Genomic DNA, 537,772 nt, shown 5'->3' with positions numbered 1-537,772 from the left:
GAATAATCGCATTTTAATTTTATTTACTGTGTCAATACTAGACTATTTAATCAAGGGTTTTATTCTTGTTGGGATGTTTGAAATAGACTAGGCATACTAATTGAACTTATTATAAGATAATTATTGTTATTAGACTTATGATTTAAGGTTTCAAGATTGTGGTAGAGAGAAACAATATCATAGTTTGTTTCAATACCATTCACCTAATAAAGGGATCAAATTAATTTAAGTTACGATATGCTTTCAGTGCAATGGCAAATAGCCGCTTTAACCTAAATAAAAAACAATTAAAAATAACATAAAACAAACCGATGAAGGAAACTAAAATAAGTTGATGTGTTCCGAAATAGAGACGAAGAAAGCAAATAATAATGTATTTAGGATGAGTGTAGGACCTAAAGTAAAGTGCAGCCTATGCCTAAACTTATAATTAGCTACACCCTAAAACAAACATCCATAGTAAATTTTATTTTTTATACTTAAGTTTATTACTTTATTTAGTTTACTTTAGTTAATTACTTAAGTTAAGGTACTTTGCAATCACTAAGATTAAGCAAGACATAACCTCAATCTCAATTTCTCAAGAACGGAGTTGACAGTTTACCTCAGTGTCTCGAAATATGGCAGATTGAGATTAGCTTTTAGCTTAGCTGTCAGATTTTAGAGTAAGAAGAGGTTAAATCGAAGTCCGCAAGAACTCTGCATTGTGATTGGTTCAAAATGACGTCATCTGAATTTTTGACGGTCGTATGCTCTACATTTCCACCACGAGTCTCTCAACTAGTGATTCCCAACTCGCTTCCCAACTGTTGGGTTTCAAAAATACCAAATCATGTTGTTGGTTGAGTTGAGTGCTGACGATTGACTCAACTGTCAACCATTTCAAAAATAGGGCCCCTGAAATGGTTGACAGTTGAGTCAATCGTCAGCACTCAACTCAACCAACAACATGATTTGGTATTTTTGAAACCCAACAGTTGGGAAGAGAGTTGGGAATCACTAGTTGAGAGACTCGTGGTGGAAATGTAGAGCATACGACCGTCAAAAATTCAGATGACGTCATTTTGAACCAATCACAATGCAGAGTTCTTGCGGACTTCGATTTAACCTCTTCTTACTCTAAAATCTGGCAGCTAAATCTCAATCTGCCATATTTCGAGACACTGAGGTAAACTGTCAACTCCGTTCTTGAGAGATTGAATTGAGATTGAGGTTATGTCTTGCTTAAGGGGATTCGCCACTGAAAATAGGTAAAAATCATGAAAAATTGTAAAAATATTTTTTTACATTTCTTTGTACATTGGACCCTATTACATCCAAAAAGTATGATATAATCCATGTATGAATGTTATTATATATTATAACCAAGGGGTTTCGCTCTTTACGATAGCTACAAGATCATAGGACACCTTCTTATTCAAACGCTGTTATCCGCAACATTGAAATTTCACGTTTTTCAATACAAAATTTGATATATCTTGAGAGCCACTAAAGGTACATTGTTGAAATTTTTACTACTTATTCTAGACAGTATTAGGAAAATATTTTGGTAGAATTAGGTATCTAAGTTAATTAGGTACTGAACAATAAAGTTTTTTTCAAACTAATTTTTTTTTCTGAAGAAAAATTATATTTAATGTGTCACAGCAAAAAAAGTATCTGAGATATTATTATGAATCTACCTAAATTTTAAGTTTAGATAACTGTCTTTAAAAACACCAAACTTATCAAAATCCATAAAGAACTCTCTTCAGAATATAGATTTTTAAAACCCCTTACAAATTGATCGAAAAACCTCTATTTTATTTTTTTACCGCCTATAGTTTATATTTAGAAGTAAACCAAAATTTGTCCATTTTTTGTTAAACTATACCCTACTAGAAAAAAACATAGTTTAACGACTTTCCTTATTAAATAAAAAAATGCACCCTTTTCAGTGGCGAATCCCCTTAATCTTAGTGATTGCAAAGTACCTTAACTTAAGTAATAAACTAAAGTAAACTAAATAAAGTAGCCTAATAAACTTAAGTATAAAAAATAAAATTTACTATGGATGTTTGTTTTAGGGTGTAGCTAATTATAACTTTAGGCATAGGCTGCACTTTACTTTAGGTCCTACACTCATCCTAAATACATTATTATTTGCTTTCTTCGTCTCTATTTTGGAACACATCACCTTATTTTAGTTTCCTTCGTCGGTTTGTTTTATGTTATTTTTAATTGTTTTTTATTTAGGTTAAAGCGGCTATTTGCCATTGCACTGGAAGCATATCGTAACTTAAATTAATTCGATCCCTTTATTAGGTGAATGGTATTGAAACAAACTATGATATTGTTTCTCTCTACCACAATCTTTAATACCTTAAATCATAGGTCTAATAACAATAATTATCTTATAATAAGTTCAATTAGTACGCCTAGTCTATTTCAAACATTCCAACAAGAATAAAACCCTTGATTAAATAGTCTAGTATTGACACAGTAAATAAAATTAAAATGCGATTATTCTACAGAAAACAATCGCATAATTGGGTGCTAATCACTGAGCTAAAATTATAACTGGAGGTAGCACTGCCATGGCAGAAGTCTGTCAAAAGCGTGTCGCTGATTTTGTTAGGTTGGTATAGCAGCGAGTTTTCTTATCATAGCAATAACATGGCTTCTATAACTAGGTTGGTATAGCAGTGAGTTTTCTTATCCAATAACATGGCTTCTTATAACTCACACCTCACGCAAGGCGGCTGGCGACACGCATCTTTGACATTCAGTGCTACCTCCAGTTAGAATTATAGCTCAGTGGAACACCATTACGACTACGATCCGTTGGACAGACGGATGGTAGACGGACCGAAGATCCCAGGGTTAAATTTGACCTGAGAATTGTTTACCTGTTTTGGCAAGCCTTGACCGAAGATCCCAGCACTAATGCGGGGTCGAGCGGGGACCATCAGTCAAGCCTTGCTCTTGGTATCTTCATCGAGTTTGATGAGGGTTGACAAGTTTCCGTGTTCCGTCGAGCAACAGGTACACTAGTTGTAAATTGGTTCTTGACCGTTGGAAGGTAAAATCAATAAATAAATATTAATAGGTAAATAAAGAGGTCCCTTTTCTTAAATGCGATTTTAACGACATGCTTCGGTAAAACAATTATTTTAATGGAAACTACTGGGAGTTAAGACAAAAATTGGGTTTGCCTCCTAAGAGGACATTATAAGCTTTCTTTTGATAGCAAATCCGTTTCTAAAATATGAAAAACTGGTTTTATGCGTATTTGAAACTTTCAAAATGGTTTTTCTCAAAATGACCCTTATCAATAACAAAATTTCAAAGTCCTACAACTTTAACAAATAAAATCGTAGATGCATGGGACTTGTCCCAAGTGATTCGGAATTTAATAAGGAATTTTAATACAGGGTTTCCATAAAATAATTGTGTGGTTTTAACATCCTGTAAAACTGTTATAAGACAGTAGACCTAAACTAGTGCAACTACCCCATCAGCTGATTTGACAGTTAGAGACGATAGGGGCGGAAACGACGTAGTATAGCGGATTTGAGCTGACGTCATAATGAGGATGATCATATGATGTTCAAGGTCATTTGTTTGTGTTTTAAAAAAAGGAAGCTATCCTACACTTATAGTGTAGGATAGCTTCCTTGTTTTGTTTATTTGTATAAAACATGAGGAATGACAATAACTTACATACTATCTATCTATATATTAATAGGCAAGCATGTTTCTTTAAAACCTTTTTTCGCAGCTCGTGTGCGTCGTAGGGAAAATCTATACATACTGTTAGAAAGATATTTTCCTCTAGGTGTGCAGAATCTTATTATAAATTAAAATAGGCTCAAAGATAAGCACAAAAAATGAATTTGAAATTAACAAAAAATTAACATGGGCTTTATGGGTTGCCATGATGGTGACGAAATAACAACGAAATATAAACAGAAAATCAAAACAAATTCCAATCACATGTTTTATTTACAAAGTGGGGTTAAAAATAGAGAAGTATGTAAAGTGCAATTGGATTTTTTTAGCTAGAAGTGGTTAAGCTGTGGTGGAATATCTTTGAAGATGGACCTTTTTAATACGATCATGTGTTCATACGTGTCAAATCAAAACAAACAAACTGGCATAATGTATTCTTGGAATTTGACATACTTAATCTACTTTAATAAAATCACTTAGTCATTAGCTAATCATTAGAGAATATTATCCAAATCAACCAATGAATAAATTGTTATTTCATTATTGCCTTCAAATTAAGTGATGGTTAATTGCTTTGAAAATAATTAAATTACATATTTATGGTCGAGTTTCGACCACTGGACGACCTCTAGTTACAATTAATAAGGAAAACATGTGCGAACGTACGTATCTAGAGTGAGCGTCTGCTAAAGTGTAAAACGAATGAGTTTATTGGTGGCCTTTATAAAGGCCATTTTGTGTAGCTCGGCGACGCTTGTGTATTTGGATGTTTACTTCTTCAACTCCTCTATTGTATTATGGAGCTCTTTCCATCTTGCCATGTCTGCATTGTGCTCGGCCCATTCGATGTTGTCTCGAGGCTGAGCGCACCAAACACGATCAAATTTGTGTCGAATCTCTTTCTCCTCCTCCTGCAGTTGAAGTAGTTTTTCCTTTCGTTTTCGCTCCTGCTCTTCTGCCTCGATGCATGCTTGGTGTAGGTCAGAGTCTTCAATATCGCTTGTCCACTGTTGTTGTTGTTGTTGTTGTTGTTGTAGGTTGGCCATCTTGTGCAAAGTAAGCGAGAAAGGTTGAGTTGACTGGTGAAGAGCTGGATGCGAAGTGACTGTTGCGTGTAAAGAAGTGCAGGTCCCTGACGAAGTGGGCGGAGCTAAAGCAGTAGGGGTGGGGGAAAGTAGTAGAGGTGGGGGAGAGCATCACGAGGGCATCATTCCATCCGTTTTAAAAGTATTTTGATTCTACGTCCCTTGTCTTGTGAGTGATGTTTCAGTTTTTCTTGATACGTTTTACAATTACATTGACAATAGGAGAAAGATTCACATTTTTTACAAGCCATTCCATCTACTTGACATTCAGGTGTTTTGAAACACTTAAGATTACAACAATAGTATTTTAAATCGTATTCCGATTTGTGATCAAAAGATGAATTGGAATTACACTGTGACATGTTGCTCGACTGAATTCTAAAACAAGAATGAAAAGCAATGTGTTGTGAGCTGCTATTTATAGTGCAAGAGTCAGCAGCTCTCATGCATCTGCCACAAGTTAGTCTACATTTTTCCATAGTAGGTTAACCATTTGTGTTAGATCGTGTATGTAATTTTGATGCTTGTCTTGATATGTTTTACACCTACATTTGCAATAGCCAACAGACTCACATTTTTTACAAGCTTTTCCATCAACTTTACTTTCAGGCTTTCTAAAACATTTTAAATTACAACAATAGTTATCCAAATCGTATTTGGATTTGTAAACAAAAGGTAAATTGTATTTACGCTGTGACATGATGCTCGGTGAATTGTTGAAACAAGACTGAGAGCAACTGCGTGTAAGACCTGTTATTTATAGTAAAAAGTTCAAGGTCATTTGTTTGAATTTTAAAAAAAGAAACAACATATCAGCATATAGAATTAATTATATGCTGATATTTTGTTTCCTCTTTTAATTTTTTTATTTATTTTTTTAATGACAAAAACATTTAACAAACATATGTACATAGATGGTTATTTACAGAAAAAAACTTAAAACTAACATTGATGGGTGATGTGTAGAGATAGTTCAGTGGAATTGTTTCCGCAAACTCCGTGTGATACCAAATAGAGGGATCCTGGTTGAATACCTCGCAGGTCTTCGTTTTGTAGTTGCTTCACAAATCGTCTTGGAAGATAAACTTGAAATTTCGGTTCATCACCTGGTGAAAACGGTGCCTCGCTCAGTGATGCTAAAATTGCGTCTCCATGTGAAGTTTCTGTCTTCTTCAGCTCGTGAACGATGTAGTGTTTGTGTTCCTTCAATTCGTGACATTTCTTAGTACTTAGAATGGTGGATTTGGACTGGGTGTTGAACTGATCCACCAAAGACTGGAGAAACTGTTGTGAAGCCATTTTCTTGATTAGGACTACCCTGTGAGATGTTGCCTCTGCGATGTCTGGAGTAATACTGATGAGGATCCTGAGACTGTCCACTGTATTTATAGCACACGTTCCCCCCTCCACCGCTATTTCCTTCGTAATACTTCCACTGTTGCTGTTTGAATTTATTTTTGTCCCAATAGTGAAGAACTAGAAAATTAGCTAATCGGTATGCGTTTTGTAGTGCACATTGTGTTACTGTGCTATAAGAGTGATCTGTTAAAGTACAAATAGGTCCATAATTAATTTGATGATCCTTGTCCATTTTTATGTCGAAAACATCGTGATATGTGTATTGTTGTATCCATTGTCTTTTTTCCAATCCTCTTGTATAAATATGGGAAAACTTGTTAGAAAAATGATACATGATATTGTTCAAGTGCTTATAGCTTATCAATCCTTCGTTCCACTGAATATGGTGAAAATGTTTAGTTATCCATTTGTTTGTTCTTCTTGCTTTGTCATTCAATTGGTTTACTGAAAATGGAGCTTCAAATATAAACGGGTATACGACATGTGTAATCAAATCTAAAATCACTAATTCTTTTATCACTAATTCATCTTTGTTATCACGAAATGCTTGAAATTCTATTACACAGGGTTTTATATCCATAATGTTTAACCCTATCTACACACCACCACGTATAGTGTTCAACTGAATTCACACCGCGCCTTGGTCACTCTTTTATACTGTTTTTCTTTAATTACACTTCTTGGGTTGCTGGTTCTTCTTGGTTTATAGTTTCATATTCTTCAACAGCTTCTATCGCTTCTTCATCAATTGATTCGAAGTTCCTTAACTGTCTCCACATACCAACTTCATGAGGCAATCTATTAAAAATAGATGTATCCACGTGTCCGTATAATATGGTGCTTTCCGGTTGTTTTTCTAGTGTATCAATTAAATACTCCTTGATGATTGAACTTGAGAATACAAGTTGTTTCATATATCTAGAGATAGGAGACGTTGCATGCATTAAAATGTAGAATTCTTCACGTGAGAGTAAAATTTTACTTTCATGTTGAGTTAAATCTCTAAATCGTACTTGTAGTGTTCCACGATTCTTTACTATGTCAATTTCATTGTCAGAATCCAAAAGTCGAATATTAGTTTTCCTTCCGCAAACATTAGTATTTAAGTAACATTCAATTAGATTTAAATGTTTTAGAAAAGATTCCCATGCCGTTTCAGAAAATATAACCATTTTTGTACCATGCTGCAAGATTACTGTAGGTGTATATTCCGATGATTTCATTAGTCCAGCTGTTACACTTTTACCCAAACATAGTGAGATAGGATAGTAAATGCGTAGGAAAACTTCTTTCAAAATATTAATTGGGATTGTATCTTCATCTTTCCGCTTCCTCTTAGTGCCATTTTTTTTTAGTTTTTTCTTCTTTGTCCTCCTTGTTTTCTTTGTCTTCTTGTTTTCGAAACTTTAAAAATTCTTCTATTTCATTGACGATTTCTTGATGGTTTTTGATCCAATAATGCTGCTTCCTCTGCATCGTTTTGTACGACTGATGGAGAACTCATTTTACTCATGATGTAGTGTAGGATGTTACCCATTCAACGAACGAGCAAAGACTGATTGGTGGTATGCGAAGCTCCTCCTTTTATAGCCGACTGGTGGTTGTGGTGAAACTCATTTACAACACTGTTTTGACTAATCCCGTCAATGGTGTGTACGTTACAATTTTATCATGCAAAATTAAACAATATGCAGATGTTGCATCAGGAACGTTCTCTTCAAACTCTATTTCTATTTTTATATCCACACTTGATGACTTTACAGATTCGTTTCGTTTTGAACAATCTATTACAATTATTGGAGCTTTTGATTCGTACTGCTCGGGAGACAGTATCGGGGTGTTTGTTTTCCCGTAGTATGAACTTTGGAATCTAGCGTACATATCATACAAAACAGTGTACCTCTTCTTAGTGAAAGAAATATTAAAGTTGTCGTAAGGGAAAAATTGTGAATTAAGAAACACTTTACAATTTGTTAGTTTGCAATGATCGAAATGGCCGGCATTAGCTAGTATATTATTCCTTTTTTTTGTTTGTAGTGCAAATATTACATATCTTGCTTTTTCCAAATGAGTAGATGTTTTTACAGTCCATGTATGTCTTTGTGTTTTAGGTAAAACTGGATATTCATGAAATTCCCAACTTCTGAATGGTATTACAATATCTCTATCTGATTTCAGTTGTCTCAACAGTGTTATTCTATGTTCGTCATTTAATCGCACATGTGGTACTCTCCAAACTATTTTGTCCAAAGTTAAATTCCAGTCTAAATTTGCATCAGTGGTTCCAACTGCTGCGCAAATAGTATCCTTATCATTTGATGATCTTAATAACACTAATTCCTGTTTCACATTTATTATTACTCTTCTGTAATCTTCAGCAAAGCCTAGAAATAATTTCAATGGTATGTAGAAATCAAAGTTCCCTGCAGAATCAGGGGTGATTGTGTCGTTATCGGGTGCAACCCATCCTCCAATTCTTAACAAATTCTTCTCGTTTTGTGTCAAAGATGCTAATCCTTTTAATGTGCTTGTTAAACCTACTTTCTTTGTAGAATCCACAGTTACTCCAGATATTTCATATCTAATTTCATCAAATAAAAATGCCATTGGATTATTGATAAAAGGAACGGTGGTTCCAGCTGTTCCATCTTTTTTTGTTACTTTTCCTTCAATATATAGATAACTTTCGCACGGAAGAGTATAAATATCCTGTTGTTGTATAGGAATTCTAATTTCATCATTATTATTCAATTTTGACGAAGCGTAGGGGTTGTGCGTGTGATACTCCTTTTCCCATAAAGTCTCGTCGAATGTCGGTCCTTGTGCTATATCCAGTATTTCCATTTTCAATGAGTTTTAATCCAATATCCTGTAAAAACTGAATGTTTTCAGTAGTTAATCCTTTTGCAGATGATGAGCTAGTTAGGTGTTTACCCGACAACTCTCTCTTCTTGAATGACAATCCCATGGTTTAGGTTGATGCTTTTATGTGAATCCTGATCGTAATACGTTCTTCTCTGAAGTCTATGAGGTTTCCGTCTTGATCTAGTATGTTCAACACGATGTCTGAAACCACACTGGTGTTTAAGGGAAGGTACACCAAGTTTTGTGGCTTTTCCACAATCTTAAAACCTGGGGCGACTGTTGGATAGAATGTGTGCAATATATGACTATTTTCTCCATCTCTGTATGATCCTTGAATTATGTTACATGTAATGTCTATAGTATTAACTCTCAGTATTGTTACAGTTTTATCACCGGAATAGGTCTTTTTAGGTTCTAGTATTGGAGTTTGTTCAGAAAATCCCAATAATCCTCCAATTGAATGTTTTTGAGTAAAATCAATATAATATGAAGAAGTTATTTCAGCTTTCATGGTATTGTTATTCCCTGTTATTGTTATATATTCTTTTTCTGATTCCTTTTGAGCAAGTTCGTTTCGTTCTTCGTTTTTCATTTGTTTTTGTATAAATTCGTTAATATGGTCTATTTCGTAAGATCCTGTCGGTAAACTAATTTCTTTCATTGGTGTTAATTCTCCCAAATTATTTTTGCTTTTGTAATAGTGTAATTTGTTATTGACTCCTTCAGAAATATTTGGAATAGAATTGTATGTTGTTAAATCCAATAATGCAGCTTCCCATAATCTTCCTTTTTGCAATCGTAGAGCTGGAAATAGAATACTGCGCAGAGTTGATGAAGTGCCGGTCAATGAGACCGTATAGGAAGACATCTTAAAGTTGACTAACGCTTCTAGCTAAAAAATCTAAACATAAGTGTCCGCAAATTGTTGTATTGTCAATTTGTTCTCTGTTATAGTTGTAAAATACTTGTTTTGCTGTGCGAAAGTAACGTTGAAGCTCTTTAGGTGGTGGCATATTACCGTAACTATCGAAATAATAAATAATTCGATCAAGTTTTTTATAACATATCCAATGAGTGCCAGGACCTTCACTGTTTTCTAAATTAACTATTCCAGTCTCATTTTTCCATATTTTACCGGGCAATGCATCTTTCATAAACACTCCTCTAAAAAATGGTATTTTCATACAAGAAGCGTATATAATTAATTCTTTATTTGTCAACTCTTTGTTTGGAATTAGTATTTGTTTTTTCTTGTTTAATACACACGGTATGGTCTTAAGTATAATCCTCCTCCTTTTTTTATCATTGACCATATTGTTGGTTTCTTGTTTTTTTTATTTTGATTATTCCTTCTTTTCCTTTTAATACTACCTCCTTGCTTTTTAACCGTTCGTTTTCGGCCTTTCCTCCTCTTTCCTCCTCCAAACGTAGTTTTTGTCTTCATTGCTGCTGTTACTGCCAAAGCTGCTGCTTTTTCACCAAAAATTGCGTCACTAGATTTTACTCTTTGCCAAGCCTTTTCAGCAAGCGCTCTATCCGCTATGGATCTATTTTTTGTATCTGCAAACTTTGAATATGCTATATCGTGCTGTTTGCAAGCTTGATCTAGTTTATTTATTCCAGAATCTCCTCTTTCCAGACGTTTTTTCAATTTTGTTCCAGGTCCACAGTATTGATATCCTCCAGGCAAATGCAGTTCTACTGGTAGTAAATCTATTGTTTTGTTAACAATTGCTCCAATTGGTTTAGATAATAGAGAAACTGCTGATGATGTCAATCCTCTTCCTCTCTTCAAGCTCTCTATATCACGACTGATGTGCTTAACCTTTAACATCTCTATTTATAGGGGAATGTACCCACATCGGCTTCACTCCTCAAGTGTTTGACAATGAATGTTTCATTTACGAATTGATTTCTTATTATGTACCTTTATCAATCCATATTATACTTTTTGTATTTTCATCTTCTTTGTTATATTTTGAATATGTTGTATCATTACGTCATGTGTGTACTTCTTCATTTTGTTCATCTTTTATTAACACTTGCTTTTTTATATTATCTTTCATCTAATCCAAAGTCACCGCTTCGTGAGGTAAAACTGCATTGTAAACATTTTTCTAATGGTGAAATCTTTCTACAGGTTTAGTTCTAAGCATCTTTGTTCTGCTAGACATAAAATATTGCTTCATAATAACCCTATCAATCCATTGATCTCTTTGATCTGGATGGATTTGTTATGTCCTGGATGTGCTGGTATCATATTGTGAAAATCAAACATTACAGTACCCAAAAGTCTAGCAAGATAGTTTACATTGACAGCATTATCCATTTGTTGTGGATCTTCAAGATTTGTAATTCTTTTATTATTACATGTGTATATTTCTTCATTTTGTTCATCTTTTATTATACACTGGCTTTTTATATGATCTTTCATCTGATCCAAAGTTACCGCTTCGTGAGGTAAAACTGCATTATGAACATTTGCTAATGGTAAGTTTTTACAATCAAAAGTGGTGGTCTTTATATTATTATGTTTATATTCATCGGTTATTACAGGAACTTGTTTAAAAACTACCACATCTTCATTATTTACTCCACCTTTTACATTAGTTATCTTTTTGTTCTCAGCATGCCAATTTCCATTCTTTTGTAACATGATTTGACTTACAGTGGCAGCATCTGTTGGTTTTAATCCTTCTTTAACCTTATGTAATATTTTACCTTTGCAATCAATTTGTTCATTATCGTGAATAATACAATTATCTTTAACATATTTGAGGTTAACTGCATCCGAATCTTCTTTAGGGTATCCTATATCATTTATAACAAAGTTATAAAAAGAGAATCTATCTTCTTTTCTTTCAGGGATTATAGAATGTAAATATCCTTTATTGACTGAATCTTGACTATCGACAGGATCAGCTAAGTTTGTAACTCTTCTGTTTTTAACATCGTAAACTTCATTATTAACTTGTAAAGTATTTGACAGTTTTGAAAGTAAATACTCTTTGGTGACGGAATCGGAGTTTTCTATTGGTTCACCAACATTTGTTATTCTATGAGACTTAGCATTATAAGAGTCGTTTTGAAGTTGTAAGCTCAACAATTTTTCACTTTTTAAAGTTTTCAAATTTATTGCATCATTATCATCTTCTGGATCTTTTACAAATTTCAATCGTTTGCTGCTTATGTTATAATCGCCTTCAGCTGTTAATGGTAAACTATATCTTTTACCATTGGATTTTGGTTTTTCTCCAAAATTGGAATACCTTCCAAACTTGTCCACGCTCATGATTCAACTGAGTTCCCTCGATTCTTGTCCTCCTTTTATATGCGATGATTAAGCAATAATCCTTCGATTTCGTAGTTCATCGATTAAAGCTACCCATTCATTGTCCAATCCGGTATGACCGGCTTCCATGGCTTCATGTAATAATCTCATTCGATCAACCAGCTTATTGACATCATTATAATATATTATGTTGGTATTGTATAGACTTTTTAATAATCCTTTCCCTGAAGATGTAGGTTCGTTGGTTCTTGGTCTTTTGTGTAACTCATTTAATTCAGCTGTAGATATAGCTCTTCTTTTAAGTTGAGATTTTTTCACTTGTGTTGGAAAAAGATCAGCTATGACACTTGTGTATTTTATTGATCGATTTCGATAAATGGGCAAATCTTTGGAATACTGCTTTTTATGTGCATTTGTATCATTTAGTATATTTTTAAACACTGATAGGTCTTTTTTGGTATATTTACCAGGTTTGTTTTTAAAAATAAGTTCAAACAGTCCTGTTGTACCTTTATATTTTTGGTTACCAATAAGGATGTTATCGTTTTCATCAATATCCAAATTACTGTCTCCAATCATAATACCATTGTCTTCTAGTCTAGCTCCATAAATATGATATCTTCGATTAGCCTGTGTTGAATGTAACATCTTTAATAAATATTTTCTGCCCAAATTCCCTTTGAATGCTATGTTTGTGCTTAATGTACTTAAATTTGTAGGATTAGTAGATCCTTCTTCTTGACCTGCAGAAAATCCTTCTTTTTCTCTTGAATCTTCAGTTTCTTCAGTTTCTTCTGTTTCTTCACTTTCTTCACTTTCACCACTTTCTTCAGTTGATTGAAATTGTTTGTATTGTTCAAAATCTCTTGATTCTTTTTCATACTTAGAAATCGGTAGAATAGCATCTCCTTCGAAAGGTTTTTCAATATTCTTAACTAATCTGTTTAAAGGATCAGTAACGGGTTTAAACGTTGATTCTATAAACTTTTCTCTTTCGCTTATACCTAACTTCAGAGCTCTGTTTTTATGTCTAATAGAATCACTAAGTGATTTTATTTCTTTTAAGAGCTTTTCTTGACTTGCCATGTTTACAGTATGAAGTGTTGATATGAAATAGTGATATTTAGTGAAGCAGAACGTATTTATCAAACCCTATTCTATATCGTCCGTCTTTTATGGCTTGTTCTTTCATAATGACCAAAAATCCATACTTTTCTGCCCATGCTTTTCCACAAATTTGTTTAAACTTATCAAATGACATATCAGCATTTACATGATCGTTATATACGTGTTTCAGGTTGGTTTCATCTTGTTTGAACAAAATTATATCATTTGCATTATCTCTGATAAGTTGCTTTGGAATTTTACTGTATGTTTGTCCTATATATATGCTGTCGATATTATTATGTCTTCCCATGGCGGAATAGTTCCTAATAGAATCATGATTTTCACATGAAACGTCATCAAATAGAAATACTGAATATGGTTTAGCTTGGTTTGGTTGCAAAACTTTATCACTGGCGTTAAATTTATAAAAGTTAACACCTGACACCTGCGATATGATTTTATCCAACAATTGATACTTTGGCTGATGTAGTGACTTTGAAAATATGTATAAGTTATTAAATCTCAATCCTTTAGGATTTGTAATCAAATTAAATACGACATTTGTTTTTCCACAGTTCGAAGGACCACTTATAATACATCTGACTGTGTTTGGAAGTAAACTACCATGTTTGCCAGTGTTGATTGTGTCGTTATCAACAGTGTAATCATCGATATTACTAATGTTGAATTGATCTTTATGATGAACAATCTCCATCTTATTCAAAATCCAATGGTACAATGAGCTGTTCCCGTTAAATTAGGTCTTTTATAGGTATCCAAGAATCTTCTGTTTTGTTAAAACCTAGCCATCGTACTTTAACTTGGTCTTTTTTCCTTTGTAACACTTTTTCAACAAGATATACATCACCTACTGTAGATTTCAATAGTTCATGTCCGTAGAACGCACCTTGTAACAAATTGCTTTTATTATCCTTTAATATGTATGTTTCTGGTATAGTTGGTTGCACTTTGTATATGGTAAATACTTCATTTGTCCAATTAGGTAGATATTTTTTAGTAAATATCGTTTTATACTTACTTATTCGAACTTTATCATTTACATTGAATTTTCTAGGCTTCTTTATTTCAACTTTAGGTTTTGTATTGTGCTTTATTCTTTTTAATACAAGTTTAGCATTTTTCTTGTTTACTTCATTTGGCGTCATCCCAATAGTTCTGTGAAACCTGTTGTTGTAATCACTTATTAACTTTGGTAAAATATCAATCCATGAGTAGGTTCCTCTGTTTGAAAACATTTTATACATCGCTCCTTTTAACGTTCTATTAAATCTTTCAATTATAGCAGCTTTTTTTTCAGATTTGGTTGAGTAGTGGTTTATGTTGTATTTTTTCATTAACTCTGAAAAACTTTTATTGAAGTATTCTTTGCCGTCATCAGTTTGTAAATGTTTCATTTTGTTTTTATCTCTCTTTATAGCGATTTCCATGGCTTGTGTTACGCTTTTACCAGTTTTATCCTTTAATGGTAATGCATCTGCAACTTTGGTAAAACAGTTAATCACTGTAAGTATATAATGATGTCCTTTATTTATTTTACTATATGGCCGCATTTCAATCAAATCTGCTTGATACAAATCATTTATTCCTTTTACAGTTGTATTTCTTCTTGGAAAGTTTACTCTTGCAGGTTTGTGTAGCTCATTTACAATGTTTTCTTTAAAAGCCATTATGTTGTGTTTTCACTGTCAATTTTGGCAAAGTAATGATTTTCATTTTGTCTTAAATCTCCTTATATAGGTCAAGGTCATTCAAACCTTGTGTAAAAAAGGAGGAACACAGCGGACAATGCTGTGTTCCCCCAATTTTACGGAAAGGAGAAAGGATAAGTGGTGTAGGACGATGAAAAGGTAATTAGTCGATAGGGTTAAGGGAATAGTGACCAAATGGAAGTGTGTGGATCCGGTCTGGTAGGATGTGTCGTTTGTCATCGTTGCAGGAGAGCGCCTTCTTAACTTCTGTCACGCTGTACAGTTGATGATTATAACTCCTTATTGTGTTGAAGTTTGCAGTTATAACTTTGTTTTCATACAACACTTGCTTGTAGTCTTCAAAAAGTACATTTTTCTTCAAATACAAATTCTTTACACCTTTTGCCTTTTTAATAATGTTGTCATCATGTAGTTTCACAGCCTACAATTTTGATATTAGTGCTACGATTTCTTCAAGTAACACTCCGTTAGCCTCATCTTTAAATTTCCCCAATACTTTCTTGTTTCTATCTTGATCGTAGTTTGGATGATCTTTAGGATAGTCAGAAAAATCAAATTCATCTTTATATACAAATGTGCGAAGATCTTTATACATATCTTGAGTAATTATCTTGTAAATAAAAGCATCTGTATCCATGTAAGTTATAACTATGTTCTCTCTTCCATAATGTGCAACCATCTTGTTGTAGTGAAAATCGTACATGTGCGTTTTTGATATATCTAATATTGACATTCCTATATACAAAGGTCGATCCATTTTTATACTAGTTTTCTTCATAGATACGGCAACAAGGTTTTCATTAATGATTACTGATGATCCAAAGTTGGGTTTCTGTACAAGTTTTTCCAATTTCCTAGCATCTGTTACAAGTTTTACATTTTTGTGTTTACTTTTATTTTCCAGAGTTTTACCGAATATCGCATTGTTCATTAATTTAAAAAAGTCCTTCTGGAAGGCTGACGTTGCTGCTGCTCTTCTTGTAGTGTTGGAATCGATGTAGGGTTTCAGCCAGCAAGATCGAGAAAATTCCAAAACTCTGTGTACTTTGGTTAGACGAAGACCTAATTCAAGTGCTTGATGTACAATCCAAAAGTGCGCTACATATCTTTGCTTATGATTTAAATTCATAATTAATTTAGGATGTTTTCCAGTTGGTGAAATTTCAGTTTTTGGTAAAAGAGGAAGATCGTAGTGAAGGTCGTGTAGATGTTCTGGGTACTCGAAATCGCAGTCTAATATATATCCTGTGTCACCATGTTTTGGAATTTGAACAATATCTCCAATTGACTCTGGGTCTATCCTTTTAAGTTATCATATGGAAGGGGGTTGGACATTGCCCATCCATACAAATTGTTTGCATCAAAATACCCAAGATAAACTGATGGCTCTTGCTGGTTGTAAATTGGCAGGTCTTTATTGTTGGCTTTTACATGTCTTACAACGCTTTGAGTCAATCCTCCTCTGACACCGGACTCAACCATCAGCACCATATCAATATCTGTTAACAGTTGAAGTTTGCAATTGGTTTCTTTTAACATCGCCTGCCAAGCTAATCCTGGAGAGGTGTAAGAATGAAGAGGGTCTAATCCGTATGCTTCTAAACAGGTGTTTCTGAATTCCTCCATCACATCACAAAGCAAAGTAACACCGAGTTTAACATAAAAATCTGAATAATCCCCTAATGTTTCCATATCAAGTTCGTTCCAAACTCTGCATGCATGTTGGTAATCTTCTGGTGATATTTCTGAATTGTTCAGCTTGTTGGTAAAGGCTTCTGGTGGAGGAAGTGATGTCTCGTCAAATCTGTGCAATCCATCGATGTAATCATAGGGGAAGACTCCTTTTCGAAGAACTAAATCCAATTTGTTGTTTTCTACTATTTTACTTGTTTCTGTTAAATTTTCTCTTGTCAAATTTTCTGATAGTTTCATAAGACTAGAAGGCATAAATCTGTAGGAGTCAAGAAATCTGAGTTTCATTTTACCAACCATTTTTGAAAAACTAATAAACCGTTCCATCGTTACGGCTAATACATCAATTTTACCATTGTCCCTTCCTAATTCAGGTATTATAAAATGTCCATCATAGCCGCTTAAGTTGTGCATTACAATTGGAATATAGTTAGGAATTTTATAGTTTAAGTTACAAGCGTTACACGCAGCACCTCTGTAGCTTCCAGTCAGATGGTCGTGGTCATGCACTTTATGATTATCCGCTGTAAATGATTTCTTGCACAGATAACATGAAGTTGATAAATCGTATTCTTGAACTTCAACGGGTGACATAGGTGTCATAGGTTTTACCTGTGCATACATTGCCTCTACTTTTTCAGCTATATAGTAAAGCTCGTCAACAAAGTGTTTAGCTGCATCTTCACCACGATACACTTTTGGTTCAGCTGTCAGTCCATAATCTTGTAAATATTCTTCGGAAAGCGTTGACTTGATGAGTAGACAAAAACTGTTGGGTGAATGTAGTTGGTACTTGTTTCTTCTTGATGTGTCGTCCTCTTGATGTTCCAACGGTAGTAGAGTAGATTCAAAATCGGCATACACGACAATAGGAATTCTATATTGCTGATATACATTATTAAACTGTACAAATGATCTATCAGCTGGTGGTAGGTTAATCTTAACTTCTTCATTTCCATTGCATAACCTTTTATGTTCCAACAACCATTCGGACCCTCCATTTCTCAAAGATTTGTTCACATGACAGAAACATCTTTTACAAATTGTCTTACATCCTCTATACTTTGAAGTTTGTGAAATAACAAGTTTTTTAAAGTTCTTAATATATACATAGTGCGATATTTCACCTTTGGTGATTAATAACAAGTCTGTGTGATTCATTAGTTCTTGTGCACTTATACGTAGTGGATATACATTGTTTGATGAATCTAAACCATATATATTTACAGAAGCAGTTGGGTTCTTTTTTACAAACTTGGTGATATCTTTGATTTTTACAGGGTAGCTCATTCCTTGAAAATTATAATTGTGCTGCACTTCTTCATATTCTCTTCCTACCCTTTGTGGATTATTATTTTTGACATATTTCACCAACATTGAATATTTAAAACATTCAGTATCATCATTTTGTATATTTATACATGATTTAGTGTCTGCAATTTTCTTGGGTAGAGGAATATAGCTACTTCCTCTCATTCCATATCCATGTTTATGTACTCTTACATCCAAACCTGATATGCTCAATACAGTCCATCCTGATCCTCTGCCTTCATGTTCTTGCAATTTTGTCAAAAGTTCTTCAAAACATTCATCTACAATTGATTCAATATCTGAGGCAAACATAATGGTTCTGTTTTTTGTTAAAAATCCCCTAGGTGATGTTTCATTTTGCATGTTGATAAATATAACATCCAGCAATAGTCCAAACTTTAAAAAATTTAATCTTTGTAATTCATTTTGTAGCGTTTCAATTACTAGTCCTTTTGCACTAAACATAAATTCTTCTAGTTTTAATGTAGCATTGTCAATTTTAAAATGTGTTACCACTTTTCCCGGTAGAGCATGAGCGTGTAGTTCCACATTTGTTGGAGATGCATCAGTTGAAGGTGAAGTTGGGGGTTTGGGTGCATAATGAATAACACTTGGTCTTGAAGTTGATGGTTGCGGTTCTTCTTCTCCTGGATTTCTTGAAGTAGATGGTTTTGGTTCTTCTGTTCCTGGATTTCCTGATGTAGATGGTTTGGGTACTTCTTCTTCTCCTTGTCCTATTTTATACAATTCTTCAATCAAGTCTTGATATCCTTCCAATTCCTCTTTATTTGTAGGATGATCGACTATTTCATGAAGTACAAGATCTATTTCATCCTCAAATGCGGCTTGACAAATGGCGCAGCGTTGCATGGAAGTAGATGGTTTTGGTTCTTCTTCTCTTTGATCTCTTGAAGTGGATGGTTTGGGTTCTTCTTCTTCTCCTTGTCCTATTTTATTCAATTCTTCAATCAAGTCTTGATATCCTTCCAATTCCTCTTCATTTGTAGGATGATCGACTATTTCATGAAGTAGAAGATCTATCTCATCCTCGAATGTGGCTTGACAAATGGTGCAGCGTAGCATGTTGTAGATGTTCTCTATTCAAGAAGCAGCAACATACTGATGAAAGGTATGAACATCCACCTCTATTTATACCATTCCCTCCCCTCTTTATCCCCTCTACTACTATTTAATTAATGACATCACCCCATTCCCTAATTTTTTTATAATCTAACGTAAATACAGGCTATTCTCCAACTTTGAAACATATTTATAGAAAAACGAGGTATTTTATTTTTTACTAACTATTCCTGTTTAGTAGGTCAAGGTCATTGCAGGATAATAAAAAAATGCGTGAACAATTCATTTAACTCTGAAACACGTTTTTAAACATGTTATACCAGAACTAAATAAATTGGTCAGACATTTTTTTATTCAAAATTTGGAAAAAAGTTATTTACTGTTCAAAACTTGGAAAAGCCCCAATTTACTGTGTTATAGTCTTGGAAATTGAAGATTTCCAAGACAAACCCAACCTACCCAGTTCCCCTTTTGTATTTGTTAGTACTCTTCGTCAATTTCCCTATCCAATAACTCCATCATGTCCGACAGAATCCGCTCTTCCATTTCACCATTCATTAATTGGATCATATCCGACAGCATTTTTTCATCATCATCATCTTCTATTAATTTTTCAACGTGGTTATCAATTATAGTACTAGCTTCTTTCATTTCTCCCACAGTCCTCATTCTTGCTTCTTCAACTTCCTTTTCTAAGAATCTTATTCTCTCAATTGCTAAATTTATAATTTGAAGTTTAGATTTTCCTTTTTCAGCTTTGAGTACGGTTCTCAATACCTCAAATGTTTCGTTTAGCTTCAGTACCCTCATTCTTTCTCTTTCATTATGTCTAATCTTTTTTTTATCCATCTTCACTAAACTTGCGTTTGCGAGTTCCAAAAATAAGAATGTTTAATGCGGGATATCAAACCTCTTTTATACCTACATATAGTGGTGGGGGTAGACCGCTCCCCACTTTACTTTATAGTAGTGGGGGAAATGGGTAACATTTTCCCTTATTGTTGAACCATGGAATTTTTAAACTCTTTAAGTAGGTCAAGGTCATTGTACAATAATAAAAAAATGTGTGAACAATTTATTTAACCCAGCAACATGTTTTTTTACACATGATGTACCAGAATTAAACAAATTGCTCAGACATTTTTCTCAAAATTTTGAAAAAGCTGATTTACTATGTTTTTGGAATTTTATGATTACAGTATCAGGTTTTAAAAGAAATCAAAAATATTTCAAAGATTCAAATTTAGAAATAGAAAATTTACTGTATTTGTTTTGGAAATTGATGATTTGCAAAACAAACTCCCAACCCACCCTCTCATTTTAATTTTTGTACACTATCAGAGTCAGAGTCAGAGTCTGAGTCAGAGTCAGAGTCAAACAATCGTCTTCTACTTCTAAACATTGCACTAAACATTATATGACTTGTTGTAGGTGTTTCCCTTAGCTCAACAAGTTTCTCCGACTATACCATCTCTTCAGTAGATGATGAATCTTCAACAAGTAGAAAACTTCTATCTTCTTCATCTAACTCTTCATCAGTCAATACTTCCAAATTTTCGTCACCATCCGATTCCAACTCTTCTTCGGATAAAGATTCTTCCTCCAAGTCTATGTCTTCTTCCTCTGAACCAGCTTCAAAAACAATGTTTTCCAATAAGGTTTTTAAAAAAGAAGTTGTCGGGAAAATATTGTCCACAGGAGACATAATGTACAAGAGTGGTAAATCTGAAGTAACTGATTGTACCTCAGCAAACATGTTATATAGACAAACCCCCACCATTCACCTTTACCCCCACCCTTAACCTTTACTCCATTTTGTTTTTAGTTATTGCGGTCTGGTTTTATGTAGAATGTGGCAGTCACAATATACCCTTTTTCTAACATTTCCACTAGCCTTCGAATTATTTTATTAAATCGTACATCAGTTAATTCTAGTTTCAACCCGTTTGCTTCTGAGTTCCAGATGTTTCTCTCTTCCTTCCACAAAGTAAAATGACATGTCACACTATGATTTAAATATTTTTCTAAACTTCCCCTGAATGCAAATGCTTCTTGAAGGTTTTTTAAGTTTCTTTTAATTATTATTGTAGCTGGGGAATTCATAGTTAAACTTGCCTCTGCTAGCTCCAATCTAAGAATGAATCATGTGCAATATCAAGCGTATTTTATACCTTTATGTACTGGTGGGGGTAAAGGGGGGTGGGGTTAAACAAATCACCTTAGTAGTGGTAGAAATTGATATTATCATTATTTTAAAATTTTGCAGAAATTTCTAAGTTTAAGAAGTGGGTCAAGGTCATTGCAAGATAATAAAAAAAATGTGTGAACAATTCATTTAATTCTGCAGCATGTTTTTACACATGATGTATCAGAATTAAACAAATTGCTCACACATTTTTTTTAAGAATTTGGAAAAATTGAATTTACTGTGTTATCTTTGGTAATGTAAAATGTTAAAAGGAAAAAATTTACCGTGTCTTTTTGATCTTGGAAATTGAAGATTTCCAAGACAATCTTCCTTTAGCATCCCGGATAAGGTAGTCAGTTCTTTTCGGATGTTCAGGGTTTACAACATCTCTTGGTAATCTAATTGAAAAATGCTCTCCTGTATCGTTACGTTTTATAATGATGTTATTAAACCATACACATCTGACAAAGAAATATTTCGTACACCTTTTCATCCTTCTTACCCGGATTGCTTTGGGAAGTTCTTTAATTTTATTGGAAGACTCTGTGGTTTTATTGTGTTTTGAATGAATGGAGCACATATCACTATTCAAAACACAAACCTTTTCACAGTGTTCCCCCTTACTAGCACCCTTTTTAAAAACATATCGACACTTAGAGAGGGTGTGTGCAAATTTTCTTCTCCTGTCAGCAATTAATTGTTTACACTTATCTGAAGGAGAAGTGTGAAGGTGGTCAAAGGATTTGGAAGTGGCTGGTAGGGAGTCTTTTAGAGGAGATATGATGGGTGGTGGAATAGTGAATTGTAAAGGTGGAGTTGTCAAGGGAGAAATACATGGTGTAGAAGTTGGAGGTGGAGATGAAGTTCTAGTGGCAGTAGGTGTTGATAGAATATCAGCAACAGTGCAGTCAGAGGACGAGGAAGAGCTTGTAGATGAATCAGATGAGGTTGACTCAGAAGAAGATGAACAAGACGAACTTGATTGTGAAGATGAAGATGAAGATAATATTTCAATCAGTGGAGGAGATTGATCACCAATGGCTCGGAAGGCGTATTGTTCTTCTGCTCCAGGACTTGCACCTTCTGACTGCAGTATTTCTCGAAGAACCGATTTTGGATCTGACGCATGCGATGAAATTAAAATAGACCGAGGAAGAGACTTTGAAGATGAAGAAACTACTTTCGAGGGTCTAGTGGGAATTCTAAGGTAAGCCATGATAACAAATGAAACAGTGAATAATAGTTTGAGCTGACTCAGCTAGCTAGGACTACTCCAGATCATGGAATGATGATTGCCTGCAAAGCAAACCTCCTTTTATAGCAAAACTCAAGTGGAGGGGGGAAGCTTGTGGGTGGAGGGGGAAGCTTGTGGTTGGAGGGGAAATTTTGTGTCCGTTGGTGTTAACTTAAAAGAACTGTTCTCGGTTCCCAATAATGTATGTACAGGAAGCTTTCTAAGTCCTGTAAGTAGGTCAAGGTCATTTCAAAATAATGCCAAAAGGAGAGATGGAGCAAAAATGAGCTCCATCTCTCCTTTTGTTGTAGTGGGGAAACTTAGTGTTTGTTTTATTTTCGTTTTTGTGTGTAAGTCTGAATTGGCTAAAGACCAATGTTACAGTCTTTTTGATCAGAGGCAGCGCAGCCGAAGGACTGTCCTCGTGGTATTGATCAAAGACTCATTAGCAATAGCCGGAGCAGCGCAGTCATCGAACTGTCCCCATAAAAAAAATGTGTGTATGTCAAAGAGAACTCTATGTCATAAATTTATTATTCGTTTCATGTTTTTGTTTTGTGTGAACGTTTTCAACTTACTAATGTCACTTAGAACTTTGTAACATATAATGATCAACTCAAATTGAAAAAATAAAAATTACTAATAGGGACTTAATTATTTTGATACCTGAAATGGAACATCACATAATTAAGAAATACAACACCCTTACCAAAGATACAAATACGCAAAACACCCTCAAAACTACAAGCCAACAAATACTACAATCAACATGCTTCTAATATAACTACTAGGTGACAAGAACCTTAGGTTAGAGTGGTACCGACTCTAAACTAAGGTTCTCGTCTATAGCCAGTTTACCCATCCGATCAGCTTCATCGGTTGTGCAAGACTGGCAAACATCCGACTGCTCACAGCCCTTTTATACGCTCGGGTTGAGTAGTGGGGGTAGAACAACGCTGCACCTGCTTATGTGAATTAATTAGTGATTGTCCAAGCTAGAACACACACCCGGTTGGATTCAAACATATACAAGCCAGATCCACTACTACCGTTTTCTGTTTTTCCAAAGTCCTGTAAGTAGGTCAAGGTCATTTCAAAATAATACCAAAAGGAGAGATGGAGCAAAAGTTTGCTCCATCTCTCCTTTTGTTGTAGCGGGGGGGCTTAGTGCTTGTTTTTATTTTTGTGTTTGTGTGTAAGTCTGAATTGGCTAAAGACCAATGTTACAGTCTTTTTGATCAGAGGCAGCGCAGCCGAAGGACTGTCCTCGTGGTATTGATCAAAGACTCATTAGCAATAGCCGGAGCAGCGCAGTCGACGAACTGTCCCCATAAAGATGTTTGTGTGTGTCAAACTTGCTCTATCTCTGAAATTTAAAATTTAATTTAACCAAATGCAGAATGGTATGCAGGTCGTAGGAACTTTCAACCAATTACAAAATGGTCAACTTAAATTTTAAATATAGAATATGTACAGTCACGAGAAAGTGTTCATTGCTAGCTGACATGAGTAAACTACCAATGACAACAAAACATTTAAAATTTAATTCAACCAAATGCAGAATAGTATGCAGGCCGTTGGACCTTTCAACTAATTACAAAATGGTCAACTTAAATTTTAAATATAGAATATTTACAGTCACAAAAGAGTGTTCATTGTAATAGGGGGACTTCTTAATCCTTTGTTAGCTGAAATATCACATGATTAAAATACAACACTCTGCACAATTCAAGTACCAAAGACACGATGCACTCCTTAAAGTAAAACCATCTAAGCTACAAGCTAAAACCAACATGCAGCACATGCTATTGACTAAAACATTAAGTTAGATTGGCCAAATCTAACGAAAGGTTTTAATCAGAAGTCAGTCAGTCTGCTCACAACCAGTCAGCTGAACCAGTTGGGAGAGACTGACTACAGTCCGTTCGCTGCCGCTACTTTTATGCGCGAGTCGGTTGGGAGGGGGGCCAGTTGGGAGGTTTACCCTGCTTCGCGGGTAAATTTCCCTACTGTCGGGTAATTCTACTTACTAAGTAAGGAAGTCGCCAACATCATATCATTCAGTGTCGAACCTTCAACGGAGACTGTTCACATATGCTAGCTCTGTTCTGATGTTAACTATGGACAAGCCAAGTAAAATCACACAAGATAAACTAGAGAGAATAAAAGAAAATTTAAAGAAATCTACTACTACTAAAACCAAAAATTTTCGCAAGTCAATGTCACTACGTCTAAAGTTTCAAAAGCAAATTAAATTACCACTACATTGGAATGCATCAGGATCAAATTATTCTAATCAATTATCACCCGAAGCCATATGTCAAGAAATGAAGCTTCCTCAACTAGTGAGTCCAATAGAAACAGAAAAAGTTACATTTAAATACCTGTTACAAAACAAACATTATCAATTAGTAGAACAAAGACACAATGCAAATGGCAAAACATTTATTTTCTTTTATGACAACAAGTTTTTAGAGGTTTGCTTTCCGATACAATTAAATATACCAAACCCGCCCTCCTACGTTGGAGATGGTAAACTAATTTATTTGATTCACACAAGTCAGGACACATGGAATTGGGTATAATTCACGTACAAAACAAATCAGTCTTTCTAAAGACTATATAAGACCCTATATAAAAATATTGTGCGCAGAACACCCTATATACCACTACTGATGTTTTTTTAAAGATATATGAGCAATATTTAATTTAACTATATAAAACCCTATATCAAAAATATTGTGCGCAGAACACTCCTTATACCACTACTGATGTGTTTTTAAGATATATATAAGCAATATTTAATTTTACTATATAAAACCCTATAACAAAAATATTGTGCGCAGAACACCCCTTATACCACTACTGATGTGTTTTTAAAGATATTTAGACCAAGATATTTAGATGTAAAGACCAATATTTAATTTTACTTTATTTTACATTACTATCGGCAAAACTGTTTTTTAGGAGGTCTAACATAAGATATAAATTATAAATTTAGTTTAAAAATACCTCATTGATGGACACGACCAATGACGGCTAATGGATAGGCACGGCGAGGCGGTTGGTTGGTGGTAGGGTCTACACTGGATACAGCTGTTGTGTCACATAGTTCGAGACATACGCAAGCACAACACATTTCACTTGTTAAAATATAGACGGTACAGACACAAGCGAACTCAACGTGTAGTGTTATATTCCAACACAACATTCCACTATATTACGACTGTAACACGGCAAGCGGTAAACACATACGGCACATACAGAAACTAGCAAACACCAAGCGTACTGTGTTATTCAACGCGGGTACCAGGCACTGAATGAGACTCAAAGCTGCCGTGTTCGCAAACGAACGGGACGACCGTGTACTCAAGGCCGCTTACGTAAGACTTTCTAAACTGTCCCAGATTAACGACGGTGGTCACCGCGCCTCGGTTTTCACCATACTGTGCTGTTAAATGTTTCCATCAACAATATGATTTTAACTATTTTTTGTTTATTGACTAAATGTAATCTGTGTTTTGGGTTAAAACGTTGGTGTTGATGTTGGTTGATATGCCTTATACATATAAGACAATAATTGCAAACGAACAAGTGTTAGCTATTTAAACACATTACTGTACAGACAGCTGTTTCATCCCCTATCCATTACCTCCTGCTCCTACCACCTGTATCCTGGTACCACCTGCTTGCTGCACTTTTGACAACATACGCTAATTTGTATACAAAACGGCTCAAATCCGCTATACTACGTCGTTTCCGCCCCTATCGTCTCTAACTGTCAAATCAGCTGATGGGGTAGTTGCACTAGTTTAGGTCTACTTAAGACAAATTAAATGACTTCTGTTGGTATCCCTGTATATAGTAGCTCAAACAGTTGTTCACATTTGTTAAAACAGCTGTTTTGATTGTTGTACTATTCAAAACACTTCTTAATCGATAAGTTGAGTTTTTTCGACCAACATGTTTTCAGATCAGGAAAAAGCTAAGTGTGTATTGTTATAAAGTGAGTTAAAGTCAGTGACTTTAATGCAACGGGCATTTCGAAGAACATTCAATAAAGCTCCGCCTCATAAAAACAACATTAATCGTTGGAGTAAGCAATTCATAAACACTGGGTCAGTTAAAAAGCAAAGTAGACCTGGTAGACCACCAATATCGAACCAGACAGTTGAAGACATCAGACTATCTTGTGTTAGAAGTCCAAAGAAATCCATCCCTCGCCGTAGTCTTGAATTAGGAATACCCACCTGTAAGTACTCTTAACAAAGTTTTACACAAAAGACTCCATCTTCATGCCTACAAAATTCAACTTCTTCAAAAAATAAAAACAACAGATTTGATAAAAATGAGCAGGATTCGCTACATTTATGTTGAACCAAATGGCAGAAAATGAATCATTTTTGAATGAAGTAGTTTTTTCAGATGAAGCCACATTTCACATCAGTGGTTGTGTTAATAGGCACAACGTAAGAATTTGGGGAGCTCAGCATTCTCATGAAACCTTTGAAAAGGAAAGAGACTCACCAAAAATAAACGTTTGGTGCGGCCTGTCCAGAGAAGAAGTAATTGGGCCATTTTTCTTCGCTAAAAAAACTATCAATGGAAATTTTTACTTGGACACGTTAGAAAACTTATTGTTTTCCTCAACTTGACAACATGGAAAATGCAAGAAGCCTTTATTTTCAGCAGGATGGAGCACCTCCACATTATAAAACAATTGTTCGAGATGCTTTAGATGTTAAGTTCCCGAACAGGTGGATTGGAAGAGACGGTCCTATAGCATGGCCCCCCAGGAGCCCGGACCTGACTCCATGCGACTTTTTTCTTTGGGGTAATGTAAAGAACCCCAAATCACCTAATTTTTTAAATATATGCTCAAAAAAATTGCAGTTTGGACCACCTAAGGGAAAGAATCATTGATGCAGTTTCAATGGTGACAAAAGAAATGTTGCAAAATGTGTGGGCTGAAGTAGATTATCGTTTGGACGTCTGCAGGACTAGGAATGGTGGCCATGTTGAGCTTTATTAGATATGTATAAAATCTTTTTAATGTAAGGAATCAAATAAAATAAATAGTTTTTTGTACCTCTTCTCGTTATCTATTTATTTCATAATTAAACCGCACCATTATTTTATGGAAACCCTGTATAAGGGTGAGTTTTAATGAGTCCCCCCCTACTTTTTTCTACATTTCTTAAGATATCAACTCCGGACCACATCAGATCATTGTAGAGTAGTAACATAGACTAACCAACACAAGTAGACTTCTCATCCCATTGTAAATTTTGAAGCACGTTTTTCGTGTCTAGTTCATGTACGTGACACAAAGGCGCTAGTGTCGATGAAACTTTGTTTCCATTATTTTAGGGTTAATTTCTTGATTTGTGCTTTACTGTTTGGTTATATAACTAGGGGACAAGTTATTGTTTATGATTAGATCGTATTATTTGGTTAAACGAGGTTTTAATTGGCTATAATGACGGGAAACAAATTGTAAACAAAACACGACCTCTACATAAACCGTACATGAACTAACAATAAAATTGTCTTCAGCTGTTCCATAAGGATGAGAAATCCACTAAGGGAGTATGTTTTATCTATGGTAGTAAGTACTTCATTTTGACTGGGTATAAATTTTTGGCCACCATCTTGGATCCGCCATATTGGATACAAAGTTTGTTTTTCAAATGCAAAGGTAGAATTGTGACCCATCGTTTCAAACTATATTTTTACGCTGAACACGATGCTGCAATCCGTTTTTAAGATCTTGATCCATTCTAAAGTTATAAGAACTTTATAGCTTATTTTTAGCACATTTTAACATTGTGCAGTTACAAACTAAAACTATAATCGCAAAATAGAGCTAGATAAAGATAAGTATACACCACCAGTCATTGTCAACCTATTTTCACTTGATTATGAGGGATGTATTTTTTCGGCTGCCATCTTGGATTCGCCATTTTGAAATTAGATAAATTATTTTAAATATGAAGGTGGTGTTTGGTGTTGTGACCCGTCATTTTTAATTACTTTTTTATGATGAACTCAATGCTGCAATCCGTTTTTTGTTATCAAGCTTCCTTAATGATATATTACAACTATTTTATTTAAAATGTCAATAGTTCAAAAATAAAACATGAAAATGAAAAATGAAATGCACCATTGAGTTCAGCATAAAAAGTAATTTAAAATGATGGGTCACAACACCACCTTCATATCAAAAATAATTTATGTAATTTCAAAATGGCGGATCCAAGATGGGGGCTGAAAAAAATACATTGTCACAACCAAGTGAAAATAGGTTGACGATGACTGGTGGTGTATACTTGTCTTTATCTAGCACTATTTTGCAATTATGGTCTTAGTTTGTAACTGCACAATGTTAAAATTGGCTAAAAATAAAGTTTTTAAAAAATACTCATATTTTTAGAACGGGTCAAGATTTTTTTAAACGGATTGCAGCATCGTATTCAGCGTAAAAATCTAGTTTGAAACGATGGGTCACAACCATACCTTTACATTTGAAAAAAAATTACGCCACACTACATTATTTTGAAGAACTTCCCACGCAAGGATTTAGTCCAGAAAACAGCTGTTTATCGCAAGCTTATTCAAATGGGGTTTCATTGCGTACTACTGTACTGCAATGAGTTTTACCGGACCCCAATCAGCTGATTATACTGTATTTAGGGGGCAATGAGTGGTTATAAACAAAAACATAACTTCTCTTAGAGGTGGTTACTAGTGATTTTTAGTACTTTAGTTGGTGGAAATATATAAGGATTTGTACGGATTTAGTAGTATGGCGTAAACTATCGTACGTAACTCGTCCAAAATGTGTGTACCGGACTCGTATGGTAATCCCGTACTCGACTAAAACTCACCCTGTATATGTATATATCCTATATGTATAAAACTCAAAATCGAAAATTCCCGACAAGAGGTCGCTATTCGCTTTCCACATGACAAAAAATATTGAATTAGTCAAACAAACATAGTGCATGCATATAGTATGTCCTGTGTACAATATCTGTGCCACCCATTTTCTTTCATCCGGATGCGAAAATAGAAATTTCTGCTGTGAAATAATTGAAAATAAACTCAGCCCCCTATTTAACCAACCAATACGTTGGGCAGAAAAAGAAAAAAGGAATAGACCAAAACCAAGCCTATCCTTAATAATAATACAAAACCAAATGGCCGTCTAAGTTTGTGAAGCTTGAGTAGGCCTAGTTGTTATGAGTTTTGTTTATTATGAAATGTATGTTGGAGTTTACATGTGTTTTCTGTGCAAGTGGAATGTTTTCTTAAAACTTTTATTTTAACTAACGTGTTTAGAATAAACTTTTGGAATAAATGGTTCTGCTCGTTTCAGTTTCATCGTTATTTATTTTGATGCAAGTATTCGTTTTATCGTTATATTTAAGTTGCTGTCAATATTTGGCCCATGTTAAGGTGAGAAACTAATAATAATCTTTCAGGGAGCTTTATTTCTGAATATTAGTTAGTAGTTTAAGCTACTTTAATACACATTCAATTAAGGCCGTTTGCAAAGAGGATCCAATAGGCTATAGGGACTTTCAATAGGCTAAACTCTGCTCTTGGCCATATTAGGCCTTTTGTCAATCTAGAAAATTTATTCACACTCAATGTTTACAACATGCCTCAAAGCTAATGAAGATTTTAACATTTTCTCTCGCGCAGTTATCTTTAGCCCAGGATTAGATTAGGGCTAGGGGTATTTCTTTTGTAAGTTAAAATAAATTCCCTTGCAAATAGCCTAGGGCCTATATTGTCGCCAATTAGGTTAGTCCTATTGGTAACAGTGCAATAATAACCAGTGCTCGATTTGCAGGGAAATGGCACAGCAGTAAGTTGTAACCTCTCAACAATTATTTGAGGGTGGATTGGAAGGGGGTTGTGTCATAATTCCCGGGTAATTTACACTTCCGGCACCTTATTTTTTTTACAAATTGAGCACTGATAACTTATTAACTAAGTTAGGGCCTAGCATTACTTAATAACATTGACAAGCAGCCCTGTTGATTTCATCAGCTTAACCCTTTGGGGAAGGAATTAATGCGCTGCCTGCAGTTCCCTCTGTCGGCAATTAACTTAATAAAAATTACCGAATTTGTAGACTTTTAAGTTACTCTTAATTTTGTTATAGAGAGAAAACTGTAACTTAAATTGGGTTATGTCGGAGATGGTGACCAAGAGAACCATAGAAACTATATTTTTACCTGAAAACAATGGTGCGAAACTTTTCTGCTGTCTCAAAAACTTAAGTAGGCCTAAATACTTAAACTACGATAGTTTGAATATTATTACTGTAATGCCTTGTCTGCTAGTCTCTGTTGTCATTACTGTTAAGTGTTAATTGATTAACACAAACATAAACAATTGAAAGGATCATCTAGGCAAGAAGAAGAAACCTAAGATGACAAACATTAAGTTTCTACAAAGAGGCAAAGAGGTAGAGACATTGATCAATTCAACTGAACATTGATTATGAACTTAGGCCTAATCAGTTTAGACATGTGAGGTAACTTAGATATGTTTGGATTCGTGACTCTATTAAGGGTTTTGAAGTTAGGTTAGATTAGGAAGGTAAAGCTTAAGTTATAATGAATGGAGTTAGTTGTTGATTTATGTTAATTTGTCTCCAGACTGTATTTGCACTTTGTAAAATAGTGCTATAGGCTAAACACAATAAATAATATTTACTTAGCCTAAGTTAAGTTATTTACTTTAAAATGGCATATAATCGATCAATACATGTGACTTGGGCTATTATCTTTGATTTTACAGAGTAAACATTGATATGTGTCTAAATCAAAGTGCCTAATATAACATTAAATTTAAAATTCAAACGATCGTAGTTTATTCAGTTTTTGTGACAGCAGAACATTTTTTGCACCATTGTTTTCAGGTAAAAATCTAGTTTCTAATGACAAATACCTAACTATGGTTCTCGTGGTCACTATCTCCGACATAATTAAACCTAAAATTGTTACCGGTACTTTTAATTGGTACCGGTAATTGAATAGTCAAAGTGTAAAATAAAAAAATAAATATTAAATTAGGCTATAAATATTATAAAATTGAAAATTTTAAAAACAATTTTTTTAAAGTTAGCCTAAGTTAACTTGATTTACAAATTCCAAGATCAATCCAGACACAAAATGACACAATGTTATAAAGTTTTTAATTGATTCCCTACGTAGAAAAATCACAAATTGTTTACTTTTATAAGTAACTAGCTGGCCTGATAGACGTCGTCCTATCCTATTGTGGTTTTTTGTCAAATGCTCGTTCATTTTCAAGATGAGCTCGTTCGCATCGCTCAGTCACATCCTGGTTGAAGTTCGTTTGCTACGCTTACTCACCTTTAGATTGGAGCTCGTTCGCTGCACTCACTTGCCTTCAAGTTAAGCTCGTTCGCTACGCTAACTCACCTCCAGGTTGAAGTTTGTTCGCTACGCTCACTCACCTTTTGGTTGCAAATTAGCTGTTGTCATAAATTAAAAAAATAATAGGGCTGCACCCTGTTGGTAAACATATTTAACTTGTTAATGCTATTGAACATCACAGAATAAAATTGTTTAGTTGAACCAGCTGATAAGATTCTTTAATTCCATTCAAATATAAGTAGTCTTAAGGTTAACATGGGAAACTCTAGAGCCACTGGGGTGGAGCCCTTTTGACGGATATGCACCAAACTTCACACAAACCATCCTTGAATAATGCTTACTAATGCCTGAATGTTTCATTACAATCTGTCAAGCCGTTTCGGAGTCCATAACGTTCAAATATATATATACAAACTTCCTCTTTTATAAATATAAATAGGTAACATAGAAACAAATTTTTTTACCTTACCGAAGCTGATTTTGGGTGATATCTGGTTTCCATGCCTACACAACCTGTTTTGTTATTCACAAAAATCAATGAGTAAATATCAATACAAGAAGCAATAGCCTATATTTATAAATATAATTATAAAAATAAGAAGAAACATAATGGGGGAAAATAATAATAATTAAATAACTAGTGGCGCTGCGTAGCGGTGACACTAGCAGCACTCGTACCTAACTCAGTCGCCGGGCCAATGGGTTAACCCAGGCCCCACTTTGGGTGAAAATTTACGACACCCAACATAGGTGTACCCTAAGCACTTCCTGAAGTGTAAAATTGTGTAAAGTTTAGTGTATGTTAAGGTTATTAACTCAACCATTTTTGAAATGATTACGTTTAAAACCTCATTATTTCGATAGCACAAAAAGAGTCTATGTCATATTATACATCATTTTAAAGGTATTTAATAGACAAACATTTTGGCGAAAATAGAAATGAATGATCTTTTTCCGCTTCAAAATGGCGGCAGTTTATTTGGAAAAAATCAATATGTTTTTAATACTCTTTGTTTCCTATACAATGCACTACTTTACTTAGCCCTTTTCCGGTTGAATTTTCTTACTCATTATGAAATTAGCTTTACTGTGATACTAGTGTACCTGTTGCTCGAATTCGAGCAATTGCGAAGCATTACAGGCGTTATTTTAAAATAATTTCCGATGACTTTACAAGAGTCAACTCAAAGATTATGGAAATACTCAAGATGTACACAACAGTTAGATATAATTAAAATTGTTTCTAAATATCTTATCTTTTTTCAAAAGCTGACCTTGTTTTTAGTGTTTTCTACAAATGCTTCCCACTCATAGCCGCATTAGGTTGTCTATATTAACGATTATAAATGAAAAAATAAATATATTTCTATTTCTTCTACTGTACTTGGTTGTGTTCTATGACTTTCCTGTTTCCATTGTTTGCAAATCGGCTCTTTCAATTATTGCTCGAGAAATGTAGCACAGTGGTTATTCAGTTTTATTTTTAGTATATCAAATTGTCCATAATTTCTCGCTTTTTTCCATTGTAATTTAAAAAATGACACTAACCAAGTATCGTCTACTACAGATGCAATACGCCAAAAAATATCGTCTACATGCAATCTCCAAGAAGTGGTAAAAAAGACAGAAACCAACCCATACAATAGATATATAAGTTAACTCCATAAGAAATAATTTTAAGAGTTACTGTGATATTAGGATTTTCCACTGATTTGGTAAAAAGAACATTATATTGCAAAACATAACACGATTCAGAAGAAAATCTATTTTAAAATCAGCAAAAATATTGCAAATACTTCATTTTGACAAATTTAGTAAATCACAATTTAAATACTAACAGCTGTTTCAGTAAAAAGTAGTGTAAATGTATGCATATGGTCGTGATGTAAACAAATCTGCTGAGGGGACTTTAAAGGCCTCTGGGGCAGAGCCCCAAGGGAATTTACCACGTTTCTCATTTGATGGCTCATCTACAGACCATGAACTTTCTATAGAGACCTCTACCGAGTTTCTACGCCCAGCCTTTCTCTGAAATTAGCTGTGACAAAAACCCGTTTTCCCCCATAAGAATAACATGGGATGGGAATTTAAAGGCCACTGGGGCAGAGCTCCAAGGGAATTTACCACGTTTCTCTTTTGATGGCTCACCTACAGACCAAGCCTTTCTTTAGACACCTCAACCGAGTTTCTACGCCCAGCCATTTTCTCAAATTAGCTGTCACAAAGAGAAACAGTTTCAAATTAATATATAGATGCTACAAGTAACGGCTTTTTTAAAGAATAAGAATTAAAAAAAAAAATGATTTTTGAAAATTTGCAAATGCCCATTGATTAAAATTTTTAATAGCAACATATGTCAATAGGCAGATCATTTTATAGGTTTCATAATCCCTAACAACTTTGTAAATTTACACTTACTTCGTATCTTTTAGTTTTTGTGTAAACAACAAAAAACCTAATTTCCTCATATCAAATTCTGAATGTTATTTCCATGTTTAATGCAGTTATACTGCATTAAACTGCCCCGCTGTGTTATGCATTTAATATTAGTTTTTTCTTCCAAAATTCTACCAAATTTGATCAAACTCTTACTAATATTATAAATGTGAAAGTTTGTGTGTTTGTTTGTTTGAAGTGAATGAATGAATGAATGAATGAATGAATGAATGAATGAATGAATGAATGAATGAATGAATGAATGAATGAATGAATGAATGAATTATATCTTTATTCCAACAAATTATTTACAGAAATTTGTACACAAATCATATTTAAAGGAGAAAAACATAAGTGAATTTAAAGAATAACATAAAATTAACCTTTGCATTACATATATGTTTACAAAGCGTACATGTTTGTAAAGAATAAGCCGACATGGGCAGCGAGCCTGTGCGTCGACTGCAGTTGCATCCAAACATTACATTATTTATCAAAACAAAATCTAAATAAATAAATAAATAACAGAAGATATGATGAGGTGAAGATATGGTCTAAATGGAGTTACAAGAGCAAACCATGTGAAAAAAAACTAGTGGCATAATTAAGTTTAAATAAAAAATAATATAACTACGGTACTACGGTTTTCAAAGTGTGTCTAGAGGGGGGTGGGGCGGGCGGTGGAGAACGAGTCGTCAGAGTACAATGGTCAGGTCGCATGTCGTGTCAGGAGCGTCTGTGTCTGTAATCAGCTGTGATGATAAGCTCAGCCTCGTCCCTGCCTAGACCAAGTAACCACTCATTGACACGGCGTTTGAATATGTTTAAAGTGGGCGAGTCAAAGAGATTAACGCTTTGAAAATTGTTTTGCAAGTTACGAAATAGAACGTGTGCAATATAAAATGAGTTGGTTGATGAAAATGATTTGTATAGTTGTAGTGATGAAATTCCAATTCGGGTAGAATATCTAGTATTATGTGTATGGGAAATTATGGAGAAAATGTTGTTATAATTTTTAAAAATATGACTTAGAACATTTTTTATGAAAAGTTGTCTGATCGTTAAAACTGACACATCCTTAAAGAGAGTGTCAGATGGGTAACGCTTGCACTTCCCAAAACCAATTTTTAATATTAACTTTTGTGTTATGTTTAATGGCTCTAAAATACTTTTAGAACAACCCCCCCAGCTTATGATTCCGAAGGATAAAAGTGATTGAACAAAAGCATAGTACATTAATTTCATTTCACTTTCATTTAGAAACTGATTCAGCTGACCGATAGCATAGATATATTTTCTAATTTTGCTGTTTAAATATTGAATATGACTAGACCACTTAAGACGGTAATCAAAGACCACTCCTAAATATTTGAATGACTCTACTTTTTCAATAGATTCGCATGTACAGTTGGCGTCGAGGTAATCACCACAGGTGTGAATAACAAGATTTTCTAGATTGTAATCAGATTTTAAACTTAAAGAAATTGGCATAAACTTAGTTTTTGATGAATTTAAAGAGAGAATATTCTGGTTTAACCATAACTTGGTTTCCATTAGGTCGTGCAAAGCTTTGTTGCGAGCCTCAGGCCAAGTTTTTCCGCTGTTCAAAATTAAAGTGTCATCAGCAAATAAGAAAAGTTTACCAAAAATATTAAGTTTTGAAATATTATTTATATATATTAAAAATAAAACAGGCCCAAGTGTACTGCCTTGAACCACACCATAGTTAACATGTTCAATATTACTGTTGGTGTTAAGAATTGATACAAGTTGAGATCTTTGAGACAGATAACTTTTAAACCATTGAAGAGCGTTACCCCTTACGCCAACTGCTTCTAATTTGGAAAAAAGCTTAGATCGATCAACTGAATCAAATGCCTTTTTAAGATCTAAAAATATTAATATCGGATGTTCATTATCTGAAATTGCCGAATTTAAGACCCTATTAATGTCAAAAAGTGCATCTGAAATGTTTTTGTCCAAGCGAAACCCATACTGACAATCACTCAAAATGTTGTTTGCTTGAAGAAATGTAACTAATTGATCTTTTACTATTCTCTCAATTAACTTAGCAAATACACTCAAAATAGATATTGGTCTGTAATTATTCATATTGGCAAATTCATTTGATTTATAAAGAGGAAAAACTTTGGCAAGTTTCAAACATTTAGGAAATCTACCGGATGAAATGCTTAAATTTACTATATGTAAGAGTGCTTTTTTAAACAAATGGAAATTGGCTTTCAGGACTTCGGCTGAGATACCATCGTAGCCAGGTGCTGACCCACCGCGTAGACTGTAAATGTATCGTTTCAGTTCGGATTCAGTGATTGTGTGAAGTGTAAATGTGCAATCATGGGCAAAGTCAATGTCATTCACAACTGGGTCCCCACTTGAGTCGATAGAGGTTGCTAAATTAGAGCCTACAGAGGAGAAAAAATCGTTGAAGTCATTTGCAACTCTTTGAACATTAGGCTGGAGATATCTGGTCCGCTGGAACAAACTTATCAATAGGAAAGGAATCTTTTTTACATTTTCTGCCAGATATTTCATTAATTATGCCCCAGAACATTTTAGGGTTGTTGCCAGTCAAGTGTAGTTTATTTCTATAATAATTTCTTTTTGTCAGCTTCAAAGAAAAGCTTAAACTATTTTTGATTTCTCGGTATCGAGTAATAAGTTCGTTATTAAAAGGCTGCTTTTTGACTTGTTTACTTAATTTATCTCTTACTCTTATTTGATGTATTAAGTCTGACGTTATCCACGGTTTTAACTTTTTGAAACGAGATTTCTTGTTATAAGCCAACTTACTAGCCGCAGCAACAGAATTAGAGATGATTCTGGTAAAATGTTCGGAACAGAAATCAACATTGTCATGACAAGAGGTTATGGGATCCCAGTTGGAATGCGTGAGGAAGTGTGTGAGTAGTGCGTGGTCCAAGTGTGTGCGTGGCGGTGGGTCATAGTGACAGTTCGGTGTCCCCAATGTGATAGTGATCCCGGTGCTGTAGTGGTCGGTAACATTAGTCTGTAACACAGCCGACTGTACACTCTCCAAGTCTTTGTATTTGATAAATATGTGGTCAAGGCAAGTTGCTGTGTTTTGAGTCACTCGTGTAGGTTTGTCAATGCATTGTGTAAATCCAGATCCAGTTAAAATATTTAAGTACCTATGTGAGAGAACATTCATGTTTAGTATGTCAATGTTAGCGTCTCCAAGATAAATAACCATGTGATCTTTATTGATATTAAATAAGTAAACTTCAAGGTCATGTAGGAACATTTCAACATTACAATCAAAGGTTTTGTAAATTGCTAATAGATTGAAGTGTTTGTTGAATAGAGAAAATTGTAATGAAATGCCGTAAACGTCCCCAATGGTAATTTCAGTAGCCGTAGCAGACAAATGTTTGTTTATGTAAACAATAACCCCATCGTTCTGATTGCGATAAGTAGAAGTGTGATAAAGGTCAAAGCCCTCCAAGGTAGCCACCCCCTCCCCTCCACAGCCAGCATTCTGTAAAAACAATTATGTCAATTCCTGAAATACAATTATTGAGATATAAACACATTTCATCAAAGTTTTTCTTGTAACTCCTGATATTTGAGTGAAATATACTAATAGAGCTGTCACCAACATTACGCTTGTAAAATGCAGAATATTCATCAGTAGAATTAAGGTTTAAACAGTTTAGTTTTTCATGAAATAAATTGTTATCATCGCCATCTGCGTGCATGACAACTGTCACAGTGCCTGCTGCCAGTCCCGACCTATGACTATTGTTGTGTGCTATTGTTAACATTGGAGAGAAAAATAAATAAAGAATGCATAATTTACATAAACATAAAATTACAATCAATGGCTAATAAGTAAATGATTGTTTATCTTAACTAGCAGAATTTTATAAATACATAAATGAAAAGGTAGCCTATATGAATAATAAATATTTCTTTAAATAAAATATAAAATATTTAGGTTAGCATCAACTAGCAAATTTTATTATATCTCTAGTAAAAATACGAATACTGTAATAGTATTGAGAATTTCACTTAAATGAATAAATATGCTGTCCAACATAACTAGCAATTTTTATATAATACTAATAATAAGAAATAAAAATAAAACTATTGATATTTTTCTAGACGTGAAATAAATATTTTGGTTTGTGTTCGCTAGCAATAAAAATACAAACCTAATATAAAAATAATAAGAATTAGTGCATTTTTTTCTGAAATAAATAAAAATTGCTTAAGTATATACGAAATAGATTTAGCTAGCAAATATTATAATAAAATAAATAATAAATTAAATGGACCATTATTCCTTTGTGTATTGAGTCATGCAACAATAATCATGCAATTTAAGGGTAATGGAGAACAGAGTGATGCGGTAATAGATTATCGTGGTATTAGACTGAATAAAATAAATAAATAGCTATATAAAAAATATAATAAAATAGATGGATAAAAGTCAATTACATGCATAAATACCTAATTTAAGTTTCTACGAATACCTAAGATACATTATTTGTCGAAGACGTCCAGTTCATGCTGTGCAGTGATCCTGATGGCATCGTCGTGTTCCTTGGGTTTGATGAGTATTTTCCCATTGGTGTAGCCGGCCTTGTGGATCTTCCCCTCACGCTGCATCCTTCTAGCTCGACCCAGGAGAGTTTTATTATGTATGGTCAGATGATCGTTGATGTAGACATCACTTGGCACAAGACGTCCGTTGATATCTGTAGCATTTAGATTTTTCTTTTTTCTCGCAGCGATGAGCCACATCTCTTTGGTGCTCCTAGAAACAAACTGCGCAATGATAGGCGCGAACGTGTGATTTTTAGAGTACTGGCGCAGTCGATGGGCGATGGAAACATCCTCTCTCTTGAAGTTGACTCCAAGGGCAGCGGCAATGTGTTGCAGAATGTCGTATACATTTTCGTTTGTAGTCGTAGGTATACCCAGGACCTCGATGTTGGCGCAGCGTGAATGCTGGTCAGCGTCGTTCTGACTAAGCTGCAGCGCGCGGACCTGCTCGACAAGCATGTCGTTTGCTTTTTCCAACTCACTGCAGCGTTCCTGTAAAGCTGACTGGTTTAGCTCCAAAGAAGAGACTTTGTTGTTAAATGTGTGTAGTTCTGTAGTTAAATTGTCAATTTTAGACATCACACCTCCTACAACAGAGTCGGTGTGCATTTGGATTTCTGTTTTAAATGAGTTTAGTATTTCTATCATAGTGTTTTTATCCAAAGCTGAACTCACGCTTGTCTGTAGGGAAGCAGATGAACCTGACGCAGATGTACACTTTTCACACTTCCACTGTTTAATTTTAGACTTTGTAAAGTTTTGATGTGATCCAAACTGCGTGCACGCTGGATGATATCCCGTCTTGCACTCAACACATTTCACTGACAAGTCACTCTGCACAACGTCACCTCCACACTGTCCACACGTAGACACCATAATAGTTTATAAATAACAACAATGAGGTTCAATCACGCATAAACCACTGGACGGATAGGGCTGAAAATTGGCATAATATAGGTCACATTCCCGATCAACATATAGGCATATTCTTATCTCATAAATCCTTTCGGGCTCCGCCCCAGTGGCTCTGTAGTTTCCCATGTTAACCTTATGAGTATTCATATTTAAAGAGAATTAAAGCATATAGTAAGCTGTTTCAACTAAAAAGGTTGGTTCTATGATATGGAAAAGCATTAAAAAGTTATCAGATTTACCAACAGGGTTCAGCACTATAGGGTTCAGCACTATATTTTTTTGGTTTTATAAAAACAGCTAATTTGAGCTAAGCAGTAACAAAAAACTGTGATTCGCAATGAGAACTGTCAAAGTAGGCTTGTTTACAGTTATGTTAATGTTTTTCATTTTATGAATAATTTGTGATATTTTGCGAATTGTTGATAATTTATTATTCTCTATTGTTTAGGTGAAGTGGTAGAACATTATGGCTATGGTAGATGTGTAGTAGAATACCGGTACTGTAAATCTAAAAAAGCAAATTTTATCAAACTGTGTCCTCCCTTATTGCAAACGCAAAGCTTGAGTATAACTGCAATAAGCATTTTATACTTAACTAGCTGTAACCCGCGGGCTTTGCCAGATGATCTCGTTCGCATGGATCAATCACGTCCTGGTTGAAGTTCGTTCGCTACGCTCACTCACCTTTAGGTTGGAGCTCGTTCGCTACGCTCACTCACCTTTAGGTTGGAGCTCGTTCGCTGCGCTCACTTGCCTTCAGGTTAGCTCATTCACTACGCTAACTCGCCTCCAGGTTGAAGTTTGTTCGCTACCCTCACTCACCTTTTGGTTGCAAATTAGCTGATGTCATAAATGTAAAAGAAATAATAGTGTTGCACCCTGTTGGTAATCCTTGTAACTTTAATGCCATTGAACATCATAGAACAGAACCAACTTGTTTAATTGAAAAAGCTGTTAAGATTCATTAATTACTTTTAAATATGAAAGATCACAAGGTTAACATGGGAAACTCCAGAGCCACTGGGGCGGAGCCCGAAAGCCCGATCAGAATAAAAACTACTTAGTTTTCCTATTTAATGCCCAAAGAATCGGTGTACCGAATTTCAGCCTCCTAGGTAAATGGGAAGTGGCAGAATTAGTGATGAGTCAGCGAGGGCTTTGCCTTTTTTTATATATTTAGATACATTTTCTGGTATGTTTAGGGCTACTAATATAATAAAAATTAAAAACATAGTTAACAAAGTACCCTTAATCAAATGAAATCGGTCAAAATAAAAATGATTATTTAAAAAGGCCACTTTGTTAAGCCCCCCATACATGGAAAAGCATGTTGGCGAACATGCTCGGCGTTGTCAACAGACGGACGAGCATGCTCGCGAACTTGCTGATCGCTCGGTAGCGGTTCTTAACCCTATTCTTGCTTCTCTTGTGCGCTGTGACCATGTGTTATGTACTTCGATGGCTGTGACAGTCAAGTTGTGTGTATTTATTTATTTAATATTTAATTAGTTTATTTGGATTAAATTTAAATGGATGCCAAATGCTGTTGTGGCTATTTGCGGTGGTGCAGTTTGATTTGAAGAGGATAGCAAAAGTAAGCCACAAAAAATATGGTGTAAAAATTGGCTCAAAAATAGAAGACGGTTCAGCCATATGTCCCTTCTAAGAGAACTATTAAAATTCCATCGCTGTGCAAAAATATATCTCGTAGTTTTGCTTATTTTAGCCTTCTTTAGAATTATTTAATTGTGACAAATTGCTACACAGAATTGATTGTACACATTTTTGTAATAATATACAAATTTTAATTGATGAACCCTCTATTTTGGAACAAACACAAATAAATATTTATTTAGCTTCTGTAAACATTGATTCTAAATCTATTACTGTAACTGGAATACATCAAGAGTATCAACACCATGATGATTACAAGTGCAATCTGTCTATTGCGGCTACTTTAATGGCGGTAACGAAGTAATCTTTTTGAATCGGAACGGTTACTTTGTAATGAGTCCACGAGTGTAACTGGAATCATGGTTAGCGGCTACATTGATGGAATCATTTAGCCTATCTCTATCCACTGTGGGTGAGTTGCAGCGGCGAACATGCTCTCAAACATATTGGTCGTCCCCACAGACGGGCGAGCATGTTCGTGTGTCGGGCTCAACAGGTCCGACGAGCCGAGAGCCGAGCCCAGCATGCTCGCTGCGATGGATCCCACACACATCCAACCTTGGATCCCACACACGGGCGAGCATGTTCCTCACCAACACCGTCACAAGCATGCTCGCGAACATGCTTGCCCGTGTATGGGGGGCTTTAACTATGTTTTTAATTTTGTATAAATATTAAATATTATAAATATTAGCCTATATATATATATATATATATGTATGAATTTGAACGTATGGTGTTTTTGGTTTCTAGGGACCTCAAAACGAAAAAGCATATCGGTTCAGGGTCCAGGTCTTATCATGAGTACTACGGTAGTAGCTTATTCCCTATATGGGAAATTCGCTAAAAAGCGATCAATGGGGTCATGATTAATTACCGCTTTGCATGGCTTCTGGGTGGGATCCTTTGGATACGCCCTGATACTTAGGCCTACTTAGGGGACATTGGTGTTATAGTGTAAAAACCATGGCCACCCAGAATGTCACTCCAAATCACAAGGTGACTTTGGGTCAATGCTAGGCCTCCCTCGACAACACCAAGAACTCTTTTTTACAAAATAAATTATTGCATCATAAACTGCACACTTTTTTATCAAAGTAGCCATAAAGAAAGAATTTTTTGACCGACCGAGACAAAAAATATTTCAAGAAGAATAAAAGCTGGGCCCAAAGTCACCTCATTTGACTATACATATAAACATCCAGCGTAAAATTCTGCAAAATTTAAATAGACCTAGCTTAATGTGTGATTTGGAACTTTAAAAAATTCATGTTGATTTTCCAATTTTTAGTACTCTTATTTGACTTTTCCGGGGGAAATGGCAGTCTTATAGACAATTTTAAGGAAATATTTTAGTGAAAGTCCAAACAGTCAAATGGACATTTGCTTAGTCTGCAGGTTTGCTGGGGCGAATGTATTTCTACTTGTGTACTTAAGACTTCTTATATTTTCAGATGTAATGCTGAATATTCTGCTTTGGATTCTATAAAGTTAGTATCTGACAATCTATCTGAAAGAGTGAAACTTGATTGTGCAAATAACTATGAACTATGTGAAAATAAAGATGGTGTTCTCATAGCTAATAAAATAAAAAGTGAAGTTATTGAGGTCTCAAGTGAAACAATAGTAAATGGCTGTTCATCTTTGAAGTCTCCTGAGGTTAAGGGTCAGAAGACACTATACCAAGACAGTGGCAAAGGGAATAGTATGACTGATATGAGCTTGAACAGTAACTTAATGTTTAGAAGTATGTTTTTCATGAATGATGAAGCTACACGACATTTTTTGGCACCACCTTTGCCCCCAGTACAGCCATGTGATATGCAAGCAGATTACAACTTCCAGAAGAAGTTGATATCTCAAGTATCAGGTTCCAGCACTCCAGGATCATCATCAGTCACTACGAGCAGTACAAAGTAAGTTGAACAAAATTTATGTGGGTACAGTTCTGCCGAGAACCTGTGACATAAGATCGGTTTAAATACCAATAGCCTATATCGTATTGATTTTTATTCGGTTTGATATATATTGTTTCTACAATATATTTTTGTTTAATGTAGGCCTAACCATCGAATTGAGTTATGATCAGTTTTAATATTGATGATTAATAAATGAAACCATGGACAAAAGGAATGAAATAAATCGTCAGCAGTGCTGCGGTTAGCATATGTTCTGGCGTCCCCTGCTAGGAGCGCCATGTAGTTACGGCGCAAACCGCTGCAGCGCCAAGCGCTAGCGACCGTTGCCATGACAACTTGGTAGTTAAAAACCAGTGTTGCCAATATTGGAGTCCCGGACTCTAGGGGATTGGAGTTTGCTGACTTAATTAATACTAAGGAATAACTTCTTTAAATGCCTTATTTAATAGTAAAATAATTATTAAAACATAAATTTGTTATTTTTTTGTTTGGTTTCATTTAAAGTTTTGCTTTATTCATACATAGTTTTAGGAAGAGGGAAGTTCAAAATATAATTAACCTTATTACGTAGGTCTTTACCTATGCCTTACTTTAATCATCTTTGGTTCCTTAACATGGAACATTTCTGTTAAATAATTTATAAATGTTTTGCAGAAAAATGTTTTATTGTTTCTGAATGGTAAATAATGCAGTAAAATAGACTATTACTTTTCCTGAAATTTACCAGGGGTTTTGGCTAAATATTCTGGGAAATTAAGAAGAATTTTGTGGGATTTGGTCAGTCACTACGGAGAATTACTTCTTTCGCTGTGGTCCGGATTCATAGCCTACAGGATGAAGAATCCATGACCAATTTGTGTATGGTCTGTGTCTGGGATCTCTCAAAAAGTAACTAACTAACCTTTCTAGGTGAGAAGTACCTAAGTCATATTAAACAAACAGTACCTTTACACCTAGGCCCTCTTTCATAAAAGGTGACAGGTATATTAGACTATCTACAATTCTACAAATTTGTGTTTCATATATGTTTTAAAATTGACAATTTTATTTCAAATATTTTTTACAAATATGTCAATGTCTTGACAAGTTTGTCAGATTTGTGTTTCATAAAACATGTAGTGTGAAAGGTGATTTTTGACAAATTTTCGAGAAATATGTTGACAATTATGTTGATAAAACCAAGGCCCCACTAGGTTAAAATTAAATTGATTTTACAATACAAATTTTTTGTTAAATTTTTTTGAATAAAATTGACATTTAAGGGTTCTGTGTATGTCAAGCCATTGTGTTTAGTAGTATGAATGTAAACTGTAACGAGGTGTTAGCCCGTCCTACGTACGGGCTGTGTAGGCCTATAATTCAGAACAGCTAGTTTACACGTATAAAGACAAATTTTATTGCAGCCTACAGTATAAAGAGTAATTATCAATTGAGAAGTTTATAGGCCTAGTCAATGATATCACCTTCCATCGCATACCTGCCTCTTCCATAATCAATATAATCACAATACAATTACTCATACTATACACAATTTCCAGTAGGTCTGAATTGAAACTCCCTAAAATAAAACAAAAACATCCAAATAAAATTTACAGTACACATAATTATAACGTTGGTGTCCTGACATCATTAAACGAATCGTCTACACACATCTTTATGTCAATTTCACTGCATCAATTGCTAAATAAATAAGTGTAAACAAAGAGAAGTAAACACAACAACATATTAGTTTATTTTGTAAACAGCTGAGTCAAAAATAAAATAATATTCATTTGAACAAAAGGACTGGTCACATGTTGAAGGAATTTAAAAAGTAAAAACGCTTGTAAAGCTAGTGACGTAATTAATTGTCTATGTTTATTATCCATTCCGTTATCAGTTCTAATATCCTTGATAATTAAACCACTCTCATTGAATCAATGTACATCGTAATTCCCCATATTCATTTATTTAAACTATAAAATATTCAGCGCCTCCAAACGTAACCACAACTAAACACACGCCAAACAACTTTTTAGATTTCATAAAAAGATGGCTAGTCTAATTGCAGTATCCTACGTCAATGATAACGCTGTGTTCAATCTATGTCATTCATCTGTATATCGTTGGATAACACCCGTCTGAGGTTGTGGTGGTAATTTAAAATCGTATTCCTGAGGATTCTTGATCTCCATCTTTATGACATCAATATTTCCGGGCCTAATCCAAACAGTTCAAGCATTCAAAAACATTGATTGTAAACAAAAAGCTACCAAGATAAATTAAAACATGTAAAAATGTTTTATGATTTTCTTATCCTTTCCAAAAAAGTTGAGCAGTAAAATAATTTGCATATCTTTTTTTTAACTTGTGTACAGAGCCTCGACTTGTTCACATCAATGGTGTTACTTATCTCGCTGGTCTACTAATCTTAATTATTTCCTATAATCAATGACAAAATCAGAGTAAATAACCTCATAGTTCTATAGGGCATTTTAATAACTAACCAGCTGTTAGTTAAAACAAATTATATTGCACTAAAACAAACCGAAGATTACAAAGATTACTTAAAAAAATAATTTGAACATCCTAGTATTTTACTATGTATATTTAAATAATCCGTCATCCTCTTATCGAAGGATTGAACGTATCAATGATTAGCATTACACATAGTATAAATAAGTCAACCCTTAATTTAGGAAATTGACAGGAAAGCAGGCTTACCTTTAAATAAGTCCATAGAGACACATAAAACATCACAAAATTAAAAGTAGAAATGTTTGTGGTCACTGACCACTTTTTCAACCACTGGAGATTGGAGAAAATTTTGAAATTTTTTGAAAATTTTAAAAAATTTGAAATTTTCTCCAATCTCCAGTGGTTGAAAAAGTGGTCAGTGACCACGAAAATTTCTACTTTTAATTTTGTGATGTTTTATGTGTCTCTATGGACTTATTTAAAGGTAAGCCTGCTTTCCTGTCAATTTCCTTAATAATTCCTGGCAAATGCCCTATCTTTTTATAAGATAAGTCAACCCTTAGTATGTCTTTTAATTTGATCCAAATGCTGAATTTGTGTTACAAACGCTGAATGTTTACAGCTGTTATGTTAAGCAAATTATATTATACCAAAAGCTAGTTTAGAATCTTAGTGTCGGCTGCTAGACTTTTCAAAAATTAAAACTTAATTATCTAAAAAACTGAAACCCTAAACTAAAATTATGGCTTCGACATTCCCTAGTTCTCAAAATTATCTTTCTTTCAACACAAAAATCATATAAATCCGTCAAGTGGTTGATTCAGAATCGTGAAATAAAAAACCCCTGTTTCGTTTTAATATTATAGATATTAAAGATAAATTATTTTCAGTTCAATTCAATTCAATTCATTTGATTTATTCATGTCATAAACCAGTTTATAAAAAGACTAGCTGTAACCCGCGGGCTTTGCCCCGTTTAACTTCTTAATTTTCAAGATGATCTCGTTCGCATGGCTCAATCACGTCCTGGTTGAAGTTCGTTCGCTACGCTCACTCACCTTTAGGTTGGAGCTCGTTCGCTGCGCTCACTTGCCTTCAGGTTAGCTCGTTCGCTACGCTAACTCGCCTCCAGGTTGAATCCAAAAGCCCGGCAAAGAGCCAAAATGAGACTTAAAAATACAATGAAACAAAAGGACAGTTGGCGTTATAGTGCAGTAGAAATAATTGAAAATATAGCTTAAGGTGGAACTAATTGCAACACAAATGATTCTTGCTGTGAATGGTAGGTAGTATGCTTCTAATCAACATACTATAAATATACATCCGTACTGTGGCGCAAAATACGTTTTTTTTTTGCCGCCATCTTGAAAAAAGGGTATCAAATTATAGGATATTTAATGCTGAAAAATGATATAATAGTGGTTAGAAGCACTATTTATAAATACGATCGTAGTACAAAATACCCCCGCCGCAGCAAACCTGCAGACTAAACGAATTTCCATTTGTCTTAATTGATTTTCAATTAAATCTAATAATTGAGTTTTAAAATCTTTGTACAACTAAATCTAGAGTTCTACTGGACCGATTTTATTAACTAATAGGTCGTTGGAAAGCTTAATTCGTGTAGATTTTCAAATAATTATGAAAGTTTGATTTTTTTAAGATTTACTAGGTGAAACCCGTCAACATCGACAGTTAGTCTACTATTGAGGTTGCAAGCAAAATCTTTTGACTATAAATCGATGTTAAATAACTCCATTTTTAAACAATTTTGGTTGTTTGTGATTTAAAGCAGTGTGCTTTAGGTACGTCCGATCTTAATAATGAATAATTCCAATGGAAGCTGGTATTTCACTGAAGGTTTTTAGATAACAACATATGGGATAATGTAACATCTTGAATACATATTTAATTAAAGTAAAAATTTAAAAAATCCAATTTAAATTTTGTTGTAGATTAATACATTTGATAGATTAATGATGATGCTTGAAGCCAAATATGTGCTTGCATAGCTTTGAGACCGAAATTATCAAAATCGGTCGGGTAGAAGAGTTAAACGAACTAAAAAAACACATTTAAGTCACATAAGTAATGTACAGGGAGGCAGTTTGTGCATGACTCAAAATATACGTCAAAATGAATGCCGATGCTTGATGGCAAATCTGTGGTGCATCCATACCTTTAGTTTTAAAGCCGGATTTACACTATGTAGAAAAACCTGCTACATATATAACTTTTGCTATAGCCTATAACATTGTTATTTAACTTTTGCTATATAACATTGCTATATAACTTTTGCTGTATGAAAAATTTACAGACAATTTTAGTGATTCTGGTGCTTGTGCTATAATGCTATGTAGCACAACCTCATTCGCATTCCGTATCGAAATGTGCGCTGAAGAGACTTGTTCGTGGCAACTATCGCGGTGATCTTGGAAGTCAGAGAGAGAGAGAGACGGAAGTAAAGATCAACATAAAAAGATAAAATCATTTTTAGAAACTCTATACTGTGAATCTTGGTGACGTTCTGTTCTCTAATATTTGATTGTTTTCATGTTATCTCAAAAATGAGTCAGCATAATAGTTCTTTATTGGTTTGTGGTAGACGTTTAACATCGCTAATAAAGATGAAGGCGCTTATTAGACAATAGACACTAGACAATAGACAAAGCTTTATTGTACATAACGCCTGATACAATAATTACAAAAGTAATTCCCAAGCTGGTACATGGTCAATTTATATCTAGGTTCCTTAATCTAATTATACCCTGACAAGAGTAAAAACTATTACAATTTATCTTTAAAAAACGTCTGAATTTTGTAATACGCTTTTTGGCTCAAAGTCTCTTTCAGTTTATATGTAAAATTTGATTTTGATAAAGTTCTGTATGAATTAGGTAAATGATTGTAGATTTTTAATCCCATGTAAAGAGGCCCAGTTTCAAATTTTGTGTGCGAGTGTTTGGGATATTGAAAAGTTTTGTTATTATTTCTCGTTTGATAGTTATGATTTATCTTATATTTTTCAAAAAAAAAGGATTTGCATGAACATACTTTGCTATTTCAAATATATAAAGAGAAGGTAATGTTAAAATGGAATGTTTTTTGAAAAAAGGTTTACAGCTTTTTTTAGACTTCTGGTGAAAAATAGTTCTGAGAATTGACTTTTGGCAAGTGAACACTTTCTTGGCCTCTGCAGAGTTACCCCATAGAGTGACGCCATAAGCCAGCAAAGAATGAACATACGCATGATATACTGTCAAGCAGACTTCTAGCGGCGTGACCTTGGATAGTACACTTAGTGAATACCTTGTTGACCTTAATTTTTTATTTAGATGATGAATGTGATCAGACCAACTTAATTTTGAGTCTAAATTTAGACCTAAAAACTTAACAATTTTTGTATTACTGATTGTGGTGTCTGTAACTCTGTTTCTGAGTTTAAATTGAAGAATGTTAGTTTTACATTCATTTAATTTCAGGCCATGGCTCTCAAACCATTCATTGATTTGTTTAATTGTGCTGTCAAAAGTTAATTGTTAATTTAAGTTCACTTAGTGTTTTTCTTTTTAAAAGAGCAGTTGTGTCATCGGCATACAAAGTGAAAGCACAGGAATTTGTGGAAAGGCAATGAGGCAAGTCATTAATAAATATAATAAATAATAAAGGCCCAAGTATGGAACCTTGGGGAACACCATATGTAACGCTGGCCCAGTTAGAATAATATTTTATTGATTTTTTTATTACTATTGTGCGCTGCTTTCGATTGAATAGGTATGATCGTAATAATTCTAGTGCCATTCCCTCCAAGCCAATATTCTTCAATTTGATCAGCAGCAACCTGTGGTCCACACAGTCAAAAGCCCTGGATAAGTCACAGAAAACTCCTGCAGTCAACTGTGACTGATCCAGAGCTTCAAGGACACTACTAATATAAGTAAAAAGAGCATTATGTGTGCTTAGATTTCTTCTAAAACCAAACTGCTCTTGACACAGTTTTGAGTTACATTCCAGGTAATTTGCAATTCTAAGATGAATAATTTTTTCAAACATTTTAGATACATTACTGAGTAAAGAAATTGGTCTGTAATTTTGACTATTATTATGTGTGCCTTTTTTTAAAATTGGTCTGATTTCAGACAATATTAGCAAGTCTGGAAATTCACCCTCACTAAATGATTGATTGATGAGTCTAGCTATAATATCAGAAATAATGTCAGCAGTCCATTTCAATAATTTAGTAATAATTTAAATTAAATACCATAAATAATAATTTAAATTTAAATAATAATTTAAATTACCACCACAACCTCAGCCGGGTTTTTTACAAAGATAAACAGATGGATGACATAGACTGAACACAACGTCAACATTGACCTAGGATACTGCAGTTAGACAAACCATCCTTTTATGAAATCGTGTTCAGTTGTGGTTATGTTTGGGGGCGCCTATATCAGCGCCCCCAAACGTGAAAATATCACTTTTATTTCAACTATGAATATATTGTAGTTTAAATTAACTAATATGGGAAATTACGATGTACATTTATTCAATGAGGGTGGGTAATTATCAAGGATAGAACTGATAACGGTATGGATAATAAACATTGAAAATTACGTCATTAGCTTTACTAGCGTGTTTACTTTTTATATTCCTGCTACATGTGACCAGTTCTTTTTTTTCAAATGAATGTTATTTGAACCAAACACTGTTTCAAAACAAACTGTTATTGTTTTTACTTTTCTTTGTTCACGCTTGCAATTAATGCAGTGAAATTGATATAAAGGATAGGTGTGACGATTAGTTTTGATGTTAGGACACCAAAGTTAAATTATGTGTACTGTGAATTTTATTGGATATTATCGTTTTATTTTAGGTTGTTTCTATTCAGACCTACTACAACTAAGTTACTATACACAATTTCCAGTTATTGTGGTGATAATAATTATGGAAGAGGCAGGTATGCTATGGAAGGTGGTATCGTTGACTAGGTCTATACACATCTCAATTGACTATTACTCGCTCTACTGTAGGCTACTTATAATTAGGGGTGTGCGAGTACTCGAAACGTTCGAGTAGTTATTCGAGTAGTAAACTACTCGAACTCGGCTCGATGCTTTTAAAACTACTCGAGTTTTAATCGAGTAGTAATAGTTTTGGAGAAGGAGTATATAAACTGCATTTTGTTTTTGTATTAAACAGATTTTCGTACCAATATTAGTAAGAAAATAACACATTATCTTTATGGAGTTTTATTCCTAACCCCTTTTCGTCATTCACCTATTCATCAACAATTGATACTGATACTGAAGGTCTAACGTCTAACGCATTGCGATTCACGGAAGAAGATGACTACAGTAGATACGGCTACAAATCCTACACACATAGAATTATTCAATTTTCAAGGTAAGTACCCATTTTTAGTTTAGTTTATTAATTACTCTTGAAATAACTTAATTTTAAACCACTTTTACTTTATCAAAAATTGATTAAAAACTCATAAAGTGTATTATACTTAAGGAACTACTTTTTCATTGAAAACGTCATGACATGGAGAACAGACGACGGTCGACGAAACGAAAGGCAAAACTACAGAAGAGTGACGACGCTTGGTTTTATCCACTGAGCTAAAAATATAACTGGAGGCACTGCCATGGCAGAAGTCTGTCAAAAGCGTGTCGCTGATTTTGTTAGGTTGGTATAGCAGTGAGTTTTTTTTATCCAATAACATGGCTTCTATAACTAGGTTGGTATAGAAGTGAGTTTTCTTATCCAATAACATGGCTTCTTATAACTCACACCTCACGCAAACATGGCGGCTGGCGACACGCATCTTTGACATTCAGTGCTACCTCCAGTTAGAATTATAGCTCAGTGGTTTTTTCCAAGGACAAAAAAGTTGGTTATTTTTGTGACGCGATTTGTTATAAAGGACATTCATTATACCTGTTTATGGATCAGCTGAAGAAAATGGTACTGTATTGTTAGTTCTGTCCGGTGCACTGTAGAGGTTGTGTTTGGTTTACAATTTGTTTCTTCTTATATTTGTCATTTAAAACCTCGTTTAACCAAATAAAACTATCTAATCATCAACAATAACTCATCCCCTAAACAGTAAAGCACAAATAATAAACCTTAACCCTAGAATCATTAAAATAAAGTTTCGTCAGCACTAGCGCCCAGTGTCACTGGACATGAACTAGATACAAAAAAAGCTTCCAAATTTACAATGGGAAGAGAAGTCTACTTGTGTCGGTTAGTCTATGGCAGTAACCTTTACTTTTTATTTTTATGTTAATAAACAAACGAGGTTTTAGGTACCCGTCAAATATTATACATCTATTATAATATTCATATCACTATCTATAATAGTTAACATAACCTTTAATGGAAACGAAAAGTAACAACAGTTTATGGATATTTGCTTGTTATAAAACATATACTTCAATTGAATGGATAAACTTCCTCTTTGTCCTTTGTCGTCTGTGGACTCCCTCTGGACTGTAACCGACTGACTGAAGTGATTTAAAAAAAATCAGTCTGCGCCAGCAGGCAGCCTGTTTTGTTTTATTTCATGTTCTTCTCAATACTAATACTATTCATTCACATTTCAAACTCATAACGAAATGCCGGTCCCCTGTAAATTAGTTAAGTTAAAGTGTCTTGTGTTATTCTGACTGTGTTAGCTTTAGTTTCTAGGATTTTAGATAGGACATTGTGATATATTACTGTTGAAATATGGAGGAATTTGATGTGGACGACCCTTCCCCGCTACCGAGTACAAGTAGTACTAGTACTAGGCCTAGTAATAGTAATAGGCCTACTTCCGACTCAAGCCTAGGCCTAGGCCGAACTAAACGTCAGATTGCTGTCGTTTGGAAATATTTCCAAAGAAGTGGCTTGAATCCTGCTGAAGGTAAATGTAATAAGTGTGGTGATGTTTTAAAGCTCAAAACTGGCTCGACCACTTCGATGATAAGACATTTAGAGGGGAAGCACCCTGATATCTACAAAGAGTACATTAATGAGCAAAAGCAATCCGAAAACAAAAAGTTGACAAAACAGCCGAAACTTTCCTATTTTAAGCAACCTAAGATTAATGATCTATTGACTAGTGGGGAAAAGTGGCCACCACATCACCCAAAGGCAAAATTAATAACGAATTCCATCACTAGGTGGATGGCAAAAAGTCTACATCCTTATAGCCTTGTGCAGGAGGAAGGCTTTGTTGATCTAATGAAGTTAGTTGAGCCTAAATATAAGGTTCCATGCAGAACAACATTTTCGCGGAGCTTGATTCCAGAACTTTATTTATCAACAAAAAACAGAGTTGAGGAAGACATAAAAACTAATTTGGAAAAGGGTTTAAATTCTGTGGCCATTTCTTCAGATTTGTGGACATCGTCTGCCAATGATTCGTTTTTATCAGTAAACGCTCACTTTGTTGATGACAGCTTCAGTCTAAAGACTCACTGTTTGGCTAATGCGCACTTTGAAGACGAGCACAATGGAAGGAACATTGCCGGAAAATTAAAACAAATTGTTGAACAACAATATGGACTCAGGCCTCAAACAGTTCGTATATTCGGTTTGACTGACAACGCCTCAAACATGGTCTCTGCTATGACACTCGTTGAAGATTGGACCCACTTCAGATGCTTTGCCCATACCTTACAGCTAGCATTAAATGATGCCAAGAAAGATGTGACTGGCATGTTAAAGATGCTCTCCAAGGCCAGAGCTATAGTCGGCCACTATAAACACAGTTCAACTGCCCAATCAAGACTAAATAAACTGCAACTGCAATTGGGACTGCAACCCCTCCATTTAGTACAGGACTGTGAAACTCGCTGGAACAGTGAGTTTCACATGCTGTCGCGGTTGATTGAATTAAAACAACCTCTCTCAGCAGATTTGGCAAATGTTGAAAAAATTGAAAATTTAAACTCAAATGAGTGGGAATTAGCTGAGGGGTATGTAATTATTCTCAAACCTCTGGAGAGTGCCACTACTGCAGCCTCTAGCAGTGCTCTTCCTACCCTGTCTTCAGTCTTGCCCATCCTCGATGGGATAAAAGCTGTTCTGAGAAACTACATTCAGGCTGGTAAGAAAGGACTGATGTTTGCTAGAGCCCTTGAAAAATCTATTAAGTCAAGATTTCCTGATGGACAATATTTAATGAAAAAAGAATATGTATTGGCAATGACCATTGATCCCCGGTATAAGACAGTGATCCTTGACGATGAACATAAAAGAGTAGCAAAAGACTTGCTTCAAAATGAAGCTGTCAGGCAACTAGAAAAATTAAAACAAAAAGAGTCTATGTCCAGTTCATCTACAGCAGCTACAGGGGAGGAAAGCTGTGAAACCCAGAAAGGTTTGTTTTAGTAATTTTGATTACTTTATTCTGTTTTGGCCTATACAAATATTATTTCAAATACAATAAAATTAAACTTTAATATAATTTTGACAATTAAATTTTTTTAACTAGTACGATTTAACTTTTACCACTTAAATGCATTAAGCGAAAAACATTGTATTACAATTACAATACACAATGTAGGCCTAATTAAATTTTGTTTCAATTAGGTTTAGCTATTTATTATTATTGTTATTTCACTTAAAGGATTTATTATTTACTGATAAAATATCGGACCTAAAATGACTTCCACTCAGTATTAAGAAAGTTTCTGAAAGAGTAACTTATGTTTGGAGACCTATTGTGCACATATTTCATTTAGCTTTAATAAATGTTATTTTAGTTTGATAGGCCTATCTTTTTTTAGGTACCCAGGACCAGGACCAGGACCAGACTTTTTCTTTATGGCATCACTTCCAAAGCCGGTCCGGAACACCAACATGCGTAGTAACATCAGTAGCCATATCAAATCAAGTTGATGCTTTTCTATCTTCTCCCACAATAGACTTAAAGGAAGATCCATGCAAGTGGTGGAAGATGAATGCTTGCATGTATTCCTTCTTGGCACCTATAGCCAAAATGTACTTGGGTGTACCAGCGACTGAGGTTGAGAGTGAGCGAGTTTTTTCCAGTGCCGGAAACGTAGTAAGTGAACGGCGTCGCAGATTGAAACAAGAACATATAAGTGAACTAGTGTTTTTGCACCACAACATCTAACTTAGTTACCAATGTTACCACAACTTACTTAAATTTGTTATTTTATAGCCTTAGATGTTTTTTACGTGAGGCTAACTACATTTACCTAAACTTCCAGTGCAATTATCTTTTTTGTAATTCAAAGTAGGCCCATTATATTTACCTATATTAAGTTTATTTGACTCTTTATGATTATTGATTCTAAGTCTTTGTTGTTTGCTTAGGCCTAAATGGCTACAATATCTTATTTCTTGTTCCTAATAGTGCAATTAGTTTTTTTTTTGTAATTCAAAGTAGGCCCATTATATTTGCCTATATTAAGTTTATTTGACTCTTTATGATTATTGATTCTAAGTCTTTGTTGTTTGCTTAGGCCTAAATGGCTACAATATCTTATTTCTTGTTCCTAATAGTGCAATGAATTTTTTTGTAATTCAAAGTAGGCCCATTATATTTGCCTATATTAAGTTTATTTGACTCTTTATGATTATTGATTCTAAGTCTTTGTTGTTTGCTTAGGCCTAAATGGCTACAATATCTTATCTCTTGTTCCTAATAGTGCAATTAGTTTTTTTTTGTAATTCAAAGTAGGCCCATTATATTTGCCTATATTAAGTTTATTTGACTCTTTATGATTATTGATTCTAAGTCTTTGTTGTTTGCTTAGGCCTAAATGGCTACAATATCTTATCTCTTGTTCCTAATAGTGCAATTAGTTTTTTTTGTAATTCAAAGTAGGCCCATTATATTTGCCTATATTAAGTTTATTTGACTCTTTATGATTATTGATTCTAAGTCTTTGTTGTTTGCTTAGGCCTAAATGGCTACAATATCTTATCTCTTGTTCCTAATAGTGCAATTAGTTTTTTTTGTAATTCAAAGTAGGCCCATTATATTTGCCTATATTAAGTTTATTTGACTCTTTATGATTATTGATTCTAAGTCTTTGTTGTTTGCTTAGGCCTAAATGGCTACAATATCTTACTTCTTGTTCCTAATAGTGCAATTAGTTTTTTTTTTGTAATTCAAAGTAGGCCTATTATATTTGCCTTTATTAAGTTGTTTTGACTCTATAAATATTGATTCCAAGTTTTTGTTGTTTGTTTAGGCCTATATGGCTACAATATCTTATTTCTCTTTACTAATACATGAACTGTCTTATTTAGGAACAACTTACCTTACATTGAGAGGATACACCAACTTTGTTCATTTTTCTCTTCAATTTAAAAATGTTAAGGCTTATTGCAGAAATTGGTCTACTGGTTTTAGCGCATTAACTTAAGATTTATCTGGACCACAATTCAAATCAAAGTTAAGCTAATTGATTCTGTTCTCGTCCCATGTTATTAATTAGGGTCTATTAAGGTTTAGGTGTTGAAGAACTACAATATGTATACTTTTTAGATATTGACTTGTACTTGTAGGGTGTATAAAATGTATTAACTCAAATTGAGTTATATTCTCTTTTTCTTTTTTCATTAATGTCAAATTCATTTTCATAATTTTACTCAACCAGTATTTATCATGTTGTTTTGGGTAGCCTACAAAATATTCCAATCAAGCCTAATATTGACTGGATATTAAATAACTGGAACTTATTTTGTCATTAAAGTCACTATTATTTGGCCTTATGAATCACTGTTATTGATTGCTAGATAATAGATATTGATATTATGAAAAGAAAGACTGTTTTACACTGTAAACAACTGTGTTCAAGTGTGTGTAACATAAATGTAGGCCAATACATTTATATTAAATGTAGACGTGTACATTGTTTTATTACATGTATTTTCTGGTTTAATTCTTATTTCATTTAATCCATTACAGTACTTTTATTAATGCTATATAGTTCTCCATAGATATCTTATTGATATGGTATGGTAGGATGGATAGGATTAAAAATGCATATATATTAGAAAATATGTAGGTGAGGTTAGGTTCACACAAATCTGTCATGTAATAGGTTAACGTAAATGTGTACTGTTCTAAATAGAATTGGATACAAAAATCAGGTAAAAAAAATAAAGAAAACAAAATTATTACTTAACATTTGGGGTATAGGACAACTTTATTTTATGAAAATGGACCTAATGCATTGCTTTTATTAAGTAAAATCACACTAAACAGGTACCTAGTAACTATATATATACTTACCAGTTGTTTTGAACATTGTTTTTAAGTGCTTGAATGAATTCAGCACTTACGTAATTACTCGCTCGAAATTACTCGATACTCGAAAAAATAACTAAATACTCGACTCGACTCGACTCGAACTAAAAAATCACTACTCGCACACCCCTACTTATAATCAGATTGCGTCTGTGCGAATCTGTTGCAAATCTCACTTCAACGCTTTTCACATCGTAAAAATTGCAGAATTGCTGTTTTATTGTAAAATTATCGGATTTAAAATTCATATCGTATAGGCCTATGATGAAATAAAAACATATTTGGTCACACAAAATTTGTTTACGAGAGGATTTTTCACATTAAAACTGCATGAAACTTTGTCTTTATATGTGTAAATTAGCTGATCTGAATTGTAAACGTTTTTATGACTACTGAATTCCCGTACGTAGGACGGGCTAACACCTCGTATTACTTTAATAACATTTGAGAAGTTTTGTTAAGTGTAAGCAGTGTGAGGAATGTTTTATTACTATAAAAAGTCAAAACAAGTAACTATTTTATAAAAATTAATATTGCTTTTATTTGATGATTTATTTTATTTTAGGATAAGTTGAACTCTATCCTAACTGATATCACTATGTTTTCTAATCGTAGGCATTTTTAATAAGCTAGGCAAGATTAATAAAAAAATGTTATACTGATGTTTTTTAATAAAATATTGTAAATATTCTTGCCTATTATCATTATTTTTGTATTTAAACAGTCATCTAACAATGTTACGAAATCAGGTAAAAATTTTGAACGTGTATTTCCCGTTGTGTATGAGAAGGGAAATCCGTCTCGATCTCGTCTCGAAATTTTATGAGAAATAAAAAATCTCGTCTCGTCTCGAACTAAAAATCCAATCTCGTCCATCCCTATTGTAAACCTTGAAAGATGTACTGTGACGCAAAATTCTAAGGGGGGAATAAACTAATATTCACCTAAGTCAGGCTAGGCCTACCCCTAGAACTGGCCACACTCAAATTTCTTCCCCGGAGTGCTCAGAAGGAGCCGAGAAAAATCCAGGGGTCAATACGAAGTTGTCACGGCTTTGACTGATCAATTTATTTAAATTTTATCGAAGGCTCAGAGCTCTAGAAGCGCTCAGGAAATTCTGCAGACGCTCAGTGGGAGCTATATCATCCCAGCCTTCGTAATAGTGTTTTAGAAATTTTGCCTAACTTTTGAATGACTCTGTAGGGCCGACGAGTATTCAATCTTAAGCCAGTGTGATTCAATTACTCATAATAAACTTTAAAATAATTAACTAAAGGCCTAGGTAAATAATATAAAATCGAATATAATGTAAAAGCAATTCCTACAGAGTCGTTGGGGCCTAATTAATATAATTGGACGGATAATTTGACGTGAGATGATTTAAAATAAACATTAATTTACATAGCTGATTGTTCAAATCAGCCTGCTCCCAAGACTTGGTTCTTTCACCCGCCAAAGACGGGGTTTAGAACTTAGACGACAAGTCTCGGGGTATTAAAACGTCGAATCGATTAAAATAATTTAAGTAATAATTCGTTAAGCGGATGAAACAAATGTAATTTCGTGGACAATTAATTTAAACGGAACGAAAGATATCCTCCGCTAGTCACTGACCGGCAGGAACTGGCGGGTCGACAAATATAATCGAACTTAAAACGGGTGAAAATAAGTGGCAGACGAGTATACGTATGTCAAAATAAAACGAAAATAAAATGAACGTTAGAAAGTCTAACAACGAAGTTAGCTAACCTGAATCAATAACGTAGAATCGTATGGCGTGATCGTAATTTCGCAAGAGCTCCTCGTGAACAAGTCGACGGTTGAACAGCGAATAAAAACTTGTCCGGCTCAAATCCCGATTTCCTCGGCCGCGGCTCAAGCGCTGCGGTGGCGATTTCGGAAACTAGCCAAAAGCTGATCGGGGATTCGCCTGTTGAGCCGGTCTAGTTGTCGTCTGTCGTTGGTCAACAAACACCAGCTTAAGGTTATGTTGACGTGGTCGGTGATAAATACTTGTAAAATCGGTCGGTTTAACTTTATTATGTGAAACGGAGTGCTATTATGAATAAATATATCGTTGTGGGTGTGTTTGTGTACTTCACTGTTATTAAAAGTAGGCCTACGTTCTTTGGCCCATAGCCCAAGCTATGGCCAACACATAGGCCTAGGAGTAGGATGTTGTGGGTAAAAATCGGGTAAGTTATGGTGTTTGTTGACTATCAATACGTTTTTTTACCCCCCTTAAAATTTGGTACCTCACAGTACTAAAACTTTTGTTCGAACCATATTTGCGAATTATTTCTATTTAAAAGTAAACATAGAGAAAAACAAAATTTTGCACTCTGAAACAAAGCTTTTAACGAAGTTTAAATTTTATATCTCCCTAAGTATTGGTTTTAGAAAAATGTTGTAAATACAAAAGTTGTAGGAAAACTAACCAGAAATAAATCAAAACAAATTGCAGCTCGATAGCTTACATAGCATTCGAGTTATGATCAATTAAGTAAAACACTGCAATTTCTTAGTTTGGAGTGGGGTGGGGGGGAAAGCTCAAGGGGTAGAAGTGGGGACTTTTGGGAAAATAAACCTCTCATGTGGTTCTATCACATATAAAAAATCCAGCTTTTTACCATTTAGTTGCGATAAAAAAAAATTATTGACTGGGCTAAAAATAGGTTACACAACCAATAACTTGATTCTTTTTTACTTGTGGGTGTATTTTGAGTTTGCAGTTATGAAAGCACCAAGCCAAGTAACTTAAGCACTTTAATTAAAGAGCATTGTTCTTACCCAGACCAATTTCAGTCATGAGCAACTATATTATATGTTGTTTTAAGTAAGGCTACATCTTTTAATAGGTTACACATTCACTATGGGAAATTTTGACGAGGGTAATCTTCCTGGAGGTAACTTCAAGAATAAAATCGTAGTATTCATATGGAAGTGCTTTTGTGGTTAAAATATTGTTTTTTTAGTGTTTATTTTTTAAAGTGTTTTCTTCAAGCAGCATTTTATGACCCTCAAAATATGCTACATAGGCCTATTGGTTTGATATGATAAAAAGTTTTGTTAAATGTGTTTAAAAAAAAAAATTAAATAACTACCCTATAACATACTTTAACACTTATTAATTCACTAAATAAAATACACATACAGCTAGAAAATGGCTGGACTGCTTCTCTTCTAAGGCTTTATTATTACTGTATTTAATTTTTTACGTTGAGCCAATATATAACACGATGAATTTGTTTTCTAAATTCATATGTAATTTTGCGGGGCATTGAGCCGCACAGGTTCACTAGTAAATAATAAAAGTACAAAATTCAACATACATAACAAGAGTAAATCTATAACAACACAAAGCTGTGCAAAACAACAAAACTAAATCATTAAGGTTAAGAACAGGTGAAAAAAGGGGTTTGCTGAGGGTAATTTACAAGAGGCGAGAGGAAGGAATATACAGAGAGAAGCACCTTGTACCGGAAATTCTGGCTTAGCTTTTCACTGATCAGGATTATAACTTTGTACAAACACATTCAATTTTTTCTTGAACTCTGCTTGGCTCACTTTTTGTGTTCTTAGACCAATTATCAATTATCAATTATCAATCATTAAGATGGGGACACCTAAATCTCTTTGACTCTTTATTGACTAAATCCACTTGTGCTGCATTTCCCAATTGCATCGAAAGAGGAATCGTACTGTGGTACAGGTATGAAGTCGGGTAATGCTGTCTGGTGAAAAGATGCTGCGGTCGAGTTCCTTGAGGTATGTGAAAGTCCAATTTTGTGAGAATTTCAGGACATTCCACCATTACTGATGGAAATTTATTAGAGACAATTTTAACTTTCTTTATCAAATTCTCAATAAGTTATGAGTTCAAGTGATAGTAGAAGTAATGATAGTGACTCTAAGGCAGTGATGTTGGAGAAGAGGTAATTAGATTAAAAAGGGGTTTCAAACAAAGGATAAACATCCACAATCCTTTCCCACAAAATTTTTCTAAAAAGGATGTCTTTATTCTCTTTTATTAGCTTTAAAACATTGTTATCTTGTCATCAGACATCTCACACTGGAGTATGTTGGGTTATCCTGAACAACAACAATAAACAACCATTAAATGTAAAAGTAGCTAATTCATGACATGTTAAAAGATAAATAAAACATGTGACAATTTGCAATTTTTAAATTGTCACCTGTCGGAATTGTCATTCCTGTCACCTTTTATGAAACGGGGCGCTTATTCATCATAAGACTATCTTCTTTATAATTGTAGTAAACCGAAGCTTGATATAAATTTCTCATGTTCTTTTGATATTTCTCTATTTCTTCAGCACTGGTAACATCAGTGTGTCTTCGGCCAACATTAACACAAGTGGACAAAGCACGACAGGTACCAACACGACCAATCCTGGTAACCAACAGACGACAGTGAGTGTAGGTTCAGCTACATCTCCTGTGGACAACAAACTCAACATAACTCTGCCTAAACAGAGACCTCACACCTGTGAGGAGTGTGGCAAAACATTCTTGATGAAGCATCATTTGCTCACTCACATGCGGGTAGTGAGTAATCATTTTATTGATCTATTTTAGTTATAAATAACTAGTTAACTATAAATTAACAAGAGGATCTACCCACAAATTCACGGATGTACAGAAGCCACCATTAAATTAACTTTGACTTTATATTTAATTTAAAGGGCCCAAGTTCAAGAAATCGTCATCAGAAGAAATGTTAAAAGCAGCAGAACCTTCATACCTTACGTTCTGAGGTGGCCGAGGTGGTTACTTTTGTACCTGAACTTGCCGCTCTCTTTCACGACGTCCTGTTAAAGATCGGTGACAACCTCTTGGAACGACCAACCGACATGTTTTGTTAATCTCATATTCATGGATTAATCAAACCCGAAAAGAGTCTTCAATTAATGTTTTTCAAATAATCTAATTACTTAAATGCTCAAAATTTACCAAAAATTCCTTGTTTCAAATTGAGTGGTAACATTGTAGACTGCTGTTTGTCCCAGGTACACACTGGTGAAAGGCCATATGTATGTCCTGAGTGCAACAAGAGCTTTGCACTAAAGCATTGTCTCAGCACTCATCTGCTGCTACATACAGCCGAACGCCCTTACAAGTGCAACGAGTGCAACAAGAGCTTCACACTTAAACATCATCTGGTGAGTGTTGCATAACCCTATATCCTCATCTAATCCATTGACATAATCATATTTTATTTGCACATAACATTCTTTACATGTGTTACATACAGAATAGGTGCATTGTCAGAGTTACAATTATAAGGATATAATACCCCCGCCGCAGCAAACCTGCAGACTTAGCGAATTTCCATCTGCCTGATTGGATTTAAACTAAAATGTCTCCTTAAAAATATCACATTTATTGAGCGGAGCGAGCGAAGCTCTTATACGTCGACTTTTATGCATTTCGTAATACGCAAACTCCTCCTAGACGGCTGAATCAATCGTTTTCAAATTTTGGATGGTGGTAAAGACCATATCGGTGAGTGCCAACATCTATATGGCGTTAAAAATAACTCTCAGGAATCCGCCCCACTGGGTCTCAAAGTTTCAATGTAATCCTTATGGAAGCAGTATTTGACACATAAACAAAGACATATGATCAGCTGTTGACTTGTGAATGCAGTAGATAAATAAATAGCTGATAGCATTATTCCACAGATATTAGAACATAAACGGTGGTATGGATCATAAAATAATCAAATGACGACACTAGCTTGAGGTCCGCGACGTAGGAAGTGTTAAAGGAAGTAAAGTACTAAAGGTGAACAGTCTGGAGTGTGCAAACTGTTTATGACGATTAGATTTAGGTATCTGCATTCCAAAAATTATCAGGGAAGGGAGGAAAACGAGTCCACGACGTAGGAAGTGATGAAGGAAGTAGTCAAGGCAAGCTGTCCGGAGTGTGGGAACTGCTTATGACCATTATATTAAGGTATCGGCAATCATAAAATGCTATGGAGGGGAGAGAAACAGGTCCGTGGCGTAGGAAGTGGCGAAGGAAGTAGTAAGGAGAGCATTCCGGAGTGTTGGAACTGTTTATGACGATTAGATTAAGGTATCTGCAATCATAAAATGTTATGGGAAGGGAGCAAAACGGGTCCGCGACGTAGGAAGTGATGAAGGAAGTAGTCAAGGCAAGCTGTCCGGAGTGTGGGAACTGCTTATGACCATTATATTAAGGTATTTGCAATCCTATGATGCTATGGGAAGAGAGGGAAACATGTCCCCGATGTAGGGAGGAAAACGGGTCCGCGACGTAGGAAGTGATGAAGGAAGTAGTCAAGGAAAGCTGTCCGGAGTGTGGGAACTGCTTATGATCATTATATTAAGGTATTTGCAATCCTATGATGCTATGAGAAGGGAGGGAAACATGTCCGTCACGTAGGAAGTGGTGAAGGAAGTAGTAAAGAAGAGCAGTCCGGAGTGTGGGAACTGTTTATGACGATTAGATGAAGATATCTGCAATCATAAAATGCTATGGGAAGGGAGGATAACGGGTCCGCGACGTAGGAAGTGATGAAGGAAGTAGTCAAGGCAAGCTGTCCGGAGTGTATGAACTGTTTATGACAATTAGATTAAGGTATCTACAATCAAAAAAATCTATGGAAAGGGACGGAAACAGTTCCGTGGCGTAGGAAATGGCGAAGGAAGTAGTCAAGGCGAGCAGTCCGGAGTGTTGGAACTGTTTATGACGATTAGATTGAGGTATCTGCAATCATAAAATGCTATGGGAAGGGAGGGAAACAGTTCCGTGGCGTAGGAAGTTGCGAAGGAAGTAGGAAAGGCGATCTTTCCGGAGTGTTGGAACTGTTTATGACGATTAGATTGAGGTATCTGCAATCATAAAATGCTATGGGATGGGAGGAAAAAGGGTCCGCGACGTAGGAAGTGATGAAGGAAGTAGTCAAGGCAAGCTGTTCAGAGTGTGGGATCTGCTTATGACCATTACATTAAGGTATCTGCAATCATAAAATGCTATGGAAAGGGAAAAAAACAGGTCCGTGGCGTAGGAAGTGGCGAAGGAAGTAGTAAAGGCGAGCAGTCCGGAGTGTTGGCACTGTTTATGACGATTAGATTAAGGTATCTGCTTTGACTTTAAAAGACCTGCAATCATAAAATGCTATAGGAAGGGAGGAAAACGGGTCCGCGACGTAGGAAGTGATGAAGGAAGTAGTCAAGGCAAGCTGTCCGGAGTGTGGGAACTGCTTATGACCATTATATTAAGGTATTTGCAATCCTATAATGCTATGGGAAGGGAGGGAAACATGTCCGTCACGTAGGAAGTGGTGAAGTAAGTAGTTAAAGCCAGCAGTCGGGAGTGTGGGAACTGTTTATGACGATTAGATTAAGGTATCTGCAATCATAAAATGCTGTGGGAAGGAAGGAAAACAGGTCCACGATGTAGGAAGTGGTGAAGGGGGGTAGTCAAGGCAAGCTGTCCGGAGTGTGGGAACTGTTTATGACGATTAGATTAAGGTATCTGCAATCCTATGATGCTATGGGAAGGGAGGGAAACAGGTCCGTCACGTAGGAAGTGGTGAAGGAAGTAGTAAAGGCGAACAGTCCGGAGTGTGGGAACTGTTTATGACGATTAGATGAAGATATCTGCAATCATAAAATGCTATGGGAAGGGAGGATAACGGGTCCGCGACGTACGAAGTGATGAAGGAAGTAGTCAATGCAAGCTGTCCGGAGTATAGGAACTGTTTATGACAATTAGATTAAGGTATCTGTAATCATAAAATGCTATGGGAAGGGAGAGAAAAGGTCCGAGACGTATGAAGCGGTGAAGGAATTAGTAAGGTGAGCAGTGTGGAGTGTGGGAACTGGAAACCGTTTGTAGCTGTTAAATTAATGAATCTGCAATGCTGAAATGCTATGAGAAGGGATGGAAGCATCCCCACGACATAGAAAATGGTGAAAGAAGTAGTAAAGGCTAGCAGTGCGGAGTGTGGGGAATGTTTGTGGTAATTAGATTAACGTATCTAAAATACTAAATTGCTATGGAAAGTGATGAAAACAGGTCCACGATGTAGAAAAAGGATTAGAAAGTATTAAATTATGAGCATAGTGTGAAAACCGTCTGTGGCAGTTAGATTGATGTATCTTTAATCCAAAAATGCTATGAGAAGGGAAGGAAACAAGTCTATGACGTAGGAAATGGTGAAGGAAGTGGTAAGGCTTGCAGTGCAGATTGTGGGAACTGTCTTTGGCAATTACATTAATATATCTGCAATCCTAAAATGTTATGGGAAGAGAGGGAAATAGGTCCACGACGTAGGGGGTGGTGAAGGAAGTAGTAAAGGTGAGCGTGTTGAGTGTGGGAATGGATTAATGTATCTGCAAAGCTAAAACGCTATGGGAAGAGACTGTAGACTATAGGTTAAAATAATTTCGAAGCACGAATCGATACATATTTCGATACATGCAATAGTTTATAATAGAAATTTACATCTGAGTTGACAACAGCTGATTTTTACTCCATAGAGAATAAAAACAAATTTTACTCCATAGAGGATAAACACTTTTTTTACTTCCTAAAGAGTAAAATTGCTACTTTAGACCCGCAACGCATGCATTAAAAACGACTGGTATTACTGCAGTATGACCAAAACAATATAATATAAACCCTTGATGACTCCGCTCAATTTTGTGGATGCCTCTGCGAACGCCACCTAGTTCCCTATTTTAACAGAATTAGTTTAATGAGTACTTAGGTTTGCTGCAACAGGGAGGGTAAAAAAGTTTTTTTTAATGTAAAATATTAAAAGGTACTGTGGTTTAGTAAGAAATTAATGTATTTTCCAAATTTGATCAAAATATGCTCATAAACAAGCAAACTACAACAGTTGACTTATTCTCCATAAGAATAACATGGGAATTTTAAAATTACAATTATTTTGAATTTTCTCCGTAACAATTAGGCGCATAATAACGCTTCAATATACTAAATTATTTGTTTTTTTAAGCTCTACAAAATGGTTTAGAAACAAATTGTGAAATTTTGTGTTTTTAGGGTCAAAAATGGGAAAAACCTATTTTTACCCCCCATAAACCCCCGTTCCCATAGTCCGATCATGCTGGTTCACGAACTCATTCAAGTTTATCCCGCCTTACACCTTCAAACCAAATTTTATCAAAATCGGACAAAAATTACTCAAGTTATCGTGCGGATGGACACATATATATATATATATATATATATATATATATTAAAATTAAAACATATATAACAAAGTACCCTTTTAGTAATTATTTTATTTTTCATGACGACATGTTTCGGAACTAAGTCCATTGTCAAGTCATTTTTACCATAACCTCATTCTTTAAACTAACAAAATTAAAAATATAATCATATGTAAAAATAATAAAATATGTTAACTAAATCTTAATACATTTTGGTATTAATTTTTTTCATTATACTATATGAATGTTTTTCTTTCTTTCCTTATTTTTTCAATTTTATCGTAGATAGGTTGGTTTAATTTTGGAATCATTGTGTTGAGTATGTTGTTAAAATTTTTAAAGAATGAGGTTATGGTAAAAATGACTTGACAATGGACTTAGTTCCGAAACATGTCGTCATGAAAAATAAAATAATTACTAAAAGGGTACTTTGTTATATATGTTTTAATTTTATTATATTAGTAGCCCTAAAAATGCAAGAAAATAATATATATATATATATATATATATATCTATATATAGATATATAAAAATTTGAACGAATGGTGTTTTTGGCCTCTGGGGACATCAAAATGAAAAAGTAAATCGGTCCCGGGCTTAGGTCTTACCATGAGACCTACGGTAATAGCTACTTCCCTATAGGGAAATTCGCTAAAAAATAAAATAGTAATCGAGATAATAATATAAATTAACAAAATTGAATGATAAAACTAATAAACTATTCTAAACTAAAGGGGTATTGTAAAAATGTGCAATTAAATAAAAGGCTCTGTCAATTAAGAGTTCACCTATTTTATCTTTAAAATTATTTTCATTTAACAATTTATAGATTGCATGCAGCACATTTTACAGCCTCAGCCCAGCATATAGTGGACTTTTTTCATAAAGGGTCAAATGGTGCCTTGGAAATCTAAAAATGTTTTCATTTCGAGTATTATATCTATGGTTGATTTGAATTGATTCTGGGAAGTTGTTTTTAGCTGAATGAATGTAGTTTAGTGATTCCAAAATGTACGGTCCTGTTAGGGTGTGGATTTTTAAATTTCGTAAAAGGTTTTTGCATGAACTACGTGGATGAGAGCAGGTCATAATACGGATAATGCGTTTTTGTAGCCTGAATATTGATTTGACTCCGGTAGCCTGACCCCATAAGATTATACCATACCTCAATACTGATTCTACATAAGCATGATAAACCATTTTCAGAGTTTCTTTAGGAACACAGTCCCTTAAGTGCAGAAATACAATTGACATGGATCTAAGTTTACTTTTTAATTGATTCAGATGTACATCCCATTTTAGTGATTCATCTATGTAAACACCTAGAAATTTATGAGAAGTTGCCAATTTAAGGGATTCAATTTTATTACCATTATTTCTGACGAAAAATTTTATTGTTTGCGTTTTTTCAAGATTAAGTTTTAATCCATTGTTCAAGAACCAACCCTCCATGTCATGAACCACATTTTCAAGAGAAGATAGCATTTCAGAAGTACTATTATTTTTTATCAAGGCTGTTGTATCATCTGCAAAAAGAATTAGTTCCTGATTAATAGCTTTAGGGAGGTCATTAATGTAAATTAGAAAGAATAGAGGACCTAAGATTGAACCTTGGGGCACACCTGCCAATAGGTTTTCCCATGGCGAATAGTACTTGATCTTATCCAGTGTTATTACAGTTCTTTGTTTTCTATTAGAAAGGTAAGAACTCAATAGAGAGTGACAACTTCCCCAATACCATAATCACTCAGCTTGAGCTGAAGGACTGAGTGATCAACACAGTCAAAAGCTTTGGACAGGTCACAGAAAACACCAGCTGTAGCCTGAGACCCGTCCAAAGCCTGGTTAACCTCATTTATAAACTGTGTTAGTGCATAACCCGTGCTTAAATTTTTCCTGAATCCAAATTGTTTGTTATAAAATAGATGATTGCTTTCAAAATAACTAACCAATCTCAAATTTATGACCTTTTCAAATATTTTAGAAAAATTACTCAATACAGAAATTGGACGGTAATTGTTAATATCCGATTTAAGGCTCTTTTTAAATATTGGTGAGATTTGGGAAAGTTTTAGTTTATCCGGAAAAATTCCATGTATTAAACACTGGTTAATAATTTGAGATAAAGGTTCGGCAATGACATTAACAGTGGCTTTTATCAATTTAATTGGGATCTCATCCCAGCCAACGGATGATTTGTTTTTTAGTGACAGAACAATCTTTTTGATTTCCTCCACATTAGTTAGCCTGAGGCTGCACAAGGATATCCCATTATCATTACAGATATGTTTCACTGAAGCATGGACTCCATTGACAGTAGCCTTTTGAACATTTAAGTTACTTACTGTATTCGAAAAAAAATTGTTAAAAACTTTATCAATACTTCCAGGATTACCAAGCTCATAACCATTTGTATCTTTCAAAACTATTCTTTCTTTTGGTTTTTGGTTTGTATTCCAAGCTCTTGATTTACAATTTGCCAAGCTGCCTTAGTTTTGTTTTCTGATGTTTTTATAAAACTGCTATTCGCTAGTAATTTTGCTTTTTTTACAACTTTGTTAAATATGTTTTTATAATGCTTAACATATGTAATAAACTGTTGGTCATTACTGAGCTTGGCTTGCATGTGCAATTGTCGTTTTTTTTTTTACTTGAAATTTGTATACCTTGAGTAATCCAGTTTACAGAGAAAGACTTGGTTTTAGAATTATTACTATTATTTTTAAGAAACTTTGGAGGAAATATAGAATTAAAAGTCAAAAGAAAATCACTTAAAAAGTTACTAAAGTTTTCATTTGGGTTCAGGACTGGATCAAATGTAAAATTAATATTTTGGTTTAAATATGTACAAAATTCATCAATTTTTCTATTTGAAATTATTCTTTTGGTATATGAACTTGTATTATTATTACCAGTAGTCAATATATTCTTATATTGCCCAGGGAGGCTCAGAAATATGGCGTTATGGTCAGATAAACCTAAATCATTATTCAATTTGTGGTCTACTTTATACATTTTTTTTGTAATCATGTTATCTATACAAGTAAATGAATTGGCAGTTATTCTAGTTGGCTCATTAAACTGCAAACAGAAACCATTACATTCGACAATTTCCTTAAACCTACTTGTGATTGCATCATCTTTTAAAATGTTTATATTAAAATCCCCTGTTATAAAAACATTTTTCCTTTTGGTTTTTTTTTGTAAACTAACAAGTAACTTTTCAAGTTTGTCCAAAAACAATTTACTTGAATTATAATTTGGCACTGTATAAATGGAAAAAAATACTGAATTGAAATCTACAAGTTCGATAGCGGAACATTCAAAAATAAAATCTTCATTTAAATAAGAAAACTCCTGTACAGTTAAGTATTTACAATTATTATCAACTAATATACCTGAACCACCCCTTAGACCACTATTTCTGACATAAGAGTCGGCCCTTCTAAAATTATCTATTGTGTTGAGTAAAGAAATAGAATCATTATCCAACCAAAGTTCATTCAATGACATGACTTTAATATTTAATTTGGACTGTGATAAAAATAAATTGAGCTCTGATTAGTAGAATTTAACCCTTGACAATAATTGTAGTGCATTACTAAATTAAATTTACTGTAAGTATCACTGTTTTTTTATGAATCTGAGCTAATATTTCTCTGAGCTTTACTGTTGAGATAGTAAAATTTGTCTAGAACTAGTTTAGCAGGCATTTGGTCTTTGTCAGGATATCTTAGTTTAAAGACAAATGTAAGCTATTATATAAGGAGGAATCTACATCTATCACTGGATTGCTCTCACCACTTGACACAACACATTTACTCTGCTTTTTGGCACTTGACACTGATGGTTTCCTCTTCAACACCTCATTGTAGTTGAGATGACCAGGAACCGTTCGGTAGCCTGTGGAGCCAACATCAGGAACTTCTATTGCAGAGGGATGTTGTTGTGTTGAGGGATGCTGATCTGGTGATGACTGCTGTTGAGGGCTACTAGGTGGTGATTGTAGCATTGTAGCTGAAGTTGAAATTGTTGTTGTGAAATCATTTCTCTTGATTGTGATACTTTTTGTAATTCTTGTTGAAGTTTGAGGGTGAATTGGGGATGGGAGAGTCCATGATGGAGAACACGCTGAGCTCCTGGTTGCATGTTGGTGACAACTATGACCAGTAAACCGGTGATATCATGAAACTCGCTTATCTTCATGGCAAAATGCTCAATCTGCACAAGATCTCGGACACATCCCATTGGGGAGCAGATTAGCACTCTGAAGCTCTTGGTTTTAATATTGTCTGTCAGATCTTTGAAAGCAGAGTTATAAGCATCCAGCGTGGGTTTGCTATTGAAGTGTTCTTTGGTTATAAGGCTGTATACCGTTGCTTGTTTAGGATTGGTCCTTTGGCATGTCAAAAAGTTTGTTAGGCAATCTTTTAAGTCAGGCTTCCCAAATAAAATAAAAGGGTTTCCTCAAAGCCACGGCCACACCCGCATCATTCTTCTTGGGTGATGGAAGTCGCCGGAGATGGTATGGGCGAAGGCTACAGAATTACACATATGAATCAATATTTCTCATGGATTGGTAACTACTTAACTGTAGTAAAACACAATCACACATCTATGATTCTCTCCATCCTCAATATTTTGATAGTTTGGATTCAATGCCGATTTCAAAATTGCACCAACATCGAATATTTTTGATCAAACAATTTTCACTATTTGGCCTCTGTGATTACTTTAAAATCCCAAGATTCCCTTCGCTAGATTGTAAACTTACTCTAAAAGACGGAAACGAAAATTCCCCAATACCATATTTTGGGTCTTCCAACATCAGAGAATCTCATTTTAAAATTTGACATAGTGTCCACCGATAAGGAGACCCGGGAATTATGCGTGAATTTTGAATTCCTACCGGGAGTTTTCAATTTACCCCAATCCCTCATGACAACGATGACGTTTCCGTGACCGCTAGAGACGATGATGATGTCCTCACGCCCATGGGAGATGGTCAATATTTTGCCGCAATCGTGGGAGACGATAACGATGTCTACACAACCGCAGGAAATATCAGAATGTTGCTGCAATTGAGGGAGACGATGATGACATCCATACGACAGCGAGAGATGATAATTATGACTACACTGGTGTTATGGATGATCAGAATTTGGCCACGATCGTGGAAGACAATGTTTATGTCCACATTACCACCCCGATAATTAACATTTTACCATGATCGCAGAAAATGTTCATGAGACTGCAGAAGACGATTATGACGTCTAAAATGTAGCCCCGGGATATTTTCATGGTTTTGCCATAATCGCGGATGATAATGACGATGTTACACAACCGCTGGAAATGATTATAATTATGCCACGATCACAGAATACGATTTTAATTGTTGACAGTTATGATGTTTTTGTTACCGTTGAGCGATATTTTGCCACGACCACAGAAGACAGTGGTGACGTTTCCCACGGCTGTCCCAGTGACGGTTCCGTAACTGAAGAAGACACTCAGGATTTTGCAGTGATCGTGGAAGAAGGTGATGATTTCTTTATGACAGCGGTAGATGATCTCGATATTACCTCGAGTTTAGATTGATAGACAATTTCAGGATGGCACACCTCTAGCAATAAAGTTTTCTATTGATATTTTTTTGTAATATAGCCTAATTTACCTTTGATATGATTTATTTAATGTGTTTAGAAGGGTTTAAAACTTAAATTGGCTAGTTAGAATGTTCTCATTGCTGCATTAATTTTTTCTGTAGGCTACTTGAAAAATAACCCATAACTCCAAAATACAAAATAAATTATGGAAGTACATAAAGACAGGGGTTAGTGTAGTAATCCAAACAGAAATTTGGTAAAATTTTAAAAATGGTTTAAATTGATTTTTAGCGAATTTCCCTATAGGGAAGTAGCTATTACCGTAGGTGGCATGGTAAGACCTAGACCTGGGACCGATTTACTTTTTCATTTTGATGTCCCCAGAGGCCAAAAACACCATTCGTTCAAATTTTTATATATGTATAGATTTATATATATATATATACGTCCGTGATTTTGTCCGATTTTGATGAAATTTGGTTTAAAGGTGTAAAGCGGAATAAACTTGAATGAGTTCGCGAACCAGCACGATCGGACCATGGGAACGGGGCTTTACGGGGGGTTTAATGGGGTAAAAATTGGTTTTTCTCACTTTTGACCCTCAAAACACAAAATTTCCCAATTCCCCTTTAGATCTTTTTAAAGAGCTTAAAAAAACTAATAATTTAGTATATAAAAGTATTTTTGTTCGATTATTATTAACCAAAAAAATTTAAAAAATTGTAAATTTAAAATTCCCATGTTATTCTTACGGAGAATATTGTCAAATGTTGTAGTTTGCTTGTTTATGGATATATTTTGATCAAACTTGGCAAATTTATTTATTTTGTACTAAGCTATCAATACTTTACTCAAAAACACACTTTATTAGTTTCTTTGTAGCAGCAATCCTAGGTACTCGTTAAACCTAATGTTATTAAAATATATTTAACTGAAAATCAATTCAGACAAATGGAAATTTGCTTAGTCGGCAGGTTTGCTGCGGCGGGGGTATTCAGGTTTTGGTATGGAGAATCGATCAATTTTGATATTGATAAATTACTTTTTTTTGATAAGTTATTCATAAATTGCAGGTTTAAGAATTAGTTTTTTCAAAGTAATATTTAAAAATTGCATTCTTGTGTCTAGAAAAATTACATTAATCACTAATATAATTAATTTTGATCTTTTAACTGAGTAAGCTTTTCTTATTAGGCTAACTAAAATAGCAAACTGTGTTAGCCCTAAGCATTGCAGGGGTTGGCGTGATAAAACGTGCTGGAAAGTTTGGTATAAAAAGTATGACCTGAACTACCTGGAATTACTCGTGAATTTTTTCTGGTAGGCCTGGTGGACACCCTGTTTGAGTAGGGACCTTGAAATCAAATCTAAAAATACCCTATGAGGATCTGTATATAAGATACTTAAGTTTAGATTTTGCTACAAAATTCATTAACAAAGTACAGTACTCTTGCGTTATTTCCAGGTGAGCCATGAGCGTGTCCACACCAGGGATCGACCGTTTGAGTGTACTGAGTGTGGACAGCGGTTTCCTCAGAAGAGGCATCTTTCAACACATATCAAGTTCCATTCTGGAGAAAGGCCATTCTCATGTCAGGTATATTAAATTAGCCTATATAGTGTGAGTTTTAATTTGATTAGTACAACTATAGTACCTCTAGTGGGGGAGCAAACTGGTCTAGTGGTTAGAGCGTGGGACTTTTTGGTCCCTGAGGTCCCGGGTTCAAATCCCGCCAAATCACCAATGGATTTTATCTAAGTGATAGCATAGACTAAGCAACACAAGTAGACTCCTCGTCCCATTGTAAATTTTGAAGCTTGTTTTTCGTGTCTAGTTCATGTACATCAACACTGATCGCTGGGGCAGACGAAATTTTGTTTCTATTATTTTAGGGTTATTTTCATGATTTGTGCTTTACCATTTGGTTATATAACTAGGAGGCCAGTTATTGTTAATGATTATATTGTTTTACTTAATTAAATGAGGCTTTAAATGACTGAAATAACAAGAAACAAATTGTAAACAAAACACGACCCCTTCAGTTGGACGTTGTAATATTTCATTTAATTCATTCATTTTTTTTAGCATGAAGTTTCTTAATATGTTAACTTTTGTTCATACACGTTTGTTATTAGTCATTCCTCAGAAAGGCTGGCCTAGTATTCATTTTCCTAATTTATACAATTTCATTAATCTGTTCAATTAATCATTAATAATATTCTTTCCATAGCCTATATATATATATGTATATATAATTTTTTTTACAAAACCCAAAACTTGTTTATTTATTAAATTTGTAAGAGAATTGCAATACATCAAAATTTCTTATAATATCATTTCAAAATCCTATATATAATACGAGTAAAGTTTGAATACTTGTTACTTCGATCTGGGAATCGGCTCATGAAAAACGTTTATATTTACGTTACGGAATAACTAAGTTCTGTGTCAAAAATAAGTTTTAGACCAGTGGTATAGCCAGGAAAAATCTATTTTCGCCATAATATGAGTACAAACTTTTGAAAATTTAACATGGGCCTTATGAGAAATCATTCCGTCATTATTGTCATTTGTTTACAGTTTACATCATTTTAAGACATAACTCGACGTTCTGTACCCACGGGCACCTCAGCTTGCGCATGCGCAGAAAGCTCTTGAAGCACTTTCCGAGGTTACTGTTGTATTCTGATGTGTATTAGCTTCTGACTTACAATCTTGTCAACTTTGCCGACTCGACTTTGCTCCAGTTCATCAAATCGTTTCATGTATAAGAATTTGTATTACATTATACAACTTTCCAGAGTAATGAGTTTCTAATCCATTAATATATTATTCTCAGCTTTATTACTGTTTATTTAATACTTTTACCAATATAAACGAGCGATATATCTTATTTTTTATATTTTTAATGGTTTTATTAATAATTATCATCACTAAATTACTCTTTTCGTTGGTTGCTGTGTCGTGTCGTTGTCAATAATGTCGTCTTAAGGTCGATTCACACACAGTTACGGAACGTCACAGTCCAGTCACTTCAGGCACGTCACAGTTAACAAAAATATCCTTTAATGGAGTTTCTATTGCGCTGTCTACACTTATCCGTTGCAGTCGGGTCAGTCGCTCTACCAGCATCCGTCAGTTAATTTCAGATTTCTTTCCACCGATACTTTTATATTGTTCGGACGCCTGACAGACCGGTAATAGTGTTATTGTTGTTTAAATGGTTGTATTTATATTTTGAGTACAGTTTGTAACAATCAACAAGATGGACAATGAAAACTTGATAGAATGTAGGTTTATAATTTAAAACTTTCGACTGTAAATTACTGTGAATTTTAGAGACGGAAGACTGACTGAAACCAACTGACGGACTGTTGACTGAGAAATTGCGGATGCAACTGAGACTGAACTGTTACTGGACTGTAACGGAACTGTGACTGAACTGATATGTGTGAATCGACCTTAAAGGTCGATTCACACACATCAGTCACGACACGTTGCAGTCCAGTCACTTCAGGCACGTCACAGTTAACAAAACTATTCTTTAATGGATTTTATATAGCGCTATCTACACTCACCCATTGCAGTTCCGTTAGTAGCTCTGCAGGCGTCCGTCAGTCAATTTCAGATTTCTTTTCACCGATATTTTTGGATTGTTCGGACGACTGTTGGAACTGTTTGAGGTTAGAAAAAAGTGTTATTGTTATTTAAATGGTTGTGTTTATATTTTGAGTACTGTTTGTAACAATCAACAAGATGGACAATGATAATTTGATAGAATATAGGTTTATAATTTAAAAAATTGGACTGTAAATTACTGTAAATATTAGGTAAAATTAATTGACTGAGAAATTGTGGATGCAACTGAGACTGAACTGTAACTGGACTGTAACGGAACTGTGACTGAACTGATATGTGTGAATCGACCTTGATTCTGACTGATGTCAGATGTTACACTGAATCGGTTACAGGGATAATAATTAATTGTAACTAGAGGTGTGCGGATAGTGAAATTTCATTTCGGATCGGATTCGGATTGGATAGTTGAGGCTCGGTTCGGATCGGATCGGATATTGGGAGGCTCGGATTCGGATAGTTCGGCGCGGTTAATAATAAGCTGCATATGTATTTTTAACCTATAAAACAATGTAAAGCTGTGTAAATAAACTTAAATGACGATTTTGAACTATAGAATTTCAAATTAGCCAAGTCCACAGTTTTCTCTCTCTTGAAAATCACAATTCACAACATTTATTTTCAAAAGTTGGTTGCTTGAATTAAGTACACTAGCAGCCAAAATCTTCATACAACACCTTAGCTCAGCAGGACTGATGTCAAACGTTTGGGCTTGTTTACTTGAGGTTATGTTTTATCTTGATTCCTGGTTCTCACAAGCCAAGGAGTTCGATCTCAAGTTTTCACATTGTATTTCCTTACGTTTTTGGAACGGATTATTGGCCTTAAGTGGCATTTTGCGGGTTTGCCAAGTTTAGAAAACATCACTAATGCACTAAGATGGGCTCTAGCTCACGATTTGATGTTGGGCAATTAAATTAGACTTTATAACTGTGTAAAAGGTGTGTATCCCTGAATTTATAAATTGCATTCTACACTTATTCACTGCCAAACATAATTCAGTAGAACCTTGATGAACCGAGAATTACACTAGCCTACATAACTTCATTACCCCAAGTAAAATACCAAGATAATTTTTATAATCTCACTCAGTGGGGAACCCAATACCACAAATCAATATTTTAAATGAATACAAATATTTGGTAATAATTGTTTTATTAATATTCCCCTTGAAATTTCAATTAATTTGGTGTAAAATTTGACAAAAATCGGCCATTTTGACCGATTATTAATACAGTACCGAATACCAATAAAGTAGTCCATTCATTGGTAATTAAATAATAGGTAAAAATTAACCGATTTTCGTCAAGTTTTACCCCCCTGCTGTGCGCTATGTCACAAAAGCTGATAACGACATGGGTGATTAGTAACCATGGCAACTTGTTGAATGCGTGATGAAGGGAAATCCAAGAAATAGAAGAACAAAGAGAAAGAATAACGACATTGTTATCTTTATACCCTTTTTACAATTTCCGTTATTGTTATCTTTATGTAAGATTTTATGATTTTGTTTTATAGGTTTATAAAATAATTCTTTTTAACTACGGGAATATCAATTTATGATTAGGGGTCTGCGGTGCACCGAAAAAGTCGGTACGGTACAAGCTTAATTACCGTCATCGGTTCGGTACAGCATTTTACACGGTACAAATTTGGTTCGGTACAGCCTAATTATAATAATAAATTACTTTCAGTTTACTATCGTAGTCAACGACAGTTGGTTCCCGAGCACATAAAAGTCTTATCAGATGTTTGTTTACGATCTTCATAATTTATTACTAGGGTGATGATGCGATAAAAACCCCATTATCAATTCCAAATCCATTAACATTTTATCACGACAATCGTTGTTGTATTCAAGTACTTCCAAGAACTGTTTAGTTTTATCACTTTATTTCTTTACGACTTTCTCCAATTCTATTTTATCATAAAAATAATAGTTTTATGATGACTGATAAACGTTATCTCTAACTCAAGTTTTTATTTTCGTAGATATTCAATTTGCCGCTGGCCATTGCCTACTGCCATAAAACTGTTTATGGCTACACATTAAACTTGTAACTAATCTACAATCTTATTTTATTAGTTAAAATATTTGTTATAGATAGTTTAATTTCAACATCAAAATACAATATTGCACAATCGTGATATTTCATTGACCTTTATTATGCATCCGGTATTGCTGTTTCAGAAGTGAAGCACGTTGATAAATTATAAATTGATATTCCCGTAGTTAAAAATAATTATTTTATAAACCTATAAAACAAAATCATAAAATCTTACATAAAGATAACAATAACGGAAATCGTAAAAAGGGTATAAAGATAACAACGTCATTCTTTCTCTTTGTTCTTCTATTTCTTGGGTTTCCCTTAATCACGCATTCAACAAGTTGCCATGGTTACTAATCACCCATGTCGTTATCAGCTTTTGTGACATAGCGCACAGCAGGGGGGTAAAACTTGACAAAAATCGGTTAATTTTTACCTATTATTTAATTACCAATGAATGTACTACTTTATTGGTATTTGGTACTGTATTAATAATCGGTCAAAATGGCCGATTCTTGTCAAATTATTGCACCAAATTTATTGAAATTTCAAGGTGAATATTAATAAAACAATTATTACCAAATATTTGTATTCATTTAAAAGATTGATTTGTGGTATTTGGTTCCCCACTGAGTGCAGCCGAGCGGCACTAATGAGGGTCGGACCTTCTTGGGGGTGAACAATAGACGGCTTATCAGACCCTCCCCTCCCCCGTGGTCTGGAGAAAGCTTGTAAACAAACTATTGCACAAGCATGACTTGACATTGGGCTGCTTCAACTATAATTTTGTCAAATGAACTGTGATGTTTCAAAATCAAAAACAATAATTTGGGACCATACTGCTTAACAATAATGGACTGCAATTATATTGTTGAACTGAACATACAATCCATTTTTAACAACCTAAGATTATACGTAGATATTTTATCTTTCTATTGACAACCCCACAAGCATAGTTGTTATTGTTTGCATAATTTTTCTTTTCGTTATTCAAGCCTTTTTAGTTTCCTATATTTTTGTGTTGTGTTGAAGGTACTTTATGCAATCTAAATCTTATGAACTAGATAGTTATTTTGCTACCCTCATTGTAACCTAATCAATTTATCATTATATATAGGCCCTCCTAAATAATTAGGTCTAGGCCTGGGTCTTTTGATTCTTTGGAAGAGCTTTAAAATATACTAAGAAATTGGATTGAGCCTAAGATAAACTAATGATTGATATGATTGATATTGTGGATGTTAACTTTATAAATGAAAAGACAATAATCTTACTCTGTGATAATCCAAATTTTAGTTTCAGAAAAAAAATTTTCAAGTGTTGTATCCATCTTATAACTAGTTTTGAAGCTGATACAAAAATATTCTCTTTGCCATTACTTCATCATAACCTCTAGTGAACAGCTGGCAACTACACTGTCATCGTACTGAATGCTTTTAGGCCTATATGTTTAAAAACATTTTTAAAACAACTAGACATTGTGTTGGTTGGAAATAATTGACCAGTTGTGTTAAATTATCTTGTCAATAAATGTTTCAAACATGTTTGTTCCTAAAAACCCTTATCATATTTTTAAAACCACTTTTATCATGGCTATTCAAAGTATCTCAGAGTAAAATAGGTAAAGCCTTTATCTTAACTGTAAATTAACCCGGGTAAATTTAAAATTCCCATGTTATTCTTATGGAGAATAAGTAAACTGTTGTAGTTTGCTTGTTTATAAACATATTTTGCCCAAATTTGGAAAATGTTTTTATTTCTTACTAACTATTAACATTTTACATAAAAAACACTTTTACCCTCCCTGTTGCAGCAAACCTAAGTATGTTTTAAACTGATTCTATTTAAATAGGGAATAAATGTGATAATTTTAAGGAGACATTTTAGTGTAAATCCATTCAGGGAAATGGAAATTCGCTTAGTCTGCAGGTTTGCTGCGGCGGGGGGAATTAATAATGTGTGGTACAGTAATTGTTAGAAAACCATGAATGTAGGATACTATCCATTTTCATAGTTATGTCAATGTATTAAAGTTAAAAATAATGGTTTAAATACAGTTCTGAGCAGAAAACCGCAAAAATACGGGTAGCCGCGTACCGTACCGATTTTGTACCGAGAACCGAGGTACAAAATATTGTACCGTACCGAACCGTACCGACCTTAAATTTTCTGTACCGCAGACCCCTATTTATGATTTATCAACGTACTTCTCTTCTGAAACAGCAATACCGGATGCATAATAAAGGTCAATGATCTAAAATATCACGATTGTGCAATATTGTATTTTGATGTTGAAATTAAAATCACGACAAAAGTTTGTATATATCCATGGTCCCTATAGTTTAATCATTCAATATGTACACAATCAATGCTAAATAATCGTGGTTATTTCTAACTTTATTTTTTATTAATCAAAGTTTCTACACAGTAAGACAATCCAAAGTCAAACCGAGCAATGAATACCCAAAAAACAACGTATCTTGTCCTGTGATTGGAATACCACTCGCCGGCCAGTCCTTTAGGTTTAGGGAAGTAGTGCAAGTCTATATATAGCTTCAAGGTCTTCTTACCCACCCCTTCCCCCTCCGGTCCTACTTGACTCACTACCCGCGCTCCTTTCGAGGTCATTGCCCAACCCCTCCCACCCTTCTATTGTGTTGCCTTTCTATTGTTTCTATTCTGACTTTTTTCGGGAAACATTAAATCTATTGTTTACGTAACATCACAGTAGTAGGCTAGATTTTTCTACTATGAAACAGTACTGTAAAAAAACCATTACGCAGCGCCCCTAGTATCAGGAGCGAGACAAGCACGAGTTGACTTTCATTTGACCATGGTAGTTCTTTTCTGCTTTATGTCTGTTCGTTTCAGACGAAACTAATCGTAAAGCAAAACAGCTGATAACTAGTGATGTGACGAGTCGGGTACTTTCCTGACTCAAGTGGCTCGACTCGCCAACTGCCGTGAACTCGAGTTACGAGTCGAGTCAGACTCAACTCGAAACTCGACCCGTAACCAATGCAACATGGGAGTCCGTAACGACTCGGAGTCAACCAATAGGGTTATAGTTTTGCAAGTCGGCCTACTCGGTAGCGGCCAATAGCGTATCAGCTTTACGAGTCGAGTCGACTCGACTCGAGACGTTCCGAGTTCGTGTAAGTTCGGCATTCTCCGTACGAGTTCTATTATACAATTTGAACTAACACATATCCCGCCAGACTCGCACTCGGCCAATAGGGTTTCAGTTATACGAGTCAACTCAACTCGTGTTCCGCCAATAGCGTTGAATCTATGCGAGTCGACTCGTAAAGCTCTGACGCTATTGGCCGAAAGCGAGTCAACTCGTTACGTCCCGAGTTCATAAAGGTTCGGCTTTCTCCGTATGAGTTCGGTTTCTTGCCTCGCTTTGAGGCTGTGAGCCAATAGCGTTTAAGTTTTGCGAGTCGGACTCGTTACGTTACGAGTTCGTGTAGCTTCGACAATCTCCGTACGAGTTCGTACCAACTCGAGTTGTGAATGAGATGACTCGAGTTGACTCGACTCGGGTCTTGAATCGAGTCAACTCGACTCGCCAACTCAACTCGTCACATCACTACCGATAACGACTAAACTAGTTATCAGTATTGCATCATACGGCTTCTTTGCCGTTTGCTGTTAGGTCGTTGGAAACGTATTGCTGTAATTTTGTCCTGGGAAACTAATGGTGGCTATGGAGATTTAGTTTTCTGTCCAAAAAGTCAAAATATATTGTCTATCCGAAAAACATAGACATAGACATAGACTTTATTTGCACAAAACATTCCATACATGTCATAACATTTAGAATAGGTGCATTGTCAAAATTAAATCCATACATAAAATATTTAAAATTAAAACTTTTAACTTAAAACTAAACACTTAAAAAAAAAATTTCTAAATTGTAGTTCTGTAAAAATCTTCAATTAAGTAAAAAGCCTTGTCAATAAGAAAATGATCTATTGTATCTTTAAATTTGGTTTTGCTTAGTGACTTATAGCATGGCGGAAGCACATTGTACAATCTCAGCCCAGCGTACAATGGAGATTTTTCATATAGGGTCAAACGGTGTCTGGGGAGTCTAAATATATTTTCATTTCGGGTTTCATACCTGTGATTAAAATGTATTGTTTCTGGTAGCTCATTTTTAACTGAATGTATGTAATTTAATAATTCTAGTATATACAACCCCGTTAATGTATGAATTCTTAAATTTTGAAAATGTTTCTTACAAGAACTGCGTGGATGAGAGTTGGTAATAATACGAATAATACGTTTTTGTAACCTGAATAAAGTTTTAATACCAGTAGCTTGACCCCATAAAATTATGCCATATCTTAACACTGACTCCACATAAGCATGATAAACTACTTTAAGTGTCTCAATAGAAACACAGTCCCTTAAATGTATGAATAAAGATGATATCGACCTAATTTTGTTACGTAAATAATTCAAATGTGAATCCCATTTAACTGCGTCATCTACGTAAACCCCTAAGAATTTATGAGCTTCAACTAAATTAAAGGAACAGTTTTCCATAATTTCGGAAAAACTGTCGGAAAAAACAGGATATAATATATAACAGGATATAATATATAATATATTAAACAGGATATAATATATTAAACAGGATATAATTTTATAACAGGATATAAAAAGTCGGATATATAACGGATAGTGTTTATCACGGGTATTATGTAACTGTAAATTAAATTAAATAGCTAGCCATCATCCAGGTTGGGAACCGGAGATTCTGTGTGTATCAAGTTGTACTTGAATTTTGATTACCAGGAAAAGACCGTGAATCAGTGTTGTACAGGACTGGAAAACTTATCTTTCTATATAAATAAAATTAGAGTTTTATAAGTCACCTCAATTTAGGGAATTTATTATTGCCGGAATATAGCGTTCGTAACCTCTGCTTAACGAATTGTCAGCGTCTTTCTCTTGATTTAACGACCCCCTTTTCCTCCCGTTTGAAACATCACAGCTCCTTTGATGAAAATGAAATGGAAACAACGCTTGCGCCAACAATTGTCTGCTCAGTCTGTCTGCTGTGCGCTATATTACATCAGATTTCAGATACAACAGCTGGGGAATCAAGGCTCTGATTGGGCAACGAGTAGGCCTAAATATGGCGACTTGTTGAATTTGTGTATGAATTGAAGAGAAACCTAATAAATGACAGAAGAACAAAGAAAAAGAATAACGAGATTGTTCTCGTTACATTCTTTTTTTAAGAGTATTTTTACTTTCTCTAAATATAATTTTACACTTTTTTATTACTTATCTATCAATTCCTATGTTGTGATACAGCACCTACCGGTAGCCTTTCCTTATATCATGAGCAGTAGCTTATAACACTTTCTAAGGTTTAATATTTACGTTATTTATAGCAATGCAGTGTTTGGCTAGTTATTAGTTGAGTTTGAGTTAGCTATATTTTTAAACGTTGCCGTTTGTGCAACTGAACCAAGATAAATAATTTGAAATGTCATAATTGCACAATAATAATCAATGATTGTGCAATATTGAATTTCGTTTATAAAAATGCAAATCATGACGTTAATGGCTGTTTACAGCGTTTTTAATTTTGTTTGGTTTGTCATCTGTTTTTATTCTATATGGGATTAACTGTATTTTTCATTCTCCCCCCCCCCCTCCACTACTAGGTCAGGTAATCGAGTATCTACACAATAGTGTAAAGTATTGTAGCCTATGCTACTTGATAGACAATAGACAATAGACAAAGCTTTATTGTACATAACGCCTGATACAATAATTACAAAAGTAATTCCCAAGCTGGTACATGGTCAATTTATATCTAGGTTCCTTAATCTAATTATACCCTGACAAGAGTAAAAACTATTACAATTTATCTTTAAAAACGTCTGAATTTTGTAATACGCTTTTTGGCTCAAAGTCTCTTTCAGTTTATATGTAAAATTTGATTTTGATAAAGTTCTGTATGAATTAGGTAAATGATTGTAGATTTTTAATCCCATGTAAAGAGGCCCAGTTTCAAATTTTGTGTGCGAATGTTTGGGATATTGAAAAGTTTTATTATTATTTCTCGTTTGATAGTTATGATTTATTTTATATTTTTCAAAAAAGAAAGGATTTGCATGAACATACTTTGCTATTTCAAATATATAAAGAGAAGATAATGTTAAAATGGAATGTTTTTTGAAAAAAGGTTTACAGCTTTTTTTAGACTTCTGGTGAAAAATAGTTCTGAGATTTGATTTTTGGCAAGTGAACACTTTCTTGGCCTCTGCAGAGTTACCCCATAGAGTGACGCCATAAGCCAGCAAAGAATGAACATATGCATGATATACTGTCAAGCAGACTTCTAGCAGCGTGACCTTGGATAGTACACTTAGTGAATACCTTGTTGACCTTAATTTTTTATTTAGATGATGAATGTGATCAGACCAACTTAATTTTGAGTCTAAATTTAGACCTAAAAACTTAACAATTTTTGTATTACTGATTGTGGTGTCTGTAACTCTGTTTCTGAGTTTAAATTGAAGAATGTTAGTTTTACATTCATTTAATTTCAGGCCATGGCTCTCAAACCATTCATTGATTTGTTTAATTGTGCTGTCAAAAGTTAATTTAAGTTCACTTAGTGTTTTTCTTTTTAAAAGAGCAGTTGTGTCATCGGCATACAAAGTGAAAGCACAGGAATTTGTGGAAAGGCAATTAGGCAAGTCATTAATAAATATAATAAATAATAAAGGCCCAAGTATGGAACCTTGGGGAACACCATATGTAACGCTGGCCCAGTTAGAATAATATTTTATTGATTTTTTTATTACTATTGTACGCTGCTTTCGATTGAATAGGTATGATCGTAATAATTCTAGTGCCATTCCCTCCAATCCAATATTCTTCAATTTGATCAGCAGCAACCTGTGGTCCACACAGTCAAAAGCCCTGGATAAGTCACAGAAAACTCCTGCAGTCAACTGTGACTGATCCAGAGCTTTAAGGACACTACTAATATAAGTAAAAAGAGCATTATGTGTGCTTAGATTTCTTCTAAAACCAAACTGCTCTTGACACAGTTTTGAGTTACATTCCAGGTAATTTGCAATTCTAAGATGAATAATTTTTTCAAAAATTTTAGATACATTACTGAGTAAAGAAATTGGTCTGTAATTTTGACTATTTTTATGTGTGCCTTTTTTAAAAATTGGTCTGAATTGATTGTATTTTAATGAGCTTTATGTCAACAAAGCGTTCTGTGCTGAGTCGCGGTGTAGCTGGACGTGTCTGTAGTCTGTACCACTCGTTTTCTTTATCTATCTCAGCAGTTGAGCTATTCCGTGCCCTCCCTCTTAGATCTCACGTCTGTCTAATCTTGAATAATAACTTCCTACACTAATCCTAAACCATCCTAAAATCCTATTTTAACTAATTGAATAAAATAATAATTATTGGCATTAATTAATCCACTTTCTATCTGGTGACTTGTAAAATATTTTTGATTGTCGTCACGTTGAACACTGTTGCAATTAACTTTAGCCACCCCCCCTCCCATTTGAATTTTTGCAACCCCCCCCCCCCAAAATTTCAACTACGCAGTCTGCGTCACAACCCCCCCTTGTGGGCACCCCAGGAATTGATACTTACTGTGAATGATTGAAACTTGAAACTAACTAACTGAAACATCACTACATTAAAAAGAAAAAGTTAGGTAATTTTATCCCGTAGAGAAGTCATGGCTCATAGTGTCAGGTAATAGCTAATAAAAACATTAAATACTATACCAACGGGCCTCTACTATACTAGATGTTACTAGATGATCTAAGGATCATCTTCCCATAGATGTATAGTACATTATCCTATATATAATACGAGTAAAGTTTGAATAATTGTCCACTCGATCTGGGAATCGGCCCTAACAAAAACGTTTATATTTACGGAATAACTAAGTTCTGTGTCAAAAATAAGTTCTAGACCAGTGGTATAGCCAGGAAAAATCTATTTTCGCCATAATATGAGTACAAACTTTTGAAAATTTAAAATGGGCCTTATGAGAAAACATTCCGCCATTATTGTCATTTTGTTTACATTTTATGACATAACGTGACGTTCTGTACCCACGGGCACCTCAGCTTGCGCATGCACAAAAAGCTCTTGAAGCACTTTCCGAGGTCCAGGTGACTGACTGTTACTTCTGAATCTGATGTGTATTGATTCATTGATTGGCTTCTGACATACAATTTTGCCAACTTGTGACAGAGAGAAAGAGAACGACTCGACTTTGCTCCAGTTCATTAAATCGTTTGATGTATAAGAATTTGTATTATATTATAAAACTTTAGAGAGTAATGAGTTTCTAATCCATGAAAAAACTATTCTTATATTAGCCTCAGCCTCAGCTTTATTACTGTTTATTTAATACTTTTGCCAATATAAACGAGCAATATATCTTATTTTTTATTTTTTTAATGGTTTTAATAATAATTGTCATCACTAAATTACTCTTTTCGTTGGTTGTCGTGTCGTGTCGTTGTCAATAATGTCGTCTGATTCTGACTGATGTTACACTGAGAACAGGTGTGAGAAAGGATAGGATAAGCAGGCTTACCTTAAAAAATGTAGGCATCCCACTTCATTCACTACAGAACACAGAAGGACACAAACAAAAGAAAAATAAACACTGGATATTTCGAGGCCACTGGCCCCTTTCTCAACATGGAGAGTCACATTGGATATTAATTAAGAGTCTTTCACTGGTAAGGAAACAGTGTTGCCAACACACTATGAATTTACAAATGAATATTTACAGGTTATGAGTCATTGATTTTATTTACACTTAGTCTAAGCCTGCTTTTTAGGTGTGGAAGGGGAAAGGAAAATGTTAGGCCTATCTGAGATTGAGGTTTTGGGGGCTCCCTGAATTTAGTGAACCATTGATAAGAGAGTTCCCATCTCCTTAGTTGTGATGGGTTACAGGTGGGAGGGAAAGATCTTATTATTTTTGAATTGAAACAACTGTTTAAATCTTGCATATTGTGGCTGGTAGCATGAATAGGCACTGGTTTTTCTGGATGGTTGTTTTTTATGTCTGTCCTATGATTGTTCATTCTTGTTCTAAAACTGGTGGTGGCAAGTCCAATGTATTGAGATGGGCAATGGTTGCATTGAAGTTGATATACAACATTTTTCGTGGAGCATGTATTGTGTCCTTTAATTTTGAAGGTTTCTCCTGTTGATGTGCTTGTAAATGTTGTGCTGGGCCTATTAATGTGGCAGGTTTTGCATCTTGCCATGTCACATGGGAATGAGCCTTCTATGGGTTTATCTTGGTCTTTGTTAGGTTTTGATTGTTTAGGGTGAACTAACAACTTTTTTAAATTGGCTGGTTGTCGGAATGTAGTTGTGGGAGGTTTTTCCAAGAAGTCTTTGGTGTGTGGGGATGCTCTGAGGATTTTGAAACCGTCTTTTAAAATTGTGTTTAAGGATTGGAGGCCGTGGTGGTAGGTCGTGATAAGCTGCAGGTTTTGTTGGGAGTTTCTTTTTTGAGTAGGCCTAACGTTGGTGGTTTCTGATTGAGCAAGACGGATCTCCAACCAGATTGGCCGGATAACCTCTTTTAGTAAGGGAGTTTTTCATTCTGCTATTGAACTTTTCCAGTTCTATGTCAGAGGAACAAATTCTTTTGGCTCTCATGGCTTGGATGTAAGGAATTGAACGTTTAGTGTTGGTAGGATGGCAGCTATTGAAGTGAAGGTATTGCAGGTGGTTGGTTGGCTTAATATGAATTCCAGTTTCGATGACACCATTTTGTAATTTTAAATTTACATCCAGGAAAGTGATTTCTGCGGTGGACGTGGTGTGGGTGAATTGGAGGGGACTGAAATTGGAGAGGTCATTCAGAAATTTAGTCAGATCCTCCTCTGAATTTGTCCAGATCATGAAGATATCGTCAATGAAACGAAACCAGCAGGTGGGTTGGGTTTTTTGTGTTTTCAGGAATGATTGTTCAAGGCGGCCCATGAATAATTTGGCATATGATGGGGCCATTCTAGTGCCCATTGCAGTACCCTTTATTTGTAGGAAATTTGTGCCTTCAAATTGAAAGTTATTTTTTTCTAGGATAAATTTGGCCAAATTAACTAAAAAAGCTGTACTTGGAGACGTATTGTTAGGCCTTTAGTCCATTAAATGTTCTATAGCAGCTAGGCCATGTACATGAGGGATGTTTGTGTATAGTGAGGTGACGTCTATTGTTACCAATATGGTATATGGTGGTAGAGGGGTGGTTATTGAAGATAGGCGGTCCAGAAACCAACAATCTAACAAAAGAAGAAAGAAGAGCTCTGCAGTCCTTACAGAAAAATGAAACTATAATGATTCTCCCGGCCAATAAAGGATCAACAACAGTAGTTATGGATAAAAAAGACTACCAAACAGAAGCCTATAAACAACTAGCTGATAAGAGTGTTTACAAACCATTGCAAGAAGATCCTACCGACAAATTCCACACTGAACTAACCACTTGTCTAAGCAAAGAAGCACCCAACCAAAATATCTCTCCGGAATCATTAAATCTACTAATAAACCAAAGTCCCACCACTCCACAGTTTTACATCCTCCCTAAGATTCATAAAAACATTACACCTCCTCCAGGACGCCCAATAGAAGCCAGATACAACTCAGCAACGGAACGCATCTCAGCCTACGTAGATTCTTATCTTCAGCCACATGTCATTAGCCTACCCTCTCATATTAAGGACACAAACCACTTTCTGGACCGCCTATCATCAATAACCACCCCTCTACCACCAAATACCATATTGGTAACAATAGACGTCACCTCACTATACACAAACATCCCTCATGTACATGGCCTAGCTGCTATAGAACATTTCCTGGACCAAAGGCCTAACAATACGTCTCCGAGTACAGCTTTTTTAGTTAATTTAGCCAAATTTATCCTAGAAAAAAATAACTTTCAATTTGAAGGCACAAATTTCCTACAAATAAAGGGTACTGCAATGGGCACTAGAATGGCCCCATCATATGCCAATTTATTCATGGGCCGCCTTGAACAATCATTCCTGAAAACACAAAAAACCCAACCCACCTGCTGGTTTCGTTTCATTGACGATATCTTCATGATCTGGACAAATTCAGAGGAGGATCTGACTAAATTTCTGAATGACCTCTCCAATTTCAGTCCCCTCCAATTCACCCACACCACGTCCACCGCAGAAATCACTTTCCTGGATGTAAATTTAAAATTACAAAATGGTGTCATCGAAACTGGAATTCATATTAAGCCAACCAACCACCTGCAATACCTTCACTTCAATAGCTGCCATCCTACCAACACTAAACGTTCAATTCCTTACAGCCAAGCCATGAGAGCCAAAAGAATTTGTTCCTCTGACATAGAACTGGAAAAGTTCAATAGCAGAATGAAAAACTCCCTTACTAAAAGAGGTTATCCGGCCAATCTGGTTGGAGATCCGTCTTGCTCAATCAGAAACCACCAACGTTAGGCCTACTCAAAAAAGAAACTCCCAACAAAACCTGCAGCTTATCACGACCTACCACCACGGCCTCCAATCCTTAAACACAATTTTAAAAGACGGTTTCAAAATCCTCAGAGCATCCCCACACACCAAAGACTTCTTGGAAAAACCTCCCACAACTACATTCCGACAACCAGCCAATTTAAAAAAGTTGTTAGTTCACCCTAAACAATCAAAACCTAACAAAGACCAAGATAAACCCATAGAAGGCTCATTCCCATGTGACATGGCAAGATGCAAAACCTGCCACATTAATAGGCCCAGCACAACATTTACAAGCATATCAACAGGAGAAACCTTCAAAATTAAAGGACACAATACATGCTCCACGAAAAATGTTGTATATCAACTTCAATGCAACCATTGCCCATCTCAATACATTGGACTTGCCACCACCAGTTTTAGAACAAGAATGAACAATCATAGGACAGACATAAAAAACAACCATCCAGAAAAGCCAGTGCCTATTCATGCTACCAGCCACAATATGCAAGATTTAAACAGTTGTTTCAATTCAAAAATAATAAGATCTTTCCCTCCCACCTGTAACCCATCACAACTAAGGAGATGGGAACTCTCTTATCAATGGTTCACTAAATTCAGGGAGCCCCCAAAACCTCAATCTCAGATAGGCCTAACATTTTCCTTTCCCCTTCCACACCTAAAAAGCAGGCTTAGACTAAGTGTAAATAAAATCAATGACTCATAACCTGTAAATATTCATTTGTAAATTCATAGTGTGTTGGCAACATTGTTTCCTTACCAGTGAAAGACTCTTAATTAATATCCAATGTGACTCTCCATGTTGAGAAAGGGGCCAGTGGCCTCGAAATATCCAGTGTTTATTTTTCTTTTGTTTGTGTCCTTCTGTGTTCTGTAGTGAATGAAGTGGGATGCCTACATTTTTTAAGGTAAGCCTGCTTATCCTATCCTTTCTCACACGTATTCTCAGGCAATTAGCCCTTTCTCTCCAAACCTGATGTTACACTGAATCGGTCATAGCGAAAATAATTAATTGTAACCTAACTTACTACTAGCACTAACTAAGAGTGTTGCAATTAGCAGTGTGGGATGATTGCACTGGATAATTTAGCTATCTATTTCAGAAAAATAAAATTTTAAATAGATCAAACACTAGGATTTGTTCTAAAGTTTAAGCCTTGTTGAGATGGATCCTTTCAGGTTGTCCTTGCCTGAACAACTGGGTTAGTAACTTAGCTTGACTTGGTTGTTCATCCATGTTTTGTTTATTCACACTAATCAATGGCTACTAGCATTGACTATATAACACTACTAGATTGAAGACTATGCGGGAGGACGCGTGAACAGGAAATTTCTACAATGTACTGTGTTGTGCACGGTGGATGCACGTAGTACTGACCCCTCTACTTAGATCGCAGCACCATCACCACGAAGTTCATGGAACCGTCGCCTGGCGCGCTGCAGTTGCTGCCAACTGGACTGGACTGAGCTTAGCGGCGGACTAGACTAGACTAAACTGTTGGACTAGACTCGGCGATGCGGAGTATACGATTGCCCGCGCTCGCGATGATGTACTCGGCGGCGGCGGCGCAGCTGTGTGAATGCGATGTAGGTCATTGCTCTGCTCCTGATGTAGTAGGCTACTGCTGCGCGCGCGATACCGCGTTTTGTTTACGCATTTGCACGTCCGTATGCTTGGTACGGTACGAATTTATTCAAGAGGTTATAGCAAATCTTTGACAACTTATTTTTAATTTCTCCCCCTATTAGTTAGTACATGGATAAAGTATTGTTTACCCCAAAATTTTCGAGTACTGTATGAGTTTTGAGTGGGTATATCCACTGAATTGATGTCTGAAATCACCGAACGATTTTGAAAAAATAGTACTGTAGTATGTTGTAACCCTTTAAATTCAGAACAAAATAGTATAACTCCAATTTCTGTAAAAATTACGGTTAAAATTCCATTGTAAATTATGGTATTTCAACAAAATATCCCTTAATACAAGAAAAAATCGTAATTTCTAAAGAAAACCCCTGTTTTGATTGAATTAAGTACTCGTATGTGATAATCCTTTTTATTCTTAACTACATCTAGTGCAGCCCCATATTCCGGTAAAAACTACGGTTCAAAAGTTCTTGAAACTTATGTTATTTTCCCATAAAACTATGACAAAACCGAGAAATGGATTTAAAAAAAAAAATTAATTCTGATTGAAATTCTTCTGTGATCGTCCTTATAATTCTAAAGCAAATAGTGCAAAATGTATTCATTATAAAAATTGTCATCGTAAAAATCTTTAAAATTAACAAAGCTTAGTGAAGGTTAGTAATTTCTTTACTCCAAACAAATAATCGAAAGATAAATTTAATTAACAGAAAAATGATTTCTTATTTGCTTATGTACAGTACAAAGAAAACTTGTTGAGTCCAAACTGTTGTTTGGATCTCCCAGACTGTAAAAACACCCCCGCTGCATAGTCAATGCCCACAGGGACGTGACCGCGAGGATATCTCGGCTTTTGTAAGCTGGGGTACGGTGAAAGTTTACGATCCCTCGTTTATGACCCTATGATTTAGCAAATGAAGACCCCACATCGGCAGCTACAGACAACCCAATATATAAAAATATAAAACACCCTGGTCAAAAATTTGGTTCTGCTGTATAGAAATAAATGCTTGTTTAATGCGTTAAAAGAAAATATACTCCTGCATACGCTGGGGTTCTCGTTATCTGGTTTGAAAAATAATGTGACAAATCTGCATTGCAAAATAATTCAGGCATTTTGCATTACACTTTTTACAAAGTGATGTGATACTTAAATTGAAATAGTGGTAAATGAAATTAAATAAATTGTGTAAAAATAATATTTATTACGTATAACCATGAATATAATTAGTGTAAATAGTAATGAAAAAGTATAAATAATAGCATGCACAAAGAACAAAGCACATATCTACAGTTACTAAAAGCAAAAAAATAGTGAATCAACGATTGAATAATTTACATCGAGAATATAGTTTATATTGTAGACAATTTTTTTATATTTTAGGCACTGAGGAGGTTATTTGAATTGGCTCATAATTTTTAAATAATTATATTAAAAATACTATGCATTTGTGTTTATTTAATGAAATTAAATGTGTTACCTAAAGTAAAATATGTGAATTAATTTTTAAATAAAGCCCATAAAGTTTAATACGTATACTGTAACACATCTGAAAGATAACTGAGACTTATAAAAAACAAAAAAAAACAAAAAAAAACAAATACAGGTCTTGCCGCGGTAAGAAAACGTAAAGTACAAATTATTAGATGTGCTTAGATGTGTGTTACTAAAACTTTAAAAGTAAACAAATTTTACTTAATAGCGTAGTTTTTCAAAGTGCATTCATATAGAGATATAGTACGATATAAGTTGTATTTCAATATAATATTACTAGAAGAAACATTATCAACACAAGTATTGTTAATTGGCCACAATCACATAACATATATATATAAATATATGTATATAGTACTGTTTTAACCCATTAAGTCACGAATAATACAAATGTAACAACTATAATACTAAGCCTTATCTAACGGGCCAGCTTTGAAATAAGAATTTGGTTAAGAACTCAAATAATTTTAACTTAACCTCCAAACAATATTGAAACTTTAGCAATAATGTACTTTACCAATGAAATAAATAGATTTATGCTTAAGCGTTTATACTCAAAATTGCTGAAATAGTAATAATTAAAATAGTTAAACCTATTAATGAAAGAGTAATAACATTCAAAACAATCAGGAGCAACCATTAAAATACTTTTTGCAAAACAATTTAAGAAAAAACGTTTTAACGTGGTAACAACGTTTGTCATTTTTTGTAAATACAAACGAAACGACCAAGTAACGGTCAATTCAATAAATGTCAATTCTATCTCTGAAATCACCAAACAAAGGATATTGTTTAGGTAATGAACTTCAATTATGTATGAAACACACTTGTGATATAATAAATCACCATGTTGGGGGTGAAGGTCGTTTCGGATTTTTAATTGTTTGTAATATATTCCCACTGGTTTTTATTATTTATTTTTTCCCATTGATTTGTGAACATTTATAAACATCTAGTATTATAAAAGGCTGTGTATTTTGAAGGCTATTTCAATTATACGTTAAGCAGTGTAAATTTGATATCACAATATCAAAATCGTCCAAAAAACAGAGACTTTGTACAGTTCCCTACTGGTTTCGTAAACAAATATTCACAAGACTATTGTTACACCATTATTATTATTATTTGAACTTCATCAATGTTTCTTGTGTTTTGGGATACTCAACGTTTCTGGAGTTGGATCAACTCCTACCGTTTAAAGTAATAATAGTTAACAATTAGTTTGCAGTATTTCTTTAAGTCCAAATAATAATAGTAACATGTTTTAGAACCAAATTAATTATGATATTTTCCCCACTACTCAGTTTTAATAGACTTTCCACGTACGAAATTTGTCCAAGTACCGGTAAGGGTAGTTAATAAACCTAAAAAACGTTCATAGGTCTTCATATTGACTACATCGGTTTAACATTTTTAGCGTTGCAAAAATGGATGTGATATAGTGGAGACAGACTGACTCTCACCACCACGTTTTATAATACTGTAGTATAGATACATATTTTTTAATGAGAAAGGATGGAGTTCTGGTCTCTGGGGACATCGAAACGAAAAAGTAAATCGATCACAGGCTGAGCCCCTATGGCGTGAGATGTTCCAAAATTATCCTCATTGTTTACTTTTGAATTTGTATATAAGTTGAATGTTAATAAACCATGTGTTATGTATCCAAATACCTAGGCCTACTATTAGCTAAATTAATACCTCTAAATTATCACATGTGTTTACATGCAGTAAAAGGGCAAAAGGTTCCACATATTGTAAATTTCCATATTTCACATTCTCATCAAACACTGTCATTTATTTAATAAGCTAAATTTATAATCACTGGAAGTTATTTATACAGTTTGAATTATTTTACAAAATTATTTTTCTCTTTCACTTTCAAAAATGTAATTAAAATACTCTTCATATAATACCAACCAATCATAAAAGTAACAGTGAATAGTGACATCAAGAAACCAGTGAACTAATTGTTGAAACAGATGTATGAAATTGAACATCAAGAATCAAGATTTTTCAATTGAGAATAAGTAATGAAGAAGCAAGACAGGAAGATTATTAAAAACTTTTAATTGGTGATTTAACTTTACAGTATTTAAAATATCAAGATTTTTCTCAATTATTTAATACATATCATTTTTACCTCAAGAAATATATTTGTGGAGAAGACTACCATAAACTTTTGGGTGAGATCAAACTGAACTTGTACTTTGCTAAATACTCACATTCCAAAATTTCTATTGGCTTTTGCCGTTTTGAACTTTTACCTAAATTGTAATTTTACTAAATTCAAAATTTGAACTTTCTTCTTTCAAAAGTGTAAATTGAACTGTACATAACTTGTGATGAACATTAGGCTTATGCCTATCCAACATCACATAAGCCTACTTTAAGCCGGCACATTCCTAGAACCCTGAGATTAAGAGTTTCATCTAAATTTATAACCCTACTTATTTGTACAATTTGACTAATAAAAGGTTTATATGTATTCATCATTGTAAACCCTGGACATTTATTTATTACTTATTTACCAAACAAAGGTTAAAGAACTTTACAGGCGATAGTTGATTATAAATATAAAATTGGCTGATAACGGAACTAAAGGACGTGTAACAGTTATATCACACTTCTAAATTAAAACTGAGGCTTACCATAGGCCTATCAAATATTTAACCCCGTTTTACAGCAGCAATGTCTCATATTACTGACACATCAACTGCTGCCTGTTTCCCTATAGCAGACAGATGTTGTAAATCATAGTGTAGCCAAGGGGTTGTCGGGTATTGTGTGAAGGCAATGCCCTTATACCCGAACTGAACGAACGCTCTGCCACCCCCCATGTTCTGTCATTTCACTTTCTCTTTTTCTCTGAGCACATTTTGCAGTTTTTATTTGCTTTGGGCGTTTTGTGTGGTCGTTATTTCAAGCTCGTTCACTAGTTTCAAAATGTTAGGTGGATGTATTCTACTATACTTAATAGATTAAAATTTCATTGTGATATGTGGATAAATCAATTTATTAATTTATTGATAAAATATCACACTTTCTTAATTCCAATTAAATATTTGATTATAAATTCTTACAACAAAACATTTACAACATGACGGGTTTGATTACGCAAATTTGTATTTAAGTTATTCTCATCGGCGTTTTAAATTTGATTTGATAGGAAATTGACACATATCTACAGGACATCTTTTTTATCAATCAAATTCACTAACCACTAAAATATCACGATAAATATAAGGATACGAGTCCCTTTCTAATATCTCAGATTCTTAGCGAAGCAGTTAAATTAATGATCAGTCGCGCTTCACTTCTAACAACACGAATTCGAGGCGAGCGGGAAGCGGATGTGCAGTTCCGGCAAGTCACGTGGGCGCGGGTAGCATGGCTCAGCTGTCGGCTGTCTGTACATTGCGTCGTAACAGCAGACAGCACCATGTTTTCATTGCCCGCCACATCGTGGCAGCACCTACTGGTCGGTGACGTCAGCGCTATGATCGCCCCTTCCCGCCAGAGTGTGCTGATTGCTTGTTCACAACCAAATGCATGGGGCTTTCAATCTAGTAGTGTTATATAGTCAATGCTACTAGATTAGAAATGCCATATTCTGCTATGTTTTAAAACCAATATCCATAGGCCTTAAGCCCTAATTTTTGTTTTAAGTACTGGCACTGGGTACATCATTAGGTAACTCGGTAAGGTTGCTTTTTATAAATGGATCATTTCATGAATCACTAATACCCTATATCTAGGTGTGTTCAGTACATAATGAAACTCTAAAAAAAGTACTAATCCTAACCCAAATAAAATATAGGTAGCTTTAAGCCTACAGAGGATGAGTGTTTATATTACTTCTCTGTGGTGTAAGTTATGTATGCCTTAAGATGGCTATAAGTTTAGGACTGGATATTAAATAAACTCCCAATTAACTTATAGGCCTAACCTATTATTTGTCAGTGTCAATAAAATAGTGCAATTAGGCCTTTATCGAGGACAGCCAAACTTGGATATACAACCATGTTTATACCTAAGATTCCTTTTTGGTACTCACCAACATGGATCAACCCGGGAAACGTTTACCCCTTAGTCGAGCTAGACCTAACCTATGTGGCTTAGCTACAAAACTTTACTTAAATAGGTTATACGTTTTCAAACTGAGCTAAGTTTGGCAAATTGATATGATATAACATATCCCAAGTTAAAGCATGCGTCGCATGTCATAAAATGATGCAAACCGACAAATGTCACCAGCTCGAAATTTCTCTGGAGAGTGGAGGCTATCTATTGTATTTTAAGCATTATAGCCTATGTTTCTGTACCCAAGACTGTGATGATTTTGAAAAGTGTGTAGGGATTGGTCTCCTAAACTGCCTAAAAAGTTTTAAAATGTTTGTGTTGCAGCGTGTCGTGTGTCGACAAATGTTACAAAACGACAAACGTCAACAATTGAATTTGCTCTGGAAGCTATCTATCCTTAACACGTTCAGTGCGGAATACCTTCAAACAGGCGCTCGATAATGGCGGCGAGGCCCGGGCGAAGCCCCGCAGCGCAACTGAATCGGTGAACGCAATTGGCATTCAAATATTTCAGTCTGACGAATAAAAAAAGAGCAGCGGTGATTGTGCTGTGTTAGCCCGAGAGTGGACGTAGTTCACTGAAACACCCAAAGGTAGCAGCACTGCCTGGATTCGTAGCCAGTGTCTTTGTAAAGTGGCTCGAAAAGAGAAAATTGCCGGAACCGGGACAAAAGTATTGCTAGACGGGATTTTACGGGTAATTTTAGTACCAACCTACACCAGACTAAAGCTACATAATCTAAGCTACAGGCTGGCAACGATTATAACGTTCCCCGGCAATGGCTGAGCTCACACTAAACTAATGTGGAGAGAGTGGCATGACGTCAGCTTTAGCTGATGTCCGCCACCAGTGCTAGTGTCGGACATCATCTATTGATGATGCCCGCACTCAACGTGTTAAGCATTATAGCCTATATTATCTTAGTCCAGGAGCTGAGGGGGTTTGAGCATGCATGAAAGTAGTACGCAATGTTATTGCTGATTATTGTAATATGGACTGTGGTGATCAAAATTACGTATGTCGCCTATTTCAAAAGTGGTCGATAAGGTGGGGGGGAGGGGGCAAACATGGCGGTTTGCGCTATGCGTTAAAACGCTGATAGTTCGAAAACGGTAAAAGATAGAACATCGGTTAAAACGTCGTTGGAATTCTAAATATGTGGACAACAATAATAGTTATTGGGTCCGAGGTCGTATCTCTATAAATAAACAAGTTATTGTATAAAATATGTAAAAATGGACTTTTCGTGTAGTTTTTTTAACCGAAAGTAGAATTAATTTGTGAGTGTCGCAAAGAAGTAATATCAAATATCTTTGCTGATAGTTGTAATATGGACTGTGGTGATAAAAAATACGCATGTCGCCTACTTTTCAGGTGGTCGAGAACTTGGGGGGAGGGGGGCAAAGATGGCGGAACGCGCTATGCATCGAGACGACTGTAGCTCGAGAACGGTACGAGATAGGACATCGGTTAAAACATAGTTTTAATCCAAAAAATATTACCAATAGAAAATGTCATTGGGTAAAAAGTTGTATCTTAACTAATAAAAAAGTTATAACAATAATAAGTTTAACAAAATCTACATCGTACAGCTATTTTTTCGAAAATCGTATGGATTGTTGATAAATAATAGTGTAATTCCTTAATTACTCGGCTATATATTAACTAGATGCATTTTCTTATAAGAAAAAAATATATTATTACGAATACATTTGGTTTAAAATGTAAAACACGGCCTCCAAACTACGTATAATACTTTGGGGTTTCGCCGCAATCAAATGCATAATACAGATTACCACTACAAATCCAATTTTAATTATTATAAAGTTGTAGGTTATTATAATATGATTATGTAACAGATTCTTATTCAGTTATGCCAGTTATTCAGTTCTTATTAACAGTTGTGCCGATATCAGCAACACTGCGCAGCAATTATGACGCAACCTATCGGACGAACCCCAAGGCGTTGGGAGGCCGTGTTTTACATTTTAAACCAAATGTATTCGTAATAATATATTTTTTTTCTTATAAGAAAATGCATCTAGTTAATATATAGCCGAGTAATTAAGGAATTACACTATTATTTATCGACAATCCATACGATTTTCGAAAAAAATAGCTGTACGATGTAGATTTTGTTAAGCTTATTATTGTTATAACTTTTTTATTAGTTAAGATACAACTTTTTACCCAATGACCTTTTCTATTGGTAATATGTTTTGGATTAAAACTACGTTTTAACCGATGTCCTATCTCGTACCGTTCTCGAGCTACAGTCGTCTCGATGCATAGCGCGTTCCGCCATCTTTGCCCCCCTCCCCCCAAGTTCTCGACCACCTGAAAAGTAGGCGACATGTGTATTTTTTATCACCACAGCCCATATTACAACTATCAGAAAAGATATTTTATATTACTTCTTTGCGACACTCACAAATTAATTCTACTTTCGGTTAAAAAAACTACACGAAAAGTCCATTTTTACATATTTTATACAATAACTTGTTTATTTATAGAGATACGACCTCGGACCCAATAACCATTATTGTTGTCCACATATTTAGAATTCCAAAGACGTTTTAACCGATGTTCTATCTTTTACCGTTTTCGAACTATCAGCGTTTTAACGCATAGCGCAAACCGCCATGTTTGCCCCCTCCCCCCCACCTTATCGACCACTTTTGAAATAGGCGACATACATAATTTTGATCACCACAGTCCATATTACAATAATCAGCAATAACATTGCGTACTACTTTCATGCATGCTCAAACCCCCTCAGCTCCTGGACTATCTGTAGGCATACACAAGAGTGCGATGACTTTAAGTGTAAAGGGTTTTTCTCCTAAACTAGGCTAGGCTACCTACATTTTTGTGTAAATAGGCCTAAGTAATACAACTAAACCAAGCCAAAACAAAAACTAAATAACATGAAATATTTGTCAATGGAAACCCCAATCAAGGGTTGCAAAAGATTCTTCAAGGTTAAAACTACTCATTATCCAATCCTAAAGTGTCTTTGTATAGATAAAATAAATACTTAACTCTTGATTTGATGTCAATCAATATTTTCATTAATTATGCCATATACACCGTAACAGTGTTGTTATTAGGACAATTTGTTCTATGAAAGCGTGTTACATAAGTTATTTTAAATTAAAGCTTAAATTTATTATTATTTATTCTTTAATGTATAGTTTCCCGAGCAAAGCTCGGTGCCCAGGTACTGTATGTTTTATTTGGGCAGGGCCAACAACTGTTTTTTGTCTTGTACCTGTATCACTTTGTCCTTCCAGGTTTGTGGAGAGTCATTCTCAAGAGAGGAACACTTGGTGATGCACTCGAGGTTCCACGGAGGTCTCAGCCCCTACAACTGTCCTGACTGCGGGGCCGGGTTCTTGCGCAAGTTTGAGCTGGTGAATCACGAGCGACAGCACGGCCGCAACCCTGAGTCCTGCCCCCAGTGTGGCAAAGAGTTTCTGCAGAAACGCACTCTGCTGGTGCATATGCGCTCCTGCAATGGCAGTGGACCTGTCAATCAGCAGTCCTTCTCACCCACCAGGTGAACAATGAGAACATTGCCTGTGTTTTAGATTAACACTCATTTCTCCTTTGATCTGTTACTAAACAAATCAGATATTAAAAGCAATAATAATATTTTTCAGATTCAATGAGAGTGGTTCCCCTCCTAGATTTACTGATAGCTCTCCAACAAGATTTAACGATGGAATTAACCAGCGGTTTCCAAACAATAGTAATTCTTCTCCGAGATACTCTGAAAACAGCAGTAGCCAGTTCAGGTTCCCTGAGGGCCAGATCAGGTTTAACAATGATAACACACCCTCACCTTCTACTGTACCTTCAATGCAAGCCCCAAAAGACAAAGTTTGCAAGTAAGTGTTAATATTTAGTTAACCTGTTAAATTAATTACAACCTTATAGGTAAAATTAACGTTTTACTCATAATAATAGCTTAGTCAGTAAACATCTATACAAGTTTAAAGCCAACGTAGACATTATATTTTTTGAAATTAGTACCTACTCCAAACATAACATCCACTTAAGTTTGAGCTTTAAGCAGGAATCAATTGATTTTCGGGAGGGGGTTTGGAAGAAACACATGCAATATCATTGCAATTTGGAAAATTCAAAGTGTTAGTCATAGAGAGTGTAAAACTACTCTTTTTACTTTTTGTTAAAATAATAATAACAACAAAACTCAATGTTGAACAAATACCATATGTGGAAAGGTAGCGAAAAACCTTGTATTAACAGTAGAGTCTCGATTATCTGACCTAAATCCGTGGCAAGGTCGGATAGGATAAGTGAATAGATTGTGAGCGTTGGATATGCTGAAAATTTTATTGTGTTATGATCGCGGGAGATGTTCAAGATGGTGCCATGGCCACAAGACATTTTGAAGAAGCGCCGTTCTCGCGGAATATCTTGACAATCGTGTGGCGAATGTGGGACATGTTGAGGATGGTGACGTGATCGTGAAATCTATTAACACTCACGCTGTGACCGCAGGATGTGTTGACAATCGCACCGTGAGCATGGGATATGTTGACAATGGTTCTGTGATCAGAGAGATGTTCAAGGTGGCGCTTCGACTGCGGGGCGTATACAATCACATCTCGAGCGTGGAACATGTTGTCGTGATCGTGGGAGATGTTTGAGGTGACCCCATAACAGATGATTGCCCATGAAGGTCGGATAACCGATACTCTACTGTACCATTATGAAATAAATTCAGGCATTCAGTAAATGGCTTCGTTACTATGTTTAATTTTATGTTTCATCTTGAACTCTTGAGTTGAATGAATTTATGATGAGGGAGTTTTATTTTTTTCAGGGAGTGTGGGGAAACTTTTGCAAGTGTTGAAGGACTTGCTCTACACTTACGTTTACACTTTGGGGATCACAGTTTCCTAGCTGACATTTGTAGTTTAGCTGCGTCTTTGAAACAAACTGCAGTCAATGTTGTAACCAGTCTTAAGAAGACACATATTTGTAGCGACTGTGGCCGTGGATTTACTCAAAGACATGGTCTGTTCCAACACAGACAACGACACGCCAACGGAAGTTGCAAAGAAAAACCCTTTGCATGTGAAAAGTGTGGTAAGAGTTTTGCGCAGAAAAATCACCTCATGCTTCATGAGAGACAACATATGGATTTACCATCAAGAAGTACAAAAAACAATCAAAAAAGCCTCCAGCGCAGGTCAGATAGTGTGGAGCAGATGGATACATCTAGTAACTCTGGACAACAGATAGAGCAGAATCATCAGGGAGAGAGAACCACACAGAGCTCAGACATTATAATGCAGAATCACTCTGATCATCAGAGGGTCGATATGTTAAATATGCACTCGTCAAAGCCATCCGATGGCACTTCACAAAACGAGAAGGGAAACATTATGATGATGCAGACCAACCATTCCGATCTCCAAAGAGACTTGTTGAACCGACACAGTTCAGAATCTTCGAGCGACAGGAATTCACAGATGCATCAAGATCTTATAAATAGGCATACTTCTGACTCGACTGATAGTACCTTACAACCTGACCATCAGCGAGAACTGTTAAACAGACATCCTTCAGAATCTTCAGCAGAGAGGAGTATGCAGATGCAGCAGGCTCATGCGGATAGTCATCTGATCAGCCGACACAGTAACAATCCAGTGCCATTAATAAGGATGCACAACCGAGTGAGTCAGAGTGGGTTACAACAAGGCTCTAGCAGTCGGTCAATGATAACTCACCACCATCACATGGGTGGAGCTCAGAGCTCAGAGCAAATCATGCCTTGTCTGCACCCCGTGCCTAGTAAACAGTATTAGCCATAGCTTAGTACTTGTCATTCTAAGCAATAAAAAAGTAGTTAAAATAGAGTGTACATTAAAGTATTGTTGCATCATGAAAAAGAATTGTTAAAAATCCATATCGTAACAAAATAAGTACGGGACTGATTGCTCTAAAGTCACAATTCCTGTTTTAACCCTTTGAACTCTATTGATTATTTAATGATTTGACTATACCTATTTTAATAATGTTTCACCTCATATAATCAACTATAAAATCCAAATTATTTCAAAACAAGAGAATGGTAGACTCACACACACAAAACAAGGGTAGTAAAATGTAAGATTTGAGGCAACTCGCAAAAAATTCACCCATCCTGTAAACTTCTATCTTCTATCCAATCCGCTGTTTATTTTAGGTGGGTGTCTCTTCCCACCAAGCTCTGCCACAATATACTGTGTTGTCAGAGAGAACCCTTAGATTGCTCAGCCTGTGATCTGACCCTTTAGTGTTGTATAGGCCAACCATAATGGTCTACCGAAATCCCAAGCTTAGTAGTTACGGACTAGCTTGCACTGATGAAAGTACAAGTTTGGTTATGTTAGTCTTGGGTCCCATAATATATCATAGGATAGCGTTCAAATGGTTAACCAACAAACCTAGTTTGTTCTCTTCCATAGTATGTGGGTAGTGGGGAGTGGAAGATAAAATCAGAACTTCCTCTGGCAGCTTTAAACAGCCAATAATTTGGAATGTATAATTTAAATTATAATTGTCTAATGTCATTAGACTCATGTAGTCATTGAACACCCAAAGTCATTTAAACAGCACATTCTTATATATTTTTGTAAAAACAGATACAACATGGCAAGTGCAAATGTACCTAACTAGTTATTAAAATGATTAATCTGATGATGGTTCTCAGAATAATTTCGATTGAACCAGTGGGTTTGTTTGTAAGTTTTGTCGCTTAAAAAATCAATATTTTTTAGAGTTTTAATACCTTGAAAAGTTGCTAAATTATAAGACCAAAACAGGAAAAAATAAAAAAAGATCGGTTGTTATGTTCCGGTTGTGCATGTGCTCTAAAGTTTGAAAAAAAAAATTAAGATTTTTATTTTTTTTATTTTTAATATGTAATACAGTACCTAGTTGAAAATATCATCTACAAGACTAAGGAATTTAAATTTAAATTATGGTATTGTATGTTACGATCTTCTGGTCGTGCATCAACTGCAAATATTGCAAAAGTCAAGAAAAATGTCATTTTGTACTAGTCTTATTTAAAATATAATTATTATGAATATCAAAATGTAATACTGAAAATCTGTGTGTACACATTCAGATAGTAACTTAAAAATCCAACTGAAAACGTCCGAATTGATCTTCCAGTTGCACATAGCAATACAATAATTCACTTGAGCGCGGAACTGTTTGGTCAGTGACCCACACGACGTCATGTGATAAGTTTCCGAAATTGAAAAACAGGATGGTGATGATAATGTATCCTTGTGCTCACCCTTCTAAAATTGACGATTCTAGTGACAGCATAATAGAGAGTAGGCTATTTTCAATACTCTAAAAATTACTCTCTAATGAGCCAACTATTTTTTGTGGCAAAACAAGTACAAATAATGCATTACTAATTCCTATATATGAAACTATGGCCCATTTTTACCCCATAAACCCCTGTTCCCATAGTCTGATCATGCTGGTTTTTCTAATTTGTTTATTGTAGGTTTACACATTTATACCAAATTTCATCAAAATCAGATAATTTTTTTATATAATAGTCTAAACAGGAGATTTTCATTAACACAAGCAATAAGTATGATTGAGATTTTGTAAGCGTATGTAACTTTTTTTACATTAGATTGTTAGACCCACATTATTCTCCACCAAGTATTCTTGTCCTGTTGTGAAGCACAGCAGAACAACTTAGTTCATTAATTTAAAGCCCAATGATCAGGGACAGCCGGGTCCAGTTTCAAACCATCAAAAAGCTACTGACTTTACTCAGGATTGTACCGGCAACCTTTTGATTGTTAGGCAAGGTCTAAAACCACTCTGTCTACAGTGTAGGCCTATGTGAAAATTATTGTGAAACAACAACTCGGCAATTTGTGAACCCAGAGGTTGTCAAGTTATACAGAACAATAAAATTTTTAATAGGTTTTAAATCGAATACATAACAGACTACTTTTTACTTTGGAGAAAGTATTTGTTTCGTCAAAATTTTTGAGTTTTGAGTGGATATATCCATTTTGGGCCCCCCTGAACCCAAAAAAGTGGTTTTCGAAGTGTGTGTGTCTGTATGTGTGGATGTGTACAGAGCTACAGACCACACCCGTAGTCCGATTTTGATGAAATTTGCTATGTAGGTACTAGTCAATGGTATCTCCATGTGTTTTTTTTTCATTTTTTTTATTTTAGCAAATTTCACATATAGGGAATAAGCTATTACCGTAGGTCTCATGGTAAGACCTAGACGCAGGACCGATTTACTTTTTCGTTTTGAGATCCCCAGAGGCCAAAAACACCCTCCGTTCAAATTCGTATATATTTATATACATGTGACCATTAGCGAGATAACTCAAGCAAAAATGATCCGATTTTAATCAAAATTTGGTACTAACATGTAAACTTAGTTTATTTGAATGAGTTAGCAAACCAGCATGATTGGACTATGGGAATGGGGGTTTTATGGGGTAAAAATTGGATTTCCCATTTTTGACATTGAAAATCAAAATTTCACAATTTCCAAACCATTTTGTAGGGCTTAAAAAAAGAAAAAAAATTTAATTCAAAATTCCCACATTTTTCTTATGGAGAATAAAAAAACTTTTGTAGTTTGCTGGTTTATGGATGTATTTTAATCAAATTTGGCAATTTTGTTTATTTCATACTTATGTTTATATTTTCACATATTGAGTGAGTAAATGATCTTCAAAGAAATTTTGAATATACTAAATGTTCTGAAAAAAGCCTCTGTACATCCTGTTCGCTGTTGACTCTCGAATTACCGGGTGTTGAGTTAGTGGGGTTTTACTGAACAGGTTTTTAGGATAAAAAGTATTATTAGTATAAGCAGGTCATGTTGATCATGTAGAGATAATAAAAATAACAGTCAATCATAATATTTTGAATTGAGTTGTACAGCCATAATTAAACTAGTTTTAGATACTATTTTATTATATCACTAAAAATAAAAAATAAATTGAACCTATAAAAAGGCTGCTTTGGCCTTTTTAGTAAACAAGATTAGTAAAACAATTAAATTGTTATAAGTTTATGAGACCACTAATTGTAAAACTTGAACTTTTCATAAGATGTTGAAAAATTGGGTCATTTTAAAAAGTTGAATAGTGCTACTGATTGGCCAAAACTTCTGTGCGGGTCGCTACTAGCCACACTAAAACATACAGGTTATTGGCACTGCTAGAGGTAGGAGTGAGTGAGTCATGATAAAGGTAGCAAGACACAAATGTTTTCACAAAAGTATCCCCTCGCCAAGACTTGACCAGATCTGACCACACTCACATAAATTTTGGCCAAACTGTCCTGGAAAATTTGCTATCTCTACATTAACTTAGGCTTTTTTAAATGACAAATTATAACCAATGAAGTTCATATCGACTTAACTGTAATTTTAATGACACACTTCAAACAATATTATTATTACTCTTACTATGACATTTTAAGAGCCCTTGGATGTTAGCGACCATCGTGGATACTTACAAACAGCTGCTGAAGAGTTATTAATCATTAAAAAATAAACACCAAAGTGATCATAGTTTATATCTAGGACACTGTAAGATTATAAATTTTCTTTGTAGTTTTGAATTTTCTTCCAAGGGAGTCCATTAAAGCTGACAGAAATCTTGGATTTGCCTGCCATAAGAGCAATGTTAATTTTGTTAATTTCAAACAGCCACTAAAGAGGTATTCACTATCTCAACATGTTTTTTTAAACACAAGAGTGATTGTAATTTAAATATCTAGTGCACTGTGGGATAAGAATGTTCTTTTCAGTTTTTTTAATTGTTTTATGTGTTGAAACATCTAACGTCTAGGCTCCAAGGACTCTTTAGACAATATTGCCAGCTAAGCAATTAGTGTCACAGATTTTGCTGGTAAAGGGAGGAGAAACTCCCCTGAGTTTCCTAAGTTTGTGGTAGAATTAAATGTTCTACCTACTGTATGAAATAATAGGTTGTACTGTACATCTAATTATGAAACAAATATAAAACTAAATAACTTCTTGATCAGCATTGTACGTGTTATTAAATTTACGGAAAGTAAATAAAGATACGTCTTATAACACTTAAAACATATATTTACGCTTATACTGTTACTCACAAGACGGTAAATATACAAAAGATGGTAAGTGGTGATCGATTTCGATTGGACACTCCAATCATCATCAGGCCCAATAGGCGAATGGATTCGCATTGGAATGGATTACAAGATTCGCCTATTGGGTCTGATGATGATTGGAGTGTCCAATCGAAATCGATCACCACTTACCATCTTTTGTATATTTACCGTCTTGTGAGTAACAGTATAAGCGTAAATATATGTTTTAAGTGTTATAAGACCTATCTTTATTTACTTTCCGTAAATATAAAACTATCAACATAAAACATGTCAAACTCAAAATATAAAATATTAGTGAACCAAGATGAACAAACAGTTCTGTACAACTCTTATTAATGCTATGATAGTTTAATATTCTAATTTAAGATGAAACGCTAAATAGAAGCTATAATTTTAAAAATGATGTAAATTTGCTGAAAGTTTATATGCAACGGATCACACAAAGATAGTGTTGACGACACAAGTAAAAAATTAAGGCAGGAGCCTTAAAAACTTGTCTTTACCAATACTCTCTCTGTTCCTTTTTTCGGGGAATAGGTACTGCTATACAGCAATATAGCAGCATTCTTACCATAAGTACGGTTTCAGGTGCAAGTAGACAAAATGTTGCATATTTTGAGCAATACTGAATGTATTGAAACAGTTGACTTACAGCATTGAAATCAAAACAAATAAAATTTAATCTTGAGTTATTTTTATTATCAGTGAATGGTAATCAATAAAAAGTTTTGCTCACATACTATTTCTTCAGCAACGTTTCTTTGATTTAGGTGGTAAAAGAATATTACTAAGCGTTTGAGCACATCACTTGTATATTTCACTAGAATTGTCTGACTATTTCAATAAAACCTGCTACTGTTGGTTAGCAAATCATTTACAGTAGTTCCAATTTTTAGGTTAAGGAATAAATGTGTGAGTTTCCAGCGGAAGTCAGCAGGTCAACAATTGAATTGGTAATGACAAGATGAACAGCTGGAATTTGAGGCATTACAATTAATTTGACTTCTTACCTCTCAATCCTTGAACCCCGATTGTTCCTTTACTTTATCACACCAGTGCTGTAAAGTAAGAAAAAATGGAGCACAGTGAATCTTTTTAGTTATAAAAATTTGAATTGAAAAGGCTACTTTAAAAACTGAGTTCTTGTGTAGGAATAAATTGGTAGATCCCTCAAGCTATAGGCCAGGATTTCTAAACACTTGATAATGCTTCGTTTTCTTTCCTTACACATATACTAGTTATTTACTGAAAGTAAATTAAAAAATATGTATAATAACACTTGACACATACATACTAACTTGCAAGACGGTAAATATAAATATAAAAGTCAAAAAGTTCCCGGAATGAATTTCTTTAGACACTTAGCACGATCGCCAGCGGCAAATTCGCCTTGCAGTAGTTGGTATGACTCCTGGGGAAGGCATATCGGTAGTGGGGGTATAGCTGACGAGCCATAGTGCAGCATAGGTAAGCGCTCTTCGTGTTCCTGCAAGTCTACATTGTCGGTTACTGTCTGTTGTGTACCTACTTGTAATTCAAGCTTTTACAAAAGAGGTGATGAAGAAAAGTCAAGTTTATGAGTGGCACAAACGGATTCGTGAAAGCATTGACAATGACCCTCGTAGCCTTCAACATCACATCAGTCAATGTGTCAATGACGTAAACATTGAGCGAGTAAGAACAATTTCCATGACATTTGATGTACATTTATCTCATGGATGTGTTCACACACTCCTTCAGGATCATTTGAACATGCATCGAATTTGTTCGTGAATGGTTCCAAAAATGCTGTCTCCTGAACACAAAGAACCTCGAATGTTGATGGCTGGTGATATGGCCAATGCAGGTCAAAACTTTTTGAATTAAATTTTGACTGGTGACAAAACATGTTGTCATCTCTACGACCCTCTACTAAGTTTGTGCCACTCAGTTTGTGGTACACGACCGACAGTAACTGACAAAGTAGACTTGCAGGTACACGAAAAGCGCTTACCAATGCTGCACTACGGCTTGTCAGCTATAGCCCAACTACTGATATGCCCTCCCCAGGAGTCGTACTATCTACTGCAAAGAAAATTTGCCACTGGCGATCGCGCTAAATATCATTACGGGAACTTTTTCTGTAGTAGTATATACAGGGTGTTTTTTTTTAAAACTTGCATCTTTATTTATGTAAAAACCGCAATAGAAAGAAATATGCAGTTTGCGGGAATCATCTATTGACGTAGGGGACCCAATTTTTTTAAATAGCAAGGTACCCCTTGTGACATATCAAATAAAAGAGCATGAAAAAAGAAAATGTTTGATGAAAAAAATTGAGAATCGGTTCATAAGTTTGTGAGATATTCCTCCCCCCCCTCCCCGGAACTAAATTTTTTTAAATAGTAAGGTACCCCTTGTGACATATCAAATGAAAGAGCATGAGAAAAGAAAATGTTTGGTGTAATTTATTTTTCATTTGATATGTCACAAGGGGTGCTACCTTGCTATTAAAAAAAAAGTTATGGGAAGGGGAAAAGGGGGGGGATTATCTCACTAATTCATGAGCCGATTTTCAATTTTTTTTCACAAAACCTTTTTTTTCATGCTCTTTCATTTGATATGTCACAAGGGGTACCTTGCTATTAAAAAAGAATTATGTTCCGTGGAGGGAGGAGGGGAATATCTCACAAATTTATGAACCGATTTTCAATTTTTTTTCATTTAACATTTTCTTTTTTCATGCTCTTTCATTTGATATATTACATAGAGTACCTTGCTATTTAAAAAAAATTTAGTTGGGGGCAGGGGGGAATGGAAATGTAACTTTGAATTCAAAAAAATTGGGCCCCCTACGTCAATAGATGATTCCCACAAACTGCATATTTCTATCTATTGCGGTTTTTACATAAATAAAGATGCAAGTTAAAAAAAAAACACCCTGTAGATATTTGCGATTGGACATTCCAATCATCATCAGACCCAATTTACGTATTTCTGATTTACTTTCTGTAAATGTTATGTAACATGTACAATGCTGATAAAAAGAAATATTTTATCATAAAGGGTGCGCCAAAAAAACCTGACGGTTTCTGTTTTGTAATAAGTCAGCTGTTATACTAGCTAGAGACCTCATTGTTGTAGTGAACGATTGCTTATGTTATGCCATTTTTAGGTTATGTTTGGTAAAACATCACGTCAAAAGAAAGTTACTGTCTAGTGTGGTGCAGTGTGGTGTGGCACTGTTTGGAGTCATCGGACCATATGTTTTTGAGGACGAAAGTGGGAACACCCCCCTGTCACTGTGAACTCGGAACGCTATTTGGAAATACTGAGGGGGTTTTTGGTTCCACAACTGCGGATGTTATGAGGGATAGACATGACTAACACGTGGTTCCAACAGGACGGCGCAACTTGTCATACAGCCAATTATTCAATGTCAGTTTTGCGTGAACTCTTTGCCGGTAAAGTGATCTCTTGGTTTGGTGATGTGCTGTGGTCAGCTCGATCCCCAGACTTAATTTTGTGTGACTGTTGGCTGTGGGGATACTTAAAAAGCAAAATGTTTGTTTCGAAATTTCAAACCATCCCTGAACTCAAGCAGTGTATCAGGGAAGAGATTGCTTCTATTCATCAGGCGAAGGTGACTGCAAATATGCAAAAAAATGGGATGCCTGTGTTTAGCAGAAGGCGATATAAACTGAGTGATATAATTTTTCATAAATGAAAATGGCATAGTAGTGTGTACAATATAACGTTATTTAATACATGAAATTGTAGTTTGTTCTTGAGTTATTTAGTATTAAAAACCGTCAGGGTATTTCGGCGCACCCTTTACTTGTTCAACAATTTGAATATAAAATACAGTATTAGAAGATGTTACTTCTGCTAAATTACCTTATTATAGTAATAATATGATTTTTTTTTAAACAGGCAAGGACCTGTGATTGTTAAATCAACATTTTAAATACTTTTTCAGCTTCATAAATCTTCAGCTGACCCTGTGAAAGTTTTTTTCAGATAATTCTATTTTATTGTGTTATGTGATTTCTAAAATCTAACGAATTTATAATAATCATATTTAGTAATATTTATTAGTTATTTTAGAATCATTATAGTTATAAATAATTAGTTGTAAATAATTAGTTTTGTACATTTAATTGGAAACATTCAAAAATCACTAGTGAAAAGATGATAGTCCAAAACCAATTGCTGTTCAGAGTAACCACTTTATTAATGAAGATTCATTAATGATAAAAAAAACATATTTTGTAAAATGAATCAATGCTTGTATGTTTCTTTTTTATATTCACTCATTCACTGAGTGTTTTTTATAGAGCTTTTTGTACATATATAAATGTAAGTGTACAAGTCAATCACGTTTTGTAATCACTGTTAGAATCAAACCCTTTGTCTCACTAATCCTCTATTTATATGTCCTGATTAATTTGTTGTGGTGAATGTTAATTAATCTATTGTACATAGCAAAAAGCTTTAATTTAAACATTTGTTTTACAAAATGTTTGACTCAATGGCTATTAAATCTCAAGTTCTTTTTTAATTTCTGCCTTTTTACCCTCCTAAATAAAATATTTATAAAATACTCACCCCCGCCACAGCACAGAAAACGTACTACTATAACCCAGAATGCCAACCGCATGGTAAAAAGCATTAAGTGTTTTGAGAGAGCTTTGCCTGTCAATCCGTAGGCAGCGCCACCAGCGTTGCTATGCTATTGCATGGCAACGCTGGTGGCGCTGCCTACGGATTGACGGCAAAGCTCTCTCAAAACGCTTAATGCTTTTTACCATGCGGTTGGCATTCTGGGTTATAGTAATAAGTTTTCTGTGGCCACAGCAAACCTGCCTGCTAAGTAAATTTCAAATTGATTGGCTCTTTATTACTAAAATATATCTTTTAAAATGTAAGATTTATTTCTTGTTTAAATAAAATTAGGTTTAAGGAATGCCTATGTTTGCTGCCACAGGGAAGCTAATACGGCGTGTTTTTAGTGAACTGCAGACCTGAATATAAAGCTGGATACCAGAATATAAGTCTAGCTTAGTGGAGGTTCCAAGAGGGCCAAAGCCCCCCCCCCCCCCTCCACTCAAAACTGGACCCTAAAATATAAATTAAACATACATTTTGTCATTAAAATGTAACAAGAGGTTATTGTACTTTGTTCATCACTGTGTTAAAAATAGCAAAAGTCCCAAATGGCTTAAAAAATAGCAAATTAAATTACAAATACTCAAATTTATAGTGAAGTTCTCGACTTTAAGCCCTGACTATTTTTACCGAAAATTGCGCCCCTAGGGTAGTTCACTTGTGCTTTTATAATAAATTGAGTTTGAAAACTTTTTTACAATAATTTTAAAGGCCTCTTTCTTTCATGCCACCGCAATATTGCGAAGCATATTTTCATGAGGTTTTCCTGGTTTTGGTATAACATTTAATTGAGCTTTCTTAAATTGATTTGGTATGTGGCCAGTCTCAATATAGAATTAAAGAGAAATGTAATAAAAATAATTCCCCACCTCGGCAGTTCTTTTAACATTTTCCCAGTGATAGAATCGTAACCAGGAGATTTTGTCGGATTAAGCGATTTGTCAATGGTTGCCTCAATTTATGTAGGTCTGAATTTTTCTAGAGAAAAGTCAAGTTGAAGTTCATGGAGAGGCCTAGAACTCTATTATTTCTACATGCTTGAACCTCTCGCACACTGGAGAAGCAAAGAAACAAAACGCTTCAAGCAATTTGTTGTGCAACGTTTTGCTTCATGCGAAATGCTAGGTCAGTGTGCGCCCAGCCTTAAATTGTGCTAAATATCGTGCAGATCACTTCAGCCGTTCAGCTAGGAGGAGTATTTGTAAAACAAAAGCAGTAGTGTAGCAAGAGGTTCGCTTCGCTCCGCTCAATAAATACCATATAATGCATGGTTCGAGCTAGTGACGTCATTTGTTCATGTTTATGATCCACACGTTTATGTTCTCTAACATCCTTGATAACAGTTACAATTAATAATTCCTTAAAAGTCATCAGCTGATGCCTTTGTTTTTGTGTCAAATACTGCTTCCAGAAAGATTACATTAAAACTTTGAGGGCCCATGAGGCAGATTCCTTGGAGAATTTGTATCATATGCTAGCACTAACAGATATGGTCTTTATTACCATGCAAAATTTGAGAATGATTTGAAATAAACCTCTAAATATGGTGTTATTCTAATCTTATCTTAGTTTATCTAAATATATGAAAGGCAAAGCCCTCACTGACTGACTCACTCACTCATTCACTCACTCACTCACTCACTCATCACTAATTCTCCCACTTTTTTTCCCATTTACCTAGGAGGCTGAAATTTGGTACACCGATTCTTTGGGCATTAAATAGGAAAACTAAGTAGTTTTTATTCTGATCGGGCTCTCGGGCTCCTCCCCAGTGGCTCTAGAGTTTCCCATGTTAACCTTATGATTTTTCATATTTAAAAGGAATTTCTTAACAGCTGTTTCAATTAAACAAGTTGGTTCTGTTCTATGATGTTCAATAGCATTAAAGATACAAGGATTACCAACAGGGTGCAGCACTATTATTTTTTTAATTTATGACTACAGCCAATTTGCAGCCAAAAGGTGAGTGAGTGTAGCGAACGAACTTCAACCTAAAGGTGAGTGAGCGTAGCGAGCGAACTTCAACCAGGACGTGATTGAGCCATGCGAACGAGCTCACTTGGGAAGTTAAACGGAGCAAAGCCCGCGGGTACAGCTAGTACAATAATAATTATGAGGACAGAGGTTTTAAAGTACAAGGTTTAATGGTATATAAATGGTTGAAATAAGGCTACAAAGATTCTTCAGGGGTGGGGATTCGTGCAGACTGAATCAAAAGATTTCGTTGATGCCTAATTTAAATTTTCAATAAGTACGGTAAGTTATAAATTAAATAATCTTTTAGAAACAATAAATAGGAAGGATTTTGATTTTAGTGAATGGAGGTAAGTTGGGTCCAAATGGATGCTTGAAGCAATATAAATATAAATAGCAATATAAAGTGTTATGCTTGATAGTCTGAGTTAATAACTTAATAAATGGAATTTCCTCACCAATCTTCTATAATAATAATTTTCTTCTTAATAATGCAGGCCTAAATTCTTCTTTCTTCAGTTAACTTGATTTGGATATTTTGCCAATACTTTATTTTATAATTTCACAATTTATTTCACAACTAATAGTTTAAAAACTGTATGTTCTTCTTGGATGGGAGTATTTCATTTGGTCCAACAGTTTAAAACAGTTCGTTTGGTCCAACACTCTAATACGAGTTCGTTTTGGTCCAACAGTATGAACTATATTGCGTCCCTCACATTGAAGGCGTTCAAATAATCGCCGTCACGTCGTCAACCCTACCTTCCGAGGCCTATTTGTTGTTTTGTGTTATGTTTCTATATAATTGATATGTTTGCATTTATATACACGTACATATATTTATTTATACTAGAGGTCGTCCAGTGGTCGAAACTCGACCAAAAATATTTAATGTACAGACTTCTTTATTTTCATCCCACACTGTGAATAAAACATGTGGTTGGAGTTTCTTCCATTTGTTTTGATTTTCTGTTTATATTTCATTGTTATTTCGTCACCAGCATGGCAACCCATTAAATCCATGTAAATTTTTTCAAAATTTTAAATTCATTTTTTGTGCTTATTTTTGAGCCTATTTTAATTTAAGGGATTCTGCACATCTACAGGTAAATATCTTTCCAACATTATGCGTAGATTTTCCCTGCGATGCAAACAAGCTGAGAAAAAAGGTTTTAAAGAAATGTTTCAAATGCTATGCATTTAATAATTTAATCATCTGTTAGTTCAAAAAATGTGATTCAATTAATGTAAATAAACTAGTGACAAAATAAGGCTCATTTTTCATCTTACATTTATTTAACTATTTATTTCAATATATAAACTTACAATACATAACACTTGCCTATTAATATATAGACGAGAGCACGCCCCGTGGTCGAAAAATCGACCAAAAGTATGTTTTGTGCAAACTTCTCTATTTTCACCCCACACTGTAAATAAAACATGTGATTGGAATGCCTTCCATTTGTTTTCATTTTCTGTTTATATTTTGTTGTTATTTCGTCATCACCATAGCAACCCATAAGACCCATGCTAATTTTTTAAAATTTCAAATTCATTTTTTGTGCTTATTTTTGAGCCTATTTTAATTTATAAAGGGATTCTGCACACCTACAGGAAAATAGCTTTCTAACGGTATGCGTAGATTTTCCCTACGATACACACGAGCTGAGAAAAAAGGTTTTAAAGAAACATGCTTGCCTATTAATATATAGATAGATAGATGTTTGCATTTATATACACGTACATATACATATATTTATTTATATATGATGTACTTGTGTCCTGTTTACTTTTTATCCCCAGTCAATTTTAAAACAACGCGTTTTAATTCCCTAGATTTGTGGATAAAAATTTTTTTTAACATAGTTTTATTTACAATCTGTTTTGCATTAAACAATAAGTAAATATGATGGCATTTTTAACAATAAAATAAAAATTGGAATGCATGAGTTAGCAGCTAAACAGCTTTAGCACTAACAAAAAAAAAAAAAAAAAACGAAGAAAATAAATTTCAGAGCTGCTGTACAAATCGAGTCTGAAGGTCTATTTTTAGTCTGTAGACATGTTGACTGTTGTCTAGGAGGTTGAGGGCCAAATGGTTCGGATGATACTCAAGCTTTGAGATGTATTTTTTACTGCAGCTCGTAACTTCTTCAGTAACAAATGGAATTTTGCAATCATTGTGAATGGTGACGTTGGATACATACCAAGGGCTTTCAGGATGGTTCTTAGTAACTTTGACTGAAATCTTTGTAATATATCCAAGTTTGATTTTGAAGCTGTTCCCCACAAAGAAATGCCATATGTCCAAATTGGTTTGGGGACAACCTTGTAAAGCAATAATTTATTTTCTATTGACAGTTTTGAATTTTTATTCATGAGCCAGGCCATTTGTCGAAACTTTGAATTTAGATGTTGCCGTTTGTTCCAAATATGGCTTCGCCAGGTAAGTTTTCTGTCGAGGTGGATGCCCAAATTTTAGCGAATTTCCCATATAGGGAATAAGCTATTACCGTAGGTCTCATGGTAAGACCTAGACCCGGGACCGATTTACTTTTTCGTTTTGAGGTCCCCAGAGGCCAAAAACACCATCCGTTCAAATTCATATGTATATATATATTTTAACATTGTGCTTGTACAAACTAAGACCATAATCTCAAAATAGTGCTAGATAGAGATAAGTATACACTACTTATTTGAAATAATTTATCACATTTCAAAATGGCGGATCCAAGATGGCGGCCAAAAAAATACATAATTCATAACCAAGTGGAAATAGGTTGGCTATGACTGGTAGTGTATACTTATCTCTATCTAGCACTATTTTGAGATTATGGTCTTAGTTTGTACAAGCACAATGTTAAATTTGGCTAAAAATAAAGTTTTAAAAAGGCCTCATAACTTTAGAATGAATAAGGATTTTTTTAAACGGTTTGCGGCATTGTAATCAGGGTAAAAATATAGTTCGAAATAATGGGTCACAACCCCACCTTTACATTTGAAAAAAATATTTTGCATCCAATATGGCGGCCGGAAATGACCACCTTGTCAAAATAAAGTACTTACTACCCAACAATGTTTGGAAGTGGTCTGGGATTGATATTTGAAAAAATGTAGAAAAAAGTTGGGGGGGGGGACAATTAAAACTCACCCTGTATAGATTACTTAAAGTATGATACTGTTGTTTGATAGTTGGTCACATAATTTAAAAAAATGTATAGGTAGTAAAAGTGTTTGTATTTTAGTATTTGTAACATAACAGTCCATTCTTAAAATCGTTTCAGTTATTGGAACGGTCACTCATAAACGATAAAAACAATATGATTAATTACATTGAGGTATACACCTCTATTGTGAAAATTATTACACGATAAAGTAATGTACAAATTTCAACGACCTATGAATAAGGTTCATATAACCCCAATAACTAGTTTATATCAAGACACATTTCATGAAAAGATTTATAACTTTTGCAAATGTATAACTTAGAATTAACAAAATTGCCTATTTTTGTCTTTGAATAAGTCAAAACTTTATTGATTTTATGAACTTTGGAGAAACATTCGTGATCTGTAAAAAAAGCATCTCTGAAAATTTTTAAATAAGAAATTCATATTAGCTATGAACTAAAACAAACTTTATGAATATGATTATATGAGTGGTTACAACAAAGATAGAACCATTCCCTGAGTATATAACTGGTTATAGCTATTAGAGAACCATTCCCTGAGCTTATGAGTGGTTACAGATAAAAGAGAACCGTTCCCTAAGTTTATGATTGGTTCCAGATAAAAGAAAACCATTCCCTGAGTTGATGATTGGTTAACAAAGAGAGGTGAGGACCATTAACTTATTATATTGCGGTTACAGCTAAGATAGAACCATTTCCCTTAGGATATGAGTGGTTACAACGACGAGTGAACCATTTACACATTATAAGAATGGTTAAAACTAAGAGTGGACCATTCACTGAGTCGGTGAATGGTTACAAGCTACAGCAAAGAGTGGTCAATTCACTGATAGTAGGCCTATATGAGAAGATGGTATATGAGCTACAAGTATACGAGGGTATATGAGTTTACTCGATACATTGTAGTAAAGACTAAATTAGCAGTGCGAAGTGTGGGATCTGTTATGACGATTAGATTGAGGTAGATTTCCCATCCTTATGGAACAGCTGAAGCCAATTTTATTGTTAGTTCTGTCCGGTTTTCTGTAGATGTCGTGCTTTGTTTACAATTTGTTTCTTCTTATTTCAGTAATTTAAAACCTCGTTTAACCAAATAATACTATTTAATCATAAACGATAACTCGTTCACTATATTACCGTACTATATTACTATATTACTGTCGTTGGCTATATAACCAAACAGTGAGACACAAATAATGAGAAACTAACCCTAAAATAATACAAACAAATTGTAAAAAAAAAACACGACATCTACAGAAAACCAGACAGAACTAACAATAAAAGTGGCTTCAGCTGTTCCATAGCAATCCTAAAATGCTATGGGAAGGGAGGAAAATAGGTCCGAGACGTAGGAAGTGGTGAAGGAAGTAGTAAAGGCTGGCATCGTAGAGTAGGGGAATGATTTTCCCCGAGCAAAGCTCGGTCCCCAGGTACTATATATTTATATATGTGTCCGTTAGCGCGATAACTCGAGCAAAATTGATCCGATTTTGATGAAATTTGGTACAAACGTGTAAACCTACATTTATTCGAACGAGTTCGCGAACCAGCATAATCGGACCTTGGGATCAGGGGTTTATGGAGGGTTTTATGGGGTAAAAATGGGTTTTTCTCATTTTTTACCCTAAAAATTTCAAAATTTCTAAATTTCTCTCTAGACCATTTTGAAGAGCTTAAAAAAACAAATAATTTAGTATATTGAAGTGTTTTTGAATGTTCATTGACTACGGAGAAAATTAAAAAAATTGTAAATTTAAAATTCCCATGTTATTTTTATGGAGAATAAATAAACTGTTGTAGTTTGCTTGTTAATGGATATATTTTAATCAAATTTGGCAATTTGGTTTATTTCATACTAAGCTATCAATATTTCAATTGAAAAAACACACCTCAACATCTTCTCCGTAGCAGCAAACCTAACTACTCACTAAAATTAATGTTATTTAAATATAGTCCAGGCGCTAAACGGGTTGAGTATGCACTGAAAGTCTGACAAAATTTGACTTTTGATTATTGTTGGGGACATCTAGTAGATGAAAAAAATCGATGATGTCGCATTTCTAGGGTGGTCACAACTCGGGGGGGAGGGGGGGAAGTTGCGCGGGTCATCGGTTTGCGTTTCTGCGTCTAACTCACAAACGGTTTATGATAGAAAGGTGGTTTAAGCGTCTATAAACGCCTAAATATATTGTCTTTCAAAAAGGTTATTACAACCTTTCTTCTATCTCTTATACTTTAGGCGCTAATCAACATTTATTGAAAAAAATAAAATTTAAAAATACTTTTAAATGAAATATCGGAAATATTGCGCTTGTTTAGGGCATGTTACAAACTATTTATGGTTATAAAAACTAACAAGTAGTACAACAACACCAAGTTTACAGAAATCTGTGCAAAAACAACAGAGCTACGTTGATTTCAGTAAGAGTAAACGTGGAAAATTCGTAGTATCGAGGCGCGCATGGATGGTACGTAGCCCACAGTCAATATAGGTTTGATGTTGTAAGTAACTATGGGAAAGCTGAATTTTCTTTGCTGTTAGACTATGTTGAGATTATCATTTTCATTTTCATCATCATTTTCCCGAAAGTCAACACTCCTCCCCCCTTGTGCTTTCCTCTAACCCCCTTTTTAGATAAATTTACAGCCTCTTAGCAATTAAGCTATAACTTTAAAACGGGTAAGGATAATAATGCAATCTTTTATTAATCATTTTGCGTTACGATAATCTACAAAAAGAATTATTGGATAATTAAATAATTAAAAAGAATTATTACAGATTTCTGAAGAAGAAGGAGAAGAAAATGTGTTCATTGTAATAAAATATCAATACAGTGTTTTTTATTTAAATGCAAAGAACAATGGTCAAAGACCGTCTGTTTTGTGTTAGACACACTGATTTTGAAATATTTTAAAATAGTTTAAAAAAATTCCATGAATCACATACAATTATTCATAAAATAAACTGATTTCAACTACAGAATATACACAAATAGCACTACATACTAATAAAGATCAGATAACAATTGAATGAATAATGAAAATTTAAATGTAGCCTACTGAGAATCTGAATTTTTCCAACAACAAACAGTTAATAATAAAAAATAATAGTTAATAATAAAAATTCAAAAAAACTCATATTCATTTAAATATAACTTGTTGGACCAAAATTAACGTATCTTTTTTTTAAATTGAACATTCTGCTATAAAAGGGAACACGTTTCATCCCGGTTGAGATTACATAGTGAACATACATAAATTTTATTTTCCATATAGAGTTAACTTTTATTAGACAACCCCCTTTATTTGTAAAAAATGTTTTTAGAGATGGTTACAAATAAAAAAATATATCCACCATTTTCCAATATGGCCAACAACTTTGTTATTTCTTATGGAATACGCTGTATTTTAGTATTCTTTTAGAATTTAAAAGCTATTTTTTTATTCGTGACATTTTTTCTCTAAACCTACCCCATTTAGGAGTTACAGCGTGTTATATCTAAAAGAAAGGCTTGTGGTGTACATTCGGCATCCTGTAGCTCATAAACGAGTAAGTTGAGAGAGAAAGTGCAAAGAATAAATAAGTCATATATAAGTAAGTCCTTGTTCAAAAAAAAATATAAAATACGTTGAAAAATACTAATTTTGTTGTTTTAAAAATGGCCACCATTTTCAAAAATGGTAGCTTACTTTGATATTGGAACAATTTATTTTATGGTGTTTTTTAAATGTAAATGTGATTTGAAAACTTGTTTATTCTTTGTATTTTCGCTCTTAAACTTACTCGTTTATGAGCTACAGGATGCAGGATGTACTCACAAACCATTTCTTCTTCGATGTAACTCCTAAACAAGTAGCTTTAGAGAAAAATGTCAAGAATAAAAAGGTTTTAAAATTGTGCGTTTACATTCTAAAACAATCATAAAATACAGGGTATTCCATAGGACTAACAAAGTTGTCAGCCATATTGGAAAATGGCAAACATATTTTTAAAATTCGAAACCACTAAAAACATATTAAAATAAAGGGTAGTGTCCCATAAGAAGTTAACTCTAAATCTCATAATTAAAAAGTTATCTATTGGTTCACTTTAGGTGAGACACCCTGTAGGGTGTCCCGGAACTCTTTACCAGTATTTTAGGGCATTGTTCCTGGGTAGTTAACATACCTAAATGTCATATTTAAATTGTCCGGAAGTCCTTAGTTACTAACACAGCCTCCATTTTGTTTTTTAAGTTATTAATTTTTTTCTTAGGAATGGTTAAACATACGAAATTGAAACTTTGCACAAACATTTATGACAACTAGACAAAGCTACCAAATAATTATGACGATTTTAAAAATTCATAAAACAAAATGGCGGCCATTTTAAATTTTGTTTCTTAAATAACTCGAAAACCATTGATTTTACAAAAACTTTACAAAATATAAATTTTTTAAGGCAATTCTATTACAAAATCGATTGACACCTTAATTTTGAAGATTGGACAAGTATTAACTGAGATATGGTAGTTTTAGTGATACGTGACGGCTTTCAGCATGCGCTGCAACTAACCTACCATATCTCTGGTAATACTTGTCCAATCTTCAAAATTAAGGTGTCAATCGATTTGTAATAAAATTGCCTTAAAAAAGTTATTCTTGTAAAGTTTTTGTAAAATCAACGGCTTTTGAGCTATGCACCCCAAATTTTGTATCACACATTTTGTTGTGCGACCTCGTATAAAAAATCTAAAAAGAATAGTAACATAAATTAATCCGTAAAAATTACTTTTTTATGTTTTATGATATTTTTTAACTATGAATATTTAGGATACCATGGTAAATACACTTTTTGTAGAATATCGCAACGCAAAATGATTAATAAAAGATTGCGTTATTATCCTTACCCGTTTTAAAGTTATAGCTTAATTTCTAAGAGACTGTAAATTTATCTAAAAGGGGGGGGGGGAGGAAAGCACAAAGGGGTAGGAGTGGGGACTTTTGGGAAAATACTCATCTCAACATGGTCTAACAGCAAAGAAAAATTCAGCTTTCCCATAGTTACTTACAACATCAAACCTATATTGACTGTGGGCTACGTCCATGCGCGCCTCGGTACTACTACGAATTTTCCACGTTTACTCTTACTGAAATCAACGTAGCTCTGTTGTTTTTGCACAGATTTCTGTAAACTTGGTGTTGTTGTACTACTTGTTAGTTTTTATAACCATAAATAGTTTGTAACATGCCCTAAACAAGCGCAATATTTCCGATATTTCATTTAAAAGTATTTTTAAAATTTACTTTTTCAATAAATGTTGATTAGCGCCTAAAGTATAAGAGATAGAAGAAAGGTTGTAATAACCTTTTTGAAAGACAATATATTTAGGCGTTTATAGACGCTTAAACCACCTTTCTACCATAAACCGTTTGTGAGTTAGACGTGGAAACGTAAACCGATGACCCGCGCAACTTCCCCCCCTCCCCCCCGAGTTGTGACCACCCTAGAAATGCGACATCATCGATTTTTTTCATCTACTAGATGTCCCCAACAATAATCAAAAGTCAAATTTTGTCAGACTTTCAGTGCATACTCAACCCGTTTAGCGCCTGGACTAATAGGAAATAAATCTGAAAATTTATAGGGAATATTTTAAAATAAATCAAGCCGGGTAAATGGAAATTTGCTTAGTATGCAGGTTTGCTGCGACGGGGGTATTTTACTTCATTGTGGTGAGGCAGAAGTACGTTGTTTAAGTGGACTGGGGGGACAGTTAGCTGTTCTGGTGGTGAATGTTATGTGTGCAGACTTGCTTTCGTGTGTGGATAAACATTGAGTTTGCATTTAATGTTAAACAGATGTTTTTTTTAATTTATCTATATAATAAATTCAATCTATGTTTGTTGTGTGTTTGTCATGGTATTTGTAACAATCATGTAGTTAATAATACAAATATATAAAGTGAATTTCTCATTTAGGATATATTATCCTATTTGTAAAACTTCCCAAAATGTTATGTTTACTCCCCATGAGAACCAAGAATAAATTATTGAAAAGAATAGAGTTTGTATTTGTTGTGGCTTATTGTCAATGGTATTATCTTAACCATTAACTCGATCTATAGCCTATATATAATTGAGGAGGTATGTATTTTTATAACAGTGTATTAATAGTGATTAATAAGTGAATAAATAAAACATAGAAAGTCGGCATGTTTAAAGCAAAAATTGTACAATATTAATATTATTATTGTATACGACGGTGGATATTTCAACGCCTTCAATGTGAGGTACGCAATAGTTTATACTGTTGGACCAAACGAACTCGTATTAAGGCCCCGTATATAGGGTACGATACGAGCGGCATGAGCGGCGCCGCTCTGACATCGGGTCTCATTAGGTAGACCTACCTTAGTAGTTGTGTGTAAATTTGTTGAGGGTGGCTACGATACGTCTGAGCGGTAAGCGGCACCGCTCAGCGCCGCTCATGGTTGCAAATCGAAACCGATTTTCGCAAAAACGCCGCTTGCCGCTCAGGTGAGTCATGCTTCAGTTCGGCCTAAAATGACAGGGAAACAGCAGCAAACATGCGATACGGGTCGATACGTGAGGGGCAGTCCAGGGAATGTTTGTCAAATGACCAGCACGGAAGTTTTAAAACATTTCAGTCGCCAGAAAAAAATGTGACCAAGCTTGGTAAAAACTAGTTGGGGTTAAGGTTTTTCTAAAAACTAAGTTTTTATTTAAAGGCAAACAATTGTCAGATAACAACGATAGTTACAATACATCTTGCAGGTAAGCGTAGTTTACCATTTTCGACTAAACTGACTCATAAAACTTGGTAAATTTGATGAGCGTTAAAAATTTGCCGCTTGTATCGTAACCACCACCGCCGTTTACGTGCCGCTCAGGTTACTGCTCACCGCTTGCCGCTCACCGCTCGCCGCTCGTATTGTAACCGAGGCCTTAAGTGTTAGATAAAACGATTTTGGACCAAACGAAGGAGTTTTTAACTGTTGGACCAAACGATTTTGGACCAGACGAACGGCAATATAATCGTTGGACCAAACGATTTTGGACCATTTGAAGATGATCCTCTTGGATGCCTTAACTGCACTGTCACTATTCATTGTTGTAAATCATTTCAAGTTATGGGGTTCACATAAATAAAAACATGGTTGAAATTTACTTGTAATCTTGAACCGAGATGCACTGTATTTTAAATGGAGTAATTGTTTTGAATAATAATTTTGGAAAAGCATTGAATACATTTTGATTATAAATTATATATGTTGAGACAGTATGGTTTTAATAATATTAACAACTAGCTGTACCCGCGGGCTTTGCCCCGTTTTCCCTTTGCCCCGTTTTACTTCATAAGTGAGCTCTTTCGCATGGCTCAATCACGTCCTGGTTGAAGTTCGTTCGCTACGCTCACTCACCTTTAGGTTAGAGCTCGTTCGCTGCGCTCACTTGCCTTCAGGTTAGCTCGTTCGCAACGCTAACTCGCCTCCAGGATGAAGTTCGTTCGCTACGCTCACTTACCTTTTGGTTGCAAATTAGCTGTTGTCATAGATAAAAAAAAAAATAATTAGTGCTGCACCCTGTTGGTAAACCTTGTAAGTTTTTAATGCTTTTGCATATCATAGAATCAACTTTTTAGTTGAAACAGCTGACTAAATTATTTAATTCCCTTTTAATATGAATACTCATAAGGTTGACATGAGGAACTATAGAGCCACTGGGGCGGAGCCCGAAAGGATTTTTGAGATAAGAATATGCCTATATGTTAATCGGGAATGTGAGCTATCATCATACCAAATTTCAGCAAAATCCGTCCTGTGGTTAATGCGTTCACTTGTCACAAACATACATCCAAACTTTCTCATTTATAATATTAGTAGGATATGTTAATCGGGAATGTGAGCTATCATCATACCAAATTTCAGCAAAATCCGTCCAGTGTTTAATGCGTTCACTTGTCACAAACATACATCCATACATACATCCAAACTTTCTCATTTATAATATTAGTAGGATGAACATGAATAAATATTAAAAAGATAACACGATTTAGTTTGGAATTTAATTAAGGACTATATATTTATAAACATTGAATTTTGAGTCATTAAAGATTGCTCAACCGTCTAGGAGGAGTTTGCGTATTACAAAATGCATAAGAGTCAACGTATTTGAGATTCACTCGTTCCGCTCAAAAATCTAGAATTTTAATAAGATTAGATACGGCCTATCCTACGTACGGGAATCGAGTAGTCCATTAAAACTGTATATAGTGTGTCTATTAATTCAAGCATAGTTTAAGCAGGTTCACAATTTATTGTAAAGAAAAAGCTGAAGATCAATTAAAACATTATTTTCCCAAACTTTCCTCAAAAGTTCGAATAGTATAGTATATTTCATTACTAGGACCGAAAGTGGAATTTTCCGTCACGCGCTCAAGTTAATGTGTGAGGCGAAGCCGAACACAAGGAACATCAATTTCACGTGCGAGGCAAAGCAGAGTATGTAAGAGCTATTATTTTCACGTACAAGGCGAATCCGAGGACGGGAATAATGGAGCAAGTGCCGGATAATAACTTTCGGTACGAGTTATGAACGATACTTTTCATCACGACGCAAAAATACACAAACACAGAATAGCAGACCTCAGTAACATAACAACTATTTTATTTCTCAATTAATTTGATTGAACATCAAAATAAAATTTTCTAAAAGGAAACCTACGTATATTTCTCAATACATTGTTGTTTAAATCTATCTTCTATATAAATAAAATTACAGTTTTGTCTGTACATTGCTTAGAATCATGCAGTTTTTGGTTATTTTTACGTTTCATAGCCTAAGAAAGCCGAAACGAGTCTTATCTCAATTTCTGTCTGTTTGTCTGTTTGTCCATTCTGTGGTTCCGTCTGTAACGCCAAACTGTCATTTTACGCGGCCTACTCCTAGAAAACTAGAGTACCGATCAAGGTTCTAATCATTTCTCTGTATTTACTGGAATGGTGAGAGTGTCTTTGGCTATAGAAACATGGCCTCGATTCTTTGAAAACAAAATAACGAACCATCAAAAACCCAATTTTGTTCGATTGTTGTCAAATTTTATCCCAATGTTTACTATTACTTTTATGAAATAACGATCAGCTGTTTGGATCAGCTCTCCCTTTTAGCTGTCACTGATATGTTTACATTAAAAGTTGTTTACAAACACCGCAACCATTCCCGATGACGTTTTGTTAGCACATCCAAACCACCAAACCAAGTGAGATTAAAAACGGGCCTTACTTAACCGGTTTAATTAATCGCAAGTGCAACGATTGTTCTTGAGTTTTGATAACCGGGGAAAATACTTCGAATCAGTGTTGTATTAGTGCTGGGAAACTTACATTTTTTTAATCATCGTCACCAATAGCTTACAAAAAAGGTTTCCACTCATTGACGGCGCTTCAATGACAGTTAGTTGTGTAAAGTGCAAAGTAACAAATCACAACTGCAGTGGGTGATCGTGGATGTTGCTGCGATCTTGGAAGATCTTTCTGATTTCACTGTGATCGTAACAGAGGTTTAACTTACAGATGTAGCTAAACTCGCTTTTCCAATGTGTCACTTTGGTTTCTACTTACAGTACTTACATTTCGACAACAATATCGGTACTTTTCCTTCTTAAGAAAAACTACAAACGTCCAAAACCCCAGATTTGTGCGTTTTTTGTCACATTTCCTCCGAATATTTGCTAGATATATGTACCGATTATCATTTAGAGATTACGTAGCTTTTTAAATAAGAAACCTTTGTTCGGATAAAGGTGGTTTCTTTCAAACTTTCATTAATATGTTAACATTAAAAGTTGCTTACAAAACCATAGTGATTGTTTAAAGCTTTACATTGTTAACGTTATATGTTACATGTTTTGTGGCCTGTGTATTTATTTATTTGCCAACGGATTAACACCTATAATACAGTTTGATTAGAAGGACAGTTTGAATTGTTTGCAAGTACTATAGTTCTTTTCTTAAATGTAAACGGTGGTTTTTGGTACTGCTGCTTTTCCTTAGAACCGGTGGTAGTATTGAGAATCATTTTTACGTACAAACACAGAAACACATCACTATTTACTATAGTTAGGCCTATCGTTAGTGCTGCACCTTATTTCTTATTAAATTTAATTGATGTCTTACTGTATAATTTTTGCATTTTCTGTCTGGACTCCAACATGTTAGTTTATGCTATGAAAATGATCAAACATTAGTGAAAGATTTTTTTTAGCAAACCATAATGAATTTTTAAAGCTTGGCGTTGATAAAGTATCAATGTTTTGTGGACTGTGTATTTATTTACTTATTTATATATTTGCCAACGGATTTACACACCAATTTTACTATGAGTATGCTATCATCAAAATAAAATAAAATAAAATTTTCTAAAAGGAAACCTACGTATATTTCTCAATACATTTTGTTTAAATATCAATAATTTACAAATAAAAATACTTTTTAAGAATAATAGATAATAGACAATAATTTATAAATGTGTTGAAAGAATAAATACTTGTAAGATTTAAAACGTAAAATGTGGAGCGCATGCTAATTTACAATTAACTTCACCTATTGAACTATTATGATCTACTGCATGCGTCACACGTTTTTCGTTTTAAATCTTACAAGTATTTATTCCCTCAACATATTTATAAATTATTGTCTACTTTTTAGTGCGTTTAAAAACGTAGCATTCTTAAAAAGTATTTTTATTTATAAATTATTTTCTACTTTTTAGTCTTTAATGTGGTTAGTATATTTCGTACCTAGGGCCGAAAATGAGGTTTTGCCGGCTCGAGATAGTTTTTAAGTTCGAGACGAAGTCGAGAACTTAAATCGATCGAGAGCTGCAAAACCATTTCTGCCCGTGGTACGAACGCTATTTTTCACCACACTATACCCTATTACCACTATTCACCACTATAATAATGCACACTCATAATCAACACAACTACAACATTAAGGTTATGTAAAGAAATAATTTGAGGAATCAGCAAAAATAAAAATAAATAGTTGCTAGGCAACGGCGACAATAACACAATTCTATTGCAATGCTATGGATTTTGATTGTGTATTTAAAATGCATTAATGTTTTAAGTAAGTAAGCGGACAGCTGATTTTGCGGTCCCGGCCTGTAAAAACCTGCTCGGTCCCCAAATTTCGATGACAGCTGGCATGGCCAGCAAAACGTAACTTTCAGCCACCAATTAACGTATGTAATACAGCCAAAAACATCATAGTGTGGTGAAAAATCTATTTTATATGGCCTGTTAATACATAGCCAAAACCTTATCTAACAAAAAACCACTAAGTGGTAACACTTTCCCCGCCAAGTCAGCAATCCAAAAAAGATAATAAATCATTACTTTTTCCGCCAAGAAAAACAATGTAATGTATGTAAGTTTGGCAACTTGGCGGCAGACTTTTGCTTGGTTTTTTTCATTAAAGTTACGTTCGTGGATAATTTCACAAATCAACTTCTCTAATTAATTAGTCCAACTAAGTATAATAGTTTCGAGGTAATCAGTAAATATAAAACCATCACTATTATGATTTTATGAAATGTGGCACAAATAAGGTCAAATTTTGTAAAATAAGCTCTCACCTAGCAATGTACTAATGGGAGAGATACTTGCTCAATGAAACTAGTTTTATGGTATTTTTTAAAGTGATCGAGCAAAAGTCTGCCCCCAAGTTGCCAAACTTACATACATTACATTGTTTTTCTTGGCGGAAAAAGTAATGATTTATTATCTTTTTTGGATTGCTGACTTGGCGGGGAAAGTGTTACCACTTAGTGGTTTTTTGTTAGATTTTATTTATTTTTGTAAAAAATTAACAGTTAAAATAAAAATCCTCTTTTCTCTGATATAGACCACGGCACAACTACATCTAATTTAATTTCAATAATATTGTTTGTGTAGAACTAAATTCTACATTTTTTGTCTTATCTGTTTTAAACCGATTAAAAACTTTTTGACACACGTACCAAAATTTCTATTTAACAAACCCCCTGGGCTTAAACTCAGTTTCAAATTTCATCAATGGTCATCTTTAACAACATAAACTGCGTTGGTGTTACATAAGTGTTCTGATAATTAGACTAGGATTATACTAGGATGCTGGCGTCCGAGAGGCTAGCGTCCCACTTCGAGCCGAAAATTACGCGATTTGTGTTGGGATGCTAGCCTCTCGGACTGCCATTATTTTATTTCAATGTTTTGTCACTTTTTGTTTATATCTATTTAAATAACAATAGGTTTAACGAGTACCCAGGTTTGCTGCTTTAAGGAGGCTAATAAAGTGTGTTTTTAGTCAAATATTAATAGCTTAGTATAAAACAAATTGGCCAAGTTTGATCAAAATATACCCACACACAAGCAAATTCCAACAGTTAACAATATTTCATATAAGAATAACATAGGAATTTTTAATTTACACTTTTTAGATTTTTTTCCGTAACTAATAACCGTACAAAAACACCTTAATACACTAAAATTATTTGTTTTTAAGCTCAAAACCCCAAAATGAACGCAAAAGACAGTCAAATTTTATGTTGTATGGCACAGACACTGTTTTGTTGTTATTGATAGCTCTTGCATCTAAGAACCATGTAATTTTTTTATTCAAACCGTTAACTGGACAATTGCGTAATACTTTATTACACTAATACAGCATTTCTAAATCATCAGTTTATAGGTATAAATAATTAGACCAGTTGTGTTCTATAACAAATTCCAACAATAGAAAATCCAAGTATTTGCTGCAACCCGAGTATACTCGCGGATCCGCGCCGCGAGCGCCCTTGTACCCGACGCCGCTTCCCGTTTTCGGACCGATTCTGTCAACTGGCTGCAGTTAAAATATATAAAACCGATATCATTTTAAAGACTGAAAAATACGCCAACTTTTTTATCTAAAACATTTTTCTCTGTCTTCTCTCGTTTCAATACAAATCAATCAACCCAGCTGGGAGGCACAAAATCGAGCGTCCGGTGGCTTTTTTAGCATCCGATGCTGGCATCCCTAGTATAATCGCCCCCATTTGATTTAATGCCCCGCGTCCGGGATGCTGGCGTCCGAGAGGCTAGCGTCCCACCTCGACCCGAAAAATGACGCGATTTGTGTTGGAATGCTAGCCTCTCGCACTGCCATTTAATTTCAATGTTTAGTCACTTTTTGTTTAGATCTATTTAAATAACATTATGTTTAACGAGTACCAAGGTTTGATGTTTTAAGGGGGCAAATAAAGTGTGCTTTTAGTAAAATACTGTATTATTAGCTTCGCATAAAACAAATTGGCCAAGTATAATCAAAATATATCCATACACAAGCAAATTCCAACACTTAATAACATTTTCTATAAGAATAACATGGCAATTTTTAATATTCTTTTTTTAAATTTTCTCCATAACTAATAACAGTACAAAAACACTTAAATATATACACTAAATTGTTTGTTTTAAGCTCATTAAAATTGTCCAAAGAGAAATTGAGAATTTTTCAGTTTTATGGGTCAAAAATGACAGACTCCCTTTTTAAGCACACAAAACCCCGTTCCCCAGGCTTTTCATGCTGGTTCGCGATCTCATTAAAGTTTATCCCACCCTTCACCTTAAAACGAAATTTCTTCAAAATAGGACAAAAGTTACTCCAGTTATCGCGTTTACAGACATAATATTTAAATCTATACGAACGGATGGTGTTTTTGGCCTCTGGGGACATCAAAATGAAAATGTAAATCGGTCCCGGGCCTAGGTCTTACCATGCCACCTACGGCAATAGCTTCGAGCGTCCGGTGGCTTTTTTTAGCATCCGACGCCTAGCATCCATAGTATAATCGCCCCCATTTGATTTAATGCCCCGCTAGCGTCCCGGACGCTGGCCTCTCGGACGCCAGCGTCCTAGTATAATCCTAGCCTTAAACCCGTACATCTAAAGACTAGTGTAAATTTAGCCTTTATTAGAGAAGTAAAACGTAATCAAACAGTTAAGATTAGGTTTAGGATTAGGTATCCTATCCTAATCCTAATTAGGTTTAGGTTAAGATTAGGTAACAGATTAGGTTTGATAGAAATAGCAAGGCACAACAAATAATATTGAATAACTCATTTATCCTAAATTTACATCTCACTTTTTAATTGCTTGTTTAACCCCATGTGGAAAAAAATTTTCTGGGCCAGTAAAAAAATTTTCTGGCCCAGGTTCTGGGCACTTCCAAAATTGGCAAGAACTGGCCAGTACTGGCCAGAACCTGGGAAGTACTGGGCCAGAACCTGGGCAGTACTGGCCAGAACCTGGGCATTACTGGGCCAGAACCTGGGCAGTACTGGGCCAGAACCTGGGCAGTACTGGGCCAGAACCTGGGTAGTACTGGGCCAGAACCTGGGAAGGACTGGACCAGAACCTGGGCATTACTGGACCAGAACCTGGGCAGTACTGGGCCAGAACCTGGCCAATACTGGACCAGTATCTGGATCATACAGTAGTGAGAATTGAACCAATATGGAAGATGAATTAATAAGACACCTTTAGCAATAAACAATTTGTATTTGAAAATTACATATGCTAAAATACAAATTATGTTAACAAAAATCAAGGTTAGGTAATAAATTATTTTTTTGCAAAATTACAATAAAAGTTGTATGAAAAAGTAAAATCACCAAAAAGAATACTATATTGATAATACCCTACAATACTAAATTTAATTTTATATTGAAAATGTAAAAAATTAAACAATCAAAATATCCAATGAATCTAATTTGTCGGGGTTATAATTATTAATCAAATTAATAATGTCAGATTTATAGTATTAACACAATGGTCTTTAGAATATAAATGTAGTAGGCTACAGTAGTTGTCATAAAGTTTTTTTTTACCTGAAACAGACAAGTTACAACTATAAAAAATGGTGAGCTGATGTAAGTATATTTGTATCTCCAGAGCTCAGCTTGGCCTTTATGTTGGGTTGTCTTTAAGTTTGGGCTAATTCGCTTTCAATGTACATGTGCAGACTTGAACAACTCCATTATTTTTAATGTATAGCCGCATAAGCTGCGCAGTTCCTAATGCGGGCTAGGCTATATTTATATTGAATAGAAATGAGATTGTACATATCTCAATAATCGAATTAAAACTTGATTTTGTAAAATAACCTGGCAATAGGCCTACACAATTTAGAATCAATATAGGACCTAATAGGTAATCTAGTTTTATCCCAATTCAGGTTAACTTAAGCGGCCATCTTAAAATTTTACTGTAATAGGCTACGTAACTTATATAAGTATAATGAAAAATCATTTCAAAGGCCATAAATAAAGTTAAATAGGTAGGCCTACTTAAATACTCAGTTATAGGGACTTAAAATAAAAAGACTCAAAAAAAATGTTATAGCCTATCTTTCTTGTTACCGTACTTTTTTCATGTTGGCACTTCCAAGGGTGCAGTTCCGTAGAGAACCTACTATATTCTGTAGTTATATTGTATCGGATGAGTTTGCTTTCATGTAAATATCCATTGTAACAATTGTATCAATATTGTTGTTTCAAGAAGACTTTTTCCACACATTCTGCGGCGGTTAGGTTGTTTTAGTTTAGTTTATGATAGTAGCAATCAAAGTAAAATTGTTGGTAGGTATTAGAGTTGATATTACTTTGGTTTGTTTAACAGATTACAATCACAAAGACATCAATTTGTAGGCCTATTCATATAGTTTTTTAATAAGTTTCATAAACTAAACTATGTAGGTAACCTAACCTAAACGCCATAACTTACTGTAAACGAAAATCAATATTGAAATTCAATATTTATATCGATTGAAACATGTTAATCGATAGTTAGGCCTAAGTTATATCGAAGTAGACTATTTTAATATTTAATCCGTTAATGTAACCCATCATGGGTTCTCTGCCTTAGGCCTACCTTAGCACTTAAGCTAAGACCTATTTATCATATTATTTACATAATCAGGGCTAACTTAGTAGGCTTCTTATTATAAAATACAACAGCAAACATAACCAAACATCAAGTTAAGTTAAGTTAGTCCGGCCTAAGATAACTTACTTAACGAAACAATCTGTGAATAAAAATAGCCGCCCATTCAAATGAAAAACAATGTTTTTGTGTAGGCTCTAACTTATTCATTAGGTAGTTTTGCATTTTGATGTTTAAGCCTAAGTTACTTTTGATCTAGGCATAAGTTAAGTAGGCGGGTACAGTTTCTTAACTGGGCTATGCTAATATTGATTGAAACTATCGTTTCGATCAGTAAGCCTTCATGCGATTTTTTCACCATCAGCAAGTTTGGTTGGTTAGGTTAGGTCATGATAGTTTAATTATAAAATAGGCCAAGATATATTTCAAAATCGATTATTAATCAATATTTTCCATTTGATAGTTTCAATCGGAAACTGTACCCAAATGTAGCCCCAAACAGAACCTACGCTGAACAAAAGTTAGGCTACCGGTACTAAAAATTGACTTAATTGCAATCGAATCTCATCATTAATTTACAAATCCAATCAAGGTTTGCTTTACTTGTAGGCCTAGTCATAGGCCTAGGCTATCAAGGCCTAAACTTACCGTACCGTACACAATTTGTGAGATCAAATAATGAAGTAACATACTGACTAAATACTTCACAACTCCAAATTTAACACTTCAATGAGTAGAAAATCGTTAAAATTGGAACTAGGCGTTGGCTAGTTTATTTTGTTGCACTGAAATAGGTAGGCCTAAGTTAAAGTTTACCTAGGCCTATACTAGGTACTGGACACATAAAAACTAAACCTAACAGCCACCTCAACATTAAGGCATATTATGAGTTTAATATGACAACTTAATAATATGACACTTATGCAAACCTGTGGTGCATTACTTACAACTTTTTGCTAAAATGAGGCCTGTGAACTCAGTTGTCTATAAACCTGATGGTTTGCCAAGTTCGACCTGATTCTTTGTCGATAATCCATTCTGATTCCACACGAATAGATATTTTTCACAGCAAATTAGGTAGAACGTTGTTCTACGATTAATATTAAGATATAACTAAGACAAGAACACCTTAGTTAGAAATTAACTGTTAATAAAGATGTCGAGACCAAAACTGAACTGACCAACTGACAGGTTGAGATTGAGATTTGAGGTTAGTTAGTAACAACTCCGCTCCGCTCCGGCGTGCGTCACGTTGGATTGGATCGGATTTGATTTTGGAATGGAATGGAACTCGTACAAAAAAAATAGTTATCTTCGTCTTTGCTCTTCTCACTTCTGTCTTGTCCTCGTCTTAATTATTGTCCTCTTGTGTTAGATTTTTGTTGGCGATGCGTTGAGCTTAAAAAAACGTTAAATTGTGTATTCGTATTCATTGATGGTCAAAGGTCAAAGCCATTGCCAAACCCAAACCTTCAATTGGACTAACTGGACTGGATCCAAATCTAGAGAGGTTTAAAACCATGGTGGGGGGGGGGGGGGGGGGAGCGAGTTCAAGTTGAGTCGATATTATTGATGGTAACAGTTTTTACCCTTGAAAATTATCTAAACATGTAGGCCTATAAATTTTGTCTTGCTCTAAACTTAATTTTTCAATAAATATAGGTTTAACTAATTGACTAGTTTTTACTTCAAATATCTGTATTTTATTACCTTAACCTCGGTTCCTTTATTTACATACTGTACTCTGTCAAGATTGATTATTGGTCTAGAATCTACAAGTACTAGCCAGTTACTGGTAAGTTCTGGCCAGTACTGGCAAGTTCTGGCCAGTACTGGTGAGTTCTGGCCAGTACTGGTGAGTTCTGGCCAGTACTGGCCGGTTCTGGTCCAGGTTCTAACCAGTACTGGCCAGGACCTGGACATTACTGGCCAGAACCTGGACATTACTGGCCAGAACCTGGGAAGTACTGGCCAGAACCTGGGCAGTACTGGCCAGAACCTGGGAAGTACTGGGCCAGAACCTGGGCAGTACTGGCCAGAACCTGGGCAGTACTGGCCAGAACCTGGGCAGTACTGGACAGAACCTGGGTATTACTGGCCAGTACTGTAGCAGTACTGGCCAGTACTGTACCAGTACTGGCCAGAACCTGGGCCAGAATTATATTTCTACATGGGACATACGTAGAGTGATTTTCCCGATTGTTTTATTTGTTTTGGTGTATCAAAACATAAAACCAACCTTAGTACTAGTACTAAGTTTCAAGTTCCTCGGTTTCATATGTTTTGATAAGTAGTTTTAAACTGTTAAAAATGACGAGCTGCTGTACCAGTGTACCATCGGTACACTGCATTTTTCAATGGACAGTATCGGGGAATGTCACTGCTCTAAGTAATTTTATATAGTAAGTAGTTCAAATCATTCAGTATACCTGAAAAAATACTTTATAAAAGTTTTAAAATAATTTTTCAGCTGTTCCTAAGAATCTATATATAAAGCCAAAAGTACCCATGAACTTTTGAGAAAACTACAAGTCACACCCCCATAAACCATATACTTAAAATGTTCGTCATGACGAGAAACCTTGCGCAAAATTGTCCATTATTTCGTAAATTGCCCTATAAGGTCGTAATTGCTTTTCAAAGGGAACACAGCTGTTATTATTTGTTTGTATTACCATTACTGTATTCTGTTTTGTTTATTTCATCGTAACTTAACCAATCAATAGTTTTATTAATACTAATGTAGTAAAACGGGGTGGAGCCCGTGGGTAACAGCTAGTTTCTCTAACATTTAAATTGATTGAGATTTAATCACAGCTGGTCCTTTTGTTTTGATTTTATTCTTATGTTATTTAAATGGGCCAAAATCGTACTATTAGGGCTTGCCAAGAGTTTATGGGTCAATGCACCGACTTGAGACCCTCAAAAGGCACATCTACACGTTAAGGGCTTTCAAACAACATAAAGAACATTAAAATTGAATTTGTCACGTCATGTATATACACTGCAGCAGCTGTGTACCGCTGAGGGACTTGGCGGGGCGGCTGTAATCAGATGTTTTATCTTTACTTTAAATTCCTTGTGTTATATTTCTAGAATATCTCAGAACCAGAACTTGTACCTCTTTACCTCTGCTCTTCAAACTGTCAAATTTAAGTTTTTACAGCTGACTTAAATTAATTGATTTATTTACATTCTGCCCAAGGGAAATATGAAAATTAAGTTTTATAATATTGCATTGTCATCCATTTGTGAGCTATGTTTCAAGTTTCAAGTCTCTAGCTCATCGGGAACTTTGTTTAAAATTGATATCAAAATTTGTAGGAAATCGAGCTAATGAAAACAAGCCCATGGGGCGTAGCCCAAGGGAAATATAAAATTAAATGATATAATATTGCATTGTAATCCATTTGTGAGCTATGTTTCAAGTTTCAAGTCTCTAGCTCATCGGGAAGTATCAAAATTTGCAATAAAGCGAGTAAATAAAAACAAGCCCATGGGGCGTAGCCCAAGGGAAATATGAAAATTAAATGATATAATATTGCATTGTTTTCCATTTGTGAGCTATGTTTCAAGTTTCAAGTCTCCAGCTCATCAGGAAGTTAGTATAAAATTGATTGCAATGTTTGTACCGGACAAGAAAGCGAGCTAATAAAAACGTTTTAAAATAAAATAAAAGAATAAAACAACTTTGAACAATACATACAGCTGATTCAAATCATTAAATTAAACCATAACACTAGCGCGCGTAGTGAATAAATAGAGAACTAATTGAGAGCGAGGGAAAGTAAATTTAGAGCGAGGGAAAATCAGCTGATCGATTTTCCCTCGCCCTAAATTAGAGCTTGGGAAACGACTACATACTTTCATTGATGTCAGCTGTTATCGAAAGTAGTTACTTTCGTTACGGAGTGATGGAAAAATAATTTTCATAAGCTTTCTCTTTTGAAGATTTGTGGAGCTTCGGTTCGTATACAGATTATAGAATTTTACTTATTGTATCCTATAATAAACATTGAGATATAGATTACTAGCTGTACCCGCGGGCTTTGCCTCGTTTTACTTCATAAGTGAGCTCGTTCGCATGGCTCAATCACGTCCTGGTTGAAGTTCGTTCGCTACGCTCACTCACCTTTAGAATGGAGCTCGTTCGCTGCGGTCACTTGCCTTCAGGTTAGCTCGTTCGCTACGCTAACTCGCCTCCAGGTTGAAGTTTGTTCGCTACGCTCACTCAGCTGTACCCGCGGGCTTTGCCCCATTTTACTTCATAAGTGAGCTCGTTTGCATGGCTCAATCACGTCCTGGTTGAAGTTCGTTCGCTACGCTAACTCGCCTCCAGGATGAAGTTCGTTCGCTACGCTCACTCACCTTTTGGTTGCAAATTAGCTGTTGTCATAGATAAAAAAAAAAATAATAGTGCTGCACCCTGTTGGTAATCCTTGTAAGTTTTTAATGTTTTTGCATATCATAGAATCAACTTTTTAGTTGAAACAGCTGACTAAATTATTTAATTCCCTTTTTAAACTAGGTGGCGTTCACAGAGGCATCCACAAAATTGAGCGGAGTCATCAAGGGTTCATATTATATTGTTTTTGCCATACTGCAGAAAAACAGTCGTTTTTAATGCATGCGTTGCAGGTATCTAAGTAGCTTTTTTAATCATAAGGGAGTAAAAATCAATTTTAGCCTCTGTAAAAAGATGAAGATATTAAACAGAAGAAATTGATTATGAACCTTTATTTGGTATGAAAAACAATGAACTGAGATGTTTACAAATATTGTAAACGAACATATGTTAAATACAATTCTTTTAACATTCTCCCGCACCAAAAGAAAAAGAGAGCATCAGCTTGCAGATGATATTGGTAGACGACACAACTTTACAATCGGTCTTTTTAATATCCCAGTAGCGGTTTGAAGTGTCACAACTCGAGTTATCTTGTCTTGTCCGGGGTGAACGCCAATCACTCTAGCCAAAGGCCACTTTGATGGGGGATATTTTTCATCGATAATGAGAACAATTGATCCGATTTCCACCGGTGTTGATGGAGATCTCCATTTGTACATTGTTTGCATTTTTTGTAGGTTCTCTTTGGACCATCTTTTCCAAAAGCTTTGTTTCATTTGTTGCAATAACTGCCACCGTGATAGTCGATTTTGTGGCACTCCTTTTAGATCTGGTTCTGGAACAGCAGATAAAGCACCACCAACCAGAAAATGAGCTGGTGTTAACGTTGTTAAGTCATCTGGATCTTCAGTCAATTTGCACAATGGTCTTGAATTTAATACTCCTTCTATCTGGATGAGAACTGTAAGAAACTCTTCATACGTTAATATGTGGTCACCTGCAACTCTCTTTAGATGATATTTAACAGACTTCACTCCAGCTTCCCTGTGACCACCAAAGTGAGGAGCAGAAGGAGGGTTAAATTTCCATAGGGTTCCGTCCTTAGATGACAGATCTCTTAATTTGTTTGATTCTGATGTTGAAGCTGTGAAAAGGCGGTTTAGTTCACTGTCTGAACCGACAAATGTTGTTCCACAATCACTAGTGATAGTTGCACATATCCCTCGACGAGCAGTAAATCTTTTATATGCAGCGATAAAAGCTTCTGAGGAATAATCTGTGACTAGTTCAAGATGAATTGCTGAAGAGGAAGAACATATGAACAATACTATGTATCCTTTGTATGTTTTCGCTGCTCTTCCATGCCAAGTTTTAATAATGAAAGGTCCAGCATAATCAACTCCTGAATGTAGAAATGGACGTGAAGGGGTGACTCTTGATGGGGCAACTGTCCCATGAGCTGTTGAGCTTGTTCACTTCTATATCTAGCACAAATAACACAGCGTGATAATTCTTTCTTTACAGTCGGACGGCCTCCAAGAATCCAAAAGCGCTGTCTTACTTTTGATAGAGTGTTGGTAGTTCCACTGTGAAGTGTGCGAATATGAGCATCGTTGATGATTAGTTTTGATAAGAGGGAATCTTTTGGGAGAATGAAAGGATGTTTTGTATCATACTCAATAGATGCATTTTGAAGCCTTCCGCCATCTCTGATGAGTTTGTCATGATCAAAAAATGGATTGAAGTTGTAAAGTTTACTGGACTGATGTACAGGCTTGTTAATTTTTAGCAGTTTAAATTCTTCTATGAATGCTTTGTTTTGGATAAACCCTGTCCAGAATAAGAGAGAATCATTCAACTCTTTTGGAGTTAAGTATGGAGTATACGCAGTATCATGATTCCCTTTGAGACGATTTATAAACCGTTTACACCGTTAGAGCCATGATGTAATACGCAATTGTTTATTAAGATCAGAGTAGCGACTCAGTAACTCAGGTTCAGAGTACGAACAAACTACATTTGAGGACTTCTGCCGTTTAAGTTCAGATACTGCTTCCTTAGCAGGTTCATGAGAAGTTGTGGGCCATTTTGTAGAGTCTTCTGCAAGCCAAGAGGGACCTGACCACCATAACGTATGTGTTTTGAGGGCTTTAGGGCATAATCCACGAGAAGCACAGTCAGCTGGATTATCTTTGCCGGGAACGAATCTCCATTGAGCTGATGGTTCTAGTTCCTGAATAGTAGTAACTCTATTACAAACAAAGTCTTTCCACTTAAATGGTTGATTTTGGATCCACGTGAGAGCCACACGAGAATCTGTCCATAACCACAATGGTGCAGATTCAATACTTAACACTTTTTTGACATAGTGGGCAAGACGTACCAACAATAGTGCTGTTGTCAGCTCCAGTCTGGGGATGCTCATTCTTTTAAGTGGAGCAACTTTAGTTTTTGAACAGACTATGTTTGTTACATTTTGTGAACAAGAAATCACTTTGATGTACATAACAGCGGCCATTGCAAATTGTGATGCATCTGAAAAACCATGGAGCTCGATCCTCTTTGACTTTGTAACTCCTAAGAATCTGGGAATTGATATTTTAGGTAGGTCTTGAAGTTCATTTTCAAATATTTGCCATTGTTTCAATAAGGACGGGGGAAGAATTTCATCCCAGTTTAGATTCATGAGCCATAGCTGTTGCATAAATATTTTAGCTTTAAGAACTACAGGTGAGATGAGACCTAGGGGATCGAATAGCTTAGCAATAGTTGATAGAACATTTCTTTTATTGGCTATTTCTAGAGGATGAATATCCTGCTGAAACTGGAAATTATCATGTGATGGTTGCCAGATTAAGCCCAAGGTACGTACCTTGAGAGATTCTTTGATATTGACTGATGTTTCTTTTATATGGCACTCAGTAGATATAGAAGCTAACGTTGAGGGATCGTTACTTATCCATTTTTGTAGAGGAAAGCAGCCTGCCATGCAGAGGTTATTAACCTGTTTCACAACTTCTTGACATTCTTCAATTGTGTCAGCACCTGCAAAGATGTCGTCACCATATCTACCTTTTGAGAGGACTGAAGCTCCCAAAGGATACTGACTGCCGTGATCAATGACTAGTTGTTCCATTGTCCTTAAAGCTAAAAATGGAGCACATGATAATCCATATGTTACAGTTTTCAGTTGATAGGTACAAAGTTGTTCCTCTTCATACCAAAGGATTCGTTGTAAATCCCAGTCATCAGGATGTACGGCTATTTGTCGATACATTTTTTCAATGTCAGATGAGAATACACATTTGAACTGTCTAAACCATATTAGGACGTTGTGATAATATTTTTATGCATATGAACTGTTATTATTCCTTATTTAATTTATGTATTTCTTTATTGTCTCACAGTTGTTCTTTGTTTACTATTTACATTTTGTATTTGTATGTTACAAATCTTACTTGACTTCAGAGTTTATTAAAACCTATCCTTAGGTCAATTTATAATGAGTTTTATTTGCACTTCAATTTAATAAACTCTTTTCACAAGTCATGGACAAACTCCTCAAGCCTGACCGATTTGATGTAGAGCCAGAAAGTGATGGTGCAGAAGAACAATGGCTGCATTGGTGCCAGACTTTTACTAACTTCCTAGAGGAATGTGACTCTGAGATGTTCCAAAATTATCCTCATTGTTTACTTTTGAATTTGTATATAAGTTGAATGTTAATAAACCATGTGTTATGTATCCAAATACCTAGGCCTACTATTAGCTAAATTTCATACCTCTAAATTATCACATGTGTTTACATGCAGTAAAAGGGCAAAAGGTTCCACCTATTGTAAATTTCCATATTTCACATTCTCATCAAAAACTGTCATTTATTTAATAAGCTAAATTTATAATCACTGGAAGTTATTTATACAGTTTGAATTATTTTACAAAATTATTCTTCTCTTTCACTTTCAAAAATATAATTAAAATACTCTTCATATAATACCAACCAATCATAAAAGTAACAGTGAATAGTGACATCAAGAAACCAGTGATCTAATTGTTGAAACAGATGTATGAAATTGAACATCAAGAATCAAGATTTTTCAATTGAGAATAAGTAATGAAGAAGCAAGACAGGAAGATTATTTAAAACTTTTAATTGGTGATTTAACTTTACAGTATTTAAAATATCAAGATTTTTCTCAATTATTTAATACATATCATTTTACCTCAAGAAATATATTTGTGGAGAAGATTACCATAAACTTTTGGGTGAGATCAAACTGAACTTGTACTTTGCTAAATACTCACATTCCAAAATTTCTATTGGCTTTTGCCGTTTTGAACTTTTACCTAAATTGTAATTTTACTAAATTCAAAATTTGAACTTTCTTCTATTCAAAAGTGTAAATTGAACTGTACATAACTTGTGATGAACATTAGGCTTATGCCTATACAACATCACATAAGCCTACTTTAAGCCGGCACATTCCTAGTACCCTGAGATTAAGAGTTTCATCTAAATTTATAACCCTACTTATTTGTACCATTTGACTAATAAAAGGTTTATATGTATTCATAACCTAGGACATTTATTTACCAAATAAAAGATATAAGAACTTTACATTGGCGCCTGCAACGTGTGGCAAAAAAGTAGCTTATGTGATATTATCCAATACAAAATAACTTCCAAACCTATCTCGATGTAATAGGCCTAAGTTATGACAACCTAAATTCTAAGCATAAGAATAACTAACCTTGTGTGCACATCCATAACCATATATCATTCACAACACCTCATCCATATATTGAACTATTATTATTGATCACTATTATACGATATTATGGAAGATAAAGCATATAATTTAAGAAATAGGTCTACTACAACCAACAATGATACTAGCAACCAAGATGCCGTAAGCAACACCGTACATTCTAGTCAAGCAACTCTAACCAACGAAACACATTCAAATACACTAATAACTATAGACACTACAAATAATGTTGAAACAAGTAACAATTATCATCATATTTTATTTGGAGGAATCCCAGAATCAATTATTTTTCATGGTCTGGAAAGCGATAGAAATCCATTAGAAACAGACGTTATTGAGGTTAACGACAGTGTAGGTTCTATCTAATCCTAAGATCAAGATGGCGGATCTGGATCGTCAGACAGAAAAAGGCAGTATGACGTCACGTGACAAAATGTGTACTATTCCAAGCGACCAGAACGACGAAACAGCTGATCTGCAGTTGAATGAACCAAACAAAACTGGCTCACTGACCAATCCAATGAATGAGTCACACCAGCCGATCGGCAACACTAATGATTCAAACATCCTAACACAAATTACATATTTGTTTCGTGAACTGAAACAAGACATAAATCTAGTAAATCAAAATATGAACACAATCAAACAAGACAGTGATATACGCTTAAATGATCTCAAAAATGAACTCAACCAAAATATTAGTTTGATGCGAGATAACCTTCAAAAGGATATTAAATCCATAGAAAATAATGTAAATGCTATCTCTCACGACATAACTAATCTCAAATCAGATGTTCAAACCGTAAAGTCTGAAATTGAAGCTATCCACAATACCTTATCTGTACACTCACTCAAAATAAATACTATTGAAATGAATGTTGACAAAAAGATCGAAATTAAATCTCAAGAAATCCGTAATGAATTAAATACTAAAATTGAGACTAATAAGATCACTATTGATCAAAATATTGCTACTTTGAGCAATAACCTAACCCGAAATTTTGATTCTAAATTGCAACAACAGATAAATATATGCCAAAGTAACCTAAAACAACAAAATGACGATTTAGTTACTAAAATCGAAGGACAGAACGAGAACTTGGTCAAACTAAATTCAATAACAGACAACCATAGTTATCGAATTAATAACATGGAACAACAGATTTCCAAATCAACTAGTACAATAACGCCTCTTTATGTTACTTGTCCGGGAACTAACAGAAATTACCTAGACATTAACCCACCTAAATTTCACGGAAAGACACAAAATCCAAAAGAATTTTTGAGTAAGCTTAAACGTTTTTACGAACGGAATGTTGACAATCAGAAATCAAACGATGAGTCTGAACATTTATTGGATGTCATTGAACAATGTCTTGACCACCACGCATCTAAATGGTTTGAGTTGGTCAAATATCAAATAAAAAATTGGACCGATTTTGAGGCAATGTTTTTGAACAAATATTGGAGTCACGAGGTTCAACGTGGTATCAAGCAAAGAATTGATGTTGAAAAGTATCGACAGGATGGCAGACTATCAAGAGCCGAATATTTTATAGAGAAAGTCTTGACACTAAGATCGATAACACCTCCTTTGACCGACGAAGAAATCGTTGTAATCCTGTCCGACCATTTTTCGGAATTAGTACAAGATGCCAGACGAGTCCAGAATGTCACCACGGTACACGAGTTTGAGCTGCTATTACAACGAGAGGACCTCAAAGACGCTCACCAACGGACCATGACTTCAAAGTCCAACCGATATGAACCATCACACCCACGTACTCACAATTACAGTAACCAACAGGGTAATCGTAACCACTACCAGCCGAACAGACAGCCAAACAGCCCACCTCACCCGAACCAGCAGTACAACCATGGCTCTTACAACCAGTCTTCGAGGGGATACAGTCAACCACAGAACTACAGCAGTGGACAACAGAACATCTACAGGAAAGATCATAATTCCAGAGGAAGAGGAAACTACAACTCCCAGAGACCAAACAACAATACCAACTCACCACACCGTGAAGAACGTCAGTACCCGTCTCAAGAACAGTCCCAAGTATGTTCTGCAATTATAGACAAAAGCAACCCTACTACCGGAACTACCAATTATATAAATCCAAATCATCAGGCTTTAAACTAGAAAGCACTGATGAACCAAAGGCCCAGAATCAACTTTTCTTTGTTTCACCTTGTTCATTACTATGTTTTCTCTTATTCAGAAGATACAACTTGTTAATTTTAAGTATTTTCCTGTTCAAATATTAATGTTTTCTATGATAATTTTGTTCACATTATTCGAAATCTAGTACCTATTGGATACTCAAATACCAGATTTCTGAGGGGATATTTGAGATGTTCCAAAATTATCCTCATTGTTTACTTTTGAATTTGTATATAAGTTGAATGTTAATAAACCATGTGTTATGTATCCAAATACCTAGGCCTACTATTAGCTAAATTTCATACCTCTAAATTATCACATGTGTTTACATGCAGTAAAAGGGCAAAAGGTTCCACCTATTGTAAATTTCCATATTTCACATTCTCATCAAAAACTGTCATTTATTTAATAAGCTAAATTTATAATCACTGGAAGTTATTTATACAGTTTGAATTATTTTACAAAATTATTCTTCTCTTTCACTTTCAAAAATATAATTAAAATACTCTTCATATAATACCAACCAATCATAAAAGTAACAGTGAATAGTGACATCAAGAAACCAGTGATCTAATTGTTGAAACAGATGTATGAAATTGAACATCAAGAATCAAGATTTTTCAATTGAGAATAAGTAATGAAGAAGCAAGACAGGAAGATTATTTAAAACTTTTAATTGGTGATTTAACTTTACAGTATTTAAAATATCAAGATTTTTCTCAATTATTTAATACATATCATTTTACCTCAAGAAATATATTTGTGGAGAAGATTACCATAAACTTTTGGGTGAGATCAAACTGAACTTGTACTTTGCTAAATACTCACATTCCAAAATTTCTATTGGCTTTTGCCGTTTTGAACTTTTACCTAAATTGTAATTTTACTAAATTCAAAATTTAAACTTTCTTCTATTCAAAAGTGTAAATTGAACTGTACATAACTTGTGATGAACATTAGGCTTATGCCTATACAACATCACATAAGCCTACTTTAAGCCGGCACATTCCTAGTACCCTGAGATTAAGAGTTTCATCTAAATTTATAACCCTACTTATTTGTACCATTTGACTAATAAAAGGTTTATATGTATTCATAACCTAGGACATTTATTTACCAAATAAAAGATATAAGAACTTTACAACTCTAATCATTGACTATATTTATATAGTCAATGCTCTAATGCAACAAATGAAAAGGTAAAATTACGTTTACTTGTTAATCACATTAGTCCATCTGTCTACAAATACATCTCTGGAGCTACAAAATTTGATGAAGCTATAGCTATTTTAAAAGAACTCTATATCCGTCCTAAGAATGAGATTTATTCCAGACATCTTCTAGCAACTCATTTTCAGAAGTCAGGGGAATCAGTCGACCAATATTTACAAGCTTTGAAAGATTTAAGTAAACCTAGTAATTTTTCCCAAGTTTCTGCTGAACAAAATAAAAATGACTATATTCGTGATGCATTTATCAGAGGTTTGATTTCCCCAGTTATCCGACAAAGACTTCTAGAAAATAAAACATTAACTTTGAATGAGGCTTTTGAGAAAGCTAGAGTTTTTGAATTAGCTCAGTATCAATCAGAATCTTACAACAAGCAACATTCTCAATTAAATTGCATGCAACATATTCTACTACTTCAGAACCAGAATCTGTCAAAAGTAACATGTCCTCAAATAATGCAGAGGAAACTTGTTTATCAGCCACTTCCTGGAAATGTTATTTCTGTGGTTCCAGTAAAAAACATACTAGAAGTGAATGTCCTGCTGCAAATCATATTTGTCATTCTTGTGGCAAGAAAGGACATTTCATGAAGGTTTGTAATTCAGGAAGTAATTCATTACCTCCTCCAAAACTTGACTCTAAAAAAAACTTTCAGCAAAAATCCAGCTACATGTGCAGCTGCACCTAAATCTTTATCTAAGTCTACCATTACGATTGAAGTAAATGGGATTAAAACTGATGCCTTAGTTGATACTGGTAGTTCGGAAACATTTATTAGTAAATCTCTAGTAGAAAAGAGGGGAATAACAATCTTTCCAACCACCGTTAGTGTCACTATGGCTTCTACTTCTTATCAACCAGTTACAGCTGGCTACAGTCTTGTTGATTTGACGATCCAAGGTCATAATTACATCAAAACTAAACTCCTTGTTTTAGACGGCTTATGCGCTGATGTTGTCTTAGGACATGACATTTTCAAGGAACACTCAAGCGTTGAAGTTTCACTTGGGGGTAAGAAACCTACGCTGAAGGTGTGCGGACTTACAGCAGCAAAGGTTGTACCCGTCCACTTGTCTTCAAACTTAACTCTTGACTGTAGACCTATTGCAGTTAAATCACGACGTTATTCAGAAGAAGATTCGAAATTCATAAAAGAAGAAACTGAACGCTTGTTGAAAGAGGGTATCATTGAACCAAGCACTTCACCTTGGAGAGCACAAGTACTTGTAGTTAAAGGTGAAACAAAAAAGAAGCGAATGTGCATTGATTATTCCCAAAACAATAAATCGATTCACTCAACTTGACGCCTACCCACTTCCGAGAGTTGAAGATGTCGTTAACAAAGTTTCAAAGTTCAGTGTTTTTAGCACTACTTGACCTTAAGAGTGCTTACCATCAAATACAAATTGAAAATGAAGAACGAATATATACAGCATTTGAAGCCTGTGGACGCCTTTACCAATTTTGCAGAATTCCTTTTGGTGTTACGAATGGCACCTCCTGTTTCCAAAGAGAAATTGATTCGATCATACAAAAAGGACTTGAATGTACTGTAGCTTACCTGGACGATGTGACAGTTGGAGGGAGGAATAAAGATGACGTTTTTTGATGTAGCCAAGAAGTACAACTTAACTCTGAACATGGAAAAATGCTCTTTTGCACAAGACAAAATCCATCTGTTAGGATATGTAATAACAAAGAACGAAATCCGTCCTGATCCAGACCGTCTTCAGCCGCTCTTGAAACTACCACTTCCTCATGATGTCCAATCATTGCGTCGAACCATGGGCATGTTCGCTCATTATTCTGACTTTATTAAGGGGTTTTCAGAGAAGATTCAGCCCCTTTCATCGACTAAAATTTTTCCATTATCAGAAGAAGCAATTAACTCCTTCAATGAATTGAAAAATGAAATAGTAAGTGCAACTAAAGCCCCAATCCAAAATGACATACCATTTACAGTTGAGACCGATGCATCTGAGTTTGCAATCGGCTCAACCTTGTCACAAGCAGGACGTCCAGTAGCTTTTTATTCAAAAACATTATCAAAATCTGAAAAGAACCATTCTTCTATTGAAAAAGAAGCTCAAGCAATCGTAGAATCTCTAAAGAAGTGGAGACACTATCTTATTGGCCGCCCATTCCTACTCATTACAGACCAAAGATCAGTTTCTTTCATGTTTGACAATAAAAGATTTGGAAAAATAAAGAATGAAAAGATACAGCGTTGGCGTTTAGAACTGTCTTGTTTCAAGTATGATATAGTATATCAACCAGGCAAGGAAAATGGAGTTGCAGACACCATGTCACGATTGTGTGGAACGATTTGTGGTCGTCCAAACTTAAATGATATCCACACGAGTCTGTGTCACCCTGGAGTGACAAGATTCTACCACTGGATTAGATCGAAAAACTTACCTTTTTCACTGGAAGAAGTTTGTCGTACGACAGCTCAATGTCGAATTTGTGCTGAACTTAAGCCTAGGTTTTGTAAATATGAAGGTACGTTAATCAAAGCTACAGCACCTTTTGAGCGACTGAACTTGGACTTTAAAGGACCAATTCCAAGTGCTACACAAAATAAATACATATTAACTGTTGTAGACGAGTATTCACGATATCCATTTGCTTTCCCCTGTAGAGACATGACTTCCAGTACCGTGATTGAGAAACTGAAAGAAATTTTTACAATTTTTGGTATGCCTTCATTCATTCATTCAGACCGAGGAACGTCATTAATGTCAGACGAATTAAAGTCTTTCTTACAAACTCATGGTGTTGCGTCAAGCCACTCTTCTGCTTATAATCCTAGAGGGAATGGCCAAGTAGAGAGATTCAATGGTACTATATGGAAGACTGTTATGCTTGCTCTCAGAACCCAAGACCTACCCGTAAAGTATTGGGAATCAGTTCTTCCTGAAGCACTTCATTCAATAAGATCATTATTATGTACATCAACCAATACAACACCTCATGAACTGATGTTAAAGCACCCCAGAAGATCGTATTATCGAGGTTCACTTCCAAGCTGGCTGTCACAACCCGGCCCAGTGCTGTTGAGAAAGCACAACAGATCCAGCAAGTATGACTCGCTTGTAGAAGAGGTAGAACTTATTCAAGCAAATCCAGGTTATGCTCATGTGAAACTCCCAAATGGACAAGAGAAGACAGTATCCATAAGAGATCTGGCCCCAGCACCTGGACAATCATCTTTAGAAACAGACTACCAATTGCCAGAAACAGATGGAAATGAACAAGTTATTCAAGAACCGGAGGTTTCATTTGATCAAGAACAAGAGGTAAATGATTCTAGTGGGACATTAAGTGACACGAATGTACCAGTTGAACATGCAAACAGTTCTTGCGAAGACTCAAGTTCAGTGCCTTCCAAAACGCATCCACAGCGTGGTACGGCAAAGACCTTACTATCTAAAAGACTACGTCTCGTTTTAGGGTGGGAAGAATGTAATAATATTTTTATACATATGAACTGTTATTATTCCTTATTTAATTCATGAATTTATTTATTGTCTCACAGTTGTTCTTTGTTTACTATTTACATTTTGTATTTGTATGTTACAAATCTTACTTGACTTCAGAGTTTATTAAAACCTATCCTTAGGTCAATTAATAATGAGTTTTATTTGCACTTCAGAAACTATGAATAAAATACGTTCAAAGGCATCTGGTATCGATGGCATATCAATTAATATGTTAAAAGGTGTTAGCCCTTATTGTCTCTCAGCAATAACTCATCTGATTAATGTGTTACTAGAAACTGGAGTTTTCCCTGATTGTTGCAAGCAAAGCATTGTGATTCCACTCCCAAAGTGCTATAATCCAACTACGAGCAGCCACTTCCGCCCAATATCAATTCTGCCTGCCTGTACGAAAATCTTAGAGAAAATTGTTGTGGAACAGTTGGTAAGTTACCTGGAGGAGTCGGACATACTTTTAGAATCACAGTCGGGTTTCCGTAGAGGGTTCAGCACCTGCACTGCTCTTCTCAATATGACTGATGAGCTTCTTCAGGCCAAGGACCAAGGGTTGCACAGCTTTATGGCGTCACTTGATTATTCAAATGCTTTCGACTCTGTTCATCACGACATGCTCATATCAAAGCTCCGGTTTCTAAAATTCCACGAGAGTACACTCAAATGGTTTTCCTCATATCTTTGCCACCGATCCCAGGTGACTAAGGTGAATGGTAGGTGCTCTGAGTTGATTCAAAGAGAGGTAGGGGTCCCTCAGGGAACTTGTCTGGGTCCAATACTTTTCATATTGTATACCCATGACCTTGATAGCATTCTGAAATTCTCTACTTTACATTCCTACGCTGATGATTGTCAACTATTTCTTTCCCACACCCCTTTTGATTTTCATGAAGCAGTCAATCTCATCAACACTTTTTTTCGTGCTCAAGCTTGCTTTCTTCGTGTAGGCTCTCTAAATGGTTAATCATTGCTGATTTACTCATCATGTACGCTTCTTGTCCAATTCTATAATGATCTTCAATGATGTACATGCTGTCCTTCAGAACTTCTGGTTTTGACTCATATATCCTTTCATGATCACGTTCAAATTTCATCCATGTTGATTCCAAAACTTCCAGTCTTGTCTTAACTTCTGATTTATTCAAAGATGTAGAATCTGCATTGTTTTTCATACCAAATAAAGGTTCATAATCAATTTCTTCTGTTTAATATCTTCATCTTTTTACAGCCTCTATGAAGTAAAAATCAGCTGTTGTCAACTCAGTTGTAAATTTCGATTGTAAACGATTGCATGTATCGAAAATATGTATGGATTCGTGCTTCGTAATCATTTCAACATACAGTCTACAGTCTCTTCCCGTAGCATTTTAGCATTGCGGATATATTAATCCATTCCCACACTCAACACTGCTCACCTTTACTACTTCCTTCACCACTTCCTACGTCGTGGACCTGTTTCCCTCTCTTCCCATGACATTTTAGGATTGCAGATAGTTGAATGTAATTGCCAAAGACAGTTCCCACACTCTGCACTGCTAGCCTTACTACTTCATTCACCGTTTCCTACGTCATAGACCCGTTTCCTTCCTTTCTCATAGCATTTAAGTATTACAGAAACATTTATCTAACGTCCCAAACGGTTCCCCCACTCTGCACTGCCAGCCTTACTTCCATCACCACTTCATACGTCGTGGGGCCTGTTTCCTTCCCTTCTCAAAGCATTTTAGGATTGAAGATAAATTAATTTAACTGCCACAGACGGATCTCACACTATAATCATACTTAAATACTTCCTAACATGAATACTTCCTATAAATAATTCCTTTAATACTTCCTAAGCCACTTCCTACGTCATGGACCTGTATTCATCACTTTCCATAGCATTTTAGTATTTTTGATTGCTTAATCTAATTGCCACAAACATTCCCACACTCCGTACGGCTAGCCTTCACTACTTCTTTCACCATTTCCTATGCAGTGGGCATGCTTCCATCCCTTCTCATAACATTTCAGCATTGCAGATACATTAAAACTGCTACAAACGGTTTCCAGTTCCCAAAATCCACACCGCTCACCTTACTACTTGTTTCACCTCTTCCTGCGTCGCGGACCTGTTTCCCTCTCTTCCCACAGCATTTTAAGACTGTATATACCTTAATATAATCGTTATAAACAGTTCCCACACTCCGGACTACTTGCCTTTACTACTTCATTCACCACTTCCTACGTCCCGGACCTGTTTCCCTCCCTTCCCATTGCATTTTAGGATTGCAAATACCTTAATCTAATCGTCATAAACAGTTTCCACACTCCGGACAGCTCGCCTTGACTACTTCCTTCACCACTTCCTACGTCGCGGACCTGTTTCCCTCATTTTCCATTGCATTTTAAGATTGCAGATACCTTAATCTAATAGTCATAAACAGATCCCACACTCCAAAAAACTCGCCTTTACTACTTCCTTTACCACTTCCTACATCGCGGACCTGTTTTCCTCCCTTCCCATAGCATTATAAGATTGTAGACACCTTAATCTAATCATCATAAACAGTTTCCACACTCCAGAATGCTCGCCTTGACTAGGGTACTTCCTCCACCACTTCCTACATCGCGGACCTGTTTTCCTCCCTTCCCATAGCGGGTGTAGGCACATGGACCAGGCTGTAATCCTCTTAATCACGGTCGGTTGACCTGTCAGTTCTAGGTTGGTGTAGAATGCTTCCGCATCATACCGTGCATAGCCGAACTGTTAGCGGCAAAATGTTAGCTCTATCGCCGTCGCTGTCAAAACGTATCGTTTGTAGGTTATGGTTAAATTTTAATTTAATTTAACTGTCATAACCTAACCAAACGAACCAAACTTGCTGATAATGAAAAATCAAATTATGATTTACTAATCAAAAAATAGTTCTGTTCATAAAATAAAACTACAAATGCCTAAAATTCATTTTTATATTTTTAAAATTATAAAATCAAACTATCATAACCTAACCAAACCAACCAAACTTGCTGATAATGACAAAATCTAATAAAGGTCTAAACTAATCGAAAAGTAGTTCTGATCATAAATGCCTTAAATTCGAACAAAAGATGTACAGTTAAGAAGTAATCACATTCTAAGCGTAATCTTTGACAAAAAGTTAACGCCTCCTGTGGGATTCGGAATTCTCGATTCCCCACCCCTCCTCCGGTGACCACTACCCTCAGGCCATAAATCAGGGGATTAACCCAAACAAAGATCTGGGCCGCTGTCCGTCTCCCTCCCATAGCATTTTAGGATTGTAGATACCTTAATCTAATCGTCATAAACAGTTTCCACACTCCGGACAGCTCGCCTTGACTACTTCCTTCACCACTTCCTACGTCGCGGACCTGTTTCACTCCCTTCCCATAGCATTTTAGGATTGCAGATACCTTAATCTAATCGTCACAAACAGTTTCCACACTCCAGACAGCTCGCCTTGACTACTTCCTTCACCACTTCCTACGTCGCGGACCTGTTTCCCTCCCTTCCCATAGCATTTTAGGATTGCAGATACCTTAATCTAATCGTCACAAACAGTTTCCACACTCCGGACAGCTCGCCTTCACTACTTCCTTCAACACTTCTTACGTCGCGGACCTGTTTTCCTCCCTTCCCATAGAAATTTAGGAATGCAGATACAGTATCTTATTCTAATCGTCATAAACAGTTTCCACACTCCAGACTGCTCACCTTTACTACTTCCTTCACTAAATACTTACTTCGCCACTTGATTCGTCACGTCGTCATTTGATTATATTTATGATCCATACCGTTTCTGTTCTAATATCTGTGGAATAATGCTATTAGCTATTTCTTTATCTACTGCATTCAAAAGTCAACAGCTGATCATATGTCTTTGTTTATGTGTCAAATACTGCTTCCATAAGGATTACATTGAAACTTTGAGACCCAGTGGGGCGGATTCCTGAGAGACTTTTTTAACCCCATATAGATGTTGACACTCACTGATATGGTCTTTATCACCATGCAAAATTTGAAAACGATTGATTCAGCCGTCTAGGAGGAGTTTGCGTATTACGAAATGCATAAGAGTAAGGTTAACATGGGGAACTATAGAGCCACTGGGGCGGAGCCCGAAAGGATTTTTGAGATAAGAATATGCCTATACAGGGTTGGGCAAATGTGTGGATACCCCTAGTTAACTTTTTAACGCGTTGCAATATGAAAACCAAACTCGGCACATATTTACAACATTAAGAAATTGCACTTTTTCATCAAAGTTACAACTTTGCCCAAGCCATTTTGCCCAAGCATTTTGGGGGCAGCACCAAATTTTCAAATGTAAACACCTATCATGTGACCCATCATTTTAAAGGGTTTATCAAGGGAAATTGAACGGCGCAAACCAGAGGTCAATATCGCACGCCTAATCAAAATGGCAGCCATTTTAATTATTTAAGATGAGCAATCATGATAAAGTCTAGACACCCCCAGTTAACTTTAAAAATTAAATATTTTAATACTGACCAAAGGTGAATTCTCTTTTTTCATAAAGGTATGCTGAGCTTAGTTTTCCTGCTATAACCTGTTAAATAATTAATAGGGGATATTCCAAAATGACTGCCATTTTGATTAGGGGTGCGATATTGACTTCTAGTTTGCGCTATTTAATTTGTCTTGAGAAACCATTTAAAATGAGGGGTCACATGATAGGTGTTAAAAATTTGGGGCTGCCCCCAAAATACCCCATTTTGGGGGCCGGGTACAAGTTCTAACTTTAATGAAAAAGTGCATTTTTTATTTTGTAAACATGTGCCGAGTTTGGTTTTCCCACTGCCACACGTTATAAAGTTAACTGGGGGTGTCCAAACTTTATCATGATTGCTCATGTTAAATTAAAATGGCTGCCATTTTGATTAGGCGTGCGATATTGACCTCTGGTTTGCGCCATTCAATTTCTCTTAATAAACCCTTTAAAATGAGGGGTCACATGATAGGTGTTTACATTAGAAAATTTGGGGCTGCTCCCAAAATACCCCATTTTGGGGGCTGGGGCAAAGCTGTAACTTTGATGAAAAAGTGCAATTTCTTATGTTGCAAATATGTGTCGAGTTAGGTTTTCCTATTGCAACGCGTTAAAAAGTTAACTAGGGGTATCCAGACATTTGCCCAACCCTGTATGTTAATCGGGAATGTGAGCTATCATCATGCCAAATTTCAGCAAAATCTGTCCAGTGGTTAATGCGTTCACTTGTCAAAAACATACATCCATACATACATCCATACATCCAAACTTTCTCATTTATAATATTAGTAGGATGTTAATCGGGAATGTGAGCTATCATCATGCCAAATTTCAGCAAAATCTGTCCAGTGGTTAATGCGTTCACTTGTCACAAACATACATCCATACATACATCCAAACTTTCTCATTTATAATATTAGTAGGATAACTGGAGTCACCACTCTCTGGTTAAACATTAGAGAAAAACGTGCCACTGTTTTTGCTGGTTTGTTTTCGGCGTTTCGTGTTGTTAGGTTGGCCGTGTGATCGGTTGGTGGGATGCTGTCATCTATATCGATGGATGCTGTCCAATTCCAATTCATTATAACCTAACCATACCATTCCTTATTTGAGGTTATGCCTATCCGTTATTTCAAGGACTTATATCAAAAACTTATTTAAGTTATTGCACGTTAAAACCTGTGCATTTAAAGTTATTTTGAAAGATTACAAATTGTTTTTGATAGTAAATAAATAGGCTACTACTAACTTATTTACCTCTTTTCAAGCTATGTGGTGAAAATAGGCTAGTCAAGTTTCCTGGTTTGGAGATATTGATTTAGTCTTGGGTTTAGCCCTATGGCATTTTATAAAGAACGTCCATCGGTTTATGTACTATTCTATGGAAAAGTACCGATATCAAGGATCGTCGTCGAAAAGGTTGTTTATGAATAAATAGGTAGACGTACGTACCCAAGAGATGGGCTATCGGCCTATTGCTGGCTGTATGGTCCAGCCATTGCTTCACACGGTGAGTAGAAACAGAAAGTGACACATTGGAAAAGCGAGTTTGGCATCATCCGTAAACCTCTGTTACAATCACCCACTGCAATTGTGATCTTTTACTTTACACTTTACACAACCACCATTGAAGCGCCGTCAATGAGTGGAAACCTTGTTTGTAAGCTATTGGCGACGATCATTATTAAATTTAAGTTTCCCAGCCTTATACAACACTGATTCAAGGTCTTCTTTCTGGTTATCAAAACTAAAGAACAATATTATACACAAAGAATCTCTGGTTCCTGACCTGGATGATGGCTAGTTATTTAATTTCATTTACAGTTACACTATTACAATATATTATTGCAATTGCGAATAATTGGTTGAGATTTGCTTTCAAAACGTGATCGATAATTGTTGCGGTATTTTTAAACAACATTTGTAAACATATCAATGACAGCTATAAAAAAATCTTGATCCCGAACAGCTGTTCATGTCTGGTTTTTTTGTTATTGTTCAATTGTACTAAAAATTAGAGATACAAATAAGAAAAAATGTTTTATTTGAATATTAAGCGAGATATGGAGCTTGAAAGTAGTATTTTTTTCATCTTTGGTAGGCCTACCAATTCACAGGGAGAATGGTTAATGCGATTCTCGCTAAAATTGGCATTCAGGTGTGGAAAAATAAGATAATACTAACTAGCTATTATTAACAAAAATACCCTCCCCGCAGCAAACCTGCCGTCCAAGCGAATTTCCATTTGGCTGAATTGATTTTCAATTGATCTATTTAAATAACATTAGGTTTAACGAGTACTTAGGTTTGCTGCTACAAGGAAACTAATAAAGTGTGTGTTTTTAAGTAAAAATAATTATTGCTTAGTATAAAATGAATATATTTGCCAAGTTTGATCAAAAGATATCCATAAACAAGCAAACTACAACATTTTACAATATTCTCCATAAGAATAACATGGGAATTTTTAATTTACCATTTTTTTTTAGTTTTCTCCGTAACCAATAACCGTACAAAAACACTTTGATATACTGAATTGTTTGTTTTTTAAAGCTCTTTAAGAAGGTTTAGAGAAAAATTGGAAAATTTTGTGTTTTGAGGGTCAAAAGTGAGAAAAACCAATTTTTACCCCATAAAACCCTGTTCCCATGGTCCGATCATGCTGGATCGCGAACTCATTCAAGTTTATCCCGCCTTACACCTTTAAACCAAATTTCATCAAAATCGGATAAAAATTACTCAAGTTATCGTGTTCACGGACATATATATATATATATATATATATATATATATATATATATATATACATATATAAAAATTTGAACGAATGGTGTTTTTGGCCTCTGGGGACACCAAAATGAAAAAGTAAATCGGTCCCGGGCCTAAGTCTTACCATGAGACCTACGGTAATAGCTACTTCCCTATAGGGAAATTCGCTAAAACTAAACCCTAAACTAAATATTATGGCTTCGACATTCCCTAGTTCTCAAAATTATCTTTTTTTCAACACAAAAATCATAAAAATCCGTCAAGTGGTTGATTCAGAATCATGAAATAAAAAAAACCTGTCACGTTTTAATATACAGTGTGTAAATTAAGTATGGAAACAAATCTGTATTTTTAAAACCGAAATAGATGGAAATATTCTATTTGTGGCAATAATAGTTAACAAAGATTCCGCAATTTTTCACATGAAAAATATTTTTTTACCCCCCTAACAGGGTTGGTGGCAGGGGGTGACTTATTTTTTTCAAATAGCAACCCCTATTGAGTTACCCCTCATTTTGAAGGGTTTGTCAAAAGAAACACAATGACGCAATACCGAGGTGAATATCTCACTCCTAGCTAACATGGCGGATATTCCAAAATGGGCTTTTTTTTACAAAAATTAAATTTTTCATTACCCACCATTTAGGCTAGGGGTGAAATATCTACCTCGGGTTTGCGTCATTCTTTTTCTTTTAACAAACCCTTCAAAATGAGGGGTCACTCAATAGGGGTTGTTGTTGAAAAAATAAGTCACTCCCACTCCCTACCCTGTTAAAGGGGTTGAAAAAATATTGTTGATTAAAAAAATTGCGGAACCTATGTCAACAATCAATTCCACAAACAGAATATTTCTATCTATTTCGGTTTTAAAAATACAGATTTCTTTCCATTATTTGTGAAATTGGTGCTTTTCACGTACAATAAATCAAATTTTGGAATATCCGCCATTTGGGCTAGGAGTGAGATATTCACCTCGGATTTGCGTCATTGTGTTTCTTTTGACAAACTCTTCAAAATGAGGGGTCACTCAATAGGGGTTGCTATTTGAAAAAAATAAGTCACCCCCTACCACCTACCCTGTTAGGGGGGTAAAAAAATATTTTTCATGTGAAAAGTTGCGGAATCTTTGTTAACTATTATTGCCACAAATAGAATATTTCTATCTATTTCGGTTTTAAAAATACAGATTTGTTTCCATACTTAATTTACACACTGTATAGGATGATGATGATGTTTTGTCTGATCGGATTTGTTATCCTATACTCTAATACGAGCAATGTTTGCTTGTATGTATGTATGTATGTATGTATGTATGCTTGCTTGCACAAAGATCTCGAAAACGGTTCCGACGATTTTCTTCAAATGTTGTAAATAGTTTAATTCTGGCCTAAAAACGAGTTTACTGCAGTTAGAACTGCCAACAAAAATCTAATTACGTAGAAAAATGAAACTGAAAATCACATTTTTTTAACATTAGTCTTATGGGTTGCTAGGTAACCTTGTTGGCTGAATTAAATAACAAGGATAAGTAAACAAAAGACTTGAAGTTGTAGCATGTGTTCATAATAAGCCAACTGCCCACAGTATACTAGCAAATTACAAATACAGTACAAAAGGAAAAACATCATTTAGCAAAGATTATACTGAAGATTACTCGATACATTGTAGTCAAGGTTAGCAGTGAGAAGTCTGGGATCTGTTTATGACGATTAGATAAGGGTATGGGCAATCCTAAAATGCTATGGAAAGGAAGGGAAACAGGTCCGTGACGTAGGAAGTGGTGAAGGAAGTAGTCAAGGCGAGCTGTCCGGAGTGTGGGAACTGTTTATGACGATTAGATAAGGGTATGGGCAATCCTAAAATGCTATGGGATGGGAGGGAAACAGGTCCGTGACATAGGAAGTGGTGAAGGAAGTAGTCAAGGCGAGTAGTCCGGAGCGTGGGAACTGTTCATGACGATTAGATAAGGGTATGGGCAATCCTAAAATGCTATGGGAAGGGAGGGAAACAGGTCCGTGACGAAGGAAGGTGTTAAGGAAGTAGTCAAGGCGAGCTGTCCGGAGTGTGGGAACTGTTTATGATGATTGCATAAGGATATGGGCAATCCTAAAATGCTATGGGAAGGGAGGGAAACAGGTCCGTGACGTAGGAAGTGATGAAGGAAGTAGTAAAGGCGAGCAGTCCGGAGTGTGGGGACTGTTTATTACGATAAGATCAGGGTATCTGCAATCCTAAAATGCTATGGGAAGGGAGGGAAACAGGTCCACGACGTAGGAAGTGGTGAAGGAAATAGTCAATGCGAGTAGTCCGGAGTGTGGGAACTGTTTATGACGATTAGATTAAGGTATCTGCAATCCTAAAATGCTATGGGAAGGAAGGAAAACAGGTCCGCGACGTAGGAAGGTGTTAAGGAAGTAGTCAAGGCGAGTTGTCCGGTGTGTGGGAACTGTTTATGACGATTAGATAAAGGTATGGGCAATCCTAAAATGCTATGGGAAGGGAGGGAAACAGGTCCGTGACGTAAGAAGTGGTGAAGGAAGTAGTCAAGGCGAGCTGTCCGGAGCGTGGGAACTGTTCATGACGATTAGATAAGGGTATGGGCAATCCTAAAATGCTATGGGAAGGGAGGGAAACAGGTCCGTGACGAAGGAAGGTGTTAAGGAAGTAGTCAAGGCGAGTAGCCGGAGTGTGGGAACTGTTTATGACGATTAGATTAAGGTTTCTACAATCCTAAAATGCTATGGGAAGGGAGGAAAACAGGTCCGCGACGTAGGAAGTGGTGAAGGATGTAGTCAAAGGCGAGCTGTCCGGAGTGTGGGAATTGTTTATGACGATTAGATTAAGGTATCTATAATCCTAAAATTCTATTGGAAGGGAGGGAAACAGGTCCGTGACGAAGGAAGGTGTTAAGGAAGTAGTCAAGGCGAGTAGCCGGAGTGTTGGAACTGTTTATGATGATTAGATTAAAGTATTTGCAATCCAAAAATGCTATGGAAAGGGAGGAAAACAGGTCCGCGACGTAGGAAGTGGCGAAGGAAGTAGTCAAGGCGAGTAGTCCGGAGTGTGGGAACTGTTTATGACGATTAGATTAAGGTTTCTACAATCCTAAAATGCTATGGGAAGGGAGGAAAACAGGTCCGCGACGTAGGAAGTGGCGAAGGAAGTAGTCAAGGCGAGCTGTCCGTAGTGTGGGAACGGTTTATGACGATTAGATTAAGGTATCTACAATTCTGAAATGCTATGGGAAGGGAGGGAAACAGGTCAATTACGTAGGAAATGGTGTAGGACGTAGTAAAGACGAGCTGTCCGGAGTGTGGGAACTGTTAATAACGATTAGATTAAGGTATCTACAATCCTAAAGTCCTATGGAAATGGAGGGAAACAGGTCCATGACGTAGGAAATGGTGTAGGACGTAGTAAAGACGAGCCGTGTGGAGTTTGGGAATGGATCTATGTGTCTCCAATACAGTACTAAGACTGCTTTCAGAGTGGACTAATGATTTTCCCCGAGCAAAGCAAACTACAATTCACACTTTAAACTGAAACAAGAGGTTCTACCCGTGAATTCACGGGTGAACAGAAACCACCATTAAATTAGTTTAATCAACTTTGACTTTATATTTCATTTAAAGGGCCCAAGTTCGAGAAACTTTCATGTGAAAGGATGTTAAAGGCAGTGGAACCTTCATACCTTACGTCCTAAGGTTGGCCGAGGTTGTACCTGTACACGCAGCTCTCTTTCACGACATCTTTAATACTTTTCAATGAAATTGCGATCTGTTAAAGATCGGTGACAACCTCTTGGAACGAACAACATACATGGTTTGTTAATCTCATAGTCATCATGGTTCGAACACCTTTAGTTACTCACTTGTAACAAACAGCTATAAATAGCTTCACTGCCCATTCACCGCGACTCTTTTAAGAACGTGAAAGTAAATAAAAAAATAAGTAAACAAAAATGTAAGCAAACAATAGTTATTTGTGCAACTAGTGAGAAAAGTGAGCAATTGACTCACTCGAGAGAAATCCTTACTCACGAGCCGTAGGCGAGTGAGGAATGGTTTCTCGAGTGAGGCAATTGTACTTTGAACTCGAGTTGCACATTATACTTTTCCTACTGTTACCATAGAACAAATAAATTTGTGAAGAAACATAACCTATTTTACACAGAAGTGAACTTTTAATAAAACATTTAATGTGAAGAGACAAATACAACAGTACAACAGCTGACCAGCTGATTTACAGCCAGTGCTGCCAACGCATTTAGCGCGCATATGACGTTGCCTGCATGTTACGCGCTCACTATTTCGTGCCTTCACGTTGCAAATCTGGAGTGAGACAAAGTAATTAGAGTGAGACAATGTTAACATTGTCTCACTGATGAGCGAATTGGCCACTTTGCTTTCTCAAATCAGTGAGAGAACATGTACATTGTTAGGTAACTGTAGGAAAACTATATTGTCGATTGCATGGCCAGCTGTTGTTCACTAAATTAATCAAATAATAACTTCCAAAACATGCAAGGCGTAGCCTTTTGAAAATCAGCCTGTGGGGCAGAGCCCTTAGGGAGTTCGTCCATATCAATACTTTTCGGCAAAATCTACACACTCTAAGCTTGTATCACTGTAATAATATAATATACTGTTGTATGGATAATATTTTTGTACTATTGAGTGGATGGATTCTTGTAAACAAGCCTTGAAATCATATTAAGTGAGACTAATTCGTCAACGTTTGTGATTTATGAAAGCTATAGTAACAATAGGCGGATGGTGGCCCCACCTTCTGCAGTAGCCTATCTATAAAAGCTATAATGTATATACAAAACTATAATATCTATAACTAATATTATGATGGTCAATTTATACATATCCACTGTTTTTGTATCTTGAACTGAGGTGACACATATGTCGTCAAATCGTCGTTAAAATTGGTTAAAAACTGTTTAAATATACAACTTTTAGCACGGTGTTTGTAACTAAACTATAGCCTAAACTTAGATTTAAATCCATCTAATACCTGCTCTTGCTCTGGAGTACTCTGGGGCTCAGGTCCTTCTTGGAAGTACCGTACCTAATCCTATTCATAGTTTTTGGCCAGCTTGCTGTGTCAAACACCCCATATCACCCCTTCCCTACTTCCCTCTTACCCACAAAATCTTTTCAATTTACCTATAGGGAATCTTTTGGGGACAGCAGACTCAGAGCTACCCACGTTCCCTATTGTTTGTTGCGGAGGGTAAGTTTCTCATAATCACCCCAGGCCGAAAGTCCTACACTCCGGCTTTCTTAGGCTATGAAACGTAAAAATAACCAAAAACTGCATGATTCTAAGCAATGTACAGACAAAACTGTAATTTTATTTATTACCCTTGTGGTAATTGAGCAATGATTATACTGAAGCTTACTCGATACATTGTAGTAAAGTTAGCTGTGCGGAGTGTGGGATCTGTTATGACGATTAGATTAAGGTAGATTTCCCATCCTTATGGAACAGCTGAAGCCAATTTTATTGTTAGTTCTGTCCGGTTTTCTGTAGATGTCGTGCTTTGTTTACAATTTTTTTCTTGTTATTTCAGTAATTTAAAACCTCGTTTAACCAAATAAACCAGACAGAACTAACAATAAAAGTGGCTTCAGCTGTTCCATAAGGATAAGGTATATGCAATCCTAAAATGCTATGGGAAGGTAAGGAAACAGGTCCGCGACGAAGGAAGTGGTAAAGGAAATAGTAGTAAAGGTGAGCGGTCCGGAGTGTGGGAACTGTTTATGACGATTCGATTAAGGTACAGTATATACAATCTTAAAATGCTATGGGAAGGGAGGGAAACAGAGGTCCGCGACGTAGGAAGTTTGAAGGAAAGGAAGTAGTAATGGCGAGTAGCCCGGAGTGTGGTAACTGTTTATGACGCTTAGATTAAGGTATCTGCAATCCTAAAATGCTATGGGATGGGAGGGAAACAGGTCCGCGACGTAGGAAGTGGTGAAGGAAGTAGTAAAGGTGAGCGGTCCGGAGTGTGGGAACTATTTATGACGATTAGATTAAGGTATCTACAATCCTAAAATGCTATGGGAAGGGAGGGAAACAGGTCCGCAACGTATGAAGTGGTGAAGGAAGTAGTAAAGGGGAGCAGTCCGGAGTGTGGGAGCTGTTAATGACGATTAGATTAAGGTATCTACAGTTTTAAAATGCTATGGGAAGGGAGGAAAACAGAGGTCCGTGACGTAGGAAGTGGTGAAAGAAGTAGTCAAGGCGAGTAGTCCGGAGTGTGGTAACTGTTTATGACGATTAGATTAAGGTATCTGCAATCCTAAAATGCTATGGGATGGGAGGGAAGCAGGTCCGCGACGAAGGAAGAGGTGAAGGAAGTAGTAAAGGCGAGCAGTGTGGAGTCTGGGAACTGGAAACCAATTGTAATAGTTAGATTTATGTATCTGCAATTGAAATACTGAAATGCTATGAGAAGGGATGGAAACATGTCCATGACGTAGGAAATGGGATTCGCGGACCAAGGAGCGCACAATACCTCCTCTAATGGGAGGTCATAAATAAAAACCGTAGGGGTAGGACCGAGGAGCGCAGAGGTACCTTGCGCTCCTCGGTCCTACGCGAGCAAAGAACTAATCCCCTACTTATACGGATTAAAAGAGACAATGGCTGGTCGACCCTGCGAGTAAATCCATTAGTCACGCCTCACTGAATACACCACTTAAAAATTAAAGTGTAATGAGTAATTTTGAAACATTAACATTAAGATACTGTATTAAGTATTCGAAGTAGTTATCTTAAAAACAATTTGTTTTTGTCCGACGTTAATCAGCGCATTTTAAATACAGACACACTGCATATTTTAAGTGCAGTTTAATACAAATTAAATGTTTAGTACTAAGTAGTGCGGAACTAAATATGCATTATTTTATTATGATTAAAATCATATTAGATTATGTGAGACGGTTAAACTTGCTCTCTGAGAATTATTATCAAATGATGTACAGTATTTTGTTTTGCAGGTATAGTTTGTATAATTTTAAAATAGCTTTGAAGGCATGACGACTATTGCTTAAACATGCATGGTTCTACGTAATTTGTCTTGATCCTCTCTCTACCGGTGATTCACCCTTCGTCCTACGGAAACACGTGGAATTTTCTCTCGTGGTTGAGTTATGATATTGAATGACTCAATTCTAGTACCGGACGTTCGTACTATTTAGGAGCAATGCATACCATTCTTGAAACTTATTCTTAAGAACAACATATTATGTTGTGCATTTCCGGCTTAGATGGGTGAGGAGCTTATTGCTGAAAGTGATATTTTTGCCAAATGACAATGTGCCTGGGCTAAATTTACTTCAAAAAGTAGTGTATTTTTACATAGGCTTTGTTTAAATTTAAAAATACTTTTTGTATAAGAATAACTTAGGTTTTTCTGAAAGTATATTGTCGTAGTAGTATATTATTGGAAATATCTGAAAGTAAATCGATTGTTTTGTTTCGATTAGTTTTTAACCGTAATATTGCCGACATAAAATGTTATCTAATGAAAACCTTTACCCTTAAGTTCCTATAATTATTTATTCCTAACTTATTAGTCAAGCACAAATAATCAGAATTTACTAGGCTATTTCCAAAGTAATGGTTTAAGAATACTTTAGGTAGATGTTATAGACTCATAATTACTACATATATTTTAATGATAAATTCAAATAACAATAACCAGCACGTACTCTGGACGGATAAAAAAGAGTAAACTATAATACAAATTAAGACTGGTTTTAATTCAAGTAGTGTTACCAGTTACGAAGTAAATTATTAATGAAAGATATAATTGAATAATTTATGAAGAAAATAATTATAATAATACTTTTGAGACTAGAATCAAATAAGAGAATTATAAATCTTAAATTATCGTAGTTTTTTCTGTGCTGTAGGTTGAAATACATTAGAGGTAAGTAACCTGCCTGCTCTACTTGCCTCGCGTAAACGCGGCTTTAGACTGTGTATTGATCACTCATGGGTTGATATTTAAATTGTCGTTTCGACAGTACAAATTGGTGATTTTTTCTCACTTGTATTAGAACAATAACACAATATGTCTCATTGTTAATTGAGGAACAAACTATGAATTTATTACTAGGAAAGGTGAACGTACTACCTGTTGTAAATTGTAGTCGTAGGCATCTGGTACAAACTATTCGACCTATTGTTTGGTCCAAAACATAAACAGTCAATACTTGGAAATGTAAAGGAATTATGAGTGAACAGCGTACATGGAGGTCCCGTTAATCCCCTACGTTACTCCGAATGGATTTCATTTGCAATTTCTTAGATTTCCCTTTCACGACAGCCCATTCCAGTTTTTGGGGTGTCGGGTCACTCGGGTCAGTTCACCCGAGTAATTGACCTTCAATTTCAACTTAAATTTTGCTTTTATTTTATGTGGCAATCGCAAAATAGAAATTCTTTAACACACATAAAACTAGGGTACTACTAATGATTAGACTATTTTTCCGAAATCACAAAAGTGGTTTTAATTTATTTCACTTAGTTAGTCGTCGCTTTAGACTTAGGCGTATGAAATATTTTTATACAAGACAATCATAATACTAAACGTGTTGATTAGTTTTAACAAATTAAAAAATATTAAATCAATTAATTTATTTCCTATATTACAGAACACTGTATAGGCCTACAATTATAATATTTGTTGAAACATTAAAACTGGTCTTTATTCAAGTACTGTTACTAGTTGCAAAGTAAATTGATTTATAATAAAAAATACACTGATGATTCTAGAATCAAATAACAAATATTGTATCTGCCAGCTGTTCTTTAACAAAAATATTTTAAATTTCTTGTATTTTCAATTTGAAGCGGAAGTTGGTTGTAAAGTTTAGGACCCAAGTATTGATATAAATGACGAAAAGATTGTGTACCTATTTACTTTGGGTGATTTGATATATTATTTATCTTCAAAGCTTCATGCACTGTAAGGATAATTAGGAATTACACTTTCTCTGTTTACGCTCCGGTTAAAGATCTATCTCAAAACCTTACAAATAAAAATATGTTGGACGAGTAAAATGCATAACTTCTGGTGCAATCGAAAAGAGATAGTTCGTTTAGATTTTTTCACATGTTTTCTACCTCTGCACGTTTTGAAATGATATTGGACAAGTTTTCTTCAAAGCTTATACCGTCTTTGGCAAACGTCACTAGGTACCAATAATGTGACGAAATAATACGTCGTATGAAAACAAATTCTGATCGAATTAGTGAAATGTTCTTCAAGCAAACTTTCACTTACATCTTTTACGTTATAAGTAACTTACAATCAGTGGCGATGGACTTTACATATTCGTTACCAGTGGAGGTTCCTAAAGAAAGTGCTATTGTCTGTTAATGGTAACAGTACAATTAATTGGTACATTAACTAGCTCATGTCACAGACTCAAGGGTAAAAATAATTCATTGTGGCCAAGAAATCCGAATCAGAGTGCACTATTAATCAGCCTCAACAATGTAATATTGGCTATTGCGATTTTTTTCGGCAAAGTAACAATCACTGTTTAATCTAAATAATGCGAACAGATGATTTCGGGGTAAAATTATCAAACTTATATATCCAGCCAGAAAAAAGTTATTTTTGAAAAAAACATCGAACCGTAGGCCTAAAGTTTAGACATTTTTAGGCCCTACAAACATTAGTAACAATGAATTAAGTTGTTTGACGTTGTGACATGTTCCTATTTAGACATTGTGGCGGACAATGTTTAGCAATTCAACAAACGTGTTGTACATGGTGAAAAACACCAATGATGATTCGAAAACTAAAAGAAAGTAATACAAATTGAGTTTAAATTAGGGGGTTGATTCGAGTTGGAATACCCTTAAAATTATATGGAATATGATATATGCTACCATATAAAGTGTTGGCTGTGTAAATATTTAAAATTTTCCCTTTTGTGATTTGATTTTATCACTGTTGGCATAACAAAAGTAAAGTTTACCTCCTAAGAAATATGAATTGAATTGAGAATGGTCCATTTTGTATTTTTGTAAAAAGATATATATGTGTCCAAATAGTACACAATTTTCCTCATAAAAACACCATTTTGACACAAATACAATAAACATAGTCAAATTCGACTCTTGCCGTCGTGTCTGAAAAACTACAAAGTAACTTATATTGTTAATTAGGATAAAATAGGCGCTGCACGGGTATAGTTTGTTTATGCTAGTCAATACGATATTTATGAAATATCAAGTTACTACTTGCTTTTTTGTAATCTATTTATAATTGTATTGTTATGGTACAGGTATTGGTATGAAAAGCGCGTACAAGGGCGCATGGAAAGGGTGGGGGGGGGGGTCACGTAACCGAACTAGCCAAAACTCTGAGAATATATCTATGATTCATCCCCCTCCTACCCCTTCCTCTAAAAATTGTTTTCCTTAAGGTTATCCCATTGCCATTTAATATACTTTCAATGTATATTAAAAGTATACTTTCAATGGATAAGATAGGATTTGTATCATAAAGAAGATATGGTTTCTGCCCGTTTAAATTACCTATAAAACTAAGATGTAAAATTCAGGTTTGTTTTCTATCAATGATGGGTAAATGTTGAAAGCAGTTAATTGTATTCAAATGGATATATATTATAAAAAATGTGTATTTAATAACCAGGGGGCCCATTGCAAACTTGCACATTTTAATAGGGTTCAACACATTTTCGAAGGTAAAACATGTAATCTTTGGTAAAACTAACGATGCAATACCCCTTTATTTTTAAATATTATGTTTGTTTAAAGCAGTCATTAAAAGTGAATACACCTACTAATTTTCAATCAATTCCATTGATTTATTTTAGATCCACACCATGAAGACTAAAGTCACCTACCTTATTTTTATTAACTGCTTTATAAACAAAATCTAAATGTGGTTCAATATTCAACTGAAGGATCAGGTTTTATATTGCAATTTAAATTCGAAAGTGGCCTGGTAATTTGTTGATACAACATTAGTTTGGTAATAAGTTGCACTGTAAAAATATTCTGGAATCAATGGCGTAGTCAGTGAGGCGTGACTAATGGGATTTACTCACAGGGTCGACCTAAGCATTGTCTTGTTCAACCCTCGTAAGTAGGGGATTAGTTTCTTGCCCGGGTAGGACCAAGGAGCGCGAGCACCTCTGCGCTCCTTGGTCCTACCCCCGACGAATTCTTCAGCCAAGGGGTTGACAGTTTTACGACTTGCGCTCCTCTGTCCGTTTCCCAGGAAATGGTGAAGGAAGTAGTAAAGTCTGGCATCGCAGAGTGGGGGAATGATTTTCCCCGAGCAAAGCTCGGTTCCCAGGTACTGTACAGTAATACGAGTAATCCGTGTTCAATATATGCTCAATTGTATTAAACTAGTGGCTTGTAGGGGCAATTGCCCCTATAAATATATTCTGGTAATTATTTTGTACAAATTATTAGTCTCATGGGTTACCCTACCTTGAATTATCGTTTAACATTTTTGTATATTATAACTTGTATAACATAACTGCATAATGCATTTTGATATCTGCTTTGTTTAGAATAAAAATTCCAAAGGACTGTTCATGTGGTGTGTTTATAATACAAACTTTCTAATCATAATACAACTAACGAACATTTTCAATAATAATCTTCATGACTATAGATTAAATATACAGTAGGTCTACCTATATAAATTTCTTTAGATATAGACAAATTCACTTCGATAAAACACATAGTGATAATGTCATCCTCCAAATTGTAAAATGCTATAATTCTATAACAAAATCTCTTAAAACAACATTTTTTTTATAGTATCCATTTTGGTAGATTCTTTGGTCTTAATTTGGTTCTAGTACTATTTTAACATCATCTGGCCGTTTTTTAAAAATAATTTATTTTACAATGGCATTCAACTGTTTAATGCACTGCCCACTCCCCTGAAGATAGAAAATAGTGTGGACAAATTTAGGAAAGTGGTTCTTTTGTCACGCTGTTGTTACAGTGTTGAAGACTTTTTAAGAAGAAGAGAACAATGATCTTTAGTTTTTAGATTTTATGTATAAGAAAATAGTTTCTTGATTTGTTTAAGAGAAATTTGTGTTGACACTATTATGCAGTTTGTAACAACTGTCAAAAATAAAGATGTTTGAGTTTACCCGACTAAAAGCAACATTATAAAGTTGACCATGGGTAAACACGGTTTTTTCTTCAAATAAATGCCAACTTTTGTGAAGGTTTGGCCTTGCGCTTGTAGTAATAGCGAAAGCTAATCGCAATGGGAATTGAATCCTTGTAAACTTAAACGGCATATTAGGATCCGTAGATATTAGTTTTATTTTTGGCATGAAAAACATGTTCCCTTTGTCTACTCCAGTAATTACTTTCTAACTTTACACTTTTTCAGAAATACCTTACACAACCAATCGTACTCCATTAACTAATTCAGACCCTTAAAGTTGGGAAAAAGTATATTTCAGTTTGAAAATATAGTAGGCCTATTACATACCATATGCTTTAAATAAAGTTAAACCACATGTTTTAAAGTAAACAAAGCAGACATGACCTAGATTCCCATGCTATATAAGTGTGAATTATTTTATTCCGTGACAACCTTGGTGCATAATTAAGAAAAATGAATAATTTCCCCCAAAATTTCATGCCCATAGACCTTTAAAATGAGTCCTCTCCCAGCTTTCTACGGCCTCCCGTTCGCTCACAATTTCATTGTAGTATTTTGGGCTTACGGAATTAGATATATAGATTGTTCTTTTTGACTTTGTATTTAGCAGTTTGCTTGATACAAATAACTGTCATAATTATTTTGTTTACTTTTTCGTAGGATTATCTACTTTTCTAAATTACGATTACCGGTATGTAAGGCTATTCAAATATTCAATATTATTTTAAAAGAGTATCTTTATATCAGATGTCAGTCATGTTGAATTGCATTGATGAGCATTTGGTAAGTGATTTGTTTCATCATTAGTGGTGTGACCTCGGTGCATCACCTCCCTTTAATCATTGCAAACTGCAACTAACTGCAACACATTCTTTTTACACATTATTTCAGTCATCATCTATGCTTTGTATGATCGTCATTTCATTGAAAAGTATTAAAGTATGGACCAGATTCGGCTCACATCATCCACAAAGCTCGTCTTTGTTTGTTTCTGTTTCTGCGAATGAAACACAAAGGAAAGCAAAGTACTGATTGCTCAGCTGGCTAGTGGCTAGGAACAGCTGACGTGACGACAGACGAGACGTACAGTAGATCGAAACATCGGCTGTATGTTGGCGTGGTGTGGTGGGGGCTGCGCACACCAGCTGCGCACCAGTATAAGTCAGTTCTGTTCTGTTTCTGTTACTCTACTCAGTCAGTTCAGTGGTGATGGTGGAGTGGTCTGTCGACTGCTAGCACGTAGCAGACGATCATTGTTGTTGACCGTGTGGCGTAGTGACTTTGGACTTTTCGAAGATTCAGACGCTGAGTTCGTGGTTAAAACATCGTGTTAGACATCAAAAACCCGTGTATAGGGTACTCCGTTCGTCTTCATGATATGGAGGTTAGTTTTTATACAACAAATTTGCTTACTACATTTTACATTTTCTTTCTTTGTTTTTGTCCCTTATTTGGTATGTTGTTTCTAGTTTAACACATTAACATTGCTTCCGAGCTGTATTTACGGTGTTTGTTTGGCACGAATGTATATTGATTTTCACTTTGACGGCTTGACCTAGAACTTGCAGCGTAGTTTCTTTGTGAGGTTTCATTAATGTCACAATCATCAATGACGGGTTGCACGATTAGTAAAGTGTTAAGCGTTGAACAAATCAGGATCCTGTATGATTGCTACTGTCTTTGCCAATTACGCGAATTCTTAGGGAATGTTATAGTTTTCTTTGTCTGACGAGTCCATGTTTTGCTCGTCAGCTGTGTGGAGAAGTGGTGGGGGAACCTCTCTTGACAACAACAGGGCCTGACAACAGTGTATGTATACTGCATCTTTCCTTTTTGTAAAATGGTAATTTGACTTATTAACTATTGACTGAGGCTTAAAGGCTGCCTTTAAAATTAACTAAAATATTTTAATCATATGACAAATCGGATCAATATTTTAAAACCAACCACTTTATTAATGACTAGCAACAACAGAGCTCGTTGTGGTTAAATACAACGGTCTCTAGTAAAATAATGGTTATCGGTTATGAAATCCATACACCACTTTACTCACTAATTTTAATGGTTCAGATTAAGCACATAACATTAGAATGACACACTTAACATAAGGAACACACTTTAAACCCAAATTCAAATTGTTAGCAACAACATTCAATCAAAGAATAATCAATTAAATAACAATATACGAATAAGCTGTTCAATTAATTAACACATGTTTTGTATGATTAGATTATGCATAATGGTAAACCAATTATTACCATCTATAAAATTTATTGGTTTTTCTTTTCCGAGTCGGGTTAGCTCTTCTACCTGACCGATTTTCATAATTTTGGCCTTAAACTAAAGGTATGGACGCACCACAGGTTTGCCATCAAGCATCGGCATTTATTTTGTCGTATATTTCGAGTTATGCACAAACTGCCTCCCTGTACATTTTTTATGGGAGTTAAATTTGTTTTTTTCGAGTTCGTTTGGCTCTTCTACCCGACCGATTTTCTTAATTTTGGTCTTAAAATAAAGCTATGCTGCTATGCAAGCACATATTTGTCATCAAGTATCATCATTAATTTATCTAATGTATTACTCGACAAAAAATAGAAATTTAATTTTTTTTTACTTCAATTAAAGTGTATTTCAGCAGTTCTAATTACATAACCCTATATGTTTTGGTCTGAAAACCTTTAGTGAAATACCAGCATTACCAGCTTTCATTTCAGCTATTGATTATAAAGATCGGACTACCTAAAGCAAACTGCAGAATCATGAATCAAGAATAATTATAATCGTGTTAGTACTTATCTGCAATCAATTACGTAACTCTATTTTTATTTAAGTTATTTTATATGCCTTGGTCTTAAAATACTTCTAGAAATAAAGGTTTTCATTTGAGATATTGATAGTTTCAATCAGTTAAGTTCAAGATACTGTATCGCTCAATCAGAAAACATAAATTTGGATATGGAATTTAGTTTTAGACATATATACTCAATTCTAATTACGCTAACCACTTTGCCGTTCTCCAAAAGATATTCCAAAAGCAGGTTGACCTAAGAACCTTCAGTGAAATACCAGCGTCCATTTGAATGATTGATTATTAAGATCAGACGTACCTACCTAAATAAAGCACACTGCTAAATCACGAACAACCCAAATTGTTAAACAAATTTAGTTATTTATCATCGATTTATAGTCAAACGATCTTGCGTGCAACCTCAGCATTAACTGTCAACTTTGACGGGTTTCACCTAGTAAATCTAACAAATCAAACTTTCATAATTATTAGCAAATCTACACTAATTACACTTTCCAATGACCTAGGGCCTATTAATTATTAAAATCGGTTAAGTAGATCTTTAGATTTAATTGTACAAAGTTTAACAACTTTTTTGAAATGGTGAGGAAATCGACCAAAGTGGAAGGTGATATTATGATAGAGGATAAAATATCCTACAAATTACTGTCTTGATTTCTTGAAAATAAATAAAGGCAGCCTAAAGTTGGCTACAAACATAAACTTGGAGAAAAAAAGTGTTTTAAATGCATTATTGTTTATTTTTATTTTTTCACCTCAAATATGTAATAAAATCAAACTTTCATAATTATTACGAATTAGGCTTTCCAACGACCCTTTAAGTAAGAACATCGGTCCGGTAGAAGTCTAGATTTAGTTGTACAAAGTTTAACAAAAATACATCTAATTCAGTATTTTCCCACTACCTACCATAAATTTGGAGGTCACTTAGCTTATTGCCAATAACTTTAAAATGGAGGGAAAATCGACCAAAGTGGATGTGGTATTCTGAAAGAGAATAAAATTTACTACAAATAACTACTATGCATTTCTTGAAAATACTAAATAAAGGCAGACAAAAGCTGGCTACAAATAGAAACTTGAAAACAGAAACTTGAAAAAAGCAGTTTTTAATGTATTTTTGTTATTTTAATTTTTTTACCACAAATATTTAATAAAATCACACTTTCAAATCTACATACATAAATTTCAATAGGCTTTCCAATGACCCATTAATTAACAAAATCGGTCTAGTAGAAGTCTAGATTTAGTTGTACAAAGTTAAACAAAACTATCCCTAACTCAGTATTTTCTCATTCCCTACTATAATTTCGGAGGTTGCTTAGCTTTTTTGCAAATAACTTTTAAATGGTGAGGAAATCGACCAGAGTGGAAGGTGTAGGTGATATTCTGAAAGAAAATAAAATTTCCTACAAATTGATACCATACACTTCTTGGAAATACTCAAAAAAGGCAGCCAAAAGTAGCACACAAATAAAAAGTGTGAAAACACCTGGGTATTCGACCCTATGATTTATTTATAATAATAATTTTCAAATGTATTTAAATTGAAAATTGTTTTCTTATTTTTTTTATGCTGTGGTTACCGACTATAAACTTCACTTACATATTTTAACCACTAAATGTGACCTAATGATCCCATATAATTATAAAATAATCAAAATTCATAAAATAGAGCTCGTTGGGTGACTAATCCAAAGATTTATAATGGTATTTCCTACGTTTTCCAATAGGTAAAAGAAAATGATGAATTTTGAGCGTGCTCTAGCTCTAGCGTCAGTTTGGAACATCGTAGAAATAAAGTTAATATACGTATATTGTAGGGAATTTAGTGTACTTTAATTTAGTAAATGACAGTTATTGAAAAAAAATACTCCGTTTGTGAATTATATGCAAAAAAGTAAAACAAAGTACAGTATTTTATTAGTTTTTTGCGATTTCTGAAGTTAGCTCACCTCTGGCGAGGTGGAAAAGTTTAAAATCGGATTCAGCGTCAAAAAATACATAAGAAACCACTGAGAAAAAAACTTCGGGAATTTTTTCCTGAAAACATCATCTTTTTTCCTCATATGCTTGGACTAAGTATAACTCTAGATTTAGTTGTACAAAGATTTTTAAAACTGAATTATATATAGAATAGATGGTTACAATTAGTGTATTTTGAATTATTTCCACTTTTCTTAAACAAAAGTAGACTAAATAACATTTTTAACTCATATAGGCCTACACATTCGACTAAACAATGCAGTTAAATACTTAAACCCCATAAGTTTACTTAGGAAAATGTTATCTTATAAAAAAAAACCAGTACTCTTGGCACCCTCATCGCAATAATTACCAAGTACTCTTACAATTGAGCTAACATAACATAACATAGATTAAAAATATGGTGACCAGATACTATGCGAAAATTGTTATGATCAAGGATAGATGTGTAACATGCAGTAATATTATTTCCCATTATTTTCTTAGCTTAATGGAAGTATTTTAACATTAAAATAATAATTATAGCCTATATGGAGGTAAGGTTTTTTAATATAAAATTACTTCTTTGTCAAAGCTGACTCAAAGATAGTAAGTTAACTGTTAATTATAGGAGTAGTTCTTTGACTTTTATTTTAGGGGTGTTGTGTGTACCGATTAGGCCTACCACCATTGAATATAGTGTTATATTCAATGTTATCACTCATCAATAGTTTGTAGGATACATACACTGATTATTTTCGTAAGCTTCAACTCATTATTGGCCACTATTGTATACAACCATTGTCGATTACAGTAGAACCACAGAAAACATACTACTATAACTACTATAAGATAAGGTTATAGTAGTACAACCATTGTCGATTACAGTAGAACCACAGAAAACATACTACTATAACTACTATAAGATAAGGTTATAGTAGTATGTTTTCTGTGGTAGAACCTTGATAACAAGACTCTCATGGGGATTGTAAAATAAGACTTGTTATCAAGGTTGACTTCTTATCGAGGTTTGTAATAACATGTGATTAGGGGTAAAATAATGTTAAAGGGATTTGAAAATGACACTTGTTATCAAGGGCGACTTGTTATCGAGGGTCTTCTTATCAAGGTTCCACTGTATTATTATTATTTTCATGATGTGTCCTTTATTTACACAATTATATTTGTGTGTCTCTTCAAAGGAAGAAGGTACACAAATTAATATGAATCAAAAATAACCGTCCGCATTTGATTGATTTAACTGAGTCGTTTATAAAGACAACCTCTATGACCTAAGACACAAGACCAACGATCACCTAAGACGCACTTAATTTGGACAAAGACATTGAACTGTACTAGATTATCAATGCCAATCACTCTTACTCATCACAATTTCGTAATTTTATCAAGGGTGATTTAAGCAGAAATGTGAGAACCATCTCACGAGATCTCTCAGGGTCAGAATGAGAACCCTGCCATCTCATTATATATGTGAGGAGAAAGTAAGGATTTGATTTATTAACAAAGTTTGTCATGTAAACATTAAAACAGAACTGACGTGTCTTTAAAGATTATGTGTTTATAAAGAAATTCAACTTTTATCAAATCTGTACAATTTAAAAATTATATACTAAGTAGAAGGATCCAACATGCTGTGTGTGAAAATGACTGATGAAGTTATGATCGACGCTCATATTTGACTGGACTTATGCTTAATATTTTATAAATTTGAAAATCAGCTGTATTTTAATTGTATAATTTTGGCAGTTGATTTATGTTGACTTTTTGTAAGTTTTCTAGAATAAAAACAATGATGAAAATGTTACATTTAAAAAAGAATTGATTTTTTCTGTGATTTAGTTCGAACGGTGTAATTTCCACAAAGGTTGAACCGTACAATGTTTAATTGTTTCTAAGCTTGATTTGTTTCAGTAATTAAAACAATTGAGAACAATTCTAATTTTATTATAACTAGAAGAATTGTAAAACATGGCGACCGTGACAGGATAAGAAATGATCGAAATAAATCGACTTAAGAAACAGAGAACGGTAATTCGGAGATCGTTTACAACTCTTTGGCAAAGTATCTTGGACAGATTGAATTCCAACGACCATGATTACCCTGAAATCGAAGCAAGTATGAAACTATTAGAGAAAAAGAACGACCAACTTAATGAACTCAATGATAAGCTACTGGAAAAACTTCTCGAATCAGACTGTCCGGAGGAGCAACTCACCGAAGAACTCAGCGGATCGGATGAGTATTTAAATAAGTTCTTTCTGATAAAAGCTAAATTTGACAGTTTGACTTTGAAATCTAATGAGGATGTAGCTTCAAGTTGTAGTAAATCATGTTCAAGTAAACCGAATACCTCAAAAGCTAGAATAAAACTTCCTAAAATCGAGTTTGTTAAATTTGATGGAAATTTGAAAAATTGGCTACACTTTTGGAGCCAATTCCAAAAGATTCATTTAGACTCTGAACTTAAAGATGAAGATAAATTTCAATATCTTATTCAAGCTACTGAACCCAAATCTAGGGCTAGGGAAATAGTCATTAGTTTTCCACCTATAGCTGACAATTACCCCAAAGTAATTGAATGTCTGAAGTCTAGGTTTGGGAGAGAAGACTTACAAACGGAAATCTATGTTAGGGAACTTTTGAAAATAACTTTTCAAAACTCTATTGAAAAGATTCCCATTTCAACTTTGTATGATAGGATTGAAACTCAACTTAGAGCTTTAGATACTTTGGGTGTAACTACTGAAAAGTGTGCAGCCTTACTGTACCCCTTAGTTGAGTCATGTCTCTCTGAGGAACGTCTTAGGGCATGGCAAAGATCACTTTGTAGTTCGGGGGATAAACCTATAGATCTTAAAACAAAGTTAGAATCCCTTGTTCTCTTTCTAAAAGGTGAAGTTGAATCAGAAGAAAGAATAAGATTAGCTATGGATGGCTTTGAATCTTGTCAGTCGGTAAGTCAGCATAGGAGCGGTTCTATTAGGAATAAATCAAATTTGACACAAAGTACGGGTAAATCAGTAGGAAGACCAAACTTAAATTCACCTAGTACAACTAATGACTCTAGAATTCCATCCGCTTCAGACTTAGTTGATGTACCGTCTAAATCAACTCTGAAATGTATATTTTGTGAAGGTTCACATGGTAGTGAGAATTGCTTTAGTGCTAGAAAACTCTCCTATGATGAAAAGTCAAATATTTTGAAGAAAAGGGGATTTTGCTATTTATGTTTGAAACCAAAACATCTAGCCAAATATTGCAAAGCCAAATTGAAATGCAACATTTGCGGTGGACGACATGTCCCTTTAATGTGTAGGCAGGGAGTTAAGCAAGATGACAGTGGCAATAAAGTCTCTGAAGCCCAAGTTGAAAATTCATTATCTGCTAATACCAGATCAGAGGTCTTATTGCAAACGCTAAGTGTATGCATCAAAAGCGATGATAAGGTTAAGTTTGTGCGAGCGCTAATTGACACAGGATCGCAGCGATCCTATATATCTCAGAATCTTGCAAAAGAAATGAAGTATAAAGCCATTCGAAAAGAGAGGCTACAACATTCACTGTTCGGTGGGGTTAGTAGTGAAGTTGAAGAACACACTTGTTATAGAGTCAGAGTTAGTAACCCAGAGACCAACTACGCTTGCAATTTTGAAGTTCTAGATAAAATAAAAATATGCAATGCTTTACCAGTTGCGGGACTGGGGAATTGGATGAAGGAGTTACAGGAGTTAGGAGTAACAATTTCTGATACTCATTCAGGGCCAATTGATATTTTGATTGGTGCAGATGTCGCTGGAAAACTTTTAATGGATGAGCGAATAATTTTGAGTTCAGGTCTCGTTGCAGTAAGAACCTTGTTAGGATGGACCTTGTTAGGAAAGACTCCATCTACAGCAGTGGTATCTACAGACTCACCTAACGTCATGACTACTCATACAATGTTGCTGAAGGACAAAACAATCTCACAGCTATGGGAATTAGATGTCATCGGAATTGAAGATCCGAATTCAAGGAAGAACAAGATTGAAGAAGAAGTTGAAGCTACAGAGTTTTTCAACAAATCTGTTCAGATCAATGATGACGGACGTTATGAGGTGCCTTTACTTTGGAGAGAAGGCCATCCACCCTTGCCGACCAATGTCAACATAGCGGTCAAGAGACTTGAATCAACAGTGAAAAAACTCCAGGAAAAGAAAACATATGATGTTTATGATGCCACGTTCAAAGAATGGGAACAAGAAGGTATAATTGAAGAAGTCCCATACACCGCTGACTTTGGTAAGTTGGGACATTATTTGCCTCATCGGCCCGTCTACAAGGAAAACAGTACAACAAAGGTAAGACCTGTCTTTGATGCATCCGCTAAGGAGTATAATCAACCTTCATTGAATGACTGTCTCAGTAAGGGATCTAATTTGATTGAATTAATTCCTTCCATTCTGTTTCGCTTCAGATTAAAAGAAATAGGTGTCATTTCTGACATTAAGAAAGCTTTTTTGCAAATCAGTTTGTCTAAGTCCGATAGAGATTTCCTAAGATTTTTGTGGTATGATGATGATGGAAACCTCAAAATTTATAGACACAAAAGAGTAGTTTTTGGTGTGACCTGCAGTCCATTTTTACTGGCAGCTACTATTAACTATCATTTAAGTTTTGCTATAAGGGGAAATGGATATTCCAAGCCTTATGTCGAACAGCTCGTGCATAGTTTCTATGTCGACAATTGTGTAACAAGTGTGAGCTCTGAAAGTGAACTGAATGATTTCATTTCCCAAGCAACTAGTTTATTTTTAGATGGGAAATTTGAACTTAGAGGGTGGGAGTTTACTGACAAAACTCTCTCACCTACTACTCAACCTGTTGGTGTATTAGGTATGCTGTGGGACAAGAGAACTGACGTGCTTAAACTTAATGTTGATTTTCTCAAATCAGTTGACTTGCAAGTAGTTACAAAGCGTAAAATGCTTTCTATTACTCACAAAGTTTATGATGTTGTTGGGATTTCTTCCCCAGTAACACTGCTCCCTAAGATTCTATTGCAAAGGACTTGGTCCATGAAATTCAAATGGGATCAAGAGGTTTCAGATGACATAAGATGTGACTTTCTGAAATGGTACAAAGATCTGGGATATTTAAATGAGATTAACATACCTCGTTTTTTCGCTGGGGAGGATGGTACTTTTAGTTTGCATATATTTTGTGACGCTAGTAAATTCGCATATGCTACTGTCGCATTTCTAAGGACTGAGGTCAATGGATCAGTCAATCTTCATTTCGTAGCAGCAAAGTCACGAGTAGCACCAGTGAAAGACCTATCAATCCCTCGACTGGAACTATTAGCAGCCACAATTGGAGCCAGAATTGGAAGGTCAATCTTCGATAGCCTTAATATCTCTGATTTAGAAACACATTTTTGGAGCGATTCAACCACAGTCATATCTTGGATTCAACGAGAAGACAATTGGGCTACTTTTGTTTGGAATAGATGTCAAGAAATAAGGTCATTATCTTGTAAAGACTCTTGGAGGTATGTACCTGGAAACCTAAACCCCGCTGATGTAGCTAGTAGAGGATGCTCAGCTAAGGATCTAGTTGATTGTAAATGGTGGGAGGGCCCTCAGTGGCTAAGACAGCCTCCAGAAGAATGGCCAAAAGTTAAAATGATTTACAACGACGAAGAAATCCACAGTGAAAAGAAGAAAGGAATCGTATCAGTTTGTACGAATGCTGAAGAAACTAAGTCAGGCTGGTATTATAAATACTTCAGCAATTTTGAAAAGATCGTGCGTATGGTAGCATGGATAAATAGATTTTATAATAATTGCCGTAGAAGTGAAAAAGTAAATGGTTCCTTAACCCTGGAAGAAATAGAAAAAGCTGAAGCCAATGTTTGGAAACTAGTCCAGAAAGAGAGTTTTTGTGGGCTGAAAGATGCTAAACTTGCAACTTTATGTCCTTTTGAAGATAAAAATGGTTTGATTCGTGTAAAGTCGAAGCTTACTGACAGAAAAGACCACGAAAACTTCAGGACACCAATAGTACTACCATCGAAACATCCTGTTGTGCAAATTTTAATACGCTCTAAGCATATCAAGGCTTGTCACGCAGGAGTTCAGTATTTATTAAGCATTTTGCGTGAAGACTATTGGATATTAAGTGGGGGAAAAACAGTAAAATCTGTAGTATCGTCTTGTGTGAAGTGTCTAAGATACAAAGGGAAAAGTCTACAAACTGGGCCCATTGGTCTTCCAGAAGACAGAGTAAAAGATGCTGCAGTATTTCAAATTAGTGGTGTCGATTTTGCAGGACCAATATATTTGCGAAATGGTCAGAAGGCTTGGATATGTCTGTTTACCTGTGCTGTTTATCGCGCAGTTCATTTAGAACTAGTTTCAAGTTTGTCAACTAAAGCATTTCTACAGGCTTTGAGAAGATTCATAGCTAGAAGAGGCAGACCCGCAATTGTATACAGCGACAATGCGACCAACTTTGTTGGCGCAAACAATGTCTTTACACAAATTGACTGGGATAAAATCCAGGAGTACAGTTCGGTCCAGCGAATTAAATGGAAATTCAATCCCCCTTCTTCACCTTGGTGGGGTGGCTGGTGGGAGAGATTGATAGGAATGATGAAGCAACTTCTTCGAAAATGTTTGGGCAACTCAAGTTTAACTTATGAAGAATTCCAGACTATCCTTTGTGACTGTGAATCAGTTTTAAATGCACGTCCCCTCACATACATCTCTAACGAAGTGAATGACTTGATACCTTTGACTCCAGCAATGTTCTTGACTGACATTAAAGAAACTGGAACACCTGATGTGGACAAAATTAATCACGGAGAGTTGAACCGCAGGGTCCGGTACTGCCAAAAGTTAAAAGAAGATCTGAGAAAGAGATTTCGGAGCGAGTATTTGGGAGCACTAATGATGAAGTCGAAAAGGTCAACAAGGGACATACAAGCTGGAGAAGTTGTCATTGTGGAGACGGACGACAAAAGACGTCTAAATTGGCCTTTGGCAGTCGTAAAAGAACTCATACCGGGTAGAGATGGTAAAATTCGTCTCGCAAAACTCAAGACGAATTCAGGAATAATTTTGCGGACTATCCAAAAAATTTACCCTCTTGAAATACAAAATTGTGAGAAAGAAGAGTTCCTGCTAAATGAAAAAATTAAGAACAAAACGAAGAAGGATAATAAAGTGATAGATAAGAAAACTGTGACTAGAAGTGGACGGATGGTTAAACAACCAAAACGGTTTCTCCAATAAAAACCTTGTGTTGAGGAACAAGTTACCTTACGTTCCTCAAGGTGGGAGTATGTGAAAATGACTGATGAAGTTATGATCGACGCTCATATTTGACTGGACTTATGCTTAATATTTTATAAATTTGAAAATCAGCTGTATTTTAATTGTATAATTTTGGCAGTTGATTTATGTTGACTTTTTGTAAGTTTTCTAGAATAAAAACAATGATGAAAATGTTACATTTAAAAAAGAATTGATTTTTTCTGTGATTTAGTTCGAACGGTGTAATTTCCACAAAGGTTGAACCGTACAATGTTTAATTGTTTCTAAGCTTGATTTGTTTCAGTAATTAAAACAATTGAGAACAATTCTAATTTTATTATAACTAGAAGAATTGTAAAACTGTGATATTCTTTGAAGCCAAAGACGAGAGATTATGTACAATTAGAATTAAGGGTAGGTTTAAAAACTTATCTGTGATAAGCTTCTATGCTCCGACCGAAGATGCAGAAAATGAAGAAAAAGACAAATTATGCAAAAACTGCAGAACAGATTCCAAGTTTTTGAAGAGGAAGAAACTGAAGAAAATGTAGAAAATCAGTGGAACAGATTGAAAAATTCTATTCAAGAATGTGCCCTAAAAGTGTGTGGACAGAAGAAAAAGAAGAAGAAAAAACCCTGGTTTAATGAGGACTGTAGAGATGCGGTCCACAAAAGAAAAGCAGCGAAAGGAAAGTGGTTAAACCAACAAAACTTAAATAACAAAGAAAATTATATCAAGCAAATAGAGAAACAGTCAAGATTCTTAGAAAGAAAAAAACGTGACTGGATTAACAGCCTGATAGAAAAAGCGGAACAAGACAGAACAGCCAACAACAGCAGAGACTTCTACAGGTCAGTACGCTACTTCAAGAAGGGGTTTACACCCAGCACATTTGGGATCACCGACAAAGATGGAAACATAATAATAAATAAAGAAGAATGTTTAGATAGATGGCGAGAATACTTTATGGAGTTACTAAATGGAGACTTCCAAGAAACAAACGAAGAGCCTGTTAAATATGAAAATGTACAGCCATTTGTTCCAGAACCCACTTTAGAAGAAATAAAAAAACCCAATAAAAAGCATGAAAAATAATAAAGCTCCGGGAATAGACGGAATAACCATAGAATTACTAAAAGCAGGAGGAGACGGACTAAGCAGACAAATACATAAACTTATTCTAAAGATTTGGGAACAGGAGACAATTCCAAAGGACTTGCAAGAGGCTATCATAATCCCAATATTTAAAAAAGGAGACAAGCGTAATTGTAACAGTTATAGAGGAATTTCATTGTTAGCAAGCACCTACAAAGTACTCTCAAAAGTAATACAGAGGAGACTAGAAGAGTATGTGGAAACAATCATTGGAGAACACCAGGCTGGTTTTAGGAGAGGAAAATCAACGATAGATCAAATCTTTATTCTAAAAGAATCAATTGCCAAACATTGGGAATATAACCAAAATTTCTTCTGCTTATTTGTGGATTTCGCCAAAGCATACGACAGCCTCAACAGGCAACGTATATGGGAAATAATGGAAAGTTTTGGGATACCGGAAAAACTAACAAGGTTGTCCAGTTTAAGTGTAGCTAACTCAAGATGTAACTACAAAGATGTTGTAAGATGTTGACTCAAAGACTAAGTAGGGAGGACCCAAGAAGACCTTAGGGAAAATGATTTTCTGGAAGTTGGAAGCCACAGATTTAGAAGAGTAGATACATTTACATACCTGGGTACCGTAATATCAGGACAAAGCAGAGAAGATGTAGAAGTACAGAATAGACTAAATGCAGCAAACAAAAGTCTCTATGCCTACAATAAATTAATGAGCTCAAAATTATTATCCCACGCAACAAAACTACGTCTGTACAAAACAATAATCCGACCAGTAATTTTATATGGCTCAGAGACTTGGATCCTGAACAAAAAAGAAGAAAGAAAAATAATAGTTTTTGAAAATAAAGTATTGAGAAAATTTTTTGGCCCAACGCTAGAAAATGGAGAGTGGAGGAAGAGGCACAACCAAGAAGTAAGAGAAATGTACAAAAATGCAGACATCATCGGAGAAATAAGAAGTAGGAGACTAAAATTGGCAGGATACATACTAAGAAGAGAAGAAGAGTCAAACCTGAAGAACATTCTGAGGGGAACACTAGAGGGACGAAGACCCAGGGGACGAAAAAAGACTAAATGGTGGAACCAGGTGCAACTAGACATGAGGCGGCTGGGAATTGGAGAGGAGGATGCTGAAGAAAGAGACGGAGGAGGCGCTGTGTTGCTGAGGCCAAGTACCGACTGGGGTACAAATGGCCAGGGCAGTAAGTAAGTAAGTATACTATCACAAAAAAAGAGTTATACAGGAAAAACAATGGAAGACCTTTAGAGAAATAATTTATATTAGCTAAGAAAATACAAAAGTTATTGACGTGTGCAGTTTATCAACGCATCAAGCATAATCTTCGAATCGCGGGTTTTTACTACTGGTAGGTGCCCACGACCACAGATAACAGAAACCCTCCACGACGTAGCCAGTTTTACCATCCCTCGTGTATAGCCACTTACTACTCTGGCAATTGCCCACGACGTAGCCAGTTTTACCATCACCTGTGTAGCCACTTTCTACACTGTCTTTTTCCACACGACGTAGCCAGTTTTACCTTCCCCTGTGTAGCCACTTTCTACCCTGGCAATTGCCCACGACGTAGCCAGTTTTACCATTCCCAATGTAGCCACTTTCTACCCTGTAGTTTGTCCAGTCAGTTTTACTATCCCTTGTGTAGCCACTTTCTACACTGTCAATTGCCCACAACGTAGCCAGTTTTACCATCCCCTGTGTAGCCACTTTTACACTGCCAATTTCCCACGTCGTAGCCAGTTTTACCATCCCCTGTGTAGCCACTTTCTACCCTGTCGTTTGTCCACGACGTAGCCAGTTTTACCACCCCTTTTGTAGCCACTTTCTACACTGTCAACTGCCCACGACGTAGCCAGTTTTACCATCCCCTGTGTAGCCACTTTCTACCCTGTCAGTTGCCCGCGACGTAGCCAGTTTTACCACCCCTTGTGTAGCCACTTTCTACACTGTCAATTGCCCACGACGTAGCCAGTTTTACCATTCTCAATGTAGCCACTTTCTACCCTGTAGTTTGTCCAGCCAGTTTTACTATCCCTTGTGTAGCCACTTTCTACACTGTCAATTGCCCACGACGTAGCCAGTTTTACCATCCCCTGTGTAGCCACTTTCTACACTGTCAATTGCCCACGACGTAGCCAGTTTTACCATACCCTGTGTAGCCACTTTCTACCCTGTCAATTGCCCGCGACGTAGCCAGTTTTACCACCCCTTGTGTAGCCACTTTCTACCCTGCCAATTGCCCGTGAAGTAGCCAGTTTTACTACCCCTTGTGTAGCCACTTTCTACCCTGTCAATTGCCCGCGACGTAGCCAGTTTTACCACCCCTTGTGTAGCCACTTTCTACCCTGTCAATTGCCCACGACGTATCCAGTTTTACCATGCCCCGACCCCCGGTACCACGTTTCCACCCTGTCCAGTGTCTATGCCACGGTCGGTCAGTGTCCCAGATTGGGTCACTCAACTCGTGAGGCAGGTCGAAAACCTCCTTTGTTCTCTTTCCTCCTCTTTTTGCCATCTCCGCTGCTGCCGTAGTCAGTCGTGCCCTACTCCCCGCCCCCTCACGGCTGCTCTCTATATCCCTCCATTCCTCTTCCTCCGACGCCGCTTCTCTGTGGGATGCCAGGATATCCGGACCACCTTTAGTATGATGGGGATTGGGGATTCTACCTTGTAACTGGCTGGGTAGCTGAGTGGTAAACAGTCCTCGCCCAACAATAAAAATGTAGCCAGTTCGATAATGAGAAAAGTCAATAGCTTTTTGATGGTTCGAAACCGGAACCAGCTATTCCTTTTTATTGGGCTTTAAACAATCGATACTGACTGATGAATCAGCTGATCTTAGTCAGTAACAAAGCTACACAGACCATCTCACAACATTCTACATTTATCCTTTACTCATATTTGGGTTAAAATATGCACCTAGGTGGCGTCCCCATCTCAAACACTGTAATAGAAAATAGATAATTAAAACCCCACATTTTATTTATCTGAATAGCCTACGACTACTAAATTATAAGAACGGCGTTGTGCATTTACGAATGATGTTGTTCCTAGGGGGTTGGCGTGTGTTGAATGTTGTAACATAGATTAACATAATAATAAATCGGTTTATTGTTCAACGATGACAAGTCTCTTACATCGATAGAGTTATTATACATCGATGGTCTCTTACTGTACATTTTTAAATTCAGACCAGTAAATTTGTTTTACTTAAAGCAGCAATTGCTTATTCAAAAGAGTCGTTGCATTTCTAATACAGTGGGTTTATCAGCGAGTAGCTGTATAGTAACTTCACACAATCATACTGTGTTCTCAACAAAATCCAAATGAATCAACAATAATCATGTAGTCACCATTATAACAAAATAGTAATGCTCTCGTCCCGACGTCCCCTCTTCCCTGCCGTGCTTAGCGTGTCTTTGAATGCAACTTATACATTTATCAGTTGTTCAGTTGTTGTTGTGTCATACTTGTAGCCAGCCTACCAGTGTAGTCTACCAACCATACATACACGTAAAAAAGTATACCGTTCAGCTCGCCTTGCGGCCCCCCGGGCCCCGAGTACGATACGAGTGACGAGCGGCGCGAGCGCACCGCTCAGACATCGGGTATCATTTAATTGCGTGCAAATTTTTTGAGGGTGTCCACGATACGTCTGAGCGGCGGGCGGCGGTACGCTCATGGTCCCAAGTCAAAACCGATTTTCTCAAAAAGCCGCTCGTCGCTCAGATGAATCGTGCTTCAGTTCAGCCTAAAATGACAGAGGAACAGCAGCAAACGTGCGATACTTGAAGTGCAGTCCAGGGAATGTTTGTGGAATTACCAGCACGGAGGTGGGTTCAGTCACCAGAAAAGTATGGGACGAATTAAGGGCTAAGTTTTATTTCTAAAAACTAAGTTGTTCTTTAAATGCGAACAGCTGTCAGATAGCAACAATAGTTGCAATACGTCTTGCGGGTAAGCACAGTTTGCCATTTTTGACTATACTGACTCATAAAACCGGGGAAATTTGACGAGCGTTATAAATGTGCCGCCTGTATCGATCGTAGCCACCAAAAAGAATGCCGCTTTAGGCCGGGGCCACACGAGGCGGATCATCCTCGCGGACGGTCCGCGCGGATGATCGCGTGGTCCAACAACACATTGAATCAAATGAGAGTGGCCACATAACACGGGGCGATCCTAAGCCGCCTGGGCGGATGGTGTCGTGCTTCGAGCGCCGAGTGGCGTGAGCGCCGCGGCTTAATTAGTGGTGCGAGCGCCGAAGCCATAAATCTTGTAAGGGTCTGCTCAATGAAGCAGAAGTGACGAGGTTAACGCGAGCCTCTGTGGTAGGGCTTATTCTAACTCCGCGCGGTGGTCACTTCGGGTTCCCCGCGGCACAATGTCCAAGTTCGGAGAGCCAGCTGTTATGTTAGGTTTGGTTAGGTTAGGTTAGGTTAGGTTAGGTTAGGTTAGGTTTAGGATAGGTTAGTTTAGATTAGGTTAGGTTAGGTTAGGTTAGGTTAGGTTAGATTAGGTTAGGTTAGGTTAGGTTAGGTTAGGTTAATATTAAACGTTTATGCTATTATAATTAGGTACAAGAACGCTCTAAACACTAAGTTTTAAAAAAGGTTTTAAAGCTATACGGCACAATTTATCTACAACATGGATAATTTGACGATTATAAGTGTACAGTATACTTGATTAGCGCTGTCAAATCTGTCACAACGTAGCAGGTAGTCCGCGCGGCGCTCGCGCCACTCGGCGCTCGGACTACTCGGCGCTCGCGCTACGTAACCGGGCGGATTGTCCGCGCCATGTCGCGGATTGTCCGCGCGATCATAAGCCGCGTTGGAGGGGATGACACACGTAGTCTTATGAGAGTGGCCACACGATACGGATTGTCCGCGCGGTTGGAGCTCATTTTCAAGCATTAGTAGTTGTTTTTTTTTTTTTAGTTTGTGCTTATGCGTTTCGGTTTATAGGTGTAAAATGTTCGATACAGACAAATTAATAGAGCTTGTTAAAGACAAACCATGACTGTGGGATTTCTCATGTTGTATTTCATGTTGTACATTTCTCATGAGTGTATCTTCCTTAGTTATATGCGGTCGAAGCAATTGAAGTACCTCGTAAAACGATGCTATCTACATGCGATAGTAACCAAAAAACTTCCGAACTATGGTTTCGCATGTGCTCGTAAAAAGTTCGGAACGCAAATGGTTTATCGGTCATGAAAGGATGGACCCAATGATTTCGGTTAACCTAAAGGCCCGTTCACACGGGGCGAGTTTACAAGCTACACGCTAGCGTGTAAGAAGCCGGCGAGTTGGCGAGTGTGCTTGTATTCGTTCATACGGAGCTTGTCCACTCGCCAACTCGCAGACGTGTAGAAAGACGCCGGCGAGTCGGCAAGTGCGCTTGTAGTCGTTCACACGATGCTTTTTCCACTCGCTCAGTCGCTGGCTTGAACCAAATCCTCCAACATCTTTGAGTAACAAGCGCACAAGCACAAGCAACTGTGTTCACACTGGGCTACTTTACACGCCTACTCGCTCAAAAGCTGGCGAGTTGGCGTGTAAAGTAGCGGTGGTGTCAACTTTTTTCAGAGCTTTTTTACAAGCAGCTTTTGAGCGAGTACGTCGTTCACACTGAGCTTTTTTACTAGCTGCGTGTAAAAAAGCCGGCGTGTAGCTTGTAAACTCGCCCCGTGTGAACGGGGCTTTAGGCTCTAGCTCACCACACGCTTCTAATGCACAAACTAACATGTGTTTCGTCCATTACTACAACGAGAACAAGTGAATTAAACCATGTTCTAATCTAGGCTGGGAAACCTCAACCGGAAGCGGTTCATCCGCTCCGTGTGGCCACGATCATAAGCCGCGCGGACGATCCGCCACGTGTGGCCCCGGCCTTACGTGCCGCTCAGGTTGCCGCTTGCCGCTCGTAACGTACCCGAAGCCAACTGTGCTATGATCTGGGGAAACACGATTGCTATCTGCGTGAAAATCTTGGAAAACGTTGTAGTGCAATTTATTCTTTTTCACCACACTATGATGTTTTTGGCTGTATTACATACGTTAATTGGTGGCTGAAAGTTACGTTTTGCTGGCCATGCCAGCTGTCGCCAATTTGGGGACCGAGCAGGTTTTTACAGGCCGGGGCCGCAAAATCAGCTGTCCGCTTACTTACTTAAAACATGAATGCGTTTTAAATACACAATCAAAATCCATTGCATTGCAATATAGAATTGTGTTATTGTCACCGTTGCCTAGCAACTATTTATTTTTATTTTTGCTGATTCCTCAAATTATTTCTTCACATAACCTTAAAGTTGTAGTTGTGTTGACGATCAGTGTGCATTATTATAGTGGTGAATAGTGGTAATAGGGTATAGTGTGGTGAAAAATAGCGTTCGTACCACGGACCGAAATGGTTTTGCAGCTCTCGATCGATTTAAGTTCTCGACTTCGTCTCGAACTTAAAAACTATCTCGAGCCGGCAAAACCTCATTTTCGGCCCTAGGTACGAAATATACTATTAATGTTTGGTTTTTGTGCATTTCAATATTTGACGTCTTTTACATTAACAATAAATTTACGATACTGTTTCCGATTAGGGGTTGTTTCATAACGTACGCTATTTCTCTTAGTTGCGACTTATATAGACAGTTTTATATAAACGCGGGCGTTTGTCGTAAAGTAAATATTCACTTGTGTAGCGTCTACGACTGTGATCAGCTGTTTCGAGCCAACCCAGCTGGGCCTCTGACAGAACAGGTTATACACGTGCACACGGGACATTCAACCACGCAGCAGTCAGCACGCAGAACAACAAAGAGATACTCTCCTCTCATGCTCTCACACTCACAGTACACCACCAATGCGCAATGCGGAACATACTTAACTGTCCTATTTATTTTTTTCTAAATATTTCATACATTATTTAATACTATTATAAAACACAGTCAAACTTGTTTAGCCGAAGTAGTTAATGTTTTGTTTTACTTCAATGCAGGATTCGATTTCAAAAGAATTTGATAATATTTCAATTTATTTGTTTCCAAATTGAATTGTGTGGTATTTTATTGAATTATATCTCCTAACATCATTACAAGAAGTAAGAAAATAAAAATCGGACCGCTAATAACGAAATTACTTTTAATTTCATACAGTCGCTTATGATGTTCAGTACAAGTATTGTGCAAGGCGAAAACAAAAATTACGTTTCATTTATGCTAGGCCTAATTATGTTAATTAATATTATTAATAAAAGTTGCGTACGCATAGGTATTGTTCCATGTATTAATATTAGCATTCAATATATATATATTACGTTTTATGTACGGATATTCATATTTTTTATAAGAAGTAGGCCCCAGGTACGATACGAGCGGCGAGCGGCATGAGCGGCGCCGCTCTGACATCGGGTCTCATATACTAGGTAGGCCCATCGATGTATAATAACTCTACATAGTTATTATACATCGAGTTATTATACATCGATGGGTAGGCCTACCTTTAGTAGTTGCGTGTAAATTTGTTGAGGGTGGCCATACGTCTGATACGTCTGAGCGGCGAGCGGCGGTAAGACCCTGTACACATGGGAGCGTTGCAACGCGCGTTACGTGTCGCGCGTTGCAACGCGCGTCCTAGAAACACAGCAATCAAATGAGTGCGTACACATGCAGCGCCAGTGCTTCGGCCAACGCGCGTTGCAACGCGCGCCTCAGAGGTTCATCGTGCAACGCGCGCTAGCAGCGCGCCTCGAGTAACGAAGGTTCTAATGTGACCGTAAACATGTGAGCGTTGTAACGCGCGTTTTGGAGTAGAGGGGAGTAGGTTTTATGCATGTTTACTGTATGTACTTCTATATACAAAACCTTATGGTAGTCATGATGTTCTCTTCTGTTGATATCCATTCCCTAACAATGCTCTCACAAGGTGCTAGACAGCCTTTAACTTTAGTTAGATGAAGCAATTAGCATGCTTTAGTATTTAAAAGCTGACGTTCATATCCTCGATTAGGTTACAACGTAAAAAAGAAAAAACATTCAAGGTAAACTTTCTTGTAAAAAGTGTTCTTAGGGAATTTTCCTCGACACAATTACCCGGGACCGCTTTACTTTTTTCATTTTGATGTCCACAAAGGCAAAAAAATCATTAATTTAATATTTTATAGTTAAAATATTAAATGAAGCTGCAACGAGGGTATTTTGATTTTGTTTTTTCTTTTATATCTATAGTACAACTCCCTTACAAAAAAGTGAGTAAAAACTACCTTTTCGATTTTCATGGCTATGCCGAGACATGCCATGAGACAAAATTGCTCAAACGCGCGTTGCAACGCTGTCATGTGTACGCAAAGGCTTATCTGAAGCGCGTTACAACGCGCGTTGCAACGCTTCCATGTGTACGTAGCCTAAGCGGCTCCGCTCAGCGCCGCTCATGGTTCCAAGTCAAACCCGATTTTCGCGAAAACGCCGCTCGCCGCTCAGGTGAGTCATGCTTCAGTTCGGCCTAAAATGACAGGGAAACAGCAGCAAAAATCCGATAAGGGTCGATACGTGAGGTGCAGTCCAGGGAATGTTTGTGAAATGACTAGCACGGAAGTTTTAAAACACTTCAGTCACCAGAAAAGTGTGGGACCAAGTTAAGGTTAAGGGTTTTCTAAAAACTAAGTTTTTCTTTAAAGGCAAACAATTGTCAGATAGCAACAATAGTTTAAACACGTCTGCAGGTAAGTATAGTTTACCATTTTCGACTAAACTGACTCATAAATCTGGGGAAATTTGATGAGCGTTATAAATGTGCCCCTTGTATCGCAGCCACCCCCGCCGCTTACGTGCCGCTCAGGTTGCCGTTCGCCGCTTTCCGCTCACCGCTCGCCGCTCGTATCGTACCCGAGGCCGTATGATTGTCGCACTAACTCCAGTTATCTCGGAGTTATAACTCTGCATTTTCCTTGTTTAAAGATTTTGGTCAATGTCAATAGCTGATAACTTAGTTAGAGAATGTTTAGCTGTACCATTGATTTATAGTAGAGATGATTTAACAGTTTTCGAAACCAAATCCATCCTCTCGCCATACAGGTTGGATGTTTTGCAGAAGCTCCTTTACGACGAACTCCAGTAACATTTTTTGTTGTAAAATGTAAGATAAATTCCCATCATAGTGTATCCGTAGCGTGTATTAAATTGGAATGTATAGCCGATTAAATACTTGAGTAGCTTTTTCAATACTGCAATTAATTATAAGTTATGGTGAAAGGAGCATCATGCCAAAGCGCAGCTAAGCTAAACCCGCTAGGTAGTGATATGGTTTAAGTCGTTATTATATTGAATTCCACTTTCCGCTTTACCATCTACATAATATGTAGTGTGTGTGCACTTTGCAGCGGTCCTAAGCTGTTGGCCTATATTCGCTCTATTTCAGTGCAGATGTGTTGGGTATTCGACCGTAAACCCGTTGCATCACAAGCTGGGGACTGACTCCACTCCAGTGCTGGAAATACCTTGGAGTTATTCCGGATACTGGTTGAGAGTCCCTTGCAGAGCGAGAACGACTAACTAATCTGTTTCATATGACGGATTTCTGTGGGTTTTACACCATAATAGAATTATATTCGCGTAACAACTCGTGACCACACTTTTGGAGTCAAAATTTAACCGGTTTCTTATTTACCTTCTTAGGACTAAGTCTAAGTTTTGCTTTTCTAGCAAGTAACATATTTCGTGCTATACGAAAAATAACTTTGATTCTTGTGTTTATTGAAATAATGTTATAATAGTTGTTGTGTTGGTTTCTAGTTTCAGTTATGTAAAAAATCATAGGCTATTAAATTGTTAAAATACAATTTAACTAACAAGCACCAGGGTGATATTTGACCAAAGAGAAATTTCACTTTTATTTGTCTGAAGCTCAAATTAACTCAATTAAGATGTTCATTGGGGGTACACAAGCTGACATTGCCAAACAGGTGAGGGGCTTGAGTTACATTTGTGATATGTACTAGCTGAGTGTACAGGAGGGGGTAGCGGATTTTTATCCCCCTGGAATTTTACCCCCTGGGCAAACGTGACGTCACAAACCAGGGGGTAAAATTCCGGCCGCGAACTTTTGAGTTTCGCGACATCAGCTCGACGGATTAAACGCGGAATTAAACATATATTTTCACGGTTGTGAATTTAATCAGAACACATCAAATTATAAAAACCTAGAGTGTACGGCCCGGATTTTTACCCACGGAATTTTGCCCCCGGATTGTTACCCCCCGGAATTTTACCCCCTGGCCGATTTTATAAATTGAATGATAGATTTTCTTATTTCTGTTTTTAATTAATTGTAAACATTTCATTATTAAGTAGCCTATATTAATTTATTTGTAACATTAACTAATCGAACAAGTTTTTAATTTTAATTTTGAGATTCTGGTATTAGGATTCGATGTTTGAAGCCAACAGTTGGTTAATATGACGTATAAACAATCAACTGAATGATAATAATTGTTTTGAACATTTCTTTACAGAATAAATAAATAAAGATAGGCTTTACATAGGGTTTACAATTAATTTAAAACAGAAATAAGAAAATCATTCAATTTATCAAATCGGCCAGGGGGTAAAATTCCGGGTACGAACAAACTTTTGGCCACTCAGGTTACTACGTCATAGTGACGTCAGTTTTGCCCAGGGGGTAAAATTCCAGGGGGGATAAAATTCCGGCGACCCCGGAGGAAAACTCAATTCGAAAAGGACAAAATGTTAAGTTTCATTGCAACCCAGTTAAATATATAACTTCACAGTGCGTAAGTGCATGCCAAACACAATTTTAATTCTTTTAGATAAAACGGCAAGCCTTTTCAGCTCGAAGTTATTATTTTGTTACACTCGTATATTTGGGTGTTTTACTTAATTCCTTTCTTAATACAGTAAAGAAAGTTTTTCAATATGACTTATTAATTTTCAATGATTGTAATTAGTTGAGAATTGTTTTACTATTTAAGCCAAACTAATTTATATACAGTTCTCATATTCATTTCAACATAATTTGTAAGGCTTCAAATTAAAACAGTTTTGGAAATATTTTTGGCAATTTTACAAAATCAATTTTTGTTACGAAAAAAAAACAAGGCAATATAGAACGATTACTTCTTTCATTTATGTGTATTATGTTAATTCAATCGTGCTTAAAGCCTGATTAGTCATTATTGTCTCGTCAGAAAGAGGGGGAGAGAGAGAGAGTGAGAGAGAGAGAATGAATGGTGCCAATAGTACGGCTCTGCTCGCCTGCATTCATAAAATGACAAAACTATAAGTTCAGCGCGACCACAGCCGTGAAATGTTCCAGTTTTAATACGACCCTAATTGGTTAGAAGCTACGCCACTACTCCGAGGCTATTCATTTCATGAACACAGCGAGTAGTGAGAAAAATCCTTTTCAACATTTTACCGCATTTGAGTTATACTTATGCACGTTTTGTCCATTGAGTAAACTTCTAAAAGTAAATTAGCTGAATTTCTTCGTCCTGGATATTTCTGAGGCTCCAAATCACAATTTAATATTGTGTGTTAAGACTCCTCAAAATGTATTGCAAATAAGTAAAATCAGCTGTTCACTTGGACAATCTAATGAGTTATTTTAGACAATTTCTACAAAAAGATACAATATATGCTGGGTTATACTGGGTCAAATGTTACTGATATATGTAACTACTAGCTGTACCCGCGGGCTTCGCCCCGTTTAACTTCATAAGTATGCGCATGGCTCATTCACGTCCTGGTTGAAGTTCGTTCGCTACGCTCACTCACCTTTAGTTTGGAGCTCGTTCGCTGCGCTCACTTTCCTTCAGGTTAGCTCGTTCGCTACGCTAACTCGCCTCAAGGTTGAAGTTCGTTCGCTACGCTCACTCACCTTTTGGTTGGAAATTAGCTGTTGTCATAAATAAAAAAAAATTAATAGTGCTGCACCCTGTTGGTAATCCTTGTAACTTTTATGCTGTTGAACATCATAGAACAGAACCAACTTGTTTAATTGAGACAGCTGTTAAGATTCATTAATTCCTTTTAAATATGAAAAATCATAAGATTAACATGGGGAACTACAGAGCCACTGGGGCGGAGCCCGAAAGGGTTTTTGAGATAAGAATATGCTTTAATGTTAATCGGGAATGTGAGCTATCAGCATGCCAAATTTCAGCCCAATCCGTCCAGTAGTTTATGCGTGATTGAGCAACACACACAAACATACACACAAACTCACAAACTTTCAGATTTATAATATTAGTAAGATTTAATAAACAAATAACATATGTATGAACTGACTTTAATTATTTTCCTCAGTTAATGGTGGGAAGAAATTAGCGTAATGGTTTTATGCACTCTGTTGAAAGGTAAATGTTCGTAATTTAAAAGATTGGTGCCAAATAGGGTTGACATTTGATACTTGTTTTCGTGTGCGAGTAAGCACCAAACTAACATTCTAATTTACACCAATTAGTGAATGATAAGTTACGTAAGTTAATCAAATTCAATCAAAACATCCTGTGTTTGTTTTCATCCCCGGGCGTCAGTCAGGGTGGAAGTTTGGGGGGGGGGGGTGGCTGGGGGGGACTTACCTTGTTGTCGAGCGGGCAATGTTGCGATGACGTCACTGATCGAACTGTTGAGGACAATTGCGCATGCGTCACTGACTGCATCGCAACCAGCTGTTAGCTACAGGTGTCTCGTCAAAACGGAAAAAGAAGAAATCGCCTTCATTTACTAAAGGCTACGGCCACATGGGCGTTTTTCACGCAAGAAAACAGCGTGAAAATACGCGAGAAATATGATCAGCATGAAACGTAATGAGGTATGCCACACGCAGTGTGTTTTCCCGCAGTAGTGGGTGCCTATTTGTTTCAACGCTACTCTAATTTTTCACGTGTTTTCACGCTGCGTTTGTGCGTGAAAAAACGCCCGTGTGGCCGCAGCCTAAGAATTACTATCATTGTTGTTGCTAGTTACGCAAATGCTCATAACGTTTTAACACCCTACAGTCCTACAGTACTTAAAATATACTATGCAAGTCTTAAACACATTACACCAAAAATTCCTTGAAGTTATATTTTAGGCCATTTCTGTTCTTGGTGACATGTAAACTTCGGTTATCTTAATATAAATGTCAATACATTTGATCTATTTACATTACTTTTTACAGAAACTACATCTATAGGCCTTCCCAAACAACTAATATCTGGTTAAAATCTTCTTATTTTTATTTCTGGAATTTTCAATACTAAATTTGTATCTATATAGGTTACTTTTTACAGTACTACTAAATATCTATAGGCCAAAAACGTCTAAAAAATGTTGTTTACATTTTTCTAATATTTAGTTATGGTATTTTAACGGGTTTCGTTCATTCAGTGGCCGGCGAAGCGTGGCGTTGGCTTTAAAATTACAAGGAAGTTAACTTAACAATAAATACGTCATAGTAATTAACACTGTTCTATTGTAAAGACCTTCTTTAATGGGTTCAATGTCGTTATACATATGATAAAGACGGGATCTAAACCCAAACATGTCTAATCTATTTATACTAGAGGTCATCCAGTGGTCGAAAACTCGACCAAAAATATGTAATGTACAGACTTCTCTATTTTCACCCCAAGCTGTAAATAAAACATGTGATTGAAATTTCTTCCATTTGTTTGTATTTTCTGTTTATATTTCGTTGTTTTTCAGTCACCAGCTTAGCAACCCATAAGGCCAATGTAATTGGTTTTTAATTTATTTTTTTTGTGTTATTTTTTGAGCCTATTTTATTTTTAAAGGGATTCTACACATCTACAGGAAAATACATTTCTAACAGTATGCATGGTTTTTCTCGCGATGCACTCGAGCTGAGATAAAAGGTTTTTTATAAACATGCTTGCCTATTAATAGATAGATATATGTATATATATATTACTACTTGAGTAATGTGAACAATTTTATCGCTATTAAAAATTACTAAACTAAATGGTGTTGCCATGCAGGCTACTTTATCATTGATGAAAATAATCATGAGCAACTTTATGCGACTATGGGTCGGGAACATCGAGTTGTATTATTTTTACAGTACTTTGATGGTCGAGATCCATTTGTAGAAAAACGCTAAAAAGCAAGGCCAGCTTCTGAAAAATGATAAAATGTTTTCAAGAAATTTGGATTTCATCGGATTGTTATGAACAGTTGAAAGTTGACAATTGTTCGATTTCGAGCAGCAGGTACACTAGTTAGGCAAATTTCCCATATGGGAAATAAGTTATTACCGTATGTCACATCGTAAGACCTATACACGGGACCGATTTACTTTTTCGTTTCGATGTCCCCAGAGGCCAAAACACTATCCGTTCAAACAAGTTGGAGTTGTTATGTTGAATTTGAGTTGCAAGTGCCCAAAGTGTTATTGTACTTTCTCATGTGAGTTGAGTTTGATATACATAATGCGGACTTTAATTAATACGCCGCGATTTGACGCTGCTAACGACAACAGTTATACTCACACTTGAACTATTTTACAATTTAAAATGGTAAAATAAAATGTCAGCTATATTAAAGTTTTAAAATATAACTTAGTGTATAACTACCACCGGTATTCTATACACCACTATTGAATATAAAACTAGAGCAAAACTATATAAGTTGAAAATACAACATTTGATTTAAGATATAGGCCTGTTAGTTTTTGGTACATAATTGCAAAACAACTTGCTCTGAGAATGGTTCAAATGGCGTTTACGTTGAAAATAGCTCGTCGTACAATCCTATTTCATATGTTTTTTCGTTAGTTTGTTGAGATCTTGTTCAAGGAGTGAGTGCCAAAATACAATTTACGAGGGTAATACATTCCGACCGTTCTCACTCCTCTTTATTGGCAATAAAACAGCTTATTTACATCACAACAAACTGAGAACTATCAGCTGTGCAAATCTACAGGGTTTTCCTATCAGGGATTTCTCCGAAAATACTTAAAAGGTAAATGCACCAGAAGCTGACAGTTTGAGTTTCTTTACATCATTATATTGTGGTCTCTTAAAAATATGTGCACATAATTGCATTGTTAGAAGAACATATGTTTATTCTTGATTTGTTTACAAACAAATCAGTGAAATTTAGCCCATACTCGCTGAATGGTGGTGGTTTGAAAGCGACCCTGTCTGTACACATCACATTTAGTCGATTCCCTTAATGAAATTGTTAAGAAGATAAGTTTGGTTTTTTGTCATTTCGCTAAATTTCTTAAATAGTATTAATGATTAGGCTCATTATTTTTATCAATTATACCTTTGTTGACAATTTCATGATAAAATTGGGGTGTTAGAGGTTTTGGATTTAAAATTATATCAATGTCAGGCTTTGGTACACAAAAGCCTTACAAGTTCCACTAGCTGACAGGGGATATTTGCTACTTGCACAATATTAAATTGGGTTTACCTATCGAAATTTGCATGCTATATCATACATTTTAATTTTTTAATTAATATATGCCAAATTATCTTAAACAATTTTATTTTTTAAAAATATATATAAAGTACATATATTTTTTAATGTAAATATTTTTTTATTTTAAAATATGTAAATAAATTTTCTTAATAACGTTTTACATGATTTTATAATTTAATTATTAAGTTAGATTTTATTCGTCTTATAAATTATAAAACCCCTAGGTTTAGCAGCTATATATCATAGATGAAGTAACATAATAGTGCATTTTTATAGTTCCAGTGTCAGCTACTGGGACAACTGACAGTCAGCTACTGGTACAAGCACTTTTTTCACTGTCAGCCACTGGAACACGTACAAAGGTTGAATTAAGTTTAAAAATTTTATAAAATATATTTAAAAACCTCTTTTTGTATGACAAATTTGAAAACTACACTAAATTTAGAATCATATAAAATCCGTAATATCTCTTTAGTTCCTATTTATTCAGAACCACGGATTATTAAGTGCGTATAGTTTCTTATACTGTCAGCTACTGGTGCGTTTACCTTATCCCTTATCAGTTGATATCTCTAAATACTTAAATGTTTAGTTCTACGAGGTATAACGTGGTAGACTATAATCTTTCACATTGGATTGATTACACATTAGGGATTCCCTAAAGTATAATTTGGTTTGTTGTTTTTGTCAGTAAAAAACTAATTAAGAATAAAATAAGAGAAAAAAAACCACTAAGATTTAGAAGCCCTGTAGTAAAACCTTTAAATGCACTCTTAATGAATGCTAGTTGACAAAATATTATGTTTAAATATTTTCCGTAATTTGCTTAAGCAACTTGATGGTAGCTGAATAAACTATGCTAATGTAGTCTTTATTCATCTGTTCATGGCTTGAGCAAAGAATTTTGACGATGGTCGCTTTTATGGTACCCGGAGAGAGTTTATAAATTGACCATACGATAAGTTTTCTAGTCTTGTATAATATTCTTAATTTACTCGCCCTCTTCTTTAATCTGCAACTGTCAATATAAAAATATGTACACTAAGAAGTTAATAGAATAATTGATGCTTAATAATTATCATGCCTTAAAGTTTGAAGTTTAACCGTGAGCTATGTTTTTGGAAATGATGTTAAAAGTAGTGGATTCCTACTATGCAATCATATTGTATCGTAACAAAAACGTTAGTGTAATATATGTAATTTAACATATAATTTACTCTACAATGAATTGTGTTCAACGCAGAAATAACTAGTCTCTAGTAATTTGTATTATTTTCTGCATTGAATATTTTTCTGCATCATTTATATCACCGTCGGGTTTACATAGATTTATTACGTATTAAATAAAGTAAAGATCATTCACTGTAGTTCACAAACTCTGCATACTTGTACAAATGCTTGAATTCATGCTCTGTGGATAATGTTGACGTTACCGATTGAAGGGGCTCGGACGTAGGTCGTCACTGTTAACGACGGCGCGCTGACGACGTTACATTATGAAACTGAAACGTCGTGGTAATGACTGGGGGCTGGGATATCGTTGCTGTTTGTTTAATATAGTCCCACGTTTTTTTAATGAGTAAAATTAATTATTTTTGTTGAAACACTTTCGAACTGTTATTTTGGTTATTCTAGGAAACAAACCACGAATGTCACAATCATAGAATCTATAGAGTCGTACTCTCGATAATAGGAGGGGTCACTACTCACTATATCGGACAAACTTTTAACCTCTTTTGGCTCAAACTGTTTCACCCCTATTGCATACATGGAACCAATATGATCACAATAAAATCAGTGCTCAGCCTAATATCAAGCTAAAGGATTCTACAAGTATGCTCTTAAAAAGTGAATTCTTACCAAACATACGTGTTATAATGGACTAATATTGGCCTTTGTTTTTCAGATGCTGGTTGGACGAGGTGTTGAAAAGCATTACTTCATGACCCTGCAGCGCATCAGTTGAAGGCAGTAAGTTATCTTAATAGAAATTTTACCCAATTTTAAAATGTATTTCGAATTAAGTATTTTATTTTATAACTTTGTTATTCACTGCCAGGACGTGGTTGTGCCAGAGACTCTACACAAGGGGAACCTCTGAGCGCGGGTTATAGACATACAGCACTGTACTACTGTAGTCGGCATCAGACCACATCACGTAAACACGAACAAATCGCTCTGTTAATCTTATAAACGTGTTTAAAGCTCAATATATTATATTCTTTTTAGATCGAACTAAGAACATTCTTGTGAGAAAACTTCACCGTAAACTCGTTAAAGAAATTATTAATATCAGCTGAGAAGTTAAGAAGGAGTTTCGTTTTAAAAACTGTCTGTGTATTAAATAAGTAGGGATTAGGTCCTACACCTTTTCCATTGTATCCCACATTTATATTTATGAGTTATAAGGTGTAGGATTAATTTCACCATTCCTGTCTGACGCAATAATTGATAAAGTTATAAATACTTCCAACACGGCGTGGGCGTACACAGGTCCCCCGCTATATCTTTTTAGCCTTTGTATCTGTTTTGTTATGAATGTTCCTGTATGTAATACTAGCTGTGTACCCGTTCTACGCACGGGGATCTTATAATATTCAGTTGAAACCTTCTTATATAAAGAACAGCAGTTGGTTTGCATATTTTAAGATATGCTGGCCAAACTATTATACATAGCTTCATTTTATGTTGTTTTTTGTTGTTCCGGATCGGTATGACAATCAATAAAAGGTTAAATTACCTCTGTGTCTGCCGGTCGATCCTATAACGGTAGGCTTACTTTTATTTTTACTATCTGATCTCGTTTGCATGGCTCAATCACGTCCTGGTTGAAGTTCGTTCGCTACGCTCACTCACCTGTATGTTGGAGCTCGTTCGCTGCGCTCACTTTCCTTCAGGTTAGCTCGTTCGCTACGCTCACTTGCCTTCAGGTTAGCTCGTTCGCTACGCTCACTCGCCTCCAGGTTGCAAATTAGCTGTTGTCATAAATGTAAAAGAAATAATAGTGCTAGTGCTGCACCCTGTTGGTAATCCTTGTAACTTTAATGCTATTGAACATCACAGAACAGAACCAACTTGTTTAATTGAAACAGCTGTTAAGATTCAATAATTTCATTTCTCATAAGGTTAACATGGGCTTCCAGAAATTCCACGTCAAAAATCGACAAAAACTTGATTTTCAAGGGTTTACTGTTAAATATCTAACTGTCTCATATTCGATGAAATACGTCTAAAACCATCTCATATATGTATAGTATTTGGAAAATAAGTTTCAGGCGGGACAGTGCTATAGTTATTGAGGAGTAGTTGTAATAAAGTGCGTATTTTAGCGTTACCAAGAGAATGACAGATAGACAGACAGACAGACAGACAGACAGAAATTGAGATAAGGTTTGATTCGGTTTCTCTGACCTATGAAATGTAAAAATAACCAAAAAGTTCATTATTCTAAGCAATGTACAGACAAAACTCTAATTTTATTTATATAGATAGCTGTGTACCCGTTCTACGCACGGGGATCTTATAATATTCAGTTGAAACCTTCTTATATAAAGAACAGCAGTTGGTTTGCATATTTTAAGATATGCTGGCCAAACTATTATACATAGCTTCATTTTATGTTGTTTTTTGTTGTTCCGGATCGGTATGACAATCAATAAAAGGTTAAATTACCTCTGTGTCTGCCGGTCGATCCTATAACGGTAGGCTTACTTTTATTTTTACTATCTGATCTCGTTTGCATGGCTCAATCACGTCCTGGTTGAAGTTCGTTCGCTACGCTCACTCACCTGTATGTTGGAGCTCGTTCGCTGCGCTCACTTTCCTTCAGGTTAGCTCGTTCGCTACGCTCACTTGCCTTCAGGTTAGCTCGTTCGCTACGCTCACTCGCCTCCAGGTTGCAAATTAGCTGTTGTCATAAATGTAAAAGAAATAATAGTGCTAGTGCTGCACCCTGTTGGTAATCCTTGTAACTTTAATGCTATTGAACATCACAGAACAGAACCAACTTGTTTAATTGAAACAGCTGTTAAGATTCAATAATTTCATTTCTCATAAGGTTAACATGGGCTTCCAGAAATTCCACGTCAAAAATCGACAAAAACTTGATTTTCAAGGGTTTACTGTTAAATATCTAACTGTCTCATATTCGATGAAATACGTCTCAAAACCATCTCATATATGTATAGTATTTGGAAAATAAGTTTCAGGCGGGACAGTGCTATAGTTATTGAGGAGTAGTTGTAATAAAGTGCGTATTTTAGCGTTACCAAGAGAATGACAGATAGACAGACAGACAGACAGACAGACAGACAGACAGAAATTGAGATAAGGTTTGATTCGGTTTCTCTGACCTATGAAATGTAAAAATAACCAAAAAGTTCATTATTCTAAGCAATGTACAGACAAAACTCTAATTTTATTTATATAGATTAACCAAACTTAACCATATACTGTAACTCACTGTAAGAGTTTATTTTTGTCAGAATGAAACACCTAAGTACAGCGTATATAACTACTCTATGTGAAGTATGGAGGGTTGATGAACCCCAGACAATCAATATGACATTGACAACTACGTGACTGAAGACTTGACGATCGTCATAGACCTTGGACATTTTACTTTCAACATTGTTCATTTTTTTTATCCACATATTTATTAGTTTAGAGTTAGAAATATCAACCACATATCACAGAAAATTCTGTAATTATAGTCCTATTTGATTTTGATTTTGGATAAACTTACCAGCAAATTCATGTGAACACCTCTTTTCTATTGCTGTGGTCACTTTGTTTATACAATATCAACCAAAAAAGTTATTTGTGTAACTATTGTGCGAAGTGGCACTTTGCGCTCGTGAAACACATTTTATTTCTCCTACAGTTACTATAAAGCATGTAAGTAATTAGTCTTTCAAACACTATACAACACGTTTTTAGTTAAGGTTAATTCAAAATGTTGAGCGAAATGGGAAACACTGCACCAGCTAATCGTAGTCGTAGTATCTTTAGTGTTCTAACTTATTTTCAACCGTACGCGTACTATGTGTCTTGTAAAAGTACACTGTTTTGTGTTGTTTGGTTGGAATACTAGAGTGCGGCAAACACTCAACCAACAAACACTTTATAATGGTTAACACCTAAACAATTAATTTAGTATATCGAAGTGTTCTCGTAACGTTTTTAATTACGAAGAAAATTCAAAAATTAAATTTCCCATGATATATTTTGATCAAACTTGGCAAATGTATTTATTTTATACTTAGCTATTAATATTTTACTAAAAAAATAACTATTACCCTCCCTGTACAGTAGCAGCAAACCTATGTACTCCTTAAACATTTGTTATTGACAATGAAATCAGGCAAATGGAAATTCACTTAGTTTGCATGTTTGCTGCAGCGGGGGTATTTTAATTTATGGTTCTTACACCAATTTGCTTTTGCCAACATACTAAGCTGAATTGCACGAAGAAACGCAACATAGAAAAAAGATTGAATCTTTGGTAAATAAATTTTGGATACATGTACACTATTGTAATTCCTTCTTCTTCTTTTTTGTTAGAGAGTGGTCCAAACCCTTGTCCTGTTGGCCTAGTGATAAAGGACATGGGGAGGCCTATGGTAACGATCTCGCTTGGAATCGAACCACCAGCCTTCAGATTTGAAGGTACTACTATTTGGGTTATTCGTTCAACTAATGCTAACAAAAGAGAATAAACCAACCGCTTCATTTTAAAACGGCTCACTTATAAACAAATATGCAAAGAAGAATTAATGAAAAATCAAACCCTCGAGTAACATGGATTGTAAATACGTCAAACAATCTTGTCTTGGTATAAGTGACAGCATTGACAGCGTAGTTTAATCAGTAGTTAAATACAAGGGGTGTTGCAGCCTGCTGCGCGTGCGGAGTTGCTTAATATTGCGGCATTCCCCTTCACCAAGGCCTCATTACAGTAACCTTAGCGGCTTACTACAGTCATACAGTGTGAGTGTAATGTGTACACAAAATACCTAACCTCAAACTCAACACTAGCAAGTGCTCAAGGCCACATTCGGAGCAGATCTTCCTGGATCCATACTTTTATCTGAAGTACTGCGTATTTTGCTTTGTATTGTTATCGTGATAAAAGGCAATTCTCTCGTTCTTGAGGTGTCCCTAAACATATTTGAAATGAATGATAGTTTAAATTAGACAACGATATGTCAGAGAACAGGGAAGAGGAGGTCGGTGTAATTTGGTTGCCCGGTCCAAGTGTAGCCATAGAGTTAATTAATTAGTTTATTAATTGGTGAACGGTTTGGTGGTTAACACCGATCACCAATCGATTACACTGCTCTGACTGGGTAAAAAGGAGAGTGTTATGAATTTTGACAGTTCTTGAGGCTGTTTTCCTTAATCTATTTACTTTAGTGTGTAGTCACTAACCTACCTACAGTACTTATTTTGTAGATATATGATTTATTCTACTGAAATAATTTATACGATGCATTTAATAATGATGTTATCATACAGTCTTTATACCATTTATTATTTGGATTATTGTGCAATATTTTGATGTGCATGAGAAATATACTCATCCATATAATAAATGGGTGTCATAATAAACTAAACATTTAGCTGGTGCACAGCGTAGAGTGTATAGGGTGCACTAGGGTAAGTCCCCTTATTTTCTCAAGGGCGTTGATATAATGTATCCGTGTAGGCCTGTAATTAAAAAAAAATACTTCAATAATTTTCCTCTTTACTACCTGAGTATTATAAGCGTAATATGTCATAACATGATTATCGAATAATATTAGTGTAGGTATAGACAATGTGACAATGTCTCTGTTATGGTATTTACACAGTATTGATCTTTATTTCCTTGAGGGTTATGACACTGTAGGTACAATAACAATTTATTCTTCGGTGGAAAGTTGTTTTGTGGTTGTCAGGGAACGGTGCAAGTACGAGTCTAGTTACTAGCATCAAGTTGACAAATGAAATCGTAGTTATTTAATTACTCAATTAAAGATGACGAACTTGGCCTATAATCAATCTGGAGAATAGCCGAACCTGTAATATCATTGATCTTCTGTTATAGTTCCTTTAAATCTGAGCCACCTGCAAGTATAGGTAATAGGTAGATAAGTAATTGAGACTTGCAGTGTTAGTGTTGACTGCGCCAGTGCAGCTGCAGCGTTATGCAAGTTAACTTTCACACGAGCAGACGACTGTTGCGTGTTGGGTAACGCGCAACTCCTCCAGGCGCAGATAACTAAACCCTTCAACTTTGTCGCTCCCTGCATACAACGTCCAGGTTTTCCATACTCTGACATCTTTGTATACAATAGCCTAGTTCTAGTACACTCAAACTCATCACGCACGCTGTGACGCATGGAGATCGATTTACCGCCAAATACCACATCTCGCGCGCTTTTCCCACTTTCACTGGTCCTTGGCGGGGAAACTGTAGCAAACAATAGCGGCGGTGTTATTGTGTCTTGGAAACCGTTATAGAACCAGTGTTGTGTTTGTAGGCTATAACTAGGCGAATGCGGCATTAGAGTAGAACTGAGGTAATAGTGGTAAGGTTGTATTTCAAGGACAGAGATTTTTACCTTTTGTTCCATTGTTTTTCTTAAGAAATATGTAATGATGTTGCAGTTTTTACGGCATAAGAATTGAAAAATTCACAGTCCAGCATTTTTTATAAACCTCTGGTAATTACGTGAAGAGTACTAATGGCAACAAGCTACATTTTAACTTAATACCAATGTATGTCTATTGAATGGTATATTTTAAATAGGTCTATAATATATAGGCTATGCACAATTTAACAATAATATACCTAACCAAAGTCACTTTAGTTAAACCTTACACGAAAGCAAAACTGCGGGATGACGCATTGTGTCTAAACTGTCATAAAGATAGAAGTGTAGTGCTAAGTCATCAACATCGCATTGTTGTGTTTGTTGTCTCATAACGCAAAGGACTTTTCTGTCATCAACCGCAATGAAATCCAAGTCATCCAATCCAACACATGACTGATTTGAGGTAAATATGTGATTCGAGTGAAAGGGTGATATATATTGTAATACAATAATAATGTATGATAGCCAAAACAAAACATTCAACACAAATGCGTCTGCATTGTTTTGCTTTATAATACTCGTATACAAAAGAATTCAGAATCTAATACGCTACATGAAATTTTGTCGGTTGAACTCCTCCGCCATTTCTTAACCGATTTTTTCCATTGACGTCTCATTGGAAAGAGCGTGTCGCGTAGATTTGCAAACTGGCATTTGAAAAAGTCCCTTGGGCTCTGCCCCAGTGGCTTTAAAAGTTCCCATGTTATCCTTACGAAGAACATAATTGTTTACATTTTGATCAGCTGTATAATTTAATTGCTGGTATATTTATTTTTCAATTCAACGAAACGCAATGGGTTCATTTACTGATTTTGTTGAAATTAAATATTCACTACTTTAATATACAATATAAAAAATCGAGAAAGCCTGGGCAATTTGATATATTTTTCCTCCTATATAATGAAGAACACCTACAATATGAAGATTCCTACAAACAATGAACAAGGATGTTAGCCGAAGTGTTACTATTTTGTAGGAAACACGGACTTGACTTTATGATGATTGGCAAAGGAAAAAACTCTAAGGCCGAATTAAACTGGTACGGCAAGGACATTAAATATATATTTTCATAAAAGTCAAGTGATTTTAAAATAATATGACTATATCCAAGAAATCTTAAAAAAAACTCATTGAAGGATTTGCATTATTCACATTTAAGGGAAACAAAACCCATCTGAACAACATTAGGACTTTCAATTCTGAATTTTTTCAGGTAAATTTAACCATTGAGTATACACGTATATAATTGAGTATACGTGTATACTCAATGATATAGCTTACGTTATAACAGTAACTAGCCAAATTATTGCCAATTGAAGCAAATACAATTGTGATAGAGAGGTGAGAGGTTATGCAGAAAATCAGGCAGTTCTTAAGTAATGTTAACAAAATGTTATCGCTATAAAAAAATGACTGAAAATTGTAAACGTACTGGCGACAATGGGTAGTACCATAGATAAAACACTCTTTTATCTATGGTAGTACCATGCAGACTACATTATCATTGACGAAGATCATCATGGACAACCTAATGTGGCTTTAAGTGAATACACTAAAAAACAAAATAATCTTTTAAAAATTAATATAATATTTACGAGAAATGTTGATTGTATGGAACTGTTAGGTAAGTAATCTATGATTTGAGTCTAAAACTCATCGGAAATTATGACTTTTATTAGTTTTTTAAATAAGTTATTTGTTTTTAAATAACTACTTTACTTCTTTGCAATTGCTTGATTTCGAGCAACATGTACACTAGTACATACTTATTAATTCAAAGAACAAAACAACTTAGCATTATAAAAAAAAAACACTTAAAATTGCACGTAATATGCTAGCCAAAATTCAAAGGAGAGGGGGGGGGGGGTCCGGAGATCAACGAAGCGGTGATATAGTAACTCGGCTCCGTCCTTATTATGATTTATCTCATGTTGGTTTTTTTAACCCGTTCAGTTAATTTCAAGAATAAAAATATATGAAATATTCTCCCTAAAATTTCGATAAAATATGCTGCCTGTAAGCTATTTTTTATGAACCATTGATCGCACTCTGAAATTGCTTGTGTGTAGATATAGTATATATAGACGTAAAACAACACATTTTAAGTGGTTTAAGTGCATGTTTCAAACTAATAAATGCGTGACAAACTCCTCCATAGCCAAAAGACTATTTTTTCTGTGTCTCATCACATCGCTATGAATCAGTCTTCTGTAGATTTTTTGAAATTGGATTACACTCATAACTCTACCACATTAAGGCACGTCCACAGACACAACAGATTATCAATATGAATTCAAATCTCTGTTAATTCGATACGCGTGAAGAGAGCAGCAGTAATAAATAATTAATCAGCTGTACGCAAATCAGGTGATCTCAATCAGCTGGCGCACCGCGCTCGTTGTAATCCGACTTCCGGTTTGTCGGATCCGTGTCTGTTTGCATAATAGAAATAGGACCTTGAAAGCCCACTCGATACTATTCTATAGTAATGTTTAATCCTCCTAGAGTACAACTTGCAGCTGATTTGCGCATATTTAAAAGTATACTCCTGTAGCAGCAAACCTGCAGACTGAGCAAATTTATATTTACCTGATTGCTTACTCATTAATATATTTCTTTTAAAATGCCAGATTTATTTGCCATTAAAATAGCATTAGGTTTGCTGCTACATGGAAGGTAATACAGTAAATAACATATGTTTAGTGAAATGGCATAACTTACTAAAAATTGAAAACATAAAATTGTGTAAAATTTGATCACTTTAAATACGAAAACCACAAAAGGTTACTTATTCTCCATAATAATAACTTGGGAATTTTAAATTTATAGTGGTTTTTATTTTCTCCATAACCATTAACTGGACAACACCGCTTCAGTAAACAAAAAAAGTGTTTTTCAAGCTCTACAAAATGGTTTGCACAGAAATTGCAAAATTTTAATTTATGTTTTAATGGTCAAAAATCTGAAAACCCGATTTTCATCCCTCTAAAACTCTATTCCACGCTGCTTTATTGTGGAGTCGGTCGAATAAATCTAGGTCTATACATTTGTTAACAAAATTCAATTCGGACGATTTATAGGCTACTCGAGTTATCGCTAACAGACTCAAATGAACAAATACATATAGACTATATATGCATGGATTTGAACGGATGTTTTTTTTTGCCTGTGGGGATCTCAAAACAAAAAAGTAAATCGGTCTTTGGTGTAGGTCCATGAGACCTACCGTAATAGTTATCCTAAATGGGTAGTTCGCTAATAGCAGTTTTACTCCTGATTCAGTGTTATGTTTAGGCGATTCCTATTTCTGATGTACAATTTGTGTTGCTTAGTCTATGGTACAATACACTTTCACGATCTTTAAATCAGTGTTGAGGTCAGTTTCAGTCGCGAAGGAAGCACGATTTCGTGCAGCCCGGGGAAAGTTCGCCAGGAAATTGCGAAAATTGTCCCGAGACTTCTTTTTCGTTCAGTTCCTGATAGCCAATTTTATGGGTTTGTTTCCATTTTGTAGTGCTCTATTGCTTTATTTCAGGAAATAAATGTTTGGTTCAGTGGGTCAATACATGTACAGTGTACATAAAGTAGAAATAAGACCACATAAAAACTAGCTACTGTACTTCGCATTCCATTTAGTTCACATCCTCTAATGTTTTCCAGCTCTTTTACCAACCAATGGAACCTACAATAATGGAACTAGTACAGTAAAAACTATCATATTTTATCAGTTTTTAATCGCAAGCCTATATCTAGAAAACTGTGATAGATACTGAATTTAACATCGAGTTATGCTGTCCAGTAGACCTGCGAAGTTGTCATAACTGCAGAATTACGTTAATAGCCTTCAGACGTCCCAGGTTTTGGCAACTGGAACCACAATTCAAAACTAATTATTTGCGTATTTAAAATGGCTTTTAGTTGTAGCGTAAAGAAGTGGAAATATTCAGTTTCGTTCCTCTGTGGTAGTAGGTCTTTACTTCTCTAGGTAGTTTGGGGGAGGATATTTTCATGTCATTAGTAGATACTTGTCAGGTTGTCACATTTTTCTTAGGTGAACCTACAATATGTTAAAGTGATTGTTCTTTGTTCGTCAACAAAGTGCAATTTTGGAGATGCATTAAAGCGATACACCCGTCGCGTGGTAAAAGCCGTAAAAGGTAGTGGCGGAAAATGAAATTACAGAGGACTGTTTAAGCGGGCTCTCACGCACGTCGGGTTTGACTTTCATAGTTATCCACTACAGTCTCGCACGTCCTTCCATTACTGCATTTACAATGACCTTTTGTTAGCATGTAAAATTGGCATTATTGATTTTGTCTATTATCAAACAAGTTAGTGTATTTAAGTAACTAAGTTAGCATCTTTGACATATAACAAGATATTGTGATAATGCATATTTTGATTGGAGGTTGGCCTGAGTCGCTGCTAGTCTAGTATATATATATAGTGTATGTATAGTATATATATAGTGGTTGGCACGGGCTCCAGGCAAGACAACCATAGCTCATTGGGCACAGATTGATGATAATGTTGTTGCAAACTGAGGGTTCGGAGTTCATATTTATACCAATAAAGTAAACGTGACTTTCTCTACACTTCACCACTTTCAACAAAAAAACAAAAAATTAATTTAGTAGTTTGGTTTGACATTTGTTTTTTTATCAATGATGCTAGGTATAGTATTAAATGATTGTTATTTCATAGAAAACAATTTACAAAACGGAACCGCAAGCTGATGATTTAGATTTTTTACTAAAACTAATGGTGCATTAATTTAATAGTGTTCTAACAATATACGACACAGGTGATTCTTGTATAACATTATCATTAGTTTTGTCAGTTCCATTTAAGGAATGTTGAATAATGTTTTTTCGGGTCAGTGACATCATTTTTTTTATTTACGATCCATACTGTGTCTGTTCAAGTATTCGTGGTAAAACCTCACTAACTCGACACCCGGTAACTCGACCGTCAACAGCTGACAGGGCAAAAGTCTAGCTGGCTTTGTCTTGCTGTTGTCACTTGTCAAGTTTTAATTGATGAATATTTTACATTTATTTGAAGATTGCTTACTCAGTACGTAAAAATACTAGTGTAAGTAATAAATTAACAATAAATAATAAATAAAACTAATTAAAAATTAGTCTGTTGTACTGGAAAACTCAACAACTCCCAAAATCGACAAACTCTGGGTCCACAGATTGTCGAGTTAGACTGAGTTAGTTTTGCTGAATCACGTTCTTTATTGTGTGATAAAACATATATTACCATGCACTAGGATTATGCCCGAGTTCTAGCTTGAAATATTCTTGACGTTTTTATAACAACCAATTTAAACATTTTTCAAAACTATATTAGATACAACAAGCAGCAAGTAGAGTACAGGCACTATGATGCTGTTAGTTTGCTGATATTGTTAGTTTATGCAAAAGCCATCGGTCAACAAAGCTGTTTACGATTGCTGGAGTTTTGTCTTTAACCGCCACTAATAGCCTCATTTTGGCACGAGTTAAATATTTAATTTTTAGCTAAAATTTAATACTCTTAATGAAGAGACTACGTTGAAAATAGTTTTTAGGTCAATACACACACACACACACACACACACACACACACACACACACACACACACACACACACACTACAGTATGTATTGATTTTTGGATAGCTATAGCAAACGTGCACAATCGTTTTATAATTGTAAAAAAGAAAGAATTGTTATAGATTGTTAAAAGTGAAAAAAGTGATGTGACTTACCTAATATTGAAGAAAGGAACAATAGACATTATGATGATTTAGGCTGCCAGACAGCTATTCTGTACTAAACATATTGTATTTTTTTCCCGCCCGAACCCTGCGTGGTTCATGGGAGTATTTGTATTTACATCTTATGCAGAAAATAAAGATTTTTGAACTGTGTGAACTGTGAACTGTGATTCTATAACGATTGGTGCCTTGAACCACCACGACTAATTACCTAGTTCAGGTGCCTTCAACCGCCTAAGCCATTTTTTTGTTGTTAAGTAATCTTGGAGATTAGTTTTTATATGTAATTATCGAATTATCAGACATTTACCTCAATAACGAGACTACGTGGACAATAGTTTTGAAGCCAAACACATGTAATGATGTAATGGGTTTAATCCAAAGTAATGTGTTCCCCTCCTGTGTTGGTGTCTTCCTTTGAACTTGCCCAGGTGTTCTTTAATATCTGTTGTACGCTGTTGTACAGCGTGTCACAATAATGTGTGTGTGTGTGTGTGTGTGTGGTGGCCAGCTGCTGGACGACCGTGAACCTCTACTAACACTACCACACATCAACACACACACACACTAGTATGCATTATGTAGATGGACAAAGCCGCTGTTGTGTGTGGCTAAACTATCAGACAACACACACGCGTCTGGCTCTCCAGAGTTGATCACAGTTCCAGCACATAGTCTTGGCATAAATGGAATAATATGATACTTCGTCTATGGTTAAAAGTCAATAACTTGTTAAAACTTGTACCAGTAATATTTAGTGCATATATGAGCTTACTGTGTGTTCCTCACATAAACTATTTGAAAACATCATATAAAAAATGTGTTTCCAGAACCTAAAGTGAAATTTCACTACAGTACATAGACGAATCGTGTTTTACAGTTGTTTTCATTCAAGGGCACTAAACCAGATTAATGTGCAAATAAATTACTGTACATTAAAAATGACGAAGACATGTTATGGTATAACACTTAGAGCACCGAGGTGTTGTGCACCTAATTTATTATATTTAACCTATGTTGCACTAATTTTTCTTATTATTATTGTTAACCTCAAATGTTAATTTTCGTAAAATAAAACTGTACTTTGGCGCGTAAGCTGAGTGCAACTTGCCTTGGTGTTTTTAACATATTGTATTTTTATACAGACCTCGCACTCTCAATGCTCGAGATTCCAACTGGTTAACACACATTCACAACTGATTATTATCACAATAATAATTATTGTGAACCTCTATACAAAGTTTGCATGGTGGCAGAAGTAGAACAGTGTGGCTATAGTGGCTGGGATGTGCGACGTGCGCGACACAGCCAAGATTACATACGTATTCGTACAATAGTGGTAGAGCGCTGTCCATCCCGCCAACCACAATGAACGCTAAGCTTTTAAGTTAATGATAATACCCGTGGTTTCAGTGACTTAGCTCCATTTTTGTTTCAAGAAAAAAATATAGGGCTCTTAAACGAGGAAACTAGATCTAAAAACAACAACGAATTATGATTCAAGTTTAATTTTTATATATCAATACAGTTTTATACAGAATGAGCCTGATGTAAATTTCCAAATACATCATGATGTCATTTATAGAATGCAATTGTATTATAATACTCTCAATTAGTAAATTTTGATACTAATGGTGCTGTACTCATTAGAGAGGACTTGTCGTAATAATAAATCAGGTTACAAAGAAAGATTATTTATCTATTCAAAATAAAGTAAACGTTTAAATTTAAAATATTTTTAAAATTCTTGAGTTAACAAATTACATAATGTAATAAAATATCGCTTAATCGAATTACTAATTTAGCATTACTAGTGGCTTGTAGGTACATAAGTCCCTAAAAAGCTCAAATGTAAAACAACTTTTTGCAATACCGGTATTTAAACAAACTCAGAATAACATTATCTATGTGTCAGAATAGGCATCCCTACACCATATCTTTTGTGTAAAAACCAGTTTGTTGTTCTTCTTTGTTTGCTTTTGTTGAATGTTATTTTCAATAAATAATTTGAATCACTCCAGTGGTTTAACATGAAAAGGCAGCAAACATATCATTGTTTGTAAATAAATACTGGTTTACTAAGGTAGCTTTGGTCTTGTGGTTAATGAGGATAAATAAAAGCTTCCCTTTTTGGAATTTTAAAAATTCATTGGAGGTTCGCCTTCAGATGAATTGAAGACGCCTGCAATTTCATCTGCAGTAGGCTTATTATACCTACGACGATCCATATTTATCCTGTCTACAAACCTAAGTTCTAATTCACTGTCACCTTGTACAACCATTTCTTCCGAAGCTCTTTTGTAAATTTGTGCAAATGGATTTTCTAATAGAATTTCAGCTAGTTTTGACAATATTTCAGGTTTTAAGTAACTATTTTTTCGACGCCTTTGACGAATTTCTGTTGCTGTTGATGTGTCAATAATGTACAATTGGCCATACACGGGGTCTTCATCATGTTGAGGCAGCAAATCTGAGATTGAACGATAAATCTGTCCTTGAATTTTGAAACAGTATGGTCCTTTTCCTGGAATATCTTTCTTACTGGCTGAAAAATAAGCAAAAGCCATCGCACTGTTGCATTGTCGAATGAATTTATACAGTTGTGGGCTCTCTTCAAACAAACTTTTAAGTTCTACATTAGTTTTTGACTGAGGAAGGTTAATAAGTCCGTTATGGCAACATGTCATAAAATGATTATTCGTTAGTTCTTCTCTAAAATGAAGAGCACTACATTGAATGCACTCTTGGTCCAGTAATCCTGCATCATGGATCTTTACATTTCTCTCGTCTACCATGGGTCTCCTAAAAAGGGGTTGTAACATATCTTGATTAAGTTCGTCATTATCTACTCTTGCTCTCCTACGCGCACTGTCATTCCTATGAACAGTTCCCCGCCTTTGTGGTATTCCCCTGGCGTTCATATTAATTACAGTACTTATAATGAAAAGAATATATATCCAGCAGCCTACATACCAAAACATCTTGAATCCCTGGTGATTTTATAAAAGTAAGATCGAATATGATTACTCTACGTTGTATATTCACTGCACTAAAAAAAGTTACTTACGAAGTAATGCAAATACACCACTTTAGAACCAATAACATTTATAGGTTTTTTGTTGTTGTATATATTTACACAACCTTAATCTTAAAATGTGTAGAAATATAAAGAAAACAACATCATTTAAAATAAACTTGAACATATGATTTAAAAATAAAAACAAAACAGAAGTTAGATTTAATTTCGACTCTTTGATTATTTATACAGAATATTTATTCTATGTCGTTTATTGCTTTAACACGACAATAAAGTAAAAGCATGAAAAAATGAAACTTGAGTATATGATTTATGATTTATGAGTTTATGATTTAAATATAAACAAAGAATGCAGACGTTTTTCCGACTAATCTTCAATATTTCAGTTTTATTATAGTATACATTTCATAGTTGACTGGCTAAAAGTAAACCAAATGCGTGTATTGATCACTGTTTTCAAATCTGTGGCACAGCTGTTTTAATTTCAAAAGATGTAAACAAATTAAACCCCATGTTGTTTTAATGGGAAAAGTTTTATTCTGTTGCGAATTTATGGTAAAAAAAATAAGAAAAATGAATAGTTTTCCCTCAAAATTCACGTCAAGACCTTTAAAATAAGACCCCTCCCATCCTTCTACGGCCATCCAGTCACTCACAATTTCTTTACAAAAATTTGACTTACGGAATTATATATATAGATGATACTTAGTTGTTTGTGCTCTACCAATACTTGAAGTCGGTAGCAGTTTGACCTTGACCTTCCGTGTGCTTTAGTCATAGTTCTGTCCCGGTATTGACTTGGCCTCTCCTCTCTATACACCGTGAGTGACTGAGTCGTCCATGTATAGGTTGTCTGTGAAGCTTCCATTGAGCTACAAATATTCTTTAATATTTTCAACACTGAATTAATGAAATATAATGTCGAGATCACGATTAATTCCAATAGTACAAGAGTTATTTAGTTTTGAAAAATTATAGTTGTGTTGGCACTCATTAGTCAACTCCTTCATTACTACAATCAATAAAGCCACGGTTATTCTCAATACATTTCTTAAGAAAATGTATATTTCACAAATTACGTTAATTTGTACATAGGCTACTTGTCTCTTGTACGAAAAACTGCACTTTAAATGGTTTCACGGTAATAACGTGATTCTTTTATACTATCACTCCATAGTTTTATTATATAAAAAGGACATAATTTAATCGCTCAAGGGTGCGCTCTACCTGTCCGCCGCGCGCTAATGCAAGATTAGGATCGCCGTCACTGTCGGCTCATTCGGCTTAGTTTTTAACCGATTAAAGATTGTTACTTTATTGATTTAATATTTTTGTAGGCTTGTACGGTGATAATTTTGTGGTAACTTGCCCCCCATGCCTATATAATATTTAGTTTGGATATAAAATCTTGCAATAAATAAATTACTTGCAGTTAACAATGTTTTATTCTCAATGTTTACTGTGTAGGTAACTAATAAACATGTTTAAACATAGATCAATCGATGTGAATGTTTGTCGAGCCCACATTCATGGCTAGTGATAGGGCGAGTCTAGTTGTATGAGGCCAAGTAGGAATATCTCATTCAGAAGTTTTAATATTTAAAATTAAGTATTATGCTATTCTGAAACAGTAATAATGTTTTTCTCTGAACGTATCTTCCAACTACTTTGTATTCTGTTTGCTTGCATTTCATACTGTGTTATTGTAACCTTCTTCCCATCAAACTGATACATACATACATTTTGCCCTCAGACAACTATTTATTTATTCAATATCTATGTAATTTGTATATATTTTAGTGCGATGGATTGAACGCAAAGCTTAAGGTTTTTTTAAACGGCTAGCATCTACATTTTTAAATAAAGCAACATCTTAAGCGAGGAACTAAATTGAGTTCAATAACGTTCATTAACCTAATAAGTTTTTTAACCTGTAAATTATTAATATGAAATTGGAATCAAAGTTTAGATGTATTTTCATAAAATAAATGAGTCGATGGAAGTGTTGTGGGGCCCTATATATAGTATGTATTTTAACACATTTTTTATACAATAGTAATAACTACAGATTTTCGTAAACATGGACATATAGAGAATATATTTCTGATTTTTCTACGACACGGACTCTCCAAGAGTGAAGTATATGTTTTATTTATGAGATTATTGCAACAAGGCTATGGCGATGAGATAATAAATATAGAAGACCATATCGTTATATCAAATTTGACACCTTTAAAATTTAAAATATTACTTCTAAGGAATCGGCAGTTACAGATAAGTTACACAAAAAGTGTTGGTAATAATGTATTAAAAAAACATTATAAAATAAGAATAATTTAATTGTTTTTATATTCACCAAGTGATTGCCTCGAAGCTGTCTGTTTTGTGCAGCTAGCTGAGAAGTTACAAGAGGGCTTGCTTGAGCATTGAGTCGGGCGTGACGTCAGACAACTGCGTCATTCATTGATTGCCTCGAAGCTGTCTGTTTTGTGCAGCTAGCTGAGAAGTTACAAGAGGGCTTGAGCATTGAGTCGGGCGTGACGTCAGACAACTGCGTCATTCATTGATTGCCCCGAGCCACAACTTTTCGGCTGATTGACTTTTTTGTTTTGCCGCTTGATTAAGTTTGGCTTCTTAATTAGTTTCTAAATTTAGTGTCAACAAAGTTGTCTTGCTCGATAATTTTGTTTGACAGGCCTGAAGCTAAGTTAGAAAGAATTAATTATATGCTGTCCCATCTTCATTATAAGAAAGAGATTGGTGATCTTGTTGTATATAACCAATGAATACACAAACTATAGTTTGTGTATTCATTGATATAACACTCGCAATTTGGCCGCCGTGCAGTTGGATCACTCAACTACACAGGAAGTAACTGAACTGTTGATTTGTTACACTACTGTTTTGTTCTACCGCAGCAGTCTACTCTCGTATGTAGCTGAGTTGCTGGAACGCTAGGACCTTATTGTATGAAACATGTTCATGTTATAATAACACAAACACGCGACAATAGCGTTGATGCGAGTGCTTACTAAATTAAATTAAAAAAATACATTGTCATTTGATGCAGTTATTACCTTTGAATAACAGAATAATGATCAAGTTAAAGTTATAAAACTAGCAAACTTAAATTAGCAGATTAGGCTGTAAGCAGTCGGTTGTTGAAGTTATAATTAGATTGCCCGTGAACGGTTTGCAATAACGCCCGCTATCTCCGGTAAAAACTGAACTTTGTGTAGTTCTGGACATAATTATTATAACATAATTAAAAAGGGTTTCCACCATATTTAGAGTAAATCGGGAAAATCGTTACAATTTGCTGAAATACTTATATTCTTATACAATTTAACAGACAATAGTAAAATATAAATACATAATATTACAATATATTACAATTACAATAGGCAATGATATTTAGAGTATCGATAACCTACTCCAACACGTGTGGCAACAACTAAGTACCGGAACTGCATTGTATGGAGTGAAAAAAGAGATAGGCGTAGTATATCATTGTAGAGCGTTCTGTTTACAACAGCATAAACTGATGACAACATTACTGTAACACACCTTTAGCTAAGCTGGAGATAGCCTATTAAAGTGGCGTTTGTTTCAAGGTCGAGCTTTTGACTGATACGAGAATTCTTATCAAGAGGGGGCGTGGTTAGGCCGGTTTTATGCACCGCGACAGTCGCGTGTCGCTTGTCGCGGCGCGACTCAAGTTCTATTGAGTTAAATGGGAGCATTTATGCACCGCGACAGCGACAAACTGCCGCGGAGCGACTCTAAATACCCGCGACAGGTTTTAGAATCGCAGCTTCAAAAAATGTGTCGCGCGCGGTTCAAGTTCTATTGGATCAAATGGGCACGTTTATGCACCGCGACAGTCGCGGCGCGACAGTAGTATTTTTCATACTCCACGTGGTATATTCTCCATATACTTGTATTGATTAATGTTAATAATTAGTATATAAATGAGTTCTTTACTCTTTATTTGTAATATAAATTACATCATTATATTGTGTAATGACATTTTTAAGAGGGTTGACCCAATTCCAACTGTAAATTGTATGTGTTGTTTAAATAACTGGGGTTTTGTCATTAACGTGTACAACACGACAGGGTCTATATTTAAACAACTTAATAATCACTTCTACATCAAAACACAACACACAACATTAGATTGAGAACAGACTGATTTCTTTAATTCCCCCACCACCGGATGTGAGTTTACGCGACAAAAAAGTGTCGCTGTCGCGTGACATTTTTGTCAGCCGCAAGACGTGGCGCGACTCGCGACTCGCGACTGTCGTGGTGCATAAAACCAGCCTTACTGACAAGCCCCAATATTAATCCACAACCTCTAGAGAGCACAATATTTCCTGGGGCTTAAAACTGCAGCTCTTGCCTTATCAATTAAATTATTACTGTGGTGATTTCGATTGTAGAAAAAAACTAAAATGGCAAATTTGTACAAGAAAGTAAACCCAATAAAAAAGCGTCGCCACGTCACCGAAAACGACAGTAAAAATTGTTTTAAAAGGTTGTTTTGCTGTTTATACTCAGTGGCTAAGAATAAAACAACAACTATACTAAGAAGTGAGAAATGTGAGAGTTGTAGTATAATACTAGGGATAGTCTGTATTGAGAAACTGTTGAATAAATTGGCTTCTTCTAAAAAGCAATCGTTGCATATTTCACGTATATTGTAGGCCTATAATGTCAACAGTAGTTCAAGACCAATGTTTGAAACAATTTGTTTTTGGGCCAGTAGGTTATTGTATTATTTATTTTTAATAGCCTATAAATGTGCAAAATAGCTTTGTAGATGTCCAATAGATTATATAAATTATGTAATAACCAATATCAACAACAAGCAATAATAATTGGATTATGTAAAAATAAATATCCCCGTCGCCACAGCAATTTAAATTTGCTGATTGGATTTCCACTAGAATATTTCCTTAAAGATATTAAATTTATTATGGTTTGAAAAGAAACATCAACATTTAATGTATTGAGTGTCAAATGGATAAATGCAAACCTTAAACCCCATAAATCCTATAGTTCATATAGCCCGATAAAATATCACGCTGGTTGGTGAACTCGGTCAAATAAACTTAAGGTTCACACGTTTGTACAAAGTTACAACAAAATCGAATAATTTTTACTCGATTTATTGTGCTAACGGACACAAAGGTGAGTGAGCGTAGCGAACAAACTTCAACCAGGACGTGATTGAGCGGGGACGCGGAAAGGTCGCCCCCGGAAACATCACCCCCCTACGTCATATTGACGTCAGAGACCGGGGGGTGATGTTTCCGGCCGCGGACACTCAATTTCAGTTGCAGCATGCACTCGTCGATATGACGAGTTATTTTTGAGTTTGCGTATTAATTAGATAATTATATTCACTTATCATATACAATTACCAGATTTTCTAATTAGAATTGATGTTAACCGGATACGTTAACCCCGATCGTTTTCAAAATGCACACCCCGGAAAGGTCCCCCCCTGCCATGATCTCCCCCGGTATACCTGCTGTAGGGCTTGGGCTCGTGACTCGAGCCAGCTATTGTTCACAAGGGTAGAGACTGTCCCATATTACCACCGCTCGACTGAACTCGCAAGAATGGGAAGGATTTGGTATTATTACGCAAATGTTGTGGATATTAAGATAAATACAAATTAACACTTTGATATTGTGCTTTCTCTAGACATTTCTCCTTAATTTTATACATCAAATGATGTATAAATTACATATAGTTTTTTATCCGTCAACGTATAAAATGTATTTGAAACACGTGGAAATGAAATAAAATGTTTATAGTAATAGTGACAACTAAGTAAGGAATCAACTCGTATTAATATGATCATGCTTCAACCACTCAACATCATAATACAGTCAGTACACACTTGACAAACATATTTTCACATTTCCTAATTCTTAAATTGTAAACATTGAGCAATAAATGCTGTATATAATTTTTATACATTTAAATAATTGTCTGGATTTTATGGTAAAATAAATGTATTGAGAATATTCCTGATTTGATATTGGTGAAGGACTCTTTCCCGTAAAAAGAATTTAGAAAGTAAATATTGGTTAGTTTCTTCGGCAATAAACAGGAAAAAGCTCACACTGTTTACGTTTGCGTTGACAGAGAAGCAAGCAACAGTGTCACATTCACTTTATTTCATGATTTCACACTGCTGATATTAAATAACTAAATTGACATTGAAGTAGTACAGTTATTCCATGAACGGTCGCCCATTGTTTTGAAAGTTACACATTTAAATCTACCTGTAGTTCGCAGAATATTAATACGTATAACTTAAAAGTTTGCAAGAGAACATAATCCTAAGTATAGTATCCACTATTCTCAGAGTATTGATTTATGGAATTCGTCTGTAATTTGCAGACTATTAATTCGTAGAGTACAACTGTATTTATAGCGGGAAGTATTTTTTGTAAAATAGCTTAGACTTCCCCACTTCAGGTATCCCTCCCAAGAATACCTGAGACAAATACGTTTGTTTAACATAGTTAAGGAAAAGTTTAGTTAGTTATTTACTAAAGTCAGTTTCATCTTTTTACCATAATTCGTACATTAACATAATTCATAACTATCAGTGTTATCTAGCCTACGTACTTAATTAATTTGGAAGGGTGTGAATTTGTGAACAGAACGCCTCATGAGTTTTAAACAGATTTTGAAAATGTTAATGTAATTTGTAAAAAGTATACTCTGAAGTTGCACTAACAATAAAATCAGCTCAAAATATGGTAGGGGATTTTCCCCAGTGTTTTCTAGAGACCTGCTACACCGGTTCACATTTGTATAACCCTCGAAATTTTGGTATATCGATATAGACTACACACATTCTACAAACATGACATAACTTTCATGGCATAAACTTTAGGCCTACTTACACAGATTTGATTTAAGACAAATCTTGATTTTACCCAAGGGTAGAAGTATTAGAGATGTATAGTTCAAATCTACAGATTTCCTGAATACGAAGATCCGTTACGGTAGGAAAAAACTACATTTAAAATTGAAACAGTATGCGGGCAAACACCGACGATCAATATTTAAGTAAACTACTTGTAACATAAAAACGTCAATGACAGTTTGAAACCAGCTGTTAGTTAAAACAGCACTGAAACGACTTTAAATTATTACTGTCGGCTGCTAGACTAAAAAAAATAAACTTACAAAAATGAAATCATGGCATTGACATTCCCTTCCTTAGAAAATTATCTTTATTTCAACACAAAAATCACGAAATCGCGAAAGTGGTTGATTCAGAATCCTGAAATGAAAAGAAAACTCTGTCACGTTTAAAAATATAATATATCACAATTAATTGCACACTCTAGTGGAAATCGATGAAACCCACCCATATGAATTCTTGCTTATCCGTTTACTTTTCCACTCTTTGCGTTTTTGTACATGCCAAGTCAAGTCTTAAAACATTACATTTAAAACAATTGTATTAAATCTTCCATAAATTACAAGAAACAGTGACTCATCCATTTTCCCCGATTCCGAATATTTGTGCGCAATCTTGGCGACTTATGTTCAGTCTCCAGCATTTTGGAGGTGTTCGCAATTCAGACACACCAGTTCCCGTAGTCCGATTATGCTGGTTCACGAACTCGTTCTAATAAACTTAGGCTTACACGTTTGTAACAAATCTCATCAAACTCGCAGCGTTGTTGCCCGAGTTACCGCGCTCACGGTCACATATACAAGGTGTATTTATAAAGTCCCGCATGGGCTTAATATTTTCAAAACGGCAATAGATAAATCAATAAGATTTGGTACATAAACACCACACGTAAAAACAACGTTTTAAAGACTGTCAGTTTTCTGTCATATAATGGGGACATCCAGCAAGGAGTCAGAAGGAAATCTTAAATAAGAGCATAGGTTGATATTTACAGATAACAGTAGGCATATTCTACAACTTAGTAAAACGTTATTTTTTGTATTAAAGCCATTTTTCATTTAGGACACAAATGATTTTTCTTTTTGCTTTCTTTATTTGTTGTGCTCTTGGTCTTTAATGTTTACCAGGTTTTAATTGATTTATTTGTTGCCAAAAACAATTTAAGAAAATATATTTAATTATTTACTTACATTATTTTTTACATAGTTAAAATGACTAAGTATTTGATTTGATAATTTGAAATATTATCAACATATTTTTCAACCTTTTCCCATATAAGAAGGTGTCCAAACACTACCAAATAGGTAAAGGTACTACAGTAGCAAAATGTGTATTTATAAAAAGAAATAAAAATAAGAATAAGAAACGAAACACACAAATTTAAAGTGCGTAACACAAAAAATTTATCTTTAAATGCTTTTTTCTTCTTTTTGTGCTCTTGATTTTGATATATTTTATTGTTTTAAAATATATTGTAAATGAAGTTTGTACCGGTACTGTATAAATTCCTTGACACTTTGTAGAATATTCAATTGTTATTCAGTTATACTATTTTAGTACTATTTTTATACTTTTTAGTTAGTATTTTTGTATTTTCTTTCCATAATTGAAATGTATAGGCCTAATAGACGATTTAGTACTCACTGTGTGTATTTATTTCTCAATTTAAGTACCTGTCTTCCAAACTTTGTTACAAAATCCTAAATTTGTGTTAGCGAATTTCCCCTATAGGGAATAAGCTATTACCGTAGTACTCATGGTGAGACCTGGACCCGGGACCGATTTACTTTTTCATTTTGAGGTCCCTAGATGCCAAAAACACCATCCGTTCAAATTCATAAATTTGATGAAATTTGGTACAAGTGTGTAAACCTACGTTTATTCGAACGAGTTCGCGAACCAGCATGATCGAACCAAGGGAACGGGGGTTTTATGGGGTAAAAATTGGGTTTTCCCATTTTTGACACTAAAAACTTAAAATTTAGCAATTTCTTTATAAACCATTTTGTAGAGCTTGAAAAACAAATAATTTAGTATATTGAAGCGTTAATTATGCGCCTAATGGTTACGGAGAAAATTCAAAAAATCTGTAAATTTAAAATTTCCATGTTATACTTAGAATAAGTAAACTGTTGTAGTTTGCTTGTTTATATACATATTTTAATCAAATTTGGAAAATGCATTCATTTCATACTAAACTATTATCATTTTACAAAAAAAAACACCTTTTTACCCTCCCTGTTGCAGCAAACCTAAGTACTCGTTAAACTTTGATGGTTCAAAACTGGACCCAGCTGTTCCTGATCATTGGGCTTTAAATAAATGGTCCTGGCTAATGAAACAGCTGATCTTAGTCAGTAACAAAGCTACACAGATCATCTCACACCATTCTACACTCATATTTGGGTTAAAATACGCACCTAGGTGGCGTCCCCATATCAATTGATATTGATATATATTGAACTAATGTTATTTAAATAGGGAATGAATGTGATATTTTTACAGAGACATTTTAGCGTAAATCCAATCAGGCAAGTGGAAATTCGCTTAGTCTACAGGTTTGCTGTGTCGGGGGTATTTTAAATTATAATTGGCACTTTGTGATACATTAATTGGAGTATATACGAATGTTACTATCGTTTAAGCGATGTAATACAAGTTTACAGCTCAACATTTCAAATTTTGATTACATATTAAAAATTTGAACTCACGTATATTTCCCTCTTAGTAATTATGAAACATAATTTTACAAACTTCAGTAGCAAAAATGTTTTCTAAACATATAGCCTACATCTTATAACAAAACTAATTTATTGGTATATCAACACTGATTGCAAGTCCTCTTTTCGATTTAAAGTGATTCTGATATTTTAATTATACTATCATTATATTTTGACTCTATTCCAGTGATATGAAACTAGCCTAGGCTGTTTCTGAATTAAGGTACTTTTTGGCATAACCTTTAGAATAATATCATTTACATATTTGTAATTACTAACAATTAATTATTTCGATAAGTTTAAGGGATTAATCCCCTAAAAGATATTATTATGTTTATTCTTATTTAATAATCTGTTTCTAATTTTCAAATTATTAATTAAATCGGGGCCAAACCTAAAGCAATGCGATTAATTTTTAATACATTTAGAAATTATTCTATTTTTAACAAATGTGTTGCTTAACAATTACCATAGGGTGTAAGGTAAGTTTACTGATGTTGATAAGTATAACTACCATTTAATGCAACAGAAAAAATATATACTTTACGCATTATCGTTGGTTATGAATTAAGTATAAAAGAATAATTTTTTAAAGTGAATCTTTGCTCGCATTATTTAGTTGTCTTAGAAGTTCATACACATCTAAATCTACTGATTGATATTCCACCACAGCGTCTGCAATTTTCATCTGTGGAAAAGCTGTTGTCCAAGCGACAATAATAATGAACGAGCGGCCGACCCTCAGACTTGGGAGGACGGGCAGCAGGTAGGCTGCCGAGCAGCCCAGAGCCCTACTAGGGGTAGCGTTTCAGGGGGGGACGATTCCGGGGTGTACATAGGGGATGCCTTGCCGGGGAAGACCTTTCCGTTTCTACTTGTTTGAATTAAAATTAATAACATAATTAGTTCATATCAACTAGATTTTGATAAATTACTTGTCAAGCCCTTGGGGGGGGACGATTCCGGTCGTGGACATAGATTTTATACCAGCTGGTTGTCTGGTTTCGTGACGTCACGTTTAGCCTGGGGGGTGATGTTTCCGGGGGCGACCATTCCGGCGACCCGATTGAGCCATGCGAACGAGATAATCTTGAAAATTAAGAAGTTAAATGGGGCAAAGCCCGCGGGTTACAGCTTGTATGTATATACTGTAAATTGAACAAATGGTGTTTTGGCCTCTAGGAACCTCAAAATTAAAAAAAAGTAAATCAGTCCTGGGTCTTATCGTGGAAATGTGGTGGAATCACATTTAGGTCTTACTACATTACTACTTGTAGGTCTTACCATGAGACTTGAGGTCTCATAATGGGGATTCGCTAAAATGTGTACGTAAATTTACTGACATTAATGGTTGTTGTTTGTAACAGTATGCAATAATTACTCGTAACATGCAAAAACCAAGACAACCAGGCAAATATTTTTATATTATAATATTTAACTATTATAGGTATTATAACTATTATAATCGTCATAGAAACACGTGCACAATTTGACTTTTGATATTATATTTTTATTTGTTCCAATTTTTGTGACCGGTTCTACAGAACACTATTTTCAATGCAATGCTGGTGCGAGGTGTGATATTGAAATAACCTCTACGACAGTTACAATCACTTACAAAACACAACTGTATCTACTACTGTACGTTTCATAACCTGTGTCAGGTGTAAGTGGTTCATAGCCTTGCCCGTGTACCATGTACGCCTGGGTGCTAGGGCACATACCGGGCGCTATTTTGGGCGCCCTTCACCGCCCGTTGGACGTTCGCCATCCGAATATCGAGATAACCGTTTATTTATGTGCCCACTTCACAGATAAATTCAAGTTTACCCCATCTTACCTAATATAAAAATGGTGTTTTACATTGTGTAACATTTTGTGCACAACTAATTTGTGGAAGAAGATAAAAGTTTTGAATTGAATTGGTCAAAATGATTTATTTTCAAACCCCCAAAATATCACTATATTATCAGTCTACGAGTCTCGTATGAAAAAATACATCACTAAACTTTTCATATTGAAAAAGGTTATGCCAAATATAAAATTCTTAAGTTAGATTTCTTATCTTCTCATTTCAATCATGAGGGTTTAAACGTCTCGTAAACTGCATACGAATTATTAATTGCTTAATTCAATCCCGCATCAGTGCCACCGCTGTTTAAAGCAAAGATAGTAGATTTGAGAGACCAGAGACAAAGAACATGACAGTGTATTTACGTTCATAAATTCCTTAATTAATTACTGTGGTGATGCCCACAATCATTCTCTGTCAAACATACTGATAGCTTCAATATTCTTGATTGTATTGATTTATTGTATAAGTTCTCGTAGCTTGGACATTGTGTTCTATCAGATTAATTAAACACGCATTATTGTTGTTAGTGTATAGAGGTATCGTTTTACAGAATTTACTCTACTTAGATTTTAACAGAATAAATATTGCATTATGGAAGAGTACAGCCCCCTCTCGCGGAACAAGGGAGATGTCCGCGGAACAAAAGCGATATTTCGGCCGGTCCCGAAATCTACCTGCTGACTACTGAACCCCGGAACAAAAGTGATGTGAAGAAATCAGCCTACAACCGCGGTACTAAAGTGATACAGCCGAATTCTTTGGTTTCATCGCTGAGGAAAATCAAATCAAACTTAAGTTCCCCGTACTGCTGAAATATCACATAAAAAATATTTAATACCCCCGTCGCAGCAAACTTGCATACTAAGCGAATTTCCATTCACCAGGCTCGATTTCTACTAAAATATTCCCTATAAATTTTCAGATTTATTTCCTTTTTAAATAACATTAATTTTAGTGAGTAGTTAGGTTTGCTGCTACGGGAAAGATGTTGAGGTGTGTTTTTTCAATTGAAATATTGATAGCTTAGTATGAAATAAGCCAAATTGCCAAATTTGATTAAAATATATCCATAAACAAGCAAACTAGAACAGTTTATTTATTCTCCATAAGAATAACATGGGAATTTTAAATTTACAATTTCTTTAATTTTCTCCGTAGTCAATGAACATTCAAAAAAACTTCAATATACTAAATTATTTGTTTTTTTAAGCTCTTCAAAATGGTCTAGAGAGAAATTTAGAAATTTAAAGTTTTTAGGGTCAAAAATGAGAAAAACCCATTTTTACCCCATAAAACCCCCCATAAACCCCTGATCCCATGGTCCGATTATGCTGGTTTGCGAACTCGTTCGAATAAATGTAGGTTTACACGTTTGTACCAAATTTCATCAAAATCGGATCAATTTTGCTCGAGTTATCGCGCTAACGGACACATATATAAATATATATATATATATATATATATATAAATATATATATATATATATATGAATTTGAACGGATGGTGTTTTTGGCCTCTGGGGACCTCAAAACGAAAAAGTAAATCGGTCCCGGGTCTAGGTCTTACCATGAGACCTACGGTAATAGCTTATTCCCTATATGGGAAATTCGCTAAAAAGTTAAAAAATGCACTAAATTTAGTTTTTGTTACACTTTTTTATAATAGACTAAATTTATATTTGTTTATACATAAAAATAAATATGACCAATCTATATATATAAAATCCAATGTATGTTTGTATATTTGTATGTTTGTATATTTGTATGTTTGTATATTTGTATGTTTGTCCTTTATGGACTCCAAAACCGCTCGACAGATTGTAATGAAACTTTCAGGCATTATTAAGCATTATTCAAGGATGGTTTGTGTGAAGTTTGGTGCAGATTCGTCAATAGGGCTCCGCCCCAGTGGCTCTGGAGTTTCCCATGTTAACCTTATGAGTACTCATATTTAAAGAATCTTAACAGCTGGTGCAACTAAACAATTTGATTCTGTGATGTTCAATAGCATTAAAAAGTTAATAGGTTTACCAACAGGGTGCAGCACTATATTTATTTTTAATTTATGAGAACAGCTAATTTGCAATCAAAAGGTGAGTGAGCGTAGCGAACGAACTTCAACCTGGAGGCGAGTTAGCGTAGCGAACGAGCTAACCTGAAGGCAAGTGAGCGCAGCGAACGAGCTCCAACCTAAAGGTGAGTGAGCGTAGCGAACGAACTTCAACCAGGACGTGATTGAGCCATGCAAACGAGCTCATCTTGAAAATGAACGAGCATGTGACATAAAACCACAATAGGACAGGACGACGTCTGTCGGGCCAGCTAGTAAATTTATAAAGTTGAATATCTGATATGTTTCGAATGTTTCACAATGTTTATCGTTTAACACAGAGAAAACACCATTGTAGATAAGAGTTGTAAAGTCGATTAGTTTATCAGGCTAGTTGCTACATTTCAATCAGAACAGCCGTTAACAAGTGTGATAATGATTGCAAACTAACTGACGCTGTTTAAAAACAACGGTTGTTTGTTCGGGTTGTTTGTTTACCAACAACCACTAGTGGTCGCGAGGCTACTGTACGCGCTAAAAATAGTTGGCAATCAAAACAAAGCTGGGCTACTGTGTCGGTGTGACCGAGGAAACGAGTGGTAATCATGATATTACTAAAATCTCCATAAGAAGGTTGTGTGTACTGATAACAAACAGACACATATTTCTAGTAGACGTTAGCGAGAATACAACTGTGTTTGTTGGATACATTATAAATTCCAAAAGATAAGTACAGTATGTCAGTATATGAGATAAATAGGTTAATCACAAAGGTATGCATAGCTCTTATAACCATCAACCTACACACTGGTGGATTGGCTTCACATCTCACTCCAAAACCACAATCCATGCATCACTCTGGTGGTAAAAAAACCTGGATATATTCAAGCATTTAAGGAGTGCTTTTCAATATCTATAGCTACCAAAATGTTATTCGCAATGGGGAATACAGTTATGTATATTAGTACTAGTTAACATGCTGACGTTAAGTACCCATTATAATAAGACCAATATTAAAGTGTTTCATTTCCAAATGTTTCTGACTTCAATGACATATCGACGCGGACAGTTTAAAGAATAATCCCATATAGTATAATTTATCAGGGATTATTATTTTTTGGATGTTAGTAAGGATCGATACAGTTTAAAGGTGTGGTGAGATAAGGATAGATGATAATGCGGCTTGCTGGTAGCCTGCGTGGACTGAATATTAATAGAATACTTTTACAACTTTTATGTTTTGTTCAAATGTGTTCAAAGGCACATCAAAGTATTTTGAAATAGTATTATCCCAGTACACATAATAATGTAAATTAGTCAACCAATTTTACTCACCCCCTCATGGAGAAAATATTGTTTTCGCAAAATTTCGAGTTTTATTTTAGTGTCGATATGTCCGTTTTGAGCCCCCCTGAACCCAAAAAGTGTTTTTTTCGAAAAGATGTCTGTCCATGTGTTTGGATGTGTACCGAGCTACAGACCACACCGGTAGTCCGATTTTGGTCAAATTTGGTATGTAGGTACTGTACTAATCCATGGTATCTCCAGGTATTTTTTCATTGTTTTGAAATTTGTGGTTTTAATGATGGTTAAAAAAACCATAAAATAATGGAAAAAAATCGAATTTTCTCGACAATGGCCCGAATGATTTTGATAAAAATTTAGTATTTTAAAGTCCTTAACATTCAAAATGGTGAAACTCCCATTCCTGTAAAAATTACGGTTCAAAATGTAATGCAACTTTTGTGATTTTACCTATTGAATATCATAGTTTCTCTCATCCCTTACCCATGACAAAGGTGGTTGACAAGCTAATGGGAGAGAGCACGTGTCAGATTGCTGATAACATTTATTTAAGCCTGTATATGAGTTGCTTGTTCTTAGTTGCCATTTTTGTCAGTTCATGTAACTCAATTACAACGTAATCGTGTAAACGTCGTTACGGTTTACGCCTCATGTTGTTACAATTCACTTATGCTGGTGATTCGAACATTTCACTGTTCTTTCTTTTCTTTTTTGAATGAAAAGAGACGAATTTTCTATTTAAAACTAATCTATTTCCAATCCGGTAAAGAGCGGTTGGTTTACCGTCGTGTCTGCATTCTTAACGCTATTCCTGGTGACAGAGACATCTTCAGCACATCGTAAACCTTGAGCCTGACAACGGCAGTAAAACCAATGAATACTCCCGCCGCAGCAAACCTGCAGACTAAGTGAATTTCCATTTGCCTAATTTAAATTTCAATTAAATCTATTCAAATAACATTAGGTTTAACGAGTACCTAGGATTGCTGCCTACATGGAGGGTAATAAAGTGTGTTAGTAAAATATTAATAGTTTAGTATGAAATAAATATATTTTCCAAGTTTGGTACAAATAAATCCATAAACAAGCAAACTAAAACCTCCAAAAGAATTATGGGAATTTTTAATTTACAATTTTCTCCGTAACCAATAATCATACAAAAACACTTCAATATACTAAATTTTTTTCAATCTCTTTAAAATGGTTTAGAGAAAATTTGGGAAATTTTATATTTTGAGGGTCAAAAACGAGAAAAACCTATTTTTACCCCATAAATCCCCCCATAAAATACAAAATTTCATCGAAATCGGATCATTTTTGCTCGAGTTATTGGCTAACGGACATACCTACCTATGGAAAATAAACACGCGAAAGTTATTGAAAAATATAAATGATCACAAATTATACCTAATAACTTATCGTTTTTAGACTATAACTTTTGTTTTTGCTTTTAGGTAAGTGTGCAAGCTGTTGACTGAATGCTGATGGTGAGATAACGTTATTGTTTACCTACTAGATCACTAGTAGCAAAATAGTCCTTATAAACAGAATGACTTCATAGGAATAAACTGTGGTTAGTAATTAACACGTGGAGCTGTAATGGAAATAAGTTGTAACTTATTTAAAATTTCGTTGGAAAAGTTTATTTCGAGGGATCAGTAGCCTTTTAATCTCCTCTTTGAATTTAGTTGTGTTGTAACCTATTATTGATAGCGCATACGTACTTTTATTCATTGCGGCAAATTGCGCATTTTAATAAGATGCAAAACTTGTTTCCAAGACAAAACGAAAAACGCCCTTTACATTTCAAAGATTACGTATGTTCTGGATGGATTCAGGTGACTGAAACTACTAATTCACAGAAAAATCTTTTATTCATTGATTGCATATCTACAGTTACGGTTCAAAAGTTATTGTAAATTCTGTGATTTCCCCTATAAAATATCATAGTTACTCATTGAAACGTCAAACACCCAACTGAAGGATCAGCTGGATCAACTGAGGATCATCTTAACATTTGAATCCGGAAGTTTTCCAGCATCACTGGATCTTTGAGCGATAGTTTTTATTAATCGCTAGGTGGCGAAGCCCTAAAGAAAATTGCGTTTTTTAATTACCAATCGTCCCTCCGCAAGACCATAAGATTTAGACAATAGAGATCGATGGATTTAGAATGATTTAGAACACCTCGATCTTAAAAATCGGTTTGTTAGACCGGATATCGGATTAAGATGGGATCTTAACCCTTATATTGTTTTATATACATAGACGATAAATACACAACTTTCCAGTTATTCCGAGTTGTATATACATTCCTCGTTGTGTAATTTATATTTATAATTATTTATAAAATATCCACGACAGTAGCAAATTTCCTAATGAACTGTATCCTGTATTTTCGCATTTAATACATAGTTCTGCTGTGTCCTCATTTTTTAATGAGGTAGAAATCTTCAGTCATAACAATTATTGTCACGCGTATCAAGGGAACCCCTTTACTTAGGGACTTGACTAATGGAGACAACATGTTGCGTTCTAACAGCAACCCATGTTCTCCTAACAGCATTATACGTGGGGAGGATATTTCTTGCCATATTTTTAATTCAGATCATATATTTTTCACTTTTATATGCGCTTTTATTTATATATGTTTAATGGCATAACAGTCAGTAAGAGTGATCCATAGCAGTGGTGGATCCAAATGAAAAAAAAAAAACTATATCTCTAATATTTTATATACTGGTAAATAATGTACACGATTCTCTCAAATTTCTACATATAATTCAAGAAAAATTGATTAAAATGATTCAATGAACCTTCCTCAGATGCAAAACCTTTCAACTATCAGTTTTTTTTTTCTCTAGGGTAGAGAGGTGTAATTATTATTGGTGATGGCATATGATCGCCGATCGGTCGTGTGGGCGTGGGCGAAGTTTCATGCAAAGAACTTAGTCGACTATTGTGGTATTAACAGCGTGATAAACAGATATACAAAGAAATAAATAGGACGAGAGGGAGGTTGACTAGTTTAAAACAAACACGTGAGGCAGAAGTTATTGCTGAGTGCCTCTGTGATGGGAAGAGATCTTCTACAATCAGTACTCTATTGTTTTATAATTTTGATCTAGAATTGTCGCCCTGTCTGTAGTCTACCTATTATTATCCTGGCTTCATAATATGTATCTCTACCCAACATTGCTTTCTTTTACAGTCGTTTCGCCAGTCACGTTTCGGATCTTAAGGCACGTTATAACGTTAACGTCGTGGCTCGAACTCACAATCGGCACGGAACGCTAAACGGAGCGTGAACGACAACATTGCCGTGAAACTAGGGACGGGAGCGTAAAACGTGTCGTTGATTAGGTCAATTAAGCAACAACAACTCGTATGCAGTTCTTAATGTATACATTTGAAATTTTCATGATACACAGTATGGTTAAAGAACAAAATGGCTTCGAATAAATTTCATCTAGGTTATAACTTTTCTTAACCACTCTGTTTACGTACAAAAGTTTCACTTTAACTGAAGTGCGAGGAAAACTGGTCAAAACCAGTTTGAAGAGTATTTTTAAGACAACTAATAAAAAGCAAACCTCAGGTAAAGAAAAACTTATAGAGCGCGTATTAATATGAGTTTGTTATACCAGGTGTTGTTTATAAAACAACTAGCAGCGCCTTGCAACGGGGTCAGTATGCAAAAGCGACAATGTTGGTTCTTTGAAAATGCCTGAAAAATGGTTTCACTCCTACCATTTAATTTAGAAACGAAATTGAAATGTATTACTTAGCTTGATAACAGTAATAGTACGTTTTTGTTAACTCAGACTGTGAATACTTATTTAGCCTACCTAGGATACAAAACCAATGATAGATTTTAAGGTATAATAAAATAACATGTTTAATGGTGTGTACAGTTCTGTAAACGAAAATCTATCACAATAGTTCCAAACCTGTCAATAGTGTGATTTTCTAACATATTTTAGTGAAATTATAATCAGGAAAGTTGAAATTCGCTTAGTCTGAAGGTTTGCTGCCGCAGGGGTATAAAATTACTGTTTACACAAAAATATATCTAAAAAATAATTCTCATAAAAGTCAGGATTAGAGTCTAAGTTGATACGGCAATGATCATAGAATCTCAATTCTTTCCTATAGGCCTATCCATGAATAATTTCTTTTACAATGAATTATTCCCTGTAAAATATTATTACAACTTCACAAATATTAGAAGAGACTCATAAATATAGATCATAAACATAAACAATTGACGTAACTGAATGAATCCTACACTAATGCCATTAACATTGACTGTTCCATTTGAGTAATGTTAAATAATATTTACATTCGGGCGAGTGACATAATTTATTTATGTTCATGATCCATACAGTTGCTGTTCTAATATTCGTGCAGTAGCTGTGTGGAATTGTGAAATCAAAATTTATTTGACACTTAGTTCTGCTTGTTTACATTTTTCAACTTTGTAGGTTTGTTCTTTGTTACCATGGATACCATCAATCAATGTACTTTTATATCTCTCACCTCAGATTTTTGAAAGCCCACGGGGCAGAGCCCTAAGTCAATATCGAAGCGGGGATAGTTCTTGTATCCTTGGAGCTTTAGCTTCATTTGTGAGCAATTTGAGCCCAGTCGTTTCAGTAGTTTTTGAGTTTATCTCATACGAACACACAGACAGACACCACCTCTTCTTTATAAGAGTAATATGATAATGTAGTTTTATATATTCCAAAATGAAGTTCAAAGTAATGAACTCGTACAGTTTTTGTAACAGTTAAACCACAGACACTGGGTTCGCTTTGTTACAAAATAGACTAGTGAAGACTTGAGAAAACATAAATTTAGTAACAATCCCAAACTTGTAGGGTGAATAGACAAACATCCTATGGCCTTGCTATATGACGAGAATTAAGGGAATGAATAAATAAAATCGTTACAAAAATCCAAGTAAATATTAGTGTATCATTCAAGGACGAGTTGCGATAAACACGACATAGAAAAAGTTGGATAAGGAATGTTATTTCAATCAGTATTAGGAAAACTTGAGCAATATTGTCCTTTAGCGGTTTAAGACCTTTGAGTTCATGCTTGAAGTTATCTTCTTCTGTTTATTCTCCCAGGGAGGTTATAAAGTAGGTCAAGTGATGGAAGTTGTGGGGTTGCTTTGTTCAGTGTTTGATTTCTTGCTTCCTTGGATCTGATTTTAATTAGATCTGTTTTTGAGCTCAATAAATTGTAGGCCTATATACTTTTAACGACTGTATAACGTATGCATCCCAGCACTTTACAATTGTTTTCTGGCTTTAATTTGTCGTAAATACGCAACATAATCATAGTGGTCCATTAATGGATCCTGCCAGTTCACAGTTGAAAAATAGTGGTCCATTTTTGGACCGTTGCCAGATAGAGGGTTGGCATGCCAGAAAAATATTATTTAAAATTGTAGGAACGGTATGTACAAAATGTATATTATATTTCTAGATAATTTTTTTTTCCTTTCGGACAAAAAAACTGGAATCGTCAATCAATTGTAGCTTTTTTTAAAATATAATTTAAGTATTATCTGAATTGTTCACACAACATAGTATAGTATCAATACATATTTCGGAGCACTACTTTCAGACTACTTTTTGGAACAATTACACGAGCTACTGCCTTTAGTTCACGACTATAAAACAATCGTCGGAATATGCTACTACTGAAATTTGATATCTTACACCAATAATAATCTACTGAAAAAACTTTAGAATACAAAATTTGAAAATAAAATACAATAATACACAATTGGTTCAGAGAATTTTAGCATTGGCTATTATCAACTATTTTAGTATTGAGCATTAATACAGTGTATGGTTAACAAAACTTATTCATTTCGTGATCGTGGATAAAGATTCAGATGACATTCCAGTATGAATATTTATCTTGAATTATTGAACATTCTGATAACCAACCCGTAACCGGGTTTAACCTCAACTGCCTATACAACTAAGTCATACTATAATAAGAGTCACTGATACATTTAAACTATACGAACTTCGTCGTTACAAACATTCACACATACATTACAGCAGTAAACTCTATAATGAGTGCTATGCGAGTTGGTAAAAAAATCGTGTCGGCGTCTTTATACAGTATTGACGTGTTATTTTGTGGGGGTTTTGAGAAATGTATTTCTCTAACGGTAGTGTGTTGGGTTTAAATCGTTATTTAAGTATCATTATTTAAAACATCATGTATCAACTGAAATGTGTTCTGCCGTTATTGAGTGATGTTGCTCTATTTGTTGCATTGAAGTTGATCCCAAATGTTATTATATATAAAAATAAATTATACATAGAAAAACATACTTAGCAACATCTAAGTAATCTTGTTAAGTTTAGCTGAAATGTGTTCTGCCGTTATTGAGTGATGTTGCTTTATTTGTTGCATTGAAGTTGATCCCAAAGACAATAATGTTTGGGCTATTAATTAACAGCTGTGTCTAAGGAATGTCGGCCTTAGTCACTAACAAGACTACAAGATCGCGCCACTCATCCTACACTCATCTCCATTCATACTTGGCTTAAAATACCTACATTGTATGGTCGCCATTTCATAAGAAAGTATAAAGTATAAAAGTATCATTTTAAACCCATTATAAAGCTATCCCAGTCGACTGGAAATTCTCAGGTTAATAGGTATAAGACAACAACCGTTATACTAGAATGATGCAGCACGATTTGAAAGCGATTCGCGTATCTTTTCTCAACGATATAATATTTCTTCATCTATTTTGTATAACTAATTACATAATGCCTGCCTACCTTTTCGTTGGATACAATTGTGTTTCTGTAGACTTATACATAAGTTCTATGTTCTAGGTTCTGTGCTCTATCTCAGGCCCGTTTCAAGAAACATGAGACATAAACAAAATTGTCTTTATTTTGTGCATTTCGTAAAAAGCATAGCAGTGTCGGTTAGGTTTAGCATTATATGATTTAATTAATTAAACGTTAAAAACTCGTTTGAAACTAACTATAGGCTGCATCACCTTATATTAGGATGGATTTTTTTAAATGTCACATACTGCTACGTAAGCGAAATTCTTTATACTATTCAGTATTAGAATACATAGTATCGAAAACACTTGATATAATATCGAAATATCCTTTTGGTAAATTTTGATTGAAAAGTGAAATTGTAATTTGGTCATGCAGTATTCAAACAATTGTACACATTATAAAAATTCTATTTCAAAGGTTGGCAGATATTTTGCTGACTTAATACAGTACTGTACTTCTTAAGATATTAATCGGCCTGGAAAATAGTGGTATAGAGCTCGATTTTAAGTCACTTCGCTTGAATTTAATTGAGTTTGAGATCCAATTTCAGCAAGAGCTTGTGACATGAAATTAAATCAATCATTGCATAAGGAAAATAACTGTTGTTATTAAAGTGACATATCCATCATCAACGATGTGGAAAATTAATTATAAGCTATTAATATTAATGGGTGGAAGTTTCCGGCCGAGCAGTCAGCGATTATCACGCGTCTATCTGGCTAACTGACCCAACTCGGAGCTATCTCTCGAGGACGTGCAGAATACACTATACAGTACAGTGTTCCCTGTAGAGGGTAAATACATTGTTAGAAACTGCAATATTTACATGGGGTGATGACGTTCGTCCCTATGGCCGAGAACATACCAAAACAGTGCAACAGCAAATCAACTCAGTCAACTGGAGGTTGTTTTAGGTTTACACCGCGTGTACAAGAGAAACTCAAGTGGCAAGTTGTGCAGTCACTTGTACCGATGTCTTCGTCCGAGTAGGAGACAGTTCTTCAATATGTGCATAACAAAACGTTACAAAGACGGTATAGTGTGCATTCATAATGGCAGCAATGTAAACAGAAGTCGGTGGCATGCCTAACAAGAATGAGCAAGCCTAAAGTTCAATGAAATGTTGAGCATCTGCGCAACTAGCGTCTGTATCGTTAATCGTGGCACGTGTTAAATCCTCGCATTGAAGCTTTTATATAGTTCAATTAAATCCCCTTACTTTTATTCTGCCTTGCACGTTGTGTAGCTGACATAGGTTTGCAGAAACTGTCGTGGGATTGGGCGGTGACATTTTAGTTGGAGTTTCATTCTCAAGAACACTGTATGCTGAAGTGAAAATGTTTGTTTTTTTAGGACATATTCTCCAAGCAACAAGTCCTTGAAAACTGTAAACATACACGTGCACTCGCGTCTTGAACCTCCTTATCCGCGGTATTGATGTAGTTTTGTGCTATATTGTGATGCTGGGATTGGGATTACTGATATGGATATTTCTGTTGCAATATATCTATGTCTGCAGGAGCTAGGTGAAGTAGGGGAGTTATGTTATACTTACCTACACTGATAATGCTATCCACATTTGTTGTCAAGTGTTTTCTGCTATATCCGTAGTATCGGCAGCTATTTTCCTCAGATAGCTCGTACTTGGCCTTTTGGAGACACTTTGTAGTATATGTTTAACATGAATATATATACATTAAAGTAACAGCACCTATGTTTGATTTTTTCATTTGTTTACCTCTGGACATTTGGACCATAATATATTATACTTCATGCCAGTTTCGTCTTCGTCATACATATTTCGATATCAATAACATACTACTTTACATATTTAATACGTATACATGATTACATTTCTAGTTTGTGCGAGATACCCGCCTAAAGGTAACATGTACCTAATCGCATGTTACAGGCCCAGATCACTTTAATCTATGCAATACGATCAGGTCCAGTGATCACGATGAAAGTCAGGGGGAGTGGCAGTAAATGGAACAGCCAAACAGCTGACCTAATGCTGACGGCAACAATGCTTTAAACACATACAGTAACATATAACCATGATGCAAGTCATACATAAGAATGACAGAGATCTAAACGTGGCTATTGGAGATAACATTCAACCTATGAATAAGTTTATAGTTTACAGTACTGACGTCGACGTGGTTAGCTCAGTAGGATCTACGAGATGCTGATGATCGCCTTTTAAATTTTCAAAGAATGTCAGGATCTTGGAAGCACCTGAAATTAAAAGTGGGTAGTGCATCTCGTCATAAAAACACATTTCATTTAAGATTTTACGCTGCAATTCGTCAGTTGCACTATTTCAAATAGATGATCATCTTCTCCATGAAGATGTGTGTACTGAGATGTTAAACGCCCAAGGAAACCCTGTTTGTAAAAGGCCAGCGCCGGCCGTTGCCATCAGAAATTTTATGAAAATAACTAGCAGTACCCGGCTTTGCCCCGTTTAACTTCATAAGTATTCGTATGCCTCAATCACGTCCTAGTTGAAGTTCGTTCGCTACGCTCACTCACCTTTTGGTTGCAAATTAGCTGTTGTCATAAATAAAAAAAAAAAAATAATAGTGCTGCACCCTGTTGGTAATCCTTTTAACTTTAATGCTATTGAACATTATAGATCAGAACCAACTTTTTTAATTGAAACAGCTGTTAAGATTCATTAATTCCTTTCAAATATGAAAATCATAAGGCTAACATGGGAAACTCCAGAGCCACTGGGGCGGAGTCCGAAAGCCCGATCAGAATAAAAACTACTTAGTTTTCCTATTTAATGCCCAAAGAATCGGTGTACCGAATTTCAGCCTCCTAGGTAAATGGGAAGTGGGAGAATTAGTGGTGAGTGAGTGAGTGAGTGAGTGAGTGAGTGAGTCAGTGAGGGCTTTGCCTTTTATATATTTCGGAAAATGCATTATCGTACTGTATAAACCAGATGACGTGCATTTGCTGAGTGATATCATTGACTATACACCTCTACCCACACACACCTTAGAGGTGTATAGTCAATGGTGATATCCCAGATAGTCTACTGTTTACCCTCAAATGACGTTCCAATACTTATATTTCACTGCATAGTTGGAATTCACTGAGTAGTTTGTACAGTTAGGGGACTAGAGCCATTCACTGGGACAGTCTTTGAACTGCGTGCACCAACTTGGCTTCTGTCCAGCCATTGTAATGTAGTGTCCCTGTGTCAAGACCGCACAACGCACTTGTAAACAAAAACATTCATGAATGTCGCACGAAACTGCCGAGATTATCGAGATTATTCGTCCTTGATTCTTAAAAGTTTAAAACTAAGTTTTTGATTTGTTATCGGCTGTCTTGTTTCGAATTTCCAATCGTCAATATCCATTAGTATGAAGACTAGACAGGATAAGTAAACAAAAACCAATCAACCTCGTGCAAAAGTGTAGGTGAGAATATAATTCTGTTTATAATTGGGTTTATTTTCCTGCCGTCTCTACGTTTAGTGATCATTGTGTAATGTTTTAGTCCGGAGCCGACAATTTCGGTGTTTGATAGTTTGTTACCTTGAGCCTGGACGCCACCAGACGACCTTGATGAATGATGTGAGGCTGAGGAGCCGTGCTGTGTCCTGGGCACTCACACTCAGCGCGGTTGTTGAACCCACACTACACGGTCTGCCGCACAAAATGTATCCTTGGATGTTGAGGCATTATAGCGGACTTTAAATTACTATTAGTAAAAAATAAAATTCACAACGTTTTATGATCTGGAATATGATCCTGTAATCAAGTGCATCACCAAAAATGAGCTTCAATCAGAGGAGTGTTGGAAATTTAGCAATTCAGTTTCTAGGAGTAAATCAGAGCAACATGCCGCTCGTTTTGCGATTAGATGTTATTGCCTTTACAGTAATAAATCGTAACAGTATACACCATAAATCATAAGTTTGTGAAGGCTATTTACTAAGGAATTGCCCTGCTAAATTTGTAGAATAGCCTAATATAACACCTAGGTTTTATATTTTGAACTGTTAAGTAATGATGTTTATAAAAACGTAACCTAAGTTTTGTTCTGTAAAACTTAAATCAAGTGGTCCGTAAATTGGTAATTCAGCGAGGGTCCCCAAAACATAAACATCTCTGGTTTAGTGTCATATATGCTGGATAACTTAAAATATACACTACATAAACTGAAAGCTTGTATTGATACATTTTTAGATAGTGGATTAAGGATCATTAAATAATTTTATCATGCTGATAACCGATAAAATTTTTCAAACACTTGCTTGAATCAATAAAATGTATATTTATTATAGTATCGTTTAGCACAAGTATTTACTGTCATGGAAGCTATGAAGTATATGTTGCAAACCAAGATGTTTTGTTTGTAACTCCATTTTAAGTTCAATATACTGTCATACACAGATGAGTGTATATCATGTGTTTTTATATGTTTTTGACCGGGATAAAGAATAAATTACAAAATAACGTTCATAATCGCCGAATTGTATGTAAAATGTGATATTTTTCTCTTCAAAGAGCAAATGTTTTTGTCTAACATTGTGTAATTTCAGCAATGTTTAAGTAAACAACAAATAATCTTTCTGTGTTATCAATTGTGTTATCAACTCGTTATGCAATCATAACATTCTATTGTTCTCGTTGTTTAGCCACGATGAAATGAGGTTTCGCGTTGTATTTACATGAATGTCATGGCCTCTCCTTGAACCACAACAACTGCGCGCCAAACTCAAGTCCTCACTTATCATCCAGATCAGCTATTTCACAGCTGTTCACGCGAGGAAATGATAACTCTTGTTCTGTGAATGTTATTTGCTCTATCTTCGAGGACTGAGGAGCTTTATGTTTTAGACATTATTTTCGTGCCCTATATACATATTTATTCGACTTCTCAACTACTCCGCAAATATCCGTATTGTGTATCCGGCGTGAAAGTCCTGACTTATTTTGGAAATGATACATTTTATATCCTTTATTTTCAGTTTACCCTTGTCATTCAAACCTGTCTCTAAATTAACTTAGCCCAATAAGAGTCTAAACTTTCACCTTTTTAATACAACTTTTATTGAATATACAAACTAATTAATTACCTGTACTGAAAAAAATCTTGTGAATATCTGTGAAAAATGAACATTTATCAGATTAATCTAGAAAATCGAATGCAATCATATTGTCTAGCGTCTCGAATTCGGTGTGAGAGTGATTGAGTCGATCTCTATCATATCCAAAATTAGTTGGAAGTAATTGAACAACTTATTTTAAAATGTTTGCGAATTTCCGTGGTTTAAACACTAAAAAAAAGATACAACCAACCGCGCAGACTTTACTCAACTTTGATTACGAAAAATTGGATGTAAACCTAAGGCAAAATACAAAGAGTTAGCGAAAGAGAACAGTTAGCAGACCTATTTAGGATCGGCAAAGTTTGAATGCAAGTTGACGTAGGTGTGTGTGATAGCAAGGCAGCAGATTGTTGATCAGCTGCATTGTGCAGACGCTGACAGCGCAGCTGCGTCGCTACTGTTATCACTACTGATAACACAGACAGCCAGTCCGCGTGGCGTCGCTTGCTACAAACAGCTGACTCGCTGACTGTACTCAGATAGCTCAGTACTAGACCGGCCTCCGCTCCGCGCTGACTATACACGTTCTATCTTTCACTCAGTGTTTGTTCTTCATCCGTGGATATACATTGGTGTTGGTGTAGTTAAGCGATACTGGTAAGCAAATGTGATAAACCCTGTTTATTTTTTGTGATATTGTATTCTTCTGATAAATTGAGATTATGCATCAAACTTTTTTGGGGATATGTGGTTCATTATAAATTATGAGATATCATTTTATCCTTATGCAATCTAGTTATCAATTGTCGGCTGTGAGGAAGTGGAGAGACTTATTGCAACGATACACAAGTGTTTCAATATCTTAAACTACATCATAGTACCAATATAGTATTCAAATTCATCGTGTGCTTTTGTGTGTTTTAGGTATGTTTCCCGATCAAAACTAAGCTCAGTGTACCAGCAAAAGGTAAAGGAGTTTGAAAGTTGGGATTAAAAAATTAAATTGTATGCTTTAATTTAGCAAAATCCATTTTAGTACAGTAACACAATATCATAGATTTAAAACTACTTTTACAACTTGAATATCAATACAGTATTTATTTTTGTAATAAATAAGAAGTATAATACTATGTTTGGCTATGTACAGTAATTTTCTTTACTGATTATAGTACTAGTCTAGTACTGTATTATAATCACTAGTACTGTACTCTGTAAATCACGTCATGCTAAAGTTATTTCACGATATGAACAGTATATTTATACTTTTCTGCTTTATAATTTATCAATAGTAGAGTCAAATTGATAACTGGACTATATTTTAAATCACAAATTTAATACGTTCAACCAACTGTAGGCGGACACATGAAAAACAGTCAAATTAGCCAATCTTGAATAATGGCAGAGAAACATTTTATTAACTCCCCCCTACGCTGGTGTAGTGGTGTGTGGTATACCAGTACCAATAAGTTCGAAAGTTTAATAGTGGTTTGCTTTTGTAGTTACATCAGGACAGTTGTCTTTATTCATGATGAACCCATTTTGTGAATTTGCTTGTCAGTGATACTGTCGTTAAAAAATGTCGTTTGATTTAGATTGTTACGGAAAGAGCTGCATGATATTGTATCATAGATTTAACCTTTAAGCTTTCTATGCTAAGGTATGATAGAAAATTACGTTCAAATGTAATTTGTTGGATCAATACTGAATTGATAATAGGTTTCTCCTAAAAATTACACTTTACAAAAAAATGCGAATGGGTTAAAATGTTGATCCAAGCTTTGAAGAATGTCATGTTTTTTTTACTTGGGTATTGACTTATTACAGAGTTGTAACTTTAAGAGAATTTCCCATAATAGGTAATAAGCTATTGCCTCAGGTCTTATACCTGGACCCGGGACCGATTTACCTTTTAGTTTTAAGATCCACAGAGGCCAAAACACCAGCGTTCAAATTCAATATTCAGTATAATTATATATATTTATGTCCTTTCTTTAGCTTGATACTTCTGCTAACGTGTAAACCTACATTAGTTAGAACTAATTCGCGAACCTGCATGATAAAACTATGGGAACGGTGGTTTATTGGGAGTTTTATGTTGTAAAAATTATGTTTTCTCATTTTGACCCTCAAAACATAACTTTTGCAAATTTTCTCTTAACCATTTTAAAGAGCTTAAAAACAAATAATACAGTATGGTGAAGTGTTTTTGTACGGTTATTAGTTACGCAGAAAATTATAAAATTTAAAATTGCCATATTATTCTTATGAAGAAAAAGTAAACTGTTTGTAGTTTGCTTGTTTGGATATTATATTTTAAATTAAACTTGGTAAATTTATTTATTTAACACTAAAGGTAATTTTTACAACAAAAACGCACTTTATTATCCTCTTCGCGACAAACCTAGGTACAGTACTCGTTAAACCTAAAATGTTGTTTAAATAGATTTAAGTGAAAATACATTCAGGCTAATGGAAATTCGCTTAGTCTGCAGGTTATCTCGACTGAAAATTAATTTAGATTCGATTAGTAAACCTTCATTCATTTTTTTCACTATCAGCAAGTTTGGATTGGTTAGGTTAGGTTAGGTTGTAACAGTTTCATTAGGTTATAACAGTTTCATTTCATCCCTAAAATAATTAGTTCATCTTCTCAGTCAATCTTTCCACCCAACCCGCCGCACCATGGTCACTGATACCTGGCCGGCACTCGCCCCGCCAAGCCTCAGGCAGTGAAATGACCCTTGTCAAAGTGTTGAGGCAAACGACACTCGGTCCTGCACTAGTTTTAAATCACGACGATTTCAGTGAATTAGGAAAACCCCTTAAGGAGTCATTTGTCAGCCAACAAGCCCAGCATCATGTTCTGTGTTGAACTTTGCGTTACGAGGTGCATTTATTTTTTACTACTTTATAGCTTTGCATTAACTAAGAAGATTAGTTAGATTATAGTTAATGTTTGCTGGCTGGCTTCTAAATAACTAATTGGAGTCATTAGCCAAGAAAGTATCGAGGTCAAGGCCCAAGGATTAACTGCAATTGCGAATAAACGTGTTCAAATATAACAATGTTAATTAAATTATTTCAAGCGAATTCTGGAAAGGTACTATTAACAAATAATACAAATTAAGTAGTCTCTGATGATATTTAAGACTGTGTGTAGTATACTCCTTTCATCTATGGTAGGCTACTCATATATGGTAGTACCACATCTTATGAGTAGCAGACAAAACACGTTCCTACCTCCTGTCTAGACGTAACATTTTGTATATAAAAAACATTTTTGTCATATTATTATTACTTATTTTGTCCTTAATTTATTATCCAACATAAATTGTAAATCTACATGCGTAATTCAATACCAAGCGTTATGGCCAACGTTTCGGTTGTACCTTGGTAAAATAAGGATGAGATAAATCACTGTGAGAAAATCCTCCGGTGTCTGTAGTAAGCCATTGATTTATGATATTCATATATTATGTTTGTGAGGCATACCTGAAAAGAGTAAATTAAACCCGAATTTTCATGTGAGTACATTACTTTGCGACACAATGATCTAAATAGTTCCTAACAAAAATAAAGTATAAAGTCATACATCCTGTATGTACCCCGTCTAGAGGATCACACGGTGGTGTATTAAACATTCCTGCTACAACATTGTCTACCCCATTGTCACCGAGCCAACATATTATTCCATAGTCAACATCGAAGAGCTGATTATAATCAATTTTGAAACCAAAAGACTTTAATGAACATAATTAAGTATATTTAAAATTGCTTTTACTTGGGAATTGGCATTTTAAACTATTGTCTCTCACCTTCGTATACAGTACTGACACAATGTTATTCTCAGGAATTATAATCAACCAGGAAAGTAACTATAAAAACGGCATGTACCCATAGCCTCAAATGGATATTATCAGCATAGATTATGTGAGAATAGCGTTGAGCGTGCTATCATAGACACCACACATACATAAACTGACATAAATCACACGATTGAATACACCGATATTGTACTGAAATCGGTCATCGGTCACTAATTGTATGTACTCTAACGCTTCGATATCTTGGTTGGTGTTGATAACAAAGGAAATTAATCGGAATGTCTGGCCAACCGTTAAGGGAGTGTTGTGAAACACCATGATTAAACATGATATTGATGTTTATAACCATAGAGTTAGCCTAATACCGAAATTCCAACGTGTTATTGCTCAGATATATTATGAAAGGACATATAAAATAAAATGTTATGGTGGAGAGTAGGTTTATCGTGAACATACAGCAACGAGGGATTAGTGTTGATGAAGCCAGATTGTTCTGTCTGCGTTATTGTTTTTTTTTGTGTTAGCTGGTTTAATCACCTAACTATGATGACAATTTCCTCCCGCAAATTCACCATTCTATCCCATCTCAATGTTGATGTTGCACTAGATCGGGGAGCTACCTCAACTGTCCTCATTTCTTATTTGTTCTACAATGTAACCCAATTTCAACTCGGTCACCCTGACTTTATGTTGAATACTTTGACCCGATTTCACAGATGAGCTGTAATGCTTTTAGATATAAACTGTGCCACCGCTGTGAGAGTGAGGGTATTGGGATAGTTTAAATTGCAAAAGTTAAAACGGAGCAGTTCGTAGAACTGGGGAACATAGTATGTGTAATTTAATTTCATACATCGCACAACTTGGTTAATACTGTTAATACGGTTCGATGAAATGGCGAACATACATAGTAGGTACTGTATTTTAAGCCAAGTATGAATGGAGATGAGTGTAGGATGAGTGGCGCGATCTTGATCTTGTAGTCTTGTTAGTGACTAAGGCCGACATTCCTTAGACACAGCTGTTAATTAATAGCCCATACAGCTGATACAGCTAATAGCAGTATGGAATTATAGCAGTACTTGGCTATAAACTTTAAAATTTATTTGTTTTCAGTTAGAAATGACATGAAAAGGAACGGTGAAACGTAACCAGCAAAGAAAGTGAGTTGATACACTACTAAACAAACATCAGAACAAACACACAGGTTGTTGTTAGTACTAGTAAATGTTTAGACATTTACTAATCAAAATAAAAACACATTTATTACAATGCATAAAATATCAATCATAAAAGCTAATGCTCGTACATTTACGGCCTACTTGATTGATATTGAAAACATGTATTGGCCGTATTATTCCCTGAGCAGTTGTTTTTACAAGATGAGTATAGTCTGCTAATTGAGCTGAGGATTTGTCTGTACCTCCCAGCTCTAGGCCCATGTGTATCCTGCACACGTCACACGTAACGTTAACGGACCTGCTGATCAACCAAAGTCAACTCAAGGACGTGACAGCCAACACCTTAACTACATCTGAATTTAACTGTCGATCACCATCGCGTTGTTATCAGACAAAGTCGACTCAAGGACGTGAGAGCTAATCCCTTATCTACATCTGCAGTTACCTGTCGATCAGACGGCCGCAAGCTATCACCATCGCGTTATCAGACAAAGTCAACTCAAGGAAGTGAGAGCTAACCCCTTATCTACATCTGCAGTTACCTGTTGAACAGACGGCCGCAAGCTATCGCCATCGCGTTATCAGTCAAACAGTCAAAGTCAACTCAAGGACGACGAACGTGAGGGTAAACACCTTATCTACATCTGCAGTTACCTGTCGATCAGACGGCCGCAAGCTATCACCATCGTGTTATCAGACAAAGTCAACTCAAGGACGTGAGAGCTAACCCCTTATCTACATCTGCAGTTACCTGTCGAACAGACGGCCGCAAGCCATCACCATCGCGTTATCAGTCAAACAGTCAAAGTCAACTCAAGGACGAAGGACGTGAGGGTAAACACCTTATCTACATCTGCAGTTACTTGTTGATCAGACGGCCGCAAGCTATCACCATCGCGTTATCAGTCAATGTGAACTCAAGGACGTGAAAGCTAACCCCTTAACTACATCTGAAGTTACCTGTCGATCAGACGGCCGTAAGCTATCACCATCGCGTTATCAGTCAAAGTCAACTCAAGGACGTGAGAGCTAACCCGTTATATACAGCTGCAGTTACCTGTCGATCAGACGGCCGCAAGCTATCGCCATCACGTTATCAGTCAACGTTAACTCGAGTACGTGAAAGCTAACCGCTAACCCCTTATTTATATCTGCGTTTAACTATAGATCAGACCGCCGCAAGCTTTTGCCGATATGTCTGTAGCTCAAGGACATTGCCTAGAGAGCGACTTATCTATACTGACCGCTGCGCGTGTATTTTTGGCGCGGAAGCGTCAGTCAAGGTTCCTCAATAAGTCAAGGTTGCGCGATATTTGTCTGTTTATTTTTGCAAGATGCGCATTGCCCCCTCTACATAAGTGTCAAAGGCCATCTCGAGTTGCTATTGGACTTGATTTACGTTTGTTTGTGTTACCAAAGATATTTCTGTATACAGCGAACGTTTTGTGGCCAACACATTTAAAGCGTGGTTTGTTGGTTGTTAATAGGAGAGCCATGGAGAGCGCATATAACAAATAGTACACTGGTTGTTGACGTATAGTACTCATGAAGTACGAGTAAAATTCATTGAAGGAATTCCGTACCGTACAGATTGTTTTTAATGCACTAATTGAAAATTGTGTGACAATTATTGGTTATTCATTTGTTTACATTATGCCCATAGTAATCATAATGGTAATCAATAATAATAATACTATTCAAGTTCAAATTTGACGTTGTCATAGTCTTCTCTTTCCATTTTGTCATTGTTTGCGAAGACCCAGTCCAAGTATTACAGGGTTCAAATCAATCTATTTTATATATCATGCATTTCATTTCTACAATTGACTAGACTTGTTTGTGCATATGCACTATGCAGGTTGGTTTCTCGCAGACATCAGCCCGCCTTGTACTAGTCCAATTTTATTACTGTAGCGACTGGCACCCCACACCCCACTTCTTCTCAAGCTCCTGCTCCTCTTCGGGTCTATACTTGATAACTGTGTACCAGTCACGTGCAAGTCAGTTTGTAGTATTTGTTATCAGTGTCCCGTTCTTTCCTTATCATTAGTTGCTTCCGGTTAGCGCAACGTCTGTTTGTCGAGTTTATTTGGATTTTGTAATCAGTTATTTGTCTATTTCGTCACTTCATGATGTGCTGTGAAAAAACCAAGAATACGTCTGAATGAGCTTAGGCTTCCTGTTAAAGGGTCAAGTAAGATGTCTCTCAAAAGCGGTCAATTTAGAATATTTTAAGTAGTACCCACCACCCAAAATAACCTATTTAAAAACTATGATTGTAGCTGCAATTTTATTCAAAAATTTAGTTGTATTGTGTAAAACATTTAGTAAGTGTTTCAGTTCTGTTCTAACATAAATACACGGATTGAACACATTCAGATTGTATACATTCAAAGGTTTTGGGATTTTTAATGTACATAAATAAATGTATCCATTTTTTTATCCAACTTTTTAAATTTTTATCGAATCGTTTTATTGCCATCAGAGACCCTGAAATATCAATTTGTCATAGTACTCGTACCGTGCACTACTCATGTAGGCTACTCAATTTACAACTGTAATTGAAACATTAAAATTGCTTAGCCTATTATTGCTATTCAAAAATTAGTTGCAACTGATTAACGGAGGAAGAGTTCGTAATATAAAAGTGAACTCAACATGTCCCTATGGAGCATCCTTGACTTGATCCACCAAACGTTGCCCCCCCCGCAGAATATCACATACCTATTACTTTCATCCCTCTGTGGTTTTAAATTGACTTCTCTCAGCAATGGTTCGTTAAAGGAACAGACGTTATTGCTTTTTTATGGCATTTGAAAACCTCTCTTCCACAGAATACACTTTGTGTCAGCTAATTCATCATTTTTACATGATATATAGACGTTTAAACTCAATCTGTTTTAGATCTAGAAAACTTACTGTAGCAAACGTACAAATTTGCTATGGTTCAATAACAAATATATTACAAATGGTTTGCAAGCTGCTACAATCCCTTCGATAAGACCAATGATAGGAATGAGACCAAATATCTTGAGAGCAAAAGTAACAGATAATTTTCGGGGAGCACTAACAAGCCATGGCTATCCACAGATTTTCCAGCTTTTTCATATTTCCTGCGAGAGGAAATGGTCATTACTTTTGGTTTAACTTTGGCGAATCATATTTACAATAGCTCGCGTTTAGAGTCTTGCCAGTATCTAAACAAATAAAACATTTTGAAAATGTAGTGAACATTTTTTTAATTGCAGGTGATAGTGGCGTTTATATGTAGCACGGGCCTTATGTCCGTTAATTCAGGGTTTAAATCCAGTAGATTACATAGATACAAGAAAATCTGTGGACCAGTTTTCAATTGAAAAATCTCGGTGTATTGCAAATTGTGGAATTTTTTATTTGATTTATATATATACGTACTTATCTATTTAAAAATAAAATACTCACGACAATATTTTGGACATTTATTTTGTAGTTTAATACATAAGTAGGTACTTATGTACCTAATATTATTCGCTGAAACCCATTATTTGTTTGCTAGGTTTTCTCTTCATAATATACAAACTTATGAATATATGTTAGTAATTGGTTGGTAAAACAATTGTGACTGAAAAGCAACTGAACCAAATTTAACAAACTTGTGTTAAAGATCGCAGTCGGAGAATATTAAGTAAAATATCTGCGCGAGGCTATCTTTTGTAATATAAGCTTAACTTGAAAATTGCAACACTTGCTTCTTCTTTTTATGTGTTCACTTGGGAAGCAAATTTACTTTGAATTTAATTTCGTTGAATCAGATGTTACCAACTACTTCAAGTTAATTCCTTATTCGTAGTTATAGGCTACACTTTGCACGGTAACTTGCAGACGTGTTTAGCCGTGCTCTCTCATCCTCGGCTAATCTTATCCATAAATAATTCTATTAATTTCAATCCACAGCTTTAGAATGTAACAAAATGCAATTTATATTTTTTATGAATATTAATATGAAAACCACTACACATCGAAACTTACACACATTGACAATCCCTTAACATTCTAATTTTTTTTCAAAAGACACTCACAGTACAATGACATTGAACTTTTCAACTCACTTCCACTTTCTCTTACGCTAGAACCAAAACCTTATAAAATAAAAAATAAAAAAATAAACTTAAAACCGTTTTGGTCAATTTAACCCATATACCTTTTACAGCATCCAGGAATTCTTAACTCACATCAGCTATAGGAATGATATTGTAAATAATAATTTATAAGACTTCGCTATTATTTATAAGTGTTATCAAAGCCATTTTATAAATCTCTGTATATATTTGTAAGTCACACAAAGGCATGTTTTATGAATATTATGACTTGGCTAGTGCAACTTGAACTTTTTTGTTAGTTCTGGCTTAATAAAATATTTTATTTTATTTTATTTGATTAAAATTGCTAAACTAATGTTTTTTTTTTATTTCATAGAAAACGATTCATTGTTTTCTTCTAATATTGAGCGTCTGCACAATGATGTACACAATATGCCGTACATCACTAAAATATCCTTCTATGGGTGAGGCAGGTGTGTTGTCTTTTTTAAAAAGTAGGCCTACGTAATTTGTGTATCTAATCAATGTGGAATGTAAATGTTGTGTTAGCACAGGTGAACTCCCAAGTACGGTAATAGGCAATGGTGATACTCTGATACGCATTACAATTATCAGCTGATTCTTTCACTCTATCCGGTGAAATTATGTAACGAATCACAGTCTCTCTTCTAATATAAGGCCACTGCGAGACAGTTTGGCAACGCCGCAGTCTCGGCCTACCGAAACAGCTGTTGCGCTAATTCACAATGGAGGAGCGTCTGCTCAAAATTTACACAGTTAATTAATTGTTATAACTGTTATTCGCATGGCAATGCGCCGCGCCGGCCGGTGCGAAGTTGCACTTACCAACGTATTTTCCTTGTATTTAAAGAGGGTATGAATGAATTCAATTTCTTTCCTGTTTGCACAGACCAATTTGAAAAGAAACAAGACGGATTGTGTATCCTAATGTCTTCCAATTTCTGAAATAGGTAGGTTAACGTGATGATCAATAATTATCAACAATAATATAAGGTATTATATCCTACTATACTAATTAGAGGTTCTCCTCTTTATTTTGAGTACTAGAGGGGACCGATCATTGCTCGTGGTGTGTAATTTGTAAAATATGTTATGTGCAATTTTAATGGTATTATAAAATACAGTCTAAAATATATAGTAAAAAGAAATACATAATGAATTTTATCATGCTCACGGATTGGTACTTGGTACTATTTTCATAAATGTAGGGTAGGCCGGTAGGCCTACTATAAAAGTGGGGCTGAGTAGCCTAGATATTTAATTTTGAAATAGTTGTTCTTATGTCACTAAAACTTTTTAATTTTAACGCTGTTGTGACATAAATTCAGTGTCATTGACCTTGCTCGGTTATCTGACTGTGGCGTGTCATATCGATGCTATATTGTCTTCGTAGCATGACTGTCCAAGTCACTCACCACTTACGCATGTGTCGTTGTTATTACTTACTGGTTACTTGGTTACTACAACCCAGCGAGCACTTTGGTCTTTAGTGCTCGCTGCTACAACCACAGAGAATAGACCCGGGATGGTCTATCGTGCTACAACCAACATGACTGATGACTGACAATAGCGGCCAGCGGGCAATAGCAATAGCGTACCATAGATCAAATACTCCCGCCGCAGGAAATCTGCAGACTTAGGCCCCTCGCCCACTATACGATTTCGGTCGTACGACACTGTGTCGGAACGACAACATTTCCGCAGTGAACCATTGGATCTTATGAGAGCTCGCCCACTGTACGATAATCTCACGACTACGATAAACTGTCGTGAAGCAGTCGTCCACTGCCACTGTGATACACGACTGTCGTACGACTGTCTAACTCGCAGTGGCGTGTACGATCAAATGGGCGCTCGCCCACTATACGATTTTTATCGTATGTCGTGCGTTCTGTAGTCTTATATACTGTAGGCCTATACTTTTTGCAATTAACTCATACTTCGTCATTATTATAGTTGTTATATCACTTTGCGTATTTCTTATCGTGAATAAATATTTTTTACAATTCATGCATACTTTTTTATTATAATGTTTGATATATCACTTGGTCTTATTTTTCAACCATTATTTTGCGTAATTTTGATATTCCTATTTATTTTTTACAATTTGTTTATATTTTTCTTTATATTATGTCTAAATATTGCATCACTTATGAGTAAATATACCAAAATAATTATTGAAACAATGCTAGTTTGGCTATTATTTATTATTGTATAATCTTAATTATTAATTATATTGTGTAAAAAAGTTTCACTAAAACCTATAAATATAATTTTTTGTAGATTATATTGATAAAATTAAATCTATTTAAAAACTAATCCAAAACAATTTAACATACATACTTTTTACCAGACTATCCCAAAACCCTATGATAGTTATGGTAAATTTAAAAACTTGTAAAATGCATGGACTAATATAATTTGCAAATTTCTTTAAATACATTAACTTAAAAAATAATTTACACATAAAAATAAATGTTTCTTTAATGCTGTAGGCCTACATTGGCCACTATCGCCACAGCAGCCACATTGCAACAACACGTAACGGAATCATTGTTTTACTATTTGATACAGAACTACTGTTTTAAGATATTGCGCAATACACCCACACCTCACTCTTCCAGGGCTACCGAGTAACTGGCCATTTATCCGACAAAGTGTCGTAAAGTGGGCGAGGACCACACAGATGATAAGAATATCGTACGACACAGTGTCGTACGACCGAAATCGTATAGTGGGCGAGAGGCCTTAGCGAATTTCCATTTACCTGGCTGGATTTCTAATAAAACATTCCCTTAAAATGTTCAGATTTATTTCATATTTAAATAGTCTAACATTAATTTTTATAGTCCAGGATCTGAAGGGAGTTGAGTATGTACGGAAAGCCTGGCCCAATTTTATTTCTGATTGTTGTTATAAGCACTATATCTTTGAGAGTCTCCTTCTTGATGCAATTAGTTTTCCCTTCAAGAGCTTGTTAAGTGTGGCTCAGCATGGTTTTATGCAGGGTAGATCTACAAACACTAATCTTCTTATTTTGCAACATCACATAATCACAGCATATTCATCCAAGGAGCAACTAGATTGTATCTATATTGACTTTAGTAAAGCATTCGACTGCATCAGCCACGACCATCTTTTGGCAAAATTAAAAGGGTATGGCATAGTCGGAAGCCTTTTGCGATGGTTTGAATCATATCTTAAAGACCGCACCTTAGCTGTCAAGTTTACAGGAGCCAAGTCAATTCCTTTCCCTGCGGTTTCTGGAGTCCCCCAGGGTTCTCATCTGGGTCCATTTCTTTTCAATATATTTGTTAACGATGTTGTGGATAGTATCGACTCTCAGTGCTTGCTGTTTGCTGACGATATCAAGGTTTTCAAATGTATAAAATCTCAGGCAGACTGTTCCACCCTTCAACAATGTTTGCACTCAATCGACAATTGGTGCCTGGATAACCACATGGAAATCAATGTTTCAAAGTCTGCAGTGGTATCTTATCACCGTACCGAGCAGCGTATTGACTTCTACTACACGATGAATAATGCCATCCTGCCACGGAAGAGTGCCATACGAGACCTAGGAGTTTTAATGTCATACGATTTAAACCCAGACCTGCACATAAATACAATCTGCAATAAAGCCTCTAAAGCTCTAGGTTTTGTCATTAGATGTGGTAGATACGGACTTGATGTTAATGCTCTGAGAACTCTTTACATGACTCAGGTTAGGCCTGTGCTGGAATATGGCAGCTTGATATGGAATCCACATCAAATCAGCCACATATCAAGAGTAGAAAAAATTCAGAATCGCTTTCTTCGCTCTATTGGCGTCAAGTTGGGCCATGAATTCTATACAGTGCCGATTGAAGATATTCGCATCGATATGGGCCTTCCTCGACTGAGTGACCGTAGACAATCTGCAGACCTGTCTTTCCTCTGGAAGTTGTTGAACGGCGAAGTTGATGCTCCAGAAATACTTCGCCTAATTAATTTCCACGTTCCTCGACACTTCAGGCACATTCAACTCTTCAACAAAGCTTCTTTTTCTACAAACTACGCCTTCCACAGTACAATTCCACGGCTCCACAGAATTGGAAATCAAGCATGCCAACATGTTGACGTGTTCACCTGCAAACTGAGAGCCATAAAAAATATAATAGTTTAAGTTGTTATTGTTATTGTTTTTTGTTGATGAGAAATTGTCCTGAGATCACTGTCCGGAATTTGCTACCTGTTTGTTGTTTGCACATTCAGATAAATTTGTATTGCACTGTTAAAATTTTTCACTTAGTTTACGTCACTGTTATTAATTGTTGTCATTTTTTTTTCTTTTTTTGTCTTGTCTGTCAAATATATTATACTTTTGCTTGTTATTGTTATTATATTGAAATATTTATCAATTGTTATCTAGTTTTGGTAATCGTATTTTTCTCTAAAAATGTTTATGCTTGTTAACTAGGAGTTATAATACGCATGATCCAATTTTTGTTAAAGCATTTTTGGACAATCCTGTTGGTGTCATTTTTTCATGTTAGCAATCTTTTTTTTCAGCAAGATGAATCTGAATCTGACTTATATATATTTATAAATATTTTATTGTATTGCCCTTATGTATTATCGATTGTAAAAATGGTGTTTACCGTATGATAAATAAATAAATAAATAAATAAACAATAAACTATAGTGATAAAGAAAGCTGTCGCCCCCCAGCGCGGTCGACATCCCCTGTGGGAGGGGAGAATATGGCGGGGGGGCGCTGTTTACTAAAACGCTTATAACTTTACTCGAGAACCATTTTAGATAGAACATTGAAATAAATGCCAACTTACTCATAAAAGTATCACATTCTAAAAAGGTTGTTATGTTTAAATCCGCATCTGGGTTAGTTTTTTTTTGTAATAACATAGTGTTATATTATACTGAAACTAATATCTTCAATAAACAGTGGGTTAAAAAAGTCCCAGAACGGGTTGATATTTTTTAAACCAACATAGATACTGTGGTACAATTTTGTATCTAGAAATCTAGATATTTAACATAAAACCTACCTTTTTAACCAACTATCAATTTTCCTCCAGGGGGAAGGCCCACAAGGAGTAAGAGGGAAATCTTTAGCCTATGTCCCACGGAGCGTTGCGCGGCGCTCCACGCGACGGTGAAAATGCGCGGGCTGGAGCGTATGTGCGCGTTTAGGTCCGCGCAAGACCTGTCCCACGGCGCGTGTCGCGCCGCGACACACGCCGTCTACAGGCCGTAGTGGATAGTGTACCTCTGAAACCTCCGTGCTACACTATATTTGTAAAGATCTGTGTGATTTAATGATGAGTGATTCGGAAAGTGACGGTGAATTAGCGTGCGCCGCAGCTTGTTATCTATTGTTGAGTGGTGAATATTTGAAGTTGAAATTGATTTCAAAGAAAAAATAGAGGCGTTGGTGGATGGATGCATACAACAAAAGTTTCGCACCAACAATTGCTGAATAACTGCAAGTTCAACGTGACACCTGTTCACCCGGTGGAAAAACGTCTCGTACTGGCTCAGGGCGTCCACGCTCCAACCCGCGCCTTTGATGTTTACCGACAACTCACGGGAACGGACGCGCAACCCCGCTCCGCGCCACTCTGGCGCGTAGCACCACGCGCTTACCCTGTCCCACGGCGCAAGGTTTGGCACGCCTCGCGCCTTGCGCGCCGCGCAACGCTCCGTGGGACATAGGCTTTTAATGTAAGCACAGGTTGATGGGAAACGGACAGAGGAGCGCAAGTCGTAAAACTGTCAACCCCTTGGCTGAAGAATTCGTCGGGGGTAGGACCAAGGAGCGCAGAGGTGCTCGCGCTCCTTGGTCCTACCCGGGCAAGAAACTAATCCCCTACTTACGAGGGTTGAACAAGACAATGCTTAGGTCGACCCTGTGAGTAAATCCCATTAGTCACGCCTCACTGACTACGCCATTGATTCCAGAATATTTTTACAGTGCAACTTATTACCAAACTAATGTTGTATCAACAAATTACCAGGCCACTTTCGAATTTAAATTGCAATATAAAACCTGATCCTTCAGTTGAATATTGAACCACATTTAGATTTTGTTTATAAAGCAGTTAATAAAAATAAGGTAGGTGACTTTAGTCTTCATGGTGTGGATCTAAAATAAATCAATGGAATTGATTGAAAATTAGTAGGTGTATTCACTTTTAATGACTGCTTTAAACAAACATAATATTTAAAAATAAAGGGGTATTGCATCGTTAGTTTTACCAAAGATTACATGTTTTACCTTCGAAAATGTGTTGAACCCTATTAAAATGTGCAAGTTTGCAATGGGCCCCCTGGTTATTAAAATTAAACACACATTTTTTATAATATATATCCATTTGAATACAATTAACTGCTTTCAACATTTACCCATCATTGATAGAAAACAAACCTGAATTTTACATCTTAGTTTTATAGGTAATTTAAACGGGCAGAAACCATATCTTCTTTATGATACAAATCCTATCTTATCCATTGAAAGTATACTTTTAATATACATTGAAAGTATATTAAATGGCAATGGGATAACCTTAAGGAAAACAATTTTTAGAGGAAGGGGTAGGAGGGGGATGAATCATAGATATATTCTCAGAGTTTTGGCTAGTTCGGTTACGTGACCCCCCCCCCACCCTTTCCATGCGCCCTTGTACGCGCTTTTCATACCAATACCTGTACCATAACAATACAATTATAAATAGATTACAAAAAAGCAAGTAGTCATAAGTCATAAGTCATAAGTCATAAGTTCTTTATTCCAGAATTACAAAATTACATTGCATTGGAATAGTCAAGTTTATAATGAAATGTACAAAAGATAAAATATAAAAAAACTCTACTAACTAAAACAATGTGACCTTCTAGTAATCTAACAAGACAGAAATCACTGACTACATGACAGTGGAAAAATCGCGGACTCTGTAGCAAGCATTTTCAGCCAAAATTTGTTTGATATTTTAACAACCAAAAGTAGTAACTTGATATTTCATAAATAATATCATATTGACTAGCATAAACAAACTATACCCGTGCAGCGCCTATTTTATCCTAATTAACAATATAAGTTACTTTGTAGTTTTTCAGACACGACGGCAAGAGTCGAATTTGACTATGTTTATTGTATTTGTGTCAAAATGGTGTTTTTATGAGGAAAATTGTGTACTATTTGGACACATATATATCTTTTTACAAAAATACAAAATGGACCATTCTCAATTCAATTCATATTTCTTAGGAGGTAAACTTTACTTTTGTTATGCCAACAGTGATAAAATCAAATCACAAAAGGGAAAATTTTAAATATTTACACAGCCAACACTTTATATGGTAGCATATATCATATTCCATATAATTTTAAGGGTATTCCAACTCGAATCAACCCCCTAATTTAAACTCAATTTGTATTACTTTCTTTTAGTTTTCGAATCATCATTGGTGTTTTTCACCATGTACAACACGTTTGTTGAATTGCTAAACATTGTCCGCCACAATGTCTAAATAGGAACATGTCACAACGTCAAACAACTTAATTCATTGTTACTAATGTTTGTAGGGCCTAAAAATGTCTAAACTTTAGGCCTACGGTTCGATGTTTTTTTCAAAAATAACTTTTTTCTGGCTGGATATATAAGTTTGATAATTTTACCCCGAAATCATCTGTTCGCATTATTTAGATTAAACAGTGATTGCTACTTTGCCGAAAAAAATCGCAATAGCCAATATTACATTGTTGAGGCTGATTAATAGTGCACTCTGATTCGGATTTCTTGGCCACAATGAATTATTTTTACCCTTGAGTCTGTGACATGAGCTAGTTAATGTACCAATTAATTGTACTGTTACCATTAACAGACAATAGCACTTTCTTTAGGAACCTCCACTGGTAACGAATTTGTAAAGTCCATCGCCACTGATTGTAAGTTACTTATAACGTAAAGATGTAAGTGAAAGTTTGCTTGAAGAACATTTCACTAATTCGATCAGAATTTGTTTTCATACGACGTATTATTTCGTCACATTATTGGTACCTAGTGACGTTTGCCAAAGACGGTACAAGCTTTGAAGAAAACTTGTCCAATATCATTTCAAAACGTGCAGAGGTAGAAAACATGTGAAAAAATCTAAACGAACTATCTCTTTTCGATTGCACCAGAAGTTATGCATTTTACTCGTCCAACATATTTTTATTTGTAAGGTTTTGAGATAGATCTTTAACCGGAGCGTAAACAGAGAAAGTGTAATTCCTAATTATCCTTACAGTGCATGAAGCTTTGAAGATAAATAATATATCAAATCACCCAAAGTAAATAGGTACACAATCTTTTCGTCATTTATATCAATACTTGGGTCCTAAACTTTACAACCAACTTCCGCTTCAAATTGAAAATACAAGAAATTTAAAATATTTTTGTTAAAGAACAGCTGGCAGATACAATATTTGTTATTTGATTCTAGAATCATCAGTGTATTTTTTATTATAAATCAATTTACTTTGCAACTAGTAACAGTACTTGAATAAAGACCAGTTTTAATGTTTCAACAAATATTATAATTGTAGGCCTATACAGTGTTCTGTAATATAGGAAATAAATTAATTGATTTAATATTTTTTAATTTGTTAAAACTAATCAACACGTTTAGTATTATGATTGTCTTGTATAAAAATATTTCATACGCCTAAGTCTAAAGCGACGACTAACTAAGTGAAATAAATTAAAACCACTTTTGTGATTTCGGAAAAATAGTCTAATCATTAGTAGTACCCTAGTTTTATGTGTGTTAAAGAATTTCTATTTTGCGATTGCCACATAAAATAAAAGCAAAATTTAAGTTGAAATTGAAGGTCAATTACTCGGGTGAACTGACCCGAGTGACCCGACACCCCAAAAACTGGAATGGGCTGTCGTGAAAGGGAAATCTAAGAAATTGCAAATGAAATCCATTCGGAGTAACGTAGGGGATTAACGGGACCTCCATGTACGCTGTTCACTCATAATTCCTTTACATTTCCAAGTATTGACTGTTTATGTTTTGGACCAAACAATAGGTCGAATAGTTTGTACCAGATGCCTACGACTACAATTTACAACAGGTAGTACGTTCACCTTTCCTAGTAATAAATTCATAGTTTGTTCCTCAATTAACAATGAGACATATTGTGTTATTGTTCTAATACAAGTGAGAAAAAATCACCAATTTGTACTGTCGAAACGACAATTTAAATATCAACCCATGAGTGATCAATACACAGTCTAAAGCCGCGTTTACGCGAGGCAAGTAGAGCAGGCAGGTTACTTACCTCTAATGTATTTCAACCTACAGCACAGAAAAAACTACGATAATTTAAGATTTATAATTCTCTTATTTGATTCTAGTCTCAAAAGTATTATTATAATTATTTTCTTCATAAATTATTCAATTATATCTTTCATTAATAATTTACTTCGTAACTGGTAACACTACTTGAATTAAAACCAGTCTTAATTTGTATTATAGTTTACTCTTTTTTATCCGTCCAGAGTACGTGCTGGTTATTGTTATTTGAATTTATCATTAAAATATATGTAGTAATTATGAGTCTATAACATCTACCTAAAGTATTCTTAAACCATTACTTTGGAAATAGCCTAGTAAATTCTGATTATTTGTGCTTGACTAATAAGTTAGGAATAAATAATTATAGGAACTTAAGGGTAAAGGTTTTCATTAGATAACATTTTATGTCGGCAATATTACGGTTAAAAACTAATCGAAACAAAACAATCGATTTACTTTCAGATATTTCCAATAATATACTACTACGACAATATACTTTCAGAAAAACCTAAGTTATTCTTATACAAAAAGTATTTTTAAATTTAAACAAAGCCTATGTAAAAATACACTACTTTTTGAAGTAAATTTAGCCCAGGCACATTGTCATTTGGCAAAAATATCACTTTCAGCAATAAGCTCCTCACCCATCTAAGCCGGAAATGCACAACATAATATGTTGTTCTTAAGAATAAGTTTCAAGAATGGTATGCATTGCTCCTAAATAGTACGAACGTCCGGTACTAGAATTGAGTCATTCAATATCATAACTCAACCACGAGAGAAAATTCCACGTGTTTCCGTAGGACGAAGGGTGAATCACCGGTAGAGAGAGGATCAAGACAAATTACGTAGAACCATGCATGTTTAAGCAATAGTCGTCATGCCTTCAAAGCTATTTTAAAATTATACAAACTATACCTGCAAAACAAAATACTGTACATCATTTGATAATAATTCTCAGAGAGCAAGTTTAACCGTCTCACATAATCTAATATGATTTTAATCATAATAAAATAATGCATATTTAGTTCCGCACTACTTAGTACTAAACATTTAATTTGTATTAAACTGCACTTAAAATATGCAGTATGTCTGTATTTAAAATGGGCTGATTAACGTCGGACAAAAACAAATTGTTTTTAAGATAACTACTTCGAATACTTAATACAGTATCTTAATGTTAATGTTTCAAAATTACTCATTACACTTTAATTTTTAAGTGGTGTATTCAGTGAGGCGTGACTAATGGATTTACTCGCAGGGTCGACCAGCCATTGTCTCTTTTAATCCGTATAAGTAGGGGATTAGTTCTTTGCTCGCGTAGGACCGAGGAGCGCAAGGTACCTCTGCGCTCCTCGGTCCTACCCCTACGGTTTTTATTTATGACCTCCCATTAGAGGAGGTATTGTGCGCTCCTTGGTCCGCGAATCCAGGTTGATATGCCCCTGACGCCCCCGCCATATTCCCCCTCCCCCAGGGGATGTCGACCACGTTGGGGGGGGGGTGACAACATGCGTTTTCATTATCACTATAGTGCCTATAACAACAATCGGAAATAAAATTGCATCAGGCTTTCCATGAATACTCAACCCCCTTCAGATCCTGGACTATTTAGTGAGTACAACCACAGAAAACATATTACTATAACAAGGTGCGTCCACACTTGACGAACAATGTTCACTAGATGGCTGGGGACCTCAAAACAAAAAAGTAAATCGATTCCATGAGACTTACGGTAATAGCTTATTCCTTATATGGGAACATACTAACATCCTCCCTCAGTAAATTTCTCATCCTTGTGGATCAGCTGATTACAATTTTACTGTCGCATTGTTGTTTATTGTTGTAGTACACTGTAGAGGTTGTGTTTTGTTTACAATTTTGTTCTTGTTATTTTCAGTTACCCTATATAAAACCTCGTTTCACAAAATAAAACGATGTAAATAATAAACAATAACTCGTCCCCTAGTTGTATAACCAAACAGTAAGCCACAAATCATGAAATTGACCCTAAAATAATAGAAACACTATTTAATTTACATCAACCGTTTAAAGTGATAAGGGAGGAGTTGCACCAGGCAAGAAGATGGTAGTGCCATCCGCAAATCAGAGGGCCATACCGTTGAGTTCGAGGTCATTTATGGCGACAAGGAACATTACAGGCCCCATAATCGAGCCTTGGGGAATACTGCATGGGCTATACATTCATGGCCTGAGATTTTGCACCACTTAGGCCTAAAGAAAAAACTTGATTTTCTACTTCCAATATAGGATTTCAAGTGTGCACGGCAACACCACCTACACCATAACGTTCAAGCTTGTCTAATAGGATTTTGTGGGAGAATCAGTCAAATGCCTTGCTCAGATCGCAGAGTGTTGAGTGTCAAAAGACAATGTATCTGAAGATTCAAAAGCATTATGCACTCTGCTTAGAAGTTCGGCCACCGCAGTCACTGTAGATTTATTACGCCTGAATCCATGTTGGAGATCCGAGAATAGGTTGTTTGTTTCAATAAAAGTTACAAGTTGATTTTTAATGATGGTTTCTTAAGTTTTCTTAGTTTTGATATAAGTATAGTCAAACTTACAGGTATTAAGAATAAAGTATAGACTTCACCTATACTTTAACCTATTTAGCTGAGATAAACTGTTGACAATGCGTACTAAGTTATGTAGGCCTATGGCATGAAAATATGGTTATGGGAGAAATAGTAGCTTTACCATGATAAACTAACCTAACCGCTCAACCTGACCGCTAGCAGTCTATATAGCAGAGCAGGTGAAGATGTTCCAGGCGTGCTTTCTCCATTGCTACTAAATTCTTGTATTGCCAATCTTTAATTTCATCATATTTTGTTGCCAGGTGTATGAACCGGCAGTGTATTGCAGATCATGTGCCTGCTGAAATGTGAAGACGTTTCAGACGTACTTGCCCACTGGCAGTTCTAGGAGCTTGTCAAATGGGGGCTAACAGGGGTACTCACACCGAGAGGGAGGTCCAGGGGTCCTCCACAGACAAATTGTTTATATACTGTCAGAAAACCTCCGTAACATTTTTATGACAAAAAGTATAGCTAAATTTATATGCGGTAGGCCTATTTAGGTTCCAATAAGGAGGCTTTAAAGAGCCCTTATACCCCCTCCTGGAAATGCCACTGCTTGCCCCAGTGCTATGAAATTTCTCGTATTGCCTATGTTATCATCATATTTTGTTCCCAGGTGTATGAGCCGGCAGTCTGTATGGCAGAGCATGCGCCATGGTGAAGACGTTTCAGGCGTACTTGCCCCATTGCCACAGAACTTACTCTTGTATTCACTGTCGAGCTCATCTCGCAAACCACGACGAGCTCATCTCGAAAGTAAGTTGTATCAATTTTACCTTCTAAAAATTCAGAATAAGTTCAACAAACATTATCAACTAGAGTATAACCGTAAGCCAACAGCAAAAGTTCCTTATTCACTATACACGCCATCCATTAAAACTTAATCAGTGTTTTAGATATGATGATATATAACCAAAACAGATATGAATATACAATGGTAATTTTTCAAGTAAGGGCCGTTTTTTGAAGTGGGTCACGCATTTACTGGCATCATTGGTAAACAGAATGGTGCCATTTGCAGTTCTGTAGCTGATGTGTATGCTTCGCTGTGTGGTTTGAAAATTTTGAAAATTATTTAATCTCTAACTGCATGCAAGATTTGATCAGTGATACCTTTTTTGACCACAATAAACAATTCTGTGGCCGACATTTATCACCATACTAGCTGTACCCGCGGGCTTTGCCCCGTTTAACTTCATAAGTGAGCTCATTCGCATGCCTCAATCACGTCCTGGTTGAAGTTCGTTCGCTACGCTCACTCATTTTTAGGTTGGAGCTTGTTTGCTGCGCTCACTGGCCTTCAGGTTAGCTCGTTCGCTATGCTAACTCACCTCCAAGTTAAAGTTCGTTCGCTACGCTTACTCACCTTTTGGTTGGAAATTAGCTGTTGTCATAAATGTAAAAGAAATAAACATGCTGCACCCTGTTGGTAATCCTTAACTTTAATGCTATTGAACATCATAGAACAGAACCAACTTGTTTAATTGAAACAGCTGCTAAGATTCATTAATTCCATTTAAATATGAGTACTCATAAGGTTATAATGGGAAACTCCAGAGCCACTGGGGCGGAGCCCGAGAGTCCGATCAGAATAAAAACAGCTTAGTTTTCCTATTTAATGCCTAAAGAATCAGTGTACCAAATTTCAGCCTCCTAGGTAAATGGGAAGTAAGAGAATTAGTGATGAGTGAGTGAGTCAGTGAGGGCTTTGCCTTTTATATATATAGACTAGCTGTACCCTCGGGCTTTGCCCCGTTTAACTTCATAAGTATTCGCATGGCTCAATCACGTCCTGGTTGAAGTTCGTTCGCTACGTTCACTCACCTTTAGGTTGGAGCTCGTTCGCTGCGCTCACTTGCCTTCAGGTTAGCTCGTTCGCTACGCTATCTCGCCTCCAGGTTGAAGTTCGTTCGCTACGCTCACTCACCTTTTGGTTGCAAATTAGCTGTTGTCATAAATATAAAAAAAAATGATAGTGCTGCACCCTGTTGGTAATCCTTGTAACTTGAATGCTATTGAACATCATAGAATAGAACTAACTTGTTTAATTGAAACAGCTGTTAAGATTCATTAATTCCTTTTAAATATGAAAAATCATAAGGTTAACATGGGAAACTCCAGAGCCACTGGGGCGGAGCCCAAGAGTCCGATCAGAATAAAAACTACTTAGTTTTCCTATTTAATGCCTAAAGAATCAGTGTACCAAATTTCAGCCTCCTAGGTAAATGGGAAGTGGGAGAATTAGTGATGAGTGAGTCAGTGAGTCAGTGAGGGCTTTGCCTTTTATATATTTAGATGACTGAAGGTTATGACCCTAATGACAGAAGTGAGAGTAAAGTTCAAAAATGGGTTAGGACTTGTACCTAAACATCACCATGAAAACCTTTATCCCTAGTCGTCTTTTGTGAGAAGTCTACCATTCCCCAAAAACATAATTCTTTCCAAAATGTACATTTTCATTGCAATTTTAAAAATCCCTCGTAACCCATTTCTGCTCTTAACCTTCAATTATTAAAAATCAATCATTACATTAGGGATATAAACTTACTTAAAAAACAACCCTCGTAATTTCTTGTGATCAGAAGTTTTGTGACACAAAACAATATTTTTATTTAATCAATCCATGTTTTATATTTTACCTAAAAATTTAAAAGAATCATTCTATAATAATATAAAATGTAATTTTAGCTGTCATTTATGCTATAAATTGGTGTAAAATACCTGCATTTATGCGATCTTGTGTTGTAGCTGAGTTGCTACCGGTTTCAACTCACATTGGAGTCATCTTCAGGCGGTTATAAGATGTCTTCTCGCTTCATTCGAAGGTCGTCAAATGGATAATAAATAAACAAAACACAAACACGTACACGGACATAAAAACGAACATTTAAAGCTGTAAAAATACTGAAAACGGTAGGCCTCCGGGACACGACACGACGTGATCGGGCGAAAGTTATGTCTAGACATAACTTTCGCCCGATCACGTCGTGTCGTGTCCCGGAGGCCTACCGTTTTCAGTATTTTTACAGCTTTAAATGTTCGTTTTTATGTCCGTGTACGTGTTTGTGTTTTGTTTATTTATTATCCATTTGACGACCTTCGAATGAAGCGAGAAGACATCTTATAACCGCCTGAAGATGACTCCAATGTGAGTTGAAACCGGTAGCAACTCAGCTACAACACAAGATCGCATAAATGCAGGTATTTTACACCAATTTATAGTATTTAAATGTGATCAGGAGGCTAAAATTCAATATAATGATGTCATTTATGATTTTAGCGAATTTCCCATATAGGGAATAAGCTATTACCGTAGTACTCATGGTAAGACCTGGACGCGGGACCGATTTTTTTTTTCGTTTTGAGGTCCCTAGAGGCCAAAATCACCATTCGTTCAAATTCATATATATATATATATATATTTATATATTTATATACATACCTATATATATATATATATGTGTCCTTTAGCACGATAACTCAAGCAAAAATGATCCGATTTTGATGAAATTTGGTACAAATGTTTAAACCTACGTTTATTCGAACGAGTTCGCGATCCAGCATGATCGGATCATGGGAACGGGGGTTTATGGGGGGTTTTATGGGGGAAAAATAGGTTTTTCCCATTTTTGACCCAAAAAACATAAAATTTTGCAATTTCTTTCTAAACCATTTTGTAGAGCTTAAAAAAACAAATAATTTAGTATATTGAAGCGCTATTATGCGCCTAATGGTTACGGAGAAAATTCAAAAAAATTGTAAATTTAAAATTCCCATGTTATTCGTATGGAGAATAAATAAACTGTTGTAGTTTGCTTGTTTATGAACATATTTTGATCAAATTTGGAAAATGTTTTTATTTCTTACTAACTATTAACATTAAAAAAAAAACAGTTTTACCCTCCCTGATGCAGCAAACCTAAGTACTTGTTAAACTAATTCTATTTAAATCGGGAATAAATGTTATATTTTTAAGTAGACATTTCAGTGTACATCCAATCAGTCAAATGGAAAATCTTTAAGTCTGCAGGTTTGCTGCGGCGGGGGTATTAATTTAATTTAGCTGACACATATGCATTTCACAATACTGAACCTAAATTATTGACCTTAACTTCAACAACTTAACTTGTATGATAGAGATCCAGTCTAGAAAACAATGCACCATATCAAAACAACTCACTGGGAACTTTTATCACCATGCGAAAGACAAACACTTGGCTAAAAAACAAGCACTCTGATAATAGGACAATCATTTTATTAAGTAGATATTAGATAATAAGTAAACTGCATAATAGTTTGGTAAATAAACCACTAGATTGAAGAAGTGGTGTTGGCATTAAATATTTATCTTTTGTTGAATTAATTAACATGTGTACATGTTGCTCAAACTCAAGCAATTGCAAAGTATTACAGAAGTTATTTCAAAGCGAAGAACAGTCATATTTACAATGAGTTTAAAAGAGTCAACTCAAAGATTACCGGTGTGTAACTCATGGAAATATTCTAGGTGGCGCTGATTCGGGTGTTCGCTTAACTCTGAAAAATTCCTAGAACCGGCCCTGACTACCTCAGTAAAAAAATTCCTGGAATGAATTTCTGTAGACATTTAGCGTGATCGCCCGTGGGAAATTCGCCTAGCAGTAATTGTACAACTCCCTGGGAGGGCATTTCGGTAGTGGAGGTATAGCCGACGAGCCATAGTCTAACATTAGAAAGCGCTTTTCGTGTACCTGCAAGTCTACATTGTTGGTTTCTATTATTCGTTTACCTGCATTGAAAAATGGCATTTCACGAACAACGTGCGGTATGAGTGCCACAAACGGTTTCGTGAAGGCTGTGAAAGCATTGACAATGACCCTCCTAGTGGACGTCCTTCAACAGCAGTCAATGACGTAAACATTGAGCGAGTGTACGATAAGTTGTGCGTGGAAATCGGAATTAACAATCAATTAAATTTTAGGCCTACTCGCTAGACTACGGCTCATCAGCTATACCCCTACTGAAAAAATGCCCTCCACAGGAGTCGTTCCAACTACTGCAAGGCGGGAAATTCATTCTGGGAATTTTTTTACTGCTATATATGTATGCATCTCGCAATCCAGAGGAAGAATTTTGTCTAAATTTTAGAATTAGGGACTTATAGCCCTAAAAACGTGATTGGTGACAGCCACTAGTAAAAATAAAAAAAAAATTAACATTGGCCTTATGGGTTGCTAAGTAACTATGTTGGTTGGACAAAATAACAAGGAAAAAGTAAACAAAAGACTTGTCTCGTGTGTTTATATGAAGCCATCCACAGTATACTAGCGAATCACAAAATCCAGTCAGAGGAAAAAACATCATTTAACTAAGGAGTATTATTGTAGTTGAATGTTGTACTATGTTAAGACAGTAAATACCTTATTAATTATCACTGTATTGATCTCGGGAACAACTCATTACAGAGTTGGTTATTATTTCAGCGATCAAATGTCTATATTTGTAATAAAAATTTGTTTCTGTAAATTATAAAACGTCTGTTTGTTTTAACGACTAAACTCAATTGGAATTGACGTCAACCGAACCCCCGTACTTAGTTTAAAATCAGATAAAATTATTCCCAGTGTGTAGGCCCTATCATTTTACACTGTTATATTGTAAAAGGAACTGTCATCTGTCATCGACTAAGCGAAATGCCATTTGTCACAATCTTCTACTGATGAAAAGCACAAAAGATTCCAATGAGTGATGTGGTTGCTGTAGCCTAGAAGTGACAGGCCTTTGTTGGCTGTCGGAAGATACAACATAACCATTGAAAACAATATGTTTATTTTGAAAAAATATTTAATATGGTAAGAATAAAGGTAATCATAGGCTACCGGTACTTTGGTATTATATCGACCTCACCTAATAATTTATACCTAACCTAAGGGTGGACTATGTTTTAGGTTGGGTTAGGAAGATTATGTTATCTAAACTAATTAAAATCTTATATGGAAGTCGATTTATCGGTGTGGTCAGTATAATACCAAAGTACCAGGCTACTCAGCAGTACTACCCCTTAAACCTTTTTTTTTAATTTTATTGTGAAGTTATCAGCCGAGTACTATAATACAGTATATACTTGATGATGAACTTTTTGTCTGTATAAAGAAATACTGATTGTTTTATAAACTACAGTATAAAAGAAGTGGGATTAATCTCATAACATCCAATTTACAAGTAGGGTGAGTGCAAGCACCAGTGAATGACCGTTTTGTTAAAAAATTGCATATTATGCGTTCCGTTTTGCCTAGTCTTCACAAAAGGTCTTATAAGTTACTTTGGAGCCTGATTGTAAAATACACCCAGTCACTGGTTCAAAAAGAAAGTGTCAATCACTTTTTTCTAACGTACCATAAACAAAATTAAGTGTTCCAACTAGTTTATCTTCAATCTTTCGACTATTTAGGGTCTTACACAAACATGGTTATTATGGTTGTAATTTGTCATGGTTCTTTGATTATTGATTGAAAGTGCAATATATTGCAATTTACAGTAGGCCTATAAATAATGTTAAAGCACAATTCTGTACTCGTTTTAGGATCATTTCAAATATCAAACCTAAATATCATCCAACGATTTCAGTCAAAAGTTTTCAGATTCATCCTGCAAGCCCCTTGGTATGTAAATAATAATATACTTCAAAAGGACAGTGGAATTCCGACAGTTGAAGAGGAAATAAAAAAATTTAGTGTAAAATATCTTAAAAAGCTTGAAAATCACCCTAACCACCTGGCTCTAAAACCTCTTGGACAATAGTACCGCTACATACAGACTGAAAAGAACTCATGTTTTAGACCTCAGCTCACGTTTTGTTTGGATAATTTAATTTTCTTTTTGCTATTTTTTTCATTTGAAATATTTTTAAGTTAGATCTGGCAATGGATAGAGATTAACTAAAAGTTGCATTAATAATTGTTATTGTATTTGCTAAATGTTCAAAAAACTGAACAGATTGTAAATAAAATTGTGATAAAAAAATTAGGATCAAAATCCTAACCAACAATTATTTCAGACCCTGGTTATTTACTGGATTGCACAACTTTGGGTGGATCAATTATTGACTTTCAAAAAAACCTTGAATTTGACATCCTGTAACATAGTAAATTTAGATAAAGTTTGTTTGAAAACAATGTTTTCTGATGGATTAAGTGATTTAAGAAACACAAAATCTCATCAAAACATGTGGGTGAACATACCTAATTTATTAAGTTTTATCATTAGGAAATACACAGGAAAATATGGACAAGACATTAAAAATATTCTCACACTTAAAGCTCAATAGTCTATTTTCCCATGTCGGATACTAAAGGAAACTCAAGCCTCAACGTCATTCACTGGTGCACTCACCCTATGTCTAGCCTATAGTGATAGAATTTTCTACCAGAACATTTTCATACATTTGAGTAATTAGTCTTTAGTTTACCATCTCAACGTCATTGATTTTGGACATTATCCATTCCATTAGTTTGATTATTACACAGATGATTATTACACTAAGAAACATTAGTGCATTTGGTAACATTCATATTTGACTGCTCTATAACAAACAATTTATGTATACCCCCCCCCTCATCCTCCCTTAAAGATGTGCTGAGGTCCCAAGAGGCTTTGATGCTTTGTGGATTATTGTGCACCCTAGCTAGGGTTGTGGCATTGGAATGTATTTATAAACTAGTTTGAATTGTGAAAGTAATAACACAGCTATATTTTCTAAAACTAACAAGATAAAAATACTTTGTACAAAGCAAATGAGTGATATAGAAATTTTACCTTTTGAACATGCAACTACTGAAAATTGAGCATAATTCGCCAAGCCATTTGACATTGAGGACAAAGGTCCCTTAATAGCTTCACAAAAGACCTGTTGTTGTCAGGGAGGGTCCCATACAGGGAGTGGACATATACAGTAAATAAATTGCTTTGTTTTCTGCAGTAGGTATATCCCATAGTATATATCCCCATTCAAATTTCTTGGTGCAGATTTCATATATTATGTATCGGATTGATTAGATCACGAAAGTGTTTTTTTTTTTTTTTTTTTTTTTTTTTTTTTTAACTTTATTTAATTTACAATCTGTTCAAGTTGAACAATAAGCAAATGATATATATAGTAATACAAAAATAACTTGAAGAACATGAGCTAGTGATTGACCACCGTCAACACTAGCAAACAAAGAGAATTTTGATAACACTTAGCCGAATCTGAATGGTAGGTCCAATATCGTATGTCGCTTCAGTCTGTAAATGGTGTTGTGATTGTCCAATAAATTAAGTGCAAGATGATTTGAATGATTTTCCAATTTTATAATGTATTTTTCACTATATTTTGTAATTTCTTCTTTTACCGTTCGAATTTGAAGATCATTGTGAAGTGTTCTGTTGGTAACAAACCAAGGAGCGTTTACAATTTTACGTAATAATTTTGATTGGTAACGTTGAATAATTTCAATGTTTGAGGTACTTGCTGATCCCCAAAGCTGAATACCATAAGTCCAAATTGGTTTTAAAACTGTTTTGTACAGTAACAATTTATTTTGTGTACTGAGTTTTGATTTAGATCCAAGAAGCCAATTAAGTTTGGTTGTTTTTAAATTTAGATGTTGCCTTTTAGTCCAGATATGTGCCTTCCAATTAAGCTTTGCATCTAAGTGCATGCCCAAGTATTTTATTTCCGTTACTTGAGGGAGGTGAATATTGTTCATGGATACTGGAGGACATGTAGATCACGAAAGTGTGAGAACTTTTTGATACCCAATTAAAGGCTTGATTATACGGTGTAGTGTGCATGATGATAGTAGTAGTGGCTGCTGGTCTGTGAGCAAGACATCAATCTCTGAAATAGCGAGAGCCACTTCCAAATTATCTGCTATGAAACTGTCTCTGTTGTCTCGAGTGATTAATTTCTGATTATGATATGCAAAGTTTGATTTGTTAACTATTAATTTTTATGAACTGTAGGCTACTTGCTGTAGAAATAGTATATTTCATTATTTTACGAGTAGTGTACTGCGAAAGTGTTATTTTCCGATGCACACTCAAGTTCCATGTGTGATGCAAAGCTATGAACACTGGTACACCTAATTTCATGTGCGAGGCGAAACCGGGACAAGAATTTGAGAGCGAGTTTCACTTACAAGACGCAGCCGAAAACGGAAGTTATTGGAGCAAGTGACGGAAAATTATTTTATTTACAAGGTATGAACAATACTTTTCATCACAACGCAATCTCACATAGAATAATAGACCTCAGTCAGATCAAAACTGTAATATTTCCTAATAAACATTATATAACAAAATAAATCAAATGGGTAAAAGAAATCCTTCTTGACAATGTAAACATTCAAGGTTAATGTCCATTGTGCAGTGAAAACACACTATGCTAAAAATACAACAAAACTAGCTTATGTCAATTTTTGTTTACATTTACATCGATGAATGGTAATAACAGCTAAATTTTGAATATAAGAATAAATTGTAAATAAATACTAGCAAGAGGTTGGCAAATAAAAAACTGATCTAAAGGAAAGGAAAATTGAATTCAGAGCAAAGAAAAATCAGCTACCGGTAATTGTTTTTCCATTGCTTTAAATGAGAGCTTGGTAAACAACACAGAGAATTGAGGTACATAAAAACAACATGCTATGGTACAATCTTATGCTTTCAGCTGTAAATAAAAAACCGTTGTGCCGGAAATATACTTGAGATAAGCTAGAGGAAGAGCCTGAGTGGAGAGCACAGTGTGAAATTCTTCTCACACAGGGCATAGGGTGTTACTCCTATATGGGAAACTTGCTATAATGAAAGAAGCGGGCTATATATTTCGGAATTGTGCTAGATCTTAAAACCAACTCATCCGAGAGGTTAATGTAGGAATATGGGAACACTCAGCACTACTCAGCACTAACTCTTTGTAACTGAGCCTTTACAAAACTAACATAACACTTTACTTTTTACTTAAAACTACTTCTGAGTCTTACAAAACATCATCAAAACAGTAGTTATTTGTTCAACCCAGGAACGTGCTGTAGATGTCAATCGTCAGTTCTGAACTATTTCTACTACTTGTTTATAAACAGTTTCAAGTTTATTTGCAGAATAGAAACAGTTTCAAGTTTATTTGCAGAAAGTTTCTGTGTCAAAGACATTTCACTGTTGGCAGTCTTGCACTGTTTAAAATATAATCATAGTGCATTTTTTAGACTGTCACAATTGTTTTTACCAGTTATCCAAAAGTACTTGTAGCTTAAAGAATATAGTTTCATCGATGTTATACTTATATAGCATGGTATGAGTTCCTACCGGTTTTTTAATTTTTTGTTACTAGCAAATTTTACTGCTATTTATTAGTAGTTTTGTGCTTATGGTAAATTATCAGTCTAATATCAAGATATGAGTTTGTATATCGCAAGAGCAAGAAAATAAAGGATGACATGATAACTTTACAGACTTGTGGCTTGTGGGCTATAAACCAAAGTTATTGCTGTCGATACTGTGTGTAGGGTAGGATTTGGGTCAGGGAGTTAAGATAGGTACTCTCATTGATTCCATTGCTTTCAGTACTGAATATTAAACCCTGGATCCTGGATCCAGCCACACAATAGGCCATTTTACTATTAGTCTCCAATATAAATAACACCATAGGTTAACTTGTAGAAATATAATATAAATAACACCATGCGCTTAAAGTGGAAAAAAATAATATATTTGTAATAACATGTTTAATGTAAACAGAGCTGACGTTTTTAAATCCCAATGCATTTAAAATGGAAGATTTTCTTTTTGTTATTTCTCATTTTCTGGTAAATCTTTAGATAATCTGCTATTTTTCCCGACTCCTTGGGGCCAAGACCTTTAATTTGAGCCCTCCCAATAAAATTTAGCGAGCTGTCAAACTATCACAATTTTTATTTTAAAAATTGCTTACAGAATAATATAGATATTCATTGTAGCACATGTTTGTTTTTTTTTTTAAAGAGGTTAGCGACATTAAAGTACCTATTATATTGTAGATTGTCTGTATTGGCGGCCTTTTTTAACCTTGCATTTGCCCATCCACATAGACTAACCGCCCGTGCGTGGATCGTTTACAGCAAAGTAAGGAGTGAGCCGGTACAGTACAAAGGTGAACTGTACTGATAAAATGTTTTCGGCAGTGACCAGGATCCGAACCCATGACATCGCTGCCATGGGCCCGAAGTCCGCAACGCTACCGACTAAGCCACCGACTCACTAGTTGCAACTAATATATTAACAGAAATTAAATTATCCAGCTGTTCATAATGTAAACAATTATGTTCTTCATAAGGATAACATGGTAACTTTAAAAGCCTCTGAGGTGGAGCCCAAAGGACTTTTTCAAAAATGTAAGGCCAGTTTGCAAATCTACACACCTAGACGAACATTTTGGTATATATATCGTGTGGGGTTGAATCTTCAAACAATAAAGCCTTATTGTTCACAAAGTTTCATGTAGCCTATAGATAATATAGATATAAGAATATAGATAGATAGATATTCATTCCTGTTACTGGGAAGCAGCTTATAGACTTCGATAGCCTACACCTAGGGACCTAGAAGATTTGAGCTATTTCTAGTTGGATAATGATGTTGTTACCTATATACAGTTTGTACCAACTTAAATTTGCCTTAAAATTTCAGAGCGAATAATGAAACGCTGGGTTAGTCAAATATTTTTAAACCAATGAATGTTATAATACCCCTGCCGCAGCAGTTGGCTTTATTTGTTACATTGTTGTGTTTTTTTGTATCTTGTTATTACGATTGCACTCTTCTTAAGTTTATAGAAAGGGGCAAATGAATAAATAGATAAAAAATCACATTAATTAAATCTTGAGTATTTTGAATTATATCATTAGTTAACATGTGTTTTGAGACTGTTTATTTTGCTGGAACTAAGGATGTCCTATGTGGTATTACCTTGACCTTGTAGGTCCCTTAGTCTGTGAGGGGTCTAGTAGTCAAGAGGTCAAGTGCAAGTGGAGGTCATTGTTTGAGTGCAACACTGCACAGTCACTAACTAGCTCACAAGTCTTGGGCAATAGCGCTGTGATATGCACAGACTGCAACATGCATAAAAACACTGCCTTTTACAGTATTCTAAGGTTTTGTTTTGAAAAACTTTGTAACTGTGATGTAATTGGCCTAGAGGCTGTTGTAGCATTATTTAATTAAATAAATAAATAATGATTTGTACTAAGAAAAATACAATGAAAGTGATTTTGCCCAAGGGAACTTGTCGAAGGAAGTTGTTACAACCAAAAAGCCTTAAAAAGATAAAAAACCAAATTGGTTTACAATACCGTTTTTATTATATAACTTCATTGTTTGACCAGAATTTAAAAAAAAACACACACAATGCAGCTATTATTTATTGTTAGTCTCGTCATTCGTAAAGAAGTCTTCTCTTCTCAATCACTTTTGTAACTATCTTCCTTTAGTTCCGTATCCTTCAAAGCCACTCCTGCTTCTTTGTATCTGATACACAATAACTTTTTGAAACGCAGACCACGGTCTCACCAATGAACTGGCCTCCCGCATAAGTTAGGCTGCTTTTGTACTTTTATTGTGCTGAATTGAATTGTGATTCGCCACCATATCAGGGGGATTATTACGGACACACGCCAGCTTTGTCTATGGAAGGAGATGTCATTGCTCTCTGCTCTCTTTGTCTTCCATCCTGGAACAAAAGTGAAAGAAGACTTAACATTTATCTTGAGCTATGTACCTTAGTATTCTAATCTTTTAGTTCATATTAATTTTTTATACCGAGCCATGGCTCGGCCCCTCAGTTCTAAGCTATTAACGTACCGTAGATCATGGTAAGTCTTAGACCCAGGATCATGTCCCCAGAGAGACAAAAAATATTCGTTGAAATTGTTGGGTGAGATTTTTAAATATTTATAAAGCTTATTTCCCCAAAAAATTACAAAACGTGTTGATTTATTCACTGTGAACTGTATTTCCTATTGAAACAGGTAGTGATTATTATAACACCTACTGAAACAATATTTTATAGTAAAGTCAAAGTCTCCACTATTCGTGTTTACAAATTAATGTTTTTAAATATAGAGCTATACGATGTCATGCTGTTAATATTGAAAAGGCAAATCCCAATACAAATTAACACATTGTTAAAACATAACAAATTCATGTGGTCCTACTATGAGATCTACACTAATAGCTTTTTCCCTATACGGAAAATCCGCTTAAAATATAGAAATCTTCAAGTTCTTGAATGGTTCTCCTTGTAGAGGAAACTTGTAGATGGGAAACGAGTTAATAGAAGTTGTTTGTAAATTGAGCAACAACAGCAACATCTACTTAACTATAGATCAAATTAATTAACCAATGAAATGCATGAGAATGTATTAGCAAATTTCCCTATAGCCATAGTGATAGTCCATCATCAACACAATTGATTTAATATAAATATATTAAATATTCATTACATACATATTATATTGGTCTCATGGTAAATCTTGGGCCTGGGACCGATTTACTTTTTCATTTTAATGTCCCCAGAGGCCAAAAACACCATTCGGTCAAATTTATACATATATAATTATAAGTGTCCATGAACAACTTGAGTAATCTTTGTCAGATTTTGGTCAAATTCGGCTTGAAGGTGTAAGGCGGGATAAACTTGAATGAACGGGAACCAGCATGATCGGACTATGGGAACAGGGTTTTACGGGGAGTTTTATGGGGTAAAAAATGGTTTTTCTCCTTTTTGACCCTCAAAACACAAAATTTTCCAATTTATCTCTAGACTTTTTCAAAGAGCTTAAAAAACAAATAACTTAGTATATCAAAGTGTTTTTGTACGGTTATTGGTAAAGGATAAAGGATAAAAATTATAAATTTAAAATTCCCATGTTATTCTTATGGAGAATATTGTAAAAATGTTGTAGTTTGCTTGTTTATGGATTTGATCAAACTTGGTAAATTGATTTATTTTATACTAAGCTATTAATATTTTACTATAAAACACACTTTATTAGTTTCCCTGTAGCAGCTTACCAAGGTACTCGTTAAACCTAATGTTTTTTTAAAAATAGATTCAATTGAAAATCAATTCAGGCAGATGGAAATTTGCTTAGTCGGCAGATTTGCTGTGGCGGGGGTGCTTTTTTATATCTGGCAACAAGATATATCATGATAAGCTGATATGGCACAGTAGGGAGGGAGGGAGGGATAGGCTATGGTCCATGGAGCATCACAGGACATGGATACTGTTATCTGAGAAGACAGATTCTGTGTCTGAGTATCAGATAGTGTTGTGCTCACTCAGCTTTTGTGCTGAACTTCTATTCAAATTATAATTGCTAAATTTAAAAATTGTACACTTTTACTGTTCTATACTTGAATTTCAACAAAAGATTTAAAAAGAAAATTCATTATTAGTAGGTTAAACTATATATTTTAGTTGGTGTAATAATATTTATACAAAATCTAGCCCTTCTCACACTCTACTACAAATCCAACTATTCACATCTATACCTATCTAAAATTTCTTGAATTATATTTTTCAGTGCATCTCCTGGTAGTTTTGCAACCTCTTTTAATGATTTTGATGTATTTGATGGATTTTTTAAACATAGAATTAATTGTTTCTGCCAGTCTTTAACAAAATATTAGCCTGTAATGATTTGTCTTGGACTTCACTCAGGTTTCAGTTTGTAGATTACAACAAAATACTGAGTCCAATGAATCGGCACAAGTTCCTAAAGTGTTATTTTGTGTTATTGAAGAATGAAGGATGCACTATAAAGCTGCACTCTTATTAACCTGAGGGGCTTCTTTCTGTTTATGCAACACCCTTACCTTCTATCTTCCGTTTTTCCACAATCACATTATTTTACAATGCATTGTTTTAAATTAATGAAGTAGGGTGAAGAGGTATATTTAGTAGTTTAATTGTACCTTCAAGATAAATATTAATTTCTGTTGAAAAGTATGTTATATTTCTATTAAAATTTCTTGATTTAGCATTAAGTTTCTGGGCTATGTGTTTACTTCTAGAGTATTTTCTCTTTTTCCATGAAATTGTAATATGAATATCAAACTTCTATGTCAAAATAAACCTTCTGGTTTAGCGAAGTGCCATTATTATTGGCTTATGAATAATATGCCATAATATTATTTGTAAGTTAATGATGGGAATATAAAAACCACTTATATCATGAGTTAGTTAGATCCACACCACCCTGAAAAAAAACTAAAAGACTTTTATTAAATTTAATTAAAGCTTTAAAAGAATGTTTATGTAGTTAGTTGAAAAGTGAAATACAGTATCCTAATTTACATTTAAAAAATCTTGCATTTCAATCAGTGGCGTAGCAAGGTTGGGGGCGCCCTGGAGCAGAAATTGCCTAACTGCCCCCTCTCCCAAACACCAAACATTACAGTAGGCCTACAGATATACTAGGTGTGCAATGCAGTTGTCTGCTTGCAATATTGAGCGGAGCAAGCATATTAATAAAAACTTTTTTAAGTCAATGCTACGTCTGTTATACACAATAATTGGGATGTCTACTTACTGTATCCAAAGTCAATGCTAAATCTAGTTCACGTAAATGAGACGACTCCTGGCCGAAACCTTATTCAATGGTACATTTGGAATGTCTACTTGCAGAACCCAAAGGTAATGCTTCATTTGTTCATACGTAAAGGGGATGTATACTTACAGTATCCAAATTCAATGGTCATTTTGGTTCACGTAAATAAGATGTCTCTTTGCAGTATCCAGTGTCAATGGTGCATTTATATCACGTAAACGGGATGTCTAGTCCACTTGCAGTATCCAAAGTCAATGGTACAATTGGTTTACGTAAATGAGATGTCTACTCTCAGTATCTAAAGTCAATGGTCTTTCGGTTCTCATAAATTAAATGTCTACTTGAATTATCTAATGCCAATGGCACATTTGGTTCAAGTAAATGGAATGTCTACTTGCAGTATTCAAAGTCAATGGTACATTTGGTTCACATAAAAGAGATTTCTCCTCACCGAATCCTAATTCAATGGTACGTATGGTTCACATAAATATTGCAATGTCTACTAGCAGGACCCAAAGGTGCTACATCTGTTATATGTAAAGGGTATGTCTTCTTACAGTATCCAAAGTCAATGGTTCATCCAGTTCTCATAAATTAAATGTCTACTTGAAGTATCTAATGTCAATGGCACATTTGGTTCACGTAAATGAGATGTAGAATATGGTTTACTTTACTTTGCCTAAAATGATCCTGTTTTAGTCGTCAAACACGACAGCTGTTTCGTGCTACAATGAGCACATCTTCAAAGTGAAGAAACCAAGAAGAAATTCTTCACTTTGAAGATGTGCTCATTGTAGCACGAAACAGCTGTCGTGTTTGACGACTAAAACAGGATCATTTTAGGCAAGGTAAAGTAAACCATATTCTGCTAATTTTAATGATCCAGAGGCTATCCATCATGTAAATGAGATGTCTACTTGCAGTATCAAAGTCAACAGTTCATCTGGTTTACATAAATTAAATGTCTACTTGCAGTATCCAAAGTCAATGTCCAGGGCCGGATTTCCCAATAGGCCCGGTAGGCCCGGGCCTATGGGCGCGAGCGCCCAGAGGGCGCAAGGCCGAGAGGAATTTTTTTTTAATATCTAAAAATACCCCCGCCGCAGCAAACCTGCAGACTAAGCGAATTTCCATTAACCTGATTGGATTTACACTAAAATGCCTTCATGAAAATAGCACATTTATTTCCTATTTAAATAAAATTAGTTTAACGAGTACTTAGGTTTGCTGCAACAGGGAGGGTAAAAAAGATTTTTTGTATAAAATGATAATAGTTTAGTAAGAAATAAAAGTATTTTCCAAAATCAATCAAAATATTTTCATAAACAAGCAAACTACAACAGTTGACTTATTCTCCATAAGAATAACATGGGAATTTTAAAATTAAAATTTTTTTGAATTTTCTCCGTAACAATTAAGCGCATAATAACGCTTCAATGTACTAAATTATTTGTTTTTTTAAGCTCTACAAAATGGTTTAAAAAGAAATTGTGAAATTTTTTGTTTTTAGGGTCAAAAATGGGAAAACCCTATTTTTACCCCATAAAACCCCCCATAAACCCCCGTTCCCATAGTCCGATCATGCTGGTTCGCGAACTCGTTCAAGTCTATCCCGCCTTACACCTTCAAACCAAATTTTATCAAAATCGGACAAAAATTACTCAAGTTATGGACACATATATATATATATATATCTCTATATATAGATATATAAAAATTTGAACGAATGGTGTTTTTGGCCTCTGGGGACATCAAAATGAAAAAGTAAATCGGTCCCGGGCTTAGGTCTTACCATGAGACCTACGGTAATAGCTACTTCCCTATAGGGAAATTCGCTAATAAAAATAAATAGTCAAGTTGTTAAAGAAAAACTCTAGCTAATAAAGCATTCTGATTCTGAAGTTCATAGGAAGAAATAATTGTTAGAAGATTTAAACTATTTTTCAGAATTACGCATCAATTTCGTTACAACATTGGTAACGAACATTGGTAACGAACATTGGTACGGGAGTAGGTTGTAGGGATGTTGACGAGCGCCCGAGCGGTATGCATCGTGTTGCCACTGCACTGCCACTAGCTGGCCTTGCACTACTGATCTGAGTGATTAGGGGTGCATGCGTGCTAGACACTGTTACACCAAACACAAAAAACAAATAACTCACAAAACAAAAGTTATTGACTAATCTTTTGATTAGTTTACAACAATCTGCAAGATCAAGTTAAAATATATAATACGTTGCATTGTATATTTAAAAAAAATATTTATTTATCTTTAAAATTAACGAAAAAATATTAATCTCAGTTTGCAAAAAGATTTCAACAAACTCAATACCCTCCAAAGCACCATTAATCCTGTAATTTTCTCCTCAGACCTAAGGATCGATATGGTTGGCCGGAATATTGCTCTGTTTTGCTTTGGAAATATAACCTAGATGCAGTACTACCATAGATTAAATATAACTCAAGTCGACTTCCTATCACATTGTAAATTCAATTTTTTTTCATGTCTAGTTCACGTTGGTGACACTGGACGTTAGTTTTGACGTTGTTTCTATTATTTTAGGGTTAGTTCTATGATGTGTGTTTTAATTTCTTGTAATATTACCAGGAGTGTCTTAAAAGTGTTTAAGACGGCATTTTGTTAAGGCTAAACGAGTCAATTCTTCAAAAAACTTGCAATGATAAAATTCCGACGAGGAGTGGTAAGTTATTCAAGCAATTAACTTAGGCCTATGGGTATGTTATCTGTGACCAGACTAGGGGGCGGAAAATTATTTGGGCCTAGGGGCGCCAAAATGCTAAATCCGACCCTGTCAATGTCTCTGTTTCTTGTAAATGGGATATCTATACTTCCAGTATCTAAAGTCGATAATTGCTGTATCCAAAGTTAATGATATATTTGGTTTACATAATTTGGAATCCCTCTTGCAGTATTCAAAGTAAATTGTTCATCTGGTTCGCGTAAATGAAAAATGTCTCCTTGTAATATCAAAAGATAATGGTTCATAATCCTTATTGGTTATACATTTTGTAGCAAATAATGCTCAACGTTATCAATCTGATTGTTCTTCCCTTTTGTTCTCTACTTTGCAATGTGCTAGTTAAAATGATTTATTAATAAACATATGTTACAACTCTTGTTAACATTTTTATTGTTATCTTGCAAATGCTGTCATGGCAACCAATTAACCCATAAGGCCCATGTTAAATTTCTAAAAGTTAAATTCACATAGGGAAAAGCCCTGTGGGCCGATTTGTACCATTTCAGATTTATACCTTCCCATGGTTGGTTACTATGACTGTGCTAAATTTTGTGCAGATCGTTTCAACCGTTCAGGAGGAGTATTTGTAAAACAAAAGCAGGAGTGTTGTATAAGAGCTTCGCTTCGATCTGCTCGATAATATATTGTTGCAGGCTTATGGGATCTAGATAATAAAACGATGGCGATTTCACAATAACTATTTATTAACACTAATATTCTTTAAATACAGTAATTATAAGCAATCACCTAACTAACCTAGCTAAGCCTATCTAGTTTCTAAATTACAGTGGAACCTTGATAAGAAGACCCTCGATAGCAAAGTCACCCTTGATAACAAGTGTAATTTAAAACCCCTTAAAATTATTTTACCCCTAATCTCATGTTATTAAAAACTTCGATAAGAAGTCAACCTTGATAACAAGTCTTATTTTACAATCCCCATGAGAGTCTTGTTATCAAGGTTCTACTGTGCAATATTTCTACTTACATTAATTAATTGCAGCTAAGTTACAGGGTTTATCACTTAAAACAACAACGCTTTGCTCTACTCTGTTACTAACTGTCACTGTCACTGTTACTAACTGTCACTGACACACGTAGATATATAATCTGACTGACACTGGTCTGTCTCTGTCACTTACACTGACTACCGAGCGTCGCATATAATATAGCAGGGGCTGCAGACTCTACTCACCAACCGCTGAAACTTTTTAAAATTTTAATTAATTTTTTTTTAAACCAAAAGCAGTTTTCTTTATTAAATGGAAATTTAACAGAAAAATTGCTTGGTCTTAATTTTTATTAGTGGTAATTTTTACCCTTCTCTGTTTCAGTCCTTTCAAGGGAGTCAAGGGAGAGCTTATCTCTTCAATAGTGTGTAAGTAAATCACATGTTTATCTTATAATTCTATATGTACAGAATATTACAGGATGTATGTACAGGTGCTTCGTCATAAATAAAATTGTCCTTATACAAGTCGCTTCTTTCATTCTAGGTTATACATACATTTAAAAATTGTTAACTATGTAAAAATATAGACTATGTTTATAAATACTAAGTAATAAAATTCAACAGTTTAATATACTAAAAGAAAAATTGAACAGCAATTGTAACAGAGGATAAAACTAGGCTTACAACTATTTAACATGGTCTTAATTAACATTTGAGTATCCAGGTTTTAAAGCTGATTTTTTCCCAGCCAGTGCTATAGTAAGTAGGGACCCAAGACTATCTTATCATATTTCAAAATCATTCAAAAAGTTGTCAACTTTGTAATAGGCCTTTCTAATCAACAAGCTTTCAACCTTCTCTGAAAATTGTGTTGGGTTGAGGGTATATTGACTATATTGACCAGACTCATAAATTTTACAAGTCCTATAAATCATTTTATAGTAAATTGAATAGAATAACTTATTGTTGCATCATTTTATTTGAAGGGTAAAGCTCTTCTGATTTGATATATTGAATGTAAATTTAAAAATATTATATTGATGATCCTAATTATGGTTGTTAATGTTGCAGAGTCAACGTAGGTTGCGGACCTGCAGAAGAGAGAGTGTTGCTCACAGGTCTACATGCAGTCGCTGACATCTACTGCGAATGCTGTAAGACTACTCTCGGCTGGAAATATGTAAGTATGCTGCTCTCATCAGTAACATGTAACATACAGGTTGCTGAAAAACAGATTAAGCGGTCCGACTCACATAGTACTCTGGCTGTAGAGGGTGAAGCCGTACACTATGGTCTTGTTTTCATCAGCCTCTCATACCGTTTCAGGCGTCATCATGATTTAAACTGGATAACATCAAGGTTATGGTGTGTGTGCATTTTGTTAAACAAAATGTTAGAGATTTGTAACACAAAAAGCTTTTTGTTGGAAGTTTTGTATTCCTTGCAACAATGCTGTTCCTAATGCAAACACAATCAATACAACTGTGGGTGAAAAAGAGGGTCCGTACGAGTAATGTTATTACATTAGGATTGTTTTGTAGAATATTGACAAGAATTTTAAAATTGTCGTTCCGTTTTAATCCATTTAAAATTATGATGGCCCAAGAATCAAAAGAATGAAATTATGACAAATCCATAATCTTTTGCCACCAAATGTTTTGGGAGTAATATGTGCAAGCGTTTGACAAACATCTTGGTAACTGCTCAATTTCTGCTCTGAACAACTCAACACTTTCCGCTGTTGTTAAAAAGTTTTATCGCTTAATTCCAACTTTCTAACCAAATATTTTTTGTTTGGACTAGGAACAGGGTCTTTGCGTGGAACAAATACCCCCAGCACAAAGCTCTTTAGGTTGCAATCACCGACATGTTACTTTTTTAAATAGTCTCACACAGCATAACCTCAACGCTGTCCAGTCCAAATTGTGATGCCGACTGAAACATTGTGAGTGGCTGATGGAAACAAGACCAATAGTGTCCGCATTCACCCTCTATAGGCCTAGCTGGAGTACTGTGAGAGTCAAACTGCTTCGTCTTTTTTTCTCATAGTGTAAATAAAGAGCCTAGATAAAATAACGATCATTGATTCCATCATTGTATCACTACTAGAAATTAGAGGTTTATACATGTGGGAGAGGTTCAGGGGACTTGTTTGCCTGTCTTTATCTCTAAAGCTTTCCAGTTCTATAAAAATGTATAAAACATTTTATACTGATACTTTGTATGTATGTAAATGGCTGAAATCTAATTGAGGGACAGGCCTAGATCTAACACGCCAGACTGTTGAATTTACACATAGGCCTACTGTTAATGTGGTAGATCTGACCAATGAATTTTGCTAACAGGAGACAGCACTGTAGTTGGAGGATTCAAAGTTGGCCTTGGTTAAGTCTTGATTGCAACTCATGAGGAGTTGACCTGTTTGTGGCAGAGCTTAGCGGGGAGGATCCACAATTGGGTGGATTTTCTGATCAGAGATTTTGCTACATTTGACTTGTTCTAACTATGTGTTTATCCACAGAGAACTTGTCTTGTAAATCTGTAATTTGTGTTCATACAATGAAAAAAAACATGTAATGAAGAAGCGCTGGGGTTCAAAGGGTCAAAAGCTTTGAGGTTTTATGTTTACAGTAGGAAACTTAACAGTTTGATGAGGTTAAATATTACCTCGGGTCGGGAAAAAAAGTCGACCTTCGGGACTATGGCCAAATATTGGTTAAATATAAAATTTATTTGGAAAGTAAACAGGGCAAACCCGTAAGCACAAAAATAAACTGAAAATAGCCCTTGGTCACAGAGAAATTGTGAGCGTCTCCTGCAGTTGTGGTGAAATTGTGGACATCTTCTGTTATTGGGGAGACATCTTCAACGTTTCCTGCGGTCCAGAGAAATAGAAAATATCTTTCTTGGATGCGAAGACATTATCTTCATCTTCCGCAATTGTGGCAATATCATGAACAACTCTTGCCGTCGGTGAGAAATTGTGGATATCTTTCCTCGATGAGATCTCATCATCGTCTTCATCGATCATGGCATAATCGTGATTTTCGATTGTGCAATCTTCGCAGATGCTTTCGGCAACCACAATGATAAAAGTTCAACTCAAAATTTAAGTCCCCTATCAGATTGGTAATATTCATTTTTAAATTTAAAAAAATGCCCTTAAGGCTTCCAGGCTGGGGCTTCGGCAACCACCGCTAGAGAGAACAAAAATTTTAAAGAAACTACAGCTAAACTTTTATTCCCGTTAATTATTTTGATTGAACTCATTCATTTTAAATGCTGGTATGAAAAAACAAAACCTGTATAGTATTTTTCGTTACACTACTCTTGTTTTATTGTTCTTCCCAGCTCCCATGCATGGATTTAGTCTGAAAAACATCTTTCTGCCGTGAAATAGGAATTCATTACTTACTAACGTTCAGTAATTTTGCTGGACATTAGCTGATTATAATTTTTTTACCTATTGACAACCTCATATATTTCGTAATTATATATAATCATCAACGTGACAAAATTTACACTAAACTCAAATATTCTAAAGACAAAACAGGGTTGGTACGGTGAGGAAAAACCTGGAAAACTCAGGAAATTACGAAAAAATTCTGGAATTTCTTCTGAAAGACTACCTTTTTACAGAGATGCAACATTTTGCTCTAAACATGTTTTTGTCAGGGTGATGACTAATAGCAAAAATAACGACTTAAGCACTGATGCACATTTTTACATCGATAGTTAGTTTTAGGTACAGGGGAGGAATCGATATGTATATAGTTTGAAACAAGTTTTGTATTTGGAAGTGATTAAACAAGTTAAATATTTACATTTTTTCTAAAATTTCTTGATTTAGATTTGTCAATATCGACTTGCGGTATACCTGGAAAAATAATAACTAGTGTACATGTTGCTCTAAATCAAGCAATTGCAAATAAATAAAGTGGTTACCGTATTTAAAAACAAATAACTTATTTTTAAAAACGAATAAAAGTCATAATTTCCGATGTGTTTAAAACACTCAACTCATAGATACCGTACCTAACAGTTCCATATAATTAACTTTCCTGTAAATATTTTATCATTTTTCAAAAGCTGATCTGGTTGTTTAGTGTATTCTACAAATTAATGTTTCCTACTTATAGCCGCATTAGGTTGTCCATGTTGATGATCTTTGTCAATGATAATGTAATAATCTGCATGGTACTACCCATTGTCGCCAGTACGTTTACAAATTTCAGTAATTTTTTTATAGTGATAACATTTTGTTTACATTACTTAAGAACTGCCTGATTCTCTGCATAGCCTCTCTGTCACAATTTTATTTGCTTCATTTGGCTAGTTACTGTTATAAAAAAAATTATATTTACCTAAAAAAATGCTGAATTGAAAGGCCTAATGTTGTTCTGATGGTTTTTTGTTTCTCTTAAATGTGAATAATGCCAATCCTTCAATGACAGTTTTGTTAAGGTTTCTTGGATGTAGTCATATTCTTTTAAAATCACTTGACTTAAAAATTGTCCAGGATTTCTCGATTTTTTACATTGTAAAATTGAAATACTGTAGTAAATATTTAATTTCAACAAAATTAGTAAATGTACCCAATGCCTTTCATTGAATTGAAAAATAAATAACAGCAATTAAATTATACAGCTGATCAAAATGTAAACAATTACGTTCTTCATAAGGATAACATGGAAACTTTCAAAGCTACTGGGGCAGAGCCCAAGGGACATTTCAAACATGTATGGCCAGTTTGCAAATCTACACGACACGCTCTTTCCAATGAGATAACAATGGATAAAATCGGTTAAGAAATGGCGGAGGAGTTAAACCGACAAAGTTTCATGTAGCGTATTAATTATATAGATATCAGTCTGAAAAACCTGGAAAAGCCAGGGATTTTTTTTTTCTAAATTTAGTACCAACCCTGTAAAATCACAAAAGAATTTGAAATTGAGTAGTCAAGTATTTTAATACAGTGAGTAGTTAATACAAAAACATAACCTCTCAAAGTAGTGAAGCCCTTAAGTCGTTAGGACATAAAATGAATTTTGAACGTTTTCTTATAGGGTCGAGTTATTTTGGGAGAAAAATACTGTGCAAAAGCATTTTCCCGAAACATGTTTGGAAACATCTATTTTCTGAAGTAGTAACGTATACTATTTCAGTTTTCACTTTGTTAGTAAACAAAATTTCTTTCTCTTTTACCTCGCCCGTCCACATAAGCCACAGAGGCCTGTGTGTGGATTGCATCAAGCAAAGCAAGAGGTGAGACGATTATAGTACAAGGGCAACTGTACTGATAAAAAGTAGTGGCAGGTACCAGGATCCAAACTCACTACAACTTGGGTTCGAAAAATGGATTTAAAAAATGGGTTTAAAATGGAATCCATGACCCAGTTTAAGTTTTTTTACCTTGTTTAAAAAAAAAAAAAACACACTGGAAAGGAATACTATGTCTGGTGCAGACTTTCTTGTACCTGCTTGGTTTTTTTTTTTAAATCATAGTCAACTTTTTATGTAATAATGAAGTGATGAAGTTTAACTAAAAATATATATTCAGTCTTGATTCATATTTTTCTCTATCCAAAGATAGGTGGTTGTGTACCCTCTGGAGCAAATAGAAAGCCATAAAACTTTATGTTGCCTGTCCCTATGGGATTTCTGGGATTATAGCCTACTTCCTCAGCCTGTTTTATTGATATGCTTAATTTGATTGCAGGAACATGCATTTGAATCAAGCCAGAAATACAAGGAGGGCAAATATATCATCGAATTGGCCCACATGATAAAAGAGAACGGGTGGGACAACTAGCGGCGCGCAACGCGCTCGTCACCGCGCACCTCACCCGTCTCATGTCCTCCCTCCCCCGTGACTGGTCACACGCGCAAATGCCTGTGTTTCTACTGACTGTTAATGCAGGGTTCTGTGGAAATGTTTAAGCTTTAAATGTCCATATATCGTCGACTCGTGTAATAGTGAGTGCTTAAGTGGGAAGTTGTTGTTTCAATGTGGATTCTGTGTTCAAGAAGGTTTATTTATAATGACGGTAACATTTAGTTTTATTCTAGATTATTTGGTTTAATTTTGTTCCTTGTACATTACGAGTCGACAGGTTGGTCTTTAAATTGAAAGCATGTGAACGGTATTTAATAATTTAGGGGTAGAATGTTAAGACTGTGATAAAATACTGTGTTTCATACATTAGGGCTCCTTTTTGACTTCAATAAAATAAAGGGTACAACATTTTTTTAAATCAAGAAGACATTTTCATTTTTATTATGTTGTGTTTTTGAAATCCTTAACAAATTTTCTGATTCAAAACTTATTTTAATCTTTATCCTTTTTCATACATTTAGTTTCTTGTTGACCATTTAAGATGTTGTCCGCCCCTATACATAATTCCCCAAACATGTGATGGGGAACATCACTACAGGTCATAACACATTCAGCATGGCGTAGTAGGCAAGGCCTACTGTTATAAATCCATGTCTGTTGCTTCAAAGTTGTTTTTGATTTGCTTTAAACACCAGCGCCGCCCTGTCTGTGTTAAATACTTACAACCTGTTATTGTTAATGTACAATGCAAATATGGCTGTTTTATACTTGGAATTTATTTAGTCAAAATAACAGATATTCTTTGTAAAATGATCATTGTTCAAATCAATTTTAGCTCAAGGCAGTGTGCTCACTCGCCCTTAGGTTACTTTCATATTATGTGTTGTTTGCAAAGTGGAATGTATAATTAAGCTCTTTATTGTAGTATTATTACTACTCCAAGGTCGTCATCATGATATGTATATAATACGGATAACTTTTGATTTTATCATAAAGTTAACTTATTTGATTTTTAGCCGTAAAAGATACAATATCTTGATACACTCATCTTTGATTTTACTTTCATGAATATAGATACAAATGCTATAAATCAAAACTGTAGGTTTAGTTTATTTTTTTCATATAACCCTACTTAAATTTAATTTTTAAGTTTATTATATTATATAATTTGATTACATTACTTGCTTCAGGTTTAATCATTTTCATGTTTTGTTTAAGCTGGGTTCTATTATTTTTCGTTTGTAAATTTTCTTATGCACATGTTTTTATAAGTCTAACTTACTCAAGATGTTTGAGTCCTGAGAATCAAACTTCAAAAGTCTGATTGCATGTATCTGAAAACTCTTGTTCGTTCTCCCAAGTTTAACATAATTGTTATCGCATCAAATTATATATAGTTGTTATAATAACCAAGCATTAAGCAAAATTATTTAAAATATTTTAATTTTTTTATATACCGTCATGAGGTTTAACTTGACATGTTTCATTACAATAGTCTTTTATACAAAACCTGTAAAAACTGTTATCAAGCAGATTCAACACACATTTATTTTAAAAAAACTATCAAAGAAACAATCTGTCATAATTTTTATAAGGAATATCACATTGATTTTAGTGTTGTTAAAATAGTAACTATAAAATCTTTTGTGTCTTTGAGAGAGATTCAATGTAAATAAATCTGTCTCAACTAAAATACGTGTGAAACTGATGGTCCCAGACCTTAAGGCTTAAAAGTCGTTGGCCATCAAATGGCATAATTGTACCCCTTACATTTAGTCTCTCTTGTGATATACAGGCAATAATACATAACAAACTCGACTATTTCAGACCTGCACATATAAAGTTTCAAACTTTTAGTGCATTTAACTTTTCTGAAATTGACTTGTTTGCAACACAAATATGAATATTTCCATTTTACATTAAAATTGACAATATCTATTGTATGTACCGTGTTATAAATACTTAATTCGTAATTCGTACATGTAACTAAGTTTCCATTGAGTGTTAAATGTTACTATGTAACTGAGGGACTTTGACCAGTCACGATGTGTGAGGTGTGCCGCTATTGTAAGGACTCTCTTGTGGACTTGTGATACTCTGATCTCAATTCTGGTGTGGCGTAAGCAGCAGTAGTTTTTTTCCGATGTAGTTTTTCCATGTCGGTCACATAATTTTTCATTTATGTAAAAGGCCTAACAGACATTATATCTTTACTCGATTTTAAGTTTCAAAGTTGATAAAACTGTAAGTGTTATCCTTACATTTGTATATTGTATAAATCTCACAACGTTTTGCCAGTTATCAGGAAGCTGCCAGTGGTGATGTTCCCTGGTAGGCATGACCACTGACATTTCTTCCCCTTATTGTACATAGTTAGATCGTTCATCCCTATATATTTTTATATCAAATCAATTTGTGCTGACACATCGCCCCCCAATGTGTGTATTACAAAACTGTACTTATAGTTGAAATTTTTTACCCGATTTAGTTTTTATACTTTCTTCTCGTGTGTTAGTTTGATTCGGCAAATCCATTCTAGTCTGAGTTGTATATAGGTTTAGTTCGCACGTCAAAAGTTATTGGCTTTTGCATTTCTTATGTTTTGATATTTGTAATCTTTGATTTTTTTTTACTATATAAAAACATAAAAAACAAAAAAAATAGTTGTACGAATGTCAGTATTTTTGTAACAAACTAATATAAATGAGCGCAAGGGTCAGCAATTTCAACGAATTTCACTTCCCATCTGTGAGGAGCCAGAGTATGTGTAAGATGGTGCCTGAAATGTTATATCGGAGGACCAAATCTGTGTGGTTGCCAGTTGTTTTCACTATTACTAGATTACTCTGTGGTTGAGCTTCATATTAAAACCATTAAGACTAAAGAACAAAACATCCACTCTACACCTCTAGGACCTCCATTGTGTGCTTAAATCCCAGCAGAGCTTGCTTAGAGATTATACTTTACGGCAATGCTACAAGTGTTTCATTCACCTTTGTACCTCTGATTAGGAAATTAAATAAAGTTGTATAGTTTGCTATAAATGTACTTTAAAATGAGCAGTTTTAGAAAAATTCCCTAAAGGAGGTAGCTATTATCGTAGGTGGCACGGTAAGACTTAGACCCAGGACCGATATACTTTTTAATTTAATTTGTCATTTAATGTTCTCTGTCATATCAATCCATTTAAAAAAAGTCCAGTTCCTGTCGAACCACCTGCTTCGAGAGGAACTGGACATTTTTTAACAGATTGTATACGTGTGAGAGGGGAAGGTTGTCATCCACAAATTTGAAAAAAAAATTGCCAATCTAGAACGCCTAGCTCTAGCTAGTAGCTAGATTAATTATCCGTTTAATTTAAGCTGTAAGTTAACAGTTTACTGCCTCAAGAAAAAATTGAAAAACTCAAATTTATATTGATGATTTTGCCCTTGCAATTATGTAATCGACACATCGATGGTTGATAGTTACCATCAAATGATTGATACTTATGTTACCATCGATGGTTGACCTATCGATGCACTTCCCAATTTAACAACACCTACAATTCTGATGAAGAAGTTATTTAGTATGATATTTTTACTTAATTATTTAACAGCCTTTTAATAGTTTGTCAAATTGAACGCAAAAAATAAGATAATATATAAAGATAATTTATACAAATTAAAATTAAAATATAAAACAAGACAAGCTTAAATTGATATTGATGATTTTGCCCTGGAAAAATCAATGTTTTCGCAACTTGATGTAATTGGCACATCGATGGTTGATACCTGATGTTACCAATTACCATCGATGATTGATACTTTATGTTACCATCGATGGTTGACCTATCGATGCTCATCCCAATTTTACAACACCTACAATTATTCCGATCAAGAAATTATTATTTTAGTCAATGATGTTTTTACTTCATTATTTAATAGCCTTTTTATAGTTTGTAAAATTTAACGCAAAAAATAAAGACATATGAATGAATGATACAAAAATTTGAAGCCCGCTCTCGGCAGAGAGATAATTGTACCCATTTTACTCTTTCCTTGTGTCCCTGGGCCCATATAATAAAGGGTCTCTGCTCTAGGCACAAGCTGTGTCTCACTTGCTAGATTTGAATCTGTACCAAAACAACTAAAAATACCCCTGCCACAGCAAACCTGCTGACTAAGCCAATTTCAACTTGTCTGATTACATTTTTGCTAAAATATATTTCCATTAATAAGACTTATATTTAAATAATATTAGATTTGACGAGTGCTTAGGTTTGCTGCTATGGGGAAGGTAAAAGGTGTTTTTGACCATACATAAATTTTCAAGTTTCAATATTATTGAATTTAAATAAACATACTAGAGATGCTTAATACAAATAAATAGCATACTGTTGAGTAAAATTGAGTAGTTGTCTTTTAAAACCCTTTATCCTTTAAACGTCTTTCATACTATCAGAGTTAACAAATTGAATTAAAATGCGTTAAGATTTTGACTTTTAAATTACCACTGACGTTAAACGACACATTTAAAGTAGTCAGGAAAAGAAAATAACTAATTCTAACATTTATTTACTAGTTGTTATTTACAAATAAATAACATCTTATAATTCCTAAATATCACACATAGTTCTAAGTAAAATTTCAACATGTTGCATATTGCTACAACACAATGTACAAGTATCGATGTCTAAGAGTGAACTTGTCATAACGTAGGTTTGACAACAAAAGGTAGAGTGAGGGGAAGGGACTCTGATACAACAGCTGCTTGCACTTTGGTCTCTTCCTCTTTCCTGGAAAGTATTAAAAAATGTATAAGTTTTTATAATGCAGGCAAAATAACTTGTTAATGCATTGTTAGTAAACAACAAAAATAATTAAGTTAATAAGCTTGTTTTTTTTTAATAAAGCAACATAATGCAGCTGATTTATTGTCATTAATTATAATGTTTATGTGATTAACATTCTTTTTTCCACAGCCTCTCTATTAGTTTGAATCAATAGAAATGATTCTGGTTCAGGTGTTGTCTCCCGCCTACTATCAGTTATATTTCAAATTTTTGTCTTTTAAATGTTTATATTTTTAATTTCCATGTGTGTGTTAAGTGTATTGTTCATATTGACACCTCCAAATGAAGTGACAAGACATTCAGTACTAGCATAGACATAATAAATATAGACTGTCAAAGGAAGGCTCCGGCACCCACCGCTAGGAGTACCATGTAGTTACGGCGCACACCACTGCAGGCGATTAGCACAGGAGCCGCTGCAGCGGTGTGCGCCTTAACTACACGGCAAACCTAGCAGTGGACACCAGAACTTATGCTAACCGCAGCACAGCTGACGGTCTAAATTTATTCTATTTGTCTATGGTACTAAGCTGAAGATTACTTTCTTTTATAATTAGAAAATAGTTGCCCTATTGAAATATTCTGGATTGGACAAATTCAGATACAATATCTGAATATCTGTACCGGGTATATAGACCAGATGGTTTAAAAAATTGGAACCGGCTATCCTTGATCATTAGGCTTTTTAACTATAGGAGCAACTGGTCTTGTCCTGTAACAAAGCTAAACACCTAATTCTTTACTCATCCATCGTTCATATTTGGGTAAAAATACACAAAGGTGCATCCCCATCTAAATTAGTAATAAAGAAAAACAGTAAAATAAATTAATAGAGGTGTGCGAGCCTGAGGATCGAGCCGAATTTTGAGTTGAATTTTTTTGTTTAAGTAGGCCAACATAAATTTATTTTGAAACAAGAACTAAGTTTACAATAGATGAAAACAATAATTCATTTTATATAATTAAAAAACCATGTGTACTGAAAATAAGTGTGGTCAAATACAAATAATAAATATATCTATTCCAACGATAAATAAATAACTTATTAATATTTTTATTTGAAATAAATATTGCATTTCACATTAGCATACAAATTATTATTTGAAAAATATGTTAGTATAGTACAGTAGAACCTCTTTAATCCGAACCCCTGTAATCCGAACGTCCACTAATCAGAACGCCTCATACTGAACTGTACTCTAAACACAGTACAGTAGTTATTTATTGTATACGTTGTGTTTGTAATTGTTTCTATTGAAATTTACATTACTGTTAATTGACGATGTTTACTACTGTATTAAATAAACACTGTATTTTACTTTATAAAGCATTTTTCACTGTTCCTGTAACAATTAAGAGCCATTTTAGCCACATTATAGCTATTGTTAAGTAAAATCAACAACATGTTCTGTAATCCGAACTACCCCCGGTCCCAGTTCGGATTAAAGAGATTCTACTGTAGTTTAAGACACAATTGCGTAAACATAGTGTCGTTAACACTATTTACGCGAGTTGCATACACTACTTTACCTACAACAGTGTTTTAATTACTAAAAATAACTACTCATAACTCCTAAGAGAGGTTGTGTTTTCGTTTATTACCTCTCATTGCCGCTGACAGTGATGCAACGAAACATGTGCCAAACACTAATTGCACCACTCAACAATTAAATTAGCCTGAACAGCTGATTAGTTGAAGTTCGAATCATTACTTAACTATTACTTGCAATGCTAGCTTCTTTCTTTTTTTGGTTTGTCCAGAGTCTGATTTTTACTCACTATTGTATGGCACTATTTATTAATATTATTACATGTCTTGCTATTATGATTTGAATGCATCTTGTTTCTCTTTCAGTATTATTATTATTATGCCTTTCGCACATTACCTGATATTCTCTTGCATATCTTTTTGTAATGCTAGCTTCTTTTGTTCATAGTCCACCTGTTACTAATTTTGTATGTTCTATTTAATGCATCTTGTGTTCACCTATTGTATTATTTAGTATTTATTATTGCTTGTTATCTCCCACATGTAATGGTATTATTGTACAATGGCTTCTGCCGTGAATAAACAAATTGAATTAAATAGAATTACAATTTGACTTATTCTCTCTCAATCTTTGAACCTCATTGGTCCGTTACCAGTGTTGTTGTTCAACCTCTATGGTTATTTAATTATTATTTAACCATATGTTTTTATTTACTTTCTTTAATAATATTTTCTTGTATTTGTGTCTTGATTAAAAACAGTTTAGTTTCCAAACAAAAACACTCAACATTTAAGTAAATCAAACATTTCTCCAAATAAATCAAACAATAGTCAATACTTTAAGCCAATTAATGTCAATAACAGCCTGTCCAATGTCGAAAAGAGATGTTTTTGGTGTGGCTCGACAGTTTTACACAAAAGATTCAACTGTCCAGCTAAACAATACACATGTGGGTTTTGTAAAAAAGTCGGTCATTTCCCAAATGTTTGCAAATCAAACAAAGTCAGTCAAATTGAATATGATGATTCTCCCCTTGAAAACCCCACCGAAAATTTTTGCTCTCAGTACATAGACCCTCAAATTGGCTCTGTTGACAAAACCGTACGTGATGATCCATGGTCTGTAGTGTTCAATATGAACGACAGTGATGATGTTCTTTTCAAAATTGATACAGGAGCAGACGTAAGGATTTTGCCTTCCGACTTTAAATTGAACAAGAATATCAAACTGAATCCCACATCCAAAACATTTAGTGGCGCAAATGGTCAAGCTTTGTCAATTTTGGGAACTGCTACAGTCAAACTATCACATAATCACAAAACATGTTATGAGACTATATATGTTTCTAAGGGCACTTCCCAGCCTAGGGGGCTTCTAGGTAAACCTGCAATAAAAAATTTGCAGTTACTTGCTCGAATCAATGAAATACAGCCATCCTGTAATGACTGGTATAACAGACACCCTAAATTATTTGAAAAAAAAAAAAAAATTGTTTGAAGGCTTAGGTTCTATTGATGTCAAATACAAAGTAGAACTGAAAAATAACGCCAATCCATTTGCATTCAACACACCTCGTCGGATTCCTCTTCCTCTTTGGGAATCTACTAAAGAAGAGCTTGAAAGAATGGTGTCAATGGGGGTGATTGCTGAGGTACACCATGCCACAGACTGGTGCTCTCCAATGGTTGTTGTACCAAAGAAGCACTCTAACAAAGTTCGCATCTGTGTGGATCTTACTAAATTAAACAGATGCGTCAGACGAAGATACTATCCTATTCAACCCATTGACATAACACTTGCCCAAATCTCAGAAGCAAAATGCTACTCTAAATTTGATGCTAATAATGGATTCTGGCAGATCACATTGGACGAAGAATCCCAAGATTTGACAACGTTTCTGACACCGTTTGGACGCTTTAAATTTCTGGAACTACCCTTTGGAATAACATCTGCCCCAGAAGTATTCCAGGAATGCGTGAATCGAACCCTTAAAGGTCAAATGAATGCACTTGCGCACATGGACGATATAATTGTTTGGGGGAAAACTCAAGAAGAACATGACTATTTCTTAGAAGAAGTACTTACCAAACTTGAACGTGCAGGCTTCACCTTAAAACAGAGACAAATGTTTGTTTTCTCAAACCTCCTTAACCTACTGTACTTAGGTCACCATCTATCCGAATCAGGAATCAAAGTCGATGAGACCAAAGTCGAAGCTATAAGACAAATGGCACCTCCAACAGATATTTTGGATGTACAAAGGTTACTTGGCATGGTTAACTTTATTGGCAAATGCATACCTAACAAAAGTTTAATGCTATGTCAGCCAAGTTTAGTGTTTGTTTCTGTCTTGTTAGTTCTTCAGATCTACGGATAGTGTTAATAGCTGTGTTAAGTTTCAAATTCTGGTTCAAGTTGAAGACGATCACTTAGTGATTCGTCCTGAATACCAATAATCAAAACCATCAGAATCATCTCCTCCTCAATCTGACCCCAACCACAGTTTATTGCATGATTGTGAAGGTCTGTGATAAAGTTCTCAATCGGTATGGAACCCTGTTTAAGTTTTAGAAACCTAGCCCGTTCAAAAATTAAGTTCTTTTTGGAAGGAAATTATCGTCAAACTTATTTAGAACAACTTTGTAATTAGATTTGTCATTGTCATTTAACCTGAATGGGTTAAGTATATCCTCTCCCTTTTCCCCCATACAGTAGATATACTAAAACCCATTACCGACCTTCTAAGTAGAAAAAACGAATGGTGTTGGGGGTTTGAACAACAGAAAGCATTCAATGAACTGAAAGAATAATTAGCATCTCCACCTCAACTAGCATTCTATGGCAAGGATAAACCAACTATGATTTCTGCTGACGCTTCTACACAAGGCTTGGGTGGAGTACTTTTACAACAACAAACAGATGGAAATTGGAAACCGATCTCTTATATTTCACGTACTCTGAGCGAAACTGAACAAAACTACTCTAACATTGAACGAGAAGCTCTATCTTTAACATGGAGCTGTGACAAGTTTAAAGACTATATTGTGGGCAAGCTCATCATGTTGGAAACAGATCACAAACCTATGGTAAGTATTTTGACTACTAAAGAGATCAATGATATGACACCCCGTCTTCAAAGGCGCAGACTTCGTCTGATGAGATATTCCTACAATGTTACATATACTCCTGGCAAACATTTAGCAACTGCTGATTGTCTATCAAGAAGCCCTGTAGCAACTAATGAGAATTATGATTTGGATGAGGAAGTTGAACTGGCCATCCACACAGTAACAAGAAACATTGCCTATGTAACTGACATGGTTCTTGATAGAATTTCCTCGGCCCAGCGGGCTAGTTCAGAACTCAGGTTAATTAAATCTTACTGCTCAACTGAATGGCCTGATAAAACCAAGATTCCCGATAATCTTAAGCCATACTTCACAGTTCGGGATGAAATATCTTCTTGTGACGGACTGTTGCTTAGAGGAGAACGTCTCATAATCCCGGAAACTCTTAGACAAGAAATGTTGACAAGAATACACACAGGTCACCTAGGAATTACTAAATGTCGACTTAGGGCCAACAATAGTATGTGGTGGCCGGGAATGTCACTTGATTAGGGGTGTGCGAATACTCGAATCTTCGAGCTTTTTGGTCGAGCTTTTCATTATTCGGCTCGGCTCGAGACGAATCAACTCTGTAGAATCTCAACTGGTAGAATCAACTCTGGGAATTTCTCTGGTAGTACCAGAGTGATTCCCGAAGAATATCGACAGAAGATGAACATCCTAAATTCTAAAGCGCCCGTGATGAAAGGGATCCCAAAAATACACAAGAAGAATGTACCCATCAGACCATTAGTTAACTTTAAATGTGCTCCTACCTACAATGTTTCAATATTGTTAGCAAGTAAGCTCAGCAATGATTTAGAATTAGAATATGTATACAATGTAAAGAATAGTTATGAATTTGTTGAACGTGTAAAGAACATAGATATAGATTCGAATAGTAGGCTAGTCTCATTTGATATCGCAAATCTGTACACAAACATACCTGTATCAGAAACTGTAGATCTTGTTAAATGTAGGCTTTTGCAGAATAGTTTAGACGATGAATATGTCAATCAGATTGTAAAATTGCTTGTGACTGTTTTGAAGCAAAATTATTTTAGATTTAACAATAGATTTTACGAACAAACAGATGGTTTAGCTATGGGAAGTCCACTTTCGGCAATTTTGTCAGAAATATTTTTACAGCACCAGGAAAAAGAAATGTTAATGAATTTAAGAAAGAATCATGATGTAAAACTGTATGTTAGATATGTAGACGACATTCTTGTTATCTTCAGACAATCCCAGGAGCAGGAGCATGAAACGATGATGCAGACACTAAACAGCCACCACCCAAACCTCACCTTTACCAACGAGTTTGAAGAAAACAAAAAGATCAACTTCCTGGACCTCACATTAGAGAGAAAAGACAGCAAGATAGAGTTTGACATCTACAGGAAACCTACGCAAACGGACACTACAATCAACAACAAGTCTATCCATCCGACAATCCACAAGACCGCAGCCTTTAGATCTATGCTGTACCGAGCCTATAAGATCCCACTTAGCCAAGCCAATAGGAAAAAAGAACTGGACACCATTAAGAAGATCGCCCAAGTGAATGGATTTCGAACCAAGACGATAGAGGACATCGCAAGGAAGACGAGGAGAAAAATCGATAGACAGAATACACTAAACAGCAGAACAACATTAGAAGAGATAAAAGAGGAAAGCACCAGATATATCACATTTAGCTACACGGGGACTACAACACAAAGGACTGCTAACAGATTCAAGAAATACGGAGTTTCAATAGCCTACAGGACTCAGAACACCATGAGTAAAATACTGCATCCAAAAATAGAAGATTGTAACAAATTTGACACTTCGGGCATCTATAAAATCAATTGTAACGATTGTGATAGCTTCTACATTGGACAGACTGTGAACTTCGTAAACCGCTTCAAAAACCACATATCTGCGTGGAGGAACAACAAACCGGAAAGATCAAATGTCGCACAACACCTGTTACAAAATGGGCACTCACTAGGAAAAATGGAGGATAGTCTAGATATTTTAAAGAATTGTAAGAAAGGATATGTAATGAATGCTTGGGAGGAATTGTATATTTATAAGGAAAAATGTAAAGATAGAAATAAGTTGATTAATGAACAAATACATTTTGATTCCAGTTGTACTTATAAAAATGTATTGGCCGGTGCTTCCGGTAGCCAATAGGGTATAAGTAGGGACGCCATTCAAGATTCTTGTCATTCGCCTATTGGGTCTGATGATGATTGGAGTGTCCAATCGAAATCGATCACCACTTACCATCGTTTTTGTATATTTACCGTCTTGTGAGTAACAGTATAAGCGTAAATATATGTTTTAAGTGTTAAAAGACGTTTCTTTTATTTACTTTCCGTAAATTTAATAACACGTACAATGCTGATCAAGAAGTTATTTATTTTTTAATACAAAATAGAATTAAATATTCATAGTAGTAGTTACAATATACATAATAATGTAATCGTCTTGCTAGTTGTTTTGTCGTCATTCAAGGTCGCGTTGCTGTTCTGTTATGAAAGACAATCTGATTGTCTCAGTCTGCACTGCATATCAGGCATTCAATTATCCTTTTATTTCTTGCATCTTAATTTAGTTCAGTTCAGTTCTTATCATGATTATCTACTATTTGATGTCTTGACAATTCTCAATGTTTTTAAACATATTAAAATAACATTGTGTTTATTTAAAAATTGACTGAACATTATTATTATGCACTTTTTTAAGAAAAAAAGTTTAATAATTTAGATAAGGTGACGCTAGAAAAAGCTCGGCTCGAAAAAGCTCGAGCTCGAAAATTTTTGAAAAAGCTCGGCTCGGCTCGAGGTTGAAAATCACTATTCGCACACCCCTACACTTGATATTGAAAAATATGTTAATGATTGTCCAAAATGTACAAAACATAGAACACAACATCATGAACCCCTTTTACCAAGCGAGCTTCCATCTCGTCCTTGGGAAAAGGTAGCGATAGATCTCTTCAAACTCGAAGGAACATGGTTCGTAGTAATCACTGACTGTTTTTCCCGTTATTTCGAAATAGCTACATTAAAAAACCTGTCAACTGCTGAAATAATCGAGAAATTCAAATCTGTATTTTGCCGTCACGGTATACCAATTGAGCTACGATCTGATTGTGGCACACAGTTTGCTACCAGATACACTGGTCTTGAAAACACTGAATTCAAAAAGTCCGCTCAAAGCTATAACTTTAAACTTGTGACGAGCAGCCCAATCTACCACCAAAGTAACGGAACAGCTGAAGCTGCAGTCAAAATAGCAAAAAGTGTACTAAAGAAAAACAAAGAAGATCCGTATTTAGCTATCCTGACTTATTGCAATACACCCCTATCCACAAATGGATACAGTCCTGCTCAACTAATATACAATAGATCATTAAGAGATAACCTGCCTGTTTTACCCAAACAACTTGAAATCAAACCCAATCTCTCTCAACTAAAGGAAAAAGAAGATACTTACAGAGCATCTTACAAGAGAAACTACGATAGACGCTACGCTACAAGAGAACTTCCATCGCTGCATGTAGGTCAAAAAGTATGGGTCCAAGACTTAAAAAGAGAGGGGATTATTATCAGCTTAGGACAAGAACCAAGGTCATACTGGGTTAAGACAGGAAACACTACGTTGAGAAGGAATCGACACCACCTTTTGCCTTACAAAGGTAATACAAGCAAACAGAGCAATCCAATTCCTTTATCCATCAAAGATACTCTGCCATTTACTACTGTTACTCAAACCAACTCGTCCCTATCAAATACTACTGAAAAAGCAACTACTACTCCATCTAGAACCCCCCTAAGAGTACAGTAAATCTTTTTCACGATCAACAATTCCCAATCAAGAAGCTGCAATTAAAAAATCATCAAGAGGCAGAATTATAAGACCAACCAAACGATTTCCTGAATAAACTTTGAAAAAAAAAAACTCAAAGGGAAAGATGTTCAACCTCTATGGTTATTTAATTATTATTGAACCATATGTTTTTTTTTACTTTCTTTAATAATATTGTCTTGTATTTGTGTCTTGATTAAAAACAGTTTAGTTTCTTTTGATCTTTTAATTTTTATCTGAATAAGAAATAGAGCAGTTGTTATGACTATAACTACGCTGTTATGAAAGTAAACGATGCTGTTATGTGAAACTTTTCAATTCTAAGAACTGAACTGAAACGGCTACTTTATAAAACGGTCGTAGGTAAAATATTTTGCGATCAAGAAAAATATCTCCAGTGAGTTACACATGCACCTGTATAGTATTTACATAAGAAGGGTTTACAAATTTTATATTTAAGTATTGGAGGAATGGTTTTCTTCCAACTAATTTTTAACGACATAACCCTTTTATAACTATCGAGAGTTTTAAAGCATGTCTGAATCGGTTACCTTACCTGTAAAAAAATCAGTTCACACCTAATCATAAGTTGGGTGTAGCCTATTAAGCACTTATCTCAATCTCATCATGACATATAAATGCATATTACTACACCTCGCGGCCAAAGCCTGAACATAACCCGTGGTCAGAGAAAATTTCAAATTTGTCATGGTCTCCCGCGGTTGCAGCAAAATCGAGTTTATCACAGGCAGTCACGATAAAATTATTGTCTTCCGCGATATCATGAACATCTCAAGCGGCTTTGTGGACATCATCATCGTCACACCTCCCATGATTATATTTATTACATCCTGAATATCATACATGGTCGTTTAAACATCATCATTGTCTTCTGCGATTGTAACAAAAAACTGGATATCACCCGGGGTCGTGTAGACCGTCTCCCGATGATAGACATAATCTTTGTTCTCTGTGATACCGGCAAAATCTTAGACATCTGTAGTCGAGTAGACATTATCATAATCTTTTCCCGCGACCACAGACACATCATCATCAACTCATGCGATCGCGGCCAAATACCTAACATCTCCCGCAGTCGTTTGAAATCGCCTTCTGCGATCGTGGCCAAATCCTGGATTATCTCAAGGGTTACGGCATCATTGGGATTATCGTTCACAATCACAGAAACATTTTGATCATCTCCCACTGTGATCATGGCAACGACTAGGTTATCTCACGCAATTATGGTATCATCTTCCTTAGGTAAAATGCGTAAGTAGTGAATTTATTCAGTGTAATGGTAAGTTCATGCTGGATTTTTTAAAAATAACTTCAGATTTAAAATAAAGCACTTCTACAAGGGATGGACTGAGAATGTAATACTCACTTTGTGTACCAGTGTTTCTTGGTAAACAGCAAAAGCAGCATCAAAACTGGCAGTTGTATCAGTGAAAAGTGGAAAAGCTTGCGAGAACTAGAACTGTCTGACTTGCGATGGAACCTCCAAGCTGCTCACACAATACAAATATTTACAATTTTATACTTGCAATAAGGTGTTGACATAAATATGTGGTTAGTAAGGAGTACAACTACTGATTCCAAATCATATTAGCGAATTTCCCTATAGGGAAGTAGCTATTACCGTAGGTCTCATGGTAAGACTTAGGCCCGGGACCGATTTACTTTTTCATTTTAATGTCCCCAGAGGCCAAAAACACCATTCGTTCAAATTTTTATATATGTATATATATATATATATATATATATAGGTATATATATAGATTTATATATATATATATGTGTCCGTGAACACGATAACTTGAGTAATTTTTATCCGATTTTGATGAAATTTGGTTTGAAGGTGTAAGGCGGGATAAACTTGAATGAGTTCGCGATCCAGCATGATCGGACCATGGGAACAGGGTTTTATAGGGGGTTTTATGGGGTAAAAATGGGTTTTTCTCACTTTTTACCCTCAAAACACAAAATTTCCCAATTTTTCTCTAAACCTTCTTAAAGAGCTTAAAAAAACAAACAATTCAGTATATCAAAGTGTTTTTGTACGGTTATTGGTTACGGAGAAAACTAAAAAAATGGTAAATTTAAAATTCCCATGTTATTCTTATGGAGAATATTGTAAAATGTTGAAGTTTGCTTGTTTATGGATATATTTTGATCAAAGTTGGCAAATTTATTTATTTTATAGTAAGCTATCAATATTTTACTAAAAACACACTACTTTATTAGTTTCCTTGTAGCAGCAAACCTAGGTACTCGTTAAACCTAATAATGTTATTTAAATAGATCAATTGAAAATCAATTCGGACAAATGGAAATTCGCTTAGACGGCAGGTTTGCTGCGGCGGGGGTATACAATTTTGTTAGTGTAATAGCCTCCGGACTAACAATTAATATTAAAATAAATTCCTGCTTTATGATATCTCTAAAAATAGCTTTCAGCATCTAGTTTCAGCAACAAGTTGATGCTATCTTCAGAATGTACAAGAACATACTATTGTAGTCATTCTCTTCCAAACGTCTGCCAGTAAAAAAAAAACCCAACACAAAACTATCATGGTTGGAACACAAATCACATAGTAACACACAACTTGCTAACATTTTAAAACTAGGTAATTAACTTCTGCCAGTTACATACGACAAAATTAGCTGGTTTTCAAATTTTTTACATATTTGACGTATTGATTCATTTGTATTTGACTTCCATCGATGGGCTGTTTCAAGTTTTTAAAATTCACGGTCTTCTGAAGACGATTACTAAAATAGTATGTTCTTGTACAGCTTTAAGATGTCACCAACTTGGTGTACTAGTTTTTAGCCAACTAGTTTCTGGAAGCAAATTTAAGGATTATTATAAACCACATACTTCCACCATTTAGTAACATGTTGGTTTTACAGAATAAGGAATGCGACATGACATACTAGTATGGGTGTGAATAAAGTGTATTTAAACTGAGTGAGTGGAAAGTATAGGACATTTAAAACACAAACTTCCTAAATGAGAATTAGTGGATTTAAGATTTGAGGCCTTGGCTTTGAGGCTTTAACCGACATAAACTGAACAGGTGTCATTAGTGGTTGTCTAATATATTTTTGTCACTAACATACTGGTACAAACCATTTACGTAACACAATTAATTTAATTACTAGATTATGATTAAAATAAATTCAATTCAATTTATTACTAGAGATGTGCGGTTTTTAGCATTGAATATATATCATACAATGGATATATGCTTAATTGGCGTTACAACCCCTAGTAACAGGAAACTAACACAAATTGACTTTCATTTGAACTTGGTAGATTTTTTTCGCTTTATTTCTGTTTCATTTGATTTGATTTGATCTTTGAGCTCACAAATATTTTAGGCTAGGCAAAAGTAAAACCCGTGGGTAAGAAAATAAATACAAAGTTGAAATTTTCTATCTAGCAATACTTTGATAGTTAATAGCTTGGATTAAATCTTTTCTTATGTCTAATATGTTGATTGGGTTTAAAAATAACTACCAAGTTTCTGACACATCGTAATGCAGTAACATAGGTTATACAGCGTAGCCTATCGATCATTACTAGTGTACCTGTTGCTCGAATTCGAGCAATTGCTAAGTATTACAGGCATTAAAACGAAGGTATTAGGTATTATGTATTAAAACGAATAACAGCCATAATTTCTTATGACATCAAAGATTCGACTCAAGGAATATAGTAATACTTAAGATGTACATAACATATCGATATTTCTAGGTGTTTACATAGATGAACCACTAAAATGGGATGTACATCTGAATCAATTAAAAAGTAAACTTAGATCCATGTCAATTGTATTTCTGCACTTAAGGGACTGTGTTCCTAAAGAAACTCTGAAAATGGTTTATCATGCTTATGTAGAATCAGTATTGAGGTATGGTATAATCTTATGGGGTCAGGCTACCGGAGTCAAATCAATATTCAGGCTACAAAAACGCATTATCCGTATTATGACCAGCTCTCATCCACGTAGTTCATGCAAAAACCTTTTTCGAAATTTAAAAATCCACACCCTAACAGGACTGTACATTTTGGAATCACTAAACTACATTCATTCAGCTAAAAACGACCTCCCAGAATCAATTCAAATCAACCATAGATATAATACTCGAAATGAAAACATTTTTAGATTTCCAAGGCACCATTTGACCCTTTATGAAAAAAGTCCACTATATGCTGGGCTGAGGCTGTACAATGTGCTGCCTGCAAACTATAAATTGTTAAATGAAAATAATTTTAAAGATAAAATAGGTGAACTCTTAATTGACAGAGCCTTTAATTTAGGCCTAATTGCAGATTTTCACAATACCCCTTTAGTTTAGAATAGTTTTATCATTAAATTTTGTTAATTTATATTATTATCTTGATTACTATTTTATTTTTTATATCCTGATAATTTTAACTCTGACAATGCACCTATTCTGTATGTAACACATGTAAAGAATGTTATGTGCAAAGAAAATATGTCTGTGTCTATGTCTATAATCAACATTCCTTGTAAATCTTTAATTTCCATTTCTTCTCCTTGGTGGTGTTCTATGAATTTCCTATGTTTCCATAGTTTGCAAATCGGCTCTTTCAATGATTGCTAAGAGTTGCAGCACAGTGTTAATTCAGTTTGCTTTTTAGTATATCAAATTATCCAGGCTCTCGCTATTTTCCATTGTAATATTTACGCCAACCCAAATTCAAATAGTAAATATTTCATTTCAACCAAGTCAGTAAATATTTGTAGCAAAATGTTAAATTAGCAAACTTATTGACTGTTAACGATTAACATATGTTCTTGTTCTCACTATTAATTTCTGATAACAGCTGGAGTTTCACAACAATGTTTGTTTCCCATGTTAATCTTATGGATAAATACAAAACTTTAAAGGGCCCCAGGGCCCCACTCTCTAATTATTTCCCTAAAAAGAAAGTTGCCTGCACAACTTCACGTCACACTCTTTCCAATGACACCAAAAACATGTCAATCGGTTCAGTAGTTTCAGAGGAGTAATTGTCACAAAAAACCAGATTGCGTATTAAATAAGTATAGATTACAATGTCAATGTTTGATTGTTGATTTTATTACTTTTCATGGTGACGACACTCATATTATGAATTTTTGGTTTTTATTTATTTTGTCAGTCATAGAAATTGCTCACCAACCACTGTTTTTGGTGGACGTAGTATTGGAATTACGTCCAGGGAAACTAATGATGAATTGATGATTATGAAGGTTTTGTTTCCAGTCCAAAACATATTATAGTCTATCCGAAAAATTTGTTTATCAGATTGTGACAGATATAAAAGTTGGGCTCGGGTTGGAATTCAACTAGATTTTTTAGGATATCCACACACTTCTAGTTATACAGTAGAACCTCGATTATCCGGATTGGGGAGGGGAGGGGGGGGAAGGAGACCATGGATAAACTGAAAACCACGGTTAATACAACATAATAATATTCATTATAAAATGCCTTTATTTAAAATGGTCTTCAGTCAAAACTGGTTTTCAAGACAACTTGTATATTTTACACAATAATTACAAACAGAAGGTGAAACTAAACTATTTTTAATTTGACCTTAAATGAATTACATGACAGACTTTTCATATTTCTTGGGAGGGTATTGTATGCCTGGGATCCAAATTATAAGAACCCCTTTTTACCTATCTCACGCCGCACTCTCGACATTTCAAGCAAGCCGTCCTGCCAAGTACAGCATTTCCTAGCTGATGTTCGAGGCATAAGTTTCATTTTCAAATAGGGAGGCAAATTAGAAGGCAGTGTCTTGTGAACAATCAAAACAGTTTGTAGAAAACATTGTTTTTTTCCAAAGAGAGCTCCTTAGCCTGTTTGCGATAGGTAGATATATGATCAAACTTCTTCAGATTGAAGACAAACCTTAGGGCTCGGTTTTGCAACCTCCTAAGAAGAACTCTACAGTCATGAGTAAGAAATTCACCAAATGATGGAAGTGCTTTGTGAATTAATTATAGGGAAGACTTTTGATTTGATCAATTCTAGCTTAGCAGTTTCAGATAGTATCCATTTCATCGGTGTAAATCTATTTGAAACTCTCTGACACATGTAACTAACATGTGGGCGAAAATTAAGTTGAGAATCAATTCTGATGTCTAACACCTTAACAGAATCAGACACCAAAAGAATTTGACCGTCCAGCTCTACCTTTCCAACAAGACTATGTTAAGGCCCAATCCATACATTACCTAACCACAACTACACACACATACATACACATACTATACATCTACACCTTAACACTACAAACTAAGTAAAGAGGAAAAGGGATTTTGCAATATCTCAACATACTCACTACAAAAAGCTTACGTTTTACTCACCAAGCAGCAGGAAATACAAGTTGAGAGGTAAAGAAGCATAGGCAAACCATTGGTTAGTCATATCCAGTAGTGACGCTGACACAGACAATGGCACTAAGAGAGCTGTGTACCGGAGAGCAGTTCTGCGACACAAGCCTGGACAGTATAAAAAAAACATTTTCAATAAGTCTTGAACGTTTTAGATTAGGGAGCGTCTACTATAGTTAGATGTATAAGTAGAATTATTGTAAATTTAAATAATCTAAGAAATATATAGGTTTAGCTAGGTCTATCTGATTGATTTCATTTTTGTAATTTAAGCATATAAGTGTTAATAAATCTTTACCGTAAAATTGCCATAGTTCCATTGTTAAATACAGTACTTGTAAGCCCGCAAAAATCCATTTAAAATTTGAACAAAATACTAAAAATTCAGGAACAATCAATTCAGATTATATTAAAATTAAATTATAATGAATCGGTAAAACTCTTTTTTTCTAAAATTGGTATCATGACTGTATATGCAATGTACATTTATGAAACTATAATTTCTGTAAAAAACCGTCAGGACCAACTTCATTTTGTTGGAGATACTCATAATTATAATACAAGATTCAGGAATAGAATTGGCATTGACAAACATAAACTTGGATTTTATGAAAAAAAGCCAATGTATATGGGGTCAAAATTTTATAATATGTTACCAAAAGCCATTAAATCTGAGAAAAATATTAATAAATTCAAATATCAACTAAAAAAATATCTTATTGATTTAACATTATATTCTTTCTCCGAATTCCCATGTAAAAATGATGTGTAAAGAAAGTTTTTAGTTCAGTTTTTCTTTTCATGCATATAACTATATCTTTTGTTTTGACAGCCCTAGTATTAACCAATCTTAGTTATAATGTATCTTAGTATTAATTAATATTGACACCATTCTATGTACAGAGTACTAATATTGAATAAAGATTTTATTGATTGATTGATTGAAATAATAAGTCATTCATTACTTAAGAACTTTGGTTGGTTTACCCGTACACAAAAGGTGATTGAAATTAACCTATGTAGCTCTTGTGGAGAAACCTTAAAGTAACTAATTAAGGAACATGCCTTCAAAAAATCATTGAACATGCCACTAAACAAATAAGTAGGGATGGACGGGTCCCGAAATTTTCGGGAAAAAAATATTCCTGATTATCGGGACGGAATTTGGTCCAATCGTCGGCGATTTTGCCGCTTCCCGAGTGCCGATGACGCCGCTATTGCGAGCAATAGGTCTGCAAACGCAGGAGACGAAGTCATTTCGACGATTGCGCCGTGACCGCGGAGTCATAACGACGATCGCGCCGTGACCGCGATTATTGGACCTACGATCGCACCGTGACCGCGAGTCATAACGACGATCGCGCTGTGACCGCGGAGTCATAACGACGACAGGGTGTCTACCAGATTTCTCAAATGGAATTCCCGACTTTTTCCCGATTTTTCATTACCATTTTTATATAAATCCAAAAACCAATATATATTATATGGACCAAAAACTCGGTCCATTCTCAATGTTACTACACCTTTTTCCGTCTCGCGGTCACGGTACCTTCGTCAACATATGTTGTCACTCGCGACGCAGCGAAATCACTGACAATCGAAACAAATCACATGCCGAGAAAATCCCTTATTAAATGTAGGGGGTGTGTGAAGCAGCAAAACATTTCAATTCAAAGCAACGATTCGATTTAAAAAAATGTTGATGTAACTCGATTTGAAGCAACATGGAATTTTTCTATTCATACTTGTCAGTGGAGTGAAGTATCTGTTTTCAATCATACATTAGAAGAACCAGAATATCTGGAAATGTCAGTGAGCTTCTTTTAAACTCATCGAAAATTATGACTGTTATTACTGTAGTTTTAAAATAACTTCTTTATAATACCGGTACTGGACAATTGCTCGATTTCAAGCAACAGGTACACTAGTTTTATTTTATTGATTTTATAAATAAAGATATGTTTGGGTGTAAACAAATAAAAACCTTTGTAAGATTTAAATACTGAATCTTTCAATTGGTTTACATTGATAAAAAAAGAGGATAGCATCAGAACTACAAATAACTTCTTGTATGGCGAAGCAATGTCTCAGTGTATGCCATGTACTTGGATGGCAATAACCTGTATGGTGAAGCAATATCAAGGTGTATGCCATATACTTGGATTTTTTTTTTCCTAGGACGCTAGGCCTGAGCCAGGGATTGTTTTTCACATTACTTCAGGCTAGACTTAGGGGTTGCGGCATTATCACTTGGATAAAATCCATTGGTGACTTGGCGGGGATCGAACCCGGGACCTCAGGGACTGAAGTCCCGTGTTCTAACCACTACACCAGCTCGCTCCCCCAAGTCCAATTCTTTACTTTACTTTCTGTTCTTGGATTGCAATAACCTGTATGGCGAAGCAATGTCTCAGTGTATGCCATGTGTACTTGGATGGTAATAACCTGTATGGCGAAGCAATGTCTCAGTGTATGTCATGTACTTGGATGGCAATAACCTGTATGGCGAAGCAATGTCTCAGTGTATGCCATGTACTTGGATGGCAATAACCTGTATGCTAAGAAATGTCTCAGTGTATGCCATGTACTTGGATGGTAATAACCTGTATGGCTAAGAAATGTCTCAGTGTATGCCATGTACTTGGATGGCAATAACTTGTATGCTAAGAAATGTCTCAGTGTATGCCATGTACTTGGATGGTAATAACCTGTATGGCGAAGCAATGTCTCAGTGTATGCCATGTACTTGGATGGCAATAACCTGTATGCTAAGAAATGTCTCAGTGTATGCCATGTACTTGGATGGCAATAACCTGTATGCTAAGAAATGTCTCAGTGTATGCCATGTACTTGGATGGCAATAACCTGTATGGCGAAGCAATGTCTCAGTGTATGCCATGTACTTGGATGGTAATAACTTGTATGGCTAAGCAATATCTCAGTGAATAACTTATATAATTAATGTCAATCATCTGAATAATGTCAATAAGTTATATGGATACTGATAGTCAAAGTAACAGTATCAATGTAACAGTCAACTACGTATATGGATACTGATTCAATGACGTATATAGATACTGGCTCAATAACTTATGGATACTGATTCAAAAACGTATTTAGATACTGATTCAAAAACGTGTTTGGATACTGATTCAATAACGTATGGATACTGATTCAATAACGTATGGATACTGATTCAAATACGTATTTGGATACTGATTCAAAAACTTATTTGGATACTGATTAAATAACGTATATAGATACTGACTCAAAATGTATGGATACTGATTCAAAAACGCATTTGGATACTGATTCAATAATGTATATAGATACTGACTCAAAAATGTATGGATACTGATTCAATACCGTACATAGATACTGATTCAATAACGTATGGATGCTGATTCAAAAACGTTTTTGGATACTGATTCAATAACGTATGGATACTGATTCAAAAACGTATTTGGATACTGATTCAATAACGTATATAGATATTGATTCAATATCTTATGGATACGGATTCAACAACGTATATGGATACTGATTCAAAAACATATATGGATACTGATTCAATAGCGTATATAGATACTGATTCCATAACGTATGGACGCTGATTCAAAAACGTTTTGGATACGGATTCAATAACGTATATGGATACTGATTCAATAACGTATATGGATACTCATTCAAAAACGTAAATGGATACTGAATGCCCATGATTCAAATCATTATTTTGATCATCACTGAATCAAATTGGAATTCCGATGCATTTTCGATTCATCCCACACCCCTCAAATGTAATCCCGTCCCAATGATCAAGAATATAAGATCCAGAACATTTTTTTAAAGTTTTGGAACCCGTTCATCCCTAATTTTGAAAGGTTAGATTATTCCCGACTTTCGGACGAAATTCATGACTTTTTCACGACTTTTCCCAACCTTTCAAAATCCCCAACTTTAACCTGAATTTCCCGGAATTCCCGACTGGTAGATACCCTGGACGATCACGCCGTGACCACGATTCATGGACCGACGATCGCACTGTGACCACAAGTCATAACAACGATCGCGCCGTGACCGCGGAGTCATACCGATGATCGCGCCGTGACCGTGAGTCATACTGACGATCATGCCGTGACCGCGAATCACCCCGTGACCGCGTGTCATACCGACGATCACCCCGTGACCGCGGTCATTTTGACGATCGCACCGTGACCGCCAGTCATTTCGACCGCGAGTCACAAGTTTCTATAGGTACCTGTAAATTGTTACCCATTTTTTGGTTTTTTTATAGATCAGTGCCACAAACGGTAAAAATTGATTTTGTATGTCTTTTTGTAACTGCAATAGGCCCTACTCAAGTCTTTTTTTATGCACAGGAAAAAATTCCGTCACGTCCCGTTCCAAAAATCGGGAAGGAAATAAAAATCCCGTCCCGAACTAAAAATTAAATCCCGTCCATCTCTACAAATAAGTAAAGTCTGGATAATAAACTCACCTGGATTTGTGACAGACATCATCCTGTAGCCAGCTCTGGAGTAGTCAGGTCTCAGGTTCCAGGAGAGAGCGTTGAAGTGTGGGAACTGCCAAGCATACAGCAACCCCGCTAGGACCCAAGCTCCTGGCTCCAGGGCTCCAGAACATGCGGCCCATCCCATCAGTGGGGGCAGCGCTCCAACTAGAACAACACAGACAGACCATTAGACAAACATACAGGAGATCTGCTGTGACCCATGCTCCAGGTCCCATGCTCTCAGAACATGCAGCCCATCCCATTAGTTAGGGGGGGAGGGGGCAGCGCTCCAACTAGGAACAAATAGAAGGATTTTGAAACAGTTGTACTTTTGAGCCATTAATCCTACCCAGACTGGCACACATTTGTAAAATTAAAAATATGTATCTTAATTTCAGGCACTTTTTTTATACATTTCCACTTCCAATAAACATAACAGATGACTCCTTAGTCTATCTACAACATGTCTTTACAGTAGGGGCGAGCATCAATAGTCAATATTTTCGCAACACAGATGCGCAACACGCAATGTTTTGTCGAACATCTCTGTTTTTTGCCTACTATCAAAGTATTAATCAGTATGTTATTACATAACTGAATTGTATACGTTTTAAAGAAAATTTCACATAAACAAACACAGAGCACCCTCTCTCCTTTCTTTTGAGGTTATGGTTATGATGCGTAAACTTACTGTGCAACCCAATCTCGAGGTCTCGTATCGCGCCAGGGTAATCATAGCGGACGAGACCTATAGATTTCGTAACGCACTATTGGATTAATGCACAAAAATATAAAACGCAGCAAACGTGTTAAAACCTGTGTCCTCCAAGGAAAAAGATTCTAAAATACTTTGATGCCACAAGGACTGTTAGAAAAAGTAACAGTGTATTTCAGCTTATATAGATTTGTATCATATACCTTATTATATTGACTTACTACTTTACTAATTGAATGGATCCATTCATACAAGAAGAAAGTTCAATCTTATTTTGTGCAAAATCACACAAGTACCCCTAATAATCAATTAAGACCGATATTTTCATCTTGCAAATGTGAAAGAAACTACCAATCTAGAATGTCCCGTTAATAGCTAGATTAATTAGCTGAGGCAAAAAGCAAACAGAAAACTCACAATGAAAAAAAAATGCTTATCGATGATTTTGCCTTAAAAACATTGATGTTTTTGCGACGATCTTATCGTTGCATTGTTGGTTAACACCGATGTTACCATCGAAGGTTCACCTATCGAATACATCAAGAATAAAAAAGGGGCTTTGTTATTTATCAAACAAATTTTTTTTTAAACATAAAATATGGTAAATTTGAACAATATTTGATCTAAAATGATGTTTGATACGTTTAAGGACACAGCGCTTCTACAGAGGACTGAAAAGTAGCATCGTAGTAGCGCAAACCATTTGGTTACTGAACGCTAAATAGCAATCAGCGGACATTTATCTGCTTCTCGTATGCAGCATCCACAACCATTATGGGTTTGGATATATTTGTCAACCGTGGGGGAAAAATTAAATATTTTATAGACTTTTCTCTGTATCAAATTCCTGTCTTGAATGGTAGTCAAGTATTATATCCACTATGAATATGTATATCTAGAAATGTAAAATATCTAAAGCTATAAAATATTTTATTAAAATCTTTTAGGCATTCACTTACCGACAGATCCGACCCATGTGTTGAGGATACTTATCCTCTTGAGTGGTGTGTAGACTGATGTGTAAAGTACGAGGTTTGTAATCCCAAGCATAGTGGTCAATGGGTTGACGCCAACATAGAGCAAAGCTACTCCTGTAGTAGCACACACTGATGCAAACCCCAACGCATGGATTGGGCTACACAAATCAATTTAAGTCTTTGAGTGGCACAACAAGAAGATACTTCATTTTTAAAACACATTTCTAATTATTGAAAAGATAGCTACAATCACTCCTAAATTCCTATAGTATACAACATAAATGTCTTGTTTTAAATGCTCTAAGAACTGAACACATTCAATCAACATATCATGTTTAGTGTTATCACTTGTAGTAGGTACTTAATTGAATAAAAACTGAGGAGGTTAATAAACATTCATTATAACTTAGCATTTTAAAACTGTTAAGAATTGAACTCTAACTGGAAACTGAATATAAACATTGTAAATAACAAGTAAATATAATACCCCCGCTGCAGCAAACCTGCCAACTAAGCGAATTTCCATTTACCTGGATTGATTTTCAATTAATCTATTAAATTAACATTTATGTAACGAGTACCTAGGTTAGCTGCTACAGGTAAACTAATGAAGTGTGTTTTTTATTAAAATATCAACAATAGCTTAGTATGAAATGAATAAATCCGCCAAGTTTGATCAAAATACAAACAAGCCAACTACAACATATTATAATATTATCCATAAGAATAACATGGGAATTTTAAATTAACAATTTTTTGAATTTTCTCCGTAACCAATCACCGTACAAAAACACTTCTATATACTAAATTATTTGTTTTTTTAAGCTCTTTAAAAAGATCTGGAGAAAAATTGATAAATTTTGTCTTTTAAGGGAAAAATGAGAAAAACCCATTTTCACCCCATAAAACCCCCTGTTAAACCCCGTTCCCATGGTCCGATCATGCTAGTTCGTGAACTCATTCAAGTTTATCCCGCCTTACACTTCAAACCAAATTTTATCAAAATTGGACAAAAAATCTCAAGTTATCCATCTATAGATAGATGGACATATATATATACATATATAAACATTTGAATGAATGGTGTTTTTGGCCTCTGGGGACATCAAAATGAAAAAGTAAATCGGTCCCGGGCCTAGGTCTTACCATGAGACCTACGGTAATAGCTACTACCCTATAGGGAAATTCACTAAAAGCTGTTTTAGCAGGTTAGGAAAAAAAATACATGAATTATTGAAATATATTTAGCTATATTTAGCCCATATGTTTCCTTGACTTAGCTAACTCATCTAAAAGTTACAAACTTTTTAACTATAGTTCGGCCGCTTAGAAAATGACCTGCGCGCTAATGCTAAACCAATGCTGGAGGAGGTCGTTTTCTAAGCGGCCGACCTATAATCACAGATTTAATTAATTTTAATTTTAATTAATCAAAGTTGGATGGGCCACACTCTAAGACGACCAAATGATAACATCAGCAAACAAGCTTTAGAGTGGAATCCCCAAGGAAGCAGAAAGCAGTGAAGACCAAAGATAACTTGGAGGAGATAGAGGAGGAAGGCAGGAACTGGAGAGAAGTAAAGCAGCTGGCCCAGAACCGTGTACGGTGGAGAGCTTTTGTTGCGGCCCTACGTCCCCCACGGTAATACAGGAACTAAGCCATGAAGTAAGTCAGACTCACAAGTTTTGATTACCCACGTTTTCCTATACATAAATTTAATTGGTTTTACAAACATGTATATTATTCTAAAACATTAATCCCAAAAGAGTGTTAAACCCATTGAGGGTTTTATTTTTAGGAAGACATAAAACCTAAATCACAATTTTTATTTATTTTCTTAGTGGCAAGAACTAAAAAATGAATTAAAAGTTACAGTACTTGATTTGTAGTCTTAGCTCTTGCTGACATTTTTGTTTTTTCTCCAATGTATTTACCTTGGTGTGTGGCATCTTCAGAATATTGGAGTGTTCTTTTTACATTATATACACAGATTTATGCAATACAACGTTAAATAAAAAGGTTAAAATACCTGAGTGTCCCCTTGTGGTACAAGTTTTCGATCACAGGCGACAATCAGGTATTTTAACCATTTTATTTAATTGTCAAATAATTGGTCTGGAATCATCACAACAAAAAATTAAATACAACGTTCGTCGAGTTTGTAATACAGCATCTTCGGTAAGGTGCGGAGGGACACTGAGACTCAAAGAACATTGTACCTAATAAATCTTTATATAGTGTTTGTAATGCAAAACAAAAACACTGTACAATCTCCCTAAAGATGCCACACACCGTGGGAAATAGGAAGTAGATTTCTGCATACGCTTACCTGCAATTCTTCTCTTACATGTTGAATAGGCCTAATTTTTGTTTAATCTTGAAGTATTTTATTTATAAAGGTTCAACTAGTAAAAAAATGGGCCTCAACACAGGGTAGTAAGATACAGAGGATACATTCAATGATTCACTTAAGTGGCTTTAAGTGGTCTAGCACCTGTTGTCGCCGGTCTCTAAAGCATATTCTATTTATCGTCCCCTTCTGATCTCCTTTTCCCTCGCGGCATCACGTGCAAAAAATGTGATATGGCCATCGTTATTCGGGCTCCTTCCTTGCTAAAAGTACATTTCTGCTCCACCATGCCAGAGCTAAAGCTCACCATTGTCTCATAAGCTTGTATCCTCTGTATCTTATTTCTCTGTGGCTTCATTGACCGAAAATGAGCTATAAGCCCTACACTGAAAGTAAAGTTATATGATTGTTGTTAATCTGTTCTATAAACTAGATTGTTGTTGGTAATAAAATAATCTATAATAAGTACAGTAGACTCCCTCTTATCCGGACTCCTCGGGACTAAGGCCAGTCCGGAAAACGGGTTTTCCGGTTAAACCGACATCCCAAAAACTCGTTCCAACGGACTGTTTACTGTTAATTTCTACTTAAATTTAGGAGAGCGTTGTATTAAGACACGTGATTACTGGTCTCAAATCTTTCCGACGAGAACAGACGTATCAGTACTGCCCACTTCCTGCCGATCTAGTCCGGTTGAACCAATGTGCTGATAAAAACTGTCCGGTTAAAGAGATGTTATTTCCGCCGAGTGTAGTCCGGTTAAACCGATGTCCGGTTAAAATATGTACGGATAAGAGGGAGTCTACTGTATGCCAAGCCATTACCATTCAATTATAAAAATAAGAAAACTTGGTAAGGAAACCCCTTAACCCTTTGGGTCCCAAGCATTGTGTTAATTTTGTATCAGAGGTGACCCAGACCACTAGTTGTGTTGTCACACCAGATGACCCAGTTACTCTATGCACACTATACCCCAGAATCCCAAGCCATTTTCAGCTGTTTTGTACTATTATCAAATAAATATTCATAACTCACCTTAGAAAGCAGCTAGAGTTATAATTTTTTTTATCTTTTAGCTAATAGAATCTTCTTTAACAATGATAAGTAAAATTTTAAAAATATATGAATAAATATATATATATATACAATTTTATGTATGAACGGCCTAATATTTTCTCTAATTTTCATTTTGTAACCCATAAAAAGAATGTTAACTGTATCTTTTTTCCTATAAGTTTATTATTTTATTAAATAGCACTGAATAAAGAACATATTGTGAAAGTTTTAGCAAAAAATAATAATAAATAAGCATTTTTTTTATAAAAATAAAATACGTTACTTTTTTGCCGAAATCGACATATAATAAAAAAAACTCATAAAGTAATTATAAAACCCAATTTTATTAAATATTTACCACATACTACAGAAATACTTTTACAATAACATTTCTACATGCATTTATAAGCCTGGATCTATTTACAGTAATTAAAAATAAGTATCATGCAAGAAATAAAAAGGTAAAATGAAGTCTCTCACCTATTTTAAACACTGAGAAGCTACTGAGAAGAACAGTGAGAAGAATGTGAAAGCAGTTCATTATATGCACATTTTTCTTATGTTATAATGTTTTCTGTTAATCAATTGAAATAAAACATTTGGAAATAACACATTTAGAGCTAAAACTATTTACATATTTACATTTTTTATGGAACGGCTCATATATTTACATTTGTGTCGAGGAAGACAGTCCACCCATTTCACCAATTTTAGACACTGAGAAGCTACTGAGAAGAATGTGAAAGCAGTTCATTTTATGCACATATCTCTTACAGGTTATAATGTTTTCTGTTAAAAAATTGAAATAAAACGTTTAGCGCTAAAACTATTTACATATTTACATTTTTCTTGAACGGCTCATCTATTTACATTTGTGTCGAGGAAGACAGTCCAAGTGACATCCACGCCTACAATTAACACAAATTGTTTTTGACCTTCTTCTTTTACCCATGGGGTCATTTTTCCCACTGCTCACACAACAATTGCTTTCCTTATTCCCTTCTAGTTTTTCTAATCCAAATTTCCTGTTGGGTGAAAATCCATTGCCGCCCCCTCTATTTTCAGCAACCGGAGCTTTTACTAAAAACCATTCATTTGCCAACTCCTCAATGATGGATACCTGGAAGTGAAGTCTGGAGAGGGGTCTGTCTGTATTCAACTTATACAGGACATATGCATTCAAGACCATTCTACCAAAAATATTAAAAATTACCTTTTTGAAATGCTTCATACACCTACGCTCATCCAGATAGGTGTAGAGCATCTGGTCTGTCCCGTCTATACCTCCCATCCCATGCACTCCCATCCACTTAATTAACAGTTTTCCTCCTCTTTTCACTGTGTAACGCACACTCTTTGCTCGGGCATTGGATGATAGTAAAATGAATTGAGTTTTGTTGGTTGCCTTTTCACGAAAGGCCATGAATAAGAAAGGTCCTTTACGAACGTAAACTCTTTTGCCAACAGGGAACTTGCCTAATAGCTTTTTAGGGATACAAAAATCTAGTTAATTTTTTTGAAGTGAAGAAATTATCAAGGTATAGATGGTATCCTTTGTTTAGGAAATTTCCCATCTCTAACAACTTTTTAACAACCAAGTAGCCCTGCCCTAGACGCTGAATTTCTTCTCTATTGTCTTCATATTTGGCTCCTTTATAACAGTAAAATTTTAAACAGTAGTTGGTCAAAGCATCACAAAGCACCCACAATTTTATCCCCCATCTGTGATGTTTTTTTTTTTTTTTGGAAGATACTGTGTGAGAGCGACTCACTTTTTGGTGCCAACTAGTGACTCGTCCACAGACAACTTTTGGTGAGGTATGTAGTAATGATGGAAAAGGCGGTTCGCATGATCTATCAGAGGTTGAAATTGTCCACAGGGGTTGTAATTTGGGGAATCAAGTGGTGCTAGAGCGGTTGAGTCTGTTAGATGGAAAAATTTCAAAATGGCTTGGAATCAATTTCGCCTAAGTACTTTACCAAACCAATCACATTTTTGAGAGGAAGAAGTGTACCAGTAACTTCGTATTGAGGGTTTTCTAATGATGCCCATGTTGAGTACAATAGCTATGAAAGCTTTCATTTCTCCTAGACTAACCTGGACCCAATCTTTCATGCGGTTTCTTACAGCAGGATTATTTCTGAAAAACTGCCCAGCATATCTGTTTGTTTCAGTTACTAAGGTATTTAGTAGATTTACAGTAAAAAAAAGGTTGAAATACTCAATGGGCTTTGAATTCCTAGGTGGGCAATGTTTAGGACCGGGTAATTCTGAGAATCCAAAGTTGTGGTTGTATTCAGGGTCATCGTCGGAGTCAAGCTCCTCCCATTCGCTGCTTTCTGGGCTTTCCGGTTGTTTTTTTGATTTTGATTTGGGATTTGTAGGCCTATTACATCTAGTTTTATTGTTTTGGTTCTTCTTCTGTCTACCGGTAGGCCTATTGTTTAGGGTCCTCGACACAACATGAGACCTCCCTGTAGAAGTGCTTGGCTCATCAATAGGTAGGCCTACAGGATCATCAGGATCTAGAATATTATCTTCACTGTTTGACGTAGAACAGGTTTGGTTTACACTTACATCACATTCAGTCCTATCCTGCATTAGAGGGCTGTCACTGTCACTACTGGTATCAGACATCAAGTTTCTTCCATTTTGCCTAAAGTTGGATAAAAAACTATATCTGTTAGGGGTAAGTCCATCTTTACCACTAGGGTCGTAGTCGGGATCTTCATCAGTGTCGTCTACGTCCTCACTTGAAGAAGAAGAAATATCTAATAGTGAATCATCACTTTCATTTCCATCAATAAATGTTACACCGGACTCCAGTATATTTGAAATAAGTGTTCGTTCACTTTCAGGGGAATGTTTTCTTTTTGATTTTTTCTCACTCATTTTGATTGGCTGTAAGTTTTAACTAGGCCTGTTTTTATACTAATTTTTAGATACATACAACTTTATATAGGCATATAGGATAATTATAAGTAACTATCTATAAGTATAAAAGAGGATGTTTGTATATATATATATATATTTGTTTGGCAGTGATAAACTCAGACACCGCTGAACCGATTGCCACGAAACTTGGTACATACGTGTAGAATTTCATGGAATAGGTTTATACACCATCAATTTCGTGATCCGTCCAATCGGCTCCGCCCCAGTGGCTCTGGAGTTTCCCATGTTAACCTTATGAGAAATGGAATTAATGAATCTTAACAGCTGTTTCAATTAAACAAGTTGGTTCTGTTCTATGATGTTCAATAGTATTAAAGTTACAAGGATTACCAACAGGGTGCAGCACTATTATTTCTTTTACATTTATGACAACAGCTAAATTGCAACCAAAAGGTGAGTGAGCATAGCGAACGAATTTCAACCTGGAGGCGAGTTAGCGTAGTGAACGAGCTAACCTGAAGGCAAGTGAGCGCAGCGAACGAGCTCCAACCTAAAGGTGAGTGAGCGTAATGAACGAGCTCCAACCTAAAGGTGAGTGAGCGTATCGAACGAACTTCAACCAGGACGTGATTGAGCCATGCGAACGAGATCATCTTGAAAATTAAGAAGTTAAACGGGGCAAAGCCCGCGGGTTACAGCTAGTACTTCATAAAAAGTTCTCTCATGATAAATGAAGGACAGAGATCTCAAGTTAGGCCTAGGCATACCCTAGTTAAACGGTAAGATAGGCAGCCTAATTTAGTTAATTCACACTAAAAACAAGTTCATGCACATGCAAATGGAAAAGTGTTAATCAATGAAAAGTAAGGAATAGAGTATTAGTTTGGAGTAATAAGAGCTTTTAAAAAGAAATAATACAACAGAGGACAGAGAAGTCAGGTTAGTCCTAGATCAAATGTTCAAACAAAGCTTCTAATACTCAAGACATAATCAGTGCAAATTGAAAAACTTTCTGTAAGTACACAATCTATTTTAGCAACAATAGTTTATATAGAAACTCATTTTACTTCATTTCATAATAAAATTCACTAAACAAACTCACGAATAACAACAAACAACATTTAGTACTTCACAGTGAATGTCAACAACGTCGAGTTAATGTTTTGATGCGCAACAGCTGTACAGACAGACCGGTCAACGCCACGCAAATTTTGTCGTTCTTCTTACTCTCAAGCTCTATATAAAGTATGTTTTGAGCGTGTTGTTGAATTTACTTGCTTAGAGAATTTAATTTGCTCTCGTTTGATATATCTTTCGGTGGAATAGCTTTATAAATAATTTTGTAGTAGTAGATTTACGAAAAGCCGATGACATCGGCACTTGGGTTTTTTCGCATACATACATAGTGCCGATGACATCGGCACCCGGGCTTTTTCGATCGTAACGGCAATGCCAATGTGATCGGCACTCGGGTCTTTTCAGATAAAACTGAAGTGCCGATGTGATCGGCACTTGGGACCCAAAGGGTTAAAATGTAGTGTTAGTTTTCTAATGAATAATCACTTAAAATCACTGTAGTTATAGAAGTAGCATTACATAATAAACATTTGCACTCACGTCAGATGACCCCTGACTAGTATTCTGTTTCTTGTGCGTGCCATCTGGGCGTCAAACGGCACCTCGTGGTATTGATTGATGGAATTAGCAGCACAAGAGAGCAGTCCAGTGCCGACGGAACAGAGAGCAAATGTGCTAGGGTCGAAGGGTGCTGGAGCCATAGCATAGCCCGCCATTGATGTTAGTACAACTAGTGCTGCAACACACATGATGAATTATACAATAACTAGGTGAAACTCGTCAAAATCAAGGGTTACTTTCAAGGCTTACACTAATTCATCTAACTGCGATTAATAGCGTGAAATTATACAAATTTTGAGCATTTAGCATTGTTTAATGAGTAATAAGTGTAAACACAATAATGACTATTGGCACTATTGAGTTAGTTACAAAACATGGTTGCTCATTCAATGAATGAAATATTTGCCATATTGTGCGTCATCGGAGTTATTATTACTACGTTAACTGGTTTCTCTTCTTTTGGAAACCGTATCGTATTAAAATCGTTTTAAGGATCTTTTGTGGTAAACATTTCTGCTATTTCATCAGTGTAGTGCAGATTAAATCTATGCTTTTATTTGAGGAAAAATATCTGTTTGTTGAGAAGGCAAGTTTAAGTTCTGACTTCAAAGAAAGGTTCACCCTTAAGCTGTGTAAGTTTTATTTTTCCTTCATCATGTCGTTTATCATACTGCACTTCTGTGCCAATGAATAACCATCTAACATATTTTTGAAAAATTGGTTGTGGGGATACAAAAAAAAAATTGGAATTCCTTGACATGCGGAATGTGGATGTCAGTTGTCTCAGCATTATCAATTACATAAGGTTGTCAATATAATCTATCTTCGTAATGTAAGGTGTAGTGGAAAACACTTGTAGTGAAACTGGCTTTTATTCTTGAACTGTTAAGGGTCTCGTTCTCGTTCATATGGTCGTGCGGCTTCATTGGCAACAAATAATGTAAGCTGCATTTATAAAAATCTAATCCTGTAAATTAGCTGTTATGTAAATAGTGACGTTTACATGCTTTGTTGTTAATCAACGTATCTTATAAAGGATGATGAAATCTATTTTAAAAGGAACATTACCTTTCTGTCATGCATGACAGTAGCTGCTTAAATGGTAATTACTCTTTGTGTTATTTTTTTACAGTCAAAGTGTTATGTTACTTTTAAAAGTCTCACAAGCAAGTGGACCACGGTCTGTAATAGGCCACTGCAAATCATCTATCAAGATAAGTACTATTTGAGGCTAGGTTTCTGTGTTTGGATGTTATTAGACATGATAAGATCACAATGAACTTCTTCTCCAGATGAATATTCTGTTGGTTAAGAAAAATATAAACCGAATTATAAATGTCACAATCCAAGCACATTAAAATGGCTGTGGCCTTTCGTAGTATCACTTTTAAGCATTTTTTATGTAGCTATCAGGGTAAGCTACATATATATATTTTTTTTTTGCTGCTGCTGCTCGTTGCACTTTGAGAATATTTTTTAGAGGTAAACTAGTTGTTTCCAGTTAATAATCTTACTAATAGGCTGAAAGTTTGTGTGTTTGTTTGAAGTTCAATCACGCATAAACCACTGGACGGATTGGGCTGAAATTTAGCATGATGATACCTCGCATTCCTGATTAACATATAGGCATATTCTTATCTCAAAAATCCTTTCGGGATCCGCCCCAGTGGCTCTGTAGTTCCCCATGTTAACCTTATGAGTATTCATATTTAAAGGGAATTAAAGAATTTAGTCAGCTGTTTCGACTAAAAAAGTTGGTTCTATGATATACAAAAGCATTTAGGCTAAGATTTACCAACAGGGTGTAGCACTACAATTTTTTGCATTTGTGTAAACAGCTAATTTGATCCAAGCAGCAACAAAAAACTGTGATACGCAATGAGAACTGTCAAAGTAGGATTGTTTACAGTTATTTTATGTTTTTAATGTCATGAATAATTTTTGATTTTTTGTGAATTCGTTATAATTTATTTTTCTTTATTGTTTAGGTGAAGTGGTAGAACATTATGGCTATGGTAGATGTGTAATACCATTAGTATATACAGTAGACTCTCGCTCATCCAGATTACAAAAAATCCGGACTATCGAGAGTCGAGCAAATACACAATACTGTACTGTATATAGCCGTTTTTTCAATTTAGTTCCAGGTCCACAGTAATGATATCCGGGCATATGCACTTCCACCGGTAATAATCTTTACGGCTGAATTTTGTTCCAGGTCCACAGTAATGATAGCCCGGGCGTATGCACTTCCACCGGTAATAATTGTTTCGGCCGAATTTTGTTCCAGGTCTACAGTAATGATAGCCCGGGCATATGCACTTCCACCGGTATAATTTTTTCGTCCGAGTTTTGTTCCAGGTCTACAGTAATGATAGCCCGGGCATATGCACTTCCACGAGTAATAATTTTTACTGCTGTGTTATCCGATTTTTTTCATTATTCAAGGTAGTCTCGGTCCCGTTTCGCTTGGATAATCGGACTTCTACTGTACTGTGCCGCTAAAAAAAAATCACGATTGCCGATCCGGACTACCGGGAGTCCGGACAAGGCCGATCCGGATGAGCGAGAGTCTACTGTACCGTCAATTTAAAGAAGCAAATTTTATCAAACTGTGTCCTCTACCATTGCAAACGCAAAGCTTGAGTATAACCGCTATAAGCATTTTAAACTTATATATGCCAACCCCGTACGAAGGACGGGTACTCTGCTAGTATTAACTATATTTCAATATCATTGATTAAACTAATTTAAATAATCTTTTAACATTTAACTTATCACAAAAAAAATAAATAAAAACTTTGAAGAGCTAAACTTTTGATTACAATAAATAAAAATGTTAAGCTCGATACTGTTTTAATAAAGGTTCTAACAGAGTAGGCTTACAGAATACTGACTGACAGACCAGTTAAAATTGTCATCTTACTTTTAAATGTTAAATGAGAAACTCTTCCCATACTATGTTTTTTGTTAACACTCTAACATCTTTAGCCAGATGACTTTGGTTTCGTCGTTCTTTAACCAGTTAACCAGCAGGGCTCTGGGATATAAAGACCAACTTTTTCAAGTGTCTGTCCTCGGCAAAAGCGATTCAACATGGGAACTGTCAAGTTTGAATTTTAGGGGAAAATTTCCTTCTGATGGTTCTAAACTTAAATGGGGCAGTAACACTCATTTTCCAGCCGAACTTCCAGTAATAATTTCAAGATTTAGGACTTTTTTTATTTATCTCTTTACCATTAATCTGGTTCCATTAACCAGTCCTTTTTGTGGATTTAAATTCCTTAGTAAAATTACAATTACACCTTTTTAAAGGCATAATTTGTGAGGAGGTAAACCACTTGGTACTAATGTGTGAATAAATTGATATGGTACGGTAAGTGTAACTGGTCTCCCTCTTCTTGAATCAGAGTGTCCACTGAGTAGTAAACTCGACTGTCATAATTTAGTTGGTCAACTATTTTATTATTTATTTCGTCACAATGTTCATTCTTTGGTGAAAGTATCACATGATTTTTTTTTTCAAGCATCTGCAGAGAATCCTTCACTGAAGATTTTGTCAATGATATTTTCATTCACAATATAATTGTGGTGGAAGCCGTATCAATGAATCACCAAGATCATTATGATAGCTCTCATGGCCATTTCCTATTCGTAAAAGATATTCAGCAAATATTGATTCGCTTGGATTAGCTCTCATGTTTTTAGCAAGTGATTTTTTTTTACATTGGCCATAAAGGTGATCCATACATTTAATCAGTCATCATTGTATATGAAAGTAAATTGACAAATAAACAGAAAAGGTAAATATTAAAATGACATAATAGGAGCAAACTGCACATATCCAACTTCCGTGGGATTTTTTGTGAAGGGAAGTTGTGACTATATGGAATCTCTTTATTATATGTCACATAATGGTGTAGTACCGGGTGTTTACCTACAAATTGTGCTGTTTGGTTTTTATGACGTCGTGAATCCAAGATGGCCGCCATGTGTGACATCTATTAATTAAATTAATAATAACTCTTTCCAGAGTGAAATAATCAGATTTTAATTTACACTATTGAATTCAGCTCAAAAAAGCAAACAATTTGGTATCTTGAGTCATTTCTCTATGTCCATTGGTTACCGAGATATTGCACGCAGTAAACACAGAACATTGTCCCCATGTTATCCTTATGGGGAAAAAATAAAATTGTACATCTCGCTTATTTCTTAGCCCATCTGAATAAAAAATGGTATGTGGATTCATATAGTAGAGATCACTCTGAATATGGCCTAAAATCCCCCATTTTGACATTTCCGTGGCAGCAAACCGGCATAGTCACTTCCCATGTTATTCTTATGGTCAATATTTTTACATGCTTGTTTATGAACATACGTTGAGTAATGTTAGTGTGTGGCTCCATTTTAATTATTTATTGAAGCATTTGCAATTCCCAGAGTAAACAGGTTTGCTGATACAGGGGTATTTTAGCTATAAACAAATCTCACAAATTACAGGTAGAAAATAAAATAGACTATAGCCTAGTTGTGTGTCATATGTAATTTCATGGGATTTTGAATTAAGCAATTAGCAATTGTATGATTGGTGGCGATAGATAGGTAATGACATGTAGGATCGTGTGCTACCGAGTATTTTTTTCTGAAAGTGTGGCCAAGCCGTTGTTTTCGGCCGCCATCTTAGATCCGCCATATTGGATATTAATAAAATTATTTAATGCCATGTTAGTGTTGTGGCACATCATTATGAACTAGATTTTCACCCTTATTTCAATGCTGAAAACAGTTTATAAATATAGTTTTTCGTTTGGAAGATATGTTCAAATGAAAATTCTCCCCCATACATTTCTTACAGACGTTTCTTACTTTGAACAGTTTAAAGATTATTTTTCTTATATCTCCAGTTCTTATTAACGCTTGCAGTTCGGTCTAGTCTAAAAATATTCAGTGATGTATGAGCTTTCATTTGAGCTATTGATTATCAAATTCGGACGAGTTAGAGTCGAGCTACGAACCCTAACACAATATTAAATTTAACTTATTGTTATTACAAATCAGTTGTTATTAAAAGGTTTATATCTCGAGTTGTTAATACGTCACTAAGTTCTTTCTGAACTCAAATTACTCGGTAAATGTTTGGTTTTAGATTTTATTAATTACTAAATGAAATCTGACTATTTTAAAATAGTCATGAACCTTTATTTAACATTAAATTATTTTTTTGTCAAAATTATTCTTTAGTTTAAGACATACAGCGCTGGTCATCAGTGTTACAATTTTTAGACGTCAAATCAAATCAAATCATTTCATTGGGCCAAAGTAACAATGATACAGTTTGCATTAGCCAAGTCAATACAAATATACTATACTATACATCAATTACTAATTCTAATATTTACAATAATAATTACAAACTAGTGTACATGTTGTTCGAATTCGAGCAATTGCAAAGTATTACAGGACATATTTCAAAACGAATAACAGTCATATTTACAATGAGTTTAAAAGAATCAACTCAAAGATTACCGGTGTGTAACTCAGACCATGTTTATCTTCGTTATTGATAAACCTAAAGCATTCCGGCCGGTTTTCTCCTTCTCAAAATGCCTCGCTGTACAGGCAAAACAGGTCATTGATAGAGGGCCAATTGAGAACGAAAAGTCGTTTTGGGGTAGTGTTAGGGGGCATTTGTAACCTAATAGTTGAGATTGTCCATAGTCAGGTGCTGACTCTGATGAGTTAAGCCTATTATGCGCCACTGTTCTATAGCTGCGGTCGTTATCACCATTACGCCTCCAGGAGTGTCTATATTTGGTTATCGTCGCGTCGGAGGCATTTAAAAGAAAAAAACAACAAATTAACAAATTATAGCTACACAAAACAACGATAAATGCACAAATTTAAGTTAAAATCATGCTAACACGATCCGTCATAGCTACACAAAACAACAATATATACACAAATTTAAGATACAACCATACTAACACGATCCGTCTTTGGGGTTATGTTTATACAAACTCAAATAGTAAATAAATGTACTCAATGCGTTTCATTGAATTGAAAATTAAATAACAGCAATTAAATTATACAGCTGATCAAAATGTAAACAATTATGTTCTTCATAAGGATAACATGGGAACTTTCAAAGCCACTGGGGCAGAGCCCAAGGGACCTTTAAAAAAATGTTTGCAAATCTACGCAACACGCTCTTTCCAAAGAGACGTCAATGGATAAAATCTGTTAAGAAATGACGGATGAGTTCAACCGACAAAGTTTCATGTAGCGTATTAATTATATAGACTATTGTACATGTTGCTCGAATTCGAGCAATTGCAAAGTATTACAGGAGTTATTTCAAAACGAATAATAGTCATATTTGAGTGAAAATTTAAAAACTTACGTTTTCAGGAAAAGCACTTTGCAAATTTTTTTCCCCTTTTTTCAACACTTTTATTATTATTTTTATTTTATTAACATTTGAAGTTTCATAAAATGTCCATGGTAATGCAATATCTTTGGTAGTTTTCTTTTTAAAGAGCATCTTCAGTAGAAAAACACAAAATCCTGTCACGACCATAACGGACGTTTAAATGAATATTAAAAATAGTTAATATTATTTTTATAACTATGTTTTGCTATAAACTAATTTACTTTTATGACCATTAAACAATAAAAAGGTCACTGAGCTTTTGGTATATTTGGTCTTTCTAGAAAAAAATAAAAAACTCAAAAAATTGAAAAAAAGCCAATAAAATCTTTTTAAGTTTGTATAACTCCGAAAAAACTTACCTAAGACCCGAAAAATCGTTATGTTTGTATAGAGGTGTGCTTCTTTTGTGTATAAAACATTGAAATATGACGATATTTTAATTTTTGAAATTTTTATGATAGAAATCATAAACGTGATGGTCAGGGACAAGCGGTACAGTCGTGAATTGTCTGGAATAATCTAAATCTTTTTAAACAATCCTTCAATTATCCTGTTAGTTATAATAAAACTATGTGTTTCAATTGAACTAAACTGTTCAATTTACAATTATATTAAAGTTATTGTCACGACCAAACACACTATAATCCATAAGGCTGGATTGGTCGTGAAAAAACCGCGATGGTCGTGAAACTTTGGTTGTGAAATTACGTGTTATTTGGCTCTGTTCTGGCGGTAGCCCTGCACCTCATGTTCGAGGATACAAAGTGGACTTCTAGGTTAATCTAGCAATTGAAATATCTTATAAACAAAAATTAACACCATGTCTACTTCATCGAATGACTACGTACGGTCATGGACACATCAAAATTTCAAAAAAACACAATCTTTCCTTTATTAATCTTGCAACTCCTCCTTTCAACTCAAAAAGACCGGCACTACAATCCTGACGTACACCCCAAACTAGTCTCTAAAACTCAAAGATTACCGGTATGTAACTCAGACCATGTTTATCTTCAAACCTAAAGCATTCCGGCCAGTTTTCTCCTTCTCAAAATGCCTCGCTGTACAGGCAACACAGGTCATTGATAGAGGGCCAATTGAGAACGAAAAGTCGTTTTGGGGTAGTATTAGGGCGCATTTGTAACCTAATAGTTGAGATTGTCCAGGGTCAGGTGCTGACTGTGATGAGTTAAGCATATTACTCGCCACTATTCTGTAGCTGCGGTTTTTATCACGATTACGCCTCCTGTCTATGTTTCGTTGTCGCCTTGTCCTCCGCATTTAAAAGGAAAAAAAAACAACAACTAAACAAATTATAGCTACACAAAACAACGATAAATGCACAAATTTAAGTTACAATCATGCTAACACAATCCGTCATAGTGACACAAAACAACAATAAATACACAAATTTAAGATACAACCATATACTAACACAATCCGTCTTGGGGGTTATGTTTATACAAACTCAAATAGTAAATAAGTACTCAATGCGTTTCATTGAATTTAAAAATAAATAACAGGAATTAAATTATACAGCTGATCAAAATATAAACAATTATGTTCTTCATAAGGATAACATGGGAACTTCCAAAGCCAATGTTTTCAAAAATGGAAGGCCAGTTTGCAAATCTACGCAACACGCTCTTTTCAATGAGACGTCAATGGATCAAATCGGTTAAGAAATGGCGGAGGAGTTCAACCAACAAAGTTTCATGTAGCGTATTAATTATATAGATTAGAGCTTTCAAAACATTTCAGGAATTCTTGGACGCTATAACAGGTTATACTTAGCAATTTATGTTTTAATTGTTTTATGAATTTTGAAAGGCTTGGTTCCAACTTAAGGGATAATGGAAGTGAGTTGAAAAGCTTTATGCCAATGTACAATGTGTGTTTTTTGAAAAAAGAAGTTTTGTGTTTAGGAATTGGCAAGTTAAATGAATTGCACAAAGTGTATTGATTTTTAGTAGAGAAGTCAAATTCAGGAAAGTTTTGTTTCAAAAAGGTCAAAGTTTCTAGAATGTAGATGGAGGGAAAAGTCCAGTTTTTTTAATTAAAAAAGTACTCTCTGCAGGATTGACGCTTACGCAAAGAGGAAATAGTTCTCACAGCCATCTTTTGGATTTTGAAAATAAATTTGGTTTGTTTGCTCTCATATCCCCAAATTGCAACAGCATATGCTAGATGAGGATAAATGAGACCATAATAAGCCGTCAGCAGCACATCTAGATTTTCATTGTTTCTGAGATTGTGTAAAACAAAAATTCCAGAACTGAGTTTACTTGAAATGTGTTTGACATGGCTGCAAAAACTAAGTCTCTCGTCCAAGATCAACCCTAAAAAATTTACATTTGCAGTTGGGTGGACCTCAGTCTTGTCCAGGAGGAGACTAAGCCCAACATCTCGGCTCTTATTTAAATGGAAATTTATAAGCTGAGTTTTTCCAGTGTTAATTTTTAGTAAGTTGTTGTCAAACCATTGAATTAAATTATTTGTTTCAGAAAAAGATAATTGTTCCAGATTGTACAAAGTGGAGCTAGATAAGGAAAGGGAGGTATCGTCAGCAAATAGTGATAATTTTGAGGATGTGGTGCAGGAGGGGATGTTGTTGATAAAAAGGAGAAAAAGGACAGGCCCCAGAACGGAGCCCTGTGGTACACCTCTCACAATGGATTTCTCAGCAGAGGGATAGGTTCTCATGCAACCAGCCTCATCTATTGCCCTTTCAACAAAATTTTCATTTCAACAAATTGGCTCCTGCCGCAAAGATACGGTTCAACCCAGTCCAGAGCCAGTCCTCTCAACCCCACTTCATTCATTCTATTGAGCAGCAAACCATAGTCAACCATATCAAAGGCTTTACTTAAATCGAAGAAGACACCAGCCGAATAATTACCTTTGTCTAGTTCTCGTATCACCTCAGTTATAAAGTTATACATTGCTGATGTGGTGGATTTACCTTTTAAGAATCCATGTAGGTTTTAGAAAATTATTTTATATTTTTCTAGAAAATTCCACATCCTGTTTAGCATGATCTTTTCAAATACCTTAGAAAAGGCAGATACAACGGTTATTGGCCTGTAACTACTGCAAAGTTTAGGGTCCCCCTTTTTGAATATTGGTCTTATTACAGACACCTTAAGTGCTTCGGGAAATGAACCACTCAAAAATGAAACATTAACTAAATGGCATAATGGCTTTGTTATGTAAGCTGCAACCTTTTTTAATAAGAAGGGTGATATATCATCATTGTGGAACCTCTTAGTCTTATTTGCTTCATCACACATCATTTACTTTGTACTTACACCAAACAAATGTTGTAACCCTGATGATCAGCCCTGTATGTCTTTAACTGCTTTAACCAAAGACAAATTTCAAAATAAAAATAATTATTAATGTTAAATAAAGGCCCATGACTTATTTTCAAATAGTCAGATTTCATTTAGTTATTAATACAATTTAAAACCAAACATTTACTTAGTAATTTGAGACCAGAATGAACATATTGACATATTAACAACCCGAGATAGTAGTCTTTTAATAAAAACTGATTTGTAAAAAGTTAAATTTATGTTGGGGTTCATAGCTCGAATCTAACTCGTCCGATTTTCGATTTTAATGATCAATAACTTAAATGAAAGCCCATACATCACTGAATATTTTTAGACTAGAACAAACTGCAAGCGATAATAAGAACTGGAGATATGAGAAAAATAATCTTAAAAAATGTTCAAAGTACGAAACGTCTGTAAGTAATGTATGGGGGGAGTTTTCATTTCAATATATCTTCCAAACAAAAAACGATATTTAAAAATGGTTTTCAGAATTGGAATCAGTGTAAACATCTAGTTTATAATGATGTGTCACAACACTATCATTACATTTAAAAAATGTATTAATATCCAATATGGTGGATCCAAGACGGCGGCCAAAACACCAGCTAGGCCACACTTTCAGACAAAACACCTGGTAGAACACGATTCTATATGTCATTACCTATCTATCGCCACCAATCATACAATTGCTTAATTCAAAATCCCACAAAATGACATATAGCCACAATTATAGTATTTTTTATTTTCTACCTGTAATTTGTGAGATTTGTTTATAGCTAAAATACCCCCGTAGCAGCAGACCTGTATACTCAGCGAATTTCAAATGCTTCAATAAATAATTGAAATGGAACCACACATCATCATTTCTCAACGTATGTTCATAAACAAGCATGCTAAAATATTGACCATATGAATAACATGGGAAGTGAGTATGCAGGCTTGCTGCCACGGAAATGTCAATATGGGGGATTTTAGGGCACATTCAAGGTAATCTCTACTATATGAATCCACATACCATTTTTTATTCAGATATGTTAAGAAATAAGCGAGATATACAATTTTATTTTTTCCCCATAAGGATAACATGGGGACAATGTTCTGTGTTTACCGCGTGCAATATCTCGGTAACCAATGGACATAGAGCAATGATTCAAGATACCAAATTGTTTGCTTTTTCGAGCTGAATTCAATGGTGTAAATTAAAATCCGATTATTTTACTCTGGAAAGAGTTATTATTAATTTAATTAATAGATGTCACACATGGCGGCCATCTTGGATTCACAACGTCATAAAAACCAAACAGCGCGATTTGAAGGTAAACACCCGGTACTACACCAATATGTGACATATAATAAAGAGATTCCACTTAGTCACAACTTCCCTTCACAAAAAATCCCACGGAATACAGTTTCATGTTTTTAAAAGGAAATGAATCATATGTTTGATAAACTTAACTAAATTTTCAGTTATATTTAAAAATATATGGAAACTTTAAAGTCCAGTGGGGTGAAGCACATTGAACTGAGCGTGACAAAAATTATTGCATTACTTCTGCAGATAATTCCCTTTAATTTAACACATCAATCATCAAAATCGGTTAATAAATCAAAGAGTTTTGCTGTGCACAAGAAATTCCTTACGGAATTAGAATAATAGATTCAATGGTTTTTGTTGCTGAGTAGCGCTAGTAAACATGCACAACCCTTTTTGTTAGTTTAATAACATTCAAAGGCTCTCTAAGAGTTCAACTGCTTATTTGTATACATATGTATATATTATGTTTCACTATGCTGAATAAATATATCAAAGAAACATCTCTGAAAACTCTGCAGTTTTTTTTTATATAAATTAATTTTTGCCTATATTACATTAAATTTATAAATTCTCTTGGGGTAAAGTAAAGTTACTTAGTTCTTTATTAATGTTATGAAAAATTGATTTATCAAGGTTCTAAATTAACTCACAAGTAAGCCGAGACTTGGAAAGCTTCAAGTAATGTTTGGGTAGACTTTGCCAATCAAGGACGACTGGTATCCACTTGTCACATGTATCTGGCTCTGGCGATGTTGTAGTGGTGGTGGTGTTGGGAACTGCACGTGGAGGTTGTGTCGTCTGCTGAGGAACCACTGCTGCCACATGTACCACTGTCGTCTTGTCATGGGACAGCTTTGGAACAGTGGCTGTCTTTGTAGACTGCTGAAATTAAATATACACTTGAAGACACACTAATCAAACTAACTAAGGAACAACAAGTGCCAAATGTGTGTCAAATTGGCCGAGCCGTTTAGCCACTCAAAGTTTAGTAGCTTTTCAAAGTGTTTGGGACATTTTCACCAACATGGCCAAAAAGTTGATTATTTGATCAATTTCCTGCTTACTCCTAAACGACGCATGCTATAAGAATAATACACCTGTAGTTAGTTTGAAGAACACAAAATTCTGCGTAGAATGTTTATTTAAAATTCTTCAATACCGGCAATTGATTGTAAAAGTTGAGTAATTTAACAAAATTTGGTAACAACGTAGATTCTGTCCTTTAAATGGATTATGAATTATTAGATAGTAGTTTATTCTATGGTAATCATCCAGACGTTAATACAATAAGGTGAAGAGAGTAAAACCTTCTATGTACGGTAAAATTTTAAATCTAATATTGTTATCTGAGGTTAGAAAAATTCTAGGATTCTTCCAGACCTACCATTTATACGATCTCATCCCTGGACACTCCAAAATGATATTAAGCGATTCTAACATATAATAAGATATACAACAAGAAAGATTTTATTTAATGTAACGAAATGTTATTTTTTGGCTTAAAAACCAAAGATGATATAGGGAAAGATGTACATAGTCTTACTATGTATTTCGCCTATTTTGAGAACACGATTGGGAGTTTTCCAGTTCACCATATAATTTCTCATCATTGGAATCTTAAGAATAAGGATTCATTTCTTGCTCTTACTTGTCACAAATGATGACATTCGGTATATGCTACCACCGTTTGCGTCAGATATTGCATTGAGATAATCGTGCCCCTTGCAAGTCTTTCAGACAATAGTGCGTTATATCCCTGCATTTCAAAAGAAGCAAGATAATGTAAACCTTGTTTTACATGTACACGATAATCTAGATAGGTAGACGGAGTTGAGAAGTTCTTGTCGAACCGGTGGATTAGCCGTAGTGATGCGAGTTAACCTATTGGTGTTAATTTTCCATACCCATCTCTCTGGATTAAGTACACTTTTAAATGAGCTGAAAATAAATGTTAAGCTACCTATAATTTGTCAAAGGTTCAGTTTCCAGAAATTTTACCAACCAATACCCCCGCTACAGCAAACCTGCCGTCTAAGCGAATTTCCATTTGCCTGAATTGATTTTCAGTTAATCTATTTAAATAACATCCAGGTTTGCTGCTACAAGAGTGTGTTTTTTTGTAAAATATTAATAGCTTAGTATAAAATAAATAAATAAATAAGTTTGATCAAAATATATCCTTAAAAGAGCAAACTACAACAGTTCCTTTATTTAATCTCCATAAGAATAACATGGGATTTATAAATTTACGATTTTTTGAATAATCTCAGAAACCGTTAGGCATAGAACAACTCTTCAATATAAGAAATGATTTATTGTTTAAGCTCTACAAAATGGTTTGGAAATAAATCATGAAATTTTGCGCTTTTATGATCAAAAATGGGAAAAATACATTTTTTCCCCATAAAACCCTCCAATAAACCCTGTTACCATTGTCCGATCATGCTGGTTCGCTAACTCATTCAAGTTTATCCCGTCTTACACCTTTGAGCCACATTTCATCAAAATCAGACAAAAATTACTCAAGTTATCGCGTTCACAGACATATATATATAAATAACAATATAGGTATATAAATATATACAGTATATATATGGTAGCCTATATCTATATATATATAAAAGGCAAAGCCCTCACTGACTGACTGACTGACTCACTCACTCACTCATCACTAATTCTCCCACTTCCCACTTACCTAGGAGGCTGAAATTTGGCACACTGATTCTTTAGGCATTAAATAGGAAAACTAAGTGGTTTTTATTCTGATCGGACTCTCGGGCTCCGCCCCAGTGGCTCTGGAGTTTCCCATGTTAACCTAATGAGTACTCATATTTAAATGGAATTAATGAATCATAACAGCTGTTTCAATTAAACAAGTCGGTTCTGTTATATGATGTTCAATAGCATTAAAGTTACAAGGATTACCAACAGAGTGCAGCACTATTATTTTTTTAAATATTTAACAACAGCTTATTTGAAACCAAAAGGTGAGTGAGCGTAGCGAACGAACTTCAACCCGGAGGCGAGGTAGCGTAGCGAACAAGCTAACCTGAAGGCAAGTGAGCGTAGCGAACGAGCTGCAACCGTAAAAGCGAGTGAGCGTAGCGAACGAACTTCAACCAGGACGTGTGAGCGCAGCGAACGAGCTCCAACCTAAAGGTGAGTGAGCGTAGCGAACGAACTTCAACCAGGATGTGATTGAGCCATGCGAACGAGCTCACGTATGAAGTTAAACGGGGCAAAGCCCGCGGGTACAGCTAGTAGATATTAATTATGAAAATATTAAAAATGATTATATCTATTTTTATATATAGATATACATATAAATATATAAAATTTTGTACGAAAAGTGTTTTTGGCCTCTAGGGACATCAAAATGAAAAAGTAAATCGGTCTCGGGCCTAGGTCTTACCGTGTCACCTCCAGTAATAAAAAAAAAGTATTAATTAGCTACTGTACTTCCCTAGGCTATAGGGAAATTCGCTAAAACGGGGTTATAACTTAAAGCAACAAAAACCAAGGTTGGATGTTGTGGCATACCTCAAAACATGAAAAAATCAGTCTAGTTTGAAAATACAAGCTTAATTTATGTAGTAAAAGGCATGACTTACTCGTATAATGGGATGAATAAACAATTTGATATTATGTAGGGGGGAATGACTGCAATTATTGAGTCTCTGCCATGACTTTACAATGTAAAACATTGTTCATTCACTGGTTCTGTATTTATCCCATGCTGAAACATAAAACATCAACAGTTTAAATTATCTTTAAAAAAATATTGACAATAAATTTGGTTAGGCTACATCGTAATCCAGCATTTTTAAAGAAACAATTGGACTGATAAGGACAAATTGAAGATTGTTTCTACAACTAATAAGTTAGGGGCCTTAGTTAACTGATGTTTTCTGAAGATTTTTCAGGATGGTTCACACTGTTCAGGAAACATCAGTGTTTTCCGTCCTTTCTAATAAACTGGCTTTTGTAGATGCGATTACCAAGCATTGAACGTATGAATGAAAATACTTAATTGAGACAAACAGTTAACCTACTTGCATTGGCCTAACTCATTACAATCAACTTAAAATAACTAAATTAAGTTACTGATCGTAGATGTATCAAAAGTACAAGGCTATACACTAAAACATAAGTTAGAGCATATTACTTAGCCTATTGGTGTGTGTTTAATGAACTGAGTTTGTGGCGACAATTAACTTAAGGAGGCAAGGGGTTTTTGCTCCCTTTTTTTAGAGGGATAGGACCTATGTTGGTAGATAATGATTTATTCTATTCAGGAACAGATAGCATACATAGGCCTACTAGAATGTAACTTAACAAGAACAGAGCTTTGACCATAATGGTACCATAGGGAGAGTGAAGAAAAATGCTAGGGCACTGTTCTGCAGAGAACCTACGATATATTAACTTATGGGATAAAATATTAGTTTGATATTGTATAGGTCTATACATATTATTGTAAAAATAGTGTAAGGTAACCAAGTGAAATAAATAAATAAAAACATGGTATCAGATCGTTTTCACATGATATAACTTATTAGGCCTAAACTTACCTTATAATCGATTGTAGCATAAATATGAACATTAGCACTTAGTAAGCATTATTAGGGTCTTTTAAGAAGAATCTTTTACACCGTACTGTGGCTGTTGGATAAGTTAGTTATTTTCAGCATAGTTTTGTTTATGATAGGCTAACTATGAAAGTAGATAAAAAAGGTTTTTTTTAAATAGACAAAAAAGGTAAGTCAACATTTGTAAAAACCAAATTTGATAAGTTGTGTAGGCTACTTTTTTAAAAATATAAGTTAAACGGACAGTTTGTAAGGGTCCTCTTTTTCATGAGCTCATAAAAAGGTTAGACCTGACCTAAGTTATATTTTGTAGCCTAAATGGTAGGCCTATCTTGTATGTCATTATTGTAACCTAACCTACACGCAGCAGCAATTAAAGTGGAAGGCGGCCCTGTTCTTGAATTACCGGTAAGCATACCCTTAACTTAACAATAACCGAGAAAATAAACATTCAACACACATGGAATGAAATAGGGACTACTTTGATTGATCAAGATAATACTGTACTATAGGCTATATTGTAAGTTCTCTGTGGAACTGGGGTACAGTTTCTTAACTGTGCTACGCTAGCCTACTTTTGATTCGATTAGTAATCCTTCATTAGATAAGTTATTTTAAATTATCAGCAAGTTTGGTTAGATGATAATAGTTTTAAGTTAAAATTATTACATAATTGATATGCTTAACCCATTGGCGCCTACTTACAAGTGCCGCTCTTGTCACCGCTACGCAGCACCACTAACTTAGTTATTTAATTATTATTATTTTCCCCCTTTTTGTTTTCCTTAGTTTTATAACTTAATATTTATAAATATCTTGCTTCTTGATTTGCTTATTATGTAACTCATTTGTTTTATTTAAAAACAAACAATTTTGTGTTGCCATGGAAACCAGATACAGTAGAACCTCGATAACAACACTCTCATGGGAAATATTAAATAAGACTTGTTATCAAGGTTGACTTCTTATTGCGGTTTGTAATAACATGTGATTATAGTATTAGCAAAACGGGAGTGCCGATGGAGACCAGGTCAAGTCTATTTAAATAGGCTTGGAATTTGTAAATCAAGTACCGTAGGCTATACTTACAAAAAATTGTTTTTAATTGTTTTTATTTTTATAATTGTTAGCCTAACTTATAGCCTAATTTTTTTTATAGTTTTACACTTTTGATCCAATTAAGTTAGGTCTACCACTTTTCTGTAAGTTAAGACAATTTTACTGTGAACAAAATGGTGAAAGAATTATTAATTTATTAAGTTTACCTAAGGTTTTCTTTCCATAGCAATTAGGCTACTTAGAGTAAAAGTCTACAAATTTGGTAAAATTAATTGCCAACAGAGGGTGCTGCATTCAGCGCATTAAGTTAATTCCTTCCCAATGGGTTAAGTTTTACTAATCAAATCGATGGCTGCACTTTACTTGACGTCCTACAATCATTCGATTGTTTTTTCGATTCGATATTTTCATTCGATATATCGTTTGGTTAGTTAGATTAGGTTAACCTTACCTAACTAACCAAACGATATATCGAATGAAGCTATCGATTAATCGATATATCGATCAATATTTTCATTCGAATGAGTGTAGGACGTCAAGTAAAGTGCAACCAAATCGATATTTTCATTCGATGATAGCGTAGCTCAGTTAAGAAACTGTACCCCGGAACTGTACCTAAATTCAATTGTCATACCTAAAGTTTAAAATTAAACTTGATTAGGCCTAGTTCACATAAGCAGATAGATTGGAGATTACCGAGTAGGATTAACTGTAGGTACCTAACTGTAAACAGTAGGCTACAATATTTCTAATGCTTCTAACCTGTATATGAGTAAAGTTGAGGGATTCATGTTAGCAAAATAGAGTGTAATATAATATAGGCTAGGCCTAGATACCCGCCTGGTAAAAATAGGAAATGGTGAGTAATAACAAAGCAACGAAGGTCACATGTAACTAAAAATTACAAGCAAATGAAACCACCACAAACACTTAATTATTACAGTTAAATGTTCAAATAAAGACTATTTAAATCACCAACTTTAAGTCATTCCTTATAAATACAACATCAACATGACATTCAGCCCAGCAGCCGACCAAACAGATTACAGAAAAAACATCAGCAGTCAGCACAGCAGGAGCAAGGAGCAGACTACTACACACGTGCGTGAATGTGAAATAACGTTTGGCTCAGTGTTTCCATCCGCAAGAAAAAAATATCCCTGGGCCAACGTCAAAAAATCCCTAGTTATCCCTAGTCCGTGTTCTAATAATCCCTCCAATTATCCCTCTATATCAAATCTAGATAACTTATTATTTTTGCAGCAATACCAATGGATATCATGTATAGCCACCTAAAAATATGGTAACTGGTGATATTATTCTTCAATATCCCATATTATTTATAAAGTAGGCCTAATACTATATAAAAACATTTTTGTACCATTAAAACCACGGCCATCTTTAACTCCAGGCAGGCCGCGGCCTGGTAGAATTGGCAACGTTGCAAGTACCGTAGTATTGTTTAGCGCCAGACGTCCCATAAGTTAACATGGAAATAAAACATAATATAGAATCGAAAACCAAAACAATATAAATTGAAAATCTATTTCTGTACATTCAATGTGGAGTCGACATTTTCATAGCTCAGTAACCAAGCTTTCGTATTCTTAAAAAAATACATAAATAAATATCATTAGCTTAGCGTTCTCCAAACAAACACCTTTTACAACACTATACTTGCAACGTTGCCACTTCGAAGGCCACGGCCTCCGGTCTGGAATTAAAGGTAGCCGTGATTAAAAACTGTCTATGTGGTACAAAACAAGATTAATTAACTAAAAAATTAAACAAATAGTTATTTTTTAAATTTTATAAACTAATAATTTTTATTTATAAGTATTTAGGCCTACAATTGTTTCAAAAATATTACTCAAGTGTCCAAATTTCAAACTTAATAGTACGGTATTTTTCAAACATGGCCACCATGCCTTGGTGAAAAGGTTACACCAAGTTACTTACTAACCAAAGAACATCACAGACATCACAGAAATCACCGGCAAACAAAATGAAAACGAAAACAAACATTCGACATTGACACAGGACTAAGAAACAAATAAATACAGTAATCTAGATCCGCCATTCCATTCCACCGACCAACTCCAACTTTGCTTGTTTCGTGCAGTGTTGGCTGTTACTCTTCCCCTTGAGTGTTCCGACTTTGAAACTTGAAACACTACCTACAACCATAGACTAACCGTTTGTTTTATCTATGCTACAATAATCGATTTGTTACCAAAACCTAGGGAAAAGTATTTTTATCAATGTGTTATCAATACCTTGCAAAATGAGCCAAAATAGGTCCTTAACGTTGTTGAAATACAGCCATAATGTATTATTTTATCAATATTTCAATTTTATAATGTCAAAGGCCTGAAACTGAAATCCCTAGAAAATCTCAAAAATCCTTCAATTTCGCTGATTATCCCTAGTTATCCCTCAATCCCTTTTCAATCCCTCGAAGGCCCTAAATATCCCTAGAAAGGGATTTTTATCCCTCAAATGGAAACACTGGTTTGGCTGGTTCTTGTTCCTTTCGTTTCGTCCTCTACTGTTTTAAGATCACAGAGCATAGAATTACGATCTACTCCAGCTTCAGCCAAGTCCATCTCTCTAAACTCCTAACCACTCGCATTCGCTCACTCGCTTAAACACTGTGACGGCACATCCGTTTCAATCGCGGATTACTCCTCTCATACTGCGCATTAGTGCGCATGCGTGAGTAAACCGTTCCGTGGAACTGTGACATATATCAGATATCAGATTTATCTGCTACAACGTGTACAGTCTCACTCACACAGTACAATGAATTGAATATAGCACGGTTGTTCCTTTACTTTTACCAACTAGTCTGCGCTTTGTTTTTACTTTAGTATACTTTCTGGTTCTTGCTTATATGTTGGTTTATTATTTTAGGATCTCATGTGCAAGTCCACCCCCTCACTTCACGGTAATTTTAATATTGACTTACTATCCTAAATTGCTGCCTTTTGGTTTGAAAGAATCTTACTGCATTTTAGATCACCACACCATGTTCTGAGTCAGCTATATCACCATTAAAGTACTATATCTGTGATATCACAATAAAAAATTATGGATCTAGGTATCAATAAAAACTTGAAAGTAACATACTTTAAAGCTAGAAACATAATTTGTAAATTAAACTTGAATATTAATAGATTATTAGGCGTATACCAAGCTAGCCTAGACCTATCTCAAAATATCTACACTAATATTATGTTAGTTATGCCAGTTAAATATTTACAAATTATTGATACTTATTTTATAGTTTGTGCTGAAACTAAGTACTTGATCGCTCGACACTTCATGTTCGGGTCAGGCCTGCATAAAGTTAAAAACTCTTGTTTAACAAATGTAGTGACATTGACTGTAATGGAATAAAGCGTTTGGAATAATAAAAGGAATGTGAGAAGTTAAGTTAGGTTCCTTTATTTTGTAAATTTGTAACACAGAGGACAGAGATGAAGTTGGCCTGATCTAACGGACGGTTTCAGTCTAGCTGTCAATGTTAATTTCAGAATACATATATACGTATATGTTTACCATTTTACTGCATCTAAGTTATCTTCTTATGTATCCAAATGGCCGCGAGTGGAATTGGATTGGATTGGATTTTCAATATTACCTTAACTGTGTCATCATCAATGTACTAATATGGGTTGGTTAGGTTAAAAGTAGAAATAAAAATGTATAGAAATTTTACAACTAAGGAAAATAATAACCTAAATTCCACATTATGGTATCTAGTATATAGGATCTATATAGGTGAACCCTGTTTTTTCCTTACACCATGAGTGAACCCTAGTTGAGTGAGTTGGCGTTGGCTTTGTTTGACTGGGAGAACAAAGTGAGGTTAACCGGTTGCAGTATCCGTTCCTTCCATCGTCATCGAACGCGTGTCACTTGTTACAGCTCCCATAGTCCCATGGAACAGTTTGTTTGCGCATGCGCATTGGAGAGGAGTAATCCGCGATTGAAACGGATGTGTGACGGCCCTTAGTCACTTGCACCATAGATTAAACTATGGGTCATGGGCAAAGAAAATAGAACCTATAGGTTCTATCATAGATAAAACATACTCCCTTAGTAGATTTCTCATCCTTATGGAACAGCTGAAGACAATTTTATTGTTAGTTCATGTACGGTTTATGTAGAGGTCGTGTTTTGTTTACAATTCGTTTCCCGTTATTACAGCCATTTAAAACCTCGTTTAACCAAATAATACGATCTAATCATAAACAATAACTTGTCCCCTAGTTATATAACCAAACAGTAAAGCACAAATCAAGAAATTAACCCTATAATAATGGAAACAAAGTTTCATCGACACTAGCGCCTTTGTGTCACGTACATGAACTAGACACGAAAAACGTGCTTCAAAATTTACAATGGGATGAGAAGTCTACTTGTGTTGGTTAGTCTATGGTTCTATTTTCTTTGGTCATGGGAGTTAATCCAGCGTTTAATCTATGCTTGCGCCGAACCGCAAACCGACTGACTGATCAGCTGATGATTTTTCTGACTAGAAACCATTACCAACCTAACATTTTGATCAGTTTACCTAAAATACCTACATTACATTGGAGCGCGTCAAGAAGCCACCACCAGTATGTTTGGTTTAATCTATGGCCTAAATGGCCATGGCCCCACGCAGACACACGTCAAACAACCCGCCACTGCTTGGGTAGATCGTATCTTTTTCTATTTTGGGGATGATGTATGCTGCTCCGGTTCCATTAGTGGTTTTGGATCCATCAGTTAATATTTTGCATGATTTCTTGTGTGTTGTCCCTAATATTTCATTTGCCATCTGTTGATAAATAAACTGTATCAGCAATTTGATATATTCTTTCTCCAATTTAGCTTGTCAACAACCTTTATTATGGGTAAGCGATGAGAGTAACTACGATATTTAATAGGTAAGGTATTTATTCCGTATAGGTGCCTCTAAGCGAATTTTTAATTTTGATATCGTTTAATAATCCTGTAAAAATTACGGTTCAAAAGTTAATGCAAATTCGTTTGGAGGCACCTATACGGAATAATTACCCATAGTGGGAGTCATGGGTGCCAAGTTTCTTGGTTACAATTTTGTAATCCAGGCCCCACGGGTTGGAATCGACATCGTCCCTTAATGTCTCCCAGTGTTTACTCCGATTGATGCACGCCAGTTGCAGGATGAACCACCGGCGTTCTTCGTAGGATGGCTCCGTTGAATTTTGCAATGTCCAGTTTTTTAATGTTCCATCGAACGGGTACCTACTTGACGAAATGCGGCTACTTGTCTCTGATGACCATCCAGAACGTCAAAAACTATGTTCTGGTGGTCACTGGCCGTGTAATCCTCCAGGACTCTCCAGGCTCTGATCCTTGGCAAAAGGGACTCAGATGCCAGGGTAATGTCTGGGATCGTCCCCCGCATCAAAGGGCGGCGGAAAGTTGGTGTGTTGCCCTCGTTGACGACAACGAGTCCGGCTCTGGCAGCAAAGTCCAGAATATACTTGCCACGGGAGTTGGTGAGGGTCATTCCCCACTCGACAGCCCTAGCATTAAAGTAGTCCCCACCCACGACAACATGTCCGGTGGCTCTCTTCCAGGCGGTCTATCTTCTCACGAAAGTCACAGACGGCCTCGTTGGGAGTAAGGTGGACTGAAATAAGTGACATCCCTGTTCCGAACCCAAACAAAACCTCGGCCGCACGGGGTGAGTCTGGCCACATTCACTCTCATGTCCCCACATCTTATGCAGCACAAAAGCACACACACACACGCAGATATCACTTTGAAACCCACTTTTTTTGGGTAAAACGAATATATCTACTCAAAACTAAAACTCGGACATTTTTACAAAAACAATACTTTCTCCATATACTATATATAGGGGGAGAAAGTAACAATTGGGTTTGTCTCTTTTTTTATTGCTGGAATGAATTTAAGGTGTCATTGATGTGGACTGGTAGTATTGGTGGTTTCCCAATCAGTACATTTTCCAGTTCATTCTCTCTTTTTAATCGGTTTGGGTAAAAGTTTTTTATCGTTGAATTGACTTCAATATATAAAGGGATTCTTTTGCGTCTACAGTATGAGTTTATTTTTGTTAGAAGATCAAAATAAAGGAATTTGTGTCTATTTCTGTTATTGTGTACAGTGGCGTAGATAGACTCTTGTCATGGGGGGGATACCGGGGGGTCTGGGGGGTATGGAATACCCCCCTGCAAGCAAGGGGGGTCCGGGGAATCCTCCCCCGGAAAATTTGAGAAAAATAACTTCACTAAACACTATTTTTAAGCGTTTAGGAAGTGAAATCTGGTGTTAATACTTAATACATTTTATGCAATTTTGTTGCAACTTTTCGCTTTAATTGCAGGTGGACTAGTTTTTTTATTACATTTATTTTTAAAGTACTTAGGCTAGGCTTTTCGTTATATGATAACATTTAACGTTATGTTTCTCTCCTTTAACACTGAATATTTTGATTAATATGTTTACGCCACACGCCCACACAACACTATTTTGATGAAATTCCCACGCAAGGATTTAGTCCAGAAAACATCTGTTTGCCGCCAGCTTAATCAAATGGGGTTTCATTGCGTACTACTGTACTGTAATGAGTTTTACCGGTCACCAATCAGCTGATTATACACTGTATTTGAGTGGCAATGAGTGTTTATAAACAAAAACATAACCTCTCTTAGAGATTACGACTATTGTGTTTTAGTCCCTTAGTTGGTGGTCATATATAAAGATTTGTAAAGATTTAGTAGTATGGCGTAAACTATCGTACGTAACTCGTCCAAAATGTGTTTGCCGAACTCGCATGGTAATCCCGTACTCGACCTCGTCTCGCACGGGAACGACCACACTCGTCCGGTATACACCTATTTTCAGGACTAGTAACGTAATATACTATAACGGGACTTGTCCTATTAAAAATTTTTATTTCAAAGGCGAGTAATAAAATCACTTAACTTCGTTGTTCCATTGCCACACCAGCTAACGCCTCCAAATTTTCGTTTCGGGACGAAAAACCCGATCAGTTTACTTCACAGACACTCAGAACACTCATGAGACACCACGGAATACGAAAATCATAAAAACCACTGAGCTAAAATTATAACTGGAGGTAGCACTGCCATGGCAGAAGTCTGTCAAAAGCGTGTCGCTGATTTTGTTAGGTTGGTATAGCATCGGGTTTTCTTATCATAGCGCAATAACATGGCTTCTTATAACTAGGTTGGTATAGCAGTGAGTTTTTTTGTCATAGCAATAACATGGCTTCTTATGACACCCGCCTCACGCAAACATGGCGGCTGGCTACACGCATCTTTGACATTCAGTGCTACCTCCAGTTAGAATTATAGCTCAGTGATAAAAACACACTGGCACAATAATTAACACCAGACGACAGAACAAGCGTAGTGTGGGAGACGGGGTTAGGGTTAGAGGAGGAGGGTGTCGATGGGCGGTTGAACGCGGAACGTCCGGTGACTCACGTCTGTTTGGCGCGCAAATATCCCAACCCACCACTGCTACCGGCTACCGGAATGTAGTTTATCTGTTTCAATTTATTCATTGATAATGAAAGTATACGTACAAACAAACAAGCTTAGTACAATAGGCATGACATTTGATTAACTATTTTATTGCTCACGTTACAACGATTAATTTCAGGTAGGTGTAAAAGGTGAAGTGGTGGCGGAAGGGAGAGGGGCGGATAGGCTGTTGACCTTCCGTGACTTGTGTCTGTACTCTGTTTCGCGCGCAAAAACCATACTACTTTCACTGGCATTGCAGTTTATTTACGATTTATTGATATTGAAAGTATACTTACGAAAAACAAGCTTATTACAATAGAAGTAAAATTAAAAAGATTCACTATTTCATTGCATACGTTAAAACATTATTTTTTTAATGTTATTACATTTTTTTTACCCATTATAGGTTGAAGGGGGGGATATATCCCCCTGATCCCCCCCCCCCGTATCTACGCCACTGATTGTGTGGTCAGTGAGTGTTTTATAAATAATTCTTTCCGTGAGATTGTTGCGTCTAATTTGAGTCGATTCAATTGCTGCTTCGTTCTGTAGTGCTATGATTGGTTTCGATTTAAAGGCTCCTAAACTTTAAATCCTTAATGCCTGATTTTGGATTTTTCAATTTTGTTTAGAATTTGTTTGGGGCACTGATCAAATAGGAAGGAACAATACTCCCATTTTGGTCTGATCAAGCCCTTGTATATCTTCAGTGCAAACTGTGGATCAACTCCTTTTCTTCTGCATGTTATCATTTTCAATATATTGCCGTCTTTCTCGCATTGCTTTGTTATGTTATTTATGTGGTCATAGAATTTGTATTTATTGTCAATTGTAATACCCTATAAGGGTCGCCATAGATCTTGACCGATGAATCGGCACTACTATATCCTACAAGTTTTCAACAAGCTATCGTCGGACTGGCTGTTATTGAACCGCCACGAGTTTTATGGCCGTCCCGAGATACTTGAACTGCCACGCGGGTTCTGCAGGTAGCGAGGGAACTTTTTGAAATATTTATCCCTCCAGTTTCCCACTAAGACTAGGAGTCAAGATTCAAGGCTACTGCGAGCAAAAAACTATGTACTTCATAGTACAGAAACTCAATGTTAAGTATTAAGGATTTCGTTTTCTCATAGTTACTTCCTATTTTTTTTTTTTTTTTTTTTTTTTTTTTTTTTAACATACTACGTGTTTATTATATTTAATTTGTGTGCCAACATAAAAAAAACTTCAATGATGTTTATACGTTTATACGTCAGTATATATTCTATACTAACTCTAAAGTTCTGTAATTTATCACCCTTAATATAATATTGAAGATACATAAGCTGTTAGATTTGTTTTGGTTTTAGTTTGTTTGTTTACTTTTACTTGAGTTAACATTTTGATTCTCCCATAGATTTTTTCATTTCAGGGAAATGACCTACGTTTTTCTTATAATGTGGGATAGTGTTAAAACTTTTGAATTTTGTTTTAATAATTGTTTAATTATTATTTCAGCACTGTATATTTTAAAAACACAGCAATTGATGTTGTAGAGAAATGTTGCATATATCCTACTCTATAATACTTATAATACTAGCTATGTCTGTTTGTTTGTCTGTCTGTTATATATACTGTACCTCAAAATCCAGCGGAAGGATTTTGACTAATTTTGGAATTAGGGACTTATAGCCCTAAAACCGTGATTGGTGACAGCCACTACGTTAAGAAAATTCGTATTTTACTACACAACTAATTTGAAAATTCATAAATTTAATATTAACGTTATGAGTAATTAATGCTAGTTTGCGCAATTTTAAGCGAAAATGTTCAACATCGTTAACAAAAACATAAAAATATAATTTGAAATATATAAACGGTATGATTTTTCCACTGTTTCTACAAAAGTATATTCATAAAACTATTCTCATGCGCTTTTGAATACCGGGTTCAGAGCCTAGGTTGAGACAGCTACGGATTTTTGATTGGCTATCCATCATTGCCTTCTTTATCACATAATAGGCACACTTTCAATCGAAAATTTATCACATTCATCACGCATTACAAATAAGCTATTAACTCTTATTTAGAATTTTTCAATTATATAAAACTGCCCAACAGAATATTAAATAGTACCAATATTTACATTGCCCGTTGTTTTTTAAGTGAACTGTCACCATATCGGCTAAGAAGCTCTGATATAAAACCAGGTTAATTTGAATCCATTACAGAATGTGCTGTCATTATACATTCTAGAACTCAATTATTGGTAATTTGACCGAATTCGTTTGTACGTTAATTCAGGTCTTTGTGTTAGCCTCATTTTGGACCTGAAATTCCAGCCCGTACATCGAAATTTTTGTGAACACTTAAGTAATTTGTACAGGGGGTAAAACTCCAACTAAGCTACACAAATAGTTTTTCTTGAAGGGGGGTTGAAATTCCAGGCCGTACATAGCCATTTCTCTGAAATCTTAGAAATATGTAAAGGGGGTAATCTTCCGGCAACCCGAAGAATTCACGCATAGTAGACGGCGTGGTATTCGGTATATGCCTAGATTTGTACATAACTGTTAACATAAGCATGCAGTAAGTAGGTAAATTTTGTTTTCGCGTAAATCCTCAACATACAATTTGCATCTTTACTATAACGAATTATTTATTGATAACAAGCTTATATCAACTATGGGATGTTCAACTTTGATATTTTTATATTTATACCAGGCTTGTTTAATTCTTGGCTCTAAGATATATACCAACAATAAACCAACTAAAATATACAGGGTGAATTTTAAATGAGTTCCCCCCCTACTTTTTCCTACATTTCTTAAGATATCAACTTCGGACCACGTCAGATCATTCTATTGTAGTAAGTACTTCATTTTGACTGGATAAACATTTTTGGCCGCCATCTTGGATCCGCCATATTGGATATAAATTTTTTTTTCAAATGTAAAGGTAGGGTTGTGACCCATTGTTTCAAACTAGAATTTTACGCTGATTACAATGCCGCAATTAGTTTTAAAAAATCTTGATCCGTTCTAAAGTTATGAGGACTTTTTATAACTTTATTTTTAGCCCATTTTAACATTGTGCATTTACAAACTAAGACCATAATCTCAAAATAGTGCTATATAAAGATAAGTATACACCACCATTTATTGTCGACCTATTATCACTTGGTTATGACGGATGTATTTTTTTGGCCGCCATCTTGGATCTGCCATTTTGAAATGTGATAAATTAATTTAAATATGAAGGTGGTATTGTGACCCATCATTTCAGACTACTTTTTTATGCTGAATTAAATGCCGCAATCCGTTTTTGTTTCTCAGGCTTTCTTGATGAAATATTAAAATTATCTTACTTAAATTTCCAATATTTCAAAAAACAAATATGAAAATGCAAAACGGATTGTGGCATTGAATTCAGCATAAAAAAGTAGTCTGAAATGATGGGTCACAACACCACCTTCATATTTAAATTAATTTATCACATTTCAAAATGGCAGATCCAAGATGGCGGCCAAAAAAATACATCCGTCATAACCAAGTGATAATAGGTCGACAATAAATGGTGGTGTATACTTATCTTTATCTAGCACTATTTTGAGATTATGGTCTTAGTTTGTAAATGCACAATGTTAAAATGGGCTAAAAATAAAGTTATAAAAAGTCCTCATAACTTTAGAACGGATCAAGATTTTTTAAAACTAATTGCGGCATTGTAATCAGCGTAAAATTCTAGTTTGAAACAATGGGCCACAACCCTACCTTTACATTTGAAAAAAAAAATTTTGTATCCAATATGGTGGATCCAAGATGGCGGCCAAAAATGTTTATCCAGTCAAAATGAAGTACTTACTACACTACAATGATCTTACGTGGTCCGAAGTTGATATCTTAAGAAATGTAGAAAAAAGTAGTGGGGGAACTCATTTAAAATTCACCCTGTATAACAAACCAGTTATTTTCCAGGACTCCATGACCTAATGCACAAAACTGATACAAAACTTTCGATAAGATAGCTGTTTTTAATAAATTGTACAACCATGTTAAGAACTAATTATGACAACTTAAAAATATTTCAAAGGTATCTGTAATAGCTATTTACCTTACAAGTGTAGTAAGAGCGTTTTTACGTCACGCAGGTGAATGTTGTGCAACGAGCGGAAGCGAGTTGCATAATTTACCGAAGTGATGTAAACACGCTCTTGCGTAAAGTGTAACGTACAAGATTTTACCTGACCCGACAATATACAAGAGGTTACGAGCAATATTTTTCATTATCCATTTCACTCATCGTCTAACAGTAACGTTCATTTACAAACAAAAGCTAGGTAAGGAAAATTCTTCAAAACATAACAATAAAATTCAAGCGCACAGCTGATTTCTAGCGTTGAACGTCGTTGGCTCCATAGAGGTACATTTTTTAAGTTAAGCACTCAATGTTATTTAAATGGGTTTCATTACATCACCGAGTGAGTTTTTTTTCAACTTTACATCACTCGAGAAGTAACGAAGTTATATACATCACGCTTGGGATAGGGAAGTTTAACATGGCGGGTTAGGTAAATGTATTAAAGGAACCATGTTATGATTTACATTTACTGCAATTCTCAAGTCCACAATTGTATCCACATTGCCCGTCAGTTGTAAAAATAATCACAGTTCAAAGTCTGTGATATATTTGACGTATAGTTGATAAGGGTGAAACAGATTTTTCCTACAGTCACCCAACAAAGTTGGCTTCCTTGCACTGTTTATAGTACAGAAAGCTGGTAATTGCTGCATTTACTTACTTTGTCACACGCTTTATACTTTGTCGTACGGTTCATGATTTGGCGCACATCGTGATTCTAACCAAACAACACAAAACAGCGTGGTTTTGTTATGCACGTAATCTGGGTACGCTTGGAAATAGGTTGGCTACACTTAAATACAGGGTGACCGTTAAGTCTTAGGACGACTTTATAACTTTTAAACGACAAACGATATCACAACCACATTTGGTATACCGTTACTGGAAATTGTAAGCTACTTTTCTGTGTACATGGTGGTCGGATATCACCTTTGGGGTACGGCCCGTCGGGGGTCAGAAGAAAATCTTTAATGACAGCCTAGGTCTACTTCAACTGAAAACAATGCCGCAAACCGCACTTTTATTCTGCGCTAATTATATACTTATTCTGCTAAAATAAAGGTTTATTCTGCGCAAAATGGCAGATGTTCAAAGATTTTCAAAATTAGCCCATTTCTTTAAATTAAAACACTTTTTTAAATCTTTAATTAACTGTCATTATTTAACGGATGGTCCTTTTGAAGTACGGTTTGCGGCATTGTATTCTACTAATAAATACCTTTAATTTGATGTGCATATCAACCCATGCTTCCATTCAAGATTTACTTCCGACTCCTTGTGGGCCGTCGCCCTGAAGAGTTATTTGGATCACTGAATGTGAAGTTATGGGGATCATTTTAAAGAGAATTTTAAGTAAAGAAGAATGCCGCAAACCATACTTCAAAAGGACCATCCGTTAAAAAATGACAGTTGTTTAAAGATTTAAAAAAGTGTTTTAATTTAAAGAAATTGGCTAATTTTGAAAATCTTTGAACATCTGTCATTTTGCGCAGGATCAACCTTTTGAAGTGCAGTTTGCGGCATTGTTTTCAGTTGAAGTAGACCTTTAAAATGATGTACAACTCAACATAGGCTGTCATTAAAGATTTTCTTCTGACCCCCGACGGGCCGTCCCCCAAAGGTGATATCCGACCACCATGTACACAGAAAAGTAGCTTACAATTTCCAGTAACGGTATACCAAATGTGGTTGTGATATCGTTTGTCGTTTAAAAGTTATAAAGTCGTCCTAAGACTTAACGGTCACCCTGTATAATAATACTATGATAACTGTGTACTATGATAGCCTGTACTAATAACTACAGTTTGTTGCTTGAATTATTATTGTTCCTTATATCTTAACTCTTATTCCATACTATATCTAAGTGGGATAATGGAGGGATAAATATTTCAAAAAGTTCCCTCGCTACCTGCAGAACCCGCGTGGCAGTTCAAGTATCTCTGGACGGTCATAAAACTCGTGGCGGTTCAATATTCCCCGTCGGACTAGTTGGAAGGGTCGGGTCATAAAGCCACCTATTGTCCACCATTAGGGCGGCTCGACCCTCATTAGTGCCGCTCGGTCGCACTCAGTAAGGAATCTAATACCATAAAATAATTCTCTCAAGGAATAAAAATAGTTGAAAATAATTGTGATATTGAGATTTACCTTGAAATTTCGAGTATTTTTATGTAAAATTTGGAGTAAATCGGCCAATTTTCACATATTAATTTTTTCCAAAAGGGGTGTTTAACCAATAGTTGTCGAGTAGAGTCAAAATTTGCAAGAAGTAACTTGAAATTTAAAGACGATAAAATGATTATTTTCAATTGTTTTTATTCCTCGATTGAATTTTTATTCCTTGATTCGATTGACTAAGACGTCGTGCTGACTACGGCTCAGAGAAGCGTGTAGCCTATACGATTGTAAGGTTTTATAACGATTAAACATTATTTATCATGGATAAATTTCAATTGATTATGCCATTTTTATATTTATATATTTATCGGATTTGGATGTTTTAAAGTGATCACTGCCCTAAAGCTAACATAATTTGTTTGAAATTGGTATTGTAATATATCTAAATATTATACAGAAAAATCGGTTTAAATGTTATTTTTGGAGTTTATATAGGTGCGTTCGAGCCCAATTTAATACAACTCAAGTATTAGTACGTACAGTAATATCTCATTATAAAAAACGGTCATGGCGTAAAAAATTGACAAAAAAACAAGTACAATAACAATGCTAATAACATCAATATGGTCATTACTTACAACAATTTCCGGACTTCAAATTTACAATGGCATTCAGGTCAGCGTGATACGGAGGCAGACGAAGAACCGTATGACCACTGTCATTCCCCTCTAAGATTTCGTCTAGACTGTATCTCGTTGGTGGTTTATTTTGCTGGATTAGGTTGAGAAGCTCTGCCTTAAACATTGTTGGTGTGAAATCTATGTTGTGTTGAGTCAACCATGTTAAAGTGTTAAAGTTAAAGTGTAAAAACCCAGAGGTTGGGGCAGATTCCCCGATTCCCGAAAGGGTGACATGAGTCATAAACAAGCATCTGGCAACAAACACATTTCTCGATAAAGGAAAGAGAAAGCAAACCTCCTGCAACGTGTTTCCCTCTTACAAACCCCAAAACGCGACAATAAAAAGGTTTTACAAAAACACAAGTTCATTTCAGATCACTAGACTAATAATTCGTTTCTTTTAGACACCATGTTTCTCGTTCATACGATCGATTGATAGTCCAATTTATTTTGAGCGGGAGTTTTCATGACAAGATAACAAAGTTAAAAAGGTTTACACAATTTACGAGAAAATAGATCATAATGTTATATTTCTGAACACCACTTACCATCTTTTTTGTATTTTTGTCGTCTTGTGAGTAACAGTATAAGCGTAAATATATGTTTTAAGTGTTATAAGACGTATCTTTTATTTACTTTCCGTATATATATATTGTAATAATCGTATGGTTTTTAAATAACTCATATGTTTTGAAATCACAGATTTTTTAACTTTTTTATGATATAAATTTAACAAACTGTGTACAAATTTGAAACTTTGTAATATAACATTTGACAATACTTTCTTAAATTTGATAGGGTTCTCGTAAAAATTGAACGAACCGTTTTGAATGTGTGGGTGTGATACCGTAAACTCGAGTCTACACTATTTTTTCACGGGCAGTAGTTGTAGGAAACCTATGTTTTCAGGAAAGTACCCGCACTCCTCCCCGCGCCCATCCCATCGCCCGCCAATCCATCGGTCAAGATCTATGGCGACCCTTATAGTAATTTAATTTGATCTTCCATTGGGATTTGACATCCATTCATTAAGCTTGGAATTTCTTTTTATTTTTTCTAGATATTATGATAGTCTTAAAATTTTCTACATTGATTTCCAAAAAACATTTCAGTTAGTTAATGTGAGATATTTGTTAGGGCTATCTGCATATACTCAGTAGCTTGTGTTGCATTTTTGTTTGATGCATATACAGCGTCATCGTCTGCATATTGTAATGATATGACTCCATCAGGTAAACAATTATTTACCTAACCCACCATGTTAAACTTCCCTATTCCAAGCGTGATGTATACAACTTCTTTACTCCACGAGTGACGTAAAGTTGAAAAAACTCACTCGGTGAGGTAATGAAACCCATTAAAATAACATCGAGTGCTTAACTTAAAAAATATACCTCTGTTTAGTACTAGCAGTTTAGCAAATTTAAACTTACTAACAAAAATCTTTATGTTTGTTACAGATAAACATGAAAAACTATTAACCCAGGCAACCACAAGGTGATAAAAGGGTATTAAATTCAGAAGTTTGTGTACAATTGACTAGGTACATGGTGTTAAAAAAAAGGGGGGCCATTTTTTTGACACTTCAATCATCAAAATCGGTCCAAAATTGAGGGAGGATTTCTGTTCACAAAAATCGGCTTAGCGTATTATATATATAGAAAATAGATAGATAGATAAGATTAAAATATATTTATTAAAAGATTGTAAATTAAACATAGTGTTAAAAAACCAAAACAATATAAATTTGAATTTGATTTCTGTACATTTAAAATGGAGTCAACATTTTCATATCCCAGTAACCAAGCTTTGTATTCTTAAAAAATATGCAAATATTTTTAGAATTACTATTCATCCCTGAAAGCTTAGAGAAGATTCATCCAGACTATGGTCTTACTGAATCGATGTCCCAATGTAAGTAATAAAAGTTCAAGCATATTTGAAATGTTTGTGTAATCTATACGGCTACACATTTTTATTCAATGTTAATTATATCAAAGATTTATCATTGTTAGTCAACATTGCTCAGGTTTTAGTTTGTTGTTCTTGTTGTCAAGTTCTTTCTATTAAAGTAGTAATCTTAGGCCCCATTGCATGTTTGGCTTGACCCTTAGTTATAGTAACATTGAGTAAGTATAAAAAAATAATTTTAAATTGGTTTGTTTGGACCGTTGGAAGCAAAATAAAATAAATAATAAATAAAATAAAATATACGATAATTAGGTAGATCAGGAGAGACTGTACAGGTGGAACTGAACTGTAGGATTTAATTTATAAACGATTGTATTGTACCTCCACCTCTATCGTTATTTGATTTTATATAACTAATAATAATATTAGTTATAAACCAGTTCAGGGGCAATTCCACATCTTATGATGTCATAACTATATGATTTTATATAACTAATGTAATCAGGAATAAACTTAATTCAACTTGTGTGATTTTACCTATTAAATATCATATAGACAGGCTAATGGGAGAAAATATGCGTCAGATTACTGATACTGTTTATTTAATTTGAATTCATCCACAAATTTTGAATAATAACTCTTGTTTAATGCTCAATTAGTTTTGGTTAGTTTGTAGAGGTATATTAAACACTGTACTGTACAACAATAGTCACAAAACTGTGTTGGTATATTCTCTTTACAAAAATTGAAAAAAATATGGTTTATAACACATATTGCAAAATTTATGATTAAATCATCACAGGAAAAGCTTAATATTTTAGTAGAGCAGTTGTCTGTGGGGTCCATTAAGAGGCAACTCTGACTCCCAAACATGCATTCTCTGAGGGTAGGGAAGTCCTTCCTCCATTTTAGGAGGGTTTTTAAGCCTCAGAAACTGAAGATGACCCTGGGCCATTGGTTGCCATGTATCACTAGTTTCAGAAAGTGATGGTGTTCTGAAAATAGTATTATTCACATTAACTTAGTGGCATATTAACACAAGTACTCACCTTAAAAATCAATCAATTTAAAAATGCAGTAAAATGGCATTATATTTCTTAATTGTTAGGTTTTTATACCTTTAAAAATCAACCTCCTTATAAGTCAGTGGTGTAGCCCGTATTTTCCTTTTGGGGGGGCCAAAACCGGGAGGGTATGAAATACCCTCCAGGATGAAGGGGCGGTTCAGAGTCTCCCCAAAATTTTGGTATTTTTTTGTTGGTAATTTTGGTAGGTTCTAAAATGGACTTTATAACTCCTCTGAAGGCTCTAAATTAGAGAATAGACTTGGTTACCTTTAGTTCAGAAATATTTATGGACAAGGGACAAGTAACCAAAACATTATTACTATTCAATTTGTATACACTGATTTAAACGTTTATTTTGAATGCAAATATATATTGAGGTAACAACTGTATTATCTACATTCCTAAAGAAGGCCAAGTAAAGAAGTAATATACATAACCGATACAGTTTAACCGTTTCTTAATAGTTAAAAAAAAAATTTTGAATGTATTGGTATACCACTTCAACCCTTATCTTTATGTCCTTCCATAAAGTGTTTTTGAGGGAACGGGTTGTTTTTTAAGTAAAGATAATATAATACAGCCAATAAAAAAATTCTAACTAGCCAATACCCTTCTAAACACATAAAATAACTACCATATAAAAAGCAAATAATGACATAACAAAAAAATTGTATTATAACTAGAGGTGTACCAGCCTGAGATTTTTGATCAAGCCAAACTGGAGGTAATATCGTAATGTTCGTAATCGTAATGTAAAAATATCGTAATAGCGATACATTATCGTAATGTTCTGGAATCACAGCAAAATCTTGAATATCCTCCTCAGGCATGGAAACACCATCATCGTCTCTCGCAATCACAAAAACCTTATCGAAGTCCCCACGATCACGGTAAAATCACGAACATCCCCGGTCTCCCACAGTCATGTGGAAATTATCCTAGTCTTCTGCTATTGCGGCAAAATTCTTATAATCTCCTACGGCCTTGTCGAGATCATCTTTCATTTCCCGCGGTCATAGAAACAATACCGTAGTCTTGCAAGATCACGGGAAAAGCAGTAATTTTTCGATCACGCAATCTTTGCAAAAGTATCTATCTGATATCGGTACCGGAATCAACTTTTGGGGTAGCGGATTTCTACCCCCGGATATTTACCCCCATGAAAAAACGACTACGTCATTTTGACGTCACAAGGGGCGGGGCCTATACACGGTCGAGACACTGCCCGCGACTGGAAATCTACCCCCGGACATATACCCCCAGACATCTACCCCTGGACATCTACCCCTGGACATCTACCCCCGGAAATCTACCCCCCGTGGTCAACTCTGCCACGTATCGGCCAATATTCATTGTTGTAATTGATTTTATTAATTGCTTTATGTAAAGCAACGGCTCTTCGGTTAATCATTACCCTCTAATATCTGGTATTTAAGCATGTGATATGTCATTGCCTTGATTAACATTATCTATCATTTTCTTCCTAATGAAATAAGCTGAAACAGCCCTTTTTCACCCGAACTACTTCACCGATTTTTATGATTGAGGTGTAATTTTAAATCTTAAGATCCAGCGCAACGCAAAATGGTAATTAAAACGATATTTCGATAAAGGGCTTCAAAAGTTTTACCCTTAAGCATTTGATTTATTTCCAAACAGTCATTTAAATGGTTGACCAACTTTCACCTTCACATACAGTAACAGCTAACGGCGCATGCATGAGCGCAGATTGTGAAATTTAATATATATCATTGAAGGAGGTTATTTTCTGATTACTAGAGGTAAAAATACATTGCAATTAAATGTTGATAAAAAGCCTGCCACTGGTTGATCAATATATTAATTAATTATTTAATTATCAATTCCTCTCTAGTAATAGGAAGTAGCCTAATCCCATGGTCTGACTTGATGGCTTTATAGATTTCAATCTCTTCAATGCTATTTAAAAAACTTCCTTTTCTTGGCCAGAGACTCGTGTAATTAAGGTTTTATTTATTAGATGGTCGATGAATGTTGATTTTGAATCTGATTTTTTACTGGATGGGATGGGTTCTTTATATCTTATATGAAATAAACGAGTTGTTTGGCCTATGTAATATTTTTCACAGTCATCGCACTGGAGCTTGTAAACCCCAGTTTTGTCCTCCTTCCTGATTGTTTGTTTATTATTATTTTCCTTTAGCATTGAGCTCAGTTTGTTGTTTGCTTTAAAATGAAACTGTGACATTATTTTTTGCCATTTTCTTCTAAGGACGAATCTTATTGAGACTGTTGTTCATTAGGTTGAGCTGTCTGATAGTAACCCGACTAACCCGACATAAAAATTTAAAACCCAGACCAATCCACCCACCCTTGAAAATGTTTTGAAAAAATAAATAATAATAAAATAATAATAATAAATAATAAGGAAAATAATAATAAACAAACAACCAGGAAGGAGGCTGTAACTGGGGTTTACAAGCTCCCCCAGTGCAATGGCTGTGAAAAATATTACATAGGCCAAACAACTGGTTTATTTCATATTATATATAAGAAACCCATCCCATCCAGTAAAAAATCAGATTCAAAATCAACCTTCGCCAACCATCTAATAAATGAAACCATAATTACATGAGTTTTGAGAAGAATTTAAAAGTACTGCATTTCTGCCCAAGAAAAGGAAGTTTTTTAAATAGTATTGAAGAGTTTGAAATCTATAAAGCCATCAAGTCAGAGCCCCAAAAACTTTTAAATGAACAAACCTTGTTTAAATCGAACATAATATACGACGTGGCGATTTGCACCTACAATAAATGAAAGGCAAAAATACAATCGGCATTGTTCTGGTAACGGGAGGGGGCAGCAAGGTCAGCCACAACCCCAGTCATGGCAAAACGTTTGCCCGTGTCCTGTGTCGTGTGTGGAACTAGTTCCCGAATTTATAATAATCGTCTGTCAATATGTCTCGTGTTTTATTTATTTAAGTGTTAGTGTTTTTGTGTGTTTCTAAAACTCGACGATCTTGCAAGAATGACAACAAAGAGCCTGATGATAAGGTTATAACCTTGAAACCAGTTGCTCAATACAACAAATTTAGGATCATGACAGAAACAGGTAATCTTACCATTTTAATATCCAAGAAGTATTCCTGGACCAAAGAACATCAAAATATATCAAAAATTTTGGGGGGCCCTGAGGACCTTCCCCCTGGATTACCCTACTGGTGTAAGTCCTTTTTCATAACTCTTTTTGTTTGAAACTAACTCTTGAGTTTTGAAAATAATTTGGTAACTTGCAAACTTATGAAAATTAATCAAATCTTTATTGTAAAAAATTAAAATAAAATATTTCTATGGCCTATGTCATAACAAACTTATATTTAATACCTTAATTGTTATTTTTTAATACCCTGGAAGTAACCTACAGGTCTTCCATGTCAATGGTAAAACAGTTCAAATATTGACATCATACATTGCCTAACCTGTTCACAATTCAACTATAATTGGTTGGTTAACCCTGTTAAACAAAAACTTATCGACCAATACTAGTTAATCTCATACCCACAACTGATATTACAAACACATATTTCACATTATGGTCCATATGGCATTGATGGTGTCTTGATTTATTAATCAATCACTGATAATTATTGATCTGTAGTACCGTATATCGAGAAATTCAATTTTAAACTACAGTTAAAATCTTTTAATATGCCCTAACTTGGTCTCAAACGTAGTTACTATGTAATTTGAAGTAGTCAACTACATTACTATGAAAAGTATAAACATATTTTCTATATGTTTACAAGAGAGATGAGAGCAAGTCATACTAGACTCACCCAGTCTTAGCAAAGTCTGTGTAGATGGATGTCAAGGTACGGACCATGTAAGCTTCAGGATCTGTCTGATTGAAAAGTGGTGATCTGTTTGCACTGAAGAAGAGGTACAACAAGTCATCGTGGTGTCCTACTCCTGGGAAATATAACGATACATTTTATGTAACATTTGTAGACTATTTTGATACTTGATTTTCTCTAGAATTAAATCAAAATTTATAAGCAATACAAATAATATTAGCTCCTCAAACCTGCTGACTTAGCAAATTTCCATTTTTTGACCCGATTTTCTCTGAAATATACCATTAAACATGTTAGATTATTTGTTTATGTTTGATGGAGTGTTTCGTCTTGGTGACGTTTGAGTACACTGGTGTCAACTCAATGTTTCACTCTTATTTAAGGGTAGATTTTACAATTTGTATGCACTTTTGTATAGTTAACATAATTTGGACAGCTGTATTCAGGGAAATGTCTATCATAATAAATTAAAATTCCACCAAAACTTTAATAATAAAAGCCAAAATTAGTTGTACATAAAACATGAGTTTCCTATATATTGCTTTTACAATCAAAATAAACTATACCAAAATATGGCTTGGTCCCCTGATACAAACCCTCCAACAAGTTAATTACAACAGTTTACTTATTCTCCATGAGATTAACATGGGAATTTTAAATTTATAGTTTTTAAAATTTTCTCTCTGACTGTTAGATGTACAACGCCATTCAGTGTATTAAATTATTTGTTTTTTTTTCTCTACAAAATGGTTTGGAAATAAACTAAGAAATGTTATATTTTGAGGTTCAAAAATAGGAAAACCCAATTTCTACCCCATAACACCTGTTCCCATAGTCCTATCATGCTGGTTTGCCAACTCAACTTGTTCCAATAAACGAAGGTTTACCGGTTTGTATAGAATTTCATCACAGTCGGATTATTTTTCATAAGTTATCATGCTAATGGACATCATATGAATTTGAACATATAATGTTCAAACAATGTTGTAAGATAATTTACAATGTTGAGGTGTTACGATAATAGCTTAACTATTATATCTGAAATTTGCATAAAGGGGTAGAGTAGTTAATAATTAACCAGAGTAATCAGTAACAGCAACAGGCTTGCCTTATGAGTATATTGGATGGATATCAATACTGATATATTTATATAAATAAATAATGAGATTGTACGTTTGTATGTCCAACTTAGGGGTGCATTTGCAAAAGACTATTCCAACTTTTATTCCCACTGTTTCAGAAGGCCAGGACCGTAGCTTTGCAATTTTTGTCTCATCGCGGCCTTCTATTAGAGAAAACTATGGTTCTACCAAGAGGTAGCTACAATGCATCTTTTCTTCTATGATTGATTTTGAACACTGCAAGTAGGCTTCAAATCCTAAAGTAAAAGCTTGTACCTTTTTTGGGTTTCATGCCTGCTTATGATGGAAAGACTTGATGTTGGCAAAATTTTACTGTTATCTTGTGACTTGCACTTGACATAACAAATTTTACATTGTGATAAATTTAGTATTTTTGTTATGCTACACAGCATTTAAAATTAAACTCATCAAGAATATAAGCATGACTTACCATAAGGAATGTTGGTGCCTAATTTGTATCTATAACTATATCTTCCATCAAAATCAAACAAATAGAAGTAAACTGGTGCTGAACTTTTTTCTGCTATAAGTTTCCCAGCTTGGTAAACAGAGAAGATTATCAATGAATCAGCATACAGCTGTGGACAGATTACAGAGTAAACACAGAGAAGGAAGATGCTTATGGGATGACAGTGCACTTTCAACTTTGGTATGTTGTGTCAGAAATATACTTGTGATAAGCAAAGACGAGCCCAAACGGAGAGCACTGTGCAGAAATTCCTATCGCACAGGGAATAGGTTCCTCACTCACTGTGAGCGTTGTAGTACATGATGGCGAGGGTTGGGTGTTGAAAATTGCCCTAGACACCAGAACTAACTTCAGACACCACTTAAGTGTACCATATTAAATGTATCCTTTGTACTTTACATCTCTGTAGAGTGGATAAAGGAGTTAAGCCTCATTGAAAAAAAACCTTTTTAGTTCACAATAATCTGATCAATAAACAGTGTCATCAAACTGACACATACTTTCTTTCATTAGCTTGTCAACAAATCTTATAATGGGTACAAACGGTTGGAGTAACTGTGATATTTAATAACAAAATTACAAAAATTACAATAACTTTTGAGCTGTAATTTTTACGGAAATGGGGGTTGTACAGTTTCTCAACCTCCTCAGACCCATAGGAAAACTGAGAATTTTATTTTTGTAATTTTTGTGTATATTTAAAGGAAATAAATAAAGTAAACAAGAAAAAATTTTTTTGGAATTTTTTTTTTATTAGAAATGTACAAAACAGCATGTAACCTATTGGTTACATCGGAACTCGACCAAACTCATTTTTTTACACACGTAAATCTTTAACTTAGGAACCTGGTCATTATAACTCATGAAACAGTTTAAAACAGTTCCTATTAGAATTTAGACATAAGAAAACATTGCAGGTGCTGCATTTAATGCGACATTTAGGACTGTCACATCCTGGGAACCGACATCTAGAAGGCTTCACATCTGGAGGAATTTCCGGTAGATGCTGAACCTTGCTCTTCCGGACAGCATCTGTTGGCAAAGGAGTTTTCCTTCCCGAGGAAGAGGTTAGAGGCTGTGGATCATCCTCAATCTCCTCATCGTCCACTGGTTCTTCAGTTTCTGACGCCAGCAGGTGTTGAGCCACATCAAAACGAAAGTCGAAAAAATCAAACCTGTCTCTTCGAGGAGTTCCAGCTTGTTGATCGGCTCTTCTTCTCTCAATCCACCCAGCTGCCAGAGAGAAATCAATCAGATGGCTAATTAGCCTAGTGGTCCATTTTTTCGTCCTAGCAGCAATTCTATAATAGGATATCATCCTATCTAGAAGGTCGACGCCACCCATGCATTCATTGTATTTCTTTATTATGTAAGGTCTTTCGACTTGTACATACCTTTTTTCCTTCTTGCACCACCGTCGACAAACATCTTTTGGCTCGCAGCCATGTATGCTCGATGTCAATAGCACCGGTTTGTTGTCGAACCATTTGACGATGGCTATTTGTCCATCATCTCGAACTATTTGGCACATATAGCCTCGACCACCTCCCCTCACCTCAGCGTCAGAGTACATTTCTCTGTTTTCTGGCATTCTGTCATTTATAAGTGTGCCAGTACCTTGAAAACCCCTGATGTGAAGTTCATCAAGTAGTTGTATAGAGGTAAAATACCTGTCCATAAAAATTGAAGTACCTTGCGGAAGATTCTTTGACAGCCTTACAATAATTTTACCCCCTATATCTAAACCAGGATAGTTCAGTTCAGTTTCGTGCAAAATACTATCTCCTTTGCCCTCGTATAGGAAAAAATCCAGTGGCAGCCCGTCTGGAGCACATACAACCAAGTTTTTTAGGCCACAGGGGTTAGGTTTTCCTTTTATGTGCTGCCTCATTTGTGTGTGACCCCAGAAAGGCACCATTTGCTCATCCATCGATACCTCGTTGGGTCGAGGGTTCAACAAACAGCTAGCTCTGACACTGTCAATTACTGGAGACACTTTCCAATACTTGTTTCTTGCCTTTTCTTCATCGCTTACGTTAGTGTAATCACGACACCTTATGTGATTTCTTATAAGAAAGTACTTATTTCTCGGCATGGCATCACTAATTTGCGGAATCCTTGTTCGAGAGGCCCAGTACATCTTTATCCTGGGATATTTCAAGTACGACATCATTATTGTGATACCAAAGAACTTCTTCATGTCTGTAGTTGTGATTTGTATTTCTTTACCAGTGGAAGAAATTATATTTTCATTAGTTGCTGTAGCAATTTGACATAGTATATCATCAGGTATGTACTTTTGAAAAAGATCTAATGGCGACGACATGTTATATTCAGGATTATGGCCTCCAAAATAAGGTGCAGGTGGCAAAGGGTAAAAGTTGTTGCTTACCTCCCATTTACCATTAGTTGGCAACGGTTCCATTGCCCTCAACGTTTGTTCACGTGGGTTTGGTCGAATTGACTTACGACGCTCTGCTCTTGGTTTTTTTGTCTTAGTGGGTAGGCCTACCTTAGCCCGTTTCCGACTGGAAACTCTAGATGGTGCTGGGCATCTTTTAGATTTATTCAAATTTTCACCAGAAGGCCCAGGGACTGGCCCTACAGATTGAGTCGGTTGAAAACACAGAGGTGTGTTACCTTCATTGGTTGGTGTTACCTCGGTTGGTGTCAAACCATCAGCTTCGTCAACATGAGGTTGTTCCACGATGACTTCATCAGGTTCGTCAACAGCTTCTTCAAGAAGGTCTTGGTCCTCTTCAATTCCAAGTAAGATATCGATTCTCGGAGGTGCAGAAACTTCAATTGATCTTCCATCATCGTCGTCTGATAGGTCTTCGACGTCTGTTAGCTCGCTAAAGTCGTAGTTGTCGCAAAACTCCTCTAAAACCCCTGTAAAATAAAAATATATTACTAATAGGATAAAAGCATACACATAAACAAACACACACACACACTCACACACACAAAAATCAGACATAACACATGACAAAAATCCATAATAATAATATTACATGTAAAGATGCCCGAAACATAGAGTTCCAACGTAACCAATCGGTTACAACAAACTTTCAGGGCCATTACTGCTGACTAAATAAATATTTATTCTTTGTTTGACAGTTCCTATTTCACAACCATATGTTTAAGATTATTGTAATTTTTGTTGAAAGATTTACACATACTAAAAACAATAATAATAATTTACTTACTTTGAGTAGAACTGGGATAAGCCTGAAACTCGCGATCCGCCATCTTTCATTCTGTAAAATGAACTGAAGATGATGAAATAATGAAATATAAAAATTCCCAGTATGTGCTGCAACCTAGCGGAGACAGCGGGAACTACTTGCAGTCATCTAACTCTAACAGAACATTGTACAGATTTCGCTAAATATTGTAACCTATAGGTTACGTGGGAACTGAGGAGGCTTTAGAGTTAAAAGGACTATAACATAATAAATTTAAATCAAAATTGTTTGAGTAGTTTTTGTAAAAATTCGATTTCACTGAATCTGAATTGTTATGGAGAAATAAGCACCAATAAAATCAAAATTTCTAAAAAATAAAAAAAAACCACCTGGAAATACTATAGATTAGGTACTAAAAGGATTAATAACACGAATACTGGAACAGACCCAGTATGGATCATATAGTCCAGTGAATAGAGGTACCTATGTTAACTTACAAACAGTCGGGTAAGTCAAACTTTTTTATAAGTTCTCTAGGATGGTAAGTAGGTGTTTAAAATTAAAAATAGACAATTTTCCCCCCTCCTATATCGGTAGGTTTCTCCGCCGCCATATTGAAAATTTGAAAAAAATCTGTACTTTCTAGAGATTTTCGCCTATATCTCCATTTTGGTGCGTTTTAGCGAAAGATATGTAATGTCAATGTTGTAGACATTTAAATTTCCTATAACATAAGTATAACAATTTGGTTCTAAGACTTATGGATGTACAAAAATATTACAATTTTTGTACAATAAAACGTCAAGTTTTTTGTTATTTTGACAAATCTCTATTAGTCCAAGCAAATTAAAAAAGCTGACACAGGGAATGTTTAAAATAATTGCAAGAAAAAACGTTTTATGGTTTTATTTTGTAGTGTTGGGTCTGTAGAGAAGTAAAAGTTGAATATTAAAAGTTGCCAAAAATCGGTCTACAGAAAACCTCCTAAAATCACAATTAAAAATTACGACTTTTCCAACATTGGACAAATTTGAAAAAAATATTCCACATGCATATTTTATTCAAAATTTTTTGAGATATTGACTTGGGATGACCACCCAAGTTTATTGAAACATTCATTTACATTTACATTACTTCATTTACATAGGGAACTCATCTTTGGCCGCCATCTTGGATCCGGCATATTGAATATAAATAAAAAAAAATTAAATGTAATGATAACGTTGTGACACATCATTATAAACTAGATTTTCACGCTGATTTTAATGCCGAAATCTGTTTTTAAATATCTGTTTACGTTTTGAAGATTTATTCAAACGAAAACTCTCCCCCATACATTTCTTTTGGACGTTTCGTACATTGAAGATTTTTATAGATTATTTTTCTTGTATCTCCAGTTCTTATCAACGCTTGCAGTTCAGTCTAGCCTTTAAATATTCTGTGATGTAAGGGCTTTCATTTGACCTATTGATAATTCAAATCGAACGAGTTAGCAACGAGATACAATTCCCAAAACAATATGAAATTTAACTTTTTTTAAATTTTTATCCCGCATTGTTAATACATCACCAAGTTCTTTGTGGTATCAAATTACTCATTTATTGTTTTGATTAAATTTTATTAATCATTTAATAAAATCTGGCAAATTTAAAATGAGCAGAATGCCTTCATTTAACATAAAATTATTGTTATTTTGAAATTTGTCTTTAATTAAATACTTATATCCCCAATTATAAATAACTCCAAAAACTCTTTATGGTCATAAATAATTCGTCAAAGTATTGACTTTTATTTTAGCTAAAGATTACTTATTGATTGTTATTTATAATTGGGTATATATGTCTTAAGCCAAAGACAAGTTTCTAAATAAAAATAATTTAATGTTAAATGAAGGTCCACGACTCCCTTTAGATTAGTCAGATTTTATAAAATTAAAAGATAGATTAGTGATTAATAAAATTAAAAGCAAAACTTTACTAAGTACATTAGTGATTCAAAATCAGAAAGAACTTGGTGACGTATTAACAACTCGAGATATAAATCTTTTAATAAAAAAAGATTTCTAAAAAGTTAAATTTAATATTAGTTTCTTTGAGGATTGTAGCTCGTTGCTAACTCGTTCGATTTGAATTATCAATAGGTAAAATGAAAGCCCTTACATCACAGAATATTTAAAGGCTAGACTGAACTGCAAGCGTTGATAAGAACTGGAGACATAGGAAAAATAATCTTTAAAAATCTCCAAAGTACGAAACGTCCAAAAGAAATGTATGGGGGAGAGTTTTCGTTTGAATATATCTTCAAAACGTAAACATATATTTAAAAACAGATTTCGGCATTAAAATCAGCGTGAAAATCTAGTTTATAATGATGTGTCACAACGTTATCATTACATTTAGTTTTTTAAATTCATATCCAATATGCTGGATCCAAGGTGGCGGCCACAAATGAGTTCCCTATGTAAAATAAGTACTAACCACCCAATAAACTTGGGCTGTCATCCCAAGTCAATATCTCAAAAAAATTTGAATAAAATATGCATGTGGTAGAAAGTACTGATTTTTTCAATTTTTCAATATGGCGGCACGGATGGGGGAGAATTGTGCATTTTTAATTTTAAACACCCTACTTACCATCCTAGACAACATATAAAATATTTAGACTTACCGGACCGTTTGTAAGTTAACCCCTCTATTTTCGTCTCTATTTACTTGACTAATAATCATAATCTACAAATGATGTAACTGTCCCGAAAATAAACATAATTTAACATTGCTGCATTAACTGTCTAAATCATTATGTTAATGCTATTAGTATAGGAATTGGGTCAGCAACGTCATTTGTTTATGTTTATGATCTATATCGGTTCTGTTCAAGTATTCGTGATTATTATACCCAAATAACCTATTTCATCAACATTATTGGAGCACAGGTGTGGTCAGTCTGTACACATTCACAGAATCATACAGGCACACACACACATTAAATGTTTTTTTACTTTTTGGAGTTTTTGGGGAAAAACGGATATTTCCACTCAAACTCTAAAATTTTGACGAAAACAATACTTTCTCCATATGAAGGGAGAGCAATACTATTTATAGGGGGAGGAAGTAAAAGGGAAGCTTCAATCTTTAGTCTTTTTGGTGAAAATTAAAGAAGCAAATTTTTTATAGTTTTTGGACTTAAACCAAACGCAACTTCCCAGATTATAGAGGCGGATCCGCTAGCATTTTGTGCATGTCCGCTTAATTATTAATTATATATAAAGCTTATAATTATAGCCTACCCATTATAAGTGGATATATCCGCCTATAATTTTGGCTCCGTGTAAGGTAGGCGGATATATGGAAAAAATATTTTGGACAAAAGTGCTGCATAGGTAAACTATTTACAACTTTCTATAAAATACAGATGCATAAAAGATATTTTTCAGTTTTTTTAAAATTAATTTTGCATACATATAAAGTTTTAGGCCGTCCAGGAAAGGGTAAAGTTCTTAAATCATACAAATTTTAAGAATACTGGAGTTTTGATTGCTTAGTAGCTTTTTTTTTGTACTGAAAATTTATTTGGTAGCTATTTTAATTGTGTTATATTACAATTAATATTTAACAGTATACTTAACCTCCCCCAGTTCCTTCTCACTGTGGTTCCCAATTGGCTGATTATGGAAGTAGAAGTCTTTGAAAGCATCACTGATATGTTTAGACACTATACGAGGTTGCCTCGGATAGTGAAACTCCCATGGTGCAATATCATCAAACTCTGTATTAATACGATGTACATACGTCTCGTTGGTTAGCAAGTCTGAAATACAATTTATAAAGAAAGGTAACATTTTAGTGCTTATAATAAAAAATAGCAAAAAAAAAAACAGCAAACCTGCTTAATCTGCAGGTTTGCTTTTTTTCCACTATTAGTGAGTTCTTATTTCCCTAATTTGATTATCAATTTTAATGACATTAGGTTTCATGAGTACCTAGGTTTGCTGCTACAGTGAGATTAATAAAGTGAGTTTTTATTAATAGCTTAATTTAAAATAAATAAATTTGCGACGTTTCATTAAAATATAATCACAAACATGCAAACTACAACAGTTTATGTACTCTCCGTAAAAATAACATAGGAGTTTTAAATTTACAATGTTTTGAATTTTCTCCGTAACCAATAACCTTATAAAAACACTTCAATTATTCACTAAATTATTTGTTTGATTAAGATCTTCAAAATAGTTTAGAGAAAAATTTGGGAATTTCATGTTTTGAGGGTCAAAAATGAGGGTCAAACATAAGAAAACCCAATTTTTACCCCTTAAATCACCCCAAAAACCCCGTTGCCATGGTCCGACCATGCTGGTTTGCGAACTTGTTTGAAGAAACGTAGGTTTAACAAGGACAATACAAATAAAATAAAATAAAATAATTATATATTGGCCTTGTTGAACTTAATTATATAAATTTAATTATACACTTCATTATTTTATCCTTTGATAATTTTGACTGAACTTTTATGAAAGTTGGCATGATGGCATGTTTGTAATGGTAGAAGATACCAATTTTTTATGCGAACTAGCATGATCGGACTATGGGAACAAGGGTTTATGGGGGGTTTTATGGGATGAAAATTGGTTTTTTCTCATTTTGGACCAAAAAACATAAGATTTAGCAATTTCTTTCCAAACCATATTGTGGAGCTTAAAAAAACCAAATAATTTAGTATATTGAAGTGTCATTATGTGCCAAAATGTTACCGAGAAAAAAAACAATTAAAAATTAAAATTCCCACGTTATTCTTATGGAGAATAAGTAAACTGTTGTATTTTGCTTGTTTGTGAACATATTTTGATCAAATTTGGAAAATTTATTCATTTCATACTAAACTATTAAGCTATGTTTCATAAAAAAAACACGTTTTTACCCTCCCTGTTGCAGCAAATCTAACAACTCGTTCAACAAAAATGCTATTTAAATGGGGAATAAATGTGATATTTTTAAGGAGATATTTTATAGTAAATCCAATCAGGCAAATGGAAACTCGCTTGGTCGGCAGGTTTGCTGCAGCGGGTTATTATAAGGTAATTGGTTACGGAGAAAATTCAAAACATTGTAAATTTAAAATTTCCCATCTCTTACGGCCGCCATCTTGACGATGTCATTACAGAGACCGAGGTCCTTAAAAATTGGTGTCTGGTCAGTTTTAGGTTCAGAAACTTGTATACTATAACCAGCTAAAATTGCAGCCTCCCCGCTAGAACTGAAATATTCTGCCACTATATGCAACTATACAACCCCACTAATATATTTTTCCCCATCAAACATATGATACAGGTATGTATAGTTTTTGTTTATTTGTTTTTTGTCAAACTAGGTAATTTTGATGAGCAGGACAAACTAAAGTACAATCGTAATTAAATTACTTCGTACCCCAATTACACAATTTAGTTACATAACATTGGTGACAACATGTACTTATTACAAACATGACTATATAGGCAGTAACTCTAATACATACATTGTGCTCTCCAGTTAAACTCATCTCTTGTAAAACCGGTTATAAGTGGCACTTGAGTGAACTGCTTGGTTCTTATCAATTCAATCGGATCTTCTGTCAGGAAGGAGTTATTTCCTTTGTGCTTCTCTACAACCGGTGCAAATAAGGAAAATGGAGGCTGCAGGGTATCCTGTAAAGATAAACATCAGATTCACTTAGTAGTTGTGTTTAAATATGATTATACATTATGCTTAAGTTAAGTGGTATGAGATTAGAATATCCAGAAAATGTTGTTTCCAGCTATTTGCACATAGGGGTGAGGAGCTCGGCAGGCCGCGAAAAGGTATAATTAGTTTTAAGTTTGAGCCATTGAACAATCCAAGACACGTGAGTCATGCGTATGTTCAAATGCACATCATGCGGACCAAAGGGAAGAGGACGGAGTCGGTGCCTAGTGATCACTCAGAGAAGGAACAATGAACATGGCTGGGTACAGTTCGGCCAAAGGTTCTGTGTGCGCGACCAGATATGGTTGGGTCTACGCGAGGGAGTTGGTGGGGGTACTTTTGTGAAAACATTTGTGTCTTGCTAGTCACTCACCCCAACCCCCAGCACTGCCAATAATCGGTACCCGTAAGTTTTAGTTTGAATAGTAGTGACCCGTCCGCGCGCATAGAAGTTTTGGCCAAACTGTAACCTGTGTGGGATGGGGGTAAGACCCTGGTGAGGTATAGGTTAATTAGTATTATTCTAAATGTTCACTATTATTCATTTCAGCTACAATTATTTAAGATGTCCTGTTTGTATTTCAAATGTCAGTATTTCATATATCAAATATTGAACTAAATTGTGTTGGCAAAATTTTGTCTGTTAGCTAACACCTTGGATAATGATTGATAAATCCATAGTAAATTGTTAATGTTTCCCTACCACTGGAAATGATTACATTGCCATTCATCCAGTAAACAGTACGCAAAATAGTTCATTGCTGCTCTATCAGCCCGTTTGTTAAATCAGCTGATTTCACACACCAACTATATAGCCACGGATCCGGTAGGCTAGTTAATCGGTAAGCAAATAACATATAACCTTAAAATACAAACATAATCTAAATTACATTTTATATACATCTAAAAAGTTAATCTGTGAGTGTTGTTATAAGTTAGTTGGTAGGAAAAATCTTGTGTGTATCAAAGCACAAACAGTCATTGCCGCTCTCAAATTTAGCCTATTGCCAGTTTTTGAGAGGCAATGACGTACTTTGCGCTCTTAATACACAAAATAGCTATTAAAGTTAATGTTTAAGCTCATCAAAGCTGGCCCATTGGGCCTGAGATTCATGGTAACATGACCATTATTTCCTGCGATCACGGAAGCGTAATTGTTCTCGATCACGGCGAAAACGTGATCTTAAAGAATGCATTTTGTGACAGCCAAAACATTGCAATTGTAATCCTCTGGTATAATAATAAGTTCAGAGCCCGTTTCCAGTCAGAATGGTAATTTAAGCCCATTCATATACAGTCTATATGACCACAGGAGTAAATGGCAAAGTGAGACTCAAACCTGAGATTGCCTATATATGTTTATTATCTGATTCCCTAATGCCTATGTTGTTATTAAAAAATAATCAATTGGTGTATATAATTGAGCGAAGCTCTTATACGTCGACTCTTATGCATTTCGTAATACGCAAACTCCTCCTAGACGGCTGAATCAATCGTTTTCAAATTTTGCATGGTGATAAAGACCATATCGGTGAGTGCCAACATCTATATGGTGTTAAAAAAGTCTCTCAGGAATCCGCCCCACTGGGTCTCAAAGTTTCAATGTAACCTTTATGGAGGCAGTATTTGACACATAAACAAAGACATATGATCAGCTGTTGACTTTTGAATGCAGTAGATAAAGAAATAGCTGATAGCATTATTCCACAGAGAACAGAAACGGTATGGATCATAAATATAATCAAATGACGACACTAGCTTGAGGTCCGTGGCGTATGATGTGGTGAAGGAAGTAGTAAAGGTGAGTAGTCTGGAGTGTGGAAACTGTTAATGACGATAAGATTAAGGTATCTGCAATCCTAAAATGCTATGGGAAGGGAGGAAAACAGGTCCGCGACGTAGGAAGTGGCGATGGAAGTTGTCAAGGCGAGATGTCCGGAGTGTGGGAACTGTTTATGACGATTAGATTAAGTTATCTGCAATCCTAAAATGCTATGGGAAGGGAGGAAAACAGGTCCGCGACGTAGGAAGTGGCGAAGGAAGTAGTAAAGGCGAGCAGTCTGGAGTGTGGAAACTGTTAATGACGATTAGATTAAGGTATCTACATTCATAAATGCTATGGGAAGGGAGGAAAACAGGTCCGCGACGTAGGAAGTGGTGAAGGAAGTAGTAAAGGCGAGCAGTCTGGAGTGTGGAAACTGTATATGACGATTAGATTAAGATATCTGCATTCCTAAAATTCTATGGGAAGAGAGGAAAACAGGTCCGCGACGTAGGAAGTGGTGAAGGAAGTAGTAAAGGCGAGATGTTCGGAGTGTGGGAACTGTTTATGACGATTAGATTAAGGTACTGTATCTGCAATCCTAAATTACGGAAAGGGGGGGAAACAGGTTCGTGACGTAGGAAGTGGTGAAAGAAGTAGTAAGGTGAGCAGTGTGGAGTGTTGGAACTGGAAACCGTTTCAGCAGTTTTAATGTATCTGCAATGCTGAAATACTATGAGAAGGGATGGAATCATGCCCTCGACAAAGGAAATGGTGAAAAAAGTAGTAAAGGCTAGCAGTACGGAGTGGGGGAGTGTTTGTGGCAATCAGATTAACGTATCTAAAATACTAAAATGCTATGTAAAGTGATGAATACAGGTCCACGACATAGGAAGTGGCTTAGGAAGTAGTAAAGTATGAGCATCAGCATAGTGTGAGATCCGTCTGTGGCAGTTAGATTAATGTATCTTCAATAGGTACTAAAATGAAAATGCTATGAAAAGGGAACGAAACAGGCCCCACGACGTAGGAAGTGGTGAAGGAAGTAGTAAAGGCTGGCAGTGCAGAGTGGGGGAACCGTTTGGGCTGTTAGATAAATGAATCTGTAATACTTAAATGCTATGACTGCTATGAGAAAGGAAGGAAACAGGTCTATGACGTAGTAAATGGTAGTAAGGCTAGCAGTGCAGAGTGTGGGGACAGTCTTTGGCAATTACATTAATGTATCTGCAATCCTAAAATGCTATGGGAAGAGAGGGAAACAGGTCCACGACGTAGGATGTGGTGAAGGAAGTAGTAAAGGTGAGCAATGTGTTGAGTTTGGGAATGGATTAATGTATCTGCAATGCTAAAATGCTCCAGTAAGAGACTGTAGACTGTATGTTAAAATGATTACGAATCAAAATCGATACATATTTTCGGCAATCGTTTACAATCGAAATTTACAAACTGAGTTGACAACAGCTGATTTTTACTCCATAGATGCTTAAAACGATTTTTACTCCCTAAATATAAAAAATGCTACTTTAGACTCGCAACGCATGCATTAAAAACTACTGTTTTTACTACAGTATGAGAAAAACAATATAATATGAACCCTTGATTACTCCGCTCAATTTTGTGGATGTCTCTGCGAACACCACCTAGTATACTAGCTGTACCCGCGGGCTTTGCCCCGTTTAACTTCGTAAGTAAGCACGTTTCCCATGTTCAATAACGTCCTGGTTGAAGTTCGTTCGCTACGCTCACTCACCTTTAGGTTGGAGCTCGTTTGCTGCGCTCACTTGCCTTCAGGTTAGCTCGTTCGCTACGCTCACTCACCTTTTGGTTGCAAATTAGCTGTTGTCACAAATAAAAAAAAAATAATAATGCTGCACCCTGTTGGTAATCCTTGTAACTTTAATGCTATTGAACATCATAGAACAGAACCAACTTGTTTAATTGAAACAGCTGTTAAGATTCAATTCCATTTAAATGTGAGTACTCATAAGGTTAACATGGGAAACTCCAGAGTCACTGGGGCGGAGCCCGAGAGTCCTATCAGAATAAAAACAACTTAGTTTTTCTATTTAATGCCTAAAGAATCAGTGTACCAAATTTCAGCCCCCTAGGTAAATGGGAAGTAAGAGAATTAGTGATGAGTGAGTGAGTGAGTGAGAGTCAGTCAGTGAGGGCTTTGCCTTATATATATATATATATATATAATATATATATAGATTAGTGACTTATTGGGGGTAAAAGTCTAAAGTAAAAATCTGAGTTGTCTTAGTTTTTCTTCATACTTTATAGACTGCAAAATTCTTCTTAAAATAACTTTGATGACGTGTACTTATTTTGCAGCCTCACTCTGTCTTAGACAAAAACTAGGCACTTCAACAAAAACAAATCAGTTAAAAGCTGAAATTTCGTAATTTTCCATGATGTTCTTGTGGAGTGTTTTAAATTTTGTCTCAGTCAACTATTAGCAAAACTATCTTTACCTTGAAAAAATGGGTTGCGAATTATGAATACAGTAGGTTCACCTCCCATTGGGAACTAGTCAAACTGCAATTATTTTTCTTTGAAACATTTGTGTCTCATAAACAGAGAGTGTCAAAGTCATGGAATAGAAAAAATATATTTTTTGCAAGGAATATGTTCAAAATTTTGCTGTGATAAAGTCTAGAAATTTCTTATGTTGAGAAAATTATTTATTTATTTTTAATCAAATAAATAGTTAGTAGTTCAATCCAAGGGAGAAGCATGACCTAATTTTTTGTATGATGTCAAACAGTTAGATTTTCAACAAGTTACCCATATTTTTGAGGTTGCTGCAATAATATCGTTTGCAGGTAGTCTTTGTATACACTCTTGAATCTGCTGGGAGTTCCCGATGGGACAGTTGAGCAGTTTGGCAAACCTTCTTGAGAGAGGAATGGGATATCTGTTTAGTACTGCTGGAGTGGTAGCACTGCAGCTAGAGGAAATGGCTCGATGAAACAAACCTGCAGCAAAGAAAATGTTTATCCCTACTGTGGGAAGAAGTGAGAAGTGTAGTTAATAATATTATACTAGATAAATCATAATATAGCACTGTGTGGCAGTACGGATTAAGCATTTCATTTTGCTTGGTATTAAAACAGTGGAGGGGGCTAGATGCAGAAACTGGTCTTGTCAGGGAGTCACATGGTTTATTGGCCCCCAGGGTGGGATGTTGTCAGGTGCCTCTCCTCCCCCTGAACACACAATGAGTGATGCTCGTAGCGGGTCTGAGACATCATCTATTGCGGAGGCGGAGACAACATTATCGTCCTCCACATTCGCAGCGAAATCCTCAATATGTTAAGATAATATAGCCACTTTCCTCAAATACCTTAAAATCAAGATTATCTCCAGTAGCTGTAGCCCATGGATATCATCATCGTCATGGGTGATCGCGGCAAAATCCTGAATGGAAATGTACCGTAGTCACCGTCCTCGAAATTGCAGCAAAACCAAGAATATCTCTCGGTAGTGTGAAAACCATAATTTTCTTCCTGGATTGCATGAAGAATCAGAATATTTTCAGCAGTAACAGAAATGTAGCCATTGGCCTCCGCAGTCGCTACAAAAATGAGCTTATCTCCGTCGGTTGTGTAGACATCATTATTGTCCTCTATGATTTTGGCCAAATATAGGTCATCCCCCACAGTCTTGGAAACATGACCATTGTTTTCCGCGATCACAGAAACGCTATTGTTCTCGATCACGGCGAAAGCGTGATCTTAAAGGACGCATTTATTTACAGACAGCCAAAACCGCCAAAACATTGCAATTTTAGTAAAAGCTTGGCTCAAGATAGATTTTCTGACTTGGTAATTGATCTCTCAAACTTGCCAAAAATCAAGCTGCTCGCACACCTCTACGTTATGTACTTCTAACATATTTTTTCAAATTGTTGTGCTACTTTTGCCGGGACACCTGGGGTGTCCTTATAAGCCGCCACTTCTGATGGTCCCCCTGCCCAAGGCGCCCAGTGCGATAGCTCTTCTTTGCCTGTTTTTAACACCAGACAACGACACTGTTCCTATTGCTAACACCATATGATTGTGGGTAAAAAAGCTGGAAAGAAGTGGCAGGACTTTTAAAACTGGAAAACACAAATGACAATTTATTAGTGAGAACAATGGAAAATGTTGATTTGGTCAGAGTAGCAGTTGAATAGTCGCCAAGAGGGTTGTTGGGAGGCATGCATTAAAAAAATAAGATCGAAGTTAAAAACAAATTCTTAAATTATAATTTGCGTTTTCGTCCATATCAAATTGTGACGGGCTGATAATAAAAAAGAATCAGATTAAAAGCAAAAACTCTTGTGTCAAAAGACTCTCCGCTAGTAATTTACTTGGGAACGTCTTGGTGAATTGCTGCGCTGACCAACTGAAAAACTCAAAAACTGCTGTTGTTGTCAGTGCTTTTCAGAGTTAAGAGTGCTACGATTTTCTTCTATCTTTGTAACCCACGATCGGTTTGTTAATGCACTAGGAACAGGGTAGTTTCATGGGATAATAAACCATCGGCAAAAAGCCATTTGTGGCACGATCATTAAGTTGTTGTTTTAGAAGATATGCACAAACCAAACAGCACATCCTTAGTGCTTTTTGGTACATACCAAGGTGGTGCCTGAAATGGAATGACTGGTTGATGACAGCCCAACATTGTCTGCATTCCCTATCACAGCCTGGAGTACTATGGGAGTCAATCTGATTAATTCTAAGTCAACTCTATCAAACCTTAGGTTTCTATTTAATATCTAGACACAGTTGTTTGACACAATTCAGGGTCTCCATACAAAGTGCAGTTTACCTACCTCTAGAGAGAGGCGAGAGCATGTGCAGTTACACACTGCCTCCACCAGCGCTGTAGCCAAACAATGTTACCGAGTCAGGGTCTCCATACAAAGTACAGTTTACCTACCTCTAGAGAGAGGCGAGAGCATGTGCAGTTGCACACTGCCTGCACCAGGGCTGTAGCCAAACAATGTTACCGAGTCAGGGTCTCCATACAAAGTGCAGTTTACCTACCTCTAGAGAGAGGCGAGAGCATGTGCAGTTGCACACTGCCTGCACCAGGGCTGTAGCCAAACAATGTTACCGAGTCAGGGTCTCCATACAAAGTACAGTTTACCTACCTCTAGAGAGAGGTGAGAGCATGTGCAGTTGCACACTGCCTGCACCAGCGCTGTAGCCAAACAATGTCACTGAGTCAGGGTCTCCTCCAAAATGCTTAATGTTCTCTTTTACCCATCTGTGGGAAAATACAATGAATGTTGTTAGCTATTACAATATAATCTTAAACAATGTCATTGTTCAGTTTGATATAGTAGATTTAAACTATAAATAGAACTAGAAAATCCAATCCTATGTTTTTACTAGGGAGAGGAGGGAATGTTATTTTTGTAACTTGTGCCACTTTGCTCTTGAGTTACACATTACAGTATATTTTTCCTACAGTTACTATAAAGCTAATAAATAATTCGTTTTTCTAACACTAAACAACAAGTTTTAGGTTAGGTAAAATCCAAGCGTTACACGAAAATAGAATGTTAACACAAAACAACTGTTAAGTCGTAGTAACAAAATTCAAAATTATGTGAAACGCTTCACCAGCTTGTGATGATGTGGTGTAGTATGAGTGTAAATGAAGATACCTGGGCCCTATATATCTTCCTCTAACCACTGCCAAATCACGCACATTTCCTGTCGAAACCCAACTCTATTGCAAGGAATTAATTTAGCTCGTCAAAGTGCACAATATTACCTTAGCTGCCTATCACAGCCAGCTTTTATGTTCATAATGTATCTAATTATAATATAATGAACAGAGAAATATATATATATGGACTTATTCTAATTCGTGAAAAAGGTTACTAGACTTAGCAAATGTGAATTCTAATTTACGATATTAATTGCCAGACCACGACCCTTCGAGAACCTAATAAACTACATGATTGAATTACTTTTTGCCCCAACCTACACCCTTTCCCCAACCCCTACTTCTATTAGCTAGACATCTTAGGCTACAGTCTACTTATCCGATCAGATGTACAGCTCCAGGCGCTCGACACTACACTGAACTCGTCTCTTGGTTCGCTGCGCGTGCCTACCCGGGTCGACTGCGCGCGCATCGTGGTCACGTGACTTGCGCTATTGTAGCGGTCCGCTACATCCTCCCCCCGGTGGGGTTGTTTTTTTTTTTTCTTTTCCTAGTTTTGGGGTGATTTTGGGGTTTGGGAAAGATGAAGGACGAAGAAATTTTTTTTTTTTTTTTTTTTTTTTTTTTTTTTGTGCTCGCCGTGAGATTGTGTCGTTGTGACATCGGTGTCGGTGTGGGAATGTTCCAACAGTTTTCTGCACTCCTTTTGGTTTGACTCATTTGAGGTTATAATGTGTGTCGGTCTTGCTTATAAACTATTAACTATTTTTTTTTTTCTAAACTAAAGGTGACTATGGTTTTGAATGAATTTCTTATAACTATGTTTGGTGGGATTGCTTAATCTAAACCTGCTCTAAAAAAATGTGGGCGGGCGTATATCAGTGATAGATTTAATTAAGTTCGGTTGAGAAAGATCTGTTGGTTGATGAAGTTGGATATATGATTGATGATGATGAATTTGGGAATGTTGTCGAAATAGTGAGGGTTGATGAAATTTGATGGTTGTATTGAATTCTGGTAATTGCTGGTAAATTTGGAAGGTTGCTGAAGTTTGATGAGTTTCTTGAAGTTGAGTATTTGGAAGAATGAAGTTGTGTAAACTGAAGAATGAAGCTGGAGTAGTGTTCTGAAGTTCTTGAAGGTATACTGTTGTGATGTGATGTGACGTAATTTCGTAATTAGCTCTTGAGCCCTTACTAAATTCGGGGCGCTAATTATATCGCTGGACGCCTCTTAATGGTGGATGAAATGCGTTGGGTTTTGAAGTTGATATGAGGTTGATGATACGTTTACTCAGATGTGAATTTGGAGATTGTTTTGATTGAAGATTAATTATTTTGATGTTAGTTATCACTGATATATTCCCTAAATATTCGGTAAAAATTGATCGCGACTACTCTACTTAAGTTTACTATTGATACTTATGATCTAAATGAATTTACTAATAATAAGAAATTGTTCTACTTAATTTAAAAAAAGGAATTTAATTTACTGAGTATAAAAGGGAAAAAATCTAATGTTTATCTACTTAAATGCTATGGATTTGATTGACTGGGAGATATATTACTAAGTTTCTGTTGATTTACTAATAATAAATTAATTAACTAGTGTGACACACATTATACACTCTTTCAGTTTGGATGCTATTCATGGTTGAATGGAGTTTCGAAAATCTGTTGGTTGATGTAAGGAATGATAGTGTTATTGTAAGTGTATATTCATTCGAAGCTCCTCTAGTGCCAATTATCAAGAATTATGCACAGAGGTATTAAATAATAATTATTTATTTCACCGACGGCTTAGCACAATTTAATTTTTTAAACAAATATTGTTTTAATATTTTCCTTCAATGTGAAGGATTGATCGGTGCTTGGTTTGATTATTTATATAGGGCGGAAGTAGAGGTTTGAATGGAACAGATGTTTGTACTGATAACGACGGTGTTATCTCGTGCCTGGCGCTTGCTATTGTCTGTTTCCTACTAGTCCATTTCCTTCTCTGTCGCTCAGCAACATAAATATATTTATCTATATTTTTGTATTTTATTTTAACGCATGCAAGTGTATAACACATAATAAACATTTAAATTACCCTTTATAAATATATAATACATAAACTCTTCTTCTACGCTCAGAATTCTGCTTGTTATTTACAAACATATGGATTGTCGTGTGCGCTGTTATCTACTTTGATAACGATTGTATTACGCCTAAATACCATATATCTTATTTTAATATACGTGGATGACTTTACTTACTTAATACTTTTTATGTAATGTTGTATTTACCTTTGCGATTCAATTGCTTATATTAACACAGAAATACTTAATTTTACTTAATTCTACTTAGCCTAATTGCCATAGTTTAAGTCTAGCTTGGTCTGTAGTCAGTTGTCTGTATCGTTCCAGTGTTGTCATTTTTCAGTCCAGTACTTTTAGTGAGTGTTTGTTGTCATAAGTAAACTGTCGGCTGCACTATTCATATGACAGTTGCAATCTGTCATAAGAATGTGTTATGGCGAACGATTCCCGTCATAGCCAATTTGAGCAAATTAAAAATAAAAAATTACTTAAAAAAAATTAGTCGTTTGCTCAGATTGTAAGTTTTAAGGGGATTGAAAAAGTTGTTGATTACTGGGGTCTGGAAATGCATATATTAAGTACAAACACTATGACGTGTTTCGCTGCCAACTTGCCACGTGTTGTCGCTTCCGGCTTTCCGGCCAAGCGGTGCATCGAGAGGTGTAGCCGCACCCTCTGTGAAGGTACGGCTTAGACTCAACTCCCAACACCCTATCAGCCGGGGCCGGAGTTGTATTGTGTACCGTATTGTTGAGAAGTATTGTTGCGAAGTATTGTTGTAGTCAGTTACTCGAGATTTCTTGCTAGATGTTCACTTATAACTAATTAAACTAGGCTAAGGTTCTATTGTGCACTCTGACGACGTTTATTTAATAAATTGGTTGAAAAAATCGTTTCAATTGTGAAATGTGGGCTTTTGTCACAATCTTACCTGTTGAGGGGTTTACCAGCTTTACTGACACTGGTGATGAGAAACTGTCAATCACGCACGGTTTTGACCAGGCGTATTGGAGTTTATAATTGACGTTGTCTATTGCTTTGGACTGTGGGTGCATTTTATACATTACCCAATCGCCTACTTTGTAAGGATTGGGTTGACGACCGCTGTTATAATATTGTGTGCGTTTTTCTCTTGCCTTCCGTAGGTTATCAAGTGCATGTTGCCAGCGATTGTCTGTGGTTGGTTGAGGTTCTTCCCCAATTTTGAATTTTGATTTTTTGGTCGTGGCCTGTAAACTACACTGATGTGCACTTTGACTCCTAATTTTTTGCTTTCCGTAATAAAAATATTCATCAAACACTCATTCGGCCTGTCGTCGAGGTATATTTAGTTTAATTACTGCCCTTCAGACTTGATGTCGAACTCGTGAGTGATTACATAAATGCATTTAAATATATTCATCAACTTGGTTTAGTAAAATATTAATAAAAAACATCAAGGTTCTCCTAATTCTACTTTGAAATTAAAACATTCTCATTAAAATTGATTTTTAAATTTTCCTTGGAAATAAAATAAATTGAATGATATTGATTCACATTTCATGACGTGCCTAGCTATGCATGCTCGTGCGTTCCAGGCCGCCACGTGGTGCCGACCTGTAACCTGTCGATTTCCTGTCTGAACAAAGCACCTGGCTGGTCTGAGACACGTTTTAATCTATTCTATTTCTGTTAAAATTGCATTTTTGGCCGGATCTTGACGCTCTGCTACCACTATGTGATGATGTGGTGTAGTATGAGTGTAAATGAAGATACCTGGGCCCTATATATCTTCCTCTAACCACTGCCAAATCACGCACATTTCCTGTCGAAACCCAACTCTATTGCAAGGAATTAATTTAGCTCGTCAAAGTGCACAATATTACCTTAGCTGCCTATCACAGCCAGCTTTTATGTTCATAATGTATCTAATTATAATATAATGAACAGAGAAATATATATATATGGACTTATTCTAATTCGTGAAAAAGGTTACTAGACTTAGCAAATGTGAATTCTAATTTACGATATTAATTGCCAGACCACGACCCTTCGAGAACCTAATAAACTACATGATTGAATTACTTTTTGCCCCAACCTACACCCTTTCCCCAACCCCTACTTCTATTAGCTAGACATCTTAGGCTACAGTCTACTTATCCGATCAGATGTACAGCTCCAGGCGCTCGACACTACACTGAACTCGTCTCTTGGTTCGCTGCGCGTGCCTACCCGGGTCGACTGCGCGCGCATCGTGGTCACGTGACTTGCGCTATTGTAGCGGTCCGCTACAAGCTGATTGTAGTCGTAGTATCTTTAAGTGCTGCCAACTTATTTCCAAGCGTACCTAATGAAAGCACACTGTTTTGTGTTGTTTGGTTGGAATACTGGAATGTAGCACATAAAAATGAGCTCAGGAAAAAAATTAGTGTGGCAAAAGTAAGTAAATGCAGCAATTAGCTACTTATGGTGCTATAATCAGTGCAAGGAAGTCTGCTTTAACAAAGGACAATCCCAGGGCTTTGTGTTGGTCAAAAAATAAGTAGAAAAACTCCTGAAATGGGGTTGAAAGAAGAAGAGTAAAATAAAAGACAAAATGTTTTGAGGGCCAAATTAAAGAGAAGAATCCCTAGCTTTTGAAAAAATTTGGGAGCATTGAGTGAGGAATCTTCCAACCCCTGTTAGTCACTTGTTACCACAAGCGGGAAACGCTAGGGTCCTATTATATCCCGGGAAACCACACAAGGAAAAGACCAATCCCATGTTTTTAAATTATAGACAGTTTTAGAATCAAAACTAACGTAGATGACTTAAAAGCCTCTGACAGAGTGTGCTCCTATTTAATTACCGATTTCTGCTATACAGGGTGAACAACTTAGCTGTGCCACCAATGGTATCTCAGAAACTATTAGATTTTGAGAAAACATTAATGGGGAACTTATTTTCTTATGTCATTCAAAACTGTGTGTTCAGTACTTATTTTAAAGTCCCTAGACTGGTCCCTACCCTACCCGACATTATCAACGGGGAGTCGTCCCCACTCCGACCACTGGAGACGCTCCTCACTAGCATTGCCGATGTCCCTACCTATACCACAAATCATATTATTTGGACTTTCAATCACATTGTAATTACAGTTTTAACTTCATTTTATGTTAATCTTAAATTCCTAATACACCTGTCATTTTAACTTCACCAGTGTTAGTCATTTCCTTTGTTGCTGCCTTCGCACCATTGGTCTACACCGCTTCCATCCCCTGGACTACCCACTACCTTGAACGAGACGTCATCCACCTTCGAGACCTCCGACAAGGTAACGGTAGCACCAGAATTAATTTGTTAGGTTCAAACCGCCTTACGGCTAAAGACCGTACATTATAAATTAGACTTTTTATAAAATGGCCACCATTTTCCAATAGTATTCCACAGCAGCACAAACTCTATTGAATGATAGTTGTCTGGCGTACGATCTGACTTTAGATCGGGTTTTTGGTGCTTCTTTTTGAACGCAGAAGGTGTTGTTCTAATGTTAGTTACCACCGCATGATTGTGGTACGCGACGGAACTTCTTCTCCACTTCGCCTTGCCCCTAATTAAAAGAATGCATAGAACTGTTGCTAAGTTGCAATGACTGAATCATTACTTTTTAAATACCACTCGATAACAAATGCAAGTAGCTCAGGCCACCTCTGCTCTATGACTGCAGATAGCAGTGTGTAGGCTTTCCAATAAGACTAACCCCACCCCTCTCAGACGACTTATCGCAGGTCAAAGGGCTGCAGAAAATAAATCGCTTTTTTGCCGCAAACTTTATATTGATTTGGATGAATATTGTATATTTCCTTAATTTACCGGTATATTTAAAATTTGTTATGTTTCATTTCATATTTTATCTTAATAAGAGTTTTATAAGATGTAAAATTTCAACTACTTTTTTCAGTTAGAATAATAAGCTACTTTGACTTAACTTAATACACCCGCCACAGCAAACCTGGAGACTAAGCGAATTTCCATTTGCCTGAATTGATTTTAAATTAATAACATTTGGTTTAACGATTACCTAGGTTTGCTGCTACAGGGAGGCTAATAAATTGTGTTGTTTGATAAAATATTAGTAGCTTAGTATAAAATAAACAAATTTGCTAAGTTTGATCAAAATATTTCCATAAACAAGCAAACTACAACATTTTACAATATTCTCCCTAAGAGGGAATTATAAATTAGCAATTTTTGGAATTTTCTTTGTAGACAGTAACCGTACAAAAACACCTTGATATAATAAATTATTTGTTTTTCAAGCTCTTTCAAATGGTCCAGAGAGAAATTGTGAAATTTTGTATTTTAAGGGTCAAAAATGAGGAAAACCTATTTTTACCCCATACAATTCCGGTAAAACCCTGTTCCCATGGTCCGGTCATGCTGGATCGCGAACTCATTCAAGTTCATCCCGCCACCTTTAAACAAAATTTAATCAAAATTGGACAAAAATTACTCAATTTATCGCGTTCACGGACATATATATATATAATTATGATAAGTATATAATTATAATTATTATATAATATGTACAATAATACGGTATGTATAATTATATATAATAAAATATATAATAAAAAATTTCAACGAACAGTGTTTTTGGCCTCTAGGGCCATCAAAATGAAAAAGTATATCGGTCCCGGCTCCAGGTCTTACCGTACCACCTATGGTAACAGCTACTTGCCCATAGGGAAATTCGTTAAAAGAAATTAATAAATGTAAATTACTTCATAACAAGAAGCTGATCCTTAAGACCGAAGTTTCCTGGGATTACTTCATCGCCAGTGCTGTAGAATCCTGCAGAATCACAAAAATATTATGTTATTGTATTCGAGAGTTAACAAAAATTAAACTAAACAAAGATAAATTTAAATTCAGTTGTAAACATGTTCACATTTTGTTGAAATGTACCTTAACTAGTTAAAGAATCCAACATAAAACCTAAAGTTATTTTAGAAGCTTAACGATTTCAAGCAATCATTGATGTTTGAGCTCCACCATATTGATTGAATTTTCATTGATCACATGAGGTTTAGCAAATAATTTGCTGTTATAGGCATCAAAGTAATTCTACTAATCCTAGTAAGTAAAATTTAATATATTTGTACTAAGAACCCTTACGATTCTTTAACATGGTAGGAATATTAGATGTTATAGAATAGTAGGCCTAAACTGTACTATATAGTTAACACAATTCTTTCTTGTTACTTAATTATAATAGAGAATGAATTATATAAATGATTCCATTTCTATATATGAATCTTTCAATAAACTAAAATGCATACAAATTAAGAGAAAGAGTACTGGTGAACGTGATAGTGGCTTACCTAGTGGTCCCAGTCTATAATTAGAAGACACTAGAACAATATCCTTGTCTAAGAGGTATTGAGGTCCTGTGTAGTTGTTGTTGCCGGTCCCCCCAACAAACCCTCCAGGGTGGAAATATATCATCACTGGTTGCTTTCCTCTCAACTTAAATGAAAAATGGTAAAAAGTTATTTTTAATTTTTTTGGCAGAGCGAGGTAATTGTAGTGTTGTTTCTTTTGAGAGCTAAACAACTTAAAAATCAACATCATTGACTTTGTGGATAATACTGTTAGAAGCACACATCCCATGTATACATGGACCAACTTAGCATGTTTTTTTAGTTAAATAGCCTATAAAACCATAGACTAACCAACACAAGTAGACTTCTCATTCCATTGTACATTTTGAAGCTCGTTTTTTGTGTCTAATTCATGTTGGTGACACTGATTGCTAGTGTTGACTAAATTTTGTTTATATTATTTTAGGGTTATTTCATGATTTGTTTCTTATGCGAAAAGAATAAGAATATATTTATTTCCAAAATTACAAATCAGAGATTACAATCGTGGCTTAAAACAAATGTACAAAGGAAAAAAAATCAATCAAGATTCAAGTTCATCAATCGAGATCAATCAAGCTATTACAAGCATATAGCTTGTTATATCAAGCAAAAACTCAGAGAATAAAGAAACCCATAAACAATGTTGACTTGCATGATAGTTTAGTTTTAAAGAGGAAACTCATGGAAGACAGCATCTTTACAAAGAAATAAGAGACATTTTGTCTAAAAAAGTATCCTAATTTTGCTTTGCATTCTTTACTTTCATCAGCAAAGGGTTGGGCATCCATACTATTTTAAGTGCTTCTGGCTGTTGTTTTACTCACAGTCTTGGTGTGGACGTTGAGGAAGAGGCAGTCCTCAGATGAGGGCAGCTCAGCTGGCAATCCAGGCTGTAGACAGAGAGGTCCGTCTTCCATTGCATCCTTTATTTGGGGCCAGGGTCTCACTGGTACAGGGTCCTGACAGTTTGGTAAAACATTAAAATTAGTCTACGCTGAAAATATTTATCTGCTCTTTTTTAGTAGTGTGGCCTACAATCTATAATCTTGATTTTTAATAACTTCTTGTAAAAAATTGCAGAGAAAATGATTAACCCAAGTTTCAAAAAAACAAATAGACTATTAAACTCTTATAAAAAATATAAAGTATAAAACATAAATACCCCTGCCGCTCAAAGCTGCAGACTAAGCAAATTTCCATTTGCCTGGTTGGATTTTCACTAAAATATCTCCTTAAAAATGTCATGAACTTTTGAACGATGGACCAAAGACTTAGGAGGCAATACAAAATGAAGGATGGCGTAGTGCAGTGAATGAAGAACTAAACTGTCTACACAGAAACAAAACTTGGGATTTGGTTGAAGCTCCTAAAGACGCTAAAATCATTGATTCTCGGTGGATTTTTCGGTAAAAATCTGTTAATGGCAACCTAGTTAAGAAAGCTCGGCTTGTTGCTTGCGGATTTCTTCAGGGTGAGATGTCATGTGAAGAAATATTCGCTCCGGTAGCACGCATGATTACAGTAAGAATTTGACTTTAAATTTTGGTTGTGCATAGTTTGTTTTTTTGTCAATTAGATCTAAAGTGTGCATTTCTTCATGGAAATCTAACCAACAATTATGAAAACTTACCTTACAAACAACTATTAGGAAGTTAAAGTTTAATATATCTCATGTTAGGTACAAGACCAGATCTGAGTTACTCTGTTCTGTTACGTACTTCAGCACCTTTCAAAACTGTTATGACATAGGACATTGATTGGAAGAACTTAAAGAGTATTGTGAGGTACTTAATTGGAACCAAGGATTTGACGCTGACCTATTACAAAAATAGCAAAACCGAAAAACTCATTGAATGCTACTGCGATGCAGATTTTGCTAATAGTATTGAAGTAGGAAGAGTATCAGTGGTTATATGTTTAAAATATTTTGCAACACAGTGGATTGGAAAACTAAGAAACAACCAAAAGTGGCTCTTTCCACTTGCGAAGCGGAATATATTGCCTTGGCTACATGTGCAACGGAGTGTGTGTTCATAACAAGATTATTATCAGAAATACTACTTAAGGTTCAAATAATTCCGGTTGTTATTTGGGAAGATAACCAGTCTTGCATAAAAATAGCTAAGACACTTGAAGCTAAGAGATCCAAACATATTGATGTGCGATTCCATTATACAGGGTGTCCTGTAAGTAAACAGCCAAACTCCGGGAAATGGTTCTATGGGTAAAAATAAAGAGAAAATAAAAAATAACATTTTTTCTCAAAATCGCTTCGTTAAAAAGATATCAGCCATTTTGTAATTATACATAAACATTTTTATTTTTGAAATTTTTCAACCGATCTTTATGAAATTTGGTATGTAGGTTAAGGTAAAAAAGACCAATGTTAGGGGAAAAATAATCTTGATTCAACTTAAAATTTCAAAATGGCGGCCATTTTTTTACTTAAATTACTCAAAAACGGCTAATGTTATGAAAAAATGTCATGAACACTTTTATCATTGAGTATAAACATAACATGTTCGTTTAAAGGTATAAGGTGGGATAAACTTGAATGAGTTTGCAAACTAGCATGATCGGACCATGAGAACAGGGTTAGGGGTTCTATTGGGTAAAAAATGGTTTTTATAATTTTTAACCCTCAAAAATAAAAATTTCCTAATTTATCTCTAAACCTTTTTTAAGAAATAAAAAACAATTAGTACATCAAAGTAATTTTTTACGGTTATTAGTGACGGAGAAAATTAAAAAAAGTTTTAATTTTAAATTTCCATGTTATTATTATGGAGAATATTATAACATGTTGTAGTTTGCTTGTTTATAGATATATTTTGATAAAACTTGGCAAATTGTTTTATTTTATACTAAGCTAAGCTATTAATATTTTCCTAAAAAACACACTTTATAGTTTCCTTGTAGCAGCAAACCTGAATGGTTTGACCCCCGTACTATGAATGAGACAAGATATCTAAAGCTGTTAAGAGAGAATAACTACATCAGAGAGTTGGCTGCCCGGATCAATAATGTTTACGTGGTCGATCTCTCACATCTTCAAAAATTCCATTTTAGTGGGCTACATATTAATCGGAGAGGAAAGTCTGAACTGGCATACACGACCATCAATATCCTCAATACCATTTTTGGACCACAGAGTAATGACTCATTTCATGGTGTTGGCAACCAAATTCAAGTCAGTGATGTACATATGAGGAGTGTAATTTCAAGAAAAGGCAATCTACAAACGAAAATTTAAAAAAACAAGATTAATGTCATTGAAGCTAGCATGTGGGATGTAATTAATGCAAACAAAATTACATCCCAAATCAAATCAAAATTACATCCCCCCTACTACAGCATTTGCCCATACCATTTTGAGTGACCTCCAACACCACAAACATATGTCTGCTGGGGTAGCAGTCGTATTTCGAAAGATAATTGGTCGGCCAAAACAGACAGACTACATCAACACAAGATTAATATGCCAGACTGAACCAAGTGGTGCTACAGTGTACGGTCTAGTTACAAAAGAAGAATACAAAGGAAAGCCAACTGAATCAACTTTTATGATGAGGCTTTTGAACAGCTAATTGAAAATTTCAAAACAAAAAACTGAATACTCTAATATGCTCTGCCATGGGTTGTGTTCGAGACTTAATACCTATTAATCACTTTGTAAAAAACATTACAACACTGCACAAAATTACAAATGCTACAATATGTGTGGTGTCGTATGACCAACCAGCTGCTCAGCGGAAATTATGGCGTGGACTCTCACAATCTGAGTTTTTAGAGGAGATGAAAAAAACTATTGATAGAAGCAGCCATGAAGTGGCTTCTCCAGCAGTTCAACCTGACACCTGTGAACAGCCTGTAATACCTGAGATGACAAGTAATCCACAGCAGCCCTCGAATGCTACACCGAACACTGATGTCTCATCCAGCACCACTACCTCTACCCTGCCACTGACGCCTGCTGCTGACTCCCCAACACCTGTGCTGGTTCCTGGTCATCTGCAGTTTAGTGAGGTGGTGAAGTGTTCAGTGGAAAAGCAGAGCAGTGTGAATGTGCCCCAGTTTCTAGCAGCCTCCAAACCAACATCTATTTTAAATATCCCAAATCCCGCATCACAGAGAGAGCCCAAATCAACCCGACCTTTAAAATCACAGATTCCTTAGTCACCTCCACCAAGATAATTGCACCTCTTTCTATTCTGCACCATAACACCACAACACTTACCATCTCGCCTTGATCTTCTAGAAATTTTTCTTAACGAAATAAATCGAGATATTATTGCACTCAGTGAGCATAAGATGACAAAAGAGGAAATAGAATTACTTAACATATGTAATTACACAACAGCATCCTACTTCTCTAGAAGATTGGGGCGAGGTGGTGGTGTAATAATCCTAACCCACAAAAATATAAATCACAAATGTATTGATTTACCTTCTACTCAACCACTTTTAATGGAAAAAAGAGTGTGAATATTGTTTGTCTGAGATCAGTACTCACAACTTTACTTTTTTGTTTGGATGTATTTATAGGTCTCCTAACTACTTGAACTTGGACCAATTTGTTGATAATCTGGAAACTCTCTTAAACATACTGTGTAAAAAATTATAATTGCTGGTGACTTTAACATAGATGTTTTGAAGAAAGATGATAATTATAATAAATTTATTAATATTTTAACAATAAATGGAATGAGATATACAGTTGATTTTCCGACCCGAGTAACAGAACATTCAAAAACTGCAATTGACAATTTTATTACAAATATAGATCTTCACAATTTACAAGTAACTGGGTTAATTACGCACACCTCAGACCATGATGGTCAATTGATGAAACTGAGAATCACTGACCACAAAAAGCCAAAGCCAATAAGAAAACAAGTGAGAAAATTTAATGAAAAAAATACAGAACGTTTTCTTAGAGGTTTAAGGTCTGAGTCCTGGTCTCAGATTTTCAATCTATTGTTGAGATGAAGTATAATGTATTTTGTAACAGATTTAAGTATAATTTTGAGGTAAATTATCCTAAACTTTATGTAACAGAAAATTTTTGTAAACCAAAGAAGTGGGTTAATGATGTATTAAAATTAAAACAATCTGAAATAGTTGATTTGGAATCTCAATTCAGAATGCTTAAAGAAAATAACATTAAGATACAGATTAAGGAAAAGAAAAAAGAACTAAAGAGAGAGATTATCAACAATAAAAAAACATACTTTGAGGAAAAAATTTTGAACTCTAGAAATAAGGTGAAAACTACCTGGAACTTAATTAACACTGAAGTAGGTAAATTATCAAAGTCAAATGTAAACATAAAATTGTTTTATGAAGGTAAATTTTTGACAGATTCTGTAAATATTTGTGAAACTTTTAATACTTTTTTTGTCAATGCTGTAGAAAGTCTTATAGTTCCTAGAACTACCACAGTGTCTCCTGCAAACAATCATTTTATGACTCAGTTTAATACAACTTTTAAATTTGTTACAGTTTCGGAGAGAGATATAAAAAAAACAGTATTATCATTTGAAAATTAACCTTCATCAGGTAATTCAGTTTCATCCCATGTCAGTTTCAGGCAAACCCCTCTTAAATAAAGACATTTTTCATTTAATTTAATTTCATTTCATTTCATGAATTTACCTATTCAAGTAGGCCTAATTCAATATTCATAATGTAATAACTACTACAAACTTATAAAGAATTGTATTATATATAAAAAAAATTAATTAATTTTTTACATATTTTAATATAGGTACTTTAACAACTTCATTTCATTTTCTATTAAAAAATTTAAACATCATAGGCTGTTATTTAAACATGATCGATAAAACCTATTCATCTAGTATATATTAAAATTAAATGCAAGCAAATTTAAAAACGCCCAAAAAAGGGATACAACCCATTAATTAAGATTAAACATAAATAATCAAACAAATTAAACATTTGTTTCAAAATTGTTGAAACTTGTTTTTTTAAGAACAACACAAACAATTGTTAAATAGTATTGTAAACATTTTAAACATTGTTTTAAAATTGTTTATAAAAAAACTAAGTTATTAAGTTACTAAGTTGTTATAATAAAACAATTTTAAAATTGTTGTAAAATAGTTAAGGCTTAAAACTTATTTTTTAAACTGCTAAAAACTGATTGTTTAACAATTTTGAAATTGTTGTAAAATAGTTACAACTTGTATTAAAACTTATTTTTTTAACAAAAAAAAAACTAATTACTAAACAATTTTAAAATTGTTTCAAACTTATATTAAAATTGTTGCAATATGGAGTTAAAATCAAAATGTTTTAAATTGTTGTACAACAATTGTAATACGACTTTTGACAATTTTTAACAATTTTTTTGCCTATTGGACTGTCAAATTATCTTGAATCAAACATGTTATTGGATAACCAACAACATGGTTTCAGGCCAAACAAATCAACAATAACAGCTGGTATTGAATTTGTTGAATCCATCATCGAATCTATTGATAGGGGTGAAAAAGTTGTAGGCATTTTCTTGGACTTGTCCCGGGCGTTTGACAGTGTTGAACACTGCAAATTAATTGAAGTCCTTAGCTATCTTGGCGTAAAATTTACCGAACTGGCATGGTTTCGCTCATACCTCTCACAGAGAAAACAATTTGTAGAAATAGAATATTTTAAAGATCATTCAAGATATTTGTATAAAGCCTCGTTCACACGGTGCAGGTTTACAAGCTATCCACCAGCGTGTAAGAAGCCGGTGAGTTGGCGAGTGTGCTTGTATTCGTTCACACGGAGCTTGTCCACTCGCCAACTCGCAGACGTGTAGAAAGATGCCGGCGAGTCGGCGAGTGCACTTTTAGTCGTTCACACGATGCTTTTTCCACTCGCTCAGTAGTTAGCTTGAACCGAATCCTCCGACATCTTTGAATAACATGCGCACAAGCACAAACAACTGTGTTCACACTGGGCTACTTTACACGCCTACTCGCTCAAAAGCTGGCGAGTTGGCGTGTAAAGTAGCGGCAGCGTCAACTTATTCCAGAGCGATTTTACTAGCAGCTTTTGAGCGAGTACGTCGTTCACACTGAGCTATTTTACTAGATGCGTGTAAAAAAGCTTGCATGTAGCTTGTAAACTCGCCCCGTGTGAACGGGGCTTAAGGAAAAATTTGCCTCTCGTCCATTACCAGTGCGGTACGGTGTCCCTCAGGGATCTATTTTGTACCCTTTACTGTTTCTATGTTACCTGAAGGGTTTACCTGAATTGACATGGGACAGAAATAATAAAGTGTGTCTTTATGCGGACAACACTAATGTCATTGTTTCTGCTAACACAGTAGAAAATGTTGAAATGTCATCTTTAATTGGCTTATCTTTATTAATAAAAGACTTTTTAAATAATAAAAATCTTCTTTTAAATTCTACTAAATCAAATTTTGTGTCATTTTCAACTAAGAGAGCGAGAAATGGGACAAGTCCAACAATTTTCATTGAAAAATGAAATCTTGAATCATGTAAATGAAACTAAATTCTTGGGTCTAATTATAGACAAACATTTATCATGGGACAACCATATTGAACATGTTATAAATAAAACATCTAGTGGCATACACACTTTAAGGAAAATGGTCCACTGGTGTAATCTAAAAACCATGAAATCTATTTACTTCGCCCTAATTCATTCTCTTATTGCCTATACGGTATTAGTATATATGGATCAACAACAAAAAAGAACATGGACAAAATTCTCATTCAACAAAAACGTGCATTAAGAATAATGTTTCATCTGAAACGAAAAGTTTCAGTGAAACATATTTTCAAAGGTTTAAAAATATTTACAGTAATCGGCTTATACATTTATGAAAAAATAAAATTTACATTACTCAACAATAACATTTCAATTAGCAACACAACCCATTCGTATAACACAAGAGCTCATCGTTGACCTTATGTTATATTTACCTTATGTGTGACTCTATTCTTTGTAAATGTTACAAGAAACAGAATAAAGATGACATTGAATTGAATAGGTACTCGTTAAACCTAATATATTTAAATAGATTTTTAAATCAATTAAGACGAATGGAAATTAGCTGCGGTAGGGGTATTTTGTTTACATTTTATTTGCTGATGTCAAAACAAACTATTCAATTTATATTACTAGTTAACCGCCCGTGCTCTGCCACGGGAATATTGTCAGCAATAAAAGAAATAATAATTAACAAATACTGTTTATCTTTGTATTTTATTTAGGGGTTGTTTAATTTTTTTACATGAAATAGAACTGATAGTTTGCCTGTATAAGCTATTTTATGTTAATGAAACCGATATATTATTTTAACCAAATGAATGTTTTATATTAATTCGAGTTTCATTTGAAAAATAAATAGTGTACAAACTGGGCAATGCTGATAATCTAATAAGCAGCCATTTATGCTATTTAGATAATTTGCTCAAGTATATTCCTATATTCGTAGTTTTTTTTTTTTTTTTTTTTTTTTTTTTTTTTTTATTACATTTGTTGTATGGAATAAAGATAGTCACTTAGCCTACATGTAAATCACGCATCAGCAGTTGGTCGCGTTTCACGAATCTTTAACCCATACTGTGAGTAAAAGCTGTGTTTACGTCGTATATATAAAGTTGGGCATACTTTGTTCAATGTTAGAGGGTATTAACGGTCCAATTTGATGGAAAAGGAGTCGTGGATTTCAAAGCTATGTAGACTACCACTACCAGAAAGATGTTGATTCAAGTGAGACTTAGAACTGGCCATTTCTAATGCAGATTTGTATTATATTTTACTCAAATAGTTTTTTGTCTCTTTTGACCCTGAATACTTTTTTTATAGTCGCTGTTGATAAGATTTTCCATAAACTCAAAATGTTGATAAGGAGTTCATTTTACCTTCACCTTGTGACAACATAAGGAAATAATATTTGTGTCCCAGTTAGTCTGTTCTCACTCAAAATTCATAGATTTGCAGTACTGACAAATCCAATCTAACGACCCCAATTCAAAAAAATTGGTATTTTTTAGAAGGGACTTCCAGAGCACATTTAACACCATCACTGCTCTTTACCTTTTTAGTTCGGTGGTTCTCTAGATGTTTTTTTTCGTTCTGTATGTCTCTTTACGCCCGGTTAATGATTACCTTTTCTTTTTCTTTTTGTACTTTTCACATCCTGGGGTTAATGATAAAGTTGGATAACGCCCGAGTCAACATTGCCATATTAAACATCAAGTCAGATACTTCTTCGCCATAACCGAAATCGTAAGTCACAGTTTCTCAACCAACTTCCCTGTGTAGGCCTACTCGAAAAAATATAGTTAGGGTATCGTTCACTGATAAATTGTAGTTCCAAATATCCCAGCGTTCTCGCCATCTCGAAAAGATAAAATTTGGACGTCGAACACTGATCTTGAGTAAGATTAATCACTTACGATAAAATGTTTGTATGTTTACCAATCATTAGCAATTATCTGTACAACTTGCAAGCGGATTTCCCTATGATTGTTCTGGTGGCTATAGAGAATAAATTACATTGATCAAAACAATAAGTTTCCGTCCCCTACTATGGGTATTATTTCACATTCCATACTCAAACTTAAACTCAATTACCACTTTCCTTCAGATCACTTTGCAGGAAAACTAAAACATTTTTGTGTCCCAATTAGTCTGTTCTGACTCAAAATTCATAGATTTGAAGTAGTGACAAAGCCAATCTAACGACCCCAATTCAAAAGAGTTGATATTTTTTGTAGGGAGCACATTTAACACCAACACTGCTCTTTACCTTTTTAGTTCAATGGTTCTCTACATTTTTTCCGTTCGGTATGTCTCTTTACACCCGGTTAATTAATCTTTTCTTTTTTTGTACTTTTCACACCCTGCGGTTAATGATAAAGTTTTATAACACTATAATGACCCGAGTCAACATTGCCATTAAACATCAAGTCACATACTTCTTCACCAGAACCAATGGTAAGTCACAGTTTCTCAAGCAACTTCCCTGTGTAGCCTACTTGAAAAAAATCACTGATATATTGTAGTTAAAACCACGTATCCTAGCGTACTCGCCATCTCGAGAAGGTAGAGTTTGGTACCACTGAACGTCTAACACTGATCTTGAGTAAGATTCGTCACCTACTATTAAATGTTTGTATGTTTCCCACTCATTAGCAATTATATGTACAACTTGCAAGCGGATTTCCCCATGATTATTGTGGTGGCCGTAGAGAATAAATTATATTGATCAAAACAATAAGTTTCCGTTCCCTACTATGGGTATTATTTCACATTCCATACTCAAACTTAAACTCAATTACCACTTTCCTTCAGATCACTTTGCAGGAAAACTAAAACATTTCAAAAATAAGTTAACAAATACACTTTCCTTGATCAAAATCGTGTGTTTATAAACAGAAACTCCAAGTTTAATAATTGCATACTGAAAGTGAGGTTATAAAAATAATAACAAATGTCTGAAAAACATTAAACAGCTGACGAATAATTTATAAACTGTGTATTAATATTCTTCAATAAGAATTGTCCTTTAAAGGGCTGTAGGTCGTAGCCCTTAGAAAAAACTTAAATTCTAAGGAAGTTCGGCAAATCTACACACTATCCCCTTTAATTTGAGGCATAAATCTTGTAGATCGGTCCAGTAGTTACTGAGAAAACAGTGTTACAACTGTGTATTAAATATATAGATTTTATCTTTGCAATGATCCTTTTTCCACAGCCTCTTCAAAAAGCTCCAATATAATTTAAATTAATGTAAAGGGTCATTTTAGCTCGTAGGGAAGTCACGGCTTCAGCAGTAGTAATAAAACACAAAGCTATGTTGAGGAAAAACAACTAGAAAGTTAATAAAAATCAAATTTCTACAAAAAATATATATTCAGATGTAAACAATTTATTTTAGCGAATTTCCCATACACAGAATAAGCTATTACCATAGTACTAATGGTAAGACCTGGATCCAGGACCGTTTTAATTTTTCCGTTTTGAGGTCCCTAGAGGCCAAAAACACCATCCATTCAAATTAATATATATATATACTGTATATATTTATGTGTCCGTATATGTGTCCGCGCGATAACTCAAGCAAAAATGATCCGATTTTAATTAAATTTGGTGCAAATGTGTAAAACTACGTTTATTCAAAAGAGTTCCCGAACCACCATTATCGGACCATGGGAACAGGTTTTTATGGGGGCCTTATGGAGTAAAAATGGAATTTTCCCATTTTTGACCCTAAAATAAAAAAAAATTTATCTGTTTTTTAGAGCTCAAAAAAAGAAATAATTTACCGGTAGTATATTGAAGCGCTGTTGTATGCCTAACGGTCACGTAGAAAATAAAAAAATATTTTAATTTAAAATTCCCGTGTTATTCTTAATATTTTTTATGGAGAAAATGAAAACTGTTGTAGTTTACTTGTTTATGGATATACATTGATAAAATTTGGCAAATTTATTTATTTCATCCTATACTATTGACGTATGGTCCAAAAACAAAAAATTACCTTCTCCGTAGCAGCAAACCTAAGCACTCGTTAAATCTAATGTTACTTAAATTGGGAATAAATATGTCTTATTATGGAAATATTTGAGTTTGAGTTTTTTGCCGAAGCAATCTTGACACCTACAAGCATTGGTCCACCCGATGTAGATTAGAGTAAAAATATAATCAGACAAGAGGAAATTCGCTTAGTCGGCAGGTTTGCTGCGGTGGGGGTATTAAGTTATTTTGACAGAAGTACTGTAATTTTTAAAAATAAATAACAATTTAAGACAAAATTACCTTTAGTCGGTTACTTCCAGTTGGGGGTTCAGCAAATCGCACTCCAATAAATGATAATATCGGTTTCCCAGTCCAAGATTTTACTATTTTCCCCCTAAGCTTCCCTTGAGCCGTGTGAACGATAGGCGCATGTTGAGCAAATGCGGCAACAATGGAAACAAATAAAAACACTAACAAAACCAAAAGTGTCTTCATCCTTCCTGTATTGACAGACTTCTGTTTTGAAGCGCAGTAGAGTTTGCAATTTATATTCTGGTCTTATCACATCTGCAAACTCGTTAAACGAGATTTACTGTTCTTAGAATGGTTACAACCAACCTGGGCCATCCCGAGTATAATGGACTGTTGCCATTTCCTCATTGAGTGAGGTTAAGTGTTCAAATGTTCTTGGTAAACCCCAATGGTTAGTATGCAACAATGCAACAGACAAGACCTGTGATTATGTGGATTGTTTATCCAGAGGTCACTGATTGTCACAGTTAGATACTAATCATGTAAGTGAAAACAATACAGAAAGATGGAGAAGTGGTGTTATTTGGTTGGAAATAAACCATGTGTATTTACTTTTTATTGATTGTGTGACACAATAAATTGTAAAAAAATATACCAACAAGTTGTTTTGCCCGTCGTTCGCAACGGGGCAAGGATACTTAGTAGAATAACGTGGGTCTCTACAAAAAAAAAAAAAAAAAAAAAAAAAAATGCCTTTGACACAGCAAACCTGCAGACTAAGCGAATTTCCATTTACCTGATTGGATTTACACTAAAATATCTCCCTAAAATATTACATTTTATTCCCTATTTAAATAGCATTAGTTTAACGAGTACTTAGGTTTTCTGCAACAGGAAGTGTTAAAAAGTGTTCTTTTGTAACATTTTAATATGTAGTTTTGTATGCAATAAATGCATTTCAAAATTTAATAAAAATATGTTCATAAACAAGCAAACTACAACAGTTTATACTTATTCTCCATAAAAACAACATGGGGATTTTAAATTCAGAATTTTTTTAAAATTTCTTTGTAACCATTAAGCGCATAATAGCGCTTCAATATACTGTACTAAATAATTTGTTTTTTAAGCTCTACCGAATTGGAAAGAAATTGTGAACCTTTATGTTTTTAGGGTAAAAAATGGGAAAAACCAATTTTCATCCCATAAAACCCCGTTCCCATCATGCTTTTTCGCGTGCTCGTTCAAATAAATGTAGGTTTACACATTTATACCAAGTTTCATCAAAATCGGAGCATTTGTTATCGTGCTAACGGACACATGTATATGAATTTGAACGGATGTTGTTTTTGGCCTCTAGGGACCTCAAAACGAAAAAGTAAATCGGTCCCAGATCCAGGTCTTACCATGAGTACTACGGGGAAGGTATGGGGGTTTAGAGAGTGGGATAACCTTTTGCGCCGTTCCGGCCAAACCTCGCATGCGGGGTTGGTCCGGCAGATTGGCCACACTTAAACTTCAACTCTCACTTGTTAGGTGCGGAGAGCAACCTTCTGACACTGGGTGTTGGTCCACCTACAGAACCAAGTGAAGGAGGCCCTAGACTAACGTGTAATGTGATCCGTGCTGAGAGTCTCGTGGCACTGTGGGCCTAATGTCTTAATTAATGGAGCCTTCTGGGAACCAGGGGGAACCCAGTCGTATGTACCCCTTACCTCTCTACTCGGGTCACTGGAAAGGTGGACCTTAGATACCCGGTATTCGAGGGAACAATGTAGACGATCTGACCCCAATGAATGAGGAAGGTGTACTGAAATCTGGCCCTGGGTACCAGTCTTGCGATAATCGCGCAGCGACTGAAGCTCAGAACCTCAAAAGAGTGCAGTTCACTCCTAGCAATGGCGGGTGCTAAAGCTAGCTGCGCTCCAAAGCTGTTTTTTAGAATGGAAGACGATCAAAAGTTAATTCACAATGAAACAAAACAAAATGTAATATGAAAAAAGAAACTTTGCATTGTCATTGCGCAAATGGTTGTCCGTTCTTGGAACAGTCAAGACCTCGTCTTTTAACTCCTCACTGAGGAGATACTTTAAAAGGTTGCATCGCGCACTCATGAGTTCACTATTGTGAGCGCTGGTATTCAACTAACTATGAAAAATTGCGCGGCCACCCAAAACCAATCGTTCTAAGAAAAACTGCTGCCGCAACAGCGATAGTAGCTGAGCAATAATCTCTGTGTGGCTATCGTTACAGTCGTTTCAAGCAAAATGGTCCTTTAAAGAAATGTTAAAAGCGAGTTTGGTACACTTGATTACAAATGATAGTGAATACAATTTGATAATTAGACACAAATTTAATACCTAACTCATTGGAATCTCAACTCAAAAACAAACAATAATAAAAATAAAATAAAAACAATTAAGAACAGCTGATAAAGAAAAAGGTTTTACAGTAACTCTTTTTTAACACAGCATTGTTGTTAGAAAAGTTATTGTTGAATCTCTTTGAACAGACATAGAAATTAATCATACTTTGAAAATTGGGATTAGAGTTTAAGTTAGTATATAAGCGTTAAAATTAGTGTACACAATTTTAAATCACACCAAACGTTATTTTTTTAATGATCATTAAAATGAGGGATCACAACATGGTTCTTTACATTTTAAAATTTTGAGTTGTCCCCTATCTACCCTAAAAGGGGGAGGGGGCAACATTTTGATTTCTTGCAAAAGGCTAGAAAAGTCATCATATTATCATAAGTTGAAGTTGCAAGATTTTATCGTAAGCCGTTTAGTTTATTTTTGGGTGTGTTAAGACTTTTAGCGAATTTCCCTTATAGGGAATAAGCTATTACCGTAGTCCTCATGGTAAGACCTGGACCCGGGACCGATTTACTTTTTCGTTTTGAGGTACCTAGAGACCAAAAACACCATTCGTTCAAATTCATATATATATATATATTTATATATGTGTCCGTTAGCGCAATAAGAAAATAACTTGAGCAAAAATCATCCGATTTTGATGAAATTTGGTACAAAAGTGTAAATCTACGTTTATTCGAACGAGTTCGCGAACCAGCATGATCAGACTATGGGAACAGAGGTTTATAGGGGGTTTTATGGGGCAAAAATTGGTTTTTCCCATTTTTGACCCTAAAAACTTAAAATTTAGCATTTTCTTTCCAAACCATTTTGTAGAGCTTTAAAAAACAAATAATTTAGTATATTGAAGCCTTATTATGCGCCAAATGGTTATGGAGAAAATTCCCAAAAACTGTAAATTAAAAATTCCCATGTTATTCTTATGGAGAATAAGTAAACTGTTGTAGTTTGCTTGTTTATACTAAACTATTAACATTTTACAAAAAAAACACCTTTTTACCCTCCCTGTTGCAACAAACGTAAGTACTCGTTAAACTAATGTTATTTAAATAGCGAATAAATGTGATATCTTTAAGGAGACATTTTAGTGTAAATCCAATCGGGCAAATGGAAATTTGCTTAGTCTGCAGGTTTGCTGCGGCGGGGTATTTTAACACTCTGTATATATAGATTTACTTATCTATATAATTAATACGCTACATGAAACTTTGTCGGTTTAACTCCTCCCCGCCATTTCTTAACCGATTTTATCCATTGACGTCTCATTGGAAAGAGCGTGTGGCGTAGATTTTCAAACTGATCTTATATTTTTTTAAAGCCCCTCGGGCTCTGCCCCAGTGGCTGTTAAAGTTCCCATGTTATCCTTATGAAGAACATAATTGTTTACATTTTGATCAGCTGTATAAATAATTCAATTGCTTTTATTTATTTTTCAAATCAATGAAACGCATTGGAATTTGATATATTTTACCAAATTAAAAAAAAATGAATTGACATAGTACTATATTTCTTAAGAAATCATTGAAAGAACCGATTTGTTAACCATGGAAACATAGCAAGGTTTCCGCCACCAAGTAGAAGAAATATAGAGATTTAAAAAAAATTACCACACACCTACAGCTACCTACTTTGTATGGTCGCCATTTAATAAGAATAAAGTATAAATATGAAGATTCCCACAAATAACGTACAAGGATGTTGGCCAAAGTGCTACTATTTTGTAGGAAACATGGGCATGATGATTGGCAAAGGAAACCCATCTAAGTCTGAATTAAACTGGTACAACAAGGACATTAATCATTTAATAAATATATGTTTTAATAAAAAGTCAAGTGATTTTAAAAGAATGTGACTAGATCCAAGAAACCTTAATAAAACTCCCATTGAAGAATTCGCATTATTCACATTTAAGGGAAACAAAAAACCATCTGAACGGCGTTAGGTCTTTCAATTCTGCATTTTTTCAGGTAAATATAATTTACGATATAACAGTAACCAGCCAAATGAATGCCAATTGATGCAAATAAAATTACGACAGAGAGGTTATGCAGAAAATCAGGTAGTTCTTAGTCGTGTAAACAAAATGTTATCGCTAAAAAAAATCTACTGAAATTTGTAAACGTACTGGTGACAATGGGTGGTACCATGCAGACTACATTATCATTGAGGAAGATCAACATGGAAAACCTAATACGGCTATAAGTGGGAAACATTTAAAAACCAGATCAGCTTTTGAAAAATGGTAAAATATTTACAAGAAATGTTGATTATATGGAACTGTTAGGTACATAATCTATGAGTTGAATCTTTTAAACTTATCGGGAATTATGATGACTTTAATTTTTTTTTTATAACTACGTACGTCTTTGCAATTGCTTGATTTCGAGCAACGTATACACTAGTGCTAAATTATTGCAAATATGGTACCGGTACTCACAAAACGCTTGTAATTGAGATGGAATATAAAAAAGTACTAAATTACCTTAAGGGATATACAAAAACCCGCCCTTATTGTTTTGTCTTCACTCTATCACCCTAATGACGGGATAGTTTGTTGAATGATAACCTAATAAAACCTGACGTCATTAAGAGTACAGTACCTATTAACTTTCTCATCAGGCTCAACAAAAACTATATTTGCCAAAGATACATGTAATATTGATTTTTAAGATGATTAAAAAATTGGTTATCATAAATTTAAAAAAAATAATTTTTAAAGCTTTTTTTGCTTTAGTTTTTTTATAAATGATAAATGATTTGTATATTATATGAAATGATTTATGTATACGGGTCAAATTTTAAATTAAAGTTTTCCTTCAACTAACCCATAACACGCTTTACAAATCAATCATGATTAACTCATAACAGTTTAATAGTACACTTATTACAGTTATTATCTTAAATATACATTTAACAACAAACTTGGTTCTGCTTTAGCTTAATATTTTAACTGCAACACTTATCTTAAAACCCTTGACATTGATCAGGAAAGCGGATACAAGTTGGGAAATCAGTCCTGGTCATGATAACATTGCTATCCATGACAGTGAAAAGATAAAAATATTTTTCTCAAGGTCACTGAACCTATAAGGATTTATCAAAGATGTAGGAGAAATATTCCATTGAAAAATCTGAATAATGAGATTGTTTTCTTGGGTTTTGACCTGATTTGATAATAAAACTAGTTTGCCATTGGAGGTTTCCACATCTTTTATTTTGTTTACACTTATAGATTTAACTAAACTGATTTAAAAATAATAATGGAGTATCATATTCACGTTCAATATAGTTAAAATATGATCACAGAAAGAACTTAAAGACTATGATAAAAGTATCAAAAAAATTTTTTTGGTCCTAATAAAACTTTCGGTAGGTTTGTTATGCATGCTTTATTTATATTTTTGTATTTATGGTAAAGAAATTACGTTTGAATTTTCTGTATAATTTAAATGCTATCTCCCCCCACAGACTGTTTGTATAGCTTTTTTGCTTTTAAAGAATTTCATGGGTGTGGGGGGAGTATCCCCATAGTATAATCCCGTAAAAAGTATGTGATTGAAAAAACCCAAAATAAGTAACACGAAGGTATTTATTGCTAACAAAATCTCTTGCGTTTTCAAATTAGATAATTTACTCTGGAAATTCTTTTACATGTAATTTCTAAGTGCTCTTGCCAATTTCAAATCAATTTGGAAACCTAATAACTTTACTGACTTTAATTGATTGTAAAGTGGGGGATATACTCAAGAGAATTTTCTTTGTTTTTTCCTTATTACAAATCATATTATTTGAAGAAAACCAATCTGCTGATGTTATTGATTCATTAGTAATTAAATCAAGCTCATAGCTCATGAATATCTCTATGTGTTGCAATCAAAGTTGTGTCATCAGCATATACAACAGTGTCTACATCAACATTCCTCGGCAGGTCATTTATCTAGATTAAAAACAAGAAGGGTTCCAAAACTGACCCTGTGCAGCCCTGTGGAACAACTACTTCAACCAATCTGACTGATTGCCTCCACAGATACATGCATTCTATTGATTAAATAAAATTTCAATATTGATTAAATAAAATAAAGTTTCACTGTAATACTAAAAAATTCAAGTTTTTTGAATAAAATATCAAAAGGTAGAGTCAAAAAGTTTTAGGAGATCAAATAAAGTTAATGAAACAGTTTTTTATGTTTTCAAATACGTTTAAATTTATTCATTTTTTATTTGTTTATTAATCGCAAATGAATTTCTATTGCCTTGGTAATAACAAAAATAAGAAAAGTGTAAATATAAACATTTAAGATTCAATGAGCCGTTCAGTTGTTTACAATTGGCAAAAGTCACTAAAACTAACAAAAACTGAGTGCATTTCCTCTTGACTCACAATCAACAAGTATTCTTTACTCTCCATTGTAAATTAGTGCTACAGCTTTTTCGGTTTGCCTGGATAGCAATGTTGCTACTTTTGTCTTGCCGCAGCCTTGTATTAGAGGAGGCTGTGCTTGTAATACAAATTAGTTATCAGCTGTTTGATATTGTGAACATTTTTATTTGTTTATATTTGGATAATCTTTATTGATTCTTGTTGTCATGGAGAAAATAATATTTACTAGTGAGTATTATTGTTCTAATGTGAAATGAATGTTAGTTTGTTAAAGCATTAAATATCTTTTACCTAACCCGCCATGTTAAACTTCCCTATCCCAAGCGTGATGTATATAACTTCGTTACTTCTCGAGTGATGTAAAGTTGAAAAAAAAACTCACTCGGTAATGTAATGAAACCGATTTAAATAACATTGAGTGCTTAACTTAAAAAATATACCTCTATGGAGCCAACGACGTTCAACGCTAGAAATCAGCTGTGCGCTTGAATTTTATTGTTATGTTTTGAAGAATTTTCCTAACCTAGCTTTTGTTTGTAAATGAACGTTACTGTTAGAAGATGAGTGAAATGGATAATGAAAAATATTGTTCGTAACCTCCTGTATACTGTTGGGTCAGGTAAAATCTTGTACGTTACACGTTACGCAAGAGCGTGTTTACATCACTTCGGTAAATTATGCAACTCGCTTCCGCTCGTTGCACAACATTCACCTGCGTGATGTAAAAACGCTCTTACTACACTTGTAAGGTAAATAGCTATTATTTAACTCTCATTTGTCAATTTCAATCACTGATCAATTCTTGTATCTTTGCCATCAAACACATGTGGTTATATTTAGTAGACATTGGCACACTCAAATGTTTCCATTGCACTGTTTAAAGTAAATACAGTAATAAGACTGCATAATAGCCTATTTAGATAAACATATTGATTTTATAATAGCAGTTATATTTAAAACTGCTTATTCTTGTAGTTATTTTAATTCCCAATCACATAAGATAAATATTATTTGTTATAACCTAATTTAGATTATTTAAATAAAATCTGTAAAATACTACCGGCCTACTTATTCCAAATACTTATTTTCAAATAGCTTGTAATACTTTCTCTGTACTACTTGATGAGTTTTGGTCATCATCGGAATTTTTATCCTTTAATAATTGTTTATTTATCTTTTATCCTTTGTACTGTGCTTAGGTCGTATATTGACTTGATTTTAAAAATATGCTATGATTCTTTTTGCTTTAGCGAATTTCCCTATAGGGAAGTAGTCTATTACCGTAGGTGGCACGGTAAGACCCAGGACCTGGGACCGATTTACTTTTTCTGTCCCCAGAGGCCAAAAACACCATTTGTTCAATTTTTCATATATATATATATATATATATATGTATTATTTTCTTGCATGTTATATATATATATATATATGTCCGTAAACATGATAACTTGAGTAATTTTTGTCCGATTTTGATGAAATTTGCTTTAAAGGTGAAAGGCGGGATAAACTTGAATGAGCTTGCTAACCAGCATAATCGGACCATGGGAATGGGGTTTTACAGGAGATTTTATGGGGTAAAAATTGGTTTTCCCATTCTAGGCCCTCAAAACACAAAATTACCCAGTTTCTCTCTAGGCCTTTTTAAAGAGATTAAAAAACAAATAATATAACTATGAAAGTGTTTTTGTACGGTTATTGGTAAAGGAGAAAAAAAATATAAATTAAAAATTCCCATGTTATTCTTACTCTCGAGATTATTGTAAAATGTTGTAGTTTGCTTGTTTATGGATATATTTTGATCAAACTTAGCAAATTTATTTATTTTATACTAAGCTATTATTATTTTACAAAAAAGAAACAAAAACACTTGATTAGTTTCCTTGTAGCAGCAAACCTAGGTACTCGTTAAACCTATAATGTTACTTAAGTTGATTTAATTCAAATCAATTCAGACAAATAGAAATTCACTTAGTCAGCAGGTTTGCTGCGGCAGGGGTATATTGTTGTTATTTTGTAGCCATGGCAACCCGTAAGACCAATATTAAAGTTTAAAAACTAAAGTGAGCTGGACGACACATCACTTTTTGGCAACCCGCCGCCATCTTAGTTAGTTTTTATGAAAAAGTAGTATTTATTATATGTGACACAATCCATTCCGACTTTGTTGGTCACCGATGCAGTATTCAAGTATCAAGTAAGTAAGTTACTTTTAAATTGCAGTATTTAGGCATTATCAAAAATAGAAATAGTTTTGCCTCAAACCTTCATAACATTTGTTGATACAATCTTGGTAAGTTTGGCTAAAATATGTTTAGCCATTAATGAGTCATAGTGTTAGAAAGTTTGCATTGCCGATCCCAAAGACCTTCGCTTCGCTCTGCTCAATTATACTTTTTTTCCTAAACTTTCCTCAACGAGGAGGTTTACTTTGCTTTGTTATGTGTTGTACACAGTAGATGGAACAATGGTGAAGTAATATTACAGCACTGGCCTTATCCGTGTTGTGTGAATCAATGTTTACCGCAAATAATTAAAATTACATTCTCTGTGTTTATTTTTATGGAACTTTTCCTTCAACTTGCATTAAATATTTGATGTTTACCAGTTAGTCAGCTTCGATCTTGTTCAAATACTGGCTATTCCCAAACTAAGAAGTTCCACGGTCTTTGACATTTAGATAATATTGTAAGTAAATTATTATTGTTACATTGTACAGTGACTCAATACTGAGTAACATGTCAATAAGCAGTGCGTTTGCTGTTATTTTACAAATAAAAAGTAACAAGTAAATTTAATGTTGTTAAACCGTCTAAGGATTACAAAATAGTGTAAAACATATAACAATTTAATGATAATATTGATATTAAAATTACAAACAACTCATTAAGCTAACTATTATGAAAAAAAAAAATGTTATGAGAACTATTCACTACCAAAAGGGTACTGTAAAGTAGAAACAAGATCACAGTTTGTACTACAGTAGGGTATCCTCTTGCCAAATCGGCTCAATGTCTCTAAAACTGAGAAATTCAAAAATATAATTTAAACAATCTATATATAATAATATATACAAACAATTATTGGGTTTTCTTTTCCGAGTCGGTTTGTCTCTTCTATCCGACCAATTTGCATAATTTTGGTCTTGAACTAAAGGTATGCACGCACAGATTTGCCATCAAGCATCGGCATTTGTTTATCTGACGTATATATTTTGAGTTATGCACAAAAGAACTTCCTTCCTTTACATTTCTTATGGAGTAAAATTTGGTTGTTCTTTTATGAGTTCGTTTGGCTCTTCTACCCGACTAGTTTTCATAATTTTGGTCTTAAATTAAAGGTATGCACGCACAACTATGCCATCAAGCATCATCATTAATTTATCTAATGTATTACTCAACGGAAAAACATAAATTTGATTGTTTTGCGAATTCTTACCTAAATTAAAGTTGTATACTACACTAGTTCTACTTCAATTGTCCTATATGTTTTGGTCTAAGAACCTTTAGTGAAATTCCAGCTCGGACATACCTGAAACAAACTGCTGAATCACAAATCAACAATAATTATAATTATTTTAGGACTTATCTGCAATCAACGATACATAACTCCATTTTTTTAGTCATTTTATATGTCTTGCTCTTAAAATACTCCTAGAAATAAAGGCTTTCATTAATTATTTAATTCATTCATTAACTTTCATTAATTCATTAATCCAAGGATTGATTAATTTTCAAGAGTTTGCAAATGAGCAAGATCGGGTAAAGTGAACAGGGTGTTATAAAGTAATTGTAAAAAATGAGGTTTTCAAATTTTTACCCTTAAAACATATGATTGCCAAATTTTAACTGCAGACATCATATATGTGGTACATATAGGTGAATTCCTCACAAGATCCACATCAGACTTGACAAATTAACAGGATTCAAACCCTGGATCTACTGTTTCCTCACTTTGGAGGAATCAACATACATGTCAAGCGCCTCTAGGTTGCAGTCATGACAGGCATAGTCTCCAGCCACTTAATCAAGTTATGCTTGCAAATAAGTTGTAAAAGAAAGCTTGGTTTTTTACTCATAAAGCCTAATATATTGGGTTTTTAGTTTTTATAACAAAAACTAAAAATAATGGATCAAGAAAATTGGAAATCCTATACACAGTCGAACCTCTATAAGACAAATTTCAAGGGTTGGGGGGAAATTCGTACTATTGAGGTATTCTTAAAAAGAGTTTCGTTTTATCGAGGTTTAATACTGCCTTTATTCATCTTATAGAGGCGTCTCCTCTGCATAGGCACGAGCCAAACAATGACTAAGGAAGGAAGAGGAATGGGTGGGGGTCTCAACTTTCATCTTGAGACAAGCTTCGGTTTGTTTTGAAAACATACTATGGAGATTAAGATCACGAGAAATTTGTCTTATAGAGGTCGCATTTGTCTTATAGAGGTTATGTGCTAAGGATATTCGTTTTATAGAGGTTAATCAGTCCTAGCCCATGTTACAAATAAATTTGTCTCATGAAGGTTTTTAACCTAATTACAATTAAATGTATTTAATTAACATTAGGCTTTATGAGTACCTAGGCTTGCTGCTACATGGAGGGTAAAAAGTGTGTTTTTTTAGTAAAATATTAATAACTTAAATAAATTTACGAAGTTTGATCTAAATATATCCATAAACAAGCAAGCTACATTTTAAAATATTATCCATAATAACATGGGCATTTTAAAAAAACAATTTTTTGAATTTTCTCCCTAACCAATAAGTGTAAAAAAACACTTTGATATACTAAATTATTTGTTTTTTATGTATTTTTTAAGCTCTTTAAAAAGGTCTGGAGAGAAATTGGGAAATTTTGTGTTTAGAGGGTCAAAAATTAGAAAAACCAATTTTTACTGCATAAAACTCCCCGTAAAACCCTGTTCCCATAGTCCGATCATGCTGGTTTGCGAATTCATTTAAGTTTATCCCACCTTACACCTTCAAACCAAATTTCATCATAATCGGACAAAAATTACTCAAGTTATCGTGTCCACACACACACATACATATATATAAATTTGAACAAATGGTGCCTCTGGAGACATCAAAATGAAAAATAAATTCATCGACTGTAAAATAAATTAAAGTATTGTGGATTGCCAGGCAAAAATTTCCATCATGATATTGAAATTGCACTGAAACTTCAATTATAAAAGCCAGAATTAGTTCCCTTTATATTTGTTCAAAAAATTTAAATAAACTATACCAATACCGTACCGAGCCATGGCTCGGTCCCCCGGTACTAAATGGGTCCCGTAAGTAAACAGCGCAACTCCGGGAAATGGTTTTATGGGTCAAAATAAAGAGAAAATCACGAATAACACTTTTTCCAAAATCGCTTTGTTAACCCGATATCTACCATTTTGTTTTTTCACATTTAAAGTTTTTCAGTCGATCATTATGAATCTTGGTGTGTATGTTAAGGTGGAAGAGACCCATGTTAGGGAAAAAATCATCTTGATTTAGCTTATGATTTTAAAATGGTGGCCATTTTATTTTTTTTAAACTTAAATGACTACAAAATGGCTGATTTTATGATAAAATATCAAGAACACTTTTTTTAGTTATACCAAGTTAAAAAAGATTGAATAAGAAATAGCTGAAATATTACAATTTTTAGTTCTAAAATGGGGCAAACCTGACTAGCTCAACCTTTTTCTACCCCATTTTAAATGTGAAAAAAAATGGCAGATAGAAAGAATAGAAAAAAAGAATAGAAAGAAGCGATTTTGGAAAAAAATGTTATTCTTGCTTTTCTCTTTATTTTGACGCATAGAACCATTTCCCGGAATTCGGCTGTTTACTTACGGGACACCATGTATAAAGTGGTCAATGTTGTCCCAAAAAGTTTGTAATTACAACTGTCAGTAACCATAGGAAACTAAAAAGATCTTTTTGACAAATTTGTATACCTTTTATAGTGGAAAGAAATAAATTTAATTTTTACTTAACAAAACCCTTGTACCCAATACAACCTGTTTCCCATTTAAAGGAAGGAAAATTCTTTCTAATAAACAAGTGATAATCTGAAACCCCTCAATATAGCAAAGATAGTGATATCACTCAAGGAGTAAAGTCTGGTGATGTATAGATGAACGTGACCTCGGTAGTGATAAGAGATAACGGCAGACAGCTGGTCAGTCAGTGAGTAACTCTCAGGTCAGACATGGCTAATGTCACAGTGGCACCTGTTGTCGTACCACCAGTGGCACCTGTGCCTACTGAGGATGCTATCTCAGCTGGTGAGTTATCATCAACATCAAAATTTGCATAGGTACTTTAATGTATAATCAATCAAATTTGTTTGCTCTTACAATATTGAGTTCATTGTTTGGACAGTTAATTTTAATGAATACCAGCTGCTGTACCCATGCTTTGCAACGATCTTCTTTGCAACTATGATTTTTTTAGTAAAAAAATGGTGACAGCTGGTCCATATAGATCCATATTTCTACTTCAGTATCCAATAGTCAATGGCTAAACATTGTAAAATTTCTTGTCCTGCCATGGAGACCAATCAATTTTTAATTTTGAAAACCTCACCTCAAAACTTAGAATGTATGTCAGATAGTCTCTGTAAATTAATTCAACATTCAAACTAAAGACAAATAATAATAGCTATTTACCTTACAAGTGTAGTAAGAGGGTTTTTACACCACGCAGGTGAATGTTGTGCAACGAGCGGAAGCGAGTTGCATAATTTACCGAAGTGATGTAAACACGCTCTTGCGTAACGTGTAACGTACAAGATTTTACCTGACCCGACAATATACAATAGGTTACGAACAATATTTTTCATTATCCATTTCACTCATCTTCTAACAGTAACATTCATTTACAAACAAAAGCTAGGTTAGGAAAATTCTTCAAAACATAACAATAAAATTCAAGCGCACAGCTGATTTCTAGCGTTGAACGTCGTTGGCTCCATAGAGGTATATTTTTTAAGTTAAGCACTCAATGTTATTTAAATCGGTTTCATTACATTACCGAGTGAGTTTTTTTTTCAACTTTACATCACTCGAGAAGTAACGAAGTTATATACATCACGCTTGGGATAGGGAAGTTTAACATGGCGGGTTAGGTAAAAGATATTTAATGCTTTAACAAACTAACATTCATTTCACATTAGAACAATAATACTCACTAGTAAATATTATTTTCTCCATGACAACAAGAATCAATAAAGATTATCCAAATATAAACAAATAAAAATGTTCACAATATCAAACAGCTGATAACTAATTTGTATTACAAGCACAGCCTCCTCTAATACAAGGCTGCGGCAAGACAAAAGTGGCAACATTGCTATCCAGGCAAACCGAAAAAGCTGTAGCACTAATTTACAATGGAGAGTAAAGAATACTTGTTGATTGTGAGTCAAGAGGAAATGCACTCAGTTTTTGTTAGTTTTAGTGACTTTTGCCAATTGTAAACAACTGAACGGCTCATTGAATCTTAAATGTTTATATTTACACTTTTCTTATTTTTGTTATTACCAAGGCAATAGAAATTCATTTGCGATTAATAAACAAATAAAAAATGAATAAATTTAAACGTATTTGAAAACATAAAAAACTGTTTCATTAACTTTATTTGATCTCCTAAAACTTTTTGACTCTACCTTTTGATATTTTATTCAAAAAACTTGAATTTTTTAGTATTACAGTGAAACTTTATTTTATTTAATCAATATTGAAATTTTATTTAATCAATAGAATGCATGTATCTGTGGAGGCAATCAGTCAGATTGGTTGAAGTAGTTGTTCCACAGGGCTGCACAGGGTCAGTTTTGGAACCCTTCTTGTTTTTAATCTAGATAAATGACCTGCCGAGGAATGTTGATGTAGACACTGTTGTATATGCTGATGACACAACTTTGATTGCAACACATAGAGATATTCATGAGCTATGAGCTTGATTTAATTACTAATGAATCAATAACATCAGCAAATTGGTTTTCTTCAAATAATATGATTTGTAATAAGGAAAAAACAAAGAAAATTCTCTTGAGTATATCCCCCACTTTACAATCAATTAAAGTCAGCAGTAAAGTTATTAGGTTTCCAAATTGATTTGAAATTGGCAAGAGCACTTAGAAATTACATGTAAAAGAATTTCCAGAGTAAATTATCTAATTTGAAAACGCAAGAGATTTTGTTAGCAATAAATACCTTCGTGTTACTTATTTTGGGTTTTTTCAATCACATACTTTTTACGGGATTATACTATGGGGATACTCCCCCCACACCCATAAAATTCTTTAAAAGCAAAAAAGCTATACAAACAGTCTGTGGGGGGAGATAGCATCATCCCTGTGGATAGCTGTCAAATTTTTTTGTAAACCTTAAAATTATGACCGTAGTAAATTTGTATATTTTTAACGTACTCCTCTACTCTAAAGCTAATCTTTATCAATTCACCTGTAGAGAGAGTATACATTCTTACAATACAAGAGGCAAATCCACTCTAGATATCCCTGCCCATAGATTGGCCAAAAAATATAATTGTCATAAAAAATGACATTTGGTTTTTTTTTTTAAATTAGGTTTGGCAGCAAAACTGGTTCCTTTCAATAGGTTTAAGTCCAAAATGTTTGAGTGGATGATCAACAATCTATATTATTTTGTAACAGAGTATTTAATGTCTAATGTTTAACATGGATTTTTAATTTAGAACCCACTATTTTTCTAGTTCTAGTCTTTATTTCTGTTGACTTTGTCAATTACAACAAAACTCTTGATTCTTGATACTAGTGCCGCGGCCTCGTATAAGAGGAGGCTATGTCAAGGTGCGTAGCCCGAGGAAAACTGAGGGAATGAATAGGTCTAAGACATTCCTAGATATGTGGACCATATTTGTGCTTAGTTTTGGCTACATCAGTTTAGTATTTTAGTCATGACAGCCACTCAGACAAACAGAGAACAGACAGACACCACCTAAATTTTATAATAGTATATAGATGAACATTTCAAACAAAAAGTGTAATATTAAATGTTGATTCTCGACCTGTGTGTATGAGGCCAGACCAAGCTTTTTTAATGGTCATCAGTCGTTCCTATGGAAATTCTAAGATAAAAAAAATAGCCCATCTATCGATGAACGTGTCTCTAAGAATCATTCAAATCAATTGATCAGTAATATACGGGCTACTATTACATGTTCTGTGAAAATTTTACAAAATTAAGTAAAAAACAACACAAAATATTAAAGTTATGTAAGTATAGTTTTCAAATTCTATCAAGCTTATTTTTATGACCACCATGGGAATCGCAGGAACTTTCTTCAGAGGGACAACCTTTTATTTTGTTTCATGGGTAAATATTTCTAGGAACATTACAATTTTCAAATTGAATTGAGGTGTCATCAGTATGAATAATTTCACCAGTATATTTTCTTCTAATTAAAAAAATTAAAAACGTATCATAACATAGTTAAAACCTACAAGCAAGATGTCCTATCAAAGAAAGAAAGAATGAGAGCTCAAAAGTATGTTTGCTAACGCCAGCGGTTTTTAAAAATAAACCTGATGATAATGTAAATCACTTTTATCATTACAGTATTATCTAATTATTCAGTTTCATGACGTCAAACCCATACAATTGTTGTTGTTTGGAAATTTGCGGTCAAACAAATTTGATTTTGTTATCTTTCTTGCAATGGATGATAAAAATTCTGTAATTATAACAATGTTTATAAAAATTGAAATCATTTAAACGTTGAACGCAGCAAACTTTTTAACGAGCTGGTACTTCCGTATTTTTCTAACCATTTGATCTCTATGAGAGAATTAGGCCTATGGAAATCAAACTGATTCAATCTCCTAAAATAAAAATTCCAGTCCCCGAATCCATTGTCCAGCAATAGCACCACTCTAAATATTGAAGAAGGTCCATATCAAGTTACTGAGGGTTATCATCCCTCCAGGAGATCATTCTCTGGGGCTTTGCACTCTCAAATTAAATTTACCTTCTAAACTCCCACTTTCACTTGCTATACTTAGTTTCCGAAATTATTGATTGTGCTAGAAAGATATTTTAACACTTTTAAACTCTAATGTACTGGTTGTCCCAAAAAGAATTGATCAAAAGTAAGTAAGTTGACATAAATACTTTATAACTAAAGATAAAAAAGTTAACTTTTTATAAATTTTTTTCCTTAACATCAAAAGTTTGTCCTACCATTGTTACACCACCTAACCTTCTCCAATTATCATGTTCTCCGATCATCATGTTTTAGTCGAAGAAAGTCAAGTCAATGTTTCAGCTTTCATACATTTGAGCATTGTGGCACATTTCATTAGATAGGTATTTTCCAAATGCTTCCTTTATCTTTGCTTTAAGTTCATCCTATGTTTGAGAACGGTGAGCGATATCATTGAATATGTCAATGACGATATCCAAACTTGATGTTTCACAAACCCTAAGGAATGAAATTCACACCACAGATTTTATCTCTATACTAGCTGGCCCGACAGACGTCCTGTCCTAATTTGGTTTTATGTCAAATGCTCATTCATTTTCAAGATAAGCTCGTTCGCATGGCTCAATCACGTCCTGGTTGAAGCTCGTTCGCTACGCTCACTCACCTTTAGGTTGGAGCTCGTTCGCTGCGCTCACTTGCCTTCAGGTTAGCTCATTCGCTACGCTAACTCGCCTCCAGGTTGAAGTTCGTTCGCTACGCTCACTCACCTTTCGTTTGCAAATTAGCTGTTGCCATAAATTTAAAAAAATAATAGTGCTGCACCCTGTTGGTAAACCTATTACATTTTTAATGCTATTGAACATCACAGAATCAAATTGTTTAGTTGAACCAGCTGTTAAGATTCTTTAATTCCATTTAAATATGAGTGAGTACTCATAAGTTTAACATGGGAAACTCCAGAGCCACTGGGGTGGAGCCCTTTTGACGAATCTGCAACAAACTTCACACAAACCATCCTTGAATAATGCTTAAAAATACCTGAAAGTTTCATTACAATCTGTCGAGCGGTTTCGGAGTCCATAAAGGACAAACAAACAAACATACATTGGATTTTATATCCTACTAATCCTACTAATATTATAAATGAGAAAGTTTGGATGTATGGATGGATGTATGGATGTATGTTTGTGACAAGTGAACGCGAAAAATACTGGTCGGATTGGGCTGAAATTTGGCATGATGATAGCTCACATTCCCGATTAACATATAGGCATATTCTTATTTCAAAAATCCTTTCGGGCTCCGCCCCAGTGGCTCTGGAGTTTCCCATGTTAACCTTATGAGAAATGGAATTATTGAATCTTAACAGCTGTTTCAATTAAACAAGTTGGTTCTGTTCTATGATGTTCAATAGCATTAAAGTTACAAGGATTACCAAAAGGGTGCAGCACTATTATTTCTTTTACATTTATGACAACAGCTAATTTGCAACCAAAAGGTGAGTGAGCGTAGCGAACGAACTTCAACCTGGAGGCGAGTTAGCGTAGCGAACGAGCTAACCTGAAGGCAAGTGAGCGCAGCGAACGAGCTCCAACCTAAAGGTGAGTGAGCGTAGCGAACAAACTTTAACCAGGACGTGATTGAGCCATGCGAACGAGATAATCTTGAAAATTAAGAAGTTAAACGGGGCAAAGCAGCCCGCGGGTTACAGCTAGTATATATATAAATCAAAAACTGTAATTACATATTTCAAACTTAATGTTTTGGAAATTAAAACAGGTTAACAATGGAACAGCTGATTAGCCCTACTGTTATTGTACTGAAGGGTACCAAAAAATACTTAAAGATGTAAGCTTTAAAACTAGCCATAGTTTGCTTTTCTACGACCCTTGGTAACTCGTATCTTAAGCTGTAGATTTGATTCATTCTTTTTGGGACACCATTTGATTGTTCTTTGGGGTGTATTATTGTACAAGGTTGTAGGGTAGGCATTGTAGACTTTACAGTTGTAAAAACTACTCAAGCTATGCTGCGGGATAAAAGCTAGGGTACTGTACAATACAAGATAAGGATTAAACAAGTTAAAATAATAGGAAATCAGTTAAAATAAAATACTTGACTCAATAGAAATGAATCCAAGATCAATAATTGTAATTAAAAATTGAATAAATACAATGATAGAAGATGAAATTAAGGTAAATTTGAAGATGAGAGTTGTGAACAAAGAAGAAATATTTGACAACAACTGAATTAGAAGAACAATATATAGAAGTTCTTAAGAAGATTATTAATGTATACTATGTAAATGCAGCATGTTATGTGATGTCTCTTCACATTCGAGAGGTCTGAGTGATTATCAGATTTTCCATTCTGAGGTAAAAGTTTGTATGGTTGCTTTCCTCACTTAAGAGAATGTCGGAATGGTATCCTCAACGCCAGGCAGAGTAGACTCTGTTTTACTAAACTTTCTTGGTTTATCAAGCCCCCCGTGGTTAAATAAATACTGTATCTATTTTTACAATCTTATTTTACTGTTTTTCTAATCTTCAAAAAATTATAAGATAAGTTGTTATAAATTCATTTCAGGACGTCAGCTGATAGACACAGCTACAACCTTTAAATATTCTTTAAACAATTTTCAAAATTTTTATATGGCCCTTTCAGTGGAGAAAAAAATTTTATTGGAAGTTTCCATTTTAAACCGTTAAATATGGCTATTTAGTTGTTCTATTGTAAATTAAATATCATTGAACTTTACTTGCTGCAATATGAACGCGGTCATTAAAAAAATTTTGAAACATCGGTAGCAGATAACCCACTTTATTTGATAACTTTACCAATGAACTTAGTAATAAGTTTATCAAAGTTGAAGTTTGTAATACATTTATTACCTAAAGTCATATTGTATTGTTATTGTGTCATCAGTAACGTATAATTATTTTTTTAGAATAAAGTTGTGGCAAAGTAAAAATATAAAATTTGTCATTGCTTAACTACTTTGCAAAGTTAGCAAATTCAATATTTTCTATTACTGAAATTTATACCTGACTTTTTGGCAAAAGGAAAATTTCTTCAAAAATCAAAAGTTTACTTTGGTTTGGTTTGAAATGTAAGTGTCCCTTGAATCTTTCTTGCACTAATAGTCACGTGGTTGTGATATCACAGTTTGCAGAAGCAGATATCAGTGTGAGAGTTGCCTTGCATCACCTCCTTTGTCAGCTATCTTCCTTGTTTGATATGCGTTGTCCCTGTTGTTTGCTGTAAGGTTATCAGTTAAGTCACGTGGCTCAGTTTATGGTGTTTTCATATTAGGGCTTAGTAGGTAGGCCTACAGAGAATATGGACTTACTGTGTTATTGAAAAAGGTGTCTTGGTTAGGCAAAAGTAAAACTACGCTTGCAGAATGTTAATGCAATGACATTTTTAAAAAAGAAATGGCACTTTATTTCATTTAACTTTTCTAATAAAAATATCTGTGTATGTATCTACCCTCACAATTGAATAAAAATTGTTAGATGTTTTTACTTTTATTTTATTATATTCAGTCAAATGAAAAATGTTGAGGTTTATAGATAATGGACTACCGTACCATTGATTTAAATAAAATACTGATAACAGTATTTTAAATTTAAGTTGAAATTACGCTTATAAAATAAGTTTTTAAACTAACTCTGCTGCTAACTCTCTTAACTCTGCTATCATGTAATAAACTTATCATTCTTGCCTCAAAAAATCTTTGTCCATTATTAATTTTATTAACATCTGACAAAGCCATTTTGGGTAGTTGAGATTATTTAAGAGGAATTATGTTACTAAAGAAAAATACCCCCGCCGCAGCAAACCTGCAGACTAAGCGAATTTCAACTTGTCTGATTACATTTTTACTAAAATATTTCCATAAATTAGACATATTATTCCCTATTTAAATAACATTAGATTTAACAAGTGCTTAGGTTTGCTGCTACGGGGAAGGTAAAAAGTGTTTTTTGACCATACATCAATAGTATAGGATGAAATAAATAAATTTGCCAAATTTTATCAATTTATGCCCATAAACAAGTAAACTACAACAATTTTCATTTTCCATATAAGAATAACATGGGAATTTTTAATTACACTATTTTTGAATTTTCTCCGTGACCGTTAGGCATACAACAGCGTTTCAATATACTAAATTATTTATTTTTTTAAGATCTACAAAACGTTTTAGAAAGAAATCGCAAAATTTTTTGTTTTTAGGTTAAAAAATGGGAAAAACCCATTTTTACCCCATAAAACCCCCCATAATCCCCCATTCCCATGGTCCGATTATGCTGGATCGCGAACTCGTTCGAATAAACGTAGGTTTACACGTTTGTACCAAATTTCACCAAAATCGGATCATTTTTGCTCGAGTTATCGCGCTAACGGACACATATATATATATGAATTTGAACGGATGGTGTTTTTGGCCTCTAGGGACCTCAAAATGAAAAATTAGATCGGTCTCGGGTCCAGGTCTTACCATGAGTACTACGGTAATAGCTTATTCCCTATATGGGAAATTCGCTAACAAGGTTTAGAGATTTTTATTCTGCCATTAGGCATACAAAGATGATGTATTTAGAAATTGTCAGTTATGGAATTTAAATAAATATGAAACTAAATAATATGACCCAAAGGGTAAACAGTGTGCAAATTATTCTTGTTGGAAGAGTTAAAAGGTTGAATATCTGTTCCTTCACAGCTCTAAAACACTATAAATTATCCTCTAAATTTAGTTTTTAACTAATGTGTCAGTGTGTCTTCGATATAATCTCTTTGTCAGTGTTAGTGTATCATGAAGTTGTCTTGTTTCGGCTGTGCCAAGTTATCCCGTGTATTTATAAGACAACTAATCGGGCTCACTGCATAACCTTCATGTCCATAACAACATTGTATTAACTTTTACGTTTGTTACAGCAATACCTAGTGCACTCCCAGTATTACCTGCAGGACAACTGTCGGTGTATGACATCATCTCTATGTCGGTGTTGGCAGGAATGTTCCTCACATTTTGCATTTTTATGGTTCTTGGACTTTACTGCGAAAGAAGAAAAAGGTAAGAACTCTATATTAGATCTAAAGAATTATTAAATAATATTGATTTTTGTTGTTTATCCAAGCCGTTGGTACTGTTTACAGGTTTCGTAAGCAAACAGCCCAAACCCTGGTCTAGTCGCTACTTACCATCAACCTTTTGTTGATGGCAACAGGGTCCAGAACCAATCTCCGTTAAATATTAAAATGAAACTTATTGAACATATAACATTGGGGTCTATATTGCATTTACTCCTTCAGTCAAATTAATTTTTGATTTGTTAGGTTAGGGTTGGGTGATAGAATCAAATATATTTTTGCCATTATTTTTTTGCTGACAGAAAGTGGGGTAAATCTATAATTAAAAACTGAGTTTGTGTGCTCTTTATTACTATTTCTTACTTATATATATTATTAGTTATATGTAGTTAAAAAGAATTACTAATATAAAAAATACCGTAATATCTTAGTAAAAACAATACAGATTTCAAAATAATTTTTTAAAGGTTCTAACATGTTTTATCGAAGCTTATTTTCATTTTCTACACTTTCCAGGAAAAGGTACAACCCATATGAGTGGAATACCAGTTCAACACCCTTCGCAGTTCCTTGGTATCTCTATCAAATGAAGCCTTTTGGTGAGTCTTCACAGGAAAAAGACTCTCTGCTATCCAACAGCAGACATACAACCATCAACATGTACACGTCAAAAAACAAAGCTGACTCCAAGTACCCCAAAATAAAACGCAAGTTTCCGTATTTTGTGACAATACCCGAAGAAGAAGAGAATGATCAGGACACATATAGGTTACAAGGGAAAATGTTTCCCAAATCATTCCCACATTTCTAATGTAAATAGCCTCTGTACAGTTTTGTGATAAATTATTATTCCTGTGTCGTTCTTTGTGCGCGTTGTATTATTTGAGTTGTAGTGTTTTTAGAAATAAAATTGTGTTTATTTTTATACAGTGATGGTGGTAGTTTTCAAGGCATTTTTTATTACATCCATAGTCCAATTATGAAAAAAAAACAAAGTTAAAAATTTGTGATTAAATGACCTTTTAAATGGATAGCAAACTTTACTGAAACCTACTGAATGCGTAATTTTGAATTGAGAATGATTTAACAAATGATGAATTTTGTTCCATACCATCAACCTTTTGTATAATCATTATACAATCTAAATTTATCAAATAGAAAATAAAATTGGCATGCATAATATACTTAATTTTCTTCTAACAGAAGTACAGGATTTTTTTATTAAAACACAACCCAAATTAAAAGTAGTTTTACTGTAAGTTGATATCCCTGTTTTCTTTAATTATTTGTCTATCAGCTGATATGCATTGTTGCATAGTTATCTATGAGGTTTAGTGATACTGTGTACAAAGAATTTACTGCAAAAAAGACTCAACATGGCGGTTTTAAAGGTCAACGAGTATCTTATACTGTAGAATAATATGTTAAAAGTAAACTTTTGGTTTTATGCCAAGAGAGGTTCAATAAAAAATTTTCAGGTATAATTTTTAATCTAGAGTTTTCAGTTACGCTGGAATCAATTAACTCATTTAAGAGCCATATTGTGCAAAAAAATTTAAGACTATTCAACAAAAAATTGTTTTTTGTGTCGAATTTGTTACCAACAGGAAACGCAAACGGTTTAAAAAACGATCGTCTCTGCATCGTCTCGTTCATGAAAAAATTATCATCGGCGACAAAATCTTGAATATCTCCAGCAGTCGTGAGGTCACCTCCCACGGTCATGTAAACAACATGACGGTCATCCATAATCGTGGCAAAATCCTGGACATCTCCCGCTGTTATGTAGACATTATCGTAGTTCCCCGCGGTCACGGAAACGTCATCATGGATCGCGGCAAAATCAGGAAAATCTTCCGCGGCCGTTTAGACGTCATCATTCCCATCTTTCGTGGCCACAGAAACGTGGTTGTCGTCTTCCACGATTGCGGCAAAATCAGGAATATTTCACGCTGCCGTGTAGATGTCATCGTCGTCTCCCGCGGTCACAGAAATGTCTCAGATAAGGCGTCAACTAAATAATTCAAAATTAAATTGAAGCAGTACCTCATCAACAAAGCTATTTATTCTTTTGATGAGTTATACAAAGTAATGTTAATTTTTGCATTGTTAATTCTAAGAAACCTTTGTTTTTCAATACCCGTATTTGACACCATTTCTGTATGTATTCTATGCTACAAATATATTTCCTGTGGCCGTGTAGACATCGTAGTCTTATCCCGAGAGTCACGGAAACGTCATCATATCCATGGTAGAACCTACATACCAAATTTCATCAAAATCAGACCACAGGTGTAGTCCCTAGCTCTGTACACATCCAGACACACAAACACACACACACACAGACATCACTTCGAAAACCACTTTTTTGGGTCCAGGGGGACCCAAAACGAATATATCCACTCAAAACTCAAACTCGAAAATTTTGACGAAAACAATACTTTCTCCATTAGGGGGAGAAAGTAAAAATGTGGTTCGGATTCCACTATAAACTGTAGGTCCCTTAGTTGCCATTAGCTGTATGGGCTATTAATTAACAGCTGTGTCTAAGGAATGTCGGCCTTAGCCACAAACAAGACTACAAGATTGCGCCACTCATCCTACACTCATCTCCATTCATACTTGACTTGAAATACCTACTTTGTATGGTCACCATTTAATAGGAAAGTATTTAAAGTATTTAAAGATACAGTGTGAATGCTTCACATGGGTCGGCTAGAGCTTCCGTGTAAGTCCAACATGATTATTATATTATAAGATGGATAATTAATTTTTAAATGAATCATTTATTTTAAAACCATTGTAAGACTTAAATGTAAAGATAAAAATAAACAAATCTTCTTCTATACATTTGTTGTTGTTAAAGACATTGTATACATTCTATGAAAATGACTATATTTCAGTACGGAGACCAGAAAGATTGATACCATCTTTGATTTCTCGTGTTTGTTTTCTATGAACAACATGTACATAAGATAAAATACATGACAGAAGCAAACGATTTTACATCATTCTCGTTGTAATTATTGAACTGGGTTCTCTTGTTCTTATAATGTTGATGTTGATAACATGTAAAAAAATCGCATGAGATAAAAATTATTTTTTGTTTTTAAATAAAAGTACAAGGATGTTTTAAGTTTTAGTAGAGAACATAACCATTACTCTATCTATACAGTATTGAAATTTGGCTCATTTAATGACTGAAAACTACTATAATAATAATATGTTTTTGTTTATTTTCCCGTTAAGATAATATATAGATAATTTTTGAGTCTGGCTAAATACAAGCCTAAACAAATATTTGTACTTAGTGAAAGCAATGCTCATTTCATATTTAAAAGCAGCTATATAATTTAATTGTTTGCTATTTACAAGTAAAATAGTTAACATGTAATTTTACAACTCCCATCTCTAAAAGCTGATTCACTCAGATGTCAATTGAGGACGACGAAAATATCAAAGTTTGGATGTTATGGGTAGAATTTAGATTGCAAACATGAAGATCTTACTTGTTAAGCCTCAACTAAACAATGTAATGGAAGTTCAACAGCGTCAGTTAATTAGATAATTACTAAAGTAAGTGGACATATGACATTAAGTTGAATATTTGTATCATAACATAATAATATACAGGGTGATCAACTCAAGGAGGCCACCATTGGGATATTGGAAACGGTAAGAATTAGAGAAAACTTTAAGTAGGGGACATTCCTTAATTTTTTGTGGAAGTTCAAAATATGAATTTAGTTTTTTTGAAATTCAGCCGCCATTCTGCAATAAGGCGGCCGACTTTGAAATTTCTTAGGGAACACGCATATTTTATCATATTTTTTGTTTTCGGACAGAACATGCAATTCAAAACCTTTTTTATTCAAGACATTTTTTCCATAAACCCACTCGTTTAGGAGTTACACCTATGAAAAAATTACTTCCTGTGTACATTTGGCATCATGTAGCTCCTAAACGAGTATGTTTAGAGCGAAAATGGGACGAGTAAATAAGTCTTAAAATTGTATCTACATTCCAAAAAGACAGTTTTCCTGTTTTCAAGTTTACTGCCATTTTGGAAAACGGCCGCCATTTTTGAAATAATAGAATACATATTTTGTACGTATTTCATGGTCTTTATGGAATGTGGATGCAATTTTAAGACTTATTTACTCTTCCCATTTTCGCTATAAACCTACTCGTTTAGGAGCTAAATGATGCAAAATGTACACCGGAAGTCATTTTCTTATTGGCTGTAACTCCTAAACTAGTGGATTTATGGAAAAAATGTCTAGAATAAAAAAGTTTCTAAATTGCATGTTCTATCCCAAAACATGATAAAATATAGGGTGTTCCTTAAGAATTTTCAAAGTTGGCCGCCATATTGGAAAATGGCGGCTGAATTTCAACAAAGTAGATAAATTCATATTTTTAACTTCTACAAAAATTAAAGGAAAATCCCCCATTTAAAGTATTCTCCAATTCCTACTGTTTCCGATATCCCAATGGTGGCCTCCTTAAATTAATCACCCTTTATACACAAAATTTTATAAAATTTCAAAATGTCACATTGAGATGAAAGGCAAAAAAGTGCACTCATTATGAAATCATAATATATTTTACTATAAAATATTCAAACAAATTGAGCAAATCATGGAATGTTTCGTTACGTGATGACGGTGGCTAGATTAGAGGGAAGATAAGTAGTTAGGCTCTTCCGAGGACCATGGCTAGCAGTGCCATGCGGACGTAGAGTCCACACTCTGCCTGTCTGAAGTAGGCAGCCCTGGGGTCCGAGTCCAGCTCAACACTAATCTCAAACACCCTAGGTAGAGGATGCATCACCACCATCTTGCGTTTGGCCTTGGTCAACAGCTGAGGAGTCACCACGTACTGGCCACAAGCCTACATGAAGGATTAGATTACATATTACCTACACTTTAGTCTTGTAGTGATGTGTCGATACCAAAATTGATCGATTGTCAATACTTATACCGATTCCTGAAAGATCGATTCTCGATACAGATACCATTTTTAAAATTATTTTACCAAATTTTCTGAATGGATTGGTTATACTTCACCGCCAGCGGTTGTGTGTTCTTTGCTCTCTGGGATCACTGAAAAATTTTAAATATCTTGCTCAATTACAGAAACAAATTAGGGAAACATCACTGTCTTTTTTGGCTCTGGAAAAATAATGAACATCTCCCAAAGCCGTTTAGACATCATCATCAACTCCTACGGTCACAGAAATGTCATCGTCATCCTGTGTGATCACGGCAAAATTATTTAACATCACCTGAGGCCGTGTAGACATCATCATCATCTTCCGTGATCGTGACAAACTCATGAACATCTCCCGCGGCCGTATGGACTTCACCATTGTCTTTCGGGGTCACAGAAACTTCATCGTCGTCGTCCGCGATCACGGCAAAATCACGATGGTTTCCAGCGGCCGTGTAGACATCATCTTCTTCTCTTGCAGCTCATGGAAATGTCATAATCATCTCTCACGGTCAAGGAAACGTCATCATCGTCACCTGAGGCCGTGAAGACATCATCATCGTCTTCCGCGATCGCAGAAAACTCATGAACATCTTCCGCGCCCGTGTAGACGTTATCATCGTCTCTACTGGACATGGAAATGTATTTGTTGTCGTCCGCGATCACGGGAAAATCAAGTACATGTTCCGCGGCCGTGTAGAGATCATAAACATCTTCTTCACCGGTGTAGACGCTGTCATCATCATCTTTCGTAATCTCAGAAACTTCATCGTCGTTGTTCGAGATCGTGGCAAAATCATGAACATCTTCCGCGCCGGTATGGTTGTCATCATTATCGTCTTTCACGGTCACAGAAACTTCATTGTTGTCTTCCGCGATCGCGGCAAAATAATGAACATTTCCCGTGCCTGTGTAGACGTCATCATCATCTCCCGCGGTCACAGCAATAGTGGTAATTTTCTGATCACACGGGTGTAACAGGTATCCATATCGGAATCAACTTTTGACGATCGATTCTCAAAATCAATTCCAACAATTCTATTCTATATATCAAGTATTTGGTGGTATATAGAATCGGTATCGAGAATCGACACATTTACTGCAACTAACTTCAATACTATCAACATCAACACAATTAATATTAAATATGAGAATTTTTTTGTGAAAACACTGAGAGACAGACACTTAAAAACAGGCAGGTAATAAATGAGACAAATCAAATTTATCAAACATAGTTAACCATCAAATTCACTTAATTCGTCAGCCATTATGATAGAATACAACTGGAACCTGGAGTAGCATATGGTATAATAATTCTACCTTCCACAAGAACTAGCCATTTAAAACCGAGTAGAACCAAACCAGGGTTGTCAGCAGAATCTATAAACAAAATTCACACATTTTTCCCCGTTTTCCTGGCTAAAAAGTACGAAATTCCCGGCGACTAATATAGGCTACTTATAAGGAAAGCCCAATAAAAGTTGTAAAAACAAATTAAAACAATGTTGGTAAATAAATAAAAACCCACATTCGTTTATTAAGGCATCGATTCGAAGCAATACAGCATTTTTCTCTAATCGAGTTGCATCGATTATAATAATCGAAATATATTTGAGTTTTGAATTTTTTTAAATATTTTTGAATGGTAATTTTTTTACCCACAAATAAAAAAGTTAAATTTTTACAAAAACGGCTCAAACGATTTTGATTTAAATTTAGATTTTTTGTTATGGCCCTTTTACTCTAAACAAAATGGTACAACCCCCTATTATGCCGTAAAAATTGTGGTTCAAAGGTTATTGCAGCTTTTGTGAATTCCTCCATAAAATATCACAGTGACCCCCATTGCTTGCCCATGACGAGGGATGTTGACAAGCTAACGGGAGAAAGTATGTGGCGTTCCTTTTTAACATGGAAACTGTTACCTTTTAAATAATTTAAACTTTAAACCTAGTTTCCATGTAAGGAAAGCTCCCAGAAAACATACCCAATAAGTTAAATATCAATCATTATGGCATTACCTTATCATACTCTTCGTGAGAGGAGAACCGTTCTCTCTGTATCCTGGTCATATAGAGGACATCGGTGTCAGGAAGGACCTCCTCCAATGTCCTGTACTCCTGCTGAGAGATGCCCTTGGAGGCTACGTACTCAATGACGTGATCAGGCATGCCCAGACCTGCAGGGCTCACATACTGCAGCTGTACGTTGTAGTGGGTCAGTAGTCTGCAACACAGCAAACAGTTTAGGCGCACTTATTTACTGTACTGTTTACATTGTTTAAGTATAAACAGATTAGTAATAATAATGCAATGCAGTGACAATATTAAATGGATTAAGGTCTTTGAATTAAATAATTTGTATATACCATAAGCTTACCCCTTAATACAATGTTGGGTTCAAGATACAAATCAAGGTGTTCTTTTCTTGGTTTCAAGAACTACATGTAATAAACTAATGTAAAATTGAAACCTATTTGTATCATTATCTCTTCAGGGAACTGAAATAATATGAAAGGTTGAACATATCAAATAATTGGCACATTATCCATTAATAATGGGCGGATCCAAGAAAATGTCGGTTCCGGATCCGGATCTTGAAAAATTCGGATCCGGATCCAAAGATACACACTGTCATAAGGGCGGGTTAAAAAAAACGTAATTAACAGAATGCCAATTTAAATCATACTGTTTAAAATTAAATCGATAATGTTTAAAGGTTAATATATCTTATACACTGAGACATGGCCTTGCCATATAAGTTATTTGCATCAAAAGACAAACACTGACTCATGGCCTTGCCATTTAAGTTATTTGCATCAAGAGGCAAACATCGAGACATGGCCTAGCCATAAAAGTTATTTGCATCTAGAGACAAACATCGAGACATGGCCTAGCCATATAAGTTATTTGCATCTAGATACAAACATCGAGACATGGCCTAGCCATACAAGTTATTTGCATCAAGAGGCAAACATCGAGACATGGCCTAGCCATAAAAGTTATTTGCATCTAGAGACAAACATCGAGACATGGCCTAGCCATATAAGTTATTTGCATCTAGAGACAAACATCGAGACATGGCTTAGCCATATAAGTTATTTGCATCTAGAGACAAACATCGAGACATGGCCTAGCCATACAAGTTATTTGCATCTAGAGACAAACATCGAGACATGGCCTAGCCATATAAGTTATTTGCATCTAGAGACAAACATCGAGACATGGCCTTGCCATATAAGTTATTTGCATCTAGAGACAAACATCGAGACATGGCCTAGCCATATAAGTTATTTGCATCTGAGACAAACATCGAGACATGGCCTTGCCATAAAAGTTATTTGCATCTAGAGACAAACATCGAGACATGGCCTAGCCATATAAGTTATTTGCATCTAGAGACAAACATTGAGACATGGCCTAGCCATATAAGTTATTTGCATCTAGAGACAAACATCGAGACATGGCCTAGCCATATAAGTTATTTGCATCTGAGACAAACATCGAGACATGGCCTAGCCATATAAGTTATTTGCATCTGAGACAAACATCGAGACATGGCCTTGCCATACAAGTTATTTGCATCTAGAGACAAACATCGAAACATGGCCTAGCCATATAAGTTATTTGCATCTAGAGACAAACATCGAGACATTTGCATCTAGAAACAAACATCGAGACATGGCCTAACCATATAAGTTATTTGCATCTGAGACAAACATCGAGACATGGCCTAGCCATATAAGTTATTTGCATCTGAGACAAACATCGAGACATGGCCTTGCCATACAAGTTATTTGCATCTAGAGACAAACATCGAGACATGGCCTAGCCATATAAGTTATTTGCATCTAGAGACAAACACTGAGTCATGGCCTAGCCATATAAGTTATTTGCATCTAGAGACAAACACTGAGTCATGGCCTTGCCATATAAGTTATTTGCTTCTAGAGACAAACATCGAGACGTGGCCTTGCCATATAAGTTATTTTCATCTAGAGACAAACACTGAGTCATGGCCTTGCCATGTAAGTTATTTGCATCTAGAGACAAACATTGAGACATGGCCTAGCCATATAAGTTGTTTGCATCAAGAGACAAACACTCGGGGGAAAAACGGTCTTGTACATGGATACAGACAGCTTTGTGTTAGTAAAAAAATCGGGGTTGTACAGTGATACAGACTGCTTTGTGTTGGTAAAAAAATCGTGGTTGTACAGAGATACAAACTGCTTTGTGTTAGTAAACAAATCGGGGGAAAATCGGTCTCTTACATGGATACAGATAGCTTTATTTTAGTAAACAAATCGGAGTTGTACAGTGATACAGACAGCTTTATTTTAGTAAACAAATCGGGGTCGTACAGTGATACAGACAGCTTTATTTTAGTAAACAAATCGGGTTTGTACAGTGATACAGACAGCTTTATGTTAGTAAAAAATTCGGGGTTGTACAGTGATACAGACAGCTTTATGTTAGTAAACAAATCGGGGTTGTACAGTGATCCAGACAGCTTTCTGTTAATAAAATAATCGGGGTTGTACAGTGATACAGACTGCTTTGTGTTGGTAAAAAAATCGGGGTTGTACAGTGATACATACAGCTTTGTGTTAGGAAAAAAATTTGAAAAAATCGGATCCATCAAAACCGGATCCAGCCTAAGATCCGGAATTTTTCGGATCCGATCCGGTGCCGGTTCTAGCTTGGATCCGGCGGATCCGGTAGTCCGATATCCAGATCCGACCATCACTATTATCCATGTTTATTTCGTTAATGGCACCTTGGATTTTATCGGGGAGATAAATAATTTTCAATTAGACATATTTCGCTTAAGGGTTCAGTAGAATGTCCAATCTAGCCTTTTTCAGGAGAGCGAGCTGGTCTTGTGGTAGATCACGTGACTGGTCCACGAGATCCCAGGCTCAAATCCCACCAACTACCAATGGATTTCGCCTCAGTGATACTGACATAACCTCTAGTCCTAGCTTGAAGTAAAGTAATGTAAAAAACAATCACGAGCCAGAGCTTGGTAAAAAATAATATCCTGCCATTCATACCCCTTACAGACTTGGTCTACCTGGCCAGTGAGTGGACGGTGCGACCATGTTTGAGGTCTCCCACCATAGTGATGGTCAGCCCGTTCACTGTTCCTATCTCCTCTCTGATAGTGAACACATCCAACAACGCCTGCGTTGGATGTTCTCCCACTCCGTCCCCAGCATTTACCAATGGTTTGCGACAGTGTTGTGCAGCCCTCTGCAATGAAATATCAATTGCCACATTTTACGGCTTTCTAACATCATTATTGAGCGGAGCAAAGCAAAGGTTTTTGGGATCAACTTCAATGCAATCTTAACACATAATCTCCATAATGGCTGAAAATATTTTAACCAAACTTACCAAGGTTGTTTTGTCAAATATTTGGATGGTTTATTAGACAAAATCAATTTCAATTTTTGATAATGCCTATATCATTAAAAGTAACTCAAAGTTTTTAAATATTAACATTGGCCTTATGGGTTGCTATGAAGGTTACAAAATAACGACGTATATGTAAAAAAAAAGAATCCTAACAAAAGAATCATTTATGTAAAAATCAAGCCACGACCTAAACACAGAACAAAGGAAAAAGTTTGGATGATGACCACTGATCAATTAATACAGAGAAAGTCTTAAGTTTACATTTAAGTCACAATTTGGAAACGACCACTGATCGAGTAGGTACATCATTGTTTATTTAGGGGTGATAGATCGGTTAGGTAGGTGGTTGTACTACCTTAGGTACAGTATTTTACATTTGATTTACGTGGCTAAAAAAGGTTATAAAACATAACATTTATCTTAAACAGTCCGTCGGTGAATCACATGCATGGATCCATCTCATAAATAGCAAACTTAAACAGGTCCACGACGTATGAAGTGGTGAAGGAAATAGTAAAGGCGAGCAGTACGGAGTGTGGGAACCGTTAGTTAGATAATTGTATCTAAAACACTAAAATGCTATATGGGAAGGGAGGGAAACAGGTCCATGACGTAGGAAGATTTTAATTACTAACCATAATTTTTATATATAAAGTGAAAGCAAAGTTAATATCTCATATTTAAGCAAATAAAGCTTTGCATGAGGTTCTTTTTGGCATAAATGATAAAATCCTTATAAATTTCTTCTGAATTTTGAAGCGGCCTTAGAAAAAAAGTTGCCCCCCATAATTCAATCCCATATTGCAAGACAGAAAAGAACATTGCATAGTATACTGTGAGTTTAGTTTTTAAATCTATTTTATTTCTCAGAACGTAGCCTACATTTGAAAGCAAGCAGTATTTAATTTACCAACTACCATTATTATGTATGTTTTCAATGTTAGCCCAAAAATTTTGCATTTTTAGTAAAGGATATAAATATTATTATCATAAGATGGTTCAACAGTGTAATTTTGCCTATTCTGAATTGTTTGAAAAGACATCACCTGTGTTTTAGAATTATTAAGTTTTAACCCTGGCTGTAAACCAATCAGATAAATTAAGAATAGAAAGACTGAGTTCTTGTTCTCAAAATTAAAGATACAAGCAGCCATTTTGTTATGAGACAGGATAGGATATGCAATATTTTTTAGGGTAAATACAAAATAACTTATTTTTAGAAACATCCTGTAGAGTTTAGCGTATTGTTCCAATCATCAAGCGTGGGGGTGGAAATGCAGAGATTCCTATAAAGCGGCGGTTAAGCTGACGTGCTCTCAAAACAAGGTCGGTTAAAGCAAACTGTAATATTTTACAAGGACATATAGGAACTGTAAAATTAGAACTATTGGTAACATCACTGACTTCTGGATATTGAAATGTACATCTCATCAATGTAAACTAGCTGTAGCCTATTTTTTGTGTTAAAATCAAAAGAATATAGTTGGACGAGTCACTCACTGAGTGCACTACAGACTTTGGTAGACACAGATCTCTTATATTTTGTTCTATGTGACATAAAATATGTTACAGTTTACAAACAGTCCACCTAGCTGTTTAAAAGGTTTACTCACAGCTACAGCACCAGGTTGTGGATGCCTCAACACAATGACGTCTGCATATCCTGCCATCACTGCCACAGTGTCTGGGGAGAGAAATGTCACATATAGTCTCACTCATACAGAGCATTCTTTCAACATTTTTACTTTTACTTAATCCCCCTATAGGCCAACCATAGTATATGGAGAAAGTATTGTTTTCGTCAAGTAGTACTCCCATCACTTACCCATGATAAAAGGTTGTTGACAAGCGAATGGGAGAACGTATATGTCAGATTGCTGGTACCGTTTATTTAATAGGGTCAATATAATGGTTGTATAAGTTATACTTGGTTACTCATACTCTTAGCAATATGGGAGTGCCCCTGAACACCAGGTAAAATACTGTACATGTTCAGGGGCCATATTGCTAAGGGTATAGGAATGTTTTACAATAAAATCTTAAATGTATTCACCATTCTCATTTTAACTTAAGTAAATTTAATGCATTTTTGTTTCCGTTATTTACATTTTAGGCTAGCAATTGATGCAATTTACATTTTGAGAGTAGACCTATGTTAATTTATGTAACGCTACAAGTAGTAGGAGTGATCATTTGAGTGAAGGCTCAGTGGCAGATTAACACTATTTTGTGGGTGGGGGCAGAACCGGGGAACTGTCTAAAAAATACCTTGAAAAACTAGTAGTTTTAGACTCACAATTGTGTAAAATCCAGGCTGGCCAAAGACCGAGAATACCCCAAATTAATTTTGGGGTAAATTAATAACCCTATTAGCGCATGAATAAAAACGACTGTTACAACATTATGAACATTGTCCAATTCGAAATCAAGAACATCTTAAATGGTCGCAGTACATTAGTGAACAATATTTGCAGTCATGGCAAAATCATGAACGTCTTCCGCAGTCACGGTAAAATCGAGAATATCTTCCATTCATGGCAAAATTGAGAACACCATCTGCAGTCACGGCAAAATCAAGAACATCTTCTGCAGTAACAGTATAACCTAAAAAATCATCTACAGCCATGGTGAAATCGTGGCCATTCTCTGCAGTCACCTCAAAACCATGAACATCTTCCAAAATACGAACAATAAATAAACATTACAAAAACATCGGTACTGGGAATACACGATACGCACGGAGGGCAGGTCTAGAATTTTTTATTTATTGTTCGTATTTTTGTTTGTGTGTAATTAAATGTGTGACATTGATAGATTTTAACTTCAACGACTTCCTCTGGAACGAAATTTGATGTCCTTGACAGCCAGATGAAGTTCCCATCGGGAACGAAACTGCAGTAGCTATATAGGCTACAAACGATCACTTTGACAGTATAAGGTATTTGAACCATTATTTATTATTAAACTATGTACAAAATGGACAAAAACAAAAGAATTAATAATAAATGCAAGATTATCATCAAAAGTGATTATAATTAACACAATTCATGTTTATTGCTGCAACCAAGTACACCAATTTTCGAGTAGGCATGTTTGTTATGAGGTCTTTTTCTTGTACACTGACCAAAAGATTTACTACCATATGGTATGAAATTTAGATTCAATGTGGCTGGAGACAAAACAGCAGAAACAAAATAATTAATTCACCGCATGGTTATCAGCAAAAGTGATTTTCAAATTAGTTGAGCTCACCCTCCAGGGTCTCCCCCTTCTTGACAGAAGAGCTGGTCTCATCTATCTGCACCACTCGACCGCCCAGTCTCTGCATGGCTGCATTGAAACTGCTGCTAGTGCGAGTGCTCACCTCGTAGAATATGGACGCCATTACCTTACCCTGTATACATGGATAGTATTGGCATTACAGTTTTTGTTTCATAGACAGTTTTTCAATAAAGCAGAGCTATCATTATCTAGCCTAAGCCAGCCCCAGCAAGGCGAATAAGGGAAAAGATTGGATAAAACAGTAAGTAATGAAAAACACTGAAAAAACGTTTTTAATTGTATTTAAACATTGTAACTATGTTAATACATGTTTAATAACTATTTAAATATTACTAAATAAAAAATCCATAGAGCTTCTGAACTGACAAAGCAATAAATACACACCACAGTAAAAACACATTTACTGAAACAGTAAATGATAAACCAAGCACAGGTCACACACTAAGACTAAGATGAGAGGAATATCATAGAGGTATACAGGTATAAGGATTTGACAAACTGCTTGGTATGTAGCATGCAAAAACAAATGTAAAGTACAGTCACATGCAGACACCTAAAGTAAGTTCTGTGGGTTCTGATTACAGTCTTGGGCGGCAGAAAAGGTTGTCTTGAGCAATATCTAGTCTACGGCCAAGCTTCGCAGAAATAACAAGCAAACTTATAATACTCAATCGCACAGGGCGAGTCGGTTAACGTGGAAGGTCAGATAACATATGAATGGTTAATTGAGAATCTATTTCAATATTTTAAATAATATTTTTGTAGGTAAGTTACTTAGGCCCGATTTCACCAAATTCTCGCTAACGACGGTTTAGTTAAACTTCGGTTAAAACTAACCGATGATTTAAACCACAGTTAAGGAAATCTGATTTTACCAACGAAAACGCGTCAAAACTAACGCTGGTTTTATAAACGAGAGTTTAGAGTAAAATCCAGGTAGCGGTGGCAGTGAACTGTCATAATACCGGGCTGTTACGGGAGCAAGTAAACATAACCTAGAAAATAAATCAGTGTTTATGAGGTAGTGAAATGAAAACAAAACTGGAGAGTGGCTTACAGGAATACAATAGATTCTGAACAAAATAACAACAGAAAGCAAGAATAAATACCAAAACAATTAACATAAGTAAATAAAGGCAAAGCAATGTTGATCAAACATATTCGATAAGGATGGACGAAATTGAATTTTTAGTTCGAGACGAGACGAGATTTTTTATTTCTCATAAAATTTCAAGACGAGATCGAGACGGGATTTCCCTTCTCATACACAACGGGAAATGCACGTTCAAAATTTTTACCTGATTTTGTAACATTGTTAGATGACTGTTTAAATACAAAAATAATGATAATAGGCAAGAATATTTACAATCTTTTATTAAAAAACATCAGCATAACATTTTTTTATTAATCACGCCTAACTTATTAAAAATGCCTACGATTAGGAAACATAGTGATATCAGTTAGGATAGAGTTCAACTTATCCTAAAATAAAATAAATCATAAAATAAAAGCAATACCTATTAATTTTTATAAAATAGTTACTTGTTTTGACTTTTTATAGTAAATAAGAATGCCTTCGCAAAGGAAACGCAACTACAACACGCTCCTGTATTGCGGGTATTGCATTGACTTTCCGCAGGGGTTTTTAATATTTTTTTTTTTTTTTTTTTTTTTTTTTAATTCTCGTCTCAATAAAAATCTCGGCCAAAAAGAAATCTCGTCTCGTGTAACGAGATTTAAAATTTCCCGAAAATTTCCCGAAATTTCGAGATTTGAACATCTCTAATATTCGAGGAACAAATTGGTTGAGTTTTGCGGTCGAGTCAAGACTCAAAATCCAACTTTTTACAGGGATGTTAAATGTTCTGTTTGTTCACTAACCAGTTTGGTACATTTGAAGTAATGAAAAAAAACTGGGGTCAAAAGAATTACAAGAACGAGACACAATAAAGATAACTCAAAAAATACTATTTTATATAAAGTACTAGCACAATAATGACAATTTAGGTTTAGATTTTGCATTAGTTACGTCTGACCGAACACAAAACAATTGTTTGAACGTTGGGTTAGGGTTGCCCAAAGCCAGGAGAAGGAAAAGGGAGCCTATTTTTCGAACAATGAAATAATAAATTTGATAATGTTGGTAGAAGAGCCGGGATAAAAGAGAACGGCTCTTGATCACCAACCAGTTCAATACGATCGCTAGTCGCTGATCACAGTTATACGCCTTAACTAAAAACCTTGTGGGATAACCTAAAGCAATGCACTATGTGGGATAGCCTGAATACAAACCACTGATTTCCTAAAGAAAAAGGCTAAACGTTTTGATAGTTCATATCTAATAATAAAATTAATTTCATCTTTGTTATTAAAATCATTAACCCTTTCTCTTAATCCACCTAGTTCGGCGAACAACATAGGATACTCTTCATTGCCATCACTTACTTTTAAAAGCTAATTCGTACCGTATTCTCTTCTACCATTTTGCCTTTCCATATAAACTTTAAATTTAAAGCCAGCTGATATTTACTTAACGAAGGATTAAAGAAGTTAACCGGTCAAAATTCGGCAGTTAATTATCTAACGACGGTTTAGTCTAAACTAGCTCTAACGGCGGGTGGTGAAATCCGATTTCGTCAGTTAAGAGTTAACTGCAGTTAGAGCATGGTTTAACGGCGGTTTAAGTGCTTGGTGAAATCGGGCCTTAGATTGAAGGGTCCTTGTAAATGTCGAACAATCAAGTTTTTTGAATTTCAAATTGAAATGTTTATGATGCTCAATGAGCATATAGCCATGTACATTGTACACATCTAAATGTGGTCTAACAAGAGCTATTTAGAAACCTCTTTAGCAGTTACACCAAACCTTGAGTATGTGGTCCAAGGGACGATCTTTCAACACGTACACCCTCATGGTCTGGGCCAGGTTGAATATGTCGTTCAGTTGCTCTTTGCTGAACATGTCCACGCTGAGCACATGTTGACCTTGGAGACCATGGGAGGAGGGGTGAGGATGAGGAGTTCCCACAGGGGGAATAGGGGTGGGAGAGACAGGCCGTAGCAGCAGTTGGTGCTCTGTCAGACGAGCCATCCCTTCTGTTTTCTCTGTTTTTCCGTAACTTTCTGCCAACACAATCATCATAACTAATTTAGAATATTTATAAGTACCGTACAGTAATGTGTTTTGAAACATAATTTCTTGTGTAGCGCACATGAAACACCGTAAGCATATTTTAGTTACTGTACTTAAGTTGTTTTTTGATAGTGCTTTATTGTTATTTATTAACCATTGTGAAATTGCACAAACAGCTAATTCCTGATATTAATGAGATCTATAATCTAATTATGGAGGAGTGGGTTTTGTTGTAAATAGAAGAATAGCTGAAAGTGTGATAAGCTTTACACCAAAGAATGAAAGAATATGCAATATTAGATTGAGAGGAAGATTCAAGAATATTTCACTGTTAAGTATATATGCACCAACAGAAGACTCTGATGATGAAGAGAAAGATTTCTTTTATGAAAATTTAGAAGAGGAATACAATAAGTTACCAAACTATGATGTCAAGTTAGTTATTGGGGATGCAAATGCAAAAGTGGGAAAAGAAGATATTTGGAAAGAAGTTGCAGGAAGTAATAGTTTACATGAAGAGACAAATGAAAATGGACTAAGACTGGTCACGTTTGCAAGCGCAGTGGACATGAAGGTACAATGTTTCAAAGAAAAGACATTTATAAAGCAACCTGGATGTCACCAGGCGGAAAAACCGAAAATCAGATCGATCATGTCCTGGTGGACAGCAGACACATCAGCAGTGTTACAAATATAAGAAGTGTCAGGGGAGCCGAATATGGAACAGACCATTACATGGTACTTATAAAAGTAAGGCAAAGAATAGACACTAAAAGAAGGGGAGTTGTAAGAAAAGAAATATTAGCAACAGAAAAACTAAAACTGAAGGAAATTAAAGAAGAGTTCAAAATTAAACTAGAAAATAGATTTGAAGCTCTAGATAGAGAAGAAGAGAGAAGAAAAGTACAAGAAGATGTCGCAGAACAGGTACAAGAACAAGAAATAATAGAATCAAAATGGAAGAAGATTCAAGATAGTGTGAAAGAAGTAGTGAAAGAAGTGTGTGGAAAAAGAGTAAAGAAAGTGAGAAATCCATGGTTTACAGAAGAGTGTCAGAAAATGATAACCGAGAGGAAGAAACTAAAAAAATTGTGGCTTCAAAACAGAAATGGGGAAGAAGACGAACTAAGGGTAAGGAATTTTGAAGAGCTAAGACAAAAATATCAGGAAGCAAACAGAATCACCAAACAAACGCTTAGAAGATGTAAAAGAGATTACTTAAATGAAAAACTCAGAAAAGCAGAAGAAGATAGAACAGCCAATAATACTAGAGACTTTTATAGAACTATAAGATTCTTCAAAGGAGGATTTAAAGCGAGAACATTTGGCATAATGGATGAAGAAGGAAAAGTTACCACAGAAAAGGAGAAAACACTAAGAATATGGAAAGACTATTTTGATGACCTGCTAAACTGCGAGAATACTGTCGTTAATACTCCCGATGAAGATACAACATTCTATCATGTACAGCCTCATATAGACCCACCATCGTTAGAAGAGGTGAAAATGGCAATCAAAGAATTAAAATGCAACAAAGCTCCAGGCGAAGATGGGATCACAGCAGAAGTAATCAAGAGCGGAGGAAGCATATTGGAAAATGAAATCCACAACCTAATCACAACTATATGGCAAAAAGAAAAGATACCTACTGAATGGAAAACGGCAACAATCATTCCTATACACAAGAAGGGGGACAAACAAAACTGCAAGAACTACAGAGGAATTTCTTTATTAAATAATACATATAAAATAAAAATACTTTCAAAAATCCTTGTCGCAAGACTAAACCCCTATGTAGAAACGCTAATTGAAGAACAACAAACTGGATTTATGAAAGGGAGGTCCACGATAGAGCAGATTTTTATTCTAAAGCAGGCAATTTCAAAATATTGGGAGTTCAACAAGAATGTTAGCGCAATATTTATAGATTTCAAAAAAGCATACGACAGCATAGACAGAATCAGCTTGTGGAAAAGTTTAAAAAAGCATGGTTTGCCAGACAAATTAATTAAACTAACAGAAATGTGTATGAAAGACTCAAAAGCCAAAGTGAGAGTGGAAGGAGATCTATCTGAGGAGTTTTCCATCAACACGGGTGTAAGACAAGGAGATGGCATATCTCCCATACTATTCAACTTAGCACTGGAAGAAGCCCTGCAGAAAACAAAAGAACTAGGATTGGGTGTTAAGCTTGGAGTAGACCTAAACATTTTAGCATTTGCTGATGATGTAGTCATTTTGTCAGAAACAGTTGAAAACTTGGTAAGTTTGGCAGAAGTACTTATCACAGAAGCTAACAAAATAGGATTGCAAGTAAATGTAGAAAAAACTAAAATCATTAACTTTGGAAGACAAGCAAACAATAGAAACAGAAACATACAGATAAAGAACTTAACTATAAATTGTACAGAAAGTTTCAAATATTTAGGAGTAACTGTAAATAGTAGAAACTCAGAAGACGAAGACATACTAACTAAGTTATCAAATGCCAATAAGTGTTGGGGAGCCTGCAAGAAGTTGATCTCATCTAAAGTATTATCTCACAGAACCAAAATACAGGTTAAGGGTGTAGCATAGAGCACAAGGGCCTAGATTTTTTAGGATTTTTTGAGAGGATAGCAGGCTTACCTGAATGGGAAAGAGTCCAAACTGGCACAGGACAGGATGGTTTCCTGTGCCAGTTTGGACTCTTTCCCATTCAGGTAAGCCTGCTATCCTCTCAAAAAATCCTAAAGAACCAAAATACAGTTATATAAAACAATAATTCAACCTATTCTGTTATATGGTAGTGAAACATGGGTATTGTCCAAGAAAAATGAAAACCGACTCGTAGTTTTTGAAAATAAAGTACTGAGAAGAATATTTGGTCCAGTACAGGAGGGACAAATGTGGAGAATGAGGAAAAATAGAGAGTTAAGATCACTATACACCGACCCAGATATTGTTGCAATAGTTAAAGGAAGAAGGTTAAGTTGGATAGGGCATGTGCTAAGAAGAGAGAAAGGAACAAGACTGTATGAAGTTTGGAGAGCCACACCTGGAGGTAAACGTCCATTGGGAAGGCCGAAATTGAGATGGACTGACCAAGTATTGAACGACATCAGGACAATGGGTGCAAGTGTCAACTTGGCAGAGGACAGAGAAGGGTGGAAGAGGCTGGTACACGAGGCGAAGAATCAACTGAGATTTGTGGGGCCACGGCAGTAAGTAAGTAAGTATAATCTAATCTCGTCTCGATCTAGTTTCAAATTATGATGAGAAAAAAGAATCTCTTCTCGAGCTCATCTCGAACTTAAAATCCAGTCTCGTCCATCCCTAAGTTATTGTATTAATTCTAATATCATGTACGTCATTGCATTAGCTGATAGGGACTAGGGATTAGTGAAATACAACACAGTAATTTTAATTTAGATCATTACCTATATGCAAAGGTGGTACATAAAGGTCCTCTGATTCAAGTAGTTCCGAGAAGTCAGTTTTAGTTGTGTGAGTGTGGACATCTAGAGAGCTGCCAGCTCTACTCAGCGCAGTCAATTTAGATGTCTTCCCAGGCTTCCATGTATCCATGTCTCTAACATCTAGACCATAGCCTGATGGTACCAGCACCTAACACAAACAAAGTAGTCAGAGATACTCCTGCAAAACTACTGATAATCTAGGAGATAACTGACAGTAAGACATTACCTGGCCTTCAACATAGGCAACTTCCTTCCTGAGAACAACCCGGTGGACTTGACCTTTGACCTTCATGCCAGCGAAGGGTGTCCACTGGGACTTGCTGAAGGGCATGGCTTCTGGAATGGTCCACTCTGCATCCATGTCAACCTGCAAAATAGGATTTGTTAAATGGTAGGTTAAACAAATATAGGCATTAAGCAAGAGTTTTCCAGAGTGGAAAAGAATGAAAATTGAAATATAATAGTATTATGGTTGCTTCCTTTGCTTTGAATATGATAAGTCCTTGGACAGACAGTCATAAAGTAGGTACTAGTAATAAAAGTAAATTATCTGTGTAGAAAGGCTTTCAACTTGTGGCAGTTAAAGTCTGTTGATCAGATACAATGAATCTTCTGGCAGTGGAAATATGTAAACCTAGAGAAGGCCAATTTTTATTAGAGCTGTTTGCATCTCAAAGCCTGACTTGGAAAGTAAGTCTTTTTAACCTAAACCTTTTTATTGAGCAATTTTAGTATCAAACTAAACTCAATCTTCCATTATACATTTCCTCCTAAAAATTATCTCTAGAAAAGCTATTGGACAAAATTAAGCAAATGCCACGTAGCTGAATGATTGCAGTGTTGAATATTTTAACTGTTAAAAACTATTTAGGGGATATTATCATAATAATAATAATATAATCATAATAATATTATAAATGAAAAAGTTTGTGTGTTGTTTGTTTGTGACTCAATCACTTAACTACTGGTCGGATTAGGTTAAATAGCTCATATTTTCTGATATAGTCCTATTCTTATCTAAAAAATCCTTTTGGGCTCGGCCCCAGTGGCTCTAAAGTTTCCCATGTTAACCTTATGAGTATTCATATTTAAAAGGAATCATAGCATCTTGACAGCTGTTTAAACTTAACAAGTTGGTTTTATGATGTACAATAGCATTAAAAAGTTACAAGGTTTACCAATAGCCACAAAGGGAGGGAACGTTAAAGAGAATAATTATTATGTTCTAGGGATTTGCTGTTGGAAAAGTTATTGGACAAGTATTTTTCATAATATTAACATACTCAAAACTTTCACATCTATAATATAATTCCTTCCATTCAAGTCTTTTACTTGATCAGTAATCCACAAAAAGTATTAACAGTCTACTCGGTTTATACATAAAAAAAAAAACAAACACAATACATTTTTATAAACATAACATAAACATAGCTGTAAACAATACTACTTGGACAGTTATCACTGTGTATCACATATTTTTTTGCTTGTTTTTTCAAATTAGCTGTTTTCATAAATTCAAACTAACAATTAACAGTGCTGCACCCTGTTGGTAACTCTTGTAACTTTTTAATGCTATTTAACATCAGCGAACCAACTTAGTTTAGTTGAAGCAGCTCTCAATATTCGTTAGTTTCTTATAATAAATGAATACTCATAAGGTTAACATGGGAAACTCCAGAGGTACTGGGGCGGAGTCCGAAAGGAGTTTTGACATAAGAATAGGCCTATATGTTAATTGGGAATGTGAGCTATCATGTAGCCAAATTTCAGTCCAATCCGTATGCCTGTCTATCTGTAGGTATGTCTGGGTGGTGGCTCTCACGACTAAAATACTAAATCATTAATAAACAGATTTACCTTTGAAAATCAGCTCCTAGTAGTGTAACAAAGTATAGTGACAAAGGTAACTCTATTTATTAATGAATTCTCTTTAGCGTTGTCTTCCCGTTGCAAAGCACGAGTATGGTGGCTAGTTTGTAAAATAATTATGGTATTATGAGTTGGTTTTTTGGTGAATTGATATTTTTCAAACCACAAACCATGCAACTGATATTGAATTTTGAGGGTTGTTGAAATGCAAGTACAGTCAAGTACTTGATATAGCTGTATTGTCCCAAATTCTAGGGTCATAGTTTTATAACAAACATTTTCTAGAGTAAATGTGTTGAAGTGGATGTGCAATTATAATTAATTACAACAACAATGATAGTAACTATATTAGCTTACCTGTGCATGTGAATTGTGAACAAATAACAGCATTTCTAATATCAAATTTTATTTTTAACTAGATAGTCTTAACAATAAAACAATTATTAAAACTATAATTATTTATAATCTATTCAAACCTCATAGTTACCTCAACATAAGTATGGGGCTGCTCAGGCAGGTGGAATATGCGACGAGGATTACGATGAAGTTTGTTGATCAGGTCCTGAGGAATCATAATGAACATTGTAATTGTAATAAGGGTTAAGCAGGAATTCCACGCTTTATACTTAACTAAACTCAACTAAAAGTAGTATTATACTTAGAACAAAGCGAGAGTATTTGCAATACCATTCACTTTTAATGAAACGTAATAGATAGAAATGTTTAAAAACTGATAAAAAAACTGAACAATTATCACAAATTAGTAACAGTTATTTAAAAATCTGTAGACAGAAAAAACATTTCTCAACCAAAACCATTTTAACTGTAATAAAAATGAACGTGTATTGTTTATGGTTATAGTATATTTATTGTACAATTTTTCAGTATTATCAACACTATGATTACAGTAGAAAGTCAGGCAGAATAAATCATCAACCAACACCGCCCTGATTAGCTTTACTGAATCTTTAATTAGCCTAAATCAATACATAAAAAAACATAGTAGCTGGAATTTTTATGGACCTGTCTAAAGCTTTAAACAGTACACGGCACCTAAAAATCTACTTTTTGAAGGAATTATCAGTTTTAAGTTTTCTGTCCTATCATGGGGAGTCAACAGGAAATCTGAAATGTAAGCATAGGTTGATATGCACATCAAACTAAAGGTCTTTGTCAGTAAAATAGAATGCTGCAAACCCAAACTCAAACGGAAAACTGATTAAAAAAATTACAGCTTTCAAAGATTCCTTGAATTTGCAATGCTACCATGATCTCCTCAGGGGGTGGGCGCTAGTATTCGGAAGAAACTGATAAACGTAAGCATAGATCAATATGCACATAAAATTAAAGGTCTTTATTAGTAACATACAATGCCACAAGTATGAGCTCAATAGAACTGAGTAAAAAATTGCAGCCTTCCAAAGTCTTTATTCTGCCATTTTGGATCTTTGAATGGCTGCCATTTTTGACTCAGTTGTTCTAATGAGCTCAAATTTGCAGCGTTGTATTTTACTAATAAAGTCCTTTTTTTATTTGCATATAAACCTATGCTTACGTTTAAAATTACCTTCTGACTCAATGCGTGTCCACATGATATGACAGAAAACTTAATAGTTTCTTCAAAAAGTAGATTTTAGGTGTCATGTTGATGTACCAAATCTTATTCATTAATCTGTTATCGTTCAGAGTATATTAAACCCGTGGACTTAATGTTCAGCCAGTATATTAGGTTACTGTGTCCATTGAATGTGTCATATACTTTGCCAAAGAAATAAAGCATGTTTACTGTCCAAAAAAACTTCCCCCTCTTTTATTTTGGTTGGGAAAGGTTCTATTGTTATTCTAATAATGTGCAACATTAAAATAAAACCAAATCAGACAGGATATGGTGGTCAATCACCTCGATGGTCAGTTTGCCCTCATTGACTGCAGTCAGCAGCAGAGGCAGCATAGTCTCCAGTCCAGGGAACCCAGGAGGAGCCTTCTCTCCCAGCTTCTCCTCTAGAGTGTGAGGAGCTGCAAACAACAACAACTGTTTAATAAAGCAATACTGTACCTATCTATCATTTCACGCAAATAAGAAAGGCTTTGGGTCTTTGTTCATTGACAAGACAAAAATACATCACTGTTAAATGTAATATAAGTGGGAACACATGATCTTGTTCTTGTTCTGGCTCAATTTATTTCTAATAAATATTGGTTTAAATACATTATACTGTCAAAGTAATCCTTTGTAGTCTATATAGGCTACTGCAGTTTCATTCCCGATGGGAACTTCATCAGGTTGTCAAGGACATCAAATTTCATTCCAGAGGTATTCGTTGAAGTTAAAATCCATCGATGTCACACATTTAATTACACACAAACGAAAAGTCAAACAATAAATAAACATTACAAAAACACCGGTACCGGGAAACACAATTCGCACAGAAGGCAGGTCTAGACCCCGAGGTCATCGTCTAGAGCTGCCCTCCGTGCGAATCATGTTTCCTGGTACCGACGATTTGTAATGTTTATTTATTGTTCGCCTTTTTGTTTGTGTGTAATTAAACGTGTGACATCCATAGGCCTAGATTTTAACTTCAACAATTTCATCTGGAACGAAATTTGATGTCCTTGACAGCCTGATGAACAATATTTAAACAGATTTCACAATGCCCTTATCTCGAATAAAAAGTACATTTTTAAGTTAAGTTATCTGCAGTGTAACTATATTTGTAAACACCACTCTTATTTACGCCAAAAAGATTATTTATGTGATTTTGACGTTTAAGTGGGCCATGAGTCCACTCTGTGTTCTACAACTTGTGCATATGGTCCTTTTCAGCCTACAGGTTAGAGAGTTATCGACCTGTTACAGCTACTTGTGATATTAATGTTGTAGTCAGTGAGGTTATGGTGTTGTTGTATTGGATTGGGTTGGTTTGAAAGATTGGTGATGCTTGAAGAGTTATTAAGTATGGTTGGGAGAACTGCTGGAGCATTTCTGTGATTTGAACACAGTCAAGGTATATCCAGGGTGTCTAGTTTATTTCCATTTTAAAATTCAAGACTAATTCCAGATTTTTTAAGACTAATTACAGGCTAGTTTTTTTCAACAAAAATAGGGAGTGTCGATACCAATTTGTATAGTCTAATCAAATTTTCTAAATAATTTGGTTTTACTACACACACCCCCTCTTTAAGTCATAAAGTATTATTAAGATAATGTTTTAAAGTATAAGACAAAATGCAGCAATGAAAAATTCTTAGGGTTTTTTTTATCATGAAATCTTCCGTAGACAAGGAGACATCATCATTGGCTCCTGCGGTCACGAAAACGTCATCGTCGTCTCCCGCAGTCACGGAAACGTTATTGTCGTCTCCAGCAATTCTGGAAACGTGTAAACATCATCATCGTCTTGTGAAATTTCCCGACTTTTATATCAAAATAAAGACTAAATCCAAACTTTTCAAGACCATTTTGAAATTCAAAACTAATTCCCGACTTTCCCATTTTTCCCAACTACTAGACACCCTGTATATCTGAAACAGGTAGTTAAGGAAGTCTCGTAGTAGCGGTATGTAATGAGTGGCATAGGGGTCGCTAGTAGACTAAATTGTAAAATTACTTCAGGTCATCAAACCCAATTAATAGATTTATTGGTACTATCAGCCCCTGAAGTGAGTGACATCTCTTTATGAACACTCTGTATGGGATAGCAGAGTCCATAATGTGTATGGAAGACTGACCATGATCAGTAGCAAAACAGTCGATGATGTCCAAGTTGTCCCAGAGAGCTTGTCTGTCCTCCTCAGTGACTAGGATGGGTCTGACCTGGGACTTCCGATCGCCCAGATGTTCTACAGCAGTGTTGGTAAGGAACAGATGGTGAGGGCACACCTCACATGTCACAGGCAAACCCTGCACCACAATAGGCGAATGGATGTAGACCAAGTAATTCAAGCTAATACTCAAAGTCAAAAAGCTATGTAAGTTAAAGCTATGTATAAAGTCAAAATCTACTGTCTAATCTACTGAGTAATATTAATTTAAAACATGGTAGAGATTAAAATTACTTAACCAAGAAAAAAAATGTCTAAACAACCAAAGTTAACTGTATCTGATAAGGAGTTTTTAAATATACATTACATTAGTGCGGACATTTTCTTTCACAATTAGTAAAAAAACTAAGTTTTCAGAACATTTATTTTTTATTAATCATGATAGGAAATGTCAGAAATAATCACTTAAATAACACTAATCCTCCAATACACGTGCATTCATTTCTGGAAACGCTCTTTTATATACCTAATACAGTTCATATAGCATCAACATTTCAAATAATACAAATATAGGTAAATAGATATAGATAGATTGAAATAAATTATAAATTGAAAATGTCCTGTTGAAAACCAATCAGTCAAACGCTGGCCTGTTCGTCATCACTCCTAAAAGGTTTGTGTCAAGAAAAAAAATACTGTTAAGTTAATATAAAGGCTTAACCAATTTTACTCTGAGAAATTCTAAATGATAAAGTGGTTTTAAAATTAGGATAAGAATTTTTATGAATAAACAAACATGTTTGAAGCATTAATTTGACAAGATAATTTCACACAACTAGTAAATTATTTCCAACCAACACATGTCTAGCTTTTTTTAACTTTTAAAAACATGTCAAAGATTTCAGTATGACGACTATGTAGTTTGCCAGCTGTTCACATTCAACAGACGACAATGAAAAGCTGGAGGTTATGATGAAGTAATGGCAAAGAGAATCTTTTTTATGAGCTTCAAAACTAATTATAAGATGGATTCACTCTTGGAAAGTCTATTCTGAAACTAAAATTTGGATTAGCACAGAGTAAGACTATTGTCTTTTCATTTGCAAAGTTAACATCCACACATAACAATCATTAATTTATCTCAGGCTCAATCAAATTTTCTTAGTATATTTTAAAGCTCTTGCTAAAAATCAAAAGACCTAGGCCTAGACCTAATTATTTAGGAGGGTGTATAAAAATTAAGTGAGGTTAACAATGAGGGTAGCAAAATCACTATCATCATTTTAGTTCATAAGATTTAGATTGCAAAATAAAATATTAAGATTATTAAGTTTGCAAAATGTAGGGATGGACGGGATTGAATTTTTAGTTCGGGACGGGATTTTTATTTCCTTCCCGATTTTCGGGACGGGACGGGATGGGATTTTTTCCTGTGCATAAAAAGAAAGTCTTGAGTATTGCAGTTACCAAAAAAGACAAACAAAATCAATTTTTACCGTTTGTGGCACTATCTATAAAAACCAAAAAAATTGCTTGGTTACAACAATTTACAGGTACCTATAGAAAGTAGGTGTCAACACTGTATTTTCTATCAACGAGCATATTGTACCTTTTCCTTGGCTGCTCTAATGATCTGTATCTCCTCTTTGCGAGCTACGTGGCACACATGGATGGGCCGGGAGTGTAGGGAGGCAAGCAACAGTACAGCAGCCGTAGTCTGACCTTCAGCATGGACACACAGGGGCGACCGCCGCGGCCAGTTGTCAAAGTGCTACACAAGCCAAAACAGTCATCACACTCATTATCATTGTCAGTTGAATGGATACGGTGCTTACCTATAATCAAAAGGTTGCCATTTAGATCCAGAGACCATTTGGCAATTGGTTTGTAGTTCAAAACTCGACCCACCTGTCCTTAACCATTTAACTTTCAATTAATTTAATGATCATGACTATACAACCTTTACAACCAGACTGGTGATGTGTAGTCATCAACAAGGCTATCGTCTCATTAATTCAACACTTTTAATTCACTCATTTTCACCTTAAAATATGTATCCTGGTGTGTGAGCATTGTATTCATTGATAGTGATGAATTTTAAAATCACCAACAGTACTATGATGGAAAGTAAGGAAGAGAAGTCTCTAGTTACTCTGTATTTTGGTAGTTTTTACACAATAACTATGGTCTTCTCAGGTATTTTTATGGCAACAATATATAATATCACTATTTTAGAAAGGGACTATTACCTTAATGATGTCCTTCCGAAGTTGACACAATAAAAAAATTTGTGTTCAATGTCAGTCAAAGTTTATACTCAGGTCTTTACCCATCACATTATATCACACACATCACATCTTTTATGTAGAGTTTTGACATTTTCCAGGAAAAAAAACTGTAGTGTTTAAAACTTATAGCTACTCCCACAATCTGATCTCATTAGTTTAGTTTAGTTTAGTTCTGATCTCATCACTTTAGTTTGAAACCATTGAAATCAATTAATTATAACCTACCTTCAATGTTTTAAAATCTTATTTTACAAAACTAACTTAATATGTACTATTTTTCAGTGGCTGAATAAGATTACCTTGATCCAATCAGTCAAGTCATTCAGCCTAAGTGTGTTGAATGTCTCATTTAGGTACATCTTGAGTCCAGCGGCCTGCAATTCAGAGTTAAAATTTCAGTATATTCACCAGTCAACAGATACATAAAATTTACAAGATGATCATTCACAAACTTTTGACACAAAAATGAACAAACTTTGAAATAAACATTTAACAACACTTCTCGTTACCTTTTGTTGTTGTTGTTGTGTTTTGTGTTGATATGTTCAATTTGAAATGTACATTAAAACTAGGGATGGCCGAGATTGGATTTTTAGTTCGAGACGAGACGAGATTTTTTATTTCTCATAAAATTTCGAGACGAGATCGAGACGGGATTTCCCTTCTCATATACAACGGGAAATGCACGTTCGGAATTTTTACCTGATTTTGTAACATTGTTAGATGACTGTTTAAATACAAAAATACAGTAGAACTCCAATTATCCGAACTCCAATTAACCGAATCTCCAATTATCCGAATCGCTTATTTCAACAATTTTAAAAACGTAAAGCTACAGTAATATGTTTTGCAAAATATCAAAGAATTGTTATTAAACACATTTAGCCAATTTTGGACTTTGATGGAACACTATTGACTTAATAACATGTATAGAACACTTGTACTATGAGCATTGTAAACTGTAAAAATGTTCTGATTTAAATTATTATTAATTAAAAGTTCACTTAGTACCGAAAATGAGGATTTTTCTTTAAAATTCCCGGAATTCCGGTAAAACTCCAATTATCCGAATTTTTGATTATCCGAATGGGGTCTGGTCCCTATTGATTCGGATAATCGGAGTTCTACTGTAATGATAATATGCAAGAATATTAACAATCTTTTATTAAAAAACATCAGCATACAATTTTTTTATTAATCACGCCCAACTTATTAAAAATGCCTACGATTAGGAAATATAGTGATATCAGTTAGGATAGAGTTCAACTTATCCTAAAATAAAATAAATCATAAAATAAAATATTAATTTTTATAAAATAGTTACTTGTTTTGACTTTTTTATAGTAATAAAACATTCCTCACACTGCTAACTTCTCTAATGTTATTAAAATAATTAAAGTAATATTTACATTTGAAGAATTAATTAAATAAGAACACCTTCGCAAAGGAAACGCAACTACAACACGCTCCTGTATTGCGGGTATTGCATTGACTTTCTGCAGGCGTTTTTAATTTTTTTTTTTTTTTTTTTTTTTTTAATTCTCGTCTCGATAAAAATCTCAGCCAAAAAGAAATCTCGTCTCGTGTAACGAGATTTAAAATTTCCCGGAAATTTCCCGAAATTTCGAGACTTGACCATCCCTAATTAAAACTTATTTACAGAATCTTATCATATAAATTTTTCTCCAATTATCAGCCAGATTGAAATCACTAGTTCTTTTAAGTATAAGAGGGATAAATTTTATAGGGATGGGCGAGTAGTGTTTTTTTGAGTCGAGTCGAGTCGAGTCGAGTAATTAGCCCTAATACTTGAGTATCGAGTCGAGTAGTTCACGAGAAAATCAACAATTTTATTTTACATATATTCCATCTTCATTTTTACGAACAAAGCATTTCTCAATCCACCAAAAATAGACCTGGTTAAAAACTTTTATACCACCATATAAAAACACAATATGTATGTGTATCAAACTTATATTTTGGTGTTAAAGGTTTACTATTAACTGCAAAAAAAATTGCAAAAATATGGAACTAAGTGTTTATTTTATAATAGGCCTACTGTGTAAATGTTTGAATTTGACTAAGTAAAGCATGAGATCTAATAAAGTTTCCTCTAATTTATAAATAGGCTTATAAGTAGCCTATTAATCTAAGTCATTTCTCAGTTTTTGTATTTATTTGAAATTCCATGAAATTGTCTTAGTTAACTCATTAGTTTATAATTTTTTTTTAATTACGTACCTAGCCTACATCTTGGTCTACAAATACTTTTTGTAAGGTAAGTTTTTTCCCCCAAGTGAGTAAAAACTAACTTCCTATATAATGACATTTTCTCACTAATTATATATCTTCAAAATTTGTTTAACTACGAAAAAGTCACCAAGTCTAGCTGAAAACATAATCATAAATGAGGATATTTTTGAAATACAGAATAACTAATCAAAAAAAAAAATTAACTTTTATTTCTCAACTTTTTTTCCTTGAAAATGTCAACAGTTTTTCACTTATTTTTAATAAAGATTATCACTTATAATTGTTTTAAAGAAGTCCAGATGTGTGAACTTGAAGAGCAGACAAGAGACATACGTCACTGCTACAAAAACTCTTCTCTACTGTGAATGAATGAACTATTGTGTGAAGCCCCACCCACCGTCTAACGGGACATGGGGGAGGAAAAGAGAAAGTTTGGCAGAATTTGCCCTTGTTCTAAAGCCTGGTTCACATGCCCTCCCTCACCCTCGGCCTCAGTGGCTTGCAGATTTCCATTACACAAGAGTGTTAAATTATTTTGAATTACTGTAAATGTTTGAATTTGACTATGATGAGATCTAATAAAGTTTCCTCTAATTTATAAATAGGCTTAATTTTTTAAGTATTAATCTATGTCATTTGTCAGTTTTTGTATTTCTTTTTAAAAGCAATTGCAGTTATACATTAAAAAAATTACAAACATCTTGGCCTACAAATACATTTTGTTAGGAGAGTCTTTTCTCTAGTGAGTAAAAACGATCGTGGTCAAGGAATGAACTGTGCTAAAACAGCACATTGTCAATGTTTACAAAAGTATTTTGACTGAAACCCTGGTATTTTTTAAAGACATTGCGATTGCATAATAGCCTATGTCGACGTCTGTGGAGAAAAGTATGGCAATAGACAGGTTTTGGTTTTACTTTTAGCCTACAATAAAGATTATGTTTTGGGACTAAAATCTTCAAAAGACCAAAAGAGTGCTTTTAACAAACATTTCATAGTTTTATTTAGTAACAAAAGTGTTTGACTATGTTCCCGATTATACCAAGACTGCCAAGAACAAGGTTCGGCTGTTCGGCAGAGTGGATTCACTGTGAACCGGCCTGCCTGGCCCTTATGCACGACGTCACTATAACCTCCATGTAGGGGTGTCAACAATGGACCGGAACAATCGAAGTTTTGAACCTGTCTGTAACCTAGTTTTTTATACTTAAATACTCATTATTTATAAACAAACACGTCCAACATATCGGATCTCGAATCACGATATTTATCGATACCCTTTCCACCCACAATAAAACATTAAACGATGTCAAAGCAATCGTCATTTGCTCCATTGAAACACGAAAGTCGATTGGCTGACATGGTAGTGCACTGACGCCTCCTGACCAATGAGAACTGTTGTTACATACTTTTATTGTCAACATTCACCAATCGTTTTAACATTACAAAATCGACACGGACTAAGGCTTATAATATTTTTCAATAAATACATTATGTTATAGTAGCACTTAAAACTTCACTAAACTCTTTAATCAGGTAGATAGTACAGATCAAAATATGGATCTACTTTTTGGCGCAATATAAAGCAAGCCTAACCATACGACGATGTTAAAGTTTAATGGTTGAATATAATTTTTCTAATGATGCGTATAATGCAGGGATTATTAAACTGAAAATTTTGACGTGTTTAGGTTATTTATTTTGTACTAAAAATAAAAATAATAGGCTACATCTAAATGTCTGACTTATTGATACAGACATTGTTTAGTATAATTGATTTCGTGTTGGCAGGACATTCGCGCGCCGGTTGTCTCTTGAGTTGAGTCTGACATCTTGAAATGTAGATTCGTAGATTGTGTTGTGCAATGCTGAAGCTAAGTCACCGGCACCGTCGCTGTTTTGAACTAGATAGTTTCTAAGTTGGCTATGAAAATTGTTAACCGTGATGACAAAACTAATACTGTAGCTATACAGTAAATAAATGTTAAAATAAAATATTTATCCCTGTCGGATGTCGGTATCATCGGAATCGACTTTTGACAATCGAGTCTTGGTACCGATACCAATGTCCAAGTATCAGTGGTATCGATGACGATAATCGAATTATCCCGTTTTACTAGTAGAGCTGTATCGTGACGTAATCGATGCATCGGGATTTTGATGCATGCTGGATCGAATCGGGATTCGATGCATCGCACTCGCACACCTACACCTCACACCACTGCCTTTCACCCAGTGTCAGCTCAGCTGTCGGCGACCCAGTGTCCGCTCAGCTGTCGGCGCTGTCGCTGTCAGTGAAATGGATGACGCAAGCGATGTCTAGGTTGCCGATTATTAGTAGGCCTAGTATGTCAATATTTAAAGGGGTTAAGGGATTAATTAAAACTCATACATTTTCCTTTCTTACTATTTTTATTTGTCAAATATCAATGAAAATAACGAAATCGGCTTAACGTCTACTACTCGACTCGAGTCACGAGTATCTTTAACTACTCGACTCGACTGTCGAGTATTGCCAACTACTCGAGTAATTACTCGACAGTCGAGTACTCGCCCACCCCTAAATTTTAACTACTTTTTTTGTTTTTTCATCCGTCAATTGATAGATTTGTATGGTTTGTTGAACAGTACCTGAGAGGCCAGTTCGGGTATGCGGTTGTAGTTGTCAACTGTGGCTCCCAGGAAGATGGCGTAGTCACAGTGAGCCTTGGCCGCAGCCAACTCTTTGGCCAGTGTGAACGTCTCCTCGTCCACGATGGCTGGTATAGTGTTAGGCATGGCACACACCATCGTGATACCTCCAGCCAGGGCAGCAGCCGTGCCTGTCAATCAGTGATATTAAACTGTTAAGTAAAGAAATCTTAGAAAAAAAGAAGTCAACATTCTAGGGATAAGTACAGACTTTTTGATACTTGCCAATTCTATTATGGACTGGTCGGAGCAGTATTTGACACCACAGGACTTCATTCCACCTGGACTATAATACTACAGTAGAACCTCTTTAATCCGAACCCCTGTAATCCGAACGTCCACTAATCCGAACGCCTCATTGCTGTACTCTATACACAGAACAGTAGTTTTTTATTGAATACTGTATTTATTTATATACGCACCGTAATTATTTCAATTGTAATGTACAGTACTGTTTATTCCCTATGTTTACTACTGTATTAAATAAACACTGTATTTTACTTTATAAAGCATTTTTCACTTTTCCCTAGCTATTGTTATGTAAAAACAACAATATCTTCTGTAATCCGAATTATTCAATAGTCTGAACTACCGCTGGTCCCAATTAGTTCGGATGAAAGAGGTTCTACTGTATTAAATTTGGTAGACAAATAACAGGAAATTATTAATAACTAGCAACAGAAACTAACTTCTGCACGTTGTGGTCAAATACAACGGTCTCTAGGAAAATAATGGTTATGAAATCCATACGCCACTAAACTCACTAATAATTAATGGTACAGATTAAGCACATAACTTTAGAAACACGCACATAACATAAGAAACACACTTTAATCACAAATGCAAATAGTTGTGAACAACAACATGTAAACAAAGAAAAAAAATTAAATCACAATATAACAATCAGCTGTTAAATTATTAACACAGGTTTTATATGATCAGATGATGCATACACTGCCGTAAATCTAAAAAAATCAATAATCATATGCAAATCTACATGGATGAAGCTTTTTATTGACCTATTAATTCATACAATTAGTCCAGTTGAACTGTAAATTTAGTCGTACAAAATTTAACAAAATTCAAATTAGGCTTTCCAACAAAACATTAATTAAGAAAATCGATCCAGTAGAACTGTAGATTTAGTTGTACAAAGTTTAAAAAAATATCTCTTACTCAGTATTTTCTCACCACTATTAATGCAGCGTTTTCTTAGCTTTTTTGCAAATAACTTTTAAATGGTCAGGAAATCAACCAAAGTGGAACGTGATATTCTGAAAGAGAATAAAATTGTATACAAATTACTCTTAGGCAATTCTTGAATATACTCAATAAAGGCAGCCAAAAGTTGGTTCCAAATAAAAAAAATGTGAATAGCACCGTTTTCAATGCATTTCTTGTGGAAAACTTTTTTTTTTTAATTTTCACCACAAATAAAAAAAAATCATAATTATTTGAAAATCTACACTAATTATCAACATCCGTCGAGTAGAACTGTAGATTTAGATTTAGTTGTACAAAGATTAAAAAAAAACTAAATTATTATATAAGTAGATTAAGTAAGCAAGTGATGAGTTGGTTGTGTAACAGACTACGAATCCAAGGCCGGTATGTCGTGGATTCACGTCACGGTGTCTTCACTAATATTTACCAGCATAGTTTATTCTTACATTGTATCAGCTCAGAGCTCACTCCTTGCTTTGCTTTATACGTTCCATGTAATGTATTTTAAATAATAAATAAATTGACTTGAAGAAAAATCACATTATAATGAAATCAGGGATCCAACACACAAAAAAATAATTAAAAGGTGACTATTAATAACACATAAGTTAAGTTGACTTTTTTACATATGACAAGTAGTTAATAGTTACTGACTTGAATGAAATACAATCTATTAGTATTAGAGTAAGCCTATGTACCAGAGGCAAAGTCCTCCTTGTGAGTGGCGCCAGGCTCTCTGAGGTGGACGTGGACGTCTATTAGACCTGGCAGCTTAACCATGCGGTGGGAGGACAGACAGTCTGTGTGTGTCTTCATGCGAGGCTCCTTACTGATCTTCAGCATTGCCTGTACACCGCACAACATACTAATCTCAATCTCCCATTGTATATCATGGTGTCTACTAAACCTGGTTTGAAAAATTCAAGGAGTTTTCCAGGAGAATTCAAGACAAATTCCTGAATTTTAAGGAGCTACTATCGGAACCCGTTTAACTAATCGCAACCAGCTAATAAATGAAAATGATTATTATTAGGCTATTATTATTATTAATAATGATTATTATTATTTGAAACAAAACATTTTCAAAGAATAATATTTTATACAACATAATAAAACAGTATAACTGGTAGGTAAGGCGACACCAGTTATCATCTCCCGCGATTGTGGGAATATCAGTGAGCATATCTTGCAGTATCTTCAACATCAGCGACAAAACGTCACACCGTCAACGATCACGGCAACACCCGTATTCATATTTTGCGGTTTGGGCGACACCGATAACCGTCTCTCGCGATCGCGGCAATTCCCGTAGGCATATCTTGCGGTTTCAGCAACACCGATAATCGCCTACCGCGATCGCGGCAATAGCCGTGAGGAAATCTCGCGGGTTCGGCGACACCGATAATCGTCTCCCGTGATCGCGGCAACACCCGTGGGCATATCTCGTGGTTTCGGCGACACCGATAATCGTCTCTCGCGATCGCGGCAATACCCGTGTTGAGCATATCTTGCGGTTTTAGCAACACCGATAATCGTTTCCCGCGATCGCGGCAACACCCGTAGGCATCTCACGCGTCTCTCGCGATTGCAGCAATACTCGTGAGAATATCTTGCGGTTTCGGCAACACCGATAATCGTCTCCCGCGATCGCGGCAAAACCCGTGAGCATATCTTGCGGCTTTAGCAACACCGATAATCGTCTCCCGCGATCGCGGCAATACCCGTGCGCATATCTTGCGGTTTTAGCAACACCGATGATCGTTTCCCGCGATCGCGGCAACATCCCCGTAGGCATCTCACGTGGTTTCGGCGACACCGATAATCGTCTCTCGCGATCGCGGCAATACCCGTGAGCATATCTTGCGGTTTCGGCAACACCGATAATCGTCTCCCGCGATCGCGGCAATACCCGTGAGCATATCTTGCGGCTTTAGCAACACCGATAATCGTCTCCCGCGATCGCGGCAATACCCGTGCGCATATCGCGGCAACGCCCGTAGGCATCTCACGTGGTTTCGGCGACACCGATAATCGTCTCTCGCGATCGCGGCAATACCCGTGAGCATATCTTGCGGTTTCGGCAACACCGATAATCGTCTCCCGCGATCGCGGCAATACCCGTGAGCATATCTTGCGGTTTTAGCAACACCGATAATCGTTTCCCGCGATCGCGGCAACACCCGTAGGCATCTCACGTGGTTTCGGCGACACCGATAATCGTCTCTCGCGATCGCGGCAATACCCGTAGGCATCTCACGTGGTTTCGGCGACACCGATAATCGTCTCTGGCGATCGCGGCAATACCCGTGAGCATATCTTGCGGTTTTAGCAACACCGATAATCGTTTCCCGCGATCGCGGCAACACCCGTAGGCATCTCACGTGGTTTCGGCGACACCGATAATCGTCTCTCGCGATCGCGGCAATACCCGTGAGCATATCTTGCGGTTTCGGCAACACCGATAATCGTCTCCCGCGATCGCGGCAATACCCGTGAGCATATCTTGCGGCTTTAGCAACACCGATAATCGTCTCCCGCGATCGCGGCAATACCCGTGCGCATATCGCGGCAACGCCCGTAGGCATCTCACGTGGTTTCGGCGACACCGATAATCGTCTCTCGCGATCGCGGCAATACCCGTGAGCATATCTTGCGGTTTCGGCAACACCGATAATCGTCTCCCGCGATCGCGGCAATACCCGTGAGCATATCTTGCGGTTTTAGCAACACCGATAATCGTTTCCCGCGATCGCGGCAACACCCGTAGGCATCTCGCGTGGTTTCGGCGACACCGATAATCGTCTCCCGCGATCGCGGAAATACCCGTGAGCATATCTTGCGGGTTTAGCAACACCGATAATCGTTTCCCGCGATCGCGGCAACACCCGTAGGCTTCTCATGTGGTTTCGGCGACACCGATAATCGTCTCTCGCGATCGCGGCAATACCCGTAGGCATCTCACGTGGTTTCGGCGACACCGATAATCGTCTCTGGCGATCGCGGCAATACCCGTGAGCATATCTTGCGGTTTTAGCAACACCGATAATCGTTTCCCGCGATCGCGGCAACACCCGTAGGCATCTCACGTGGTTTCGGCGACACCGATAATCGTCTCCCGCAATCGCGGCAATACCCGTGAGCATATCTTGCGGTTTCGGCAACACCGATAATCGTTTCCCGCGATCGTGGCAACAAAAGCGGTAGTGTTTCGGTTAGGCGACGATTCCGATGACTGGGCTCCGGATTCCCGGAGGTTTGGGTGGATTCCTGGAGTTTTCCAGGACATTTCAAGGTAAGATAAAATTCCCGGAGGTTTCCCGGTTTTCCCGAATTTCCCGGAGAGTAGACACCATGTATATGTAATGTAATATGCCAGGTGTGTTGTGTGGCCAGCTATTTCACTTAGGCCCTAACAAATCAAATCAAATTTGAAATAAAATAATATTAATGTGCAATGTGCAAATAAACGTACAAGCTCAAAAACTTTTTAAGAAAATCAATATAACGAAGATATGTTACTTAACAAACACTGCAACTGTGATGGACTATAAACTCCTCAAATATGAAATAATGCGAAGAATAACAACTCTAAACATAATAATAATAGGTTAAATACCTTGTATACGTCCTCAATCCAAGTCGTCTTTTATAATGACTATAGTTTCGGGGCCAACAGCCCCATTGTCAAATTTTCTGTCTTGTTAATTACTGTTTATAGCATTGGTCACGTTGAAGTACACACATACACATACACTGACACACGAAACATTTATATTTACACGTAACATTGAAAAATTATACTTTTTGGCCGGCCTAAACAAAAGTGATTACATCATTGTGCGGACCGGTACACTGACTCAGTGTAAAAAGTATAATTTTTCAATGTTACGTGTAAATATAAATGTTTCGTGTGTCAGTGTATGTGTATATGTGTACTTCAACGTGACCAATGCTATAAACAGTAATTAACAAGACAGAAAATTTGACAATGGGGCTGTTGGCCCCAAAACTATAGTCATTATAAAAGACGACTTGGATTGAGGACGTATACAAGGTATTTAACCTATTATTATTATTATTATTCAATCCAGGAGGCAAACATGGATAAACTCTAAACAACAAAAGCAACAACTAAAAATTACAAGTATTTTATAAAAAAACTAGGTATTTTAACACATTGTTCATAAGCTTTTCATTTTGTAATTATTTTAAATACAAGATTTTTTTATCTACAGAAAATCATTAGCTATCAAGTAGGTACGACAAATAAAATATTAAAAATAAAAGTAATTTTCAATTAACAAAGCTAAAACAAGTGTTAAAAAAATATACTGTTTGGTTAGCATAACTGACCTACTGAGCTAGTTTCTTGCCTATTACTTAAAAGAAGACTAGGCATTAACACACATTGTGGGTAGCATCTGTTATCTAAATTAGACACTATATTAGTAGTCAGTAAGATAAGTACCAGAGTCTAGACAGGCCTTAGGCTTTATTTTCTACTTATCCATGATTTGCAGCAAAACTATTGTGAGTTTGATAATCAATCAAGAAAAAAACTACTGAGCCTGTTGAGGTTAAATTTTGTAACAATGTAGTCAATTAATTTTAGAGCGTATATTAACCCCCCCTTAAAAAATCAATTAGTTTTTGTGGTCCATCTTTGAATTTATAAATCTTTAACTTAAATCCAGCACACTGTTCCAAGTAAATTTTATTGTTAAAGCCTATAAAAATAATATACTTAGTTTCTTATTGCTCATGTGCACTTAGTAAAATGAAATTAAATTATTAATGTGACATTGAGTAGATGACACAGTGATGCGTAATCTATAGATTTTATCAATTGATATAATTTGCATTTAATATGAGAAAATAAATATTCTGTAAAAAAAAATCAAAATAAACACAATGCGTGAGAGGTGCTTTACAATGTAAACTAACCTCTACTAGCAGCTTGGCACACTTGACATCAGTCACTAGAGGCACGGAGTACTCGACTGCGAGTCGTCGAGTCTTGTAGCCGTATGTCATGAATGATGACACTCTCTGATTGCCAGAGTTACGCATGGGTAGGTTTATTACAAGATCAAAGTCTCTGCGGGCAAGGAAGTCATTCAAGTTGTTCAACTCCCCTGTCGTCGTGCTTTCACCAATGTTTTCAAACGTCCAATGAGCTGATTCCACCTGAAAGTATATAGATGGTTAAAAATAATGATACACTAGCATATAATTTTTAGGATAGGGCAAATGAGAAATATGACAAAAATGTATCCAATCTATGTCTGATACGAGTTCTGCGTAGACTATGTTGTTCTATGAAAACAATATTACTCATTTGATACAAGTAAAAGATGAGGATAGAATTGACTATAGTAAAATATAATTGCAACCGAGATCTCATTGTCCAGAATCATTTTCAAAAGTGAGGTGATCAAGGCCGGTTCCAGTTTTTAAACCTTCCAAAATGTATTTGAACTCAGAATCGAACAAGCTACCTTCAGCTTACAAGGGGAGCACTCCAACCACTTGACTACAGAATATAAAATAAAATAATAATTTATTTTTATAATTGTACACTCTTTATGATGAAAACGCAGGTATTATACAAGGTATAAAACCTTTTCCTTCTAGCAGTAATGATTTTGTTGGTTTATAAGCGTTTGAAAAAGGACCAGGTACAAATCCAGTGTAAAAAGTTTGGATTACCAATTTGTGCTGTAGCTAGTCTACCTGTACTCCATGTTCATTGTAGAAGTCAGCAGTTCCCATGCTGCCATACAACTTGAAACCCATCTTGTGAAGGGCTCGTACACTGGGGAGCAGTTCCATCTTGTGCTGTCAAACAAAAACATTCTTATGATAAACCAACTCGAGTATTTTATTTAGAAACCATCTTAAATCAACTGGATGGTTTTAATTTTTGTTCATGTTAAGAAATAAAAACTACTTTAACCAAAGAATTTTTCACAACCCAAGTATTTGATCAGCTGTTATAAAAATGTACTTTGATTATATAAAGCAGTATTTTGCAATTGTATAGTCCCAAATTAAAAAAAGGATTTTTTCTTTTAAAAAGGTTGTTTTATTCCTAATTTATTTTTATAACTTTTATAATAATTGTCACATATCAGCAGACAACCTATAATCAGGGTTTAGGATGCATAGTTTAAGTGAGAACATGAATAAATATTCAGCACTAATTTTCCAAGAACAAAGTACACCACACTTGCACTGTGCTGGTCTAACATAAAATTAAACTTTATTCTGAGAAAACTAGAAAGAAACAAAGAAAAAGATATATTGTTTGAAGTTAAAATAATCCTGATTACTAAATTAATCCAAATTTTCTTTAGAATGATTATAAACCTTATAAATCAATGGTTTTTAATGGTGCAACTCACCTTGAAGCTGCCGATTGACAGGAGTATGGCTTTCTTTGGCATCTGGAAGCCTGTGCTCATCATTGCCTTGAGATAGGCCTCATATCTGTTGTCACCAAAACAAGCAACTTCTCCTGTAGAAGCCATCTCTACTCCTAACATCACATCCGCTCCTGGTAACGCCAGTTTGTGTTAAAGGGTTTACTGGGTAGTTCAGACACAGACAATGGTGAAATCAAAGTAATCTAGGTTAACTGTTGAAAGATATTGCAGAGACAAACTAAATACTTTCTGCTATTTCATAAGCTAAAATTAAGGCAGCCCACATTAATGAGTATATCTTGTGTCTTACATATAATTAGCTATTTTTTTTTACATAATCTTAAATCTATAAATAACATTTTTGTATATCAAGGGAATACATCACACCAAATTAAACCGACATTCAGTAATTCAAACAATGTGAAACTGAAAATAATGGGCCTTAATCAAATTGTTTAATATCCCTCTGAGTGTCCCTTTTTTTGGCCTTAATGTCAGCCTATTTTTAGCTCATTTGCAAGGTTTTATTAAAACGGATCTGAGAAGCTTAAAAACAATGTTAATTATACTGTTCTATATACCATTTTGTTTGGAAAATCATGGGCTTCAATATTATATATAAAACATAAGGAACATTTGTTTAAAAAAAATTTTTTAGGTAAAAAAAAAATATTTTGGAAAATTTTCAAAGAAAAAATAAGTTCGCGCTCAATGAAATTGAATAAATTATAGGCCTATAAATATTTGAAAATAGCCACTTTGTTCTAAATTTTATGAGGATTACAAATATATAATCATATAGTGAGGTAAGTTATCAAATAAATAAGTTATGAGTGAAAAACAGATTTAAGTACATTGCGTTTAGCTAAGAATGCATAGCCTAACCATAGCTAGGAATCTGGCTGATAATTTACATCAATATCACTACCTACTTCTTCAGGATCATCAACCAGCCCTTCAAAATCACTTAAATCTTCTTATAATGCACCACGTATATCACTACTTTTGATTTTTAACACTAAAACAATGATAAACGTAATAAAACACATCAGTCATCGGTCCGAGGATAACCAAGCTATTTACAAATACGCACGTCAGCTGTCTGCTACAATTACGATCGGCTCGGAGAACATACAGTGCTGAGACAGACCTCTGGAGAAAACTTATAATTTAACGAAAAGAACGATACCTAACTCGATCCAGTTCAATCCGATTCAGTCAGTCATAGAGCCTTTGCCGTAAACAGTGTTCGTGAGTCGCTGCAGCGACGCATGACACTACACAAAGTGTGTTACGCGTCGCTGCAGCGATGCATGACACTCGGAGGGTTAAAAATAAGCTATAATTATTATTTGTTAAAAGATGATCTGACATTTTCAGTTCATGCAACTGAAGTTATACTCTAATCAACACACACTCAGTAGACTCACCAGCAAGCCTAGAGAAAGAGAAGACGGCCACTTTGACCCCAACTTTGCCACAGCCTGAGAAAACATCTACAGGCTCCACCTTCTCTCCTACGATGACTCGGGTTGCCATCGCTACAAAGTCATGGTCCAGGGTCTTGGAGACAAAAGGGAACGAGCGTGACACTCGGACATTGCACTCAATCACCTTCAGTACGTTGTCCTGACAAACATAAACACTCAATCAGATCATTCAGCTACCTTTATAAAATAGAATTAAATTTCATTAGTACTGTTGTAGGGTTGTGACTTGTTACCTTGGCAATGAGCTGCATGTTGAATGGCCCTGTGACCTCCAAGCTGCTGGCAATGCCTCTACAGATGGCTTGTATCTTGGTCAGGGTCTCAGAGTTGAGATCTTGTGGAGGAGTCACCAGGGTGGCGTCTCCGGAGTGGACACCTACAGCATGCCACGTTTATCATTAACCTTGACAAGCTTTTCACTCTATTATTTTTAGAAGTAAAATCTTATCAATAAAGTAAAATCTTAAACTTTGCAAAGGTTTACTAATTGTATAAATCTTCTTTGTATATTGTTTTGGGTATCCTAATTCCTAACATACAATGAAATAATAATTCCTTAATTGGTTCAGCTAATCAACAAAATTACAAGCTAAGATAACTATATTGTTTGAATAAAAACAAACAAAAAATATCAGGGATAATTTTCAGTTTTGAGTTTTTGGAATAGTTTTCTTTACTCTTCATTATGAATGAATGTATTACCTGCATTCTCAACATGTTCAGACACAGCCATACACAAGATGACACCATCACAAGCTACTGCATCCACGTCTATCTCCTGTCAACAAAACAGCAATCATCACACTTGGATACCTCGATCTAGTAATCAACTATTGTGTATGCACAAATAACATCTCTGTTTTCACTAGCGAAGCGATCAAATTTTAGGTGACAACTAGTTAACCTATCAGAATCGGACATAACCACAAAAACATTTGACAATGTTAATGGATCAGAAACACATGATTAATGGGTCTATTTTATTTGTGAGTTTATTGATGTACCTTAGCCTCCAGTAGAAACTTGGATATGACAACCGGATGTTCCTTGCTAACATCACTCGCAGACTGTAGGTACTTCTCTAAGTCATGTTCAGAATGTGCCACATTCATGGCTGCTCCACTGAGTACATACGACGGCCGCACAAGGCAAGGGTAACCAACCTCCTCACAGAAATCCTTCGCTGACTTGAGGTTTGTCAACTCCTTCCATCTGTAATTGAATATTGTAGCAACTATTCCTAAAGGCCAAGGATTTGCATTGGTTCTTAATTTTAATAGAGAGTTTAAATTGTAGTTTTGATTTTTTCCCCTATGGAAATATTTATTAGTTAATGGAACTTTAATGGTTGGAAACATACTATGTTTCTGTTAAAATATAGGCTAAATATAAATATGGCTTGTGGAGGAAGTTTACATAAAAATGATTTAATTAGGATATTCTATAAACCTTTTGGTGTTATTGTGTGTAATCTTCAAACATTTAGCTGAACACAAAATTAAGAAAAGTAGAGTGCAAAGGTATTTAGAAACTGAAACATGAGCAATAATTCACAAAGCACTTACATTTTCAGGAGTGAAAAGTATTTAGCTTAGGAACATACTGACTCTAACTTAACTTCTTAGTACCTAATCATTGGCATCATCGCACAAGCGTTGTTGATAACCACTTAAATAAAACAAAATTTTTGCTAAAACATTTATTTGAAAAACAAAAAAAAACATAAAAAAGCATAGACTACATAGAAGTGCTGATTGTCAGCATTGTGTTTTGTTTGAAGAAATGCATTGAAGAAGAGGGAATGTATGCATAAATAACTTCAAGAAATGAGTTTCAAGACAGTTGATAGCCCAGAAAACGTTTTAAGTGCTATCAATTGCCTAGAATTATTTCATAGGTCAGCTAGTTGTGTTTCTATTAATTCTTTCTTGTATTCTTAAAGGCAGGGTTTCTTAACTGTCGGTTGTCGCTTCAGGATTCTAAATGTCTTGAATTTCCTTGCCGAATTGCTTTACTGAGGAAATGCCTGTACTTGACCCTTGTGTGTTGAGTTGGTGCCAAAAAATGCAGCCAAATTCAGCAGCTACAAAAAGTGGCCTTAAATGTTATTTAATAATTGTTTAAAAATCACAAACCCTCACTGTATGGATTATAACAATCACCTGGGCTGAGAGATCCCAATGCGATCTAACATTCTAGAGAACTTGAATCTGTTCTCAGCTCCATCAACTGATTCAGGCGAGGTTCCTAATATTCTAGCTTGTTGTCTATGAAGGTCCATAGCAATGTTGTTGGGTAACTGACCTCCCATGCTCAGAATAATTCCCTCTGGATTCTCAATGTTGTAAATGTCCATGACTACCTGAACAACGAGGTAAAACACTAAAACAGCAATTAAACTGAGGGCTAAAGAGAGAAGACGGAAGTGAATTAAGAGTGGAGGAAACTAGAGAAGATTGAGGTAAAACATATGTTATAAATTGGAAAGGACAGAGTGTAGGATATACTTTGTTAGAATGGGAGGATATTATGAGCAATAAGAACTTTTAAACAGGGGAAAGAGAGAAGGATTAGGGGCGGATGGATCCATGGTAGCCATGAGGTATGCTATTACACAATTAATACACGGATCAAAGTATCCAGGGATAAACATGATAGAAATGTCAACATTTTTGATAGGTTGATTTCCAACACCAACACCACTATCCTGATGCTGTGGATAAAAGCTACCGTACTATATCAAAAACACTGCCAAAGCTTGCTTCACAACAGTTGAAATTAAGGACAACTTTGACCGTTGATGGCTTAATCTGAACTGATGTTATTAAACATCCACAGCAACATTAGCCCTACCCCTGACTGAGCAAAACTCACTGATGAAACAATATTTTGACACATTATTTTTGCCAACTGTGATAGTGAAAATTTTGAACAAAAAAAGAAAAGAAAAACGAAACACACTTTTCCTTAACAAAACATAGTAAATAATACCTTGTAATCACATTTCCATCTTAAGAATACACATATTTTATTTATTGAAAAGAGTAAAAACAATTACAAACGCCAACCTCAAATGAGATCTCTTCAAAGTAGAGTCGATCACTCATATCGTAGTCCGTGCTGACAGTTTCAGGGTTGTAGTTGATCATGATGGTCTTTTTGCCCAACTTGCGCAGTTCTCTAAGGCAGCCAACAGCACAAGAGTCAAACTCCACTGAGCTGCCAATACGATACACACCCGAACCTGTGGTGGGGGTTAATATTAGGATTACTTTCAAGATCTTATTTGACATTCTTAAAATAAAAGACATAATAAAAAAAAACTTAAATAATAAACTAAACTATAATACCTATTTTTAAAGTTCAAGTTTGAGAAGGGTGGTAAATATTAATTATAAGGTTGAATTATATTAATAAAATTTAAAATAAAAATTACAGTTCACCTTTTAAAAAATATGTGAAGTTTGCAAGATTCAAGTAGTATTATTTCCTCATTTTAAATTTACTTGTTCACCCTAGGTGACTTACCGATGACCATGACATGTCCACCTGGGAAGCTGATGTCGTGAGTTGCTCCATTGTATGTGAGATACAGGTAGTTGGTGCTGGCTGGCCACTCCGCAGCCACTGTGTCAATCTGCTTCACACAAGGAGTCACTCCTACACAGTAAACAAACATTTCACACTCTTACAGTACAAAATGTTCTAAAGCAAAGTTACAAAAGAAATTAATAATCATTTTACTTTTAAATACAAGTTGGAAAACTGTACTGCATTTGAACCAATTTGAATTTCAAGTTAAATCCCCAAGCTACTCTGTTGGTCAGCTGACCACAGTCGTCCAATCACAAAGCAGGATTTCAAGGCCTGTGATTCGTCTTACCTAAACCTTAAAGATAAGTATATTTTATGTCTGTCTTTTATAAGGATTCTCCAAACAAAAATATAGGAATATCGATATTAATAGGCATGCACTGTGGATGCGATACTTTCTGCTGTGGATTAATGTCCAAACTAGTGAGTGCTACTACTATCCGCAGTACTAACCTGATTAGACATATTCGTTAATAACAAGGCAAAAATGTGGGTCGGATTCCACTTCCCTTAGTTGCCATTGGCTGTATGGGCTATTAATTGTCTAAGGAATATGTCGGCCTTAGTCACTAACAAGACTATAAGATCACACCACTCATCCTACACTCATCTCCATTCATACTTAGCTTAAAATACCTACATTTGTATGGTCGCCATTTCAAAGTAAAGTATTAAATGGATTCTACTCAGGTAGTAAGCGACATACCACAATCTTCCCTTTGTTTTCGCACAGCAAGTTCCGTGCTTCTGACACAAGCAGCTATCTGTTTGTCAGAGAAGCCGAGTCGCTTGGCAGTCAGCAGATGCTCAGGGGTGAGTTCTGGCTGAGACAGCTGTTCTAATACTAAGTGGTAGTTGACTATGTTGGCCATCTTGTGGAGGAACCACCTGTCTATCTTGGTCAGCTCATATAACCTGAACCAAACAACTTAAATGATAAATCAAATTTTAACTCTGTGGAACTAGGCATAATTTCTTTATGTTATTGGTATAAAAACACATTATGACAAAATGAAATTAGCGTATAATGAAAAAAGGTCATATTCCTCTAATTATTTAACTTAGTTGGTTGAATTTTTTTACCTTGATACACTTTACAATCAGGTGATTTAGGGAGACTTCGCTGCAATCACGGAAGACGATGACAACTTTTCCGTGATTGTGAGAGATGTTCAATATTTTGTTGTTATATCAGAAGACAATATGATGTCTCCGCGACCATTGGAGCTGTTTAATATTTTGCCGTGGTTAGGGGAGACAATGATTAAGTTAACACGAACATAGGTGATGGGATGTCCAGTATTTTATCACAATTGTGAGAGACAACACAACTCAACGACTCACGATTATTGTGAGGTTACATAGCAGATGATCATGTTGACATGTTATTACCATGAAAACATTGAGACATCATTGTGCTGAATGAATATTTCACCAAGTTTAGGATTACTGGTAGGTACTAAATTTATCATTGGTTCTCTATTTAATCTGAGTCTCTTATTGGGTCTTATGATGACCGTCGTTTCATCAAAGTTGATGGCCAATGTAACATCATAATATTTACCATTTGGTACAAGTTTACAGTGTTAGTAAAAATATATTACCTAGGTGTATACAGGGTTGTCAGCAGGATCTATAAACAAAATTCACACATTTTTCCCGGTTTTCCCGGCTAAAAAGTACGGAATTCCCGGCGTCTATTATACTTATAAGAACGGCACAACACAAGTTACACTTATCAGTAAATTAAAAAAAAACAAGCCAAATTGCCCAAGGGACTACGTAAGCCCCGACCGATGAAACGGTGAACACTTCGTGACACATAATTAATTAGTGACGCACTGATGGTCGGGCGGGTAAGGGGTAGCGCGGTGGGTCATTATGGGTGCCATTTTGATAACATCCACTCATAATACTATATTTGGCTAATAATTTGTTCAGAATTATCAGAGGTTATAAACTCTATTACCTTAAACATTAATTGATCAAGCTAGTACAGTAGGCTAGACTAGTCATTTGATCAGTTTCAAACTCAAATAAAGGCCACTCTTCTTACTTGTGTGTAATAATTGTTTAATAATGCTTATAAAAGGTTACTATAAGGTTGTATTACAGAGACATACGTCACTGCCACAAAAACTATTCTCTAATGTGAATGAATGAACTGAGTGTTTATTTAGTGTGAAGCCCCGCCCACCGTCTAACGGGACATGGGGTAGGAAAAGAGAAAGTTTGCTCTAAAGCCTGGTTCACATGCCCTCCCTTACCCTTGGCGTCAGTCGCTTGCAGATTTCCATTACACAAACGTTTCTGAGTGTTGAGCCGTGACTATTTCCACCGGGCGAATGTCACGACTCATGATCAATGGTTCAAGTGTTTTTTTATAGTAGGCTAGTTCAGTGGTTCGTTGTCACTCCACGACCCCGAACAAGGCTGTGGGTTTTTGTTCTTATTACTCCCACCGCCAAGCACTTCAGAGGTTGCGTGACAATCAACTAGTTAACCTCGCAGACATTTTTCCATCGTTTTACATCGCCCTTTTGGCACATGTTTTATGCAAAGTCAATTATGTTTTTTAATTTGTGCTTAGTCTGCGAGGTTATGGAGTAGTTCAAGTGCGCCACGCGCGCCTTTTGGGTGAGTTTTGCACATTTTTCTAAAGTTAGGTTAGCCGCACATGGTTGCACTAGGTCTGGAACCTAGTCTTGGGGTCGTGGAACCCTTTTGTTAGTTAGTTTCCCTTTTCTCTGTTGTTTTGTATAATTCAGGGCCTTGCCCGAAATGCTAGGCCTAGAATTGACTGAGAAATGTTTGTTGGAAAGCCGCTATTTGAGAGAAACTGCCAAGTCAGTTTTGGGTCCTTCTGACTGTTTTGTGGTAGGCCTAGGCTTACAATTTTTGCTCAGTAAATGTAATTGTCTTAGGCTACTACTTCTGGTAGTCTTTTGTTTCTGTGTCCCGTACAATTTTTAGTGTTGTTTGTCTTGTAAAATGTTCAGTTTGTGTTACCCAGTCAAGTAAGGTTAAAGTCTTTTACTTTGCTTTGTCCTTGCCAAACTAGTTAAATTAAGTTGAATTAACTGCTCTTAAAGCTCCCCAGAAAGTTTGAGTCATTTTACTCAAGTTTTAAGAAAGTTACAGTAATTTTTGGTTTGGCAACTTTTCATTCAGGTTTGAACTGGGTAACCTGGAAGGCCACTGGTTCCTGCCTTTGAGTTAAGGTTTGGAATGGTCTGGAAAAGCTGCTGGAACATTTCCCCCAGCTTTTAAGACCATTCCGAACAAATTCTGTTCACAACTTTTGGAGAAATTAGCAAAAATACATGAGTCGTTGCGTTAGGCCTAAATTTTTGTATGGAACGTTTTTTGTCAATTTTAAAGTATTTTTCTGTGTTTAAGTGTCAATTGTTCTCTGTTAACTTGTTCTTCTGGCCACTTTGGACCAGACAATTTAAATTTTTTCTCTCAATTGGTGAAATTTACCACTGTCACATACCCGTCTGGCCTGCTGACATTGTTACCGCAAATTAATGTTACCATTCTTGTACTGTTTAACCTGTTAGTTGTTTTATTTAAAATATTGTTATTGTTTGAAATGTTTTATATTGTTAAAGAGCTGTGATAGAGAGAGAAACCTTTTAAAAATTTATTATCTTTTTGAAAATGATATATTAAGCCTAATCTGTGGATTTTTGGAAGTCAGTGAAAAACAAAACAAACGTGTGACAGTGAACCTTGCGGTAATGAACATAGACTGTGACTACTGTGTTTTCTGGGTTTGTCACTCAGGGCCCAGGAGGACTACCGTTTGAAGTCAACCTTCTACGTTTGGAGCATGGGCGGAGAAACACTTCTTCGTGGGGCCCTCTTTTGGGATCCGGGCCGGCCACCCCCCTCTCCGTCGAACTTCAGCAGCCCTCCTGTGATGTGCGCCTGAAGACCCATGAACTAGTTATCCGTCGTACCGCAAGTTACTTGTTGTTTTGTTTTCACCACATATTTAAATCATAGTTGGATTCATAAAAAGAGGAAAGAGACTATCTAAAGTTATTATTGTTGAGGCCTACAGAGTTTATTTTTGTTATTTCTTTTTAAAAATTTATTTTAGCTAGCCTAATTATTTGTTAATCCTTAAAATATTTTTATAACCTTTTAATTAGCCTACCCAATTAAATTTCTTTTTTGGGGCCCCTAAATGTTAAATTGTTACCAGTTATTTAAAGGAAGAGATTTTTATATATTCATTGTTGCAATTTTACAAATTTTATTTTACTAAGGTTAAAACTGATTAAATTTACTTTGACCGAATTTAGCCTATTTTGAATTTTTTAAATTAATGTTCCTTTGTAAGTTAGTAGGCCAAATTGGTAACAAAAATTTATTTAAACTTTAATTGAGAGTATTTACTTCATGTATTGTTGTTAATGTTGTTGTTGTTTATTTTTTAATGGTTAATTACAGCTCGTTTCTCTCAAATGGCGTGTTGTTCTTGAACCTCCATCCATGGTTCTCATTTTGTTAAGTAAAGTTTTGTGAGCCGCTCCTCGGGCCTGCGCATGGATCACGCTTCCATTTCGTTAGTCTGGGGGCAGGCTCGAGGGCATGGTTCAGTGTTAATTATTTTAAAACACTGCAAATGTTTGAATTTGACTGTGATGAGGTCTAATAAAGTTTCTTCTAATTTATAAATAGGCTTAGGCCTACAAGTATTAATCTAAGTCATTTGACAGTTTTTGTATTTATTTTTAAAAGCAATTGCAGTTATACTTTTAAAAAACTACATACATCTTGACCTATAAATACTTTTTGTAAGGAGAGTATTTTCTCTATAAGAAGTAAAAACGATTGTCGTCAAGGAATGACTGTGTTAAAACAGCACACTGTCAATTTTTACAAAAGTATTTTGACTGAAACCTGGTATTTTTTAAAGAGTTGTAGAATAAGTCGACGTCTGTGGAGTAAAGTATGGCAATAGATAAGTTTTACTTTTAGCCTACAATAAAGATTATGATTAGGGACTAGAATCTCCAAAAGAGTGCTTTTAGCGAATTTCCCATATAGGGAATAGGCTATTTTAAAACATGCCATAGTTTTATTTAGTAACAAAAGTGTTTGACTATGTTCCCGATGATACCAAGAGTATAGGTTCGGCAGAGTGGATTCACTGTGAACCGGCCTGCCTGGCCCTTATGCACGACGTCACTATAACTTCCGTGTAGGGGTGTCAAAAATGGATCGTAACAATCGATGTTTTGAACCTGTCTGTAACTAACCTAGTTTTTTTTATACTTAAATACTCATTATGCATAAACGAACACGTACTACATATCGGATCTCGAATCACGATAAATTATCGATACCCTTCCCACCCACAATAAGCAAAGCACATAAAACGATGTCTAGCAATCGTCATTTGCTCCATTGAAACACGAAAGTCGATTGGCTGACATGGTAGTGCATTGTCGCCTCCTGACCAATGAGAACTGTTGTTACATACTTTTTTGTCAACATTCACCATTCGTTATAACATTACAAAATCTACATGGACTAAGGCTTATGAGATTTTTCAATAAATGCATTGTGTCATAGTAGCACTTAAAATTTCTCTAAACTCTTTAATCAGGTAGATAGTACAGATAAATATGGACCTACTTTTTGGCGCAATATAAAGCAAGCCTAACCATACGACGATGACGATGTTAAAGTTTAATGGTTGAATATTGCAGGGAGGAAACTGAACATTTCGACGTGTTTAGGTTATTTATTTTGTACTTAAAAAAAATAATACATCTAAATGTCTGACTTATTGATACAGACATTGTTTAGTATAATTAATTTTGTGTTGGCAGGACATTCGCGCGCTGGTTGTCTCATGAGTTGAGTCTGACATCTTGAAATGTAGATTGTGTTGTGCAATGAGCTGAAGCTAAACAATGTCACCGGCACCGTCGCTGTTTTGAACTAGATAGTTTCTATGTTGGCTATGAAAATTGTTAACCGTGATTACAAAACTAATCGTGACTACAAAACTAATCGTGATTACAAAACTAATACTGTAGCTATAAAGTTAATAAATGTTAAAAAAAATATTTATCCCTGTCGGGTGTCCGGTGTTATCGGAATCAACTTTTGACAATCGAGTCTTGGTTGTCCAAGTGGCAAGTGGTAACCAATGGATGGTGTGGTGGTATCGATGACGATAATCGATACATCGCACTCGCTGCACACCACTACCTATCACTATCACATCACCCAGTGTCAGCTGTCGCTGTCAGTGAAATGGATGACACAAGCGATGTCTAGGTTGCCGATTATTATTAGGCCTAGTATGTCAATATTGAAAGGGGGTTAAGGGATTAAATAAAACTCAAACATTTTCCTTTCTTATTATTTACTTGTCAAACATCAACGAAATCGGCTTAACCTCTACTACTCGACTCGAGTTGCGAGTATATTTTCTTTGATTTAACTAAGTGCTTCCAGCGACCGGCGATGTCGGCTTCCCGCGTAGGCCTATTCATGGTGGTAGGTAGTGTACATCCAACTTACCTTCTGCTTCTTCCGAACCATCGCCACTCGCCAGTAAACCGTAAATTCTGGTTTACTATAAAATCAATCAAGAAAGTATTGCAAAACGGTTTATAACTATTAAAATTACTTGAAAAAAAACTGTATTAGGATATCAATTAAATTCACGGAATAATACGATTTTCACGCATATTTCCCGGTTTTTTCACAGCTGTTAAAATTCACGCATAATTCCCGATTTTCCCGGAATTCCCGGCCGCTGACAACCCTGTGTATAATACAGTTGTCTCCTTGCAATATTGAGCGGAGTTAGCATATTAATTCAATACTTTTCCAAGGTCAATGCTACATCTGATTAACGTAAATGGGATGTATACTTGTAGTATCATAAGTCAATGCTGGATCTAGTTTACGTAAATGAGATGTCTCCTAATAGTTCCAAAGTCAATTGTACATCTGCTCCACATAAATGGCAAGTCTAATTACAGTATTAAAAATCAATGGTGTATTTGGTTTTGGAAATTGTTCATGTCATTAAGTTCCAATTGTAGCTGTCTGTTGTGTGAACCAAATACTTAATTGAATCAAATGCATATGACAATTATTTATACAGAGCTAAAAAGTAATAATATTTACTATTATTTACCATGCATGCCAAAATTTTATATTCAGTACAGTATTCAAAACAATATAAAATGTTTCATGAAGTCAAAAGAATCAAATAGCCCTCAAAATCTAAGTATCTAGCTATGTTTTGAGTCTGTGCAATTATGGTCTATATATATTGCCTTATTTATTTTGTTATTTATTTATTCCTAGTCAAATTGTACGTTACATCTTTGGTTATTTACGTACTTATTTAGGATGTTATACCTAACTAGCTGTTACCCACGGGCTTCACCCCGTTTAAATTCATAAGTATTAATAAAATTATTATTGATAGGTTAAGGTTAAGCTGAAATAAACAAAACAGAATACAGAAATACAAACAAATAATGAAAGAATAACATACAAATAAGTACAGCTGAGGTTTTTTTAACATTAGGTATATGCAAAGTTCCTTTGGAAAGCAATTACGACCGTTTTGAGCAAGGTTTCTCGTCATGACGAACATTTTATGTATATGGTTTTTGGGGGTGTGACTTGTAGTTTTCTCAAAAGTTCATGGGTACTTTTGGCTTTATATATAGATTATTATTAATTAATTATTTATTTATTCAATCGATTTCAGCTTTAGCTATAGCTTACTAGCCTACAGTGACAGTGCTAATTAAAGACTGAAGTCATCAATAAGAAGGACAAAACACTTTAATGTGTGATGAAATCTTTGACTTGTCAATGCATGTTAAGGTAAAAAGACCCAACAAATGTTATGTCTTATGAAGCTGCCCACCTGTCAATAGAGTATCCAGCTTTGAGAGCCGCAGCCAACACAAACATCCGCTTGTCTGTTGGCTGTTCCAACTCCTCGTCTTGAGCAGCTTTGGCGTACGGGTCAAATCCTGTTGTGTTCTCATCCACCATCCGCAGTGCCTTCTGGAATGCCTCCTCAAACTTGTGACCTACTGCCATCACTTCTCCAACACTCTTCATGGAGCTTCCAATCTATGCACAGTTGAATGTTCAGGGCAGATTTGAATTAGTTTGGTATTTATAATTATTAGATTAAAAATGAATGATAAAAAATAGAGATGTAACGAATAGTACTTTTGGCTGAATACCGAATATTCGATGAGGTCTTAGGCCGAAGCGTCGAATATTCGGAGGCCGAATATTCTGCCCCAGTTGTAGTTCTTTTATGTTTAGGTTTAGCTATAACCCATAGACAAGTCACTACTTGTATCTTTGTTAAAGTGATGTGGAGAGGCATTGCACCATCATTTCACACCATCACCATCACAACTTACTATTTTGTTTATTAGTTTGCAAAGTTTTGAAAATAAATGTTGGTTCTTGTAATAATAAAAATCTTTTCAAAATGATTTATTAAGGATTTATTTTTTCCACAAAGTCTAATTATAACTAAATACGGGTATTCGGTATTGGGCTGAATGTCGACTAGTATTCGACCGAATACTGGAAAATTGGCCAAATAGACCGAATACTGAATATTCGTTACATCTCTGTATTAAAGAACTGGTTTTCCCAAACCACACCGCTGCTACTGTTTTCAATAGGTACATTGGTTGCAGTGCCAGTGCCTTCCTTCAATTAAATATCTATTGACAAAAGTTAGTTTGCAATAAACAGAGTCATAGTTACAGTTTACGAACTTTCACGAGAATATATTTTATTAACCTAAAAAAAATTACTAATTAAAAATTGTATCTTACCTTTGTACTGACGCGAGAAAACTTGCTGAGGTCCCAGCGAGGTATCTTTACTACACAGTAGTCAAGACTAGGTTCAAAACATGCAGTCGTTGTTGTGGTAACACTGTTATTGATCTCTGGGAGGGAGAGGCCTAAGGCCAACTTGGCTGCTACATAGGCCAGAGGGAAACCAGTGGCTTTACTGGCCAAGGCCGAGCTCCTTGATAGACGAGCGTTCACCTGTTAATTCAACACAGAATATTGACAGTGATTTTCTCATTTTGAAAAAGGTGATAAGCCGAACAGCCTAGAGGGAGGGGGGGGGGGTTGAGATAAAAAAAGGTAGCATATAGGAGATAGGAGTGAGTTGGTGTGATAGCTTTTTCATTAATTAAGTTTTTTTAATATTACAGGTTATCAATATTTTAAGGTCTATTGACAGTAAGTAAGCCTAAATAGAACAAATAAGGCATAGTAAAACTAAAGCCAATAACAACAATAATCTTCAACAATAATTTAAGCCTAGAAATTAATACAACTTAGTTCTATATTTCTAGTTTCAAACTTAGAATTTTAACATTTCAAATAAGAGGTTTGAATAAGAAAATATTGTAGGAACCTCGATGATGTAGTATTCCTCGGAGGTGGGACTGAGGGCGTATTGTATGTTACATTCTCCCACCACACCAAAGTGTCGTATGACGTTGAGAGCTGTCGTCCGCAGCTTGTGATACTCTCGGTTGCTGAGTGTCTGACTAGGAGCCACAACAATTGACTCTCCCGTATGGATCCCCAGAGGGTCAACATTCTCCATGTTGCAAACCTGTAACAAACACATTTAGAAACTGGTTGTAATTATTTGAGAATGATCTCCATAGTTTTTATTGTGATTGGACACATTACCAAAAGTAGCCATCTGAAAACTATAAGATTTACAGGGGAAAAGAACACATTAAGATGCTACAGTAATGTATTAGTATGAGTGGTTTTTAAAGTGTTTGATGAAATGATAATTTGATGATTTAACTGTTTGAGTTTTGATCATTGTAGTTTGTTGACAAGTTTGTGATGTGCGAGTTAAATGTTTTGAAAGGCAGTCATTTGTTAGATCCAAACTAATTGCAGACATTAACATCATATAGAGTTCCACTAAAAATGCTATACATAATAAGGAGCAGGCAAACTACATTACTTTAAATTAATTAAATTTCAGTCATTTTAAACAATTAATAATCATAATAATCAGTGACTGTATGCAACTATGCTTTTGTAAATTAGTATCAAAAGGTAAACTCACAGTAATGCAGTTGTCATAAGCATCCCTCACCACCTCGTACTCCACTTCTTTCCATCCCTTCAGAGACTTATCTATAATCAGCTGACTGGAGTGGGCGAATGCGTGTTGGGCCAGACGACGAAGCTCATCCGCATTGTTGGCAAATCCTGAGCCAAGACCTCCAAGGGAAAATGCAGCTCTCGCCAACACTGGATAGCCTAGCTTGGCTGCAGCATCCAATGCCTGCGGAGGAATCAAACAAGGAATGTTAGGTTAAGAACCATGGAATAATGAAATGTTACTCAAGAAATCCACATTGGGGGTTCTCTCTCTTGGAATTATGTTAAACTGATACAATGTGTCAGTTATATTAGGACAATTATGAACAGTTTTGGGCTCTAGAACCATAAAAAATCAAGAACCGGAGAGAAAACTAAAACATAAACACATTTTATAACCAATTATAAAATTAGTTTCTTTCAATTATTTTAAATACATGAATTAAAACAAAACCATACAAGTCATATAGATTTATATGATAGGTAGTAGATAGCTGTTATATTTAAAGCAAAGAATCATTCGTAAACCTCATTAAATAATATAAATTTACCTCTGAAATGGAAAATGCTGCCTCACTCGGAGCGACTTTTTCTCCAATTTCATTGACTCTTTCAGCAAATATCTTGCGATCCTCAGTTTCGATGATCGACTGTATGGGAGTCCCAAGAACCTTCACTCCGTACTTCTCAAAAATACCACTTTTCTGAAGTTCAACACCACAGTTGAGCGCAGTTTGTCCACCAAATGTTAGTAAAATGCCATCTGGTCTCTCTGAACAGATAACCTGTAAAAATAAAACAACCATTGTGATCAGTATAATACACCATTGCAATAGGCATATTCAAATCTTGTACTCAATGTAGACCTAAAAGCCAAGTCATTAGTTTGGAGATCCTAAAAACTAATTAAATTAATTTTCTTATTAGGGAGTTTCCTTTTTTAACAGTAACAATCTATTAGTGCTTTACAAAAATATACATTGAGTACCGTATGGTAGTTAGTGTAAAATAAAGGTTTAAATAAGCAATATTATTATGCCAAAATAGTACACATTGCCTACCAGCCATTACACTCCTCTGTAGGTACCGTCCAGCTCCCAGTAGTGAGTGTGTTATGGTAATTGATACCTAGTAAGAAGATTGAGGGATTAATTACTGTAATAGTTAACTTACTTTGAATGGATACTACGATGTCAAATGTTTTATTTTGACCTACTGCTACTATTACATCTTGCTTGTGCTAACATGATATCAATGTTAGTATGCACAAAAAACCACACACAACATCAGCTAATGATAATGATGATGCAACAACACAAACCTGTTCTACATATTGAGGAATGATAGGAAGAAAGTAGACTTTGTCTGCAAGGCCCTTAGACGTCTGTACAGTGGCAATGTTGGGGTTGATCACCACGGTCTGAATCTTGTGTTCCTGGAGAGCTTTGATTGCCTGGGAGCCTGAGTAGTCAAACTCACCTGCTTGTCCTGTCCAAGAAAACTATCAAACTACAATCCTTACCACACAAGTAATACAGGAGAGAGTCAATTATCTTAAACAATTGGAGATTGGGGGTGATATTAGATTTTTTGGGATAATCCGTAATTTACAATAAAAATGAGATGCATTATTTATTTTTTATTAATAGCTTTTAAATACATTTTAACATGCTTACAAGTACTTTTTACTGGTTTTGATCGTCCACCACGATTGCGGCAACACCCGTCAGCTCATCTATCAGTCTTGGCAATACCGGTAAAGAATGCGGCAACATCGGTGATTGGCCTTTCCGTAAACCAATGTTTCGGATGACCGGCCTTCAGATAATTGATGCTCTACTGTACAAGCACTCTTCTAACAAAGCTTTTGTGCAAATAGACAAAGAAGTAAACTGAACTACAGCACAGTCCTACAAAGTCAGCGTAATATGCATTGGTAGGGTGCTGAAATTGAGAAATGTCAGTTAAGGAAAAAGGAACAACAATTAAATCTAATAAAATAGTAATTTACAGTTTTCTTTGATTTCTCGTAGATTTATATTGCATTTACAATACTATAACATTGAAAATCATTAAATAAAAGTTTTGAGGAATACATGTAAAAGATCTTTTTTGTTAAAATAAATGTTATAGTCCTAAATAACAGAATATCTGGCTAGCACTCTGGTGATCTGATAGGCGAGACTCAATTGTTCTTGTTTTAATGTCTGTTAGTAGTGCTAGGTCTAAAGTTGAAGCTACCAAGTTTTATTGTTTCTCACCAAAGTTGCTGCTTGCAGGGTTGTAAATAAGTCTGGCTTAGACTTCTGTGCAGTTGCAGTTTACGTACCAATTTTGAATGTTTAGCCAAAAAAATCCAGATTGACAGCTTATCAATGTGCAGAATTTGCAGGACTTTACTGTACTACAATCCTCAGTTAACTTGTGATACTAAATAAACTATGTCTACCAGTGCGTTATACTTCTAGTGAAGTTTTTGTGCAAATTGACAAAGAGATAGACTGAAGTAATGGAAAATACTGTTTTCTATAATTTTCTAAAGCAATAAGCATGACAAGTTTACTACACATGTTTGCAGTTTTACATGAAACACAAAACTAAATTTTCAAACCATTCTCTATAAAAAAAAACCCCAGACGTATGAAAACACAAACCTGAGTATGATGCAATTTGCCACAGAATCAATAGAGCATGAACCTTAACAGCTTGTATGTTGATATCTAGAGTTAGTCAAAACTCATACATCACACAAGTGCTTCAAATTACATACAATAAAAATGCAGAAACTTCCAGCAGAAACTCAAACTTACAAAGGAGAGGCAAACCTACCAATGGAGAGACCTCCAGAGCCCAGTATGAGCACCTTACGAGGTGACACAGGTCCTGAGGTGTCTGTGGACGGACGATATTTAAGTTGGTCTGTTATACGATCAGCAACTGTGATAGCAACACCACTGCCTACCTGTCAGAGCCACACAACATTTTTTACAAATGAACAACAGATACATTAATTAATGTAATTGGTTTAGTTCTTTATAGCTCTTTTATTTCCTCCAAACAAATACTTGTTTGCAAGAAAATACTTGGATTAGTTGGATGTTAAAAAATAACAAACTGATATGAACAGGAATCTACTGTTTCTTAATGTTCAAAGTAAAAGGGTTGTCCGTAACTTATGGTCTCCATCGAGCTCAGATCCGAGACCAACATCTTGTTCCTTAATTCATCCAATATTATTCTAGGCAGTCCCTACTCCTGTGGGATGATTAGACTTGTCATAGTATTAAAAAATGCTGTCAAAGAAAATTAACACTCCCATCAACTATGAATCATGTTCTTTGATTATGTTTCTCTAGGAAGAGTCAATAACGGTTGGGTACTGTTGCCAATAGACAAATGTCTATGCAGAAAAGTGTTTTAACATTGCAAGTAGCAAATATGGCTCAGGGGGTTGGTAGAAGGTTGTACACGTTTGCACAATGGGTGTTCAGTAGTTTCCATTGAGACTTTATTGAGTAGAAACCATTAAGAATTTATACTTAGCAGGAACTTCAATTTTCTTTAACATTTTAATTAAAAATATTATGAGACTAATTGTCCAACACAGCGGTGGAAACTGGCTAGAATAGTGGTCGATAAAGCAAGGAACACAATGCTGGTCTCAGATATAATCTAGCTTGCTTGACCAAAACGGGAGCTCGATGAAGAGCTTAACCTACAGCCTTTTTACATATGTAAATATATGAATTTACATATGTGATATCCATGGCACTCAAGGAAACAAAAACGTTCCCATGTTACTAAGTACAAGAAATTATAGTATATTTCACTACTTCTGAAAGTGAACCATTTCTGGGCAAGATAGAGGTCTAAGAGCAGGGCGAAGCCGATTTAGGAAAACACCATCGAGCCCAGGAATGGAACTCTTGTGACGAGCAAGAAATGATACTGTGGAGCTCAGTTTCCACAACCCTTCAAATGTCCCGCTTGTTCATGTGAGCTCAAGCCATGATACACAACCTATGACGTTATGGTCGCGTATGCACACCGACGAGAGTAGGGGTGTACGACGCCAACACGGGTTGTCATGTCTCTGCTGTGAAAGAAGGAAGATGGCTAGCTGAATGTGTGGGATATGGGGGTATGGCCCCCTTGGAGATAACGTGTTACACAATAGTTGTTCTTAATTCCATTAATAATTCTTTTCAGATTCTGTAGTCAAAATCACTTATTTAATTTATTCCGTCTGCTCTCCATTTCATTATTTGCTCAAATGTTAATTCACCTTGTGTCCAGTTCATTGATTAATAACTATTGCATATATCCAAAGATTAGGGTGTTTCACTAGTTAAAATGCTTCAATAATAATCATCAAAGCTGGCTCTTTGGGCCCGTGAGTTGCGGTAAATTGTCTCCTCTGATTAGATAATGAGTTCAGTTGTTGTTTCCAACAACGGTTTGGTCATGATCGTAAATCATATGACCAAATCATCAAACGTGGCCAAAATACGATACAATACTATTCATTACAAAGCAAATAAGCACACATAGCTACTTGGTTTTAAATAATAAAATATATTTCCATAGTATAGTGATATGTTAAAAATTGTGATTGGCTGATTTACAATATATTTAAAACCTAAAAGTCTATTCAAACAAGATTTCCTGAGGTAATGGAGTGCATACATTTGTGCTTCTGAGCTAAACAAGAACTTTATTTGTTTAGGACAGGCAAAATCATTAATGTTTTAATTTGATAGAATGGAAATCAACAATCTTTGTATACAGAGTGTATTATTTAGATATGTATTCAAATAGTAGTCAGTTAAATTTTTAAAACTGTACCAATATATATCTCTTATGTATAATTTAAAACCTATTAATCCTGACCCAAACATATTTGTTTATCAGTTCAAATTTGTAAACAAAAAGCTACTACAATATCAAAATTATTCCAAAAAAATTACACTGCCCTACATTGAAATGATCTTTCTGTGTCCATTAAAATAAGTAAGTTATATATTTTCATAAATATTTTAATTAAACTATTACTATTCTCATAATCATAAAACTTTAGAATCTTGGGAGCAGAACATCTAGCCTACCTCTTAACCTCTGCTGTTTGAACTGTCAAATTATAGTATTTACAGCTGACTTCAATTTATATTTTTTACTATTTACATTCTTCCCAAATGTTAACATTGAAACTTTGGAAGCCCATGGGACGTAGCCCAAAGGAAATATAATACAGTAGATTCCCTCTTATCCGGACACCTTTTAACCGGACATCGGTTTAACCGGATTACAATTGGCAGAAATTACATCTCTTTAACCGGACAATTTTTATCAGCACATTGGTTTAACCGGACTAGATCGGCAGGAAGTGGGCGGTACTGAAACGACTGTTCTCGTGGGAAAGAATTGAGACCAGTGATCACGTGTCTAAATACAATGCTCTCCAAAATTTACTTCAAATATCACAGTAAACGGTCCGTTTTAACGAGTTTTTGGGGACGTCGGTTTAACCAGAAAAACTGTTATCCGGACTGGCCTCGGTCCCGAGGAGTCCGGATAAGTGGGAGTCTACTGTAACAGGAATAGGTAGGCCTAAATGTTAACCAGGTATATAAGCTGCCTTCGTACAAAATTTTATTTCAATCGGTTCCTGTGGTTCTTGCGTTATTAAGTAACAGACAGACACACACACAAACACACACCATCTCATTTGTATATATTAGTATAGATAATTGTTTACATTTAGTTCATTTTTTACAATATCTTACAGGTTAGTGATATCGTCTTAGATTAGGCCTACCTTGTGTGATTTTACAGTTGCAAGAAACACATCAAATAAACACTCCAGGTCTTGAGGTCCAGCGCAATGTTCAGGGTGAAATTGTACACTAGAAAAGATGAATATGAGTTTGAAATGTACATGATATAAGCTAAGCAAAAAATAAGTAGGCCTAGCTTATTAGTTTACTACTTTTTAAGGTAGCCTAATACTAATAAGTAAACAGTAAAATAATTTTAAATAGACCTTTAACATTAATTATGGTAGGTTTAGTTACTTTCAAGGCTTACGCCAATTTATCAAAATGCCATAAAAAGAGTAAAATTATAAGTTATAGAGTAGGCTATATTATAAAGTTATAAATAAGTTTTAAAAATAATAATGACTATTGTGCAAGTTACAAAATATGGTTTGAGTATTCAATAAATAAAATATTTCCAGTACGTCATCGGAGATATAACTAACTATGTTAACTGGTTTCATCTTCTTTTTGAAGAACATTTAGATATTATTAAAGTCGTGTGGATGTGGATGGATATTTTGTGGTAAACTCTTCCGCGATTTCGTCAGTGCAAGGCAAATTAAATCTATGTTTTTATTTGAGAAAAAAAAATCTGTTGAGAGGGCACATTCTTACTTCAAAGAGAGGTCTACCCTTAAGCTTTTTTGTAGTAATTTTTTAGACTGCTGCTCGGTGCAATTTAAAAATATTTTGTTACAGATTAATTAAATGGTGTTTGTTGCTGAGTAGCGTTAGTAAACATGCTCAACACTTTTTGTTGGTCTAAAAACATTCAAAGGCTCTCTGAGAGTAAGCTCTTATTTGTATATCCATATTCAGTTAGAGGTTAAGTGGTAGAGAGGACTTGCAAGTTTCAAATTCATCTCTTAAATAAAGACATTTTTCATTTTATTTAATTTCATATTATGTTTTCACTAAGCTGGATGAATACATAGAAGTAACCTTTCTGAAAAGTCAGCAGTAAATTCAAATTTTGCAGATTGATAACTTTCCAAAGCACATTTCTACATAAAAATTAATAAAAACTCAATCCAGTTACTGTAAACCACTATTAATTTTCCAAAATATGCACACCACTCATATTGTCAACGTGCTCTTCTACACTTGTATAATTTTTTATCGTATTACACAATAAAAATGTTCCAATTATCGAAAACATGACAATAATCTCATGAATCTATGATGATCTTTCTTGAAATGATAAAATATATGCAAAAGTGGTAAAAAAAAGGCAGAAACCAAACCATGCAATAGAAAAGTCAAATCAATAAGAAATAATTTTAAGAGTTACTGTGATATTAAGATTTTCCACTGATTTTGTAATAGAACATTATATTGCAAAACATGACACGATGCAGAAGAAAATCAATTTTAAAATCAGAAAAAAACATTGCAAACACTTCTTGACAAAGTCCCTAATAACATGTTGTTTAAAATACAATATAAATATTATCAGCTATGTCATTAAAAAAGTAGTGTAAAATTATCCATGGCCATCCCTATAATGTAGGCTAAACAAATTTGGGAAGGGAACTTTAAAGGCCTCTGTGGGCAAAGCCCCAAGGGAATTTACCACGTCTCTCTTTTGATGGCTATCTACAGACCAAGAGCTTTCTTGAGACACACCTACCAAGTTTCTACGCCCAGCCGTTCTCTCAAATTAGCTGTGACAAAATCCTCGTTTTACCGTCCATAAGAATAACACGGGAATGGAATTTTAAAGGCTACTGGGGCAGAGCACCAAGGGAATTTACCTCATTTCTCTTTTGATGGCTCATCTACAGACCAAGACCTTTCTTTAGCCATCCCTACTGAGTTTCTATGCCCAGCCGTTCTCTCAAATTAGTTGATACAAAGAAAATCAGTTTCAAATTAATATATAGATTATATGCAATTTGTATTATAGAGTTTACACTTAATTAAACAAAATACCAACATTTCATATTTTTCATCTTCAGGACATATAAATTTAAAGCTATAGCCTACCAAATAACATTGTCATATTATTTCACTTTTAGGGCGTGCATCTCTATTGGACTACAAATTAATTATACAAATAAAGGTAGCTGGTAGTGTAGGCCCTCAATATTTCTAAGCTGTATTGGTAAGAATAAACAACAAATTTTAGTTTTCAGGTTTTTTGTGTAAACGACAAACGAGGTTTGAGTTATCATGGTATATAATAAAAAAAAAATGAGATGCTGAGGTCAGAGGTATTAAATTCTGACAATGATGTTACGTTGAGATAACTCAAAATTTACATGCTAAACCTTTAAAACTCTAGCTCAAGCTATTTATACGTATTAAAGAGTAAACTGTAGAAGCATGAAAAAACTATTTATTTCAATACACAGTAGCCTACAGTATTTAATACGCAGCGATAGTAATTTAGGATAAGTTACTTGTTTGTTTTAAATATGGTAGGTACTATATAAAAACAAAACAACAATTATTTGGGCACAAACAGTACTGAATTCTCGTTCTATCGCAACAGTAATTTAGGTAAAACATAATACTTAATTCCACCTTCAGCTTCATCATTTCACAGTTTTCTAAATCACAGAATTCCACATTTCCAAACGATTTTGACTTTTTTCTTTAGTCATTATTTTTTTAGTATGGCAACACTTAACATTCACGTGTAACTGACAACGTTAGGTCTGACACACACAAAATAATATCAATAACTAAAAGGCTGGCATAACAGAACCAGCCAAAAAAACAAAATGGATTTTCACATTTGAACAAGAATAAAAAAAGTAACTTGCACACTAGGCCCACGGCATAAAGAGTTTAGTAATTGAGGCCCACCATGACAACATTGACAACTTTGACTTATAAAGGCAAACTTCGAGTTATTGAGGCTTGTCAATGAGAAACTTCAAGTATTAGAGGTTAAGTGCTATAACCTTTGTATTACAGATCACAAAACGTCAAAATTAGACTTATCAAGGTTAAATATTTATAACCTTCTTCTTACAAAATGGTATTTTTAACATTTTGATTTACTGGGCTTCAAGGGAATTAAGAAAAACTAGTGAACCTGTGCGGCTCAATGCCCCGCAAAATAACATAGGAATTTAGAAAACAAATTCGTCGTGTTGTATATTGACTTGACGTCGAAAATTAAATACAGTAGAAGGGAAGCAGTCCAGCCATTTTCTAGCTGTATGTGTATTATATTTAGTAAATTAATAAGTGTTCAAGTTCTAGTATGTTATAGGCAGCGAGCAAGGTTATAGTGTAGTTTTTTTTAGATTTTTAAAACACAATTAACAAAACATTTTATATCAAACCAATAGGCCCATATAGCATATTTTGAGGGTCATAAAAATGCTGCTTGAAGAAAACACACTTTTAAAAATAAACACTAAAAAAACAATATTTTTATCACAAAAGCACTTTCATGAATACCGTACTACGATTTTAGTCTTAAAGTTACCTTCAGGAAGATTACCCTGGTCAGAGTTTTCTGTAATGAATATGCGTATCCTATTAAAAGATGTAGCCTTACTTAAAACAACATATAATATAGTTGCTCAAGACTGACATTGGTCTGGGTAGAACCATGCTGCTCTTTAATTAAAATGCTTGTGCTGCAAATGCCAAAGATAACAGAAATTAGCATCTTTCCATTTTAAAAGGTAAGTTTGTTTCAGACGGGCTCATTTTTATCCTCGAAATCAAAATTTATCCCCACTCACTTGTTCCAGTTAAGAACTTACATTGTATTAAGCTGTTAACCGTTCTGATCATATGAAGCATTGTGCCATTTAAGAGGCCCTTTTTGATGTATTTAATATTCATCATCGATAAAACCACTGCCCCTTTTTTTAGTCTAATCTGTGTCTTGGCAATCCACTGACCTCTATATTAAAAACACTCAGTTGGATTTTCTAGATGGGTGTCTCCGCCTTCGTCTGTTTTCGAGAACCCACTCTTCTTCCCCTTGGCATACTGACAATTAATTACCCGATTTGTCAAGTTCATGTAGTAATTCATTAATACTGTTAGTTTATAAAGAAAATTAGATAAAAGTTACTTGGCTTGGTGCTTTCATAACTGCAAACTCAAAATACACCCACAAGTAAAAAAGAATCAAGTTATTGGTAAAAAAAACTATGTTTGTGTAAAAACATTATTCACATGAAGTAGATTATTTGTTTGATTTCTCTATCAGCTGTTTCGTATCTAATGAATAAATAATGTCAAAGATTTGTGATTTTAAATACATACATTATTATATTAAAGTTTTATAAATCATGGTAACTTATTCTCAACTGAATTTTACCATTCCCAGCATTAAAATAAAGTAGTAACATCCATTATGAGTAAACTTTAAGGTACACAATCCTTGATTGAAATGTAATATACATTAACAGTCATAATACTCAGCAATTATTATGTAGTAGACTTTGACTATTTTCAAGTAACAAACATATGTTTCTGTAAATAAAAATTATCTCCCATGTTATCCTTATGGAGAAATACGAAACTTTAAAGGGCCCTAGGGCCTAACTCTTTAATTATTTCCCTAAAAAGAAAGTTTCCTGCACAACTTCACGTTACGCTCTTTCCAATGACACCAAAAACATGTCAATCGGTTCAGTAGTTTCGGAGGAGTAATTGTCACAAAAAACCTGCTTGCGTATTAAATAAGTACTAGAGGTCGTCCAGTGGTCGAAACTCGACCAAAAATATTTAATGTACAGACTTCTTTATTTTCATTTCACACTTTGAATAGAACATGTGATTGGAGTTTCCTTCATTTGTTTTGATTTTCTGTTTATATTTCGTTGTTATTTCGTCACCAGCATGGCAACTCATAATATCCATGTTAAAATTTTCAAAATTTTAAATTCATTTTTTGTGCTTATTTTTGAGCCTATTTTAATTTATAAAGGGATTCTGCACACCTACAGGAAAATAGCTTTCTAACAGTATGCGTAGATTTTCCCTACGATGCACACGAGCTGAGAAAAAAGGTTTTAAAGAAACATGCTTGCCTATTAATATATAGATAGATAGATTTGAGATGTCAAGGTTCAAGTTGTTGATGTCCTATTGTATTACATTCAGGGGGAAAATATGCTATCACAATCAGACTAGGTAATCCAGTTTTAAAAAGGTGTGAAGAAATCCCTAGTTAACATCTGAAGGGCATCACGTTAAAGCAATAGCAAGTAGGCCTACCTGAAGAATGGCAGAGAAGTGTGGAATATTCCTTCGTTGGTGTGGTCGTTGCGGTTGGTGAACAGAGGAGCCCATCCAGGAGGCATATTCTCACAACTGACAGCAAACCCGTGGTTCTGGGAGGTCATGAAACAGCGGTCAGTCCCATGATGGGTGCACGGCTGGTTGTGTCCTCTGTTACCATATCTGCTCAACAGAGTAGAAGACTGTTAAAAAAACCCGTCCACAGGTCCAAGGAACGGACATGTTGTACTGTCATGGCAGTAGATGTGACAATTACGTAGCATGTAGTATCACAGGATTCTTATTCTTTCACTAAAGTGAGCGTCCAGTTCTAGAAGCATGCACATTGGGATTCTTCTACTTTGTATGCAATAGTGTGTCAATAAAGCCTGAAACTAAAAATTCCAGCAGTTGTTATCTAAGATCCCAGCTCTTTGAAATAAACCAAATTTTAATCACCAAGAATAATTAATTTATGGTAAAGAAATACTAGTAGATGACATCTGTGGCACTGTGGGAAATCGATAACACCCAGATGCAATCTATTACTATTCAAAATAGCCATACTGAAGTCCATAAAAGTTTATCTCAGTGGTAGGCAAAAATCAACAGCTGCACAATCTGAGAAAATCTTCATTACATAGAGCCCTATGAAGAATCTGCAAAGTTTGATCATAAATGTAGCACTTCAAAGTGTTAAAGTAGCGGTAGGTGGTAGGGATGGACGGGATTGAATTTTCAGTTGGGACGGGATTTTGATTTCCTTCCCAATTTTTGGGACGGGACGGGACGGGATTTTTTCCTGTGCATAAAAAAAAATCTTCAGTATTGCAGTTACCAAAAAAGACAAACGAAATCAATTTTTACTGTTTGTGGCACTATCTATAAATACCAAAAAATGGTTTGGTTACAACAATTTACAGGTACCTATAGAAACATGTGACTCGCGGTCACGGCGTCATCGTCGGTATGACTCACGATCACGGCGCGATCATCGGTATGACTCCGCGGTCACGGCACGATCGTCGGTATGACTCTGCGGTCACGGCGCAATCGTCGGTATGACTCGCGGTGACGGGGTGACCGTCGTTATGACTCCGCGGTCACGGCACCATTGTCAGGATGACTCGCGGTCACTGGGTGACCGTCGGTGTGACTCCGCGGTCACGGCGCGACCGTCGGTATCAAATCAAATCAAATCAAAATATCATTTATTTCGCAAAAAAAAAAAACAGACATAACATAATATTATGATCCCTGTACAAAATATTTACAATATTATTTAGGGATGGACGAGATTGGATTTTTAGTTCAAGACGAGACAAGACGAGATTTTTTATTTCTCATGAAATTTCGAGACGAGATCGAGACGGGATTTCCCTTCTCATACACAACGGGAAATGCACGTTCAAAATTTTTACCTGATTTTGTAACATTGTTAGATGACTGTTTAAATACAAAAATAGTGATAATAGGCAAGAATATTTACAATCTTTTTTTAAAAAACATCAGCATAACATTTTTTTATTTCATGTTCTAGTTGTTTTTCTAGGCCACTTCATGCAAATCAAAATAAGAAGGTTACAATACCTGCAGACTGCCTTTAGTGGTCCTTAAATATCCAACAGGATTACGCGTTTCGGTATTTGTTATACCATCATCAGATCCATATACAAACTTGAAGTTTTTTGACTCATGATGTCACGTCACAGTTTTAAAACACAGTTACAAAACATTTAATAAACACGAAAAACTATTTACAGTAGGCCTACTAATTAAAAACAAGAGACAAAAGTGAAGCAATGCATGCATTTTCAATGTCGAGTCTCAACTGGAGGTTATCTTGTCCTAGTAGTTGTACTTTGTGTTGGAATTTATTTATAATCTTGTTCCTCATTGCCTTCTTGGTACTAAGTTAGAAGCAGCTGTCATGTGTTAATTATATGCCATGTGATTGCTATGTTTATTAATTTGTTGTAAATAAACATCACTTCCACTATGGACTTTAGAAACCATACTGTGTAGTCATTTTACTCCTATTATTATAAAGGAAAATCAATTATAAACAAGTGGTTATGGGCCCAGTTTCACTATTACTGTAACATGTTGCTCTGTGGCCTATTTTGAACAGTTTAATTTTTGAGGGAAGTGTTTAAGAAATATTATAGTAAATTTCATTGAATGAACACTTATATATGTGAAAGACAGCTTTTATGATGGGAGACAAAGTTGAATACACCACATTAGCCCCTGGAATTTCTAAGTTGAAAGGGTCAGCCAACTATGCAAGTTGGAAATTTGATATGAAGTTGGCTCTAAAGTATGAGGGATTGTGGAATTGCATTGAACCACGAAGGACTACTGCAGAGACGACACCCCTAACTGTGGATCCAGACAAAGATGAGAGGGCACTCGCCAAGATTGCCATGCACCTGGAGGCAGCTCCAAAACTACATGTCAGGACGGCCACATCAGCGAAGGAAGCATGGGACATTTTAGCAAAGCAGTATGAAGTCAAGAGCACAAACAGGAGAATATTTCTGCTGGACCAGCTTTTAGATTTAAAGTTGGAAGTATGCAACAGCATGAGTGAGTATATTTCTAAATTTCTTGACCTCAATGCTCAACTTGCTGACATAGAGAAACCCGTGGATGATGAAATGAAGGCGTGTCTACTTCTAAGAGGTTTGCCTGAGTCTTACAGGGCATTTAGGATGGCAGTCGAGAGTACAGATAAAGTAGAATATAGTAAAGTACTAGAAAAATTAAATAGCATGGCTGAAAAGGATACAATTGAGTCCTCTGTAGTATTTTCAACTTTTAAAAGCAGTACTGGGAAGCCTTTTCTATCAAAATCAAATACTCAAGCTAATTCTAATAAAAGCTCAAAGATGAGGAAGCCTTTTATTCCTACTTGTTACAAATGTAGAAAGGCAGGCCATATGATAAGGGATTGTCCTGAAAATAATCAAGCTAATATTCGTAATAGCTCAAAGATAGGGTCATTTTCCAAAATTGGTAAGTCAGATGGTCAAAACAAAAATAAAAATGTAGGCTGGATAACTGCTCTGAATGTAAAGGTAGAACCTGAAAGCTGGTACTTAGACTCGTGTTGTTCTGACAATCTTTCTAAAAGTAAAGAAAGTTTTCAAACGTTTAACTCGAATGAGGGAGTTAAAGAGGTCACTGTCGCTAATAATACAAAAATTTACTCTGCGGGTTCTGGGAAAGTTTCTGTGAATCTTAAAAACTTTGGTGAGAGAGTGATATCAAATGTGACGTATGTACCAGATTTATCTACAAATTTGCTATCTGTGAGCAAAATAGCTAGTAAAGGGCAAGTTTTAGTTTTTGATGACAAAGGGTGTAATATTTACTTAAAAGATGGGTTTTCAGTAAGAGGTGAAATCTGTGGAACTGGAACAAATGTAGACGGACTGTATCAGTTGGATACAGAGAGTAAATGCAACATTGATCCAAATGATGGAAATTTAGCTATGTCTACTCAAGTTTACCAGTCAGTTAATGTGGACCTTCACAATTTATGGCACAGAAGGTTGGGTCACTTGAATCATGTTAGCATGAATGCGAGACTAGAAGAAGTGTGTAATAGATTTGGAATAAGGCACCAGGTTACTACTCGATATAGTCCTGAGCAGAATGGGGTAGCAGAACGTGCAAATAGAACTATTATTGAAAAAGCTAGAAGCATGCTAAGTGACTCAAATTTGAGCAAGGGTTACTGGCAGTATGCTGTGGAGGCAGCTATTTATCTTAAGAACCGAAGTCCTACAAAAGCTGTTTTTGGAGTCACACCACAGGAGAAATGGACTGGATCGAAAGTGGACCTCAGTCACCTTAGAGTTTTCGGGTGCATAGACTATGTGCATGTGCCTAAGGAGAGAAGGACCAAATTGGACTATAAGAGTGTTCCTCACATTTTTGTAGGTTACAGTGAGGATGTCAAAGGTTACAAATTGGTCGATCCTAAGTCTCCCCGTAGATTGATTTATTCTAGAGATGTAAAGTTTTTTGATAACTTATTTTATAATGGGCGTGAAGAAAATAATGGTGATGAAACTATACAACCAGTCGAGACCATAGTAAGCATCCAGACCGCCAAACTCGATGAACCCTGCAGGAATCCTGAGGCAGAAGAGGAAAGCTTCATTCTTGATAATATCAACATTGAGCAAGATGGTGACGGTGTTGGAACTGGAGGATCCGCTGAAGGGGATTCGGGAAATGATGAGGAAGTTGTTGAAATCAATGTTGGGAGTAGGTACCCTCTAAGATTAAGAAAACCTAAAATGTTTCCTGATTTTGTTACCTACATGGTTACCTGTGAGGATCTAGAGCCAAGTAGTTATCAAGAGGCAATAGAAGATCCGAATAAGAATTTGTGGAAGCATGCTGTGGAGGAGCAAGCTGATGAAGAACCTCTACATGGTTTTGTTGATGCCAGTCATGGAAACTACTTCGATGGGAAAAGTTGTACGGGACATGTTTTTAAACTGAGTGAAGGACCTGTGTCTTGGGGAAGTAAGAAACAGAGATGTATGCCTGATTCCTCAACAGAGTCAGAGTTTGTAGCAATGGTTCAGAAACATTTTGAGCATGTAAATTTGCATTGTGACAACATGCCAGCAATGAAGATTTTGCAGAAGAGAACCGTGAATACCAAGACCAAACATATAATTCGTAAACAGTTATTTGTCAGAAGAAAACTAGTTGTGCTGAATTACGTTCCAACTTCCAAGATGGTAGCGGACATTTTGACAAAATCACTTGGCAAAATCAAGCATGATGGTTTTATGACCGACCTTGGTCTTACCCCAATGAAGGATCAAGATTAAGGAGGGGTGTTGGAATTTATTTATAATCTTGTTCCTCATTGCCTTCTTGGTACTAAGTTAGAAGCAGCTGTCATGTGTTAATTATATGCCATGTGATTGCTATGTTTATTAATTTGTTGTAAATAAACATCACTTCCACTATGGACTTTAGAAACCATACTGTGTAGTCATTTTACTCCTATTATTATAAAGGAAAATCAATTATAAACAAGTCTTTGTACCCCCGGCTTCCTTTATCATTCCTTTCTGTCTCTGTATAATCCTATTAATTTTTCAAATAATATATTAGACTGGAACAAGCTTTTATCATTTAATAAATCATTAGGGCGAATTTTTGTTGCTTTATATATTTCATAATTTTCCAAAGTTGTCATAGTTCGTCCTTTCCTACAGATATGTAAAGCTGTTAGATTTGTACTGACATTTGAATAACTGTGATTTTCATTAACAAGATGCTCTGCAAAACTGGATATTTGTGTCTCCCAGGTTCGGGGGATATGTTCCTTAAATCTTTTTTCAAAAGATCGCCCAGTTTGACCTATATACATTTTGCTGCAATCATTGCATGTTACTTGATAAATTCCAGATTTGTTATTAATGCTTTGTTTTTCCTTTGGATTAACTATGTTTTCCAATTTATTGCTGGTTCTAAAAGCTGCAATTTTCCCATGCTTTTTTAATTCATTTTTAAGAGTTAGAGGGAATCTGCTACCATATTCGACTGGGACATAATCTGAATTTTTAAACCGCTGATTAGTTGGTTTCGGTTCAGTCCTCTTTCTTAAATGTTTCCCGATTAAATCGTCAATTATATTAGGATTGTAACCATTTGAAATTGCTACATGCTTCAGTGTATTTTTCTCTTCTTTAAAATCTTCTGGACTTAATGGTACATTTAATAAACGGTTCACAAAACTATTATAAGCTGCCATTTTGTATGAAAACGGGTGATGGGAAGTTGCATGTATGGTGGTATCTGTAGTTGTAGGTTTCCTGTAAATGTTGAATGAGAATTTACTATTTTCTTTTTTCAGGGTGATATCAAGGAAATTCAACACATTAGCTTGCTCCAATTCTGCTGTAAATTTTAGTTTAGGGTGAAGTAAGTAAGTAAGTATGTTTCAGCCAGCCTGGCAAAAGTTGTTTATACCTACAAAACTTTGAAGTTAAAAGTTTTAAAGACAGCTCAGAACATAACTTTTAACAAAGAATGCATAAAAAATCAAGTAATCCCTAATTATATTTGCATAAAAATTAAAAATAAATCTTCTGCTGCAAAAAGAGCAAAATTGGTTGCTGAACAAGCTTGGCTAAAAAATGAGGTCAAACAACAACATAGGAAAAAATCCATGCTTAATAAATTACTACTTAGAGCTCATATTAACATGTTGAATCATATCCATCCAGCACAACTCAACAATGTTCTTGCCCAAATAGAACCTCAAATAATTAAGGAAATCTATCTATCTATCTATCTATCTATACTATTATAAAGAAGAGGTGGTGTCTGTGTGTGTGTGTGTTTGTATGAGCTAATCTCAAAAACTACTGAACCTACTGGGCTCAAACTGCACACACATGAAGCTACAGTTCCGAGGATACATATAGAACTATTCCCGCTTCGATATTGTCCTAGGGCTCTGCCCCGTGGGCATACAAAAATTTGAGGTGAGAGATTTAAAAGTAAATATTGATTGATGGTATCCATGGTAACAAAGAACAAACCTACAAAGTTTAAAAATGTAAACAAGCAGAACTAACAACTGTCAAATGAATTTTGATTTCTCAATTCCACACAGCTGGTTCAAACATATTAAATACTGCACGAATATTAGAACAGAGAGGGGAAGGATTATAAATTTAAAATAATGATGTCACTAGCCCGAATGTAAACATTATTTAACATCACCTAAATGGAGCTGTCAAACCATATGTTAATGTAATTTCATTAGTGTATGATTCTTTCAGTTACTTCATTTGTTTATGTTTATGATCTATTATACTGAGTTTGTACTAATATTTGTGAAATGCTGTAATAATATTTTACAGGGAATAATTCGTTGTAAAATAAATCATTAAAGAAATAATTAAGATTCTATAATCATTGCCAGGCCATTATCCTGAGTTTTATGAGGTTTATTTTTTTGATTTATTTCTGTGTAAACTGCAATATAATCCCCCTGCTGCAGCAAGTCTATAGACTGAGTGTTATGTTAGCCTTATGAGTATTCATATTAAGGGAATAAAAGAATTTTGTCAGCCGTTTCAACTGTACAAGTTGGTTCTATGATATTAAATAGCATTAAAAGTAAGGCTTACCAACAGGGTGCAGCAATATTATGTTTTTTGCATTTATTACAACAGGCTAATTTGAACCAACTAGCAACAAAAGGTTGTGGTACACAATGAGAACTTTACTTTTTCCATGGTTTAGGTGCAGTTGTGTGCTACACTATAGGATACCGTATAAATTTAAGACCAAATTTCCTTAAACCGTGTCCTCTCCCGTAACTGCAATAAGCGTTTTATACTTCTATGCCAACCCCGTACGAAGGACGGGTACTCTGCTAGTAGATATAAAAAAGAGAGCTCAAAAGAAAAAACTAATTCCTCTATTAGATAAAAAACACTCGTTTGACATTGATAAATCAAAACATGTTTTTTATCAAAGAACATTCAACCTTACAAACGTTGTTTTCAATGCAGAAGAACTATCACTACTAAACAAAGGGTTAAAATATAATTTTAAAAATAATAGTGAAAGGGGATTCTTTAAGGAAATAGTCAATGCTGAAGCCGCGATTCAAGTATTATCTGATGTTAATGCACAAACAACGGCAAGGGTTATGATAAACAATAAAGTAAATAAAGTTATAAAAACTCATAAGAAGTATAATCCTAACACTAAAGAAATGCATGTTCTTAAAGGAATTAAAAATAAGTTAGAAAATAATAATTTAATTATCACAAAAGCTGACAAAGGGAACACTGTTGTGATTATGAATAAAACTGATTACAATTGTAAAGTTGATGAATTCATAACCAAAAATGACATTGACAAGTTAAATAAGGATCCAACCGAAACTTTTACAAAAGAAGTAAATAAAGCCATGTCAAAGTGTAAACATTTGTTATCAGAGAAAGAGATAAGGTACATGAAGCCAATTAACCCTCTAGCTCCTCCGTTGAAAGGATTGCCTAAGATCCACAAGAATGTAATACCTATCAGACCTCTGGTAAATTACATGCCTGCACCTGCCTATAAACTTGCCAAAAAGCTGGAACGTATATTAAAGGAGGAGGTAAAATTAGAAAATAGTAGTAGCCTTAAAAACAGCTTAGAATTGATAGAGAAAGTAAAAAATGTAAGTCTCAATCCCAGATATACACTTGCATCGTTGGACATCACAAATTTATACACTAACGTACCTGTAAATGAGACCTTGAAAATATTAGAGTGCAATTTAGAAAAACACTCAAAGTTGACTGAGATTGAACAAAAGGAACTCATGACCTTATTAAAGTTAGTACTAAAACAAAATTATTTTAGCTTCAATGGTAACTATTATATTCAACATGAAGGATTGGCGATGGGCTCACCTTTATCTTGTATACTAGCGGAAATTTTCCTAAACAATTTTGAGAACATGCACATAAACACAGAGAAGAATAAATACAGAGAAAAAATAATATTTTTCTACAGATATGTTGATGACATAATAGTCCTATTCAACGGAAACTCAAGACAGATAGCTCTATTTAATAACTATATTAATGCCATTCACCCTAAACTAAAATTTACAGCAGAATTGGAGCAAGCTAATGTGTTGAATTTCCTTGATATCACCCTGAAAAAAGAAAATAGTAAATTCTCATTCAACATTTACAGGAAACCTACAACTACAGATACCACCATACATGCAACTTCCCATCACCCGTTTTCATACAAAATGGCAGCTTATAATAGTTTTGTGAACCGTTTATTAAATGTACCATTAAGTCCAGAAGATTTTAAAGAAGAGAAAAATACACTGAAGCATGTAGCAATTTCAAATGGTTACAATCCTAATATAATTGACGATTTAATCGGGAAACATTTAAGAAAGAGGACTGAACCGAAACCAACTAATCAGCGGTTTAAAAATTCAGATTATGTCCCAGTCGAATATGGTAGCAGATTCCCTCTAACTCTTAAAAATGAATTAAAAAAGCATGGGAAAATTGCAGCTTTTAGAACCAGCAATAAATTGGAAAACATAGTTAATCCAAAGGAAAAACAAAGCATTAATAACAAATCTGGAATTTATCAAGTAACATGCAATGATTGCAGCAAAATGTATATAGGTCAAACTGGGCGATCTTTTGAAAAAAGATTTAAGGAACATATCCCCCGAACCAGGGAGACACAAATATCCAGTTTTGCAGAGCATCTTGTTAATGAAAATCACAGTTATTCAAATGTCAGTACAAATCTAACAGCTTTACATATCTGTAGGAAAGGACGAACTATGACAACTTTGGAAAATTATGAAATATATAAAGCAACAAAAATTCGCCCTAATGATTTATTAAATGATAAAAGCTTGTTCCAGTCTAATATATTATTTGAAACATTAATAGGATTAGACAGAGACAGAAAGGAATGATAAAGGAAGCCGGGGGTACAAAGTACAACTACTAGGACAAGATAACCTCCAGTTGAGACTCGACATTGAAAATGCATGCATTGCTTCACTTTTGTCTCTCGTTTTTAATTAGTAGGCCTACTGTAAATAGTTTTTCGTGTTTATTAAATGTTTTGTAACTGTGTTTTAAAACTGTGACGTGACATCATGAGTCAAAAAACTTCAAGTTTGTATATGGATCTGATGATGGTATAACAAATACCGAAACGCGTAATCCTGTTGGATATTTAAGGACCACTAAAGGCAGTCTGCAGGTATTGTAACCTTCTTATTTTGATTTTTTTATTAATCACGCCTAACTTATTAAAAATGCCTACGATTAGGAAACATAGTGATATCAGTTAGGATAGAGTTCAACTTATCCTAAAATAAAATAAATCATAAAATAAAAGCAATATTAATTTTTTATAAAATAGTTACTTGTTTTGACTTTTTATAGTAATAAAACATTCCTCACACTGCTTACACTTAACAAAACTTCTCAAATGTTATTAAAGTAATATTATTAAAATAATTAAAGTAATATTTACATTTAAAGAAATTATTAAATAAGAACGCCTTCGCAAAGGAAACGCAACTACAACACGCTCCTGTATTGCGGGTATTGCATTGACTTTCTGCAGGCGTTTTTAATTTTTTTTTTTTATTCTCGTTTTGATAAAAATCTCGGCCAAAAAGAAATCTCGTCTCGTGTAACGAGATTTAAAATTTCCCGAAAATTTCCCGAAATTTCGAGACTTGACCATCCCTAATATTATTTATTTCTCTAGGTTATATTTAATTTTCTATAAAAGCTTTTTAAATCAAGCGAAATTATCCCCCACAAAGGATAATTTAATCCTGTGAGTGGGAGAGAGTTGTTTTATTATTAGAGATTTTTTTTAAATTATGAAAAAAAGGAAATTTGAACAAGTTAAAAGTTGAAAGTTGCGCTGGAGGACTGAGCGAATGGTGCCCCCCCCCTCCCCCCTACCCTACCCCCAAAAGATAACCTGCTACTGTACTTCCCAAGCACACCCAAACCCACACGCGCGTGCACGCACCCACACACACGCACACACATACACACTGCTGCACTCACACCGACACCAACAGGCGGCTGGTAGCCCTAGGGCCGTCAATGCTCTGTCCCTGTGGCGCAGAATCGGGAGCAGCTCACATACGTGCTTGCATACAATCGTTCTTTCACTCTATCAGCTGATGTGAGTGTAAATTTGTTGCCTGTAGGTTGATCATTGTCTGTAGGTTGAGATCAGTAAATTTTGAGCAGTTGATCTCCCGATGCTTTGTAACCATAGGGTAATTTGTTTTTTGTATTTGACCAGTGATCCAAAATAGTTTTCGCATAAGTTGTAGGGCAGATTGTTGTAGATAGTGTGAGCAACATAGTAGCAATTTGTTGTAGAGTAGGTTCTATTTAGTCTCGGTAAATAAATTTCTCCACCTAGTGCATGTCTGGTTCTGTATTCGTGTGTTACTCTTTCAAAAATGTCATTCGAGAGTTTGAATATGTAAATAGTCATGGTTCGAATAAACAATTGTCTGATGTCAAGAACGTTCATTTCATTGAAGAGAGCATCCGAAGGGTAGCGCCGACTCCTGCCTAAGGCTGCTTTTATTATCGCTTTTTGGGTGATAATTAATGGCTTTAAAATATAACCATATGCACAGCCCCAGGCTATTATTCCTCTGTCAAGTAGGGACTGCACGTAAGCAAAATATGCAATTCTGATTTCTTCAAACTCCAAAATCTGCTGTAACTGGTTAAAAGCATAGATATATTTTCTTAGTTTATTATTTAGATATGATACGTGGTCTGCCCATGAAAGTTTAGAATCAATCATTATGCCAAGGTATTTATATTTTTTCACTCTATCTATCACTGGACAGTCACAATCCGAATCAAAATTAGCACAAGAATGAATTTTCAATTCATTGATGAGTGTATCACCACGATGACTAAAAGCGATTGGCATGAATTTAGTTTTATCTACATTGAGTGTCAAAACATTTTGATCAAACCATTTTTTAATTTTTGAAATACCTCTTTCTGCGAGGTTAAAAAATGGGGAGCCTACCAGTAGACCGACAAGATACTTGGTCGTCTGGCCACTAGACCGTCTTTTTTAATTAAATAGATAAATACTGAAAACCAGTACGTCGACAAGTTATTTCATCGTCATTCCAGTTGACCGGCCTGTAAAACTAAATTATTATATACGAGAAACCTACTTGTCGTCAATCGACCCGACCGACTTACCACTTGCTCGTCTTTTAGGTGGGGATAGGGGGCAGAGTGGGAGGAGCTAACCGGGGATTACCCAGGAGTTTGAGGCGCTTCTCGTGGTTGAACCACGTCGCTCGAGGCTAGAAGCCAGTCTTGCCAACTGAAAGTAGCCTAGCTCCGTCGAACACTACACACTCGGCGTGTTTATACAGTCTGGAGTTTAGTTGACGTTGGCGCGCAATTCTAATGGATAGTTTCGTCGTTTCTATAGCAACCGTGAAGTGACCTCGTTCGCGCGCATTCCTCTGCCTTTGTATTATTTAATCTGCTTTGAAAGATAAGACTCGCTTATGTGCATTGACTATTGAATCAAATAACAATATCATTAGGGGGTTTTGATCGTTTGTTTGGATAAAACTACGTACCGTATTGTAGAATTACATTTGTAGTGTGGTAATATGGTGTATATATATCTATATATTAAAAGGCAAGCATGTTTCTTTAAAACCTTTTTTCTCAGCTCGTGTGCATCGTAGGGAAAATCTAAGCATACCGTTAGAAAGCTATTTTCCTGTAGGTGTGCAGAATCCCTTTATAAATTTAAATAGGCTCAAAGATAAGCGCAAAAAATGAGTTTAAAAATTTGAAAAAATTTACATGGATCTTATGCGTTACCATGCTGGTGACGAAATAACAACGAAATATAAACAGAAAATCAAAACAAATGGAAGAAACTCCAATCACATGTTTTATTTACAGTGTGGGGTGAAACATTAACATAAGTGAGTACATTACATATTTTTGGTCGAGTTTCGACCACTGGACATTACTCGTATATAATTAATACGCTACATGAAACTTTGTCGGTTGAACTCCTCCGCCATTTCTTAACCGATTTTATCCATTGACATCTCATTGGAAAGAGCGTGTCGCGTAGATTTGCCAACTGGCCTTACATTTTTTACAAAGTCCCTTGGGTTCTGCCCCAGTGGCTTTGAAAGTTCCCATGTTATCCTTATGAAGAACATAATTGTTTACATTTTGATCAGCTGTATAATTTAATTACTGTTATTTATTTTTCGATTCAATGAAACGCATTGAGTAAATTTATTTACTATTTGAGTTTGTGTAAACATAACCCCCAAAACGAAAACGGACCGTGTTAGTATGGTTGTATCTTGAATTTATATATTTATCGTTGCTTTGTGTCGCTATGACAGATCGTGTTAGCATGATTGTAACTTAAATTTGTGCATTTATCGTTGTTTTGTGTAGCTATAATTTGTTTATTTGTTGTTTTTTTCTTTTAAATGCCTCCGACGCGACAACAACGAAACATAGAAAGGAGGCGTACACGTCAGCACCTGACCCTGGACAATCTCAACTATTAGGTTACGAATGCGAGCTAACACTACCCCTAAAAGACTTTTCGTTCTCAATTTGACCCTCTATCAATGACATGTGTTGCCTGTACAGCGAGGCATTTTGAGAAGGAGAAAACCAGCCGGAATGCTTAAGGTTTATCAATAACGAAGATCAGGGATTTAGGTTATCAGGGTCTGAGTTACACAATGGTAATATTTGAGTTGACTCTTTTTAAACTCTTTTTAAACTTTAAGTTAAACTTTTTTAAATATGACTGTTATTGGTTTTGAAATAACCCCTGTAATACTTTGCAATTGCTTGAATTTGAGCAACATGTACACTAGTATATATATAGGACCTGTGTATAATTTTGGGTAACATGGAGGTCAATTTACCTTGTGTAGGCCTATATCAAAAAAGTTTAATATCTTAAATTAATCCAAACGATTCATAGTAGCCAACAGGCACAAAGTATTGTAATTATGCAAGATGTTGTAAATTTCAAACATGTGTAACAGTTAAGTTTACTGCAACAGTAGTTCGTTAGGATTGCCTATTTAAGTAAGTTGTTATTAGGTGTATAAGTCGTTCATCAAGCGTCATGAGAAACGAAATCTGTTATAGAAGTGAAAAAATACAGTTAATCAAATGGTGCTGTATATAAAATATCTGCAAATAAAATTAGAGTTTTGTCTGTACACTGTTCAGAATGACATATTTTCCTCCTCGATAAGGGTTTACCTCCTCGCAAGTTATGTCAAAAAGGTGTAATTGTAATTTTACTAAGAAAATTAAATCCAAAAAAAGGACTGGTTAATAGAACCAGATCAATGGCGAAAGTTATGAATGATGAAGTCTTGAAATTATTACTTGAAGTTCAGCTGGAAAACGAGTGTTCCTCTAAAATTCGTCCTCGAAAAGTTGGTCTTTATCTGCTAGAGCTGCATCCCCTGCTTACAGCATGGGGAATTGTACGTAACAATTTCAAGATGCCGCGCTTTTGATGATCTAAAAATAATAGTTAAAGAACAACGAAACCAAGGTCATTTGGCTGAAGACGTTAGAGTGTTTACAAAAAGACATGGTATGTGAAGAGTTTCTTATTTAACATTTTAAAAGTAAGATAAACATTTTAACTGGTCTGTCAGTCAGTATTCTAAGCCTACTCTGTTAAAACCTTTATTAAAACAGTATTGAGCTTAAGATTTTTATTTACGGTTAGTTAAAAGTTAAGCGCTTAAAATTCTTCCTTTTTTTGTATTGAGAAGTTAAAAGGTAATTAAATTTTTTTAATGATTTTTAAATAGGTACTGTATAGTTAATATTAACTGGAAACAACTAGTCTATACTAGAGTAACAAATTACAAAATACAATACAAAGGAAAAGGGCATTCCTATGAATGCTATTGAGCATTGACTATTTAATGTATTTGGGTTTTATGATGTATTACTAACCAAAGGAATACTTACTAACCAACCGCGATACCAGTGACTTAATAACGGTCAACAGATGTTGGGTATCACGAGCTTAAAGGATCGCTAGACAAAGTTGCCCGAATCGCATGGATGGTAAAATAACTTCTGGCGATGTCTAGAGAGATTGTTATTTAGAACACATGAAATCCTTTCTATAACATAAATGTCGGCTAATCGTGTGATTCCAAGTACTTTCGCCTGATTTGAAACATATTTCCAAGCCCGTGCCAATATTACTTGTTTCTGTTCGAAAAGGCCATTGCTGTGAGAATATCAGGTAAAACTAACATAGAAACTTGAAAAATACAAATTAACAATAAATTGGCAACATAATAAATATGGAGCATTACTGATATTTGTTGGAGCAAGTAAAACAAAAAAGACTTAACTATATAAGTAATCACAATGGGAAGAGAACGCGGAAGAAAATAATGTCTGTATATGCTGTGTATGCTAAGATCTGTATAGTCCTTGCCTTATATAATTGACAAATGCTTATATTTGCCCCAAACAAAAAAAATAACAAACCCTTCAAATATTTAAGTTGACGGGAGCGGGACCTACCACTTCTAAAGAACGCCACCGTGTCTGTCATCCCTATTCTCTTACTTAAGAACACCCCTAAAAACCTTCACCGAATAGGTAAGGTACTATCGTAAAAATAACGAGGAACTTATATAAATCAGTTTTAATTTACAATTCTCTGGACGTACATCACTGTGAGAACCGAAGCCTCGGGGAAAGTCCACGGGTGCGGGACTTGCCACTAGGGCGGTCAATATCTTAAAAAGAACGCCACCGCGTCTGCTTTCCCTAACTTAACAACACCCTTATAAGCCCTAAATGAATAGAGACTATCATAAATATGACAAGCACCTTTTACAACTTCTTTCCATTTCCAATCAACCTGACCTGTCCTTCATCGGCGTGAGAACGAAAGTATTGGGGAAGTCCAGGGAGGCCTAGTACTGCGTAGATGAAAGAGAAGCCGCGTTGGATGACCTTTCCACCCCTTCGCATACCTTCATCAGCAATATCTCATAGTGACTTTTTACAACGCAATTTTTGTTGTCAATTTGTCTGATCTGAACAATTTAAATATTTCAAAATTAACTAAGCGAATAGCTGATTATAATTGATTATTTTTATTGGTATTTGTGTAGCCACAATATCCGGATTGAGCGTAGTAAACGAACATCAACCAGGACGTGTTTGATTGATGCGAGCGAGCTCATCTTGAAAATGAAAGAGCATTTGACATTAAACCACAATAGGACCACATGGTATATTGGATTAAAATTTGCACTGGTTATCAGTGTTCGTTGACTTTGGAAATAAGTCAAACGTCACAGTGTCTAATGCTATTCAGCAAACATTCCACATAATTAGTTCCACTATTCGATCAACTTGAAATGCTTACATTTCTTAATAACGCTGCCATTGATTTTTATCGTATTAGCTTATCTAATGGCATAGTAAATACAACCCAAGGCTTCACCTGCGGTGAAGCAGCCATAAATATTTTACAGTACAGTACATAAGAAACAAACAGAGTATTACAATCATGACAATAATCATCCGTAGTGGCTTAGCCAAAAATGACAAAAGTAAGATATTATCATCATTGTGTCACGCACAGTTTAAATAGACACAGTTTAAATTTCGATCATAGTTAGTTGTAATAAACATTTTGAATCGGCATATTTTGGGGTAGGAGTTAAGAATTTTATATTTGAATTTCAACACAAAAAATCTTTTAAAATCAATATTTGATTTTCTCCGTAATTTTCTCTCTACAGCTTAAACCATACATTTTCGAAAGTTTAAAAATACCATAATCGGATTCCTCACCTATTAAAACATACATTTTGACATACGGATCAATATATTTGTACAATCCGTTCCTTAATAAAAACCTATATATTGTCATAATCGTCGCGCGAAATATAAGAATTTGTATCGACCTTATGGCTACATTTTCGATCATAGTTGTAATAAACATTATGAATCGGCATACTTTGGGGTAGGAGTTAAGAATTTTATATTTGAATTTCAACACAAAAAAATCTTTTAAAATCAATATTTGATTTTCTCCGTAATTTTCTCTCTACAGCTTAAACCATACATTTTCGAAACTTTGAAAATACCAAAATCGTATTCCTCACCTACTAAAACATACATTTCGACATACGGATCAATATATTTGTACAATCCGTTCCTTAATAAAAATCTATATATTTTCATATTCGTCGCGCGAAATATAAGAATTTGTATCGACCTTATGGCTACATCATCGATCATAGTTGTAATAAACATTATGAATCGGTATATTTTGGGGTAGGAGTTAAGAATTTTATTTTAGAATTTCAACACAAAAAATCGTTTAAATTATATATTTGATTTTCACCGTAATTTTATCTCTACAGCCTAAACCATACATTTTCGAAAGTTTAAAAATACCATAATCGGATTCCTCACCTATTAAAACATACATTTTGACATACGAATCATGGTATGTCCGATTCGTGGTTTAATTCGATTCGTTACAAATTATTCAATTAAAATGCAATCAAAAACTACTTTCGGCCAGATATTTGGTTGGAATGTGGAATATCTTAGCTATTGTATAAAATTATAGCTTAACTAGTGTACATGTTGCTCGAAATCGAGCAATTGCAAAGAAGTACAGGAGTTACATATAAACAAATGACTTGTTAAAAAACTAATAACAGTCACAATTTCCGATGATTTTAAAAGAGTCAACTAAAAGATTATTAACTAATGGAAATACTCACAATTTACATAACAGTCCTATTCCAGTTTAAAGGGTTATTTTTTAACTATCAAACTGCCCATGGACGGGAAATGGTAAGCTTACAATTTAAGTCAAAATAAAAAGTCTGTCAGCTTTTATAATGTACTGTACCTAAGTTATTTAGCCAATTTGTAGACAATAAGGTGTAGGCTACAAACTCTACAGAACTCTCATGCTTCCATGGGGAGCAACTAATTATTAATATTTACAGTAATTCCTGACAACAGCTGGAGTTTCAAAACAATGTTTGTTTCCCGTGTTAATCTTATGGAGAAATACGAAACTTTAAAGGGTCCCAGGGCCTCACTCTCTAATTATTTACCTAAAAAGAAAGTTTCCTGCACAACTTCACGTTACGCTCTTTCCAATGACACCAAAAACATGTCAATCGGTTCAGTAGTTTCGGAGGAATAATTGTCACAAAAATCCTGCTTGCGTATTAAATAAGTAAATAGATGTGACTGTGGACCCAATTTTGTACTAAACACACGCTGTTGTTTGATCTCGAGTAGCCGACCCAGTGTTAGCATCAAGAGGCCAAAAACTAGGAACGTAGCGCCAGCCACGTCCCTTTCACTTTCAGCAATTTTACAACCCTCGCCAACCCTACACATCCAAAGACAGAGAGAGAGAGAGAGGGAGAGAGACAGTAAAACAGCTGTCGAAGTCGATCGGGTCGACCTAGCCTCGGTCGTCAACTCGCTTTCTTTTTCTTCGCCTACAAGCGTTTGAATAGGGGCGCGGGAAAACTACTTGTGTGATGCGGCACGCGTAATACCGGAAAAGGCCTTCGGGTAGTTCTAGAGCGCCGCCAGAATTGGGTCGCTGGAGTCGCGTTTTAGTTGCCACTTTACTATTGAAGATTCTTAAGTGGCAAAAGAGTTTATGACGAAATATACCCCCACCGCAACAAACCTGCAGACTAAGCAAATTTCTATTTGCCTGATTGGATTTACACTAAAATGACTTTTTGAAAATATCACAGTTATTCCATATTTAAATAGAATAAGTTTAACAAGTACTTAGGTTTGCTGCAACAGGGAGGGTAAAAGTGTGTTTTTTTTGTAAAATAATAACATTTTATAAATAAATAAATGATTTTTTTCTAATTTAATGCAAATATTTTCATAAACAAGAAAACTACTACAGTTTACTTATTCCCTGGTGTGAGTGAGGGTATACATTCAACTCTAGAAAATACGCTGGTCAACGAACGACAAAGAGCCGCCGATGTCTAGAGTTTCCTTGGATGGGTGGCCGACCGACCGGTGGTCATAGGGTGACGACACAAAGGGGGTGGTAGGCGGGTATCCGTGTCGGCCAGTGAGTCAGTGTTACCGGTGTTACTTCAAAGATGAATTATTGCCCTCGGGGAATCCCGAGGTAGGCGCGGCGCCGCCAGCTCGACACTTGTTTCGGTCACTGGTCTTGGTTGATTGTTTCGTTTTAGTTTTACTATCTTTTGATACTTTTACATAAACGATATAGCCATGATATATTACTAATGAAAATTCAATAAGTACATTGCACACTATAAAAAAAAACTTAGATATAGGATAGTTCATGTAAACAGTTGTTGCTTAAATCGTTTGGAACTCTGGCCACGTCTATATTCTTCATTAGAGTGAACTTAACTGCAGGCTATTCAATAGACTGTGAAAAAAAACTGTGAATGATTTTATGTACTTGGTTTTTTTTATAATTACCGGTATAGCAAAAGCTACCAATCTTTGTCATCCGCGTCATAATTCTTGAGCTAACTACTTCTGCAGTGATATACCTTACACGTCACAAAACTGTATTAACCCTAGATCCAGTACCTCTGCTCCAACTAGTATTATAACATTGCCGTCCAGGAATCTTTGAACATATAGTTTGACAATAATTGCATGGATAGTACAGCCGTTTCAACAAGGATTTATTTACTATATGTTCTTAAAACTGAAATTAATTAGAAATACTATTAAAATAAATTAAATTAATTAATTTGATGTGAATTTAGCTTTAGTTAACAACACTCATACAAGTTCATAAACATAAACCAAATACAATTTTTTTTAATAGAAACGATTTGCGGGGTCGTCCAGATGAACTTGGAAATAGTACCATAGATAAAAGGAGTAGACATACTCTGTCATACATACATGTCTATACTCCTTTTATCTATGATAGTTCATTAGAAAATCTGAATATACAGTAGTGCCGTGCATTTGAAGTACTTACTCAGAACACAGACTTACTTGAGGACAGTTAAACAATAAAACGCAAAGATCCACGGAAGTAAAGACTACATTATTTAGTAAAAAAAAAACAAGGATGCGTCAGTTAGGGCCAGTTAGACAATTGAAGTACACAGAATTGAATCACCATAGTATTGTCCACGCAACAACGTGAGAGGATAAAACATGTACTTCTTCAATTATAATTACATGTTTCTGTGTAAAACCGAAGACATCTACAGACTTTACTAAGAAAAACTTCTCCCCGGTAACACAGGCAATGGGAATTCCTTCTAGACAAGGTTTTCAATAGACCTACAACAAAATCATAAAACAAAAGATGTTTCTCAGGCTAAGTAGCACACTGTGCACTTCAGCAAATAAATAGTTTACCGAGATAACTATTGCTTACCAAGACAGCAGTGTCATTTAAGGAGAAATAGTACAAACTAATGTCACCAAAAGTCTAAATTCATTCTTTATTTTATTTTTTTAAGAGAGGGAAAAATAGACAACAAAGCTTTAAATAACCGGTATTATCAATTTGTATTTATCTCTCAATTGAATAAATGTAACGGTAGTTACCTCACCACTGTTAACAATATTTGACCCTCCTATTACATAAATATGTTAGTTAATTTAATATTCAAACTCGTGTACATGTTGCTCGAATTCGAGCAATTTCAAAGTAATACAGAATTTATTTCAAAACGAAAAAAAGTAATAATCAATGAGTTTAAAAGAGTCAACTCAAAGATCACCAGTGTGTAACTGCTGGAGATACTCACGATGTATATACAGTAATCAACATTTCCTGTAAATATTTTATCATATTTCATAAATTGGTATTGCTTTTTAATGTTTCTACAAATGTTTCCTGACTTATAGCTGCATAAGGTTGTCCATGTTTATCTTATTTATTGATAAACCTATGTATGGCACCACCCTTGTCGCCAGCAGTAAGTTTACAAATTTCAGTAATTTTTTAATAAAGATAAACACTTTTTTGATCATATTAAGGACTTCCTGTTGTCTGTAACAATTTTATTTGTTCAATCGGCGTATTTTTATTTATTTAGCTAAATAAAACATTTATTTCATTGAAGTAAACTAATATAGGCCTATTTATATTCACTGTAGTGTGTATAACAAAATATCGATTGAGATACAAACAATTACACGTAATAAGAACCTCGCTAGTCCGCTGCATTGTGATAGCTGAAAATCGTCGGAATGAAAACCGCCGCTACAAGATACAGAAGTTGGTACGCCTGCAGTGCCCTCCACAGCTGCGCGCGCCGCTGGCACTACCGCTCAACACATCCCCACCTAAAAGACGAGCAAGTGGTAAGTCGGTCGGGAGGATTGACGACAAGTTGGTTTCTCGTATATAATAATTTAGATTTACAGGCCGGTCAACTGGACTGACGATGAAATAACTTGTCGACGTACTGGTTTTCAGTATTTATCTATTTAATTAAAAAAGACGGTCTAGTGGCAAGACGACCAAGTATCTTGTCGGTCAACTGGTGGCCCCCCTAAAAAATGTCTCCCAGTCTTTACCTTCAAATAATACTAGAGTGTCATCTGCGAAGAGATAAAACTTCCCTTCAATGGCGATTTTAACTAGATTATTTATATATATTAGAAATAACAAAGGACCAAGGGTACTTCCTTGAACTACACCATAGTCTACTTTCCCCAGCTAAATTGCTCTGAACTCCATTTATGACTACAAATTGTTTTCTATCTAAAAAATATGATTTAAACCATGCTAATGAAATGTTTTTTATTCCAATTAACTCCATTTTCTTTAATAGTATTGATCTTTCGACAGAGTCGAAGGCTTTAGCTAAATAAAAAAATACCAGCACGACCTTGTTTCCTTTATTGACAGCTAAATTAATATCTTTGTTAACTTCAAACAAGGCGTCAGAGATATTCTTCGATTTCCTAAATCCAAATTGACGTGAAGTTAAAATGTTATAATGATTAAGGTAATTAGTTAACTGGTCTTTAATTATTCTTTCCAAAACCTTGGTAAATACACTCAGCAATGAGATCGGCCTAAAGTTCGAAGTCTTAGAGCAGTCTCCTGACTTGAATAGAGGAACAACCTTAGCGATTTTGTAGGCGTCGGGGTAAACTCCCCTCCGGATACTCATGTTAGTGATGTGTAAAAGTGGCTGTTTTATTGAATCCCAGTTGTCCTTGAGTAAATCAGCTGATACACAATCATACCCTGGAGCTGAGCCTCCTCTCAGTCTGGTGACGTAGCCGTACAGTTCATGTTCAGTAACAGTTTGCAGTGTGAGAACGGAGTCAACAGCATAGTCAGAGTCGTGTACCACAGGTGGACCACTCGAATCAATTCTAGCTGCCATGTTTGAACCAACTTGGGTAAAATAGACGTTGAATTCTTTGGCCACCCGCGGTCTCATATCGTCGTCAGTGTTTGCGTATGGTTTGTTTAATGTGAATTGAGAAAGTGGGAAAATGTCATGTTTAGTGCTTCTACCCGCCAATTCATTTAAAACCCCCCAAAACTTTTTCGGATTATCTTTATACCCCAACATTTTTTCCCTATAATATTTATTTTTGGTTTCCCTAATATTTTTATTTAGTTCATTTTTTAATCTTTTGAAATTATCAATCAAAATTGTATTAAAAGGTTGTTTTTTAATCTGTTTACTAAGTTTATCTCTTTCTCTATGATGAACTTTCTCTTCTAAATATGACTCTGCGGTCACGGCACGATCGTCAGTATGACTCCGCTGTCACGGCGCGATAGTCGAAATGACTTCGCCTCTTGCGTTCGCGGAACATCTCTCGCGATAGCGGCGTTATCGTCACTTGCGAAGCGGCAAAAATCGCCGACGATAGGACCAAATCACGTCCCAAAAAATTCCCGAATCAAATGTAATCCCGTCCCGAAAATCAGGAATAATTTTTTCCCGAAAATTTCTTGGAATTTTGGGACCCGTCCATCCCTAGTAGGTGGTATTAAAAAAAAATTTAGCAATGGGGAAGAAAAACTAATTTTCTTTTTACTAATTAAGTCATATTATAGACATAAGATCTAACATGCTTTGCTACAGATCCTGTGATCGGTTGTATGGGTTTTGTTACTTCAATAGCTACAAAAAGCTTCCAAACAGTCAATGAAATAATATGTGTGTAATAAGCTATTTGATAGAGTTCCAATCTTAGTTTGATTATATCTACACAAAATCTTTAATAGTCAAAACAAATTCAAATTTAATAAGCACTAAAAAATTCTTAATTTCTCATTTTATTTTCTCTTCTTTATAAAAACAGAATTGACTTAGTTTACTGGGAATATATACTAAAAAAAAAAATCGTATTACTTCATTTTATAAGTAGTGCATCCTGCTGCAGATGACAACAACTGGTGCCCCAGGCAAATTCCAAAGACAGGTTTCCCCGCTGTCATCACAGTCTTGATGTTTTCCACAGTGACAGAGCAGAAACTTGGGTCCCCGGGACCGTTGCTGATGAAGAGGCCATCAAACTGTGCAGGATCAAGAGGGTGGTTCCAAGGTACAAGGTCTACTCTGGCTCCACGACGGGCCAGACAACGCACCTGGTTGTACTTGAGGCCACAATCAATAGCACAGATACGGGGACTTCCCTCCGCATTGAAGGTGATTGGAGCCTGTGAAAACAAGAATAGGTTGCTGCAAGTAATTAAGTGTGTTTAAAAGTACCTATTGTGTCAAAACCGAATCTCAAATCTCAGAACCATCAAAACTTTGGAAAACGGTTTTGAGATTCGATCGAGTTGTGTCATTCATTACTATTGTTTATAACACTGTTTACACACAAGCTGGTAGCAATGGAGCAAACAGATCACCACTAATGAAACAAGTACTGTAAATTGTATTCTGAACTGCAAAAGGGATCTTAAATACAGAAACAACAAACAATTAATTCCGTTATATACTTATATTTATCAAGTACAAAGAAATATTGACCACTAAATGTTCTAATTAATGGAATATTCACATTTATGTTAGTGTCAGGAGTTTTATTTATTGTAATATCAGTTTTTTATAAAATATTATCTTGTTTTGGGTTTGAAGATAACATAATAAACTAATAACTAGTCACATAAGTATATTACGTTACTAGTCCTGAAAATAGGTGTTTACCATACGAGTCCGGTAAACCCATTTTGGACGAGTGACGTACGATATTTTACGGCATACTACTAAATCTGTACAGATCCTTATTTATTACCACCGACTAAAGGACTAACAATCACTAGTCATAATCTATAAGGGAGGTTATGCTTTTGTTTATAATCACTCATTGCCAAATACAGTATAATCAGCTGTTTGGTGTCCGCGTGTCCGGTAAAACTCATTACAGTGCAGTAATACGTAATGAAACCCCATTTGATTAAGCTGGCGACAAACAGCTGTTTTCTGGACTAAATCCTTGTGTGGGAAGTTCATCAAAATAGTGTAGTATGGCGTAATCATAATTTATGTTTTTATGCCTGGCTAAGGAGTCAATCTCACAGATGATCACATAATCAGCACGGACATAATGAGCATAACTGTGTGGCTTCAGTTTTGATCATATAATGGAAATTTTATCATTACCTGTCTTTTTAGCAACCTTGACCAGGTTATTAAAAAATGTTCGCGTTTAGGTTTGAGATTTGATTTTTTATGTTTTGGTTTTGGGTTTGAGATTAAATTTTGACCATTACTAGTGTGTACATCATCGTCTTCTGCGATCGTGGTAAAATTGTGAGAAAAAATCCGGATCATCTCCCAAGGAGGTGTAGAGATCAATATCTTCAGCAATCACGGCAAATTCCTGGAAGTATCCTGCAGGTGTTCTGCGATCAGTGGCGGTTCTAGGACCTTGTCAAGGAGAGGGAGGGGGCTATGTAACAAACCCCCGAGCCTAAATTGATAACATTGTATTAGCCTATTTTAAGCTTTAAGTAACTTCAAATAATTTCAACTCCCCATATTGTAAACCTTGATTGTAAATCCCTTTTTTTCATTAGCCTATCAGTTTTGTATTTTCATAAAATAAAATAAGTTTTTTCTTATTTTAAATTTGGAGTTTTCATTTTAGGCCTAAGATTTATTACAAAGCTTACCGGTAGGGTCAGTTCATAACAAGGGTTGATATTACCAGCTGGATATTAGCCTACCTTTACTGCTTTATGTGGCTGCAAGCACAGAAAACATACTACTATAACCCAGAATGCCAACCGCATGGTAAAAAGCATTAAGTGTTTTGAGAGAGCTTTGCCTGTCAATTCGTAGGCAGCGCCACCAGAGTTGCCATGCACTCCGGTTGGCATTCTGGGTTATAGTAGTATGTTTTCTGTGCTGCAAGTCAGGAAATTCCTTTGGAGAGCTTAAACTTTTTTTGTAAAACACCAAGATTCTATTTTTTTATGTTTCGGCTTTGAGTTTTGAAATTTCAGTTTTTGACAATAACAATTAGTAATGCAAAGTTATTGTTAGATAAATAGTGGAATGGTGGATCAGCACCAAAACAGACTAAATTCTTAGAGATAGAGATGCATTACCTTTATGGACACTTCAGCTACCAAATTTCGTTTGTTGGGATCAGGAAAAGCTATTGAAGCAGTGGGTGATGGTAGGCTGACAGTACCCATGACAATTTTTCCAAGAATAGAACCTTTCTCTCTTATTTTCTTGGTAAGTTCTCGAGTGTCAATCCCACAGATACCTGGCACACCTTGCTCCATCATCCATTGTGACAAGGTGCGATGGAGCTGCCAGTGACTCGGAGTCTGACAAACCTCACCAACCACCAGACCAGCTGACCAGATGCGGCTTGACTCAAACCATCTAAACAACACAAGCTGATAGTAAGAAACTCCATCCACAATACATTGTCTGGGTTATTATTACTAGTCACATTGTAATTTTTGTCTCGTTTAATTTTAATATTTCAGATGTCACCACCGTTTTATTGTTATTATTGCTAGTCACATTGTCTTGTCTTAATAATGCCTACGGTTTGGTTTTGTTTCATTGTTAAGTCAAGTCATAAATTGGCTCATTAATTAAGGCAGTTTTGTTCTCTTTTTTGTTTTTTTGTCGCCTACCAGTGTTTTATGTCGCTCAAATAAGCCCTGCAATTGTCAACAAGCTGATGTTTTTGTTTATAATATAGGCATTGACTTTATATCTACACCAGTGTAGATATAAAGTCAATGATATAGGCCTAATGTAATTGTTTGTTGATTAACCCTAGCAGTGGCCAATGTTAGAAGTGGGGAATGGCCAACCCATTTTGATGATTTTGCAGACCTTTTTTTGAAAATTCGTAAAAATTCAACCGTACAAGTAAACCTAGCCAACCTCATATTCATTTTGTTCGGAAATAACAGGAGAATCTAGAAATAGTAATATGATAATGATTTAGACAGTGTATGTTGTTATCGGTAAAGTGAAAAAAATAAAAAATCTTTTTTGAATATTATGAATTTTTTTTTAATTTCAAAAGCGGCCTCGGTATTTTTTTTCCTACGGAATTTTTATGGGAAATTCATTATATACATTTTGTAGACAATCTAATTCCCTACATAGAAATATATAACATGTTAGGAAAATATTTTTTTTTTATAAGTTTTTGGGGCGAAATATAATGACAAACGGAGAACCGAAAAAATTGAAAACCGTACATTGTTAGTTTATGTTGTAAAAAGTTCTATAATATATGTGTATACTAATAATGATATATACATGTTTGTAAAGCTAATGAAGTAAGGAATCAAAAAAAGTCATAAAGTTTATGGTAAAAATAATTTTTTACCTATAAACATACATATATAAAATAATGTTTTTATATTTTAGCGATTTCTCAAGAAAAAAAATTCACAGTATTTAGTATACAACTTTTGTACCAAATTTTTTTACTTCAAACCAACATAATAATCTTGTAGTGCATTCAATTACCTACATAAAAATGTATAACATGTTAGAAATATTTTTTTTGTAGGTACGTAATAGGGACATAATAATACAATAACCGCAAAACCGCAAATAAGTGTAAACTATAGCCTACAGTGTTTGTTTGTGTTGTGAAACATTATGTAGGCTGATGATATGTAGCCTACATATTTGTAAAGTTAATGAAGTAAGGAATTCAAAAAAGTCATAAGTATGATGGTAAAAAGTTATTTTCAACTATGATTATGTATCAATTTGAAAACGTTTTGAATTTTTTGCGCATTTTGAGAAAAAGGAGTGTACAGTATTTAGTAGCCTATATAATATTTTTACCAAATTTTTTACACCCAAACCAATATAAACATGTTGTAGTGTATTCATTTACCTTTATAAAAATGTATAACACCTTGGGTAAATCATTATATCTATATCTATATCTATACTATTATATAAAAATCTAATGGTGTCTGTCTGTATGTGTATTACTAATAGGTGCAAAAACTACTGAACTTACTGGGCTTAAATTTTACAAAAATATAGTTACCATACCAAGGACCATTATAGGACTATTCAAATTTCGATACTGACACCGTAGGCTTTGCCCCGTTGGTTTTAAAAGTTCTTAGGTGAACATTTTAAAAGTAAATATTGATTGGTCTCCATGGCTGTAATGAGAACACTAACAATGTTTGTTTACATTTGCTTTGACATTTAAATATAAACAAGAAGAACTGCTAAACTGCATATTTCACAATTTCAGACAGCTGATACAAAGAAATAATATTTTCCATAAATATGAGGTAGGTTTATTTTGATCTAACATTTTGTAATGGATTATTTATTCTAAAACTATGTCAATGATTATAGGAAAAAAAAATGTATAACCGTTGCTGTATCAACTCCGGCTCTGCTTTGGATTTTTTAAAGCGTCTTAAGTTAATAATCTTAAGCGAAAATAATGTTATTGATATGTTTTCATGGAAACAGTATGAAAATTACAATGTATAGATGTTTTGTATGAATTTGGAGGCTACTTTAAATACATTAAAACTGCTTCACATGTGTTAGATTAACTATAATTTGCACATCGCATTGTTTTTTATATGTATATTTAGGTAAATTAAGTTATTGTGTTTTGATAAACCTATGCTTAAATTAAACTAAAGAATAGCATCAATAACTAAATTGTCTTTGATTTTTGTTTTCTAAAATCTGTTGTATATGTGTGGTAATACAAAATACTCTTATTTTATCTTAACATAGCTTTCAGTTCAAATTTTACTTCATTTGATAAATTTATTTTTTGTGTTTTGCCACACCACTGATTAAATTAAACCAAGGAAAATATCATAAAACTAAGCAGTACACAGTGTTCTTTTGTTTCTAAAATCAATGAAATATCTGTTACTATGTTTTCCTAGTGGTAAGTGTGAAAATGTAAAGGCAATGGACGATGGAACTGATTAAAAGAACTGGTTTGTATATTAAGTTGTTTGTTGATATTTTTGTATAGTAGAATCAGAGATGCAATGAAACATATTCTGTATTTGCTATTAAATTTTTTAGTCCTGGATGCTTTGATAATCATATTAGTTTTGTCTACTGACTTTGTAATGTTAAATTATTTTTTTGAAATTTTGTATAGTACCTATCGATATAGTTTCTTTAATATTTCAAAAGACTGTATTGATAAGGCACAGCAACATTTCTAAAGTTTATAACAGCTGACTTAGTTTTGCTAATGATTTATTGTGAGTGAAAAAACTGAAGATGAAAGGATTTGTGATTTAATATAAAGAAGAGTTTAATATAAAGGAAGAGTTTAATATAAAGATATTTAAATTTAATAATTAGTATATTTGCAACTTCAAAATTGAAATTTAAAATGTCAATAATAAATTAAAAGATGTGTAATTAAGGGAGATGAAGGTAAATCTGGTAAATTATGTTCAAGTTTTACTCGAAGATTTGGTCAGTTTTTCTCATATCAGCCTCCACAAGATTTAAAATAAATCAAAACCAAAATGGTGGTATCCACTACTTACCAGATTTAAAAGTCATAACTTAAATGTTTCTATTAAGGCTATAAAAGTCGAATTTTGTTTCTAAAAGCGTTGGCGGATCTGTAACTATTATATGCAAGAGATAATGATTAAAATGTTTCTATTTTGTGTCCTCTTCCCGTTGCAAAGCACGGGTACAACAGCTAGTAGCATATATAGCACCTCTGAATGTCAGAATCGTCATTTTTGGACATGATGCTAACAAAATACAGTAGTATTTAGTATAGGCTATAACTTTTTTACAAAATTTTTTACCCCCAAACCATTATAAACATGTTGTAGTGTATTCATTTACCTTTATAAAAATGTATAACACCTTGGGTATATCATTATATAGCATATATAGCATGGCAAACTAAGGTCAGTCTCGTACAACAATCTCTGAATGTCAGAATCGTCATTTTAGGACATGAAACAACGGATGCTCAACAAAAACTAATAGATTTTTTAAATGTTTTTATGTATGATCTTTCATTGGCCTGTCCCTTGAAAAATAAAAAGAAGAACTATCAAAAAATTACAAAACCATGGTTAACAAAAGGCATAATAATATCATCACAAAAGCTTAAAGAATTAGATTTCAAAAGAAAAATTAACAGATCTGCTGAATTTAAAAACTATTACATTAAATACAAAACTATTTATAGAAGAGTTATAAAAGCTTCGAAATCAGCCCACATAACTAGACAACTAGCTAGAACCAATAATGTATCAAAAGAGGCCTGGAATATAATAAACTCTGACAAAAAAAGTAAACAGCCACCTTTACCTGCTGATATGCCAAGTCCTGAATCACTCAACCAGTATTTCACCAATATTGGCAAAAGGAAACATCAATTAATATCTGAACCCACCTTAAAATATCAAATCGATACCACCTGCCCCAATTCTCTTGCCCTATACCCAACAGATGCACGAGAAGTTTATAAAATTATAATGAATTTGAAAAACTCAAATTCTTGTGGATATGATGGGGTTAGTCACAAAACTGTACATCACTGTGCAAATTACATATGTCAACCTCTTGCTGATATAATAAATGCCTCTTTACTGCAGGGCATATTTCCCAGTGTTCTAAAGCAAACAATAATTCGTCCAGTTTTTAAAACCGGTAAATCTGACCTTCCTGAAAATTGGCGTCCAATCGCGAACATATCTACATTTTCAAAAATATACGAGCATGTTTTTGCGCAAAGGCTTCTTGATTTTTTATTCAAAAACAACCTTATATGTAAAGAACAATTTGGATTTGTAAAGGGGAAAGGTACGATTGATGCTACCGTTGACTTAATTACCAAAATAATCAGTGCTGTAAATAATAAAAACAAAGCTATCGGGGTATTTCTGGATTTTCAGAAGGCATTCGATTGCTTGGACCACGGTGTAATTTTTGAGAGGCTTTATAATCTGGGAATCCGTGGCCTGCCCCTTGACTGGATTAAGTCGTATCTTCTACAGAGAACTCAAAGTGTAAAGGTTAACGATTGTGTACATTCAAATAAGCTACAAGTGAATTTCGGAATTCCCCAGGGCTCAGTTTTGGGGCCTATTTTGTACATTTTATATACAAATAGTATAACTAAGACCTTCCCTAACTTAAACATAACTATGTACGCTGACGATGTAGCCCTCTTGTTTGAAAATAAATCATTAGATAACCTAGAAATTGATAGCTTTGTAAAACTATCAAACCTTTATCAATACTTTAATAGCAATAATTTACACGTTAATCCAAGCAAATCAAGCTGTATACATTTTTCAAAAGCCAACCATTCTGAGGCCAGCCCAGTAATATTTATGAACGAATTTGAGTTACCCTTAGAAACAGAAGTTAAATATCTAGGATTGATTTTTGATAACACTTTTTCTTGGACACCTCACATTGATGCACTGTGTTCCAAGCTGTCGTCTCAATTATTTTTAATGAATAGATTCGCAAAATATCAAAATTTATTACTTATGCGATTAGTTTATTTTTCACTCATAGAGTCAAGATTAAGGTATGGAATTATTCTCTGGGGGTCTGCGATACAATCAAATTTTTTACGCGTTTTTAGGTTGCAAAAAAGAGCCATTCGTATTATGGCAGGTGTGTACAGAAGAACACCTTGCCGAAATTTTTTTAAATCCCTTGAAATTCTAACGTTACCTTCGATATATATTATTGAAATTCTATTATATTATAGGTTTAAATCAACAACAAAAGTAACCGGTGCAGATATTCATAATTATAATACCAGGCAAAGACACCATCATAGACAAACCTCTCATAGATTGGAATTAGCTGCATCATTACCTCAAAATCTCGGGCCAAAACTGCTTAACAAACTTCCAGCCAATCTACAATCCTTAACGTCAGAAGCAAAATTCAAAATTAAATTAAAAGAATACCTTTTAGAACGTGCATGTTACTCTGTTGCTGAATTTTTTGAACAGCCCAATTTATAAAAAAAAAAAAAGTCTGAAGCTAAGTCCACCTGCTCTGTAATTATTACTTTCATATGTGTTATCAGTGTTATAGTAGGCTACCAGTTTTGTTATTTTATTATTTGCATTATATTATTGTTTATATTTAGAAGTAATTTAAGTTGACGTTTGTAATACAATGTATATTGTCTGACTACAATAAATGATTTGATTGATTCATTTGATTGATTGATGCTAACAAAATACAACCTTTTATGAACACTATTTTACACAATTCAGTAATATTTATGCATGAAGATTACTGTTATACACACACACAAACTTCACTAACACTAACACTACGAACTAATAACGTATAGTAATAAATCGCGGATAACACGAGAACGAACACTATTACCGGCAACAACACAAACAAACAATGGCGAATACAAGACAGCTGACAGACTGTAGCAGTAATGACTCACTTCCGTCGTCTACATGCGAGCATACAGAAATAACCCTGAGTGCAGGGCTGCCACTCTCTGAATCTAAATTTCTTCCTCTTCAAAATGACATACTATATGACTAGTAATAATAAATTACACTGTATGTAATTCGTATTTTCCACATCGTCACCTGACGACCATCTGCCATTTCTTAAAAATTTTGAAAACAGCTGTTTTCATTAAATCGTACCGGTTGTGCAATCAATATTTCGTTCTAAATATTACTACCACAATGAAGATAAAATCAATGGCTATCCTGTGGTACCACTCGCAACATCCCACGACGAAAATTACCCAAGCAGGGTAATGCCAAACAAGACGTGTTTTGCCAGTTCCCAAGTGTCGGCTGCAAAAGTCGTGCCGCCTCAAAAATTCATTTGATTTCTAATCGTCGTGACATTGTTATATACCTGCTGGGACAGGGTTTGTTTATGTAATAAAATGAAAGTTCAGAATGTGATCTTTCGAATGGTATATATATTATTCTCATCTGAGTTTATTGTAAGTGTTTTTTTACCGCTAAAAAAATGTCAGCCCAGATCGTCACAAGACGACTTTGGCCATTCTAAGCATCAACGTCAGATCGTCACCAGACGTCGATCGGCCACTGCTAGGGTTAAATGTATGGACCTGTTAACTTGTCAATTGCAAAAATGCAAGTCTTCATATTGTAAACTGGTTTATGCCGTAGATAAACTAATTGAATTGAGTATTGTTAAAAAAAATAGGCTTTCTTGAACACATAGAATGGACATTCCTACATGAGATAAAAATGTTTCCCTACAAGTACTAGTACTGGGATAGAAGTAATTTGTCAAGTTCTTTTATGGTAAGCAGTAAGTTTAGGGCTATTCTAACTTAAAGAAAGTAGCAATATAACATAGAAATCATGCACAATTTTCTGTTAGAGTAGCCTAGCGTAAAGTATTTACCTGGGCAATCCAAATTCATCCTTCTCATCAGATGGTACTCCATAATTACCAATCAAAGGATATGTTAACACCAGTATCTGGGCGTGGTATGATGGATCTGTCAGGGATTCTGGGTAGCCCACCATACCAGTCTGGAAAACTGCACAGTAACTTATTTTACTGTCAAAGAAAAAATTATATGAAGGCATACAGGCTATTCTTTTGCCTGGGTATGACAAAAATGCTGGGTACCGGTACACTTCCATATCTGTTGGCACAAACAACCGAATGAGTAATATTGATTATTCGATTGTTTAATTCGATATATCGTTTGGTATGGTTAGGTTAGGTTAACCTTACCTTTGAACTAATCAAACGATATATCGAATTAAACAATCGAATAATCAATATTACTCATTCGGTTGTTTGTGCCAACAGATATGGAAGTGTACCGTACCCAAAATAATTAAAACTAGCCTAACTTAATCAAACTTAACTGTAGGCTCTGCACCGTGTGTCGAGAAAACCCCTTTTGCCCGTGCCTTCACTCGGAAGTTGTGCAGTGCTTAGGTTTACTTTTTGATCGTTTTAATGAGCTACATACATAAGTACTACACAATTTGTCAACTCCCAATAGGCCTACCTGCATACCGTACCTCTCTGCTACCCCTTTTGTTGCAGCTAGGCCTAGGCCTATGCAAACAGAGGCTTGCAGACGAGTAGTTCTTGGCCACACTAAAAAAAACAGGCCGTAAGTAATGCGCGTCTAGCATGACGTCACGATAGAAGACGGCAATGACGTAATGTTTGCCGTTTGTGATCAGCTGCTTGTTTTAATCTTACCGAAAAAAAAATATATATAAACCTTAATTACGTCATTGCCGTCTTCTATCGTGACGTCATGCTTGACGAGCATTACGGCCTGTTTTTTTTAGTGTGGCCTTGATTGACCCCTAAGTTATTGCTTTAGGCGATCTTACATTTTACCATTAGGCCTACAGTAGGCCTAGGCATGTTTTTACTTTTAAAGTTAGTGCCCACCTAAGCTAACTTATATGTTAAGGTATCATATTTAAGATTAGGCCTACGGCTTTAATACATTAAGTTAACATTTTGGTTTTCAGTAGACGACCAAGTTGAAGCCACAAATAGACCGGGACTTTAAGTTAGGCTAAATTAAATCATGGAAATGGCCCCATGGGCATAAAAGTTTTAACTTACTTAGCGTGAAACGGACCAAAATAATTTGTTTGACATTTAACATAGGCCTAGCCTAAGCCAAGAAATCTATTGAAAAGCGATTTCTCTGGGGATATTGAAAAAACTGTAGGGCTATTAAGTTATTTTTCCACACAACGTAAAACTAAACACACAGCTTAAAACAAAGTAGGCCTAGGTAGCCTACCTAAAAGAAAAACACATGAGAAGGGCCTTGGCCGAAAGAAAAAAAATTCAAGGGCAATTACAGAAATTGGGGCTGCTTTTTACTTTAGGTCCTACACTCATTCCTTCATTCGAATGAAAATATCGATTAACCCTCCCAGTGTTACTTGACGAAAATTCGACAAGCAGCACACTTTGTGTAGTGTTACTTGTCGATTTTTCGACACGCAGACATCGTTTACGGCGAAGGCTCTATGACTGACTGAATCGGATTGAACTGGATCGAGTTAGGTATCGTTCTTTCCGTAATATTCTAAGCTTTCTCCAGAGGTCTGTCTCTAAGCGCTATTCATTTTAGTTCCGAAAATATTGTAGCAGACAGCTGACGTGCGTGTATTTGTAAACAGCTAGGTTCCCCCGGACCGATGACTGATGTGTTTTATTACGTTTATCATTGTTTTAGTGTTAAAAATCAAAAGTAGTGATATACGTGGTGCATTATAAGAAGATTTAAGTGGTTTTGAAGTGCTGGTTGATGATCCTGAAGAAGTAGGTAGTGATAGGCCTATTGATGTAAATTATCAGCCAGATTCCTAGCTATGGTTAGGCTATGCATTCTTAGCTAAACGCTATGTACTGAAATCAGTTTTTTGCCCATAACTTATTTATTTGCAAATATACTTCCTTATATTATTATATATTTGTAATCCTCATAAAATTTAGAACAAAGTGGCTATTTTCAAATATTTATAGGCCTATAATTTATACAATTTCATTGAGCGCGAACTTATTTTTTTTTTGAAAATTTTCGAAATTATATTTTTTTTACCTAAAAATTTTTTTTTTGAAAAAATGTTCCTTATGTTTTATATATAATATTGAAGCCCATGATTTTCCAAACAAAATGGTATATAGAACATTAGAATTAACATTGTTTTCCTAAGCTTCTCAGATCCGTTTTAATAAAACCTTGCAAATGCGCCAAAAATAGGTGGACATTAAGGCCTAAACTATGGACACTTGGAGGGTTAATATGCCTATATCGATTAATCGATTGTTTCATTCGATATATCGTTTGGTTAGATAGGTAAGGTTAACCTAACCTAACTAACCAAACGATATATCGAATGAAACAATCGAACAAACAATATTTTCATTTGAATGAGTGTAGGACCTAAAGTAAAGTGCAGCCGAAATAGGCTCTAAATAAGGTTTCCCTAAGTCCATACTACTAATATTAAATAAAACAAGTCCTTCATTTTATTGTTTGGTATCAATCATAAGTTACTCACCAACTTCCCCATCTACAGGTTTTGCTGCTCCAAAACTATAACCTGTCAAAACTGTCCCATCTTCTAGAACTAAGGAGCAAACTTGTTGATCTGTGTAGGGACACATCTTCAACAAGACAATAAGTTACCTCGTCTTATTACACAAATTTTCGGTAATTGACCAGTTATATTACACTAAAAAGAAGGTTCAAAGAATTTTCTAAGAATATCAAATAAAATATTGCATGAACTTGCTAACTAAGTAGGCCTATATATAAGAGTACCGGCGGCACCTGACATAACCTAGACTATCATAGAACTCGAACTAGAGAACAGCAAAATTATTAAAACAAAACAAAACACAAATCTTTCAATGCCATGTGGATTGTGGTGTAAGTTAAGTAGTGTGGTTAGGTTATTGTTTTTCACGTACAGTACCCAACATGCAGCGAGCCAGCAGCTGATCAGCAAGCAGGGTTGCCAACTTGTTGTTGCAATTTTACCCTAAAGGCGGGCGACTTTACCCTAAATCTGCTTTAAGCTACCACCCTCAAAATTACCCTTAATGCAATGCAATCTAATGTGTTTAATGTTTGGAATCTGTTTAATATAACATGATTAAATAATCTTACCTTACTTAAGGTCTAAGATGGTTAATTATACTAAAGGTTTCAATATTAATCAATGTACGTAAAATTATACTAGATTCTAAAAAAAAGCATGTACCATCACTTTAACTTGATGCATTAATAAATAAATGAATCACAAGTCGTAGTCAAAAGGAAACTTTTTTGTTTTGTTCTACTGACAGTGATGCTAAAGCGCCAACCGGCAAACGAATTGTCTGTACCTATTGGCGAAGCCAATGGCCTAACAACAAAGAGAAAAGACCCTGGAAACAAAATCAGCGCCATTCTGAAGATCGAACAATGTGTTTGGGTTGGGTCCTGGCGTCGGATGAGTGGCGGCAATACTCCTGTCCTGCACTATGGGATCTCCTACCTTGGATTGTATAATTCACACTTGTACCAGCTGTTTGCCATAGCTTATTTTGTCCTAGTCATGGGACGCGGGATCTATTACGCTGAGCCACCTGTTGAGTAGTCCAAAATCAAGAAACCACGGTAATTGGTATACATACAAACGGTATTTAGCACGTTTCGGAAACCAATACGTTTGGAAAAGGAATGTGTTGCTCTTATTTGTTTTAGAACTGATTCTAATGGTAACAAATATTGTTGAACTTAAGTAATTAAAACTATACAAACAGGATTTTGGCGTGCGAAATTTCTGCAAAACTGAAAAATTTTACTGTTGGATCGTATTAGTGTAAATACTCATTAATAGATGTCGGTTTACATCTGTTGTGATAAAAAAAGAATATTTATGAGATTTTCACTACTATGGAAGACATTTTTAGGGTTCTACAATGGTACAACGGTAACTGCTACGTCCCTGCTGGAAAATTCTCATTAACTAAAATTAGTAGGCCTACATCATGCCCTGATCCATATAGCTTGAGGAATTGCAATATGGATTATTTCATTTGAGATTTGTTTAAACATACTGCGAATAAATTATTCTTGGGTGAAACATGTTTTACGTTAAGTTATGGACAGTAAAAAATATCGCATTAGATAAATCAACCATATATATTTCATGTTTAATTACATACTCATATGTTTGATATCATAATAAAACCCAATCCACTTGCAAACGTTTACCAAACCAAAACATTTCGTGAAGATCAATTTGACGAATCCTCATAGACGTACCGATTAACTCAAAGAATTTTTAACCTCATTTTATAGACCGTATATATTTATACAGTATGAACTAATACCTCCACCGCAGCAAACCTGCAGACCAATCGAATTTCAATTTGTCTAATTTACTAAAATATTTCTAAAATTTGTACTAAAATATTTCTATAAATAATACTAATCGTTCCCCATTTAAATACCGTTAGATTTAACCAGTACTTATAGGTTTTCTGTTGCGTGGAAGGTAGACAATATTGTTCACCAAAGGTTAATGGTATATATCAAAAGATATAGATATACAGGATATCCCGTAATTCTCTGGACAGATGCATATAGCGTTATTGCTCAGGTCAAGACACATTTCACCATAGTAGTAACTTGGTCTGTGATGCCTACGAGTAGTTTACCGTCTGTCCGTATTTATGTGTTAAAAAATTTCTCCTAAATGGTTTGAGATACAGCGTTGAGATTTTGCAAAAATATTTACCTTATTTAGACCTATTTTTGTTTAAAATTATACTAAACAATCACCAACCGTTTCGAAATGGTGGCCATTTAAAATATTTTATTCCGAATTTCACGAAAACCGTTAACTTTACAAAAAATATGCAAGAGACATAAAAGTTAGTAGATGTTATGTAGTTTTAAATGATACCTTATTTGTTAAGGATGGATAAATAATAACAGAGAAATGTGTTATTTTCGTAATGCATGACCACTTTTCTCCATTTGAACAATGCTATTACTATATGTATAGTTTTACATGGTCTAAATGTCTTTACAATCATCTTGTTATACGTTGATCAGGAGTTTTAAAACATGAAAGCTGATTGAATGATTTGTTTTTGTTTTTAAATAACTAGTTAAGACTTGCAGTAATGCTCAGACAACAATACTTTTATAAATAACAAATTATTCAATCAGCTGTTATCTGTTAAAAATCCTGTTTGAGGTATAGTGCAGTAGAAATAGGGTTTGAGGTGGAACTAATTGCAACAGAAATTATTCCAGTTAGAAATGGTAGGTAATACACTTATAAAAAACATACTAAAAATATACATTTGTACTGTTACGCAAAATACGGTTTTTTGGTCGCCATTTAAAAAAAGTGTAAAATATTAAATTATTAATAAAAAATCTGGTTTGGTATCAAATTATAGAACATTTCATGCTGGAAAAGAATATAATGGTTGAATTTAAAATATACTGTTAACAGTGATGCACTATGGGCGAAAAAAGGTGCGTTTAAAAACGTGGCATTTGAAAAGTTTTTTATTTATAAGTTATTTTATACTTTTAACATTTGTTTTTTTTTTCATTTTTGACCCTTAAAACGTAAAATTTCCCAATTTCTCTCTAGACCTTTTTAAAGAGCTTAAAAAACAAATAGTTAAGTATATCAAAGGGGTTTTGTACGATTATTGGTAACGGGGAAAATTCAAAAAATTGGTAATTCAAAATCCCCATGTTATTCTTATGGAGAACTAGCTGGCCCGACAGACGTCGTCCTGTCCTAATGTGGTTTTATTTCAAATGCTCGTTCATTTTCAAGATGAGCTCGTTTGCATGGCTCAATCACAATTAATATTTTACTAAAAACACACTTAATTGGTTCCTTGTAGCAGCAAACCTTGGTACTCGTTTCGTTAAACCTAATGTTATTTATTTAATAGACTAGCAACAGAGCCCATTGTGGTTAAATTAATGCAACGGTCTCTAGTAAAATAATGGTTATGAAGTCCATACACCACTTTACTCACTAACATTTGGTACATATTAAGCTCATAACATAAGAATCACACACTTAACATAAGAAACGCACTTTAAACACAAATGCAAATTGTTAACAACAATATTCAATCAAAGAAAATTTAATTAAATAACAATATAACAATAAGCTGTTAAATTATCAACTCATTTTTCGTATGGTTAGATTATGCATACTGGTTAATCAATTATTGCCATCTATACAAATAATTGGTTTTTCTTTTCCGAGTCGGGTTAGCTCTTCTACCAGACCGATTTTCATAATTTTTGCCTTAAGCCGGGTTTACACTATGTAGCTAAACCTGCTACATTGCAGATTTGTGTAACATCTAGCAATGTTATATAACATTTGCTAGAAGTAGAAAAAGTAACTTTACAAAAGTGCTATATAACACTGCTATATGTAGCAGATCCTGCTATATATAGCTAAAATTGTGCTATCCATCGGGAGTCGGTAAATATCAAAAGAAATACGTGCTACATCTAAGTCGCCAAGTGTGGCCCTAGCCTAACATTGCCATGTAGCAATGATATACATATATTTTTCGTCTAGCATCTGCTATATGTAGCACTGAACGGTTTTGTTCAGCGATCTTTGTTTACAATGGAAGGACTGGAAACGGAAAGTGGCAATGCCTAGGATCGGGATGATATTATCGGGGCTATTGATATTATAAACTTAATTGAACTGTTCCGTGGACAACCGGCGTTGTGATCATGCGTAAAACGTTTTTGAAGTTACCGTCGCCTTATTTAGCGTTTTAATTATGGATTGTCAGGGTATTCATCATCATTAAGGTCCCGAAATAAATCTGCTACACTGTACTTATTTCTCGAAGCAAGAAGCGGTCAAACCTAAAACTTGATAAAATCTTCGCTCCTGTCTGTCTCTCTCTCTGACTTCCAAGATCACCACGATAGCTGCCAAGAACCATGTCTCTTCAGCGCACATTTCGATACGGAATGCAAATGAGGTTGTGCTACATATAACATATAGCACGAGCACCAGAATCACTAAAATTGTTTGAAAATGTTTCATACAGCAAAAGTTATAAAGCAATGTTATATAGCAAAAGTTATATAGCAGGTTTTGCTACATAGTGTAAATTCGGCTTTAAACTAAAGCTATAGACGCACCAGCACAAGCTATTAAGCATCAGCACTCATTTTGACGTATATTTTGAGCTATGCACAAACTGCCTCCCTGTACATTACTTACGGGAGTTAAATTTGTTTTTTAGAGTTCGTTTGGCTCTTCTACCGGACCGATTTTCATAATTTTGGTCTCAAAGCTATGCAAGCACATATTTGTCATCATTAATCTATCAAATGTATAACCCTACGAAAACAATTAAATTGGATTTTTTCAATTTTTACTTCAATTAAAAATGCATTCCAGTAGTTACATTATCCTTTATGTTTTTATCTAAAAATCTTCAGTGAAATACCAGATTCCATTGGAATTATTGATTATTGAGATTGGACGTACCTAAAGCACACTGCTAAATTATAAACGACCCAAATTGTTAAAAAATGGAGTTATCTATCATCGATTTATAGTTAAAAAGATCTTACTTGCAAACTCAACAGTACCTAATCTAATTGTTGACGTTGACGGGTTTCGCCTAGCAAATCTTAAAAAATCAAACTTTAATAATTATTTGAAAATCTACACGAATTCCTTTCCAAAGACCCATTAGGTTATAAAATCGGTCCAGTAGAACTCTAGATTTAGTTGTAAAAAGATTTTTAAAACTGAATTACTAGATTTAATTGAAAATCAATTAAGACAAATGGAAATTCGTTTAGTCTGCAGGTTTGCTGCGGCGGGGGGTATTTTGTACTACGATCGTATTTCTAAATAGTGCTTATAACCACTATTATAACATTTTCCAGCATTAAATTTCCTATAATTTAATACCCAAAAAGTTATTTTTACGAATATTAAAATTTTGACCCTTTTTTTAAGATGGCGGCCAAAAAACGTATTTTGCGCCACAGTACGGATGTATATTTTTAGTATGTTGATTAGAAGCATACTACCTACCATTCACAGCAAGAATCATTTGTGTTGCAATTAGTTCCACCTTAAGCTATATTTTCGATTATTTCTACTGCACTAGTATAACAGATTACTGTAGAGATATTTAGACAAAATGTAAAAGGAGTATTAGATTCTTTAAATGGAGAAAAGTGGTCATGCATTACGAAAATAACACATTTTTCTGTTATTATTTACTAGCTGTACCCGCGGGCTTTGCCCCGTTTTACTTCATAAGTGAGCTCGTTCACATGGCTCAATCACGTCCTGGTTGAAGTGGGTCGCGGAATTTTATCCCCCTGGAATTTTACCCCCTGGGCAAAGCTGACGTCACTATGACGTTGTAAACTGTGTGGTCAAAAGTTTGTTCGCGGCCGAAATTTTACCCCCGCGGATTTGGAAGTCTAATGAAAATAGTCAGGGCGTGATTAATTAGATTAGCGATAAAAACCGGAATTTTACCCCCTGTCCATATAACTAGCGTTTAGATAACTGAAGATGTACGGGCCGGATTTTTACCCCCGGATTTTTACCCCCCGGAATTTTACCCCCTGGCTGATTTTAGAAATTGAATGATTGCTTTTCTTATTTCTGTTTTTAATTAATAGTAAACATTTTATTATTTAGTAGACTATCTTTATTTATTTATTTATTTTGTAATCTCAACTAAGTGAACGGAATTCGCTGTTTTATTTTGATCATATTTACCAACAGTTGGCTTCAAAGATCGAATCCTGATACTCGAATCTCAAAATTAAAATTAAAAACCTGTTCGATTAATTAATGTTACAAATAAATTAAGATAGACTACTTAATAATATAATGTTTACTATTAAATTAAAACCGAATGAAGATAATTAATCATTTTCACTAATTTATATATCTGGCCAGGGGGTAAAATCCCGGGGGTAAAAATCCGGGGGTAAAAATCCGGGGGGTAAAATTCCGGGGGTAAAAATCTGGGCCGTACATTCTAGGTTTTTATAATTTGATGTGTTCTGATTAAACTTACAACCGTGAAAATATATGTTTAATTCCGCGTTTAATCCATCGAGCTGATGTCGCGAAACTCAAAAGTTCGCGGCAGGAATTTTACCCCCTGGTTTGTGACGTCACGTTTGCCCAGGGGGTAAAATTCCAGGGGGATACAAATCCGCTACCCCGTTGAGGTTCGTTCGCTACGCTCACTCACCTTTAGGTTGGAGCTCGTTCGCTGCGCTCACTTGCCTTCAGGTTAGCTCGTTCGCTGCGCTCACTTGCCTTCAGGTTAGCTCGTTCGCTACGCTAACTCGCCTCCAGGTTGAAGTTCGTTCGCTACGCTCACTCACCTTTTGGTTGCAAATTAGCTGTTGTCATAAATAATAAAAAAAATTATAGTGCTGCACTCTGTTGGTAATCCTTGTAACTTTAATGCCATTGCACATCATAGAACAGAACCAACATGTTTAATTGAAACAGCTGTTAAGATTAATTAATTCCATAAGGTTAACATGGGAAATTCCAGAGCAACTGAGAGTCCGATCAGAATAAAAACAACTTAGTTTTCCTATTTAATGCCTAAAGAATCAGTATACCAAATTTCAGCCTCCTAGGTAAATGGGAAGTGGGAGAATTAGGGATGAGTGAGTGAGTCAGTCAGTCAGTCAGTGAGGGCTTTGCCTTATATATATATAGATTAATTATTAACAAATAAGGTATCATTTAAATTACATAACTTTACTAACTTTTGTCTCTTGAAATTTCTTTGTAAAAATAATGGTTTTCGTGAAATTTGGCATCAAATGTTTTAAATGGCCGCCATTTTGAAACTGTTGGTGATTTTTTAGTATATTTTCGCAAGCTCTCAACGCTGTATCTCAAAACCGTTTAGGAGCAATTCTTTTGTAAAAACACATATATGTACATACAGACATACGGAGAACTACTCGTAGTCATCACAGACCCATGTTCCCATGGTGAAATGTGTTTGTCTTGGCCTAAGCAATAACGCTATATACATCTGTCCAGAGAGTTACGGCACACTCTGTAAATATACATTTATAAACAATTGAACTAATAGTGTTTTTTCCTCTAGGGATATCAAAATGATAAAGTAAATCCATCCCGGGTCTAGGTCTTACATTGAGACTTACGATATTAGCCACGTCCTTATAAGGAAATTCGCTAAAAGACATTTCAAATAAGATATACAAGTACTTTACTGGCAAAAGAGGGGAATTCGGCTGTAGAGATATTGGCAATGGCATTCAGAATGTGAGAATACCCAAATTGAGTTCTTAAATATACCGTTGTCGCGCACTAGGATTCCGTTTACTTGACAACCAATATCCATTCATCTTAGGAGATAACACGCCACCCTGGTGTAATATCCTATCTCAGTTAGGGTTATACTGTCTCCAATCTTTGTACGCATTTATGAAACTTACAAAATGTAAGACATGAATCAAGCGACTTGGTTTGTATGCATCAAATGGATTTCTTAAGCAAATGCTCAAAGGTATCTGGTTCAACATTAACATTCCAGCTGGAGGCGTTGGAGAGAACTGATTAAACTTATCTGAATCTGAGGACCAAACTACTCCAGCATTATATGTTTTGGTTTCAAACTTGTACGATTACATCTATTAGGTCGCATTGTCGCATATAAATCTATGTCACACTATTATCGAATGTATGTCTCTTCTTATCCGCCTAGTGAATTTGAAACTTGTGATCACTATGCATGTTGAGGTAAACGGGTTTACAACCAAAAAACGCCTTCTGGTTCTTAAAACTAAGAAAATATTTAAAGATATTAAGAGATCCTCTTTTGATTACAATTTTACATCATTGCCCTTAACTCTTCAGCATACAAAGAGTCAATAATAATAATCATATATACCATAAAATACATACAAAATATTGATTAAATTATTTCAAAAATGGAGACCATTTTCCAAAATGGCAGAAAACTCAAAAGTGGAAAACGGTGTATTTTATGGTCTTTTTGGAATGTAGATGCAATTTGAAGACTTATTTACACATCGCATTTTCGCTCTAAACGTACTCGTTTAAGAGTTATGATGCAAAGTGTCAGGAAGTCATTTATTCTTAGGCTGTAACTCTTCAACTAGTAGCTTTAGAGAAAAAATGTCAAGAATATAAGCGATTTTACCATATATAAAACATATACAAACATTTGAAAGAATAGTGTTTTTGGCCTTTGGAGACATCAAAATTAAAAGATAAATTGGTCCCGTGTCACCTACGGTAATATAGCTACCTCCCTATAGAAAATTTCGCTAAAATACAAATAAACTACAAAATAAATATTCTAAAACTTGTATTTTCCTGCTGCTTACATAAGGTTACTGCATAGTTCTTAAATAACCTCACTCGATTTCCCAAAGTTTTTTAATTAAATAATTTACCTTTTACCATTCATTTTAGAGAGCCTATTCAATTTAAGCGTTATGTGGCTAATAGCACTACTGTTAATTCATTTTGGAGTTATAACCAAGAACAATTATTAGACTACGATTTAGTATGATTTAAAAATATAAGTTTTGTTTTTGTTTTAAAAGTACAAAGAGATAATGACAACCTAACAACATAAAACCTCTAGGAATGAAACTTTTAATTAAAGCAATCTCATTTAGAAGTAAAACAATCATTACTGTCCTGAGGTGAGAAATGCACAAACTTTTACAAATCACAGTTGTCTCTTTTGAGTATAATTGCACAAACTCTAAAAATTACCTGTCTCGTCTCTCGCCAAGCTTCAAGTAAAGTAACTTAAGGTTTTTTATAATTCGATTTAAATAGTTTAAATTATCGTCTGATTCGCCTTTCACAGTTTCTTGACTAAACTTAAAGTCATACTACACTCATCTCCATTCACTTGGTTTAAAATACCTACCTTCGTATGGTCACCACTTCAAATTAGATGAATAAATTCATACCCACTAAGTTTGCGTCATTAATGTGAACCTTAAAATGAGTCATTATTTATTCTGAATAAAAATAATGAAATTTTACTCATATACATTTGTATTTGCATATGCATTTGTATTTGCATCGAAATAGTAGACAAACTAAGATAAATATGAAATACTTAAAAACAACCCCCTTTTTATGAGGTGCAGCTGCTTGCCGTTGGAAACACTAACTCGCAGAACGTGATTTTCATACATTTAGCTTGTTTGCTTTAGTTTAGTGTTGATGCTATTTAATGTTTGTAAGGTACTAATGAGAATATTAGAAAACTTTTGAGTAGGTAAAATCTTTATCCAAAGAATAATTTATTTTATGCTTACTCAGTAATGTAGGCAGTAATAAAGACTAAAAACATTTAATGGTTGAATTTCACCTGTAGAAGAAAAGCCGAGCACCGGTGTCGCATATAGTTAAAAGCTCAATATCAGTAGCTAATTGAATTTTAACTATTGTGTATAAATATACATCACAACCAGGGCTACTTACTAGTATCCACTTTCTTTCTATCTGTTATACCATCTGCAATCTCTGTAGTCTTTTAATTTAGAAAGAATCATAATTGCTTATACAGGGTGGTCAACTCAAGGAGGCCACCATTAGGATATCGGATACGGAAAGGGGGACATTCCTTTATTTTTTTGGAGCAGTTAAAAATATGAATTTAGTTTTTTTGAAACTCCGCCCCCATTTTCCAATATGGCGGTCAACTTTGAAATTGGTTGAAAAACATCATGTATACAACATGTATTTTATCATGTGATCGGATAGAACATTCAATTTAAAATCGCTTATATTCTTGACATTTTTTCTCTAAAGCTACTAGTTGAAGAGTTACAGCCTAAGAATAAATGACTTCCTGTGTACACTTTGCATCATAACTCTTAAACGAGTACGTTTAGAGCGAAAATGCGATGTGTAAATAAGTCTTCAAATTGCATCTACATTCCTAAAAGACCATAAAATACACCGTTTTCCACTTTTGAGTTTTCTGCCATTTTGGAAAATGGCCTCCATTTTTGAAATAATTTAATCAATATTTTGTATGTATTTTATGGTATATATGATTATTATTATTGACTCTTTGTATGCTGAAGAGTTAAGGGCAATGATGTAAAATTGTAATCAAAAGAGGATCTCTTAATATCTTTAAATATTTTCTTAGTTTTAAGAACCAGAAGGCGTTTTTTGGTTGTAAACCAGTTTACCTCAACATGCATAGTGATCACAAGTTTCAAATTCACTAGGCGGATAAGAAGAGACATACATTCGATAATAGTGTGACATAGATTTATATGCGACAATGCGACCTAATAGATGTAATCGTACAAGTTTGAAACCAAAACATATAATGCTGGAGTAGTTTGGTCCTCAGATTCAGATAAGTTTAATCAGTTCTCTCCAACGCCTCCAGCTGGAATGTTAATGTTGAACCAGATACCAATTATTCTGCTATTTTTTACTCAGGCGTTCTTTTGAGCTTGAATTTACGGCATTGTAATCTACTAGTGAAGACCTTTAATTTGATGTGAATATCGACCAATGCTAACGTTAAAAATTTTTTTCCGATTCCTAGGGCTGTGCCCCCAAATACAAATTAAATGAATCTTTGAACCACTGTCATTCTTGACTTGGTTGTCCGTTTGAGTTCAAATTTGCGGCATTATATTCTGCTAGTATAGACCTTTAATTTGATGTACATGTCAAGCTATGCTTCTATTTAGTATTTCCTTCTGACTCCTTGCGGGACGTCCCCATGATGTGACAGAAAATTGATATTTCCTTAAAAAAGTAGATTTTTAGGTGTGGTGTTGATGTACCAAATCTTATTGATTTATCTGTTGTCGTTTAGAAAATATTAAACCGGTCCGGGACTTTTGGGACAGTCTGTATAAAACATATACAAACATTTGAAAGAATAGTGTTTTTGGCCTTTGGAGACATCAAAATGAAAAGATAAATTGGTCCCGTGTCACCTACGGTAATATAGAAAATCTCCCTATAGAAAATTTCGCTAAAATCCAAATAAACTACACAATAAATATTCTAAAACTTGTATATTCCTACTCGAGATTAATCCTTTCATAATACCATATTCCACTTACCAGCCCATTGTTCAGAATTGCTATAAAAGTCAATATTGTCAATAACTTTACAAACACATTTATTTTATATGGTCGATAATTTTAGTTTAGCCCGTCAATTTTATTTATAAATTATTATGCTTTTACTGCTGATATTTCGGAAACCTTTATAAAAGAGCATGGCAACAACATAATACTATACATTCACGGCCCTAGTGTGTTTAATAATTATTCCGATTCGCTCCATTTTCTCGTTTATTAAACGAGCACACAACTGGAAGGCAGCCAGATCCATTCATAGTCAAGTGCCCAAAGTCAGGTACATGGCCATGCCATATCTCACACCTACCGTTGGTATTATTTAGACTGCGTAAATTACATACGCATATTTTATAATCTCGATTAATGAATGTACGCAGACGCAAGGAAATAATACAAGTAAATGCGTGAATTAATAGTATTGGTAGTACAATTGATGTCAAAATATGTAAAAAGTTAGAAAACGAGTATTAAATCTGAGACCATAGTGTATTGCAATTTCCTTTATAACAATGCTAGGAAGACAATACTTTTTTAATTGAGAACATTTATGACTATTCTATTTTGCAAACCAGGGAAGCTGTAAACACAGTTAATGTCTTGAAAATGTAGAAGCTAAATTTTGTTTACATGAATGTATAGTGCGATGCCCGAGTTGATAGTAAGATTACTTTATATACGCTACGTTGGAAAGATTTAGAGCAGTTTGAAACTGAAGTTAAGGCAATTAGAAAATAGAATAATACAAACAGTGGTTTTTGTTAAAGTTTCATCCCGGTTTCATTCCCAACTAAGTAGTAGTTGTAGTAAGATTACTTTATATACGCTACGTTGGAAAGATTTAGAGCAGTTTGAAACTGAAGTTAAGGCAATTAGAAAATAGAATAATACAAACAGTGGTTTTTGTTAAAGTTTCATCCCGGTTTCATTCCCAACTTGTATTAAATTAGGCCTACAATAAAATATTCTAAAATGTTTTTTAAACATTTGTTTGTAAATAACAGTTTAAATGTTCTTGTAAACACGACTTATAATAATATTATGGATTTTCTATGGAATTTAGTTATACAAAACATTATTCCTATCGCTTCAACTCTGCCGATATATTTCCAAACATGAAGCTGTGTACTTCTTAAAACGATCCCTGAAATTGTGTTCAGCGGGCCATGTTATTACCACACATACCAGGCTTAGGTCATCGAACGAGCAACGGCTCGACCAACGACATATTTAAATTCTATTTTGTAGCCCCTGAACTGCGTAGTATATACTAAACTATTACCATTGACTGTATTAATAGTCGAAGCTATTACGTACCTCGTCTTGCAGTTAAAATATAGTGTTTGAAGTCCACTACAGTACATATGTTTCGCCAAATATGCCGTTCTCAAGTGGTTAGCAGAAACATTTTATCCAAATTGGACTCGTCAACATGTTATTTCAAATAAACAAATATTTACATTGTGACACACAAAATAAATCAACGAATAAAATTTGCCTACAACAGTTAACCCGACCAACGGCACTGACTGAGACAAACCAACCTGACTGACCTGTCTGATCAGGGCTAAGTGTTGTAGGCCTACATTCGTTTATTTGTTTTGCGTGTCACAATGTAACTATTTTTGTATTTGAAATAACATGATGACGAGTCTAATTTGGATAAAATGTTTCTGCTAACCACTTGAGATTGCCATATTTGGCGAAACATATGTAAAGGACTGCAAGACGAGGCAGGCCTACGTAATGGTTTAGTCAACGACATATATCTCTCATAGGGGTAATATCTGTGTGAACAAATATATATTTCTAGAACAAAGAGTGCTCTACTAGTTTAGGCCTATGTATTATGCTTCATTGCTGCTAAAGTTTTATTTTCTGATTAATATTCAAAGTATAATAATGAATGTTAATTAATTTGACTATTTATTTTTAATCATAGGAATACAGTTCATAGGAACTCTAGTAATGCAACAGAATGGTAAGCTTTTAGTATGGTCTTTGAATGGCATTGAAAATCATACTGAGAACACAGATTGATACTCAGATCACTACTGCTGTTCAATCATCCTACAATCCTTAAATCTCTTATTTTGTATTATGAATTTATTTTCAATCTGAAATTAGATACAAAACATAGTTTTTAGTTCTGATTGGTTAAAGTGACTTGGTTTTTAAAGCAACAAGGCAGATCGATACTATGGTCAGTATTTTTTAGCAACAATTCAATGTATTGTTTTCAATGCAACTTTTCTCAGGATAAAAACAAGTTCTACTTTAGCTAAGTAAGAAATCGGGAATCTTACACTTACTGGATCCCGTCTCTGCAGTTTGATGTTGATCGCTGTTAAATAAATCGCTTGTTTTCTTGGAAAACTAATTAACAGCGATGCATCATGTCTTCAATTAAGACCGACTTTGGTGGTCTCATTTATTTAATATTATCAGTGTCACCAGACCTTTGTTAAATGCCTAGTGTTTTATAGAAAACAGTAAACCTATCCACACATCTACGCATTTAACCGCACTTATTACAACATGAATAACAAGGAAAACCGACATTATTTTACAACAACCCCTTTTATTAAATGGTGGCCCTATTTAATTACGGAGAGCACGTTCCAATGATGTCCTAATATAGAAATGACTTCCTAAGTAGTTATACGAACGTAACTACTCAAAATGTAATGCGTTTTCATTTAGTTTGATAATACACTATTTTTGTACATATTATATTTTCAAATGCTTTATCATCCTCACGTTATCTTCTAAGGACAGGTGATGGTAAACAGTTCACATCCGTAGCGTATTTTAATTAGGCGCTGGGATTAATATTACATGCGAAACTACTGAAAAACTTTCAATGTGTACTTGAAAAACGCTAGAGTATTTACCGTCGATTCCAGATCAAATAAAGGACTAAATGCAACTAAAGGTTAATTTGATATATTGTTGATGCAACAGTCATCAATGCAATATGGTATTTTTTTTATTTTTTATTTTTATTTTTTAGAAGATACAAGTACAATGCGAATACGATCAGGTGTCCGTCGTTCAGAGACGTGTCGGATATTTGTTTTTATGATAATAGACATGTATGAGTAAAGCTCTTAAAATAATTTCAAATTATTGATTTGTTCACTAATATTTGTGCAGTTCTAGCATTCATTTTTACAGAACATAAATTTAGTCTCTATCGTTACAAAAACTCATCAAATGTCTCATAATATTGAACAATATGTCGATAGATGTAAGTCCTTCACCCTAATTATTTAATAACAATAAATAATGTTATTTATTGTTTGAACAACCCTTGAATACCTGAAAAATACAACGATTGTGTTCGTGTTCACGAACACTGACTTGAAGAAGTGTTTGCCCAATTATTAACATATATGGAAGCCATTGTCAGAGTTTTATACATTGCCATTGTCATTTCAGTCCTGGAGTTTTCAAGCATAGTCTGGTCTCTCTACCAGACAGGACAACACATCTTTTCCCTAAAATTTACCTCCGAGGTTGACTTCTTTGGCTCATCTCTCCTGGACTTCAAAACCAGTGAATCATCAGATATCCTGAGGCCACTTCTTTTGTGATTCCGCATGTTTGTGAATAGGCGGTGCCTGAAAAGGGCCGCATTAAAGTGAAGGTGCAAGGTTTGGTGTGTTGGGGTCCACTGGGGTTGGCGGCACCCCTAAAAAGTGACACTTCATTATTTTCATGGGATTTTGTGTTTTCAATCTGCCGAGCTAGTTTTTAGTCACCGAGATGTTGTATTTTGCCAAAGCCTATACTATTGTTATTGTTATATTATTACATTATATTACGGTGTTGGTGAGTTGCGGCCCAAACCTCATTTTGCGTATGAGTTGCGGCCCAGACTGAAAAAGGTTTTGTATGAGTTGCGGTCCGAGTATAAACAGGTTAATTGCGACCAAGGATAAGGTTAGAGAGATTAGTGTCCCGGCCGCAACTCACCTTTAGCCTTTAGAAAGTAATTATTATATTGGGTACGACTGTATTATTTCTAATTATTCCTAATTATTTGTACTAGAGGTTGTCCAGTGGTAAAAAACTCGACCAAAAATATGTAATGTACAGACTTCTCTATTTTTCTCCCACGCTGTAAAGAGTCTGTACATTAAATGTCGTAGGACTTTCTTTCATTTGTTTTAAATTTCTGTTTGTATTTCGTTCGACAACCCATAAGGCCCATAAAAATTTTTTAAAATCTTAAGCCAGCCATGTTTTGTGTTTATTTTTGAGCCTATTTTAATTTATAAAGTGATTCTGCACATATACAGGAAAATATCTTTCTAACGGTATGCGTAGATTTTCCTAGCGATGCACAGGAGCTGAGGAAAAAGGTTTTAAAGAATCATTCTTGGCCCATAATATATAGCTTATACAATCTTTAACTTGTTGAGTATTGATACTTCCTCTAAAAATGTAAAAACATTCTTTAGCAATTTTTATTGCTGTATATAAAATAAATAAATAAATTATTAATTAAATCAAGTAAATAATTAAATAACATGTATAAATAAATCATGTAAAAGCATAATATCTTTGAAAAATTGGTACCTGACGAGGCGGACAAATATATTTTCTTTAAGGTGAAATAAATTGCTAGAACAATACCTTCCCCTTCAACAGTTCAGCCCACAATACACCACTACCCAGTTCTCTATTCTCTTGCCCATTGTCTTGAATAAGATCCTCTTTTGAAAAGAAAGTAATTATTTTTCTACGTAAAACGATACTAATTCCAATCGGCTTTCTCATTACAATATTTTGATTATGCTATTTGTTATCTATTGCAGTTGTTAGTTCTATCAATAATCTAATTTTAAATAGTTTTGAATAGTTGAATACATTTTTAAGTAAGACGAGGTGTTATAGCCCGTCCTACGTACGGGAATTCAGTAGTCAGTTAAAACCGTGAACAATTCAGATCAGCTAGTTTACACATATAAAGACAAAGTTTCTTGAAGTTGTAATGTGAAAAATCATCTTGTAAACAAATGTTGTGTGACCAAATATGTTTTCATTACATCATAGGCCTATACGATATGCATTTTAAATCCGATAATTTTACAATAAAACAGCAATTCTGCAATTTTTACGATGTGAAAAGCGTTGAAGTGAGATTTGCAGCCGATTCGCACAGACGCACACTGATTATAAGTAGCCTACAGTAGAGAGAGTAATAGTCAATTGTGTATAGACCTAGTCAACGATTCCACCTTCCATAGCATACCTGCCTCTTCCATAATTATTATCACGACAATACAACTACTATACACAGTTTCCAGTAGGTCTGAATAGAAACGACCTAAAATAAAACGATAATATCCAATAAAGTCCTAACATCAAAACTAATCGTCACACCTATCCTTTATATAAATTTCACTGCATTAATTGCTAAATAAATAAGTGTAAACAAAGAAAAGTAAAAACAATAACAGTTTGTTTTGAAACAGCTGTATGGTTCAAATAACATTCATTTGAAAAAAAAAGAACGGGTCACATGTAGCAAGAATATACAAAGTAAACACGCTAGTAAAGCTAATGACGTACTTGTCAATGTTTACTATCCATACCGTTATCAGTTCTATCCTTGATAATTACCCACCCTCATTGAATAAATGTACATCGCAATTTCCTATATTAGTTAATTTAAACTACAATATATTCATAGTTGAAATAAAAGTGATACTTTCACGTTTGGGGGCGCTGATATAGGCACCCCCAAACGCAACCACAACTGAACACGATTTCATAAAAGGATGGTTTGTCTAATTGCAGTATCCTAGGTCAATGTTGATGTTGTGTTCAATCTATGTCATCCATCTGTTTATCTTTGTATAAAACCCGGCTGAGGTTGTGGTGGTAATTTAAAATCGTGATTCCTGATTATTCTTGATCTTTTTTTTATGACATCAATATTTCCGGGCCTAATCCAAACAAAGTTAAAGCAGACAAACATTAATTGTAAACAAAAAGCTACCATGAAGAATTAAAACATGTAAAAATTGTTATTTTTCTATTCTTTCCTTGAAAAGTGGAGCAGTAAAATAATTTGCATTTATCCTTTTTTATTAAGACTCGTGTACAGAGCTTCGATCTGTACTGTGGTTTAATTAATTTTGGTCTAAACTATTTTAAACTGTGGTTTAATTATCTCTACTAATCTTACTTATTTCCTATAATCAATGACAAAATAAGAGTAAATAAAAAATTACCTCATAGTTCCATAGTTTATATTTAACCAGCTGTTAGTTAAAACAAATTATATTGCTCTAAAACAAATCGAAGATTAAAAAGATTGCTTTAAAAAATAATTTGAACATCCTAGTATTTTACTATGTATATTTAATTAATCTGTCATCCTCTTACAGAAGAATTGAACGTATCAATGATTAGCATTACACATAGTATGAATAAGTCAACCCTAAGTATGTCTTTACATTTTTATCCAAATGCTGAATTTGTGACACAAAATCTGAACGTTTACAGCTGTTATGTTAAGCAAATTATTTTATGCCAAAAGCTAGTTTAGAATCTTAGCGTCAGCTGCTAGACTTTTTAAAAATTAAAACTTAATTTCTAAAAAACTGGGAGCCTAAACTAAAATTATGGCTTCGACATTCCCTGGTTCTCAACATTATCTTTCTTTTAACACAAAAATCATGAAAATCCGTCAAGTGGTTGATTCAGAATCGTGAAATAAAAAACACTGTTTCGTTTTAATATTATAGATGTTAGTGTTGTTTTTAGA

At 35.0% G+C, this 537,772-nt stretch overlaps 7 protein-coding genes across 16 annotated transcripts; 4 read left to right on the top strand and 3 right to left on the bottom strand.

The window, feature by feature from the left end:
• Positions 1-29,755: 29,755 nt before the first annotated feature.
• Positions 29,756-106,844, top strand: LOC128985673 (zinc finger protein 774-like). Its single transcript, XM_054405441.1, has 8 exons — positions 29,756-30,112; positions 43,137-43,598; positions 61,677-61,908; positions 62,370-62,522; positions 73,644-73,775; positions 99,957-100,222; positions 100,326-100,553; positions 101,516-106,844. Exons 1-8 carry the CDS (start codon positions 30,105-30,107, stop codon positions 102,501-102,503), a joined length of 2,469 nt encoding a protein of 822 aa, XP_054261416.1. The 5' UTR covers positions 29,756-30,104; the 3' UTR covers positions 102,504-106,844.
• Positions 52,774-55,315, top strand: LOC128985674 (zinc finger BED domain-containing protein 4-like). Its single transcript, XM_054405442.1, has 2 exons — positions 52,774-54,435; positions 54,845-55,315. Exons 1-2 carry the CDS (start codon positions 52,797-52,799, stop codon positions 55,192-55,194), a joined length of 1,989 nt encoding a protein of 662 aa, XP_054261417.1. The 5' UTR covers positions 52,774-52,796; the 3' UTR covers positions 55,195-55,315.
• Positions 106,845-169,292: 62,448 nt separating the features above from the next.
• Positions 169,293-289,211, top strand: LOC128987366 (protein yippee-like 2). Of its 4 annotated transcripts, none has more exons than XM_054408179.1 (7): positions 169,293-169,501; positions 198,699-198,763; positions 240,948-240,990; positions 261,696-261,835; positions 280,778-280,821; positions 281,467-281,575; positions 286,115-289,211. In XM_054408179.1, the coding sequence occupies exons 4-7, from the start codon at positions 261,734-261,736 to the stop codon at positions 286,205-286,207; spliced, it is 348 nt and encodes a 115-aa protein (XP_054264154.1). In that variant the 5' UTR covers positions 169,293-169,501; positions 198,699-198,763; positions 240,948-240,990; positions 261,696-261,733; the 3' UTR covers positions 286,208-289,211. The 4 variants fall into 4 exon arrangements, with proteins under 4 accessions (XP_054264154.1, XP_054264156.1, XP_054264155.1 ...); XM_054408181.1 differs by lacking the exon at positions 240,948-240,990 and adding an exon at positions 202,355-202,459; XM_054408180.1 differs by lacking the exon at positions 240,948-240,990.
• Positions 289,212-290,760: 1,549 nt separating this feature from the next.
• On the bottom strand, positions 290,761-337,921 carry LOC128987365 (protoheme IX farnesyltransferase, mitochondrial). Of its 6 annotated transcripts, none has more exons than XM_054408174.1 (9): positions 337,805-337,921; positions 334,789-334,913; positions 331,828-332,059; positions 320,071-320,266; positions 312,133-312,308; positions 310,444-310,623; positions 305,919-306,053; positions 300,911-301,031; positions 290,761-291,008 (listed from the first exon to the last, which is right to left on the bottom strand). In XM_054408174.1, the coding sequence occupies exons 2-9, from the start codon at positions 334,879-334,881 to the stop codon at positions 290,921-290,923; spliced, it is 1,221 nt and encodes a 406-aa protein (XP_054264149.1). In that variant the 5' UTR covers positions 334,882-334,913; positions 337,805-337,921; the 3' UTR covers positions 290,761-290,920. The 6 variants fall into 6 exon arrangements, with proteins under 6 accessions (XP_054264149.1, XP_054264151.1, XP_054264148.1 ...); XM_054408176.1 differs by having other exon boundaries at positions 331,828-332,056; positions 337,588-337,918; XM_054408173.1 differs by having other exon boundaries at positions 337,588-337,916.
• A 15,996-nt stretch (positions 337,922-353,917) lies between these two features.
• Positions 353,918-395,646, bottom strand: LOC128985809 (esterase FE4-like). 2 transcript variants are annotated; one of them, XM_054405694.1, is made up of 11 exons: positions 395,329-395,635; positions 384,348-384,482; positions 383,482-383,626; positions 382,882-382,951; positions 375,536-375,651; positions 373,183-373,373; positions 368,422-368,590; positions 366,536-366,717; positions 359,684-359,831; positions 358,094-358,226; positions 353,918-354,204 (listed from the first exon to the last, which is right to left on the bottom strand). In XM_054405694.1, the coding sequence occupies exons 1-11, from the start codon at positions 395,521-395,523 to the stop codon at positions 354,027-354,029; spliced, it is 1,662 nt and encodes a 553-aa protein (XP_054261669.1). In that variant the 5' UTR covers positions 395,524-395,635; the 3' UTR covers positions 353,918-354,026. The 2 variants fall into 2 exon arrangements, with proteins under 2 accessions (XP_054261669.1, XP_054261670.1); XM_054405695.1 differs by lacking the exons at positions 366,536-366,717; positions 368,422-368,590 and having other exon boundaries at positions 395,329-395,646.
• A 12,541-nt stretch (positions 395,647-408,187) lies between these two features.
• Positions 408,188-418,034, top strand: LOC128987270 (uncharacterized). Its single transcript, XM_054408030.1, has 3 exons — positions 408,188-408,322; positions 416,946-417,084; positions 417,618-418,034. The coding sequence occupies exons 1-3, from the start codon at positions 408,247-408,249 to the stop codon at positions 417,910-417,912; spliced, it is 510 nt and encodes a 169-aa protein (XP_054264005.1). The 5' UTR covers positions 408,188-408,246; the 3' UTR covers positions 417,913-418,034.
• Positions 418,035-421,688: 3,654 nt separating this feature from the next.
• Positions 421,689-519,626, bottom strand: LOC128987706 (CAD protein). Its single transcript, XM_054408700.1, has 39 exons — positions 519,347-519,626; positions 516,693-516,831; positions 509,393-509,678; positions 507,183-507,490; positions 484,169-484,354; positions 478,975-479,062; positions 475,989-476,121; positions 474,481-474,647; positions 473,711-473,944; positions 473,122-473,343; positions 472,444-472,647; positions 471,846-472,064; positions 470,906-471,117; positions 463,691-463,899; positions 462,919-463,050; positions 462,459-462,634; positions 461,553-461,752; positions 460,395-460,602; positions 460,093-460,168; positions 459,624-459,766; positions 459,331-459,529; positions 457,880-458,031; positions 457,209-457,313; positions 456,420-456,662; positions 452,174-452,321; positions 450,192-450,382; positions 445,607-445,681; positions 444,629-444,790; positions 442,987-443,158; positions 441,155-441,270; positions 439,742-439,816; positions 437,612-437,752; positions 437,347-437,533; positions 433,661-433,917; positions 430,766-430,907; positions 429,127-429,197; positions 427,170-427,348; positions 424,115-424,319; positions 421,689-421,994 (listed from the first exon to the last, which is right to left on the bottom strand). The coding sequence occupies exons 1-39, from the start codon at positions 519,450-519,452 to the stop codon at positions 421,797-421,799; spliced, it is 6,666 nt and encodes a 2,221-aa protein (XP_054264675.1). The 5' UTR covers positions 519,453-519,626; the 3' UTR covers positions 421,689-421,796.
• Positions 519,627-537,772: the final 18,146 nt, after the last annotated feature.

The sequence above is a fragment of the Macrosteles quadrilineatus genome, unplaced genomic scaffold (assembly GCF_028750875.1).
Source record: "Macrosteles quadrilineatus isolate MER2022 unplaced genomic scaffold, UCM_ALF_1.0 Scaffold_2__2_contigs__length_208266976, whole genome shotgun sequence".
NCBI classification, from domain to species: Eukaryota; Metazoa; Arthropoda; class Insecta; order Hemiptera; family Cicadellidae; genus Macrosteles; species Macrosteles quadrilineatus.
The sequence above is the reverse complement of the archived record's forward strand: the minus strand, read 5'-3'. Positions and strand labels throughout refer to the sequence as shown.

Coding starts and splice junctions, on each gene's coding strand:
- LOC128985673 (XM_054405441.1), top strand. Junction 43,599..61,676: donor GTCACTACGAGCAGTACAAA/GTAAGTTGAACA, acceptor CTATTTCTTCAG/CACTGGTAACATCAGTGTGT. Junction 73,776..99,956: donor AAAGGCCATTCTCATGTCAG/GTATATTAAATT, acceptor TTGTCCTTCCAG/GTTTGTGGAGAGTCATTCTC.
- LOC128985674 (XM_054405442.1), top strand. CDS start 52,797: ATGGAGGAATTTGATGTGGACGACCCTTCCCCGCTACCGAGTACAAGT. Junction 54,436..54,844: donor AAGCTGTGAAACCCAGAAAG/GTTTGTTTTAGT, acceptor ATCTTTTTTTAG/GTACCCAGGACCAGGACCAG.
- LOC128987366 (XM_054408180.1), top strand. CDS start 261,734: ATGGTGAAGACGTTTCAGGCGTACTTGCCCCATTGCCACAGAACTTAC. Junction 280,822..281,466: donor GCTTATCTCTTCAATAGTGT/GTAAGTAAATCA, acceptor TTAATGTTGCAG/AGTCAACGTAGGTTGCGGAC. Junction 281,576..286,114: donor CTACTCTCGGCTGGAAATAT/GTAAGTATGCTG, acceptor ATTTGATTGCAG/GAACATGCATTTGAATCAAG.
- LOC128987365 (XM_054408174.1), bottom strand. CDS start 334,881: ATGTTTTACATTGTAAAGTCATGGCAGAGACTCAATAATTGCAGTCAT. Junction 306,054..310,443: donor GATGTCTGTCACAAATCCAG/GTGAGTTTATTA, acceptor TATACTGTCCAG/GCTTGTGTCGCAGAACTGCT. Junction 301,032..305,918: donor CTTGTATTTCCTGCTGCTTG/GTGAGTAAAACG, acceptor TTGTGTGAGCAG/CTTGGAGGTTCCATCGCAAG.
- LOC128985809 (XM_054405694.1), bottom strand. CDS start 395,523: ATGAAGACACTTTTGGTTTTGTTAGTGTTTTTATTTGTTTCCATTGTT. Junction 383,627..384,347: donor TCAACGTCCACACCAAGACT/GTGAGTAAAACA, acceptor TTTTCATTTAAG/TTGAGAGGAAAGCAACCAGT. Junction 354,205..358,093: donor ACAGACTTTGCTAAGACTGG/GTGAGTCTAGTA, acceptor TACTATTTTCAG/AACACCATCACTTTCTGAAA.
- LOC128987270 (XM_054408030.1), top strand. CDS start 408,247: ATGGCTAATGTCACAGTGGCACCTGTTGTCGTACCACCAGTGGCACCT. Junction 408,323..416,945: donor TGAGGATGCTATCTCAGCTG/GTGAGTTATCAT, acceptor CGTTTGTTACAG/CAATACCTAGTGCACTCCCA. Junction 417,085..417,617: donor TACTGCGAAAGAAGAAAAAG/GTAAGAACTCTA, acceptor TACACTTTCCAG/GAAAAGGTACAACCCATATG.
- LOC128987706 (XM_054408700.1), bottom strand. CDS start 519,452: ATGTGTCCCTACACAGATCAACAAGTTTGCTCCTTAGTTCTAGAAGAT. Junction 479,063..484,168: donor ACTTCTCTGCCATTCTTCAG/GTAGGCCTACTT, acceptor CATCTTTTCTAG/TGTACAATTTCACCCTGAAC. Junction 459,530..459,623: donor ACATGCAGCTCATTGCCAAG/GTAACAAGTCAC, acceptor TATGTTTGTCAG/GACAACGTACTGAAGGTGAT.